The sequence below is a fragment of the Caretta caretta genome, chromosome 5 (genome assembly GCF_965140235.1).
Source record: "Caretta caretta isolate rCarCar2 chromosome 5, rCarCar1.hap1, whole genome shotgun sequence".
Lineage (NCBI taxonomy): Eukaryota > Metazoa > Chordata > Testudines > Cheloniidae > Caretta > Caretta caretta.
In genome coordinates, this window is record NC_134210.1 from 82,053,841 (window position 1) to 82,630,556 (window position 576,716).

At 41.0% G+C, this 576,716-nt stretch overlaps 5 protein-coding genes, 2 long non-coding RNA genes and 1 pseudogene across 9 annotated transcripts in view; 3 read left to right on the plus strand and 5 right to left on the minus strand.

Annotated features, from left to right (window-relative positions):
• LOC142072023 (uncharacterized) overlaps positions 1-732 on the plus strand; it is a 1,856-nt gene extending 1,124 nt beyond the window's left edge. Inside the window, exon 2 of the mRNA XM_075128245.1 lies at positions 160-732. Within this exon, the coding sequence (XP_074984346.1) occupies positions 160-701 (542 nt within the window). The 3' untranslated portion in view covers positions 702-732. The remainder of the gene's footprint in view (positions 1-159) is intronic.
• A 20,727-nt stretch (positions 733-21,459) lies between these two features.
• Positions 21,460-23,458, minus strand: LOC142072167 (uncharacterized). The gene is made up of 2 exons (XR_012668537.1): positions 23,287-23,458; positions 21,460-22,254 (listed from the first exon to the last, which is right to left on the minus strand). It is a non-coding gene; the product is annotated as an uncharacterized LOC142072167 (long non-coding RNA).
• Positions 23,459-24,063: 605 nt separating this feature from the next.
• On the plus strand, positions 24,064-125,934 carry SLC12A2 (solute carrier family 12 member 2). 2 transcript variants are annotated; one of them, XM_048850422.2, is made up of 27 exons: positions 24,064-24,983; positions 58,043-58,162; positions 59,640-59,715; positions 60,332-60,427; positions 64,157-64,296; positions 66,016-66,126; positions 71,664-71,772; positions 72,325-72,452; positions 72,537-72,621; positions 79,059-79,210; positions 89,702-89,809; positions 92,376-92,499; positions 94,839-94,940; positions 98,123-98,278; positions 99,645-99,744; positions 102,434-102,545; positions 104,746-104,886; positions 105,147-105,253; positions 107,171-107,250; positions 111,321-111,461; positions 112,102-112,149; positions 115,550-115,672; positions 116,281-116,392; positions 118,418-118,504; positions 120,764-120,899; positions 121,938-122,005; positions 123,026-125,934. In XM_048850422.2, exons 1-27 carry the CDS (start codon positions 24,339-24,341, stop codon positions 123,159-123,161), a joined length of 3,543 nt encoding a protein of 1,180 aa, XP_048706379.1. In that variant the 5' UTR covers positions 24,064-24,338; the 3' UTR covers positions 123,162-125,934. The 2 variants fall into 2 exon arrangements, with proteins under 2 accessions (XP_048706379.1, XP_048706380.1); XM_048850423.2 differs by lacking the exon at positions 112,102-112,149.
• Positions 125,935-132,846: 6,912 nt separating this feature from the next.
• On the plus strand, positions 132,847-169,023 carry LOC125637356 (uncharacterized). The gene is made up of 3 exons (XR_007356910.2): positions 132,847-133,013; positions 137,030-137,075; positions 168,937-169,023. It is a non-coding gene; the product is annotated as an uncharacterized LOC125637356 (long non-coding RNA).
• On the minus strand, positions 133,479-133,618 carry LOC125637496 (U1 spliceosomal RNA; annotated as a pseudogene).
• A 2,746-nt stretch (positions 169,024-171,769) lies between the features above and the next one.
• On the minus strand, positions 171,770-426,730 carry FBN2 (fibrillin 2). Of its 2 annotated transcripts, none has more exons than XM_048851711.2 (65): positions 426,508-426,730; positions 425,429-425,511; positions 420,705-420,803; positions 420,079-420,174; positions 416,428-416,523; positions 378,411-378,608; positions 366,392-366,517; positions 341,353-341,478; positions 332,588-332,740; positions 331,597-331,830; positions 328,972-329,109; positions 313,672-313,791; positions 312,949-313,074; positions 311,598-311,720; positions 308,884-309,006; positions 303,899-304,051; positions 303,110-303,163; positions 300,265-300,390; positions 297,592-297,717; positions 288,368-288,487; positions 282,276-282,413; positions 279,196-279,246; positions 278,508-278,633; positions 268,690-268,917; positions 266,772-266,897; positions 264,036-264,164; positions 261,877-262,002; positions 261,203-261,328; positions 260,139-260,261; positions 259,865-259,990; positions 257,313-257,438; positions 255,796-255,918; positions 253,966-254,088; positions 251,740-251,865; positions 249,682-249,804; positions 247,218-247,340; positions 242,447-242,608; positions 241,219-241,287; positions 240,412-240,537; positions 237,538-237,663; positions 235,903-236,055; positions 230,740-230,808; positions 229,740-229,865; positions 225,155-225,280; positions 224,630-224,755; positions 223,446-223,562; positions 219,451-219,579; positions 218,960-219,079; positions 205,103-205,228; positions 203,629-203,781; positions 202,634-202,699; positions 202,167-202,292; positions 201,915-202,034; positions 200,531-200,653; positions 199,811-199,942; positions 197,257-197,382; positions 192,058-192,264; positions 190,241-190,366; positions 189,469-189,591; positions 187,033-187,149; positions 186,221-186,349; positions 182,819-182,938; positions 178,216-178,447; positions 176,353-176,524; positions 171,770-173,679 (listed from the first exon to the last, which is right to left on the minus strand). In XM_048851711.2, the coding sequence occupies exons 1-65, from the start codon at positions 426,723-426,725 to the stop codon at positions 173,305-173,307; spliced, it is 8,703 nt and encodes a 2,900-aa protein (XP_048707668.2). In that variant the 5' UTR covers positions 426,726-426,730; the 3' UTR covers positions 171,770-173,304. The 2 variants fall into 2 exon arrangements, with proteins under 2 accessions (XP_048707668.2, XP_048707667.2); XM_048851710.2 differs by having other exon boundaries at positions 190,241-190,390.
• A 28,453-nt stretch (positions 426,731-455,183) lies between these two features.
• On the minus strand, positions 455,184-456,781 carry LOC125637353 (uncharacterized). Its single transcript, XM_048851720.2, has 2 exons — positions 456,130-456,781; positions 455,184-455,742 (listed from the first exon to the last, which is right to left on the minus strand). Exons 1-2 carry the CDS (start codon positions 456,707-456,709, stop codon positions 455,201-455,203), a joined length of 1,122 nt encoding a protein of 373 aa, XP_048707677.2. The 5' UTR covers positions 456,710-456,781; the 3' UTR covers positions 455,184-455,200.
• A 5,362-nt stretch (positions 456,782-462,143) lies between these two features.
• LOC142068353 (uncharacterized) lies at positions 462,144-468,935 on the minus strand. The gene is made up of 2 exons (XM_075128628.1): positions 468,188-468,935; positions 462,144-464,073 (listed from the first exon to the last, which is right to left on the minus strand). The coding sequence occupies exons 1-2, from the start codon at positions 468,902-468,904 to the stop codon at positions 462,523-462,525; spliced, it is 2,268 nt and encodes a 755-aa protein (XP_074984729.1). The 5' UTR covers positions 468,905-468,935; the 3' UTR covers positions 462,144-462,522.
• Between the last annotated feature and the right edge of the window lie 107,781 nt (positions 468,936-576,716).

Below are 576,716 nucleotides of genomic sequence, written 5' to 3' on the forward strand. Positions count from 1 at the left end.
CGTTCACGCGGTGGGAGGAGGCAAAATGCGACCTTGTAACGAAAGCACATGTGCTATGTATGTAATGTTAACAGCAAGGTTTACCCTGAAAGAGTGTAGCCACTGTTTTATAAAATGTGTCTTTTTAAATACCGCTGTCCCTTTTTTTTTCTCCACCAGCTGCATGTGTTTCAATGATCACAGGATCTTCTCCTTCCCAAAGGCTAGTGAAGCTTAGAAAGAAAAAAAAACGCACTCGCGATGAAATGTTCTCCGAGCTCATGCTGTCCTCCCACACTCACAGAGCACAGACGAATGCGTGGAGGCAAATAATGTCAGAGTGCAGGAAAGCACAAAATGACCGGGAGGAGAGGTGGAGGGCTGAAGAGAGTAAGTGGCGGGCTGAAGAGAGTAAGTGGCGGGCTGAAGACAGGGCTGAAGCTCAAAGGTGGCGGCAGCGTGATGAGAGGAGGCAGGATTCAATGCTGAGGCTGCTGCAGGACCAAACCAGTATGCTCCAGTGTATGGTTGAGCTGCAGCAAAGGCAGCTGGAGCACAGACTGCCACTGCAGCCCCTCTGTAACCAACCGCCCTCCTCCCCAAGTTCCATAGCCTCCACACCCAGACGCCCAAGAACGCGGTGGGGGGGCCTCCGGCCAACCAGCCACTCCACCAGAGAGGATTGCCCAAAAAAAAGAAGGCTGTCATTCAATAAATTTTAAAGTTGTAAACTTTTAAAGTGCTGTGCTTAAAGTGCTGTGTGGCATTTTCCTTCCCTCCTCCACCACCCCTCCTGGGATACCTTGGTAGTCATCCCCCTATTTGTGTGATGAATGAATAACGAATGCATGACTGTGAAGCAGCAATGACTTTATTGGCTCTGCAAGCAATGATTAAAGGGAGGAGGGGAAGGTGGTTAGCTTACAGGGAAGTAGAGTGAACCAAGGGGCGGGGGGGTTCATCAAGGAGAAACAAACAGAACTTTCACACCGTAGCCTGGCCAGTCATGAAACTGGTTTTCAAAGCTTCTCTGATGCGTACCGCGCCCTCCTGTGCTCTTCTAACTGCCCTGGTGTCTGGCTGCGCGTAACCAGCAGCTAGGTGATTTGCCTCAACCTCCCACCCCGCCATAAACGTCTCCCCCTTACTCTCACAGATATTGTGGAGCACACAGCAAGCAGTAATAACAGTGGGAATATTGGTTTCGCTGAGGTCTAAGCGAGTCAGTAAACTGCGCCAGCGCGCCTTTAAACGTCCAAATGCACATTCTACCACCATTCTGCACTTGCTCAGCCTGTAGTTGAACAGCTCCTGACCACTGTCCAGGCTGCCTGTGTATGGCTTCATGAGCCATGGCATTAAGGGGTAGGCTGGGTCCCCAAGGATACATATAGGCATTTCAACATCCCCAACAGTTATTTTCTGGTCTGGGAATAAAGTCCCTTCCTGCAGCTTTTGAAACAGACCAGAGTTCCTGAAGATGCGAGCATCATGCACCTTTCCCGGCCATCCCACATTGATGTTGGTGAAACGTCCCTTGTGATCCACCAGAGCTTGCAGCACTATCGAAAAGTACCCCTTGCGGTTTATGTACTCGGCGGCTTGGTGCTCCGGTGCCAAGATAGGGATATGGGTTCCGTCTATAGCCCCACCACAGTTAGGGAATCCCATTGCAGCAAAGCCATCCACTATGACCTGCACATTTCCCAGGGTCACTACCCTTGATATCAGCAGATCTTTGATTGCGTGGGCTACTTGCATCACAGCAGCCCCCACAGTAGATTTGCCCACTCCAAATTGATTCCCAACTGACCGGTAGCTGTCTGGCGTTGCAAGCTTCCACAGGGCTATCGCCACTCGCTTCTCAACTGTGAGGGCTGCTCTCATCTTGGTATTTATGCGCTTCAGGGCAGGGGAAAACAAGTCACAAAGTTCCATGAAAGTGCCCCTATGCATGCGAAAGTTTCGCAGCCACTGGGAATCGTCCCAGACCTGCAACACTATGCGGTCCCACCAGTCTGTGCTTGTTTCCCGAGCCCAGAATCGGCGTTCCACAGCATGAACCTGCCCCATTAGCACCATGATGCATGCATTGTCAGGGCCCATGCTTTCAGAGAAATCTGTGTCCATGTCCTGATCACTCACGGGACCGCGCTGACGTCGCCTCCTCGCCCGGTATCGCGTTGCCATGTTCTGGTGCTGCATATACTGCTGAATAATGCGTGTGGTGGTTAATGTGCTCCTAATTGCCAAAGTGAGCTGAGCGGGCTCCATGCTTGCCGTGGTATGGCGTCTGCACAGGTAACTCAGGAAAAAAGGCGCGAAATGATTGTCTGCCCTTGCTTTCACGGGGGGGGGGAGGGAGGGAACGGGGGGTATTGCAGTATTTAGCCATGTAGATGTTGATTCAGCAAAGCTCTTAAGCACATGTTTAATTTCAGTGGTACTTAAGCATGTGTTTAAGTGCTTTGCTGAATCGGGTTTCTTGGTTTAACACTGAATTTTAACACCCCTGAATTGAAACTGCATCTTGTAGAAGGAAATGTGTGTCTTATTTCGCTGTAATAGTTTTATTAATAGATCATTTTAGCACTGACTACTTATTTTTAAATGCCTTATTCTACAGCGCTTCGGGGACTCATTCTGCTTCCATTGGAGTCAATAGCATTGACAGCTAGTGGGAGCAGGAATTAGATCCTCCATCCAAGTTTGTAATAGAACTCAAGCCGTGTGCGCCTCTTTGACTTTAACAATCATTTTCAAGTAGCTTACTAATGTTGCTAAGCACTCACAAATATTGCACTACAGCTAAAGAGTAAATGTTCCATATGGTGCATGGGGAAATTAGGTGCAGAGCTCCAATTTTCAATAATATAATTGGGTTTTTATCTAATTCCTGTACATTCCTAGAAATGTATTCCTAGCTGTAAGAAAATCCTGTCCCCAATGTGCTAATAATCAAAGTGTTTCAGTGCCAGAGACATAGGCCTTCAGCTGTATTGGCTTACAAAGCAAATGACATCCGCTGGCTATTTATGATAATTACAGTTCTGAATTGCCGATGGCTACACCAAAGTAGATATTTTAGGCTCTGACTTGTATTTATGGATGCCTATCTTGGGTAATATCAAAACCCTGTCCTGTTTACCATCTCTAATATGTATGATATTAAACCTGGCTCTTTTGATCTGCAAGTCTAACTGCACTGCCACTGGCAATTTTTAAATTAAGATTGGATATTTTTCTAAAGGATGTGATCTAGTTCAAATAGGAATTAATTTAGAAAAGTTGTATGGCCTGTGTTATACAGGAGGTCAGACTAGATGATCACAGTGGCTCCTTCTGGCCTTATACACTCTGAATCCATGAAATTGGCTCACTCCGTTGGCATATTTGGAATACTAATATTTTTTGTCAAGCCTCTTCTGAGTGTGAAAGAAACATGCTAAATCCTGACTATTCTGGTTGCCATTCTAGATGAGTGTTGTATTCTACTCTTCTCCTGGACTTCACTGTTATACAGTGCTTCATAAATATTTTGAAATAATTCTTACCCAACCTAAAAAAGTTTTTAAAATGTGAATTTCTTGTCTTTTCTTGGTGAAACTTTCTGCCATTACATAAATATACTCAAGTCCATTGATGCTACTGATAGTTATGCTGAAGCAGCTGAGGGTAGAATTTGGGACTTGGAAACTACAATTTTCATTTTTGTTACAGTTAAAAAAAAATCAAGCTGTTTCACTGGCTCATTGATAATCCAACACCGTATCATATGTAAATCCCACTTTGGTACTTACCTTGGAACTTGTTTCTCCATTTGTGTGTTCCAGGAGCATCATTAAAGGGATTTTTTCCAACTTGCAAAAGGAAAGAGAGGGTTCACATTAACATGTGCCAATCCTGGAAAGCTCCCTGACACTAACTGTAGAGTGCTCTGGGCATAACTAAGAAGCTGAATTGGGATTTTATTGAGGAAATGGTCATTTAGAATGAAAAGAAGCTTGAATTAGTGATAGTGGTATATCAAAGGGTTTTTTTCGCAGTGGAAATCAACAGATGCTTATCTGAATTACCATAACTTCTTAAGATTGAAAGAGTAGGCTGTAAATATTATAACAGGGTTTCTTGCAAGATTTCTACAAATTCCTGTTTCTGGTGAGTCAAAAAAGAGTAGCCAAGTTCTGATTCAGAACCAGAATGGGCAGTCATGAAAACTGAAACAATGAGTTTGAAAGGATTAACCAAAAGTGTTTTGCATTTCAAAAAGGGTTCTGGATGAAAGTTTGGGTCAGCTTTTATTTTACTCCTACAAGTTCACCCAACTCATTGCAGCTAAGGAAGGTGTGGGTTATGGGTAAGATGGCTCTAGTCATTGGAACACTTAATGCCTAAGGGCTCCTCTAAGTTACACAAACTGTAGCAGTTCTTTCTGCTACCCTGCTATGCCCAATCCATACCACCTGCATCTGATGGGGGGCCCTCCTCCCAGAGAATAACTACTTCCCCTGCAGCCGCTTTCAGCTTACTGGCTTTATACCTGCCTTTCCTGTTTCTCCCCAGCTGGGTGGGCTCCATCAGTCCTCCAAGTCCTTCATAGCTCAGTGGTTAATTATCAGGTTAATTAACCTGATAGGCTTTCCCTGGGGAAGAGCCAGGACTTGAAGGACTGATGGAACCCACCCAGCTGGGGAGAAACAGGAAAGGCAGGTATAAAGCCAGTAAGCTGAAAGCGGCTGCAGGGGAAGTAGTTACTCTCTGGGAGGAGGGTGTTTGAGCTGGTACACCTAGAGGTGGGGAAAGAGCTCAGGGTCTGAGTGAAAGTATTCGGGGTAACAGCCGTGTTGGTCTGTGTTCGCGGGGAGAGGGGGAGTGCTTGTGGCGCCTTAGAGACTGGCCAATTTGTTTGAGCGTGAGCTTTATATATAAAGTCTGCTGCAGTTTCCACAGTATGCATCCGATGAAGTGAGCTGTAGCTCACGAAAGCTCATGCTCAAATAAATTGGTTAGTCTCTAAGGTGCCACAAGTACTCCTTTTCTTTTTGCGAATACAGACTAACACGGCTGTTCCTCTGATTCCACACAAAGTGGCCAGAGGAGGAGGAAGTGGTGCCCACCTTGTAACGGGAACTGCTTCAACAGGACAGAGTCAGGGAGCCCTTGCTCAGAATATCACATAGCTCAATGGTTAAAACACTCTCCTGAGAGGTGGGAGATTCCTGTCTAAATCTTTTTTCTGTCAGTAAAAGGGGCAACTTGAACCTGAGTTTACCATGTCTCAGGTGAGTGCTCAAACCAGTGGACAAGGTAGACATCAGCTCCACTACCTTCTCCTCCTCCAGCAGAGATATTTTTGAATGGGACCCAATCTGGTAGGCAGCTTCTAAGCATGCTTACCAGATTGGACCCTGCACACAAGATAGGTTAGTGAACATCTATTTTTCCCCTGGTTCCTGGATCACTTTGGGGCTTAGATGGGAGATAGCCATCTGGATGCCTAGAGGGAGGAAACAGTGCGCATACCCAGAGGCAGAAACATAGGTGCCTAAGGAACTTGTACCCTAGAGACTTAGGCACTGAGTGAATCTAGATATCTACAGAGTTAGGAAGGAGTTTTGTGGATCACAGTGGAGCCTAATACAGGGACTTAGACACTTCAACCCCAGAGTTAGGTGCCTCAGTACTTTTGTGGATCTAGACTAACATCACTCCCAATTGATCCAAGAATTGACCAAGGGGACAAACTCTGTGGACAGGATCTGAAGTACTTGTTCCTATCAGGATCTCCATGTGGAACATGGATGATTGCCTAAAAAGCTAAACCTGCATGTAAGCTGTTGATTGTTTTTAAGATATGCTTTCTCTGAAATGCTTTTGTTCTGAATAAATAATACTTTGTGTTTTTGATGGCTAGTTGGTCACTGGCTACCCCTGTCATTGCTTCTGGGAAAACAGGACTGTAGGTGCTAAACTAAAGTCAGATTTGCTAATGTGATTACAGTGAATTGCAAGAGGAATTGCAGCCTAAATTCCCGTGTCTAGAAAGAGCAATGTAAGACTCTGCCCAAGCAAGATGATGGCAAGAGGCCTGAGACCTAAGTGGAGGCCACAAAAGGATCAGTTACTTCAAGAACTGTGATGATAACTTGTGCTATTGGATGACTCTTTAAGAGATGCTGTGTTGCCATGACAAAATTAAGAAACACAATACAAAAGGTGATAGTATTTGGAAGCTAGTGGTATTGGAAAACACTGTCTTTTTTATTGTTTAACCAGGAAATAGCCTCTTGAGGTGTTTTATCCTTCGTTTCAAGAATGTCCTTGAAAAGTGTTTGTTAAGTGCAGAGGCAAATATTTACAAGGGAAAAACTCCTGGTTCATAAGTACAGATATAAAAAATCTGTAAAAACGTATTACGCACATATCTGTGAGCTTGATAAGAATATAGGGCCTGATCCAGCAAAACACACCTATCACTTTTGGGGATAGATAAGCTCAGACAACACCTGACCTGTCTGAGTGAATGATTAGCTAGACATGAAAAGGCAGAACAAACACTAAAAGCAAAACTTTGCCATGAGGACTTGTGGAGTATACAATGTGGGAGTGAGGAGGATGGAGAATACTTATTCAAAAGAGCTCTCCATTTCCAGAGCTCTTCTGACCATTTTGCCTTTCTAGGGTTTATACAGTCCATGCAAGTTTAGAGCCAGAGTAACTCTGGTGCATTTCCTCAAGAAAGGGAAAGAATAAGGGTGAAATCCTGGTCCCACTGAAGTCAGTATCAAAACTCCCATTTTTGTGGTGGACCCCTGTCTAAATCACCTCTCTATTCTAACATGCAGGGAAGTATGGGCTGCTCCAAACCTCCCCTCTCTGATGGTCTCCAAATCCCAGTATAGTAATGCTGAGCTCCTTTATTAGAGGGCACACAGATAATTAAGAGAGTGATAGTAGACAAAGACTTTAGTAAACTGGTGCAGCTTCTTGAAAGAAAGAGGAGCAATAAAACTAAAGTACTCTTTGAGTTAGCTTTTAACTAGTTTGGCTAATCCAGGTATTTTACCTCCTTGGGATAGGGTAGTTATAATTGCAGCTAATAGAGTGGGAGAGGGCTCTATGCAGGAAGAAGGGTATCTAAGCTATTAGTATGGGGAGGTAGGATCAGATCAGGATTCTCGATTGGAGTCTGTTGTGACCTGATGTGCCACCTGCTGCTTGGACCCCACAAGCTTCTACTCCTTCTCCAGGATGCAGTACAGACATGTCCATGTCCATGTAACATTCCTAGTTACAGATTTCAGACCACTTCCTCAGGCAGGATCCTGAAGCTGGGAAGCAGGTTACATCATGAGATGAGTCCATAGTTAAGGAAGAATCACCATGGAACCAGCAGCAGATTGGTGCAGAGAAGTATGTGTGCAGAGAATACTGCTCTCTGCCTGCTTGAGGTGTGTTTGTGCAAGTGGCTTAGTGTGTGGGCAAAAAGGAAAAAATGGCTTCTGTTGATTTAAGAAGAAGGAGGGGGAGAAAGTAAGAGGAGGGGGAGAAGCAGGGTTCATCCTGACAGGGAGAGGAGGAAAGAGGGACTAGAAGAGTTGTCTCTGAATCTGTTCCTCAGTCAAAAGCAGGAGTCTATTTGTCCTCAGTGAAAGAGCCCATGGGTCTAGAACCAAAGTCTGTGGGGTTCAAGGGAAGCACTGCTTCCTTATCACAACCAGGGTTCAGTTGCCACCAAGAGGAACTGGGAGGCTGAACCCTCCAAGAAGTCCCATCCTAGTAGGCATGAGTGACAGCTTTCTGTGATTCCTTGATTGGCTGGCAGTCCCCATATAAACCAGGAAGCCATTGCTGGGGGTTGTTTGAGCAATGCACACCTCTGGTGTACTTTTTCTTTAGACCCTGGTTGCTACTATTCACTGAGACTCGCCTTGATCGCAGACTCCCAGTTCTTAATCTAGACTCAACTCTGGTGACTCTGATCCTGGTTTACTGTCTCCAGCTTAAGACCATCGGTGAAAGATCCTGGACAGGCCTGACCCCAATTCTGGCCTCATTCTTTCAGTTTGGTAATGGACTCTGACTTTGTGGTTTTGACCTAGTCTGGCCACAGAGTGATCTCTGATCTTTGGCACCAATACCGAGAGGTTAATTCCATGCCCACAGGCCACCCATGGCCTGGCCCTAACACTCAGTGCTGTAAAGGTTAATACTATTCCCATCACTTGATTTAAGTACTCCAGAATCTTTTGTGATCTTTTGAGGTGTAGGACAATTTAACTTTTTCTTAGTGTAGATAGAAATCCCAAACACAGCTTCCTGAGTGAAGTTCAAAAGGCAACACAAGACTGACTGCTACTTACCAAACTGGTTATAACTTTCTGCAAAGAAGTATACCAATGGCATACACTGTGGTAGTTTTCCAGTACAGTACTGCCCAAATCAATATTACAATATATATATAATTAAGAAATGAAAGAGTCATTTCTAATAATATTTAGCTAAGAAATCCTCATTTTCTTTCAGTGTTCCAGTCTGTTAGTCATAAAAACCAAACATTCAAATTGTCCTTTATATTGACTCCAGCCATCTGTGACTGGCAGGATGGTCACTCTGCTGTGGTGTCTTTAAGGGGGAAACAGTTTAGAGGAGAGAAAATCAATAACTCTCTCCCTTCCAAAAAAAGGCCCTTAAAGTTCATATTTCATAGGGAGATTTTTAATGCAAAAGTACTTGTGCTTTCTTTCCCCTTTTTAACAGTATTGTCTATTCAGTACCTGTATGTGTTTTGTTTGCTATATTTAGGTGAACGTTGCAATGGGTATCTGCAAACTTGTTGGTGTGAAAAAAGTTTATTCAAGTTTAGAGACAAGTCTTATGAACACAAGATGTACGCAAAGCTGTAGACTTATGTAAATGTGCTATTCAGATTCAGAATGAGATACAAGAATGTCTACTAACAAGTAAGTCTATATATCTGAAGAACATTTGAATAGTTGTAATATTTCATATGTAGAGCTGGAGAAAAAAGATCAGCAATAGATTAAACAATCACATCTAGGTCTTACTTGATAAATTAATTAGGGAATTTAGCATTGATCAATTTACATCCCCAAGATGATTAAAGCAGCACCCTGACAAATTGCAATATTGGTTAAAACTAAATGAGATTAAAGATGGAACGATAGAAAAATCAGCAGTCTGAGGCATTTTCTTCTCTTTATACTGTTCTCTTCCTAATATCTAGAGCACGGCTTGATTAATAAAAATAGCCCACAACTTTGACCCATCTCCAAGTTAAAATGCAGGTGATGATATCAAGACAGTGTTCCCAATGGTGTATGAAATGTTTAATGTACAATCTGACATTTGCCAGATAAAAATGTGAATTTTGGTACAGCTGGCTATTATATAAACAGCAGCTGCAAAACTGCAAAAAAACCCTTTGAACCATGAATTTTCTTCATGGACTTCTTAACTTTCTGCCATTGGCCCTAAGCTTTCCTTCCTGTGCATATTGCACAAGCATCGAAGATAAAGCATGGTTTGTACTGTAGAACTCTCAACAAATCATATTTGGGTTTACAAGCAAAAGCTAACTTAAATGAGCTTTGATACATAAAAAGACTTTCTTTATTCATTAGGAAGGTCACTTTGTTCACAAAGGTATAGATTAAAGATGTTAAAATATTTGTAAAATTTTGCATTATTAAAATGCAAAACAGCTTGAAAGATTTTATTAAATTTAATTAGAAATTCAACAATCATTTTAATGGAAATGTCATCATAGTACATATTTCAAACAAAATTTGCCCCATTTCCTAGTGAATATGGACCCAATTTTGGAGGAAAGGTGACTATTGTATTAAAAACAAAACAAAGAAGTCATCATAGACCTGAATGAAGCAATAACTGGATTGAAAAAAGGTGAAAAACTATCAAAAATGTTAATATTCTGAAACAAAAGTATTTGTGGAAACAAATGTTGTGAATTTCACACAGCATGAGTCAGGTCAGGTTTCAGACAACCCCATTATGGGGTCATGCTTGTAGCAATTTCTTTTAATATTCATTACACATTTAATACTGCCTATGCTCTTGTTCCATTTGTGAAGATGACAGTGTAACCTTTCATGAATTGATAAGACCACTAATTTAGTACATAGTTGACAAATACCAGACTTGTCACCTCATCAACTTATTGACAAAGTGCCAAAGAAAGAGCGGAGTGATGTGTTACCTTCCAAAAATGGTTAACAAATGCATTAACTCATGTGATATTGTAAGAAAAGAAAACACCTGTTATCTTGTAACACAGTCATTGGCATATCAATATTATACCTAAATATAAACAATTTGCAAACTGAGAAAAAATGGTGAATCAATTTTTTAGCTAATATGCCTTTTTTAAATTTCTATTTTTATTTTTTGCTTGCTGCAATATTCTCAAAATGATATTTTAATGAAAAAGCAATCTTGGATACGTGTTCATATATTTAAGTCACCATGGTGTAATCATATGCAGTAGCTGTCATTAGAATTCAACTTTTACCAATGTTCCCAGAAAACTGTTATGTTAATTTTTGCACCAATTTTTACCATTTTTAAATTTTTAATAAACACTGATAGATTCCCAGGAAGTCTTAAACAAAATAAAAACCAAAAATTAAGGACCTTGATTATAATTTCTGACTTGTCTAGGCAATCATGGTAATTGTATATAGAAACTGGGGATGCAGTTTCATGCAGCCCTGAACTCCTGTTCTTTTAAAATAAGCTTTATAATATTTAAACAATAAAAGCATAGTACAAACCAACTATAGCCTAAAGCAGTGTGTTATCGGTAGCAGAACTCCATCAATGAAATGCAATTCAAGTATTAAATTAAATCGTCCAGTAACATAGTAAAATGTCTATTGATTTATTTTTCAATTTATAAAAATGTCATAATATGTCTTTCTTGGACATTATACAATAAATAACTATAAAAATCACATGTGTGTGTTCATTGAATCAATATAACTAATGGTTAAAAAAATCCAAGTTTAAGATTCCCTTAGATCCACTTCTCAAACTATCCATTCAGGAACAACCTGAGTAGAAAAAATCAGTTTTGTAATGTACCTGAAGGTTAACAAACTTGGGCTGTGTCAGAGCAAGAGGAGAAGTGAATTCCACTGTTGAGTCATCAACACTGGAGCATTCTGAGCCCACCCCCTGGACATAAAAATCTAGGGAATGTCAGCTTGTATATCCCTGCTGATTGCAACTTCCTGGTTGAATTTAATGCATATTTACTTAAAAATTTAACCTCAATGAAACAATGGAAGCATTGTCTGATAACCTCTAAAATGTCTTTTATATAGTATAACACTTAACCTATACCTGCTCATTTAATACCTTCCTCCTTTGCACCACATTAAGAAGTGTACCAAATTGTAAAATACAGTGCTCACCAGGGCCCCTGTTCATCAATCCACCCCCATTCAGCAAAGCACTTAAGCATTTGCTAGACTCCAATGGGTTTTATGAATGTGTTTAAAGTTAAGCACATGTGAGATGGGGTGGAGTTAAGCATATATGTAAACGTTTTGCAGAATTGGGCCTAGATTTGAATACACCATCTCTTACGTACCAATTTATTTTAATACTGTTACACCTTTAACATTAGCAGTTATCCAAAATTTGAGGTCTTATGGGTTGTTTCCATTAGGAGGAAAAAATGACGATGGAGTCAGGTATTTCTATGATACAATCCAGTTTATTTACAAAGAATGTACATAAAGTCCTGTTTCCCTGGCAGAGTAAGAATTGTTTCTTTGCTCACAGTTCCAAGCCTCTTTCCAGCCAGCTCTTTACCTAAAAGCTCTCTCCCTTAGCTTTTTTCTCAAGATCATACTAGATTCCTTCTCTATCCTAAGCTTTCTGTTCCCTTCTTTCTCAACTTCTCTGGTGTTTCTGCTGCTTCTGTTCCACTCATACACGCAGATTATCCAACAATACCTACTCCTTAGTGAAACCCCTTCACGCACATAATTCAGATTTCATCATGTTGCCTGAATTTTGGATAGTGGCTCCTATAATTTTAGCTATGTATTCCATAAAGGAGATTAATTGTTTTTTCCATATCTATGGTGAATGAAGTTATGCCCACTATCCACAAGATTTCACCCAACTCCAAGTAGGACAATAAAGAGCATTATACAGAGCAATATTGATGATCATATTGTGAGAATCACTACCTTTCAATCTGTCAAGACCCAAGTTGCAGGAACATTCTGGAATAAAGGCCTAAAATGACAGACACAATCAAAATAAGAATGCAGGAAATGTAACTTGTTAACTGTTTTAGAATAAATAACCTTCTTATTATCACAGTTTGGGATTCAGAATTTATCATGCAAATGAAGGACCATAACAATGAAATGGAATGGTGGTAAACTTGGTTGTAAAAAGAAGGCTGCATCCTTTTAATGTGCGACAGACAGCTAGGCAAAGAATGACATTGTAACATTTGTCATTATAGTGTCAATTAATAGTGCCAAAAAAGTTAAAATCAATTGTCATTTCCAATGCAAAAAACAAACAAACAAACAAAACTTCAGATACTCTTCCTGGAGATATCTACACAGAGACAAGAGGAAACCTATTCTTGTTGGCAGACGCTGTTGACATCCAAAGAGAGAGCAGCAAGAAAATGCTTTGCTGTGGAAAAAGAAAAGTTCTTAGGTTTGCTAATTTTGATGTGTTAGCTGAGAAAGATAACCAAGATTAACAATCGGAGGATGTCCAGAGACAGCTGTAGGGAAGTATTTCTTACACATTTCCTTCCAGCCTATGTCTAAGAAAATTAAGGAGTGCCTATAATATTTATTCCTTTTGGCACAGATGGATGATAACAATAGACAGCAAAGTGAGGAGGATACGTTTGCCATATGGTTTTTCAGACACAATTGAAGTGTCTATTTGTGAAACTGGATAAAACCTAAGCTTTATGGCTTGATATATGAGATAAAGAAGAGTTGCAGTTATAGTAATTTTCTACCTAGTGGTCTAAACAAACTGTTTACAGTATATGTTGTGAAGGTATCCTTGAACTATGACTCACATGAAGCAGCTAATAGATGAAAGAAAGGTCAATGGGAATAAAGAGCAAGTTGGCGTATATTTAGTCAATTATCTACCCAGCTTTCAACAAGGGGAAAAATTTAGAATGTAGAACATATCCTGGTCATACGTACCAAAAGAATCTTGAGCACTGGCCAGGCTGCACCTGGCCAGCTCTTGATAGATTACACCCATATTCAGTGGTACTGGAACTAGAGGTGCAGGGGGTGCTGCACATCCCCTGGCTTGAAGTAGTAATAACAAACACCAAATACATGGTTTCTATGGTTTCCATCATCAGCACCCTCACAATAAAACTTGTTCCATATTTACATTGCCCCATGGTTCCTGGATGCTGACTCAGTGTGGCAAAAGATAGCAGAGTTTCAGGACTGCCTGCTTAACTTATGTCTGGATGCATCAACCATTCCAGAAAATGAGCAGGTGGTGGTCGTGACTCTTTGGCCATACTTCCTTTTTCCTCAGCCATGTTCCCTTGTGAGCAAAGGGTAGTATATTTAGATACTATCTAAAAAGTAAGATATTAAAGGTATTGTCTGGAAACCTAGTCTCTAACAGTGGCCAGTGCTAGATGCTTTAGTGGAAGGTACAAAAAACGTCAAAGTAGCAATTTGGAATAACCTGCCCTGTGGGGAAGATTTTTTCCTAATCCATGTCACTTAGAAATTGGTTTATATCCTGAAGCATAAAGGTTTATATCCCTAATGTAACTCTTGACATTTTCATTGTCCATTTAAATGTCTAATACTTTTTTGCTTGATCTTATGGTAATAAGATCCACAGGTTAATTATGCATGATGTGAAAAACGTTTTCTTTTATCAATTTTAAATTTTCTGCCTTTCAATTCCATCAAATGCCCCATTCTTATATTATGAGAAAGGATAAATAGAAGTTGCCCATTTTATCTTCTCCATCCCTTCATTATTTTGTTTATACCTTCTATGTCCTCTCTGATTTCTCTCCTCTAAATTAAAGAACCGCAATCTTCTCAACCTCTCCTTTACATGCCTCTATTTATTTTAGTCACCTATTACTTGAAACCCTTCTCTACTTCTGATATTTCCTTTTGAGGCAGGGTAACCAGAACTCAGTGTAGTATTCCAGGTAAGGATATACTATTCCTTAATTTAATGCCATTATAATATTTTCAGTATTATTTCCTATCCCATTCCTTATGCACCCTACATGTGTTTTCTCTTTTAACCATTGCTGCACATTGAGCAGAGGTTTTCATTAAGCTGTGCTCAGTGAACAGTCAGCTCTTTTTTCTTGAGTGGTGACAGTTAACTTAGAATGCAGTAATGTGTATGTGTAGTTCAAATTATTCCTTACAATATGCATTTGTGAACTCTGAATTTCATCTGCCATCATGTTGACCGTTCACCTAGCTTTGTTAGGTCCCTCTGATAATCCTGAATTTATCCTAGAAAAGTTCAATGAAACTTTTCATGAATGGAAGGAAAATGGCTGCATACCTTATGCAGTGGATGTTACTGGGCTTCTCTAGTTTGGAATGATTTGCCAGTGATTTCAGTAGCGTAGTGTCCAATTCTTTGAAAAGATACAGGTGAGTCACTACCGAAGCACTAACATCCTTCAAGAACTCGTTAAATAAAAAGCTCAACTATAATACTTAGCATTGTTCAAGGATTCAATAATTTACATAGCATCTTATCCTGCCAACTTATCTTGAGAAGTCACACAAAAGACGTACAATTAATACTGGTAATACAATCTGTATTCCCAAGATAAGGAATGAAAGCAAGGAGAAACAAATGCATTAGTACAAACTTATACCTTCAGCTTCTACTACTTATAAGATTATAATGGATTTGATTGCCTTTGGTGTTAGTAATGTCCAGGGTAAGTCTGTGGGAGGAACACAAGTGTAAAACTGAAAACTGTGAGGCTATTGTATGTTTTAAAATGTCCATCTATAATTACACACAAGAATTTCAACTCAAGCTGTTTTCTCTCACTCATTATTATGTAAAGTAAAAGCTCATTGTCCTTGCTTTGTGGGGCTGAGATCAGTGTAGGTATAGATTTGCATTATAATTCTGCTTTCAATTGCTTGTAATGTTATTTTTTCCTTTTATGATGAAATTGTTCACATTTCATTTCATCCAAAGGAATAGTTCCTGCAGCTGGAATTCACTGGGCTGTAAAAGAGTCCTGACCATACCCCCTTTTCATTGGCCATGCCCTCTATATCAGCTGCTGGAAGGCATGGTGGCGTAGGAGAGTACGGTGACTCTTCTACATTACCCAGAGATTCTTTGCTGCAGGAAGCTTTACAACTATTTTGTGCTGCCAGAGTTGTGCAAAGCTTCACCAGTCCTGCTTCATGTCCGTCCTCCCCCACATTTATCCATGCTGGGGCACAGCACCCCTGTGGACCTGTATTCAATGGTATGCAAGAGGTCTAGACTCCCTGAATGGAATCTCAGAATCTTGACACTCCCTCGCCGCCCCCCCCCCCCCCCCCCACAATACAACTGCCCAAGTCCCACAACACCCAGGGTCCTCCATCCCAAAGAAATCACGTGCAGGGCGTCCTCAAAAAAAAAAATCCAAAATTCCATGTATTTTAGTGACTAATAAAAGCAGTGTGTGTTGCTTGTCCCTTGTGTTTAACTTAATTTGAACAGTTCACCCCCTATTTTCAAATGCCTGGGAAAAATTCTGAGCCTTGCAGGAATCCTATTGCAGACCAAGGGAGGGGCACAAATTTCATAGCTGTAGGGCCCTTGAGTCAGTGCCCTGCCAGCAGCCCCCTGCCATTTATACCATGGGGCTCCACATTATACATGGAGACCTTTGTCGATCTCAACTGTGGTGGTATAGTAGGGGGAGAGAGATGGTCTTTTGGGTGCTAAGTCAGTTTGACTATAAAGAAACCAGAACCTTTTCACGTGGAAACTCTCAGCCAGCCAGTGCAGAGCATGGAACACAGGTTGAATATGCTCCCAGTCAGATACTCCATTTACCAAACATGCAGCCACATCTTGCATCAGCTTTGGTTTCCTGACGGATGTCACGTAAAGCCCCTAAGTAGATTGTACTGCTATTATAGTATTATCAAAAGAAATTCCTGGGAGAGGACATTGCTAATCTCCCTTAAAGGATAACATTGAAACATAGAAGATGAATTTTGATAATACCTAGATTCTTTTTAATGGCACCCCTGAAAGCAGCCTGGTTGCAAAAAATGGCAAAAACAGAGTATATGTAGAAGAGTACAAGCTGGGGTAATGGAAGCCTGAATGTATACAAGGATACATCAAAAAGCTTATAGAGAACAAGCAAGTACCCTGAAATAAATTGCTGTACCTTTGCAGCTGGCTGGTAATACAGCTTTCCCAAAGTTTTTCAGTCCAGAGGGCCTTAATCATGGGATTTGTCTGGCAATCTTTCAGAAGTGTGGTGCTATAATTAATATTTTTTCTGGTGGCTAGGATTAGTTTAATACAAATACAGGTAATTTGCCACATGACTATGTGATAATTGCTCAGGAATTCATCCAGTAATCTGGGAAGAGAAATAAAGTATTTTTGAATGCATTCATTTGGACAGACGTCTGCAACAGATGTAAAGTACAAAATAAAGAACACAGTAGCAGAATACTATGTGTGCCTACCTTTGTAGTGGAATGGAAGGGAGAGGAGAAGGGGTGAATGCAGGGATAAACAACTGTGCTCCATACTCAACATCCTCAAGTTCAGGATATCAGATGTGGCTGAAATATATATGGGCCTCAGTCTCCATTTTGTTACACCAGTCTTACACTGGTGTGACTCCATTGTGGTGAATGGAGTCACACCAACATAAAACTGATGCAGGGATGGAGGATCAGGACCATATAAAATAATGTAACTGGATATATTTATGTATTAGATCTTACGGTTTAATTATAATAAAGAAAGTGGAATATTATTTCCTTGAATATTATAACTTTTTAAATAAAAAATGCTTAAGAAACTTAGCTGCTCATTTAGTTACATGCCTCAAATAATGGATATTGGTATTAAACCTTGACATTTAGACCAGTAACAGAGATAGCCATTCCTGAAGGCAGTTTCTGCATCTTTGAACTACTTCAAACATAGAAACCACATATTTCCCTCTACATGCTCATTAGTTTATAGTCTGGCATGTGAAACCTCATTTCCTTCTTCATGTCTTCTGCTAATAATGAGAGCCACTTTAACTTTGAGTGTATTTCTGATTCTTGCCAACGGTAAAACAAAATATGTCTGGTAATAAGAATCCAATCATGTCCTATTATTTTTCCATGTGTGCATATTTTTGGTTCATTCCTTTCTTTTCCAACTTTCCAACCAAAGTTGGATTTTTCACTAGTTCTGTTTTTATAATCTTTGACAGGATTTGAAGTGACACCACTACAAATGTTTAGCACTGTGTCACACTTTGAAGAAATATTTTATATGTAATACTGTGATAAAATAATAATCTTTTCTAAACTTTAATCATGCATTTTGCCATTTTGATTTCATTGAGATGTTAGGGTGTTATATTATGCTTTGTTCACCAGCGATACCTGCAGTACATTATAGTAATAATGTAAGTGGAACAGTATTAGGAAACATTTAATTAACTATTTCAACTGGATATACCACTTTCTTCTCTGAATTATTGTGCAGTGTTTCTGTGTGCACTGTTACATAACTGCTGAATTCACCCCAAGAGGTAGCTGCATTTCATCCATAATTAAATCCTTGCTGTATATTCCATGCAGTGTATAAAGTGTATTAAGTGCTTTAGAAAGAATTAAGCTACTATAAAAATACTGTAAATGAAAAATGATGTATGGTAATATTTATTTGTAGTAGCTTATTAAATAAGTACTATGAAAACTGTTTGATTTCTAACACATGAAAAATTGATTAATGATGAATTAATATATTGCAGGGTTCATGAACAGTTCTGTATCATGACTATAATATGACTTGAAGGGTTACCCCCTTTTTATATATACATGAAAACATTTGCTTTTTAAAACTAGAAATAGGCATTAAGCTAGTGATAATCATAATTTCCAAATTGAAATAGCTTACAAATGCCTTAAGAACATATAAGCAGTTCTTTGGAGGTGATCATGTGATATTTATGCCTGTTTATACAATATGCATGGTGCAGGGATTTTGTGTGTGTATGTGTGAATGAGATCCTTGCTACTAAAAGGGAATGTCATGCTATTGGCTTGAACAACTTAAGTCAACATTGCTGAGAAAAAAACTAGACACTGCTCCTGTGGTTTCTCCCAGACCTAGCCTGAGATTCTTTATTCTGACATTGTTCTCTGCATCATCCACTGTGTTTCTCAAACTCTTATCCATTGAACAAAGTCAGAATTTCACCATAGCTTACTATATTTTTCAGCTCAATTACTCTCTGTTATGTTCACCCCATGGATATTGGAAGAAATCTTCTGCATTCTGTCTTTTATTATCTGTTCCTTTCAAGAAGTACTGGAGACCATCAACAAATTTATAGACTAAGCCGAAGATATGTGATGTAAACCAAGCTATGTGGATTAAGCCTAAAATATGTTTATGGTCTACAGACAAGCTTTGCGGACTAAACTCAAACTATGTTTAGATTCACCTCCAGCAAAGTCCTCTGATGGACAGGAATTAAGAAAAGACCAGTATCCCCATCTTTTGAATCCATTGTTGTCTCTCAGGCTCTCTCTCCCTACTATTACTAAAATTAGACATTTTTAAATCAGCAGGTCCAGCTAGTTTACATCCAAGAGTTTTAAAAGAACTGGCTGGACCATTAATGTTGATTTTTCAATAAGTCTTGGAGCACTGGGGCATTTCCAGAAGACTGGAAAAAGGTAATCTTGTACCAATTTTTAAAAAGGGTAAACCAAATGACCCATCTAATTATAGGCCTGTCAGCCTGACATTGATCCCGGGCAAGCTAATGGAGAAGCTGATATGGGACTTGATTAATAAAGAATTAAAGGAGGGTAATGTAATTAATGCAAATCAATATGGGTTATGGAAAATAGATACGGCCAACCTAACACAATATCCTTTTTTGATGAGATTACAAATTTGGTTGATAAAGGTAATAGTGTTGATGTAATATACTTAAACTTCTGTAAGGCATTTTACTTGGTACCACATAACATTTTGAATAAAAAACGAGAACAGTACAAAATTAACACAGCACACATTAAATGGATTAAAGACTGACCAACTGATAGGTCTTAAAATGTAATGGTGAAATTGGAATTCTCATTAAATAGGTGTGTTTCCAGTAGTATCACTGACCTGGAAGAAAACATAAAATCATCACCGGGAAAGTCTGTGGATGACATAAAAATTGGGGAATGATAAATAATAAAAAGGACAGGTCACTGATTCAGAGCGATCTAAATCACGTTGTAAACTGGACACAAGCAAATAATATGCATTTGAAGATGGCTAAACTAAATGTAAATATTTAGGAACAAAGAATGTAGGTCATACTTACAGGATGGGGGACTCTGACCTGGGAAGCAGTGACTCTGAAAAAGATTTGGGGGTCATGATGGGTAATCAGCTGAACATGAGCTCCTAATGTGTGACAATGTGCCAAAAAAATGAATGTAGTAAACAGGGGAATCTTGAGGAGGAGTAGAGAGGTTATTTTATCTCTGTATTTGGCACTACTGTGACGATTGCTGGAATACTGTGTCCAGTTCTGGTGCCCACAATTCAAGGACGTTGATAAATTGAAGAGGGTTCAGAGAAGAGCCATGAGAATGATTAAAACATTAAAAAAACATGCTTTAGTGATAGACTCAAAGAATTTAATCTGTTCATCTTAACAAACAGAAGGATAAGGGGTGACTTGATTACAGCCTATCAGTTCCTACATGGGGAACAAATATTTAATAACAGGCTCTTCAACCAAGCAGAGAAAGGCATAATACTATCCAATAGCTGAAAGTTACAGTGAGACAAATTCAGACTGGAAATAAAATATACAATTTTACAGTGAGAATAATTAACCATTGAACAATATACCAATGATCGTGGCACATTATCCATCACTGACTATTTTTAAATCAAGATTTCATGTTTTTTCTGAAAGATCTGCACTAGGAATTATTTTGGGGAAGTTGTAGGCCTGTGTTATGCAGGAGGTCATACTATAGGATCACAATGGTCCCTTCTGGCCTTGGATAGCCTGTTGGATTGTCACCAAATTTGTTGTTGAGAAGTTAAATGCATCTAGAGGTGAAGGAACTGAAAAATGAAGTTTGGCACCTTACAGACTTTTGTGCGCAAAGTAAAAACATTTTTTAAAATTTTAAAAATATAATTGGGTAGGAGATTTGGACTATCATACTCTGGAAATGAAGGCCTTGATTTTTCAATGAATTACATATAGGCAGACATTTTCATTCATGCACAAATCATTGCTGCGTCTGGGCCTTTTATTATTATTATTTTAAAATAATAGCAACAAGTTATACATCTTGAAAAACTGAATAAAATAAACAGTAGCAGTCCTATTTCTCATTGCCCTTTAAAGAACATTTTGCATTTACAATGTCACAGATTGAATGTTGTGTCAAGCCATTTTCCAGGAGCTTCAGAACTGGCTAAAGATGTTATTTCCTACCCTCTTCTTCAAATTACTCAGTTCAGACTGCCTGTGAGAAGCTGCAATCAGTCCTATCTTGAAAATAGTTTTCAGATGTAGGAATAGTACATTTTGCCATGATCAGTTATCAAGAAAGTGTCCTAAACAGGTGTTAGACTGACATTTTAAAAACAACTAAGATTTTTTTTTTTGTGTGGCTATTGTCATAATTCACACCTCTTTCTTTTGGGTCTATCAACCCAAATACAAACAGAAAAAAAGACCATCTATGCATTCAGGTTTTTAAACAGCTCTCATCACTGTAGTATTGAAGCACCTAAATCATTTTTTGCCAACTTGCAAAAAATATCTACTGTGTTTGAATGTTGTCCTATATGACAGAGATTACAGAGTATCCTCTACTGGGAATTCTTTTTAATAATAATATAATAGCAGTGCACTCTACTTGGGGATTGCACCTTACAACCATCCAGAAACCAAAGCTGATGAAACATGTGGCAGCCTGTTTGATAAATGGAGTATCTGACTGTGAGCCTATTCAACCTGTGTTCCATGCTCTGCACTGGCTGGCTGTGAGTTTCCAGGTGACGTTTAAGGTTACGGTATTGACATTTAAATTCAGCAAAACTATGTATCAATGACAACCGGTATCTTCAACCCAAAGAAGCCACTAGATTTCAAATTTGCATTAGTGAGAGTTTGTAAAGGAAAATAAAAATAATGAAAACCTTCATTATCTAGTTTTATTTTTTGATAATACAGAAGTAGAAAAAAATTAATTTACCCCTCTGTCTCTCCTTCACTGCGTAAGTGGTAGTTAGTGACTGTGGTGGTGGGACATCCTGTTGTCTCCCCTCCAAGTCTGAGTATAGAAGGTGTTGCCAGTTGGTCCTGTTTCATCCCTTCTGTGACGTTACTGACATGAACTGTGACTGTATAGATCATTATTGCAACCAAGGTCCTATAGCTGCACCAAATCTTGTACAAAGGAGGTCAAGTAAGGTGTTTATGGAAAGGTTGTAATTTGCTGGTTATGATGATGATGTCTGTATGTGTGTATCATTTTTGTATTTGAAGTTATGAATATTGGCTATGTACTTGTATCTCAATGTGTTTGATTCTAAGTAACATCAGTGAAGCATTTGGCAGCTTCTTGAGAAAGGACTATTCTGAGTAACTGCCCAATCAAGAAACACTTAACTGACAATGGACTTTGGGAGATGCCAATCCACATCTGAGCTTTCCTGGGAATGTTCAAACTAACACGTAAACAATGGCGTCCTCCAAATAGCAGCCTCCAATGGCAATGGTAAACAATGGCAGCCTCCAAAAAGCTGAATCATTCATGGACATGTGACTTGCTAGGTGGCTACACCATCTTGTTGCTGTGATTTTGCACAGAAGAACAAAGGGGTTTCTGCCCACAAGAGAGAGAACATAAGGCCCTGAAAGCCCCTCCATTTTGTCTTCAGATGGCTCAAGAGATGGCCTCTCCACCCCAAAGAGATGCCTGAAAGAAACTGGAACAAAGGATAGTAACTACAGGGGTGTGAGTGATTGCTGGACCCAGATCATAAACTACAACGTTGGTCTGAAAAGCATTTGTCCCAGACTAGGAAGGAGTCTAGTTTGTGAAAGAAGCTTATTGGGACATCTCTGAGGGTGTATATTCAGTTTCCTATTGTATTAGGCTTAGACTAGCATGTTTTGTTTTATTCTGCTTCAGAAAAAAAACTTACTTTGTTCTGTCTGTTATTACGTGGAACCACTTAAATCCTACTTTTTATACTTAATAAAAGTGCTTATTAATTAACACAGAGTAAGTAATTAATACCTGGGGGAGCAAACAGCTGTGCATCTCTCTCTCTCAGTGTTATAGAGGGCAGACAATTTATAAGCAGGAAGCCAAAAGCCTTGGAGGATGGGGGGCAGCCCAGCTCTGAGCCTGAGTGACAGTGGGGAGCCTGAGCAGTAGCCCAGCTCCCAGAAGCACAGAGCTGAGAGCCCAGGGGGTAGCTGAGCTCTTAGTGGGGACATAGGCATACAGGGGGTGCTGCAGTATCCCCAGCCTGTGCCCAGAGTCCCAACCACTGACCACCCCCCCACGACCTGGGGTTCCAGCTGCCAGCCCCCTTATCTCTGTCCGTGTCTCCCCCGCCCCGAGCCACGGCCCTGGTCCCAGACCCAGTTCTTGGGGGGACAGAGAAGGGGTGGGGGTGTGTGAGGTAAAAAGTTCAGGCACCACTGCTTTATGTTTGGTTAGCTGCCTTTTAGCATCCCCCCTATAAAAAGTGTTCCAGCACCACTGAGCAGGGAGGTGAGAGCCTGGGCTCTCAGCCCCCCACACTGCCCCGCTGAAGTGGGTGGAAGCACTCCCGAGGAGGACTCGTCCCGCACCACAGACAGAAGAAGGGTGGCGTGGACATGGAAAACGGCTGTAACTACCGCAAACCCCCAGGTTCCTGCTGCTTAGCATCCCCCTGACCCACCCCCGACACTTCCTACTTTAAGCGGTCTGCAGCCGCCGCCCGCCCGCCTCGGGTAGCCCATACCTCCCCGTCACCCCAAGAGCTTCGCCTCTGCCTCTTCTCGCGAGATCTCCCACCGCGCCGCAGCCTGCACATTCACAGCCGGCGGGCTGATAACTTTCAAACCGGGGGAGCAGGCGAGCGGGAGGCTAGGCCGGGGGCGGGCCGGGACCGGCACCAGGCGCCACCGGATGAGGCTGCTTGGGCAGCACGATCGCAGCCTGTGCCTCCCCCCTCCCTCCGAGGCGGCGGCGGATGCAGCCGTCGCGGCGCTAGCATCCGCCCCAGAACGGGGTGTCTCCTGCTGCCGCAACGCGGCCGGCGGGACGGTGCAGGAGGAGCCTCCGAGACAGGCGGCGCCCCCGCCCCGGGAAAGAGAAGCGGAGCCAGGCCCATTGGGCCCGAAGGCGAGCGAGTCCCAGCGGACGGGCCGCCAGCAGCCCCCGAGGGCGAGAACTAGAAAGGAACCACTTCCGCCGGTGGCCCGGCCTCGTGTCGCTTTAAAGACCCAGCCGCGCGGGGGAGCGGCGATTGGCTGCGCCCGGCCAGCTCTGCCGGCTGCTCGCAGCGCGGCGCTGTCAGTGCTTTGGGGCTGGGCGAGCGCCGCTCCGCCTCCTGCTCGGGGTGTCAGTGCCGCGGCGTGGGGCCCTGGCTCGGGGTGTGGGGGTCGCCGCTCGCCGGCGGCAGGGTGGCTCTGGGGTTAGGTCAGGTAGCGCAGTGGGGAGCGGGCACCGCGTGTTTCCTCAGCCGGGGCGCCCGGTCGGTGCCGGGGGAGGAGGGGGCGGGGTCCGGTGCGGAGCGCTCCCCAAGGCGGCTGTTGCTGCCCCTCTCTCCGGGGTTAGGGGCTTGTTGCGGGCGGGCGGGCGAGAGAGAAGAGCCGCCCCGGCAGTAGCATCATCATCATCACCTGGCGCTGCGGCAGAGGGAGGGGAGAGGCGCCGAGGGGCGGGCGCGGCGCGTTGCGTGGTCTCGGGGCAGCCCGGCTGGTGGTTGGACGTTTAAAGCAGCGGAGCCGCCGCTCAGGTTTCAGAGGCAGCCGGGGCTGTCGCTCGTTCGCTGCGCCCTGAGCCGGAGACATGGAGGGGAAACAGCCGCTGTCCGGCTCCACCCGGGAGCAGCAGCAGGCAGCAGCGGGGTCTGGAGGGACTGAGGAAACGCCGCGTTTGCCGGCTGGCGTTGGGGATGCGCCGGCTGCCGACTCTGAGCCAGAAGCGGGGCTGTCTCTGGCGGCAGCGGCCGGGGATGCGCTGTGCAGACCGCTGGGTCCCACCCCGAGCCAGAGCCGCTTCCAGGTGGACCTGGTGGCGGAGGGCTCTGGCCGGGCGGCGGCGGACGAGCCCCAGAAACCTGGCGGGCAGGGCGGCGCAGCGGTGAAGGGCAGCGAGGAAGCCAAGGGCAGGTTTCGGGTGAACTTTGTAGACCCATCGGCCGGTGATGAGAGCCCGGCCGAGCCCGGCGGGGGCCTGGAGGGCGGCGGCGTCAGCTTCCAGAACGGCGGCGACACGGTGCTGAGCGAGGGCAGCCTCCACTCCGGGGGCGGCGGCGGCTCTGGGGGGCATCATCACTACGATACCCACACCAACACTTACTATCTGCGCACCTTCGGCCACAACACCATGGACGCCGTGCCCAGGATAGATCACTACCGGCACACGGCCGCCGAGCTGGGCGAGAAGCTCATCCGGCCCAGCCTGGCCGAGCTGCACGATGAGCTGGACAAGGTAAGAGACTGCAGATATCTCCATTCCTCAGCCCGGGTGCTTCAGAGCCCTTCGCTTCCTTCCTCTTCCCACGTGGGGGCCGGATAACTCAGATCTGCGCTGAGCAGGGGCCGCTGGGTTGAAATAGGAAGCCTTCGCTCCCCCTCCCCCGGTCTGAATTTGGCTAACGGAGAAACAACTGGAAGACCCCCCCCCTCTCCCCCCGCCCCCTCACCCTCTCGGTGTCTGTTCCCGTTGTCCACGAGCCGGCTTGAGATAAATGTGGATTTATGTTGGGAAGAAAACGGAAACAGCAACAACTTGTCATGCAAAGATATTAAAGGTATGCAGGAGTTGGGACGCCGGGCAGTAGGAGCCAGTCACAATTTATACATGAAATGATTTTATTGCAGCTGAGAGGAGAATCTATGATCGGGTAGATAGGGAAAAGGTAATTACAAGTAAGAGATTCCCACTCCCAAGTGCAGCATGTCATTAGATCATCAAAGCTGCTACTACTGACCTTACACAAAAAATAGAAGAGCTCACATGGAACACTCTTTACCCCTTATTTTGAATTCAACAGTGTTTTGGTAGAGAAGGAGAAGGCAGTTTCATTATTGTAATTGAGTCTCTTTCTTGTCGCTGTCTGCTTCAGTGGTTCCTTTAAATTCTACTGGGTACTAGATATAACAAGACTTTAAACTCAGAACTGTAAGGTTCTGCCACATTTTGGAGTAGTCAGTATGTTATTGGAGACATAATGGTTAAAGCTTCTGCACAGCATATAGATATGCTTTTCTAAAAGAGATATCCCAGTTCAAACAGAAATCAAGGGAAGTTTATGGGGTTGGATAATTATAGCAATGGCCCATCCTGGCTTTATGGTCTCTGAATATCTTCAGATGCTGATATCTTGCTGAATGAAACTGCCTCTTGGTTGGTATGTGGACATGGGTTAGAGACTTTTGAATTTTAAATACTAATTAAAGACTATTTCTGGTCTAGGTAAAACTTAACAAAAAGTAATCCGCATTTGCCAAGACTCTCTGTTGATAAAAATAAGGAAACTTGTGTGTTCTGATCTCTTTTCATCCTAGCTCTCAATGCTTTGTATTAGCAGTTGTGCTTAATAGCATTGTTTTGTCTTCAGTAACTTTCCCCCCTTTGTACTACTGATTACTGCATACCACAAAGCTATAGTTGTATCTATTTCCTTTTCTCATATTTCTAATAGAATTTCACCTAAATTAATTTTAGAGCTTAGCCTATTTTAAATTCATGCTGCATTGTATTTGACACTAGCTCATATAGTCTGCACCATTGAGCTACTCCTTCTGAATTTTGTGTACTTAATTTAAAAATTCTCATTGCATGCATTAAATAACTCCTGCTAAAGATTACTAGGAGTAACACACATTGTGAACAAATTATATGGTATAATTCTCAAGTCATAACTTCATAAAAAATAGATAGGGTCAAACATTTGACCTCAGGCAGTGGGAAGAGGCAACTGCTGTGTTTCATGCAGTTCAGAGCAGGTTTGTTGAGTCCTGTTAAAATCTTGAATCTAGAGCAGGGATGGGCAAACTTTGTGGCCCGAGGGCCACATCGAGGTGCAGAACTGTACGGCGGGCCAGGTAGGGAAGGCTGTGCCTCTCCAAACAGCCTGGCCTCCTCCCCCACCCATCCAACTCCCCCCTGCTCCTTGGCCCCTAACTGCCCCGGGACACCATCCCCTATCTAACCCTCTGTCCCATGCCTCCACCCCACAGAACCTCAGCCCTATCCAACTGCCCCCTCTTCCCTGTCCCCTGAATGCCCCCCTCCCCGAACCTCTGCCCCATCCAACTGTCCGCTGCTCCCTTACCATGCTGCTCAAAGCACCATGTCTGGCAGCCATGCCATGCTGCCGCCCAGAGTGCTGCCCGTGTGGCAGCGGCATAGCTGTAGAGGAGGGGAAACAGCAGGGGAGGGGCCGGGGACTAGCCTCCCCAGCCAGGAGCTCAGGGGCTGGGCAGGACGGTCCCGCGGGCCGGATGTGGCCCGTGGGCCGTAGTTTGCCCACCTCTGATCTAGAGCCACTTCAATAGACCACTGTATCACCAAAAGTGCTGAAGTTTCCACGTGTCAAATGTAAACACTAACACATTACTTTGAAATGTGATGTTTTTCTGTTTCCTTCATAAAACTTTATTTTGTATGTGTATTTTCTGTCTTATCTGTAGCAAGTAAACATTACTGTTGTTCCTATCATCTTTCTTGTCTTTTCTCATTCATGTATCTCTCTCTTAGAATCCTGTTTATAAATTAATGTGGAACATGTGTGGCCATTTACCATTGTTTTGGTTTCTTTCATGAATACAACATATAGAGTGTGTGTGTGGTATCTGGTATTGGCCCAACATGTAGGGTGGAGGAAAAAAAAAATCTCTTTTTGGGGGGGATAGGAAGAGGGATAGTGCTTAAATATTCTTTCCATCACAATCCAAGTTAATTTAAACCATAAAATTTAGAATTTGAACCTCAGAGGTTCAGTAGGATTTCACAGCTTTGATTACAGCATAGCAATTGAAGAAGCAATTTAATTCTAAGCCTATGATTTCCTGAGCTTTTCAACTTCCTTAAGCCACATTTTGGGGTGAAACTGCATGTTGGTTCTAAACAAGCATGATCCCTCAAACGCATTTTATTAGAAATCTTAGTAAAATGCTACCCGAGTTATTATCTTGGTCCGGGGTGGGGGGTAGGGAGGGAGCAGGGATATATATGGGTAGATAGTACTTCACAACTTAACCATTTTTATTTTTATGCTTTGCTTTGCTTTTTTTTTTTTTTTAAAACAAAAATCTCAAATTTAATAGTTTTAAAACTTGTCATGGGTTTGTTGCTTGGTGTAGACAAGTGTCTGTAAAGAAATTTGATATGGAAATAACAAGTTATGTGTTTGAAAAAGTACGGGTAATATGTGTTTTCCTCTAATTTTGAACAATCTGGTATTACAAATGTATGAAAAGATAATTGTTAGAATTGGAACACTGCACATTAAATAATATTTAGCTCTTCAGTGTGCTTCACCTTCAAAGCACCTAATAGACAGTAGCAAGTAAATCCTCTCAACTCTCCTGTCAGGTCGGGAAGTATCATCCTTAGTTTTAGAGATACCCTCACCGTTTCACTTTCTGTAAGTCTGACAGAAGTAGTTGGTCTGATAAAGGAACTTGGGTATTCTAAATACATGTATATGTTATGTATAACTGCATCTAATGCCTCTGTCTTTACTTCTCTAGAAATACCACAACTACGTGCTTCAACTATATACCCATCTGGAGGCCACACAGTGCTGCCGTTTCTTAAATCATTGGGGTGTGGAGTTTAGAAACAGATGGCACAATGTGGTCCTGTCAGTTTCGCCTGTTGTCTTTTGTTTGTTGTTTTTTTAAAACCCTACGAAAATAAACAACCTCCCCCTCCCCCCAATTTCAGGTGCTTCTGACTTTCAGTCATGGGTTCAGATCACTAGACAATGTCTTTATTACATCTGCATGTTCAAGTATGCAATCAGTGAAGGGTGTTCTCCAGCTTTTTTGTAATACAAAAGGTATATTAATCTAATACAGTTAAAAATTATAACTTGTGATTCTCACAACAACTGTAACTATCTTCATATACATGTGGACATGGCAAATGTAAGCAGGGGAATAGTCCCGCTCTTGTGGGGAACTTTCCTGGCTTCTGCACTACCCCGGTGAAGTGGGCTAGCGAAAGGATCTGAGTCCTCGCTCCCATTTCCTTTAGCCAGTGGCCTCCCTGCCCTTGAGGACTCCCCTTCCACTCTCCAGTCTGGCAGAGTCCTCGTAACCCCAAAAAGGCTGGGCCCAGGATTCCTGGGGGGCTCGACCCCCAACCCTGCTGTGGTCACCTAGGACAGGGCTAGGGTGTTCCCACTCCAGGGTACTCTCTCTGTACTGGGCACTTCTCTGACCCACTGACCATTACATACAAGTTAAAGCAAATGCAAGTTATTTAATCAACAATTAATTTTAAAAAGAATAAGAAAAAATGGGAAAGGTTAAAGGAAACACATCAACCCGCTCTGTGGCAGGGAACATCACAAACAATGTCTCTGGAATGTCAGGGCAGTTCACAGTCTGTTCCTTGTAAGTCCCAGGCCGCCTTCTCAGGCCCTGGCTGTGCTGCAGGGATGCTGTGGGTTGGACACTTGTTCTGGTGGTGGCCACACGCTCTAAGTGGTAGGACCCTTCTTCCCAGTGTTGTCCCCGCCCTGTCGAGGTTACAATCCAAGCCTGGCCTGCAGAGCCTCTTGGCTGAGGCATCTCCCTGTGCTGGGCCCGCTAGCCAGGGTCCCCCTTGCTCTCTCCAGCTGCTCACCGCACCCAGCTCCAGACTGCTCCAGCCCCAGCTCCACCACTCTGTCTCTGCACTGCTGCTGCTGCTCTGCCTCCAGCTCCCTGTGCTACTTCTCTGGCCCCTCTGCCTCTGGTTGCTACAGCTCTGCTCCCAGGACAGATCTGCTCTGCAGGCTGCTTCTGTGACTCTGCTCCCAGCACTGACCTGCTTCGTGGGCTGCTTTTCTGGCCCCTCTGGCTCTGGTTGCTGCAGCTCTGCTCCCTCTGGGCGTGCCTCTGGCTTTGGGGCTGCAGCTCTGCTCCCAGGACAGGGTCTGCGCTCTCCCTGGGGTGCTTTTCTGGTCCCTCTGGATCTGGCCCAGCTCTGCTCCCCAGCTCAGCTTGGGCCCCTGCTTTCTCCTTAGCTCGGCCCCACTCTGTCTGACCCAGGCCAATCCAGTTCACACGGAGGATGGGAGATCCCTGGCCTCCTGACTCCCTGATTATCCTGCCCGCCCTGTCATTCAGGCTGAGCTGGAGCATTGGCCTCTCGCCATTGTTCCTGGGGACTGTCAGTCTCAGGGTCCTGATTTCCCATAGACCCTTCCCCTTTTAGTACTGGGAGCTAGCCAACCAAAACACCCCCACTGACCCTTGGTAAGGGGGCAACAGTTCCCTTACACAAAAACTTAGTAGTGCCGCTCATGTAAATAGTCCTTGTGCCTTTTGGGTATGTCTGCTCTACAGCTGAGAGCAAGCCTCTTGGCTTGGGTAAACAGACTTGCACTAGGTGAGCTTGAGCTAGTTTAAGTGTTGACATTGTTGCACTGGTGGAGATAGACCTAGGGAATCGGGTGAGTCCAAGTTTAGGTGGCTAGCCTGAGCGTCTGCCTGTGCATCAGTGTCCACACTGCTATTTTTAGTGTACAGGTTTGAACCATAATAGCACAAGGGTGTCTACTGCGCTGGTAATCTTTCTGCCAGCTACAGTGTAGACCTACTCATTGAGGTCAGTATTGCGGTGTTTGAAAGATTAGAGGGGGAAAACAGTCCTGTCTTATTTTAGTTTATTATATTTTACAATACTTTGTATCCATTCTTTCCTTTTTTGCTTGTGTGGTTCTGGTATAGATCACTCGGTGGGTGGAGGAAGACACATTTTAAAAGTCTTTTTTTTTTTTTTTGGGGGGGGGGGTTATAATTTGTGTGACTGGGGAGGGGGAAAGATGTAACACCTGAAACTATTTGATGTATAAAATTCATGGTTATTTGAACAGTTGCACTGGTTTGGTGTCTGGATGATACTTGAGTTGATTAGCCTAACTTTCTACTAATGGAAACAAAGGCTCAGATGTAATTTAGAGCTGTTTTCAGCTTCAGATACCCCTATCACTGAGGTAGTGAGCACTAGGAATTAGTAAATTCAAATGGATGAGTTGCTTTCTGTTGTGTTCCAAGTCTCATATTGAAATAGACCTAGAGGGTGCCACATGCTGAATTTGTCAGACTTTTGTGTTCAGATAATGACAGGTCAGAGGGTGGGTGAGAGAGCCAAGCTCAACTTTGGGTGGATGAGTATGTCCTTTGCTGATCTGATTAGTGACTTGATCCTTTAAAACAGTTTCTTCCCCTTGAGTTACTATAGGGTGTTAGGAAAAATGACTTCACGGCTCTCATGCCTGTCCCTATACCTATCACTAAAATGCTGCTTAGCATAAGTGCTAGTCCCTGTGGAACATAGATCCAGAATTGAAATGAGGGGTTATTGGGTGGGTGGGTGGGGAAAGATTGACAAGAAAACTGCAGAGAAGTTCTGTTCTGTGGATCTGTTTGTTGTTGTCTGACTTTCACTATGTTTTTCCTTAAAACCATGTAAGAGCTAGTTCTGTTAAGTATATGCTACTGGGGGGAGAGGGAGAGAGATTTGAAGAACATGGGGTGAAAGATGTTCTAAATTCTAAGCTGAAGACTGAATGAAGTTCATAGTATGAAGATCTGCACAATACACTGTGACAGCATTTTTTTGGCATCACTGGTTAGTGGGCTTGAGAGAGTACTTCCCCTTTTTTCCACCCCTACTCAAGAAGGAGCCTAACACGCTGTGGCTACACTGCAATTAAACTCCCGTGGCTGGCCCAACTTAGCTGACACTGGCTAACCCCCATGTGTTTAATTGTGGAATAGATATATCCACAGTGTCGAATAGGGCATCTGAGCCCCCTCCAAGGGAAGTGAAGCTGAAGAAGCTCAGTGGATCATATGATACCCTGAGGAAGTCCACTCCACAGAGGCCATGTATGTATTTGGACTCCAGTGAAGGGAACCTGAGGCAAGAGAACATGTGTTTTGAATATCCACTCAATCTTCTATGAGCAATGTCTCACATTGGTAGAACTAACTTTGTTGGCAAAGCGTGGAAGAAGTACCTCTGTTTTTTTGTTTTTGTTTTTTTAAAAAACACCCAGTGAATGTGCATTTCCAACACTGCCTCTGGAGAGGCATTCTGGAGAGTCTGCAGCACTCCCTTATCCTATAATCTCTCATAAGGTAAATTGCCAAATAGCTCAGATTGAGAGACCCTAAGACCCTAAAGTTTCTGCCACCAGAAAACTGACGTTCATAGAAGAAACCTGAGTTTGCAGGTACCGAATGGGTCAATATAAAGTTTTGTCAGCTTTCTCAGGACCACATTAATAATCAGATGGCATAGGGAGTTTTATTTAAAAAAAAAAAAAAAAAAAGTGTCAATCCCAATGTTAACTTGATGGCCAGGGTTGCTAAGGTGTTAGTCTGTAATAGCTGTCAAACTAGGATGGAGTTTAGACTTTCAGTTGGGATTGCAGAGAACCAGTAGTCTTTGTGAGCCATGTAGAGCAGTCATTCTCAACCAGGGGCCTGGGGGCTGCGAGCAGGTTTCAGGGGGTCTGGCAAGCAGGGCTGGCATTAGACTTGCTGGGGCCTAGAGCAGAAAGCCGAAGCCCCACCACATGGGGCTAAGCCCAGGGCCTTGAGCCCCGCAATCTGGGGCTGAAGCCGAAGCCTATGCAACTTAGCTTTGTGGGGCTTCCTGTGTCTGGGGCCCTGGGCAGTTGCCCTGCTTGCTACCCCCCTAATGCTTGCCCTGGCTTTTATATGCAGAAAAACAGTTGTTGTGGCACAGGTGGGCCATGGAGTTTTTATAGCATGTTGGGGGGGGGGGGGGGGTTCAGAAAGAAAAAGGTTGAGAATCCCTAAAGTAGAAGGAGTCCACTTGCGCCTGATTGTACCTCCCTGCAAACTGTCTCTCTTTGGAGTTACAGGTTTGTATGGAAGATGACCTTGAAAATGGCAGTAGGCTTGGAATTGGCAGGTAATGTTTTCAAAAGTGTCTAAGTGGCATTGAAAGTCAATGGGAGGATATAGGCTTCTAAGTTATTTAAACACTTTTGAAAATGTTACTCTTTATGCTTAATGATCTCTGCCTTGTCACGGAAAGAGCCCCTAGGCTGGGCTAATACCCTAGCTGGGGGATCTGAGACCAAATTCTCAGGTTGATGGGATTGCCTTTAACTATCTGTAATAGGTGAAAATCTGTCTGGGCCGGCCAGTATATGGTCACTGAGCATTTTGTCTTCTGAGTATTGCAGGATCTATGTTGTGAGTTGGGCTAGTGGAAAGGAAATCTATAGGTGAAGACATTCTTTGCTAATGCGGTCTCCTTCATGCCAAGAGATTGGCAGCTTGTAGGGGTCAGTAGTAAGGAAACTCCTCTCTGGTGTCCCTGACTAGTCAAAGCTATGCTGTCTCTTCCTTATCTAAGGATCACCTGTAAGAATCTGTAATATCAATTGCATGATGATGATCTTCTCTGCCATGTATGTGGCAGTTTTGAACATCTTCTAAAATAAAGCTCTTTCCAGCAGGTGCGACCTGGTGTCTTTGTTTTGTTTACTTGAACCAGGACCACCTTTTGTAATACTAGGTCTCTAAAGGTTCTGACTGCTTGCATTTTCAGGACATCCGATGTGCAGCTACTGTTTCTGGATAGACCATGTTCTCAGTGTGTAGAGTTCTGTATTCATAGTTCCTCTCATGGTGTACAAATATGTCATCACTACAGTCTGGACAAAAGGTGTCTTAGGAATGGATTTCAAATTAAATATTGCTTCTTGTCTCCTATCATGCTAAAGAGGCTTAGAGTCTGTTAGTTATCCAGATGTGATGTGAAAGTACTTGTATTTTTTTTCTTCCATTAGGACCTTGAAGTCCACTTCAAAGCCTTTTAATAGTGATCTGCCATGGAAACTACTTGGAAGGCTTTGAATCCCAATAATTAAGGCTATAATTTAGTTATGGGTATTTTTAGTAAAAGCCCATGACCTGACCATGACTTGTACTATAAAAATCCCTGACTAAATCTTAGGTGGGGGGGCCGCTGCTCTGGGAGGTTCCCGGGGGGAGGTGCTGCTCTGGGGTGGGGGGTGCCCTGGGGCCAGTGGCACCAACTGTCGCGGGAGCTGCTGAGCAGTGGTTGCTCCGGCCGCCCCCAGGACTGCTGCTTAGGCAGTCCCCAGGTCCGGCCTCACCGGCGGTTGGTCGGGTGGTATCCGGGGCTAGCTGCCCGGGGCTGCCTTAGCAGCCGCCTGTGTGGCTGTCTCTGGGGCCACCTGATCAGCTGGCCCCGGGGCCAGCCACACTGGCCACTGCAGAAGTCATGGAGGTTGCAAAAAGTCAAGGAATCCATGACTTCCGCAGCCTCTGTGACAGACACGGAGCCCTACCAATAACAACCAGAATCCTAGCAGTCAGTCTTGAATTCTAACAACTCCAGCACCCCTGCAGTAACACAGATTGATGTTTCAGCACTCACCAGAGTGTTGTCTCTAATCCCTCAATTGTCCAAGCATCTACACAGGATAAGAATGCATTTAATTAAAAAAAAAAAAAAAAGGCAGTTTATGCCAAAGGCAAGACCTAACTGGCAGTGCTGTTCTCGCTTCAGCAAATCCTACTGTTGTTAAGGAAATATCTCTATATGCTTGTAAGCATCTTCAAAGTCCAGAGGATGTACAGTCATTCTCTTATCTAGAAAAGGGGTGATGGTTCTTGGGGTAGTGACCTTGAACTTCTTTGGCTAGATATTGATGCAGTTTCCTGAGGACTGTGTGTCAGGAAATATCTAGAGTAAACTCCCTTTTGTCTTTCACCTGGTGGCACTGCCTTGATTGCTCTTTGCCAGGCCAGATTGGATTTCCCTGCAGCAATTCTTCCTGGTATTGATGAACACACAAACATTGTGGTGTTTTTTTGTGGGGAGAGGGAGATATGGGGGTTGGGGGAACTGAAATGCATGCAGTCAGGATGGCTTTCTGAAACCTAAGCTCATAGCCCCACAGAACAATGTCTGTGTCTGAGTTGAGCAGGGATCATTGGGAGTAAAAGGCTTCCAGTCTGCTTCTGAGAATAAGGTCCAGGTAATGGTGTGCTGACTAAAGGCTCAGCAAACCCTGGAAGCCAGTTGATGCAAAACTTACCTTATCCTACTCTGGAAGGAAGGACCCCTGGGGTGAGATGCAGGCCTTAGAAAATGCAATGCTATGTTTGTCTTCCTCTTGTAAACACTCTACATGCTCCCCAAACAGCCTTTTTCTGATCTAAGGTGGATACCCAGTTTCTCTGGAACTTTTCTAGGAACCCAGGTGCTTGAAGACCTTTGGGCATTCACTGCTGTCTGTGTGTCCATTGTCACCATATATGGTATCCAATATTGCCCATTCCTCAAGATGAGCCAGGTGTGTGCCTTTGAGGATAAGAGAATTGACCAGGATAGTGCTTTTCTTACAAAGCTTAACCTGACTTTTGGCTATGTAGGCTTTATTTCTCTCCCCTCTGTCTGCCTTCAGGACTGAGGCAGCTGTGGGAGAAGTCAGTCACACTTTCTCACCACCTGATTCAAAATGGGTGTAAGGGCAGAATTCATATTTCATAGGGATTCCTGGGTACCTCAGTTATGGCCCTTTATAGATTACTGTGTTGGCTTCAACAATTATCTTGGACAACTTTGGTAAGAATTTGGGGAGAGGTTTGGTGGAGAATGAGGTCCTCCCTTGTAAAGTCAAGGTTTCTGTTCCTCTATAGTAGGGATGGTAGGACTACATCAGGATCCTCTGACTCATCTAAGTCCAAATAGGGTGAGTTACTCTCTTCATCCTGCCCCTATTCAAGGGGGAGCCTTGAAAGGGCTTTGTGAAGCATCAGTATAAGAGGGACTGGTATATTGGGGTTGAGGCCAGAGCTTTATATGCTGAATGCCTCTCCCCTCTTTCCCCTTTTCCCAACTGTGAACATCAGTGGAGGCAAAAAAAACATTCTGACTGCATGGAGAAATCCTAACTCTCCACTAATATGGAGTGATGAACACAAAATTAGTACCGTGGGAATCTGTGGTAGTATACTGGAGGATCAGGAGTGACTGCGGCACCTGGAACATCCAGTGAGACCTGACTTCTTGTTCTCTGTTGCACTTCAAGCTTGAGAATACAGGAGAGTAAAATTAGGATTCCTTGATGTAAACTGGTTGTTTGATATAGGAGGGGTGGTTTGCCTTGATTTAGGTGAGCCTCTTGTAAGAAGGCTGTACCTCATTCAGTAAACAGAAATTTCCTACCACAGACTCCAAGTATCTAAGCAGTTGCATGACAGAGCCCTTGAACTCAGTGTTAGTGCTGGGCATTTCAGTGGGACAGTTAGACAGTTGGGATTAGGGGGATATGGAAGGGAGGTCTGTGCTGATGTGGGCTTTACTGGAACTGAGTCCTGAGGCGTAGCTGTCTTCACTGATATTAAGCGTCAGTTTAAAGCTTTGGCCTTTGAAGCTTTTCAGCCTGGCTCCCATACTGACCTACAAAAAAATCTTCCTTGGGTGCCTCAAGCAGGACTTGCAGGTGTTCCTGATCTCTCTCTAGTGCATTGGGTGATGCTTGTCAGGGGCCACAAATATGCATAATGTGGTCAAGTGAGGTAGACATGCAATGGTCAGAGTAGTCTGATTCTAACACTTTGATGCACTGATAAGGTTCTAAGCAGTCTTAAATGCTATACTGTACCTGTAAAAGAAGAGAGGTTACTCATATACTGGACCATCCAGGAATTTGTGTGCCAAATGCTTTGGTAGTCACTGAACTGAAATAGGTGCTGAACCAAATAGCATACCTGATACTAGTGTACAGAGAACAGGACAGGCTTTAATTAGGAATAAGGGGAGTACATAGCAGCACTGTATTTCGCCACCTCTTTTGAGCTGCCACCTTGTTCTCCCGGATCTAAAGCTTTTGTTCAGAAAAGTGTTTTGTGACCACAAAAAGAAAAGGAGTACTTGTGGCACCTTAGAGACTAACAAATTTATTGACTAACATGGCTGCTATTCTGAAACCTGTTTTGTGACACTGGCTGTGAAAATTTACTCAGTCCCTGTTTTGAAGATTAAATAATGCAGTGATATCTGTCTGAACCTGAAACAAAAGCATTGAGATCTGTTCTTGTAGTCCTCTTGACTCTGATGCCCAAGGATATGTCCTCATCAGCTATTTCACTGCTGATCAAAGCATGAAAGGAAGGATCACATCATGAAGTACAGCTTAATTTACTGTGAGGGGGAACACTTGGAAGAGGACCACACTCTTTCCCCCCTTCCAGTCAAGAAGGAGCTCAGTCCAAGAAGCCTAGTAGGGCATTTGAGGACGGGGAACTGAGCTCAGTGGAGCATGTGTGATTGTAGTTCGAACACTTGCACAATCTACTGTGAGTGGTAGCTCACTACTCCCATGCTTCTGCTCTGAACTTGACCTCCGGGAAGGGACTGATGTTGAAATGTCCAAAGAAAAATACATCTCATGATGTGGCATTAGGAGAATGCCAAAAAAGAAAACCCAAAACAAAACCACAACCGGAGGGGAGGGGAGGGGAAACACCCTGAAACAAAAATAAGAAGTGAGATGGCAAGTAAAAATGTTTCTGTACTGTGTATTGAGAGGGAAAAGAGGTGTCAAAACACCATAGACATGCACTCAAAAGCTTTGGCCTCTGTTTAGTATAGTTGTTTGAGAATTGACTAGAAGGGAAGATAAAGGACAGTTAAAAAAATAACAGTTCCCCTGGAACTCTAACAAGCTAGAGCAAAGGCTGAAGAAGCACAGTTTCTAGTGAGAGCTCCTCTGCTGATGTAGAAATGTTCAGAGGGCATGGGAAGTGATGGCAAGCCAAGCCATGACATTGGGTTTTGATCATACTCTAGAATGTGATTCTTGAGTGCAGTAGTAGAGTTTAGTGCATGAATGATACTTTCCCTAAGGAGCTAAGACTCGGGAATGAGGAACTGGCACAGATAGTATCTTCAGTTAAATGACATTTAATCTCACTTCCTTTTATTTTTTTGAAGGACAACAGTCTATTACTTCCACCTCTGGATTCTTTCTCTGTTCAGCTGCCTCCCAGTCAGCTCCCCATTCCTTATGAAATATCTACCTCTTCTTCCCAACTCTTATTTTTTTTTTTAAACATTGGGATGATCTCTTCTGGGCATTGTGCTTTTTTTAAGTGCACAGTGCTTTCACAAGGGATTACAACTGGAGATATTCAGCTTCAGAATAACTTGATAAATTGCATAGCATGGAGGATGGATTTCTAAGTGCATGCAGTCTTTGCTGCTGTTTCATTCTAGATTGTCACTCATTTTTCTACTTGACCTTTTTATATGAGAGAACTGTTGCATCCTTTTCTGTGTGGGAGAAAAACAGATGGTATCCAGACTCTGAAGAGAAAATCCATTATCTTCTTGGTTGGTTGATAGGATCTGCTAATGAGCATTTCAATGGGCATTTATCCTTTTTTAAGACTTAATGCTGATGGTGAGGAAGAGTAATACAGGAGGCACCTATCATCTCTTATAAAATCCAATGTCTCAGTAGCAATTTGTCTGGATATCCCACTAGGATGAATAGCACCTGACTTATTATTTGAGCCAAGGTTCTTGAATAACTGTGGCCACAGTTTCACCAGCTTGGTGTAAACTTGGGAAAAATGTGAATGGATATTTAGTACTTCTAAAAACTGATCACTGTTTTCCTTTTAGAAATAATTAAATAAAAATGACTACCAAGTGTTTGTAAAATATCCTATCTTTCCAAAACAAGAGGATCCTTAATACTCATTCTGTTAAAAATGGTATTGAGTTGTGGGCTGCAAAATATTTGCTGATCGCAGAGATGGTAGCGGGTTAATCCTTGGATTTGACTTAAATTTGAACTTTTAAATTTTATAATTGCTCTTATCTCTCTGCCTATTTTAAAATCACTTAATTTTAGTCAAAGCAATGCTTGTTTTCAGTTTAAAATAGTGTTGTTCTTTTTGTCACAAAGCTAACATCTTTAAATCAGTGGAAACTGCGGTCAAAAGATGAAGTAAAAAGTCTGCTAGTGTATTTTAAATAAGTAGTTGTAGGGAAGAAATTATACCCTAAAACCAAGATTTTTGGTCCTGTGGCTGCTAAACCTCATCTGGTAGCTAATATCCTAGATGAAAGGAAACCTTTTAATGTTCATTGAGCCAAATATTAAGAACAGTGTGTGCTCTTAAAAGATCACTTTTATGTGGGTAACTTGTCCACTGTTGCTGCAGACAACTCTTTGCATTTGCTTTTATCAGTTAGTGGATTTTGCTCTACTTCTTACTGACTGCTCAGGAGACTGAGACAATACTGTTGTAATATTGCATTACGCTTCCACTTAAAATGAAGAGAAACTAATCACAATTGAGACCAGTAACATGAATTATAATGTTTAGCAATGTTCCTGGTGCAAGTCATTTGGTTTAAAACCTGTGCGTAAAGAACACATGCCAGGTGAAATCCTGTATAATAGGTAGTTTCGACTTTATAAAACATTAAGTCACATGGTCAAACCATCCCAGTTTTATTTGTAGCTGTTGAGAGTTGAGCTTTGCCTTAATGCTTTTGGCTATTAAGAGCATTGTTTATGAAGAGGAGCTCAGATTCCTGTGAAACAGTACTTTGTTTTGAAAGGATAATTTGGTACTGGGAACTCTGTAAATAATGCAGCAATCACCAGAAACATGGCTAGGAAGCTTTTGAATGATGTAATTGGTTAGCAGGTTTTGTACTGTTTCAATTTCTCAGTAAAATAAGAATTCCTAGAGACTCCAATGAGTTTTAAAACATCTGTGTTCTTGTTAGCACTCCTAGTTTTCATAGTAGTGGTTCCTTCTCTGTTTTATCACCTCACCCATCCATTGGATTGTTTCCATTGGTCAACTAAACATCAATATTAATGGCTACTAAAACTCTTGGGTGAAAGTTCTAGTCCTTCCACTTTTCTTTTTAACCAAAGAAGTCTTCTTTAGTGACACTGGAATTGTGGATTTATACAACTTCCTATTATCATTCACATTGTTTTATTTAAACTTTTACTCACAATTCCTTTCAGCATGAGGAAATTGGCCTTTTCAAAATGCCAAGTATAGAAAATACTGACCGAAACTATATTCGGTTGGCACATAAATGTAGTTATGTTGTAATCACTGGCACTTGCTACTTTATAATTTGGTGGTTAGTTCATCATTCTCTATCACAGTGAAGTTTAATGAAGAATTACCCTGAGTTGAGTTTACTAGCGTCTTAATTTTTTAAGAAACTCCAAGGAGTGGCAGCACAGGAACTCTAGCATATGTACCCCAGGTTGAAATCCTCCATGATAATGTAGTTTTTCTTTTTATACATTTATACATTACAGAAGTTGAAAGAGCTGTTTGTCATGTTCTCAATGCTGATCTGGTGGTCTGTAACAGACCCTAACATCCGTCTATAAACATTTCAGGTCCTGTGTGTCTGAACTGACACAATGATACCTTGAGACACTTATGTTTCTGTACTTTGCTCTGTTTAACACCTTCCTGACTAGTTTAGCTATTCTGTCACTCAGAAGTTGTTTTGCCTTCTACTGAGATAGAAGCCATATATAAGAGGCTCAATGTTCTATGAAACCAAAACTTTACTTTACAGCACTTGCATAACTAACAACCTACCTGCAGTATCTCCTGTTGTTTTTGTTGTCATTGATGGGACAGGAAAGATATCAAAAATCACTTGTACTTTTCTTTTCTTTCAGCTCTTACAAAGTCCTTGAGACCTTGGAAGATCTTTCAAGTGTCATCTGAAGCAATGTCATTCGTACCAAAATTTATCATAACCAGTGGAGTCTCAGCCTTCAGTATTGATTTGTTCCACTGTGATTGTTGGGGTCCTTCCCATCCACTTAAGAAATAAGAATGCTTCTGGATAGTGTCCCTCTTGCTGAAGTCCTGTGGGCAGCCCTTTTGGGTGTGTGTTAGAAAGACTTGAACAGTAGCTTTTAGAGCAGTCTATTGGGCAGTTTTGAATGTTTGAATCTACTGGACAGTCTTTAGATCATACTAGCAGGAGTTCGGGCTTCTCCCCAGAGGTTCAGGATCAGTTGTCTCAAGCAGAATTAGGTTAGACTGACATTTTGGTCAAAACGAAGAAAATGGGAACAATTGCTAAATCTATAGGATTAGCACTCTTAGCACCAGGATTGACAAGTACAGAAGGAAATTGCCATACTTTGCCAGGAATGCTACCGGCAGCATTACTAGCCTGCTAGGAAACTTGGGGGAATAATTAATATTAAACCCGACTTTTGTTAAAGCAATACTGCTAAGTAGTTTAGAGGTTATAAATCTGCTGGTCAAAAGCTTATAAATCTGCTCCATCCCTGTAAGTCTCTGTCAACATCTCTTAGAGAATTATAACAACTTCTTTGCATTTCTGGTTGCCTGAATGCTCAATTAACTTTTATTTTGGAGACTCTGACCCACTTTTGGGAGGATTTGCTCTTACTGCTACTACAATATTTTTTTAAAAACAATCCCAGACTGCTGTTGTCTGCATGGAAATCTTTTGTTACTCCCAATTTTGAGATTTATACTCAACATCTAAATTAATAAAACTTGTAGAAAATTTTTTTTCCATCTCTGTAGGTATTCAGTAATGTCTGTTCACTTCCACTTAGGTCTGCAGGTTGAAGCTATGTCTAGATATTTAAAAAAGCCTGATCCAAAGAGGCAACAGTGACTTGTACTTTTTGCCAGATTTTCTTCAGTTTTCTTCTGTCTCAGCTGTATAAAAACATCAGTTAATGTTTGTAACACTGTACTTAATTCTATCAGGAAATCAGCTTTTCTTCAAGGGCTTTGGTTCCACTTCCAGAACATGGTGGAGTACAGTCTTTCTGATCAGACAATAGTAGGGTACATGTTGTACTATTTAGTCTCAAAAGGTGAAATATCATATCATAGTGTTGAGAACATCTTCAGACTTGAGTAATTATCCCAGGGAATTAGCTTGCAATATATATATTCCATTCACACACACACACACACACACAAAATTCCTTTAAAACAATTATGCCTTGCTATTCCATTACAACAGATAGATATATCCAGCCAAGGCTGGAAAACTTTACTAATGGAGTGCACGTGATTTTCAGGTTCTGGCAGCCTATTTTCATGTGTGCTGGTATTGCAGGCCATATCTGGCTCTTGCTGGTGTCCCTCTGTCTGAACAAACAGACGTTGCTCTGCCATAGGAATTTACTAATCCATTTCTCATATTCTTCCTAATCCTATCTCATGGCTGGAACAGAAGTATCCAAAATGAGTTGGTAGAAGTCTCAAGCCAGTCATTTAAATACAGGTTTCAGAGGAACAGCCGTGTTAGTCTGTATTCGCAAAAAGAAAAGGAGTACTTGTGGCACCTTAGAGACTAACCAATTTATTTGAGCATGAGCTTTCGTGAGCTACAGCTCACTTCATCAGTTAAATACAGATTTTAAGTGGTAAATCTTTCTTTTAGGTGGTTGTGCAAATTTAGCTTTTTCATGCTATCCACAGAGACCTCTTCACAAGTTCCCAGATAGACATATGACATACTGACAGCAGTATTCCCCTCTCTCTCTAAGATTCCCAGGACCACCAGTTAGATGAGGATCATTTAAACATAAAGCTAGTGTAATGTATTCCTCTTCAGTATAGATCAGGCAATTTATAACACTTGAATAAGTTCAAACATTAGTGTGGTGACAGAGCAATGCAAAGTATGACATCTGTTTGGTTTTACAATAGATTTCAGTATTCTTTGGCGAACATTTTAATACTTCACCCACAAACTGAGCCTAGCCTTCCATTTTAAAATCCCTCCAGGTATTTCATTTTATTTTACCCTTCAGTCACTTTCCCCTCCCTTCCCCCAAAGTCTTGGTTGGGAGGATGTTAATGTAGTGGTCACGATATCAGCAGGACTTTTTCATATGTAAGATGTCCTCAGCTTCTAGCAGTAAACTTCTTCAAGCTATTAGAAAAATTGCTTTACAAAAAGTAATTTTAGAATGTAAGTATGGAGGGGAAGAGCTGTGGTTGCTTGTATGTCTCAATTATGCCTTTCCATACTTTCAGAGGTTGGGGTTTCAATTTAAGTTTAATCTTAACTCTGAAGTTTTATTTAGGATTGTAGTTGTGTTTTATAACTGACTAAAAAACTTCCAGTTCTGATCAGTGCAATTAACCTAACTATTTTAATAATGGTATCAAATATTATAATCTTAAATTATTATTTTCTTTCTAGTTGCAACAGGATTTCTTACGTGACAACAGTGAGTGTGTTGTTTTTTCTCACCCTCTCCTAAAATATTTTAGAAAGGACTTTCTTCTCCTTTATTCACAGTTAATCTCTTTCTGCTCTGTCTTGGAATTTTTGGCCATATTTACACTACCACTTAGGTGGCAAAATTTATATTGCTCAGGGGAGTGGGACCCCCTCCCGAGCGACATAAATTTAGCCAGCATAGGTGGTGGTGTGTTTCTTCTGCCGACATAGCTACTGCTGCTTTTAGGGGGTGGTTTAATTATGTTGACTGGAGAGAAGTGCCACAAGTACTCCTGTTAAGGAACTGGAGTAAGATTGTATAAACAAATGGGAGGTTTAGGATAAATAGCTAATCTTGTAATTTAAGAAGAGATCATCCCTGAATAATTAATTGTGATTATATAGTTGTACTTTAGATGTGTCAAAGTCCCTTCACTTAAAGATACCTGGTCAACTTGAAAATTCTATTTGAAAATTTTTACCTAATATTTATAAAACTGAAAGGATAGTGGGGTTTTTGTTTTTGTCCCATTATCCCCCCCCCCCATCTCACCCAGCTGGCTTGCTTTGCACTTTTGATGATGATGTCCATTGAATATCCTCTTTCCTGCGTAAATATGATGATCCTCCTACACTGCTGTGAGGGAACTCCTGTAATTGCTGTTTCCCCAGGTACTACATGGGGATGTTTACCAGTGATGTAGTAGGACATAGCTGCTGCTGCTGGAGTTGAGATCACTCTTTGGGAGAGGCCCAAAGGAAGGTGAGGAACAACAGGTGCTAGGTGGGGTTGGCTTCAGGCAACTCCATCACTCTCCAAACCTGAAGCACAGAGAAGAGGAGCAATGGGTACCTGGAGAGACCAGACTAAGGGGATTCTTCACTGCCTGGGATGTGTCTTTGGATCCTGAGTAGAGTCCAGAAGTTGGGAGACCTCACCTAATACTGTTGAAGTTGTAGGCAAGGATGTACGTTGGTGGGTGGAGAGTGGGCTTAAGCATGTTTGCCGTTGTCCTCAAGCCTGCCCTCTTCCTCTCTGAAAAGACCTTCCATAAAACATCCAGGAAGCAGAATAAAACCTTTACTTTAAGAAAAAGAAACATCATTTTGTAAAGACATACTGTGATCAAACTTCCTTTTGCTAGTACTCAGAGTTAAAATTTGTCATGGATTAAAATCTAGTTAAGGAATAAATTATTTAATTTTTAGCACAATAAAAGCTTAATAGTGCTTCTATATTAGAAACAGCTTTTAATATTGATATTTTGTAAAGGGACACAAGCCACAGGTGGCAAAACTTGCAGATGAAGTTGGGTTCTTCAAGACTCGAAGGCCATGAAGAACTCCAGACACACAACAAATCAGGGTGAATGGGCAGCACAATAACAGACTGAATTTCAATGTTGCAAATGCAAGATAATACACAACTGATTCATACACATTGCTGAGTTTTAAATTAACTGTACCTACTCAAGGAAAAGACCCTGAATTGTCTCAGTAGGCAGCTCCATAAAAACCTCTGCTCGTTGTGCTGTAGTGGTCAAAAAGAATCCAAATAATGTTAGGATGTATAACTAGGCGGCCACATTTATTGTAGCTTCTGTAGGCTGAGATCATTGTTTCTCCATCTCTTTCTCTCCTCTCCACAAGCTCTCTCTGTGCCCTCCATTTCCCCCTTCCATACCTGGGTACCATACTGTACATCATGCCCAGGGCTGTATGCACCCCTATTCTTTCCTTTTCCTCATGCCTGCCTCCCTTCCTCCATACCTGGGTCCTTCCTTCTTCCCCCATCACTGGGACTGTGTGCCCCTACTCTGCCCTTCATCCATACCAAGTACTCCAGTCTGTCCTGCCCCCCCCCCCCAGTACCATGAGTTCTTTGTGGTTCCCCTTCCATCCATTTCAGAATCCCCTGTTATCCTCTCTTGGCAGGGACTCTGTGTGAACTCATTTATCCCCTTCACCCCATGTGAGGAGCTCTGTGTCCACCTTTCCCCCCTTCCATAATACCGGGTCCCCCAATCATTTCCCCCATATGGGGGGGTTCTGTGTACTCCATATCTACCTTCACATTGCAGGGGCTGTGTCAAGGTTGCTTCCTCACTCTGAACTCTAGGGTACAGATGTGGGGACCTGCATGAAAGACCCCCCCTAAGCTTATTCTTACCAGCTTAGGTTAAATGCTGCCACCACCGAAGTGTTACACAAAGAACAGGGGAAGTGCCCACTTCGAAACGTCTTCCCCCCTCCCCCCTCGCAAATATCCCCCCAAGCACGACACCCCCTTTCCTGGGAAAGGCTTGATAAAAATCCTCACCAGTTTGCATAGGTGAACACAGACCCAAACCCTTGGATCTTAAGAACAATGAAAAAGCAATCAGGATCTTAAAAGAAGAATTTTAATTGAAGAAAAAGTAGAAGAATTACCTCTGTAAAATAAGGATGGTAAATACCTTACAGGGTAATCAGATTAAAAACTGATAGAGAATCCCTCTAGGCAAAACCTTAAGTTACAAAAAGACACAAAAACAGGAATATATATTCCATTCAGCACAACTTATTTTATTAGCCATTTAAACAAAACAGAATCTAACGCATCTCTAACTAGATTGCTTATTAGCCTTTACAGGAGTTCTGACCTGCATTCCTGCTCTGGTCCCGGCAAAAACATCACACAGACAGAGAGAACCCTTTGTTTCCCCCCCTCTCCAGCTTTGAAAGTATCTTGTCTCCTTATTGGTCATTTTGGTCAGGTGCCAGTGAGGTTATCCTAGCTTCTTAACCCTTTACAGGTGAAAGGGTTTTTTCCTCTGGCCAGGAGGGATTTAAAGGTGTTTATCCTTCCTTTTATATTTATGACAGGCTGTGTGCACCTCCCCTGCATATTTTCTTTCCTGCCACCATTCTTTTTTCTATCAGGGAGAGAAGTCATTTAATGTGTCAACATGTTAAATTATTGGGAGGGTAAGCAGAGATGAACAAAAAGAACAGGAGTACCTTAGAGACTAACAAATTTATTAGAGCATAAACTCTCGTGGGCTACAGCCCACTTCATTGGATGCACAGGATGGAACATATAATAAGAAGATATATACATACAGAGAAGGTGGAAGTTGCCATACAAACTGTAAGAGGCTAATTAGTTAAGATGAGCTATTATCAACAGGAGAAAAAAAACCTTTTGTAGTGATAATCAAGATGGCCCATTTAGACAGTTGACAAGAAGGTGTGAGGATACTTAACTTAGGGAAATAGATTCAATATGTGTAATGACCCAGCCACTCCCAGTCTCTCTATTCAAACCCAAGTTAATGGTATCTAGTTTACATATTAATTCAAGCTCAGCAGTTTCTCACTGGAGTCTGTTTTTGAAGCTTTTCTGTTGCAAAATTGCCACCCTTAAATCTTTTACTGAGTGGCCAGAGAGGTTGAAGTGTTCTCCTATTGGTTTTGGAATGTTATGATTCCTGATGTTAGATTTGTGTCCATTTATTCTTTTGCGTACAGACTGTCTGTCTGGTTTGGCCGATGTACATGGCAGAGGGGCATTGCTGGCACATGATGGCATATATCACATTGGTAGATGTGCAGGTGAATGAGCCCCTGATGGCATGGTTAATGTGATTAGGTCCTATGATGGTCCAGAAACGAATCGAGGTCTTGTGCTGGGAAGTGTTGCTGGGTATCATCAACCAATTTTTTGATCTATAGACAACTGAAGAGATGCTTGAAGCTGTGGTTATGCTCAAGAGTTTGCAGGGGCTTTTTGTCCCTCATATTTCCCCCCCCCCTTTCTGTTTTTCCATTTTTTTTCAGTCCCAAATCAGTAGGATTCTGTCCAATGATACTCAGACTGAGGCTTGCGAGCCACAAGTGGCTCTTTAATATATCTCCTGCAGCTCTTTGCAGCACGTGTTAAAACACTATGTGATTTTTTTAATTATTAACCAATCAGGATGCTTTTACTATGTTGTTAACCAATTGTAGTTGATAAAATAATACTTGGTCAGTCATTTTGCTGTTAGGAAGATATAACTAATCCCCTGCCATACTGTTTTTAAATATGAATACATAGTGAATGAAACAATGAATTCATGCTACTTTTGGGTAATGTTGATTTCTAATTTGGTTCCTGAACCACTTAGGTCTGAGTATCACTGGCCTAGAACAATCCTTGAAATCTTAGCTTTTGAACGTTGCATCCAGTCAATCCATCTAGTCGCAGGCAGCCAGACAGATACCATCAAGTTGAATATAAGCCCTTCTTGAGCTTGGCCAGTTATACATTGCATAATTAACCTATATACCTCAGTGCAGCAAACAGTAAGACCTGAGTAGGTATGAAAAATTTAGAATGGAGCCCCTGTTCTCAGTTGATCCTTTGGCACTACAATAATTGTAACTTTTTAAAATAATAATTTGGAAGGGTTGGAAAGAGACTTCCTTTATGGGCATGTTATTTGTAACTTTCTAAGACATGGGGGTTTTTTATACCATCTTCAGAAGCATCTGGCAATACCATTGATGGACGAAACTGCTCTCGTATGGCAATCCAAGCTGCTATGTGGAATAAGATATTTTTCTATTTAACTGGTCAATTTTTTTAATATGTAGTTTTCTTTTTAAATACATTCTCTAATCCAAGATTTTCTTCAGCAGCTAATGGAATTATCAGCACCAAGAGCATGTCAGATTACTTGCAGGATTTTGTATTCACCTTAGTGTAGTGCATTTGGGGCTCAATGGATGAGAGAGTGTGCAGAGGAGATATGTTGAAATAGAAACATTTACCTGTAGGTGTTTCACTGATTTGAGATTAAAGTCTTTTTTTTCATCCTGATCACATGCCATCTGAAGCATGTTGTGCATATGCTAAGAAGATTTCACCTGTGAAGCTGGTAAATAATGAGTAACTGATTTACTTCTTAAGATCCTGTTTGAATGTGTATGGTTTATAAAATAGTACTAGTTACAGTACATAGTGATGGAATGTTACTTTAATAATTACTCCCGCGCTCCCCCATCCCCCCAGGACAAGGACTTGGCGGTGACGCTGCACCCAACCCTCTCCCAGAAAACACCCCGGGGCCCTGCCCCTCTGTGCCAGGCACACCGGGTATGGGCAGGCAGGCTCAGCCTGGCATGATCCAGGTGTGGAGGAGCTTAGTGTGTGGGGATCCAGGCGTGGATTGAGAGGGTTCTGAGTGGGGCAGTCTGTGTGCAGGCAGTTCAGTGGGGGCTCCAGGTGCATGTCTATGCACAGGGGCTCATTTGGGTTCCAGGTGCAGGGGGAAGGGGACTCTTCAGGGGGTCCAGGTGCTGAAGGAAAGGGGCTTAGTGGGGTGGAGGTCTGGTGCAGCTGATTGGGGCTCAGTGGGGTGGGGGTCTGGGTATGGAGGGCTCATTGGTTCAAGTTCAATTGGGGGGGCTCAGCAGGGGGTGCTTTGGGTGCAGTGGTGCAAGTCCAGAAGCTGGAGGCTGAGATCAGTGGGGGGGATGGATACAGGAGGTTGGGGAACGGAGGACTCGATGGAGGGTTCTGGGTGCAAGGGGGTGGGGTCTAGGTGCACGGGGTTGAGCAAATGGGGGAACAGCTGTACAGTGACCCACTATGGCTGAGGAGTAATGGGGGCAGAAAGTGAGGGGTGGGGGGGGGGAAGGCAGAGCTTCCTGCAGCCAGTGGAGGTTTATGGGGGTGGGTATGATCCTGACTCAGCCCCGGCTGCTCCATGCAGGGGATGAGGAAGCCCCTTCCATCCCTGGCCCAGTAGGGATGCTTGTCTACACGGTGAATTAATGCATTATCAGCTGGTGCACTGTAGATTCAGACCCTGGCTTGCTGCACACTAACTCCCCCTGTAAACAAACCCTTAATCTGTAACATGAAAAATAGTAAGCCTGTGCTTGGCTTCTTAAACAGTGGAATTCTTTTGCACCCACAGACTTTCAGAATGTCTCACTGTTCTCATTTGTGCATTATTAAAAAGGCACCCACTGGCACTGATAACCAACAATAACCTTTAAACAATTCATGTACTTGTAAATACTTCCCTACAGAACATTACATAGTAGAGAAGGACAAGACCTACAGGACAAAACTTCCATCTGTTATTCATAATATACATAATTTAGTGCTGACTTGATAGTTCATAACTCACTGAAAAGCTAGCTATGATCCTTTTTAAAAAAAAAAAAAAAAAAGAGGACCATGAAATTGGTTTAAAAGCTAGTAAATAGAGTCCTGCAAATCTGCAGATATCCATGGACCATTTTTGGGAATAGTGGATCGGATGCGGATCCAACCGCGCAAAGCTCTACTCGCCAGCGATGCCTATCCTGTGGCATCTGGCTTGGGCAGCCTGGGGGCTGCAGCATGCTCAGGGCCAGTGGCTGGGCTGGGTGGCAGGCTGGAGTCGGGGCTGTCCAGCACCCACTTGCCGCGCCACTTCCTGTCTAGCAGGTCAGGTTCCTCGGACAGCACCAGCGTCCCCACCATGGCCCGGCCCAGCAGCACTGGCCGCGCTCCTGGGCAACAGGGCCTGCCCCTAGCTGCGGGGATTTAAGCGGTTGGGGTTCTGGCACCCCACCTCTTTGCCCTGCTGTGTTGCAACATGTACTACTACCATTGCTCGTGAGCCCTTGGGAGCAGCATGCGATGTGATGCCCCTTCTCCCCAGCCCTCCACCCTGCGCCGCCCCTTCTCCTAGAGACCCCGCCCACCCAACACTATCCTTTTGTGAGACAGGGGTGTGGATGCAGATACAGGTAAAAGACAGCTAGTGGATTGCAGGTTGATTCTGGCAGCTGCAGATCAGATGCAGATCCACATTTTTGTATCCACACAGGGCTCTACTAGTAAAGTTCTTAAATGTTCAGCTGTTTGTAGAATCTACCAAAAAAAGATGAGAAAGCCGTGGTATTGCTGTAACTTACTTAGTTTATTGCACATAATAGTGATGAAGGGTATTTATTAGTCTTAAAAGGATTCTGAGAATATAAATGTGTTCAATAGATTAAACTTAAATTGTAATTCCTATATGGTTAAATATAAAACAAAGTAGTGTGGATTTGATAAAATCACACTAAAAGTAGTCCACTGTAAATTCAGGGGAGTGCTTGGTGATTTGAGTACTGTGGGACAGTTGAAAATCCTGAAAATTCTTTTTTCTCCCCTCTTAGAATTCCCCCGATCTTTTCAATAACACTCTGTTCTTTTGTTTCTTATTAGAAACAGGACTTTTTTTTTTTTGTGTGTGTGTGAAAGCAAAAGAGGTCATCAAATGTTGATGGTCCTCTGTTGGCCAAAGCATAAAAACTGCTTGGATAATATAAACACCTGGGTCCTTTTTGTTTTGATTTTTAAAATTAAATAAGTTGCAAGCAGTTTTGTGCTTTTCTATAACAAAAGACTGCATAAAAGTATTTATACATAGTAATTTTGGCAGTTATGGATTTCAGAGCAATGATGAAGAGTTCATTTTTGTCTTTCTCAATTATTAAAACATTTTGTTCAGGAATCCTCTTAAGATGTATAGATGGCTTTCTAAGCTTCATATCTGAGAGTATTAAAATAGAAATGTGATCACTGCCATTGCTCAAACTACTCACTGCCATGGTCACTCACTTTAGTCAGAGGGGCCCAAAAGAGGTCTGGGGAGAAAACAGATTTCTGACATTGGAAATCTGGTGAGAATTTAGATTAGGGCAGATGGTGGCAATTTTCCTGGCCTCTTGTATTAGAGGGCCCCATCCTCCCTATCACAAAGCAGCATAGTTACTGAAATAAACACAGGGGTAAATTACATCAGATAATGAGTTCCTTATTGTTGTCAGTGCAAAATTTTTTGCTTTGGGGGAGCTTGCTCACTAGTACAGTATCCAGTCTTTCCTCTTTGTAGGGCACTGAGACATCCAGAGCCAATTTTGTGGTGTTCACTTTAAATCTAAGCTTACTGTCTTTCTGCTTTTCATTATTTTAAAAAAAAAAAAAAAACGGGGGAGGGGCCTAAATATTTTCAGCGAGGGCCTCTTTATGCCACTCGGTAGTGTAAAGTGTTCTTAAAGTTGGCTTAAAGATCAGCACAGTCTCCACTGGGTGACTCATGACACCTAGAAAGAACTAAAATGGAAAGTGATCCATTAGGGTTATGGTGTTAATCACTTTAGATGGGCTTGAGTTATGGTATTTGTGATCCTTCTGTTAGTGGACCCTTTCCTTCCAAATCTCCTCAGTTAAAGTCTTCTGCTTATAAATATCTAGGACTCCTACTTAAGATCTTGGCTCTTAAATAGGCTCATGTTAGATAGGTATTACTATCAATGGATGATATAGTCATACTAAAATAGAACCTACTAATATATTTTGGAAATTTAGCATCTCTTGGCTTATCAGTAAATGTTGGCATTTGAGAGCTGGTTTCTGTGCAAATCCTAGAACTTCAGAAGATGGAGACAGTCCTCTTTTTCCAACAAAACACTCTCGGAGGAGGGGGAGGTAGGCAGCGTCAGCCATAGCCACAACTGGGGTTTCTTCCCATAATTTCAGGGTGCTCAAGAATACTTGATCTAGACCACCCTTTACAGTTTGGAGCATAAGGGCTTGTCTACACAGGGAAATTAGTGTGGAGTAAGCTAGGGTGTGAATTTATAGCACACTAGCCACTCTGCCCTGCCTACCTGTGTAGGCCCTCTTACTGTGCTCTAAAAGCACTCTTTGAGGGAATTATTCTGTCTTTACTTCCAAAGAGGCAAATTCTCTTTCTAGTTATCTGCTATGCAGGCACCCTGGTAATTTGTCTTCCCTTGATATTATAGGATTATAGCTGGAGAGCACAACCTTAGGGGTTGTGGTCCAAGGTATCCCCCTGTAGGTCTGAGTAATGCTGCCTGGTGATATACGGGGATACTAATAGTCCTAGTATAGATATTAGACTTGATGTTTGTTTCAGAAAAATTGTGATTTCTTAGAGGAAGGGCTCTAACATCTGGAGGGAAAAGATGATTTCTGCTATGTAATTACCTTTCTGTGAAGAACATCCGGCTGAAAGTGCCCCCTCCCTTTGGGTAATATCATAGAATCATAGAAATGTAGAACTGGTTGGGACTTCGATAGGTCATCTAGTCCAATCCTCTTCACTCAAATAATAACTAGACTATTCCTGACAGGTGTTTGTCTTACCTGTTCTTACAAGCCTCCAATGACTGAGATTCTAGAACCTCCCTAGGCAATTTCTTCCAGTGCTTAACTACCCTAACAGTCAGGAAGACTTTCCTAATGTCAAACCTGAACCGCCCTTGCTGCAATTTAAGCCCATTACTTCTTATCCTATCCTCAGAGGTTAAGGAGAACAATTTTTCACTCTCCACCTTGTAACAAACTTAAAAAAGATTATGCCCTCTACTCCTGGGGGAATTCTGTGCCAAAAATGCAAAATTCTGCATATTTTACTTGTCAGAATAATGCAATATAGTCACACCAGTTTCACTTATTTTGGTAATTTATTTAAACTACTGTACAGAAAAAAAATCACAAATAACTGTGTAGCATTTCCTAAACACATGGAAGTTAAATTACAAATACTTGGTAACCAATACCGTGCATTCTAGTTATAATTCTGGATTTTCATTTAAATTACATTACTTCTATTTTGGTGTTCTGTAAAGTAGAATGTTGCTTTAAATTGCTCAGACTTTTACACATACAGTTTTGCTAATCATTGTCGTGCATATATATCTATATATCTATTTTTTAATTAAATGGATAAGTAAAATAGATCCTGAGCTGTGTGCTCTCTGGCACAGAGGAAAAAAGTGAGAAAGAAAGCACATACCCTTATGTCTTCACCAGCAACCTTAAAGCGCTGCCACAGCGCTTTAATGTGGCTGTGTAGTCCTGGCACCAGCGCTGGGAGAACTCCGTGAGGGGAGTAGCTACCAGCGCTGGGAGCGTGGCTCCCAGTGTTGGTGCACTGTCTACGCTGCCACTTTACTAGCACTGAAACTTGCAGCGCTCAAGGTTTTTTGTTTTTGTTTTTTCCACATCCCTGAGCGAGAAAGTCGCAGCGCTGCAAAGTGGCAGTGTAGACAAGGCCTAACTGAGGATTCCGTTACTGTCACTTACAATAAGCCTCCTTTATATCACTCTTGCAAGGTAAGGGATCCTTAATTGATTAAGAATGGGAACAATTAACTAAAAATGGGAACATTAGCAGCCTGCCTGCTTAGTTGTTACATTTCTGCTCTGCCTCAGGGACAGCCTGCTTCACACAGCCCTACTCCTCCAAGCCCGGGATGCAGCAACAGTGAGCGAGAAGGACAGAGTGAGTTTTTCTCACTGGTTCCCATGCAGGCACCCGCCCAGTCGTACCCCCTTAATGTGTCTCCATGGACGCATGCACATGCAGTTCCCACCCATGGTGATCTGCTGCTGGCTACTCCCAGCAGACTTGCCTGGGCTGCTGGGGAAGGGGTGTGCGTTCGCCCACAGATTTCTTTGCTCCCCCATTTTTCTGCGCAGGGGTGCAGAATTCCCCCCAGGTGTAGTCTCCCCTCAGTCTTCTCTTCTCCAGACTAAACAATCCCAATTTTTTCAGTCTTTCCTCATAGATCATGTTTTCTAGACCTTTAATCATTTTTGTTGCTCTCCTGTGGACTTTCTTCAGTTTGTCCACATCTTTTCTGAAATGTGGTACCCAGAATGGGACACACTAATCCAGTTAAGGGCTTATCAGTGTGGAGTAGAGGTGGAAGAATTACTTCTGGTGTCTCTTACAACACTTCTGCTAATACATCTCAGAATGATGATGGTGTGTTTTGTTTTTGTTTTGTTTTTTGCAACAGTGTTACATATTTAGCTTGTGATCCAGTATGACCCCCGTATTCCTTTCTGCAGTACTCCTTCCTAGGCAGTCATTTCCCATTTTGTATGTGTGCAATGGATTGTTCCTTTACATTAGTCCTTTTACTTCAGACCATTTCTCCAGTTTGTCCAATTCATTTTGAATTTTAATCCTATCCACCAAAGCACTTGTAACCCCTCCCAATTTGGTATTGTTAAGTGTACTCTCTATGCTATTATCTAAATAATTTATGAAGATGATATTGAACAGAACTGGACCCAGGACCGCTCTCTGTGGGTCCCCACTTAATATCCCCTTCTAGCTTGACTGTGAGCCACTGATAACTACTCTCTGGGAATGGTTTTCCAACTAATTACGCATTCACCTTAGTATCTCCACCTAGGCTGGCTGTATTTCCCTAGTTTGTTTATGATGAGGTCTTGCGGGACAGTTTCAAAAGCCTTACTAAAATCAAGATATACCACATCTGCTGCTTCCCCCTTATCCACAAGGCTTGTTACCCTGTCAAAGAAAGCTATTTGGTTGGTTTGACATGATTTGTCCTTGACAAATCCATGTTGACTGTTACTTATCACCTTATTATCTTCTAGGTGTTTGCTTGATTATTTTCTCCATTACCTTGGGATGTACAAATGTGGTTTATCTAGTTCGTGTATTTGAGTTTTTTCGTTGCTGTTTGAAGCCAAGGGCATGGCTACTCTGGAAACTTCAAAGTGCTGCCACGGGAGCGCTTCTGCAGCAGCGCTTTGAAGTGAGAGTGTGAGCACTGGGAGAGAGGTCTCAGACTTGCTGTGGTCAGGGGGGTGATTTTTCACAGCCCTGAGCCAGCAAGTTAGAGCGCTAGAAAATGTAAGTGTAGACAAGCCCCTTGTCGTCTTCAACTGGTGTGGAGTAGTGGCATGCAGATGAGCCTCTCCTCCTAGCAGTCAAGAGCCTGACATCAGCCAAGGGGCAATCTATAGTCCAGCAGCACCCCAGATTTTTCACTAGTTGTTTTTGCTGAAACACTATTTACAAGGTAGGACTATAAAGTACCTTTCTGCTATGTGCACAAGTTAGTTCATTGTGAGACCCCTAACTTCCTGACTTGTGTTTTAAGTTCATAATGTTAAAGCCTTTGAAACTGAATGTGTCTTGCATATAATAGAGCCTACTCCTCCTGTTAAAGCAAAGGGAGTCTTGCTCTTCACTTCATTGAGAGCAAGCCTGAGCCTATACACTGTAAAGTGCTTTTTGGAGGTAATTTGGGATGCAAGCTTCTTTCTTAACACAGTATGAGGTGACACTGATGTTGCATAGTATTAAGAACAGTATTAAGGATCATTTCTGTAGTGGTCATCCTTAAACATTATAGTTGTCTTAGGTTTCAGAGTAGCAGCCGTGTTAGTCTGTATCTGCAAAAAGAACAGGAGTACTTGTGGCACCTTAGAGACTAACAAATTTATTAGAGCATAAGCTTTCGTGAGCTACAGCTCACTTCATCGGATGCATAGACTGGAACATATAGTAAGAAGATAAATAGGGTGTGTGTGTGTGTGTGTACACAATCTAAGTTGGAAATTGCCATACAAACTGTAAGAGGCTAATTAGTTAAGATGAGCTATTATCAGCAGGAGAAAAAACCTTCTGTAGTGATAATCAAGGTGGCCCATTTAGACAGTTGACAAGAAGGTGTGAGGATACTTGACGTAGGGAAATAGATACAATATGTGTTATGACCCAGCCACTCCCAGTCTCTATTCAAACCCAAGTTAATGGTATCTAGTTTGCATATTAATTCAAGCTCAGCAGTTTCTCACTGGAGTCTGTTTTTGAAGCTTTTCTGTTGCAAAATTGCCACCCTTAAATCTTTTACTGAGTGGCCAGAGAGGTTGAAGTGTTCTCCTATTGGTTTTGGAATGTTATGATTCTGATGTTAGATTTGTGTCCATTTATTCTTTTGCATAGAGACTGTCTGGTTTGGCCAATGTACATGGCAGAGGGGCATTGCTGGCACATGATGGCATACATCACATTGGTAGATGTGCAGGTGAATGAGCCCCTGATGGCGTGGTTGATGTGATTAGGTCCTATAATGGTGTCACTTGAATAAATATGTGGACAGAGTTGGCTTTGTTGCAAGGATAGGTTCCTGGGTTAGTGTTTTTGTTGTGTGGTTGCTGGAGAGTATTTGCTTCAGGTTGGGGGGGCTGTCTGTAAGCGAGGACTGGTCTGTCTCCTAAGATCTGTGAGAGTGAGGGATCATTTTTCAGGATACGTTGTAAATCTCTGATGATGCGCTGGAGAGGTTTTAGTTGGGGGCTGAAGGTGACAGCTCGTGGCGTTCTGTTATTTTCTTGGTTGGGCCTGTCCTGTAGTAGGTGACTTCTGGGTACTCTTCTGGCTCTGTCAATCTGTTTTTTTCACTTCAGCAGGTGGGTATTGTAGTTTTAAGAACACTTGACAGAGATCTTATAGGTGTTTGTCTCTGCTGAGGGATTGGAGCAAATGCGGTTGTATCTTAGAGCTTGGCTGTAGACAATGGATCGTGTGGTGTGCACTGGATGGAAGCTAGAGGCATGTAGGTAAGTATAACAGTCAGTAGGTTTCCAGTATAGGGTGGTGTTTATGTGACCATTGCTTATTAGCACAGTAGTGTCCAGGAAATGGATCGCTTGTGTGGATTGGTCTAGGCTGAGGTTGATGGTGGGATGGAAATTGTTGAAATTGTGGTGGAATTCCTCAAGGGCTGCTTTTCCATGGGTCCAGATGATGATGTCATCAATGTAGCACAAGTAGAGTAGGGATGTTAGGGGATGAGAGTTAAGGAAGCGTTGTTCTAAGTCAGCCATAAAAATGTTAGCATGCTGTGGGGCCATGTGGGTACCCATAGCAGTGCTGCTGACTTGAAGGTATGTATTGTCCCCAAATGTGAAATAGTTGTGGGTGAGGACAAAGTCACAAAGGTCAGCCACCAGGTTTGCCGTGACATTATCAGGGATACTGTTCCTGATAGCTTGTAATTCATCTTTGTGTAGAATGTTGGTGTAGAGGGCTTCTACATCCATAGTGGCCAAGATGGTGTCTTAGGTTACTAATGTACCTCATATTTATTGTATTCCTTGGGTATTACTTTTAATATTTCTTATGCTTACTAAAAGAAACATTTACCTAATTATCTAAAGCAAAACCACTTGGTCACTCAACATTCTTTTTGAGTGCTAGGCAATAGTAAAGGACGTCTGCACTGTGGGACTCAGTGTTGGATCTTCAGGGCATTCTGCAAGACCCATCTCTCTTCTCATTTTAGTTTAAAAAGGGGATTGGGTGTGACTTAGAGGGGAGTTGATTATTGTGTGGAAACTTTCTTGGTCAGTGATACAATCTTTTTACAGTGTAGGTAATTGTCCACTGCACAGACTACCAAAGAAGTGATCAATTCATCTTCTTCATTTTCTTAATTCTAAATCAAGTTTAGCTGTCTTTTCTGAAAGAGATCCTCTGAGTTCATTTACAAGTTATTGGGTGCAGTCGTGTTCACTAATGTAGTAGGGAAGAATAATTGCCTCTGCTGCTGGAATATTTCATTGGGTGAAATATAGCCTGTGTTTAGGAAAGAGGTCAAACTAAATGATGATGAAAGGTGCCATTTGGTCCTTTTACGAGAGTGTTTCTTAATCTTTTAAATCAGATTGAAGGCATATGAAGACAGTTTATAAATCTAGGAAAAATATTTGAATAACATGCTTGCACTAATCTACACAGTAATAGATTGCATGGTTGCAATAAAAAAATTGATACTAATTTGATTATAACTACAGTTAATATTTGTAGGTACTGCTCAACTACTATGGTAAGCTTTCAGTGGCATGACTTACTCACTGCCTCAAGTAAAAACATACTTTATTTTAAACATCTTTTGTAGGGATTTCAAATATCCAAACTGTAAAAATTACTGAAGTATGAAAATGTGTACAATAGTCACATAAATTGTGACTAGAACACTACATAGATGTGGTCTTAGAAATTAATAATTTGTTGTCTGTGATCACTTTTACTAATAATGACGTCTGAGTCAAATTTGATTGAGTGTCCAGTTCTGAAATCACCTTTTGGACACTTGCTAAAGGATATAGAGGTACTTTTTAAAATTTATTTATTTTCCCGCCCTCTCTGCAGGAACCTTTTGAGGATGGATATGCAAATGGAGAAGAAGGGACTCCACCTGGGGAAGCTGATGCTACTTATACTGCAGACATTAAGGGAATAGTCAAGTTTGGCTGGATAAAAGGTGTATTGGTAAGTAAATACATAGTATGTCAAGCCTTTTAATACATAACTGACCTTGCCAGTTACTTTACATATTTTGAGTGAGTGTATTTTTCAGCAAGAATGAAAGGTCAGTTGCAGATCTGTTTTGCTAAAAATAATTGAATCAAAGGTTAAAAAACAAGTAAAAAATTTAGAGGGGAGGTATTGAAAAGTAATCTTTGCTATCTTTTTAGTGCTTCAATGTGTAACGCATTTGTTTAAATCTTGTCCTGAAATGGGTGTTAAACTCCCCCTCCCAGAAATATATATTGGGGAAATGCACACTTTTTTCCCCCAGAAACTTTTAATTAAAAGTTTGTTGGAAGACCCACCTCTACATTCCACAGTGGGTTGAGGATTTGCTTTGTAATCTTGGACAAAGTCCTCAGAACCGTGCTTTTTAGTGATTCTTGTCTGCTTGGGATATGCTACTCAGACAAATAGTTAGAGCCCAGCTATGCATCTGTGTTTCCACTCCAATTATGTCTCACTGAAAGGCCTTTGAATTGGCTTTCTGAATCTTGGGAAATCCCTAGACATGCTGCTTGTTCTTGGAGCTCCTGGGATTTGAAGAGAGGCACATGTCTCCCAGTCTATACTCACTTGTTAATTAAATTGTTCTCTTTTGGCAATGTTGTGAAATGTTTGTTTATCTGTTTTAAGACTCGGTGCTAATTTTATTACTGAAATTCTGCAAAATGGAAATTCTTTATTTATACTATTCTGTTGAGGAATTAAAAAAAACAAAATCAAAACACACACAGGTAATAAAAGCCTTTTAAAAAAAAATTTGAGTGCAGAACAGTAGGATTCTGAAACAAAATGTTCAGAATGACAGAGTTGCAGAAGAAGCAATATGGCCTGTTCCAGAGGCTTTTCCAGCTCTTGCCATAACTAAACTGTGCCTGTCCTTGTTTGAAAACAAAGGAGGAACAAAGGGCACTACATAAGACAACAAAAGCAGCAGAGGACTAGAACCGGTGCTCCAATAGACCATTAGAAAGTTGGGATTGTCAGTTTTGCAATGGTGTATACTCTAGTGAGGAAGAGAAACTCATTGTTCTCTGTGACCAATTTGGCATTTTTTCTGGAATTGGTCTAGGTCAAAAATATTAGGTTTCAGTTCTTGAATCAGTGTAATTTTCCATCCCTGATCTAGATAGAGTGGGTAAGAAACCTGTGATCAGAAAACAATTCCTTGTTCCCAAGATATAAAAGATGAAAAACTCCATCCAACCAAACCAGTAACTCTTGTATATACCTAAAAATGTCACTCAGTCATAAAACATTTTAGGAGGGAAAAAAGGGTTTTGCTACAGCAACTAATCCATTCAAAATTTTAAGTATGAATTTATTTGTAGGCTTAATACATTTTGTTTGCAATACCTAGCTAAAATAACTCTATGTATATGTTAAAACCATGCAATTACGAGAAGATATTATGTCTTGTGTTTTGTTCTCCTAGGTACGATGTATGTTGAATATTTGGGGGGTGATGCTCTTCATCAGACTGTCATGGATTGTAGGACAGGCTGGGATAGGTATGTGTACAATTTTAAAAAATGTGACATCTTATTTAGTTTTAGCGAATGCAGTTGTATGTATGGAGACAGGGTAACTTCTACAATCATGGATCATTGATAACGCATTTAGAGCAATTGGGGAAGGGGGGCTGAATAATACAGATATGTCGCCTGTTACTCAGCATGATCATAAAATTCTTAAGAAGCTAAATGAAAAACTTGCTAGAATGTCTAATCTGACTCCTCTTTCATAGTTTTTCAGAGTGAGTTACATATTTTTTAGTTTAGGTCTGAAAAGTAGAGATAGATAGATATGGAGTGATAGATATGGAGTGTATGTGGTAACACCTATACTTTAATTTAGCCTTGATGGCTTAGTCCGGAACTGGACTACAGTAAGCCTCACCTCTGTAGCAGGTTCTAGGGAGCAAAGCTGCCCTGCTCTCTGGGTGGTGGAGTAGAGAAGAAGATTTCTTCCATACCTGTACAAGAGCCGTGCCTAGCTTAATGTTATCCAAACCTGTTTGGAAAGTACATTCTCACAAGTTTGACACAATGAAGTACAAGGCACGTGTATTTTTCTGAAGCTAGCTTTAATTTTTAATATATTGTAACTATTTTTTTCTTTTCAAAGCTCTTTCTGTCTTGGTTATTGCAATGGCAACTGTTGTGACAACTATCACAGGAATGTCTACTTCAGCAATAGCTACCAATGGATTTGTAAGAGGAGGTAAAACTACTTTTGTAAACAGTTCTTTGTACTTTAACTGTGGCTAAAATTGTGCCTCTTTATAAGATAAGATTCTGATTAAACCTCGGTTTCGTATTTCTTCTCTTTAAGAATGATAAATAAGAGTTGATGGCATGAAGAGAAAATAGCTAAAAGGATTCCCTTTCTGTGAAATGTCTGCTGTTCTGCAATAGGTCTCTCACCTCCCCTCACCCCCTATTTTAAAAAAAAAATGAATTAATTGAATAACTTGCATAGTAGTTCTAATTGGTAGCTCACCTTCCCAATTTCACAGAAGTGCTGCCTTGTTTTCCTGCAGATTTTTTTTTTTTTTTTGGTAGGGAGAGAGAGCAAGTCAATTCCTTGTTGGTTGTTGTTGCTATTCAAGTATTTTATAGTTCCAAAACCTAATTAGTGTTCAGTCGTAAGAAATTAAAGATTTTTTTTTAAATGCAAAAGGCACCTTGGAAATAAAGTTGTTTAGGAATAAATCCATATGCTCATATATTTGCTCAGTAATGATGTCTTTTTAAAAAAAAGTATTTTTCCTTCAAAAATGTATGCTATTAAATATCTCCCACTTCTGTTACATGGCTTGGTTAAATAAAAGAGCAATTTTAACTCTTTCTTATAGATGAATCCATTGGATGAGATTTATGTATTTCCTGGTAAAAACATATTTATGGTTTCAGAAAACATCTGTTTTTGTCCTGTAGTAGGATGTATTTCAGTTTATTCTCTTCAGAACTATACAAGTTCCTGGAAACACATAATTTTATGGTGGAAGACTCTTCCAAAAGAAGTTCAATTGCTCTGAAAAGTTACCATTTAGATAATCTTAATGCTTTTCTCTCCAGAGGGTATTGGTTTGAGACTGGCATTTTTGTTAGCATGCATGCTTGTCTTGTAGCCAGCAACTATGTACCTACAAAATAATTTCAGTAAGAGCTTAAGGTGCAGGGAAAGACTTCACTGGTGATTACTCTGCTCCAAAAGTATTTCATCACAGTAGTCAGTCAGCCATTTTATTATAAAAACCAGTAACAAAGTAAAGCAGTAGCAGTTACAAAAAAAACTCTTCACGATTAGACATACATACAAAAATGCCACCATTGCAGAGCAAATAAGACATAGCAGGAACACCAACAACTAAACGTTAGCCTTGTCACAAGCATAAAATTGTCATTTGTCATTTAGCTGTTAATTAGAATTGACACATTTAACACTGTTCTCTTCTGTGTATTAAAGAGTAAAGCTATATTCTTGCTTCTCTTCTGGTAATAGTGCCATACCCTGTGTCTTGTAATAAGAAACTGTTTTTAATCTGAGCACTAAAGTACTTTTCAGATAATAAAAGAACCAGAGTGTAGTTTACAACCCATTTACATATATTAATCTTTCCAAACCTAGAATGTAGACTCTAGGATTTATTTTTAAATCTAATCCTTCTCTTCCCCCATCTGATCCTTTTAGGCACACGTAGTTAATATTTCCTAGCCTGAAGTTGACACGTTACTGGATTCAGAATATGAGATCTTCAACTTAAAACATCCATTATCTGCAACTCTATGAAATTAATGGAGTTTTGCTCTGTATTTCCCCATACCTCCAATTATGTGTTGAAATGGAAATTTGAGGATTTTTTCCTTGCAAAAGTTGTATTCTTTAAGTGGGATACAGGTTGGGTTTTTTTGTTTTTCATTTTTTTTTTTTTGTTTTATGTCCAAGTAAATGAAACCCTATATAAAAGGTTAGATTGTTGTTGAAAGACATAAAAGAAAAATTTTCAATCAGAGGTCAGTATTAAAATATAGAAATATGACATGCAAAGGCTACCTTTTGCTGATAAGGCCAGTATAGGGAGATATCATTAAGGGAATGTGTGTTGTTTGCCTGCAGATTTATTCTTAAACCATTGAGCAATTTTTTTTTTAAACATACGTTTCTGTAGTGTCAAATTTCTTTAAATTGCTATTTTTTTCCCCAGATGTTACTCTTCCATCTAGCCTCCAATGCCCCATTTTCTGTTTAAAAAGTTTTTGTGCATGGAAATTAAGACACTGAGAATATATTTCAAACTGGATAATATAAAAAAACAGTTTTCAAATTGAATAGTCTTGTGGCTGTCATGACATTCCCAGTGCATTACAATAGCTCCCTTGATCTCATTTGAAAGCTAAAGAAACTCCAAATTGTATAGACTCGAGATTTGTCATAAGACAAAGGATTTTATCAGATATAACTGTTTTCAGTGTTCATTCTTCTGGAATTCATATGTTAATATACTGTTGTACTTGGATTTCTTGTATTTGTGAGAATTTCTTTTTTCTAGACAGGTAACAATTATAACCCAAGAAATAAGTCATTCTGCACAGTTGGTTTGACTACTTTCTATCAAGTTGTGTGCTATACCAGTCAATATTTATTTCCAGCATTTCCTATAGATTCTACCTGTTTAATACTAGAGAACTAAAGGGCTGTCTGACTTTAAACAGATCTTTTAGAAATTCTTTTATTGCAAATTAGGGGATTTTCACTTAATGCCACATTTTGAAAATCTAGAAAGATATGCCCAGACTTGTCAGGTCCATAGCTGGCCTCCTCAAAATTATAGCATTTAGGTTTTGAGTACAAAATGAAATTTCTGAGAATGTACAAGTAAAGTTAACTTAGTTGGAGTTAAAATTGATGGATGGGGAAGGCCAAAAGAAATGTTGAACCATGTTTTAGTCCCAAATGATCTTTATAATGAAGATTCTTCAAATTTTCATGTAGTACAAACTTGCTGAAATCTCATGCAATGGTTACATTTTGAAGAACTTTTTTAGGATTAATGATCTGAAGTTGTGCTTCCTAATTGAAATTTTTTTTAGATATAATATAATATTGCAGAGAATTCCATGAAGATCTGTCCTCTTTTTAAAATGATTATAACCTCCAGTTTTTGATAGGAATGAAGCTTCATGTGGCTGTTAGTAGCCAAAACTACTCCTTTCAGAATGGCCATCTCTTGTTGTTCCCAGTGGGTGTAAAGCCAAGCTGCTTTCAGGGTAGCTCTGAACAGCCTAGGGAGCAAGTACTTTGTAGCATGTAATAATTGAAACAAAATAGTATTTCTTGACTATATATGCATGTTTATGCTAATCTAGAGCAATGTATCTGATGGATTATTTAAAAAAAATCAAACACCATACCAAATATGTATTTATAAACAGATTTACAAACAAGTCATAATTTTTTCAGTGCATGTTAGAGGCACAAGTCCTCACTGAGGAAAAGTCTACTTCCATGTTATCTATAGGTAAAAGTGTGTCTAAGTAACAAAGCATTCAATCTTCCTCCATCCTTCAAAATAGTTTTGCCTGTTCAGACAAGCAAGTATCTGTAAAATTCCAAATCAGTTGTGTGCTTGAACAATAAGACTGACAAAGCATTTCTGGTGAATGCATGTCTCAGGTGATGATGTAAAGCACCAGGTTTAAGTAATTTTAGTAACTTGGGGAAGTATAATCTCTAGATATAAGTTGTCACTATCTGTTACATACTGAGTTTTTGAACAGAAATAAGGAAAGTAGTTGAGATTTGTTATTTGTATTATCATAAGTGCCTAAGATTTAAGAATTTCCTTGCTGCTAGTGACTTTCTTGCCCACATGAATAATTACAGCTCTGTTGCTGTCCAGAGTTGCTGTCCAGAGTTCTAAAGCATTTTCATATCATTTTTCTTTAGGAGGAGCATATTATTTAATTTCCAGAAGCCTGGGACCTGAATTCGGTGGCGCAATAGGCCTAATCTTCGCATTTGCTAATGCTGTTGCAGTAGCTATGTATGTGGTTGGATTTGCAGAGACAGTTGTAGAACTGCTGCAGGTAAATAGATTGCATTTGCTAATCTGTATGACTACCCTGACTTTATGCTAATTTTTATTAATTTCGGTTAACAGCAGCATGTATTGATACGGTTTTAGGATGTGCTACAATATTACTTCTCATATTAATACACTGTTGAATGATGACATTCAGTTTGATATTAATACTTTTTTTGCATTTTGCCTTTTTAGAGTGGGACTAAGCTAAAATTGTAATAAAAATCAAATTGACAGTTTAGAAAAAAGGCTGATGAAATATGAGTTACTAATAAGCATTTTGTTGTTGTCAAGCAGTCCTTTTAAAGCTTAAAATGTATGGTTGTCTAGTAGAATGTTCCCAAGCTGCTTTTAAAGGATCTAGAAAGATTTAAAAATGGGCAGAAAATAATAGAATGAACTTAACTAAAAATCACAAGTACGATCTCATTTCCCTGGGACAGAAGTTGATTGAGAAAAATCATAAAATTCATGCTTAATGAGAAGAGAGAACCTGGAATGTGGTAACGTAGGTAGAGACTTGGGAGTAATACTGAACATGTCTGTGCAGCAATATGGCAGCAAGAGAAGACCAGTGCATTTTCTGGGTTGTATACACAGAGGTATCAGTACACATAGTGACAGGGAGCTTATATAATCAGTCTCTCTCTCTTTCCTGTGATATAACCACACCTGGCATATAATAGATTATTCAGTTTGGGGCAATACATTACCATAAAGCTATTGGCAAATTGTATATAATTCAGATGAGTGACAGCAATGATTAAGGGTTTAAAGAGCTAAATGTATATAATTTTTGGCAAATAACTGCTAAAGATGCTGGGGTACATAAATCTACAAATATTTGAAAGGTGTAAACATTAAGGAAGAAGAGTAGTTATTCACAGTAGTATGAGAGGAGTGGGCGGGGGGTGTAAATGTTCCTTTTCTTAATGCCATCTGAATACCAGCAAGGATTTTCCAATTCTAAATTGTATTAGTTTGTAGAATAGTCTATGAAAGGAAGTGGTGGAGGTTTCTTTGCTGGGGACATTTAAAACTAGTTTAGGGGTGTGTGTGTGGTGTTTTTTTTTTTTTTTTTAGATACTTCAGAACCTTTGTAAATGTAATACAAAGGATGATCTTGCATTGGTAGGAAGATGAGTTAAGGTTTTCCTTCACAACAGCAGCAGCCAGAGATGTCACACAGGTTCTCATACATTCAGAAGTCGGGTGTAATATAGAGTTAAGTGATGGTAATTGAGTTCTTAGACATATTAGTAGAAAAAAGCTACTACTAAAGAAGTGCCAGAAGAAAAGCTCTAGAAACAGTGAACCCCCTATCTACAAAGCAGTTATATCATGAAGAGCAGTAGTGGCACGGCATTGTGGAAGGGTTTGCGCTGTCAGCAACGAGTAACTTGTGAATGTTAGTTCTGTGACTGGCTTCTTTATGGAGCCTGTCAATAAGGTTGCTGGCTGATATCCCCTCTGTTGGTTGAAAGCAGTCACTGCCTGTTCACTCATTTTCATGTGAATGGGGCCATTAGCTATTTCATTTAAGCCTCTGAACAATCCTCAGCTGGTCCTATTTTTTGCTTACCGACATCAGCAGGTTTGAACCAATGGTATAAAGGTAAACTATTTTTATTCACTTTCTAAACCACTACTCCCTCTACATTGTGTAGTAGGAAAAATACATTCTGCACTGTATGTAATTGTCTTTAAAATTGTTCTCTTCTAGGAAAATGGTGCACTTATGTTGGATGAGATGAATGACATCAGAATTATAGGAGCCATCACAGTACTTATATTGTTAGGTATCTCTGTAGCAGGAATGGAATGGGAAGCAAAAGTAAGTAACTATGACCTAAAATTTAAAATGGTGACACTACTTGTATGAAGACCCTAGAGGAGCTCAATAGTCGTATTATGTATGTTTTGTTCCAGATTCTGTTACTTTTTAATATACATTTGTACTTTAGTACACACCTCTCTCTGTCTGTCGGAAATAAAAAGAAGAGGCCATGGATGTAGTTTAAATAGATCATAAATGTATTCAGTTATTATATCTGAGAGTACCTGGCAACAAATTGTAGAATGTAGGAAAGAGGGGTTTGGCTCCTTGCTGTTTCTTCAGTTCCTTTAAAGGGGGTCAGGAAAAGGAGGGGGGCCAGCTCTCAGCTGATGAGATGTAGGAGCCCCCAGCCCCTCTTACTCAGTTCCCTTATGGGAAGCTTTACTTCAAATCCTTTTCCAATCCATTTTATCCAATAACTGTATCCCTTCCATCTATACTGAGTACCTGCACTGGACATCTGCCACAAGTTTTACATATTAATTGCAACATTACAACCTAACTTCCCTATTCCAGTGCTCTGAGTCCTAGACCAGCTGTGGGGAAGGAAAAAATACCCAACCCATCCCATGTCAGTGAGGAAAATTTCCTCCCTAGTTCCCAAAGGAAAGGGGCAACTAGCATAATACCCACAGTGGGTCAAAAGGGAACGGAGTTCTTTTGGCTAGTACAAAGAGTGAGTGCTGCAAACCCAATCCTGGTACAGAGGGGTATCTACCAGTCTGCATGGGTTATAAATATCTCCCCACTTTTCCAGACAGCAAAAAGGGCAGTTCAGTGACCTAGTCCTAACCTGGTCCCAACTGTTTCCTGCCCTTTCTGTACGTACTTGTAATCTTTCCCCTATTTACCCACCTGCTGTAAGGGAGCTCTTAAAGGGGAAACACCCCTTCAAGCTAGCCAGAGAGAGACCCACACACATAAAGGTTTACAGTCAGCATATAATATGGATAGTGTCCACAACTCGGTAGATAATACAGTTAGGTAACCACATAAATTGTCCTCTTTCTCTCTCATTGGAGAGCTATTAATCTGGATGTTATTCATGGGTTTAGACCTGCTCAGTCTACTACAATGAAATTTAGGTTCCCATCTCCTCCTTCTGCCTGACTTTTTTTTATATTTCTACTGCACCATACTCTGATCTTAGCTTACATTCCCTCAACCTGAAAGAGCAACTTCAGACCCACTGATCTCTACAAACATTTGCAATGGAGTTAGAATTTTCTTTGAATGCTGGAAATTTCAAATGAACTAGATTTTTGGTAATTGGAAGACCAAGTTTCCTTTTAAAGACAGATTGAGGATTCTGTATGCTGAATCTACTTTTCATACATGTGGTGGGGCAGTCGCTGTGGCCTGCCCTAGCCCAGCTTGCCACTTTTACTACATCTTCTACTAGATATGTCTGAGCAATTTAGCACACCTTCTACTTTGCTTGTTCCCAGTGTCCCTTCTGTATGCCTCCCCACAGTGTCAGTGCAGCCTAGCCACCTGCCATTTTAATATCTTCCCTGAATCACTCAAGAAATGAATTGATCTACATTCTTAACCACAAAAGATCTCAAAAATCATATCCTCCCTCTTATGGTAGGTGATCAGGTCAACATTGTTTCCTGTGAATTCTTAGTTACAGAAAATGGCAATATTGTGTTGATGTACATATTATTTGGCATATCCTCATTCCTGACCCTGTTATCCAAGCTGATGTGATCTTTATAGTCCAGATGAAGAAAGAGGCTATCCTTAGTACATTTTAAGTGCATTTTTTAGGAGTAGCTTATCCAGGGAAAGGGAATGTCTCTCCAGGTAATCCAGTAGCAGTGCCAACAGCAGTTCACAAAGAACTTAAACACAAAACAGAACCTCAAATTCCTAGTATGTTCTCTGGATGTTGCCAATTTTTGAGCTAATTTTTTAAGCACTTCATTTCAATTTCTATTGAAAAATAGTTTTATTAATGTATATAAATGAAGTTTATAATCATTTTCCAGTACTCTGCTCGGGTAGTCTTCAATGTCTATTGTTTTATAGGTTTCAGAGTGGTAGCCATGTTCGTCTGTACTTATTCATGTCAGTGTTGTGCACAAACAAGTCCAGTGGACAATGCTGAACTCCTGAATCTTTGCCATTAACTTGTTTCAATCTCTGTTAGTGCCTTCAAAGTAATCGGCAAAACTTTTGAAGCCATCATACTAAAATATCTAGCAATATTTTCACATTGCACAGCAAAAATAACAACTGGACAACAATGGCTTATGGTATATGCATGCCCACATAGTATGTTTGTGCCATCGAGAAACAAACTTGAACCACCAGACCACTAGAATATTTCTTTTCCTGGAGGAACAGAGCCTGCCTGTCAGAGCAACTTGCACCCTGGGCATGACTTACCTTACGGCCAATTGGCTCAGTTACCAGAAGGAGGCAGCAGACAAGTGGGAGCTAAACTAAATATTTTGATGATAATCTGCTCTCCAAACACTTTTCATCTAAATTTATATGCAACTTAAAACAACAGCAAGGTACTAATATTTTGCTCTCAATAATGGCATTCTGGTGCATGGAAGACCACTTGTGTGGGTGGACATCCATCTGCTAATTCACAAAATGGTTTGAAAAACCACACTGATTTCCCAGATTCTAGTTCCTTAGGCTAATAAACCGATAGCAAACTCCAGAATCTGTTTCTGAATGCTTTGCTTTACCTTGAGCCCTAAATCCCTTTGATGGTCACAGATTGATATTCCAGCTTGAGAGTCTAAATCACAAGTATGGGTACCTTTGAGTGGTACTCTTTCTTTTCAAATCTCTAAAATCTAGAGCAAGGAAGAGCATCTGGTAAAAATCATTTACATGATATGTAGACCTTGGTCTAAATCCCCTCAGAATCTGTTGGAGAAATCTAACTTCTTATGGATGGCCTCCCTTAGGGATTAAACCCTGTTTACCTAAAGATTCAATTCTCCATCACTGGGGTTGTTAATCAGAGTCGTAGCAGCAGACATCTATGCCCCTCCCTCCCCCCCAAACCCTGTTGGTTTGTCAATCTTGTACAGAGGAGACTAATAGAAACATGGAACTGTAAACCCTTTTCTGCAGACCCTTTTTATATTCCCCTAGTTCAGTGCTTCCCAAACTTTAACAACCTGTGAACCCCTTTCACTAAAATGTCAAGTCTCGCGAACCCCCTCCTAAAAATGAATATTTCCAGGGATTTTCTCCTTTACCTGAGTATAAATTATAAAAGCAGTGATCTTGGAAATATAAAATTTGTTTATGACATGCTTATTACACACTTTATTTATTATTATTATTTTATTACATTATGAAAAAAGCAACACTCTTCCAAGATCACACTTTCGTAGCTTGTATTACTTAGAATAAGCCTGTTATAAGACAAGGCTCCTATGCTTCTTCAAGGAGTATCAGACGTGAAACAGTATGAAGGTATTTAAGAAGCCAACTCAAAGAGTTCCTCCTTCACAAGCATTCAGGTCTTGAGCAGTCCAGGCAAACAACGCATGTTACAACAAATCTTAAACTTGTTCTTCTTAATCATTTTAAAAACCACACAAGCTGCCTATTTAATTTTAAAAACATCAAAAAATAGCCACCTCCCTTTCCGTTTCTTATAAGGAGTCTTGAAGTTTAAATCTCCTCAGTATGATAGATATACTCGCTTTGATCTGCTTAGCTCTTGGAAGTCCAGGGGCTCCGGGCTGCTGGTCCCATGCTGCCTGTCCACCATTCAGGAATTTTTTCCTGAGAACCCCCTGTAACATTTTGTGAACCCCCAGGGGTTCATGAACCCCAGTTCGGGAACCACTGCCCCAGTGGATGCCTGGCCATATTTCAGTATAGCAGTTTAGTTCAGTTGTAAGGGTAAATGACTTGGGAGTTCTGTCTTATAAAATCCCATCTTCAGTTCTTCTGTAGAAGAACCGGTTATTTGAGGGCATGACCTGACTGTGCATGGACAGACAAATGAGTTGAAATGAGAGCCATATTTTCCTTGCATATTCAGGTCCAAATATCATGAATAAACTTTGAGCATTGGATGTGAAGTGGACTCTTAAATTTGAGACTCCTCTTCTTGGCGATAAGATAAAATGACTACGTGCTTTTCACGGTCGGTTTGTAAGACCGCTCTTAGATAAACTAAAGTGTATTCTGCAAAGAGTTTATTAAAGTTTTGGGCTGAAAAGCAAGACTTTGACCAATGAGACTTGCAGTCTGGCCACCTGAAATTTGAACAAAGCAAGCAAATAAATGTGTTTTTAAAAAAAAAAAAAAAAAAAAGCAGTGCTCATTCTTCTTAGAGGGATTTGTTGCTTTATATTTGATACTTCCTTCTATAGGATTTGGCTTTTTACTACTCCCTGCTTCCCATGGGTAATGGCAAGACCAGTGGATACCAATGTATGAAAAGGAAAACTAGCTTTTATACCTGGAACTTTTATTTCTCATCATTGAGCATATCGTTTGCAGTGGAGCAGGCCTTCTTTCTATATCAGATTGTTTGTAGGACTGATCTCCACAAACATCCTTTTTTTTTCTGTAGTGGTCTTAATTTTTTCAACTTAGTTTCTATAGCTTCAGTTTAGGATTTAATCTTCTGAAGTCCTCGCATTTTGCTGCAGCAATCAAGCAGAGGGGAGCCTAACACTGTGGTGGAATGAGTGGATCTTATCACATGACTGATTTCCAGCTCAGATCGTGTACTCTGTTATGAAAATTCAAAGGGCACAGCAAACTGTTTGTTTTTCCCCTTTGCAATTCAACTGTAAAATTCCAAAACAGCATATTGCTGAAAACTTTCTCTTTTTGTCTGTGGAATATTTTAAAATATAATTATTCAAACAATAGGAGTCATGATGCTGTCAAGCAGTTTGTGCCCCAAAATTGACTTTTTAAAAATCAAGTTTGTTTGCAAAACTTTGTTAGAAAAATGAATGAAAACTCTTTTGAATTCAAATCTTCCTCTCTACTTTTTGCAACCCAGTTATATTGCATGAGAATCAGAAAATCAACTAGTCTGAATTGATTGAAACAACTAAAGTAAAACCACTGTGCTTAACCTTGATTGTTCAGTAATATCAAGTGTTGAAATCTCACATAAAAAAACGTACTGATTATTAATTATCGTAGTCACTTAATCACTATTTATATACAGTAGCAGTTTGTAGGAGAATATGTGGAGAAATCAATTTTTATTGCTTACACCTAGTTGTAGACATTAGTAAAGATCATTTCACCGTCCCAGACTATTAGGACTTATCTCTTTTTATTCAAGGCCAGTTTAATTCTTAACTTTCTCATAATTCTCCTTTTTAGAAATGTGTGAGTTCCTGCTCACTCTTCCTCCCTGTGTTTGGTTTTTTTTTGTCCTGTTGTTTTCCACATGACTTATCTGAATGTAATAAGTGAAAATGGACTTACTTTAAATCTTTGTAACCTATTAGGACCAAGTCTTTTAGTTCACAGACTATATGGTAGATACTTGACTTTGATTGTAATTTTTAAAATTTCAGGCACAGATTACTCTGCTGGTGATCCTGCTACTTGCTATTGTTGATTTTATCATAGGAACATTTATTCCACTGGATAACAAGAAGGTTAAAGGCTTTTTTGGTTATAAAGGTATGCTATAACACTGAATATCTTGAATACAAACAGCTTCATAGAAAAAATTCACGTTTTGCTGAAATGTAGTTCTATGTTGCTGTACTTCTTGTATTTCAGTATTGAAAAGTGAGAGAGTTCTAACCCCAAAAAAGTTTCATTGTGGATAGCCCAGTTTTTCCTAATTCCTCCATACACTTTACGTATTCACATTCCTAAAACTTCTTTAAACCTGGTAATTTTCATCATTAGTTTCATTTTAAATTGTATTCAGTATGTCAGAACTAGGTATTTTATTTTTATTATTACTTTAAGAGATTTTTCTGTTCTGTTTTGCTGACTTTATTATTTTAAGGCTGGAAAGACATTCTTAGGGTTTCCAAGTATAAAATATTGCCATTTTAGACATTTCCATAATTTTATATGCAAATGATATGATCTTGGTTCATGGTTAGTTTGACTGTTTTTATTTGCTTTCACATAACTGCTTTAGGTGGAATTGGTAAATATTGAGATCCTATACAAACACAGTATAAGATAATAATTTTAAAAAATTTCTTTCTCTAACAGCTGAAATACTTACTGAGAATTTTGGACCAGATTTCCGAGACGGTGAAACTTTCTTTTCTGTATTTGCTATTTTCTTCCCTGCTGCAACTGGCATTCTGGCTGGTGCAAATATCTCAGGTGATCTTGCAGTAAGTAGTATGTTATATTACTGCTTAATGTACAGTTTGCATATTTACTTGTACTGCAAGTATTCATTTAAATGTTTCTTTCAGGATCCCCAATCAGCCATACCTAAAGGAACACTGTTGGCCATTGTAATTACCACGTTGGTTTACATAGGAATGGCGATATCTGTAGGTAAATAGTTGATTTTTTTACTTATTAATTCCTGAGGTATGTTTTGCTGTAGCTATATTTTTAGCTTTATAGGCAGAATGTATAGTGATACCTATAACTAACAGTTTTTGGGGGGAAATTCACCCAGATTTGACTGAAGTTTGGGATAACCCCCAGAAAATCATTATTTCTATATGCTGAGTAGAACTTGTCCTTAATGCTTTGAACATTTCATCTGCACTGGGCATGATCCAAAGCCTCACTGAGAAGCCACTCTTTTTATCCCCTCTTCCTCCTCTCCTCCTCCTCCTCCCCTCGCCCCCCTTAATCTAGGGAATGGTCCACTGGGCTGGGAGTCTGAGCTCAATGGAAGACCATGAGTTCAATTACCTGTTCTGTTGATTGGCCTTAATATTTCACAACACTAAATATTAAGCATATCATCACTTCTGGCAGAAAAAAACCCAGGTTGCTCACAGGTTAAGGCTCATCTCCTCAGCTACGCAGTCTTTCAGAATTAATGTGTCAATTCTCTGGCGGCTGCTGCTGCTGCTCTAACCCTTGGTACCCACCCATGTTACAGCCCTTTAAACTTCGATAACATTCTCATGACTAGCACATCTATGTAACTCAATGCCAAATTATTGTTGCTTTCTGGTGGCTGTTCCACATAAAGAATAATAGCCTATCTGCTATCTGTTCCTCCTTTTTAGATCAAGTAGAGTTCTGTGCTGTGAATCTGAATCTAAAGGTCTTGCGTTCAAACCCTTTTGATTATGTGTTGGAGATAGTTAAAGTCAATAAGGGTCTGGCTACACTGCATTTTAAAACTGGTGGCATGAATTTCAGTGCCCGGGTCTGCAGACTCAGACTAGCACTATGATGCTAAAAACACCAGTGTGGATGTTGTGGCTTGGGCTGGAGCTCTGGCTCTGAAGCCCATCTTCCTCCCTAGGCTTCAGATCCCAAGCTCCAGCCTGAGCCCGAACATCTGCATTGCTGTTTTTAGCGCTATGGCACAAGCCTCAGTCTGAGACTTGCTGTCACAGGGTATGCCTACATTTCATTTTAAAACCTAAGTTTCATGTGATGATGGAAAAACGTGAATTCCATCTCCTATTAAAACCAGGAAATTTAATACAAGACTTATATTAAAAGAATGTTATGTTAGCAAAACCAAACAATTAGGTTAAGAAATGCAAAAGTTATGATTGTCTATGCAAGGACCCTTTGCCTCAGTCTGCATAAGGATGGGTGATGAATGAGGCAGAGCTTTGTGTAATCAATTAGGTGATTTGTCTAATGGACCGCCCCCCACCCCCATCTCATTCACTATACACCTTCCAACTTCTGTGAATGATGCAAGGGGAATCAAAGTGAAAAATAGCCTTTTTTGTTAAGGCAGGAGACCAGGACTCAAAACTGGGTTCTGTCCTGGTCTCTACCACAGGCTTCCTATGTATTGTGTGAAGGGATGTAAATAACGTTTAAAAAATATCTGTTATATGGTTAAATGTTTACCTGGGGAACTAGGGGTGAGGGAAGTGTTACGTTTTAGGCAGGGCTCTGCTGCTGCTGCCGTGTCCAGCAGTCCCTGCTGCTGCTGTGTCCGAGGTCCTGGCTGCCACCCTGCTGCCGCCCAGCATCCTAGCGCTCCCAGGGTCTCGGTATGGGATAGACCCTGGCCATGGGGACAGTAGCCTGGAGGGACCCCGGGTGCGCCGGGATCCTGGGCAGCACCAGGGTGGCAGCCAGGACCTCGGGTGCGAGGCTGGCAGCTGGGACGGACACCGGCAGCCGAGACAGCAGCCCAGAGGGACCCTGGGCAAGCAGGGCAGCAACAGGGACCCCAGGCGAGGAGCAGCAGCCGGGACCCTGGGCAGAGTATAACCATTAACAGAAACCGATAAGCATCAAGATTGTTGGTTAACTGGTTAAACTCTTACATCCCTAATTGTGAGACAAGTCATTTAAACCAGGATTTTTAGAAGTGGCTAATTTTGTTACTTCCTGGATAATCAGCTTGGCCTGATGATTCAGCAGTCGTGAGCTGCTGTCACTTTAGTTGAAATCAGAGGGTGCTGTGGGTGCTAAGCATGTCTGAAAAAGTCAGGCACTCCATGTATAAAATTGGGCATCTGAAACTGAACAGCCTGTTAAATCTTGGTCTTAACATCTTTCTCGACTCTGCACCTGTCTGATGGGGCTGATACATGTGGGGGGTGTAGGTGTTCTGAAAACACATTTTATTAATGAGTGAAGTACTGTGGTGCTTAGTGCAATAGAAAGCTCCATTAGAAAACAAAACCTGCTCTGTATTCAGTGCAACATGTGGATGGTGTGCAGTAAATAAGGCATTGGGTCATATATTGAATGAGGAGGACTAAAGGAAGTTAAATAGATAGTACTGGCTGAGGAGGCAGCTAGCTATTCTGGGTACTGAATAAGACACAGGAGCCATGATGAGGAAAACAGTGTAGACGTATTTTGGAAGATGTATCATGCATATATGCAAGGTGGCAGGATTAGGGTTGCATAGGCAATTTTAATTCCGTCATTTGTTAACTTTTGAGTGCTTGATCTTTTCTGTGGTGCCCATCACTATAGTAATTGAGTGCATCACAAACATTTAGTTAATTTGCACAACGCCCTGGAGAGATGAAAGGTGGCATTATCCCCATTTTACAGATATGGAATTGAAGAACAAAGATTAAGGTTGACATTATCCACTAATTTTGGGTACCCAATTTCAGACACCTAGGACCTGAGTTATCTGAGTACATAGCATTATATAGTACTTCACATATTGAAGAACAGCTTCCATTGACTTTAGCTGCAACTGTGAGCACTCAGCACTTCTGCAAGTCAGACCCAGGCTATCAAGTTGGGCATGCAGAAAATGAAGCATAGATAGTGGCTACCTCTGAAAAGTTTGGTTTAAGTGGCTTTCCCAACATCACATCAGAATTCTGTGGCAGAGGCAGGAATAGAATGGAGTTTTGCGAAGCAGCATTCAACTGTCTTAACTTCTTTCTCTTCCTGCAGTCCCCTGCCTCATTCACTACCTGCCTTCTGACTTCTACAACGAATGAAGCAGTGGTCCTACAAACAACATGTCGTCTTCATTACATAACCCTAACTGATTCCAAGAGTACAGTCCCTCTTGTGCTCTGAATGAAGGATGGGTACTGTGGGAAAAAATAGTCTTTAATTACATGAACACATACTATCATAATGCATACACATGAGGGGCCAGATTAAAGTTGCATCAGCAACCTTAATTCTGGCATTTTCTAACTTTTCAGTGCTTGACTTTGCAACCTTAATGTTCTTTTAATGTCGTTTTGATGTGTGTATTTTCCTAGGTTTTTATAAAAGCAAACTGGAAAAACAAATTCTATCATGTGGCAACCATATGGACATGGTTCATCATGGTTGGATCTCTTAGATCCACCGCACAGACTTGTGGCACTTAAGCAAACGGAGTGGTTGATAGCAAAAGTAGGTTGTCCTCCTCTATGTGGACTAGCACTAGAGGGGGGGTCGCTCGGGGTGTGTGTGTGTGTGTCCTGTACGTGCTGGTGCGTATCATGGCTATTTGCTGAGAGCAGGGAAACAGTCTGGAATCATGGGTTCCATTCCATCCTCTGGAGGTGGAGCTATAGTATTCCTAGACCATTCTCCCCTGTCCCTTTCAATGTGTCCTTGACTCTTCTCCATTTTCTAGCTCCTCATTCCAGTCCCGTTCTCTGTACCTAACCAGTTCCAGTCTCCGCTCTTCAGGCTTCTTGTCCCATTCTCCCCCAACTCCCAGACCCAATTTAGTCTTGTCCCATTCCAGTCTGGCTCTTGCCATCTCTTCATTTCAATCAGGCAGCTTTCTCCTATGTGCTGCCTGGGTGACAGCAGACCGACTATTGAGAATGCAGCGGACTCCCAGGTTTCAGTTCTGGTACCCAGGCCAGAGCTGCAAGTGTGGGGAAGGTCCTGTTCAGCTCTGAGCTTGGAGCATGCCAGTGCAAATGAAATCTTTGTGGAATTCAGCTGCAATCATCTAATAAGTCTTTACTTAAATTGTGCAAACTGGTGTTTTTGTTTTTTTGTTTTTTGTTATTAAAGGTTTATAACTTGATGAACTTTGGGACAGCAAAAGAGGCACATCTCTGATGCAAAAACCACCGCCTTCCAAACTTTGAGACCCTTATCCAAAGCATGGGGGCTCTAGAGCTTTTCAAAGTAAAGATCAGTGAAAATTTTAATATGGGTAAAACAGTGTATTTTTCACTAATCTCATTCTCAAACTACTTAAGTGTTTTGGCTGACATCTTCCAAAAAAGTTAGCCTGAGGCAGGTAATTGGCATGGAAAATTTCAGCCCAAATGGTTGAGAGAGATCGATATATACAGAAATATTTCAACAACAAAATAAATTGAAATCACTGAGCATCATCTTAGAAATTTAAATCTCATTCTGGTAACTTTCAGAGGTAATATACCAGTGAAATATTTCCTTTTCAGAGGAGAAGCCATCAGATATCACATGCTGTGTTTTCTTTCATTCCTAAAACGTTCTTGTCATTCTTTCTTTGAAGAAACTTGATCTGCAGATCAGTAAAGACTAAGAGAATTCCCTTAATTCAGTCTTTAAAACTTCTAATTAAATAAATCTGTTTTCCCTTAAATACTAGATACTAGCCATTAGCCAAGATCCATTTAACTTAATTCCAGTAATTACATATAGAAGGTTAAACAATAACCATTTTGCTAAAGATAAGAGCTATAAATGTCAAAGTAGAGATCTGCATATTTTATATAGCAGGGTTTTTGAAACTGAGTTCATTAATAGCTTAGTTTATTCTTGTTAAACAGGTGTAACTCCATTTATTACCTGGATGCTGATCTACTTATTCTTTGTACTGTCCACAGTATTTCTTATTGGCCTTTAGCTGGGGCATCACAAATGATTAATTATAATCTTGAGTGAATTAAAGACTACAGCTATCAGAGTGATGAAACTTCGTTAGAAAAGATAGTGAGTTTGTTTTTAAAAAAAAAAAACCCTCAAAACTTTTATTTACTATTGTTACTGCCCACTAAGTGGTGTGGTTTGTTTTTGTTTTTTGTTTTTTTGGGTCAGCTGTGTTACTCTTAATCCTACAAATTAGCTGGCCTGCAGTGGGCATCTTAACAAGCTACTTAATATGTACAGACTATTATGGCATCAGCTGATTTTGAGTTATTGAGAAATGGAGAACTTGAATAATGCATTTTTGTTCAAAACAAGCAAATTTTGAAGTGAGTGTATAAGAATGGCATTACAGGTGGTGAAAGGAAATATTCTTTCTGAGCACCTGCCAGTATAAAATATCCGAGCGAGAGAGAGAATATATAGACAGTTTCAGACTAATACAAGAGCCATGGTACCAAAAACTAAGTTATAACAGCCTGACTAGCTAAAACTATTAGTGTGGGGGGGACGATATCACATTTTCAATAACATGACTATGTTAGACTAGACTGCCTTTTTAAAAAATGGTAAATGATGATTTAAAAGTGTGTGTAAAACTTTTTGTAATTTAGAACAAAGGTACTTATATAGGTGCCTCTTGGTTTTATTAAAATACTATCAAAACCAAAAACCAGCAGTAAAACTCTAGCCCCAAAGCAATCCAACAGGTGGCACTTCCCACTCAACCTACATCTCCTTTGCCCCCATCAGGCCAGTCTCAGTCACAGGTTTGGGGTTTTTGTTTTTGTTTTGTTTTAAACTCATGTAGATGATAAAACAGCATTTTAAAACATTTTTCCAGAAAAGAGAAAATAAAACTGCAAATGTATTTCCTGTGCAAAACGTGACTGAGCACTCATAATATGAAAACTAACAAATGGAGAACAGCAAGAGTGAAAACAGAACCGTGTATGAGGGTATACAATACCAGTTGTAAATAAAAATTGCCCAAGAAATTGACATGCACAGCACAGGAAAACAAAAATAATATGGGCATTTTAAAACTGGTGATATTTATAATCTTAACTTTTCTCCATGTTAGTTTCTTTACTTTTATTAATTATGGATTAAGTAAATCTTTTTATAGAATTTCTCTGCTTATTTGAGATGCAGCCAACAAAAGCCGATAGCTTATGTTAATGTATTAAAAAGTAAAATAATGTACACATTTGAACTGCAAGTGCTTTGTATTGATGATATTGCTAAAACATTATGCAATAACTAATGCATGATGTTTTCTTGTTTACTTTTCCATCCAAGAAAATGAAGCATACGTGTGTTTGTTAAATGTCAGGAGTAATTTAAAGGAAATGCTCTTGTTTTCTAATGCTGAACCGTTAGAATATACTTCCTTAAAAAAAAGAGAATTGAACTTGACATAGATTTTTTTTTTTTTAATAGACTGTTTAATTGCCACTGGACAACCTGTATTTTGTTTGGGTCCACACTAGGTTCTTGTGTTGTTCGGGATGCCACAGGTAACATCAATAGCACCATCATTACCGAACTGACGAATTGCACTACTTCCGCTTGCAAGTTAAATTTTGATTTCTCATCTTGTCAGAAGACACAGTGTCCCTATGGTCTGCTGAATGACTTCCAGGTGAGAGACGCTTTAAGGCTTAAGACAGCATCAATTGAATGGTTTTTTGTTTTTTGGGGGGATGGGAGGGGCGGGGAAAGGTGGTATTTATTGAGTATAGTAAATTTTGTGAAATAAGCCTAGATTAAAATATAGACCATCTACTGTAAATGTAAGGAAAGTCTAGAATACGTTTTTGTTCTTTAGGAAACAAGTCCCTTTTTTTTTTTTTTTTTTTGGTAAATGTTGTTTCATGTGTGTCTCTTAAAGGCTTTCTTTAGTGAGGCATTTTCATTGTTCTGTATACATGAATAGCAAGGTACATTTGTACTAAAGAATTTTACTTTTATCTCCAGATACTATAATTGGAGTAGATCCCTGTTCTTGACATGAGCAAATTGTGTGGGTGGTAGGTTTCAGAACGTTCATGGTTTAAAGTTCTGAGCCATTAAACCTTTCTAGCAGATAGGTGTATGCAACCTAACAGAGCTTTTGCAGTCATTAAGTTTAACTATCCCTTGCCTTTTATCTTCTAACAAGTGAAAAGCTTTTTGGTAATACTGCTGTTCATTCCCTCACTTTTCTAAGTAAATTTTCTCCTATCTTCATCCTTATTCTTGGTTTAATTTAAGTTATAACATTTATTACCATGCTGATATTCCCAGGATATGTTTGAGTTCAAGGAAAAATTTAAAAATGTTTATCTTTTAAAAAAATTAAATCATTACCATACTTAAAGGGAAACCCACTAAATTGAAATTTAGCATATGCGTTTAAGAGGTTAGTTCTGTGCTTCCTTCTCCCCATACGCACACCAGTTTTTGTGACTTTACAATCATTTTTCCTATTTTTTGCTATATTTATTTCTCTCCCTGTTCCTTTGTGAAAAACCCACAAACAGGTGAAACTGATTGTGTGGAGGGGACAGTGGCCTGCCTATAAGGGAAAACTGACCGGCATAACTATTCCAGAGTAACTTCCCTGTGTGGACGCTATATTCTGGAATACGTGACTTTTGGGCATGGCTACACTGGAAACTTGAAAGTGCTGCCAGGGGAGCATTCCCACAGCAGCTCTTTGAAGTGTGAGTGTGGTCGCGCACGCTGGGAGAGAGGTCTCCCAGCACTCCTGGTAATCCACCTCCACAAGGGGATTAGCTCAGAGCACTGGGAGTGTGGCTCCCAGCTCTCGGAACCTGTCCACACTAGCCCTTTAAAGCGCTCAGACTTGCTGTGGTCGGGGTGGGTGTGTGATTTTTCATACCCCTGAGCCAGCAAGTTAGAGCGCTATAAAATGTAAGTGTAGAGAAGCCCTTTAATTCCTTGTGTGAGTGGAGTAGTTATTCTGGAATAAAGTCACTTTTCTTTATTCCAGAACACTGTCTGCATCAGGAGCTATACTGGAGATATATATTTGTATGCAAAACAATTCAACTTTGAAGTGAGCATATTTACAATAATTATGCAGGTCAACTTCCCCATATAGATAAATCCTAAAGGAAACACACAGTGCTATTTAAATACACACAATTGAAAATACAGGCAACTTTCATTCTGCCAATCTGTTCCAAACTAATTTTATTGCCAGTTACTTTTCAGACAGAAATGTCACTTAAAATTTAAATTAATGGTGTCCTTTTTAAAATGGTCAATAATCACAATAATATGCCTGATGGAGCTCTAATTTTCTACGATTCAGTCATCAAAATTACTCATTCTACAGCCTAATTTCCCCCCCCCCCCCCCCCCGGCCTGTTGCCGAATGTCAAAGAAAAACAATGAACATTGCAGTTTGTCTGGAATATAAATAAATGTAGGTTCTCATGGGCATGGGGAAAGTGAATTCCAGGGTCAAGATTTTCAATGTGTCTGCTGCACATCGGCATTTAACACATCTAAAAAGACCTGATATCTAAAATAGTTTTAAAAAACTTACCTGTAGCAACAGATCTACTCAAGATAGATCTCTGCCAATTTTTCTGTTCAGTGGAATCTTGCTAAAATGTTTTCTGTTAATAAAAAGAGTTAGACTATCATAAATACATCAGAGACACAAGTTGGGTGAGGTAATATCTTTTATTGGACCAACTTCTGGTGGTCACAGAGTCAAGCTTTTAAGCTTACACAGAGCTCTTCAGGACTAGGAAATGTGCAGAGTCCCTTGCTCTCCCTTTCCCCCTGTGACTGGAGGGCTGTTAATGGGCCACTTCACCTTGAATGGTTCCTTGAAGGATGTGTTTACTGCTTATGCTAAACAATCTGTTCCACCTTGTATTTAACTGTGACTCTCTCTGTATATTTCCTGGTCCTGAAGAAGAGCTCTGTGTAAGTTCAAAAGCATGTGTCTGTCACCAGTAGAAGTTGGTCCAATAAAAGATATTACCTCACCCACTTTCTCTCTCTCTAGTATCCTGGGATCGACATGGCTACAACAACACTGATTAAATACAAGTAGGTCACTTTGTATTAAAATTGTACAAAAGGAAATCAAACTAAATGCATTCAAGGGACATACAACCTGTGTGAAATGTCACAGTGAAAATCTACCTAAGTGTAGAAAATGTATGGCTTGTGTAAAGTGTACACGATAACCAGACCTCATCTTGGTAGTCACAACTGGTACCTCAATTTTATTTTTAATATAAATACGTGTTGCATCCAAAAAACTGTTAGAATAACATTACAGTTACAAAGTCAAGCACTCGAAAGTTAGGGAATAACAGTGTTAAGGATGCCTATGCAACTTTAATTTGGCCCCTTGTGCCATATGCATTATGATTGTTTTTAATTACATGATCACATACTATTTTTTCCAGTGGATCCCTGCCTCATTAAATGAACAGGTAATTTATTTAAAATTTCTCCACCTTTTAATATGTGAGCCCAGGCATTATTACATACACTATCCAAAAATTTCACTGAATACAAAATTAATTTCCTCATAGCATTTCAATGGTGCTTTCACCAGATTATTTGATTGAGTGATTCACAAACATTAATTAATTTGTCTTTATAACATTCTTGTGAGAGGTAGTACTATTATCCCTATTGAGCAGGTTGGGATGTTAAGGACAAAATTGTCAACTAACTTTGGGTGTCCTATTTGAGACACCTAAGATCTGATGTTTTTTTTTCAGCGTACTTGGCATTTTTATAGCACTTGTATATTCAAAGTTGTAATATGAGTGCTCAATACATGTGCAAATCTGGGCATCCAGAAAATGAGCAGAACACAATTAATGGTCAACCATGAAAAACTTAGTTTAAAAGGCTTGTCTAACATCACAAGGAACTCTGTGGCAGAGGAAGGGATAGAATCCAATTCTTCAGAGCAGCATTCAACTTCGATTTGTTTACTTTAGTATAATAGAGACTTTTACAAAATCTAAGAAAAACAGGAATATTTTCATTAAGTTCTTCAAAATTCCAAATGTATAGCTGAAAAAACACTTCCCCCTGCTCTGTTGGCATCACCCAGCATGTCCACTAGAAAATGAAACTAATGAGAATCTCATTAAGAAAGTGAAACTGGCCAGTGTGTGATTGTCATGCTGAGAAAGGCAACAGTAAAACAAGTACCATTTTTTGTTTTTAATAACTTAGTTGCTGAAGTAAAATGATCTTTAAAATTCTGCTTGTATTGGTCTTCCATTTGATAATTTAATTTACATTGAAGTGTGAACATGTACAGAAAACGGTATGAATAATAGACCGCTATCTCGGGCACTAATCATAGTTTCCTTTTCCCTTTCATATAAGTTGCTTAGAAATAATATCAATTTATTAGATGTTTGTTCCAAGTAATTTTGTTTGGCTGTCTCCTCCATTAAATTCAGCTTTGAATTTTGGATTTTTAAAAATGATTTTTGAATTGGACATTATCACTTTCAGATTTTGAATGGACTTCCGAATTCTTCTAATCAGCATCAGAGTAACTTGAAGCATCTACTCTTGGCAAAGGAGCCACAATAAGCCATACTAAAAAATTATATTGGTATAACTACATCTCTCAGAGGCATGGAAAATCCACTTCTCTGAGCGACGTAGTTAGTATGGTCTATACCAAAGGTTAGGTCAGTATATGTTGATGGGAGGGCTTCTCCCGTCAACATAGCTTCCGCCTCTTGTGGGGGCAAAGTACCTACCCTGATGGGAGAAGCGCAGCTGTGCCGCTGCAGTGCTGTAAGTGTAAACAAGCCTGTAGTGTCTTCAACCCTAGGGTACAGAGAACTACTCTTTCCATAATTACCTGTAGATGAGTTATTTTGGGCTTTGGTACTTGGTATCCTGTAAGAGTTCCAATTCAAACAATTAGGTCATAGATTTCTCTAGTGTTTTTATTTTTTGTTTTTTAAATTAGGAAGGAGGTCTTTCCCTGGCTTTGGAATCCTTTGCGGATAGAGCTGGGCACTGCCTAATAATGAATTCTTGTTCTATTAAATAGAAGTTGAAATGTATTTTATTAGCTGTTTGTTATGTATTTGAAATTTATATAATGCAAGTAGCAGGGATTCTAACAGATTTTTTTTAGCATTAAAATGAGTTGTATCAATGTCTCTGAGAGAGAGAGAGAGAACTGCACAACATTTGAGTAAGAAATAAAATGTCCAATATTCAGAAGTAATAGTACTCCTGGGGGAATTCTGCGCAAATTCATCTGTCTTGCATAATTTTGTATTTTCCCGCATAAAATAAGTTTTGCCTAAGTGCTGCAGCTGCATTCATGCTGCGTTCTAGTGCCACAGCGGCCTCTGGTGGGGGAAAAGGCAGAACTGCAACACTTCTTCTTAGGCAAAATGTATGTTATGCAGGAAAATACAAAATTCTATGCCCAGTGCTGCAGAGTTCCCCCAGGAGTAGAGTTCATCACAGCACTCTGCCCGCAGAGCCAGGTTAGGACAGAGTGGGGCACACAGGGCTGCTGGGGGGCTGGTCACACTGAGGTTCAGAATGGCTAGTGGGGCAGGGGACAGCCTGGAGAATGGGCTCAGGAGCTAGTGGGGTGAGAGCATTGAGCCTGGGGATGGGGGGGAGAGGGGCTGCAGAGGCCCATGGGAATGGGGAGTGCAGGGACAGGGGCAAAGTGCCTGACTGAATGGGAGAGGCTTGGGGTCAGCCAAGGTCTGCATGGGGAAAGCTTCCCAACACCCTAACAATCCCACTCCTCCACTGAAAAGAAAAACCTCTGACCCACACCCAACACCCTCCAGGTTCACTCCTAGGCTTCTTTCTTCTCAGTCAACTCGTCCATTGCCCCTGACTCCCCCCAAGCCTTTGCACTGCTTCTGACAGGTGCTGTTCTGTATTGTAAATTAAATTAATTACGCAAAGTTCTGTATTAATATGCCGAGTAAGGAATCTTTGCCCCTCCCCCCCCCAAAAAAAAATTATCAGAATCTTTTTGTCTGTATTGTTACACACATACTTGCTGACAAATCTTTTGAAATCAATTACCAAAATAAGTGTAACTGGCATGATTATATTGTGTTGTTTTGATAAATAAAATATGCAGAGTTTTGCAGAATTTTTTATTTTTGGGAAAGAATTCCTCCAGGAGTATAATAGGCAGTACACAAATGTAGGTAGATCACAGCTTGGAAAGTGAACAGAAAATAGAAATTTAGAACAGAATTATATTGAATGCCTGAAGATGTGGTAGACTGAAGGCCCTTGAATGGCAAAACAATTTAAACTGGATGGAAAGAAATATGAAGGTAGAGGTGATCAGCCTTTGTTAGTAGATTCCCTCCCACATAAACCTCTGGATCAAGTTTAACCTTAATACTGACTATCCTGGGTTTGTGCAATGCTTGTTTCCTTGACGATTAAGCATTCTTGTAAGGGTTGTGGGTTTTTTTTTTTTTTTTGGTCTCTAAGTTACTTGATATGTACTTTCAACCTTTCAAACTTTCAACCAGCTTAAAATAGTGATTTTACAGAATGCGATTGTTTCAGTATTACATCTGTAGTTAGTTTTTGTGATGGTAAATAAACTGAATCCCAATCACATGTGGTGTACAGCTTCATCCCTTCCATACAAGAATTTGAATATTTCAAGACAATTCAAAGTGCCTAGTAACACAGTAGGAAAATTAATAAATTTGCTAATATATCAGCAGTCATTTTTCAATATGTTTAAGACTTCTCTGTCATCCTTACCAGTAAATATATTGGAGTTTCAAAAGTGAGATACTTGATCTTTAATAAAATGATTATTTTAATCTTTTTTTCTATAATGTAGAAACTCACATCTGTAAATCCTCTATTGTTTCTCTAACCTATTTGCTGCAATATTTATTCCATCAGCTTTCTTTTCCATGCAATCCAATGCCTAAACTCCATTTTCTGAGATCAAGTGATAATTTGTGTTCTAGAACCAAGTTTTTCTAATTTCATAACAGCTAAAGTGTCTTCCAAAGCAAGTAATGACCCTTACAGTAATCTTATGACTTGTGGGAGCATGGCAGTTTCATTACTTTGTAATCAAATTGCATTTGAACTTCAAGAACATATAGCTATAATTAACACGTGCTTATATATAAAACATACTGATAAGTGTACATTAAAATATGCACAATGCATGAAGATTTTTTTGGTTTAATTTCTTCCTTTAAACAATGAACTATTACGGGAGGTGTTTCTAGTCTTCATCATAAATTATGAATGTAAAAACAATCTGTAGACTTGGTCACAGTGTTAAAATTTGAAACAGATTTCCTTCCCCACCCCACTGCTCCCCTGGTCACTAAACTAGGGTAAGGTTTCTAGGATGAAAAAAGTATTCATTCAGTGCAAGTGATGAATGATCTCATTCTGACATTGATATTGTGTTTGAAAGGTACAAATGTTGGGTTTCGCCCAGTGACTGAAAATGCCAATCAGATTTTCAAGATGTTATCAAAGGTACAATAGTCTGTCTGTCTTCAACTGGTCTCAGTCTGTCTTATGCACAGAACAGTAGCTCCAGTGTTAAGTTGTAACCATTCTTAAATATGTAGTTTCACATCTTAGTTTCCTTCGGCATTATTGTATACCAGTGTGAGAGAACATACAGGACAAAAAGTTCCTGACTTGTTTACATTGTCACTTGTAATTTTTTGTGAGGTGTCATGACTGAAGAGGCCTTTAAAGTAGCATCTTTGCCATAATTAACAAGAATTTCAAAAGAGTTTATTAAAATCTTTGTATCATAAAGAGCCATTGGAATGAAATTAGCTGTTTGTTATATCTCTTGTTTAGAAGTATTGTATGACCCACTATAATGAAAGAAATATATAAATGAGCTCCTGTAAAAAAGCAATCTCTTGGGGGAAGGAAAAAGCTGTTGTGTTTACCAAACTGTGGCCATATACTGGAGAGTAACTTGAGATCCAGCCAAAATGCCAGACCTCTGGAACAATCTGAAGATTTCAAGGGCAGCACATGAAAGATGGCAGATTTAACAGCACTGCATCTTGGAAATCCTCCATTAAGCAGTCATGTCACAGGAGGATGTATATTATATTCATCTACAAATGGAAAGATTACATGTTAACACGGAATTATTTCTAACTATGGGCAGATTTATTTTCCATGACCTATTCATTGAAAATATTCCTTATTTGTCTGAGATTGCAAACAGTATACTAATTGTGATGATGGCCTCTTTATTTAATGTAGATGCTTGATCTATTAGAACTAAGTTGAAACTGCAAACTTAAAATGTTAGGCATCATACAGCTATTGGGTAGAGACTAACTGTTGGTCACTAACAATCTGTTTAAGCAATCATAATGCATAGTTAGTGCAATTAACAAACAACTTAAATTTACTCAAAAAGAATCCTTTGCATTGAGGATATATGGAACTAGCAATAGTTTATTTTTCTCACATGGTACCAAAGTGTGTGTCTTTAGATTTACTCCTTTCTTTTCAGCTGTAAATATTGAGTTTTACCTTGTTTGCTATCTTTTGTGTTTTTATCTTTAATGCGCTGTAATAACTATCACATCTTTTATTTTAATCTGAGTAGCATTTGCCTAACTAAAAACAAGTTCCGGTAATCTTCTAGTCTTCTGTTAGGTAACATCCTAGTAGCATCTCCTTACTCGTCTTCCTGATTAGGTACTGAAGCTTTTTGTTATACATTCCCTCTTTTACCATACTAGGACATAACTTATCTCTCAGTGAGCATTCTAGCTGCAGTGACTAGGAAGCAGAGAGGTGCACATGCTCCTCACTCTCTCTTGATAAAATTCCAGGCTGTATTCTTGGGGTTTTTTTTTTTTTTTTTGGCCACCTTTCCTGAAAGTATAATCTTTGCTTGGTCCTCTACTACTTTTATTTCTAGCCCTATTTCTTTGAAGAAAGATGGAAGAATTGAAAGACAAAAAGAAGGAAGATTAATTAGAGGCACTTACCAAAGTGCACAATTCAAGAAGGATGTTTATAAATTGGAGATGGTTCTGAGAAGAGCCACGAGACAGATTAAAAGAATTGGAAAATGTGCCATATGATAAACTCAAGAAACTCAATCTATTTAGCTTAACAAAGAGAAGGTTAAGGGGTGATTCAGCCTGTAAGTACCTATATGGGGAACAAATGTTTGAAGATGCAATCCAGCAGATGAAGGCATATCAATATCTAATGGCTGGAAACTGAAGCTAGGCAAATTCAGATTGGAAATAAGGTGCAATTTTTTTTAACAGTGAGGGTAATGAACCATTGGAAAAATACACCAAAGGTTGTGGTGGATTCTCCATCAATGACCATTTTTAAACCAAGATTGGATTTTTTTTTTTTTTAACGTAAATGCTCTAGTTCAAACAAGAATTGTTTCAAGGAAGTTCTATGCCCTGTGTTATGCAGGAGAGCAGATTAGATTATCACAGTGGTCCCTTCTGGTCTTTAGAATCTATGAAATAAATGTTTGCAAGAAAATGTTGGACCATCCACAGATATTGCAAGCTCCTGGACCTGGGAGGGAAATAATTTTTGTCTCCTCTGTCAGACTGGACCTCATATAGTTAAAACACTGGATTGCTGAAGCTCTAATGAACACCAGCAACTGGGAGTGGATCTCATGGCCACGTTAGCACTGTTCTTTCCTCCAGCAAACTAAGTATTAGATCCATTGACATTTAGGGATTCTCATTTTCTCTTCCTTCCCCTTTCCACCAAATAACAGACCCCAGAGCCCTAGGAAATCAGACCTTTGGGGAGTGGTTTTTGTTTTTTCCTTCTCTATTCTTATTTCTCACGAGAAAGGGGAAGCCTGAATTTATACTTTCTCCTCCATCCAAGTTTAAGTACCACAGGACTAGGGCTTTTTCTTAGTTCTGCTTGGTTTTCTCTCTCAGGCCATATAAGTGAGGCTCTAATTCTTTCGCTCCTCAGTCAGACTTCCCTGTAATTTTTTGGCTTTTTTTTTTTCTATTGGCCTTCCATATATGGGGTGGGGAGGTGGGGATTTGTGTGCCTAACTGCTTGCTACTGCTAGTCATAACACTCCTCTATTAGCTACTATGACAACTTGATTTCTTTCCCATACAGCACCTGGGCCCTCTTTTTTTTTTTTTTTAGTGTCTTCTCTGTTTCTGCTAATTGCGTGTTCCTCTAGCCTTAGGTGGAAAAGGCCGTTTGTTCAGTCTTACGGACAAGTATCCTTCCACAAACCAACCTTCTTCCTTTTAAACAGTTCTTCCCCCTAGCTTCTAGCAGCTGTGTAAGCAGGGATGATTTTCCTGAGAAGGGTGGGGATAATTTCCATGAGGAAGAGTCTAACTGAAAGTTTCCCTATTTATCAATTTTAAGAGGTTCAGTCTCCAGGATGCTGGTCACCTTCCAGGTGTAGCTTCCACAGTCTAAAATCTGAGACTAATATTAGGGAGAGCTCTTCAACAATGCGACTTTCTCTTCCTCAGGATGTTAGGTATCAGAAATTTCTGTCAAATGGACAACATTTCTATGTCTGAAGCCACACCTTATAAAATACAGTATTTTATAAACAGCTAAAATACTTCTCTTAAAATTGCATTCTCTTTTGACTTATGATTGCTCTTATTGATGTAACTAATAGGAAAGTGAATTCTTTCCTTAGACCATTAATGAGACATTTTTTGATGCACTTAAGATTGGTATGCAGGTAAATTTGACCCACCAGATTCTCTAGCTGCAGAGCTCAGACTTGGTTGAACAGAGCAGCTAACAGTCTGTTTTAAGAAATCATACATATGACTTAAAAAAAAAAAATTGAGTTGGAATAAAAAAGCCAGCGTGTACTGTCCTGTAATATTCTCCATACTTTGAACGGTAAATGGTATTTGAAAAAATCTAGGAGTTGCAGAAGTAAGAGACAAAATTCTGCAGACAGTGTTGAGTGAATTGTAACAGTTCTGAAGGCATTCAACTAAACATTTGTCTACATAATTTTAGTTTTTTTATTAAAATTGTTTTATTTAGAGGGAGATGTTTGTTCAGTCCATTCTGTTTGGTACATGTAAAATAAATTAAAATGTTTATATCCTGCTTTCAGGTAATGAGCATGGTATCAGGATTTGCACCATTGATTTCTGCTGGCATCTTTTCAGCCACCCTTTCTTCCGCATTGGCATCTTTAGTGAGTGCACCTAAGATTTTTCAGGTAAGCTGATATAATGTCTTTGTTTCATAACAAAAGAACTTGAATCAGTTTTAAATTGGAATATTGGGAACAGGGAACTTTTGTATATTAGTGTCTTGATTCATATCACTTGAGATTCCTCTGTAGTGATTCATTCCAGTGCCCACCTCTGCTGGAGTCAAAGCTTGTCAAGAAGCAACAGACTCAATTTGACTTCATTCTTAACAGTTTCACTGCCCACTGGACTCTGAATAGCAGCAGTTAAAACTGACAACAGTGTGGTCATTTTCCACTCTGTTGTAGTGTGACAAAGTTCTAAGTAAGGCTGAGTTGTTACAGATATTTTTAGTAAAAGTCAGGGACAGGTCATGGAAAATAACAGCTCATGACCTGTCCCTGACTTTTACTAAAAATATCCCTGACAAAAGGGGTAGGTGGGTTCAGCACCCACTGCTGCTGGGGCTCCCATGTTCCCTACTAAAGTCATGGGTGTGAGCTCCAGGGTCCACCTACCCCTGGGGCTGGGCTGCTGCGGGGTGCCCTTACCCCAGGCAACTGACAGCTGCAGGGTCCCCCAGCCACTGGCCATGGTTGCAACCACTGGGCAGCTGCAAGGGGTCCACCTGCCAGCGGCTGGGCAGCTGCGTGGGTAGGGCTGGCTGGGAGCTTCAGTCCCAGGGCAGAAAATGTCATGGAGGTCAGTGGAAATCTCTGGTTCCGTGACATAATCGTAGCCTTAAGTTATGAGCAGTAGCAGAGGCAATGGACCTGTCTGCACAGACTCTCTGGAAGAAAGCACTACACAAAACCTTCAAAATGTGACCTGAAATTTTTTGGCAACCAGATGGGCTAAAAAATGAAGGTTTCAATTCTGCAGAAGCTCTTGACACTTGCTTGGGAAAGAATCCTGCTTACCACAGCTCAGTGGTATATTCAAGGTCAGCTTAAAATGTCCTATTGTTGAAAAGCAAGGTAAACTGTTAAGAAGCAACCAAAGATTAATGTGTTTGATCTAGAAGTTAAGGAAAAAATATTGCCACAATGAGATCTTATGCAGATTTGTGGTGCTGCTGATCATACGCAGCCTCTTCCATATGAGTATAGGGCCCTTAAAGTTTTAGACTTCAAGATAAATTGGAAAACTTTTACCTGCCAAGACTTAAGCCCAGAGTTGTTTACTATGCAGTAAGTGATGACGTAATTATTTAACAGTGCAGAGTTTTGTATTCAGTTTACTGCTTTAGGTGGTGATAGTGTTGGCTGTCCTTGCATTGAGGCCATGGATTGAATTGGTTAAGAGGTTGTCACTTGTTGGTGGTTCGACTAGGTCAGAGCTAAGGGAATGTTGCTTGGCAATATGGAGTGGTTTATTCCGCTCTTTGCTGTACCTTTTCTGTGGATAGAGAAGCTGATAGTTTGACTCCTTTTAGTGAGCACTAAATTAATTTTTAATGCTGTTGGTAGTTGCATATCCTCCATATCTACTGACGGTTCCTTTTTGGAGCTAATGCACTGCAGTTAGTTGCAATTCAGAATGCTTAAAGATATTGTAACAATAACTGAGTAAAATTGTAGAGTTTGTAAAACTTATTTCCCAGGGAACTTTTATACCAAACACTCAGCAAGACTGTGAAATGGGTATTGTATATCTTTTATAAATGACTTCACACTTGATTAGTTGCTGGAGCTGAAAGGTCCTGTTTTGGTACACATTTTTTCCTCTCACTTGTGGTGTTGAGGTATGTAATAAAGGGCTCTGTGGGGGTGTTTTTTTTTTTTTTTTCAGAGTTAAATATAATGCCCCATCCAGCTGTGTGTGTGTAATAACTGCAGTTTTGTTACTGTAGGAATGCTTCATGTTTGAGGATCATGCGAGGATACCATACACTTAAAAACAAAAACAAACAAACAAAAACCCCAAACCCAAGAACCCTGCAGCAGGAAGCCAGATAGCGAAGGAGGATAAGAAAGGTTTGACAGAAAAGCACTACAGTAAAGCAGAGAGCGAGAGTAGCTTTGAGAATATTTTCCATATCTTGATGAAATTCCTGGTTCAGTATTTAAAAAAAAAAGATTAATTTTGTGACTTTTTTTACTGCTGTCCCGTGACAAATGTCAGTGATTTACAAAGAAGAGAAAATATTATCCTCATTATATTGATAGAGGTGAAAACTCGGGAATGGTCACTTGCTCTAAGCCCTGGTTTACACGGGGGGGAACAATCTAAGTTACGCAACTTGAGCTACGTGAATAACGTAGCTGAAGTCGACGTACTTAGATTGACTTATCAAGGTGAAGACATCACGGTGAGTCAACTGCTGCTGCTCCCCCGTCGACTCTGCCTGCGCCTCTCGCGATAAATCGATCCGCGCTGGATCGATCGCTGCCCGCCGATCCGGTGGGTAGTGAAGTCATACCCTAAGATCACACAGTAATGCAAAGGCAGAGTAAAGAATAGTCAGCATGTCCTGACACCCAACCCCGTGCTCTAACTAGACAACACTAGCCCTCATTGAATGCATTAGTGTGTATCTCATGTAAAATTTATCTTAATTAAACCTTGCTAACTTTGTATTTTCTTTCTTAGGCTTTATGCAAGGACAATATCTATCCAGGTCTTCTCATGTTTGCTAAAGGCTATGGGAAGAACAATGAACCATTACGAGGATATATTCTGACTTTCTTGATTGCTCTTGGATTCATATTAATTGGTTAGTTAATTTAAATTGGAGTAAAAAATTTTGAATGCATTCTTTTTGTGCTGTAAAATGCTGTACTGTCTTTTGCTTGGATGACAGGGTCCATGGAGTCTTGGAGATAGAATTTTATTTTAAAAATTTTTGGTGTTGGCTTGTTTGGAAACCTGTTCAGTGGATGGAGTTTGAGGATTGTTCTCCCACATATTCGGAAGTTACTTCAGATTCATCTCAGGGCTTGTCTTCACTACTGGGGAGATCGATGCTGCTGCAATCAATGCAGCTGGTGTGGATTTAGCGGGTCTTCCACTAAATCGATAGTAGAGTGCTCTCCGGTCGACTCCAGTACTCCAGCTGCCTGAGAAGAGTAAGGGAAGTTGATGGGAGAGCATCTCCTGTCGACGCAGTGCAGTGAAGACACCACGGTAAGTCGACCTAAGCTATGTCGACGCCAGTTGCGTTATTCATGTAGCTGGAGTAGCGTAACTTAGGTCAACTTACCCTGGTAGTGGAGACAAGGCCTCAGTCTCGACTAGTGTGGGAAGGTAACAATTAATATTCAGACTTTTAGCTAATCAGATTTTTCTTTTAATCCTTTCCCAACCCAATTGTATTGACTTCTTATTCATTAGTCTACTATAGAGAGCTGTGGTATGAAGTGAAAGCTTTTTATATTTATTTACAGATTTTTAATACATACATACATACTAGACAGTAAAACATCACTAATCTGTGCTTGTGTAAGGGGCAAGCTTGCACAGATAGAGGACTTTAAAATTTGCTCTCCACTGAACCTCTGAAGTGCAAGATTCTCCTGGTGCTGCCAGAGGTGGGGGCCAGCCCAGGTAATAACACATTCCTTGCAGGGCAGATAGAAGGTCTTCCACATCATCCTCTAGCCCCTTCCAGGACTGCTTATGTTAAAAACTGTTGCTGTTACTCTTACATCTTCCCCATCTTGCTTATTCTGCATTTTTGAGGGCTGTTGGAGGAAGGAAAGACCAAGTTATCACTGCTGCCACATGTGGTCTGGCGGTTTCATTAGAATGAAGAGGGTCCTAGTAGACTAAAGTGTCATGTTCTTGAACAGCTGTATTTTTTATTTCAGTCCTTCGTGGTCATGGGAAATGACTAGTGATAGCTACTACTACTGCTTTCTATCCAGGTGAAAAGGAGATCCCTACTCTTCCACCTCCTAATCCTTTTAGGAAGGAAAAGGGCGGGGAGGGGAGTGAGTTTTCTTCTCTGTGCAGAGGAGGACAGAGGCTGCATCCCTCTCTGTCTGTCTGCAGTTGCACTGAGACGAGTTACAGGGAGCCTAGATGGTGCGTCTCAAATTCCAATCCTCTACTTGAATCTGCCAAGACCCTCTTTACTCTTGGGACAGCCTCAACTGTTGCAGAAGGAAGGATATCCCCTCCCCGCACCGCACATGCCCGCGCACACATACGCCATTAAAGGGTCACATCAGCAGTAACAGTAACAGCCTTGCTTCAGTCTTCTGTTAAGGTGGGAGTCAGGCAAATATTCTTCTCCATTTGCCCACAGGTATATGATTTCACCTGTTATAGCTCCCACAGATCTCTGTTAAACTGCAATCTGTCTCCCTCTCACATTCCAACACTACTGCAGACTAATGAAAACTTAATATTCATGGGCTAATTGTGTAATTCTTGAAAAAAATGTAAATAACCTGAATTAGCAAACAGTGTAGTCAGATAGCAAACAGAATTTGACTTCAAAAAACTTTGGTACTCCTTGAATGTCTGCAAATTAAATAGGGAATATTTTAAACAAATGTCTGCTGCACATTAATTGATCACAAAGAATTGTAACTCACATTGAAAGCTTTGAAACATTTAAATTCAAAGTTTATCGTGATTCTGTGAGAAAATAAAACTGAGACTAAACTTATTTCTTTGACTGTGTCTGAGGAAGAGAGAGGTAAATGATTAGACTAGACTTTATCAAGGTATAATTGAACATATTAATATTTGGACTCTTAAACTGAGAGAACAGATTTTCTAGAAATCTCCTTAAAAAGTGAGTGTGGCTGGAAACACAAGGGTGATGGTGATTTTTGGTGGCAGAACAGGCTATTTCTGAAGCAGACTTTAGTTTTATGTGTTTTTGTTTTTTCTCTGTAGTAGTTGAAATGATTGCAGAGAAATTGTTTAGAGCAGTTTATGGTATTAGACCATTATATAGATCTGAATTAAAATAAAATGTGTTAACAAATCTACTGTTTCCATTAGAGAGAAGGAGGCCCTTGTTGCAAACTTTTGGCCCTGGGATTTTTAAAGCAGTTTGATAACAAGCTTAATAACTATTTGTTTTTCTTTCTGTTTTTACAGCTGAATTGAATGTCATTGCTCCAATAATCTCCAACTTCTTCTTGGCTTCATATGCCTTAATTAATTTCTCTGTATTCCATGCCTCACTTGCAAAATCTCCAGGTAGGAATTTCATATTTGGGGGTTTAACACATTTTAAAGCTACTGTAGAAACAAAGTATTCCTGCGTAGAAGTTATTAATTTAATAATTCAATAATTTAATAAAATAAACTTAGAAAAATTACTTGACTAGCCGAATCAAACCCCTACCTAAGGCTGACACTAAAGCAGCCTCTTTGGTAACTATGGGAGGCTTGTATCAGAGTGGTAGCTGTGTTAGTCTGGATCTGTAAAAGTGGCAAAGAGTCCTGTGGCACCTTATAGACTAACAGACATATTGGAGCATAAGCTTTCGTGGGTGAATACGCACTTCGTCTGATGCATATGGGAGGCTTGTGGTTGTAGCTGTCACAGCTTGGGAACCTGAGTAAGATGTCTCTTCCTCCTAATAATCTTTCCAACAACTAATTCTAAGCCGTGTGTGGGTGCAGTATGTAAAATGTGACGAGAACTTTGATTTTTGTTCCTCCGTTTGTTTTGAAAGCTCTGGTTTAAGGACTAAGGCCAGGATTTTCAAAAAATGGGTGCTTTAAGTTAGGAGCATAAGGGCTTGTTTACATGGAGGATTTAGTCCACACTAACATTACTGAGTACACACTTGAATGACCTATGTCCACATGATGCAAAGGTTTAAAGCATACTAACTGGTCAGTTAATATGTATTCTATAATCCACTAACTCAATATGCAGTGAATTTATGTTCATGTGCACACATCACTCATTCTCATTAGATTGGCAGGCTACCCGCTGCTATCCCATGCTGCTTTGCATGATGCCAGAACTGACCTATCTGTGTGTTCTCTGTTGCTCATGTAGAACAGATATCACCTTCCAGTTCAAATACTGGCACAAGGCCAAGGCCTGTCCATTTGCTCCTGGTGTTCTATACCTCCGCATTCTGGCAGTACTGTTGTTGCTATCATTGCACAAAGTCCCAGCCACGTAGACACTGATACATATTGAATCAGAAAACAATTGACTCTGTGTATGCAGTCAGTGCTTATTATGTAAAACACAGTGCGAATTAAACCCTGTGTATAGACATGGCCTATTTTCATGTTTAGGTTCTTGAATAACTGGCTTGAATTTTCTAATGTTCTGAATACCCATCATATCTCCTTGACCTCTGAGAGTGCCCAGCTACTGCCTCATCCTAGCCTGAACTACAAAGGAGTAAAACTTCACTAGGCAAAGAGACTGGGACTCAGTCTCTAAGGGAACTGCCTTAAGGTCACACCTGGTTGTTATGGGGAGGGGAGAGAGAGAGAGAGTGAAACGCTGGCTCATTAAGCAGGTGATGAATGGAGTCAAGAGCTATGCCTTGGAACAAGGAAGCCGTAAGAAAACTAAAGCCCTCAATGAGATAGGAAGGCCCTTCTAGGAAGGAGTGATGGTTTCTCCTAACAAAACATTGGACCAGGACTCGCTGTCCTTTAATTCCCTCCCATTGACACTGGGTGTCACTGGGGTTATGTGGTGATGCTGGTGGGAAGGGAGTTAAGCAATACTGGTGAAAAAATCCTGTTTGTAGAGATTACTTTCCCCTCAGGAAAATAATACCTTATGGTATTCTTATTTGTTTCTTTTGCCCCAGGGCTTAAAAATTGATGACCCTAATCGCAAGAAATACGGCAGCGAAGCTGTTACGCTTCAATTTTTATTTTATCTGTAACAAAAGTATTGCTATGCCATGCCTATAAAAGAATTGCATTCAACATAAATAGGAATTTCTATTTCAGTTTTTAGCCTACTGAGTTTAGGTTGGAGCCTTTTTTAAAAAGTCATCTTTGTTGTTTGGGGCCAAACTTATAAATGTTCAATAAGTTGCCTTCGATTTGTGTTTGCACAACCTTGTGCGCATGTTTTTTATTCTATTGCTTATACACACAAGTGATGAAATTAATATGTTGAAAGCCCACATATATATGTAAATCCTATTTCTATTTACAATTGAGCCTGCTAAATTACATATATAAATAAGCAGGCATATTTTGAATTTTCTGTACGTCAAGCTGTATGGGTATATTCACTTCTGAAAGCATATGTGTAGATCACAAATGATGATGCAGTATTTGCAGGTTAGCCGTATTAAAAGACTAATATTCTTGGCAGAATTTGATTTTTATGTTTTCATAATTCATATGGACAAAATCAGTGTTTTATTTTTAAGCATATTATTTAATTTGTCAGTTGTGCAAAATCATGAGTTTTAAGCATTTTTCAATTTTTATCAATTCAAATTTTCAGTTGCAGGAATCTGGGGGTAGGGTCAGACTATTAACGACAGTAGACACAGATTCAAAAAGATAAAGCTTTGTAACCATTAAAACACAAATGCTCAACATCCTGTCGAAATACACAAAAAATGAATATCCTTACATCAAACTCTAAATTCTCAAGCAATGTTTCTTATCTGTACATTTGATGATAATCAGTGGAAATATTTTTGTCAGTTTGTGTGTGTACAGTGAAATAGATGTTTACTGATATTTACCGATTTTAAAAATCTAATGCTTCCAAGCCTAAAGACACTCCATTAGTCACCGCTGTCTTTATAAGAATAGATGATCCTTATACCTCTTTCTGAACAGCCCGTCAGCAACTCATGGTGTCAAACTCTGGCAACCTCAGTACTTCTCTTTGACAGTTACACTTTCTTCCTGAATGTGTCCGGCTACATGATATTTGTCCTTTTTCTTTCAATGCTCAGGAGTTACTCTTATCCAAATAAATAAAAACATTAAAAGTAGTTAGCTAGTAGTACGAGTTAGCTTAACTGGAGTGATAATGCGGAACTGAAAGGATAGCACCCACTAACATGGCATGCAGTCATTTGCATTGTGATTCATGCTGTACCATCTTCTAAAGGTTATACTACAGAGCAAAAATCAAACTTGAGTAATGTATGGACTTCTGTGCCAAATACTCCCACTCACCAGATTGCTAGGAATATCTAGCACAGAAATAATGTCAAACTCCACCTTTTAAAAAGTGACCTATGCTTGTCATATAATCATTTCTGCTCCTGTCCTTAATAACATAGATGAAGCTTTCTTTGAAATATTGCAAGAAGTTATTGGATGAGCTTTAAGGATAAATGTGTGCCAGAATTTTTAATATGTTTTTATGCTCGCGCTTTCTCTCTCTCAAATTTTTTAACTTCTCGTATTTGTGCTTTGATTAGGTTGGCGTCCTGCTTTTAAGTACTACAATATGTGGGTTTCTCTTGTTGGAGCGATTCTCTGCTGCATAGTGATGTTCGTCATTAATTGGTGGGCAGCATTGCTAACATATGTCATAGTCCTTGGACTCTATATTTATGTCACTTACAAGAAACCAGGTAGGTATGTGATTTTCAATTTTAAAAAAAATCTGGGCAAATTTGAGAAACTCTGATTACTTACTTTTGTTAAATGTTGTGGTTTTTTTGTATTTTAAATTTAAAATTTTATTTGCACGGTTAATTACAGAAGAAACTCTATTCTCAAAATAAGAGAGAAGCATCTCACATACATTAACTATATAGATTTTAAAGGTAACGTACTCGATCAGTCAAAGATAATTTGAGAGGAAGTAGTGTGTGCATTTTGGAGGAGTTATGAGTAAGGCTACATTTTAGCCACGAGTATTTTTTAGTAAAAGTCATGGACAGGTCACGGGTAGTAAAAAAAAATTTAAAGCCTGTCCATGACTTTTACTATATGCCCCTAACTAAAACTTGGGCCGAGGGGCTGCTCTGGGGGATGGGACAGGAGCCCCGCAGGCGCAGGGAGGAGCTCGCAGGCTCCCCACCTAGTTCCGTGCCTCTCTGTAGCTTCTAGGGGGAGGGGTGGCTGGGGGGCTTCGCGCGCTGCTCCCACCACAAGCACTGGCTCCACAGCTCCCATTGGCCAGGAACCACAGCCAATGGGAGCTTTGTGGGCAGCGCCTGTGGGAGTGGGAAGTGCGCAGAGCCCTCTGGCTAGGAGACACAGGGACATGCTGGTAGGAGCCCGTCCCCCAGGTAAGTGCCGCCCTTACCCCAGCCCTGAGCCCCCTCCCATACTTGTCCACACTCTGCTTTTGAGAATTGAAATTCTACTTAGTAGTTATTTAAATTATAAAAATTGGACTGCTTGCATGAGAACATGAAAGACCAGACTTCTATAGCTATTTAATTTTAGTAAACTCATTACACTGTAGGCATTCAATTTCTCTTAAACAGTGATAATCTAAAAGGATAGTTTCTTAACCCAAGTTTTTTCGTCATGATTTTAGTTTTAAATCAACAGACAAACTATGCTTACCTTGCTAAATTTTCCTTTTGCTGTAGAGTAGCATAGCTACAAAACCTATTTGTACAAAGATTTCATAGCTTTTGTCAAACACCATAGAATTCTTTGAAATAGGTCAGTTTAAGTAACTTCTAAATTTGACTGTATAATATGAAACATCTAGTTATCTAGAAAACTTGATTTGATTACAGAATTATCCTCTTTACAGTAGAGTTTAACTGGTTTTTTCCCTTAACTTAAACACAAGCTGGGTTTACTTTAGCCTGCTTTCAGTAGAAATATACTCTAATTTTAATTTGATTTTACCTAATTTTCAGTTGATGTTGGAGCTAAACAATCAGACACTAAATTTTTAGTTTGAGAAAATGGTTTATATTAGTCAAAATAACTTGTGGCATAATATTAAATTTTTTAAAACAAATCTTCCCACAGATGTGAACTGGGGATCCTCTACACAAGCCTTGACTTACCTAAGTGCACTGCAGCATTCTGTTCGTCTTACAGGCGTGGAAGACCATGTAAAAAATTTCAGGTAACAGATATGCTCATGCTCGAGGCATAGTGTAGAAGTTAGAAAAATCTCTTTTCACTAAACTGTGCACTCAGCAAAACAGGGTTTTGATGCTTCCAGAATCCACAGCTCTTTATATGAAACTGTCTGTCTGGCTTTAAATCTCTAAGTCTAAGATATTCTAACACATGCTTGGATCTTGGGACAGGAACATCCATCACAAGGCTGTGTTTCAGCTTCCCTTTACTCCTGCCTCTGGCAGCATGTTCATTCTTGACAAAGACTGCAACAGCAACACAATCTTGGAGGATTTGCAGCCATGGGATGCAGAAATCTTGCTAATTCCTTGGAAATCTGCCCATATGTGAAGGGAGCATATAATGAGAAAATACTGTGTGATTTCAAGGTGGTAAGATTAGGATAATGGGAAAACTGACCTGAATAATTATCGTGGAACAAGCTCTTCTGCAATAGCTATTTTGGAATAGTTCCTTATGTGAAAACTATTCTGGAATAATTAGTATATTTCCATAGTGGAGTAACTATATTATGGAATAAAATGAGGAAAACAACATATATGTCTCTAACCTTTTTCTTGGAAATGACTCCACTGCTGTGGCTGAATTTTTTCAGAACAAATCATCCTGACATGAAAGGTTTCCCTAGTTATGGGGATGGAAATCAGCCTTACATGGAAAATGTCAGCCCAGACAGTTAATTTTGCAAAGGTATAAACTCCTGAAAACTTAAGTCTTATAATGGGAAGTGTCAGGCAACCATACTAATAGGCAATCCTGCTAGTCTCATGAACGTGGTTTTATAAAATATTAAAATGACATTTCTCCCTGTGTGTTTAAGTTTCTGGTTACTTCACTGAAATGCTGTCATCACTGCTGAGCTAATATAGCTTAAAAAAATAAGTTGGCTACTATTTTGTGTTGTGTACAAACAAAATTGGCAGCTGAGTTTTGATTGTAAATTCTTTGTTACTGCTGAAGATGTAAGAGGCTTCTTAACTTATAAACTAAGATAATTTTGTAACTGTCAGCAATACGCAAACTGGATGAATTTGGCAGTGGAATTTGACTTTATACTTCAATTTAGTTATCACTTAACTGCCTAGATCAAACATTTATTTCCAAAAGTGGTTTCCTACTTGTGTTAATGTGAAGAGTTCTGCTAATGAGCAGGCCTTTAAGATTGGATTGGAAATACTTTTTATGATTTTGTTTTCTAGGGTAGGAAATAATTTTTCTTATTTCAAATGCTAATTAGTTTATAGTAGAGAATGTTTTGGTATTTAGAACAGTCAGTTATAAGACTGACTTGCCTTGGTATTAAAATGACTTGGTATTAAAATGACAACCCTTGTTACTATTGGTTCTTTTAAACAAAAAGAAAAACCAAAAAAAACCCCCCGCCCAGACATTTGTTATGTCTTGGCAAGATTGAGACTTACCTACTTGTTTTGATTGGGGAAGCTTGCTGGTTTGTGGATGTAGTGATTGTATAAATATAGCTATCAAAATGAGGGCTAGCTAAATCTTTACATCAGGGTTTCTGTGTATGAAAGTTAGAGAAAACAAACATTACTCCTTGTGCTGTGTTCCCTTTTTCCCCACAAAAGGGAAAATGAAAGGTGTTGACAAGTGATCTTATGACTCCTGTGCTGATAGGCATTCATATTTTTGTTTTCTTGTTCAATTACAATCCACTCTTCCTTATTCAGCAGGTTTAGTACCGGCCAGGTCACATCACTCATGCCAGACACTTCAGTAACTTGACAGAACGTTGGGCTTTATTGTCTGAATTTCTTTATTTTAACTTTTTTATTAAACATCTTGACTGTTTACATAAAGAGAATCTGAAAGTTACAAATAAACAGAGTGATTTTTCCTTATTAGTTTGAAGAATATTTGTTTCTGTACTTTTATATACCAAATTCAGTTAAATTTATAGAATCACAGGACTGGAAGGCACCTCAAGAGGTGATCTAGTCGAGTCTCCTGCCCTACCTAAACCATCCCTGAAAGGTTTGTTCTAAATTTGTTCTAAAAAATCTCCAGTGATGGAGATTCCACAGCTTCCCTAGGCAATTTATTCCTGTGCTTAACCACCCTGACAGTTAAGAATTTTTTCCTGAAGTCCAAGTTAAACTACCCTTGCTCCAATTTAAGCCCATTGCTTCTTGTCCTATCATCAGAGGTTAAGGAGAACAATTTACCTCTCTCCTCCTTATAACAACCTTGTAGGTACTGGAAAACTGTTATCATGTCACCTCTGTCTTCTCTTCTCCAGACTGAAAAAAATTGGAAAAAATTGTTTAATCTTCCCTCATAGGTCATGTTTTTCTAGACCTTGAATCATTTTTGTGGCTCTTGTCTGGACTTCCTCCAATTTGTCCACATATTTCCTTGAAATGTATCAGATTTAGATAGATATTGCCATTCATTGGTTTCTGATGAAATAAGCAGGCAGGGAAAAAGAATTGATGGTTGTTAAAGGTTGTCAATGCTACATAAATTTTCCATAATGTAATTAATATGCCCCATTTCTCACTCCAAATATATGCATTTGCAATCCTGAGATCTGTGAAGATATTTATCTTCACAATTCTAAAGTCAGTTGCAAATTACTTAAAAGTTGTTTTTATCAATACAAAGGAAATAAGTGAATTCTAATTTTTCTTCTTTTAAATCTAAAACTCTAGGCCTCAATGCCTTGTTATGACAGGTGCTCCAAACTCACGTCCTGCTTTGGTTCATCTTGTCCATGCTTTCACAAAAAATGTGGGTTTGATGATCTGTGGTCATATACACATGGTAAGTATTTTTTCTGCATTTTAAAAAAATAAGCTAACTTGGCTTCTTTCCATAACTACTTTTATTATTCTCAAATGTAAAGTGTCAAATTTCCCACTTCTCTGGAAGCTGAGATTTACTGATAACCTCTCATGGGATTTCTCTTTCATAATAGCACAAAGTATATTGTAATATCGTGCAAGCCTTAGAAATGCTAGCATAGCAGATAACTTCAAAATGTTAATATGTACATCACTGCTAGATTTTTCTCCTCCCCTGGAATAATTTTGTAACTTTATAAAATGAACAGTCTTGGACACAAAGATGCTTAAAGATAAACAGTGTTTCAGTTCGTTAATCCTGGGGGGTAAAGCATGCTTGGCTAAATAAGGTTGATATTTGCTTTCCGTGTTATCCAGTTTGCTTTTACTTCTTTAGTATAACATGCCAACTTAAGGAAGAAGCCTGGTTGGGGACAGCCGTGGGGGCAGCTGTGGGGAGCCTGGACGGAGTCGTGGACCCTCCACCTGCCCTTGGCTGGGCAGGGAGCATGGGGGACAGGGACACTGCCAGGGGCTGCTCTCAGCCCACCCCCCGCCCCCACTGCACTGCAGGCAGGTGGAGGGTCCACCGTGGCTCCCTGGCTGGCCTACCCACAGGGAAGGGGGAAACCTGTGGAGCTGCCTGGGGGCTACTTGTGCCCCATGCCCAGGGCAGGTGGAGGGGCCGCCACAGCTGCCTGCTTGGCTCTTACCATGGCTGGGCTGCGGCTCCGAGCCACACCTCCCCCCTCTCCTCCGGCTGGAGCCAGATTGGGGAGAGCCACGCTGGCAGCTGTAGAGGGCCTGAGCAGCCCCATGCCCAGTGTCCCAGCACCCTGCCCAGGGCAGGTGGAGGGACCCAGCCTCCCTACAGCTCGGAGCTGCAGCCTGTAAACGATAAGAGCTGGGCAGGTAGCTGTGGGGAGCCGCAGTGGACCCTCCACCTGACCTGGGTGTGGGGCCCAAGCAGGCCCCCCACTCAGGGCAGGTGGAGGATCCATCTGCGGTTCCTCACAGCTGCCCACCTGGCTCTTAGCATCAGAGCCCAGATTTAAGCACTCAAATCCTATTGAAATTTAATAGGTGCTGGGCACCTAACTCTCTTGAGTTTCTGTAAAAATACCAGTGTAAATTACCACGTTTAGACTATTTTCTTTAGATCTTTATTTTTAAATTTTGTTTTGTATTTGAAGCTTTTCTCCAAAGCTAAAGATACCCACAGTTTGGGTTAGTGCTCCCTTCAAATCACTGGAGTCAAAATCTTCAAGCTCAAAGTTTTGTTTCAGTGCTGTTTTTAAACAGAACACTTTACTATTCTGATAAGGGCAGTGATTTTTAAAAACTGAAGAATTAAGAGGGTTTGTTAGCAGGATGGAAGTTCAGCGAGTTTTGAAGGGGTTATGGTAATTGAGTCAAATTAACTCAACTACAAAAGACTGGCAAAGGGTCCAGCTAGTTGTAGATGTTAAGGGAGGATTCATAGGGGGGAAGGAGTATGTGTTTAAATTGTAGGCAATTGTCAGAGTGGCTGAGCCTCTCACCTTGCCATTGTAATCTGAGGTGCTCCAGGATTAACTAACCAGATTCTGTTGTGAACCACTTCATGTATTAGTGAATCTGGCAGGAAACAACTGCATGCCACAGGACCCCATCAGAAGTGGCTGAGATCTGGGTTTATTTAAGGTAGTGGCTGCCATTGGGGAGAAGACTAGCATCTTTATATGGAAATTAAAACAGATCACCAATTTCAGTTAAACTTGCTGGGACACAAGCAGCCACACAAAACCTGATGTGTACTTAACCTATAACTATGCCTATATCTATATTTTTTGCTACAAAAAAAAAAACAAAAATACCCTTGTTGTTTTTATGGCAGAGGACAAGCCTGCTGGTGAAGCAACTGGAGCTTGAGAATTCTTGTTCCAGTAAAGCACAGGAACATGTATCTAAGAAAGGAAGACCTATTATTGCCATCTGAGTCAATTTTACTTTGTGTTGATAGGTCTCTTGTTTTGAAGTGACAAAAATATCTTTTGAACTTGAAGTGTATTAGATTTGATTTTGGGTTAATTATCAATGCACTCATGCAACTGTACAAAGGAAATCTATTTTTCAGAAAATAACGAGTAGTGATTATTCTAAAATGCATTTTGGACTAATAGTAGTACATTTTTTTAAAGGGCCCTCGCAGACAAGCCATTAAAGAATTGTCAACTGACTTGGCCAGATATCAGCGGTGGCTTATTAAAAACAAAATGAAGGCCTTCTATGCACCAGTACATGCAGAGGATTTGAGAGATGGGGGACAGTACTTGATGCAGGTACCCTTCTCTTGCACTTTTGTTTGAGCTAATGGGTGATTTGGCCTCAGAAGAGTACAGACATTTTTGCATTTTATATTTTACACTTTCAAGCATGCATATTGAAATTGCATCATAATTATGCAATATTTTCACTCTACTACTATAAAGCTTTTACTAAAAAAATTGTTTTGTGCAAGTAAGAACATTTTCTTATTTTACCTTCAGTTAATATAATACTTTTTAGTATTTTAAAAATGCTTGATTGGCTTTGTTCTTAGGCTGCTGGTCTGGGTCGAATGAGACCAAACACTCTTGTTGTTGGATTTAAGAAAGATTGGAAACAAGCTGACATGAGGGATGTGGAAACCTATATCAATTTATTTCAGTGAGTACAAAATGCAGAACTGTTCTTTTTACCAAATACAGTAAACAAGAATATATAATCTGAAGAACTGCTTGTACCTCTAGCAGAGTGTAATCATTGCTATTTCAAAGTATTCATCTAAAAACTTTGAACTGTTTCCAAGTATTCCCAAACATCATTTTTAAATAATTAATATTGAAATTGCCTCAGTAAATCTAGTACTCTAGTGCTGTTTTTCAATGTGGGTAGGTATTATTGATGGTCAGCTATTACTTTTGTCAACCCCAGGAGCTTTCCCCGATGTGAGGCCTCTGGTGGCTTTAATTTCATCAGGTGTTGTTGATCACTCTGCTATTTCTAACTTAGTGTTAGCATTTCTCTTGACCCTGTGCATGATCATCAGTTGTGAACAACTTAATATAGAATGGAAATCTTCTTTCAAGCCTCTAGATTTTTTGTCATGCATTTTCAGCATCTGTCCATGGAGAGACCTCTGACAGTCTGGTTTTTCCTGGGAAGTCTTTCACTATTTGAAAGCTTGTACTCTCCCTTCTGTGCTGCTTGTACTCTCCCTTCTGTGCTGCTGCCTCTGTAGCCTTCTCCTGAGCCCAGGCATTGTTGTTTTGCCTGCATCTCTTTTTATTTCTTTGTAATTTTCTCTGTATCTTGCATCAGCCTCAAAGATTTCTACCTGTCTTGCACTGTTACATTTTTGCCTTCAGAACTTTCTTTTAGTCAGTCACTGCCCATGTTCCAGATATAATCCATGCATCTTTCTTCTGCCCTCTTTTGGTGGCCCACTATTTCTCCTGCCATCTTCCAATTTGACCATGTGTCTTCCAGACTTTCTTTAGTCTGGTCCTGTAAAACACTGGAACAGTTGCAAAGTGGAATCTGATCTGCATTTCTTTGCCTTTGAACTGCTTTGTGCCTGTGTTGCTCTTTTTTTCCATCTCAGCTAACATCTATTCCTCTGCTAACTCTGATATCCCTCAAGGAAGATGCCCATCTCTTAAATATACATACATGGTCTGTCTGGTTGACAGTTGAATTGTCTGGTGATTTTCATGTGAGCTTGTGAATCCACTTGTGTTGGAAGAAATAGCCTTCTATATTTAGGGTGATTGTGCAACAGAGATTCAAGAAGTGTTTGCCATTATTGGTTGGATGTCTTCTGTTGCTGTGACATTTTATATACTAAGTATTAATGTCAAATAAAAATAAAACGTGCAATATGGGTAAGCTCCTTTGTTATTGGAACTTTGATTTGGACTCTCCTAACTTGTAATCAGACTTACAGCCTAATTTTTCATTAACAAAGTCTGTTCTCTTAATTTCCTTGCTTTTTTAAGGAGAGAATTTTTTCCTGTAAGTTACACATAATGGAAACCAGAGTCAGCTAGAACTTGTCTTGAAACCTGACTTCTTTATTATGAATGCTGTAATTTGTAAAAAATAGTTACCATTAAATTCCATGCACACTGCATTCATTAATTGTTACTTTGTGTATTTTTGAAACTTCTTTCAGTGCCTATAGTTTTCAGAGACCGCTCTGGAATTTGTAGTTGTCAAGTTAGGGGATCTCTTATAAAATATTTTGGGACTTCTGGTGAAAAAAATTGTCCCGTATTGCTCAAAAGGATTAAATTTCACACACACGCTTTCACCTTTCCCATGGAGCTTAGAATGGTTTGTTTGTATTTCATTTGATCACTGTTTGCAATATTAGAAACGAAGTGAAATGGAGACAGTTGCTGTCCATTACACTTCAGCATATGGTATTCAGTCTTCTGAAGTGGCTTAATAGTTTGGGACTTAAAATCTGTGAAGTACAATTTACGTACATGAAGCTTAAGTCCAAGAGAAAAATCTCAATTGGGATTGTTGAGAAAGAAAAAGAGAACAAGACAAAAATGCAACTTCTTTACCCTTTTACAGTGATGCCTTTGACATTCAGTATGGTGTAGTTGTCATCCGCCTAAAGGAAGGTTTGGATATTTCTCACCTTCAGGGACAAGGTACGCTTTATTTTGCCTCCTAGAAAAAGAGAAAAATAGAACAGCCAAATTTTACGCAGTTAAGTGTTCTATAAACTATTTGTTACGCCTACAAGCAAAATATAGAGATTTAGTGTTTATAATTACTTCTAATATTTTGTCAACTTAAAAATACTTCTGTTAACCTTGTACAAAATAAAACTAGATGGAGTAGATATGACTTCTGTTACTGATGGGTTGCTTTTAATGATAAATGTTCTATGTTTTGTATTGTAACTTCTTTTAGAAACAGGTCTACATACATTATTTTCTTCAGTTTGTAACCACCTACATACTTAAATTTCCCCAAGGATTTAATATTTTACTAATATATGTTCAAACTCAAATGGGGCCAGAAAATCAATATTGCATATTAAAAAAGTATCCGCAGTCTAGAAAATTTAACTTGATTTAACAAAAGTTGCATGACCAAAGACATTTTGGATTCTTTCATGGCAAGTTTTTTCCATTCCAGTGACATAAAAAGCCTGGAGATGATACATCTGCATTGGATAAACAGGAAACAATAAAGATAATACATTTCTAATGCAAAAAATTAATGGTGATTCAAAGAAAGTAGTTTATAGACTTAGTTTTTATTTGTATTAAACATTATGTTAAAAGAACATTATTAAGGTGGCAGAATCAAGCACTTAACTAGATATTAGATGATGTAATTAAAAACTATCCCAGGGTTTCATTTTTAATTCAGGCATTTATTGACTTTGTAACCTTAATTGTGTTGTTTTAGTGTAGTTTTCCTGTGTATAATTTCCTAGGTTAAAAAATAAAAAATATTTTATCATGTGATGTCATACTGACACCAAATGGGTCATCAGCAGAGTTGGAACCTTTAAATCCACCACAAAGGCCTCTTCCACTTGAGCTAACTGAGTGACTAATAGCAGAAGTAGGTTGTCATATTCTGTGTGGACCAGTATTAGAGGAAAGATAAAATATTTTGCCAGAGGGTTTCCCAGATATTTGCTGATAAGAGAAGAATGGTGAGACTCAGGATTCTTGGGTTCCATTCTGAGCTCGGTAGTGGAGTGTGCTCTAGTTACCACAGAGCTTCTGCCCATTCCCCAAGTGTGATCCCTGCTGCCCCATCCCCTCCAACCTGCCCTTGTCCTATCCGTTCCCCACCCCACGTCTAACAGTCCAGTCCTTTGCTCCTCACCTAGCCAGTTCCGGTCTCCACTCCTCAGGTTTTCATCCCAGTCTCTTTGATCAGCCAGTCCAAGTTTTCACCCTTGGGGCTTCCTGTCTACCCCACAAACACCCAGCTTATTGTCCCCAGTCTCCTTGCCTAGCCAGTCCTACTCCTATATGAGGACAGATTAAAAGATTGAGACTTTTCAGTTTGGGAAAGAAATGACTAAGTGTGGGGGAATATGATAGAGGTCTATAAAACCATGAATTGTATGGAGAAAGTTAATAACGAAGTATTATTTACCCTTTCACACCACACATGAACCAGGGATCACTTAATTAAATTAATAGGCAGCCGGTTTAAAACAAACTAAAGGAAGTACTTTACATAATGCACAATCAACCTTGGAACTAAATGCCAGAGGATGTCATGAAGGCCAAAACTATAACTGGGTTAAAAAAAGAATTAGATAAATTCATGGAGGCTAGTTCCATCAGTGAGTATTAGCCAAGATGTTCAGGGATGCAACACCAGGGTCTGGGTGTCCCTAGGCCTCTGACTGCCAGATGCTGGGACTGGACAATGAGATGGATCACTTGATTGTCCTATTCTGTTCATTTCCTTTAAAGCATCTGTCATTGGCTGCTGTCGGATACTGGGCTAGATGGACTCTTGGTCTGACCCACTATGGTCATTCTTATGTTCTGAGTCTTCACTCCCACCACCTGGATTCATCCAATCTCAGTCTTGCCCACAACCCACTGGGTTCCAGTCTAAAGCAGCTCAGAGCTGCAATCGTAGGGAAAATCCTTCTCATCCCTAGGCTGGAGTGTGACCAGTGCAGATTAAATCTTCATGGAATTTAGCTGCTATAATCTAAGTAGTATGTGTTGTGCAAACAGATTTGTCAAAATCTTAAAACTTGACCAAATTTGGGTGGATTTTCGTAGAGGACAGCAAAAGCAGGTCCCTAACAAAAAGGCCATCCACTGCCAAACTTCAAGGCCACTCTAAAGCAGAGGGGCACGAGAGGCTTTCAAATGAAAGTTTGACAGAATTAACATGGTCAAAACAACCTATTTTCCCCCTAGTCACATTCTTTTAAAGTGGCTTTCCCATTTTGCCTAAAACTTTCCCAAAAAATTCATTCTGAGGCAGACAATTGGCATGGAAAACTTTAGCCCAAACAGTTAAAGTTTGGTAAAGTTATAAGTAAGGCTGCGAGTTTGTCACGGAAGTCATGGATTCCGTGACCTACATGACTTCTGCAGCAGCTGGTGTTCCTGACTCAGGGGCAGCTCAGGTAGCCCCTGTGCCAGTCGCACTGGCCACTGCTGGGGCAGTCTTGGGCCACCGCACCCCCCTCGCAGCAGAGTTTGGGTGTGTGAAGGGAACAGGGAGTTGGGGTACGGGACAGGGTGAAGCAGGCTCTGGGCGGTGCTTACTTGGGAGACTTCCTGGAGGCAGTGACATCCCCCTTGCTCAGCTGCTAGGCAGAAGTGTGGCCAGGTAGTTCTGCGCTCCCATAGGCCAGGAACTGTGGCCAATGGGAACTGCGGGGACAGTGCCCTGGGTGGAGGTGGTGTGCAGAGCTGCCTGGCCACACCTCCGCCTAGCAGCTGAGCAAGGGGGATGTCACCACTTCCGGGGAGCCCCCCATGTAAGCACCTCCCAGAGCCCGCCTCACCCCATTCTGTGCCCCAACCCCCTGCCCACTCACACACCCAAACTCTCTGCTGCTGCTGGGCGACAAAGTGGTGGAGCCAGGTAGGGAGCCTGCCAGCCCTGCTAATCCCCCCCAGCACCTACAGGGGTCCTGGGCCATGTGCTGCCACCTGCGGGCGCTGCCCCAAGCAGCCAGGCTGCTCTTCCCCCAAACCCACGGGGCCCCGGGCAGTCCCTCCCCCTCCAATTTTTATTCACTGGTATTTTTAGTAAAAGTCATGGACAGGTCACAGGCAGTGAATTTTTGTTTACTGCCGGTGACCTGTCTGTGACTTTTATTAAAAATACCCGTGACAAAAACATAGCTTTAGTTATAAGCCTCTGAGGACTATGTCTTATAGTGGGAAGTGTCAGGCAATCTTCATAGTAGGCAGTTCTACCACCCCTCACTAATCTGATGCCTCATGGAAGGGATCATATGTTCCTGACAGCTTTACCACTGGTCTCAAACTTAAGGCAGTCTTAATTGTCTGGAGCCATTGCTGACTTAACTGATAACTTCTAGCTGAGAAATCCGTTTTTGACCAGGTTTTTTAACATTACTGTGCCTTTTTCTATTACGTCAATAGTTAACTACCTCTATTATTGTCATCTTCTGTTCAAAAAGGCCTTTGTCTGAGCTTGTCTGCTGAAATGAGGTGTGTTCTTACTCACTAGATTTTGGACAAGCCACCTTCAGCAAGCAATTTTATGGAATTATAGTATTGTGACTTTTAATATTTTGGAAAAATGCTCAGCTTGAGATAGAAATTGATCATAAATTTTTAGGATCTATTTTATACCAAAGGCCCCAGGTTTCAGTTCCTTTCTCATACTAACAATTTGACATAATGTAAATATGAGGATTCAAACCCCTTATTTTCTCCAGCTCCATAGAGGTGAATTAGCTCTGTGTCTACAGAGTGATGTAGTTCAATGCCTATAGAATTTGAAAAGGTATAATCTGGGACTAAGCTAAAATAATTCCTTACTTTCAGAGGTAGAATTTCTATGTATGTAACATGTTGTTTGCTGTTCATGAAGTTGTATAAAACAGTTGATTTTCTCCAGAGTGCTATATCTTCTAATCTATTATATCATTAATTATCCATAAAACATACTTTTAGCTTGTAAAAATGATGTTTAATGTTGCAATCAGAAATGATATCGATATTAATCATTTATCTCGTCACAGAAGAATTACTGTCCTCTCAAGAGAAATCTCCAAGTTCAAAGGATGTTGTAGTAAATGTGGACTATAGCAAAAAGACTGAAACAGACACATCTAAGGTTTTTTCTCCACCATCCAGTGAAAAAACTCCTGGTCTGCATAAAGGTAACTTCTAGTGAGCTGTGAGATTGGACCGTTCTTTTTACAGAGTTGAATTACAATGTTGGGTTTTTTTCTCTTGGCCTTCCCAGGCATTTACACTGTCTGCATATTACTTGAGTAGTCACTTAGAAAGTGTAAGCAAAATTTTTAAAACCTTGATGCATAAAGTAAGGCTCCAAGATCTTAGGCACCTAAATAAAAAGCTTGTCATTTTTTGTAGCAATAATGAGAACTGTAGGAATGCAGAACTTCTTGAAAATTTGGTCAAATCTTTATATGCAAGCTTAACTCTAAGCCACCAAGGTTAAGAAATGTTGGGCTTAAACTAGAACATTTAATTAAATGCACACTAAAAGAACATTTTTAAAAATGAGTCAAGACACCTTGCATTCATATATGGAGGAAATGTTTTTCTTGTCCTTTTTTGAAGACAAACTCTATGGCTATGTGAAGTATTAACACATTTTAAAGAGCTAATCATTATTGCAGGATATGTTAATCCTCATCCATGTTGTGGTTATTTTCTCACGGTGTGCTGCTTCATTTTATGTGTCATTTTCTGAATGTGTACGCTACTTTTATCTTCATTAACTCCACAAAGGATATTAACCTTTATTTTTTATTTTTTATAAACATCTTCCAGAGGAGGAAGAAGATGGCAAGACTCCAACACAACCACTGTTGAAAAAAGGCAGGCATTTCCATCTTTTTGTTACAATCCATTTTTTCCATACTGCTACCTTCCATTTTCTTTTTTCTCACTCCTTTTATATATAGAGTATCAACCATTGGATGGTATCCTGGATATCTGTTTAACTTGGATTAGGAAATTCAGGGGTCAAATTGTGGTGGTAGAAAAAGGTGGTGGTACTCTTAAGTCCTCTCACAAAATAAGCTTTCTTCACATGAATTGGCAGAAACAGCGCACATACTAGATGTGCATACGTTCAAAATATGATTGATTGTGCATGCTTATGAGGTTTCCTGAACTTGGTTCTGCCTCAGTGGGGTTTGAATGTGTCCATGAGGTCTGCTGGGTTCCTTGGTGGGGCTCACATGCCTCTCTGGGTTCCTTGATTTGGGGTGGAGGGGAGGAATAAGGTAGTTGTACTCTCTGAAATGCTGCTCAGTCCTGGTGCCAAACTTCTAATTCTTTCCTTTCTGTATAGATTTTAATAAGATCATCATTCTAATATCTGAGACATCACTCAGTAAACTATGCAGCTTACTTTATGCTTCCACAAGCAATGAAACGGTTATCAATATTATACTTTGGGCATCTTAGTGAATACTTCAGTGAAATGAATGGGACTATTCAACTTTTCAGAGTTATTGTTCCAGGCTCTCCACAGAGTCAGGCAAACATTGCTTAATCAGTTAACCTCAAATGTGAAGGGAGGATTTCTTCAGAATTATAAACACTAGAGAACTTACCTCTTTTAAATGAAAGCAGAGATTGTGGAACACAAGATGGTGGCTTGGGAGAAGTGCCGGTGTGCTTTGTACCATTATGTACTGACCTAATTCAAGCTCTGTATAAATGTATTAATTCAGTCAATTTTAGTTCACATCAGGAATATTTTTGGGTTTTGTAAAATCAAATTCATACCTTTTTGGCTTAGAAGCTAAATACCAAGTAAAGTGGCTGGCTGCTGTATCCAAATCTAAATTTTGACTGAGAAGGAGGTAGAAAGGTGTTTTGTTTTGTTTTTTAATCCATCCATTTCACTTCTGTGTCTGTTAGGTTTATTCAGAAAGTCATTTTAGTTTCTTTCTCAGTTATATCTATAGCCTCATTATCTAACTAAAAATTCCACCTTTTTAATTACAGCAAGTAAATGTTTTGTAAAATTTTTCTAAGCCCTGGAACCTGCAAAACATCTTATTCTGTACGTAAAATACTACATACATATTCAGCATCAAAATGGAGTCTGTTTACAATCTTAACTTCCTTAATGCATTTAACTATATATTTCTTTCTTTTTTTTTTTTAAATGTAAGAAATTAAAATAATACTTCAGAAGTTGTAGTTTTCTACGATTTTTGTCTTGGTAAAAAAACTTGACAATATTAAAGAACCTACAGATGTGTTTTGGTGAAACAAGAGCAGCAGGTCTTTTCTTCAGTATGAGAGATGCATGGAGCAGCACCCACTGTTGCTCTGAAATATGTTTTTTTGATGTTTGGATCAGATTGATGGAGCTATAAGCGTAGAGAGAGAGAAGGTCTTGCAAATTGTGTTTATCTACCAAAGGTCTGCTTGTTGTTCCTGTTTAGTTTTTAATCTTTCAGAACAGTAGGTTTAGCTGGAGAAGTCTGCAAACTCTTTAAACTTATCTCAGTGTGCATTTTTACAAGTCCATTTAAACAAACTATAAAGTCTGAAAATAAATATTTTTAAAGTCAGAATTTTTTTTAACAATACAAATATTGGAAAACATAAGAATGGCCATACTGGGTCAGACCAAAGGTCCATCCAGCCCAGTATCCTGTCTACTGACAGTGGCCAATGCCAAGTGCCCCAGAGGGAGTAAACCTAACAGGCAATGATCAAGTGATCTCTCTCCTGCCATCCATCTCCACACTCTGACAAATAGAGGCTAGGGACATCATTCCTTACCCATCTTGGCTAATAGCCATTAATGGACATAACCTCCATGAATTTATCCAGTTCTCTTTTAAACCCTTTTATAGTCCTAGCCTTCACAACCTCCTCAGGCAAGGAGTTCCACAGGTTGACTGTGCGCTGAGTAAAGTAGTATGCATCCGATGAAGTGAGCTGTAGCTCACGAAAGCTTATGCTCAAATAAATTGGTTAGTCTCTAAGGTGCCACAAGTACTCCTTTTCTTTTTGAGTAAAGAAGAACTTCCTTTTATTTGTTTTAAACCTGCTACCCATTAATTTCATTTGGTGGCCCTTAGTTCTTATTTACTTATTCCCATAATATAACTTTTTCTTATTCACTTTCTCCACACCACTCATGATTTTATATACCTCTATCATATCCCCCCTTAGTCTCCTCTTTTTTCCAAGCTGAAAAGTCCTAGCCTCTTTAATCTCTCCTCATATGGAACCCATTCCAAATCCCAAATCATTTTAGTTGCCCTTTTCTGAACCTTTTCTAATGCCAGCATATCTTTTTTGAGATGAGGGGACCACATCTGTACGCAGTATACAAGATGAGGGTGTACCATGGATTTATATAAGGGCAATTCTCCGTCTTACTCTCTATCCCTTTTTTAATGATTCCTAACATCCCGTTTGCTTTTTTGACTGCCGCTGCACACTGCTTGGACGTCTTCAGAAAACTATCCATGATGACTCCAAGATCTCTCTCCTGATTAGCTGTAGCTAAATTAGCCCCCATTATATTGTGTATATATAGTTGGGGTTATTTTTTCCAATGTGCATTACTTTACATTTATCCACATTAAATTTAATTTGCCATTTTGTTGCCCAATCACTTAGTTTTGTGAGATCTTTTTGAAGTTCTTCACAGTCTGCTTTGGTCTTAACTATCTTGAGCAGTTCAGTATCATCTGGAAACTTTGCCACCTCACTGTTTACCCCTTTCTCCAGATCATTTATGAATAAGTTGAATAGGATTGGTCCTAGGACTGACCCTTGGGGAAAACCACTAGTTACTCCTCTCCATTCTGAAAATTTACCATTTATTCCTACCCTTTGTCCCCTGTCTTTTAACCAGTTCTCAGTCCATGAAAGGATCTTCCCTCTTATCCCATGACATCTTAATTTACGTAAGAGCCTTTGGTGAGGGACCTTGTCAAAGGCTTCCTGGAAATTTAAGTAAGCTATGTCCACTGGATCCCCCTTGTCCACATGTTTGTTTGACCCCCCTCAAAGAACTCTAATAGATTAGTAAGAATGATCTCCCTTTACAGAAACCATGTTGACTTTTGCGCAACAATTTATATTTTTCCATGTGTCTGACAATTTTATTCTTTGCTATTGTTTCAACAAATTTGCCCAGTACTGACGTTAGATTTAACAATACTACAATTCTGTGTTTGAGATTAAGCCACAGTTTTTCTTAAATCTTTTACAAATTCTCTTTTTCTCAATTTGCTAGACTCGAAAGGCCCACGTTCTCCTTTAAACTTGGCTGACCAAAGACTTCTTGATGCTAGCTCTCAGTTTCAGAAGAAACAAGGCAAAAATACTATTGATGTCTGGTGGCTTTTTGATGATGGGGGTAAGATAATTTGTAATGATGATAAAAGCACTTGGTAATGGGTATCACTCATGCCAAAGGCTACATTTTAGTCACAGGTATTTTTAGTAAAAGTCATGGACTGTGCTGGGGAGGGGGGGTTGGTGGGGCTGGGGCAGGCTCCCTACCCAGCTCCTGGGAAGTGGCAACCCCAGCTCCTAGCTCCATGTGCTGCCTCCTCTCCGCCCCAAGCCCCGGATCTGCAGCTCCCATTGGCTGAGAACCGTGGCCAATCGGAGCTGCAGGGAGGGACGGGGGGTTGCTGTCACCCTTCCCGGGAGCCTCACCGCCCCACACCCCAGCCCTGAGCCCCCTCCACACACCCAAACTCCTGCTGCTGGGAGGCGGAGAGGGGCGGAGGTGGCCAAAACTGCCACAGCAGCAGCCGGTGCTCCTGGCCCGGGGCTGCCCGAGCTGCTCAGGCAGCCCCGGGCCAGGTGCACCGGCCGCAGCAGAGAATCCATGACCTCTGTGACAAACATGGAGCTTTGCTCCTACCATATATAAATTGTTGCTATACACTATTAAATAGAAAGTTGACACTGCATATTAGTTACTCAGTGTATTTCTAAATATTTGGTCTAATGCAGGTTTGACATTGTTGATTCCTTATCTTCTGACAACCAAGAAAAAATGGAAAGACTGTAAGATCAGAGTGTTTATTGGTGGAAAAATAAACAGGATCGATCATGACAGGCGAGCGTAAGTTAACCTTAATTTTAAATAAAACATTTATGGTATTATGGAACTTTTTGTTATCAGGCACAATAGGTAAATGTTTTTCTTATTTAATAATGACCTTTTCCTATTACACTTGAATTGGGAGGTACCTGAATGCTAATTTATTGGTACTAGTTAACATAGCACATGATCATGTTGTTTAAAATAACAAATAGCATTTGAAACATTTTAAGCTACTTTTAGCTTTAGAGATGTAATCATAAAGAAAATGTTGCCTTTACTATTGTTGTGTTTTTTTCCAATTTGGCAAATACTTTGTTTCTTGCTGTGTTTTTAAAGGGAGCTGAAACTAATATGACCAACCACAACAGATCATAAATGTTGACTTGCATTCACAAGATAAGTCTAAGAACCATTATGATGGTATGTTAACTACCCCACTTCTGCAAGGTTAGAATAGTCTGTTAGGTTAGGGCAACACCTAGATACAAAATGGATAGGTGCCAGATATCTCATCTAATACAGTAAAGAAACAGGGACTCAAATTGGTAGCCCTAGCTCAACTTAGTAAGAAAAGGTCACAGAATTGGGCCTTAAATTAAGGCAGGTCTACTGAACTGTGGGATATTTACAAGTTTTTCTCATTCTTTCCCTAAAAAGTAATACAGGACAGTCAAGGGTGATTACAGAAGAGTTTGACTATTTAGTTTAAGATTGGACATGCTTATAAAAAAAAAGTGGTAAATTTTGCACCCGTACTGTAAATATCCTTGAACAGAATGAGAAGGCATTCAAGAAACTGAAAGGTACATTAGGGCCTTAAAGATCGCTCTTGTCAGAATTACGGTGGCACTGATGGCATATCTCAATGTTTCCATCACAGATATCTGTAAGGCTGCTACCTGAAATTCTGTACACACTTTAACACACCACTAACCTCTTGATGTGGCATTTAGATCTGATGTTTACTTTTGGAGGGCAGTTCACCAGTCCCTGCTTAAAATTTAACAAGAAAGAGACCACTTGGAAGAAGAAGACAATTATTATAGTAACTACAGCTCCTCAAGAACCTCTACATAATCACAATTCTCTCCCATCTTCTTCTTTTACTTAGAGTTCTACTCTCATAGGACTCTTGGGTTTAGCAGAAAGACTGAAGAGGTTGAGGCTACAGTCTTTTTATAACCTCTGCTCCAAATATTTGGTGCCATGCAAAGGTTTTTGTATGGCCCCAATGCGTACTATGTTCCAGACAGTTCGGGATGCTCAGGTACATCCTGGTATGGTTATATAAAGGCAACTAGTTCTCAGAGAGCATTACTATAGTGTGTGTGTTCGTTTACAGCAATTTATTTTTATTTTTTAAAAAGTTCCCCTAGTTATTTTTCTGAAAACCCTAACACTTAAAGAAAATTAATGCTGCATTTCTAGTGATGGGAATTAAAAGTTTGGAAAATCTGTTGGTTCTGTTCTGTAAAACAGCTGTCTGGCTTACAAATAAGTTATGGTATATGAACCTTTTGGCGTAACGAGAATGATTGATTGATTCTGTTGTCCAAAAGTTTTGTGTTGGCTTAAGTACATAAGGCTGAGCTAAATCTTCTCCTGCAACCTCTGATGAAGCAGTATTTTTGTTTGAATTACTCTTAAACATCTGGAGACTGCATGTAATTTTTGTTGCAGGAAATCCCAACGTCTGGTGATAAACAGATCACAAACTAAACATTTATTTTGTGTTCAGGTGTCTCAGTTTTTTATGGGCAGTTTTCAGTGAAGTGTTCAGTTCCTTAAAAACTTTAAATACTTTGTATTAAGCATACTTTTAAATGAGCCGTCCAGACATGCCAATGTCTAAACAGAGCATTTGTATGATTTTTATAGAAACCCTTGCCCTGCCTCATTCTCTTTTTTTATGCTTACCTGTGTAGTTCCAAATTAGATCGCTTTTGGAGTGAATGTCGATGTCTCTTTGTTCTGTAAAAACAGCCCTATAAAAATGTTAACTGACAAAATATATAATATATATCTATATTTTTTGAAATTTAGGATGGCTACTCTGCTCAGCAAATTTCGGATAGACTTCTCAGACATCATGGTACTTGGAGACATTAATACAAAGCCAAAGAAGGAAAAGTGAGTTGAAAATGTTCCAGAAAGACACCTCATTTACTAGTTGCATTCTTCATTTTTCTGTTTAACACGAAAAGCATAAAGCATATAATTCTCTACGTATGTATTTTGATAAGTAAACTACATGGTTACAAAGACACAAGCTTTCAGAGAACAGTGCAGGTGGGGAGCTCCTAGTGCCACGAATTCAGTATTGGTTTAGAATCTCCTAATTAGCGAGATACCACAAAAGTGCTAGATTCTAATTCCAACAAAATGAGTTAACTACAGTAATTCTACCCTAATTGAAAGATGGTAGAAATGGAGATAAAACTAGTGTATGCTTATCTTATCCATAGTCATATACATCTCTAAACCCAAAATGATGTGTATAGCCTGATCTTTAAATCAGTTGTGTGTCAGTATTAATCAGCTCAGTGAATGAATGAGAAAATCCAAGTCCTGCTGAAATTTTCTTATCCAAAGAATCATTAAATATTTCTGTTTCTCAAGCTTGAACAATTTGGCTGCCTGCAGTTGATTCCTAATACTGCTAGTGCCATTTTATGATGGAATGTCCTATAAGACCTAAGAGATCAGAAGATTGAGCTTCATCTTCCACCTGAAATCTTGTCCAGTGTATAAAAGTTATAAAATATGTGTCCAAATGTCTTTTGAAAATTCTTGTAGCAGAGTAATCTGAGCCAGTTGCTTTTCAACATAGCCTGGCAGGTGCTGGAAATATTTGTCTAGAATTCCTAAAATGAGTTGTACATATTCATTATTTTGATGGATAAGTATTAATCATCAGAAACTTTTTGATAAAATATTTATACTGAAACTATATATTGTAGATGAGCAAACTATATAGCTTCCTAGATTGTCAACAGTGTTTGTCTTTTAAATATCCTAATTGATATGACAGCGGTTGGGGGCAGGTAAAGCATTTTGAGACACATGTATGTAATCTTCAGGGACTTACAGCAGAAATTGGCACAAAGTGATGCAGAATTTAACTCCAAAGGTGCCTAAAGTACAGAGTGTTACAATTCAGCCATGGAGGAACTGCTTAACCATTTTGAAAATCAGGCTGTTTAGCTTTCTATCTTTAGCTGTACAGTTAGGGACATTTTTGATCTCAGATAAATTTAATATGCACAGCAAATATGAGCCTTGTGCATGTCTTGAGCAAATTCCCTAAATGGCCCCTGATGTGGTAGAGTTCAGGCATCTCTGCAGTATGACCCATCCATGATAAATGTACTGGGCCAGGTCTTCTGCCCTATGAAATCCCATTTGTGCCTGTCCAGTAACACAAAGTGGATTTAAAGTTACTCTAAAGTGAGCTGCTGGGAATTCCCACAGAAATTTCTGGATGGTGTACGTCTGTCTGTCACCTTTTCATATCCCCATTAGGTAAGAAGCATGCCTGGGGTAAGAGTGAGTGTGTCCAGAATGTGCTGAGTTCCAGTATTTATGACGCATGCTGCAGTGAATTTTACTAAATTGTGAAGTATCTACAGATAGTTTTTTAGCACAGAAATAGAGTTTAAAGTGACTGCATGATAACAGAAGTGTTTGTGGTTTTTTTTTTTTTTGTTCTCATTTAATACTGGTGACCCATGGAGTTAGTTTGATTTCTTCACTCTGAGATCATGTGTTGTGTGATCTACGTAGAATAATAAAAGTGTAAAATGTATTTAACCAAAACTTTTGTCATCAAAATGTAATTGAATTCCAATTTCTCTCATATCTACTTGAGTTAAATTGATAGGTGTTTGTTTTTTACGCTTCTTCATTTCCTTATATCATCAAATTTCTAGAAGGATGATACTCTCCCTCTAGAAGCTTGTAATTTTCTTTTAAAACGTTTTTCTTACATTTCTATATGGAGTTGAAGCCAGTGTGGCACTTCCTTCTCTGTTAATGATCTTCAGTCTAGATTGTTGTTAGAAAAAACAAATCAATTTTTATGTAAATTTTGAAATCTAAAAGACAGTTCCCACACTATTAAGTTTGATAGTTAACAGCTGCTTAAAATATTAATATTCATAGGTGTTATTTATTTATTTATCTTTCACAAACCAGCAGGTTTTTAATATCAAAACACAGGAATGAGAATTTCAGTTGACATTACTTCTACTAGTTAACCACAAACCATACAAGAGTTGACTTATATTTAGGAATATTTTTCTGTTGCATGGAAAATCACAGTTGACACATGCAAAGAAAAGAGTAACAGTATCTATTTTTAATGTGAATATTGGTTAAAAATCCTTCTAGTATTGCAGCTTTTGAAGAAATGGTTGAGCCATTCAGACTTCATGAAGATGATAAAGAACAAGACATTGCAGATAAAATGAAAGAAGATGAGCCTTGGAGAATAACAGATAATGAACTTGAGCTTTACAAAACTAAGGTATCCCTTTATAACTTTTAATTATTGTGTTGGCTGTTGATAGAGTGGTGATCCTACTGTGTCCCATATACCCCATTTTAATGAGTTGATTTTTTTTTAAGCTTCTTTGCTCTATTACAAAGTGGGTGTGGTGTGAGAGAAGTCAGGTGGGAAAAGGCTTGAAAACTCCACTTGCTCATTCATCATTGGACAGTAGGAAATGTTCCCCGCGGGGCCTAAGTCATCAGTAACTGCAGAAATTTTAATTTAAAAGGGATTTCTAGTCCCAATAATTAAAAAGATAACCTGTGTGGGTATGGACCAATGCAGTGTTCTTTCCTGAGTCTGTAGCCAGCTTGATTGCTTCTGCAAATATAAACACAGGAAGACTAACAGCTGTTATGGTCTACTCCTGCTGTTCAGAATCCTGTGGAAGCAGAGCAAATACAAGAATTAGGTAAACTTGACTTTTGGAGAAGCAGGTGCTGGAGCTGGGAGGAGAAGAGGAAGATGAGAACCCAAAATGGTGACTTGAGAAAGGGGTGGATTAGTACAGGAGTCTTGGATAGCAGGCACAGGCCAGCACAGCAATATCTAGAATGCTGAGGGAGGGTAGAGTAGTGGAACCTCACAACAGGTGGTTCTAGGATGTAGATGTCTGTGGGGAATAGGGGAATAGGAAGGAATCTTCTTCTCCCTTCCAGCAGCCAGAAATCTCTCGGGGTGAGGGCTTCACTTTTATAAGTTGCTAGCTAGAAACTGACATGAGTGTTCAAGAACAGAACCTTGGAAGGAATCCAGCAACCTCTCTTGTTCTAGGCAACTAAGGGGGTAGAAGTTTGGACAGAAGGGACATATGTTTACTTTACAAACCCAAGTGATTTATTAAAAGTTGGAGGGAATGATACACTATTTTAAACAACACAGCAATCCATTTTGACCTCCTTTTGCACATTTCTTGCATAAATAAGAATTGTACTTGATTCTGGATTGTTGAAATAATGAATAGATCTCCCTAACGAGTTTGGGTTGATTTTTTTTTTTCCTTTTTAATTACAGAGCTACCGCCAGATTAGGTTAAATGAGTTGCTGAAAGAACATTCAAGCACAGCTAATGTAATTGTAATGTAAGTAAAGGTTGACTGTTTTTATACTATTTTCACAGTGATACAGTAACTCTATTACTATATCAGTTACACAGGTAATACAACTTATTTTGTGTATTATCCTAGGTACAGTCTTTTAGAGTACAAGGTAGAATTAGAGAGAGAATGCTTTGTAATTTGGCTTGTGACACTTACAGGCATTCTGCTGCTTGTGTATTAATTGCTCTCCATTGCCTTCAAATTGCTCTTTAAAAACAAAGATCTTCTATCTACAGCTACCATATATCCCATTTGCCTGAATCATACCTGTCTCTGCATATTCTTTGTACTGTCATCCCCACTTACAGTGCAATTGGATTACAAATTTTTCAGTATAGAAATTCTTTTTAATTTCACACATCCTGCTCTCTGTACAAAGTCATGTAAGGTTTCAGTGCTTTCTGAAGCAGTAAAAAGATGAAACTTGAGCAATACAAATAAAGATTTAACTGTTTCCAGTGAGGCAAGAATTGAAGGATTCCACCAATACTCTGGAGGGGCTGGTGGCAGAGAATGTGACTATAGACTGTTGCAGTTTGAAGCAAAAGCATTATCTTGGCCAAGATTTGGAGAGTGACTGTGGTTCTCCTCGCCTGGAGAAATATTCTAAATGAAGCCACAAGAGTGAAATGCTGATTCCATCACCTCCCCAGCCCCACCCTTGGAAAATTTCAGGAGTGGGTAGACTTAAGGTGAAACTTGAGATGCCCAAAAAAAAAAAGTTACAATTGAGTCCATGTAGCAGAGTATGTCTTTTTTTAAAGACCGTTTTGGCTCAGAACTAATTAATTTCTTTGCACTCAGGATTGTGAACTGACTACATGTAGTCTAAAAAACAGAAAAGGTTATGAAATGGGTTAGAATTAAACATTTAGTAATTTCTACCTTTTTATTATTTCAAATTGTATTTTTTGTATTTATGCAGTACTACTAGTAGTCTGACTTGCTTTTTAAACCATTCTTCATTTCCATTTGCTTTTTTCTTTGTTCTTCAAATTGTAGGAGTTTGCCAGTTGCACGAAAAGGTGCAGTATCTAGTGCACTATACATGGCCTGGTTAGAAGTTCTATCAAAAGACCTGCCACCAATCCTTCTCGTTCGTGGGAATCATCAGAGTGTTCTTACCTTCTATTCCTAAACACTGCGCAACGTGCAACTGTGATGAAATGGTACTTCAGTGCCTGGAAGAGAGTGACTAAGATTATTAACATCACAAAGGCAAAAAGTGACACTTCTTTCACTGTTCTACTGACTTGAAAGCACACAAGGAAAGTCACTATATTTCTAAAGTTGTGAAATCTTCAGTTTTATTCAAATTCTTCTATAACTTAATCTTGCTTAATGGGGGAGGATTCCTTGTTAGACTGAAGAACAACAAAACAAGCTTTTTCTTTGCTACTTGAATAGCAGCAATAAAAGTGTTTTTATTTTTGATCAATGAAAGGATTATAGATTTATAAAAGCCTTTTAGCCTTGAGGTGCCTTCTGAAATTAACCAAACTGCATCTATACACCCAATTTTGTACATTTAGATAGAATGTCAACATCTGCCTTCAACTAAGACTTTAGCTCAAATGTCCTTTAGTTTCTAGTCTCTTCCATCTTGCAATAAAATGAATGCTGCTTTTCAGTCTTCCATCAAGCTATTATTTTTAGTACTGTGTTTTCTATTCAGAATGTATTAATGATACCTGTTAGATTTGAAACAAAGGTAGGGCAGGTCAGTTGGAATAAAAAAATCATAATGTTATTGTCCAAGACTTTGTACTACTGAACTTGTACCCTTAAAACTAATTGTGCTAGACAAATGATGGGAGGACCTTTTTTTCTCAGATTTGACATTGTGCCCTTCTTTCCATTCAAAATTTGAGATGCATATAACTTTGGCTACCTTGGTGAAGGTTAGTGTGTCAGTCTTTAGCTCTAATATGTAACTGTATTCCTGTTGTAGGCTGAAGATAGCTTTTTGGATTATTTTAGGTTTTTTAAAGAAGAGGACCTGTCTTAATTCCTGGCCTTCAGATCTTGGTGTCATTTAGTTTATTTGAAGAAAGTGTTAACCTAAGGCTTGAAGGAGCAAATATGAGCAATGTGATGCCATCTAACAGAATACTGTAAACACTATGTGGAATCTCGCTACACCATCCAATATAAAATGTAAAAACTAAAATTTGGAATCTTTCATCAAATGGTTAAATGGACCACTGGTTATTAGGGGAGCTGTTTTTAGGTCAATTCATTCAGTTGTCAGACCTCACATTTAGTCTTACTAAATAAATACTCAGGCTTAATCTAGAAATTTAGACCATCATACATGATACTTCACACATTTTTCATGTTTAATAAAAACTGCCAATTTTTGTGTCCTTCCAGTGTATGTTTTGACTACTTTCTAATTTAGTCTTCTAACACATAAATAAAAATTTTCACTTGAGCCTTTGTACAAAGGTGAGTAATATGAACTATTTTTTAAATTCCTATATATTTTTCAGGAAAGGATTGCCTAAAACATTTTGCAACCTCTAGATATTAGTACTGGGAATGTTACTGGGTCACATTGCTAGTGTTTCAATGATTTTCATTGAAGATGATCCTTAGAAAAGGTTTATTTTTATGCTTAACATAGCATTATATTAAATACTCATAGTTCCTTTTGAAGGACAAAGCTATTAGTCATTGTGAAGTAAGATACAGCGTGAAGTAGTGACAATTGGAGATGTGTTCTACGCTTTATCCACAGTGCATGCTGTAGTCAGGTCATTGGTAAGTCACAAAATCTCCATTTTTGCAGTTGGTTTCTACCAGTCTGGATCTGAATTGGTTAAATTGTTTCAATTTTTTAAAAGCAGCATGTTTTGCTGCCAAGTACAAAGTAAATTAATGCTAACATGGGCCTGGTTAAGACACAATTTATAATCAAACAAATTCTAATAGTGCTGTTTAATTACAGAAAAAAAGTGTAACAGCCTCATTGTGTCTGGTTTTGCAGTGCTTGTTGAGGTGGTAGGGATGTCTCCTTATTCAGTGAACATGGAATCGTTGCCATGTTTCGTTCTTTTTGTTTTGTTTTGTTTTTAAACAGATGGACAATAAGGCATGAACTTAGTGCTGCTATCTTGAAAATGTGCACAGGTACACTTATTTAAAGTTTTGTCCATTCAGGAAACCATTGCTTGTTATCTGTAATGCAGGAACCAAATGAAGTGTGTGCATACATGCATATATGTGTATAAAATTATATAAAATATATCTAAATATGCATTTGGGGATGGGGAGGGAATTGTAGTCTGTAAAATAATGTAGGATGCTTTTCACATATGCACTCTCAAAACTTCACTAACACTAGACACCAGATCAACAGTTTCAAGATTTATTGTAACTCTAATAAACTTCAACAGTTACTAGTAATTGTGAGCAACAGATATTAGCTAGTGACAGTCATTCCAATTTCTATTTAGTCTATATAAACTTTGATTTTGAAGCCAAATTTTTTAAGTTCCAATCATTGTTAATGACTTGAAATATATAATTTCTCATTAACGCATGGCAATTGCATTATTTCTGTTGATGAAATTTCTTTTTATGGGTTTAGAAGGAGCAACCATAGCTGAAGAAATCAATTATTTATTTTTTTGTTCATTTGTTTGACTGTATTTAGGTTTCTTTTCTTTTACATACATTCTTTTTATATGCTTTCCTGACATTACATATTTAAAAATGAACTATGGAATTAATTTAAAGATTTGAGCTTGGTTGGGTATTTAGTTATCCACTGGGTTTGAAAATGTAATATTTTGATAATACTGTACTGTAACTGTCACACATGCTTTTCTAATGTTTTAACATTGAATATTGCAGTTACTACTTTGTACAAGGGGACACTGCAATAAAAGGAAGTGACTTCAATAAAATTGTCCAACATAGTCTATTTTTATTGAAAAATATTTGCAGTATTTTCAGTCCTTTCCTGATATGTGAATTTTGTACTGCAATTTTGTAATGATGTCAGATGACCGCTATTATACTAAATATAATATTTCTAATTTACCATGCCGCCAGTGAATGGTTTGGGGGCACAACTGGTGGTGGTGTCAAATGGCAGACCTACTCTCTACCAAGTTAATGATGTCAATTGGCTTAGAAAGGAATAGCATCTAACCTTCCTGAGCCGAATGCCAAACCTTTGAAGGGAAGATATGTTTACACAAAATAACTCCTCTCCCTGCCCCCCCCCCACCAAAACACTGTACATTCCTCAAAGTCCACTAGAAAGAATGCAGACCTACCCCAGTATATAGAATGTTGATAATCTATTTGTTTAAATGTGATATTAGATACTTGAAAATGTACTCACAATAGGTATGCTTTTTTGTTTCTTTGCCTCTGAATGTATTAGATGCAACTCCTAAATATTTTTTTTCTGACAAACTGGAGACTTCTTTGGAGTAACCCCCAATATTTCCATTTTACCCCTTTCTCTCTATTGTGTTTTAACGCTACGTTTTCATTGCTTTCTAGTGAAAATATAGAGAGAAGAGACCATTAATTTATTTACCTGCTCATGAGTTTTAATTTTATCTCTATCATTTAAATTGTCATGTTAAGTTCCCAAGTTTCTAAGCTTCTGATTGGAAAACTAAGAAAGCTCAAATAAGAATCAGAACTCTTATTTTCCTCCTCTTATTTTAAAGAAGCCAGGCAAATAATTGAGCTCTCAAAGCCATGACTCCCCCAAGAGAGCTGGAGGACTTAGCCTTCTTAATTCATTTAGGAATTTTTCCGATTCCTAGTATGAATGATTGGATGAGAACAAGAATTCTTACTGCAAAAAGAATCCCTGGTGAATCCAGAATACACCTATCCTGTGCCTTTACTTTGTTGCAATAGTTCCTGACTGTTGGAAATAAAATACTTTTTTGATCCATTTTCAAGATCTATGCAATCAACCCATGCCTACACAAAGTTGCTGTCTGAGGTATATGAACTGAGTTAAAGGTGAACTGCAAAGCAGTATTTGTTTTGCCCTTTACAATTACTCTTCTGTTGGGGTCAGAATTCAAGCTGTCTGCAAATTTCTTTGCTCCTCTACAGAAAAATGGTAGGTACCAAAGCTGTTGGATTCATAGGGCAGAGAACTGCTTTAAGGAGTTGTCCTATGCAGGGAAAAAAAAAGTTTATCTGGGGAAAAGGAAGAGTATTGCTGTGACCTTTGCCTTCTGTGGGGACCAGGTTGTGGTGGTTTAAAAAATTAAATAAATAAAATTTGCTTTTCATATATGTCATCTTTCAGTTTATTTTATTAGCTCTATAAATAAACTCTGCCCCGATGCTTCTGATAACTGGCTAACATTAGAGGTTTTTAAATGGTTTGGTTAGGTTATCTAACTGCTTTTTAAAAAATGTTCGTTAAGATTGAGGAAGCTTGGCAGCAGCATGATTTTCACTGATTTCCTTTGGGTAGGCTCTGGAGACCCCAGTAGTGACAATGTGCTCTGGCCCTACCTTCATCCATAGCTGGGCAGCAGAGCTCTACTGCTTGTAGCAAAATGTGGTTTAGAAGTGATAGCATAGCACAGGTGTCTCCTGTCTCACCAATAACAGCTGTCTGCTGCTGCTCCCAAGAGCAGTGTAATGTATGTATTTATCAATGCAGTCCTAGGTGACTATCCAGGGTAGCACATGACCAGTTAAAATTAAACTGAAGCTCTGCATTTACACTAGGAAAAAGGTCAAGTTCAGATCAGGTATAGCTGTTAACCAAGGCAAACTTAAACATGGACAGCTTTTCCTAGTCAAGGCAAACCACAGGTGGATTGCTTACAGTTTCTCCTTTTAGGTACCAGGGGCTGCTTCAGCACTTGCTGAGCAAACAGCCAGGCAGGGATTTCCCTACATGCCTGCCCTGAATTTCCCCAACCCTCCCCCGCCCCCGTTTTGTAAACTAGTTACATGTAGTGTTGTCAGTTCAGTGATTGTTTGGAAATCTTAATTGAAATTGAAACATTAATACACACTTTAAAAGTATATACAGTGTATGATAAAATACATGAATCTAAAAAAGTGTAATAGATTTGAAAAGTATTATCATAGACTAGCTTCCTTATACAGCTGTTTTTTGGGGGTTTTTTTTATGACCATGTCAGTGCATTCACTTTGGTGCTGTTGGCCAACCTACTAATTTCAAATTATGATTTGTAAGCAAGGTCTAAATAAGCCCTCCCTGACAGCTAGTGATGGGGTGGGGGGAAAGGCTTCAGGACCAGATTGTATTTACATGCACACATAGTCTACCTAGGTATCCAGCAAACAGCTGTGTTGCCCAAGTGATAGTTTTTGGTTGGGGTTGGGTTACAAATCACTTGAATGTGGGGAGGGAATGAAATGTTCTTATTGTATGAGTAAAGGGGCAGTAGAACTGTACTTACTGTGCTGATTGAGGGCATTGAGAGAGGGTGGGGACAGGTGTTTTGCTTGATGGTCTGCATGAGTCACAAGTACTATTTGATCTGTGCCTCTCCAGTGTTTTAAGACAGAGCTGATTAGGCTCCATAGATAGTCTTTTGTTTTGTTAAGTGACCACTACAGCTGAAATCACTGATGATCAGGTCTAAGTGCTTAGACCTGCTGTGGGACAGTGTTTCTGTGGAAGAGATGGCTCAGATCTCCCACTGAGAGCTCAGCTGAAATCATTGAGATTTCTGTGTGGAACCTCAAGATACCAACTCACAGAGGTCACAGGTGGCAGCAGAAGGTTACAGCACAGGGTCAATGGCAACAGAGCAATGGAGTGAATGGTAGCACAATGAACAACAGTGGCCAGAGCGAACTGTGAGCAGCTGAAGGAACAAGCAAGATGCCTTCTTGCCCCGCACCTGGGAGGTGAACTCATGTGAAAGCATCTCTGAACTCTGAGTCTCCACTGACCAAGGACAACACCGGTGAGTGTTAATGAGGCTGTTAAGAATACTGGAGACACAACACAGTTCATGTGAACAAACATGGCTGTGGCATCATACATGCTATTTAAGCAAGAGATACCACACACTACAAACTGGAGGCTAATGTTAAGTGCATTGTCACTTGTTCATCCTGAAGTTGAACACTGGTTTCGAACAAGACCCGCAAATGCTCACTATCTTTCTGCAAGAAACTCAACTGACTTGCTAGAGGCATGTGGTGAAACAGTGAGACTCAACAGTTGAAAAAGTGAAGAACTTTCTCACCACATGCAAAAAAATTGCAGCTGATAAATGCACTGATGCAAATGGACACAAAGTATTGTTATTGTGTACATTATCTTGATAGAGGTAGGCCAGGAGATGCATTTCTAGATGTTCAAGTTTTATAAAAGACACATCGGCTGCATCTGTGACAGTCCACATTTTAGAAGAGTTAAATGCTTATCGACTGGACCCCAAACAGATGGTTCCTTGTGCATTTGATGGAGCTGCAAACTGCTCTGGAAGACATTGTGGAGAACAAGCATAGCTCAGAGAAAAGTGTAACCCTAATGTCTCCTATACACACTGCAGAGGCCATCTACTCCAACTAGCGCTAGTATGAGCTGCAGACACGTCAAAAGACATTTAAAAAGCTATAAATTTAATGTCATTATATTCTTTTTTTTTTTTCAGCAAGAGTCCAAAAATACTGAGTATCTTGGAAAATACACTGAGACTGAAGTTCAAATTAGTCCAACCTGGGAAAACCCTCTGGCTTTCTCATGAGCGATCGTTGGCTGTTGTCTTAAAATTACTCCAGCCGTTGTTACTGGCTTTGGAATGTATCTACCAAGATGAGATGGATCTAAGTAGTGAGGCTGGTGGACTACTTTTGCTACTATGTTCAAAGAAGACTATTGCCATTCTCTCTCTTGTAAGTCTACTGTTGAAACCATCCAGGCATTTGCTACAACAGTAGTAGATCTTTGTCCAGCAATAGAAGCTACATTTAGCTTAATCAGAGAGCTATCCATTTAAAAACGTACTGGAAGAAGCAAAGACTTCATCCAGAAGTTGGCTAATGAAGGCATTTATATTGAATCCTTAAGTGAAGAGGACAAGAAATGTTTGTTCAGACAACTGAAAAAGTACACAGACTTTATTCTTAAAAATCTACAACAGTGACTTCTAGATTCTACTCAACCTCTACGTAGCTTTTACAGATTCCTGCCCTATAAAACATGACAGTTGAGTAGAGTGAGGCACTACCAGCAATGGGGCTGCCATGTGCTCAGGACAGATTAGAGAATTTGAACACAGAGTGGAATATCATACCACGAATTAATGAAGATTTGACTTCAACTTCTTTTTTTTTATCATCACTAGTTGCTCGACCCAATCTTTATGCTGTTTCCTGGGATGAAAGAAGTAGGAATTCATCTCTTGCTACTCCCAGTCATAACAGCTACAGTTAAGTGTTCTTTTTCATCATTGAGTAGAATTTTGTGTTCTGAAAGAAGTCATCTTCTGCCTGATCATATGAATGAACTAATGAGCATATCAGTTGAAGGAATGGAAGTACCGGACCCACAAGAAGCCACCAAAGATGAACACATTTATTCAAGAAGTTCATTAATAGAGTTGTGCAAAATTATAACAAGAAACCAAGAAGGATGTAGATGTAGTGCTTCACAGAAGGCTTAAGTAGCTAACTTTAATTTTGTGTGATGATTTTAAAACATGAGTTAAATCTAATAAAATGGTCATGAAACATTTTTCTGTTTTTTCTATGGTGCTATACAGCCCACCTTCACTCTCACGGTCTCACTCCTCATCGGCCCTGACCCCAAATTTCAATTCCTGGGGAAAACACTGCAGCCAGGACTGTTGGATGACAACTAGCTCTGAAGACCTGGCCAGTGACAGCAGCAGTATGGCACTGTCATAAATATGAAGGGAAGGGTAAACACCTTTTAAATCCCTCCTGACCAGAGGAAAAACCCTTTCACCTGTAAAAGGTTAAGAAGCTAAAATGACCTCGCTGGCACCTGACAAAGGACCAATGAGAAGACAAGATACTTTCAAAGCTGGGGGGGACAAAGGGTTCTCTCTGTCTGTGTGATGTTTTTGTCAGGACTAGAGCAGGAATGCAGGTTAGAACTCCTGTAAAGGGCTAATAAGCAATCTAGTTAGAGATGCGTTAGATTCTGTTTTGTTTAAATGGCTGAATGGAATGTATATTCCTCTTTTTGTGTCTTTTTGTAACTTAAGGTTTTGCCTAGAATGATTCTCTATCAGTTTTGAATGTGTAAGGTATTTACTCTGTAAGGTATTTACCATCCTTATTTTACAGAGGTGATTCTTTTACTTTTTCTTCAATTATAATTCTTCTTTTAAGAACCTGATTGCTTTTCCCTTGTTCTTAAGATCCAAGGGTTTGGGTCTGTGTTCACCTATGCAAATTGGTGAGGATTTTTATCAAGCCTTTCCTCCCCCCGCAAATCCTCCTAAACCCTACACCTCCTTTCCTGGGAAAGACGTTTCCAAGCAGGCTCTTTTCCAGTTATATATTTGTTAGATGCCTGGTGGTGGCAGCAATAAAGTCCAAGGGCAAAAGGTAAAATAGTTTGTACCTTGGGGAAGTTTTAACCTAAGCTGCTAAAAATAGGTTTAGGGGGTTTTTCATGTAGGTCCCCACATCTGTATCCTAGACTTCAGAGTGGGGAAGGAACTGGGACAGGCACTAAGGGTGGCATGCCTTCAGAGCTGGGTGGCCAAGGAGCAGAGGCTGATGGCTGGGAACTCAGAGATGCTGATGCTGTGAACTACTTCCCTGACCATAGTGCCCTGCGTAGTGAACTCCCACCCACGCAATAAGCCCAGTCCTGTCTACAGCTTCCCTCTCACAGTTGCTTAGTGTAGTTCAAACCTCTCCCTACTTGAGGCAGTGAGTTGACCATAAACTAAAGTTTAGTGTTCTCTACAAGCATAGGCGTGGCATTATATAACCTCCATAAAGTGTCACGGGGGGAGCTGTACAGAGTAGGGCAGTGGGCACTTCCTTGCCCCGCTGTTGCGTGGCTGAGCAGGAGCACTCCGCAACCCCTGCTTGAGTCATCGAAAGCCCGCAAGGTAAAGTACCTGCCAGTGGCTGAGGGCTAGGCAGGCCCTACAGCAGTGGTTCTCAAACCTTTGTACTGGTGCCCCCTTCCCACAGCAAGCCTCTGAGTGTGACACCCCCCCCCCTTATAAATTAAACTTTTTAATATATATTTAAGGCTATTATAAATGGTGGAGGTGAAGCAGGGTTTGGGGTGGAGGTTGACAGCTCGCGATCCCCCATGTAATAACCTCACGACCCCCGAGGGATCCTAACCCCCCCCCCCCCCCCCCGCGGTTTGAGAACCCCCTGCCCTACAGCCTCCGCCCTCCGTTTAAAAGTTGCTGAAAATCTTGCTGACGGGCTGGAGGATGGGGCTGGGTCGCACAGCCGCACCCCTTCTCCAGCCTGGCTGCTCAGAGGAGGGTGGTGGTTCCTCTCTTGCCCCTACTGGGTGCGGTGAGGAAGCCCAGCAGCCCCTTAAACTCTTCACAGCGACTTCCTTCGCGGCGCGGAAAGCGTCGCCTCCCGCTTCTACCACGTGGGGAGGGAAGGCTGGAGAAGTAGGAGGCAGAGCAAACCCGGGCAGCCCCGTACCTCCTCTTCCCCTTCCCCCAACGAGGAGCAGGGGCAGAGGCCGGTGCTCTGGGCTGCTGGAGGGGCGCGCACGCCGCCTCCTGCAGCGGGGGGAAGAGTTTGGGCGCGTGCGGGCTGTGGGGGGACGGTGGGTGTAAGTGGGGGAGAGGACAAGTGCCCGGGGGTAACAGGGAGGACAGTGGCAGAGGCATGAGAACACAGTGCATGGTAGTGGGGATGAAAGGAAAGGGGAGCTGCGGAGAAAGGGGCAGAGCCAACAACGGAGCGCCCAGGAGAGGGCAGGCGGGAGCCGCACGTGGCTCGCAGCGGGCAGGCTGCGAAGGGAAAGAAGGGAGTAGCAGCAGCCGCCATGGTGAGTAAACAGCGTGAATGCGCTAAGAGAGCACGTGGCAGGTTGTTAGTAAAACGCCCTGGGCCGGCTCTGCTGCACAAAGGGCATGGGAAGCTGATTTAAACAGGGTCAGCTGGCGACTCCCCTTTCTAACAGGTTCGAGCGGGCCTAGGCAGCTCAGTGCTACCTGCTCCTGGCCCGCGCTGGCATAGTGGGTGAGGCCCCGGGGAGGAAGAGTGGTGAGAGATGGTGCTGTGCTGAGCAGTTCTAGCCAGCACAAATTAAAGCAGCATGGAGGTTGCTTCAACTTGCACCAAGGCCTAGCCTGTAGCTGCCCTCAGGCGCAGTGTTATGGAAAGCTCTCTATGCCTTTCCCCACTTCCTTCATGTGCGCTGAGTACAGCTCAAGTGCTTCTGCGGATTTGGCTGTCCCCGAGGATCTTGGCAAGTTTGTGTGTGTGTTGTGGGGGTGGTTCCCTGGCTCTGGTATAACTAACCACAAATTATGCAGTCGAGTTTCACGCATTTGGGGAAATCGCAAAGGTCAGCACACCCGCAGTGCAATGGATGAGCCTCACCCTGGGAAAACCACCTTCGTGATCATGGTATCTCCCCTGCCTAATTCTTGCCTGGGGATACTGCTAAATCAAATCACCCTTTCCTGGTTTACTTTAATTTGTAGATTTTTATTTTTTAAATATTTTTGAATAGCTACTTCAGTGTGTTTCCTTGGAATGCACCAGATGAACTAAATAGTAGTTGGTTGGTTGTTAATTAACAGGAGAGTATATAACAAGTTCACTCCCCTACATAGGATTATTCTTTTTTTCTTGCATACTGTTCTGTTTTCTGTGGTGTTCAAAAGCTAAAATGTAGGCTGCTATAAAATTGGGGGAGGGAAGGAAATGTTCTGAATAATTAAAAAAAAAAAACAAAACAAAACCCAACCCTGTGTATAGCCAGAGACTTCTCACCAAGAAAGATTAAAAACTTTCCATGTGGAAAACTGAGATAATTACATTCACCTCCTTTGTATAGTCTTTTGATAATTTCTTATGGTGCTGTGCTCTGTAAGTGCAAAACATTATATATTGTTGCATGAGTGTTATACTTACAAAATTCCTAAAGAATTTCATATAATAAAAAATAACTTAGTAACATCAGTATACTGGGGATAAACACATGGTGTTAACGAGCAAGGCCTGGAATTCCCTCTTTCTCATATATCAGAGGGGTAGCCATGTTAGTCTGTTGTCCACAAAAACAACAGAGTCTGGTGGCACCTTAAAGATTAACAGATGTATTTGGGCATAAGCTTTCATGGGTAAATAAACCTTCTTCAGATGCCTGGACATTACAGAACAGATTTATTTGGGATCTGTACTTTTCACTCATGAATCTAAAGAAGTGGGTTTTTTACCCACAAAAGCTCAATCTTTAAGGCACATGTGGCCAACCTGTGGCTCTGGAGCTCTTCATAAGTTAATATGTTTCAGAGTAGCAGCCGTGTTAGTCTGTATTTGCAAAAAGAAAAGGAGTACTTGTGGCACCTTAAAGACTAACCAATTTATTTGAGCATAAGCTTTTGTGAGCTACAGCTCACTTCATCGGATGCATACTGTGGAAACTGCAGAAGACATTATATACACAGAGACCATGAAACAATACCTCCTCCCACCCCACTCTCCTGCTGGTAATAGCTTATCTAAAGTGATCACTCTACTTACAATGTGTATGAAAATCAAGGTGGGCCATTTCCAGCATAAAACCAAGTTTAATCAGTTAATATGCGGCTCCTTGTATAGGCACGGACTCCGGGGCTGCAGCTATAGATGCCAACTTTCCAGTGTGCTGGGGGGTGCTCACTGCTCAACCCCTGGCTCTGCCATGAGCCCTGCCCCCACTCCACCCCTTCCCACCCCTTCTCCTGAGCCTGCCATGCCCTCGCTCCTCTCTCCCCCCCCCGCCTCCTGCATGTCATGATACAGCTGGTCGGGGGGGGGGGGGGCAGCGCTGACCAGTGCAGCTGACACTGGGTGGAAGGCGCTGGGAGAGGGGGAGCTGATTTTGGGGGGGGGGGGCCTGCTGACGTATTATTCTGGCTCTTTGGCAATGTACATTGGTAAATTCTGGCTCCTTCTCAGGTTCAGGTTGGCCATCCCTGCTTTAAGGTGCCACCAGACTCCTCTTTCCCGTGGAGAAGAATGGAGTCCAGTGCTCATGAGAGTGGGTAAATATTAGGCTGTAAGCTCTTTAGAGCAGGGACCTCTTCTTTGTAACACGTGATTGGCACTATGCAATCAATAACTAAGTTTCTGATAGCATTATTAAAGTAAACATCTTTGATTTTCCTGGAAGTAGTAGGAACCACACTTCTTGGGAGAATCTACTTTCAGAAATTCAGGTTTCAGAGTAACAGCCGTGTTAGTCTGTATTTGCAAAAAGAAAAGGACTACTTGTGGCACCTTAGTCACAGTATGCATCCGATGAAGTGAGCTGTAGCTCACGAAAGCTTATGCTCAAATAAATTGGTTAGTCTCTAAGGTGCCACAAGTACTCCTTTTCCTTTTTCAGAAATTCAGACTATACTTTGCAACACCAGATGGCGCTGTTGTGTTAAGTTATTTTATTTAAGGAGTGAGGGTGAGACTGCAACATAGAATATTAAATTAGTTCACTTTGTTTGCGGTTCTTCCAGTGTGTATGCATAGTTTCCCTGTCGACATAAGCTGTCTCTTTTGCATGCGAGGGAATAAATAATCTGTAGTATTTAGAATAAATTTTAGACATACAGTAGTCTTCTAAACTTTAATAGTTGTGACTGCATATTCTTGGAGAAAAGGAATATATTAGATACCTTTTCTTTTCTTTTTTTCGTTGCCTTCTCTTATTCTTCTTGGGGAGATACCACATTCAGTCATAAAGGACGGATAGGGTACTTCACATGGTCAAAACTTCTATTTTCTTCAAAGGGCTTCTAGGGCTAGGCAGTAATTCTGTCTCGAATGGCTAATTCCAACCTCATTAATGTTGGTGAGCTGGTCTAAGAATACCTTTATAGAGCGAGAAAGAAGAAACCCTGAAACAAAGATTTGAGGGTTGTGGTGAATAATTAGCTGAACCCTGAGCTCCCAGTGCTACACAATGGCCAAAAGGGCTAGCTAATGTGATCCTGGGATGCATAAATGGGGGACACTTGGCTAGGAGTAGAGAAGTTATTTTTCTTCTGTTTTGCATTGGTGTGATAGACTACCAGTTCTGGTGCCTACAGTTCAAGAAGGATGCTGATAAATTGGAGAGCATTCAGAGAAGAAGGTTCATGAGAATGATTAAAGGATTACTTTATAGGTACCTACATGGGGAACAAATATCTGATGATAGGCTCTTGAGTCTAGCAAAGAAAGGTATAACATAACACACAGGCTGGAAGTTGAAGCTAGAAAAAATTCAGACTGGAAATACAGCATACATTATTTTACAGTGAGTGTAATTAATTGTTGGAATTAATTTACCAAGGCCAGTGATGGATTCTCCATCACTGACCATTTTAAAATCAGGATTGGATGTTTTTCTAAAAGATCTGCGCTAGAAATTATTTGGCAAAATTCCATGGCTTGTGCTACAGAAGGGCTAATGAGATGATCAGAATGGTCCCTTCTGACCTTGGAGTCCACGAAAAGACTATCAACCACAGTCCTGGATTAATCTTCTTTCAGTTCTTTTGCGAAGCATTTTTACTTTAGAAACAGTTAAGGAGGCAAATGGAAAATAAAATTCTGAGAGCAGGAGACGTACATAGGCTTTTCTCATTTCACCTTGAAGTGCTCCATGTTCTGGATAGGTGAAAACGTAAAAAACAAAACAGAAGTCCTACAGCAGTTGAGCGAATAATATTTATATTGCTGTCAATCCCTTAAGCATGAGAGTAATTTTTAGTCATGCAGTACTTGTGTACCACTTTTTATTGTTAAGTGCTTTACAAATATTAACTATTGCACCACCTGTAAAAGTACAATGTATTATGCCTGTCTTTACAGATGTGGAAATGGAGTCAGAGTGGTAAGACTTGGAGAGAGCCATATGGTAAGTCAGTGGTACAGCTGGTATTAGAATTCAATAATTCTTCTCTCCCAACCATGTATGTTTAATCCTCTGGATCATGCAGGTTCCTGTGATATTTTAACCATGGTGATGCTAATTAAAAAGTTTTCTGAACTGTTCCTTTGTACCATAACTTCCTTTAATACCGCTTTAAAAGGTATTTATGTGAGGGGTGTGTGTGTTAAAGAATGGAGTTGATCCAATCTTAGCCCGTGTGATTTATAAAATGTCAGGCTTTTTTTTTTTAATGTAATTAATCTGTGATGAATAGTAGTGGTAAAAAACAAACCAAAATATGGGTGTAAATTGCAACAACACAAACTCAAAGTAAAGCATCATTGGTTGTAGTGAAACAGTAATTTCAGCAACCATAACCTAGAAATTAAAGTAAAACAAAATATAGTTCCTGCCAACAATTCCTGTACCTCAAAGGAAATGACATTTTATGGCGTAAACCAACAACAGCCATTCACTGTATTATGTGAAATCAAGGCTAACCCACAGAGTGAAGTGTGGGTTTCCCATGGGAATTTTGGGTAACCTTATATAGAATTTCATTTTGCTTACTATTGGATGCTTGAGTGGTCATTCTGACAGTTTTTACTCTGATTAAAATCTCCTCATTTCTTCCAGCTATCAATAATATGCTCTTAGATATAGTAAGGATGACCAGAAACACACTTAAGTTTTGGCAGCTGGAGGCCAAACATCTCTGTTTACACTCGCTTGTATCTTGTCTGAAATTAGATTACTGGCTTTTTGAGGAAGGGACTTTTCCTTCCTATATGTTCATACAGCACCAAGCTAAATAGGGCCCCATTCTTGACTGGGGCCTGTGGGTGCCATGATACAAATAATTATTTATTCTCATTAATCGGAGTTGTGGGTGCTCAGCAACTCCAAGAACCAGGGCATCTCCATTTAACCAGAAAACAGAGATCTGATTTTTTCCATACTGAGCTGTTGGCTGACCTTGAAATCATTAGGTCATTAAACAAAACTAAGTCTGTCCTGACACACAACTTTCTAGCATTCATTTATGTTTTACTGTCTGCTTTGCTAATATATCTGTTCTATGTGGCATCATTCCAGAGACATCGTAAACAAATTTAACTTTCCCAGGATAAAACAGTATTAACAAAACCATCTTGTATTACTATAATCTCAGCAATATGGTAGTTAACAAACAGAATTGTGACAGGTATAGGCAATCGACCCTTCTATGGCTGTTTGCTGAGTTTGTATCTATTTCCCTTTTTATATTAGGGGAGCCTTACTTTAGCTACTAATAGTAATAAACCATTTTCTATAACTGTTTACATCTCGGAGTCTTAGCATGCTGTAGAGATTAAATTAATGCTCACAATATCCCTGAGAAGGAGGTAGGTAAGTAGGATTATACTCATTTTACTGTGAGCCACAGAGAAATAAGATAATTGGGCGGGGGGGGCAGATTTTGGAACAACACTCAACAATCCTGACTTCCAGTCTCCTGATGTAAATTCCAGGAATATATTCCCTCCCTTTGAATGTGATTTTTTTTTAAACCAATACTATTTTTAAAAGAATTTACTTTTTCCTTTAAAAAATGGTTTAGAACTGTATTGTTAGCCCATTAAAATGGGTCATTTCATGGGAAAGGTAAGACTCAAGCTGTGTAATTCCCAAGTCTGTCCAGGGAGAAGAAAATAATGTACTCATCAAATTCAGTAAAATCTATATAGAGATCTGTAAAATCAATGTAAGTAAATCTGAGAATATTTCTCCATATTAGAGGATATTAGTGGGATGGAATAAATTAATTCTACATCAGAACTGTAGTTTATATTGTTACAGCAGTGGCCAGCAGGCAGTGCTGTTGCACATAGTCTTGACATTCTTTTTCTTTGCATTTAAACAAATTAATAAACCTTGGAAGAAAATGCTGTGGTCTTGGTGAGTTTTCTTGGGAGAGCTGTGGAAAATAGCAAGAGAGTTTGCTCTCTGCCTTGATTTTTCTAACTAGTGTCAGTTCTTGAGGTAAAATTACTCCCTGCATACTGGGCTTTATGTTTTGGCTGAAAGCTTGGAAAGACGGCATTGCCGGCGTGCCATTAGTAACCACCTTTGTTTAAGGATCAGTGTGTATATACAGTGTAAAATAAACAAGTTGTACTAAGAATATGTGCAGACTCCACATCGCTGATTTCTCCTCTGATGGCAGGCTGACCCACAAGGCCCTGATATTGTCTGTTTCTCTTTCTGTTTTGTGATCTAGAGAAATGCATTCTTAATCCTCTGGAAAGATTGGTACCTGCCCTGCTTGGCGCTGGCAGCCTAGAAAATGCTGTTTGTGTAACTGATGAAGCACTGCTGTGTGCAGTTCTTAGGAAGCGGATAGTTGCTAGACTCTCTGGATGATGGTCTTTGTATTTTGTTTAAATTTACCTCATGGATTGGCAGAAAATCTCACCGTGGAAGCAGTATGCCTTTATCTCCACCTCCATGGAGTTATTGCAGTCCAAAGTTTAGATCTAAATATTCCTTTCTCAGTAGTTTAGTCCCTCAAATGAGAATTGTTTCTGTAGCTGTACTTCAGTTCAACTGAAATCTGAAATAAAAACTAGTCAGTTACCAGATATGTAACCAGTCTTGTACATAAGGCTTTTATTGTACCTGGTTCATTAAATTGTTGTCATAGCTGATCTAAAAAATCCAGAGAAATGTGATTGACAGGCTTCCGTCCTGTTTCTTTGGAAGTTGGTAGAAGAGTAAGAAATTGTTTTAGAGCTGACTCTAGGAGGGAGACTGTCTCCTGGAAATGTGACTGCTATTACTTAAGCTACTGCCAAGGTGGATAAAAATCCATTTTTAAAATATTGAGTTTATTTGATTTATTTTTAAAAATATCCTTTAAATACACCTATTTACAAATGCACTATTTGAAATTCACATCCCCTGTTAAGGCCTACGTTTATTTACTGACTCACTCTCTCTCTCTAAAAAATACAGTGTGTGTGTGTTTGTATATATACTATACAATATTAAAATCATTCAAGTAAAATACAAAAAAAAATTAAGTAGTACGTGTTTTCTGACAAAAGTTTTAAAGAAAGTCAAGTCACTGAACTGATGGAAGTCACTGGCTATGCTCCTGGAACCAGAGTTTGCTGAGTGCTAAACCAGTTTTTGACAGCAGTAGTATCTTCTGCAGAGAGAATATTTTCTTCATTTCAGTTTATTCAACTAGTTCAGTTCAATGACTAGTTCATTACAATTTAAGAAACCAATGGGGAGTTGACGAAGCAGAAAAAGCTTGTTTTCCCCTTCCAATCTATGAATAAAAACTAGGGGCGAGAAGATGACCTACTACTTCTGAAATGACAGGTTTCAGAGTAACAGCCGTGTTAGTCTGTATTCGCAAAAAGAAAAGGAGTACTTGTGGCACCTTAGAGACTAACCAATTTATTTGAGCATGAGCTTTCGTGAGCTACAGCTCACTTCATCGGATGCATACCGTGGAAACTGCAGCAGACTTTATATATACACAGAGAATATGAATCAATACCTCCTCCCACCCCACTGTCCTGCTGGTAATAGCTTATCTAAAGTGATCATCAGGTTAGGCCATTTCCAGCACAAATCCAGGTTTTCTCACCCTCCACCCCCCCACACAAATTCACTCTCCTGCTGGTGATAGCCCATCCAAAGTGACAACTCATCACCAGCAGGAGAGTGAATTTGTGTGGGGGGGTGGAGGGTGAGAAAACCTGGATTTGTGCTGGAAATGGCCTAACCTGATGATCACTTTAGATAAGCTATTACCAGCAGGACAGTGGGGTGGGAGGAGGTATTGATTCATATTCTCTGTGTATATATAAAGTCTGCTGCAGTTTCCACGGTATGCATCCGATGAAGTGAGCTGTAGCTCACGAAAGCTCATGCTCAAATAAATTGGTTAGTCTCTAAGGTGCCACAAGTACTCCTTTTCTTTTTACTTCTGAAATCTTGAAGTACATGGTGACCAGATACAATTAGTTCACTGTACTACACTAACTGTCTAATAAATCAGTTTTACATGCAAAACATGTTTGATAAAAGCTCTGGATACATAAGAGAAAAAAGTTCATAGTTTTTAAATAAAAAGAAATTAAAACGCAATATTTGTGTATGTTTAATTGAATATCCATGCAAATAGAAATTAACATATTTTTATTAATTTTTATTAATTTTATTATAAAAATTAATCATTTAGTAAATAAGAAATTTCATTCACCATTTTCTAACATAAACATGTAAAAATTTAAGAATCTGAATACATGTAAGGTAAGCTATATAATTGGTTAAATAAATGTGTATAGATGCATTATATCCTCCTGGTTAGCAAAAAGAAGCACCAAGTTTTAGTGGAAAGACTAGTTGTAAATCAACATCTTAATAGTTACCAACCAATTGGAATAAACCTTTCCTTGGGAAAATAACTGAAGTACAAATACAAAACACAATTAAAATTGATTTAAATCAAGGTTTCCTGCTTGCTGATTTAAATCATGATAAAAATAGTGATTTAAATCCTTTGGTTTAAATCTGTTTAGCCTGACTTCTATGTATGAGACTACATAATAGATTAAAGAATGAAAGAAGTAATATACCTGTTATAAAGGGGATTTAATTCTGAATTTGTATTAAACAATATGCTCTGAATGACTAATATTTCATTAATTAAAGTCCTGTAAAAATCAAGCCAAAAGAAGGGTTGAGGTATGTTGATAGGGAACTGTCCGCAGATTTATTCTACTGCTCCTTGTGATGTGCCTGTTCTGGGGAGAATTAAAAAACTTCACTTTCCACAGCTTCTAATCTAACTTTTTAAAGTTAATTTTAGGGCTCATGAAAAGGTTTAAAAAGTAAATGCATTGGACTTCAAAAGGCTACATACAGCTTGTTTCTCATTGTTTTCTAAACTGTTTCCTTTTTTTAAGGGATGATTTAGTTGTGGAATCTTTGACATCTCTTGCATTATAGAGGCTGCTGTTGTGGTTTTAATGAGCTTTTATCAGGAGCTTTCTCTTTTTTAAAAGGGAGTCTTTTTATTTCTGCTCTGAATCTTGGACACTGGAGAATTCTTGTTTTGTCTTTGGTCAGTTGCATTATCCTCTTCACTATTTATTATTATGTCTACATCAAAATAGAAACTGTATGTATTTTGTGTCTGGACATGTAGTTTTTCACTCTGAGGTGTGCCAAAAGAAACATAATAGATTCTCTTTCTGTGTATAGCTTTCTGAGCTATTTTGGTGATGGCAGGCTGGATTGATTTTAAATCAAGGGAATTTTAAATCAGCGATTTAAATCACCAAATTGAGAGCCTTGATTTAAATGGTTAATTTTAATCAACTTTATCATTTGTACTTCAGTTTTTTCTAAAGAAAGGCACATTCTCATTGGTTGATATAATTATTAAAACATATTGATTTACATCTAAATAGAGGCTTTAACACTAGATTTGGTACATCATTTTGCTACCTAAGAGGTTACACAAAACTATATACCTTTATTTAGGAAAGTGTATAGCTTCAGATTCTTATTGTACATTTATAGTATGTTAGAAAATGGTGACTGATTAACTTTTGGCTCACTATTTGTATCCAGCTGCCTTAGGATGGTAACTAGAATTTAAACAAACACACAAAACCTAAACTTTTTTAAAACAATTCAGCCTTAAATGTTTTGGGTACATAAACTTCTCTTATCAAAATATGTTTCACATTTACAACTCAATGATTTATTAAACAGGGATTAATTGTAGTAAGTGAATTAAACTGATTTTTCCCAGGCTGACCTGAAATATTTTCAAATATGTCTAAATGAAAGTGATTTGGGCTTACGTTCCTACTCTTCTAAGTCTCTTGAAGATGAGAACAGTCTCCTACTTTACTTAAAGAAAAGGAGTACTTGTGGCACCTTAGAGACTAACCAATTTATTTGAGCATAAGCTTTCGTGAGCTACAGCATCCGATGAAGTGAGCTGTAGCTCACGAAAGCTTATGCTCAAATAAATTGGTTAGTCTCTAAGGTGCCACAAGTACTCCTTTTCTTTTTGCGAATACAGACTAACACGGCTGTTACTCTGAAACCTACTTTACTTAGGCTGTCCTTCAAACTTTTAAAATTAGCAGCCTTTAACTAAGCGTTTTTGGTAGAAGTTCATGAATTCAGCATATTTCGTTTTTTACTTAAATATTTTAAGAGATTATAATTTTAGCTCTTAACATATATTGTATTACTTTCAGGTTTCATTTTAAACAGGTTTATTTTAAAAAAGAAAAATGTATTCTGTAAAGAACAAAATTGAAAAATTTTTTTTTTTTTTAGTCAACTCTGTGGTAGGATTTTGTTTTTTCTGGAGAGGATTTCTTGATGTTTGGAGAGAAGCATATAGGGTTTTATCATCTCATAATATGCTTTTCCTTCTGGTTGAGCCCAGATACATAAAAGAAAAGAGGGAAGGAAGTTTCTAAATTGTTGTTTCTAAATTGATGTATTGACATTCTATTTGCCTTTAGTTAGCTACTCCAGTACTTGGTGACTGAAAGTTGCAGTCATCTGACAAAACCTGATAACAATTTCTAGGAGGCTGGTGTCTGCTTCTGGGCCAAACTTCTTCAATTATTAATAGCAGACATCTTTGTTGGTAGTTTCAGCAGAGTCCAAGGACTGAAAGGGATTTATCATGAGATTGAACTACACTTTTAATCCTGGAAGAGTTTCCTTCTACGTTAGGTTTAGGAAATTCTGCCAAGCAGTAGGAGGAGCTTGCAAAGCTGCTGCCTTGACTCTGCCCATCATATGCTTGGTGTGTGGATATATAAGTGACTTTCATTTTTCGGGACCTCAATCTAGCACAGGGGTGGGCAGACTACGGGCTGGATCCGGATCTGGCCTCTCAGGGCTTTGGATTCGGCCCACGCAATTGCCCCTCATGGTGCTGCAGGCCCTGCGCCACTCTCAGAAGTGGCCGGCACCACGTGCCTGGGGTGGGGCAGAGGGCTACGTGCATTGCCCTTGCCTCCAGGCACCGCCTCCCACCCCCGCAGCTCCCATTGGCCGGGAACAGGCAACTGCGGCCAATAGGAGCTTCGGGGGAGGTACCTGGAGGCGTGGCAAGGGCAGCGCGCAGAGCCTTGTGGGAGGGACCCCCCCAGGGGCTGCGCAGGGACATGGTGCCAGCCGCTTCCCGAAGTGGCACCGCGTGGGGTCAGGGCAGGTATGCAGGAAGCTTTAGGTAAGCGGCGCCAGGTTGGAGCACGAACCCCTCCTGTACCCTGCCCCCCAACTCCCTGTCCTGAGCCCCCTACCGCACCCACATCCCTCCTGCACCCAACTCCCTGCCCTGAGCCCCCTGCCTGAACGCCGCACCGCTCCTGCACCCCAATCCCTTGCCTTGAGCCCGTTCCTGCACACCGCACCCCCTCCAACACTCCGCACTCCCTCCCGCACCCCAACCCCCTGCCCCGGCTGTGCATACAATTTCCCCACCCGGATGTGGCCCTCGGCCCAAAAAGTTTGCCCACTTCTGATCTAGCATCTTTCAAAAATATAAAAATGTGTATATATAAAATAATAAAATTTGTGGTGGTTTCTGCAGAAGAATTTGTTTTATCCATAACCAAGCTATAAAAATGCTTGAGGTCCATTTTAGGTTTTCCTTTTTCACCGGCATTTGTCCCACAAGCTAGTATGGAAATATTTATTTTTTTTCCCTATTTAGCTTCAGTTGTGTGGGAATTATGCTCTTTTGGATTATGTGGTTTGGCAATGCTCATTCCAAATGCTGGCCTATTGTAGTCTGCATTTTTCTTCTTCCTCTAGAATGTATCTTCTGCAAGAGCATATGTCCTGATTAAGATTAACTTTGCTTTTGAATCTCTTGAATACAATTTTGGGTGTAACATTCTGTCTTTTCGCCTATTTCTGGATGTTCTCCAACTTCTTTCAATGAAGAGAATGCTATTAAGCATGCTGAATTTACATCAATAATTTGATAATGAGTAACCATATTCTTTTATACAATGTTCCATGAAGCAGGTGTTGTTTCTCATCCTATGAAAGGAGTCTAGACTGAGGAAGTGGTAGATGTAACCCACTTCAGAAGAAAACGAGATTGATGTGTGGTTAGTTCCATATTCTACAAACTCTTGTATTTTGAAGTGGGCACATTTGTTAAAACTTACATTGGTGTTCTCACCAGCTGAAAAAATTATTTGTAACTATCAAGTTTCCTTTCCAGCACTTTTCTTTGACTTCCTCTTGGCTTGACAACTGGATTCCAGGATGGCTACTGTGTTGCCAAAGACCATCTGTACCAAGATGGAACGGGTTTTATTATTTTGTGGGATACTGAGAAATAATTTTCTTTGCATCTTGTGGCTAACAGACATAAAAGAATGTGTCTGTTTGGTTAAATGGATTTCTGGTGCAGTTAGCCTCTGCCATGTACTACTAACACCAATAGAGGTGCTAGACTAGAGGCTGTCCCAATGCAGTCCAGCTCTCAATGAGGTGTTGATATTGAGAAACTCTTGGTCCTGGATCTCTCTCTTTCTGTGTTTAGACAGTTCACAAAGGCACATTGTGAGGACTTCATTTAGTTATGAGGACATGGAAATTGAGTTAAAAGATCGGAAACAAAGGGTAGGAATAAATGGACATTTTTCAGAATAGAGCAAGGTAAATAGTGGTCTATACTGGGACCAGTGCTGTTCAGTATATTCATAAATGATCTGGAAAAAGGGGTAAATAGTGAGGTGGCAAAATTTGCAGATGATGCAAAACTATTCAAGATAGTTAAGGCCCCAAAGCAGACTGCGAGGAGTTACAAAGGGGTCTCACAAAATTGGGTGATTGGGCAACAAAATGGCAGATGAAATTAAATGTTGATAAATGCAAAGTAATGCACATTGGAAAACATAATCCCAATTATACATGTAAAATGATGGGGTCTAAATTAGCTGTTACCACTCAAGGAAGAGATCTTGGAGTCATTGTGGATAGTTCTCTGAAAACAGCCACTCAATGTGCAGCGGCAGTCAAAAAAGCGAACAGACTGTTGGGAATGATTAGGAAAGGGATTGATCATAAGACAGAAAATATCATATTGCCTCTATATAAATCCATGGTATGCCCACTTATTGAATACTGCATGCTGACGTGGTCGCCGCATCTCAAAAAGGATATATTGGAATTGGAAAAGGTACAGAAAAGGGCAACAAAAATTATTAGGGGTATGGGACATATGAGGAGATATTAAGACGACTGGGATTTTTCAGTTTGGAAAAGGGACAACTAACGAGGGGGTATGCTATAGGTTTGTAAAATCATGACAGATGTGGAGAAAGTAAATAAGGAAGTGTTGTTTACTCCTTCTCATAACACAAGAACTAGAGGTCACCAAATGAAATTGATATGCAGCAGGTTTAAAACAAATAAAAGGAAGTATTTTTTCACACAACGCACAGTCAAACTGTAGAATTCCTTGTAAGAGGATGTTGTGAGGGCCAAGACACCTAAAAGGGTTCACAAAAGAACTAGATAAATTCATGGAGGATAGGGTCCATCAATGGCTATTAGCCAGGATGGGCAGGGATGGTTTTCCTAGCGGAATGGGCAACAGGGGATAGATCACTTGATGATTACCTGTTCTGTTCATTTCCTCTGGGGCACCTGGCACTGGCCACTGTCGGAAGACCGGATACTGGGCTAGATGGACCATTATTCTGACCCAGTATGGCCATTCTGATGTTCCTATGAGTAACATGAAATGCTTAGAGTTCTATAATCCTGAAATGTTGTATATGATTCAGAAGGGGCCATCCCTACAAAGCTGGGTGGATAAAAATCAATGATTTAAAAAAAAATGTAAAAAAAATCAGATTTTTTTGAGAAAAAGTTTTTCCCTCAAAAAGTATATCTAAAGATAGTTTTAATTAAGATACATTATAGCTCTGATATCTCATCATGGAATAGGGATTATTAATTCTGTAGAATGAGACAATATATTCATGTAATGTTTAAGAAAAGTTTTGTAAACGAGTTCCAATAGTTCATGGATTAGCGACCCAATCTTATGGGGTTCCAGGGGCTTCTGTATAGATTATTTAGGTTAATCTTTCTATCTACCCAATGGGACTCAGTGCTCAGTCTAGACGATACCATCAGAGATGCTTAGTTTTGCAGTTCTCAAACTGTGGATTTGTCTCTCCAGAGATAACATGCTTGTTAACAGCAAAAATGTTTTAAAATAAATAAATATATAGAGGTGAGAAATAACAGACCTCAACCCTATTGTCCCTCTTCAGATTTGTGTACATGAGTCAATCCCTTACCTCTCTCTAAAAGTGCAAAGTTCCAGAAAGTTCAACGAATACAAGATTGTTGGAGGCAGAATAGATCTGGACAAGGGGAAGAAGTCTAGAGATAAATGTGAGAAGGGAGGGACAGGCAGTTAAAACAAAAGTGAAACTGTTTGAGCAGCGTATTCCAGAAGTCTTTCTGAGTGTAGCCTTCATTGATTTTAGATCTACCATACCATTCTCTCACTAGAAGGGAAAACCTATAATGGCAGCACGCCATAAAAGAGACCCAGTTTGGGAATATTTTAATGAAGTTCCTCTACTTGTGAAGAATATGTATTAAGGTTATAACAACCAACAAGAAGGCACTTTTATGTAAAAATCCATAATTAAATCAAGTCTTTCTGACTAGTGATTTTAAATCAAATCCACCCTGCTACAAAGCATTTGGAAGCGTGTTGGGCAACACAGTGTGCTTTCTTGCAGTTCGGCAGTAATAGCCCTGCCAGTAAGATAGTGACAAACAGAGCTAGAACAGCAGAAATTTTTGTCTAAACAGATTAGCCCTGAAATTCCACAGTTCTACCAAAAGATGGGCACTATTGATCTACGAGAATATCATGCAGCTAAGGGAATTAATTTAGAATTGAATTGCCATACTTAACTCTGAATTTCCCAGAGTTTCTCAAGCAGAAGGCAGACACTTAACATTATTTTTAATATGTAGTTTCATTTGAATAGCTTAAATGTTTTTGGAAGAGGATTTAAAACTCCTCTTTGACCTAAATGAACCCCTCATTCTGATTACATATTGTTGACTAAATCTTTAATAGGATCATGGATTATTGACCTGATAGACAGCTGACCATGTACACAATCCTTTTGGAAGATGGGTTAAAAATGTACTGTGCGTCAACAATGGCTGATTCTGAAGCACCATCTTGACCATAGTAAAAAGACTTTGTCCTAGTATGTTTTCTTTTAAATGATTATGCTCCATTAGAAACCAATTTAATTACTTTTTAATTGAATTTGTTTGTGAATGAATTCTTTTTAAACAGGCAAATTTAAAAAAAAAAGAGCTATATAACTTTACAGTGGTTGAACCAATTATATATATTTGAATTTTGGGGAGAAAATCCCTACATAACTCCACAATGACCTTATATGCTCGCTTGCTTCAATGAGTTTTTACAGCTGTGTTACAAGTCTCTGACTATAGGGTTTTACATAGCCAAACATCCATTATTGTTTCCAATTACAGAAGGAATGGCGCTGTTCTAATTATGCTCTGTTCTCATCATCGCCAGTATAAGGATATGAAGGCTATAAAAGCTGGTGCCAGGATGGATGAATGAGCTGGGAAATCTTTAACATGACACTGTTGTTCTCCAAAGAGGGAAAAATGGGGGAAATGACTATACAAGTTTAAGTAGGCATTGGTGATGTAAAACCCACTAGTTAATCTTTTCACTGTAAAGCAAATACTAAGATAGAGACCTACACGGAAACTGTAGAGCAACCAATTAAAAACAGATTCCAGAAAGCTTTTTTTCTCGGGGGAAACCATAAATGCATGACATGGTTTAGCAAACCAGGTCAGTGAAGCTAAAGCACTACCGTCATTGGAGAAACAATTAGCTGAAAAAATTGGCATCTTGGGAGTTGGGTATTAGATCTGTAGTGTAGAGAGACACTGACATTTTAAGTCAACCTTACAGCCATTGCAGTAATGTCCACACTATTCTCCTTGCGTCAGTGCTGAGTGTCCTCACAAGGAATGCTTCCACTGACCTCCGAGGGGCAGCGTAGGGAGCCTGGCTGCCCTACAGGCTCACAGGCTTCTGGTGGGCTGCCTGCTCCCCATGCCCTGCCAGGAGCAGAGAGGGAGCCACACATGGCTTCTCACCACTGGGAAGCGGGGTCCAGCTTCTCTGTTGGAGCCAGGTAGCCTTGTCAATTTCACAGCTTAGTGAGCCCTGAAATTGGCAAGGCTGTGGGGCTCCCAGAGAGCGGGGGACTGCTTGGGCTTCTCATCCTGACTCACAGCTGGGTGTTGGGTCCAGCTATCCAGGGGAGCAGGGGCTTTCTTGTGGAGTTTTTTTTTTTTTTTCATGGCTCCTGCCATGAAATTGACAAGACAGCCAATGTAAGGGACGCAATGTCTACACAGACACTGTGTCGCCCTAACTACGCCAACGTAAGCCTTATGTAAGCTTAAGCTTGTAAGCCTTATGCCTTTCGTGGAGGTGGAGTTATGTCTGTGTAGTAGGGCACTTACATCAGTGGGAGGCAGGCTGTAATGTAAACACTGACGTAATTAGGTTGACATAAACTGCCTTATGTCAATTTAACTGTGTAGTGTAGACCAACCCTAAGTCTTGATTGGCCAAATACTTTTACTCATTTCCCCAAAATGTCTCTTGTAATTATTTATTTTACATAAGGTTTTACACCCCTGGGATGAAAGTGGGTCATGGGGCAGCTTAATTGAATATCACTTTTAAAAAAAGCAATGTCAAAATGGACAAAACCATAGCTCACCACCAGGAAGACAGTATGGGTGTTGAAGTTATTGGACACTTTAGAGCAGTCAGACTTGTGTACAGTTATTGAGCTTCAGGGATATTAAGCATTCCTCTTCTAAGGCATGAGAACGCTTCAAGTGTAAAAGCAATGACATAAATATTGCTTGGTGGTACTGAGTGCAACGAGGCTTTTGGGAGTGATCTACCTAGCCAGCTGAACAAGATACAAACCCATCGTAGCTGGGGGTAGAGCCGACTGGGGTGCAAGTGGTTCATGTGCTGAAAGGCAAACAAAAGAGTGAGTTTGTGTGCAGCATGTTGTTTTTTTGTTTGTGTTTTGTTTTAAACAAAAATCTCAATTTTTCAGATATAGAGAGGAACAAATTACTAGCCTTGTTGCATTTCAGATAAGCTTTCTTCAATAGCAAGAGAATTAAGGAAATCTGCCACCATGATTCCTCCAGCTCTACTTGTGGCCCCATAAAAAGTATCCCTGAGTGTTCTTGCAAATAAATCCTACTGACTTGCTTTGCTGGTATGCATGACCCTTTATTTTTGAACATCCAGGTGAACAAGCTTTTTATTTACAAGAAGGTTTCTGGCATGCAAAGGTTTCCCAGAAATGACAGTAGCACAGTATCTGAGAGTATATGTTCTGGTGGTCCTGTCAAAGCAGCTTTTATTTTGAATAATTTATCCATAAATAATTTGGGAAAAGAAAAAGGCCTACATTTGTTAGATAAATTATTTGCAATGAGTAATCCAACCAAGTGGGTTAGAGGAAGAAGTTGGTGTCCACCAGGACATGTAAACTAATTAAACATGTATTGGAAAAAGAGCTGCAAACAATCAATCAGTCATGTCAAACTGTGAACTGAAGCAAAAGCCTATGTCCAATACAGATGACCTAGGCAAGGCTGAGAGCTTCTTAACAAGACTTTGATCCCTAAGCCTTTTTGCACCCATCAACCCTTAACCAGGGGGTGGGCTACCTAGGAAGACCAGGGCTTTAAAAAACCTGCTCCTTAGTGACCAGAGGCGCTGTGAACAGGAATGGCTAATGGGAGTTTTGCGAGGGAGTTTACACAGGGAGCGTGTGTGTGTGTGTGTTTTGCAGGGGCTAGATACTTACCATTCTTTAAACTTAAAACCCAAAACACCCCCTAATAAAAAACAAAAGAACAACAAAAGAATGAGCTTCAGGAGTAAAAAGATAATGCAGGCAGAAGTTCAGCAACAGAATGGGGGGCTGTCCAGTTTATTGCACCCAACGCAGCATGTACGAATACCTGCCCAGTCATAAAAATAAAGGGAAGGGTAAACACCTTTAAATCCCTCCTGGCCAGAGGAAAAACCCTTTCACCTGTAAAGGGTTAAGAAGCAAAAGATAACCTCGCTGGCACCTGACCAAAATGACCAATGGGGAGACAAGATACTTTCAAAGCTGGAGTGGGGGGGGGGGGGAAACAAAGGGGGTCTCTGCCTGTGTGTTGCTTTTGCTGGGACCAGAGCAGGAATGCAGGTCAGAACTCCTGTAAAAAGTCAGTAAGCAATCTAGTTAGATATGCGATGGATTCTCTCTTGTTTAAATGGCTGTGTTGTGAATCTGATTATCCTGTAAGGTATTTACCATCCTGATTTTACAGAGGTGATTCTTTTACTTTTTCTTCAATTTAAATTCTGCTTTTAAGAACCTGATTGCTTTTTCATTGTTCTTAAGATCCAAGGGTTTGGTCTGTGTTCACCTATGCAAATTGGTGAGGATTTTTATCAAGCCTTCCCCAGGAAAGGGGGTGTAGGGCTTGGGGGGATTTTTGGGGGAAAGACGTTTCCAAGTGAGCTCTTTCCCAGTTATATTTGTTAGACGCTTGGTGGTGGCAGCAATAAAGTCCAGGGACAAAAGGAAAAATAGTTTGTACCTTGTGGAAGTTTTAACCTAAGCTGGTAATAATAAGCTTAGGGGGTTTTTCATGTAGATCCCCACATCTGTACCCTAGAGTTCAGAGTGGGGAAGGAACCTTGACATGCCCTATAGGCAGGTGGTGTATGTGTGCATTCGGTGCAAGGAGCTCCTGGCCCTCAGAGACCGTGTACGGGCTTTGTAAACCAGAGTGGCTGAACTGGAGGAGCTAAGGGAGACAGAGGTACATAGATGAGATTTTCCGGGACACAGTAGAACGGTCCCACACCCAGTCTGACAGCCTCTATGCTATTGAGGAGGATAAACATCTCAGGGAAGAAGAACATACAGCTGGAGCAGAGGGAAATGATCCCATAGTTGGGACCAGTGGTGAGCTGGAGCCAGTTCGTGCGAACCGGTTGTTAAATTTTGAAGCAGTTTTAGAACCGGTTGTTAACCCGCTTCCCTGCAGGGGGCGCTGCAGCTTTGATGGGCTCCGGCCGGGAAGTGATGTAATTCCTCCTCCGGCTGCCGGGGGCGCTGCGCTGTGGGAGCCATGTGGGTTGCTGCCTGGCCCTGGGCACGAGCCCTCTTGCTGCTCCCGTGGCCCTGGGGCTCCCAATGCTGCCTGGTGGGGCCTGGGCTGTGTCCTGCTGCTCTCCCCGTGAGTACCTACCACCCTGCCTGCAGCCAGCCCCTGCCGCACCCCCTGCCTGCAGCCAGCCCCTGTCTCCAGCCACACCCGCACCACCTGCCTGCAGCCAGCCCCTGCCGCACCCCCTGCCTGCAGCCAGCCCCTGTCTCCAGCCACACCCGCACCCCCTGCCTGCAGCCAGCCCCTGTCTCCAGCCACACCACCTGCCTGCAGCCAGCCCCTGCCGCACACACCCCCTGCCTCCAGCCACCCCAGCACCCCCTGCCCTGTCTCCAGCCAGCCCTGCACCCCCTGTTTCCAGGCACCCCCGAAGCCAGCCCCTGCCTGCAGCCTGCCCCTCTCTCCAGCCACTCCCACACCCCCTGCCCTGTCTCCAGCCAGCCCTGCACTCCCTGCCTGCAGCCAGCCCCTGCTGCATCCCCTGCCCTGTATCCAGCCAGCCCCTGCTGCATGCACCCCCTGCCCTGCCCTCAGCCAGCCCCTGTCTCCAGCCCCTGCTGCACCCGCTGCCCTGCCCGCAGCCAGCCCGTCTCCAGCCAGCCCTGCACCCCCCTGCCTTGCCTGCAGCCAGCCCCTGCCCGCAGCCAGCCCTGCACCCCCCTGCCTTGCCTGCAGCCAGCCCCTACCTCCAGTCAGCCCCTGCCCTGTCTCCAGCCAACCCCACACCCCCTGCCCTGCCCGCAGCCAGCCCCACAGCCCCTTGCCTCCAGCCAACCCCACACCCTCCTTTCTCCAGCCAGCTCTGCACACCTTGCCCTGGCCTGCAGCCAGCCCTGCACCCCCTGCCACCAGCTAGCCCTGCCCCACGCCCCTGTCTGCGGCTGGCCCCGCTGGTGCCCTGCAGTTCCCAGGGCAGTAACCCTCCACACCTGCTTCAATGAGGGGGGCAGGGAGCAGCTGGGACCCACACATGTGCACACCCTAGGGTGACCAGACAGCAAGTGTGAAAAATCAGGACCGCTGGTGGGGGGTAATAGGAGCCTATATAAGAAAAAGACCCCAAAATTGGGACTGTCCCTATAAAATCGGGACATCTGGTCACCCTAGCACACCCCCAGGGAGTGGCGGGGACCTACATATGTGAAACGGAGCTCATTTCTAGTTCAGGCCCATCTTTTTAAAAAAGAACTTTAGGCAGGGTTAACATATATCCGTATTTTCCCGGACAGGTCAGGCTTTTTGGTTCTTAAATCACCGTCCGGGAGGAATTTTTAAATTTCCTCCTGGGAAAATACGGACGTATGGTAACTGTTACAAAAAATAAATACTGGGGCACATCCCTTAAATCAGAACTTTTTATAGGGAACCGGTTGTTAAGATTTTGGCAGCTCATCACTGGTTGGGACCCTTCTTCCAGATGATGTGGTATCTTCTTGCACTGGATACCTTTCCAGGGGAGGGAACTCCCATTATTAGGAAGAGAGAGGTATTAGTAATGGGCTATTCGATCATTAGAAACATCAATAGCTGGGTTTGTGATGACTGGAAGAACTGCCTGGTGACTTGCCTGCCTGGTGCAAAGGTTGCAGATCTCTTGAGACATCTAGATAGACTTATGTGTAATACTGGGGAGGAGCCAGTGGTCGTGGTATCAATGTAGGTACCAATGACATAGGGAAGGATAGGAGAGAGGTCCTGGTGGCCAAATTTAGGCTGCAAGGTAAGAGATTGAAGTCTCCAGGACCTCTATGGTAGCATTCTCTTAAATGCTTCCAGTTCCATGCACAGGGCCGCTTAGGCAGAACTGTAGGGTCTCAGTGCGTGGATAAGAGAATGGTGTAGGGAGGAGGGATTTAGATTTATTAGGAACTGGGGAAACTTTTGGGAAAGGGGGAGCCTATCCAGGAAGGATGGGCCCAACCTAAACCAAAATGGAAACAGATTGCTGGCACTTAAAATTAAAAAGGTCATAGAGCAGTCTTAAAACTAAGGGCTGAGTGAAAGCCGACAGGTGGGGAGGAGCACGTGGTTCGGACAGAGACATCCCTTAGGGGAGGATTGATTAATGGAGAAGAGGATGGAAGATGATAAAATACGGGTAGGATCTGATGAAAAACAGTCAAATGAAAAAGTCTCATTCAATTACATCATGTAATGGCAGACAGCAAAAAAGTGACAAGTGTTTAAAGTGCTTATATACAAATGTTAGAAGTCTAAATAAGATGGGTGAACTAGAGTGCCTCATATTAAATGAGGATATTGATATAATAAGCATATCAGAAACTTGATGGAATGAGGATAATCAGTGGGACACCATAATACCAGGGTACAAAATATATCGGAAGGAGAGAACAGGTCACGCTGGTGGGGGTGTGGCACTATATGTGAAAGAAAACATAGAATCAAATGAAGGAAAACCTTAAATGAACCAAACTGTACCCTAGAATCTCTGGGGGTAGTAATTCCATGCTGGCAGTAGGGATATATTACTGACCACCTGACCAGGATGGAAATAGTGACTGTGAAATGCTCAGGGAGATTAGATTCATAGATACTAAGGTCAGAAGGGACCATTATGGTAATCTAGTCCGACCTCCTGCATAACGCAGGCCACAGAATCTCACCCACCCACTCCTGCGAAAAACCTCTCACCTATGACTGAGCTATTGAAGTCCTCAAATCGTGGTTTAAAGACTTCAAGGAGCAGAGAATCCTCCAGCAAGTGACCTGTGCCCCATGCTACAGAGGAAGGCGAGAAACCTCCAGGGCCTCTTCCAGTCTGCCCTGGAGGAAAATTCCTTTCCGACCCCAAATATGGTGATCAGCTAAACCCTGAGCATATGGGCAAGATTCACCAGCCAGATACCCAGGAAAGAATTTTCTGTAGTAACTCAGATCCCATCCCATCTAACATCCCATCACAGGCCATTAGGCCTATTTACCATGAATATTTAAAGATCAATTAATTACCAAAATCATGTTATCCCATCATACCATCTCCTCCATAAACTTATCGAGTTTAATCTTAAAGCCAGATAGGTCTTTTGCCCCTACTGCTTCCCTTGGAAGGCTATTCCAAAACTTCACTCCTCTGATGGTTAGAAACCTTTGTCTAATTTCAAGTCTAAACTTCGTGGTGGCCAGTTTATATCCATTTGTTCTTGTGTCCACATTGGTACTGAGCTTAAATAATTCCTCTCCCTCTCCGATATTTATCCCTCCGATATATTTATAGAGAGCAATCATATCGCCCCTCAACCTTCTTTTGGTTAGGCTAAACAAGCCAAGCTCCTTGAGTCTCCTTTCATAAGACAAGTTTTCCATTCCTCAGATCGTATTAGTAGCCCTTCTCTGTACCTGTTCCAGTTTGAATTCATCCTTCTTAAACATGGGAGACCTGAAGAACTGCACACAGTATTCCAGATGAGGTCTCACCAGTGCCTTGTATAACGGTACTAAAACCTCCTTATCTCTGCTGGAAATACCTCGCCTAATGCATCCCAAGACCGCATTAGCTTTTTTCACAGCCATATCACATTGGCGGCTCATAGTCGCCTATGATCAACCAATACTCTGAGGTCCTTCTCCTCCTCCGTTACTTCTAATTGATGCGTCCCCAGCTTATAACTAAAATTCTTGTTATTACTCCCTAAATGCATGACCTTACACTTCTCACTATTAAATGTCATCCTATTACTCCAGTTTACAAGGTCATCCAGATCCTCCTGTAGGATATCCCGGTCCTTCTCTAAATTGGCAATACCTCACAGCTTTGTATCATCCACAAACTTTATTAGCACACTGTAGCCAGCCAGCCAGCCCCCCCCCCCCCCCCCCCCCCCCCCCCCCCCCAGACCAGCATTGCTGGAAACACAGGAGGAAGCCGGAACAGGGCACTTAACATATATTCCAGCACAGCCTTTGAAGCTGTGAAAGCACAGGTGTGCTGCTACAATGTGCCTCTGGGAACAGATACAACGATTAAGGTCACAGCAGGCAGAGGCCCTGTGACAGACATGGCTCTTAGCCCCTACTAAATAGCGTGATGCACACACACCAACATCCTAGGTGGGAAAATATTTACCCTGATAAAAGAAATGTCCAGTAGTCAAAACTTATTGTTTCTCTTCTTTGCAAGTGTAAACTACTCTTGCGAAAGCTGGCGTCACCCAGACAGACCAGCCTCAATTTGGCATAAGAAAGGAGAAAGAGAATAAAGGAGTACAGAGGTATAAGTAGGGGACCTACAGCACCATGATTTTTGAGTGCTTTTCACTATCTATCTGCTGGTCAGATAAGTGACAGCCTCCCAAGGCTTCTGCAGCTAAGAGGGTCCCTACGCCTTGTCCCTTATTCGTCTTTCCGCGGAATTGAGTGACCGATCCTGGCTTGGCACCGCTGGAATCGAGAGATGCAAGGAGGGTAAGAAGCACCCACATCTGATCTCCTATCTTTAGTGTACACATATTTTGAAATAGAGCTCTATACTTTGTTTTCTTTCTTTGGGATTGTGGCTTCAGTTTTGTAACTTGTTTGTGTGTGTGTTTTGTAACTTGTTTGTGTGTGTAACATCTCTACATTTAAATAAGTAGGCACTAGCAATTTTGTAACCACATGATTAGAATCTAGCTTAATAAATTTTGGTAACCATTTGTGCATAAGCCTGACTTGTTTTCTCTGGTTTACTGTAAAGCAGCCAACACAATTAAAGAACCTCAGCTGTTTTGGCTCTAAAGCCTGGCCATTAGGTGAGAGTACTAAGAGCCTAGCGTTGAGTTGTGCCGCCTCCACGGGGCAAACTCTTGGGGCACCGTCAGTCAATCCTGGCTGCCCGCTGCGAAGGAGCTCTGAGCTCTAGCAGTTAAAGTCACGGGTGTGGAGAGGCTCTTAGTGCTGCCATTGGGGCACGTGTCAGTCAGTATTGACTGCCCGCTGCGAAGGAGCTCTGAGCTCTAGCAGTTAAAGTCACGGGTGGTTAGGACCTTGGGGCATCCGTCAGCCTAGCCCGGGCTGCCCGCCGCGAAGGGACAGTGCGTCCTAGCGGTTAAAGTCACGGATGGTATAAACGGGCATAGCTGGCACCTCACCAAACATCCTTGGCCGTCGGCTAACACACACTCCCACTTTTTGTGCCGAGGTCAGTAATAACAAGATTGGTCCCAAAACTGATCCCTGAGGAACTCCACTGGTAACCTCCCTCCATCTTGACAGCTCACCTTTCAGTAGGAGCCGCTGTAGTCTCCCTATTAACCAATTCCTTACCCACCTTTCAATTTTCATATTGATCCCCATCTTTTCCAATTTAACTAATAATTCCCCAAGTGGAACCGTAACAAATGCCTTACTGAAATCGAGGTAAATTAGATCCACTGCGTTTCCTTTGTCTAAAAAATCTGTTACTTTTCTCAAAGAAGGAGATTAGGTTGGTTTGGCACGATCTACCTTTTGTAAAATCATGTTGTATTTTGTCCCATTTACCATTGACCTCAGTGTCCTTAACTACTTTCTCCTTCAAAATTTTTTCCAAGAGCTTGCATACTACAGATGTCAAACTAACAGGCCTGTAGTTACCTGGATCACTTTTTCCCCCCCTTTCTTAAAAATAGGAATTATGTTAGCAATTCTCCAATCATATGGTACAGCCCCTGAGTTTACAGATTCATTAAAAATTCTTGCTAATGGGCTTGCAATTTTGGGTGCCAATTTCTTTAATATTCTTGGATGAAGGTTATCTGCCCCCCCGATTTAGTCCCATTAAGCTGTTTAAGTTTCACTTCTACCTCAGATATGGTAATATCTACCTCCATATCCTCATTCTCATTTGTCATGCCACCATTATCCCGAAGATCCTCTTTAGTCTTATTAAAGACTGAGGCAAAGTATTTGTTTAAATATTGGGCCATGCCTAGATTATCCTTAACCTCCACTCCATCCTCAGTGTTTAGGAGTCCCACTTCTTCTTTCTTTGTTTTCTTCTTATTTATATGGCTATAGAACCTTTTACTGTTGGTTTTAATTCCCTTTGCAAGGTCCAACTCTACTTGACTTTTAGCCTGTCTCACTTTATCCCTGTTCTGACCTCAGTAAGGTAGCTTTCCTTGCTGATCCTTCCCATCTTCCACTCCCTGTATGCTTTTTCCTTTTTCTTAATCACCTCTCCGAGATGCTTGGTCTACAACGCCTGCCTATGAATTTTTCCCCCTTTCTTGGGATGCAGGCTTCCGATAGCTTCTGAAGCTTTGATTTAAAGTAATCCCAGGCCTCCTCTGCTTTTAGATCTATAAGTTCTTCAGTCCAATCGACTTCCCTAACTAATTTCCTTAATTTTTGAAAGTCAGCCCTTTTGAAATCAAAAACCCTAGTCGCAGATTTATTTTTGTTAATCCTTCCGTTCAGTTTGAACTGAATAAGCTCATGATCACTTGAATCAAGATTATCCCCTACAACCATTTCTTCTATGAAGTCCTCACTACTCACCAAAACCAAATCTAAAATGGCATCCCCTCTAGTCGGTTCAGCAACTACTTGATGAAGGAATCCATCCACTATTATTATTATTCGCACTTGTCCTCCAGTCTATATCTGGGAAGTTAAAGTCTCCCATGATCGTGCAGTTTCCATTAGTATTTACTTTATTGAAAACATTAAAGAGGGCTCTATCCATATCCAAATTAGATCCTGGCAGTCTGTAGCACACCCCAAGCACTATCCCAAGGGAGGTTCTAATAGTTTTCTTCCCCAATGTAATTTTTGCCCAGACTTCTGGACTCTGTCTTATCCATTCTATCGCTTCTTATTTCTTTACATTCTACCTCATCATTGATATACAATGCTACTCCACCACCTTTACCTTTATTTCGGTCTTTCCGAAACAGCACATACCCTTCAATACCTGTACTCCAGTCATGACTACTATTCCACCATGTTTTTGTTATCCCTATAATATCTGGTTTCACTTCCTGCACCAGTAGCTGTAGTTCCTCCATTTTGTTACCTAGGCTCCTCGTATTGGTGTACAAACATCTTAATTTTTGCTGTTTGGCCTCGCTCACATTCTGTACCCTATTAGCACGGTCATTCTATAGCCAGTATAACCTGTTAGACTGGTATCCGGCAGCTAGTCCTGGAACCCCCAAGAGGAGAGGCAATTCTTGATTTAGTCCTAAGTGGAGCACAGGATCTGGTCCAAGAGGTGACTTTAGCTAGACCACTTGGTAATAGTGACCATAAATGTAATTATATTAACATCCTTGTGGTGGGGAAAACACCACAGCAGCCTAACTCCGTAGCATTTAATTTCAGAAAGGGAGACTACACAAAAATGAGGAAGTTAGTGAAACAGAAATTAAAAGGTACAGTGCAAAAAGTGAAATCCTTGCAAGCTGCATGGAAACTTTTTAAAGACCCATAATAGAGGCTCAACTTAAATGTATACCCCAAATTAAAAAACATAGAGAACAAAAAAATGCCACTGTGGCTAATCAACAAAGTTAAAAGATGCAGGAAGAGGCAAAAACGTATCCTTTCAAAAGGTTTCAGAGTTACAGCCGTGTTAGTCTGTATTCGCAAAAAGAAAAGGAGTACTTGTGGCACCTTAGAGACTAACCAATTTATTTGAGCATAAGCTTTCGTGAGCTACAGCTCACTTCATCAGATGCATACTGTGGAAAGTACAGAAGATCTTTTTATACACACAAACAATGAAAAAATGGGTGTTTACCAGTACAAAAGGCTTTTTCTCCCCCCACCCCACTCTCCTGCTGGTAATAGCTTATCTAAAGTGATTACTCTCCTTACAATGTGTATGATAATCAAGTTGGGCCATTTCCAGCACAAAAGTGGAAGTTAAATCCTAGTGAGGAAAATAGAAAGCATAAACTCTGGCAAATGAAGTGTAAAAATATCATTAGGAAAGCCAAAAAAGAATTTGAAGAACAGCTAGCCAAAGACTCAAAAAGTAATAGCAAAGAATTTAAGTATATCAGAATCAGGAAGGCTGCTAAACAACCGGTGGAGACACTGGACAATCGAGATGCTAAAGGAGCACTCAAGGACGATAAGGCCATTGTGGAGAAACTAAATGAATTCTTTGCATTGGTCTTCACAGCTGAGGATGTGCGGGAAATTCCCAAACCTGAGTCATTCTTTCTAGGTGACAAATCTGAGGAATTGTCCCAGACTGAGGTGTCATTAAAGGAGGTTTTGGAACAAATTGATAAACTAAACTAATAAGTTATCAGGACCAGATGGTATTCACCCAAGCATTCTGAAGGAACTCAAATGCAGAAAATTGCAGAACTACTAACTATAGTCTAAAGAAAAGGAGTACTTGTGGCACCTTAGAGACTAACCAATTTATTTGAGCATGAGCTTTCGTGAGCCACAGCTCACTTCATCAGATGTACATGATTGTTTGCAAGAAAAAGGGTTGGTTAGTCTCTAAGGTGCCACAAGTACTCCTTTTCTTTTTGCGAATACAGACTAACACGGCTGTTCCTCTGAAACCTAACTATAGTCTGTAACCCATCATTTAGATTAGCTTCTGTACCAAATAACTGGAGAATAGCTAATGTGATGCCAATTTTTAAAAGGGGCTCCAATGGTGATCCCGGCAATTACAGGCCGGTAAGCCTGACATCAGTACTGAGCAAACTGATTGAAACTATAGTAAAGAACAAAGTTGTCAGTCACCTAGATGAACACAATTTGTTGGGGAAGAGTCAGCATGGTTTTTGGTGAGGCATGATTTCCCTTTACAATCTACTAGAATTCTTTGAGGGGGTCAACAAGCATGCGGACAAGGGGGAATCCATTGAATATAGTGTACTAAGATTTCAGAAAGCTTTTGACAAGGTCCCTCCCCAAAGGCTCTTAAGCAACGTAAGCTGTCATGGGATAAGAGGGAAGGTCCTCTTATGGATTGATAACTGGTTAACAGATAGGAAACACAGGGTAGGAATAAATGATCAGTTTTCAGACTGGAGAGAGAGAAATTGTGATGTCTCCCAGGGGTCTGTACTGGGCCCAGTCAACATATTCATAATAATCAACATATTCATAAATGATCTGGAAAAAGGGTTGAACAGTGAGGTGGCAAAATTTACAGATGATACAAAATTACTCAAGAGAGTTAATTCCCAGGCAGACTGTGAAGAGCTACAAAAGGATCTCTCAAAACTGGGTGACTGGGCAACAAAATGGCAGATGAAATTCAATGTTGATAAATGCAAAGTAATGCACATTGGAAAACATAATCCCAACTATACATATAAAATGATGGGGTCTAAATTAGCTGTTACCACACAAGAAAGAGATCTTGGAGTCATTGTGGATCGTTCTCTGAAAACATCCACTCAGTGTGCAGCGGCAATCAAAAAAGCTAACAAAATGTTGGGAATCATTAGGAAAGGGATAGATCATAAGACAGAAAATGTCATATTGCCTCTATATAAATCCATGGTATGCCCACACCTTGAATACTGTGTGCAGATGTGGTTGCTCCATCTCAAAAAAAGATATACTGGAATTGGAAAAGGGCAACAAAAATTATTAGGCGTATGGAACGGCTGCCATATGAGAAGAGATTAATAAAACTGGGACTTTTCAGCTTGGGAAAAGAGATGACTAAGGGGGAATATGATAGAGATCAATAAAATCATGACAGATGTGGAGAAAGTAAATAAGTATTTACGCCTTCTCATAACACAAGAACTAGGGGTCACCAAACGACATTAATAGGCGGCAGGTTTAAAACAAATAAAAGGAAGTATTTTTTCACACAACGAACAGTCAACTTGTGAAACTCCTTGCCAGAGAATGTTGTGAAGGCCAAGACTATAACAGGGTTCAAAAAAGAACTAGATAAATTCATGGAGGATAGGTCCATCAATGCATATTAGCTAGGATGGGCAGGGATGGTGTCTCTCGCCTTTGTTTGCAAGAAGCTGGGAATGGGCGACAGGATGGATCACTTGATGATTACCTGTTCTGTTCATTCCCTCTGGGGCACCTGGCATTGGCCACTGTCAGAGGACAGGATACTGAGCTAAATGGATCTTTGGTCTGACCCAATATGGCCGTTTTTATGTTCTTATTACTTATGGAGAATAGTTTTCAGGCTTCCATATATACAGTAATGCATCTGTTTGAGGTGGGATTTATTACTGTATAAGTATTCAGGGGGCATATGTTGCTTGTTAGCTTTAAATTTTTAATAGGCACAAGAAGTTCAGGTAATTTTCTCACTGGTGACTGAATATCAGTGTCTGACAACAAATCAGACGGTGTACACTGTAATTTAATGATCAAGCATAAAACTGAAGCCTTCGGATATGAAAACTCCGTGAGTATTTTGTTGTGATGTAGGGGTGTCTAGATTACAATGTGCCTGTATGTAAAAGGGAAGTTTCTTTGGCTGAGCTAGTAAATAATGGTGTGTACCAGCCTTCCTTTTTGACCCAATCAACTTCTGCTGAATCAAAGCTTTTATTTGAGTTATTTATAGTCCTAATGATTTAAATTTTTTTTAATCTGACCAGTAGAAGAGCTATTTTACTGAGTTTTCAGATTATTTCTGTCCTTATCTCTAAGAAGTGTGAACTGCCCCCTTTTCCTCTGTGGCATATTGTCCCTGAAGGCTAATGATGACCATATAAATAACATTAAATTATTTAGTGGCTGATCATTTTAGCAGAAACTTCCATTTCTTTGACTGTATGTACAACTGTAGATTTTGAGTGGATCTTGAGCATCACTGATTCTTCCCTTACATCCTAATCCTAATCCCCTTGAATGTTTTGAGGGCCTGGGAAAAAGTGTCTTTAAGATGGTTTTCCTTTTTCTGCTTATCCTTCTCCTTGGTTTTTTGTATGCAGGAGAGAGGGACACTAAATTGCCTAATCAGTGTTCCCTAAAATTAATATTTGTTGTTTCAGTATTCCCCTCTTCTTGACCATTGAAGTATGATGCACTATGTGGTCCCATTTGAGAGGTGGCTAACCTGAAAGAGGCTGATCCAGTGAGTTATACTTCTGTATTTTATATACAAATTCTGATGGAAATTCTGTGTTACATACATAACTCGGACCAGAAACAATTCCTAGAAAGGGAAATAGTTTGAGCAGTATTTGCAGAAGACTTACCTTTAATAGACAATGGCTATAATGCTATTTGACCACTTCCCATACTGAGCCCCCATTGGCGATCCTGTGGGTCTGAGTAGCTCTGCTGATGAAGATTAGGTTGGGCTACTGACCTTTTAAAGTGAGTGGACGCACGTTCTTCTCCTACTTTTTCACTCTTCATTCACGGCCTTTGCTCTTGTTTCGTAACACAAATTCACACAAACTAGACAGCAGTAATCATCTTGATGATAACTTTCCCTTGACTTGTGTTTTTCTGGAATCATGTCTTAAACTTTCATTACTGTTTTTAAGAACTCTGGCTCTGATCCTGCTCCCATTGAAGCTAATGCCAAAATTTCCACTCATGTCAATGGTACAGGCTCAGGCCCTTTCTGTCTATAAAGCATGTTCATGTTTTCTTTGGGAAGGTGTCTACATTACATACTAAAAGTTAATTGGGTGCTTTCTTCACTAACCAGAATGACTAATATGTGCTGTTTTCGAAGCATTCATTTTCTGCTATTTGTAGAGGCAGCCAGTACACGTTAGCCTTGCTGCTTTTTTCAACACTTTCTTTGGTAATAAGGAAAAAACATAAGCAAACAAGATGAATAACAGATCATCCACACACTGCAAAAAATGGGGGGAGGGAAAAACATTTACTATTTCAAAATCTCTTAAAGCCATTTGAAATGCAGTGAGAGCTGGCACATAATTAAGCTCCTTCATTTTCAGTTTAAACCAATTTTTATCAAAAAAATCCCGGGTTTTACAAAAAGTATTCTTCCCCTCCCCGATTTTCACCCTATTTTTGTATCATTCATGTATATATAAAATAACTTGTTTTATTAGGAAAATACAATACATTGCATGAAATATGTGTATTACGATAATACAGTAGTCGGTGTATATGCAAAGCTGCCTGTTGAAATAAGGCTATGTATTAGTCTAGAAGATGCACACAATAAACAAACAGGCATGCACGCAAGCTCTGTAGTGCATGCACATCTGAGAGTATTGATGAATCTCATGCCAACCATGTACACGTTTTAACCAGTTAGCGGATAACAGTTCACAGATTTGAAACACTAAAATGGGAAGAAAATGAAAATCTGTATCAGAACATGTTCTAGAACACAAGGAAGTATTCAAAAGTTTTAAAAAACAAAAACAGGATAAAAGGATGAAGTTGAGTGTATGCGCTGCAAATGGTGTGGCCCAATTATTAAATGTAAATATTTATAGGCTAATAGTTCTAAGTCTACAACAGTAAACTGTTTATTCAAATGAAAAATTTTATTTGGGGATTAGAGATGTATTGTTTTCTTAAAGTGAGAGGTGGCATTGTGTTTTGAGTTGTTTTAGTTCTGCAGCAAACCACATTGAATTGTGTTCATCAAAGCATTAATCTACTGAATACTTTTTTCCCCTGTCCTTCCACCCACCAAAATAAAGCCCAATATTTACCCAGAAAAATCCATAGCTTTTGCACCAGTTTTCATCTGTTTTTGTTATTGTAGTAATAAACACTGATTAAATTCCCCGGGGAAAAAATAAAAACCAAAAAGGAAGGGCCTTATACATAATATGCATTAAAGAAAAAAGACTTTAGTGGTGCCTACTGTGTCCTAGTTAATGGCCTTGAAAATATAGATTTATAGCAGTTAGAGATGGTCTGTAGGAGAGAAGTCCTAGTGTATCCTTCCCCTGCCAATATATGTTGTTCCCCAAACTAGATTTTCAGAGAATTGGCCCTTTTAAAACTAGAGTTGACAAATATTCATAGGCTTGTATATCCAGTTGCATTTGGGTGCATTCAGTTTTCCATCAAAAAGCACTTGCACAGTCATTCTTAATGCATTATCAATTGTATTTTCTTTCATATTTGTGTACACATGCAAAATTGATTGCAGTTTATTTGCACATAGAAACTATCATTTGTACACACAAGTGATCATGCACACTCAAAGGCCTGTCAGGAAATTTTTTCTGATAAACAACGGAAAGTTTTTGTTGAATAATGTCACCATATTACTTATATTTATATCCTACTAAATAACCCATTGTATTTTGTTAAATGTTAACATCAAGGATGAAGAATTAAACTTCAGATATTTGTAGATGGCTATTGCCCATTCATCACATTCCTACCACCATCTCTTGACTAAGGCATTATAGATGTAATGGTAGCCCCATGCTGCTTAAATGTTTTCATTATAAATTGCCCTGTATCAGTTGTTCATAACTTTCTCAGACTTTCATTTTTTGGCTGAAGTTTTCCAGGTTTTCCAGAAAGATAAAAGGAGGAGAAAGAATGAAGCAGTTATTTTGTTGTTTTAAAGTAAGTGCTGAGTGAAAACAATACTTTGCCTATAAAGAAAAGGAGTACTTGTGGCACCTTAGAGACTAACCAATTTATTTGAGCATAAGCTTTCGTGAGCTACAGCTCACTTCATAAATAAAATATGTGAGAGATCTCTTGATCAGCTGTTGTTCCAAACTCTATGTAGAAAATTTAAATTAGGCAAGAAGATAAACCATTGACAAAGCTGATGACTTTCAGTGGCCTGATGAAAATCTGTTTCGATTTAGCTGAGTAATGAGGGTATTAAAAAAATCAGTCTTGTACGTGCGTGGTGGTTCAACTTTAAATACTTTAAATAACACCTTAAATAACAGAAGCATAGAAATGTCAGGCTGCAAGGGACCTCAAAGTGATCCAGTCCAGCCTCCTGTGCTGAGGCAGGACCAAGTATGCTTAAACTGTCCCTGACAGGTGTTTGTCCAAATTGTTCTTAAAAACCTCCAGTGACGAGAATTCCACAACCTCTTTTGGAAGCCTATTCTAGAGCTTATGTTAGAAAGTTTTTCCTAATATCTAACCTAAATCTCCCTTGGTGCAGATTAAGCCCCTTATTTCTTGTCGTAGCTTCAGTAGATATGGAGAACAATTGATCACTGGTCTCTTTATAACAGTCCTTTAGCACATTTGAAGACTGTTATGAGGCTTCTTCCCCCCCCATGCCTCTCAGTCTTCTTTTCTCAAGACTAAACATGTCTGACTTTTTCAAATCTTTCGTCTTAGATCCGGTTTGGTTGCTCTCCTGCAAGTTAGGTGCCTAAATACCTTTGATTTGGGCCTAAAAGCCTGGAAATCCAGATATTTACCTCCAACTTTTATCACAGATATCCAAATTTTGCCCGGAGTTAATTAAATCTTGACCCTGCAAACCATTAGAATTATAAGCATGCTGATGATAGTAATAAATAAAATAACTTTACTCTTAAAAATAGATATTGTACTAACAGATTAAAGTACCATTCTAGCAGTCCATGAAAGCATTTACATTTTCCACTAACTAAAATTACTTCACTGTTCTGATTAAAATCCTTTGGTGTTGCTGAAGAATATTGATGGTCTTCTGACAGCCTGCTCCGTCCAGTTGAAACTCAGGGTGGCAGTAGCTAACACTAAAGAGGATTACTTTTATTAATGGTGAGCGTATTTCTAGAAGAATATAACGGAAATATGAACTTTTCCTGTCGTCATCCCCATACAGAGAGAACTAGGGGCCTGGGCTTATGTAAGTCAATGGTGACGGTCCTATTGATTTCAGTGATGCAGGATCCAGCCACCAGGATGTTAAAAACCTACATGATGCCAACATATTTTTATTAATTAAAAGCCTCTCTTCACATCTACCACTTTAGCCTAGAACGGCAGGATAGGACATGGAAAGCTGCAATGAAGTAACTGCTCCAAATAAGGTTGGATTGCAGAAATAGAAGAATGGTGCAAAGCAGCCATGCTGAAAAGTGTCTCCCAGAAAAAAATCTTGAGGGAAGCGCCGGGCTCACAGAAGCGTGCACAGTTCCAAGTGATGAAAATTGATATCCACCAGAGTTTCTATTCCAAATTCAACCTGGTGTTTAGGACTTTAATGGGAGTGGAAGAAAATTAAATTTAGAACAGATGTGCAGAGTTCTGGCTTTTCTGCTGGCCCAGAATGTATTTATTCCAAGTACTGTAGGCCTGGAGGACATGCATGTAGTACTCAGATGTCAGCCTGGTGCATTGGTCCAAAACGAAATACTTAAAGGGGCTTCAGCGCCTTTCCTTGATCCTGTTGTTACTAGTAAATCTTCTCGGGTACAATTCAGCTCCCCTCCCCAGAGTTCATTATCTGACACAGGAATTGAAATAGCGTTCTGGCAACTTCCTAATAGATTTTCCCTCGGGGGTGGGTAAATAGTTACGGGATGCTGACAAGATCTTAGAGTGAATTTTGGGGCTAGAAATAACATGAGATGAAGGAGGAATTCTGATGATATTGTTGATTCTGTGACCTGGAAAGCTGGCAATGATTGATATGGTGCTGCCATTGATGGATATCTAACAAAACCTCCACATTGTAATTGTGTTTTATATACAGGAGTCTCTTTAGCCCTAGGATTTAAAAATTCATCCAGCATCAAAAACCTGACATACTTGTAAATTACTATTCCCTACCCAATGTAGGAATTGATCCAGTGAGTGCAGCAGGAGCCTAGGAGTCCTGACTCCAGTCCTAGGTTGTCTTGTGACTTAACATTTTTGTGCCTCAATTTCCTAAGCCTGTCAATCTGTAAAATCAGGATAATGCCTACATTTGAAAAGACCTTTGCAATTTTATAGGTTTCAGAGTAACAGCCGTGTTAGTCTGTATTCGCAAAAAGAAAAGGAGTACTTGTGGCACCTTAGAGACTAACCAATTTATTTGAGCATGAGCTTTCGTGAGCTACAGCTCACTTCATCGGATGCATACCGTGGAAATTTTATAGCAGCTTTTGAACAGATTATTATACATTTGTGCATTTTACAATTTCTGCTTTAATGTAAAATTCAGCCGCTCAGCTGGGGGTGGGGTGGGGGGGAGGTGGTGTGTGTGTAAAAACCAAACAAACCCCAGCAACAAACACACAACTCTGACACAGCATTGCTTGCTCGCTGTAGGTAAAGATTACCACTCAGCAATGGACCGATTTCTTGTTGGTGGGACCAGGCTACTGTGTGGCCCAGAACTTTACTCCAGTTTGCCAACACGTGTATAATATTGCAACTTCCTTTAGATAACAGGGAGATTCTCAACTTGCTTTTAACTGCATGCATTATTGTTTTTATAGGTTTCTAGGGGATCGACATTTTACATTAGCTTATAGCTAATCACGTCCCATCACTTTTAGAGATCATTTGAAAATGAAAAGACACTAGCATTAAGTGTGGGTGGGTGTTAAAATAACTGCGGACAGATTCTGAGCTAATTTATACCAGTGTAACTTTGGAATATAGTATGTGCAGTTAATGGATTTTTTTTTTTTGTTTAAAGATATTCCTGGTTCTAGCCATATGCCCCATTTATAAGGATAGAGAATATTGACCCAAGCTTGCTATATCTTCTCTACTGGTAAAAAGGTAAGAATCTTAATTTGTGCCCACTGTATCATCAGTAGAGTTACCTAAAATTTACATAGGTAAATGAGCTCAGAATTTGGTACTCTTTTTTTCCCCCTAAAAAAAAATAATTAAATCTTATTCACTTGGTGACCACGCAAAATACACTATTTCAGCATATTATATAGCCCAAAGTGTTTGTAGTGCATATAAAATACATTAATGCTTAAATGCTGTATCCTCTAAGGAACAGTTAACAAGAATGCTAATAATGGAAAGCAAATAGCAATAGCGATCAGCAACAAAAGATAACCACTCTCCATGGTTCACACTCTTGGCTCTTACTGCAATAAGCACTTCTGGAGAGTTCCCACGTTGGAAGCATGAGTAGCTTTCTTGGAAACTAGTTAAAAAATGGTAATATCAGTATCACTAGATATACTTGCAAAGCCTCAGATGGGCTTTCACTAGTGTATATTTCAATCACTCTTCCCAGGAGCAGGTTTGAATTTTAATACAGCTTCCATGACAATATATCCAAAGCTAGTGTTAAATAACTGGTTCCAGGTAATTTCATACTGCAGTATTTAAATTGCAGTACTAACAAGTGCCACGTGGATCTGAACACATGCACATTTTAGGAAAGACTATCCCAAGAGTAAATAGCTCAATCATTCTTTGCAGCTAATTGGCAAAAGGTAATATTTATTACAACGGTTCTCCCGTACTTCCTGGCTCTTTATTTTCCCTAGAGTTAAATTTAAGTGCATGATTTCTTAAACTTGTCATGACTTTTACTTAAACAATCTGCAAACAGTATTAGTGCCAACACTTGGGAAAAGCAATTTAATATTCTCATTGTTCATGCAGTATTTTACTACCTGTTGTTATTACTGATTCCATTCACTATCTTATATTAGAAATAAATGGTACACTTAGGGAAAAGAAATGACCAATTATGTATATTAGTGAAAACCAGTTAAATACTATTGAATTAGACATCTAATATAGGAATAACCATGGCACTATAGAAGTCAAAGCTATGCTATGATAAAAGCCAAGTTCCATTTCTCTCTGAGTAGCAGTGAGGGTAAGTAGGGCTAGTGCTGCAAGATGTGGAGTCTCTTCATCTTCCATTTGAAGTCATTTGTACTTCAGAGACTGAGAAATCTGAGCTACAGGGTTTAAGGTCTTAGCTACTTGAGGAAGTTGCCTGGAATAGCTCATGCTGTGGACACTCCTATTCCACACTGAGAATATGTCTGCGCTGCAAGAAAAAATTTAATTGGGGTTTAAAAATGGCAGTGAAGATATGGCAGCTCAGCTTTTTAATTTTGGCTAGCAGTTCAGGGACTGAACTTTACTAACAAAAGTTAAAAGCTGAGCTGTTGTCTTCAGTGCCATTTCTTAAAGCCCAGTTAGCAAACAAGTTAAGAACACGCTTTTTTTTCCTGCCATGTAGACAAAGTGTCCATGTGTAGTTTAGCTTAATGAACTTTAACTTTTGGAACTGGATTACATTGCAGTGCAATCTTAGTGCAAAATAAGAGTATCCACATGGGAGGCTATTGTGGAATAGCTATCTAAATTCCCACTCATCCCTATTTCACAATAGTTTCTTTATGTAGATGAACTTGCCCAGGGTAAAAATGTAGGACAGTAACAGAATCCAGGTTTCCTGATTCTCGGTCCAGTACTCTGTCTCATGCTGCTTTCCTCCATCCTTGCTGCTGTTACTGTCCAGCCATATGTTCACGTTCCATCAATTGTATTATCTGAAGCACCAAGCATGCACTTGCTCTATGTAAAATTTGGAATGGATTCTTTGGGAATGTTCTAGTCTTTGGCTCAGGAGGATCTGGGTTAGATTCCTGAAGGAGTTTAGGATGCTAGTGCCTAGAAAAATCACTGAGATTTAGAAAGCCTAAGTTAGGCACTCAGGCTCCTTATACAGCAAATAAGACAGACCTCTAAAATGGGATTCACAGAAGCCAGGATGCTAGGCAGCTCCCTGCCAAAGGTAGTCAGTGGGAGATACTAGGGGAGGATGTGTCCTAAACCTGATCCTAAACACTTCTCAGGGAGTACAGCACCTAATCTGCACTTGTGTGTATCTCTGCTTGGAATTCTCAGCTGTTACCCCTCAGAGTTAGATGCCTGTGTACTTTTTTGCAAGTGGGTAGGGGACCTCCCTCCTAACTTTTTGCCCTGGGATGTGGGAGCCCTTGCTTCAAGTCCTTGCCAATGAGAAGAAAGATCCCTGTTCAAACCCTGCCACCTCTTTGGGCAGACAAAGTGGGGTTTTGTTATTACTAGGGGTGCCTGATCTTGGGACTTAAGTATCCAAGTCTCTTTATGAATCTAGCCACCTGATTCTAGGACATTGCATTTAATAATTAATGTTGTACACTTATGAAGCATTGTTTAAAAATAATTGAGATTGTAGTGGTCAAATACTGAACCCAGAGTTTATAGGTAAAGGTTGAAAGTCAGTGTGAGATTTCACTGGACTTACTCCCGATGGACAGCAGTATAAGGGAGACAGACTTGAATTAGGTTTTTCTAATGTTGTGGGATAAATATAACACTGTGCAAGGACGGAATATTTAACATAGTTACCAGTGTGTCCTGAAGAACCTAGTTAGTATCAAGCCAGGGGAAGAATGCACCTACACGGACTGCTGTTTCTGCCATTCATTAGTGACACCATCCAACTATGCAGTTAGGCAGGTGTTCTCTTTTAAAATACATGTACAATTCAAGACACCTACCCCAAAATAAGCTTTATTGCAAGAAAAGTGTTGTCATAGTGATACAGACCTACAAATAAAAAATATAAATCTCACAAACAGTTGATTTAAAATTTAGAAGGGTTCTCCTTCCCAAAAACCCAACAGAGTGTAACTTGTAACTAGTCTTTAGTCAGCATGGCTACATGACTGAAATAAACCTGGAGTCTGCATGTGCTTTGGCTATTTCACATAATGAGGTTCTGTTCTATGACGAGTTACAGGCACCAGCTGTCAAAAAAAAAAAAAGCACCATGGAGACATACATGTAACACAGAATGGTACAACATTAAAAAAAATCGCTAAAGAAAACTAAATGTCATGTACAAACATCTTTCTTACAAAATAGGCTAGGATAAAATGAGGCATATGGTGTATAACTACAGTATTAATGAAAGTTCTAAAAAAAAAATGATTTCAAATATATTTTCCTGGTCTGCACTGCATAATTAGTTTGCACATATGGCAGTCCTGAAACAGCTCAATCCTAGTAAATGCACCATTAATCCAAGCCAGCACCAAACCGAGTGAAACATCAGGTGTTCCCTTCAAAGGAAATACTTTTTTTTTTTCAGCTGCCTACAGTAATGCAAGTATGTAGAGCACCTTTTGTGAGAATGAGGTGTTGTGGTAGCACATGTGGTACCTTGAGGTTATCGGAAGGAAATACAGTACAGGTTGGCCTGCAATGCTAATGGTATCACAAGCAGTCAAGGTATTTTGCTACAGTGGTTGTGCCTCAGCTTCCCATTATTTCGTGTGGCTGATACAGAATAAAGTCCTAATGACAGGCAGTGAGAGAGAATCATCTTTAATATTGTAATTCAAGTCATTTAAGACTTTTTTTTGAATAGTCAATGTTTTTGAAGCATCCTTTTAAATGTCTTTTAGAGGGTGGTGTCAGAGCTGAAAGAGCACTGGTAATAGCATGGAAATGTATTTTTAAAAGTATTTGGACAACTGGCACACAAAAGGAAACCTTTTTCAAATCTACTGGATTTTTTTTAAGAATACCTCTAAAATAGCTCAAATTTATAAATCTAAAGAAAAACAAATGAGTTTCCCTTTTGTTTACATAGTTTGTAATTTCTCCATATATTACTGCATTAAAATAAATAAACATCTATATTTTTTTAATTAGCACCTATAGCAAAATACCCAAAGTGTTACAGACTGCTAACAGGAAAAAATTGTTCACATTTTTGTGCCATTTAGTGCCATGTGTTGACCTCTTGAACTTTAGTTTTAATATACTTTAAATTGAGGTTATATAAAGGATACAGTAACCATGGTTGCCCTTGTAATCAAACTTTTGACCATGGCAGAGTCAGTCATTCCTCCTGCAAGGGTCATTCTGTAGTCTTGGCAGGGTGGAAAGATAGAGGTCTTTTTTTTTTCCTTTTAAAAAATTAAGTCCAATGACTCCTTAAAGCTTTTGAAAAGTAGACATGCTCAGGTGGATAAATAGATGAACAGAAGTGATTCAAGAACTGGATTAAGTCTAGAAGAGGTGGCTAATAGAGTTCAATCCACAGTCTCATTCTGAGCACTTCTCCAAGCTCTCCTAGGAGGTAGTTGTCCTCGTTGCTATCTTCCAGTTTCTTTAGTTCCTTCTTCTTGTATAGAGGAATGCTAGTGATTTCCAGTGTGTAAGTGCCAGGCACTGACTTTTTCTTAGCTGTGTGCAGGTAACTAAATCCATCCCTCTGATGGATTTGAAAGATGCCATAATCGTTGCCATGGGAGATGATGTAGCGGACATGGTTGGTAAGGGGCTGTATAGCTGGCATGAGTTCTAGAATGTGTTCTTTGTTACCAAGCCCAGAGAAGTTCAACCTCATCTTCAAAGGAGAGTCAATGTCTAAGCTTTCCAAGCTAATCTGCTCAATCTGAAGTGAAAGAGAAAAGGATAGTTGGAGAGAGAGAGAGAGAGAGACACACACACACACACACACTATATTATTCCTAAAGCAATGCAAATTAATGAGTTTGATTAGTAACAGTTTAATTCCTCTCTCAAAAACTGCAGCTGTGAAAGAAGCCCTTTATAAATCCTTTCCAACTGGGAGAACTACTCAGTTCCACATAACACACCCTGTAAATCTTTAAGGCTTCTCACTCAGGTTTTACAGAATAATTAAAGTTACAGCCCCAAATCCACAGAGGGTTCAGATTTCAATCTTGCCTCAGAGTTTACATCATCTCATGCTTGCTCCAAAAAAAGTCCTGGTTTAACTCTGCAGAAAAGAAACAAGAAATATCCCACTTTCCAACCTGTTCTAAATACCTGATCAAACTTCACTGTGAAAGAGTATGGAAACAGAATGGAACCCTGAACTGCTATACTGGAAGTTCTTTGAACAATGTTTTCTGTATAGAAGCTTCAGTGAGAGTCTACATCCTGGCATTTGAGAAACTATGTTCAGCAGCTGCCAGTGATAAGAGTAGTGAAAAAAAATCTGCACTACTAGCAAACCGATCCTCCCAAAGGGGGAAATTTTGCTTTGATGTAACACAAATGGAGTTTGAATTTGCCCCAGTGTGTTTCATGTGAATACAGATTGGGGGGGGGGGGGGAGATAAATTAATCTAATAGCTTTGTTATAACAAAAGGCTGGTGGTTGTCGGTGAAAACTGTTCTTCATCTAATGAAAGAGCTATAAAAGGCTGCGACTTCTTTGGGAAGTCTTTCTCTTGCTTCTCTCTTTTTGATAGATCTTTACTTCTCAGGAAATGACTGGGGTACCCATTATTCTCATGCTGCACAGCAGAATGTTAGCAGTTCAAGTCCTTCTGCATCTATAACAGGGTGCCCTCAAAAAGGGTCAAATCCTATCACACTACATACTATTATGCACTGTAGATTAAACAAAGCAAATTGAGGGTGGCTGCAGGTGCTGTGACAAGTTGTTCATTGAACCTCAGGCATGCGGCTAGTCAACAGGACCCAGACAATCCTGACTTTTTTTTTTTTAAACAAAATATATGTATTTACTATGAAAATTCCAAAGTAAATTAGGGGATTTCACATAAGGCTAATAGCACCAGATAACAATATGGCTTACTGCCATGTGAGAGCTATAGTAACGAGACTAGGGTACAGTGAACTAGATGAGAAATGAATGCTGTATGAGGGGATTTTTTACTTTTTTGGAAGGTGCTTGTATGTTCCACTGCTATGAATGGAACATAAATAACTGGATAGCTTGGTAACAAGATGAACACATTAGATAGGAGTGAAGTAATGACTTAGGTGGTACCATACTGTCATCAGGTAACTGTTTGTACATCATCATCATCAGAAGTATTAAGTCCAAGAAACCACTTTTCTCTTACAATTGTTAATGTGGCTAACTGATACTACCCCCTCCCCCAGATCTAAATGAGGAAATTTATTCTCCTCTTTCTGCCACTATTTCATGGGACTTCTTAGCAAAAGCATGTTTTATCTTAGACATGCACAAAAGGCTCTCCTCTTTGCTGAGATATTTAGGTAAAATTCAGATGTTTTCATTCCACATTCTACTTTCTTGTCACTAAGGCCGAGTCCACACACAACCCCTTGTAAGGCAGGGATGGCAGCACTAACAAGCTCTTCAGAAACTGCCATCAAAGCCAATCCATGGATCAACATTTGAACAATGCTATGCAACAGCCCTCCTCTCCAGAAGTGGTTGAGGCCACTTCTATGCTATGACCAACCTTTTGTGGATCAAAGAGTGGGAATAATAACTCCTTATGTCAGGGTTGTGGTCTGGCTGAGGCGCTCCAAGCTTTGCTTATGTAAGAAACTTAATCACTACTACCTTATGTAAATCTAGCAGTAAAAACTTACTTTAATCGTCCATAATGCTTTTCATCTGCAATCAGAGCCCTTGTAAAAACTATGAGAAGATTTATATCCCTTGGTTGCTTTTTTTTTTTTTTTTTTAAAACCAAATCAGTAGTTTCTCATTACTGCCATAAAACAACATCCTGGAATACAGATAACCACTGATTTGCTGCATGATGCTGTAAGGGGTAGGGGAAGCTCCACTGTAATGGGCAGTCTGTCTCCCAAACTAGCACTACATAACCTAATAGGTATGCTTTTTGCCCCAAGGCTTCTTGCTACCTCAATAAAAATTGACGAAAACAAGGGAACATGCCCAAAATACATCCTGTGGTGGGAGTCAACCACTGATCCCATCTCTTCATTTCCATTTGTCAAAAATACACTAACACATAAGGAAAGTCTTGAGCCTGATCCAGAAGTGGTTCTCTGGTATTGGCAATTACATCACAATATGATTAATTTACCCTTAAGCACATATACAAATAGCTCAGGTTTAGAAGCTAATCATCATATTGTAAAAACTCGATGGCCACATAAGCCTGCACTGTTGTGACTACAGAATGCTGCACAGATAGTCATCTGGAACTTCAAAATGACTATGGTAATAGAACTTCACTCCTCCTTGTGTCAGCTGTGTTGTGTTGTGTTGGACATACCATGGAGTAGTTCTGATTCCAGGACAGTGTTAAGTATATATATTAGCTAGTTTATTATGGTATTCACTCACCTCCGCTTGCTCAGTTTCATTCACACTTCTTTTCCTCCTGCTGTTTTTGTTGGAGTAACCATTGATTTTGCATTCATAACATGCTTCAGGGGACAAAGCATTTTCTTCATCTACATCTCCACCCAGAGGGAGGTACTGGCCTTTGTTAAATCCCATTCCTGAGACACAATGGCTGTTGAATAGGGATGATCATATGAGTGACCCATTTCTCAAAATGTTCATAGACAGATAACATGTTTCTTTTAACTTCAGTTTTATGTCCTCCTCATTTAGATGGGGGAAAAGCCCACGTAATCCCTTGCACTGTTACACAATAGCTCTATTTCCCCCTAGGATGTCTGTGTAATAATTTTTTAAAATTTGTTCTGTATAGTGTAACATGCTGAAAAAAGGATGGTTATCTGTTGCTAGGGACCATTATAGAGCTCCCTAATTCTCAATACACAGAACATTAATACATCACAAAGAATAGATCTCCAACAGGACATTCGGCATCCAAAGTAAATGTTCTGACTACTATTTGAAGCTAACGGGCTATTATATTCATTTTGTATTATTCATTCTCTCTTTTTTCTGCTTTGTCTTTGGATTGATCAGTGCAATAGATATTCCTTACTAATCACTGTATAGATGTTCCTTCATCTATAGGATGAAGGAAAGGTACAATTAGATGAGGAATATCCCCATTCCATTTGGAAAAGTGCTCCAAATACACAATGTACTGCCACCAAAAGGGGAATGACAGCTACAGTAACTTAACGTTGTACTTATGTTCCTGAAAAATGCTACTTTAAGTGAAACAATGTTAAGTGACTCCAATTTCCCCATAAGAATTAATGTAAATAGGGGGGTTAGGTTCCAGGGAAATTTTTTTCACCAGACAAAAGACTATTTTTTTTATATTTATACACACACACACACACACACACACAGTATAAGTTTTAAACAAACAATTTAATGTAATACTATACACAGCAATGATGACTGTGAAGCTTGGTTGAGGTGGTGGATGGAGTAAGAGGGTGGGATATTTCCCAGGGAATGCCTTACTGCTAAATGATGAACTAGCACTCGGCTGAGCCCTCAAGTGTTAACACATTGTTAATGTAGCCTCACAGTCTACAAGGCAGCACGAATGGAGGGAGGAGCGATAACATGGCAGAGAGAGACAGAGACATACACCATGTGTGTGAGTGAGAGACGCGCATTGCCCCTTTAAGTATGCTGACCCCACTCTGAGTACACTGTCCTTTTAAGTAGATCAGCAAGTTGAGACAGCAGCTGCTGTCAGCAAGCTCCTTCCATCCTGAGCCCTACCGTGTCCCCACCTGCTCTATGGAGCTGGGGTTTGGGGGGGGGCAGGAGACACCCTGACATTAGCACCCTTCTCTTCTCCCACTTTCCCCCCGCACAGCAAGCAGGAGGCTCCTGGGAGCATCTCCAAGGCAGAGGGCTGGAGCAGCACAGGCAGGACAGCTGAACTGCCTGGTAATTGATAGCCTGCTGGTCAGCTGCCGCACAGGGAATTTAGGGGAGTGGGGAGCTGCCGGTCCACCCTGGTTCCAAGCCCCCACCAGCTAGCTCGAACACACTGGCCTCGAGCCATCTCCTGGCTTGCCTTTGCCACAAATCCACCTTCTTCAGGCCTACTGCAGAGACTGCCATAGGGCTGTATGGACTGTAGCATGCAGAGTTGTTGGAGGCCCTGTGTGCTCCTGCACTAGTTCTGTTGCCAACTGCGTTTTCTGCAGCCCTTACTTTGATAGCCATTGCTTTTTATGGTGACCACTTATTACAATGTGTTATACAATCATCATAAGTGTTGGGAGGAAGAATGTTTGTGAGAGGGAGGAAGAGACTCACCCTTGTCCAACTCTGTAGTATCCAGGAGGGCAGCCACAGAGATAACCACCTTCTGTGTTGGAACAGCCGTAATTGCAGGGGTTTTTAGTGGAGGAACACTCATTCACATCATGGCATGCACTAGAGAACTGGTCATAAGAAAATCCAGATGGACAAGTGCACTTGTAACTTCCGAGTGTGTTGTAGCAGGAAGCAGTGCCGCAAGCACTAGGGTTGGTACATTCATTTTCATCTAATAAGCAAAATAAACGATTGTTTATCCAGTTGAGAAGATACCATCGTGGCAGGTTGTAGTCATAAACAGCTTATGATGTCCAGGGAGGGAAAAATATGTATTGCTAGAATTTCTAATGCCCCACACAGGGCATGGGCATGTGCCAAATGTAGTCCTTCCCAACTTACAACTCTTACTACAAATGCAAGCTGTAAGCCTCCCCTCGCCCCCTGACATTCAAATTAGCCCAGGCTCAGCCTCCTTCTTAGAAATTACTACACCACTGATCCATCTCTGACAGTAGCTAGGTATCAAATGCTGCAGAGGTCCTCAAATCTGTATTTTGGAAGTAATAAACTCAAATTTCCACTGAGATGTTTTCGGCTAGTTCGGGATCATGTTCTTTGCTGTTCTTTTTTTCTTTCCACCAACACCACATTTCCCCCAAGGATACTATTAGGTGAGGATAAATCTGTAGTGGAGAAGAGTATTTTTGTGGTTTCCTCAACCATTAAAATAAAGCCATTTGAGTTCATGCAAAGACGAAGTGCTTCACCCATAATTCTATTGCAGGACTTGGATGATCTTAACTATTTTATGCAGGAGGGGGTGGGGGATTTAGAATATTCTAAAAGAAAGAAACCAGAGCTTCTCACACACACACACTATTAATGGGATGGCTATTTGGGCATCTCATCATCTTCTCTTTAATTTGTTTTGACAAGCTATGAATAAACCCTTATGTAAAAAGAGAGCACACTGGGGGATAATCAAGTAAATTATCCTCATCTGGATTTTATGGAAACTCTCAGAAGAGACTGCCAGCAGTGTCATTCTGATCTGCCGCATGGATTGTTGTGCAAGTCACCAAATGTTCATCCATTGCATATGGAAGTCAGTCTGTCTAGGTATGTATCTAACCCAATCACAGCAGTATTGGAGTGCTTCCCAAGGATTATCCTTATAAAATCTTCGGGAAGTAGGGAAAATACTAACATCCCCATTTTACAGCTGGGGAATTGAGTCACAGAGCAAATAACTGACCCACTCAAATACACAATGCAAGTCACAACCAGAAATTTCATATTCCGTGCCTTAACACACAAGGCCATCTTTCCTCAGTGAGAGAGCGATACATTGGTAGGGCAAGCTTCACATGACTCTAGAATCCTTGATCACAATTTACTTTGTATCTCACTGGAGAGAAATTAGGTGTAACCAGAATCCTGCATGAACATGTTAAAAGTATGTGTACAGATATACTGTATCTCTGTTCATTAAAATATCCTAAACAGTACATGGTTTTAAAAATGCTTCAAGAAATTACATTTGGCACAAGTTTATTTGGTATTTTATTGCCATTTTTAGCAGAGCTGGAACGTTGCCAACAAAAGCGCTTTTGGTAGATTTGTAACCAGGTTGTGTTGTTCTGATATAATTAGATCTGACATTTATATGTGGAATGTCTTTCCTAATTGGGAAACTAAATCAGATATACAGCAACAAAATGAACAAGGGAGAAAAAGTTGTTTTTATAACACAGTAAGAATTTCTCTGTGTCTGTGCAGCTGTGGTATGCAGACAAATTACCATGCAATAGAAATTAATCTTATCGTTTACACTGAGGTGCACCACATGAAGTGATTCCATAGAAAAATAATTTTGAAATTGCAATGTGTAGGAATAATACTTGAAGTAATACTTAAAAGACTGTTTTAAAAATAGTCATGAATTTAGCACTTTTTTGCACCTTCACTTCCCTCTGGTATATCCTGTTGTTGTAGATCTATATTAGGTCATTTTAAAGCATATGATGATATGACTCTTTACCATACTTGAGAGTCCCATTAAAATTTTTAAACTGGATTTTCAAACTATTTCCACAATAGTCAAATCATGATATACTCAAAATGTCCACTGGAGAGACAAACATGCTATACAAAAAGCAGCAGCAGAGCAGTGGAAATGATTCAATTCTTTGTAAACCCCTCCCCACAAAAAAAATTTGACAAGGTCCCTTAAGCTCTAAACTTTTTGAACCTAACTGATTTCACATATGAATGGAGTGTTCATGAATAGCTAGAGACTATAAATGCATCAAGAGAGGTTAAAGTGAATGAACTTTTATTAGGTTTCCCCCACTTTATTAGGTTCTTCTACTCCCTTTTGGAAACTTAAATAACTCTCCTCACTAGATACTGAAAGTTTCTCAGAGCTCTTTCAAATCTAGAGTACTCATTTCCAGATCCTAGTGAATTCTCTTGAACTGAACATTGTTGCTGTCCCATTTCCTTACACCTTTCTTGCTGTTCTGATGTCTGACTTTGAAAAATTGAAGTTTTTGGTATTTTAAAAATATTTTTTGTTGTCATTTGTACACTAGTTTTTAAATTTCCCATTTCTTCACGTAATGCATATCCATTCTCGTAATTTATAAAATAATGTGAAATAATGATCAATCCTATTTTCATGCTATTTGATTGTTTTATCTACAATATACAGTAAAAGTTGTTTTATCCGGCATGCTAGGGGAATGGGAGGTGCCGGTAAGTGAAAAATGCCAGTTAACTAAGAGGGAGGGAATTTGGGTGTAGTGCTTGGGTGCGGTGTGCAGTCTTGGGGAGGGAGTTTGGGGGCAGGAAGCAGCTCGGGGCAGGATTCAGGGGGCACTCACCTAAGGTGGCTCCCTGGCTGCTCCTAGGTGCACAGCAGGTGGCTCTGTGCGCTGCCTCCGCCTGCAGGCGCTGCCTCTGCAGCTCCCATTGTCCACAGTTCCCAGCCAATGGGAGCTGTGGAGGCAGCACTTGGGGCGGGGCTCCATACCTCCTTCCAGGCCCCAACTCTCTGCTGGCCCATGCCAACCCGATCAATGAAGATCAGAAATGCCTGTTTATAGAGCTTTCCGGTTGGTGATGTGCCAGACAAAACACCGTTTACTATAAAAATGTAAACTTTTATTGTAAGTGGATACATTAAAACTAATTGAAAAACTAACAATCTGCTCAATATAAGCATTTCTGAGATCCTTTTTATCGTTTAAATTAAATGCTATATACTTTATGCATCTTTGGTTCTTTAAAAAGTTAATTGTGTGTGACTATTGGCCTGACAGTCCTGGATGTGAATATCCTCTGTTTCTTATGAGAACAAATACAGAATGGGCTGTGGAAATGCACTGCTCCGCCAATATACTCAAACCTTGAACCAAAGTATTTCAAATGGCTAGAATAACTGCCTCTTTAGTAATTCACATTCAGTTCTTAACTTCTCTACTAGACTGAAAACACCAACTCATTCCCTATACCACAGATTAGTGGTTTTCAACCTGTGGTCTGCGATACCCCTGGGGGTCTGCAGACTACATCTAAGAAGGGATCCGCACCTTCATATGAAATATTTGAGGGGTCCACAAATGAAAACCACTGCCATAGATTACCAAACAAATGGGTATCAAATGGTAACCCTTCTGGAATTATTATTAGTTTTCTATAGGTCTTTTTGTAACTATCTCTTATTTTCTTTTGACATCTAGCTCTGGCATAATTTTTTTTTTTTTTTAATTTCTGCTGCAGGATGGTTTTTAAAAAAAGCACATAGAAAGGTGACATTTGTACTCATTTCTGTAGATTGCTATAGAATTTACATTAAGCCACATTGCTTTTATCCATAGGATTTTTCCATAAGGAAAATCTCTTGATCATTACAAACCTTGAGATAGATATGAATCCGTGATTTATAAGTGAAGTTGTAATTTCATCCCTCCCCACTATTAAAAAAGTTTTTTTTCTCCCAAAAGTATTATTGAGTGGGTACTGCTGACCCTATATTTGATCATCTTTCCTTCCCTTCTTGCCCTTAAAAGAAATATGGATCATATCATCTGTTTGTCTTTGTATTTGAAAAATATGGTGTTCTATTACGTTTTTATTGTATTCTTGCTAATTCTGTTTTACAGAATCCTGAGTGCTTGGGGGGGGGGGGGGGAACGGGACGACTCATTATGGTTAATCTTTGTCTTTATTTAATTTCATTTGCTTCTTTTGCTGCTATTCTATCAATTGAAAGGTTTGTACATGTGTGGTTATCTGTGTCTGTTTAGCACTTTACAGCTATTGACTAAAGTGCTAACTCTTTCCTAGCAAGGGCTTTACAGGCCTTCCGTGGAAATTATCTTGAATTTTTGTGTCTTTCCCTCCCCTTGCAAGGCAGTAACAGTCAGCTGACATGATTTGATGTAACTATACCCCTTTCAACTTTGTAAGTCAGAGAGGATCTACACAAGTTTAATGTAGGTACCTCTGAACCTAAAAGATGTTCATAGGGTTTTTGAAAATCTAAGTGTTTCGTCGTTGTTATGTAACGTCTGGGTCAAAAGGAGATCGTTCTTACCCACGCACTGATTCCACTGATAATGTTGAATGTATCCTTGTGGGCACCCACATCTGTAGCCACCCAGGATGTTCTGGCAGCCATGTTGGCACCTGTGGTTTCCATCACATTCATTCACATCTGCTCCCCCGTCAAAAAAAAAAAAAAAGTAAAATGTGGAAGAAGAAATGGTTACACAAACTGCCTACAACAAGTAAGCAAACCAACCCCACGCAACCACCACACACAACTTATTTCAATAACTATAATTAAAGGACCATACTCTACCCATAGAAGATTCTTCACCCAAGCTTGAAGCTGCATCTGTAATTTGGCTCCTTACACAAGCTAATGGAAGTATTTGCTTTCATAAGAGTTGCAAGACTGGGCCCATGCACAGTAACTACATATGGTGTGTTTGGTATGTGTTGGATACATGCACAGGACCTGATCCTGCAAAGTGCTGAGTGTTTCTTGGGAGGCTGATGTTCAGTACCTAGCAGGAGTGGGTTCTATAGGGCACAGTCCCGATGTTCTCTTTAAGATTTGTGTCTTCAATAACTGTGTTCCTTCAGATAACTATTATATCCATTAAGTGAGATTATCAAGTTATGTAATTGCTGTATAAACTATCCAACAGCTTGAAAAACATTGAATGCGCGTAGGACAAATTGCAGGGTTTTCAATGTCCCATGGAGTCCAGGAGCTCCATAAAAATTTGAGACGTGTCTACATGATTTGGGAGTCTGTCCCATTTTTCAAAAGTGAGTCAGGAACATAGGCTCTTAAGTCACTTGGGTGCTTTTTGGAAATGTTACCCTTATGACCATTGTGTGCATCTGAGATGCAAATCCACTTTTTTTTTTTTTTAATTGCAAACAGGCAAGAAGCTCTTAATGAAACCTGCTTCAGCATGTTATGTTCCAATATTCTATCTGAATTGAAAACAATGCCTTTGAACATAGTAATGCATCTGGGATGTTTTGCTTCAATAGAGGGGAACCTACGAGTGGCAGTTGTGAGTGAAGTGTGCAGGAATTTGCAGGACTGCTTGCAGACTTCCACAAACTCTGTAGAACTAGATTTAGAATAATTAAATAATATTATCAGAACTTCCTCCAGAACTGGGACTACGTGCCAAGACTTCTCTAGACTGCCAGTCACAAGAGGGCATACATCCAGTTTCCAATAACTTGCTTTGCAAGGACTTTTTGTTGTTGTTGCTAGTCTGAAAGGCACTTAGAAATACAAACATGTAAAATAAGCACAGAGGTAATCTAATTTGTCTACCTATACGCAGTGAGGAAAGCCAAATTAAAAGTTTTCAGGGCTACGTGCAAAGAAAGGTGAAGGGGATGGCCATAAGGGAAAAGAGAAGGCAAGAAAACACTTCTGTATGAAAGGTTTCAGAGTAGCAGCCATGTTAGTCTGTATTCGCAAAAAGAAAAGGAGTACTTGTGGCACCTTAGAGACTAACAAATTTATTTGAGCATAAGCTTTCGTGAGCTACAGCTCACTTCATCGGATCCACTGAGTGCATCTGATGAAGTGAGCAGTAGCTCACGAAAGCTTATGCTCAAATAAATTTGTTAGTCTCTAAGGTGCCACAAGTACTCCTTTTCTTTCTGTATGAAAGTCTCCTATTTTAAAAAATATGCACATTAATTAAAAGTTTCACCTAACAGCAAGTTGTGAGCAGCCTAACAGATGTCTACTGTGTTCACTAGAATATCAAACTCCCAATTATATTTCTCAATCTTGTAATTAGAAATGTAATTTACTACTCGTGATCTCCAAAAATTTGAGGCAGACTTGCAGTGCTTGAAACTCAAATATTGTTTGTGGTGATTGACACTGCAGTCTTTTAATTGCTCTAGCTTTTGTGTATTACTCTGTAAAAACCCCAAACATTGTGTAAGTAAATGGTTAGCATAATATTCACTATGACCAAAAAAGAGCACTCACGTGACATTTATCTTGTAGAAAAAAGGGGTGAAACATTGGTTTAGAACACCTTAACATGTTTATATCTGACTCTTCCTATTCCAGCCATTTATAAACAGTGACTGGGAAAACACTTTTTATCATATTCTAAAAAGTTGCTTTATTTTATTGTCACACATTTCAAGCTAAAACCCTACCCCTGGGGCCATGCATATTCCAAGATTCCTGTGGAAAACTGCTTCAAAATCCCAACTTTCATATAAAATAGAATGTTTCTAGTGCTTACGGTTGTGAAGATTATAATCTGTTCACTTTTTTAAAATTTACTGATGCAGTGTCACCTGCCTGAGCCTGGAGAGAGCCTAAAATAGCAGCCATGGAATTTGGCATGTTTCCAGGATACCAGAGAATTCAGCATTTCTGCCGTGGAACTTTTCACTTTGCTGCCATCAGGCACCAATACTCTCGGTTTGCTGCACTGTTGAGATCTAGCTGCAGCTGCCACCTATGCTCTAATTTTCCTACAAAGGAACTGGTTTTCGGTTAGACCTTGTCAGGAAATTGTTTTCCATTTGGAATGGGGATGGCAAGTTGAAATATCATATTTTGGGGAAGAGAAAATTGGAAAAAATGTTGGTTTGGGTCAACTGAAACTTTGTTTGAATTTAAACCATTTACAAAAATTACTCTAATTTGAAACAGAAATTTTTCCATTTAAAAATGTCAAAATGTGGTGTTTTGACAATTTCCAAACTGAACATTTGTTGAGCTGCGAAATTGATTGAAACCAAAATTTTTCTGTTAAATATTTTCACTGCTCCACGGAGCCAGAACTGGAGTCCAGCTTGCTCCCAGGAGTGTAGGCAAGCAGTTAGGCTGCCTGAAAAAAATGCATAGTAACTGAGAAGATAAATTGCTCACTACTTCCTTGGTGCACTTGGGAGGAGGGGCTGGGAAGCTGGTTCTAAGATGGGCTGCTTGGATAACATGAGAGCTGAGACTAAGGGAGTAAAGCTGGGCTGCCAGGAGAGCAAAACTTTAAACCTTAGCTTCAGAAATAATTGTTATGTGTCTTTTGAGTATTTTCAATGATGAGCTAAACTGGGTGTGTTTAGAGGTGTGGGGGCAGGAATGAAGGGTATTTTATGGAGAGAGCATACATTACTGTTGCAATGGAATGTGGGGGCTGCAGCTGAGAAGTTTAGTAGTTGTTCTGCGGCAGAGTACTCAGGATTCTGCTTATGCTACTACTGGCAAATTGAACTGTGAGTGTGTACAACAAACCAGTAGGGTAAGTAAATTGTCGATACAAATCTTCTGAACTACATTCCTGGTTTTTTTTTCCTTGTCTGCTCTAAGGCTAAGTATCTGATGTTGCAACTCACGCAAATACTCCATTTGACTTCAGTAGGACTACTCATATAAGAACGAACTGCAGATTTCTGCCTTAGCAGAGAATGTATGGCCTTCAGAATTTACCTTCACAGTTTAATCCAGTAGAATCCAGAGAGAAGCCTCTCTGACACTCACAGCTAAAACTTCCAGGAGTGTTTTGACAGATTCCTTTTGATCCACAAAGTGATGGCTGTGAACCACACTCATTGTTATCTAGAAAAAAATGCAGTGATTTTTAACAAAAAATATTTATACAGATACAGGAGGAGAAAGAAAGTACATAAGGGATGGGGTTAAGAGGTTACACATACAGGGTAAATATTCATACCTTTTTGTAGGTGTAGTTTGCACCTACTAAACTTGCCAGTCTAATTACTTAATTTGCAGACTTAGAGCCATAAATACTCAAATATTTGTGCTTGTACTGTGATTCAGTCTCTGGTGCAAAATACAGGTACAGATTGGGTGAGGAAAAAGGAGGGTCTTTTAAACATTTGACCCAGCTGTGTACACTACACATGAGGATGGCTTTAGTTGGTAAGATATATATGCTAAAGTTTTTAAAGACATCTGTAGCTATCAAGGGAAAGAAAAAAATCTTTAATCTGTTTTTGATTAAGTCAGATTTTAATATTTTACCTCTGTCTTCATGTGGGTACATTTAGAATTAATATACAGTAACTACCTACAAATAGTCACTACAAAAATGCTTATTGTAGATGAGCTTCAGATATTTTTGCTTTTCATAATTATCTGCCTTTTTGAACTACTGAGAAATAAAATAGTCTGTATATTAATAAATCTGTGGTACAAAATAAATAGGCTCATATTAAATATTGCCCTTGTTTTTATAACAAAGAGAAATGTACAGAAACTTAGTGTTAATGTGTTCTTACCAATACAAGCAGTGTGATGTTGAGTGAAGCCCGGTGGACATTTACAAGTGAAGCCCCCAAGAGTGTTGACACAGAGGAACTGGCAGTTATGTTGTTTGGTCTGACATTCATCAAGATCTGAAAGTAGCAGATTTCTCTTAGTAAGACTCAGTGAAAAAGATGTAACCATGTTTGTTCTCTTTAAACAAGATCATCATGTGAAAGTACTTCCTTTTTAACTTCATATTAATTTCTTTATCACTTGAAGCATAAATCCATATTCATCAGGGAAGTACATGCTGGAGCAAGTTAAATAGTGTTGTCCCTGATTCTCTACTCTGTTAACAAAAAGTTACACATGTAGAACTAGTGTAATGAAGTGGCAAATCAGCCCTGTTAGCCACTCATTTTCTGATCATCATGCAGCTCAGGTAAATTAGCATTAGCTTCCTCCTGCAGTTGGAATTAGTGCAAGGCTTTTCCTGAGTCATTCTACCGTTTTTTTCAAATCCATTAATTTGGCATTCAACTTGGTATAAAAGTTGTACACGACTTATACTTGACATGCAACATATACCACCTTCTGTATCACCACTGACTTTGGACCAGAGATTTCCCTGGGAGCTGCAGCTGTTATATCACCTCATGGAGTTGAGGGTATTTATTAGGGCTGTTGATTAATTGCAGTTAACTCATGTGATTAACTCAAAAAAATTAATCATGATTAAAAAACTTAATTGCAGTTTTAATCACACTGTTAAACAATAGACTACCAATTGAAATTTATTAAATATTTTGGATGTTTTTCTACATTTTCATATATATTGTATTCTGTGTTGTAATTGAAATCAAAGTGTGTATTATTTTTATTATAAATATTTGCACTGTAAAAATGATAAACAAAAGAAATAGTATTTTTCAATTCACCTCATACAAGTACTGTAGTGCAATTTACAATTGTAGATCTTTTTTGTTCCATAATAACTGTACTCAAAAACAAAACAATGTAAAACTTCAGTGCCCACAAGTCCATTCAGTCCTACTTTTTGTTCAGCCAATCAAGTTTGTTTACATTTACAGGCGATAATGCTGCCCTCTTTTGATTTACAGTATCACCAGAAAGTGAGAACAGGCATTTGCATGGCAGTTTGGTAGCTGGCATTGTAAGGTCTTTATGCGCCAGATATGCTAAACATTCATATGCCTTTTCATGCTTCCATGCTGATGACACTCATTAAAAAAATGTGTTTATTAAATTTGTGACTAAACTCCTCGGGGGAGAATTGTATGTTCCCTGCTCTGTTTTACCCACATTCAGCCATATATTTCATGTTATAGCAGCCTCGGATGATGACCCAGCACATGTTCTTTATTTTAAAAACACTTTGACAAAACGCAAAGAAGGTACCAATGTGAGATTTCTAAAGATAGCTACAGCACTTGACCCAAGGTTTAAGAATCTGAAGTGGCTTCCAAAATCTGAGAGGGATGACGTGTGGAGCATGCTTTCAGAAGCCTTAAAAGAGCAACACTCTGATGCAGAAACTACAGAACACGAAATTAGAACACTAACCAGAAAATCAACCTTTTGCTGGTCGCATCGGACTCAGATAATGAAAATGAACATGCGTCAGTCCGCACTGCTTTGGATTGTTATGGAGCCTGACCTGTCATCAGCATGGATGCATGTCCCCTGGAATGGTGGTTGAAGCATGCAGGGACATATGAATCTTTAGTGCATCTATCACATAAATATCTTGCCACACCAGCTACAACAGTGCCATGAAAATGCCTGTTCTCGCTTTCAGGTGACATTGTAAACAAGAAGCGGGCAGCATTATCTCCTGCAAATGTAAACAAATTTGTTTGAGCAACTGGCTGAACAAGAAGTAGGACCGAGTGGACTTTCAAGTTCTAAAATTTTACATTGTTTTATTTTTGAATGCATATTTTTGTGCATAATTCTACAGTTGTAAGTTCAGAGATTGCACTACATTACTTGTTTCAGAGTAGCAGCCGTGTTAGTCTGTATTCGCAAAAGAAAAGGAGTACTTGTGGCACCATAGAGACTAACCAATTTATTTGAGCATAAGCTTTCGTGTAGCTCACAAAAGCTTATGCTCAAATAAATTTGTTAGTCTCTAAGGTGCCACAGGTACTCCTTCGCACTACATTACTTGTATTTTTTAATTCACGTAATACTATTTCTTGTTTTTTTACAGTGCAAATGCTTGTAATCAAAAATAATTATAAAATGAGCACTGTACACTTTGTATTCTGTGTTATATTTGAAAATGTAGAAAACATCCAAAAATATTTAATTAAATGGTATTCTATTATTGTTTAACAGTGTGATTAATTGTGATTAATTTTTTTAATTGCTTGACAGTCCTAGTATTTATAAAGTAGCCATCCCATAAAATAACGAATCTAGATGTAACTGACAACTTTTTTCACCTTTACATGTCTTTCCATCCTCTTGCAGGATGTAGCCACGGGGACATGAGCACTGGTAGCTTCCTTCTGAGTTCTTGCAGATAAAGTTGCATGGCTTTGGAGACTGGGAGCATTCATCAAGATCTAAGTAGGAGAATCAGTAATTAGTAAAAAATATTCATTTATTTACAAGGATGCTACTGAACAGCTGCACAAATAAATCTCTAATTTTTCCAAATTATTTTTATAATTCTTTCCTTGCTTCCTAATTGTCCTCTTCTTTACAGATGCAAGCTACCATTGAAGTAACCTGAGAGGGTGGATAACTGAAGCAATAGTGCATTTGCTTTGAGGATCAGCTAGAACAGTGAAACTAATTTCTAAAGACAAAGCCTCTCACTCAGGGCCACTCTGTGGTCCCTTTAGTCTTAATTAATGGTAACTTCCTGACATGTCCTTTCGAGCAATTAATTATTAGCCTCTACGTGCCAAAAGCTTATTCCCCAAACCATGATTTGTCTGGTTAGTGGCCAGTTCAGTGGTATCTCATTCAGGTTGTTGCTGAAATATCACTAGGTTAGCAGAACTGTAATATGTTAAATCAGGTCTCAAGGCTCCCTAAAACTAAGTGTGAAGACTAAAATATATTTTGTGAAGAGAGGAAGAGAGAATTTTTGTATTCTGAGGCTTTAAAGAATTTACCTGGGAATTTCACTAAGAAAATAAACATTTCATTTTAAAAAAAAATCTGTTGGATTAGCAAAAATACTAAACATTACAGTGATAACCTTACCCACACAGGATGTCCCACTTATTTCAGTGGTGTAGCCAACTTTACAAAAGCATCTAAAGGAACCCATTGTGTTGATGCATTGGCCATTTCTACACAGGTTTGGCATGACCTTACATTCATCAATATCTGGAGAGGAAATATACACGTCACCTTTTAAAATATGATTAAGCAGAAGCTCATTAGTATCACATATGAATGTAGCATCTGCAGTCTAATTCAATCTAGAAACATCTAATTTTTAAAACCAAGCTCATTACCCTCCCCTTTTGTTTTAAAATTCTCTCATTTGCCTTTTTTGAGAGCTGATAAAATGATCTTGTTCTCAGTGATAAACTCCAGCTTGCTGACCCTGATGGAATTACAGGACATTGAAACAGTACTGGGTGTATACAGATTCTTTTTTTTACCCTAATATTCTACCTACTTTTCCACCAACATGCTTCTACTACAAACTCCTATTTCCTTACTTTGTCATTAGAGATGGGCCCAATCCAATCACCCTTCATATTTTTGTTAAATTCTGTTCTACATCTGGATCTGAACTCTGTAACTTGGTCCAACCTAATTCTCTTGCTAATGTACTGAGAAACCAAGCTCCAGTTCTGCAAACTTAATTTACACAATGTCTATATTTAATAGAAGTGAATTTTCTTTAGATTATGTTAAAAGAAAGTCAAATCAATCGTAAGAATTAAAAACACGTTTATGCTTTCTTTGAAGAAATATGTAGATCGTACAATGAAACTATTGTGTAGCTACAGGTTTCAGTTGTTGATGCCTTTTGGCTCATGTGTATACCTTTTGTAGCATGTAACAGCTTCTAGACTGGGGTGGGCAATAATTTTCGTAGGGGGGCCGCTCCACGAATTTTGGTAAGTCGTCATGGGCCGCACATTTCTACTATATTAATGGAGTAGGTGCGGGGTCTGGGAGGGAGTATGGGTGCAGGAGGAGCTCCAGGCGGGTGCAGAGTGCAGGAGACGGTGAGGGGTGTGGACTCTGGGAGGGAGTTTGGTGTAGGAGGGGGTTCTGACCTGGGACGGGGGGTTGTGGTGGGGGAAGGGGCTGCGAGGTGCAGGCTCTGGCCAGGAGGCACTTACCACAGGCAGCTCCCAGCCAGCGGCACAGTGGGGCGCTCCCAGCAGCGGCAGGCTGCTGCTGGCACGTCTCTGTGCGCCCCTTGCAGTGGGGGAGCGGGTCTCCGTATGCTGTTTGCGCCCGCAAGCACCACCTCTGCAGCTCCCATTGGAGCCGTGAGGATGGTGCTGGGAGCAGCACATGGAGCCGTCTCTTCCTCCCCGCTAGGGGCACACAAAGACATGCTAGCAGCAGCCTGCCGCTTCCGGGACCAGTGTGGGGCCACAGCAGGCAGGCAGCCTGCCTGAGCGCCCCGCTGTGCCGTGGGACTTCTAGCGGTCCGGACTCGAGATCGGAAGGGGCAGAGAAGGCCGGACAGAAATGTTAGACGGGCCAGATCTGGGCCGCGGGACGTATTTTGCCCACCCCTGTTCTCGACAACTTTTAGCCTTTCAGTTCATTAGTCGTCGTCTCCTGCTTTAGGACTCAATCCTGCAAATCCTTGCTTATGTGAATATTCCCACAGCAGGTACTAGGTAAGGATTTGTAGGTGCTGCCCATTGAAAAGCATATGAAATAAATTATTATTGAATGTGTAGAAAACACCAAGCTGAGCAATTTTGCAGTAAACTTCAGAAATGCTGGTAACTTCAGCTAAATATCTCAGAGATTTAAGAAAGCATGTTACTTTCTGTGTTATCTTTGTCTATTTCCTCTCCTCTACCTCTTCCCACAATTACCTCTTCCATCTGTTGTATATCCTGGTCCATGTGGACACAGTTTCTTGTATTGGGTGATTCCTGGCAGTGGACAAAGCTCACACTGGTTACCCCAGCCTCGCCCTCCATCACAGCAGCACTCTGACTTGGTGACAAGGTTACGGCTACTGGAAGCCATCTGGCACATTGTCTGTAAAACTTCAGCAAAGCAGAATCCTTGGCGGTTATCTGAAAGGAGAGAGTGGAGGGGTCAAGAAAGAATGTGAGCTGGATGTGTATTAAACAGGAAGTCTCACTGATACTATTATGGTCCATTATTGTTACATATGAATGCGTTTAAAAGTGAACTAGAAAAGAAAACTGCAATGAGCCCAGATTTATGTGCTGAGTGACTCTGATAGCAACCAGTTTTTGGGGAGCATTTAGCATATTAATATGGTTTATCTTACCTTACCCTAAAAATATTCTGACAATCTACTGCTCTTAAAGAGTTGCTAGGGCTTCCCCAAGTGAGTCAGTGGTTACATGAGACCTGGTATCAGTAATGTCTCACAATAATACATCCTGGAGCATCCCCCAGTGAACCTGGCAGAGCAGCTTACTTGTGTGAATGATAAAATAAACTGGCAAACTTAAGTGTAAACATGGTCTTAGCATGCTAAATATCCCCCCAATTAGCATAATTTTTTACACAGACGATACCGACACTAGTAATAGGACCAGTGTCATCTGATTGATTTGTTAGTTAAAATGGAATGGATTTCCTTATTGCAGGCTGTTCTCTGAAAGTAGCTCATTCGCTGGCAAAATATTTCCTTTCATAGTAAAAATCAGGTGTATTTTACTAAAAGTGATACACCATGGATCATATGCATTCCTGGTTTGCACTGGCTTGTGGAAGCATAGTATCTCCATCATACCCCTAAGCAGTGTAAGAAAATCCACCACGAGGGACGTTTAGGAACAGAACACATTTTAACTTGTTCTCTGCTGGGGAACCCCGAAAGACACAGGGCTAAACTAATTCAGATGAACGGTTTCTGCTGGTGGGGCACTACTCAATCTTACATTTGTTCTGTTAGTTACTGTGAGGGAGGACAGGTGACAGCAAATTGCCTGATCATCGTCTGTGCAAATCTACTGAGGAATAGAATCAGCAGGTACAAAGAGCTATAACTTACACTTCCCTGCATAAGTTAGGGTTTTTTTAGATATGCCTTTATTGTTCCCCTTAATTTGAACCACCAGCTATAATTACACAGTGATATTAAATGGTCTCTTCATTAAAAAATATAACCTGTAATACAGCAACTTTAGAGAGATTAACAAGATCCAATTTGGTTGGAAGAGAATTATTTTCTGTAAACACAGTGTATCTAGTTAGGTAAGAGAGGTTCCTGACTTAAAGCTTTTGAATTTCACTGTTTTAAAGAGGGACCTACGAATCTTTATTAAGGAAATTAGGTAACTAATTGTGATATCCCAGCATACATCATGTGGTGGTGTCATAGCTACCATGAAGCTAGAAGGTGGACCTGAGTCATGGAATAAAGTCTGTGCTGAGCAGCAGATTTTAGTGTGGGGTATAATTTGAAATGTAAAGTATTTATATATTTTATTGAATATTACTTCAGTCCTTTAGGGAATTACTTTATAGCCTTTACCTAATAGCCCCGTATTCATCCATTGTTTAAAGGAGAAAGGATTTTTTAATTACTTTATGAAAACTGGCTTTAATAATTGTAGCTATACAGAAAATTTTTCAGAAACCCGTAAACGACTTATGAGCCTAACTGCCAGTGGGTTTCAATGGGATTTAGGCTCCTAAATCATTTAGGTGCTTTTGAAATTTTTTACCCATAGTCATCTAACTAAATTTACTAAAGACAAGCAATCATTGCACTGTTTTTTCCCCCACATAATTTTATTACAGTCCACATTTAGCTATCTTGAAATCTTACTGGGTTTCAGTCAGTCCAAAAAACTGTACAGAAGGCAATAAAGTCAAGTGCAGTTACATTGATTAAATCCTATGGTTATCAATTTTAATTCTGCTTATGCTTAACTAATTTAAATATCAGTAAAACTTTATACCTGTGACTGAATTTTCCTACTGTGGAGCCATACGCTGATAATGTCAATATGATTCACTTTCTTCTATATTCTAACTAAGAAATAACTGAAGTCAACTACTGCTCTACTAAATAGGTGTATTGTGCAAGAAATGTTGAAAGCTAGAGCTCATTGAGTACATTCTGACCTGGAGTTCATACAAAGCTTTGATTCATACTTAAACTAAACTGAACTCTGACACAAGACTGCACAATCTGATCAGCAAATGTATTGGGCTTTAATTATAAAGAAATACCCAGCACAATGCATTCAGTGATACCGTGACCCTAAAAGCACTGAATGGAAACAGCACCAAGAACACTCTCCCAAAATGTAAATTTTTGAAAATATCTGTTCATATATTTAATTCAAAAGAGCAGTGTATTTCCTTGGGATTGATGTTGGACTGTGATTAATAGCCTGAGCCATCCTCTTTCCATTTGGTCACTAATCAAGTTTGGGAAACACTGCTCTAGTAGAAAGCATATCCTGGCAAGGGCTTCCCTCATCTGGTGTTTTTTCTTGGCTCTTACCAGCTAGCCATCCAAGCAGAGATGCACAGATGCCTTCTTTTTTCTAGTCTGCTACCAGCACCTTCATTTTAATGCCAGGTTAAATGGGGGAGCCTGATACGGATGATGTCATGAACTACAGAGATCACTGATCTGATATGTTGAGCAAAGGTCTCCATATTCTCAATGCAAATTTCAAGTACTTATGGTAGTTGGATGCAAATTTAATGACAGAGGGCTAGTGCCACAAAGAGGTTTAGGCACCTAACTGCTACTTTAGGTGCCTAAATCCAAAAGTTAGATCGTTAATCCTCCCCCCCCCCCCCAGCTCTTATCTAGCCCTATAGGCTCCTTAAGTCCCTAGACATTGTTTCCACTGACAGACACCTCAAGTGCTTACATTTCTGCTGCTGGGCATGCACAAAGCCACCTGAGTCCTGACGCCTAGCACCTCATTCACGCCTAAGCCCCAGTGGGAGTCACAAACTAGGCATTCCCCTGCCTGCCTAATCCTCAAGGCTCGATCCAGTAGGTATGCTGAGAGGAGGGTGGTGGTGTTCCAATAAATACTTAAATATTCACTGGAGTAGGGACTTGAACCCAGGTCTTCCCCCATCTCAGGTGAGTGCCCTAACAGGAGAGATGGAGAAGAGACACATCCCAGAGTATCCCATTGCATGGGCACTCTCCTAGGAGGTGGGGCACAAGCCCTTCTCCACACCAGGCAGAACGGGAGTTTGAATCTAGGTCTCTAACATTCTGGTGAGTGCCCTACCCACTGGCAATAACTGACTAAAAGCACCATCACATACCCTCCTCTACCTCAGGCACCTAAGCCAGGTCAGCCCTAAATCCAGGAGAGAGTTTACAGCTGAAATGCCCAATTGGAGGGAGGCACCTCCTGTTTAAGCATCTAACTCTCTTTGAGGGGCAGGGCTTAGGCCACATCCCTCTCATCAGCATATCATATTGGCTAGTTAATGGGGGACTCTGCTCTAACTTTTCCCATGCGCAGTATAGACAGCCTAGGTGCCTAAGTGAGAGCGGCAGATTCCATTAGGCAGCAGGGTGCCTAAAAGTCAGATGTGGCAGCACCTAGTCTTACTCCCCTCTTTAGCTAGCCTGGAATCCTGTGTAGGATGGGGAAGGAGGGATATCAGTCCACCTGTTCAACCAACTAGTCATGATGCTGATGGTGGTTGCATCGATGCTGAAGATCTGCTCGTAGGTTTAGAACAGGGACTTAAATTATCACTGCAACTACATTTGGATGAAGACATTTCCCTTGAAAATGTTTCACAAGCAGGATCATGAAACCCAGTTTCATTCAGTGGCACATTTACTCTTGAAGAAACTGATTTTCTGCATTTTTTGGGAGAAGCATAAATCCTTATATCTCAACAATTCTTGACAATCATTGTAGTTTGCTTTAGAGGAATTATCTGGTTTCATTACTTCAGTTCATTCAATTGCTTTTTTTCCCGTATCACTTCTTAAAATGTTAAGCATTTTGAATCAGATAAATTCATACACTGATGTCTGGTAATACCAAAAGTATTAAACAATAACCAGTTGTTTGCTCTGTTGAATGGTAGCTTTCATTTTTACTAGTTAACATGGGAAACCCCTTTGTGAATTCAACAGTATGAAGACTGAAAAAATCCAAGATATTATCAGATGCCCTTCTGTCTTCCAGAAGTTACTAGAATCTAACAAACTAAGCCCCTGCCTGACAGTCAACAACTTTAGTCACTCTCCTTTCTTCAGCATGCAATAATAGCTTCATCAACCATTCCTGCCCCTCTCCCCCATTATCAGTGTCTGCATTCATTTGCCTTCCTCTTTAGGTTATTAGACTATCCTAAAACTTTCTTATTGTTTCCAAGCAGGCATAAGATCCTTCAAGTTTGCATCACCTCCCTTTTAATTGTTTAGAATTTATTTAAAATGTTCATTTACAGACTGAAATTAGAGCCTATGACATATAGAATTTTGCCAGTAACATTTCCTGTCCTTACTTTAAATGTTCATACTATAATAATCTCCATTTAGCAAAACAGTGAATGAGGAAAAAACTGATCAAAATAGTTATTGAAAAGTAATGGCTTGTACATATGTTTTTTACACAAAACTGTACAGTAGAACAGATCTAACATTCAAATTCTGTAGCAGCAGTATCTGGCTCATAAATGGAATAATTAGAAATATTTTGCTCTTAATGTGAGATTTATTACTTAACATTGCATATAGGGTAAGCAAGGCTGATGCTAAACTATTTTCCTTTGGCATGAAACCACCATTTGATGTCATTTTTCCTGACTGTTAGTTATCATGTTTTCCAGAAATAAAATAAATCATTGTTTTCTCTTTGAAAACTCAATTTATCTTAATCCTGAAAAACAGATCAAGGATCATTATTTAATCTGTTATACACACAGCCAAGAGACGTGTGAAGTACTCACGGTCTGCATTATTGGTAGAAATCTTAGCAAGCAGTGCTTTTATTTTTTTATTTAAATATTCCACCTCCATTTTATTGCACTGAGTTTATACTTTTTCATGTAATGGGAAATGTATGCCAAGGAAATCAACTTACCAAGGCACTCAGTGCCTGATGGGCTTGACTGGAATCCTTCATTACATTCACACCTGTAGCTTCCAATAATGTTCACACAGCGACCATTTTCACAGATACCTGGCTTGGTACGGCATTCATTTTCATCTTTACAAAAATATCACACATATACACACAATAAATGTGATTTAAAACTTATCTGAATTGACAGACTAAAAACCTGTTTGTCAGAGTTATTTAATCAGCAGGCAAAAAAAATTCAAACATTTTGGTAACTAATACATTCGTGTGGCCAAAAGACAGCTGAGTAAGCCTCCAAAAGCTGATGTTCACTCTTCTGTTGAGAACTCAGCACACTATGTGCTTTGAAGGAGGTATGGAAAAATATAGCAACTAAGAAAGGTAAACCGTGTCAATTTTCTACCAAATATAGTAAGTTTTCAATGAACCATGGCATAAGCCAACTGCCCTACAACTCTGTCTAGCAATTAGCATTACAATGAAATTTAATACACTAATGAAGAGAGTCATTCAACATAAAATAGTGAGAGCCATTAGGAAACAGAAAGTTAATAGTTAAAGAGTATGTCACATGACCACGATTCTATAAAATGTGCCTGTTCAGGAAGGGCACCTAAGCATGTGCTTAAGTCAGTAAGAACTAAGTATGTGCTTAGGCGCCTTTCCTAAAATAGGGTTTATAATCCCAAAGTGTCTGCTCCTTCCTTTTCCCGTATTAGCTTGCAAAAAACAAATTGAAATCATAATTTCCATAGGTGCTTAAAAGAACACTGGAAGGTTTGGCTGCTCAGGGCAAAACAGAGGTAGGTTTGAATCCAACAGCCATCTCTCTCATAAAGGCACAATTCTTGATTTCTTACTAGCAAATAGACTGATGCTTTATGATTCAAGAAGACTGTTTTCCTTGAATGCACAATAAAATAAGAGGAATTCTGTAAGGAGAGATTTTACCAGGATGGATGTTTAAGAGAACTAAAAAATTACTATTTTTTTTAAACTTGGAGATAAATTCCAGTATTTGTCAACACAGAAAGCTTCAGAATGTCAATGGATTTGCAGTATTACAAGGGAAAAATTCTGATTCCAGACACAGCAGCACTTGGCTATCTATTTTCCCTCTAAACAAATTACAGTAATGGTCAAGGGAAGCTGTTTGCCTATTCATCTTAAGATGAGAGAATTATTCTGAATTGTGGGTGGTTTTTAATTTCTATGAATTCTTTGCTGCTGATGGCTGGAACAAAATGTTTGTATTTTGCTCTAGATTGTTACCCCTTAACTCTGAAAAAGCTGGATACATAAAATATAAAGAAAAGGAGTACTTGTGGCACCTTAGAGACTAACCAATTTATTTGAGCATAAGCTTTCGTGAGCTCAGCTCACTTCATCGAAAGCTTATGCTCAAATAAATTGGTTGGTCTCTAAGGTGCCACAAGTACTCCTTTTCTTTTTGCGAATACAGACTAACACGGCTGTTACTCTGAAATCTACATAAAATATAATTTCTCTACTATTAATATAGATTTTTGCAAATATATAATTTCTTATTTACCTACAATAATTATTCTACTTTTATTATTCCTATTTAGAGAACTATTAAAAGAGATGCTTTTTGGCTGACTAATTAAACGCTTTCATGGGTAGTCAGAGTAATTTTAAGACTTAATTCTTACAACCCTATACACTGAAAGCAAAGGTGGGCCACACAAAAAAAGAAACAAAAATAGTCTTAAGGGCCAAATTCAGCAACTCTTATTTATGGTAAGTAGTCCCGAGATCACTGGGACTTCTAGTGTAAGAATTACTCACTGTAAAGATTAGAGAATCAAGCCCTAAAATAAGGAAAGACTGGATGGAACAGGGTTAGGGTAGACTTGTCAAGTGGAAGGTTCAAGAGGCCTTGTGTCTCCATCCTCATGAACAGATGTTTGGGTATATGTAGCTGAGCACAGATGCAATCCGTACTTCTGTTTTTGTGCCTACAAAATATTACAGATACAGTTCTGAGTAGTTGTGCCTCTAATTACTACATCTAAACCACAGTCAAGTAGCAAAGAGTGTAATTAATTAGCACCTAGCTGCCATTTATGACTTTGGAGGTCTCCCTGTTAGCATACAATTCAATAATTCACAATTTTAGCAGGAGGTTTGGATGGGTAAAATTGTGCAAAAAATTATCCCCTTTAGTGTTTCAATGCAGAAAACAACCAAGTCACAAAAGGATAATAATATCCCTTAAGGAGTTGGCTTTTTCCAAAAGATAACCGGAGTTGGCTCAAAGTCAGAGTAACAACTTTATACCAATACTCCAGTGTCAAGCAGTACAACACAGAGTAAATTTTCTGTATCTCTTTGTATTTAAAAATTTCCACGCTTGGACTGCTTGAGAGAAATATGACTCTGGTTATCTCAATTACTTTCCGAAGAAATATATAATTCTGACACCTAACCATAGTATGCTCCGACTAGTTATTTTCCAAATGTACTTGTATATTATAAACTTTTCATTTTAATATTGGAGCAATATGTGAAGTGTTCCCTTCCCAAGCCTTACCCATGCAGCCTTCTCCATCAGGTCTACGGATCATTCCAGGAGGGCAGATACACATGAAGGTGCCAATCAAGTTTTTGCACATCATGCCTCTTGATTCACAGTCATGGAGACCTTCAACACATTCATCCAGGTCTGAAAAAAAATGTAGTATATGTTGTATTTCAAATAAAGACCTAGTCTGAATGCTTTCTCATAGGTTCAATTGTAGAAGACAACTAGTATTTGTTGTTCAGAAAATATTATTTTTATTTTTCTTCTTAACCCCAAACTGTTTTTATTAAGAGTAAACGAGGTGACAGGCTACTTGGGAGGGTTGGGGGGGTGGGGAGAGGCATGTGAGCACTGCAATTAATCAAAAGCCCCTGAGATCCCTTGTAATTTGCATAAAATCAAGCAAATACCAGCTACCTTCATCTTTAACACTGTTACAGAGAGGACATCTTCCAGCATGAAATGCTCCATCTTGATCTAAGTTTTTGTGACAAGTGGAGACAACAAGGGCCCACCAGGTGATATTCTGTCTTGGACACAATGCTGAGTGTATCAATTTGGTGCATCATATGGTAGGTCCTGCTGCAACATTTTATTAAAAAGGCTGCACACAGGATGCACTGAAGAAAAACTTTTGACCGTACTTTGTCTATTACTGGGTAACAGGTATTGGGAAAAATTACATTTCAATAGCCATTACTTTCTAAAACTTTTTTTAAAGTTAATTACCTTTGCACATCTTTTGGTCTTCTCTCAGTTCATAGCCAACCGGACAGGTGCATTCATAGAAACCGTAAGTGTTGATACACCGAAAAGCACACAGCAAAGGGTTCTGAGCACACTCGTTTATGTCTGAATAGTAAGGAAAAGGGAGACTGAATGCTATGTTCCAGCTTAATTGTAATAGCACCACTGGAACTTTCTTTATACCCGTATTTTCTGTGTTACCATCTAAAAAGTGTTAGAAATCAATTCTTCATTCTGAGAATTTTTTTGTGTATTTCTGAGGCAGCATAAACAAAAAATAAATGTATCCAGGGTATCCTCATATATATTGCATTTTTTAACATATACACTTCTAAAGCCACCTTTAAGGTTAGAGTTGTAGGTGTTTTTGTATTTTGGTTTGTTTTGTTTTTGGCTGGGATTTTACTATATGGAACTATTTACAATAGACAGTCTTTTCAAGGATGTGATAAGCCAGCATTTCCAAAGCTTCTGAAAGCTGAGTCCCTATTCAGGAAAGTAAACTAATCATGCCCTCCTTCAGACCCACCATGTGTTGTTAAAGGCCTATCCAAAATGTATAGATCTTCATAATATGATCCTCTCTCTCTGCTTTCTTACATGTTTTGTTGAGCAATGAAATAGTTAATGTTGACAAGTAAAGTATTATTAGTGGCATTTGACTTAATACCCATTGAAATAAATGGGGCAAGTCACACTCCAAAGCTATTGTGTCAGGTTCTCTGCAAACTCAGGCAAACACTTTTGAACCAATTACACTCTGGTCACATTTCCAAGGTTTTCTTTGCGACTATAACAGCTAGACCCTTATTTTCAAATTAAAGCTGAGACTCTGGAGAACAGTTGAGTAGCCTATCTATGTCCCTTCTCTCCCTCCATCTCTGCAGGCCACACCCTAAAATTTGGGAAAAACTAAGAAGCAGCGTATTTGACTAATAAAATGAACACACTTATCTGCACTCACATGCCACGTTAATGGCCGTTACAATCTATTGATGAGGAAATTTAAGAGGTTCAGTTATTCTTAGAAACACTTCTATCAGGTAACATATTTCTCTAGAGCTGGGTGAGGAGAAAACTTTTCCTTCAAAAGGAATGTTAGCAGAGTTACACTGCACCACACACTAGCTAGGTCATGAAAAGTGCTATTTTTGCAACATTTTCTTTTACACAGCTCATTTCAGAACCCTAGACTTTATTTTTCATTGGCATATTTCAAGAGGAGAGATTCCTTTTAACTTATAACTTTGACTTTGTAATAAAAACCCAATACACACATTATGATAGTGCAAACGCTGGATGGAAAATAAAATACTTTAAATATAAGAGAAAAAGAGGAGGTAAAACGGAGGAAATCATGATTTACCTTCACAATTCATCATTGGGCCTGGCTCAAACCCTTCATGACAGTTACATTCAAAACTACCAATCACATTAGTGCATGTGCCATTTCCACATGGATTGCCAATCAAACATTCATCAGTATCTAGGATGAAATAAATAAAACACAAACTTCAGAGAACTGGGACACAGGCTAAGTGGTATTTTAAGTTTATGAACTTTAAGCATTGCTATCCTTGCCAATGTACAGTCTGCCTAATGTAGAATCAGTACTTACCTACACAGTGCACTCCAGTGTAATCTAAGTTGTATCCCATTGGGCACTCACAGCGGAATGATCCATCAGTGTTGATACAATGACCATTTGAACAAATGCCTGGGCTCTCAAGACATTCATTGACATCTGAAAAATAGAAAACTATGTAAACTATTATCTTTCAGCTGTCGAACTCGACTATTTTTATATTAAATATTACATTTCTAATGAAAAGCAGGAAATGACCAAAAAGTAAGCATCTTGTTCTATATGTCTTGGGCCAAAATATAACTATGCAGTTTCAAAAATAGAATATATCTAGTAAGTTTTCTCAGTGCTCCAAAACTTCTTTCACCCTTGAAAACAAAACAAAAAAACACAAAATAAAAAAAAGCTTTACCAGAAAGAACAAAACAGCATTACCCAATAGCGCCTCACTTAACTGGGAATTAAAGATTTTCTAAGCAGTGTCAGAAATAAAGCAATACCTTCCCGTGTATCATCAATCCCAGGGATGGTTCCATGGCCGTAGGGACACAAATCCTGGAAAGCAACTGTATAGGAACATTTTAAACAATTATAAACAAATATGCTAAATAGATTAAAGTAATCAAAACCATTAAGGCAGCTAAATTTAATTAACACCAATGAAAAAGAGTGTGCTTTGGATAGAAATTCTTACCATATATTTTCCCTGTTATTGAGTTGCATTTTTCCCTTCTTGCTAGTTTCAACTGCAACATCCTTTACTAGTATTAAGCCTGAGTAATTGTGTTATAGTCTACAGAGCAGCTTTCTTAGCTAAGGTTACCATATTTGAACGTTCAAAAAAGAGGACACTGCATGCAGGGGGGAAATTTTGCTCGTGTCCCACCATCCCTGGCCCTGCCCCAACTCCACCCCTTCCCCGCTCTCATTCCAACCCCTTTCCCAAAATCTCCACCCCCTCTCCCAAATCCCCGGCCCCGCCTCTTCCGCTGAGCGCGCCACATTCCCCCTTACCCCGCTACACAAAACAGCTGTTTCGCGGCGCAAGCACTGGGAGCTAGGGGGGAAAAGCGGGCACTCTCTTGAGTGATCAACATTCACTTTCTTTCTTGAATGATCAACTCTTCTTTGGGGAAAAATAATAATGCAAAATCCCGGACGTTTTTAGATATTTAAAAATTCCTCACGGATGGTGATTTAAGAACCAAAAAGCTGGACGTGTCTGGGACAATACGGACGTATGGTAACCCTATCTTAGCACATAATCATTTAACGCTTCTCCCTCAGTTTGTTTACTGTAAACCAAAGAGTAGGGTAACAAACCAAATGCAGTGACAGCTTTTGTGTTTCTGGGCACTAACCCACATTTTGCCTTTCCCCCTGTCCCAAAGCAACAAGAACTACTGCCGGAAGCTAATTTACAGCTGTGCAGAGGCACTATTTTGACTTTACATTTCAGTCTTTTCCTAGACGTATTATAAACCATGATATATACCTTCTTCTTCCTTGGGGCAGAGCTCACAAGGGTCACCCCATCCCTCTCCTGGCATCTTACTGCAGCAACATTTTGCCTTGGTGGTGTTGAAAGCCTTTGGGACAGAGCACTTCCCATTTTCAAAGTTAGTAAAACAGAAGCTCTGCCGGGTATCTAGAAAAACAAACAAAAAAAGCAACAGTAATAAGCTAGGTATGTAAAAAACCCACACATTCTATATGACAAACTCCTGCCTGATTAGAGAAGGAAGTATCAGAAAATGAAAGTGATAATTCTAGGCCTGAGTTTTCACCATTATTTTAGGGAATACATCTCCCACCCAGACAACAGGATACCAACCCTTTTATCCACAACTGCTGTCTGCTGCATTCAGTGTTGAAGTGAGGACTAAGGGCTTGTCTATACTTGAAATACTACAGCGGTGCCACCGTAGTGCTGTGGCTGTGCCGCTGTAGCACGTCCGTGTAGATACCACCTACGCTGAGGGGAGGGATTTTCCCATCGTCGTAGGTAATCTACTTCCTCGAGAGGCAGTAGCTAGGGTCAATGGAAGAATTCTTCCGTAGACCTAGCACTGTCTATACTGGGGTTAGGTTGGCTTCACTACGCCCTTCAGAGATGTGGATTTGTCACATCCCTGAGCAACATTGCTGGGTCAACCTAACATTTTAGTGTATACCAGGTCTAAGACTTTCTTGCACATTATTCACCCTCTGCAGGACAGCAGGAACCATCATTACACAGGCAAAAAATACCTCCACTTCTGCCTTTACAGCTCCTCAAAGCCCCAGACTCTGCCAGCCTGGGGAACAAGGAACTGAGCTCCAGACTCAAATGTAGTTTTCCTTCAAGTAAAGTAGTATTTTTGGAGTACACAAAGAAAAGGATTTCTTGCAAAATTTGAAGGCAAGTTTCCTGTTGGCTTAGCATTTGCTGGACGCAGCAGAGCATGGTGCTAATCATGATTGTCTGCTCTAGACCCTGGCCCAGTGCTGGTTCCAGCAGGACAGTACACCATCTTGGCAGAGGTGAATGGCATCCCAATGCTAGGGGCTGTGGGGAGAAAGGTGTAGAAGCCAGTGTAGAAGCTCAGACACTGTGCCTCCCATGCTATTTATAACCACAAAGGGAGCCCATCTGGGCAGGGAATCCACCCTTAAAAGAACCAATGAGTTCTTTAGTTTTATAAAAAGGATTAAAGGGCACAGTGACTGTTGGTTGTATTGCTAAGTTGTACCAGAAGGTAAGAGAGATTTATTGTCTTCCGTAGAGCATGGTGCACCATGTGACAAACATTTATTTTACTGGGAGGACCTAATCAATTTAGTTTTAACATAATAAACTTGTAATAAGAGCATGACATGGCAACAATCCTGATGACCAGTGCGAGGTTACTAAAGAGTCCCCACTCTTCTTGCAAAGTTTCTGTTAACTATTGCGGTCAGTGATAACATGCTTTAACCCTGCATCTTACCAAAACACCTTCGTCCATTGTCAGACAGCACAAAGCCTATGGGACAGATACATTGAAAGCCTCCTGGAGTATTAGTGCAGGAGCCAAAGAGACAGATGTTGGGGTCTTCATTGCACTCATCAATATCTGCAAATAATAGGAGAAAAGATTCATCATTAGCCCACCTGGCATCAATTTTGTGTATTTCTTTGATATCTGAAAAGATTTGACTTCAGCCACACTCAGTACTCTGTTCAAGCAGCAAAACAGACACATTAAAGCTCCCCCTTCTTTCCTTTTTAAAATAGTGATTGAAATGTGAAATTTTCCACTTGTTTATTGGTTTTCATTATCCCGTACAGTTCTAACAGGGTCTGCTTTTTGTCTTCTGAATCTGTATCCTTCCTGTGCCATCAGACGTCACTTTGGGCACGTCTTATTGATACTATAAACGTTAAATGTTTTCAAACCACAATGGGAGCAGATATTTTAGGACAAGGAAAAAGATTCTTTGGAAACATGAAACAAAGAAGAGTTTTAAAAAGGTGTTTTTTCCCCAAGTTCTGAGTGAGTCTAAACGTGCAACTGCATTCTAAGTGTTCTTGCCCGACTTCAGAAAGAATGGAGCCCCCATGGCACATGCACACATTAATATTTATGAATGTTTTCTGCAGCCACTATTGATTTGTAGTATATACAAATGTTTCTTTTAAACCCTTCACTTTCAATCACTTTAAAAAAAAAAACACAACTAGGTGTGTTTAAACATGTGGGATTTAAACATGTTATAAGTTAAACAAAGAAAAATAAAGGAATTTTTACTCTACTACAAATACTTTTTAAGTTCTAATTATGAAGTAAGATATGAACAGAGGAGAAGCAAATGGAGAGAGTTTGCCTGGGGGGAGAGCCCACACAGGATTTTGCCTTTCAAGCTTCTGGGAGCAATAAATACATCTGAAGAGGCTCTTGATACATTACAAGGCAGGAAATTTAGATAGTGAGGTTGGCTGTTGAAACCTGCATAGGATGTGCCATGTTCTCCTGGACGATAGAAGTGACTTTGTCTGTACAAAGTGCAAGCTGGTCTCCATACTGGAAGAAAAAGGTTAGAGGACTAGAGACCCATGTAATAACCCTGCATTGCATCTAAGAAAATGAAGACTTCTTAGAGAGAAGTCAGGATTTGGTATTGCGGGCACAGCATGCCAAAGAATTGGAGAAGGCAGCGGGGGGGGGGGGGGGGGGGAGACTGAAGAACAAGGAAGAAAATTGGGAGCATGTTCCTCGAAAAGAAGAAAAAGGGGAGAACCAATATATCCCCAACACAGATAAAGGTAAGCAACTTTCAGGCTCTCTGCACAGGTACTACTGCTGAGAATGCCTTGATAGGGTCACCTGAGGGAAGGGATCAGAAGAAGACCCCCGTTGACTGGAAGGCATGGGATGCATTGTCCTAAGGATGGGGGTTCCACGACCACCACTCCCAAGAGGAGGAGAAGGGTTGTGGTGGTTGGGGACTCTCTCCTAAGGGAGACGGAATCATCCATCTGCCATCCAGACCAGGAATCCCGACAAGCGTGCTGCTTGCCTGGAGTTAGAATTCAGGATGTGACTGAGTCTCTCCCAAGACTCATCAAGCCCTCGGACCACTACCCCTTCCTACTTATCAACATGGGCACCAACAATACTGCCAAGAATGACCGTAAGTGGATCACTGCAGACTACATGGCTCTGGAAAGAAGGATGAAAGAGTTTGGGGAACAAGTTGTGTTTTCGTCCATCCTCCCTGTTGAAGGAAAAGGTCTAGGCAAGGACCATCGAATTGTGGAAGTAAATACGTGGCAACGCAGGTGGTGTCAGTGTGACGGCATTTGCTTCTCTGACAATGAGCTGATGTTCCAGGAAAGAGGATTACTATGCTGGGCTGGGCTCCATCTATCGAGTACTGAGAAGAGCATGTTTGGACGTCGTCTGGCTAACCTGATAAGGAGAGCTTTAAACTAGGTCCTATGGGATATGGTGACAAAAATCCGGGAAACGCACATCTAGGCTCAAGTAACAAAGACAAGGGGAAGGAGCTAACTTCTGGAGAAGGGTCTAGAAATCGCAACTGCATTAAAAAGGCAAAAAAGAAAAGCAACAAGGCAATCTGCAAAATATCTTTGATGTCTGTATAGAAAGTCAAGGAATATGGGAAACAAGCAGGATGAACTGGAAGTCATGGTACATGAAGAAAATTATGACTGAATTGGCATCACAGAGACTTGGTGGGGCAACTCCCATGATTGGAGTATCAGCATTGAGGATACAGCTTGTTCTGAAAGGACAGGTATGGAAAAAAAGGAAGAAGTGATGCACTGTACATCAAGAACGTATACACTTGCCTGGAGGTCCAAGGGAAAGTGAGTGACAGACCTAACTAGAGTCTCTGGGTGAGAATAACAAGGAAAAAGAACAGTAGCGATATCCTGGTGGGGGTCTAGACCACCAAATCAGGAAGAGGAAGTGGATGAGTCATTCTACAAGCAGGTAACACACATGAGCTGGTATTACCTGTTATAAAAGGTATTACCTCACCCACCTTGTCTCTCTAATATCCTGGGACTGACATGGCTACAACTACACTGCATAAAACCTAACCACTAACGTGGCAAGTATCCAGTAGGAATAAGAGGGTGTCCCCCTCCAACAAACCCTGAAACTAGGGTATATAAAACTGAGCTCACCATATGCTTAAAAGAACTGACAGAACCTAACACAAGAAACTGTACAATCCTAAATGTGACAGATGCCCAGACCAGCTGTGTGGAAAGGACTCTTCCCCCATCCCAGGGTTAAGAGGATAAGAAGAAGTGGTGAGATTTCATTTCAAAGACTGTATGTATTTCCCCTTCTGTTTGTTAATATAAATAACTGTAGGTTATCTTGCCGAGTCTACACTCTCTAGTGAGAATTCAAGTAAACATATTTTAGATTTTAACTCCTTTATAAATCCAAGAAAATTGACCTAAGAGAGATTGAAAAGAATTGTTTTAAGCAATCATTTTTAATATTCAAAACGTGTCCCTTTTGGACTAATGTAGTCAAACAGAAGTAACCACACTCTTCAAAGTGCCTTAAAGACAAATCCACCCTTGGATATGTGATGTGTAAGGTACTAAATAATTGAGAATTGTTGATAAGTAAATGTAATAAGAAATGTTGGTAATTTGCATGGTTCTTTAATATAACTTCTGAGCCTCAACTCTTATGTGTAATAATTTCTTGCAGGTCTGTACTGTGTGTGTGGTATATACAATTGGTTGTGTCTATATCTGAGTGGTGAACGGTTGATTACATATTTATGTGGTTCTGGGTGAATTAATAAATTGTTGGTTGGTTAAGAATAAGCAAGTCCTGATTTGAGAAATACTGTTTGAGATAAAAGTTGATCTAGTAAACTAACACTCCCTGGACCCAATAAAAAGGGGTTATCCTACTGGATTTGATTATATAGTGGCAAACCTAATTCGTTAGACTTCAGGTTTAAAAATATAATTGGCACCTTGGCATACTCATAAATTGACTCCCCCACCCCCCATTTCATGCTTACAACGGACTTGAAAGTGCCTCCTCTTTTGCAGGTAGGTTTTTCTCATGACTGGTTATCTACTACTCAGGAGTACAGACTGCACTTTGGGATAGCGGCCCAGTTCTATGCCTGAGAACCACAGCTCTAGGGTGCAGATATGACAGATTGGGGTGCGTTATGGTGCTCAAGTCCTGTATCAGGAGACCTCCTGGGAGAGGAAAGCAAAATGACACTTGCAGAGAAAGAAGCAGCTCCAGGAACTGCGCTTGGTGAAAGTGCCTGCTCAGGGAATCTGATACATTTTGCAGGCATGGCAGGTAGACTACTGAGCTAGCGACGCAGTGGGATACGCTCCAGTTCCACAGTCTTAGTGATTCTGCACATAAGTATTAGGATCTTGCTCCCCCCCTCTCCCCCAGTGATTTATATAGTACATTGCTGCTCTGTTGTCCAGTATTACCTTGACTGAGCGGCCCTCAATGTTGTGGAGGAAAAACTGGCACTTATAGAGAACTGCCCTGAATTCTAGAACATGGATGTGGAGACAAGCTTCTTGAGGAGTCAGTTTGCTGTGGGCTGTGGAACCTGGAATCCCAATGCAGTAGAGAGGCATCCGTAGTGATGACGACCCTTGATGGGGATGAACGCAAAAATGGAACTCCCTCACAAATTCTGAGAGGACCAACTGAGAGTAGAGAACTCTTGGAGGTATGGTCACTCACTTGAAAAGACTGATGGGGATGTAAACCATTGAGAGCCAGGTCTGAAAGCACTGAAGGTGAGGTCTTGCATGGTGCATCACAAACATGCAGGCTGACGTGGTCTAAGAGCTGCAGGCAAGCCCTTGCTTTGGATTTGGGCTCTGCTGTAGAGTGGAGATAAGCATGGCCGCCGTGGTAGACCTTTTTGCAGGTAAGTATGCTCTGGTGGCTAAGTCCAGAGTGGCTTCAGTGAAGTCTGTGTGCTGTACCAGTGTTAGGGTAGACGTTTCCAGGCTTAGACAAAGGCCCAGAATGTAAAATAAGACTAGGGCCATGTTTGTTTCTGACTGGACCTCAAGGAGGATTCAGTTGCCCAGATACAGAAAGATGGTTATTTCCCCCGTCCCCTTGCAGTTGAGCTGCAATGGCAGAGAGGACCTTTATAAAGGTCCTCAGAGCAGCTGAAAGGCCAAAGGGGAAGGCACAGTACTGGTAATGCTCTGTACCAACAACGAACCATGAGATGGGTGCTTAGCTACATGAAAGTGTGCAGCCTAAAGGTTGAGGACAATGTGGAATTAAGGATGGAATTAATGTTGCTAGGGTCAATATCTTGAAAGGCTGCAAAAAGATAAAAAGATATACACAGTTATGAGGTCTAGTATCAACCTCCACCCTCCTCTCCTTTTGGGAACTGGAAAGTACCTGGAGCAGAACCCTCTTCTGACAAATTTTGGGGGGAAATGGCTCAGTCACTCCCAAAAGTAGAGATTGAATCTCCTGATTTAGGAGACCCATGTGAGAAGTGTCCCTGAAGAGGTAGGGAAATGGGCAGGGGGGATGGAATGGAAATGAATGAAATATCCTGTGGAAACCACCTCTAGGATCCAGCTTCTGATGTGATGAGTTCCCAGGCAGGTAGAGGGGAGATCGTCCACAAAGAGCAGATGGAGAGTGGTTTTATGCAACATGAGATCCAGAAAAGGGGGTGGTTCATGACCCTTGACCATGCTATCAAAATGGCCATTTGATGGAAGGTGCAGACTGGGAGGTCACCGTTGAAGAGGGCCCCTTCTTCTGACGTCTGGAAGAGTTCTGCATATCTTGTAGAGGTCTGGTATTTAAAAGGTTGAGAACATTGAGCAAGCTACGATTTGCTAAATCATCTTTTTATTGTAGGCATATAGATCCGAAGGGATCACAGAGTCATCCTGGAATCCTTCAAGGAGTGGTGTGAACTGTTGGTGTCACTACTGAAGAGCTTAGACCCTTCAAAAGGAAGGTCCTCCACTGTATTCTGAACCTCCCTGGGGAAGTTGGAGGATTGTAGCCAAGAGGCTCATCACATGATGATGCCAGTTGCCATCAGATGTGAGGCTGTTTCAGCTGCGTTGAGGGAGGTTTGAAGGGAAGTCTTCACAATCATCTGGCCTTCCAAGATGAGAGCTTGAAACTGCTCTGTTTGATCTTGTGACAGGTAGTCACTAAAATATGTAAATTTAGCATAGTCTGTAGAATCATATTTTGCCATTGAGGCCTGATGATTCACAACCCTAAACTGGAGAGCAGCCAATGAATACCTCTTTTGGCCCAGATGGTCCAGACCAGAGGTGAGCAAACTACGGCCCGCGGACCACATCTGGCCCATGGGACCCTCCTATCCAGCCCCTGAGCTCCTGGCCTGGGAGGCTAGACCCCAGCCCCTCCCCCGCAGCCTCAGTGCGCTGCCAGCGCAACACTCTGGGCAGCCAGACAGCGCAGTTGCAGAGCCGTGGCCTGACCCGGTGCTCCAGGCAGCGTGGCTGTAGCACCACCAGCCACCGGTGCTCCAGGCAGCGCAGCAGGGGAGGTGGGATAGAGGGCAGGGGAGTTCGGGGGTGTGGTCAGGTCGGGGAGGATAGGGGTTGGGGCGGTCAGAGGGCGGGGAACAGGGAGGTTGGATGGGGCAGAGGTCCGGGGGGGGGGGCAGTCAGGAATGAGGGGGAGGTTGGATGGGGCAGCAGAGGGCAGTCAGGGGTGGAGGCTCCAGGAGTGGTCAGGGGGTGATGGATGGGGCAGGAGTCCCGGGGGAGCCGGGCCATGCCTGGCTGTTTGGGGAGATACAACCTCCCCTAACCAGCCCTCCATACAATTTTGGAAACCCGATGTGGCCCTCAGGCCAAAAAGTTTGTCCGCCCCTGGTCCAGACTCTTAAGCTCTTTATCCTAGGGAGTTCATTTGGAATAAGCTTATTGGCTGCTCTAGTTGACAGCATCCGTTACCAAGGAGTTGGGGGTGGGATGGGCGAAAATACATTCTAGTCTCTTGGCCAGTACATAATATTTTTGTTTGCTCTCTTGCAACTAGGCATGATGGTAGCAGGACTCTGCCATACAGTACAGGGTGGTGATTGTAAAATCTCATTAATAGATGACCTAGTCCTGGGGGAGGAATGCACACTGCCCCATAGGGAGTGTTGAGTTGGGGCCATAGACACTTCATCAGGTAAGGAGGAGGACCTTCTAAACCTTTAACTCCTCCTCCTCTCGTCCTGGGGAGGAGATTCGTTGTCTGTTGATAAAGATGGGGCCTCTTATGGGAGGTATCCTATAATACCAGTCTGTGTCTGTAGATCATGGGTTCAGAAAGCCCACTGAAGTGCTGCATAAAGAAAGGGAGTGGGCTTCGCGGGGGTTCCTGCCAGGGATGGCATGGGCACTACCTCCAGAGAATGGAGTTGGAATGCAAAGGAGGCAGAATCCTGGATGGAAAAATCCCAATCTGAGGAATTATCCTCCCCATGTCCTACTAAAAAGACCCAGAGATCAGCAGCGGGGCGGTATCAGTACCAAGCGGGAGAAGACTGTATGCTGGGATGCAGGATAACCTAAGGACACTCTGGCTCGAAATGGTGAAATGGTACCAGAGGGATCCTTTTGGGTACTCCTTATGAAGGGAAACCTAGGTTCCTCTGTTACTAAGAGGGCTTCATGGGAGAGGAAAAAGACAGTTACCTTTTCCATAACTGGTGTTCTTTGAGATGTGTTGCTTATGTGTATTCCACAATAGGTGTGCATGCTCGCCACATGCACCGGTGCCAGAAGTTTTTCCCCTAGCAATACCCATAGGGGAGTGCCCCTAGCGACCCCTGGAGTGGCGCCTCCATGGTGCGGTATAAGGGGCGCTGTGTGCTCCCCCACACTCAGTTCCTTCTTGCCAGACAACTCCGACAGAGGGGAAGGAGGGCGGGATCTGGAATAGACATGAGCAACACATCTCGAAGAACACCAGTTATGGAAAAGGTAAATTGTCTTTTCTTCTTCGAGTGATTGCTTTTTTATTTTCCACAATAGGTGATTCCAAGCTATATCTGTTGGAGGTGGGAAGGAGTTCACAAATTCTCAGGGAAGAGCACAGCCCTACCAAACCCGGTGTCTTCCCTTGTCCGGGAGACGATCGCATAATGTGAGGTGAACGTGTGAACTGAAGACCATGCAGCAGCCCTGCAAATGTCCTGAATGGGGACATGGGCTAAAAAGGGAACCACAGACTGGTCAGCCTTACTTCAGTCCCCAGCAAAATCATCAATCAGGTCCTCAAGGAGTCTATTTTGAAGGACTTGGAGGAGAGGAACGTGATCAGGAACAGTCAACATAGATTCACCAAGGGCAAGTCATGCCTGATTGCCTTCTATAATGAGATAACTGGCTCTGTGGATATGGGGAAAGCGGTGGATGTGATATATCTTGACTTTAGCAAAGCTTTTGATATGGTCTCCCACAGTATTCTTGCCAGCAAGTTAAAGAAGTATGGATTGGATGAATGAACTATAAGGTGGATAGAAAGCTGGCTAGATTGTCGGGCTCAACTGGTAGTGATCAACTGCTCGATATCTAGTTGGCAGCCAGTATCCAGCGGAATGTCCCAGGGGTCAGTCCTGGGGCCAGCTTTGTTCAACATCTTTATTAATGATCTGGATGATGGGATGAATTGCACCCTCAGCAAATTCGCAGATGACACTAAGCTGGGGGGAGAGGTAGATACGCTGGAGGGTAGGGAGAGGGTCCAGAGTGACCCAGACAAATTGGAGGATTGGGCCAAAACCTCCTGAGGTCTCTTCCAACCCTAATATTCGATGATTCTTTCACAGTGCTAACGGGAACCTGAGATGGCAGTGGGGATAATGAAAAGTTACAGTCTGAGTGCAATGTGACCTGAGGTGGACAGTATTGGGAGCAGTGTGGAGGTAAGGTCAATGTGCTCCTTGTGGCTGCATACATAGAAGAGCAGTACTGGAACACTGGTTGAAGAAGGCTTCTTAGGGGTCTCCTAGAGGTCTCCCGTTCCAGTACCAACAATGGTGCCACTCACGGTAGTTTGTTAGAAGACATCTCAGCACGAGGCATACCAAAAGTCTTTTCTGTTGGGTACTGGTATCTTGGTACTGGGGCCTGCAGAAACCTTAGCAGTATTTATACTGGGACGCAAAGTCTCCTTGCTCCCTGTCTTAAAGAAGTGACTTTCCCCTTTTGGAGAGTCTCTCTCCGGGGAATGGGTTTTCTACCTCTGAGTGTTTCACTTCCGAATCCGCCTTATGGTCTTTTGAAGTGACCAGTCTGGAGTAAGTGACTGAGGCCAAGATATGGGGGAAGGGAGTTGGAACCCCCCACAGGTCTCAATGAGCACTCCATCAGGAGGAGCGTCAATCTATCCTCCCTCAGCTTGTGAGATCTGCTTTTAAGCCTCGTGCAGACCTTGCTCTTAGATGAGACCTATGACTCTCCAAGGCAGCTGGGATGCTTTTTGCTGAGGGGGAAAGACCTGTGGCAGCTCTGGCAGGGTTTGAAACCCTGGATCTTTGGCATAACCCAAGCAGGGAGGTTGTAGACAACAAGAGTGAGGGTAGAAGACCCTGACTGCAAAGTGATCAGGGGAGAGGGGCAGAAACACAAACACATGCTAAAGCAAACAACAACAATTAGGAAGAAAATTCTTATTTTCTTAAGAAGATAAGAGCTGAGAAGTTCACAGTGGACACCACTATGCTCTGTCTCGAGTAAAGGGCAGTTGAGAAGGAACTGGAGCAGCGGTATGTCTGCCTCTCCCTATATATTCTTGCATCAGAATCCAAGGATATAAAGAGTGCAGGTGCGGACACTGCTAACTAAAATCTCTGAGCAAGAGCGCATGAACACATGCACATTCTATGGTGGAGCACACATAGGAACAAAGCAGAACTGCACTTCCAACACACCATTTGGCAGATACTGCTTCCTAAAACTGCCTTTTGGAATATATTAGACTCCAGAAATATTTCACTTTATGAGACAGATGTTAGAGAATCTAGCAGGCATGAAAGCGAACACTGATACCATAATGGGCATGGATGCCAGAGCACAAAAGAGAGTACAATGATTTAAACAACATTCTGATAGCAGCTCCAGAGCTGCAATTTTCTGGCCCCCTGAAAGACAACAAACTCTCCACATGTTCCTTGAAAGGAGGGGTGGGAGTAGTACTATTAAAGTGTTATGGAACAGATTACCAGTTTTGTATGCATGTATGCCTATAATGGCTGCAAAGAAGACATATCTGCAAATTGAAAAAAGAGACATTAGGTCTGGCAGATGGATGTACTAGATTTCACAATTTTATGGCCATAGCTTCAAAGCAGAAAGTAATCATAAATCTCTGATTGCAATACACAAAAAGTGGCTTGGAGAAGCACCATCAAGGATATTGTGACTACTTTAAAAAATACAGAACTATGATGTGATCCTGAAGTTCTAACCTGACACCACTAAGTAATGGCAGATACACTCGCAAGAGCTTGTGGTTCCCACAGAGTGATGGGAAAGAAAAACATTGGAATGAATATACAAAGATCACCTTGGAATGACCACATCAAAAAGGAGAACTAGAGAAGTTGTATTCTGGCCACAGATGCATAATGGCATTGAAGAAATGGTGAGCAGAACGGTGAAACGTGACAAAAGTACTGAGATTACTAGCAGAAGGAACCAGTGTTTTGATATGAACTCACAATTTCATGCAGCAAAGTTAGAGTTGACATACTCAACTTTGGGAAGACATGATCACCTGGTTAGAATGGATTATTTTGGTAATTTCCCAGTAGTCACATATTTTAAAAGATTAAGTCTAGGTGAAATGAGTGAACTCTAGGGATCTTCTTGTGTTTCTGGTCCTTTTCAGATTCTCCAGCATGGAACTAGAGAGATCCAAACCCTCAAAAGGCAAGCTGATAGCCATTACCTGCACTTCTTAGGAAGGCCAGACATTCTCAATTGGGAAAGTCTTCTCAAACAACTGTAGAATTCATAGATCTAACTGCTGTTCTAAACATCATAGAATACTCATCATATGATACTGTTTCTGGTTTGACTTGATTTGATTCTTATTTTAATATTAATAACTTCTCTTTGGTGATATGTTTTCTTGATTTGATTTTAGCTTAACAGTTTTAATAAAATTTACAAAACAGATACCGAGTCACATTTATTTCAACGAGCAATATGGGTCTGGAACTTTTGCAGGCCTGGGTGGATTTCCAGCTGGTCAACCTAAAAGCCTGACCAACTCCCCTCATTAGTCTTTGCTTCTCACAGGGGTCATGCATGTTGTAAACCTCTAGTCAAATCAAATCATCTTATTAGAGGATCAAAATGCTCTCCAGGTCTTGAGAGAGAATGATGATAACTAATGACATTTAGAAAAAATTACAATTACTGACTTATGGTACATCATCTGATATAATTGCACATGCATGGAGACACACTGTACTCCTGACAGAATTCTGCACCAATGCAGGGGAGCAGAATTCATATGGCCCTCATATTTCTGTTCCCCTCATGCAGAAAAATTCAAAGAAAATCTGCAGGGGGACACGAGTCTCTTCCCCGCAGCTTAGGGTGCCTGGAGCAGCTTCAGAGATGCAAATCACTGTGGGAGGAGGGGGACTCGCATGCGTGCCTGTGGGGGAGACTATCACCGTCAGGGGGCAGGGTTGGCCAACAAGTGAGAGAGAGACTGTTCCTCTCTCCTGATACTGTGGCTGCAGGGGTGCGGAGCAGGGTATCCAGGAGGAAGGCTCTGTCCCGGAGGTAGAAGTGTAGCAGTCTGCCTGCCTAGTAAAATGTAACTTCTTGAGAATTGAAAAAACAATTAAATATTAGTATCATGTTACTGAAAATTGTTTGTTTATAAGTTAAAGAAAATAGCTTTTGTTAAAAAAAACACATTGTTAATGTTGCTGTTGATGGTTTCTCTGAGGGAGAAATGTAGCAACCTGTCTGCATAGTAACACTGTTAATTATTCTATTGTTAGTTAACTGTTCCCATTCTCAGTAATTCCCCCAGGAGCATAAAAACTTGTAGAAGTTTTAAGGCCCTACATTGCCAGAGTGATGTAAAGCCTTATAAATGACAGTGAGGGAATCAGCTAGGAAGATCTATGCACTTTCTCACTTTTTTCCTGTGCCAAAGTGGTACAATGGGGTTAGATTTTTACTTACCCATTAAAAAAAAAAAAAAAGACTTTTGAGGGCAAATAAAACATTTACCAAGCAGTCAATAATTGTCAGGACAATCAGAACCAAGCACTTCTCAAAGTACCCAGCTAGGTCCAGGACAATGATTAGCAAAACTGTATGACTTTCATGTGTGAAAGTCTGAGCAATTTAAAATGACATTCTACTTCTTTTTTTCTTTCTGTTTGGTGTTCTCTAATGTAATTTAAATGAAAATCCAGGATTATAACTGGAATGGAGGGTACGAGTTACTAAGTATTTGTAACTTAACGTTCATGTGTTTAGGAAATACTGAATAGTTATTATGACATTTTTTCTGTATTGTAGTTCAAAAAAACTTACCAAAACAATTGAAACTGGTGTGATTGTATTGCATTATTTTGACAAATAAAATCTGCAGAATTTTGCAGAATTTGTAATGGTTTGGTACAGAACCTCCCCAAGAGTAACGCTGCCTTCACTCACACATCGAACTCTAGTTGCACAGGTGTAAATGAGTTGAATTTAGCAATAATGAACAAATTTCAAATACAGTAACAGAGCATTACAAAGAAGGCTGCACATTAGAAAAGCAACATAAAATAAACTGATTACAAAATATTGTGATATTAGTCAAAATATTAATAAAAATGACACGATATCAAGCAAAAGATATTAACAGAATTTTTTTAACACGGCAGGATGAAGAAAGTAGGAATATGCAATTCTGTTTTTTGTTGGAACTGAAAGTTGATTAAAGGGAATATTTTACAGTTTTACTGTGGTGTTGTCCAAAAACATACAAGACACTGAGAGGAAATTAAACATGGTCTTAAACAGTGATATTCCTGGGACGCAACAACTTTCATTTAGAAGGATTTTATAACTGTAGGTGATTTGGATTAATCTTAAACTCAGTTGTTAATATAGGCAGCAGCAGCCAAAAGGAGCTGCGAAGTCAGCAGGCAAACTGAACAATGTAGAATGATACTTGCATGAAAAACTTGTGATCTTAGAAAATATATCACACTTTTAAAAGAGGAAAACCTACAGTGTCTTTGAGATCTGCCTCTGTTCCTAGATTTAGATAGATTAAATTGTTACAGACCGAATCTTGAAGTATGAACAGAGGTTTTCTTCAGACCTTACTTGAGCAAGTCTCCCACTGACTTCAGTAGGCGTTCTCCCTGAGTAAGACTTTCAGTAAGGATACTGTAGGATTAATTTTAACATATATATATATATATATATATATATATATATATATATATATATAAATATATATAAATTTACTTTTAGGTTCATGCTAGCCCTCTTCTTAGTTTTCCTGATGAGGACTGAACTTGTTTGGGTATTGTTTCTAATTTGGTAATGATGGTTTCAATTCGCTGCTGCACTGGAGCAGAGTTCTGTATTTCTCCTCCACAAAACAAGAAAAGAAAGGTGACATTAAAGCGTTGAACTGATTTTCAACAGGGTTCTCAAAGTTATTCTTCTAAAACTGAAACAAAGATCTGTTTCACCATCTCTGCTATGAATTTGGGATTGAAATCTTGATGCATATGCTCCCACGGGCTGTAAGACTCAAAAACAGAAAACATCTGTTAGGAGAAACTGATTTAGAAAACTCTGTTTCCATAGGGAAAAGTAGCTCAATAGTTTTATTAAGATTTTTAAACGTCACAATTCTATGATACGAGATACTTTGAATCGCCGTTTAATGCACTGCTTGCCAAAAATTATAATTTTTGTAATCACTGTATATATTCAGTAGATAGTCTCTCTTTTTTCATTTGGAAAAAAGATTAGGAAAAGAAAGAAAGACTGGAAATTCTTTGAGCATTAGACAAAATATTTTTTAATTTGGATTAATGAAAAACATTGAGTCCTTACATCCTTTTCTCTCACTACAGCTCATAATATCTTGCCTGCTGGCTAAAAGGACAGCTGCTGATGACTGCTGCTTATTCCTTGTCATCATGACTTGCTAAAATAGAAGAGGCTTTTCATCAACAATATTTACATGTTTTTCATCAAGTCTACACCAGATAGTCTGCTATATTAGTAAATCATTCAGAAGTAACAGTAACAGCCTTACCAATACAGCTTTCACTTTTCACTTCATATCCTGGTGGGCAGATGCATCTGAATGACCCTTCCAAGTTCTGACAAGTACCAGGAAAGCATGCACCAGGAAGTGCCATACACTCATTAGTATCTTAAAAGAATAAATAGAATATATAAGGATGTGGAAATTTTGAAATTAATGCAACAGTGAATTATTTATGTTTATGTAACAATGGCTGATATTATTGTCATCCACAACAGAGATGTAAGCCAGAGGGTTGTCTTTTATGAGCCTATAGGTTCTTTCCTGACTTCATCGACTTAAGCGAGCTCGGGAAAGGAAAACAATTGACATTATTTTAAACCCTCACACTTTTGCCACCAATTTTCTTAATGTAAGTCTTTTGTTCTCAGTATTCTATCTTAGCTATTCAGATTGTAATATTTACTTCTAAATGGGGCCAACAGTTTGATTATTTCAAGTCAGAGAAGTTTGGAATCTCTGGTTGGTTTAGTACATACCAATGCAATTCTTGCCATCTGGAGTAAGTTCATATCCTTCATTACATAAACATTTGAACGAACCAATTTCATTAAAACATTGTCCATTTCTGCACACCTGACCAAAGAAGGAACTGCACTCATCAATATCTGTAAATAAACGAGAGAGGCTGAGCCTTTCCAAGAGGTCTAACAGTTAGAATGTATATGCAGACACAGTATATACAGTATGGTATAAACACACTAAAGTTGCAATATATAATTCCATGGAAGAGACAAATCTGAGCAGCAAGGGAACAGTTGACAGCTAGTGGAAAGTAACTCTCACTTCAGTACATTAAGGCATATGTTCTATTTAAACAACACCCCCTTTTATAGGGTATTACAATTTTTAAACTTGCAGCATTACATCAGCTACTGCATCTGGAGATGTTCAGTTGCTGCCAAGTGACTCTTTGTGTGATACTAACTTCAGGCACAGAGAAGAAAATGTTACATGGGGCATTTTGGATTTCATCTGGCGTTTCAGATGTGCTCATGTTTTCACTGAACTTGTTTTATTATTTTTCACATTTCTGAAAATGTATATTGCAGACAGCACTGAATCATCCTGCGTCCTGCAAGCTGATTCTGTAGTTCAGGAGACCACAACAAGTGGGAGACTGAGCACTGGTGAAATACCCAATTAGCTCTACAGAGCCATTTTAGTAACATAGATTTAAAAAGACACGTGAACAAGGACAGTGCCGATGGGAAAGTATGGGGTGGATGGAAGGAAAAGTGTGTGCGTCAGGTAGAATAAGATGCTAGCTGTTAATTCTAGTTGGTTTAGAGACAACTTACTCTTTGTTATTTAAAAATATTTTAATTTGAGACTTGAAGATTAAACACTCTTCTATCAGGTATATAATCCTTATAGCTTACTGCAGATGTTTCAACCGTCCTCTGAAACATCTCATACTGGTTTCTGTTGATAACAGAATACTGAACTAAATGGAACACTGATTTGATGCAATATGGCAATTTCTGTGTTACTGGTTACAGCTCAGGAACCATTCTTCTCTTTCCATGCTATTTATTCCATTCAGATATTTGTAGTTGGTTATTATCTCCTTGTGATGAGCTATGCTGTCCTTCAGTGGGCAGGGGCATGGCTGAGGGAGAATGCCATGGGGCTCCAGGGCAGGAAGGCGAATAGTAATGAATGACCCCGGGCTATGAATCAACTTGAGCTTGTTAGCCTCATTGAAAACAGCATGGAGCCATTATGAGAGAGGAGGATAGCTGCTGGGGCTACTGGGAGTGGATCAGCAGCCATTCTGCCACACAAAAGGAAGGGGCGTCTTCTGTTTAAAGCTGCATTCTGTTGCCCATGTGCAGCAAGTTTTGCTTTTTTCCCCTCTGCTGGAGGAGAAAAGGATGTAAAAATGATTTATAGACTGTGTTTTGGTTCTCTCCAGGAGTTGGAAGGAATTTAAAGACTTTCTTCTCCCCTGTTCAGCCTGTGTGAAGGCTCTTATTTTCCCCTTAGAGGAGAGGATGTCAACTGACCTACTCTGTTCTCCAGTCCCGGAAGGCTTTAATCTCCCTCTTAAAAAAGATGATCCAGGAACCATGGTTATAGAAAACTATCAAAAGCTTAGCTGTACTCTGGAAACAGTGGTGACTGTAAAAAGAACGAGGAGTACTTGTTGCACCTTAGAGACTAACATTTTTTTGAGCATAAGCTTTCGTGGGCTAAAACCCACTTCATTGGATGCATGCAGTGGAAAATAAGAAAATGGGTTCAGTGACTGTGGGTAGATGAAGTAATCTTGGGAGGGCAAGAGAGTTTGGGAGGCCAATAGAAACTGCTTCCTTGGCACTGGTGTTTCCCTCTTTCCCTAATACTGAGGGCACTCCCTCTTTCACACTGGCATGGAAGTTCAGCTATGAAAATCTGAGGTGGGCGAGTGACAAGCTATTAGTCTAGAGGTGGGAAGTATAAAGGGAGGGGAGGAAGTCTTAATAATAATAATAATGATAATAAGGGGTCCAGAACCCAAGTTTCCAGAAGAACGCTCTGTGACTTAAGCAAAAAGAAAAAAATTAACTTGTAGACAGTGATATCATGAGCACTTTTGCAATGTATCAACATGAATGAAAAGAGGTACCGAAGTGAGCTAACTTAGAAAAACCACAATTGTAAGAAGAAAATTATTTATTTGAATCACTGGTTCTCAACCTATTTAACTTTGTGGGACACACATGCAGCTCTCTATGTGTTATGTGGGCCGCATCCACACAATATATATACTACTAAAAAAATAAGGTTTCGTATTTGTTATATGACAGCAATATGATTCAAATAGATATAGTACCTTTCTTTCAACACTGACAAATGTCTACCAAGAGCATTTTAATTTAGCAAAATAAGTCAAAACATTCACTGTTAAAATTAATTAATTTACTGTAAGGGTAGCATGGCATGGTGTACTGCCACCCTCACTTCCACAGAGCTGGTCTGAGTGCCCAGAGGGCATACTCCCAGAGCCTGCCTGCAAAGATGGAGAGCACTGCCCAGTGCAGGGTGCCCTCACAGCCAAGGACTGCCCTGGATTTATCCAGCCCTCTCCCCTGCCCCCCACCCCCAGGGACTGCTCCCCCAGCATTCAGACCCCAACACTGGGCTGGCAAATGTGCCTGCCCTGTAGAGACAGGGTGCCCTCTCCAGGGCAGAATACCTCTCCCAGGGACTGCTCCTCCAGCATCCAGCCCCCCCCACCCAGCAACTGCCCCCAGCATCTATCTCCCCCAAGGACTGCCCCCAGCCACCAGTCCTCCCACCTGCAGTCTGTCCCCCATGCACCAGCTGCACCCTCTCCCACATCTCTAACTCCCTGCACTCCCACCCCTTGCCCCAGACCCTGCCTGCAACCCCCACAGCCCTAGCACTCCCACCCCTGCACCACCCACTCTGCGCCTGTACTCTGACACATAGCTCAGCTGTGCAATCCACCCTGTCCACCTGCCACTGCAGACCTGGTGCCAGGGAGCCTGCTCCAGCTGAGGTCACTGGACCTGCGATCTTGCAGAGTAGGGGGGTGCTGAACATCCTGGTCTCCTGCCAATGCTTCTGGGACCGATCCTGCTGGGGTTGGGGCTGATACCACTGGGCCTGATCCTGTGCCACCCATTTTTGTACCCTTTGCTGGCTCTGCACCCAGGTCAGGTCCCCCTCCCACCTCACCCGATTTACAGACCTGAGAACGTCACATGGGCCACAGCTGTGTGCTGACTGGGACGCAAGGGACTACTGAGAACCACTTATTTAAATGTTATTAATGCATTGGGCAAACATCCTGTATTGTAAATAAGGAACAGTGCCATACAACTTGAGATGAAGTATCATTTTCAGCAATGGCCCTGAATCATTGCTATAGCTGAAGAATGCTCAGCACAAGTCTCCAGTGGGAGTGAGGCAAGAGATACTTTGAGCCATATTTGCAACCGCTGAAGATGCTGGACCAGTCCCTGATGTGATTTATGCTGGCTGCCAATGGCCCCCAGGAACCGTCACAGCAGTTGGGGATCAGTTGAGTGTAAGGGAATATCAGTCATGCCTCCTTTCCTTCTATGCCAGAAGCCAAGAGGCGGATGGCACAAAAGCCACTATGGCAGCACTACTCGAAGGTTTCTCAACATAGAGGAATCCTCCAGTGGCTGGGACGGCTTTGCACTATCGGACCAGAGCAAAGCAGTTCCAGTGCACCAAAGAGTCAGGGCTTGCATCTTTTTAAAGAATGACACAAGAAAATTCTTTCAATGATATCCAAAATAATGATTTGTTGAGAAAGTGTTATCTACAGAAGGGCACAAAGGAGGTAACAGTATCATTTTCTGTACTTCCTTGCCTTCGCTAGTACCCTGGTCAGTTTCGACTATGGTTTAGGGGTTTTTTAAGTTTCTTTAAATACCTCCCCATGTGACACCAAAGTAGCAGCAATGAAATTGAAGTACTAGATTAAAGTACTTACCCATACAGTCATTATTATGAGTGAGCTCAAATCCTGGGTAACACAGGCAGTTATATGATCCAACTGTGTTTTTACAAGTTCCATTTCCACATGGATGGCGTTCACATTCATCAACATCTGCAAAGACAAATAAATTTGTAGACAGGAACTTGTCTTCCCAGTTGTTAATATGGTATGCACACAAAAGGATCTTGCAAAGGTTCTTTATTCAAGTATTAGTTTCTAGTGTATTTTTAAGAAAAAATGGCAGTTTTCATGATTATTTTGCAGAATTTTTAAATTTATTTTTTGTAATGTGGAAGGTGAGACTTGAAAATTTTTGTAAGAGTTGGCAGGATCATAGGGATATTTTTACCATATGCAGTTGTTTTCAGGATTTATGTTTGAAACCTTAAAAACTGTTAGTTTAAATTTATGAGAGTTATGAAAAAGGTTACTGTTACTTTTTTTAAATAATCAAAGTTTGGATATTTGGACTTAGAACAAGTCAGTTGCCAAGTACCCTGCACAAATAATTTGAATGTGATTCAACTGAAAAAATTGAGAAAAGGAAGATACACAAGGACACAGCAGCATATGAAGAAGTTTCCAATATTTGTATAATAAGAAAATTGGAATACTTCCTATATTTCCAGAGGGACACTGAACTCCTAGTTAGAGCCAGAATTTACACGAGGCTTATTTACAAAAGCTGCAGAAGCTATATTTGGCTGTTTTCTCAAAGCATTAACCAAAAAGTGACACAAAGGGAGCTGCATACATGCATTACCTGTTCATAATAATATAATGTCTACAATTCTAAAAATCCGAACAGACCAAAAGGTCAAGGACAAGAACCTATGGTTCTGTGATTTATGTATCTTAGTGACATCTCTTTCACATCACCATAAGAGCACAATAATAATAGGGATTTAATCATATTAAGTGCCCTTCAATATGAAGACTTCATCATCACATCTTTATGAACACTGATTTTATATTTTATTCAGTGATGTGTAGCCCTGAAGAAGAAACAAGGATCAAGCATATTTTACTTCAAAGCACTTTCTTAAAGGAAATTCTAATTTGTCTCATTGATACTTAATATATGAAATCAGTACTTTAATAGAAATATAACCTCCTAATACGATTCAAATTCTAGATACATTCCATTGTCTAGAACTCAAAGCATATCCCTTCCATACCCATGCACATGGTTTGGTCTTGGGATGCCTTAAAACCATTATGACAGATGCACTGGTAACCTCCTTGCATATCCACACACATGCCATGACTGCAAACATTAGGAATTTCCAAACATTCGTTGCGATCTACAACAAAAATATAAAACACGTGACATAGATTTTTATCATTCATTTTTCACAAACATGTTTTTACAAAGTTAGTAAATTATTTAAATCATGCTCAGAATTATTCATAACCAAAACGGAATCATTACAAAACTGATTTTATAGGAACTTTCCTTTTGTCTATACATTTTGAGGTCTCAAACATATTCTAGCAACAGCTTGACCTCAAGGAAGTTGTTTTAAAATCTCATGGAGTTTCTTATTATGAACAGAAAAATATGGCTAGATCGTAAAGTTTTTACATAGTTTTGACAAGCAAACTAAAAAAAAAAAGTTTCTCTTGCATCTCGACAGGAAACATGTAAATGTGATAGATACAAATGGATTCAAGCAAAGCAGTGGAATCAACTGATTTCTTACCAATACAGGCACCATTAGGTGAAAGTTTGAAACCTGCAGCACATTCACAGCGGTAACTCCCAGGACTGTTGATACAGTCTGCGTTTCGCTGACAGAGATTGTCTCCATTGCTACACTCATCAATATCTGAAACAAAGAATCCTAATTCAAATGTCAAGTGCCACAATATATTTATTTGGTCTAGAGTACAGATATTTTTAGTGCCATGGAAGGATAACATGGAGAATGGAGATTCTGATCCTGAATTTCCTCTCACTTGCACCAGTGTAAGCCAGTCAACAGAATGAACTGAAGTTAATAGAATTCCAACAATGAAAAACCAGGGTTAGGAAAGAATCAGACCTTATGGATCTAAGCCCTGTTGCAATAATTGGGCCTACAAATTTACCCTAACTGTAAGCTTAACTATAAAAAGTACAAATTCAAGACATATTACAATAACCTATAACAACATATGTTAATGAAATAAGGTGCAAAAGCAAATCAAAAAGGCTACATTAGTCCAAACAAAAATGCCTACTAATATAACTCAGGGTACCTATGTAAAAAATTGGTAAACAAAAAAAGTGCAGAACTGAAAATCAATCAACTGAAATTAGGCCTAACTAATAAACCAAGTAGGATGGGCTATTCCACCCACCAATCCCTTTTTGGGTCCTTAAAAAATGATTTGGGGAGAAAAACTGGCAACTGGAGCAAGCTTCATTATCATGGCTGCTATCCCCACCATCTCCTGAGACCTTAGATCGGATTCAACCTAATCCTGAGAGATGTCCTGATCAGCCCGGGCCAGAGAGAGACACCCAGATGACACCGAACCTCCAGCTAAATCTCAAACAGCATCTGGCATGTGAGACTGTCTGTCCTTTGTCTGTCCTCCCTCCCTCACCCCAAAGTCCTTTTCCTTCTATACCTTATGGCTTCTCTTTCATCACTCTCTCTCCTTGTTCCTTTTGTCTAATAGGAGACTGGCTTAGTTGGTCAGGACTGTATATCTTTTAACACAACTGAAGTCTGTGCCCATAGAGAAGCAGCAAAAAGCAGTGCCCCAAGCAGCCCAGTTCTGGTACAAGTTTGCTAGGTCAGGGAGTGGCTGATAAGACCATATGTGGTGCCTGTGCTTTTCCAGTGGTAAGGTTGTAAGTGAAACTGTGAAGAGCAACCACAGTAGACAGTGGCTGCATTTTCTCTTTGTTGTTCTTTTCGCTTTCCCTTTCATGTATATTTGTCTTGTTTTATCTTCTTAGGAAATGGAATCTGACTTTAATAACAATAGCAACAACAACATGTCCAGCCCATTTTAACTAAATATTTCTCTTTTCCCCACAAAAGGACAGTTATTACCATCTTCAATGCCATCTTAAAAAAACCCAGTCAAACAAGGGTTTTTTTTCTTTCTAAAAACTCTCTCCAGATAAAGGGAAAATATCCTAAAGTGTGTTAATAAACTAAAAGCCTTATTTAACACATTACATTTCTTTAGTTGTTCTTCTGTCTTTTCTGTATCTTTAAGATAAGGTTAAAATGATTTTTAATGGTGTGTTTGCCATGGTACTAAGCAGACTAAGGTCAGTATGCCAAACCCTAACCTTTTTAAAAACTGTTTAATGCTGAACAGTTTAAAAGTCATGTTAACACTTTTGACTCTTTAGGTCCATAGATTCCATCTAAATTAATACATTTTATGTCCCTGGGTGAGTCTAAAGGGTTAATACATACTCAAAAAGCTGGCAACTTGGCAAAAAGACAATTGTTTTAAAGTTGGTTTAAAAAACAAGGGTTTATAAACAAAACTAGGAATTTAAAATGTGTAAAAAAACTGGTAAGTTCTTGACACAATGCAGAAGTTAAACAGTGTATTTAAAAAACCCTTACGAGAAAGTGTGTGTACATTGCAAAGGGTGTACAAAATGTGGGGCAGCAGGGAAAGAAAAAGGTTTGCCAATTTTGGATAAAAGCCATATTTCTACAGTATAACAACTTAAATTGTCAAAAATGTGTTTAAAAAAATCAGCCTTAAACTAGAGGAAAACCCCAGTAGTATCAGAATGTAATTTAACAGTTTGCTTTGCATGCTTTTAATCTGGTTTTTTTTTTAAAGGGTTATTCAATTGTTTTATAGCACTTCATTTTTTAACCTTTTTACAAGTGCTTTGTTTTGTTTTCCCTTTTTCTTTTAATTTAGGGGTTGTAGTTTTTGTAAATGGTAAAAACTTCAAAGGTTTAATGTAAAGGCATTTTTTAAAAGAGGCAAAAATGAAGTGTAGTTGTAGTGTAGCAATTTTTACTAAAAGTACATCTTGGGTAACCCTCCTGTTAGCAGAATGCCAGCTTAATTCAGTGCTGCTACTGCACTGACTGTGAATTAAATTTCAAGAAGCCCCTCAAAACACGGAGTTTTGCAGAACCAAACCTTCTTGTGATTGTTTTGGGTTTTGCAATTATTTTTCCTGTTTAGTTTTTAATGTCAGTAATTATTATTGATGTTTTGTGCATGTAAGATAGGACGATGCTAGTGTTTACAGGTTAGATCCCCTTATTGGGGTAACTAGCCACAATGGCCATGTTGTCCTCACAAATGTTGATGAAGCAGGTGGGCAGGGTCTGTCATAGTCTAAAAATGCCTGCAAATTTTTACCACTCTTGGGCATTGCAAAAGGCTCATGAATGCAAAAGCAGTTCCAAAGACATCATTTTGTTGCTTCTTTTTAAAAAAGGCAACATACTTAGGTAAACATGCCATCAGGGTAAAGTTTTTCCCCAAATAAGCAAGTTTAACCACTCGTGCATTAAATTTTTTACAGTTGTGTAAATGTGCAGCTTTAAATAGTTTTAACTGTGTAATCGGGGGAGGAAAAGGAAAAAGTTTTTTCCATCTTAACCCATTCTGGGCATACAGCCAAAAAAGTAATAAAAGCCAGTTTGTTTTTAAACATCTTAAAACATATAACAGCACCAGATCTAAGTTTTGTTTTAGCTATAAAGTTGCACGTTTTTAGCTTTGTTAATATCTGAAAGGTTTTACTGCAATTTTTGTAATATTTAATGAAATAAAATGTGTAAATTCCAGTTTTAAAATAAAAAATTGCAATATTTGCAATTTAAAATATAACCAAGTGCCTTTTCTCCCCTGTATATGCTCAAAGTAAAATCAGATTCTTGTTTATAATTGAAATTTTATGAACTGAAGTCTGACCTGATGTGGAACTGGTTCATAAAAAAGGGATTATGTTGCAATAATTTGGTCTGCAAATTTGCCCTAATTGTGAGCTCAATTGTAAAGTAAATGAAAGTTCATAAAATGTCACAACAACCTATAAACAACAAAACCTATGATGAAAAAGGTACAAAAGCAAACAAAAAGACCTACCGATATAACTCAAGGAATGTGTTAAAATCATGCTCGGTAAACAAAAAAAGCCTGGAACTGGAAATCAATGAAGCAAAACTGATGTGTTATAAATTAGGCCTAACTGGTAAACAAAATAATGAGGGGATGGATCCTTTTAAAAAAAAAATAGACGGGGGAGAAAAGTGGGTTACTGTGACACTGGCTGATGAAAAGACAAGAGAAGGGGAAGGATGCCCCATCATGGCTGCCCCGCTCTCTCTCCCATCACTTCAGACCCCAGATCTTCTTCATCCTAATCCTGAGACATGTTCTGACCTGTGTGTTTGCTATCGAACTAAGCAGTCTACGGTCTCTGTGTACCAAACCCTAAACCTTGTTTAAAACATTTTAACATTAAACAGTTTCCACAACCAAGGTACCATCTTTGACTCTTTGGGGCTGTATATTCCATCTAAATTAATACCCCTCTGCATTGTGCTGACAGTGGAACTGTAAAAGTCTGTGTAGATAAATAAATAAATAAAATTATTATCTGGGTACATAAATATACCTATGTAACTTTATATAATTAAACAAAATAATAATTTAATTAAAACACTAGGAAAGTGATGCAGTGTGTTAGTATTCTAATCTTATGGGGTGAAACCTTGACTCCTCTGAAGCCTATGGCAAAATTCCCACAGAGGCAGGATTTCACCTCCAGACTTGAATTCAAATCCAAGGTTAGGGCACAAGTGAAAATTATGACAGTGATCTAATTTTAATTCCCATGTTTTATTGTCATAACAACATTGCACAACTGGATATGACTAATACGTCTCTGCCTAGGAGAGTACTGGAAGAGTAGATCAAAAATGAGATGCATTGGCAAAAGCGTGATGTTCAAGACAGTGCTGTTATTTCTCACATTTAGGAGTGCTAAATTCACTCACAAAGGTAAATAAGAAAACAAAACAATGCCTGGCCTAGAAAGGAGAAGGGACTGTTAAGGAAACATGTTTAAGCAGGTTGCATGAAAACCAATGCAACAAAAACGGTCAAAAACTGGCTAGCACATACATTTGTTTTTTAAAGACAAGTGCCTCCTATGGTCATTATGAGATAACCATTGAAAGAATACCCACAACTTGTTCCTCCTAAGGTATAAGAGCATTGGAATTATGCCCTGATGCTCCCCTTTACAATAAGCATGCTTGTGGGGACAAAACAGAAAAAAACTGTCATTCAAATCACCTTCACAGACCAAGAGTAGGTCATTGTAGCTGAATCCTGTGGGACATTCACAGCGGAAACTGCCAATCTGGTTAATGCAAACACCATTTGCACAGATTCCTGGGATCTCCTTACATTCATCAATATCTGAAAGTGAATATGCATTAGTCACACAGAGTATTGTATGGCTTGATGTACCCCATGGATTCTCTGTATTTCACTCTGCTTGCAGCTATTCAGCATCATTTAATATATATTATATATGTATTAAAAATTGTGTGTGTGTGTAGAAAAAACCCTAAACATGCTGCTGTTGTGAATGATGGGGCAAATAAATTATATGATATTCAATAAAGAAGCTCAAGATTTGGATTATAGATTTAAATCAATCAGTTAGGAAGCTGGAAAAAGGAAGAAAAGAGATATGGGAATGGGATAACACTGAACATTAAATATCTGTTTCCAGTGTATAAAGTGTTATGAATGCAGAAAAGTCCCAAAGAAACTCAAGAGGGAAGTTTCTTATAGGTAATTATTCTTTTAAAGTGTATCAGTTGTAACCATATACTGGGATGGAGAGGGAAAGGAAATGATAGCAGTATAAGAAGACATGGCACTAGAAAAATACTTAATAAAAACGGAGATATATAATAAAAATCTTATTCTAAACTTACTGCACTTTTCTGAAATTGTCAGGATGTAGCAGAGAAATGCAGAAGGTTATACAGCTCCAAAGGGAGAGAGGGAAGCATGTAAAATGCCAGTTGCAGGAAGGGAGAATTTTTCATACAACTGTTATATTAAAATAACATTAATTACAAATCCAAGTAAACATGAGTTCTAGTGACCTGAACAAACCACATACTCTTGCAATTCATGATGTCACCAGAACTCCATGATGGAATTAAGAGTTTTATTACATACAGTTGGTATACAGAGTTCATAGCAGTATGTATTATATTGCTATGACACACTATGCGGCAAAACATTACTTGTTGAAAATACATTTAGTAAAACTTACCAACAGCTTTGCCAGTATGGATGTCAAAGGTGAAGCCAGGAATATTCCCACATATGGTCTTAAATTCCGCTAAACATGAAATAAATTATGCATTTGTAAAGAATATGTATAAGTCCCTCAATAATTATTTTTTAAGTTTCCTCAGCTTTCCAAGAGCACTTCCAGTCAATTCTACTGCGGCTTTTCTAAGTAAAATTTAAAAGCAAATTTGCCAATAAGTGCAGCTACCACTCAGAAATTCATTCACACTTCTATATATCATTATTTGCTCCATTTGAAGCTATATCAGATGTTGAGTTTGGGAGAGCAGGCCTTCATTTTCTGTTTAAGTAGCACTCCTCAGCCTACTTCTTGAGATTTGTTACTACTTTCTAATCTCCTACAGTTGAGGATCTACAGAGGCAATTTTACTAGGGAAACTGAAGGTAACTTAACAGTAACTAGTTTTCATTGACTACATTAACTCTGGCCAACACCCCACACTGGTCTCTCCTATTCTCCTTTCCTCTTCAGAGATTTTTGTAATTTAAATGGCAAGGAACTCCGGGAGAGATAGGGGACTACTACTCCCTCTCTTCCAGGGCATCTTGAGGATGAGGGATGTAGATAACCCTAATGGCTTTTACTATTATCTGTTGAGCCATGGCTTTCAGGGCAAGGCATGTAAATCCTACAGTGTGGAACTGCAGTGGCAATATATTTAGATTAATTCAGTTACTTGTAAGTAAGCTTTTTTCCAGCATTTAATGGAATCAATTAGTGCAGGGTGTGACAGCATACCTCCTCTGTTAGTAAAATATTTCTTATTAACCCTCTGAGTCAATAAGACTTTACCAGCACAGCAATGTTCATAAGAAAACCTTCACAATACATGGTGAACTTTTAAAAGGGAAAAATGGACCCATTTTGATCAACATGTGTAGTTTTGCACAACAAGAAGCCTCTCTCACTATGTCAAATCTGTAAAACACTGATACTGGCAGCCTCGTGCATCTTGCAGTGAAACAGCGGAGCTGGGACAAAATAACTTTACTGTGTGAATAGTTACCGCCGAATTCTGCCCTGGGGATGTGAACGTACAGTTCCTATTCATTTCCTGATGTATTTAAGGGCAAAATTTGACACTTAATTTTGAAATGTTACTACGCTTTTCTTTCAGTCATTACATCAGCATTAAAATGAAAACTGATTTATAGTGTCTGGTGTTAAGTTTCCATTCTACTAACATTATGGGAAAATAAGGCATAATTTTCAGCAGTTAAGGCTGATTAACCATTAGTACAACCTTCCATGGGATGTGGTGGACTCTCCATCACTTGGGAGTCATTAAATCAAGAAGTAGTATGTTTCTAAAAGACAAAGGGTTAAATTTGCAAAAGCACCTAAGTCATGTACGCTCATTTACGCACTGAGAAGCCGTAGTACTATTGACTCAGTCATGTCAGTGCTTTTCAAATTTTTACCATGTTCAAGTTCAATCACAAGTTTTGGGGTTTCATGCAGAAGTCACTGGATGATATTCAACGGCCTGGGCTATACAAGAAGCCTAACAGTGCTCCCCTTGTGGCCTTAAATTTTATTATTTTCACTTTCAGATAGTTGATCATCAGCAAAACATTTAGAAAAGCCAATTTCATCTGAAAACTTTGGGACAAATCAAGGCTGCCCCAGGGGCAGCCATGTTAACTCCTTTTGGAATCTTAATTTGGCCCTAAGCTTTCAGCTGAAATTGGCTTTTCTAAATGTTTTGCTGGTGACCAGCTATCTGAAAGTGAAAACAATTAATAGGTTGTTAGGGGGCCTCTGGAAGCACTGTGTGTGCACAGGGCAAGAGCAGGCATAATGCAGGAAAAAATAGCATGTGATTGGATAGTTAAAGACTTTCACAATGCATATGCAAAGGCAACCTTAATTTTGGCATTTCCTAACTTTTGATTGCTTGACTTTGCAACCTTAACATTTTTAAATTCAGATTTTTGTATGTAATTTTCAAATACCATATACTAAATTTATTACTACATTACATTTCATAAAGACAGTAAGATCAAGTAAAATTGACAGCAAGAGTTAACAGTAACTAGTCCCTCATGATTTACTTATACCTCAAATGATGAGCCAACTAATCAGATACAATTTGGTCATAAATGAGAAGTGGCGGAGAGGGTAAAAACTTACAAGAGCACTTATTTTTGAAGGTTAGAGGCCTGTCTAATGTTAATGGATGTGATTCACATGCATGTGCGACATTAAACTATATAATCTTTGTTACTCAAATACATGAGAGAGTGAAACTAGCTGTCAAACAAACAAAAAAATAAGAGTTATTCAGAAAGAGAAGATGTAAAGGCTGAGCTCATTGAGAGGAACAATATAGTTCTCATCAAACCATAACAACACTTTTAATGAGTTACTGGGCTGAAGCCAGCAAGCTGGTTACGGTCAATGCACCATAACCTCTGCTTCTGTGATGTGCAGCCTACACCCAGATTTCAGAACATACACATTATCTCAGAATAACTGTAGCTATTCAACCATTTACAACTGGAATTTGTGTTTGATACCCCCCCACACAAACCCCTTCCTTAGTGGAATTAGAGGTTCAGAAATGTCTTGAACTGCGGCAAAAACATCTAAAGGAGAAAAGCCAACCAGGCAAAGTCCTGAAACAGAGATATTTTAACTCTGTAACTATTTGCAGAATTGCCCAGGCAGAGAGGTTTTAAAGAGCATTTAAGAACAGCTACAGAGACACTTTCTTGTTCAATGGTGTCCACACAGCCATACATACTCTATGTATACGATCCTGACACTGTGAAACTATATTTTTATCATGATCTTATTGCAGTTGCTTTCTGCGACTGTAACACAGTATTTCATCTCTCACGCTTGCTTTCATTTCGCACATTTGGTTGCTAGAAGAAGAGTTCTTCTCTTCATTCTTCATACTCCTGCTTACTGAAAGGAAGGAAGGAAGGAAGGAAAGCGTTTCTCCTTTCGGTCCCCTTTTGCTCCTTCCTGGCTGCTTGTAGGACAGGGTGTCCCAAGCGGTTCTGATCCATTTGGATATCATTCTGTCCTTCGCCATGTGGTAGACAAGGCAAACAAAAAGACCACTTCAGTTATATGGACTCCGCTAAAGATGCATGCAGCACTACAACTGCAGATTGAGTATCACTGATTTAGGGGCAAAACCAAGGACATAATAAAAGGCGTCTTTTGCTATACAAGTGATTATTTTTATCCCAGTACATTATGAGACCTCTGCTCGATTGTTGAATGTCGGTGTTTGTTTATGCATTCCACGAATTACTATAGGTTTGACGATTTTCCTGCTGGTGTTGTAATCCAGGAAGTCGTTCCTTCCTCATTTTGAGCTTCAGAAAAACATGGGATGCAAAAAACATTCAACTGCACTTTTCCTGAAATCCCATACACTGGGATGAAAAAGGTATTCTGGTGGGAATTTATCATGTTGACAAATGAACTATGGTCTTTCTATTTGATTACTAGTTTTGCAGGGTGCTGAGAAAATAACATCAGATAATACACAAAGCAGACAAATGACCAAGGCCCCTTGTTCATGCACATTAGACATAGGTTATGCAGCTCCCAGAATTACGTGGTAAGGCTCTGCATAGCAGAGAGCCCTCCACCCCACTACCCTCTCTCCCATTCACAGAAGTCTCACTGTTCAGCTTGTGACCACAAGCTGGCTCTGAGCTCCTCTCCTTCCAAGGGGAACATGTAACAGCAGCTGACAGGGAGAGGGAGTTTACAGACGGTCAGGTCTGGGATGGTGGGTGAATGCCTGAGAAGTGGGTTGCACTCAACAAACTGTTAAAGTGAAAACCAAGCAGGTGGAGGAGCTTGCATTATGCAGTTCCTAAACTCTGCCAGAGCTGAGCCTGTGCTCTGGTGGAGACAGGAATACCATAGGGGTGGCACACTCCCAGCTGCAGAGTCTCTAAGTTAGACAGGAGAGGAGACAGCATGCCCAGCCCCACAGCAAACGTGCCCTGCCACTATTTTAACAGTCTACAAGAGAATGTCCCTCACAGTCTAGCAGTCTATATCTGGACTAGCAGTCTATGATATATATATCTGGACTAGCAGTCTATAGCAGATCTGTCTAGCAGTTCCACAGCTAGAGGAGGTGCCAGCATTGCTGAGCTCAGCTACTCCACTGGAGTAGGGGCTCTGCTCTTGCAGCACCTCTTCCAGAAATCACCGTATTATCTACATCTTGGGCCACCTCAGTCACTGCATGACCGTATCTCTCTTCCAAGCCTTCTGGGTGGCAATTTAGGCAGCAGCTTTACAAGTGAGAATTCTGCAGCTGTCTACATGGCAGTGTACATGCATGGAAAAAAGGCACTGCTCATGACATTCCTTTTGGCATGTACCTTGTGGCTTTTTATATTACAATTTGTTATAGACACATATTTTAATTTCAATTATAATTAGATTTATGTCCATAAAAGCGCCTACACAAGGCTCTGAGTGCTTTGGCAATTATTAAGAACGCAACTGATCCAAAATTAACAAATTCACAGCAGTGTGCTCCATTCTACCTAAAACAAAAACTTGTGTGGTCCTTGTAGCCCCCAGGCCAGATTCATTCTGCCAATGATGGGGGATGCAATCAACACCTTCCTACTCCCTTGGGGACAACTCACCCAAGGAAGGTCAGATACTGGTGTTGCTGCCTGCCCTCACTCCCACCTGCAGCCAACAGGAACATCTTTAATTCATGTCATGAGCTCTCTAGGCACCTCCCTGGAAGAGGCTTCAGCCAGGGTGAACGGAGTTGTCATATCACCCAGCTCTCTTGGCCACATCCACCACTGCTCAATATTTGGGCAACACTGACTGTCTTTAGGTCAGAGGGGAGGTTGCAGCTGCTTTGTGCCAACACCATTACTGTACCATGTCAGACTTTCAACCATGGCCACCCTGTTCCTGGGATCATGATGGCAGATGCCTGAACTCAAGTCTAGCCCATGAAGATTAAGTATTGTTGCTGGCAGCTAACATGAATAGCATCACTCTGCATTCCCTTTGGACAATGGCATAATCTTAACTGAAACTCACACTAACTGATACAGAGAGGGAACTAAGATGATGTGGAAGTTAATGTAACAGGATTGTTAGGGGAAGTCTTACCTGTTCCTGGGGTTGGACATGGCTCACAAGGCTTGTTCCAGGCTTTGCCAACATTGTATGTGCAGCAGCACATCCTCTTGGTCACATTGAAGGGCAGTTCATTCTCACAGGAGGTTCCATTGTAGCTTCTATAGCAAAAGCTCTTTCTCATATCTACATGGTAAAACACTCAGAGTTACAAGATAACTGCAACAGGGTGGTTCTCCCCTTAAGGGCTGGAGGACTGGGGCCAGCCAACCCTGATTACAGAACAAAGTATACTTGGGTTGAATCAGACAATTCCCTATAAAGGGCAGCAGGTGACTGCAATGAATGGAGAAGTTCAGGAATCTGTGGTAGTCCCTCCAGGAGTGAGGAAAGGCTCCTTCAGGGAAGACCCAAGACCAAGGGAGTTGCCCCAGGCATGGAGGCCTGGGAGGAGAAAGAGAAACCTTGTGTTGGGTGGGCTTATGAATTGACTTGATTTGGGATTTTGAGTTTTAGTTTGTTTATATTTATTTGGAATATGCAATCCAGTCAAGCCAAGCCACAGTGTTCTTATCAATGAGGTTCAAAGCATGAAGACCTCCAGGAAGTTGAGTCATTGTGCAGTCCTCAACTATGTGTGTGTCATAATTTGTGGCTGCCCACATTGACATAGTGGACTGTCTCTAAAATGCCACTGAAATTCTGCTGCAGCACAAATTCCACGTCCGGTACGAAACCGGTTCAGAAGGCTCCGTTGCCTTCATGGTAAATCAAGCCTAGGTTGACGGTGGGTGGGTCCAAGACAAGATAATTATTTGTCACTTTCTCCGCAGACCATGAAGCTCACCATGCAGCCTCTACAGTAAAATTTTATATTAATAAACCCAGTCCCCAAAGAGGGGCATTTTTGACCAAGAAAAAACCTATGAGAAGTTTTTTTGAACATTCCAAAAGGGGAAACTAAGGCAGGCTGCCTTAGGGTGACCCTAGGACATGAGGGGGTGCACCAGAAAAAGCTGGCCCATTGCAGTAACCAACAAAGTAGTTCAGCCAAAAGTCAAATCCCTTCAACTACTGACCTAGCCACTGTGACTCATGAATTCTGACTCAGAGTGACCCTGAGAGTGCAAGCAGCATACATTAAAAAAAACTTTTCCTGCAGATTAAATCACCTTAATTAAATTATACTTTGTCTCCCTATTACTTTAGATGAGTGTATTTGCTCAAGATGATACAGTTCCATCTCCATTCGGTCACAGATGCCTTAGAAAAGAGAAAAATTGCAAAGAAACTTAAAAAAAAATAGCTGTTCTTAAGACCCATTTTCTAGCAGACTCACCAGCTGGAAGCCAAATATACATACAAAAAATTATGTGTGAAAATGAAAAGCTCTGACTTCTGTTAGAGAACACAACACCACACTCTTTCATGGATATCTGACGTGGCAGTTTTGCAATAAAGGTTAGAAAAGGTGATATCGTCTCAAGAGCTTTTAAGCATTGCAGTTGCAATCATTTAAGTTTAATGTTCTGATAAGGCACTTAAAGGAAGCTATAAACGTCTAAGATTTCAAAGTCAGCCTTCTTGCAGGGAAGATTTTAAGCAGCCAGATGAGGTCTAAAACAGCTCTGATCACTACAGCATGTCAGGTAAACAAGTTTTACATACCCATGCAATTGTGTCCTCGATTCACCTGCATGTATTCTGGAGGACAGATGCAGGTGTAGTTCCCTAGGGTGTTGTAGCAGGTCCCAGGGCCACAGACACCAGGATGTGCAACACACTCATCAATATCTAGAGAGAACAAATGAAAAAGTACAGTTCACAAAGAGACAAGAGGAACAACCCCAATTAAATAATTATAAGGAATAAGTCCATATTAAACTACTCCAACATAACAAAGAAGCTCAGCAAACTGCTCAGCTTTGATTTAAACAGGCTTTTGTGGCAGCAGCTGAAATGTATTATTGTTCTCCTGTATGTTTGATTTCCTCCAATCCCTGAAGTGGAAGACAGCACTTGTCAAGAATTCAAGATTTGTTGAAGCTGAGTCACTTCCTGTCCCACCTACTCCACTAATGATGTAAGCCTTAGTATTTCATTTGCCTGCCACTTCCAGAGGCATTTCAGTACCATGCTTCCATGCCACCCCTCATGTAAGGAATTAACTCCCTACTGTGGTCCACCAACCCATAACTCTCTCTTCATTCAAATCCCTCCTTCAGATTCACTTCTACTGTGGTGGCTAAAAGGAGAAAGTCAATATCTATTCAAAACACATTTTTAGAAATGCACATGCATATGCTGAATAACTACATAATCTTGTTGCTGTAACCATTGTCCTTCCTCACCCTATCTTTTTCCCTATTGTGTGTAACCCTCCATTATCACATTACAGCTACATTGATATTGTAACCTCATTAAGATATAGGTCTTATCTTTCTTTGTGGTGTGTAACCAGCGTAGCATACTCCATAGCTATGTCTGAAACAAGAGCTTCCATTACAAACCCAATTTTGCTTTCACTCTTCACCTAAACGCAATGAATAAAGGAATGCTGGCCTCAGAATTGGTAGGCTGGTCAGAAGTTGTAGTAGGATTTTTCCGAACAAATTTGAAATGATTTGAAGAAGCGGTAACTTATTTATGACATACTAAAACAGAAGTGATCATGACAGTTAAAAATTCTTTTAACATTCTTGAAACTTGGTAGCAAAAAATCTGCCCAAAAAACCAAAGAAGGGGAGAAATAAAACGTAGTTTACTGAATTTACCTAGCTGAGATCTACTACAAAAGAACAAAGTTTAGTTACTTAAACTCTCATTTGCCAACTTATTAACATTTAAATACTAACATCAGAATGGCTCCGATGAGTTTAAAGTATGCCAGCAAATGATTGCGGAGACCTAAGCACTGATTTCAAAACAACAATAAGTCTCTGTCCCTTTTCCATGCAAAGACAGACCTCAAAATGTAAGCCAATCCTGAGGGAAAATTTGTCTAATACCATTGAAGTTAATCAGACAAATTGTACATAAAATAAGATATATTTTAAAAGGTTGTCACCAGCTAAACTATTCTTCTAAAATGTATTTATTTCCACCACAGCCAGGCTTGAGAATAGAAAGTGGGAGACAATTAAAAGTTTACTGGATTCATATACTCAAGGGAGGAATGTTCCTTGCTATGTTGCCCTCACAAGCCCCTGCTAGACCACTATTTCCACACCTCACCTCTTCCCATTGTGCACTTTTTAGAAAGTGCTCACTTCCTACAGTCCTTAGGAAGTGCACTGGCGATGCAAGTGTGGGGCTTGGGAGGAGACTGGAGGGACACTGAAGCAGCAGAGCAGAGGGCAATGTAGAAGGGGGACATGAAGGGTGCTGGCAGAGTGGGGAGTTGGGACAGAAAATGAAAGGGAGCATAGGAACAGATGAACACAGGATTATGTGGCAGCGGGTGGGGGGGCAATAAGGCAATAGAACTATTGATATTTCACCCTTCCTATAGACTTAAGAATGTAGTCTGGAGCCCCTTTCTAAGTCTTAATGCCCACCAGCACCCTGAAAACTTTGGGACACATGCTCGAGACATCCCATCCCCTTGCAAGCCTTAGGCATCTTGTTAAGGCCCTAAAAACTCCCTCAACCGCAGGGATCCACCACACTCGATAAGCATAAATAGGCTTTAATAAGCCTTAAAAACCTAAATATCGTAGTTGGGCAAGGAATAACTATCCTGTTTAGACTTGTCAGAATGAATGGGATTCCTAGTATTTGCAGAGGTAGGAGGCGGATTTGGGATCATAGAATATCAGGGTTGGAAGGGACCTCAGGAGGTCATCTAGTCCAACCCCCAAATGAGAGATGAGGGGGGTTACTACAAAAAGTCACCATGGAGGTAGAGGGCCTGAGATAAGCCACATAAGGTTTCTGGAGGGGAGGTAGGCCAAGAGACTCTTAAGGGCTAGAGAGGCTGATGGGGCCTGACAAGCTCCCTACACAGCTTATGGGGATGGGGTTAGGGGAACCTACAATATGCCTCATAAGATTTGTCTAGGTTTGATGCACTTACTCAGAAGGAGTCTTACTCCTGTACACCTCCTACTATCTGCAGGAGAGGGGTAATGGATCTAAGGATGAAGGGGAGCAAGGGAGCATCACACAGGGTCTAGATGGGATAACAGCAGGCTCTGAGGAGTTTCCAGTTCTTAGATCAACCCTAACATGAATCCCCCCAAACATTCCCACTTGACAGAAATACGAGGAAACATCACAAGGTGAAGCTTGTGAAGTTGCACACACGTTTTCTTTGTTAGTGTCAGTACCACAAACGTATGTTTGTATTTACAAACGAGAGAGGCAATATATTAGGGAATCATAATAGCTATGAAGATTACCATTACACTCTGTATGGAAAATGAATCTGCAATCAACTACTCTCTATGCATGAAATTTTCTGCATCTGGAGAAAAACTCTGAAAGACCAAAATATTTGCAAACGTGTGTATTGGTGTGGGACAAGATACTGCAGAATTTCACCTTCACAGATCCGTGTTTCTTCACTGAGGTAGTAGCCTTGAGGACATTCACACTGGAAGCTGCCAAAAGTATTGATGCAGTTTCCACCTTGACAGAGACCTGGCAACTCCTGGCATTCATCGATATCTGTAAAGAGAGAAAAGGCCATATTCTTACTCTGAAATGTAAAGGAACAAGAGATCTTAACCATCCCATTGGAATGTTACCAGCTAGTAACTGTTAATCTTCACTGGGGTTTTTTCCTTCTAAATCTGTACTTTATTATCAAAGGGAAGAGGGAATGTGATTATCCCACATATTCTGTAGCAAATTTTCAACATGATGAACATAAGGAGTTCAGCTTCCATGATTGATTATGGGAGTTTGGTACCTAATGCTTCATTTCTGCATGCTGAAAGTGCATGAGAAATTCACTTGGACCAGGCTTTCACTCTATGATAGATGTTTGCAGCAACATTAACCTTCTATTGATTAAACTACATTTTTTGTTAGGTTGTCTTTTGCTTTGGGGGGCAAATGTTGAAGGCCTGTATAATAAATGAGGTGGACAAAATATATGTAAATCTGTTTCACCTATAAAACACCAAATTTACTTACTCAAATGGGTTTTGAGTATCCTTATTGGGTAACTGCTCACACAAGCACCAGTTTGAATTTGCCACTCTAGTATTATTCATGTTAATAAGTGGTTTTCCGATTCAATGAATGTGAACACTTCATCAATGATCCTCCTATTGTGAAAACTTTTGAAAACGTCACCTTTTGTCAAGTTGCAACCATAACAGCCATTATTCAGGATGAACTCACCTTCTAAGATAATAGTGATGGGATTTGGTCTGAATCCTTCACCCCCTGGACACAGAGTATTATATTCCGCTAGAGGGAAAAAAAGGTTATTACTTATTTGTAGAATAAAACACTGGTATTAAGGATAATTTATAATTTCAATGGTATTTTAAATGCCATAATTATTTTTTATTTGCATTACAGTAACACCAAGAAGCTCCAGTCAAGGACCTGGACCCCATTGTGCTAGGCACTGTACAAATATAGTGCACAAACACGATCCCTGCCCCTTGTCGTTTAACTTGTTTTAACCTAACAGCACTCTGACCTGCAATGACATACACACTACAAATAGTCCCATTGACTTCACTGGACTAATCATAGTGTATAAAGTCAAGGAAGTGCATAGGCTTCCATCTTGGAAAGTCTAAGATAACACTGGTAACCATGCATACGAGGCCTTAACCTGTAAGCTCCTCTAAGGCAGGAACTGTGTCTTCTTTGCGTAATGCCTAGTAGAAAGTGGCTACCATCTTAACTAGGGCCTAGAAATTATTACTACTGTACAACAGAGATGAGTATTTGTTAAAATTAGACTGTATAGTATTATAACTTAATAAATAATAAAAATAATAATGCTTGGTAGTTACATTGCACTATTCATACCTAAAACCTCGAGTGCTTTCAAAGGTAAGTATCATTGGGCAAAATTACTGAGGCACTTTTGAAAAATTTTATTCAATGATGCTCACTTTTATAAAGCACTTGGAGTTCTCTGGATAAGAAGCATGATGTAAGTACCTGTATTCCTCACCTGCAAAAGTGCAGTTAATGGATAAAATTTTAAGAGCACCTAAGTGTGAAAGTTACTTAGGAACATCTGAAAATTTTATCCATTATTCCCATTTTTGCAAGGGAAAATGAGGCACAGAAAAGTGAAGTGATTTGCCAAAGGTCACCAGTGATGGCTTGATTCTGGTCCCATTGACCTCACTGGTGCAGGAACAGGCACCGAGTCAGTGGCAGAGCTGGGAACAAAACTCAGGTCTCTTGATTCCGAGATCCATGGCCTATGCATCACCTTTGAGAATAAGATGGAGACCTTCTTCAACAATAAGACTGTTAGAGAATAAGCTTATGAAGTAATTTGCCAGATATTTTCATAGTCTGTTTATTGTCATACACTAAATTATTGTAAGTACTTTTTCATATTAGCACCTTTTGTAAGAAAATTTTTAAAAATGCTTACTGCTGTTTACAGGGGGACAAGTCTCACAGGGGATTCCCCAGGCCTTCCCCAAAGAGCAGCAGCATGAGGAGCGACTGACTCCAACGCCGATTTCAGTGTTGCAGGATAGGCTGCCATCCCCTCGGGGTCCATATTTCAGGTAACAATTGCCAACACGATTATCTACATGTAAAACACATTCAGCTATAGTTGCACTTTCCAGCCTGGATGAAGGAACAATCAAACAATCATATTAAAGCTTGCTACTAGTGGATGGAAGGCCCCGGCTGCTGTATCTTTCTGAGTTACTGGTAAGGTAAAAAAGCTAATGCACATTAATATTCAGGGGTATCAAGAGTAATGAAGGTGATGGTCAATATAGCTGCTGCTTCTTCTTAAAGGTTCTTAAACACCAGTTTGCATGTCTTCAAAATTCACAGCATATACTGGTATAGCACTTTTACTATTCCCAGTATTTTAATATGGGGAATGGAAAATTTCTTACCGGAGTTTTCTTTTTGTTAGTAGCTCCTCCCTTTTATGCTCCATGAATGGCAATGATTCTTCCCTGCAGAATTCAGAGGAGGGCCAGTGTTGCTCTTGAGGGCAGGAATACAGGACACAACCCTACCCTTCACCTCAAGCCACCAGAAGAGTGCTTCAAACTCTTTCAAAACTCTTCAACAATTGGTTATTGGCAGCAAGACAACAATCTGAAACTGCATTAATTAACTTTAAGGGAATTTTGTGTATTAGTAGTGTTCCTTTAGACTTTAAAAAAAATTGTTACTAACTATAGCTTGGCCATTAAAACAACTAGGGTTGGTAGAATTAGGAAGGAATAGAAAGAAAATTATGGTAAAAAATTTTCCATTCTGCTGCGTAGATTCTCCCCTCATTCTTCACTAAGGGGAAACAGCAAGTAGTGAATCAGAGTAGGGAAGGAAGAAATCAAACAATCATCATCATTACTATTTATTATTTCAGTAGAATAATAGACAAATATAAATTCCCTTCATATAAGTTTTGTAATTTCAAATAATTTTTTGGGCATTGGCCCATGATGCACTTTACCACTAAAGGATTACTCTACGGAGAAATAGAAATCCACTTTATAGAAGTTGGTAAATGCATTGTATGAGGATCACCATACTGTTCAGCAAATTTTCTCTGATAAGGCCGAGACTATTCCTCTTTGTGTTACCGCTAGAGACCTTGCAGATGAAGTCTTGACTGTCTCATGGAACAGTTTCCCAGATGTCTAAATAAACTGAATTTTCTGGTTCAGTCCTTTCTAGATACCAAAACTGTATCAATCTCCCTAACAGACAATTCCCGTTGAATTACACTTCATTTTTAGTGCATAAAATTTCAATCAAAGATGGTCTCAGCATCTCAGGATGAAGAATGGGCCCCTGATTCAATTGGTCTAATCTTTTCTCCAGGTGCTTTGGCTGGCATTATCAAGTCCAAAAATTAGTGCGGATTTATCAGGATGACCATGGTTCTTTTTTTCTTATTTTTGGTTTCAGATTACCCTTCACATGAATTGCCTTGCAAAACACAAGATTCTTTTCTGTCAAAGACATTATTTCCATTGCTTCTGAGAAGAGCTTTGAATTATGGCTCATTCCTGGTTTTTGTTCAGACACGCCAATGGTGGTGCTGTTGAATAGAACTGGAAAGTGGTATCCTTTGAGGCAATTTGTAGACATTTTACAGCACAAACTGTGCATTTAAGAAGGATGACGCTTTCTTTTTCTTGGTCCCATAACTCCTGTTATTTGTCTTCCAGTTACACTCCCCATCCTGTAAGGCTTGCTTCCACAGTGTGTATATGTAAGAGTTCAGAATATAAATTGGGTTAGGTTGCAGCACATCCTCTGGACTCATCTTCCTGTGATGACTTGGGTTGATTTTCTGCTGTATTCAGGCATACAGATAGCTTCTGTGTAGCCACTGAGACTGGGGGCATTGCTCTTGCTGTAAATCACACTGCCTGCCAAGAATTAATATTCTATATACTGCTGTGAAGATTTGGCCAGAATTTGAACCCTGGACTTATCATACCCAAGGTGAGAATCACACCCTTAAACCAATGAGCCATTTGGTGGCCACCAAGTAAATCTTTCTTACAGGGAATCTTTTTGACTATATTCAAAAGGTGAGAATTAAAAATATTTGTGTAGAGTACCCTCTCTCATATGGTCTATGGGATCTTTTGGGGGAAAAAACCCTTCTGAAAGGTGAACAATGTATTTTTCTGATGAGATTAGACCTGTACTGATTTTTGCTATATGCGCTAGTTCCCACAGTTCATGAAAATTCTATGTTTTCTTTAACGTTAGTTTTATCCTCCAGTTCCCATTCAGATCCTATGATGTCCTCAAAGATCAAGAGCATGGGAAACATTGTATCCAACTTTATTTGGAGAGGAAGATATTTTCCCTTAGTTTTGAGAACTTCTTCCTCTGTTTGGTCTGTTTATGGGTATTATCTTGCAGGTTATAGTATCACAGTACTTAGGTGGAAAAGCTCTCCTGAGTGTCCACCTTTAGAGTTCATGGTATGAATCAGATAGCTAATCCTCCAGGAGAAGAGCTGCTGGAGAAGGAAAATGAGGAAGGATGATGATGATGATTTTATATTATTAGTGAATTTCTAATGAACTATTGCTTCTCCACCCCAAAGGGCTATCCTTGTTTTAAAAAGTGCTTCCCGTAGTAGCACACTGATCTAATTTTACCCATGCAAAAGGATTTCTCACTTACCCTTCTGTAATCCTGCACAGGTGCAGCTGCATAGGAAATTAAGTACTTAGGTACTTCTAGTCTGGGTACAAACTCCCTGGAGTGTTCTTTTCGCTATAACCAGCAGTCCAGACTGTTGAGGGAGGCCAGGGAGAGATTCATTCCCGCCTCTGAGAGTTGGAGCCCTTGTACCAGAAAAGTGAGGATATGTGCAATTCCCTGTCTGCTGATGCCTGAGACAGAGCTTCAAAGAAGTAGCAGACTGCAGTCAGAGTTGCTTCTTCTCTTCTCTGCACACCCAGACATGCTGCAGGCTGTGCGAGAGGCAGTGAGTCTGACAGAAAATACTGTGAAAAGGTCTTTGTGCAGGAGAAAAGACTCAGCAAACGGTTCCTCAGAGTGGGAATGAAAAAGATTTAAAAACTTTGACTTTTCTCCCATTTGCTCTTTAAAGTTACAAGTTAGCTATTCAGTCAGGGGTGTTGGCTTCTGGGGTTTTTTAGGTGGTGGGGTGCACGGGGGACTCTGGAGTTACCCCTGAACAGGCTGTATAGGTCCTCCTCCCCTTTGAAAATGTTTCTGGATAAATCCTGGAGCTCTTACTCAAGTTCCCCATGCCAGAGCTGTGGTTCCAGAGGAGGGCTGAGCCCCAAAACACAGATCCAACTGAAAGCCCCGTGTTCTGGCAGATTGAGGGTCAGCTGGCAACTGGCAGGGCAGGACTCACCCTCAGAAGCTTCTGAAAAGCTGCCTGACAGAAGCCTCTGGCTGAGGAAGGCCAGAGGTATCCGAGTAGAAATGTGCTGCACCAGAGGACCCAGAAGATTAGATTCTCAGTGCTCTAGTGAGTCCTCTGCTCACGAGATGGAAAGGGGAACTAGATGCTGAAATTAGATTTCAACAGCTCAAAAAATGAATAAAAATTGAGTCTGGGGTTTTCAAAATAAACTAGTGGAGTCAAGCAACCAAATTTGACAGAAATTCAAAGGGAGTTGGGTACCTAACTTTCTTCGGTACCTTTGAAAATCGCAGCCTGAAACTGTAAAATAAATTGGTTGGGATAAGCTGAGCTGCCAACTTGTTCTGCTGGTGGCCTGGTACCCTGAGCAATGACAGTGAGCCCCTTTGAATTCTACAGGGAAAAGTAGAAGGAGGGAAGAGCTGAGCAGCAGAATCCATTCCGACAGAATTTCACATTTCTTTAACAAAAGTTTTAATCAGGTTTTATTTATTTGACTTAGACCAATAGCAAACAATCATTTTTTAAAATTACTATAGATACAAATTTTTTTTAAAAAATCCCAAGACATCCCCAGAAAGCAAAGTGAAGAGGCCTTTGGTGACATTTCCAATCTGAAAGGTTAAATGATTTGCCCAAGTTCACACAACAAGTCTGTGACACCCATTACACTAGCACATGAACTGCTTGACTTCCAGTAAATATTGTAATCAGAAGACTATCTTTCTATATCATGTTGCAAAGGGACAAGTAAACTTAAGCTTACTTTAAGCCAGAGTAAAGCAGAGAGAATTACACAAACTGCACTGAAGTGTGTCTTTCACAGGTTGGTTTCAATCCAAATGGCTACTACATGCAGTTCTAATTCCAATATAGGTTTAAGCACACCAGTGAGCCAAGTCCTGAAAATCTACTTCAGAGGAAGTGTACATCAGCCCCATGAGAACTCTTGGATTTAAAACTCAATTACTAAAATCAAAAACATGGGTCCATCCAGAAAATGGAATCAGTAATGAAAATAACAAACACTCTGGTATATACAAAAAATGTATTTTAAGAAAATGGACAATGTTTACAGTATTTAAAACTGGTAAATCTATATTTAGGAGCATGGTTTGATATCTAACATGACAGTAACAGATTCAGATTTTCTGGACCAAAATCTGCCCTCATTGATTTTGAGCAGGATGCAAAACAAGGCAAAATGTGGCCCTCTATCTTTACAAATGATCTAGTATCAGTACAAGAGGCCTCTGGATCTGCGGTCTCTTGTTCATACTTACGTGAAATAGTTTTCACTTACCCACACAACCTACTCCAGTTGGGTTCAGCTGGAAATCTGGTGGGCAGTTACACTCATACCTCCCAGGAGTATTCACACAGAGACCATTAACACAGTTAATGGGATCAGCGCACTCATCAATATCTAAAATGGGAAAGCTACATTTGTAATCTGTTGATTTAATGGAAGAACGATGTGGGGAACGATGTGAGGGGATGATTCAAATGAGAGCGAGAAAGATAAACCTCTTATTTTTAGCTGAAGTTGAAGCAATGACATTTCTAGAAACACTCAGGAACAATTTCTACACTTGCACATTTAATAGAAACATTACTTTTGTCCACTTCTTAATTTAACCAAAATAACGTATAGCACTACATAGTAGAGCTCTGCATGGGACTGTTTTTTCAATCCTGTTTCTCCCACTTCCACACTGTTTCTTGCATTTTTATCCCACTCCCACCTGCAAAAACCATAGACCCCGTAAGAGGGACCGATTCCCTGAGGCTACTAAACAAAAAACAAAAGTGGTCAGTTAATATATAAATAGAATTCAGACACAATTTTTACAACTAAAAGAATAAAACAAATCTTGCTTAAACCATGTAAAAATACTTTAACTCCGTATAATAGACATCAAACCTCTTTCTAAACCTCACTTAAATTTAAGTATTGAAAGTTTTAAAGTGTTTTCCCGCAAATTACTGGTCTTTTTTTGCCCACCTAATCCCTTCTGCAACAAAATACATTTTACCCACTCCCGCTATTATGGAAGCAGGTCCTGCAGGATCCCAGTCCCGCTGCAGGCCTCTGCTGTATAGCACTTTGTCCAATGGGGGAAGCAATGCATAGTACCAATTTCTGCCAGAGGACATAATACAGCTTTAATTAACCAGGAAACCTGGTTAACTGGAGACTGGATAAACTCGGTTATATAATTTCTAGTACTGAGTAAATAAGGAAATGCTGGAAGTCCCAAAGTGTTTGAAAAAAATTACAATGTTGTACGAGTTCTTTCAAATTATAGATCTCATCAAAATATTACTCAATATTAGTAGCATGTCTGAGAAATCCATATAAGGAGTATATCACAGTTATATGATCGGCAAACAGAGGTTTCAGAGTAGCAGCCGTGTTAGTCTGTATCCGCAAAAAGAAAAGGAGGACTTGTGGCACCATAGAGACTAACAAATTTATTTGCTTATGCTCAAATAAATTTGTTAATAATAATTGAGGCAATCCAAGAAAATGGAATGTAAAATAAAATGAATGAGATAGGGTCCACTCTTACTTGAAGTATCTAAGCTGTACAGAACATGACAATGTGCGAATTATACCGTTATAACAGAATGATTGTGTCTGCCGTGCACAATGGAGGGCTTTCCACACTCATTAAGTTGCACCATTGCAACACCTTCTATATCGGACATTGTTGCTGCCTGCACCCTGCATCGCCCCCCTTTCCCGTTTTTAAAAAAAGTGTGAGTAAAAAAAAACAAACTTTTTATTATAAAACTTTGATTTCTGTGCCACTTCCAATACAAGAACAGTCTGGTCCAGACTTCTAAAAATAAACTGTAGAAGCTTTATCCATTCTCAGTTTTATGAAGCATTCATGTTACTCCTCCACACTTACAACTGCTCTTCCAATACATCAAGGAACTTCCTTGTCTTCCTTCAAATCCCTCCTTAAAACTCACTTCTTTTGTTTAGCCTTTCATCATTGATCTTTACAGAATCTGCTCCCACTCTTACCCTAATACTTAAAAGTGTTTGCATTGTGTCTGTCTAAACTGGAACAGACGAGCCTCATGGACCATGTTTAATTTATGTCTGCAAAGCACCATATATGTTTATAGAATTATGTTCCATACATTTTAATTAATAGTGAACATTTTAAAAAAAAGTTTACTTCCTTAGTGCACATTTGTCCACATCTGGCAGTTATCAAACAGAGAACAAGTACCAGATTGAAAGAAGGATTGCTGAAACAGCTCAGCCAGGATTGAGGTCCACTACCAGAGATATTTTCTGAATCTTTATAATAAATCCAGCTAGTATCTTAATTAAATTGTATATGAATACTTAAGAACGACCATATTCATACTCTTTTATTTTTATTAAAAACGTGCGCGTGCGTGCACACACACACGAATGTTTACACATACATGCTAACAAAAAACTCTGCTTGGGAGAAGTATGTAGGTTGAAGGAAAGGGTGACTAAGTCTGGAATATAGATGAAAGCATAGGAGAAAAACTTGTGTTTTTTTTGGTACTTGTTTTCTTAAATACTATTCTTTGAGCTTGAATCTTTTAATTGTACATAGTTAAAAAGAGTTTAAAAATAGTTTAAAATGTACCCATTTAGTCATCAACTGATTTTACCATGTTCATCCAGCAGGGAAAATGCAAAGATAGATGAACTGGTACATTAAACACCTCTTCGAAAGACGTGCCACATTTCTGTATGGAACTGGCTATACCTGTACAGTTTCCTCCAGTTCTATCCAGTTCATAGCCATCATCGCAGATACAGTGAAACATGCCTGGTAAGTTATTGCAGGTTCCAAAAACACAAATGTTCTGGAAGATGCATTCATCAATATCTGAAGGAATAGAGGAAGAGCAAGTAGTTACAAATCATCATAATAGTAGTGTCCACTATCTTAAGAACAACTAAAACACTCAAAAAACACATAAAACACTAATAGAATTTCTGGAAAAATCAGATGCACTGCTTGTATACTTTAGAAGTTAAAACATAGGAATTTTTGAAGAGTAGCTTTAAAGACACCACATCTCTTATTCCTGTCATATTTGTTATAATAATCTTCAGATATATTTCTATTTGGCAAGAAAAGTTGTGCTATCAGGAATTAATCCCCCAGATTCCAAATGAAAAAGAAAGTTTTAAAATCAAAATACTATTAAATGACTTTTTAGAAATATACAAAAAAGAAAAAAGAAAAGAAAAGCACATCGTTAAACAAATACAAATTATAGGGATTGATCATTTGCCATTCTCCTAGTTTCCACATGTAGGTAAGCATGTGTGTAAAGTTCACCAAACTCCCCTTGAAAGAATGCAAAGTACACCAAGTAGAGAGCAGTAGGCTAACCACTCCCTAGTTCCTGAGCTGACATACCCATAGTGTTCCCATCTTTCCAGAAACACTATGGATATGTCTACACAGCAGCTGGACACTTGCGTCTGGCCTGTGCCCGCTGACTCAGGTTCATGGGGCTCGAGCTGCGGGCTGTTTCATTGCTATGTAGACTTCTGGGTTTGGCCCTCCCACCTCACAGGGTCCTAGAGCCCAGGCTCCAGGCCAAGCCAGGAAGTTTATACAGCAATGAAACAGCCACACAAGCCTGTGTCGGCTGGCATGGACCAGCCGCAAGTGTCTAGCTGTCATGTAGATATAACCTCCAAGAGCAAACTGGAGACATGGACATAGGCTCCACCCAGTTTCATAAACACCTGGAAAATGTAGAAGGCAAATTAATGCAAGTCCAGGCTGTTTTAATATGTCTGCACATGTGCCTCAGGGTGAATGAAAATTGAAAATTAAAAATAAAAAATAAAAATGAATTTAATTTAAATTAAATATAGGTTTATATTTTAAAATATACCTATTTAAAATTAAAGCTAAAATTGACAACCTATTTTAAGGCCTAACCTTAGTATAATTTATTAAAATAATTTAAACGGAATACAAAAATAATATTCAGTAGCACATGTTTGCTGAAAAAGTTGATTTATGTATATATATGGGGGTCTGCATGTGCAAAATTGTGGGTGCAATTTTAGAGAATGCGTTTAAAAATCTGGTCTTAGATGTCTCTTCAAGAGGTTTACACTTTCCAAGATGTCATGAGGTTCTACTAACATGTTTGTGTTTTAAAACAAGATCTAAAAAGTTTTGGAGCACTCAGTACACAGAAATCAGTCTACAACAGAGTCCGCATACACTTCTGTTATAGTAAGTGAGAGATGACCTCAGACCACTACATGGAGTGAAATCACTGTCAGCTAAAAGTTATGTCTCAGACAATAGAGTACATACGACAGAGAGAAAGAGGGTAGAAGAAAAATTCCAAAGAGAAATTTTAGGATTGTTGTAACTTAAACACAGTAGTGAACAGCACAGTTCAAATTTCCTGTATACATTTATTAAATAGAGTGGTGATCAGAATAGTTTATATTTCCTGTATAAATGTATTAAATAGAACAGTGGGCAGCAGAGTTTTTCCACAAACTGTTCACTTAGACAAAAACAAGAGAACTGAATAAGGAAAACAAACTTGTTGAGCCAAACCTCTACTCCAGGTTTCTTGGCTCAAGACCAGGAAAACTTCATAAGAGATGAAAGCTACCTTCACCATAATTCATGCAGCAACATAATCCTTGCTGGAGAAGCATATGAAGCATGTTGTGTGTATTCTGCTTCCAGGCTGAGGTTCTTCCAGCACTTCTTGTGGTTTCCTTCACAGCAGCCAATCCAAACTCAGAAAACAAGGTTGAAGTACTGGTAACTTACCTTGGCAAGATTTGCTGTCTGAAGCTGGAGTGAATCCCATTTCACACTCACATCGATATGCACCAGGGACATTCAGGCACTGTCCATTCTCACACAGATTAACATTTTCTGCACACTCATCAATATCTGCAGGAGAAGAGGTAAGCAGCCATTAAATTTCTGTGATGTATGTTATAATCCAAGTGTGAGTCTGTTTCTTCCCATTCATCATTCAAATAAATTCTGTTCAACATTTGTTGATATAAAGCAAAGCAGATACACCATTCAAAGACAGAATATAAAAGAATGTAGAAAAACAAAAGGTAACAACTATTTCCAATATCTTTTACCCCATTGGGTCTCCATGTACTCACATTTTCACTAATAGATTTTCCCATACAGTATCTAATTTTGAACCAATGTAAGTTTTCCAGACCCAATAGTGGCAAGTTCTGACAAACAATAAGGTGGATATTTTATTTCTGAAGTCATAAACGTGTATCATAAAATACACTAATGAAATATTTATTCAGATAAGGCACTTCTAGAGGCAAATTTTCAAAATGAAAAATCTCTATTTATGCAAATGTAAATGGTCTTTTCCACACAATTTTTTAACCCTATTAACTGTGTGAGCAAATGATACGTACACAAACACTATTTGCATATACAAACTGAATACCAGTGGGGTCTGTGGGTTTAAACTATCATTTCAGGGCATATATTATAGTACGCTAATTTTTGCAGGTGTTCTTTCAATATTTGGCCTTTAAAATGTTACTGTTTTGCTAGCATCATTTAGATTTATAAACATTTCATATATATCGGAATGTTGTTCAAGAGTGCAGTCAGTGTAACCACATGAAAAATGACTCAGATCACCCAGACTAAGTGAACCCAGATACTAAATCCAGCTTATTCGTTCTATTCATTAATGCTTAGCTCTCAAAATTATGAAAACAAAATATTAAAATACTAGGTTTTAAAATATATGAGAATGACCCAGAATAAAGCATATAAACAGAAGGGGGGAAACATTGATTTAAAACCACATATTTATCAACTACAACTACATCTACTACAATTAAAAGAATATTTTAATGATTTTGCACTTATGAAGTCAACAACTGACCATAATAAACAGAAAGAAGACAGTGTCTATTTAGGATGGAAGTAAATTTGGGTCTATATTTAGGTTAGTTGAAAAGTAGAGCATGCAGTAACATTACTTTCTAGTCGTTATAGCATATTCTACACATCATAGAATTATGGGACTGGAAGGGAGCTCGAGATGTCATCTAGTCCAGTCCCCTGCACTCATAGCAGGACAAAATATGCTAGTACTTAAAAGAAAACAGATGTTACTGCAGGTCTATATTATGCATGGAAGGGGTGACAAAACTGTAATCATGCAAACATAGGATCTCATCAGTGTTTATATATAAAATCAGGATAATCTTCAATACTTCAGATGATTTTCAGTTACCATATGAGAAAAGGTTCATTCTTAAAACAGAAATTCAAAGCCAACTATTAGCAAATGCAAAGGAACAAACATGATATATTTTTCAATTCTAACCTGACTTAAAAAAACCTTTTCATATGCTAATGATCAAATCCTCACCAAACTGGCATACTAAAGAGAAAACAGATGCTGCCCTCCGCAGCCCCTGCTACAGGGATCCTGCCAACAGGGACAGGATGTGTAATGGGGAGCTGGAGCGGCGTGTGCTCCTGGCTAGAGAGTTTACCGGTGACAGCAGGCTAATGGGCGGGGAGGAGGAGGAGGGTAGGGTAGACAAGAACACTAGCCAATCAGCCACCTGCAGATTTGGTACACAAGCTGAAGTGAGAGCCAGGAGTCTCTATTAGTGTAACGCCAACAGACCGCAGTCATTGACAGGCAGGATCGAACCAGGAACTTAGTGCATGAGCCTCTACTGCATGAGCTAAAAGCCAACTGGCTCTTAGTTAAGGCTGTAGAGCAGACTCATTTTATCTCTCTCTTTACATGGTCTCAGTGCCACTAGATGGGACAGAACACCACATGCAGGAGGTATGTGGGTCACACTAGCAAGTTTCTTGAATGATCTGGAGGGATCTTGACCTGCATCTTGTATGGCAGAGGCTCTTACAATCTTCTCTCCACCTTTGGGAGTTAGTCCTAATTTTGCAAAGCTTCTAAAAAATGGAAAAAAAATCAGTATCCACACTACCCTTACAGGAAACTTCTTAGATCTTCCTTACCAGAACAAGTGAATCCATCTCCAGTGAATCCCTCAGCACAGGCACAACGGTATGACCCAGGAGTGTTCACACATTGAGCATTCACACTACATTTGTGGGTTCCATTAGAACATTCATCAAGATCTGTACAGCAGAAGAAAACCAAGACATTAGAAAGAGTAAAACTGTATATTTATAGCAGGTAATATGCTGCACGCGCAATTAATCTGTTAGCTGATACACAGCAAAAACCACAAAGTTGATTACTATAGCCAGGAGGGCACCTGTACCAATGCTGTACACCAGTAGGAGATACTTGGTTAATATACAATTGATTTAATTTAAAATTTTCCTCTTACAATAAAGTTTATATGCATGAATGAAGTGGTTCCAAGCACAAGCTATTGCAGTTCAAATGACACATACCCTAAATAACTTGAATTTTGGTACTTTGTTAGAGAAGTTGGAATCAAAACAGTGCTTAAAACCTGGAGAATGCTGCATATGTGCTACTAAACTAACACTACACCATGCTACAGGTACTGACTCCTATTAAATATTTCCACTAAAAAAGTCCCAGCCAGTAGCTGTGACGCAGGTAATAAACCATGAGGAGAGAACTACACAAGGAGCTCTGACTTAGGCTAACTGGCAGTAAGGAGGAACTAAGGGGAGTCAGGGCGGCACCGCTCTTACATAGGGAGGGGCCTTGAGGAGGAGCAGGGTGCATGTGCCACCTTGGTGGGAACTGTTGCAGGAAAAAAGTATCTGGCAAGTGGAGCACACATCTGCAACTCAAAGAACAACAATTCTTTCTGATGCAATGAAACTTCAGATAATAATTTGCACAAAAAAGCTTGCAGGGGAGAGGCTTTCCCTTCTTCTCAGTAATGGCTTAACCGCAGTGAGCTTTCGGAGCAGTTTTACAAAGGTATTTAGCCACCGTAAGACACTGATAGTCACCTGAGCAAGATTTACAAAAGCACCTATGCGGGTGAAAATCAGTGGAATTTAGGCGCCTAATTCATTAAGGGGCTTCTATAAATCAGACTTAGTGCTTATCTGCATCCACTGATGCCTAATACCTTTGTAAATCTAGCATGTAGTGCTGTCTTATAATAGTAAGAGCTATCTTTTAAATAAATAATAAAATAAAATAATACCTAGTTCTTATACAGCAATTTTCACCCATAAATCTTAAAGTGCTTTGCAAAAGAGGTCAGTACCATTAGCCTCATTTTACAGATGGGGAAACTGATGCACAGAGAACTGAAGTGACTTGCCCAAGGTGACTCAGCACCAGTGGCAGAGACAGAAAAAGAACAATAAGAGATGGGTTTTAAGTTTCCTTTCACTTACAGAAACTGATCTTCTTTGAGTCACTGGTCCAGAATCTCACAACATTTTGTTTCTTCCATTTGTTTTTAATGAACTTAACGTTTTACACATCTTGACATTTACTCGTAAGCTTTGGAAAAAATATTAAATTCATCCTCCATTCTATAATTGATTGAATTTAGCTTACAAATGCTGGACATGCATCAAAAGATGTCTGCACTAAAGTGTTCCATTTCTTTCCAATATTGTAAGCCAACATAAGTATTCTGACTTGAATCATTTCATATTAAGTTGTTTAAAGTAAACTGCTAGACAGACAAGAGTTTGTGATGAAAGCAAACTTTTTTCTTCACAGAACAAAAAAAAAAATAAATGAAATACAAGAATCCTATTTCTCTATCTGCCCATAGATCTTTACATGTGAAGGAATAAAATGATTTTTTTCAAACAGTCAAGTGAGTCCAATTTAAAAACTTTTCAGCCAAACAAATGCATCAGTAATTACACACTCACCAATACATTTAATGCCATTCCCCATCCATCCTTCTCTGCAGCTGCATTTGAAGCTTCCTGGGACATTAACACACGAGGCATGCATGTCGCAGTTGTGGGCACCAATCTCACACTCATCCACATCTAAGAAGGCAAAAAAAATTGATCAATAAAAGTTCAATGCCAAGGCTACTGGAAATTTGACTTGTGATGTTTTTCTAACATACTGCATATGTCGGTTGCATAGTTTCAAAATAAAAATACTGTATAATGATTTAAGCAGGTTGTTTCATATTTATAGCTTGTGTTACTGGAAAGTATATAGTCTATTTTATTTCCAGGTTTTTCTTTATCTGCAAATACATATTAAAACTGGGTTTGTTATTTCCTACAATATCAGGTTTTTATTTGATATTCATGTAATCTTACACAAATGAGATTTATTTGTATTTGTTTAAAAATGTGCCCATCAGAGCTCTGAGCATACATGCAAATCTTATTCATAAAAAGGATTTGACAATTACGCAAAAAATCCCAAAAGGCCAAGTTATAGGAAAAAAATATTTAGTTCCTGGAAGTGGGTGACGGCTGTGGAATATACAGAAAAGTATTTACTACACTCCGCTAGAAAAAAAGAGACAAAAATATGTAAAATGGTCCCTATTAATAGCACTTGTGAGGATCTAAGACCATATGTTACTCTTGTTAGACTCAAATAATTGATAAATAGGAGAAAAACAAATATCTTTAAAAACAGACATAATTCAAATATAACAAAAATGTACATTCCAGAAGATCTCTGTTTCTCAGTTTTATATATACCATAATAATGTCAGTCTTGCACAAAACCAAACATTGCAAAAAACAGTAAGTAAAAGAGCAAACTGAAATTTCTATTTGATACAATAACTCAGGGAAACCCTCCTCTTTTGTGATCAAAACTTTGCTTCCATTTAGTATCTATTGCCAACTTTCCTAAGAAGTACAGTTTTGGAGATATCCAGTTGCCTGTTATGCAGCTATGGACATCCCCATTTGCAGTAGAAAGGATGATGTTTAGCAGCAGAAAAATGGAGGGTAAGATGGGTAGGTGTCATGGAAGCCTCCGGCATGACAATGCATAGAGAGTAGGATGAGAGTCATTAGGCTGAAATAGCATCCATCAAACAGTGTAGCATAGTAGCTGCTCTGTGGCCAGGGGAAGGATTTTCTTCCACTACTGGATTTGTAGAATATGAGTCTGTTTTACTTTAATACTGTACAGCTGCTAGGATGGTTCAATAAAGGACTGCATGTGGTTTCACTTTCTGTTCTTTACCTTCTTTTATTCTCTCTCCTTTTACCTTATTCTTGCTATTTAGATTTACTTGATGTAGAATTTTTCTCTAAAACTAATGCATGTATGCATCTCAGAAATATACATACACGTATATATGTGAAATCCATTTAGGAGCTACCCACTGTGACAAAGACTAAGACTTTGAAGATAAAATATAACAATTATAATGCATAACACAAATGCTGGAAATATTCTGTACCTGTGCATCCAGTTGTTCCCTTTTTGACTGAATATCCTAGCTGACAGTGGCAAATGAAGGATCCCTTGGTGTTCTCACACTCTCCAAACATACAGATGTTGGAATTCAAGTCACATTCATTCACATCTGCAGATATAGTTTAATTATTACTTGAATATTACAGCCATTTAATAGCATTATCTATTTTAGGAAAATATTTTCACCCTTCAGGTGAATTTAATCAAAGTCAGAAGTAATCAATAATTCTATTAGTAAAATATTCAAGGTTTACTTGAGATTTGACAGGTAATATTAGTCTTCAACACACTACGTTTCAACCGTTCCTCACTTCATTTCTGCAATTCTCTAAAGAGGTAGAGATGATACTCTTGCACAATTACATTAGCATTTTCAAAATGGATAAAAGAGTTGAATATTTAACTATGAAATTGATTATTTGTTAAAAGAATAATGTAAAATCAATTTAAAAACACTCAGACATGAACATCATACTGTAACCGTGCTATTAAGACTTTCTTCCAGAGAACAATTTATGTAACAAATGTAGCCCTATTTGTAGTCTTGAATTATCTGCAAACTGACTTCAGTTTTCACAGGTTTGTTCATCATTTAAAATTTTGATGAATGACATATGTGAGAATGTATTTTAGGCCTCAGAGTGTCACTAGAAAAAATAAAACTAAAATAATAATTGAAACATAAGTAAAATCTAAATGAAAGCATTTACCCCTGATTAAAATGTGGCTTATAACTATGAGGTACAGCAAATCCTCTATATTAGGACAAGCATTAAAATCAGGTAAATGGCAAACAGTCAAATGAGGAAATTCATAAAGATGCCGTGATTCATATTACTAAACAATTCAGTAATATTAGGGGAGATGGAACTTTCCAAATATATTGCCCAATATTTTTATACCTCCCTTTAAATGAAATGGTAACACTAGGGTATGCCAATGAAGGGAATTACTATGGTGAGAATAAAAAGGCATTGCTGGTGATTTCTCTGTTTTCGTTTTGAAAGAAATAAAATAAGTATAAATTACAATAGGCACAATTTTAAATAGGGGTGGTGGGAGGGAAGTTGGAAGTGAACTGGTCCGTAAGATTTCCAGGGATTTTCAGATGTATCCCTGTAGTTCTGATCTGTTGGGACTTCAATGCAGGACTTCTTCTGCATTTTCCAGGGTCTCAGTGGAGGAGTCCCAATCAGAGAGGATTGAAGAGGGGGCCCTAATATGTCTAGGGAACTCTCATGGGTTGGGAGCAGTTGTGGCAAAGGTTTCCTATTTGGTCTTCATGAAGGGTTTCCACATAGATTTAATATCTGGTTAGGTTTCAGTCCCTTTCTTCAGTGACCTGTTTATTGTTTTCCCAAGCAAAGGGAGAAAATATACAAAAAGCAGTACTAGCAACCGTCTGGTTAAGGGTTCAGACTGGGAGGTCCTATGGCAGCTGCTAGGAGGGCCCTTTCCAACCCAGAGTGGCTCCATGGGGCCGGCCTGCAGTCTCCAGTTCTGTTTGCCAGAGATTATCCTCTCTCCTGACTCTCCCCACGCCCCCCTCATGGCTGAGCTCTCCTTTATATTCCAGATGAGAGTGTGGGACAATCCTGAGGTGTGGCTCAGCTGCATCATCTGATTCCCAGCACCTGTCTGTGTGGCTTCTCTCTGGGGTAGGGTCAGCTGCTCCCTGCCTCCCTCCTGGGTTATTAAAGGAGCAGATCGCCCTGTTATAGAGCTATTGTCACTGATACTTTTCATCTATTTTCCTCTCTCAGAAGGCTAGCATATGTATAAAATGAAGGCTACTAAGACTCTGCATATCAAAACACGCCATCACGATCTTCCTTATTGTTACAATTCAATCAAACTGAATAAATAAATTCACTACAAAACCCCTCATGATTGCTTAGTATAAGTTTCAGTAGTTCAGTTAATGGAATACATAGGCAACCTTAACTCCAGCATCACCTAAATTTTAAGTGCATAACTTTGTACCCTTAAATCTTCACAGGTTTTCGGTATGTAATTTATGAACGTGTGTATTCCCCCCACCCCACCTTCCTATCAAAAAAACTGGAAAGAACTGTTAAAACAGAGTTAAATTTGAGAGTATACATCAGTAATTTACGGGTAAAAAAATTAAGGGATGATGTAATTATCCCAAACCAAGCATTACAAACCCAGGAAGTTCAGCGTTAAGGTACCATTTTCAGGAAATTCAAATCTGTTACATTATGGAAATGATGAGTCAAAGCACCCAGACAGCCTTACCTCTGCCTGGTAGTGATACCGTGCAGTAATACTTAGATTATGAGTAAGGCATTTTAGTGTTAATGGACCCAAATTAGATTAATCTCACTTTTAAAGAAAGACTTTTAAAAAAATATTTTCTCTTCAGGGGAAAGCAGTTAAGATTGTTTCTTAAGCAAAACTATAAATTTTTGTTTTCAGCAATTTTTTCTTACACAATTTGATTCTGCTTGTAGTGATTCATCAGGAAATGCACACAACAACATAACTGCTAAAATATAACTTGTAGGTACTTACCAATACAGGTTTTCATGTCCATAGAAGCCATGAAGCCATCATAACAAAGACAGCGATATTCTCCTGGAATATTAGTACACTGCCCACCATCGCAGATATCTGGGTTGTTTTCACATTCATCAATATCTGGAATGAAAGTAGATCATTGTACAGCACATACAGATAAGGATCTGCTAAAATAATATGTTTTGTTTTGCTGCAAGATATGATGTAAGAATTTTTTAAAATGAAGTCTCATGAAAATACTATAATGTTGTTTTATCCCCTCGCTTACCTGCACATGTTCTCACATCTGGCATGAGAGCATAGCCATCACTGCAACTACATTCATAGCTGCCCTCTGAGTTAGTGCAGTGGGTGTCACAGCCTCCATTCATGATCACACATTCGTCGATATCTGGGAAAATAATATTTGGACTACATTATTTGACAACTCTGTTTTCACAAGGAGAAGTCATCTTTGCTTGCCATTTTATTTAGCAAGGGAATTATTTTAAAAAAATGAGCTCATTCTGAATTTCTATTCTCACTTTATATCACTGATTTACAGTTTAGTTAGCCCTCCCTCCTTCATGACTCATTTTTATCTATAGAAGCAAGTGACTGTTTTTAGGCATTGTTTTTGTTGATATTTGTTGATTTTCTTGCTCTAATATTCAAAGAAAGTAAAGATGAGAACTTGAAAGGAAACAAGGTACCAGAAGACATTGTAGAAAGAAAATTTGAGAGACTCTAATAAGACCTCTAGGTGAAAGCATTGAACCATACCACAAATTTGTGTCAAAACCCTTCAGTTAGGTAACCTAACAGTACATGCATACTACCAATTATTATAACTCAGTAGTGCTATAAACAAAGGTTAAACTACAGAATCGCAGTTATAAAACACAGAAAGACTCTCCCATCAAAGTATTTACAGTGACAGTGCTGCATTTAAAAAATCTGTATGTACCACATGTGATGGGGAAGGGGATAATGGGGCAAATCAGTAACAAAAGCAGTGACATGGGACCCCTTGCTGTTTTTGATCAGTGAATAAAATTGACCACCACCATCTGGACTTTAGCTAAATCTTTTGAGATTTGACTGGATTAGTATCATGAGAATGCTTTTTCCTCACACTGTTGTGCAGAGGTTTTGCAGCATGGCAACACACTCTTCTTTCCTCTATATTTAAACTGAAACAATCTGCTCTTTTCATAACTCTTGGAGTAGAGAGGGTCCCAAGAGTTGCTGCTTTGGATAGTGACAAAAGCTGGCTCTGACTGGTTTTAACAGGAAATTAAATGTAAAGAGAGATGACATAAAAGTATGAAGGTGGAGGCATTCAACACTTGCCAGTGCAGCCTTGTCTATCTGGAGTGGCCTGGTATCCGGGGTTACAGGAACACTGATATGTTCCAATCATGTTCACACACTTGCCGTTTCTGCAGAGATTATCACTCAATGAGCATTCATTTATATCTGAAAAAGAAGAATTGCTCAGTTCAATTACTTACCATTCAAAAATGGCTGCTGGAATGCCAGAGCCACTAAGGAAGCATGGACGGAGACTATACTTTAAATTATCCCTGGAAGTAACTACGTAACAAAACAACACTGCAACTGAACAAGTGATATTTCATAGAAGAGGTGAAAAAGCAAAAATGTACTCCACGCACATGGAGAGGAGAGCTACATTTCCTAAAGGAACCAATTTTTGTGCAGTTTACTCTGTGCTTTTATGTATTTTAATTGAAAGTTGACAAGATTCTTTTATAATTTCTGTAAGTCCACTCCTGTGAAGTGCAGAACATTTCCTGCAAGGTGCTCTGTGCCCTCAATTCCCATTGAAGTCAATGGATGCTTAGTGTACTGAGGACTTTTCAGTGTCAAGCCCTGAGGTTTCAATTTGAAGGAATTCAGAAACAAGGAAGGACAGGAATGTGTAGATATTCCTGGAGCCACATCCTTGTCAGTCACAAGGAGCTTTTATACCACAGATACATGCCATCCTCAGGTAACAAACTCACCCACACAATCCTCACGTGATGGTGATAGCTCATGTCCCAAAGGACAGTCACATTGAAAGCTGCCTTCTGTGTTCACACAAGTGCCACCTCTGCAAAGGAGAGGGTTACGTTCACATTCATCTATGTCTGAAAGGAAACATGACAGGCATTTAAGGAACTTAATGAAGGGGGAAAGAAGGGAAAAGCAACTGTCAGCATTAGGAGGTAATTCAGATTCTGAGGCTCACAAAGAGGCTAAAATGAAGTAATTACTGCTCTTCTCCACCTCCTGTAATATGGTAAGCAATTAAATTGTACAGTAATGGCTCTTGAATGAGTTCTACTCTCCTGTTTTGTAAGAAATTACTATGAAGTTCAATCATTCAGAAGGAGATATTCTGAAAGGAACAGAAAGCAGGCAAAGACAATTTCTGTTTGAATGCTCACCAATCAGAGTATTAACCAAACAACATATTTAGGTAAATTCAGTGTACGGATGGAACAGGTTAAAGAATACTTAGGAAAGTTAGATGGATTTAAATTGGCAGGAGCTGGTGAAATTCATCCTATGGTGCTTAAACAATTTCAGAACTGTTACCAATTATCTTTGAGAACTCCCAGAGGATAGATGAGGGCTAACATAACACCTATCTTGGGCGGGGAAGGAGAGGGACAGAAGAAGAGGGCCAGGGGAATTATAAGCCAGTCAGCCTAATTTGGATACTTATAAAAATACTGGAACAAATTATCAAACAATTTGTGAGCATCTAGAAGATAATAGGGTAATAAGTAATAGACAGCATGGATTTGTCACGAACAAATCATGCCAAACCAACCTAATTTTCTTCTTTGACAGGGTTACTGGCCTAGTGGATGGGAGGGAAGCTGTAGATGCCTATTTTGATTTTAGTAAGGCTTTTGACACAATCCTCCATGACATTCTCATAAGCAAACTCCAGAAATGTGGCCTAGATGAAATTACCATAAGGTGGGTGCATAGGTGGTTGAAAGACTGTACTCAAAGAGTAGTTATCAATGGTTTGCTCTCAAACTGGGAGGATGTATCTAGTGAGGTACCACAAGAGACAGTCCTTGGTCCACTAGTATTCAATATTTTAATTAATGACTTGGATAATGGAGGGGAGAGCATGCTTATAAGTCTGCAGATGACATCAAACTGGGAGGGGTTGCAAGCACACTGGAGGACAGGATTAGAATTCAAACAACCTTGACAAATTAGAGAATTGGTCTGAAATCAGCAAAATGAAATTCAATAAAGACAAGGGCAAAGTACTTCACTTAGGAAATAAAAATCAATTGCGAAAAAGGCTAATATAATTCTCAGGAAAATTAAAAGCAGTGTTGTAAGTAAGACATGGGAGGTAATTGTTCCACTCCAGTAGGCACTGGTGAGGCCTCAGCTCGAGTACTGTGTCCAGTTGTAGGCACCACCCTTTGGGAAAGATGTGGACAATTGGACAGAGTCAAGAGAAGAGCAACAAAACTAATAACGTTTAGAAAACCTGACCTGAGGAAAGATTTAAAAAACTGGGCACGTTTAGTCTTGAGAAAAGAAGACCGAGGGAGGACCTGATAACAGTCTTCAAATATGTTAAAGGCTGTTATAAAGAGGATGGTGATCAGTAGTTTCCTATGTCCACTGAAGGTAGGCCAAGAAATAACAGTCTTAATCTGCTGCAAGGGAGATTTAGGTTAGATATTAGGACAAACTTTCTAACTATATGGATAGTTAAGCACTGAAATAGAATTTTAAGGGAGATTGTGGAACCCCATCATTGGAGGTTTTAAGAACAGTTTAAACAAACACCTGCCAGGGATGGTCTAGTGGTACTTGTTTTCCCTCAGTTTGGGGTACTGGACTAGATGACCTCATGAAGGTACTTCCAGATTTATATTTCTATGATTCCTTAATATGTGCATGTGCAAAAATGTGTGCAGGGAATTGTATACCTAATTCATGTAGACGATTACCATAACTGCATGCACAATACAGGTATTTGTACCGTTAACTGCACATATGTGCATGGTCAGACCTGATTTATACATGCAGTCACAGTAACTATGGATACTAATTAAGTGTGCATTAGTGCACATAGTTTAAAATATCAGGCTCCAAAATAGTAAATGGAAGGACTGCAATACATTCTGACAACGCTTACCCATGCAATTCTTCATCATCATAAATCCACTCTCATAGCCCTCGAAGCATTCACATTCAAAGCTGCCTGGAGTGTTGACACAGGTACCACTTCCACAGAGGTCCGGGGAGATACGACACTCATCAATGTCTATTTTACATTAAATGAAGAGAAAAAAATCAAACAGTTTAAAGTGAATCCTGCTTTACATGCAAATGGAGAAGTGACTCATGCCAGTGAAATCTGAAGTGTACTCGTGGCCATTCAAATATTTCATTTAATATTTTAAAAGAATGATTCAGTGATAAAGTGAGTCCTTGAAGATTTGGAACAAGGTGACTTCAGAAATCTAAGTTAGATCTGAAACCTTGTGACAAGTGGGTTTCCATCAGGTATCATTTTCGGATCATATTTTTGATGGCATGATATTTATGCAATAGGCACCATACCAAGAATTGCAAAGTTATAGAAAAACTCTAATTATCATCACCCCTCTTGGAATTGTCATTATTATGGAGGTGTCAGTTGACTCTATAGCTAAAGAGGCATTGAGATTTACACAGGGCTTTGGAGCCGAGCCCGGAGCTGGAGCGCGGAGCTGCTCCAGAGCAGTGGAGCTGCAGGTTTTTGCCTGGAGATGGAGCGGAGCCGGAGCACAGCTCCAAAGCCCTCGATTTACAGTAATATGGAGATTACTTTCATATATTATGTAAGCAAAATCAGGAATATCTAAACTCACAGCACTTACTCCTAGATAGAAAGTTAATTTTCTAGAAAGTTATAAGTATATTGGTTCACTTCTTTAGAAGTTAGGAAGTTAAAATGACTCTTTTCACATTTAGATTTGCAGTTTAATGTCTCTTTTGGATTGCTGTACTTTATTAGTCATGTCTAAATATGCAGCTTGGTCCAGTGAACCACAGCACATTTGTCGAAAACGAAGGTGGAAGCATTAATGGATTGGAAGGGCTCCATTTAAGGAGCCAGGGAAGCAAGGTGGGCAGCTGAGGAGTTGGTCTGAAGAGGGTATACAACAGGGTGAGGGATGCAGGGTACCAGGATGTGCAGGACTGGGGAGCACAGCTGAGCAACATGCTCCTCACTGACTCCTCAGCCCAATGGCCAGACTGCTTGCCTTTCTCATTAGCCAACTGCCTCACCCGATTCTCCAATCCTTCTACCCAGACTGGCTCCCTGGTTCGTGCTTTCCACTATACCCTCAGTCCTTGGTCCCATTAATTATTTTAATATACAGAAGTCTCTTTTTTAAATGATTTTTAAATACTGTAAAAATGTGTAAAACAATGGAAAATTATAAAAAGTTTACAAGTGGAATAGAAATCAGAAAACAGGGTTATAGATAGATGAAAACATTGAACTGATTAATGGAAGAGCCCCAGAGAAGTGTGGAGGATTGGGAAGCAGAGAACTGGTGTAGATCTCCACGAGGTCCAAGGAAGATGGGGTGAAGAAGACGGGAATAGAGCATATGGGACACAATGGGGGCTGTGGGCATCAGGTAGGGAAGTGGTCAGGGAACTGTAGAGAGGAGGTATCTGGATAGGTGGTTCAGAGAACTAGGAATGCACAAATTCAAGTGTTTATAGAGGAGTTGCAGGAGGCAGACACACACATGGAGCTGGGGAGGCAGGGATGAGGAGGGACATGGGGAGACAGAGAGAAGAGGGAATCTTTGAACACTTCACACATTTTTTACACTTCCACCATGGATAAAATCCTCTCCCTTTTTCCTCCATTTCATTCCCTCTCGCTCCCCTTTGTGTAACACAACAGTAATTCATATACCACATGCAGAAGTCTGCAGAACAGAAATTCACTGCAGTGGGCCTCTCATGTCATTGCACGGTTGGCCTCCTGCAGATTTTGCCCACTAATCCCATTTTGTTAGTAATTTAAAACACAAACACACATTAAAAGATCATTAAGTCTAGAGCTGGTCAGAAAGAAAATGTTCATCTGAAAAAAATGTCGATGAAAAAGTGGGAAAAAAAAAAAACTTTTGTGAAAAAATGTTCTCTGACCTCTCATTAACTTAAAAATACAATCACTAGAAAACCAAGGAAAACACCAGGAAAGAGAACGTTAACATCCAGACCAACCTCACGTGCCTTACTACACACACATCAAACAACCCAAACACACACACACAGAGATTCCTGAGCTCCAGAATAAAACCGCTTTCATTTCCAATCCCTCACAATGCACACATCCAGGTCCTCAATCACACAAGCTTACTAGCTTAACTCTGACTTCAGATTTTTTTTAAGTACCAATAATACATATTACATGTCTGTCAGTATCATGCCTGATGTCATATGTGAGCATGATTGTAAGGAACTGGACATAAGCATTTTGAGTGGTTGCATTTTGCAAATGAAAGTGAGTTTGTGGTGGAAGTAAGGAGTCTCTGAGTCCACCTGGTATTACGATGCCTAGGTGGTAAGGGATGTTAATATTGCCTTAACTGGTGATTTTCTTGAATTTTAGTGATTTCATTTCAAGGAGTTTGACTCAAGCAACTTTAACAGTAATTTAACAAAGTTTTGGTGTATGAGAATAAATCAGAAGACACAATTATTAGAGAATCCCTCACTGAAAGAGAAGCTCAAGATGTTCACACTAACAGCCGAATTTTGCCTTTCTTACTAGGGGAAAACTCCCAAGAACTGCAAGGTCTGGATAGTGAGCAAAATGGATGCAGCTTCCTTTAAACACCGGGGAAAATGTAAGACTTACCTGTACAGTTTCTTTCCTCCATATCTAAAGCAAACCCGCTGTTACATCTACACTTGAAACTTCCAATTGTGTTCCTGCATTTGCCATTCATGCACATACCAGGGAACACTTTACATTCATTAATATCTATGAAAAAAAAATAAAACAGAACATTTAAATGATTAACAAGGAAACTGTGTCAAGAGTGGTAATTTCCCATTCATTTCTACACAGTGTATACTGAACACCGTTTTGTTATCTCACAAAATAAACCTGGCAGTGCATAAGACATTGTCGCTTCATTCCTGCTGCTGAAAGTCATTCTTTTTTAGAAACTGAACTTCAGCTACCACTGTGAGTTTGTGAATTCAAAACAAAGCAGGAAAGGGAATGAGGAAACCCTGTGCAATAAACTGTGCCTATAAAACACAGCCTGAGAAAGAAGCACTGAGGAGCCATGCCAGCCCAGGTGTAACTTGGTGAGAAAGTTTGTGGCTCCCTGAAACTCTTTCCGAGATTCCCAGAGCAAATGAGGACTTTTTAGCAGCTTTGCAGACTAGTACAGTGGAGTGGCGGGGGTTATAGTCCCATACTTTCACTCCTCGTTGGGGCAAAATAGTCCCTTGCAATGTATGGAGCGAGCAGTCCTCACATTCTCCATAGCACAGGGACTGCAATTGTAACAGACCTTCCACAGGGCTTATAAAAGAGGCTCTTTGTGTACACACAAGAGCCACTCAGGCCCTAAACACATTCTGATGAGCACTACACATTACTTATAGGTACCATTCTACTGGATGAATACCCTTAACTAAGAAGCATCCATTTTATGGAACCAAACTGTAGCCTGGAGACATCAGTATGTGCAGAGGAAAGTGCTGGTACAAGTACAAGAGAAAACAATAGGCACAGAAAAGCAGAGCTAAATTCTGGACAAAATACTAGTGCTTAATCCTTGTTCAGGCTAACTTCCACTGAATTTAATAGTTTTACCTGAGTAAGGACAGTAACAATTAAATATCAGAACTGATGAATGGTTATGCATAATGACAAAATGTTAAAGTTCCTCCAAACAATATGTTTTTTTTCATGACAAAGGCTTTGCTTGTTCAAAAATATTTCAGAATGATCTCACCTATATCTCATCTCTATAAAAATGAAATCAGGATAGAAAAGGTGAGAATATCCTTATTACTTCAAGTCTTTAATTTTCTGTGGGACAGAGAAACTAGTGTTTCTGTCCTCTTTTACCTCTCACCTCCATCCCCTCTAACCCCACTTCTGGCCACACATATACCTTCCAAGAATGTAACAATCCACATTTCTCCCTCCCCAACCCAGGCCTCACTCGGGCATCAATAAATATCTCATCTCCAGCTCCTTAGGCAGTTTCCAACCCTCTCAGTCTGAGAATGAAGCAAGAGCCACTTAGGCAGCATGCAGAGGGGAAGGGCAGTGGCCTTCTCCTTCCTTTCTCTATCACTGCTGGTACTGTCTTCACTATCTTCTCTAACCAAAATATTCAGCTTCAGTATCATCTCAGCCACTTTTTTCCTTCTCATCCAAAATGGATGCTGTTGCTCAATCCTGCAGGTTTTTCCTCTACATCATCATCTCCAAAACATATCCATCCCTCTCCACTCACATGCTCAAGAACCGTGACTACGTCCTAATCTCTTGCCTTGACTTGGCTTCCCAGACTCTCATCTTACCCCCATTCCAGTATATCCAGAATGCTGCCACAAAACACATTCCCCATATGGAGGGGAAGGAGATGACTATCTGAACTAATATTTGTTATGTTTTAATTTTAATGCTATATAATTGATAACATCTCTAATCATACAAACCTTGGTGTTTTCCCTTTAAGGATTGACAGATACAAATAACACCCGTTTTCAACTCCAGTAAGCTATGTGCAGCGAAGTATGGATTTTACCTTTATAAAATGGCCTGCCAGTTAGAACATCTCCCCTGTTCGAAAAGCCAGGTCCCCTAGGGCATAAAGCTTCATATTCTTTGGTGCCAGACTTAGGACATTCCTCACAGTCTGAGCCCCAAGCAGAACCAACAGCACAGCAGCAGGCATCCATACGAAACTTGCCCGGTACAGACTGAATGCACTCATCTTCATCCCACTTCAGGTAGCATTGCTCCATGCGGATATCTGCACATTTCATACAACAAAGGCAATTATACCATGTTACAGAGTAACCTTGCTAAATTTATTGAATTTTCTATAAACAGTTATTTTTTAATTATGCATGCATGATGTTCAGCCTTTTATAGATCTAGGGAGAGAGAGTACAAGATCAGATCTGTGCTTGAGACACCAACATGCGTGCTTGCTATTCCATCATACGAACTACACAGATGCATATGTATTGTTGTTAATGTTACATTATTGATGGATTTCTAGATTTGTATTGTTTCACACTGAGTAAAAGTATCTCCAGAGAGGTGCAGATCACAAGGTTTCAATGCAAATGTTAGCAAAAAGAAAAGGAGTACTCGTGGCACCTTAGAGACTAACCAATTTATTTGAGCATGAGCTTTCTTGAGCTACAGCTCACTTCATAGAGACTGGGAGTGGCTAAGTCATTATGCAAGGTAGCCTATTTCCCCTTGTTTTTTCCTACCCCCTCCTCCCCCCAGACATTCTGGTTAAACTTGGATTTAAGCTTGGAGAGTGGTCAGTTTGGATGAGCTATTGCCAGCAGGAGAGTGAGTTTGTGTGTGTGTGTGTGTGTCTCCCCGGGAAAAAGGGGGGGGGGGGTGAGAAAACCTGGATTTGTGCTGGAAATGGCCCACCTTGATTACCATGCACATTGTAGGGAGAGTGGTCACTTTGGATGAGCTATTACCAGCAGGAGAGTGAGTTTGTGTGTGTGGTTTTTGGAGGGAGGTGAGGGGGTGAGAGAACCTGGATTTGTGCAGGAAATGGCCCACCTTGATTATCATACACATTGTGAAGAGAAAAGGAGTACTTGTGGCACCTTAGAGACTAACCAATTTATTTGAGCATGAGCTTTCGTGAGCTACAGCTCACTTCATCAGATGCATACCGTGGAAACTGCAGCAGACTTTATATATACACAGAGAATATGAAACAATACCTCCTCCCACCCCACTGTCCTGCTGGTAATAGCTTATCTAAAGTGATCAACAGGTGGGCCATTTCCAGCACAAATCCAGGTTTTCTCACCCTCCACCCCCCCACACAAATTCACTCTCCTGCTGGTGCTAGCCCATCCAAAGTGACAACTCTTTACATAATCAAGTTGGGCTATTTCCTGCATAAATCCAGGTTTTCTCACATCCCCCCCACCCCCATACACACACAAACTCACTCTCCTGCTGGTAATAGCTCATCTAAACTGACCACTCTCCAAGTTTAAATCCAAGTTAAACCAGAACATCTGGGGGGGGGGTAGGAAAAAACAAGAGGAAACAGGCTACCTTGCATAATGACTTAGCCACTCCCAGTCTCTATTTAAGCCTAAATTAATAGTATCCAATTTGCAAATGAATTCCAATTCAGCAGTTTCTCGCTGGAGTCTGGATTTGAAGTTTTTTTGTTTTAAGATAGCGACCTTCATGTCTGTGATTGCGTGACCAGAGAGATTGAAGTGTTCTCCGACTGGTTTATGAATGTTATAATTCTTGACATCTGATTTGTGTCCATTTATTCTTTTACGTAGAGACTGTCCAGTTTGACCAACGTACATGGCAGAGGGGCATTGCTGGCACATGATGGCATATATCACATTGGTGGATGTGCAGGTGAACGAGCCTCTGATAGTGTGGCTGATGTTATTAGGCCCTGTGATGGTGTCCCCTGAATAGATATGTGGGCACAACTGGCAACGGGCTTTGTTGCAAGGATAAGTTCCTGGGTTAGTGGTTCTGTTGTGTGGTATGTGGTTGCTGGTGAGTATTTGCTTCAGGTTGCGGGGCTGTCTGTAGGCAAGGACTGGCCTGTCTCCCAAGATTTGTGAGAGTGTTGGGTCATCCTTTAGGATAGGTTGTAGATCCTTAATAATGCGTTGGAGGGGTTTTAGTTGGGGGCTGAAGGTGACAGCTAGTGGCGTTCTGTTATTTTCTTTGTTAGGCCTGTCCTGTAGTAGGTAACTTCTGGGAACTCTTCTGGCTCTATCAATCTGTTTCTTTACTTCTGCAGGTGGGTATTGTAGTTGTAAGAAAGCTTGACAGAGATCTTGTAGGTGTTTGTCTCTGTCTGAGGGGTTGGAGCAAATGCGGTTGTATCGCAGAGCTTGGCTGTAGACGATGGATCGTGTGGTGTGGTCAGGGTGAAAGCTGGAGGCATGCAGGTAGGAATAGCGGTCAGTAGGTTTCCGGTATAGGGTGGTGTTTATGTGGCCATTGTTTATTAGCACTGTAGTGTCCAGGAAGTGGATCTCTTGTGTGGACTGGACCTGGCTGAGGTTGGTGGTGGGATGGAAATTGTTGAAATCATGGTGGAATTCCTCAAGGGCTTCTTTTCCATAGGTCCAGATGATGAAGATGTCATCAAAATAGCGCAAGTAGAATAGGGGCTTTAGGGGACGAGAGCTGAGGAAGCGTTGTTCTAAATCAGCCATAAAAATGTTGGCATACTGTGGGGCCATGCGGGTACCCATAGCAGTGCCGCTGATCTGAAGGTATACATTGTCCCCAAATGTGAAATAGTTATGGGTAATACCTTTAGATAAGCTATTACCAGCAGGACAGTGGGGTGGGAGGAGGTATTGTTTCATGATCTCTGTGTGTATATAATGTCTGCTGCAGTTTCCACGGTATGCATCCGATAAAGTGAGTTGTAGCTCACGAAAGCTCATGCTCTAATAAATTGGTTAGTCTCTAAGGTGCCACAAGTACTCCTTTTCTTTTTGCGAATACAGACTAACACGGCTGTTACTCTGAAAATGCAAATGTTATGACCTTTGCATTATTACAACATCAAGATATAGTGTTGCCATGATATGAATGTGCTCCGTTGATTGTGTGTATTTGGTAGGAAGCAGAAGTATATTTATTCACGGTTCAAAGATACTCTAATTTATAAATATGGTATGGCATATATAGTAAAAATCAGCTATTCTTTAAAATTGGTGATATTGGATTAATACCATGAAGAATTCAGAAGATTTTAGATACAGGTTTAAGCAAAATTTGGTGCAGGTTCTGCTAGGTTTTGTTGGCCTTGTGTTAATAACTCAAAGTAGTAACAAAAAAAAACCCCAAAACAAAACCCTAGAATACTTTAATGGAAGTTCACATTTAGGGACAAATTTTCTAATGTGTATCCAAATGGGTGGATCTACCAAAAAGGTACATACACCAATTGGACCTACAAAATCTACATCTGCATACTATACTATCTAGAGAAGCGTTACATCTCTAATTTACATATGTAGTTGTGTGTGTGTGTGTGTGTGCGCGCGTATTTTAAGGCAGAAAGTGCATGTGTACGTTTTTCCAAGCTTACCTGTTTCACCCATTAAAAATAAGCTGCACAGTGTTATACACACCAAACATGCCAAAAATCTCTCAGTAAAGCATGTCAGAATGTCTCCCTCTTTTCACAAATTTCTTATGCATTTTTTCATGCCAAGAAATAACTCAAATTTTTTTTAAGAAAGTTGTTTAATTTAAAGGATTAAATCAATATAAAAAACGCATTTTATAGCTAAGCCGCTAAATGTTCATTTCTAGCCTGGAGGGGAACTTTTAAGTCCAAGTCATGAATACCTGACAAATAGTGTTCGTAATAGAAATGTTGAAAACACACTACTGTAAGCCTCTATGATATTGTTCAGAAGTTTACTGAAAGATTCGTCATCACCAAGACATCCACATATACGTACTGATTCCAAGCATACTGGAAATACCCATTTCCTAGAGGTATCTGGCTAGCTGTATAAGCCCAAAGGGCACGGCAGGGGGCTTATCAAATCTCTGCATTGAGTTATAGAAGTTTCAAGAAAATACATAACAGCATATTCCAAAGTTTGTTATTAACCTACATCTTTATTTTTTTCAACAGAGCAAAAAAGGTCTGGTTGACTCTTCTGAACTCATAATCCTGCATTTAATTTTATTGATTTCCCTTTCCAGTTCGGATTCCTCCCAGATTTACTTTTCTAAACATCCAGATTGAAACCTGATGAACAAATCTGTGACAATGCTCTGTTAGCATTCCAGAACTCTGCCAGTACCAGTGTATGATTTAGCAACTGCAGAATAGTGTAAGTACTAAGGGCCTGCTCCTATGCCCATTCAGGCCAATAGAACTTTTGTCACTGACTTCAGTTAATGGAAAGATACTCATTTACATCAATGGGAATTAGGTTAGACCTTAAGAAACCGTGTATTCTACAGAAAAGGGGGACAGTTTCAGTGTGCAAGGCAAAACATGAAGACAAACGCACTGTGTAAGTAACACAACTCAGACTAGGATACAAAGAGCACTGTTGATATGGAGAGAAAACCAATCTACAGCTCCAAAACAAACTATGTTGTATGAATTGGTCATATGACAGACTAGACCAGGAATTAGGTTTTAATAAGCATTGTCTGGCTTTTTTAATGCTCAACAGGGGAAATGAAGAACTGATGAGAGAAGATGGAAGAGCTAAAAATGACACAGATGAGTTATAGATATATTTTCCATGCAAATCCTTCAAAATAATATAAATTTCCTGTGTAAATTTCCTGTATATGCATCTTGATTTAAAACAATTTACAGCACAAATGTAAGAACTGGAAATGTAATCCTCATGGTTTCCATGCCCCCTCAAGATGTATAATTATTTTCTGCTCATGTGACCGAGCGACCACATTGCTAATACATACTTGCTTTCATTAAAACCACTGGTTTCAGAGTAACAGCCGTGTTAGTCTGTATTTGCAAAAAGAAAAGGAGTACTTGTGGCACCTTAGAGACTAACCAATTTATTTGAGCATAAGCTTTCATGAGCTTTTCGTGTAGCTCACGAAAGCTTATGCTCAAATAAATTGATTAGTCTCTAAGGTGCCACAAGTACTTGTTTTCTTTTTATTAAAACCACTGTAGTACATTAAGCAGTTTGCAGCAAGTAAACTTACTTCAGGAATGCATCATGTAGCCCAAATTGCCTAGGTAGTCTAACAGAAGACTTATGCCATGGAATTTAAACTGGCATTTATTGGTTAAACCCTGGCAAAATGAAGTGGTGGACTTAAGATAAGGTTGTAATATATATTGTTTTAAAATCAAAGTCACTCCTATCAGTTCTCACCTCCATCCACCAATTGCAAGCATCAAACTGCTCCTTGTAACCTTTCCTACAGATGCTGGGAATAACATTACCAAGCATGGAAAAAAGTCTAAGCCAAACCTACTGTACAAAACTACATAAAGATGCCAATTACACACACACACATCCTGATTTTCTGTGAGCAAACAAATATGGGAAAATGGAAGTCCATACCAGAAACAAACATATTTGCTAGATTAGATTTTGAGTTATTTCCTTTTACTTTGATACATTAACATTCACTATATGCATATCTGAGTTCTTATCAAAGCTTTGATTTTTATATACACATGCTAAAAAAAGAGCACCAAGCCACATGCTATAAGTGAAAATAACTTAAAGATACAATAGATTTAATGCCCAGAATTAATTACTAAAGTGCAACATATAATTCACTATAAACTACTACCAGCAAATCAGGCAATGCAAAAGCTCAAATCCCACTCCAACAATTCCTCACCCTTAGATACTCTACATTATCTTCAACTCCCCTTCTCCCCCTGAAAAGCAAATTACTTATTCACATCAGCTGCTGCTAACTAATAGCATAAATAGAACTACAGCTAACATAGAACGAACAGGATTGCCATCTTGCTCAACTTCAGTCTTTAATGGGGGGTGGAGGGGAATTCCTTGAAGCATGGCAACTGCTCTTAAAGTAAAGGAAAATATGAAGGCCTTGATCCTGCAAATCCAAGTGTGATGCAGAGTAGGGAGTGCAAGGTGGGTTGCACTTTCAAGCCTGAGTGAAGAGTACACATAGGTGCAAGTGTGGTTAAACACTAGGCAGAGTCCTCTAAAATGACTGAAAATAAGTCTCAAAAGCTTTTGCTGCTGCTCTCTTACTGTGATAAAAATGGATTGGGTATAGGGCATGGGCATGTCAGAGACATCCTAAGTGTACTGCTTATCCAGTTAATGAGAAGATTAGCAGTGCACTTCTTGCTCTAGTCTTACATCTGCTGCTATGCAGGAGTGACAAAGCAGCTGAGCATTAGTGCTCCCATTAATACTGCAGTCCCTCCCTGTCCTTGAGCTTATTATACATGTAACCATTCTACACATGTCCTGTAAAAAAATCAAGCTTTAAGGGCCAGATTTTCAAAAGAGCTCAGCTCCCCAGCAGGAACCTATATAAATGGCCAGAGTGGATGTGGAGCACCCTAAACAAACAAAAATTAAACTAAGAGTAAGCATACATATAAAATATATATTCTCTCAAGTTCACTATATCAGAGGAAATACCGTTCTATGAAGAAAACCCCCCTAAACCTGGTAACAGAAACTGTAAGCCAGCTTGTTATACCCTCATCAACAGTCCACAGCCTCCAAGGCAAGTCAATACCCCAATGTACCATACTGGAATAATTTTAAGGAAAACTTCTCTTGCCTGAGTCCGCTGACTTGCCCAGCACAGGTTTACTTTGTTGTTTCCTGGACTTGACAAGTGGAATTTTCCCTCTTAATTAAGTCCCCCACCTCCACTCCCAAATGGGATGTTGTTTCTAATTCTCTCTCTCTCTCTCTCTCTTTGGAGATTACATTTTTAAATGTACTCAATATGTTTTGAGCTGCTATAACAACATTCTGGTTGTCTTACTTCCCAACTGAATGCGGGCTCCCTAGGAGAAACGTTCAGAAAGGGCAAACGTAAGGCTATAACAATAAAGCAGTAGAGCCCTCCAAAAAGCATTATAAGCTCACAAATTTGAAAGTGGCTGAAAAGCTAGGACAATTTAAAACTACTGGAGCATGTCACTTTGGACAATCTCTTGGAAAGCCACAGTCATCCATGCTGAGACATTCTAAAAATTGAAATAAAATAATTAATTTTAAATTATTTTCCCTGGTACCTGCCAGAAACCTGATTTCAATTTTTAACTACATGCATTTTTCACTCTAAGCCAAAAATCCAAAAAGGAAAATCAGCTGGTTTCTACAAAATGCTCAGTTTAAAAAATAATTTTCCTTTCTTAGAAAATAGTAAAAATGTTGCTCTTCATACTTCAGCCACCAGAACTGCATTAACTCCACTAAAGCCATACAAACTCCAGAATCTATACAGAGTGCACAGTTCTTTGGCTGCCAGTTTCCCCATCTGCATCCACTGGTCCCGTTCCATTTCCAAACAGGGAATTTGCAAGCAGCAGTGTGAAGCTCACAGCTGTTGGACAGAGGTGAAGAGTGTGGCATGAAAATGTTTCAGACTTTTAATTTAAACATGTACTTAATCACAAATCACCTAAGTCCATTACTATATTTTGCCAAGCTTTTGCCAATAAATGTCCATTTAAATTACAAGGTAAAAGTCTTATTTAATATGATACAAGAGTTTGGGGCATATGAATGCAGGTTTTATAGCTTCTCGGTTATGTAAAATGCAGGTTCCCTAATGGAAAAAAATGTTCCTTTTCTATCCATTGAAAAATATTCTCATTTCTACTGGAACAACTTCAGATTTCATATCCAACTCCTGATACTATCTCTGTTTTTAATACAGCACCCTGAGGCATATGTATGCAATCAGGACCAAAAGTATACAAAAGCTACAGAGACCCTTGTGTCCAGGAACTCCCCTCATAGTGTTTGGAATTGCTGCAGTGAGTCTCTACAACTCACCATGAGGAGATATGGGTACAGGCCCCTTTCCTTATGGTAGAGTTCTAAAGAGTTTCTATATTTATTTATTTAGATGTCAGTCTTATATAAACTCCACACCAAATGGAGCACATTGAAAGCTCTGTGCACCATGGACAGACATTTAAAAACAATAATAATAAAGGAGGTATAAAGTAAAAATTAACCAAAGCAGCACACCCCATCTCCTACATCATTAGATTGCATCATTCACATGACCAGTACAGACTAAAACCCCCACCAAGCAAATCCCACCTTCAACTGCCTCTTCTCAGCCCTTCATCAACATCCTGAAAACAGATGGGCTTCACAGCATGCCAAGAATGTCAACATATGAAGACTATTTCAGACCTTGGGAGACAGAGCATTCCAAAGGAAAGGGTCCTTTACAGAGAATGCTTTGCAAGCAGACCCTATCTTTTACAATGGGGAGAATCAAGATCAAAGGCTTTTTCTGATCATAACTGTGGTAATATGACCTGGAGAGAGAGAGGCTGTCCCTCAGGTAGGCAGGTCCCAAGACTTTTAGGACATTATAGGTCAAATCATTACCTTACACTCCACCTGGAAACAGACAGCCAGGCAGTGCAGATTACCGAGCACTGAAAACGTATTCTGCCAAAAGCAGAACGATGCTTTCTGAACCTGAATTTCCAGATAGAAACTGATAATCTTCCAGAAGGTCTAGGTGTCCTAAAACAGTGTGGCTCTATGTGTATCACACTGCACATGAGGCAGAGACAGATCAGGTCCACTGTTCTTCCCCTAATCCAGAAGTATAAGCTATGGCCTTTCTGCAAGGGTGTGCCATGCCCTACTTCTGGACTGCGGATAAAAATTACATGTCCCATCACTTTTGCAATTCTAGGGGACAAAGTCCTATCCCACAGGATTTGCTAACAGGTTCAAGATTTGGCCATTAGAAAACTATAAAATGTAATGTTAACACTGACTCATTGATTAGGAAAATCACATGCCTACAATAGCTGCAGTATGTATTAAACTTAGTATTTCCTTCTGAGCCACAAGGAAGAACAATGTGCTGATTTCTCTGTAACTACTATGCTTGAACATGAGTTCCTTAGCCCCTGTGAGCCACATGTGTGACATGCTTTGCAACTAATTCAAGAAAGAAGGCGTTAACAGAAGCAATGAATAATATAGCTTCAACTGGTTAATTTTTTAAAGCACAGAGGTTTACATTTTTTGATACCTAAAGGTCTTCTTTTCTGTGTCAGAGCGTCAGTTTCTTCTGTTGACTAAATGCTGAAATCTAAAAACTTGATCTAACCCTGCAGTAAAGACAAGCCATCTCCTTTCAGATAAGCCTACCTCAAGTGAGAGCAGCCATACCGCAAAACAACACCTGAGCAGCGCAGTGTGTTTGGATTAGCAGCACAGAGCTGCTGCATCCCAACTGCATTCCTAGCATGAGCATCAGCAGTACTCAAGCTTCAACCCATACCCTATGACCGGCCAGCTAGCTCAAGTTTAAAACTCCTCTTCATCTGAGCGATTTTTGTGTGTGCAAGGGAGTCAGGGTAGAGGCAACATTCAAGCTAGACCTTGAGCTAACACTGCAGTGAAAACAAGCCCTAAACCAGATATGTCTATCTTTAGCACCTCTTAGATAGACCTCCCTAAGCTGGCGGAAGTGTTGAGTATTAAACAGACATAAATTAAAATATAAACATGAACTTAAAAAAAATACCTTTCAAGGAACAGTGCATTCCAGAAACTATAGGACTATTTTAAACTGTGCAAAGAACATGAGAAGTCAGTCACAGAGCTAAGGAACAGTAAGAGGTGACCATGTTTTTACCTAAACACACTCGACCTGTTCCATCCAGCGTCAGGCCTTCTGGACATTCACAGTGAAATGATCCTCTGCTGTTAACACAACGTCCATTGGTACAAACACCAGGGAAAACATCACACTCATTTACATCTGATGTGAAATGAAGCATAAAAAGAAGTTTAAATTTGCATTCTTAATTTATTAAGGTAGCTACAGCTTTATTGAGGATTTAAAGTTATGTCACGGCAATCAAAACATTTTCAGTTATACAATACTAGGATCTGAAGACTGTTCTTTCTTACACCTGGCAGCCTCCTGGGGGCTGTTCCAACACCTGTGAATCACCATGGTATAAACACACCCCCAGCCATATTTCCTTTTTTGTGGAAAGGTCTCCTGCACTGGGGGTGAGGGTGGATAAAGTAACAGAGATTCTGTTTATTTAGGGGGAAACCGAGGGTGCTGGACCCATCAAGTTTCCATCTGCTCTGTATCATCTGAACAGAGATTTCCTTGATTTCCTTTGCTTCTCCAATACCTTAGGATAGGGCAACACTTTCCAACAGTCACCATTGACTGTAATGGCAGCCACCAAATGTCAATTTGATTAACTTCTCCAACAACAGGGATGTAATGTAATGAATCCTCTTTTTTTTTTTTTTTTTAAACCGGATAAAGTGTGCCACTCCTGAGTAAGAAAGAATTACTTCACCTTCACAGGTAACTCCCTTAACTCTGGCAAATCCTCTTGGGCAAGCTGCATCTGGAAACAAAAAAAAAGGAACAATTATTTTCAGAATTATACGACTTTAATAGTTAATCATAATCTGAAATGTTGTGACCTTTCCCCCCCTCAAATTTATACTAAGGGCCTAACAAAGTGGAACAGTGGCATATTCTTAGTATTAAGGGCTCATTTAAAAAGAAAGAGCAGAAATGCCCTGATGTTGTCTCAATAGCAAGTGGCATGACTAGCTTAATGATACAAGGGCATATAAATTAATTCTGTCTCTTTCCCATTTGTCCTGCTCCTTAAAGCAACTGCTGTGATCCTTCCTTTTTCACACATCGGGAGCTCAGACAATATTCCTGCTTTCAATCTCCAGTCCCAGAGGATATTAAGCTCGGAGATTTAGAAATTATGCTATTTTGCAAGCAGCAATAGTAGAGAAACAAGGTGGGTGAGCTGTAGAGCCCTGTAAGATGGAAAGGTCACTGCCTTGGGCTGCAGCCTGAGCTTGAACATCGACACTGCAATTAAGCAGCCCGTTAGCTTGAGCCCTATGAGCCCGAGTCAGCTAGCATGAGCCAGCCCTGGGAGTCTAATTGCAGTGTAGACATATTCAGAGTGTCACAGCTAAACACAAGGTGGAACAGATTGTTTAGCATAAGTCACTAACACACATTTCAAGGGACCATTCAAGGTGAAATAGTCCATGAACACCCCTCCAGTCATAAGGGGGAAAAGGTCGGGGGGCAGAGTAATGGTTGTCTGGTTTCACCCTCATAGTTGTCATTGGGGCATTTTGTGTACTGAATGAGGTACACTGCATGTTGTGATAGGCATGTGTTGTACCCATTGATCTTGAGAGGTGTGTTGAGGGAGGTGTTGATCAATGTAGCAGTGGAGATATGTCCACCACTTTTGCATTTGTTGTTCTGTCAGGATCTGGTACTGCTTTGAGTTGGTGTGTCTGTGGGGAGCTTGTTTCTGATGATGAGCTTGGAAAGGTTGGGAGGGTTATTTCAAGGCCAAAAGAAGGGGTTCAGGAAAGATTTATTTCAGGATGGGGTCCTCATTAAGTATGGGTTGTAATTGTTTGGTGCTACCCCATATGGGTTCCAGTGTGGGGTAGTAAGTGACAACTAGGAGTGCATGGTCAGAGAGGGTTTTATTTCTGTATTGAAATAGGTTCCCTCAGGGTATTTGGGTGGCCTGCTCCATGATGCAATCTACTTCTCTGGTGGAGTATCCTTGGTGAAGGTGGTTTGGAGTGTGTTAAGGTGTATATCCCTGACTTTCTCGGAACATATTCTGTGGTATCTGACTGCCTGGTTTTAGATAAACAGATGTTGTGGTGTGTATGTGGGTTTCTTGTATGTAGTTGTCTGCAGGGTTCCATTGTTGAAGCTGACTGTTATGTCCAGGAAGCTGATGCTTCTGTTGAAGAGTTCCAGAGAGAGTTCAATGGATGGGTGGTGGCTGTTGAAGTTGTTGTGGAAATGAGGATGAAAATATTATTGATGCATCTCAACGATATCAGTAGTTGCATGGTGCATTTGTCCAAAAATTCTTCCTCAAGGCAGCACACAAAGAGGTTGGCATACTGCGGAGCCATCCGAGTACCCATGGCTGTTCCCATGGTTTGGCCAAAAGTGTTTTTTGTCGAATGTAAAATTGTTCTGGGTGAGGATGAAATGGATGAGTTTGGCAATGTGTTTGCACTGGCTATCTAAGAGTTGTCCATTGTTGTGTAAACATTTGAGGCAGCCAGCGATGCCATCATTGTGAGGGATGTTGGTGCAGGGAGGGAGGTGACATTCATGGTGGCAAGGATGGTGTTCTGAGGGAGGTTGTTAATGTTGTGGAGTTTGTGGAGAAAGTCAGTTGTGTCCTGGAGGAAACTGGCCCTTTGTCTGTTGAGTGGTTTGAAGATGGTTTCTATGAGTCCCAATATTCCTTCAGTAAGATTGCTGTGGCCAGATATGGTGGGTGTCCCTGGGTTCCTCAACCGCGATGACTGTATTAACAAGGCTAATGGACTACTCTCTGACACCACCTACTATAAAGAATTCAGAGAAGATCCCACACCACAATTTAACCAGGAATTTAAGGATATCATAAAATCCTCCCCCAAACAACTCCAAGAGAAACTCTACAAACTCATCCCCCAAGAATCCACCCCAAGAACCTTATACATGTTTCCCAAGATATCCAAACAAGGGAACCAAGGCAAAAACCACTCAGTACATTCTCAGAAGAACTCTCACTGGAAAATGCTAAAAGGTAAAAACACCATATCAGCCATGGGTGAACACTTCACGAGGTGGAATCACAGACTGAATAGACACACTTGATTTATGACTTATTATAACAATCTATAATCCACTAACAACCCGCCTCCCCCAGCTGCCTCCCTCCTCCCCACCCATCCATGATTGGAGGGGTGTTAGCAGGCTACTTCACCCTGAATGGTTAACTACTTATGCTCAACTATATGTTCCACCTTGTATTTAACTTAGTTTGAGTTAGTTTCCCAGATCTGAAGAAGAGCTCTGTGTAAGCTCGAAAGTATGTCTCTATGACCAACAGAAGTTGGTCCAAAAAAGGATATCACCTTACATACTTCATCTCTCTACCATCCTGGGACCAAGATGGCTAAAACAACCCTGTATAAAGCAGCAACAGAGTCAGTACAAAGGTTGCTTGTTTTTAAATACCTGCATTTTTGGACCCTTCAAGAAACCGAAGGAATACAGATTTTTCACTAGATATTTCTCTTCTTTGCTACCTTCACCTTGCCCACACACAGGCACGCTATGGGGAGAATGAAAACTCATCCTTGTAGAAATCAATTAAAAATGTAATTTACGGGCAGACTTCATGGTTTACAAAGGGTTTCACACAGTGAGGGTTAAAAGTTACACTAACCAACTGTTCTCATTTTATTCTTCTTCTACTGAAAATACTCTGATGAGAAAGATGATTCAATTGAGGCACCATTATTTTACCCAGTGATACATCTATCCTTCCCCCTGAAAGCTGGAAGACATTACAGCCTAGAACCATACCTAGTTCACATCGCTCGCAAGGGCTGCCCCAAGCAGCTCCTAAAGTAGCACAACATTCTGATTTCAGTGTAGCACCATTAATGTTTACTTCACAACGACTGTCTTGGATGTTCAGCCAGCACGTTCCTTTCAGACTATCTGCAGTGGATTAGAAAAGAACGGGAACTGTTAATCAAAAAAAGACTTTATTTTCAAATCTGTTTAAGGTGAAAGAACATTTATCAAAAAGGAAGAGTTATTCAATTTCTTCTACTTTTCTCTGAACTAAGCTGTATTTTTATTTATCTCTACACCGCTATGCTCCAATATTAATCTTTAATATATCTATGGTTAGAGGATGTTAACTTATGTCATAACATTATTTTTCTTAGCACAAATACGATTTAAATATTCAAAAGGGTAGGCATAAAGAAAATGTTATAGACCAGCTTCTGATGTTTCCTATATCCATTTAAAATCAAAGTAAATCCTGGCCCTACTGAAGTCAATGGGATTTTGCCATTGACTTTAATAGGACCAGGATTTCACCCATTGTTTGTTGTGCTCCCAGAACACAAAGTTGTGCGGTATTGTTAGAGCTGCCAACGATGCCTAGACACCCCAGTGGGGAAAATGGAATCAGGGTCCTTCACCCTGTCATGCCTATTAATAGCTGGAGGCCATGCCCTTTAAAAGGTGTAGAAGAGATTGCCTTAGAGGAATTTTGTGTAGATTTGTTTTTAGTAGCACTATCAGAAGCATTTTGCATCCCTTTGTCCACTGTAGGCAGAAATCCTCCAGCAAATACTGTTCTGGTGGTATATCTGAGAAACTGCTATTGTCAAAATGATTTAAATTATACAGCTAGCAGGTGATTTTCCTCATATCAGCTGCATCTGGATCTTCCAGCCAAAACCTGCTGGTCTTACCTTATTTCAGCCTATGAGTTAATTTCCTTTATTTTACACAATCTCTCTTGCAGAGACAAAATTTACAAAGGATAGTCACTGACTTTTTTTCTGGTGAGAAAGTTATTTATTACCCAGCATCAAAGCATTCTTTCTGCCACTCGCATCTCTTTGATTCTACCTTGAAATAAATAAATATCCATGCTACAGGCAGATGGCAGCCTACTGCTTTGTGCACTATGGTTGACCGGTGTCAGAATTTCACAAACCATAACTCAGAAGTGCATAGAAAGTTATTTCAAAAGAGAACAAATGACAGTATCCCTATTGTGTGTACATTTCTCAAAATGGCAATGTAGCATTTATACCACCAGTCAAGTACACCATCTTGAAAAAAAAAATACTACTCTCCTTTCTCAGTAGGTGACTGACTACAACTCCATTTACAAAATTGTCCTCCCTGGATACATTCATTTGGGAATACTATTAACGTGAAAGTAAAATGAACCAGTGAGTAAAAGCAGCTTTTTAAAACATAGTGTTTATGATAGCTGCAGAACTGCCATCCTTTAGAGACCAAAGTCCCCGCTCCACAGAACAGATAAACTGGACCCATTCATTCTAGGGTGATAGCGAAATTCAGCAACAGTGCTTCAGTCTGGCATACATTGGGAGTGGTGCACTAAAACAATAAAATTAGCTTTGGTACTATATCGTTAGCATTATTCTAACACAACTGTTGTACATTTTCACTTAAATGCCATGTGGTGTGTAACAATTACATTTTAAATAACTTCTATCATCATTAGTAAAGTTAAGATTTTCTCATGGCTATTTTTAGGAAAAGTCATGGATAGGTCGTAAGCAATAAACAAAAATTCACGGAAGCCCGTGACCTGTCTGACTTTTACTAAAAATCATCAGAGGGCCGGGGTTCTGGCAGGGGGACAACTGAAGCCTGAGCCCTGAGTGGGGTCATGAGAGCCCTAGCCCTGGTGCGGGAGGCAGGGGGGTCCAGCACCCGCAGCCGTGGCAGCTGACAGCTCTGGGGCCTCTGCTACAGCCCTGGGGCTCTGAGCTCTGGGGCCCGCACTGCCTGCAGCAGCTGACAGCTCTGGGTGCCCCCTTCGCCTTTAGTGGCTGGGAGCTCTGGCCCATGGACTGACAGCTCCAGCCCCGTTGCCCTGAGCAGAAAATATCACAGAGGGCTCTGAAAGTCACAGAATCCATGGCTTCTGTGACTTCATCTTATCCTTAATCATTAGGGAAAGAAAAAAAGAAAAAACCCTCAGATCACTCATGTCATAAGGACTGATTCTGATCTCTGATATCGGCATAAATCAGGGGTAGCACCAAAGTAAAATTGGTGTGAGACCAGTATCATGCTAATATATCTGTATTTGTCTATTTATTTTAGTCTCATTAGAATCTCTTTTTCACTCTATCAATACACTTTCACATTACTGTCATATCAGAGAAGCATTTCTGGGCGGTGGGACTGCAGAGTCCGGCCTGACCTGGTACTCTGTGCTGCGCGGCACGGCTGCCTGTCCTGGTGCAGCCGCGCTGCCAGCCACCGGTGCTCCAGGCAGCGCGGTAAGGGAGCAGGGAGCAGTGGGGGGTTGGATAGAGGGCAGGGGAGTTCGGGGGGAGGTCAGGGGCGTCGACAGGGGTCAGGGCGGTCAGATGGCAGGGAATGGGGGTTGAATGGGGGCAGGGCTCCCGGGGGGGGCAGTCAGGAAGGAGAGGAGGGGTTGAATGGGGTGGCGGAGGGCAGTCGGGGAACGGGGGGGTGGATGGGGCAGAGGTCCCGGGGGGCAGTCACGAAGGAGGGGGGGGTTGAATGGGGTGGTAGGGGGCAGTTAGGGGCAGGGGCAATTCGGGGCGAGGGGTCCAGGGGCAGTCAGATGGGGTAGGGGTTCCGGGGGACAGTCAGGAAGGGGGGTGGGTTGGATGGGGTGGTGGGGGGCAATTAGGGGTGGGGGATCTGGGGGTGGTCAGGGGGCCGAGAGCAGGAGGGTGGATGGGGCGGATGGGGCAGGGGTCCCCGGGAGGCCGTCAGGGAACAGTGGGTGTTGGATGAGGCAGGAGTCCCTGGGGTGTGGGGAGGACGTCAGGGGGCAAGAAGCAGGGAGGTAGGATGGGGGCGGGGGCCGGGCCATGCCTGGCTGTTTGGGGAGGCACAGCCTCCCCTAACTGGCCCTCCATACAATTTCAGAAACCTGATGCGGCCCTCGGGCCAAAAAGTTTGCCCGCCCCTGCATTAGTGTCAAAGCTGACAGGTTTCAGAGTAACAGCCGTGTTAGTCTGTATTCGCAAAAAGAAAAGGAGTACTTGTGGCACCTTAGAGACTAACCAATTTATATGAGCATAAGCTTTTGTGAGCTACAGCTCACTTCATCGGATGCATACTGTGGAAACTGCAGAAGACATTATACATTAGACATCAACCCCAACGCCCCTACTCCACCCGCGCCACACTGACGACATCCTCACCATCCGGACCCATGGAAAAGCAGCCCCCGAGGAACCCCACCACGACCCCAACAACCTCCATCCCACCACCAACCCCAGCCCGGCCCAGTCCACACAAGGTGAGGATGTTGTCAGTGTGGTGCGGGTGGAGTAGGGGCGTTGGGGTTGATGTCTAATGTATAACGTCTTCTGCAGTTTCCACAGTATGCATCCGATGAAGTGAGCTGTAGCTCACGAAAGCTTATGCTCAAATCAATTGGTTAGTCTCTAAGGTGCCACAAGTACTCCTTTTCTTAAAGCTGACAGGAGCACACAGCAAAGAACAATGGGGCAAGAGAGTATTGGTACATTCAGGACCCAGGCCTTTCATTGTAGGCATGAGGTCAGGGGGAAAAGTTGTTTCATTAGCCTATTTGTTTTTGAAATGGCATCTATTTAGGTTTGGCAGAATTTTTGACAGATAATATTGATTTTAAGCATTTTTTCAGTTTTTATCAATTTCCATATTTGCAGGAAATTTCACAGGTGTGGGGGTCAGACAATTATTTAATGACAGATGCTGAGATTCAAAAAGTTAAAGCATTACAATGATTAATACACAAATTGTCAACAGCAGATGTCAAAAATATACAAAATATCCTTAAAATCAAACTCTAAAGTTCTCAGGCAGCAGTTTTATTTTGCCTGTCTGTAAATTTCGATCATCATCAATGGAAATATTTTTTCATTGGTTTGTGTGTGTAGGGTTAAATAGATGTTTACAGACATTTACTGAAATCTACAAGACATTTACAAAAATCTAATCCTTTCAAGCCTACTTATATTTGACAAGAGCATTTATCAAGTTTTTTTTCAGAATAAAAGAGCTATGTCCTGTAATCCTTACACAGGAATAACCAAGGTCAAATTGCCTTTCTTGCAACACCACTGAAGCCAATGGCAATTTTGCCTGGCTAAAAATTATAGGATTAGGTCCTAATTTTGTAAATCCATACTTGTCAATTTTGCTCTGCCTTCAAACCCCTTTTGCTTCTACATAAACACTCTAATCGTTACATAAATGTCTAAATCCTGATACAGACAGAACCCAGATCAAAGTCAGTGGAAGTTTTACCTGTTTGAGGACTTCATCATTGGGTCCATTATGCTCACTTTCAGGTTAAGTTATTAATATATTGAATGTATGTATATATTGTTTAAACCATATCTGGCTCCTCCTACCAATGTTTGTCTGTTTTCATTTTCCAAACAATGTCTTCCGTTCACTTTAGGGCCAGTTTCTGCCACAATTACTGAAGCTAAGCAGACTTCACTATCCAAATAATACTAAACAAATCAACAGGACTACTTCTGTAGTAAGGTCCAAATCAATATAAGTATTGGCCCTTAATTATTTCACATCAGTGTTGTATCTGGAAACATGAGAAAGCTTAAAAAATAATCAGAAAAAACGCACAGATGAGTGTGGTGAGGTTCACATGAAGGAATGAACACAACCTCTTAGCTAACCACAGATGCGCCCTCTCCTCCTGGCCCAAAATGCAGCCACTTCTGCTACCTGGGAATCTAAGAAGTCCAGGGTCCAAAGATACCAAAAAGGTTTGCAATCTAAGGTTAAGAGGTGGACACACCAACCCATCAGAGGAACGATCATAAACTCTTCTCAATTCCTTAAATTCCTTCTCCCTGCTAACCAGTATCATCTCTGTCTTTTCTGGACTGAGCGTTTGACAAATCTTTCTCATCCGGGTTCCTATCTTAGCTAGGCACTGGAAAGGCAAGGAAACTGCTATATCAGGATCAAACAAATTGGAGACTTAGAGCTTTGTGTCATCCTAACACCACTGGGACTCCAGCTCAACTCCTCTCACAAGATCCCCTCCTGGCCTCAAATAAATATTGCACAAGTGGGGTGACAAAATGGAAGCTTGTGGGCACTTGAGGTGGATGTGGGTCTGCCAAACACCATGCTTTCAGACCTTTCAGAAAAGTAGGAACAGAGCCATTGGTGAATATCCCCAAAGCCAGATTCTGCAGCTATGCGAATGACACCTTGTGATCAACCATCTCAAAGGCTGCCGCTAAATCTAACAAAATTAAGGACACTTGACTTTTTTTCCATTACCTGGAGATCATCAATCACTGATACTAATATGATACATATTTTATCCCCAAACCATAGCAATATCTGTTACCGGATAGACAAAGATCCAGGAAGAGTATTCCAGATTAATCCAGAACTGTCTTGACATGTCCTACTTAATATCCTTTCCCAAAAAAGGAAGGTGTGAGGCAGTGCAGTAATTGGGAAGGCCAACATCATTTAATTATGGCTGTATAAGCAATAGATTAACCATCCACTGGTTAAACTGACATCTAGCTTTCTTGGAGAGAAAGAACAACAATATCTGTCAATAATGGACCTAAAACCTCCCCATTGATTCTCACCAATCATAAAATGCATGGACCATAGCAGCCTGTACCTGTGTAGGTGAAATAGTATCAATGAAATTGTTATGTTAGTATCCTCTGCTCCGATGGAAACAGGCAAACTGGTCTGGATTTGAGCAATGTTATTCAGAAAGTAAATCCAAAATGCCTCACAGTCAGATATGCTAGTCTACTACCAAGTACAAATTACCAGGACTCTCTTGTTTATTTCTCAGTTTCTTTAATCAGTGTAATCAATTCCCTTTGTGTTAATAACAATAAAACTATCTATACACTCACCAATGCAAATCAATCCAGTAGAATCCAGTTTACTGCCAGGTGAACACTCACAATTGAAAGAGCCAAGATTGTTCCTGCAGGCACTGTTGACACACGGGCTGATTTCGCATTCATTTATATCTATAATCCAGAAGGAAAAAGGTACCATTAGGACAGCCATGCGTTTCTGGAAAATATTGTGCTGTATAAATGAAGCCATGAACCACAATATGCCAGAATGTCTGGTAAATCTGGCTTATTTATTTATTTATTTATTTATTTGATGAGGTACAGAGTATGCTGGGGCAAGCACTGTGTATGTATGTGCATATGTAAAGGAGTATTTGCATATTTTGTAAGTGTTATTTAATTAACGCTTTCTTACAAGGACAGAAACTTCCAAGAATTTGGACTAAAACATTTTCCAGAATAATTTACAATTGTCCTGTGAGAAATCAAAACCCTTTTTCCATGGAAAGCAATGCATTCCCAGGCACAACATGCTGTGCACAAACAAAGGCCTTATTGTTTCTGTCATCTAGGCTCCATGAGGCTTTGGAAGAATTAAGAAAACCTTGTCAGACTCAAAGTATTACAATGCTGGCTGCAATTCCATAGTCCTGGAAAGTGCTCAAGAAAGAAGACAAACTGTAATACTCTAAATAGTATCCCACTCCAGCTACTCTCCTTCTCACTTTCACCCACATGGATTTTTTTAAAGCCTGTCCACATGTAAGAATAAGACTCCTGCTGTCAGCATTAGCCTTTTTAAAAAAGTTAAATTAATTTTTAAATTAAAAAAAAAACAACAGCAAACTCTTCCTAACAACCACCAATTATATCTTTTTGAAGTTCACCAATTTTGTTTTAGATTTGGATCCTAAATCAAATCAGACTCATAATCCTAACAGATAGTTCCTGTCATGGGTCAGGAATTAAACAGTTTGGGTCCATGCTTATGTTCTCAAATAGTGACAGTAATGCCAAGCCCATAATGCCAAGCCCATGGTGTAGTATGCCATATCAAGTCTTCATTTCTCTACACATTTATCTGTTTATGGGCTTCTGAGGTCATAAGAACAATGATGAATTTAAGCTATTCACTGAATCACCTGTGTTATTAAAACGATGGAGCACATCTAGAAATCTGAAACCTTTAGGAAACTGATTTCTCTCTCCGTCCTCCCAAATTATACTGTACTTAGGGACAAAACCCACTCTCTTTACTTAATGGGACTATTCAACTAAATAAAGTGATCAAGACTTGGACCTTGATATGAATTGTTTTTGAATAGTGACAATGCTTTATGTTAGTATACAGAGCAGCTGCTTTTGAGAATAAATTCAATATTCTTGTTCCCATATGACTAGCAGGAACAAGGAATTTGGTGGAGGCAGATCACAGAGTGATACTGGAGATATCTTAAATATTCACCACCTGCTAAATGAGTCCCAAGATAGAACTAACTTTGGACAACCTGCATGTAATGGTACTTCTGCGAACCTTGCTTTCAATGGCTATGCATTCTTTAAAACTGAAAAAACAAATAGGGAGATGAGGGTATCTCAACTGTGTGAGGACATGTAGCTTCTCCCTTTCAAAGGACTACTAGGAGAAACAGAGCAGTCTTCTTTTTTGCTATTAATATAGTATACTACACATGCATATATGTATATTACACACACACACATATTCAATATATATTGATTTATTAGATCAATCTTGAAGATATTAAGGTTGCATAGAAAAGCACTCTAAAGTTATAAAATGCCAGAATTAAGTTTTCCTGTGCAACGTTAATTTGCCGCACTTGTGCATACTGGTTGTGCATACTGTTCACTGTTGATACAGTCTTTAATTACATGATCACATGTTATTTTGTTCCCCAGGAACCCTGCCTCATTCAGTGCACCAGGATGGATAGCGCCCACTTGATGAACAGCTATTCAATATTTTGTTTTATTCTTGCTGTGTAGGTGTGTAGCCCTGCATTTTATTTACTGCACACTATTCAAACCCTGCTCTGAAGAGTGAATTATTAATTTCCTCATGGGTTTTTCTATAGTGTTCACCACTCGAGTATCTCAATGCTTCAACAAATATTAATTAATTTACTTTCACAATGCCCTTGTGAGATAAAAGATGACATTATTACCCTCCTTTTATAGCTAGAAAACTGAGGCACAGAGGGCATGTCTACATTGCACAGTAAACCTGGACTCTGACTCAGGTCTGAACCCAAGTCCTTTTTTTGTCCACTCACAAATCAGTCTGCAAGCACTCAGGACCAGGTCCTAGGATCCTGCTAGGGGGTGGGTTCAGACCCAGAGTCCTACTGAGACTTGGATCCAAGTCCCATCATTTTGCAGTATGCACACAGGTCAACCCACAGCCCCAAGTTAGGTCTGCATAGTACAGTACGGACGCGTTAGCATGACTGTGAGACTGAGGGTCCAGCAACTATCAACTCAGATTTACAATGCAGTGTGGATGCTCAAGCGTGGGCTTGGAAACACTGAGTCCACAAGCCCAGGTCTCACGGACTCGGGTTTACAATGAAGTGTAGATGTGCCCAGACATATAAAGCGAAAAGTTTCTACTTATTGTAGGTGCTCAATTTGAGATGCCTACGGCCTGATTTTTCAGAGTAGTTAGCATTATAGAGCACTTTATATGTTCACAGCACATCTCCCACTGATGTGAGCTGCAAGTGTTCAGAACTTCTCCAAACCAGACTAACGGTCTGAAGTCAGCACCCAAGGAACATGCAGTGGCCATCCATGAAGTTTGGTTTAAGTGACTTGCCTAGCATCACACAAGAACTTTATGTCAGAGGCAGGGATAGAATCCAATTCTTCATGGAAACATTCAGCTTCCTTAATGAGACCCCCCCTTCCTCTTCCTGCAATAGCCTTCCACGTTCACGACACACTTTCCAACTTCTGCAACAAATGAAGCAGGGCTCCTATAGACAACAGTCTCATTCTCTAAACAACCTGATTCATCCCTAGAGTAGGTCCATACTGTGCACTGAAAGAGGCAGAGGTCTTGTTGAAAAAAAGTATGCAACCTATATGTAGTATGTGACTGTATAAGGCATGTGCACTACACCGGGATGAATTAAGGTTGCACAGGAACCTTAATTCTAGTATTTCCTAGCCTCTGAGTGACTTTGCAACCTTCATAATGTTCTTTTAACATATTTTTTGTGTGCAACTTCCTAGGTTTTTAAAAAAGTAAATTGAAAAAACAAATTCCTTCATCTGCAATAATACTGATACCCACACAGATCATCAGCGAATTTGGAACCTTTATGTCAGGGGTGGGCAAACTTTTTGGCCTGAGGGCCACATCTGGGTGGGGAAATTTTATGCAGGACCATGCATGTATGGCTGGGGCAGGGTTTCGGGTGAGGGAGGGAGTGTGGAGTATGGAAGGGGGCTCAGGGCAGGGGGTTGGGGTGGTAGGAAAGGTGAGGGGTGCGGCAAGGAGCTCAGGGCAGAGGGTTGGGGTGCAGGAAGGGTGCAGGGTGCGACAGGGCAGGGGATTGGGGTGCAGGAGGTGTGTGGCAGGGGGCTCAAGGCAGGGGGTTGGGGTACGGGTGCACGCGTACCTCAAGCGGCTCCGGGGTGGCAGCGGTGTGCAGCAGGGCTAAGGCAAGCTCCCTGCCTGCCCTGGCCCGCACCACTCCCGGAAGTGGACAGCATGTCCAGCAGTGGCTCCTGAGGGGGGAGGAGGGGAACAGGCAGCTCCGCCGCGTGCTGCCCTTGCCTGTGAGTACCACTCCCAAGCTCCCATTGGCTGCAGTTCCCCGTTCCTGGCCATCAGGAGCTGTGGGGGGTGGTACCTGCAGGTGAGGTCAGTGCGCAGAGCCCTCTGCCCTGCTGCCCAAACCCCAAGGGCTGCAGGGACACGGTGCTGGCTGCTTCCGGGAGCGGTATGGGGCCAGGGTAGGCAGGGAGCCTGCCTTAGCCCCGCTGTGCCATGGGGCTGGCAATCTTGCGAGCCAGATTGAAAGCCCTGACGGGCCAGATCCAGCCCATGGGCTGTAGTTTGCCCTCCCCTGCTTTAGATCCAGCACACAAACCTCTGCCACTTGCACTAGAGAAGTAACTGATGGTAATAGTAGGTTGCCATCCTCTAAATGGACTAGCACTAGTGAGGAATGATACACACAAGCTTCCAGAGGGTTACACAGATATTTGCTGGCAGCAGAGCAATAGTGAGATTCAGGAATCTTGGGTTCCATTCCAGGCTCTGGAGAATAGTGTGTTCTAGCAGGCAGACTCTTCTGATTATTCCCCACAAGTGTGACATTTTCTACTTGTCCCTTACAAGCTGTTTCTGTCCCAGACCTATCTCTTCCTTCCGCTGGCTCCTTGTCTTAATCCCATGCTCCTCACAGAGCCAGTTCCAGTCTCCACTCCTCAGGTCTCATATCTCAATCCCAGTCTCCTTGCCCACCAAGTCCTAGTTTCACCCCTCTGCACTTCTCCCATCCCAATCTCCTTGCCCAGTCATTCCCAGTCCATCCCAACACCTTGTCCCCAGTTTCCTTGCATAGCCAGTCCCAATTCTACCCCTCCTGGCTCCTATACCAAACTCTCTCTCCCCACACTTTCCTCCACTTGCACACAAACACTCTTACCACCCACATTCCCCATCCTCACTGGCTCCAAGTCCCTATCTCCTTTCTCATTCAATCTGTGTCCTGTTCCTGCAGCATCAGGCTCCTTGTACCCATCTCTTTGTCAAGCCAGTCACAGTTCTGCCCCTACGGCATCGCATTTCTTTACGAGATCTATCTCACCTCCTTCCTACCCACTGGTTCTCAGTCTCCTTTCCCAGCCAGTTCCAGTCTCCACCCTTCACTTCCAGTCCCTATCCCAGTTTCCCTCTCCTTTCTGTCAGCCTCCAGTTCCAGTTTATATTCCCCACACCCAGGCTTCTTGTCCCAATCTATTCCCACTGCTCCTGCTACCCTTCCCCACCTCCCTCGGGTTTGGTTCTTGTCCCCTCTGTATTAGAAGAGGGCATCTTTTTCCTTCATGCTCCCTGGGCACAGCAAGGATGTCACTGAGAACACAAAAGAAATAGGATCTCTCCTGTCAGTTCAGACATGAAGACCTAGCCTGTCCACAGTAGCCCTGAGCTGCAACTGCAGGGAAAGTCCTTCCTCTCAACCCTGGACTGGGGAATGTTGAGTCCCCAGAATCCCGGGAATTTAGGTGCTAAAATCTAAGAAATCTGTATTGAGCATGTGTGAACTGAGATTTTTCTAACATTTATAATTTGTCCAGATTTTCACAGGGATAGCTAAAGGCACAGTACTGGCATAAAGGCCACCTGTTTGCCAAATTTTGAGCCCCTATTCTAAACCACCAGAGTGCTAGAGCTTTTCAAAACACAAACCCACCCACCCCATCTCTATTTTTTTCCAGTTTGTTTACTTTGTGCATTTGACATGGTTTTGGCTCCAATTCAGCAAAGCACTTAAGCACATGCTTAACTTCCACTGAAGTCAACAGGACCACTCATTTTGAAAGTTAATCACATATACAACTGTTTGCGTAACAAACTGACTGATAGCCTAAATGACCATACAGGGGAAAAATTACAAGGGCCCCCTTTCAGCAAGGCACTCAAATGTGCAGAACTCCATTTTCAGTGCTTTGCTGAACTGAGGTCAATGAGTATCATATGCACAAAGTAAACAAACAGGAAATAATGTTTTTCCCTCTTTGTTGTAATAATCTTATCTGTTAATTGTAACAATAGGAAGTAAGATATTTCCACAGAAATGTGACTAAGTTGATAATATTCTTTTAATTTTTAAAATGCAAAGTAAACATATGTGAAAATATTTACCATTTTTAAACAAATATTTTTCTTTAAGTATGGTACATATATATATATATTGTGTCATAGAACCAAAATTGAAACAATCCACTGTACATTCCTCGAAATAAACTTCAAAGCACGCCTGGTTTATATTTGTGGAAACACAATCTAAACCACAGAGCTTGTTGTAAAAAATTTCTACTTTCACAGATTCTCAAGGCACAAACAAACAAACAAACCCAACAACAAACAACTTGCGAAGTTTTCATAACTTGCTTATGAATACAAAACAACACAGGCTTTAATGTTTCATTATGGTTATTGCTGAAAGTTATATTAATTAAAACTATATATTGTTGAACAGCATGCATCTGAGTAATGTAAAAGCATGACCCAGTTACTGTTGAGAGCAAAACTTTACAGCTAGTAAGGTAAACTGAACTGCTTACCATTTCTTTGAAAACAGAATTTGGAAGGAGAAAAAAAAAAAAGAATGAGATGAATTTATTCCTCAAACTGCCAAGCCTCTCAATGTTAGAAAAAGTGTAATACATTTTATATAGTTTCATAGACAGCTTTATGCAAACCATTACTGGATCATTTTTGCCTAATCAGCTAAATCTAAACTTCAGCCTAACTATGGGATTTAGATGGATAAAACAGATCATTCATAAAGCATGTGTATATAATTTAATATGCACACAAAAGTGTATTAACAATAACTGACAAGACACTTCAGCTCCTGCTGTAGACAAAATATATTTTAGGGTGTCTGGATTAAAATAATTATGTTCAGAAGGAAAACTTCCCCAAAAGTTCAGGTTTATATTAAACCTGAAGTTTTGGGGAATGAGGTACCAAGTCAGTTTCACCAAGTGGGGAAGTAGACAGAAATATCTTTAATATTCTGGGTTTATTAGATTCCAAATAAATAGCATTACTGATCATTCCAAAATTTACATTAATTTTAAAATAGAACATATGTAACAGCAGTAGTCAATACTATAGGGTCAAATGTGCCCTACCAAACAAAGATTGCTTACTGTGGAGGGCAGTGCAGAAGAAGTACGTCTCACTGAGACACAAAACTTTGCACATGACAGCACAGCCACTCAATCACAATTGCTCTCTGTAAAGGATGTGCTTCCCTCAAGCAGCAAACCAGCTCTGGTGACTGATCTGAAAGGGGTGGATGGGCCACAACCTTAGCTTCTCCTAGCTCCTTTTGGTGTAACAAACAGTGCTAGCCCCATGTAGTCTTGGTACTCAGGGGAGCGTAAATACTGTAACCATAGCAAGTCCCTATCATGATATATTGCTTACTTATGAATATGTAGAAGTTTTCTTATGAACATTCAAAGTTGCTGTAGGTAAACAAACAGGAGTTTAGTTTATTCATTAGAATCCCCAGAGCAAAAAATGATCTATGACCAGTTATCACTTTAAGGAATCTTGAATGATCACTCTAATTTTTCTTTCAGTGGCAGAGTACAAGTACATTTTAATTTACATAACAATCCACTAATTGGGCTACAATTTTGTCTGCACACTTCCCCTCCCCTGCCTATCAGACATTGCTTGCTGTAGTTGTGAAATATCTCCTTATACCCCAAGTCCCTATTATATTGAAATGTTATACCAGGAATTATAGTCAGAAGCACTGTGCTGTATAAGTTTAAATAAATCAAACTTGCTCACTATTTGTATTTTTATATTTGATGCAGGCTGGCTAAACTGATCATTAATTTAGTTAATGCACCTTTTAAACTTAGATACAAGTTAAAAAGTGTCCATTCTTTAGAGTTATGAGTTGAATTTTCTTGATGATTGGAAATGACTCTCAGGCTTCTATTGATATCTCCTTGAATGCTCCCCTGAAAATCCAACCCTATCACAATTTTATACAGTGACACCTAGATCATAGGCCTAGTTTTGTTTTGAATTAATATGGTAATTTGTCTTGTTATGTTCTCAGACTGAAAACCCAAACTGGATGGAGATGTCCTTTATAATTACATTTCAATTATTTCATCTCAGTTGTTTGTGTCCCGGTAAATTGTTCAATACATTAGCAAGTTTATGGTCAGAGTTAAGCTTTGAAGTTAAATATCAAGATGAAGAAGCAAATGTAACATCTCTCTTGGTAATATAATGTCTGTCTGCAGCAGACTCAAGACTCTAGAATATTAAGCATAGAGAGAAAAATCACTTTCACTGCTAAAACTATTTTTAAAAAATATGAAAGCTTAAAACTCTCAAGAATAAATTTTAGCTAAATACTGTGTATAGTATTCTAAGACAGCATAGGGATCAGTACAGTATAAATCCCTGGATATGACTGATAGGAAAAGACTACTCTGAAAAGAGTGCAGTTGGATCTTTAACACACAATGAGAGCAGACAGAACTTCAGTTTTCAATGACTGCATGGAACACAATTCCCTTTGAATGGAAAGGGACTGAGTTGATCCTGCCAGGAACTGAACCACTGGTTCATGAGATTCTAAGTATTCCAAAGCTGACGCCTTCAACTTGCAAACCATTCCCTTTGGAAAAGGGCAATTCACAGTGAAAAATCCCTTACTGTGATAATATTGAATTATATAATTCAAGTGGCCAACCCAAAAACAACACTGAAAGTTACCAAAATTCCACTATTCCTGGTAGCATTATGCATTTCTGTTCAGAATAAAACAGAAATTAACACCTCTGCACCAACTTCATTTATCAGCCAAATTAATGCAAAATTGATTTTGGACACAAAACATTCTCACTAGCTTCCAGTGGCTATATTCTTAATTGTATCATTTGTGATATTGTGTGATATTTGTATCATTCAGGGCAGAGAGCAATGACAATTTTAAAAATATACATATTTTGCAGCAATAAAAGAACAATATCAATAGTCAGTAAGGCACAGATCCAGGATCCACTTAATACAATGGAAATATAGCTATTGACATCAATAGTAGCAGGATTTAGCCCTACATGATATTCTCTTGTTCAACATCGGGGAAGATGAGGAAGACTGGACTTCTGGAACTAAAACAAACACCTTTATCAAGGCCACAAACCAGAGATCTGCATTCACAGAATGTTCAAGAGATAAATGTGCATTTTCTTTAACTTTCTCTTCAAAGTATTCTGTCTAACAAAACATACTGTTGTGTAGAAAATGAACTGGCTATATTGGAGGAAATTCAGTCATGCCCCATCATTCTAAGATAATTCCACTGAGAGCAATGACAAGATGCATTTTTTGATTTATACCATAATATAGGCCTTTCCTTCCCTTCATTGTTTTGTATCACCATAAGACTTCTCTGCTCATCTCAAATGCCAATACTATAATATCACTGATTAGATCAACACTATCCAGATGGCTCCCACTTCAGCATTTTTACCTTCACACGTGTCAGTCTCACTGCTGAATACATAACCCTTTGGACATGTACAGCTGTAGCTTCCAGGTGTGTTTCGACACAGGCCATTGTCACACAGCAGTCTGTTCACTGAACATTCATCAATGTCTGGAAAAGATCAGGTGGACACATTAATGAACAAGTCTGCCCTCCTTTTCTCCAAGTATTATTTTAACTGTACTCTCAGCAGCAGTCGTATGTCTCACATTCAGTTTTCCGCATTTGTATCTGAACAAGGAGAAATGCCAATACTTGGTTTCAAGAAGTTAATAAACCTTCAAATTCCTCTTACCCCATATTCTATGTTACACTTAAGAATTGTCACAACTAGTTTGTCAGTATATATCAGTTTTTCAGGAAAGCACAGCTTTATGTCCTCCGGCGAACACGGCGACTTTGGAATATTTGGCTGTTTATAAACAGCCATGATTATTGCGCTCGGATTTGTCTGTTTGGCAGCCAGTAGTGATGTTAAACATGCTTTTAACCAAATTTCATTAAGAGTTACATCACTGTGCTATTCCTTTTTTCTGTGCAAAATATTTGCTATCAGAGAAGGTACAGTAGGAAACACCTACACTAATATCTACATATAAAAAATACTCTGCTATACTCCAATTGATCACACACTGAAATATCGCAACTGTGAGTGTTTCATGAGTGTACATATTTCTACCTATCTACTGATTGATAGCAGATATATTACCACAAGCTAACATTAAAGCTGGGAAGCCAAGCACCAAAAAATCCAGAAAACCCAAAAGTTAATGTTGCTCCTTAACCTTCTTTTGCAAATCTTCTATAATATACATTAACAAACATTATTACTGTAAACTGCTTATGCTTAACAATGAAAACAAAAATATAAAATTTTATTTTTTTTAAAACTTATTCTGTGATTCCCATTACTGTAATATTTTAGCACCTCACAAACACTTTATCCTCCCAATTTTCCTGTGAAGAAAGTGCTATTATACAGCTGGGGATGTAAGAGAAATTAAGGGCTTAATCTAATTTCAGTCAAAACCAATAAGATGATTCCAACATACTTCAGTGGACACTGAATTGGACCCTAAGTGAGTTGCCAAAGGTCACACAGGAAGTCTGTGTCAGAGCTGAGAAAATAATTCAGCATTTCTGAGTTCCAGTTCAGTGCTTTAACAAGACCATCCTTCCTCTCATACAATGTATGTGCAACTTAAAACCGTAGGAGCAACCTTTTGGTATTTCCTGTGTTTTGACTGCTTGATTTCTCAAGGTTAATGTTACAGTAAAGAAAAGTTCTATCCCCCTCTTTAACTGACAATTTTTTAAAAAGAAGCAAAAAAGGACAATTACGTAATTAGAGAGACAAGGTGAGCGAGGTAATATTTTTTACTAGACCAACTTCTGTTGGCGAGAGAGACAAGCTTCCGAGCTTACACAGAGCTCTTCTTCAGGTCTGGGAAATGTCCACAGAGTGCCACTGCTATGTACAAGCTAGAACAGGTTGTTTAGTGTTAACACATGACAACAGTTTTCAAGTACGTAAAAGGTTGTTACAAGGAGGAGGGAGAAAAACTGTTCTTCTTAACCTCTGAGGATAGGACAAGAAACAATGGACTTAAATTGTATCAAGGGAGGTTTAAGTTGGACATTAGGAAAATCGTCCTGTCAGGCTGGGTAAGCACTGGAATAAATTGCCTAGGGAGGTTGTGGAATCTCCATCATTGCAGATTTTTAAGAGCAGGTTAGACAAACACCTGTCAGGGATGGTCTAGATAATACTTAGTCCTGCCATGAGTGTAGGGGACTGGACTAGATGACCTCTCAAGGTCCATTCCTGTCCTATGATTCTATGGTATTTCATGGGACCTTTCAAATGAAAGTGGCCAGTTAACCCTTCTCCAGTCATGGGCGAAAAGGAGAAAGGGGGGAAAAGCTCAGGGTGAGGTGTGTGGTTTAAATGGGTCACAGATTGCTGTAATAGACCAGTGTCTCTATTCAGTCCATGATTTTTAGTGTCTATCAAAGTTATGCCAGGCTTGTCATCTGCAGGTGTTGTGCAGGTTTCCTTTAAGGTTGAGGACTGAGAGGTCAGATATAGAATGATCACCTTGTGAAAAGGGTACACCCACAGTCGATATGGTGTTTTTGTCTTTTAGCATTTTTCTGTGTGAATTCATTAGAGAGCATAGTGATTGTCTCATTTCACTCATATACTTGGCATTTAGTGAACTGGATGAGGTACACTACATATTGTGATAGGCTTGCATAGGACCCATGTGGGAGGTGTTGACCATCGCAACACTGGAGATGTGTCTCTAGGTTTTGCATCTGTTGTTCTGTCAGAGTCTGGTGCTGCTTTGAGTTGGTATGGTCTGTTCTGTGGGGAGCTTGCTTCTGATGACAAACTTGGAGAGGTTGGGATGTTGTTTGAAGACCAGAAGAGGAGGTTCAGGAGACACTTATTTCATGCTGTGGTCCCCATAGAGTACGGGTTGCTCCTGAATATACAGACTGAAAGGAGTAGATTTTCTAAAGAGATTTAGTGCTTTTTCATTGTAGCTAAAGGTAATAGCCACTTCTCTCACACACTAAAGGCCCTCTCCTGCTTCCACTAAAATCAACGTGAGTTTAATCATTAATAATTAATTAATACCTCAAATAACTTACCAACACAGTTCCTTCCAGAGGGATCAGGTTCATAGCCACTGTTACAATTACAACGATAGCTACCACGTAGGTTTTCACAAATTCCATTGGAGCAAATATCAGGATCCAATGCACACTCATTAATATCTGTATCAATATAATAGAGAAAATTAATGCAGCTATATTACACATTTAATGCTGTGAAACATCTTATCTTGGAATAGTTGCACACAGAAATGCCTCTAACACAAAATATTTTTTAAGTGCAGTGACTATGGATTCAGGGCCGAAGAGCCATTCTTTGCACATTTCATCTCATGGGATCCAGGACTTTTTCCACATTAACAAAACAAAACATTACTCTTTTTATATGTTGATTCCTGTGGCTTATATAGATCCATTCAGAAACACTGGAAAGGACAACAAGGATGCCGGGCCTGATTGTTATCTCACTTAAACTTCTTTTACACCGGTGCTGATTAACAATGGTGCATCTGTTTGTTCAATATCTTCATAAATGATCTGGAGGATGGTGTGGTTTGCACTCTCAGCAAATTTGCGGATGATACCAAACTGGGAGGAGTGGTAGATACGCTGGAGGGCAGGGATAGGATACAGAGGGACCTAGACAAATTGGAGGATTGGGCCAAAAGAAATCTGATGAGGTTCAATAAGGATAAGTGCAGGGTCCTGCACTTAGGACGGAAGAACCCAATGCACAGCTACAGACTAGGGACCGAATGGCTAGGCAGCAGTTCTGCGGAAAAGGACCTAGGGGTGACAGTGGACGAGAAGCTGGATATGAGTCAGCAGTGTGCCCTTGTTGCCAAGAAGGCCAATGGCATTTTGGGATGTATAAGTAGGGGCATAGCGAGCAGATCGAGGGACGTGATCGTTCCCCTCTATTCGACATTGGTGAGGCCTCATCTGGAGTACTGTGTCCAGTTTTGGGCCCCACACTACAACAAGGATGTGGATAAATTGGAGAGAGTCCAGCGAAGGGCAACAAAAATGATTAGGGGTCTGGAACACATGACTTATGAGGAGAGGCTGAGGGAACTGGGATTGTTTAGTCTGCAGAAGAGAAGAATGAGGGGGGATTTGATAGCTGCTTTCAACTACCTGAGAGGTGGTTCCAGAGAGGATGGTTCTAGACTATTCTCAGTGGTAGAAGAGGACAGGACAAGGAGTAATGGTCTCAAGTTGCAGTGGGGGAGGCTTAGGTTGGATATTAGGAAAAACTTTTTCACTAGGAGGGTGGTGAAACACTGGAATGCTTTACCTAGGGAGGTGGTGGAATCTCCTTCCTTAGAAGTTTTTAAGGTCAGGCTTGACAAAGCCCTGGCTGGGATGATTTAATCGGGGATTGGTCCTGCTTTGAGCAGGGGGTTGGACTAGATGACCTCCTGAGGTCCCTTCCAACCCTGATATTCTATGATTCTATGATCTGAGATCAGTATCTGGCCTGCAATTTACGTGTACACAGATACATACTCAAACACTTTGTTAACCTTGCATTAAAGATTATAAGATATCCAAAGCTTTCATAAGAAAATTTAAATCAGTGGAATCTTGTCTACTTATGGTGTTATTACAAATCATAACCAAAGTTCACTAACCTTGACTAAATCTTGGGGAACAGTTGGGCACATTTCATGCTACATCCTACCTCCCTGCAGCACAGATTTCCCCTAACAGGTCCAGGCCATCCTTTTCCCTTAAGAGAGTTTTTTTTGGTAGAAGTTCAGTACCCACCTATGCCCCAACTTTTCTGATGTCTTCAGGGAGCAACCAGGTCCCTTGATCATGAATAGAATGAAGGGAGCAGGGTTGGGTGACTGTTACTGCAGTGTGGTAAAGTCAGTATGACTAGGATGGAGAGACAAATGGGCATGACTAGGAATGAGAATTGTCTGTAAGAGGGATTTCCTGCCTGCTCTCAATAAAGGGAGGAGATGAGGAGGATAACACTGCTTTGGTTGGGTTAGAAGGTTCCAGTTTGAAGAGGTTCAGTTTTCCCCTGCTTTGGGGGATGGTTTAAGCAAGCCAAGTTCCTCAGAGTAAGCAGCAGCAGGGTCCTCTGCGAACCTGTTTTCACTTGTATGAGATCCACAGCAAAGGTTACAATTTTGTTCAGGCCTCCCAGGGATAAAATATAAATTAAAATCCATTTTGAAGAGATTAATCTTCTGCAGGCACCTTGCAAAGACTACAATCGGTCTTATATCCCTTGTGAGGAGTTACAGCCTTCAGGTACTGAACAAAGACTGTAACCTCCACAGAGGACCTCATACAAATTCCCATAGTTCGAAACTGCAGCATTGCGGAAAATGGTTATTTCTCTTGTGAGATTTACAGTCTCACCAAGTGGCACTAGTGGAGCTTATACAGTCAGTAAACCATAAAGTATTCATCTCAGAGAATTTACAAACTCTGCTTACGCACTTCACGTTACTTACAACTTCAGCAAGACACTAAAAATCACAGCCTGTAAAATGATAAAACTAGGCCCATAAGCTTACACTATTGAACAGAAATAACATTTTCTTTTTTATTTAAGTATTATTTTTAAATGCTAACTATGCTATTGCTGAAAGTACTCCAGTAGGGTCTCATCCTGCTCCCTCTGAAGTGATGGGAGTTTTACTACTGACTTGGATGGGAACAATTCTCATCCTTTCTTAGGAACCTTTGATTTATTTTAATGTTGCACCATATTTAAAACAACATACCATATCTTGAAAAAAGCCTTTAGCCACTTGTATCTTATGAAAAATCCAAATGCTGAATTATACTTTTGAATATTTGTTTTACTTTCATTATTTTTCATGTCTCATATATATAAAGAAAAAAAATGCAACATTACCTCGTCCGTCCACAGTAATGCCTACTCCACTGCTACACAGGCCATGGAATTCGGCTACTCAATTGAAACAAAAGTTGTATAAAAAAATGTTAGTTCTAAACCTCCAAGTACATACTTGAATAAAAATTGTGACATCATGAATGAAACACTAAAAGGAAAACTATGGTATTATCCTCTCAAAAGTACCATCTCCTCGACAGCTTCACAACAGGGCAATGTCACCCCAGAAAGCAACATGGACTGTTCTCCAAAATATGGTGATATGAATACTGTTTTCAAGGGGAATTTGTGGCAAATAAACTGTTTCTTCATGTTCTCTGCATTTTCCTGTTACTAAAGATGAGTGAACTAGTTCTTATTTAAAAAAAAAAAAAAAGGGGGGGGGGTTTGAACATCAACCCCACTACCAAAACTGAATAGTGACTGTACTTTACACTGGCCTGATTTTGTTAGGGAACCTACAGCTCCTTGTCCAACACCTGTAAGGTACCTTTTCTCCTATCCAACATAACCTCTTCTGGCTCACCCTACACTTAAAGATAATTATGAGGCCCTGCTGCATCTATCTAGAGCTTGGTGTCTACTCCCTGAATTCTCACATAGTCTGGACAGGTCTGAAGTCACTCTACACAGCACTGTGCATGGAAGAACATAGAAAAACATTCTTCTTTTGTTCACATTAAATACTACAAGTTTAGATTACCTTGAAAATAAATGCTATGAATCTGCTTTGAATCAGACTTATTAGTCTATGTTAGCTGTGAGATCAGAAGAATTATGCAACTTTACCTGAGTTCTTGGCAGGACATGGGTGACATGGCTCTCCAAAGCCATAGTCTGGATTGGCACAGCAACATTCAGATTTTGTCACTGCCCCAGGGAAAGGGCGGACACACACTCCTTTTTTGATTCCTCCATAGCATGTACTGCGCATGTGAGTATCTAAGAAAGGTGAGGCAGAGAAATAATTATGTATTCTTAGACTAGGAAGGATATGAACGAATATTCTTTCAATAAGAAACTGAAATCAGAATCTTATCCAGTGAAAGGGATACATTTTGTCCTGTACCCAGGATGGTTCACTTATAAGCCACTGAAAGCCAAGTGCCTGCATCGAAGAACAGAATTTGGCTCTAAATAGTTATCTGAATGTTCCCATTCCAAGTATATGTTCCCGTCTGTGGTGTATGTTCTTTCCAAACTCATCTGTCATTGGAGGCTGATTTTGCATGCTTATGTTTAATTGTACAGTAACTTACTCCATGAAAAGTCCCATCGGATTCAGTGACATTACTCTTGAAGCAAGATAGTACTCAGTGTAAGTGTGGCAGAAAGGAGCCTTTTGATTGTAAGTTCTTTGATGCACTTTTCAGCAAAATGCCTATGACATTGTGAGTATTACTAATATAAAATAAAATAAAATCAGCCCTATGTAATGTGATAACTTTCAGATTACAAATACTTTTCTGGGAGCTATAATGTCTGAATAATATTATTCAGATCATTCAATGAATCATGTAGCATAGTCAGATAGAAAGCTCCTGTGTCTGATCCTGGAATACAACTTTCTAAACACCATACAGGCTCCTTGAAATTCTATCCAGAGGATTACGTATGAATGAAATTTTTGTTACACACTATTTGAAATAACCTACTTTATGTCTGGAACAATTATATCATCTTTTTGTAAAACTGAAATTCCCAAATGAGTCATGAATCTGCCTCATGATTTCTTGGCATCTTAAGGGCATTTCCTGTTGAAACTGTAATATTTATGGTATATCTTTAAGAGGTACTAGTGATAACCCATGGGTATGGCTCTATGAGTGAGGTGGTCAAATGTGTATGTGGTTCTCGCAGAGTCGTGCTGATTCGTGCATAGGTTGAACAGTGGCAGTTGGGCCAAGTAATCCCTCATCTCTGCAGTCTCCCTCATACACCCAATGAAATTACTCCATGCAAATCAACTGGAGAGTAAGAGTACTGATTAGTTGAGTTACCTCTGCTATCACAATTGTCTAGAATTCTTGGTATGACATAGATAGATGCCTTTCCGTAGCTGTCACACAGCTGTAATTCATAAAATCAAAATAGCCAACAACTTAAAACCTGGATGGCAACAGATTGCAAATCCCAGCAATGACTGGATCTGAGGATATTCTAAACAAAAAGAGCTCTGAACCATGCATGTAGCTGTTTATATTACTTCACACTGACTGAATAGACATTCTGGGCTTCAGAGTGACACAAAGTGGCAATTCTGGAATCTCATCATAAGTAGCAGCAGTCCATCTTGAAAGCTCCAAAGCTATTCAGTTACTGTGTGCCATGCTATAGCATCGCAAGTGGCTAGAAAAAGGCAATTCTCAAGTAACAGTCCTTGCCACAGATAATGCAGATGCAGGGTCAGAGGGATGAAACCAGGGCACTACTAGCACTTGAGGCCTGTTGTGCTTTCCTCTTTGCTCTCTTCACTTTCCTCTCTCTCTCAACCACTTTTTTTCAGTCTCTGACTCCCTGCTGCAGCACAGTCCTCCGGTGTAACCTGTGCTAACTGAATATTCCCAGCTTGATGCTGACGTTTTCAAATTCTTTTTGCAAAATGTCCTTGAACCTGTGTCTAGGTTGGCCTAGTAGCCTTAGAGCATCTGCAAGTTCTCCATAAAGGAGATCCTTTGGAAAGCATGCATTCAATGCAGATGACCAAGCCAGCAGAGATACGTGTTTGAGAATGATGACTAGGCATGGCAATTTTGCTTTCTCAAGTACTTCGGTGTCATGGACATTTCCCACTTCATATTTAAAATACAGTGAAAACAACAGGTATGTAAGATCTTTAGCCTTTGCTGAAGCCTGCTGGAGGCAGTCCATCACCATACAGCAGTGTGCTCAGAACGCAAGCCTGGTAAACCTGTATCTTGGTGTTCAATGTTAGTTCCCACGTGCTTGGTCAGCTGGCCGAATGTGGTGCACGCCTTTCTGATGCCAGAATTAATCTTGTTATCTAGAGATAAGTTATCCGATACAGTAACTCCCAAATAGCATAACTTGTGCACAATTTCTATCATGGTGCTATTAAAACTTCTGCTGCAGTCAAGAGACCTTGTGCCATAATCAATGTCTTCTTTAGACTGATGGTTAGTCCAAATTCACCACAAGCTAGCACAAAGCTATTACATAAGATTCCTCCTTCCTTCTTCTCCAAACAAGGAATCTTATTATATAGATATGTGCAGCTGTATATGCTCGTATGTGAAATACTGTGCCAAGCTGGCCTTACAATTTGTAAAAGCCCCAAACTGCCGGAACGCTGCGGGTGGGAGGTAAAGGAGAGCACAGAAAACTGAACACTGGGTTGCTTCCCACTACTGTCTCACTGCCAGAGTGTGAGATCAGACCGGCCTGAGCCCCAAAATGTGTGGACCACAAAAAGTTGCTGCCTGGCTCGTACTTAAAGCTGGCTCTGCAACTGTGCCCTAATTGTGAAATCCCTAACACAATAAGAATGGTGCTGGGAGTTTACCATCTCAGGCTGTCTGTGCTCATTTCAGTACTTTATTGGCAATATTCATTAACATGATATAAGCAAATATCATGGCTGCAACATCAGTGAGAACAATTCTTACTTTTAATTCTTGGTTTAAACCTTAGCATAGGTTTAATTAACTATAATAAAATGCCTGCATTTATTAAAATACAGTACATATTTAGTATTCTCATTTAGAAATAGAGTAAAAGAACATTCTGCTTTTCACATGAACTTCCTTTCACTCCTTGCACCATGCAGACTTTTCCTATTGGAGTTTCTAAATGGAGTTTGTAATTGAAGGGGTTAGACTGAGCTGGTACTTGGTGGAACACTGCAGTGGTTTTATTTTGGTAATCCCCCAGCTTCTGCAGAATTAAAATTTTTGTTTTAAAATAATATAAAAGTGCTTAGCCCTTATGGTTATAGAGATACCCTTCCAAATATTAACTGATGCAGTACAATCTTCCTGTGTCTGTAGACAGGCAGGTAGGAATAATGGGCTACGTCTTCAGTATATGGAGCGAACATTAGTTTTAAGCCACCTTTGTGTTATCCCAACCCCAGGGCCCAGTTCAGAGTCAGGATTGTTCTTAGTTGTGCAGGCTTATAATGTGCATCCAATGAAATGAGCTGTAGCTCACGAAAGCTTATGCTCAAATAAATTGGTTAGTCTCTAAGGTGCCACAAGTACTCCTTTTCTTTTTGCGAATACAGACTAACACAGCTGCTACTCTAAAACCTCTACAGGGCCATAATTCCAGCAGAGAACAGAATGTTTCAACCTTGGTTCTTTATATCTCTTTATCCTTGATCTGATTGAATAGTTCTAAGTTTGCTGATAACTGCTGTATTATTTATCTCAACTACATTTATCTTAACTTAGAAGCATAATTATGACAATTTAAATGTTGGCTAAGTTAACTACTTCACTGCTGATTATTTTAGCAGGAACATCCGGCTATTTTGAGATTGTGGGCACAGCTTTGGTGAAGTACCACCACATTCTTCTTCCGATCTGATCCCTCGGTAATAGCAAACAGCCAGCTACACAAAAGAAAGCTGATAAAAAGCCATCAGACAACATCTGCTAATACCCAATAATAATTATCTAAATTTCCATTTTTCCAACACACATCATTAAGCACAGTGAACATGCACATTTACAGTATTGTGTTATTTTTAGTTTATTTCCTGTTAGTTTATAAGCCATATGTGTGTGCATACACAACATTGGGCAAATGGACTTCCCCTAAACCAATGATCTCCCGTATGCAGGACTAATTCTCAGGAGGAATTCTTGCATGGAATTGTTCGCTCCTTCTCCACAGCAGATTTAGAGATTTGGTTTCTCTCATTATTCGCAGCTTCTAGTCATACCATTGAGACTCAAACGTTTCCCAAGGACAAGGATTGTTTGACTGAGTTAAAGCTGGATTAGAGTGATCACTGGAGACTACACAGTCAGGGACAATTATGCATGACCTACCACATCCTTTCTATCTCTAATTTCTATGATGATGATGATGATTTTTCAGACTTCACACACACCTGATTTGGGCCACTAAAAATCATGTATTTCAAAGGAGGAATTCATTCTTTCAAAGATTGTTAGTAATCATAAGATTTTTCATTGGATGAAGCTGAGAGCTACATTATTTGATACCCTCAGTTTAAGAACAGAGAACCTCAGTTTTTTCCTTAATCTTTTTTATCTTCTAATTTTCAGCACATTGTGCAGCATAATTTCATGCCACCAAACACAGTGATTATGAAATATTTATGAGTCCATATAAAATCATGTTTACTTAGGTTGCATTTTTATGATAACTTACTATATTTCTCCTGCTGGAGTATTGTTTGCTTTACTTGATCTTCATAGGATGAGAGAAAGAGGTGAAAATGAGAGAAACAATATATTCAAAAAAATACAACTCCTTCCCCTCCCCTGAACAAAGTGGTTTATTTTTTCCAATGATTTGGGGTAAGTGACCAGCATTAGAGGAAAGGGTGAGATGTACAAGTGAAAATACTGACTCAGGAATGGAAATGTATTTAAAAAGACACAGATCCCGTAATCACAGACTATCAACCATGTGGCAGAATGAATCCTACATAATTAATTATTTTAATCAACAACAAATGTCAACATTAACAAGAAGAATGTCTTGATTTTTTAAAAATATTATACTTTGATATATCATAAGAAGAAGTCCTAATTGCTTTTCATTGAAGAAGTCTCACTTACCTACACAAACACGGCCATCAACCCCAACCGCCAGGCCTGGTGGACATTCACACCGAAAAGAACCTTCCGTATTGATGCAATGACCATTCATGCAAATTCCTGGCGTCTGGCATTCATCAATGTCTGCCCAGAGGGAAACATTCACTTATTGTTATTTTTGAGTAAATGTCATTAAAGCATTGCTTCTTGGTACTATAGTAGTTGAGGGATTGTTAGCATTTCCCTGTTAAACTTGATATGCAAGGTCTCAGCCAAAGGGCATATACTTTAAAACAAACTTTCAGAAAAAATGTGGAGTCTAGAGGTATCAGAGATTCTATATTTAGCTTGTCAATTGCAGATTTTTCACTTTGTTTTCCGCCATTTATTTCACAGTAATATTGTGTTTTAAAATTGAAGTTAGAATACAGATAATTATGGCATAATTGTCTTTTAGCAAAGCCAGTGTTTCACTTAACTTCACTAAGGACATGATGCTATTCCCCGTGGAGTCAGTGACAAAAAACTCCTATTAACTTCAAAGGTGCAGGATCAAACTCTGTAAAGAGAGGTTTACTTTGGCCAGTAATGCAATTTTCACAGTGAAGTACCGTATAATGAAACAATTTGGATTTTCTATTTAACTCTAAATGGAGCGTCACCAATATTGATTTATCTCACTTCGTTTTTTCTAAGACACCTGTTATTGCAGTATCGAAGTACTGAATTCACTATGAGATGGTTGGACAAAACATTATATTGTAATAAAGTTCAGTACTAGAACATTGTCCTGTAGCAACCATTAATATACCACAGTCAATCTTTTAGGAGTTGTTTCATGGTGTTGGGGATTTCTCATTTTTTTTAAATAAAAACAACTGATTTTTAAAATTCAAAACCTGGTAAGACTACAGTTTTGTTGCTCTCTCAAGCCTGACAATTTATTTGTGCTATTTAAGAAGTAAGGAAAGGAAGTCTTCTCCTTTTATGAACTAACACTTTGTTACTCAATACCAATCTCATACCACATTTGAGTTAAATCAAAGCCAGCTAACCTCTGCTCATGAATCCCATTCATTAGTTCAGACAGCCTCTTTCTTTTTCCCTGTTTTCTTTATTCTCAGCAAGTTTACAGGTAATTTGCAACTCAGAAATATAAGAACAAGTCAGGATTTCTCTTCCCCCTTTCTCTAAAATTTGATTTAAATTACATGGTTTAACCCTACATTTTTTCTTTTGTCTGCAGATAGTGTATATCTGTGCAACTGAAAAAAAAGAGTGTGGATTCATCTTTTTATGGTCAAGTCATACTAATTTTCATCTAAATGAACAGCTTAAAAATAACCTTTGAGTGTGAACTGGAAAGCTACAGGTTTATTTTAAAAGGAACCAGATTCACATAAGAGCTCCAATTTTAGTACAGAAAGAAAAAATGTTCACAGACAAGTTTGGTCATTAAATACCTTTCTACTGAAGGCCCAATCCAACTTCCACAGTTGTCTTTAAATGGAGTTAGATTAGGCTCCATTCTTTAAATGTTCAAAATTTTCCTTTTCTCCACAAAGAAGCTTGTGTTTAGCCCTACGTGATGGTGTCCTAATAAACATTATGTAATTCTAGAGCAGGGGTGGGCAAACTTTTTGGCCTGAGGGCCACATCTGGGAATAGAAATTGTATGGCGGGCCATGAACGCTCTCAAAATTGGGGCTGGGGTGTGGGAGGGGGGTGAGGGCTCTGGTTGTGGGTGCAGGCTCTGGGGTGGGGCCAGAAATGAGGTGTTCAGGGTGCCGTAGGGGGCTAAGGGCTCTGGGGTGAGGCTGGGGATGAGAAGTTTGGGGTGCAGGAGGGTGCTCCGGACTGGGATCCAGGGGTTCAGAGGGCAGGAGGGGGATCAGGGCTGGGGTAGGGGCGCGGGGAGAGTCTCAAGGGTGCAGGCTCCGGGTGCTGCTTACCTCAAGAGGCTCCCGGAAGCAGTGGCATGTCCCTTCTCCAGCTCCTACATAGAGGCGCAGCCAGGTGGCTCTGCACACTGCCCCATCTGCAGTTATCACCACTGCAGCTCCCATTGGCCGTGGTTCCTGGCCAATGGGAGCTGCGGGGGTGGCATTTGGGGCAGGGGAAGTATGCAGAGTAGAACCCCCTGGCTGCCCCTACACATAGGAGCCAGAGGGAGACCATGCCATTGCTTCCGGGAACTGCGTGCAGCTGCCCTCAACCCTGCTCCCCAGCTGGAGTGCAGCAAGCCCCAGACCCCGCTCCCCAGCAGGAGCTTGAGGGCCGGATTAAAACGGCTGGCAGGCCAGATCTGGCCCATGGGCCGTAGTTTGTCCACCCCTGGTCTAGAGCAACAAGCAAATGAAGTGGGAATTTACTTTTGAATATTCATAAAAAGTAAAACCTTTGAAGCTTTTTCATATTGTTACTCTTGTTACTCTTTTTTGAAGTGTTTTACAGAATAAATTACAGCTACATTTCCCACAAATTTTCACAAGCCAATTTGTCATTCATACAACCACTGTATCTTGCACACCATTATTACATGGTTCTGTAATTTCTTTCTAGAATTACAATGAGTATTTTAGGCAGCTTTAGATGCCTACTGTACCAAACTAGCAAGATACTGGAAAATTATTAAGTCCATGTGACAAAAGATTTGCATTCTTACATGATTCACTAGACAGGAAAAGGTGGTTTCAATTAAGATTGTCCTAATGCGTTCTCACAATCATACGTACCAGTACAGTAACGCCCATTTGGAGCCAGGACAAACCCTGGTTTGCAGATACATTTGAAGCTACCATCCTCATTTATGCACATCCCATTTAAACACATGTTGGTGGTGGTACACTCATCATGATCTGCAGAAACAGAGCACAGAAAATGACTTATACCCTTTAGCCTTGAGGAAAGAGAAGCAGCAAAACATCAGAGTTAGAACATCATTTACCCTGAATATTTCAACAGAGAAGGCCTGGCAGTAAATGGTGACTCCTCTTCCCTTAAGAGAAGGGAGAACAAAGTTCAACTATCTTAAAGAATTCAAAGCTTGTTGCAGCTGCAAGTTTCTCATGACACTTTTTAACAGAAATAAAAATACCCATCTTCTTTAATACGGCAAAGAAGTAAAACTCAGGCTACGGGATTAAAGGGAGACATGCTGTTTCCTGAGAAAATCTTATTACCTGTGGATTGCATCACATATTAGAGTCTGCCCCGCCCTGTCAACAGGAATTGCATGGTCCACTCTGTACTAAACTGTGTGACTATCAGAAATTATCAGAAAGTGAAACAATTTATGCTAAGTGTTTAAATATGAAGGAACCAGCAAGTATAACCTTCTTCCTAGTCATTAACAAGAAATTATATAAATATATTATAGCATCTAAATGCCTTTATATTAAATGTATTATGATTACAGTTATTGCAGCAATAACTAAAATGTGCTACGTGCGCTACAAACTCCTACCAAGACACAGCCCCCGCAGCCAGAGTTTAAAATCTAAAAATATGAAACTTACAGTTCAGAAACATGAATAGGCCACTAGCCCATTATGGGGATAAACCGTGACAAGCCCTTATGTTGGTGCAAATTAGGAGGAGGGGAAAGCAGGCAAGAAGCCTTACTGCTTGTACTACCCTTACAAACACTTATCACAATTGCAGGGGTTTTGCTCAGGACAACACAAGGACTGCTCTCTTGATATTCTTCCAGAGGTGAACCGTAACCTAAAGGGGGCAAGTAGGGGTGTGGAGCAGGTGGGATCACGGTTTTGACCCTCACTTCCCCTTCTACTCCAGCCACACCCACCTATGGACTGGGTCACTCAGGGAGAGACTGCACCCTGCGAAGGTCAGTTCCTTCCTGAACTCCCTTTGGGATGGTGCAGCTCCATACACCATCTACTTGGTGCAGCTCCTCACACTGTCAACTTGACCCCAGTGAGGCTCTGGCACCTCATACCAGATCTTATTTCACAAAATTCCATCTTTGAAGATCAAAAATACTGTGAAATGTAACTTCTAGAAACTTTAAACCAGAGTCTCTCTTTGGCTCTTCACCCTTATATAAAGACAAGCGCTCCATACCAACACAGTTCTTTCCATCTGTAGTTAGTTCAAACCCAGCATTGCAAATACACTGGAAACTTCCATCAGTGTTCACACACCGGCCATTTTTACAAAGAATGCCATTTTGTATGCATTCATCAATATCTAAGTGAGAGAGAAAAAAATCATTAAAAAAAGCCTAGGAGTTTCAATGAGTAAACAATATTAAGAAAACATTGTACCTCACAGCACTTTACACGGTTTCCATCAGATGACTCTCCATCAAGGAACTAAAAGTGACATTACTAGCTATTGTTTTTAAAAGAGCCTGACAGTAAATATGACCTAGAAAGAAACATTTTGAAGATGAGAAGACCTCATTCTCCCAGTATGTATATAGCTTTATACTGTCAAACATTCATTATGCTGCTATAAGACTATTGAACAGTGTTAGTCTATAGTGATGTTCAATAATTAGTCTATTAAAATATGCATAGCCTTAATTTTCTGTGTATTCTCCAATTTAAACCAGTTAGCCAAGTGAACTGGGTCACCGGAAGGAAAAGATGAACAGCAAAGACCAAAAATTAAACCATTATTGTATCTACAGAATTAACTCAAGGGTAGGCCAACATTTCAACTGTAATTAAAAAGCAATTACATCACTGTCATGGTTTACTGAAAAAGAGAACACTAATAATTATTTTCAGAACTCCAATAGAATCTGATAGAGTATGCAGAAGTGTAAACAAATGTTCTTACCAATGCAAGCTTGCTTGGTAGGAGTTCTCTGGAAACCTGCATTGCATTTGCAATAATAGGATCCAGGTGTATTAACACAATCACCATTAGTGCATGGGTTTGACGTGCACTCATCAACATCTGCTGGCAGCAGAAAATAAGACGATTAGAGATTTCACAGCATAAATTTTCTTTCAAGCACAGCATTTTATGATTGAAGAAATAAGGTAATTAACAGTCAAACACTGAAGTTTGAAGCCTGTTCTTGGTGCAAAATTATTACTTCCCTAAACACACACACCTATTCTTAGTCTAACTAAGAAATCACATTTTCAAAAAGGAAGGGAATACAAACAGTATTTTCTCTCTCTTAAATGTATCCTAAAAGAGAGAAGAGAAAAAGAAATCTATGAAGAATTTGAAACTGCTAGCCTAACAGAAGGGAAAAATCCTTTGTTCAGCTTCACATTCAATTGTTTAACTGAACAACCACTTATTTTCTTTCTTTTGAATAATAAGGTGCCTACAATGCAACAAGCAAGCACTAAGCACTTAAAGAAGAGTATTACCCAGCACAGACACAGTTTAGGTCAGATTATGGCTTTAAGACATGGCATGTACTGTGGGAGTGTGCGGAAGGGCCACACGGCAGCAGGACTCCTTAGAGGAATTCCAGCTGAGATAGCAATATCTGTGCACCGCATCCTGATTATTGAGGCCCCCAACATAAGGATGAAGGAAGTCTAGTTGTATCCTTTACCCACACTTTCACACCTGGGAGCAGCCAGATACAATCTGGCTCTTAGGTGGGATGTAGTTTGCTTGCCTTCCAAATGATCTCAAACTTGGACTTTGTAAATAACATCTGACAGTAAATCTCAGTTCATTACACGTTGGAAGTAACTGGCTGGAATGGGAAAGGTAAATAAATGAGGTGATTTATTTTTATCCATTTTCTAAATGAACATGTGCTGTTGGAGTTCCACAACATACAAGTGTTGTTCTAGGGTTGTTCTGAGGCTGAAAATCGCAGCAGTCGAGCTTTTCTACTAGCTAAGGCACAAGCGAGAACACACACTGCACAGGATGCAATAGTGATTGCTCACATTGTTGTAAATAATTGCAAGTACATACTACATTTCAGACAGATATTGGATTACACAGAACAGTGCTTTTAGCAACTTGATTTATAGCAATATTTTTGGCTGGATGAATTTAGGGCCCTCTGGTAAATAGCAAAAAGAATAAAAGAAAAAAATAAATGAAGGATTCAGACAGCCCTTCTCCTCATGCAAAAAGCATTTAGCTCTTTAAAACACTCACATTTGAATGTGCAGTTGATAGCATCGCTGCAAGAAAGCCAAAAGAACGAAGCAAAATGAAGAAAAGAGAAAAAAATCAAGGAATTAGAAAGAATATAGAAAGCAGTGACTGTAACTGCTTTTCAGTCTATATATGTTTGGATAAGCCATTTGTTGTCCTCGAATAGAATTGTATGTATTTACATGAGCTCCCCACTCAGAGGCAACTCTACAATTCTTGGCCATAAAGAATGTTTTATTTCCATGTGCAGTGGACCAATCCATCCTCTGGATATTTTGGCTCAGTGCTCAGCCAGCCTGCCCAGAAGGATTGCTCATAATTTCTTCAGAACAAAGCCCCTCAACTGTAGATCTACTGATAGTATGTCAAACTCTGAATTGGAGTTTCTCATGAATGTTTTGTCTAACATCCTAATTCCAACAACTTCTATTATGTATTTGTCCTGCCCTAGTAGAGAGGAGGAAAGGAGCAATTTATAAATATATACACTATACTCCTCTACTTTGTTATGGTTTCTAGTATAAAAAAGATTTTTTTTCTAGAATAAAGTTCTAAGCAAAACTTGTCAGCTGCTTAACTGTCAAAGCAAATTCATATGCATTACCAACTACTCTCATTATCAATGAATTCATAAACCCCAGAGAAGGAAAACAATACTCCCCTATGAAATAACTGATTTAAGCTTAGAAAATCCCTTTCAGTCCATGTGTGCCAGATGACTCCTTGTATTTAAATATGAATCTGGGTTTTTCCTATATTATTACATGCTAGTGATAAAAGGGGCTCAGGCTAAAAATAGTCTAAAAAAAAAAAGTTAACCTTGAGTTCAGGTTACTAGAATGGATATCCCCACCAAAGCAAATTGTCAAACGCAAGGAAATAAGCATTCAGACTATAAAGTCCTCCATCATGTATACTCCCCACATCATTTTCCCTTTTCAACCTCAACTAACTCCCTCTGTTGCCCACATCTCTCAATTTTTAAATATTTAATCGGCAACAGTGAGCAAAAATTTCACTAAAATATTCTATTGAAAGTTTGATTGTTTTCTGAACATTTATTGCGCCAAATCAGAGGACAAAAAAAGTATGAAATACAGGTATTTGAATCCACCTGTAAGTACAAATCTCAACACAACTGTAACTGTGGTGTTGCTACTGATGCTTCTACAATATTTTTACCATTTTATTGAATATGTTTTTGCAAACACAGTGATAACAAGGAAGTGTTACTACAACACAGATTTCTATCAATTCAGAAAGAGGAACTGATGGTCCATTAGACTGTCAGTATCAGTCCAGTAAGGATTGTTGTGAACTTTATCTTTTTAACAGTAGACAATGATTCATGATGAAAACTGTACAATATAATTGGAGGACTGGAAGTTGTGTATAAACCTACCCTTTTGTTCTGGCAGGACCATTTTGAAAAAAGTCATACTTTCTTTTTCTGCCTTACCCCACGAAAATTCTTTAATAATTTTCTGAACTTCTTAAAATATCCTTTGGGGTTTTCCCTGGGTGAGGAGCCAAACAGATTATAATAGTCTGGAAAGAGTGTTCATTTTTGTATTATTAACCTTACCCCATACAGTGAAATGTAGCTGTTCCCAATGCCCCAAGCCTGTTCTTTCAGTAACCAGAAGAGAATCCAAATTGGATTTGAACAAGTCCTTTAGCTTAATTTAATGTATATCATTATGCACGGATATTTCATTCTGTTAAGTTCCCACTTAAAGTCCCATGTTCAAACTCTTGGTTGACATACAGCATTTGCATTCAACAGTCAACAGTTAACTATAGCATTTGAAAAGGAGTACTTGTGGCACCTGAGAGACTAACCAATTTATTTGAGCATAAGCTTTCGTGAGCTACAGCTCTCTTCATCGGATCCGATGAAGTGAGCTGTAGCTCACGAAAGCTTATGCTCAAATAAATTGGTTAGTCTCTCAGGTGCCACAAGTACTCCTTTTCTTTTTGCAGATACAGACTAACACGGCTGCTACTCTGAAATATAGCATTTGAGACACTGTGATTGTTTTGCTATACTTCAAGCAGGAGATCTCAGATAATTCTGCTTGGTAACTGTTGACTTTTTAATGCTAACTGCAATATACCCTGTACAATCCCCATGGAATCCACCGAATTACTCAAAATGTAAATCAGTGCAGAATGAAGCCTCCAATTAGCATTTTGAGATTTTAACACCTAGATGGACTTGACCCTATTGAAATCCTTCTTATATACACTGCGACAAAGTTCCTGCTCTACCTTGGTGGGTCTTGCACTTATTGGCGGATTTGCTCGCCTTGGAGCTTCACAGCAGCCGTCAGCTTGGCCTTTTTTCTGAATTTACAGTCCAGGACAACTCCTCCTGTGTCTGACCAGGAGTTGGGAGGTTTGGGGGGAACCCAGGCCCGCCCTCTACTCCAGGTTCCAGCCCAGGGCCTTGTGGAATGCAACTGTCTCGAATGCCTCCTGCAACAGCTGTGCGACAGCTACAACTCCCTGGGCTACTTCCCCATGGCCTCCTCCCAACACCTTCTTTATCCTCACCATAGGACCTTCCTCCTGGTGTCTGATAATGCTTGTACTCCTCAGTCCTTCAACAGTCCGCGTTCTCACTCTCAGCTCCTAGCGCCTCTTGCTCCCAGCTCCTCATACACACACCACAAACTGAAGTGAGCTCCTTTTTAAAACCCAGGTGCCCTGATTAGCCTACTTTAATTGATTCTAGCAGCTTCTTGATTGGCTGCAGGTGTTCTAATCAACCTGTCTTAATTGTCTCCAGAAGGTTCCTGATTATTCTAGAACCTTCCCTGTTGGGAAACGGGACGTCCTTTGCTTGCTCCCCAGCTATCTGCTTTCTATTCTTTCCTAAAGCCCCCTGGCCCGGATTTTTCTTACTTTTTGAACCTGCCTTAGTTCCCCCCTCCGACCGGGCCAGACGCTTTTTGTTTTGGTTTGATTTTTTGTTGCTTTTTCTTCTTGCCGTTTACGTGCTGGTCGGCCTCCAGCACCCACCCACCCTCCCCCCCACGCCTGCTTTCGGGCTCAGCTATTTGCCTCAGCTGAACCCCCCGGAGGAGAGGGGGGAAGATTGCCGATTTTGCTATCCGGAGGGGGGAGTGGAAACCCCCAGACCCAGCCGTTTTGCTGTCTGTTTGGAATTCCTTTCTTATCTCGGCCCGCCGGAAGCCTTGGTACACAGCCAACAAGCTGGAGAAGAAATCACCCAGAGAAACTACAAATCATCGTGAAGGGGGCCGTAAGACTGAGTAATTTTTTGAATTATACTCTGGTGGGGGGGAGTTTGACTGTGTTTTAATTGCGTCTGTGGTGGCACAGGGGGTGTGGCACGGAGCTGCCCCCCGATCCATCTGTGTCCTCCCAACCCCCATACTACGATCTTCACCCCCCCACTCCACCATCTTTGCTGGCTTTCTAACATCTGCCTCTGGACTCAGCTGCTCGCCCTGATTCCACTGCGTGGGCCAGAAGCACCAGCCAACCAGACAGGACTCTCTGGACAAGCGTACGGTGGTTCATGGGCCCCCCCCCCGAACTGTCCACCCCACAGCTTGTCACTTTCTACCTGACCCCAATTCCTGTTAATCACCTGCCACCGCCCCCGCTGGGGCATTGGCAATGGAGGGCACCGGAGTGACCTCCGCCGCTGCCATGCTCATCGCCTCTCCAGACTCTAGGGAAGCCCCCCCAGCCGGCGGGAAAGGCCAGGGCAAGAAGAAGGGGAAGGGCCCCGCTAAAACCACCAGGCCCCCCATGGCAGGGGCCATCCCCACTGCTGCAGCCCCGCCACCAACCACAGCATCCTCCCTCGCTGCCCCCTCCACCAGCTCTGCGGATGTCCCTCCCTCAGCCCCCAGAATGTATGCCCGGGCAGCAGCAGCCCCCCCCAGCCTGCCACCTCGTCATCTCTCCCACCCACCACCTCCGCCACCGTCAAGAGCGGCTGGGGCCCCTTTCCCACCATGACAAGGAAGCATGGTGTCCGATGCCTCCTGGTGCCCGCCTCGCTCCACGTGCAGACCTACGTGCGGACGTTGGTGAGGGTGGTGGGGCCCTCGGCCATTGTGGCAGCCTCCAAAATGTATGGAAAGGTCGTTTTCTTCTTAGCATCGGAGGCTGCCACCCAGGAAGCAGTGAAGAGGGGCCTGGCGGGGGGGGGGAGGGTGTTTGTCCTCCTAGAGCCGCTAGAGGACCTGGGCGTCCACCTGGTCCTGACCTCTGTCCCTCCTTTTCTCCCCAATGCTGCCCTGCTACCTGCCCTTTCCACCCTGGGGAAACCTGTTTCTGTTATCAGCCCTCTCCTGTTGGGCTGCAAGGACCCCACCCTCAGTCACATTTTTTCCTTCCGCCGGCAAGTGCAACTTTTACTGCCGTCGGCGGTGTGTGATGGAGTGGCGCTCGAAGGGTCCTTCCTAGTCCCCCACCAGGGGGCCCGTTACCGGGTGTACTTTTCCACAGGGGAAGCAGGGGAAGCCCAGTGCTACCTCTGCTGGGCGTCAGGGCATGTCCGGAGGGACTGCCCCTTAGCCCGGCAAGGAGGGGCACCTGGGATCCCCGAGACCCGGCAGGACATCGGCCCCGTCATTGCCGATGCCCCTGGCCGCCCAATATCTGAACCTGCCCCCCCTCCTCTTTGGACCACCGCTACTCCCGCTCAGGCCCAAGGGGCACCTCCCCTACAACGCCCAGACGAGCGGGAGAACCCTGCCCTCACTGCTAACAATCTAGCAGGGCCCATGGAGGAGGGTGGGACAGAGATACCACCAGACATGGGAGAGAGCCTGCCTCAGGGAGAATCCTCCCTCCCTTATGCTGCCCCACCGTTCCCCCCCACAAGTCCCTGAGCTATCGCCTTTACCCCCTGACACGACCCCTGCTAACCAGCCCCCAGATGATGCCATGGAGGGCTGAGCCATAGTCCAGGGGAAGCCAGGCAAGCAGAAGGCTCGAGCTCCGCCTCATCTACCCGAGGTGGAGGCCCCCCGGAAGACAAGGAAAGTGGGCACAGATGCTGAACCTTCCGCTTTGCCCATGAGTGTGTCCCATCCACCGGTGTCAGCCGGGAAAGACATGGCAACACCGGAGGGTAGTGTCTCCCCTTCACGGGAGACCCTCCCCGCCGAGACCCTCGAGGAAGCCCCTTCTGTCCTGACGCTACCCAAAGCCCCCGTGAACCCCGAGGCAACCGTCATGGCGGGTTCCAGCGGGGAGAACCCCAGGGTGGCGGAAAGTGTCCTCTCCTCCATGTTCGAGGAGATCGAGGCCTTAGATCTGACCCCGGTTGCCCAGGGGGAGGACGACCTTTTGCCAGCAAATCTCTATCTGGGGGACCTCACTCCACCCCTCTGTTCCCCATGCTCCCTCCCCTTAATTGCTGCTTCTGCTCCCACCTCCGAGGAGCCCCTGGACTCCTCCACCAACCCAGCCGCTGATGGCACCCCGCTGACTACCACCGAGCCTGCTCAGGTGACAGCCGGCGCCATGCAGCCGGGACACAAGTTGCCGGGGCACCCCCCGTTGGTGTGGAGCAATCGACTTCCTTCCTGGGCAGGGGCCCTACAGAAGATAATCCACCTCCTCATGCTGTGGCCGCTAAATCCACCACAGAGCCCGCGCCCGGTATCACTGAGAGCTCCCTCCCCACCCCCTTAACCCTTGAGCCTGATCGGGAGGCACCACCATCCAGCTGCTTGCCTCCCGAAACCCAGAACCTCACGTCTGCCCCTGCCCCCACCCCACCCAATTTACCTCCTGCAATGTCATTGCCGCCCCCGGGGCTGTCTCCTTCTCTTTCCCAACTGATGACCGCCAGGGAGCGGTCTGTGTTCTCCTGCCCCCACCCATTAGAAGCTGCTATTTTCCCTCCACCACCCCCTATCGCCCCAGAGCTTGAGGTGGGCCTAGAAGCTCCAGCCCATCAGGCACCCCGTCGGGGGTCCGCACCCTGCTTGTCCGTTTTAGTGGACCACAGGGCTGCACCAAGGGCCCTGCTGGGGAACAACCGGGAAACCGTAACCCCACCCCCCCATGAGCTGCGAGGAGAGCTGCGGAAGTTTTTAGAGGATGTCCGCGGCTCCCGCAACAAGGTACAACTTGCTCTCCAGCGATGGGGGGACTTTTCTCAAATCCTCCGGGCCACAAGGGCCCTCATGCAGGAGGGTAAAGGGACGGGGAAGCAGGATGCCACAGCCTACTAGTGGGTCCACATCTTCTGTGAACAATTACTCACCTACGGGATGGGTCACGGACTGCTGCATGGCCTGCTGGGAGATGCGAGAGTCCCTGCCAGTGAGGACCCCTCCCCCCCGACCCTCCCCATGACACCTCTCACCATCGCAACGTTGAACACCCGGGGTTGTAGGATGGCTCTCTGCAGGTCCCAGGTGCTCTCCTTCCTTCAGGAGGGAGGGTACTCTGTGGTTTTTCTGCAGGAGACCCACACGGACGCGATTGCCGAAGACAGTTGATGGCTGGAGTGGGGGGACAGGGTCTACTTTAGCCATGCCACGGTTCGACAGGCTGGAGTGGCGACCCTGTTCTCCCCGACCTACGGCCCGAGGTGCTAGGGGTTGCCAAGGCCGTGCCGCCTGCTGCATCTCCGGGTCCGTATGGAGGGGCTCGTGGTTAACCTCGTTAAGGTCTATGCCCCGACATCGGGCCCGGAACGGCTGCAGTTCTACCAGTGGGCGTCCGCTTTCCTCGGCACCTTAGATTCTCACAAGTGCCTGGTCCTAGGAGGGGACTTTAATACCATCCTTGACGAACAAGACCACTCGGGGACCGAGCAGAGCCCAGCCGCCGCCGACACCATCCGGGAGATAGTCGAACATCACTCCCTCGTGGACATCTGGGGTGACCACCACCCGGATGACACTTCCATGTTCACCTTTGTCCGGGTGGAAGCCCATCGGTCGAGCCACTCCTGGTTGGACCGCATTTATTTATCACGCTTCCATCTCTCACGAGCCCATTCCTCCAGCATTCGGCTGGCCCCAGATGATGATTTTCTGATCATCATCTAGCCACCGCGACAGCCTCCCTCTGTGTGGAGAGGCTGGAGCCGGCCTACTGGCATTTTAACAACAGCCTGTTAGATGAGGGCTTCATGACGTCCTTCCGGGAATTCTGGCTGGCCTGGTGAGGGCAGCGGCGTGCCTTTCCCTCGGTGCAGCAATGGTGGGACCTGGGGAAGGTGCGCGCCAGGCTTTTCTGCCACGACTACACCCGGGGCACCAGCTGACGGAGAAATGCGGTGATAGAGCAGTTGGAACGGGAGGTCTTAAAGCTGGAGAGGCGTCTGGCCGCCAGCCCCAAGGACCCGCTCCTCTGCGGAGCATGCCAGGAAAAGCGGGAGGCGCTCCGGGCCCTCGAGGACCATCGGGCCCAGGGCACCTTTGTTCAATCCCGCATCCGCCTCTTTCGGGAGATGGATCGTGGCTCTTGCTTCTTCTATGTTCTGGAGAAAACGAGGGGGGCCAAGAAACACATCACCTGCCTCCTGGCAGAAGACTGCACCCCCCTCACGGAACCGGTGGAGATGTGTGGGAGGGCCCGAGCCTTCTACACAAGTCTTTTCTTCCCAGATCTGACCAACCCTGGCGCTTGCAGAGTGCTCTGGGAGGAGCTCCGTACGGTCAGCGCAAGCGACTGAGACCGGCTAGAGTTGCCTCTCACTCTGGCAGAGTTCTCGGAAACCCTCCGTCGTATGCGCACTAATAAGCCTACAGGCATGGACGGGCTGACCGTGGAATTCTACCACGTGTTTTGGGATGTCCTCGGCCCAGACCTAGTCACCGTCTGGGCTGAGTCTCTGCAGAGCGGGGTCCTCCCTCTTTCATGCAGGCGAGCTGTGCTCGCCTTACTGCTGAAGGGGGACCTCCACGATTTACGAAATTGGCGTCCCATCTCGCTCCTCAGCGTGGACTACAAAATCGTAGCGAAAGCAATCTCGCTGCGGCTAGGGTCTGTGCTGGCGGACGTGATCCACTCATACCAGACCTACCCCGTCCTGGACCGCAGTATCTTTGATAACCTATTTCTGGTTCGGGACCTTTTGGAACTCGGATGTAGAGACGGTCTGTCATTCGCCCTCCTGTCCCTAGATCAGGAGAAGGCTTTCGATAGGGTAGACCACGGGTACCTCCTGAGCACTCTGCGGGCGTTTGGCTTCGGACCCCAGTTTGTGGGTTTTCTCCGGGTGCTGTACGCTTCCGCAGAGTGTCTGGTTAAGCTCAACTGGACCCTGACCAAACCGGTCAACTTCGGGCGAGGAGTACGGCAGGGGTGCCGCCCCTCGGGCCAGCTGTGCACTCTGGCGATCGAGCCCTTCCTCTGCCTCCTCCGCAGGAGGTTGACAGGGTTGGTGCTGCGGGAGCCGGAGCTGCGGCTGGTCCTGTCGGCGTACGCCAATGACGTGCTCCTCGTGGTCCAGGACCCGGGCGACTTGGCGCGGGTGGAGGCTTGCCAGGCCCTCTATTCGGCAGTCTCCTCCGCCCGGGTCAACTGGGTCAAGAGCTCTGGCTTGGCGGTAGGAGACTGGCGGCAGGCGAGCTCCCTCCCACCCGCGCTTCAGACCGTCCGGTGGAGCACAGGTCCACTGCTCTACCTCGGCATTTACCTTTCTGCCACGCATCCCTCTCCGCCAGAGAACTGGGAAAACTTAGAGGACGGGGTGACAGAGTGGCGCCGGAAATGGACGGGACTACTCCAGATGTCTCTCCCTCCGAGGGAGAGCGCTGGTGCTTAATCAACTAGTCCGGTCCATGCTCTGGTACCGGCTCAACACCCCGGGTTTCCTGACCAACCTCCGGACATCGATTCTGGTGTTCTTTTGGTCAGGAATGCACTGGGCCCCTGTAGGGGTTGTTCATCTACCCCTGAAGGGAGGACAGGGCCTGAAGTGTCTGCACACTCAGGTCCGCGTCTTCCACCTCCAGGCCCTACAGAGGCTCCTTTATGGTACAGGCAGTTCGGCGTGGAGCATACTGGCGCACACCATCCTGTACCGCATCCGAGGGCTCCGATATGACCGGCAACTCTTTTATCTCTGTCTGGGAGGTCTTCCGCGAGACCTCTCCGGGCTGCCAGTCTTCTATCAGGACCTCCTCCGGACTTGGAAACTGTTTTTAACGACCAGGTCCGTGGCGACCACCGAGGGGGCAGACCTCCTCGCGGAGTCCCTGCTATACAACCCCCAGCTCCATGTGCAGGTGGCGGAGTCCCGCTCGGTGTGCCAGAGCTTGATCCTGGCAGAAGTCACGAGAGTCGGAGACCTCCTGGACTATGACCGGGGAGACTGGATGGATCACCTGACGCTCGCTCAGTGCATGGGGGTCTCCAGACCTCATACCCCCCGGCGCATACTTCAGCAGGTGAAGGCCTCTTTGCTGCCCGCTGCTAGAGCTTACCTCGATTGGGTCCTGCTTGAGGACACGCCCCGTCCACCCCAGGCCTGCCGGACCTTTTAATTGGACCCCTGCCCCGTAGACTCAATCGACCCCCTCACCCCTTTACTGCGAGCCGGCTGCATGAACTGCAGCTGGTACGCTTCCAAAACACGCCAAAGAAACATCTATACACGCTCGTGCTCCACACCCTTCACGCCCTCACCCTACTGTCCCGCCCCAACACAAAGTGGCGAAACCTTCTGCCACCTTTGGAGGGAGAGCAGCCCTGGTGGGCCAGCCTATATTCCACCTTGGGTCCGAGGCCCGTCGGGGACATCAGTTGGAGGCTCCTTCACGGAGCTGTGAGCACGGGCATGTACTTGGCGCGGTTCAACCCCATCCCGGATACTTGTCCCTTTTGCTGTGTGATGGAAACCCTGGCGCACGTATATTTGGAGTGCGCCAGGCTGCAGCCCCTGTTCCGGCTTCTCACAAATCTTTTATTACATTTTTGGTTGCATTTTTCCCCTCACCTTTTTATTTATGCACTCCCCATCCACGGCCTCACAAAGTCGCAGGATCTCCTAGTTAACCACCTCCTGGCCCTGGCTAAAACAGCCATCTATAAAACCAGAGAGAGGTTGGCCGATGGAGTGTCCTGTGACTGTGAGGCCGTTTTCTGATCATCGGTCCGTTCATGTAGCTGGGCGGAGTTCCTCTGGGCGGCGTCCACTGACCCCCTTGATGCTTTTGAGGAGCGGTGGGCGCTGTCCGAGGCTCTCTGCTCAGTGTCCCCATCCGGCTCCCTTTGTTTTGACCCTTTGATTGGGTGAAAGAGTAAGGGACCCCAGCCCCAGCCATTGCTGCTGCAGACACCACCACCTTAGAGGGGTCCTTTCACACGTGGGTGCACATGCCTGTCCTCCCCCACCTCCCCCGGGTTGTCCACCCCACAGCCTGCCCCTTTTGTTGGGTGCAGAAGTGGTCTGAGGAGGGAATTGTTGATGACACTCGGCGTGGCGCCAGGTAACTCGAGGGGGTGGCAGACCTTGAGAGTCGATGAAGCCCCCTTGCTCTGGACCACCACATAACTCGGAAGGGTGGAAGACCACGAGAGTCGAGGAAGCCCCCCGCTCTGGGCCCAGGCAAGCTTGAACACTTCCCTCCCCTGAAGCTAATGAGAAAACAATTGTGATTGGTTGCTGTGTTACACATTGCATATGCTGTTGTTTTGTAAGTGTGTTATGCAAATAAAAAAATACCTATTTTTTTTTTTAAGCAAAAAATTACTCTCCTATAGCCATCTGGCCTGACCCTGTCACAACACCTAATCTTTCCTCATTTTCTGATTTTTGTATGGGATTCTCCTAAAAATGGTATAGCATCTTCTGTTTTTGTCACCATCTGACTCTATTTTCATCTTACTGCAACTCAAAATTTATTCACTTTTCAGACCACTTCTGCACATTGAGCTGTCTGTGATGATACTTCGATCATTTTACTTCAGTTTCATATTACTTGAAGTAATATTTGAATCCACCTGTGTGTATGAGTGGTTTAAGTAGCGTGTATTTTAATTTTTATAACAAACTTCATTAAAGGCCTGAGTTTCCTCTTACAGTGGCAACAATCAGTAGTAATTCCAATGAAGTCAATGGAGTTACATCAGCCTAAACTTGCTGTTGAAGGAGAATCAGGTCTTAACAGCTCAAGTAGAGTTTAGCACTCTGAACATCCATGTTTGGTGATGTTATGACACAGAGGTGCATAGGATTCCAACTGTCTATACAAACACATATCACACGCTTGGTCAATAACCCCACTATCCAGGAATGGATTTAGATCCACCTGGGCAACCCAGACCACAGATGGCCACTTCACGTCCACTTTTTCAGGGACAATTTCTTCTGATAAGAGATGAGGAAATGTTTAAATAAAGCAAGAAAACTGTACAGCATATATTTCCATATATCTCCATATCAAACACCACTCACCATAACTCTACTGTGGTGGGAACTGCAGGCCTGATAAGAGTAACTCCACCATCTACCTCAAAAGTAGCTCTGTTTTAGTTTACTTATTTTATTTAGTTTATTTTCTTTTGATTTAGAACAAATAAGTGTTCACCCACATGCTTTTAGTACCCTACTAATTATTATACAAAACTCAATATGTGCTTCAATCAGCTCACCCCTACTATCAAATAGCAGTTCATAATCAAATGCTAACACCCCCTTTATATAACCTATAGCACAATTCCTCCACCCACTTCAAAGCCCAGGCAAAAATAAAGGGCCTTGTTGTGACTTTTCCAGTATTCATACCTGATATGCCAGAGTGAAATCTCAGCACATTTGAAAAAAACAGTCCTAACATCTCTACGATACGATGGGAAGATGTGTACTGTAAATAGAAAGGTCTCTGCTTGTGTCTCTACAGGCTTTCTTAGACAAGGCCTTTGTTATTGTTAACTGTTATTATAATTATTTATTCCTAATGTGTTAGTTGCTGATATACAATACAAAGTGTTGACAGTCTTAGTAAAACTCTTTTTACCATTACAGCAAGAAAGGAATTTCAAAGATGAATGAAACTTTGCTTGGACACTGCACTTAGTCTTGGCTTGTACAAAGTTGTGTGAAAAATATTTTCTCTTGCTATTTCAGTGTGTTTCTTCATGAAGGATAATTTCCCCCATGAACTATGAAGCTTTTATCAAGATCATGCTGTAGTAACAATTATATATCACAAACTCCACACAGTTTGTCATCGTGTGAATTGCTGTCTGGATAGACCTTTAATGCTATGCAACTCCTATCCCTGGAGTAGCTGTCATTTCAGATTTTTGCCAGTACAAAACTCTGTTTTCTTCATTTAAGAGTGAATGGCAAAATATTAATAAAAATGTAAAAAATTATACCATACATCCCAAATAATTAACAGAACATATGTTTAGACTGAATTCTCCCCTACATATGCTTCCCCCCCTCAAATCACACCAAATAGAAATTCAGAAGTTAAGGCCTCGATGCAGGAACCACTTGGTGAAATTCAATGGCCTATGTATTACAGGTAGTCAAAGAACAGTTGATCACAGTGGTTCCTTCTGGCCTTAACTATCTATCAATTCAGGGCACATAGCAGCTTTCAAGATGTGCTCAGCATATTTCAGCATTACTCCCTAGGGGTCTGAACATGCTTTCACTAAAGTCAATGTTAAACTCGTACTGATTTTAATGGTACAGGATCAGATGCTAAATGAGAAACCTTCAGGAATCTCCACTACAACATGAACACAAAAATATACCCCTATTTTTAGCTAGTAGAGACCAATTCCTGACATCCAAATCCCAACTATGCAGACTCACGTTGGTATCCAGGGCAGGAAAGCTTAGCAACAGTATGAACCCTCCAAATCCTCTCAGCCAGGGATGCAAGGTGGGGAGTTCTGTGCATCTCCCACTATATCCTTCCCTGGATACTTTTCCGTAAATCCTAATTATGCCAGAAAAATTGCTCTATAACCACCTTGCCAGCCAGGACAGAAGCACAAGGAGCTGTTGCACACTCCACTTATGACTTATTCTCGTCTGTAACTGAAATAATTTTGCACAGTAAGCAAACAGAAGTCAGACAGGTTGAGAGGGATCCTGAATACATAGAGCAAGACTGGAGGCAAAAGATGACTCCTTTGTAGAGGACCCCTTTCTTGTCCTGTGTTCTGGGAATTACTGAAAACATATGTTAGCAGTAAGATTTGTTGCCATTATGAACTGAAGTGTGTCCCCCTAATGGGACATGAATCTTTTCACATATAGCTGTCTCTAGTTTTCTCTCTTACACAGTGGCACAGAAATAATGATTAAAACTTAAAAATATTTTTTTCAAACAACATATCTGAAAACAGAATTCTTCTTAGTAGTTATGTCCCATGTTTTGTGTTTCCTTATAAGAACTGATGACATCACGAACCACTAAAATAGAGTGGGAGATACATTCTTTCTGCCTTTTAAAAGTGTGTGAAGCCATCAGCAGTTGAAGGGAAAACACATCCTGCTGAATTCAGTTCTTCACAGATAATTTCAAGTATTTTGATCTATAATGTAAATGCATTTGATATTTAAGTCTGTATATAAATTCTGTTAATGAATTGGGATCTTTACAAAAACCCTCTGCCATTCACATTCAAGAGTGAGTAAAACACACATACAGGACCAAATAATGCTCTCACCTACTTTGGTATAGATGAGAGCAGAATCTGGCCCACAAAGTATGAGGATACATGTACAGTGATCCAACAATCACACTAACATATAGTAAACAAAAAGATCTATTCTTTACTGAGATACATAGCAATTTTGGTCGAAAAGCTTGTTCCTTTAAAACTTACACATTGTCCCAGCACAAAGAATTGTGATTCCAACACTATTTTTCACAAGGACCAATAATACTAACAACATTCTGTGGAGAAAACAATAAAATGCACTCAAAATTAAAATTTCATTTTTAGAGAAATGGGTTTAAAAATGAAATAGGAAAGGATTTAAAAACTAAATATTGGACTGTACAAATTTACACTTACCTATACAATCCCCATTTGCATCTTGCTTATATCCCATGTTGCACTCACATCGGTAACTGGAAATTGTTGGTATGCAGCGTCCATTTAAGCAGAGATTGGGGTGGTGTTTACATATATCTATTGTCTGATTGAGGATTGCTGAAACAGATTACAGAAGATGAGAAAGTTGAATCAGAATGTGAAATAGGCATGCACAACATAATCTGTAACAGTTTTTAACAATTTTTTTAAACAAATCAGTGAGTTTAGGTATTCTTTGAAGTTTAAAAAAAAGTATTTCCAAGAACTATTGATAGGACAGTAAGATAGCAAAGACATAAATTAACATTAGAAAAAAATTAAACAAATGGCCTTGGTTATGATACACTGTTTACATCGAATGTGTGATGAGAGAGGAATCATTGGGTTTGGATTTAGGTAATTCATTACTATGACGTTATTACTTATGGTGTATTTATCCTAATATTCCATGCACTGTTTTGTACTGAGTCCCTGATCCTGCAACATTTGCTGAAAGCATTAGTAACTGATTATTATTCATCCTAGGCCTTGGGCCAAAGCAATAAGTTTTGGGGGGAAGGGAAAATTCCACATTTGGAAGAAAAAGGAGGAAAGATTTCCTCTAGCAGTTCGTTTCAAAAGTACTGATAGCTCAGTAGTTTGGAATGCTAGTAATACTGACTGCGATGGATTGGTGAACAGTATGCAAGTAAGTTATTCAAAGCTGCTTGATAAAACAGGTCTACAGTGTATCGCATGGATGTTACTACCATACAGATTTTATATGTACCGGCCACATATGACAGCGTGGTATAAAGGTTTTAGCATCATGAATCTGCGATGACTGCTTTACTCACAAGTTGCAACAAGGGAGATGTGCAGGTCATCCTGAATGAGTGCTTTAATATCACACCATGTAATTATATATTTTGTATATGCTCTACATGTTACAGAAAAACTATATTAGGAATGTTTAAGATAATTTTAAAAGCATTTATTGAATTATTTCTTGTTTCCCTCTCTCTGTAAACTTTTAATCATGCTAAGTCGAATTCTGAGAGGAAGAGAAAAATTAAAACTAATAAATGTAAAACGCCTCCAAAAATAACGTAATGGGTTTTCTATATATAAAAATATAGAACCGGGAGGGGGCTTTAAAAACTGACACCTCAGATCCTTCAGGATCCAGAAGCGAATGTTAGGTTCCCAGTGGGAACCTGGAATTCTCTTTCTCCTGGAATGAAACTTCCTCTTCTACCCCTGCAGGGTAGCAGGATTATAGATTTTATGACTGTGATCAAAATAAAGTTTTTATTTATTAAAAAAAACTGTTTCAAGCCAGACTCACTTTAAGGTCAGAAAGGACCACTGTGATCATCTAGTCTGACCTCCTTCACATTGCAGGCCACAGAACCTCACTCACTCCTGAAATAGAGCTCTAACCTCTGGCTGAGTTACTGACGGCCTCATATCATGGTTTTTAGACTTCAAGTTACAGAGAATTCACCATCTACACTAGTTTAAATTAGCAAGTGACCCATGCCCCATGCTGCAGAGGAAGGCAAACCCCCACCCAGGGTCTCAGCCAATCTGACCTGGGGGAAAATTCCTTCCCAACCACAAATATGGTGATCAGTTAGACCCCAAGCATGTGGGCAAGACCCACCAGCAGATATCTGGGAAAGAATTCTGCATAGTAAGTCAGAGCCCTCCCCATCTAGTGTCCCCACCTCCAGTAGTTGGGAATTTGTGGGACTGAAACTGATTCAGGAAGGTGGAATTTGGGGGACAATTTTCTGGCAGGTTTTTTTTTTTTTTAAATCCTGGGTAGCTGATGCTGCTCATGGGTTTGGAGTCCTAGAATAAGCCCCAGGTAGAGGGAATAGTGGCTAGACTGTAGACGATCCAGAAATGTGAATGATACATATATCACACCACTGTATAATTTATAACATGTATATTACTTCAACTTATATTTTTACCAAATGTGTAGATGTAACACTAACAGATCCCAGTTGTCGGCAGGCAGGATCGAACCTAGGGCCTCTGGAGCTAAATGCATGAGCCTCTACTGCATGAGCTAAAAGCCATACTGCTCTTAGCTAAGGCTGTAGAGCTGACTCATTAATCTCTCTCTCTAAGTGGTCTCGGTGCCACTAGATGGGACAGAACACCGCACCCAAAAGGTGTGTGGGTTACATAGACAATGAATGGCTATAGTACAGAAGTTTGAAGTTAAAGCCACTGCAGGCATTCAACTTAATGAGGAGCTAATTGAGTAAAAGGTGATCATAACTGGTAAACACAGGGATTGTAAAAGATAGAGGTAGTTACAGTGTATGAAGGACCAATAAGAAAACTAATCTCTGTTACCCAAATAAAGAAAAATTAAACATGTCTGTTTTGTGATCTTTGTTGGGAAAAAAGGGACTTAAACTCTCTAGAAAATCCACCGTCATGAAAGACTATAATTGCATTAGTAAGGATGTGTATTCAAAGAGATGTTCTCATTTCCAGAATAAAGCCTAAGAAACACAAGTAATAAGCAATAAAGTTACAACTCATCAATCAAAAATAGAGGGAAACAACTGAAAAATAAATAAATAAATAAACAAGGAAACATACTCAGCCCAGTAATGATTGCACCATTTCCAGTGGGACTCTGGCCACCAGTCCCAACACCTGCTCCTCCTACACCAGGGGAGAAGCCATTGCCACCTGGAATGGGAATAAATCCAGTTCCTCCTGGGCCATAGCTATTCCCATTTCCACCAGGAAGGAATCCATTGCCTCCTGGTCCAACAGGTCTGGAACCACCTCCTCCAGGAACTCCATCTGTGCAAAGTCTGCGGTATTCATCTACAAAAAAAGAACACAGAGAGAGACATACAGTAAAACAGTCTTGCCTAATTCAGTGTGTAAAGAAGATGCTGAACTATAGAACTCTGTATCATAAGAAAAAAATAAAGTACCAACTTCTGGTTTTGGAACTTACTGTCTTCTCTCTTCTACTCTTATGTTTATGAGGCTTTCACAGTCACAACAGGAGTTACTTAATTAATACCATGTACAGTAATATTAGGACATGTTATAATTTACTCCTAGCTCTTTGGTGTAGTTTTGGCAGGGAATGGATAAAAAAGTATGCTAATCCCTGCCCCGCAGATATCTTAGCATGGGTAAAATGAAAACATATTTACGCCACCAATGTGGAAAGTTGCTATGTGAGTGCCAGGCTGAGAGATTAAGTGATATACTCATGTCATGTACATTACCAGTTCAAAGAAACATGAAACTATAGAAAAAGAGAGCATCTGTTCCTTTACATTGTAATGAACTATGGATCCTCAGACTCATTTTCTCTTTGAGCTTGACCACAAAATCTTCCTCAATTCACAAGAACTACTTCCAAAGTCAACAAAAGGAGGTTACAGAAACTGGTCCTAAGTAATAATGGACCAGAAAAAATGGTTCACAGATGGAAACATCCATATTGAAAACACAAAAATGAATAATAATGTAACTCCTGACTTTTTTTTAGCTTTGATTTTAAAGTAGTTTAAAATGCTTCCAACAACCTCTGTCATAACTGGAATGGGCAGCAAAAAACACTCACCAGAGCCTCTCACAGGACACATCTCAGGAACAGATCCAATGGCCCAGCATCGACCAGATTCACAACAGCACTGCATTTTGGTAAACCTATTCGGAAGTTCTTGTGCACAGCGACCATTCACCAAGCTGGAGAAACATGTGCCTGTCCTTTGATCTGGACATTAATTAAAAAAAAACACACTAATATGAACTGTCCCTTAGAAATTTGCCCCAGTGACTGCAAACACTAGGAGTAATAGCAAAAAAAAAGCAATTGAAAAGCTGTATAAAAACAAATTGCAATACATTCAGACAAAGTTTATTAACAACCGGTTTACTGCAATGCCATAATGTTTCAGTGACAGTAATCTTGCGTTAATCCAAAATGTTGCTACCAAACTCATCTTCCACTACTTCCACTTTAGCCATAGGAAACCCCTCAAGTTCCTTCACAGACTCCTCAAGGAAATGACCACATATTAGCCAGAACATTGTACAGGTATCCTGGAATATAGGGAAGAGTAAGAAACCCTGCTTCTGCATACACAAACAAACCTGTGCAGCCTCCCCAGACCTTTGCTCTGGGCATTTAGAAGTAAGCAAATATTGTATGGTTGCTGTTCCCTCCCCCAGTATATGGCCAGGAAGTGGGTGGCTCCACAGCCTAACTTGCTGGCCAGGAAGTAGTGATCTGCTACTTTTTGGAGCCTCCAAGGCATGATTTCCTCCCTGTGTTGCTCCTGGGGCAATGCATTTACATGCTGTCCCTTACAAAGGGAGTATTGCAGATGCACAATCTAGCCCAACATAAAACCTGTGCACACCCTACACCCTTACTTGGCAGGTAGAGCCATTGAACTGGAACTAATAATAGAGTAAGGCAGTACTCAAATTGGCTAAAGGGAAGCAGGACTGGACCAAAGATAAATATATGTTATCAAAATTAGTGACAAGCTACCAAAAATTGCATGTAATAGCTTACATTGCAATTATATTGTCAATAAATGGATATACACTATATGTTTCAACAGTGCAATACATCTTTTCATTTTTTAGGTTGGTTAAACAACATATCTGAAATCAAACCACTTTGGATTAACAACATTAGACTCTGCTAAATTTTTCCTGATCAATTTATTTAGTTGCTAAACTGAACTGACCAATTTGTAGTATTTTTTGCCCATACAACTACTTTGGCCTGAAGAGTATAATTCAGAACATTTAAGGCAAGTTTTCAAAACTATGCATCTAAATTACTCGCGCAAAAGATGTGTCAAACCTTCCTTGCTCTACTCACAAAGAAGTTCCACTGACTAACTACAAATGTGCATACATTTTCTAGAACTGGCTTGACACAGGTAATCGTGCATGGTGAAAAACTGCAGCTGTCCGAACAAAAAGAGTAATTGCGCTAAGATTTTTTAAAATGTGGCTCTTGACGTTTCTTTCATGAAGTAATATATGATATAATATGTAGGGACAGAATCTACCACTTTTACTCACAATGAATAGTATCTTATTCTATAAGTAGTCCCACCAAAAGCAATAGGACTATTAGCAAAGAAAAAGTATTGTTCAGTGTGAGTAATGGCAGCAGAAACAGGTTGTGAATTTTTATCAGACTGTTTTCCCAAGTTAAACATAAGCAGGAGCAAAAAATGTGCAGAAGTGATGGAGGATTACAAACACTGACATCAAATCTGAGCTTCATGTAAGCATTACAGTGAGGTAATGTCCAGAGTGTTAATTTTAAGTCTTGACAGTGTCATGTTAAATTCACAGGGCCTTTCTAAACGCCAAGAACTATTATCAAGATATTCTTTGAGTGTTCAGTTGAACTTTAGGGGCTTTATTCAGTTTTCTTTTTTTAAATGTAAAGGCTACAGATTTAGCCTCAAATAAGGTTTTAGAATGTTAGCCAAAAAACAAAACAAACAAAAACCAATACAGCACTATAAAATAGAAAGGTACAAGCTGAAGCAAACAAATATGACATTAAAAATGGCAATTCGTGTTTCTCCTAAAACACGAAATTTATAATTTTAAGAATACCTCATTCCAACTACTTGGTGCAGCAAGTTAAAAAGACTACTCAGTTCCACACTTATAATCATTAAGCACTTAAAAACTATATTGACTGTCTAATCTTGAAGACTAAGGGCTTATGTTGCTTAGTATGAAAGCATAGCTAGAAGTGGAAGTGGGACAAGAAACAGCACAGGGCCTTGGCAGTGATGACCACAGTCTCTGATAGATCTCAGGAGACTGGAAGTTTCATGAACCAAGCCTAATGCAGGGTTGGTGGAACAATTTTTATAGTGGGGGTGCTGGGAGGCATTGAACCAAACTTTAAACCCTGTATAGGATGGAAACCACTTCAAACCAGAGGGTGTAGCAGCACCCATGCCCTCTAGCTGTGTATGTGGGCACATATGTGCTTGTTCTCCATAACATACCTCTCTACTGCCTGTTCCTAGGGCACAATCAGGAAAAAAATTATTTTGGAGACAAACTTTACAGGTGAAGCAACTGAGGGACCAGAAGATAAGTGGCTTATCTAAAGTCATATTCTATCAGTAATGGATTTAAAGTCTCCTGAGTCCACTCAAACAGACCATGTAGCAAGTACAGAAGTACCGAACTCCTAGAAGTACACTTTCCTGTGTGTTTTATTCCTATCCAAGCCAAAGAATTAATATTTCATGCAACAAATTCAATGTCAGCAACTTTCTCATGTAGTGAAGTTTTACTTAGTACACTGCACCTGGCTGTTGAAGTACCATTCAGGCTTCTCTTAAATCTAATTTTAGCAGAAGGCTTTCTTTCACTTAATATGAACTCTAATAATTTAAGAGCCAAATAATTTTTCCAGAGTAAAAAGAATGAGAAAATAAGGACTCTTCTGTTTACTTTATAAGATGTGTTAATAAGTTTTCTTCATGGAGAAAGTGCAGTTGTTGCAGTTGGATGTCCTATTTTTCCAAATTAGAACTCAAGCCAGAAGGAAATTTTTACACACACACACACACACACACACACACAATATGCAGCTCTCACTGGCTTCATTGGGAATCACATATGTGCTTCTGAAGGTAAAATTTGGACTTCTGTCTTTATTTTTATTGAGTTGAGTGGAAACAATATAAAACAAGAGCATTTATCCTTTAAAAATGCTTGGTTTATTCAGCATATGACATTCCAATGATTATGACACCCTAGTTTCTTCAAAAGCAGTGAACTATTTTACTGCCACAGTCTGAACTACTGATTTGTTGCATTACTGAAGTAATTTGGAAGGTTAAGAAGACCAATAGGAATGGAAAAATAGGTATTTGCATAAAAATAACTTGGTATTTTGATTAAAAATAAATTCTAGAAAATTATGAACCCAGAATTGTTCCAATGGTTTCAAATGTCTATTTTAAATTGACAGAAAAAGGTTAATTCACAGTTATAAGGCTTGTTGTAATAACTGTAAATTTACCCTAATAGTGAAATTGTAAAAAAGTGAGTGGAAGTTCACAAAATATCAGAATATAACAATCAATGTTGATGGGAAAAGGTGCAAAAGGGAGATTGAATTAGTCCAAACAAAAAGGCCTACTGATATAACTCAAGGGCTGAGTTAAGATCGGGTCTGACAAACAAGAGAAGTGTGGTACCAGAAATCAATTTAACCAAAACTGGTGTGTAAGAAACTAGGCATAATTGGTGGACAAAATAATAAGGGGGTGGGCTAATCTACCCAGCACTTGCTTTTGAGATCCTTAAGAAAGAGAAAAGGAGTACTTGTGGCACCTTAGAGACTAACCAATTTATTTGAGCATGAGCTTTCGTGAGCTACAGCTCACTTCATCGGATGCATACCGTGGAAACTGCAGCAGACTTTATATATACACAGAGAATATGAAACAATACCTCCTCCCACCCCACTGTCCTGCTGGTAATAGCTTATCTAAAGTGATCATCAGGTTGGGCCATTTCCAGCACAAATCCAGGTTTTCTCACCCTCCACCCCCCCACACAAATTCACTCTCCTGCTGGTGACAGCCCATCCAAAGTGACAACTCTTTACACAATGTGCATGATAATCAAGTTGGGCCATTTCCTGCACAAATCCAGGTTCTCTCACCCCCTCACCCCCCTCCCAAAAACCACACACACAAACTCACTATCCTGCTGGTAATAGCTCATCCAAAGTGACCATTCTCCCTACAATGTGCATGATAATTAAGGTGGGCCATTTCCTGCACAAATCCAGGTTCTCTCACCCCCTCACCCCCCTCCCAAAAACCACACACACAAACTCACTATCCTGCTGGTAATAGCTCATCCAAAGTGACCATTCTCCCTACAATGTGCATGATAATTAAGGTGGGCCATTTCCAGCACAAATCCAGGTTTTCTCACATCCCCCCCACCCCCATACACACACAAACTCACTCTCCTGCTGGTAATAGCTCATCCAAACTGACCACTCTCCAAGTTTAAATCCAAGTTAAACCAGAACATCTGGGGGGGGGTGTAGGAAAAAACAAGAGGAAATAGGCTACCTTGCATAATGACTTAGCCACTCCCAGTCTCTATTTAAGCCTAAATTAATAGTATCCAATTTGCAAATGAATTCCAATTCTCCAGTTTCTCGCTGGAGTCTGGATTTGAAGTTTTTTTGTTTTAAGATAGCGACCTTCATGTCTGTGATTGCGTGACCAGAGAGATTGAAGTGTTCTCCGACTGGTTTATGAATGTTATAATTCTTGACATCTGATTTGTGTCCATTTATTCTTTTACGTAGAGACTGTCCAGTTTGACCAATGTACATGGCAGAGGGGCATTGCTGGCACATGATGGCATATATCACATTGGTGGATGTGCAGGTGAACGAGCCTCTGATAGTGTGGCTGATGTTATTAGGCCCTGTGATGGTGTCCCCTGAATAGATATGTGGGCACAATTGGCAACGGGCTTTGTTGCAAGGATAAGTTCCTGGGTTAGTGGTTCTGTTGTGTGGTATGTGGTTGTTGGTGAGTATTTGCTTCAGGTTGCGGGGCTGTCTGTAGGCAAGGACTGGCCTGTCTCCCAAGATTTGAGAGAGTGTTGGGTCATCCTTTAGGATAGGTTGTAGATCCTTAATAATGCGTTGGAGGGGTTTTAGTTGGGGGCTGAAGATGACGGCTAGTGGCGTTCTATTATTTTCTTTGTTAGGCCTGTCCTGTAGTAGGTAACTTCTGGGAACTCTTCTGGCTCTATCAATCTGTTTCTTTACTTCTGCAGGTGGGTATTGTAGTTGTAAGAAAGCTTGACAGAGATCTTGTAGGTGTTTGTCTCTGTCTGAGGGGTTGGAGCAAATGCGGTTGTATCGCAGAGCTTGGCTGTAGACGATGGATCGTGTGGTGTGGTCAGGGTGAAAGCTGGAGGCATGCAGGTAGGAATAGCGGTCAGTAGGTTTCTGGTATAGGGTGGTGTTTATGTGACCATTGTTTATTAGCACTGTAGTGTCCAGGAAGTGGATCTCTTGTGTGGACTGGACCAGGCTGAGGTTGGTGGTGGGATGGAAATTGTTGAAATCATGGTGGAATTCCTCAAGGGCTTCTTTTCCATGGGTCCAGATGATGAAGATGTCATCAATATAGCGCAAGTAGAGTAGGGGCTTTAGGGGACGAGAGCTGAGGAAGCGTTGTTCTAAATCAGCCATAAAAATGTTGGCATACTGTGGGGCCATGCGGGTACCCATAGCAGTGCCGCTGATCTGAAGGTATACATTGTCCCCAAATGTGAAATAGTTATGGGTAAGGACAAAGTCACAAAGTTCAGCCACCATCTTGGGTAGTAGATAGAATATCCCAGGTCGGGGTTCCAGGGGTGTGTCTGTGCGGATTTGATCTTGTGCTTTTTCAGGAAGTTTCTTGAGCAAATGCTGTAGTATTCTATCTACTACCCAAGATCCATAAACCTGGAAATCCTGGGCGCCCCATCATCTCAGGCATTGGCACCCTGACAGCAGGATTGTCTGGCTATGTAGACTCCCTCCTCAGGCCCTACGCTACCAGCACTCCCAGCTACCTTCGAGACACCACTGACTTCCTGAGGAAACTTCAATCCGTCGGTGATCTTCCTGATAACACCATCCTGGCCACTATGGATGTAGAAGCCCTCTACACCAACATTCCACACAAAGATGGACTACAAGCCGTCAGGAACACTATCCCCGATAATGTCACGGCTAACCTGGTGGCTGAACTTTGTGACTTTGTCCTTACCCATAACTATTTCACATTTGGGGACAATGTATACCTTCAGATCAGCGGCACTACTATGGGTACCAGCAGGAGAGTGAATTTGTGTGGGGGGGTGGAGGGTGAGAAAACCTGGATTTGTGCTGGAAATGGCCCAACCTGATGATCACTTTAGATAAGCTATTACCAGCAGGACAGTGGGGTGGGAGGAGGTATTGTTTCATATTCTCTGTGTATATATAAAGTCTGCTGCAGTTTCCACGGTATGCATCCGATGAAGTGAGCTGTAGCTCACGAAAGCTCATGCTCAAATAAATTGGTTAGTCTCTAAGGTGCCACAAGTACTCCTTTTCTTTTTGCGAATACAGACTAACACGGCTGTTACTCTGAAACCTGTCATTAAGAAAGAGAGAGACTTTGGGATGAAAATAAGAATGGATGAATGTCAATGGAGTACAAGTGCAACACTTGCTGACTAAAACAAGGGGAAGGAGCAAGCTCCACCACCATGGCTGCCCCACTGTCTTCTGGGACCCCAGCATCTATTGTAACACTGCCAGATCGTTTTTGTCTTAATCTTGAAATATGTCCTGACCAGACAGGCCAAAAGAGGGACCCAGATGACACTGCCACTTCCACCAGCTTCAGCTGGGATGTAAGACTTTTTCCTCACACACACATCCTGTGTATGCTTCTTCCTTCCTCACCTTATTTCTTGTCTTTTCTATCAGTCTACTTTTTCCTTCTAACAAAAATCCAGCTAAACTGGTCAAGACTGTATATTTTGCAAGACTATAAGCCTGCAACACAAGAGGCAGAAAAGAACAGCGCACAATGCTTGTACAAATTTGCCTTGCCTCAGAGTGGCTAATACGACAGCATGCTATGCCTGGGCTTTTCCAAAAGCAAGATTACACGGGAAAGTCAACATCAGAAACAAGCTGCATAGTTTTAATCATTGCTGCTCTTTTCTATCCCCTCTTGTGTGTGTATGTCTTGTTCTGTCTTCTAGGAAATGGGGTTGGGCTTTATTGATAACAGCAACAACAGCTCCAGCCTAGTTCAACTAACCTGTTTGCTTTTCCCCAAGCAGGATAGTTATTACCATCTAAGAGATTGTCAAACAAAGGGTGGGTGGGGAGCACTTCTAAAAACTCTCTCCAGCTAACACCAAAGGGAACAAGGGATGTTTTTAAAATGAAAGCCATACTTAATACTTTATATTTCAAATGCTTTAACTGTTTTTCCCATCTTTTCTGCATCTTTAATAAAAGATCAAAAGGATTTTTAATGATGTATTTGCCAGCACAGCAAAGGCTCTGTTTAAGTACTAAGCAGGCTGATGTCTCTGTATATCAAAGCCCAAACCTTGTCTAATGTTGTTTAACACAGAACAGTGACCGAGTCATCCTTTAACTCTTTAGGACCACTGATTCCGCCTAAATTAATAGAATAGGCTGCCATTCTGCCCTTCACTTATTTTGCACCTAGATACTGCAAGCAAATTATGCCCCAATCCTGCAAACACTTGAGTGTGTGAGAAACTTTACCATCATTGGACAACTCAACACAAAGTTATGCACATACTTACGTGTTTGCTGGATCTGAACCTGAAAATGTAACATCTACTCTACTTCTTAGTGTCACAACTACCTCAAGAAATTACACTGTAAGTGACACATGATGGTAGGTTAACAGCTAATGGTTTATTGCACAGGGTAAAGGATATTTTCAGCCAAGTCAACATTACATTTAAAACCATACGCTTGGCATACATGCAGCTGTAAAACAAACATAGTGAAAAGATCCATGACACATACTACCACATCTAAAAACAAACACATATTTTAAAAAGGACAGAAACAGATTTTTGAAAAGTCAGATCCAAAGAGCTCTAACCTAATGACATTTGATCTTTGTTTTATTCTTACAAATGGAAAAAGGCCACTCAAGCCAAATGAAATAGCAATTCATTTCATTTCCTGTAGACGTCTTCTAAGTTTACATGAGTGCACTTCTAATGCTGGCATTCAGAAGGTAAAGTACGCCTATGCAAGGCAGACTTCGAAATATTAAGCAAGGATTCAAGCTAGCTCCTTTGAAACCAAGGTGAGTTTTGCCTTTGACTTCATCAGAAGCAGAGTTAAGCAATGAGTGTGATTCTAATTTCTCATGTCTGTCCACACAACTGTGGCTTATTATTTCCTAGCTAAGAGTCTAATCCTGCTCCCAGCTGCAGATGCACAGAACTGTAAAAAACCCAAAACATATTTCTACTGTATTGGTTGAGGGTCCTGGGCCATAAGAGAGCCCATGCAGAGTCTCCAACTCTGCAGCTGGTGCCCTGCAGTGGCACTCTAAACAGGACTGTGAACAGACTTAGGTTTTGTGGCAGAAAAGCCAGCGTGCCTGTGTACAGCGTGGATCCCCTAGCAAAAGTTCCCATTAGAGGAGAGCTTCAGCCAATAGCCCCACCTCCTGCTTCTAAGCTACAGTAGTGGCCAGTAGTGGCTTGAGAATGCCGTAAGATCCCACAGAAGGATGTACTTACCAATGCAGCGGGATCCATCTGTAGATGTGACATAGCCACGTGGACAAATGCAGAAATAACTTCCCACAGTGTTAGAACATTCGCCACCTTCGCAGATCCCTGGAATGATGCTGCACTCATCAATATCTATTCGAAGAAGAAGAAGCAGGTGATTAACATAATACTTGCATATAATGCTTTTCATAGAAGAGATTTTTTTTTAAAAATGAAGGGCATTACATTCAGTTAGAATGCAGCTCAGATTTAATAACGTACTGCAATGGTACAAAAATTGTGGTCAATGGAGCACTTGTGGTTTGCAGTGCACTAACAGGTCATCTGTTTAAAGCTGGCTGATCACACAGTGCCGGCTTTCCTTGTATGTTCCAGTTCTGTGCCACCCTAAATCCTAAAGTAGGTTAAAGCAGTCTGGACGCTGCTCTAACTCACATCAGCTGGCTGTGATCGCTTTGGGACCATAAAACAGCTGAGCATAGCGGAGATGCAGCACCATTCAGCCCTACTCCAAATATTCCCCCTGCTCTAGGGCTGAACATGGGAAGGCAGAATAGGGGTCAAGTATGATGGCTCTGCACCTGCTAAGAGCTCCCCATTCTGTGAGAATTCTCAGCTAGCCAAATCCAGCTGCACTCCTGATGCTTTGCAAGCCTCAAGTAGTTCAAAGAAACTGTACTGTAATCTTCAGAAGAGTATACTCAATCTTTGTACATCCTTTCATAGAACTAATCTTTGGTTATGCAAACAGTCCCATTGAAAGCAATGGTCGCATCGCATGTGAACTGACCTATCACCAAGTTAATGGAGCAAGTTTTCAACAGAGCAAAGCTTGTGGAGTGATGTGGTGCTGGATATCAGAATTGAGAGCATGTGCTAAGGGCTAAACACACACTTGTGTTTTCAATGCTCCCCAGGTTGGTGCCCACACATGGGGGGGGAGGAGACAGTCTGACTGTAATGCTGAGAGGTGAGCAGCAGAGAGGAGTAGGCTGGGATGGAAGAACTACTATGTGATCAGGTAAGTAAAGACTGCATCATAATGCATAGGTACAAGGGGGCAGTTTCAAGTATCAAGTATTTCCTAAGTTTTGAGTGCTTCATTTTGCAACCTTAACATTTTTTTAAGATAGGCATTTTGGTGGTAGTGGTTTTGTTTTTTGTTGTTTTGTAATTCTAGTTCCACACTGATTTTTTTTTTTTTATGGTGACCTCTGTTTATTGGAGTTCTGAGTAACTCTCTTAAATGTAACCTGCAGCCAAATTAAAATTGCCATGTTTCAGGTTTTGTAATAAACTTGAAACCTGGCTCACATTAAACCTGGGATGAATTCTGAGCAAGCTTGGGCCAAGTTTCCAACAAACTTGGGCTGACTTATGTTTTCCAGTTGAAAGCATATGAAACTCTGTGGCTTTTGCACCACCCAAAGCCTGGAAAACGTTGGTGTTTTTGGCTCAGTCTGCATTTAAGTTCTTGGTTGCAAAGTGACATTAAGAGAGTTTTACCCCATAAAACAAACCCCAAAAAAACAAACTTTTGGGCCCAGATCATTTCTCATAAAGTATGCGGAAGAAGCTATGAAGAAAGAACTCTCAAAGAGGATCAATTTGCAGAGGTCCCCCATACAGTCCCTTCAGGACTTGGGATTTTCACTCCCACTAAAGAAAGTCATGAGACCCAGCCCCAACCCTGGAAGAGCTCCAGGGATCATCCATATTGCTCTGCACTGGCTCTGACCCATGCAGTACCTCTGGTTCCTTAGTCATGGCTGCACCGGTAGATGGGGGAGGGGGAGTAACGTGGAAAAAACTAGCCCTGTGCTGTGTTGTCTCTTCTACGGAAACACAACTGGGGGCCCAATGAGTGTACAATGTGCATCTCATCTCCCCCACTCTATCCAGTCCTCAACCTTGCCACTGTGGAGACTCCAGACGAATGAAGAGTGCCCATGGGATTAAGGAAGTGTGGGGACAAAGTCACGGGGATGACAGCACACTAGGTGGAGACGCAAAGGAATCCTCCATGCATGAATGTGGATCTAGAGCAATGGTTCTCAACTAGGGGTATGTATACCTCTGGGGTATATAGAGGTCTTACAGGGGGTACATCAATTCATCTAGGTATTTGCCTAGTTTTACAACAGGCTACATAAAAAGCACTAGCGAAGTCAGTACGAACTAAAATTTCATTCAGATGACTTGTTTATACTGCTCTGTGTACTATACACTGAAATGTAAGTACAATATTTATATTCCAATCCATTTATTTTATAATTATATGGTAAAAATTAGAAAGTAAACAATTTTTCAGTAACAACGTGCTATGACACTTTTGTATTTTTATGTCTGATTTTGTTACCAAGTAGTTTTTAAGTGAGATGAAACTTGGGGGGTACACAAGACAAATCAGACTCCTGAAAGGGATACAGTAATCTGGAAAGGTTGAGAGCCACTGATCTGGAGGGTACAATCTCATACTGTACCTGGAAAGGAAAATGCACAGCCCTACTATGGTTGCACTGTGAAGGAACCAATAAAAAACATGGTGAAACATGTTCACTGTAAAATTTTCAGGGGATTTTTAGGTACTTTTTTTGTACAAGGGACATCTCCTTACAGCTATCATTGCTCTACCACCAAAGCATCCACATAGTTTATATCTTAGAGGATCATATGACCTTTATTGCATTTTTACACTATGAATATTAATCAGAGGAAGTGAAAAATTATAATCTTTTCAACTAGGCTATTTAAAATATTGTTTTAAAGGACTCACCATAGTTTAGAATGATAAATTTACTGAACACACTTACTTGCCTTCCTTACTTGTGGTGATTATTCCCCACATTCTAAATATCAGATTTTAAAAAAATTCACTACTCCACAACTGAGAAAAAACTATTATAAATATATCCAGTATTTCACAACCGAGAAACAAACACAGCCTTGTGCTTTACTGCTTTTCTCTATGGAACTTTGCAGGGCAGACTGGGGAACAATCTCCCTATTCCTCCCATAGCTCAGTGGCTGACCCCATGTCTCCATGCAGAAAAGAAGGAAGAGGGCATAATTGGACCAAATATTTTTAATACTTCTTTTGCTTGTGCTTCCTATGCTGATTCAGCAGCAGCTGTTAACTGTATTTTTGTTGAAGATCACGTAATTTCTGAGGCTTTTGTTATACCAGTAATAAAACAAACAGTATAGAGCTAGCTTGTAAACTCTTAGGACAGAGATTGCATCATCCTTTGTTTCTGCATAGGACCCAACACCTCACTGAGGGACTACCAAAAACAGCTACATAAATTATTATGAATAAATAAATAAATAAATAAAAATAATGAATTATAATCCATTTGGTATATAGTTTAAAATATTTGTCAAATGGAAAAAAAGAATATCAGAATAGGAAGAATCTTTAAGCTTTAAAAGAACACTAAGAGCAAAGATTTATTAGACATATTTTTATTGCTTTTCACTTACTGTTTTCAGTTAGATTTTATATACCACTACTTTGGTACTGTCTTTTATTTTAACAAAGCACCCAACCTACAGTGGCAATTTTTAACTGGCATCTTATAATACATATGGTATCCACACTTTGTAGAGATTTAGGCATTTTGTAAGAAAAAAGTCATTTCTGCCAGATCAAAACTTTCTAAGAAATAATAGCTTCACTTGTGACATCACAGATAACCACCACAAAGGTTTCAGAATCCCAAATGGTGGTATAAATCCAAACCAAGTAATTCCCCCAAGAAATCTACAAAATCTTGCATAAATTTACTACATTATGACCAAATATATGATGTGGCGAATGGGTTACTATCCGATTTAATCCAATGAAATGAAACCATGTGTGTAAATCATAGCAGAACTGGAACCGGTTGCAGGTCTTGCCTTGGTATCTTCCAAGCAGTGCATTTCTATCACAACTGATAATTGGTTAAAAACAAGAATGATAATCCCCTCTACAAAAACAAAAATTAAGGCACCATGTCACAAAGACAGACAGAAAGGAAAACTGGCAAGGACAAATCATCCACAAGGATCTTTTTCATGTTTTCTGAATAGAGTTCCTCTTGTGTTGTCAGTTTCAGCAGAGATGTCACAGATTGCATGGACAGAGAAGCTCTCTACTCTCTCAAACCCTGCACATCAGGTTCCAGCACAATGGCAGTGTAGCATGAGGAAAATTACACTGTCCATCTTTGTTACTGTGCTGGTTCTGCAAATAGATACAAGACTTCACTGTCCAGGACTATCTGTCTGGCACCGTTCACAGACACCTCCAAACCTGCAGCAGTCTTTTGCAGGATGCTTTAATTTTTTGCTGACTTAGTGTGGGAAAGACCTGTGACACACAGAAATTGATTGAAATAATCTGAATTACATGTATAATGTTACCTTCTAAAAACATGCGCTTGTTGAAACTTAGGCGTTTCTCATTCATTTTTACTTTATCTTACATAGGTGGGTTGCTGCTACTTTAACAAGCAGCACCGTCTACTTACAAAATCTCTACTGTGCAATAAACATAGCCTTTAAAAGGCTATACAATTTTGTACCCTTTATTGTAATTCTAACTACAGCTTGGGACTCACTTTCCCTCCAGGTAATGAGGAGGTAGAATCTGGAGCATGGCCCTGTGAGGAGAATAGGAAAGGACTGGCCAGATACTTATGCTTTATCACTCCCCTGCTCCCAGCCCACACAGGGAGCTCTGCTCTGCCAGTCTGCAGGGAATGTGTGAAGACTGGGCAAACCAGGGCAAGGAGCTAGAAGGCTGGGGGCAGACTGCACATCATTCTCCTCCTCACTGACTGGAAATTTTAAGATTTTACTTCAGAAAGTCCAGTAGACTGGTTGGCTGGAAGAGCTGCACAGTTCACAATAAAACAAACATAAATTAAGGCTTTAGGGGAAATGCTCCTTATGTTGTAAAAGAGGACATTGCTGTAAGTATGAAACAAACCTAAGGTCTGAGTGCCTGCCCTTCTGGTACTTGTGGCACCTTAGAGACTAACCAATTTATTTGAGCATGAGCTTTCGTGAGCTACAGCTAGTGAGCTGTAGCTCACGAAAGCTCATGCTCAAATAAATTGGTTAGTCTCTAAGGTGCCACAAGTACTCCTTTTCTTTTTGCGAATACAGACTAACACGGCTGTTCCTCTGAAACCTGCCCTTCTGGTGTTGCACCTAAGAAGATAAACTGAGCAAACTCCGTTAAGACCTGGCTCTAAATGTGTGCAGCAAACATCCCAGCTGCAGGTATTAATAGGATATCTGTCTGCCAAAGAAAACAGCCCAGCCACTTGTCATACAGAATTCATGGCTTTTTACTGTAAAGCTTACAGTAGGCAGGATATGATGAATATCTTGGCAAACGTATCAGAAAAGGGTCTTAGAAATGTCTGAATGCTGAAAAAGGCTGCTGTGGAAGTGTTTTAGCTATATTCTACCTCATCTAATGTACTGTCAAGTTTGAATTTAACACACACAGTGTAATGAACTGGTATGTTATACAAGGAAGGAAAAACAGAAATAGAATTTTATTCTTTAAAAGGCTTGTTTACATTTTGGTATCAAGTTTCATCAAGAGAGTTAGACTGTGGCATATGGGCCTGGTCCTGCAGGGTGAGTGGTGCAGAACCACACCACACAAGAGCGGGGGAAGAACACCAGTGGCATTCTGCCTCCTATGGCATCCTAGTATACTGGGGAGGAGGGGGTGGGGGGAGGACAAACTGCTACACTCCTTCAAGGGATGAGGTGAATTCCCACCTGCAAGGGAGTAATTAGGGTACAGTGCCTACATTTCCTTAAGTGCAAGTATGGTAATTCTGCCCACCACTTATGTAGATCACCAGGCAAACAGGGTGGTCCACATAAGCGGTGGGCCCCTTCCCCCTCACTGAACACCATGGAAGTAGTAGGCAGAATCTAGCTCTGAAAGAGTACATTCTCCTCGGGACCCACATGTGTAACTTCCATGAGCACCACCAGATGAGTCAAATGTATCTCTTTTTTAAAGTGAGGGTCATGTATAAACTGGAAGTCTTCAAAATAAAAACAAATTTTAGCCGTAAGATGACACCTAATATATTGCAGATCAATAAGCTTATGCCAAAGAAATAGGAAGGAGTTTTGTCTGGTTACAGTACCAGACTGGCACTCAGGAGATCCTAGCTCTACCACAGACTCTCCATGTCTCCTTGTGCAAGTCACTTATTGCATCTCTGCCTGTTTTTCTTCCTGTAAAACAAGGAGGAGGAGGAGGAGGAGGAGAATTCTTCCCTACTTTACAAGGGTGTTGTGAGGATAAATTTGTAAATATTTATGAGCTACTGAGATACTATAAAGACTATAAATAAATAAGAAAAATTAGAACCCTGTGCTATGTAAATGTTATGGGCCAAATCCCCCCAAACAGGTGTCCAAGCTATGTACAGAATGTAGGTATATGTAGGCACGCACAGACAGTTGCATTTACAAACGGGTCTCTTTATGTAGTTATCTGTTGTGTATGCCCTGTAATCCTTATTCAGGAAAAACTCCCATTTATTTCAATGTGAGTTCTGCCTTAGTAAGAACTGCTAGCTCTGGCCTCCCAAAATACTCTATGAACAGAATGTAGATCTTTTACTGATCTTTTAGAAAAGAAACACAGGAGAGTAATACAAAGTAATAGTCTAGCAAAGAAATAAATGGATTTAGTCCTCAACACAGCTGAGGGAAATATACATTTAAGGTAGAAAAAGCATGACATGAATACTCCTATTTATTCCAATTCTTGCTGCCAGAAGATAAAATTTAAAAAAATAAAATACAAAAGTACATGTGAATGCTTAAGGCCAAAATATATAGCAGAGAATTTGAAATCTCACCCTCATAGCTGTAAAGCTTACTGTTTTAAAAAAAGGTTTGAATAGTCAATGTTACATTCCTACCACTCCCATTGAAAACTGGAGTTTTGCCTGGATAAGGATTGTAGGTTTTGCCCTTTTTAAGTCAGCAAGTAATGTTTCATCTGGCCTTCCATACTGAGGGAGGGGAAGGGAGTGGGTAGATTTAGTCGGGGATCGGTCCTGCTTTGAGCAGGGGGTTGGACTAGATAACCTCCTGAGGTCCCTTCCAACCCTGATATTCTATGATTCTGTGATTCTACTCAGTAGTGAGACCAGTTTTGTACAATATTTTAAATAAAAAGTAACATTAAAACAATGGACACTCTATTAACTGAATCCTCCTTCTATACACACATTCTCTTCAGATATTTCCTCATAGATGGCCAGTTTCAGATGTCCTTCCCTGTGGCCCTAACCTGAAAACACTTAGGGTATGTCTACACTACGGAATAAGGTCGAATTTATAGAAGTCGGTTTTTTAGAAATCGGTTTTATATATTCGAGTCTGTGTGTCCCCACAGAAAATGCTCGAAGTGCATTAAGTGCATTAACTCGGCGGAGTGCTTCCACAGTACCGAGGCTAGAGTCGACTTCCGGAGCGTTACACTGTGGGTAGCTATCCCACAGTTCCCGCAGTCTCCGCTGCCCATTGGAATTCTGGGTTGAGATCCCAATGCCTGATGGGGCTAAAACATTGTCGCGGGTGGTTCTGGGTACATATCGTCAGGCCCCCGTTCCCTCCCTCCCTCTGTGAAAGCAAGGGCAGACAATCGTTTCGCGCCTTTTTTCCTGAGTTACCTGTGCAGACGCCATACCACGGCAAGCATGGAGCCCGCTCAGGTAACCGTCACCCTATGTCTCCTGGGTGCTGGCAGACGCGGTACGGCTTTGCTACACAGTAGCAGCAACCCCTTGCCTTGTGGCAGCAGATGGTACAGTACGACTGGTAGCCGTCATCGTCATGTCCGAGGTGCTCCTGGCCACGTCGGCTGGGAGCGCCTGGACGGACATGGGTGCGGGGACTTAATTTAGAGTGACTTGACCAGGTCATTCTCTTTAGTCCTGCAGTCAGTCCTATTGAACCGTCTTATGGTGAGCAGGCAGGCGATACGGATTGCTAGCAGTCGTACTGTACCATCTTCTGCCGGGCAGGCAAGAGATGAGGATGGCTAGCAGTCGTACTGTACCATCTTCTGCTGAGCGGCCATGAGATGTGGATGGCATGCAGTCCTTCTGCACCGTCTGCTGCCAGCCAAAGATGTAAAAGATAGACGGAGTGGATCAAAACAAGAAATAGACCAGATTTGTTCTGTATTCATTTGCTTCCCCCCCTCCCCTGTCTAGGGGACTCATTCCTCTAGGTCACACTGCAGTCACTCACAGAGAAGGTGCAGCGAGGTAAATCTAGCCATGTATCAATCAGAGGCCAGGCTAACCTCCTTGTTCCAATAAGAACAATAACTTAGGTGCACCATTTCTTATTGGAACCCTCCGTGAAGTCCTGCCTGAAATACTCCTTCATGTAAAGACACCCCCTTTGTTGATTTTAGCTCCCTGAAGCCAACCCTGTAAGCCGTGTCGTCAGTCGCCCCTCCCTCTGTCAGAGCAACGGCAGACAATCGTTCCGCGCCTTTTTTCTGTGCAGACGCCATACCAAGGCAAGCATGGAGGCCACTCAGCTCACTTTGGCAATTAGGAGCACATTAAACACCACACGCATTATCCAGCAGTATATGCAGCACCGGAACATGGCAAAGCGATACCGGGCGAGGAGGTGACGTCAGCGTGGTCACGTGAGTGATCAGGACATGGACACAGATTTCTCTGAAAGCATGGGCCCTGCCAATGCATGCATCATGGTGCTAATGGGGCAGGTTCATGCTGTGGAACGCCGATTCTGGGCTCGGGAAACAAGCACAGACTGGTGGGACCGCATAGTGTTGCAGGTCTGGGACGATTCCCAGTGGCTGCGAAACTTTCGCATGCGTAAGGGCACTTTCATGGAACTTTGTGACTTGCTTTCCCCTGCCCTGAGGCGCATGAATACCAAGATGAGAGCAGCCCTCACAGTTGAGAAGCGAGTGGCGATAACCCTGTGGAAGCTTGCAACACCAGACAGCTACCAGTCAGTTGGGAATCAATTTGGAGCGGGCAAATCTACTGTTGGGGCTGCTGTGATGCAAGTAGCCCACGCAATCAAAGATCTGCTGATATCAAGGGTAGTGACCCTGGGAAATGTGCAGGCATAGTGGATGGCTTTGCTGCAATGGGATTCCCTAACTGTGGTGGGGCCATAGACGGAACCCATATCCCTATTTTGGCACCGGAGCACCAAGCCGCCGAGTACATAAACCGCAAGGGGTACTTTTCAATAGTGCTGCAAGCTCTGGTGGATCACAAGGGACGTTTCACCAACATCAACGTGGGATGGCCGGGAAAGGTACATGACGCTTGCATCTTCAGGAACTCTGGTCTGTTTCAAAAGCTGCAGGAAGGGACTTTATTCCCAGACCAGAAAATAACCACTGGGGATGTTGAAATGCCTATATGTATCCTTGGGGACCCAGCCTACCCCTTAATGCCATGGCTCATGAAGCCGTACACAGGCAGCCTGGACAGTAGTCAGGAGCTGTTCAACTACAGGCTGAGCAAGTGCAGAATGGTGGTAGAATGTGCATTTGGACGTTTAAAGGCGCGCTGGCGCAATTTACTGACTCGCTTAGACCTCAGCGAAACCAATATTCCCACTGTTATTACTGCTTGCTGTGTGCTGCACAATATCTGTGAGAGTAAGGGGGAGACGTTTATGGCGGGGTGGGAGGTTGAGGCAAATCGCCTGGCTGCTGGTTACGCGCAGCCAGATACCAGGGCGGTTAGAAGAGCACAGGAGGGCGCGGTACGCATCACAGAAGCTTTGAAAACCAGTTTCATGACTGGCCAGGCTATGGTGTGAAAGTTCTGTTTGTTTCTCCTTGATGAAACCCCCCGCCCCTTGGTTCACTCTACTTCCCTGTAAGCTAACCACCCGCCCCTCCTCCCTTCAATCACCGCTTGCAGAGGCAATAAAGTCATTGTTGCTTCACATTGATGCATTCTTTATTCATTCATCACACAAACAGGGGGATGACTACCAAGGTAGCCCAGGAGGGGTGGTGGAGGAGGGAAGGAAAATGCCACACAGCACTTTAAGCACAGCACTTTAAAAGTTTACAACTTTAAAATTTATTGAATGACAGCCTTCTTTTTTTTGGGCAATCCTCTGTGGTGGAGTGGCTGGTTGGCCGGAGGCCCCCCACCGCGTTCTTGGGCATCTGGGTGTGGAGGCTATGGAACTTGGGGAGGAGGGCGGTTGGTTACACAGGGGCTGTAGTGGCAGTCTGTGCTCCAGCTGCCTTTGCTGCTGCTCATCCATACACTGGAGCATACTGGTTTGGTCCTCCAGCAGCCTCAGCATTGAATCCTGCCTCCTCTCATCATGCTGCCGCCACATTTGAGCTTCAGCCCTCTCTTCAGCCCGCCACTTACTCTCTTCAGCCCTCCACCTCTCCTCCCGGTCATTTTGTGCTTTCCTGCACTCTGACATTATTTGCCTCCACGCATTCGTCTGTGCTCTGTCAGTGTGGGAGGACAGCATGAGCTCGGAGAACATTTCATCGTGAGTGTGTTTTTTTTTCTTTCTAAGCTTCACTAGCCTCTGGGAAGGAGAAGATCCTGTGATCATTGAAACACATGCAGCTGGTGGAGAAAAAAAAAGGGACAGCGGTATTTAAAAAGACACATTTTATAAAACAGTCGCTACACTCTTTCAGGGTAAACCTTGCTGTTAACATTACATACATAGCACATGTGCTTTCGTTACAAGGTCGCATTTTGCCTCCCCCCACCGCGTGGCTACCCCCTCAACCTTCCCCCCTCCCTGTGGCTAACAGCGGGGAACATTTCTGTTTAGCCACAGGCAAACAGCCCAGCAGGAATGGGCTCTTCTGAGTGACCCCTGAAGAAAAGCACTCTATTTCAACCAGGTGACCATGAATTATATCTCACTCTCCTGAGGATAACACAGAGAGATAAAGAACGGATGTTGTTTGAATGCCAGCAAACATACACTGCAATGCTTTGTTCTACAATGATTCCCGAGTACGTGTTACTGGCCTGGAGTGGTAAAGTGTCCTACCATGAAGGACGCAATAAGGCTGCCCTCCCCAGAAACCTTTTGCAAAGGCTTTAGGAGTACATCTAGGAGAATCACGAATGCCAGGGCAAAGTAATCCTTTCACATGCTTGCTTTTAAACCATGTATAGTATTTTAAAAGGTACACTCACCAGAGGTCCCTTCTCCGCCTGCTGGGTCCAGGAGGCAGCCTTGGGTGGGTTGGGGGGGTACTGGCTCCAGGTCCAGGGTGAGAAACAGTTCCTGGCTTTCAGGAAAACCGGTTTCTCCGCTTGCTTGCTGTGAGCTATCTACAACCTCATCATCATCATCTTCTTCGTCCCCAAAACCTGCTTCCATACTGCCTCCATCTCCATTGAAGGAGTCAAACAACACGGCTGGGGTAGTGGTGGCTGAACCCCCTAAAATGGCATGCAGCTCATCATAGAAGCGGCATGTTTGGGGCTCTGACCCGGAGCGGCCGTTCGCCTCTCTGGTTTTCTGGTAGGCTTGCCTCAGCTCCTTCAGTTTCACGCGGCACTGCTTCGGGTCCCTGTTATGGCCTCTGTCCTTCATGCCCTGGGAGATTTTGACAAAGGTTTTGGCATTTCGAAAACTGGAACGGAGTTCTGATAGCACGGATTCCTCTCCCCAAACAGCGATCAGATCCCGTACCTCCCGTTCGGTCCATGCTGGAGCTCTTTTGCGATTCTGGGACTCCATCATGGTCACCTGTGCTGATGAGCTCTGCATGGTCACCTGCAGCTTGCCACGCTGGCCAAACAGGAAATGAGATTCAAAAGTTCGCGGTTCTTTTCCTGTCTACCTGGCCAGTGCATCTGAGTTGAGACTGCTGTCCAGAGCGGTCACAATGGAGCACTCTGGGATAGCTCCCGGAGGCCAATACCGTCGAATTGTGTCCACAGTACCCCAAATTCGAGCTGGCAAGGTCGATTTAAGCGCTAATCCACTTGTCGGGGTGGAGTAAGGAAATCGATTTTAAGAGCCCTTTAAGTCGAAATAAAGGGCTTCATTGTGTGGACGGGTGCAGGTTTACATCGATTTAACGCTGCTAAATTCGACCTAAAGTCCTAGTGTAGACCAGGGCTTACATGACCACTTCCATTAACTTCAGGTGTAACCATCAGTAGGACTGGGCACTCCATTTTTTACTCAGACTCTCACTGAAGCCAAAGGAATTTTAATCAAGAAATGCCTGAGTAAAGATTGAGGCATGGATTGTCACCCACAAAATCTGTGCATCACTGGTCCCTCCCATGCATCAATTTCATCCCTCCCGCCCTTCAGTCTATGGCTATGTCTACATGCTACCATCGATGATGGCACGTAGGACATATGTAGCTACATGCCACAGTCAAAAGCAGGCTGCATCCACACAGCAGTGTGTAACTGCACATGTCAGTGAAAGGCTGTGGCAGTGGGGAAAGGATCAGCAGCAGGGAACTGCCTGTGCCTTTCCCCACCACAGGAATTTTCCCCTGTAATGGGAAAAGGCTCTAGCAGCGGAACACTCCATGGTTAAAAAAAAAAGCAGCATAGATGGGGGAGGGGTGGGGTTAAGGAAGGCACTACTTGGATGAGTAGGTACATATCCACAGGGTTCAGGATGTACGCTATTCACCCAAGCAGAGCCTCACCATCTACACTGCTATTTATACCCATGTCAGGGGTGCATATAGGGTATGTACTCTTCACGCTGCTGAAAGAACTGTGCAGCATAAATATACGTTATCTCTTTCCCCTAATACACCAGGCTGCTGTGTGAAATTCCACACACACACGAACACATACGTCTCCCCACAGAGCTTATTTAGGAAGATAATATAAAGGTGGGGTTATAGCTTCTCTTCTGCATCAACCTCTCCTCCCCATTGGGGATGCTGCAGCCAGGGACTCCCTGGTACCATGCCCAGTCACATAGCCAGTGCCTACTTGGGGACAGAGCAGATGCACTGATGCACATAGTCTTTTCTGTAGGGGGAAACCACAACCAATTCCCTTTTGCCTTCTGATGGATGATGATGGGAAGGGTAGAGCAGCACAAAGGGAGATTTCCTTCCAAGATGCCCTTCCATGGGGATGATCTGGCCCAGAATAAAAACCTCAGGACTTTGCCCTGTATTAATCAGTACTTGTCCAGATCTTGTAGTGCCTTAGAGGGAAATGAAAAACTAAAAAGGTGTACTCAAGTCCCAAAACACAGGTTAAATTGATGCTATGACTCTGTTAACTAAAATCATTCCAAAGACTGGCCCGACTACATATAGGAGATTTTATTAAACTATTTCCTTACCACCTCGTGATCATTTTACTCAGCGGAAAACATAAGCCAGTGAGCTATAAATTGCAACGCTATAAGAAAATGTTTGCACCTTTATCAGTTCTTGTGGGTGGGAGGTGGAGACAGGACTATGTGATATCTTTTACTGAACCAAAAGAACAAGTGACCTTTCTGAGCTTATTGGTTCTATGTCAAAACATATATGCTGGACCAGTAAGCTATCCCCTTCAACCAATGTTTTTATAGAAATATAAACTCTCTTTATAATGTTCATAGTACAGTAAATTAAAGTGTATAACTTTTTGTTATATGCACTCTATTTTTCAGGGTGTCAGGTGCCAGGAAATAATGATTACTTTCCCTATAGGAAACTATGGCTCTTTGAGATGTGTTGTCCACACAGATTCCGCACTTGATGCACATGCAAATCTCTGCATGAGATCAGATTGTTTTGAATAGCAGTGTCTGGTGGGACTGCACCTACCCCCTGCACACCCTTTCACTTCCTGTGGCCAACTCAGGCCACAGCCCCGCACTCAGTTTCTTCACCAATAAGAAGGCCTAGAACAGGTACTGGTCAGCAGGAATGGAAGTCAGGACATGGAATCTGTGTGGACAACAGACAACTTGAAGAAGTACATTTACAGGAAGGTAAGTAATCATTATTTCTTCTTCAAGCAACTGTCCACATAGCTTCCGCTCTTGGCGATAGGTAGGCAGTTATACCAGTGTCAGGAGATAGGTGAGAGGAGGCCCATTGAAAGAGGACCCCCCTACTAAATTTCCCATTCAGCAGGGAAGCTTGCAGCAGGGAAAAATGTGAGGACTGAACTCTACAGTTTTGCTCTGCATTATTCTGATACGGGGGCAGGCTGCAGAAGTTGCCTGGGCATGGGTGGAATTACCGCTGACCTGTCCAGGTGACTCTTTCTTGGCTCAGGTATAGTAAGTCTAAATACAGTCTGAGGCCTACTTAGCTAGCCTCCATGTGGATACCAGTTGATCCTTAACCCTTTCAGCAAACATCACAAAGAGTCTGGATGAACATCTGAATGGTCTGGTTGTGTCCAAACAAAAGGTTAATGTCCTCACAACATCCAGTGTGCAGAGTTTATTTCTGCTTGGAGAGGGATGTGTTTTGGGGAAGAAAAACAGGAGGTGAATAGGTTGGTTGATGTCAAAGTCTGAGATCACCTTATGCAGAAATGTTGGGTGAGGCCTGACTGAGCCTGTATATGGTGGGCCTGCCGTGAGAGCCTGAATCTCTCCTATCCATCTTGCAGACATGAGGACCACCAGGAAGGCAATTTCATGGAAAGATAGCAGAACAGCATGTAGCCAAAGTTCAAATGGGGAACTCAACAATACCATCAAAACCAGATTGAGGTCTCATGAAGGAGGGGCTCTCAAACTGGTGGAAACATACGTGGAAGCCCTCTGAAAAATCTCAACACTCTGGAGTGTGAGAAAACAATGCATCACTGAAGAGGAGGATTACTGGGGGATATCACTGGAGATGCACCCAAACTGAACTAAAGGAAAGTCTGGTTTGTTTCAAGTGGAGTAAATATTATAGCAGGTATTCAGGCTGTTACTGGTGAAATAGTCCACAGCCCCACAGGTACTGGGGCTGTTACTGGTGAAAGCTGACACTGCATTGCCCAGACAGAGAATCGCTTCCATTTGGCTCTATATGTTAGCCTAGTCAAGGGCTTCCTGCTGCAAAAGAGAATGTCTTGTAGTGCAGCAGAATAGCTTTTCTCTCTATCACTCATCCAGCCAGCTTCCCCACAAAAGCAGGGGCCAGGAAGTCAAGTACTCAAACCACTAGGCTGACTGGCCGTCCAACACCCCTGTTACACTGCTCTTAACTGCAGTGAAAAATGAAATAATCAAAGAAAACCTAATAATTTAACTAGTGAAACTTCAAACTTGAAAACCAATAACTTCATAAGCAAAGAACATTGATATTGTGGTTCTGTCTTGCAGCCACAGGAGGCAAGAGGAAACGGAGCATGAGCTGCAGCTGCCCCATCTTTTTTACCCGTGCTATGGGAAGGCAGAGGGCAAGAATATTGAAGGAGTGGCTCCAACAGGCACTACTATTCAAAATTATCTGATCCTGTATGCATGGGGCGCTTGCACCCCAAGTGTGGAATGTGTGTGGACAATCAAAGATGAGTAAAGGGCTAGAATGTTAAGCTCTGTCTCCATTAGGAAAATTTCAAAAAATTGCACCAACATAACAATGTTGATGTATTACACCAGCACAAATACCTCTAATGTAGACAGGCTCTTCCTTCTCTCCACCTTAGTACAGTGGGCTGCTAGCCAGGTAGGAAATAAAACCTTTTTGATTATTCAACTTGAAATAACAACAGGTGCTTCAAACCACACATACTGTTATCTAATTTCAGTTCTTCCATGTACACTGACTTAAACTGCCTATATTCCCTTATTTAAACACCATATACAGTAAAGGGTTGTACCAAGTTCATTCATTTGTCCTTGTGAACCTTATCTGGGAGAATTGTTGAATAGCCTTTTTTTAAAAAATTATTAAAAAGAGCTTTGGATGATTTAAAGGAGCAAAATGCAAAGCATGTTTTAACTGCCCTCTTAAGAAGCAGGGATATCCTTGAACAAGTTCTCCTCTTGGCATTAGTATACTTTATTTGATGCCAGGCACAAACATTACATGTTCAGATTTCTGACCCACAATCAGCCAATATAAACTCATGTAAGTATTTGTATACACTGGCATCCAAGATGCTAATAAAATGCAACCCCATGCCATGCTGAACAGGTCATTTTAAAGAAGCATATCCTTTTGAAACGTCGGGTGGGGGGGACACGACTAAGCAAGTGATCAGACTTGAATGAAAAAACACAACAAAATAGTTTAAACATTAAAATGATACATAAACTGCTTTCCTTTTACTGTTTGACATATGAGAATTTTTTGGTTTTGTTTTACTCTGTTCTGTTAAACAGAAGAAAAAGGGGAAACTATTTTTCAGGGAATACTTATCACCCAATCTGCAAGTGATTCTTTTCTGTGAGCTTATTAACTTGCTTTAATATCTTAACTTCTACAAATAAGTTTACAATATGGTTTCACTAACTATTTGGATTGTAAATCTACAGCAAACCCCAAATGTTTTCCATTATATAACCACTTTATACGCCTCCCTCATGCAAAACTCTGATTGATAGATTTCAGTGTTTCACATCTGTTACAGTGAGCGCAGTACACAACAAAATAACAGCTTCACACATTTTCTTTAAAATGTGACCTCAAGCATTAGCACATATTCATTTTGAAACTAGTTATTTACTGTTTGTCAAGAATGAGTTGTTTGCATCTCTTCTGCCTCAATTGCCAGTGACAAGATGCCATAAAATGGGATTCAATCTAATCCTAAATGTATTAGTACAAAGAGCAATTAGATAATAATATTCCGATTGATAGTAAAGGGGATGCATACATACAGTATTATCAATTCATTGTCTAGTTTAAACTAAAAACCATGGGTGCCACTAAGGTCTGGCTTTAGCCACATCTAATCTATTTGTTAACTTTTTCTGTGACTCTCGCAGAGTGGAGAAAGGCTTTAGAATGGGGCCTTGTCCTCAGAAAATTTAACAAATCCTCACCTTGACTAGTGGAGGGGAATTAAGCAGAAACATTCTCTCTCTATCCTGACAGTCAGGGCCACAGGGAAGAAGCCCTATGTGAGGTCCTGGATGACAGCTCCACTTTTGAAAAGCCATGTTGGGACACTGCCTGGCCCATTTAGTCAGACAGCTAGGAAGATATTGGGGAGGCACTACACCTTCTGCTCATTCTGTTTATCATCTCCAACGACCTAACTGTCATATTTATCACGGTGGCGTGTGGAGTCTGTGACATTACTCCTGGAGATGAGTGGCTGTGAGTGCCAGCAGACACACTCAAAGTGAGGTTCTTCCCCTCAGGATCTGCAGAAGCATCAACAGCTACAGAGCCTGGGCACAATACAGAGCTGCTGAAGGCTCTGTGAAGCAGACATTGCGAGGACCAAGATTTGATTCATTGATCTGAAACTGTATCATAATGATCACCAACAAATGTTATCTTTGTTCAGGTGGTATCCTTTTCATTTTAAAAATACCTTCTTTGGGCCTCTCCCTGTGGCCTTTTCTTGAGAAAGACTCCCACTGGCTCCCAGGGGAGTATTGCCAGACTGAACATAGGAGTCAGGCCTTCCATTCCCTTCCACCCTATAATGCATTGCTTGTCCACCCTAAAACTCCCACTGATTTTATTGGGTATTGCAGGTGTGCAAGGAATACAGGATCTTGCCCTTCACGTATAATGTACACAGGCATAAATTATAGAACCTTACATTGAATAAAAGCCTCCACTCAGCAATTTAAAAAATAAATGGAGGCAAGATGGCTATAAACAACAACAAAACACACTATTTCTAGCTGGCACAATATCCAAACAAAATGTATATTCGTTTAGCATTTAGTTGTCTTCACTCCATTTTTCAATTGACAAGCTGAAGATTAGTCTGTTCAAGTTTTCTCAAATTTTCTATTCAACATTTCTGATTATTGTTTATTCTAATGTTAATATATTTGTTGGTGATATGATTGGAAGTAAATACTTTTGGATTTTGGGCAGATTACTTATTGTCTGAGACTTGTTAAAGATGGCTTGGATGGCATTGAAAAAATATACTGTGTTGCCAATATTTTTACAAGCATAAATAATTCTGTTTCTATTCACATATCCCATAATATTTTTAATAGGTGGGGCTGTCAACACTACCAAGTACTATGGTTGCTCAACACTTCCCATTATAAACTCCTGTTTTCAGTTTCTTATAATTTCCTCAAACTTTATCCATTCAGACTAATTTATTTATTTATTTTATGCTTCGTGTCTGTCTCAGACTGAATTTTTTGGGAAAATTTTAGCCAAAACAGTTCAACTGTTTCTGAGAACAAGACTAGGGGAAGGTATGCTGTTTTGCCCATGTTAAAAAATTCTGGCAACCTTTTCTCTGGAAACATCTAGTGCACCCCTCTGGAGGGGCTTCAAGTTTGGCAGGGGTGAGCCTTTGTGTCAGGGATGTGCTGTTTGCAAACCCTGCCAAATTTGGGCAGATTTTCACAAAATTATATGCTTTTGAAAATCACAGTTCACACATGCTCAGTAGAGACTTGCTAGAGCTTAGAACCTTCTGAGCTTTTTACTGCGGTCATAATGAGCACATTGGCACCTCTCAGAGCTCTCAGTGCTGACTGAGCTGTGCATGCACCATCCCCACAGAGTGACAAAGCGTGCTCCAGCTGAGGGACTCAAAAGAAATTTCCTGGGAATGACTTCTCCCAGCTGCTGTGGGCTGGAGTGGGGCCAGGCACCAGAACTGAGAGCAGGGAGCTTGCTTCTCCTGTGCTCTCAATGATCCCTCTCTGCTGACACCTAGGCAGTGTGGAGGAGGAAGCCGTCTAATTCAAACACAGAGGTAGTAAGAGCTGGTGCAGGGGAGAAGACAATGAGTCTGGTGAGACTGGGACTGGAAATGGTTGGAGAGAAAAAAAAATGGTTATTATGGTTATTAACCTGTCCATAACTGTTGTTCTTCAAGATCTGTTGCTCACCGTCCATTCCACGTTAGGTGTGCGCATGCCACTTGCACCATTACCAGAGATATTTCCCTCGGTGGTATTCATCCTTCTTGGCAACCAACCCCAACAGAGGGGTAGGAGGGTGGGTTCTGTAATGGACATGAGTAACATATCTCGAAGAATAACAGTAATGGAAAGGTTAGTTGATCCTGGGGAAACCAGAATGGCCATTGCATAGACCATTGTCCTCCTGGCCAGGCAACAGCATGGGGACCCGCACCGATGTCCAACGGCATGTAGGATGGATACCTACATGTAGGATGGATACCTAAGCTAAACATAGGGCCAGATTCTTCAAATGAAGAATCCTCTCTAGACAACCACAGGGGAGAAGTACCTCTCTTTGCCTCTGACCACTGGCGGATGTCCGGTGACCTGATGCTTGGTGACCACTGGCGGACCAGGGATGACTTTGAAGTGAGCTGTAGCTCACGAAAGCTCATGCTCAAATAAATTGGTTAGTCTCTAAGGTGCCACAAGTACTCCTTTTCTTTTTGCGAATACAGACTAACACGGCTGTTACTCTGAAATTTGAAGAGGAGAGAAGACATTGATTCTCTCTAAAGGGTACCAGACAGCCTGGTGCTGGGAAGAAACTCGGAGCACTATGTTCCCTTCTGCTCAAGGTCACCGGAGCTGACCTAATGGGGTCAGTGGGACTGGGAGTGACATTAAGTCTCTGGCTGCAACGAAGGCATGTGAGGTTGAAGGCATCACAATCCCGCTGGTGCTGCGACGACCTCCTGGCGTCGGCAAGAGGTTCAGCACCAGACTCAACAATCTCAGTGGAGTCAACTGTGCTGCCATGGGACCGGGCTGGAAGAGTGACCCGACGCAGGTCACACTCCACTGCCTTCCCTCTGCTTGCCTTTCTTTGGCACTGGTGAGCACCCTCTGTCGGTAGGCTGCTTTTTACGTTTCTTCCTCGGCACCGGAGATGGAGAGTGGTGCCAGGATGTGCACAGTGCCAGAGGAGTGCTTCGCACCAAGGCCAAAGTACTCGGTGCCAGATCTGAGCAGCTTAGTTCTGAAATCGGTCTAAGAGCGGCTTCCATTAGGATAGCCTTAAGTCTAACCACTTTATCCTTCTTTGTGCAAGATTTAAAGTCCCAACAAATTTGCCAGCAGTCTTTCACGTGAGATTCTCCCAGACACTTCAGACAACTGGAGCGTGGTTGCTCATGGGCACAGGTTTGCCACAGGAGGCACAAGGTTTGAAGCCCAGGGACCAGGGCATGCCCATTCCCTGGGGCAAAGAAAGCACCTTAATGATAAGGGGAGAGGGTTCTAACTATTTACACAAATACTATTTACAATATATACACTATAAACTAAACTATGAAACTGAGAACAAAAAAACACTGATAGGCGCCTTGCTGAAGCAAGAGTAGACGTTCCAGCAAATATCATGGGTAGTAAATAGGAACTGAGAGGGCACATGGCCAGCGGCACCCCTTACACCAGCGCATAAGCCCACAGACCAGAGGGCACTAGAGCCGATCCGATGGATACCACTGAAGAAAAAATCTCTCGCTATAGTGTACATGGCAAACACATGCCTAACATGGAATGGACATGAGCAAGCACTCAAAAAAGAACTGACTGCAAATTGGAGAGAGAGACTGAGATTGGTTGTGCAAGGGACTGGCTAGACACGAGTTTGTGAGATGGAGTGAGGAGGGCAGACTGGGACTGGTTGGGCTGGGAGCTAATGAAGGACATGGGAGGAGGAGGGAACATTAAGATCAGATGTTGGAGGGAAATGGGGAGTCCGGGACTGGCTGGACAAGGTGCCCAGGACTAGGAACCAGTGGTGAGGGAATGGGGGAGGAGAGAGAAACAAGGACCTGAGGTCAGGGGAAAGAGCTGAAATTGAGTGGGTAAAGAGACTGTGACAAGGAGTCCAAGAAGAAGGAAAACTGAGCTGAGATTGGATGAGAAGCCCAGTAAGGGAGACAGGGTCTGGAAGCCATTGTGGGGGAAGGGAGAGACAGATTGAACAAAGAGCTGGGAGGGGGAAATTGGGACTGACTGGGCAAGACGACTGGGACTTGGTGTGGGGAGGGGGAGAGACTGGGTTGAGATTGGGACAGCAAGTCCAAAAGGGAACACTAGGAAGCTGGGAATGGGATGAGAAGCCTGAAAAGCAGAGACTGGGACTGGGTAGGCAAGAAGCCAAGAGTAGAGAAGAGACTAGACAGGAACAGATTGGAGAGGACAGAGCAGAAGGATCAAGCTTAGGCAAATGGACAGAAGAGTCTGTACCCACAAAAATACATACCTCTCACAGCCTGCAATGGAACACAAGATTTCTGAGTCTCACCATTCTTCTGCTGACAGCAAATATTTGTGAAAATCTCTGATGTATATTTGTGTATTATTCTTCTCTAGCGCTTGTCCATGCAGAGGATAACACCACACCATTACTATCCATTAGCTCAAAGCAGAGATGTGTGTAAGGTATCTAAAAATTCCAATCTTGCTGATGAATCATGCTGGTGTCAATATGTTGCCACAAAATAGAACTTCTGTTTTTTCAGTTTTTTTTTTTTTTTTTTTTAAAACAAAACAAGGAAATTGCACACAAAACATTACATTAAAAGTACATTATTAAGATTTCAAAGTCAACCACTCAAAATGGAGAAAATGTCAAAATTAAGGCTGCATGGGCAACTTTCATTCGCCCCCTCCCTTGCGCATGTGCATTAGGATACAATCACATACAAATCACAAACTACTTTTTCCACAGGATCCCTGACTTTTCCAGTGCACAGAATGGATTAGCTCTGGGGATGCATAAGGGTTTTGTAGTGAAGGAGACAGTTGTTTGTAGGGCCCTTCCCTTTTTGGTTGCAGAATTTGGGAAGTGTGTAGTGAATGTAACAGGGGACTGCAGGAAGACAAAGGATGGTCTCATGGTTAAGACAGCTGTATGCTGCCTGGAAACCTGCATTCTATCCCTGCCTCTGCCACAGAATTCCTGCATGATGGTAGCAAGTCGCTTAAACCAAACTTTTCACATGTGGCCATTAGCTGATAGATTTGTTCTCTTCCTTTGCTCAAATAGGCACTATACATTTTTACTTTATTCTCTAACTCCAGATCATCACAACATAAATGCTCTCATTTGCACCTGCAATACAGGGGACACTGAATTGAAACAATTAAAAGTGACTACTTTTAAAAAATTAAGTGTTGAAATAATGTGCCCATTAAATAAAATACCCAAGGTAAAATCCTGACCCCACATTAGAGAAAGGGTACGTCTTCACTACCCACCGGCTCGGCGGGTAGTGATCGATCTATCGGGGATTGATTTATCACGTCTCATCGAGCTGCAATAAATTGACCCCCGAATCGACACCTGTACTCCACCTCCGCAGGAGGAGTAAGCGGAGTTCAAAACCCCCTGCCCCCCCGCCCCAGTGTAGCCCAGGCCAAAGAGAGTTTGGCCACTGATTTAAATGGAGTCAGAATTTTTTTTTCTCTCCTCCTTACTGTTGTTCTGAACAGGCTTCTGGGCAGGTTGAGACCCACAGTAACAAATATTCTTGGGTTCACCCATCTTCCTCCACCCACATTTTTGCAGGCAGGCAAAGGCAAAGCCTGACTTTCAAATCTCTGACCCCATGCTCCACCTGCTCCCCAGACTCCTGCATGTTCCCAGGAAACAAACACCCAACACCTGGCTCCTTGCTTTGCCCAGCTGCTGTTTCACAGCTTCTGTGAAGAAAACCCAGGTATTCTAGAGTCAGGCTATCCCTGTTGCTCCTCTTGGCCCAGACCCAGATGAAGCCTGGCTCTTGTGAAGTCCCGCTGCAATATCAGTCCAAGCCCTGTAATTTTGCAGCTAAAAAACCAGATCAAAGTCCGAAGGTATGCATAATGCAGCATGGACATGATAATGTAACACCAGCAGACCCCAGTCGTCGGCAGGCGGGGTCGAACCAGGGATCTCTGGAGATTAGTGCCTGAGCCTCTACAGCATAAGCAAAAAGCCAACTTGCTATTAGCTAAGGCTGTAGAGCAGACTCATTTAACTCTCTCTAAGTGGTCTCAGTGCCACTAGATGGGACACAACACCACACCCAGTAGGCATGTGTTGTACAATAGCATGGCTGTAAGTCCCAAGTTCAGCAACTGTAAGTCCAGGTTTACAAAGCCCAGGTGGACATTCAAGTTCAGGTTTAGAAACACCAGGTCCACAAGCCCACCTCCCACAGACCTGGGTTTACAATACAATGTAGGCATACCCTACAAGGCTCCTGATATTCCCTGATCCTTGTTTGTCTCTGTGGTCCAAAGGGAGGTCCCCTTGGTCCACCGGCCAGGGTTCTCGAATTCCCCGGCCATTTGCACAGGGGCAACCTAAAATACATACACACAGCTCCTGTTGCTTCTCAGCCATGGTGCTGGGGCCTGGACAAGCAAAGGCCCGGCTAGCTCCAAATTCAGAAACAACAGCAACTCTGAATATTATTGGTTAACACTTTCTTGAAGGGCTTGGGGAAGAAAATGCACACAAGCTTCTCCCAAAGCAATACATGAGCGTAATGGCATCATACTAGAAGACCAGCAGAAAATAAGTGAAACTGACCACCAACAAAAGAGGAAAACTGGCTATACAGAAAATATTGTCAAATGCATAAAATAAATGAACTGGAAAAGCAGAGGGAACAAAATCCTTTAACTTTTGTTGTTTGTTTTTGTTTTGTTTTAGTCTTTTTAATAACATTAAATATTTTGTATAATAACATAGGCACAGAATTTTCATATGGAAATGTGATTTCCAAATTGATAGTGTTGCTCTTTGAATTTTGTATCCCTGTATTTGACTGCAAGCAAAACTACCGAGCTAAGACTACTTCAACATTTGGCCATAGACATCTAACCACATTTGTTTGTTTTTAAATGAACTCAACTCAGTATCAAAGAATCTAGTAGCTTACTTAAACTGCCTCCTAACGGCAAACCAAAAGACCGCCCTTTCTCTACTATCAGACTTGAAAGTAAAGTTGCCTTTGCTTTCTAAGAAAATGTTCGCTGGAACAAGTAAAGTTCTAATGTTCTTGTTTCTTTTAATCACGTGGTAACAGTAAATTCACATAAATAAATATTGAAATAAAATTGATGTGCATCAGAAGGTAAAAAAAAAATCAAGCAATAATTTTAACTGTAAACATATTTCACTGCTGTGAACATCTAACCTGTACAAACTACAGTGACACCTCTCAGATGAACAGTTCATAAATTACTAGAACTGTTAAGATTATATACGGCACTAGAGCTATATATACTTAACAATTTTCCATTACACTGCTTTGAAACTTCAAAAAGTTTTTGCTTTTAGCCAATCAACGTGTTCACCAAGTAAGCAAACTCTATTTGTAGAATACCAACAATGTCTGAGTCTCAACTGGATTGGTAAATTAAAGCAAAAATTAAACTCCACTGCACTAAAAGTATGTAGTCTCCTTTGGGACTTGTACTTACCCACCCTCTTCTTTAATACAAACTCTACATAGTATCAAATCACTATGTCACTATGATCAGTAGGTTGATGATATCCATTAAAACTAGAATATTTTGAACTTAAAAAAAAATCATGATAATGCAATTGCTTCCAAATGCTGTACATTCAGTCTTTTCTCCTTAATTTTTTTAAATTTTGGAACAGAATTATTTTCTGCTTTATTCAGTTTGTCAGGTAAGCTGCCAAACTATCTAGTAGAAAGTACGAAGAACAAGGCAGATACATATGATGTGATGAACCCAATGAGGATGACAAAGCACAGCACAAGTACAACCGGTAGAGCCTCTCTACATCAAACACAGCTAAAATGCTGTGTAGTAAAACCCAGAACTTTGCAAACTTTTTTTCTCTTTTTACCAGTCTCCAGTCATGATCCACTGTACAAGTCTCTAAAACCACACCACAAAGAGACACTTTACTTTGAGTCAATGATCACCATTTAGGAATGTTCTCAGACCCTATACACTTACCTTCACATTTCTGAGTTGCCTCATTCTGTCTGTGACCAGCAGGACACTTGCATTCATACGAGCCAACTGTATTAATGCAGTTTCCTCCTGAACAGACCCCTGGTATAGCCTGGCACTCATCAACATCTATCAAGAGAAAACAGTAGTTTGCTTGAAATCAGACATTGCTTGAATTACAGTTGTGATAAACAGATGGACAGCTCCATCTTTGAAAATATTCTGAAAAATAACCATTATTTGCATTACCACACTTCTGCATCTCATCGTGAATTTGGAGACCATTTTGTCTGGCATTGACCCTTACCCATGCTTTATTCCCCTTTCCCCTAAACTATACATTGTGATATATTAGATTAAGCATGCAACATTCAGGGCCTGCTAGATTTGACAGACTTGTTACTGTGGAGCTCCACAGTTGTTAAATTGTACTTTTATATAAACTTACTCTATTTTTATTTTTCCTTTGCAGTTCATCTATAGTAGATTTCTACTGTGCTTTAACATGCACTATTTCCAATTTAAACTATGTTTTCTTCCCAACTTCATTACAACATAGTACAAAAAACATATATCCTGACAGTGAAATACGAGAACCAACATCACGACCATAACTTTAGTCATTACAAGCTCATTCACTGCAAAATGAGGCCAAGTGGGAAAAATCCTTGCTTTTTTTAAAAAAAATTATTTACAGTATACACAATAAGGTATGAGCCAAGAACTTTTCAAAAACATCGATTACAATGCTATACTTTTAAAGTGCAATAGTCCCACAGATGTAAAGCATTTTCCATATAGACAAAAACATCCTGTATTTCTGTAGATTACTATCAGCACAGCCCCAATGACTGAATTTGTTACTGCTAGATCAGAGGAGTAGTTAAAATAATACAGAGTAACTTACAGAGATCTCTCTGAACTAACCAGTGTAGGCCAGAGCCATATAGAGGAACTCTTTGTATCAAACGGGGGTGGGGGGAGAGTAGGGAAAGCAGGCTTCAAGCTAATGCATGATGTATACATTCAGATACTTAGCCTCTCATAAGCTCTCACAGCTCTCCTTTCAAAAGTTCATTTAAACTATAGCTCTATGAAATTTTGCAGTTGTATGTTTATTAATTCTTTCACAATAAACAATTTGATTAAGTGCCCAAAGGCTCCACTCCACTTCTGTGAATTCTGGGGAGTGAAAACCTGCAGATCCTAACTGCGTGGAGGCATTTCCATTATGTGGTACCTTTGTTTCCAAAAATCTCAGATACTCCTCTATAGGAGCTCAAAAGACACCCATATTTGTGGGTTCAGAGAAGGTAGGCTGGATCAAGGTTGGGGCAACTATGCTCCTCCCCAGCTCCTTGCTGAGAGAGCAATGAGAAGGAAACTGAGTCCAAACCCATGTTGTTTCCTAGCCCATATGTGGGTATAACCCACATACAGGAGAACAGAACACTTAGTGATTATAAAAGACGTTGGAATTGAAAAACAAACTGCTTTATTATTTCAAAAAAAACAGATAAGCAGATGTAAAAGCTGTGCAAATTTCTTCACTCTACATCAGCAAAGTACTATACACCAGCCTTGTTCAAGTTCAAAAGTTAGAGGGTATTCCTTTGTCTGCAGTCATAGACTAAGGTCAGATACCCACAGTTGGCTTTAGCATTTTTGGATGGGCCTGCCCTGTCCTGTCTCTCTGACTCTGATCACTCCACTATGCAAAGGACTGGTTTTAGGATTTTGACAAGAGCATTTGAGATAATCCTTTTTGTCACAATAAGTCTTCATACTACCACCAGCCTCCTTTTCTGTAGAAGACGTGGAGCCCAGATGCTTCTACTACTTATCAATTTTTTTAAAATATCAAGGACAATTTTCCAAACAAGCCATAACAATGAGGGCCAGTAGGCCTCCAGGCACCAAAGAGCTTTATGTGCATTGGGGTGAGTTTTAGATTACTCCTTCAATTATTTAAATATAGAATTCAGAGTAGCCAGCAATATTAAAAGTACACTGTCTACTTAAAAATCTCACTTGTATCTAATATCAGAGGGGTAGCCGTGTTAGTCTGGATCTTTAAAAGCGGCAAAGAGTCCTGTGGCACCTTATAGGCTAACAGACGTATTGGAGCACAAGCTTTCGCAGGTGAATGCCCGCTTTGTCGCATGACATCCGACGAAGTGGGCATTCACCCACGAAAGCTTATGCTCCAATACGTCTGTTAGTCTATAAGGTGCCACACGACCCTTTGCCACTTGTAGATAAAAGGAAGTTTTAGATATTACTGTTAAAAGAACCCTTTAGGATTATTATAACTGAAAGGATTTGGGGGGGGGGGAAATATTTTCCACAATTTTTTTCAGTTGGTTTAATTTGCACATTAACAGCACTCAGTGGACAGTCACCTCCCTGTTTCCCATACACAGCCAGCCAGCCAGCCAGCCTCCTATTCAGTTTGTGGGAGGGAGGTTTTTAGTTTTGTTATTTTTGGTTCGTGCTATTTAAATCAAGCACTAGGAAGATAAAAGTATTTTAAAAAAAAGAAAAAACTGGTTCCAAAAAGCATCTACTTTTCCCTCATTCTTTCTTTCACATTGACTTCCATTTTATTTGGCTTTGACTCTCCTCTGCCCCTACTCTTTCCAGTGATGCACTGCCAATATTTTAACAAAGACTCTTCCTTTCCCATCCCGCCAAAAAAACAAAACAAAACAAAACAAAAAAAACCTCAGCCTCATGACCCCAGGTTGCTGTGTTGTTGATAGGTAGGGTGACTGATCTGGGGATCTAGTCATCTGATTTACCATTTAAGTAAAAGCAGTTTGTCATTACCAAGAAAGGAGGCAACACTCCTTGGCAAACAAACTTATTTTAAGTACATTTGCTGGAAGTGTTTATACTTTTTTTTGGTAACTGTCCTGAGTTTATTTCACATAGCAGTGTGCAAATACATCATTTAGATTGTGGGTGTGCTGACGCTCTTATAAGGGTAGGGGGTTCCAGCATATCCTTCCTGGGAACATTCTTTTTAAAAAAACATCACTTAGTGCAATCTGATCTATTTGGAATGCAAAGCTGTCCCTTCTAATCGTGAGTCCAGGGAAGTCAGACCTGGCAGGTATGATTTAGCAGCATCCAGAGAGAAGATAAGTTCCACTCATACCAAACCTACCCAGCAGCCTCCTCCAGCACATAATTATTGTATATGGCCTTTGACACTTATGCCTCAAAATGAACTTAAGATGCTGAATATAAATGCACCCCGTCAGTTATTGTTGCTTGTTTAAATTATGCTACCTCAGCAAACTTGTGGTTAAAAAGCAGATTAATTTGAAAACAGCAATATCTGAGTTTACTGGTGGCCTTCACAAAGACAATCTCTGTTTGAATCTCATAAGAGTACACTTCACTGCTTTATAAGCCAAAGATATTAAGTAATTATAAATTAATTGCAGTAGCAGCCGGAAATGAATAAGTTCCAGAAACAGAAAAGGTTTCTCTCTGGCCTTGAACAAAGTTTTAGAATTCAAGTAATTCCATTAATTACTTACAACTTTAATGGTTTGGGGAAAAAATCCATTATTTTTGAAAGGGGAGAAAAGAAAAACCACCTCAGGGATGGTTATTTTACACCGCATACTGCTTTTCAAAGAAGGAAACATGTCCAATGAAGAAATATGAATACAGTCTTGCTAACTGAGGTACTGATCCTGCAAAGCCTCAATCACATGAGCTGGCTTACATGTTCAACAACTTCTAGGAAAGATGTTAATCCAAATGTGTGGGGTAGGTGTTATATTTTCACTGTAAGGGAATTGTTTAAAATAATTTTTAATATAAAGTGAATGAATACATTAAGCACCATTGTTAGTTACAAGAAATACAACCTAGAGGCCTAATCCTGCAAGTAGTTCCTTTTTATGGGAGTAGCTGAAGTCAATGAGACTACTACTTGTATTTCACATCACACAACCCCCTCCCCATGCTCGTCCAAATAAGGGTTTTCAGAATTATGCAATTAGCCTTTTGGAATCTGGAAAGACTAGAGAGAGCAAAGTTAATACAATATATTCTTAAAATGGCTAATTCAGTGAATTACTTTCTGAATACCATTTTAAGCCATGGGAATCATTTGTCTGCATACACTACAATTTTGTGATCAAATAGACGGGTGGTTTGAGTGTTTTCGTTCTACCTCGTCAGCCAGGTTTAACTATGCCTCAATTTCAACATTATTCATTCCCCAACTGTTCATGCTTCTGAGGGCCAAATGAATAAAAAGCATTCTTGGTGCCATAAACACAAAATTAAATGAATTATCCTTTAGGCACAGTTGTATATACCAAGAGATTCAATATGCTAAAGATTAGGTAGAATGTTTCCATGTGTTCAGGGTCTGATAATATCTGGCAAGTGAAAAAAGGTTCTTTGCTTTTTCAGACAGTTTTCTGAGTAAGTGGTAACCGCGTGCAGGATTTGCATTGCTAACTTTACACATGCACCTTTGAAAAAACCTAGCCAACTTCGGCCTCTGTCTCTGATGAGTGGACAGTTTCTCAGCGAACCCTACAAATAAAAGAAAAAGCTTAGGGAAATGGAGGCTCTGTCAAATATACTTGAAGAAATTCTGTCAGATAGTTTAGACCGGGGCGGGCAAACATTTTCGCCTGAGGTTGCATCGGGTTTCAGAAATTGTATGGAGGGCCGGTTAGGGGAGTCTGTACCACCCCGAACAGCCAGGCGTGGCCTGGCCCCCGCCCCCATCTGACCCCTCCGGCTCTCTGTCCCCTGACCGCCCCCGGCCTCCCAGCCCCTAACTGCCTTCCCGGCCTCCCCATCCAAAACCCCCCTCCTTCCTGACTGCCCCCCACAGACCCTTGCCCCATCCACCCCGCTCCCAGACCACCCCCAGAACCCCCACCCCGACTACCCCCCACCGCCCCATCCAACCCTTCCTGACTGCCCCTCCCCTGGGACCCCTGCCCCATCCAACCACCCCTTCTCCCTGACCCCTCCGGAACCCCTGCCCCCATTCAACCCCCATGTTCCCTGCCCTCTGACTGCCCTGACCCCTACCCAAACCCCCGCCCCCGACCACCACCCCAAACTCCCCCTCTCCCTGCTCCCTGACCGCGCTGCCTGGAGCGCCGCTGGCTGCCGGCGCGGCTGTACTAGGACAGGCAGCCGCACAGCACAGAGCACCCGATCAGGCTGGGTTCTGCAGCTGCGCTGCCCCAGGAGCTTGCAGCCCCGCCGCCCAGAGCATTGCGCCGGCAGAGCAGTGAACTGAGGCTGCGGGGGAGGGGCTGGGGGACAGCCTCCCGGGCCAAGAGCTCAGGGGCTGGGCAGGACAGTCCCGCGGGCCAAATGTGGCCCGCGGGCAGCAGTTTGCCCACCTCTGATTTAGACCCTAAATTTTGGGGAAGAAGCTTGGTTTGTTGCTGTTTAGTAAAACTTTTTTGTTTTAAAAAAAAAACAAAACCCAAAACCATTCATCTGAATGTTATATTTTAATTTAAATGAAAATAGATTTGGTTGTTTTTTAATTAACCCGGTGCTTGAGAACCAGAATGCTAAATGGCCTAGAATACAGCTGAAAAGACTAGCCTTTTCTGTGTGTGCTAGATGAGTAAAATAATGCAAAAGTAAATAATCTGCAGAAACGGTGAAAATCACAGATTTTTTTTCTTGTTTTAATAATTTAAGGTATTATCAGTTACTAGGGGTCTGATCCTGAGAGCTATGGCATTAACTTCAATGGGAACCAGATGGAGTCCCAGGTAAGGGGACATCTATTTTAAGAGAGTCACTAACACACACAGCAGTTCTTCAGAACTGACCTATCAGGAAATTAATATCTGTTGTTTTTCATCATGAATTTGAAGTTTTTATGTATTCTGCCATCTCTGACTGGATGTATTCTCACTATACCATTACTCAGCATATCATCTCCTGCAACTCCTTCCCATTTTCATAAGAACAATGGGCAGTAGGAGGGAAGATGTTTGAGAAAACTCTTGAGATTGGATTAGCCACTCAGTAGTGGGGCAAAGATGTAGGAGCTCTCTATTTCCTCTCCCTGGTGCTAAGAATCACTGTCTGAAGAGGAAAGGGAGTAGCTAAAAAATGGACTGTTAAGGAATGTAGGGAGGAGCTGAGAAATCTTCCAGCATGGGATTCCTGCCATTACCTTGCTGCACAGCCATGTAGTAATGGCAAGAAAATATTTTCTACTAAGACTGTCTCTTGTCTGAATACTTTGGATGAGGGACTATCTGATCTCATGGGAACATGACAGGTGCCATTTCTGTCTTCTCCTGAATTAAACATCAGCCATAAAACCTATTGTTGAAGCAAAAAGAACTGCTATGGGGAGATTTAAAGATCTGGGTTATTTTTAAATTCCTCTTTAGGTTGCCATGGTATCATTAATGAATGAATACATAAATCTATAGCATTCTACTCACTCTGCAAACATAACTGATTAATCCACAAAAAATGCCAGCCACCCAGCTGAGTACCTCTCCTAGACCTGAAAAAGAGCTCTGTGTAGCTCAAAAACCTGTCACTTTCACCAACAGAAGTTGGTCCAATAAAATTATTACCTCATCCACCTTGTCTCTCTAGCCAGCCAGCTAGGCTTTTATCCCTATTTACGAGCATAAAGAAGTGAAATGAATGGCCCACAGTCATACAAAAATAAAGGCAGGCTGCTTTATTTTACACCTCTTGTTGATTTTCCTGCTCCAACCTCAGCCTTTGGCTCCTTCACTGTGTAAATTACATCAGTTAACACCATATAATCTGGATCAGCACTTACTTCCCTGATTATATATATATTCGGATAGATATAGCTATTTGTTCTTTAAGTAAGGGCTTGCCTACATGGGGTTATTCTAGATAGCTATTCTTGAGTAACTCCAGTCTTTGGAAGTGCACACCGTACCTTATTCTCGTTTAATTTTCACATATAAATAAGGATAAAACTGGTTAGCAGTTCAGAAAGGCTAACAGCTGTATATAGAAGCCTACAGAAGTTAGTGATACACTTGTTGATACAATTTAGTAATAAGTGAGGACAGATCCTCAGTTAGTACTCAAGCCAATTCCCTCTCCCTCTGGACCAGGGACTTTGATGTTATTCTTTGCTGCCTCATGGATCCTCATAAGGTAAATTTGTTCTCCAGATCTTCAGGCTTGGCAAGTTCTGATTTTCTTTGTTTTTTCATGTAACTTTCTCACCATGCAGCCTTCCAACTCCTTCAAATGGGTTATCTGTCTATCTCATCCACATTTGTCTAATCTGTGTCCTTATATAGTGCCCATTACATCAAAGAGCCTCTATATCATAATGTATCAGTTCCTAATGGTCGGTGTCCAGTTTTTCCATTAATTTTTTCTTATGACAGTGGCCAAATTACCTACTTAAGAGGAGAATTTCATTTCTCACAATCCTTAAATAAAGCTAGAAATGGATTAGTGCTATCTCTTCTGACCTTTGTGTGTGTGTGTGACAGGAAGAGTCCTCCTGAGGCAAATAGTGGCACTCCCAATTAGAAATCACTAATCTGGTCTTATCTTTCATGCCCCCTTTCATTTCCACCCTCAATTCTCATCTTTAGGGATTTTAGAACATATATAAAACTTCTTTATTGCTTATGAGGATTATTTAGACTGGATTTCAGTGAATTCAATGATTTCTCAACAAAGCTCATGTTTCTTACAGCCACTGTGTCAGGTTGAACCTGTAGTGCAGGGGTTCTCAAACCCCTCAAAGGGTCATGAGGTTATTACATAGAGGGTTGCAAGCTGTCAGCCTCCACTCCAAACCCCACTTTGCCTCCAGCATCTATAATGGTGTTATATTTTTAAATATATTTATTAAAAAGTGGTGATTTAATTTATAAAGGGTTACACTCAGAGGCCTGCTATGGGAAAGGGGTCACCAGTACAAAAGTTTGAGAACCACTGCAGTCTAGGGTGCTCCCAAGGGTGAGGGCGAGCACCTCTCTCATCCCAGAAGTCCCTCGCTGGATGTAGACATTGAGTTGGTTTGCAGTGTGGGGTGTGGGCCTCCAGCTGTGAAGCTTGAGGAAGCAACCCTTCTAGATGCAAAAGGAGTTCAAATGAAAAAGATAAACAAAATAAAAGCAGTCCAGGCTCACCTTGCTGTTCCCTGCAAGGCAAAAGGTAAACAGGGGGATGGGTTCCTAACACCGTGTGTGTCTGAGGCTTTAAAAAGGAAAACAAAGTAAAGATGATCCCTCTGCCTCTTCAAATGCTCCAGGCAGATCCAGGCAGCGGAGGCTCTTTAAGCAGCTTTCCTATTAAGCAAATTCTGCTTTGTGAAGCTAGAGAGCTTCCCTCTGAATGCCACCTGGTACTGGGCTTGAATCCTCACTTTTAAGGATCCACCCCCTTCAGGCTGGACAGGCCTCTTAGATGTGCTGGGCAGATGCTGACTGTGCCCACAGGAGCTCTTTAACCCCCTTTCCTGGCTGGGATGGGAAGCTGTCTCACCCCACATCATCAATAAGGCTATGTCTACACTGCAATTAAAAACCCTGTGCTAGCTGACTTGGGCTCAGCGGGCTTGAGTTAAGGGGCTCTTTAATTGCAATATAGACATTTGGACTAGGGCTGGAGACTGGGCTCTAGGACCCTGACTCCTAGGCACCCTGCCCTGCTGAGCCACCTCTCTGGCCAGGTTCCATGAAGCCCCTGCAGTCAGGTTCCTTGGGCCCTGGTGCACAATGCATCCTTAGAGCTTAACCCCTTCCTGCCCATGCTGTAGCCAGAGGGGGCTGGTTTATGTCCATGACCATCAGCAGCCTGGAGATGTTAGTTGCCTTTCAACATTGTGCAGGCAGAAAGGGACAATCTGCTTCCAGCCACATGGCAGGGGAAAGAAGAGATGAGATCTACAAAGACATAGGCCAGGTCATCCCTTCCTCACCTCCTCTTCCTCTGTGGCTAGAAGCAGCCCCCCCCTTCCGTCCCATCCTGCCCGCACAGCGCCAAAAGGCTACTGCTGGCCACATTCTCGTGTGAACCCTGGCAGAAACCAGGGGGTGGGTGGGGGGAGGGAAGAGGCATATGACCCTGTGTGCCCCCCACACGTTGCCTTAGGAAGATGTGGCGCCAGGTACCAGGAGAGGTGGGTCCGTCCAGGAGGCCCAGCCAGGCATAGAGCGCGGAGAGCGCCGGGACAGTTGGTCACCACCAGAGAGAGAGTGTGTGTGTGTGTGAGACCTCTCCCCGTGTGTGTGGGGTGGTGGGTAGGGATGTGTGGGTCACCTCTCGCCATGCGAACCCTAAAGCCTTAAAAATAAGAAGGTAAATAAAAAGAATCCAACTATGCAGTATTTCTTTTTAACAGGGACTCAGTCAACTTGATGTTAATTTGAATGGTTCTACTGCATATTCTGATTGATTGCCGTTGAACTCACTTGAATACGAGTAATTTTATCAGGTGTCCCGTATTCAGGATACGGAAATATGGTCACCCTATGCCTTACCCTTCTCTTTACAAAGCTAAATAGATGAGCTCCTTGAGTCTATCACTAGAAGGCAAGTTTCCTAATCCTTTAATCATTCTATTGGCTGACTGAAGTATTTATATTGGACTATTTAGAGAAAGGAGTTCTTCTTGTATAGCGGGGTGGTCACCCGCTCCGACCCTGAAGGGGTTAAAACAGCCCTGGGAAAGGGCTGCCCCAGGGAGCCAATAGGCTAGGCTGATTGGGGAAGCAGCCACAGCTGCGGTCACGCCCCAATCAGGCCGCAGCTGGCCCTATAAAAGGGCTGCTGGACAGCTTTGGAGGGAGATGGACTTGGCTGCCTGGGAGCTCAGGGTACAGGGGCAGAGCCGAGGGCGAGGGCGAGCCTGACAGAAAGGCCAAAGCAGGTACTGGGCTGCAGGGAAAGGCAGCAGGTCCAAACCCTCCTTGCCAGTGATGAGTGGATTACGGACCACAGTCTGCCCCAGAGAGTGGGGGGCTAAACGATGACTGGCAGTAGCCACTGAGTCAAGGTGGGGATAGAGGGTTGGGGGTTCCCTGTGGAGGGGAGATCCAGAGACTGTGGGGGTACTGCAGAGGGCAGAACTCTGAGGTAAGGGGCACCGGGATCTGGGAGGGACATGGGGGCCTGAGGCAAGTAGGACATTGGCCAGCAGAGGGCGCTCCAGGGCTGGAGAGCTAATTCCCAGGACAACCAGCAGGAGGCTCCGCACCGGTGATTCATCGCTTCGCTACACCTAGTTATAACTATTCTCTCTTGTACGGTGTTAGGCATTCTCTCAGTTGCATCTGGGGATCTGTCTGTACAGCGACCACTGCAACCCAATCACGTTTTCTGAAATGGCTTTGGGAAGTCGTAAGACTTACAAGATATTGACACCCACAGGCAGATCAGTGTATGTGGTTGATTTTGAGATTCCCCTCAGTAACAAACTTCCCCCATGTCTTTAATAGGCTATACCTATTTATGCTATTTTTACAAAAAGTAAAAGTGCATACAATGATTATAAGAATCCATGAAAGAAACAGAAAGAAATCCATGTGTCGTCATCTTCTTGATGCTGCATATTGACTGTAGGGTTTGAGGATTTCATTGGAGACATACATATTTCAGTGACAAAATCTGAAGCCCAATTCACAATCACAAACACAGGAATAACCCTGGTTTTCCAAAGGTCGTAAAGTGCCATTACTACATGCTATAAGCAGAGTTGTGAAACACTTTATACCCAATGCAATAAGCAGTCAGAGTGGCTTGTCAGATTGTAACCATGCATGTATTGTAATAACAGTTGATTTCAGATCTGATAATGAGTCAGACCTCACACTAGCTGTGGATACTTGCCCAGACAGTCAGAAAGAGAGATTGCCTTGGGGTCCTAGAACACTGACCGCAAACAAGATCCTGTATTATTTGTGCCTTGTGGCCAAACTAGAGAAAATGTACAGAAGTTATGTACTCTGGAGAGTATTTCTGCCAACTTGGCTGCTAGGAATCGCAGGAAAAGTACAGAAACAACAGTCTAATTCATTACATATCTCAACCTGAGACTACCACCACCTATGCAACAGAAAGGAAGTAACCTCCTAATTATCTGGAATTTCTGCTATCTTTAGCCATTTCATTCAAACTGCATGTAGCTTAAGAAGTCAATCAAAGGAAGAGACAGAGAGCAGGCAAGACAGAAGCTTTCTTGATATGTCTGCCCTAATCATATATATGAGGTCATCTGCGAGTGGAACAATCAGTAACTGATTGCTAGAGAAAAGGCAGAAAGGGATGGTGCATCAGACAAGGAGTCTGACAGGACTTCTCAGGTCTTAGACCATTCTTTACCAGTCAAAGACAGAGGGGGCTACTGTCCATTCACAAAGCAATGTTCTTGGTACTGCATCTGCTAATGCACTCTTCAGCCTTTGAACCCAACTGACTGACAGATCTTGTAGTTGGAGCCACTGGTGGTTTATGTGTCCCCAAGGTTGTGCAAATAGGTAAGTAAATAGCAAAGATAAAGAACTAGGACCCCAACCACCATTTTACAGAGCAAACTGCTCAACAGTAACAAAGAGGCCATCAGTTCTTTTTTCAAGACATAACTCAAAGTACATGGGCATTTTTACTTTAATCAAAGGCCAGAGTGAGACACTCAGGTTCAGTCACTAGCATTATACCATGGCTGGTGGATGTGAGAGACAGCCCCTGTGTGTTTGTCTCTCATTATGTTCTTTTGGTTTGTATTTTTCCCCCCATACCATTGGTTTCATTATTAGGTGCATGTATCCCAGCTAAAACTTTGGCGTTTCCAGGATTATTAGAATTTTGTGAACAACAGCAATCATAATAATTTTTCTGTGTTTATTATTTCTGAGATTCATGGAATCTCAATCTATGAAATAACAAACACTGCACAAAAACAACAGTAATTTGGTTTTAGGTGGATATGAGCTTTTCTAGACAACATTCACGATGCAGTAACCATGCACAGCCAAATCAAAAGGCTTACCTTGGCATGCTCCATTGCGGATGTTAGGAATGAAGCCACGACGACAGGGCTGAGGCTGGGCAGGACACATCTCACAAGGATGGCCCCAGGCACGTCCAATGGTTGCACAACAAAGAGTCTTCGTGCAAACAATGCCAGTCAGCTGGCCCTGACACATCTGGTTGTTGACCTGAGTGAAACAGGGGCCTGTTCTATAATCTGGAAAAGAAGAATGGAAAAAGGGAATGTCTGATGCAAACACAATGTTGCCTCAACCAACTGACCCACACAGCACAGAGGGAACAAATTTTTTTCCAACAGATATCAATGTAAAGAAAATACCAGCAGATCTTTGACATTTAAATCATGGTCTTGTATGCAGACGTAATAGGAAACCTTCCACAAGAAGCACTAATTTTTGTAAAAATAAATAAATGCCAGTTCAAGATTTTAGCTATTATTGAGAAAGATGCTGAAAGATGAAGGGAGTTCATCCCCCACAAAACTGAGCTTTTAGATTATCGAATAAAAATCAGCTGTAAAATTAATACTGTAATATATGAAAAGCTAAAAATAAAAAAACAAACCATTTTATTAACTCCTGGGAGATCTGGTATTGGGATTTCCAGTTGCTGAGCAAATTAATTACAATTTACCAGAGGAAAATCCAGATCACTGGTACCAATGGGCTCACTTCAGATCAAATGAGGTCATGCAAGAAACAGTCACACAGCTAGCATTGCATTTGAAATACTTAGTACAAACTAGTGACTTAAACTGGATTGCATTCTGTGAGAAGCATGCAGTTATCATTTATTTTCATACAGAAGTGATAAGGAAAATGGAACTTGTACATGCTATGCTGATGAACTACTGGAAAAGACAAGCATTTGCAAATATGCAATTACAGATGTCACATCAAGTTGGTGAATTACAACATTTAATAAAGAAAGCGTAACCTCCTCATTTTAAATCCCATTTGTTTGTAATGATTTGCATAACCTTGTCTTCACAAGTTGTGATTTATGGATAAGAATTCAATATTTATATGATCTGTCACAACCAGATGTATAATTTAGCAACTAGCATATTCCTCCTTTTTCATACAGCAATGGACAATAGGGATATTTTCCCCATAATATCTATGCAGTATTTTGGATTCTTCTAGAAATAAAGCCATGGCATTTCATTTTGAGATTATTTTAGATTACTACTGATCTTCTTTGTACCTTACATTTAACAAGTAAAAGCATAGACACAGATCCACCGTGCTGAGAGCAGGACTGAGGAGTGGAGGAAATGTGGCTCAAAGCCACTCTTGTATTCCCCTTATTCTTGTAGCACTCAAAGTAAATCAGAGCCATTTCAGGACTGTTCAAATTTATGTTGATTTACAACAATCCTCTAGGAACCATTCCAGACCAACAGAAAGCAACGGTAATTTGTCCATACACACTCCTCCTGCGGCACATCCCTTAGGCTGTGCTGCTGAAAGAGGGTGACAGCTGATTATGCCAGCCCAGGATTCCCCCATAACAGAGATTCTCAGCTGCCCATTTAAGATGACTTTACATTTCCTTTGCACCAAGGATCAGGCCCATATGGTTTATATTGTGATTAGCCCCATTCACTTCACTGCGTGTATTCACAGTGCATAAAGTTAAATGTGTGCATAAGTCTTTGCAGAATCAGGACCTAAATTATGATATAAAGGGGTTAAGAAAAGTCTGAGGGTAGAGGATTTCCATCCACCTAGATAGTTTCAAGTGAATAACTATACTAAAATATTAAGACTTTTATGCTTCCCCCGCCTTCTCTTCAATACTCAAATACACAGAGCAACTTTTTTTTTTTTTTGGCTACAATACCTACATTATCTAAAGGAAGTGCTAGACATTAAAAAGGTCCCAGTCTGCCCTCTCCTCCAAAATACTGAGTGTATCAGCTCCACAACAGTTTCAGTTTTACTGAGGGCCAAAGTTCTTCCCTGTCAAACCAATGACTGTTGCATTTTCTTAAAATGTACAGAAGTTATATACCTCGATGATTGATAAGAGAAGACAGTGACCTTGTCACACAATAGACTCATACAGGAATGACTAATATTTGAAATATGGACAAATTCCATAAATCCCATCAGGGATTTCAGTACCATGAATTCATTGTGAATCTTGCCTGAATTTTAATTAAAGGCTAAGGATTAGGAAAGAGCTCGATCATGTGTTACCATTGTGCACTCCCTTCATGAAAGTTTGTGCAGGTGTCATGCAGCTTGAGGGGAATATCACATGGTACATCGCTTTCAGCTTTCAAATCATTGTCGATGATCAGGTTACTTTGAGAAAATACAAATGCTATCCGAAGAAAAACAGAACTGTTCCGAAAATAAGAATGTAAAGATATGGGGTGAAATCCTGGCCCCATTAAAGTCCAATGGAAGTTTTGCCATTAACTCAATGGAGCCAGGATTTCACCAGTGGAAAATAATATGCTCTTTAACAAAGACAGGTATTGCAATTAATTACAGAGTATGAGCTATAACAAAATATAATCTCCTTGGCATGTGAAGGCAATGTTCTTCATATACACAGCAAGAGGTTTTAACACTATTACTTTAGTGAGCAGACTTCCATTCTACCATCCAATTGTAAATACTGCTATATACAAAATGACTACCAGAACTGCATTTATTATTTTTAAATGAGGGGAAATTATTATTAATCCTGTTTATAATGATAGTGCCTAAGGGCCACAGGAGCAAGGCCTCCTTGTGCAAGGCACTGTACAAACACAGAGTAGTAAATGGTCCCTGTTCTAAAGCGCTTACAATCTAAACAGAGAAGACACATGCAGGGTGGGGGAAGGAGTGTGCACTCTGTGGTGGCAGCAAACATCATGGCAGTTCTGATTTTTGTTATGGGTTGGCTTAACCTAGGAGGGGATAAGTTAAATGGAAAGAACAGGGAAAGGAAGGGGGGCTGGGCAGAGTCTAGAGGGTAAGAGGGGCAGGTATAGAGTGAAGCTGTGGGTTAACTGACTGCGAAGAAGGAGGTGGTAGAGAGTTGGAGCAAACAGCCAATCAGCACAGGGCACAGAAAGTACAGTCAAAATTGCAGAGTTCTCTGACTGTCCAGAGGTCTCTGCTTTGGCTGATCTTGTTGCTGCTGGCTGGAGTCTCAGGCTGGCTTCTCTCTGAAGTCTTCCCCCAAGACCCAATAGTCCAAGTGCCTCCAGAGTAATGGGGGCCTGCCCTGGAACAGTTCTGGATGCAGGGGATGTTGGAGGGAGAGATACCCCAGCTAGAACCCACTTTACCCTCTCACCTCCTTCAGTGCAGTTATCCCCAAGTTTGAGGAAAGAGGTATAGCCTACTCCTAAATGGGTACTCATGTCTGCATCAAAAGCTGAGTTAACGTGTGCCTGAGTTCTGACTGTCAGCAGCCTAAGCATTGCTCTGCATGAAGTCTAGTCATGACAGGAATGACCAGGAGTAATATGGTTAAATCCTTTGAGACTTCAGAACAATCAGAACTCCACACCAACCAGATTCAGAAACATGTGGAGCTGAAAAGTTGTCTTAAAAGGGCATGGGGGTGGAAAATAAGTATGTGGAAAAAAGGAATATCTATGAGCCACCCTATGTGGAAAAATACGGTTTACATAATTAAACTGAATCATAGACTATGCGAGTGCCCAAAGGTACAAGCACTCTGTGATGAGGTGAAAACAGAATGGGGTTGTATTACCTGCAAAGTATTGTCGTCATTGATGATATCAAACGAGAGACATCATACCAGAGGTACAGCAGTAATTTAAAGGGTCATTGCTGCTAAGAGATTAATTCCTGTGTAACAAGCGCCACGCTGGCTCATCAGCAAATACAAAATCTGGGAACTGCAACATTAACAGCATGAATTTCTCTCACTCAAGATAAATGAATAATTCTTGTAGCTGCAGTAGACTCTCATCCTCTCTGGACAAGTCACTAAAAGGAGGATATATAACACACTGAGCAGTGGGTTACCATTGAACAATGGAAACAGTTCACATCAAATATAGGGTAAAATTCCTTCCACCTAACTAAAGTCTGAGCATTTGGATTTTTGGTTGTGGAGGTAAGGAACCTAATGTGGCTGCTGCATAAGTCCCCACAGCCGAGGTTCTCAAACTTCATTGCACTGAAACCCCCTTCTGAAAACAAATTACTACAGGATCCCAACAGGGGGGACTGAAGCCTGAGCCCACTCAAGCCTAGTGCCTTGAGCAGGGGTGAAGGGGTTGGCAAAGCCAAAGGGCTTCAGCCCCGGGGGGGGGTAACCTGAGCCCCTCCGCCCGGGGCTGAAGGGGGCTCCAGGCCCCAGCAAGTTTAATGCCAGTCCTGGCAACCCCATTAAAATGAGGTCATGACCACTTTAGAGTCCCAACCCATGGTTTGAGAACCACTGCTTTAATAGGTTGGAATACTGGCTGCAGCCCTTCTGCACCAGTTGTGCAAGGTATTGGAGTCCCTGCATCTACAGGAACATAGATATACAGCCCATCCCCTGTTCAATCTCTGAATTGCCCATAAAGTAACCTTCTGCACCAGCCTATTCAGGGCTGGCATTGAAACCATTTCCATGACCTGCAGTGGAGCACATAAGCAACCCTGTGTGGCTACTCAGTGTGCAGACTCCCTCTGCAAAGTTTAAGCAGTGTGGATGGTCTTGCCCTGGCCCGCTGCATCAGGGGTGAATGCCATCTCTAGTGCGCTGAAGTGACAATTTATTAGATGTCTCAATTTTGAAAGCTAGTTCTCATCAGGTCTGCTAAATCTTACTGTCATAACTTGTTGTAGCACTTCTATACAGATTAGTATGGTTGGGGGCTGGTGCTGTCTGGTATGTATGTCACTTTAGTGCCCCAAAGTAAACTTTTCAAAGAGGACACATTGGATAATGTGGACCAACTACAATATGGACAGAAGTATAATTACAAGCTTTGCTATGTAAAACTCTGTTCTCCTCAGGAGAATGTGGGGCTGCTGCAGGCCCCCACAAACACTAGCAGACTAATATTTAATTTTGCTAAACTCGTGGCTTATTCAAGTAAATTAGGAGCCCACTTCTCTCCTAAAAGACCTAAAGGTTCGGTATGTAAATCCTCTCACCTACCCTACACTGCTCAAACATTATAGCTAAGGCGGGCTCATTCCCATGGAGGAGTTTGGGGAAGGAGATCGGGATTATGACCAGAACACAGAGAGATTGGGTGAGAGGATGGGGGATATTAGGGGAGTAATGTATTGAGAAACCTAGAGGAGGCAACCCAAATCACTATGGGACTCAAGTTGTTATAACCAGAGAGTTCTCTATTGGCAAGAAGCAACCATTATGCCATATCACTGGATACTAGGGCACAAGCATTAGATATCATACTAACATCTATACGGCCCCCAGTGGCTGTCAGGTCTGACTCTATTCTAATTAGACTCCTAATTACATGTAAAAGAATTAACTTCATTCTAAAATTGCAGTGACACTGAAAAGGACTTAGAGGTAATAGTAGATAACCAAATGAGAATGTGCACTCAGTGCAATTCTGGGGCTAAGTAGAGGAATGCCATCTTTAGATACATAGTCAGGGGAATATCAGATAGGAGAAGGAAGGCAGTATTGCCTTTGAATACTGCATTAACAAGACCACTACTGGAATACTGTGTTCAATTCTGGTGCCCACACTTCAAAACAGATGTTGAAAAATGTTCAGACAAGAGCTATAAGAAGGATATAAAGTCTGGAAAACATGCCTTATAGTGAGAGACTATAGAAACTCAATCTACTTAATTTATCCTAAAGGAGGTCAAGAGATGACCTGATCGTGGACTACAAGTGTCTACATAACTATGAGATTTCTAATAGATGGCCCTTAAATTTAACAGAAAGTCATAAACAAGATCCAACAGTGGAAAGCTCAAGGTAGACAAAATTCCAACTAAAAACAAAGCACAAATGTTTAAATGACGTTAATAAAACATTGGAATAACACACTGAGGGAGGCAATGGATTATCCATCATGGGAAGTTTTTAAATCAGGGCTGGGTGTCTTTCTAAAATGTGCTATAGCTCAACCAAAGTTATGGGCTTGATGCAGAAATTATTGGGTGAGGTTATATGGCCCATGTTACGCAGGAGGTCAGACTAAATCATCATCATGGTCCCTTTTGGCCCTAAAAGTCTACAAAACCATTAATCAGATTTTCCATGTGGGTTTTCAAGTCTTACTGTTAGGTGTTTCTTCATTTGTTCCGTTTTCAGTATTGCTACTGGAACAATTCTGCCAGAGAGCGCTGATGGAACATATGCTATAAATTATTTGCTACTTAAAGTCTAAATGCCCTGGTGAGAGAAGGTGATTTACTCCTGTCATGTATATTATTCGTGGTTTTCTTTGTCTCAGAAAACTGTCTGAGTTCAGTATGTATTGTGACTTGAAAACTGACAAAACTTCTGTAATGATTAAAATTATAAATAAAATGTAAATTTAAAAACAAAAGAGCTTTTCTTGGCATAGAAAGCACAGGAATGGAGAAAATGGAAGGAGCATACAGTACTTATAAATCTGTTTTGAAATTACCAACAGCATTACTGTTCTTTATGTGCATTCTGCATTAACTCAATGGGCCTGTCTACACAGCAACTAGACACCCACGGCTGGCCCATGCTAGCCGACTTGGGCTTGCGGGCTCTTTCATTGCTGTGTAGACTTCTGGGCTAGAGCCCAGGCTACACCCTGAGCTTGGAAGTCCACACAGCAATAGAACACCCCCACAGCCTGAGCAGGCTGATACGGGCCAACCGTGGGTTTTTCTTTGTTGTGTAGACATACCCAATTAGTCTCTATATACACAGATGTAGAAATATTTTTCTTAGAATTTTATTGGATTTTAAAAATCAATTCTGTGCTATTTAAATAAACCTGCCTGACACCCAAGTCTGTTCTAATGGTGGGGAACATAGGAATTGCTGTACTGGATAAGACCTAAGGTCCATCTAGTCCAGTATCCTGTCTTTGACAGTGGCCAGTACCAGATGCAGCAGAGGAAGGTATAGAACCCCGCAGTAGGCTGATGTGTACCCCTCATTTGGTCTCATCATGGTCTCTAATAGGAAGAGATTGGCTTAAGCACTGAAGCACAAGGTTTAATATGCCTTTCAAAATTTGTTGTAATTAATTATGACAACTCTGGATATTTTGATACCCATATCAATATCCAATCCTTTTTGAATTTTGTTAAGCTCTTGGTTGCAATGACGCCTCTTCTGGCAATGAGTTCCCCAGTTTAATTGCTGTTGTACAGCAATTATGGTCAGTTCCTCCTAAATAGCCACAAAGAAATGTCTGCCTGCCTCAGCAAGATGGAGGGAGGAAAGAGCAGGTGAAAGAGTAAATAAATGACACCCCACAGACTTAAAAAGTCTCCATTAGAAGTTATTTGGGGGGAACCTAAGCATAGAGCCCTCTTCTCGGCATGGATGTGCTCACAATATTTTAATAAGTTGTTCCCATATAGGTCCGAACCCTGCAACTGACCCTTCTTTGGCAGATCCCAGCATCTACACGAGATTATTGATGCTAACAGGGTCCCATAGGGCATGTGAAGTGAATTGTGGTTTAGGGCCTACGCTTATGAGAACCCTGGTAAACAGGGTGTATCTGTGCTAGAGATGATTACTGAGGAACTCACTGCAGATTCTCTAACTTTCTCTCTCATTTAAACAATCACTTTCTTATAACAATAACTAAAGAGGGAGGTAGCCTGGCTTGACAAACATATTTAACTGTACTTGGCTGTAAATGTTTACACTTCTATTTCTGAAGATTTACTAAGAATATTAAGCCTAGTGTTCAGTATATGCAATACAAAAATGCAATCGAGGCCTTGTATAGGGACTCTGGGACATCGCTACCTTAAAAAAAATTACTGTCACTTCATACAAACTGTTCCATTCCAGATCTAAACCAAATTTGCCCTTCAAAAGGACTTTAATAATCCCCAGAGATAAATCCTGTCTGACAGGCATGATTTAGGAGTAACCAGGGAAGGGATGAGCAAGGAAATCTCAACCCTCCCTTCATTTTGGAGACAGAATTGTACCAAAGGCTCCAAGGACCTCCCAAGAGCTCCCTCCCACATATTACTGCCATTAGATAACAAACAGATGCTTCAAGCATCCAGAAATTAGACAGGACTGAAGGGTGGCAGAGCACTTCACCAGGCTCACCATTAGGGCTCACACTTAATTTTATTCCACAGGACAAGTAATCACACTGGGGGAAATTCACTCCCCTTACAGAGTCCAGGTACTACCAGGCACTGTGTTGGTAGTTAAATCCATATTGGCAGAGTGGAAGGATGAAATCCATGCTTGGGAAGAGAAAAATACAATTAAGAGGCTGTGGGATGCAGACCCTACCTGGCTGTTATTACGTGCTAAAGTAGCAGTTGCTGCCGCTACAGTAAACCTTACATGGGATGTAGTAGCTCTCATTCCTCAACCTGCCCCAACACTCCTCCCTATGTTCATGTATGGAGCCAGTGTGTAAACTAGCTCCACAGAAGTCAAGGGGGCAGAGGTCTCTGTACACAGCTACCTGCAAACAAACACCTGCTCAGGGATATAGAAGGGATTTTGCAGTAGATAGGGACTTGCATGGTCTCTTTGCCAGTCAGTTAATTTAACCCCACTGTGATGTGTGTTGAACAACACTGCTCAGTCATCCTGCAATGTCATAACATCACAACATATTAAACAAATTCACAACTCAACTGCGGGGCAAGCAAGGTCAGCAGGCCAAGGAATGTACCACCAGAATTTGGGACTCTCTCATGGATTTGGGGAGGGTTGACAACTTAACCAGAATTTTTATGTTCATATTAAAAGTTGAGGAAACTGGGCCTGGCCTTGCTTAATTTTTCATCTGAGCAAGGGAAAAGGGGTTGATGATATATACATTTGTAACTGAGGTTAGACAATGAATCTGAAACTTATGCATATGCAAATATTCTTTCATGTACAGCCTGAGTTCACTATCTGCAGATCACAAACTGCAGTTTGCAAAAACAAGTTTAAACATTAGAAAGGAACAAGGTTTGTTTTATTAAAGATTATCTAAAATTATTTTTCCTTTGATATTTTAATTACTCTAATATGGAAAGGTGTTTTTTTGTGGGTTTTTTTTTTTTTTTTTTTTTTGCAGTAAGACTGAGCTGCAAACATTGAGGAGGTGCCATGAGGGAGGTTTCAAAGATTTAGAACAAGAAGTTTGATGGATTGTACTGGTTTAGGCCTCATATAAATAAAAAGTGTTTTTTTTTTCCCTCAAAAGGTGACATCCAACAAATTGGGGAGAAAAGATTGTTGGCTGAAAATAAGAGCTAGTCTCTAGGAAAAAGAAAGAAACTTGGCAGGACTATTTTTTTTTCCTCAAGAGAAATTAAAAGTCTCCGAGCAGTACAACTATTTAGACTAAGAACTTTATATAAACCAAAACTTGAATATTAGGTCTCCCTTTTTAGGGTTTGCTGATTTTCAGCAATTCTACATGCTAAACTCTTAATTTAAACATTTAATGCAGTTAAGTTTGTGATACAGATAAAAGACAATTATTAATACAATTCATTTTAAACAAACATTCTGAACATTGAAAAACTCAGCTAAGTCCGGAAAAATCACTTGAGTTCTGTAAAATATTATTTGAAACAAAAGTTATTACAGATCAGTATAAAACTTTGATATCTAAAAAGGCTAAATCAACTGAAACATTTTAAAATATAGAACAAATCTATTCCAAAGGCATAAACTCCTCCATACAACTGACAAATTTCATTTTCCAGCTTAAGTTTACTACCAGTCTAGCAATCCCACATGACTGTTTCTGACTGTATTTTGTGATGCAATACTTTCCATCACACAAATGGATGTCTGTGATTGATTAGGCAATTTAACACATGTACTGCAATTAAAACGGGGAGAGAATTTTAATTTAAAGAAAAAACATATTTAATGCAGCAGTATATGTGGGCTTTATAGATTTTAGCAGAATTACAGTTTCTACCACACTGTCAGGTTCATTCGAAGCACATTCTCATTTTCCTTTTGCTGGAACTAAGAAGGTAACTGTTTTCCAAAAACAACATTCTAGGGTTTGCACATCCATTTTAGTAAATTGATATTATGTCAGCTTTAAGTAGATGAAGGATACTACAATTTTCAAAATATCATCTGCAGATCAGAAAGTTTTTTTTTTCCTAAACACATGAGGAATATTTTGGCACAGTGTCAAAAAATAATTTTTTCAAAAAAAATGTTGCGTTTATTAGTTTGAGCTTGGCTTAGTTTTCGAACAAAAATACACACTTTCAAATTTCTACATATAAAACTTACATCTAAAATATATATAACTTTTTCTAAATGTGAAGATATAAAAAAAGCAGAGAAATGTAAAAAAATATTTGCTCTTGAGCCCAACTAAAAATCATGAATGATGAAATAAAGGGAAGAAATAACTGCTATGAAATTAACTTTTGACGTATGGAACTGCAGAATCATAAAATGAGCGCTAAAGTGCTTCATGCTTGGAATCAAAGTCTCTATCCTTGGAAAAGAATGTTCTCTCAATCCTGGCTCCAGCAAGAACTTTAATTTTTTTTTTAAGTTTACATCCTTCATCCAACTCCTGCTATCATTTTATAATTGCTCCTATATACTGTGTGTGTCTGACTTAAGTCTTGCCTTATAATCAAGATACACTGAGTGAACATTGAATTCATAAGCTAACACACAAGAAAGTGTGTGCTAAAACAAGCTTAGGGCTTGATTACCACCAACGTGCCCCTTGCCTGCGTGCGCGCACGCACACACACGCTAGAGCCCACAGAGGAGTATGAAATAAGAAGAAAATCTCTGCAAAGTTCCCCTATACCGCACCGCAGTTCCTACATACTATTCTAAGATTAAGGATTTGATGTGTGGGGTCCACTGCCTATCATACTGACCAATACTGTGTAATTGTTTCCTTGGGCTCCCCCATGTGTCTGTCTGTGTCTACCTATCATCTCTGGTCTTAAACTCAGATTGTAAACCCTTTGGGGGCAAGGACGCATTTTTTTTGTTCTGTGCTTGTACTATGCCTAGCACACTGGGGTTCTGGCCCACAATGGGACTCCCAGGTGCCACTGCAATGCACATAATATCTAACAAAACCCACATTCTGTCTGGGGAGTGAGGTCTCCCTGCCCGCAGAACAGTCCGTCAGGCATGCCCCTACCCCTGAGGATACCAGGAGATCAGAGGGAGGCCAAGGCCATTTGCAAAGAATCTGTGCCTCTGCACTGGTCCTGGCTCCCAATGGTCCCCAGATATCCATGGCAGGACAAGTACACCACCACCAAGGAATCTCCCTGGCTGCACCTGCTGCAGACCTTCCTTTAATGGGGATCCCCATTATGGAGGTCTCAACAGGAGAGAATATAGACCCAGGCTATATTTTTTTCATGGTAAGCTTTATCCTTTGTCACCATTTCTTTTCTACGTATTGGAAAGCAAACATTCCACCAATGTATTCAGATAAATTTCTGCTAAAAAGTCTGTAAAGCTCCTTGGGTCAGATTTTGCAGTGCTACACCAGAATAAATCCAAATAAGCTCCACTGATGAGATCTGCCGGACTACCAACCAAATCACATTGAAGAGTGGGAGATGGTAGCAACGTCATCCACTGTAACCCTGATTGTGCAACAACAGCTGCCATGCTGCTACGCCATGGCAATGGATTCCTCCATTCCCCTACCCCTGCTGAACCTCCCTACCCCGCACAAAAACCTGTAACTCAGGCTTGGTTCACAAGCCAAGATTTGCCACTAAGAAAATAAGATACTGCTTAGCAAAACACAGCCCCTGCACAATCAGACCAATGTTCATTATAACCTTGAATTACTTGATATTCCAAATAGTGAACAGGGCAATGCCTTAGCTATGCCCCTGGGGATTGGGGGTGGGAATCTTTCCTTTGGACCATGTATTTAATCCTGGAGACTTAAAATGCCACCTATTCTGCAGGGAGAGTGTTGGTTTTTTTAGGAACTCAATGCTATTCAGTGGAATTCACCCTCCAAGATTGGAAATCCCCAGTAGGCAAGGTGGAATTTTAAGGACTGCACAAAGAACGAGCACCTGGAATACTGAAGATAGAATATAGAAATCCCCTCCAAATCTTTATTCATGCCAGTAGTCCCACTGAAGACAACATAGCTACTTATTTAATTAAAGACTACACATTTGAGTAAGAGTGTTCAGAATCAGTACCACTAAGTGAACACCCTAACACTTATTATTCGTAGAACCTCTGAACCTAGAGATTCACATTGGGACATTTTTCAATTATTCAGGTGTAAAGCAGCAGTCAGGACAATTACTTTAATCTGCCCCCCCCCCCCATTTCCCCCCATAGCTGCAAAACACAAAAGCAACTGTATGTAGTTTATTCAAATTTTCCTGCTAGGTGGACCAGTGATTCAAAGTTATTGCTTTTTTTTTTTTTTACCACTGGTGACCTATATTCAAATCCTTGCTAGGTCAAAAGTGAAAACTGAGTTTGACGTTTACATCTGAGTCCCTATTTGGCCATATTAGTCAGCATACAGTTTGGCACTGTTAGGCATGATTGGGAGCCTCTATTCAAGTAAGGCACTACACTAAAATATCAGGGGTTTTGTGGGTTAAGACTTAGGTGAATTAGCATGTGTCTTATACAGACCCACTTCACTATGCCTGGCTCTAACCAATGTGAGAATTCCTTCAACATTCACACAAATTTTTTGAAGAAAAAAAAAAAAAAGAGAAACAAATTATTTCAATAGCAAATCCTGCTCAAACTAGAGAAAATATACATTTTAAAAAACAAAAACAAACTAGAAACCCTCTAAACAAAGTCCTGCAGCTGCACTCAAAGTCATTAATTTCATGCAAAAAAAAAATTAAAAAACAGAGGGACTTAACTATTTCACAGCTGCCAAAGTCTCATGTCCAGCTGGAAGAGGAGCATTCCCCAAGATGCCTACCATAACTTGGTTATCCTGACATTCTGTTGGTTTCAGTGGATAGTTCACTAGAAACAGCAGTCAGTGTTTTTTATTCACAACACCCTTTCTACTGACAGGAACAAAAGGACATTTTCCTCATTTTGCAACCACTGGCCTCAATGCTACAACAGGATGCAACAGGATCTTCCAGTGTGTATCAATTAGGCTCATGTAAAGTCTTCAGTGGGACTGTAGGACCACTGTTGATAATCACCAGGAAGTAGGACAAAAGGTAAAAGGAGACAATTCTGAATTCACCAAATTGGGTCTATGAAGAGCTAACATGTCATCTTTGCAATACCCTAACCTATTACTCTGAAGTGGAGGAAATCAGATTTTCCTCTAAAACACAGTATTTTCCAAGCTTCAGAACAATGTTACTGATCTGCTTTTACCCCACAGGAGACATGTTCAATCTCACTACATGCTAAAACAGACATCTGGACAGTTCTTCTCTATAGATTGTTAGTTATTAATGATAGCTTTCTAAATGCTTTCTAAATTTCTAAAAAGTAATGATAGCTTTCTAACCAGTGGTGAAGGAAGAGACATTCTTAAATTCAAGAATTTAAAATGGACCAAATTTAAAAAACTTTTAATGCCTTGATTAAACTTCAAATTTAAAGTGAGGTACAGTTAAAATAATAAACTAAAGAGACATAGGTTACTGCTCACTGACAAAATTATGAAAACTGAAAGACATTTTAAAATCCAATATAATTGTTCGTCATTATACTCGATTCACTTTTCACACTTTTTCCCCCCAACTTCAACAACAAAAACAAACTAATCATTTTCACTTTTTATGTTGTACTTGTCAGTTTCCCTTTCTGGTTCTCATGTACTAGCGCAATGCTACAACATTTGGGTTGCAAAAATATAGACAAGTGTTTAAATCCAAACAGTGGCCCTAAATCTGCATTTTCTACTAAAGCAAAACTCCCAGTAGCTTCACTGGGATTTTGGTCAGATTAAGTAAAAGTTAGTCTTTGGTATATAATTTGAAATTCCAATCAGTGCACTACTAATACATTACTTTGTTTGAATTCTTTGAGACACTTTTCCTCAGAAAACCCCTTCTGCTAAAAGACAATTTGAGCTTTACAATTATCTTGGATTTTCCAATGATAGTCCAAAATCCTCTATTTACTGATATTGAAAATAACTGTAAAGCAAAGACTAGAGAGCATAAAGTGACTTCACTCAGACTCAAACACGCCACAAGACACGCGCACACTCACAGTTCATAACGCTGTTGGCTATACTTTTTCCACTTCCACTTTACAACTTTGTAATAGAATCGGGCACTGCTGACAAGCATGGAATTACTCATTCAGTTAGAATAGTAACTTAGTAGAATAGCAGCCTGAACATGTTTAAAGCTTCGTATCGGTGCATCAGTATTTCTACAGAGATATAAAGTTCCATTATAAGCCAATACAAAGGTGAAACAATACCTCCCAAATCCAAATGCTCTTTCTCCCTTCCCCCCTGCCTTCCCCCATTGGTATTTCACAGGAGGCCTGATCCAACTCCACTGGAGTAAGAATCTTTCCATAGGACTTAAATAAAGGTAGATTGTGTCCAAGCTTCTGTTCTCAGTTTTCTCATTCTCCCCCCCTCTCAGTAAACCCCACATCCTTCCTCCCCTGACATGTCCTTGTATATCTTTTCTTGTATTTGTCTTCTTCAAAATGTAAGCACTTTGGGGCAGGAAACATGGATTATTTGTGTTTTTAAAGCACCCTGGGAATTTACGGCAGTATAGAAATGTTTTATAACAATAAATACCTATAACAGTTTTCACACATTATATGCAAATCTCTATGCAGCTCTAAAGATATTGTGCTCAGGGTGTCATGATTCAGCTTATTATAATTATAGGCAAATATACTTAATTTAGATTATGAGAAAACTACCCCCACATAACTGGCTGGGAGTGGGTATATGAGATAGACTAGTAAAAAATATACATGGATAAAGAGAAGCTTGCTTTGGAGATAAACTCTTGTGGACCAAATACTCTTCTGGTTTTAACGAGCTGAACGCTCTTGAACTGTTATTTACATAAGCAGAGCAGTTTCACCTTTTAGTTTAAAAAGCTCAAATAATTAAATTAACAAGGGTGGTTTGACCAGTAAATTTAAATTTTATTTGCTCAATCAAGTGACTAATAAGAAGCTCTCTAGTTTTCAATGGTCTTTATTTTACTATAGATTGTAAGAATGCTTACTGAACGTAGATTGTCCACATCAATTCAGTTTATGCAAATAGACATGAATTGAACTATCATTTAGGCAAATATATGTGACTCCAATCCTAGGCTATGTCTGAATTGCATTTGGCATGAGAGCACAAGAAAGCAAGAGAGCGCTTTGCATCACCCCTGATCCTAGGGTTAGCTGGGATCGGGCCAATGACTGGTGAAAGCCACTTGTCATAAAGATCCAGCAGTTGGGGATTGCCAGCACACAGGAATGCCATGGCTATACTGTTTCCTCCATTCCAGGCACAATCCCTAGTTGGGAAGTGGGATGTGTAGTAGCATGGGAGCAACTAAAGCAGCTCTAAGCCATGCCAGGACACTTCCAATGGCAGGACTATGGAGGCATTATGGAGCTTTACATCACCAGAGCGCTACAAAGTTGCATAGCAGAATATGTCCTTACAATAAGAAAAATAAAGAGGCTGATTATCACATGGGTACTATAAAAAAAAGTATGAACATAAATTACTGTTCTACCAATGTTCAAGGAAGTTAAAGAATTAAATGACAAGTAAATAGAAAATTAGATTTCTATCAACTGACAAATTTGTATAACTTATTCTAGTTCTGAAATGGAGCTTGAACTTTTTCTTTTAATACGTGCTTTAAAATGTAGTATTTTTTTCATACAGCAGTCAATAAGAAATACCTGTACAGTATAAGTTTTAACAGCATTTTTTTTCTGTTTGGGATACTAATCTTCAGGTTTTCAGTCTGCCAAAGTTCAGAAAGAAGTAGTTTCTCAGAAAAGAAAACATTTTCAAGTTTCAAATGGAAGAATTTTTATACTGGAAAATGTCTCTTCCATTGTTACATTTTCTTATAATCAGATGTTTTTAGTTAAGTTGGGAGGCCTTTCTTAACTCTCCATTTACTACAGATATTCCAGATTAAGATGGAATTAGGCAAATACTTAGAAGCAGTCAGCTTTTTGGGCAATGCACTGCTATGTGAGATATAGATATGATGTGACAGTTGTTATAAATGTTTTAAAATATGTATTGAAGTATGATCTACCGCTTACCTTACTAATAGGTTGAAATTAGGTCATAAAATTAACAGAGATCTCATTTTAATTTTCTTCTAGATTTTATGTTCAAGGTATGAAAAAATGAAACAGATTAAATACTCTCTCAAAGTCTTATCAGATATGGCAGGGCAACTTAGATTTAGAACATTACGGAAAGAGCAGACGCAGTTTCATATCCTGGCTATTGAAAGTAGCATTTTAGATCAAAGCTGTACATCAGATGTGATCCTCAAAAATATGACTATAAGGCCAAGTTCTGGTAAGCAGTGAACAACCCATGGAACAGGACTCGGTAATGCAAAGTGAACCGAGGAATGGAATTACTCATCCCTAAACTAGAGTAGATGCTGCAGACTGCATACTGTATGGGGATGGAAGCAGAGACAATCCTGCCCAACCCATATAAAGGATTAATTATGAAGGGAATAGAAGAATGGAAAGGAAGAAGCAGGATTCAGGGTGACAGCCTTCCTAACAAAAGGAAGATGTTTAGTGTAGGCCTGGAAGGCAGTGGCTCCCAGAGGCCTGAGAATTGTAGCCTGTCCAAAAAAAGAGAGAGAGCAGCAAGACTTCTCTGAGGAGTAATCTGTAGACTAAGCTTCCTGGTTTTCTGACTCAGGATTTCCCTGATGCAGGGGTGCTGGAACAATTTGTATAGTAGAGGTGCTGAGAGCCATTGAACCAAACTGTAAACCCCTGTATATGATGATAACCACTTCAAGACAGGGGATGTGGTAGCACCCCCAGCACCTATGTCCTGATGTAAGGGAAAGCTTGGAGATCAGCTCTACATGGATTTTTCTCTTTTGAGTTGAACTCAAACTCTCTGAAAGTCCAGTGAATTGAAGAGATTCTCTAGGCCTTCCTGAGGGAAATGAAAGGCCTAAGAATAGCCTGGTAGTTATATTATGCCCTGATTTTCAAAGGTGCTCAGCAGCTCCCATTAAAGTCAATGGGAGGTGCAGGTATGCAGCATCTTTGAAAACTGGGCCACTTAATCCTAATTAGTTCTGACAAGTTAAGAATCAGTACAGTATGGGAGAAATGTAAAATTATTATGTAGTTACTGTTATCTGTTCAAATATGCTACTAGTCCTAACAGACATTAACCACCTGTTTCCTAAGAAGAGAAAAAGGCGTTCACCCGTGTTCATTGCAAGGCTATACTAAGCTACTGATTACCAAATCTATGCTGCCTCAACTCTGAGTAAGTGTAGTGGATATATTTATTCATCCACTGACTAGAGTGATGAATGCTTTTGTCATCATCCACTTGTATAGGACATGTAATATTACCATACCACACTTGAAAATGAAATGAAGACTTACATAAACATAAAGCTGTGAACACATGGGAAAAATTTTCATGCATTAAACTGTGAAGTTAAATTATGATCATAGGGAAACGTTTTTATAAATCCACTGACAATGAAGTATCCACAGTACTGATAGAATTGCTTTGACCCCACGCTAATGGTGAAACTGCTGCTTTTGACTCATAACATAGATGCACAACAACAGCAACCCTAAGTTAACCGCACCTAAAGTGATAGCGTACAAGTCTATCCATCATCGTTGTGGGAAGAAGTCTGAAGAAAGATCTTACAAGCTCAGAATGTAGGGCTTAATCATGCATCTTTTAATGCCCTAATGTACTAACCCGGAAGCCAGTAAACTTGAAAGAACAAACAAACAGGAGGGCCAAAATTTTTAGAAGTGGTCACTTATTCTGGGTGCTTCCATTTTTGGGTGCTCAGTTTGAGACACTTGGCCTGACGTTCAGCAGTACCGGGCACTTGCGGTTTGCCTTGACATCAGTTGGAATTAGGGTACCCAATACCCAGGAAAAAAAATCAAACCCCAAGGGTATGCCTAAACTGCAGCTGGGAGGTATGATTTCCAGCATGGATGGACAGACTCTAACTCTGCTTGAGCTAGCACGCTAAAAATAGTTGTTGAGCAAATGATACGAAAGACATTCACATCTCAAGAACAGGGTCAAATAGAACACACTTCAGAAGTCATCTAATACACGGGAAATGACTGCCCAGGAAGGAGTACTGCGGAAAGGGATCTGGGGGTCAGAGTGGTTCACAAACTAAATATGAGTCAACAGTGTAACGCCGTTGCAAAAAACAAAAACAAACCCAAACCATCATTCTGGGATGTATTAGCAGGAGTATTGTAAGCAAGACACAAGAAGTAATTCTTCCGCTCTAATCCCTGCTGATTAGGCCTCACCTAATTGTGTCCAGTTCTGGGCACCACATTTCAGGAAAGATGTGGACAAATTGGAGAAAATCCACCGAAGAGCAACAAAAATTATTAAAGGTCTAGAAAACATGACTATGAGGGAAGATTGAAAAATTGGGTTTGTTTAGTCTGGAAAAGAAAAGACTGAGAGGGGACATAACAGTTTTCAAGTACAGTAACTCCTCACTTGAAGTCGTCCCAGTTAACGTTGTTATGTTGCTGATTAACTGGGGAACATGTTCATTTAAAGTTGCGCAATGCTCCCTTATAACGTTGTTTGGCAGCCGCCTGCTTTGTCCACTACTTGCAGAAAGAGCAGCCCGTTGGAGCTAGCTGGTGGGGACTTGGAACCAGGGTGGACTGGCAGCTCCCCACTCCCCTAAGTTCCCTGTGCGGCAGCCGCCCAGCAGTCTATCAATTGTCAGCTGTCCCTTCCCCCACTGCCATGTGCTCCTCCTGCCCTCTGCCTTGGAGTCGCTCCCGGGAGTCTCCTGCTTGCTGTGTGGGGAAAAGGATGGGGGGCTAATGTCAGGGTGTCCCCCTCCCCCCAGCTTACCCCATCTCCATAGAGAAGGGGGGACACACGACAGGCCTCAGGATGGAGGGAGCTTGCTGGCAGCAGCTACTGTCTCAACTTGCTGATCTACTCAAAAAGGCAATGTACTTAAAGGGACAATGAGCATCTCAAACACACACACACACACACAGGGTGTGTGATTCTGTCTGCCACACTGTCTCCCCTCCCTTCATTAGTGCTGCCTTGTAGAGTGTGAGGCTACATTAACAACTGGTTAACCCTTAAGGGCTCAGCTGAGTGACAGTTAATCATTTAGCAGTAAGGGATTCCTTGGGAAATATCCCACCCTCTGACTTCACCATCTCAACCAAGCTTCACAATCATCATTGCTGTGTACACTATTAAATTGTTTAAAATTGGATTCGCTTAACATCATTTCGCTTAAAGTTGCATTTTTCAGGAACATAACTACAACGTTAAGCGAGAAGTTATTGTACATAAAAGGTTGTTACAAGGAGGAGGGAGAATAATTGTTCTTCTTAACCTCTGAGGATAGGACAAGAAGCAATGGGCTTAAATTGCAGCAAGGGTGGTTTAAATTGGACATTAGGAAAAACTTCCTGTTAGGGTCGTTAGGCACCGGAATAAATTGCCTAGGGAGGCTGTAGAATCTCCATCATTGGGGATTTTTAAGAGCAGGTTGGCAAACACCTTTCAGTGATGGTCTAGATAATATTTAGTCCTGCCTTGAGTGCAGGGGACTGGACTAGATGACCTCTCAAGGTCCCTTCCAGATCTATGATTCTGTGTCTTCCAATGTATGTCATTATGAGATTATGAATAGGAGGGTGGTATGTAAGACACAAGAGGTAACTGTTCCAGTCTAGTCAGAACTGGTGACACCTCAGCTGGAGTAGTGTGTCCAGTTTTGGCCACCATATTTTAAGAAAAACATGAACAAATTGGAAGAAGCTCAGAAGAGAACAAAAATTATGAGATTTAGAAAACATAACTTTTGAGGAAAGGTTGAAAGAATTGGGCATGTTTAGTCTAGAGAAGAGAAGACAGGGAGAGGACATGATAAGTCTTCAAATATGTAAAAGGTTACAAAAAGGATTGTGCACAATTGTTCTCCACGTCCACTGAGGGTAGGACAAGAAGTAATCAGCTGAATTTGCAACAAGGGAGATTTAAGTTAGATATTAGGAAAAGTTTTCTTACTATAAGGATAGTTGAGCACTGGAACAGGTTACCTATGGCCTGGGAGATTGTGGAAACCCTGGATGTGGAAGTTTTTAAGAACAGCTTAGACAAATTCCAGTCAGGGATGGTCGAGGTTTACTTGGTCCTGCCTCAGAGAGAGGGATGGACTAGATGACCTCAATGTCTGTTCTAGCCATACATTTCTGTAACTCAAGAAAGATGTCCAAACACAACCATGATGAGATGGGATGGTTGGGATGACGATGAGCTGGGATGATTTAATTGGGGATTGGTCCTGCTTTGAGCTGGGGGTTGGACTAGATGACCTCCTGAGGTCCCTTCCAACCCTGATATTCTATGATTCTATGATACAGTATTAACCTGTATGCACAGGAAATCTGTGCATAACAGCAACACTTTTATATTTAGCATCAAGGCCAAACTAGAATTTTAAAAGCACCATTATGTTTACAATACATTGTCAAGCAACTATTCCATTGCTGTACTTATGCAATAGAGAGTCAGACAGGCATTTTGTATGAAGAAGGGTGGCTTGTGTTTAAAGCACTAGAATGGGAGTCAGAAGAGCAGGGTCAATTCCCAGCTGTGTCGCAGACTTGGGGGGGGGATGGGGGGGGGTCTTGGGCAAGTCACTAAATCTCAGTGTGCCTTGGTTCTCCACCTGTAAAGTGGGGATAACAATACTTGCTGTATCTGTCATGTCTATTAAGATTGTAAGCTCTTCAGGGCAGGGACAGTCTCTTACTGTGTATATGTGCAGCCCAACAATAATGGTGCCCCAATTTGGTCAAGGTCTTTCGGCACTATTGTAATACAAATATTAATATTAGAAAGTAAAAATAAATTCATGTGTGAGTTTTAGAAGTATGACAAGTTGACTAGCTGGTACACAAACTTCTTAACAGTTGGCTGTAGCTTTACAATTCCTACTGGATGCCTACTATATTTGAGGTAAAGAAACTGAATGTTCATGACCACCAGGCTAACAAAGTCAGCAGTCTAAACAGTCCTTTAAACTTGATTTTCTTGTAAAATAGTGAGGTTGTTGTGAATTAAACTCATGAGCACTGGCTAGCAAAGCACTTTTTACTGTGTGTATTTCTCTCTTTCGCTATGGACTCCAATCATGGCTCCATAATTACGACTGGGATGAACTGTGCACTTAAAGAAGGGATTCAGCTTCTGTGTTATGTATTGGAAAATACAGCAAATCATCCTGCAAACTGCAGCACTTGCTCTCCAGGTACAGAATGTATTTTTTGAGAATTTACAAGTAAATCTGTTAATTCTGCAAAACAAATATCCAGAATTTTTTATATTAAGTGGGCTCATCTGTTTGGCAAAAGCATCGTTATACCCCCTTTGTTCTTTAACATACCACATACACACTCACTCAAGCTTCCTCATTTTAATTTACTTATGTCTTATCTGAAGGACATTCAACAACAATCTGCATATTTTCCCTCTTAAACCATCAAGATCTCTCTAGAAAAAAATACCCACGTATTTTGGGCCACTCAATTGCTAGTTAAGAAGATGCTTTTCCAAGAATATTTCCTGTGCCGCATTCTTACTTCATACTGGTTTGTCACTGTCCATTAAAAATCTAATAAGCATTAGTCCTGTTTATCCCTTGTTCTCCTTTCTTCTGCAATTTCTTATCTGAAGTTCTTGCCCCTCTTCTTTTAACACCTCAAAGAGGTTAGCAGTATCTCTATGTTTTCACCCAATACATCACTACAACTTTCTAAAATGTGTTGATGGTTAATATTACCCTACTCAGTCCTTAATGTTCTGAAAGTTGATCGTGAACTGGCTTTAAATGCTGAAGCCTTCACTTGCCAAAGGACTTGTCAAGACCTCTCTCTCTCTGTCAGTTCCTACTTCATCTAGCTCCTTATTCTTTATCTTGCCTGCTTTCATTCTATTCAGTCTGATTCTAGACCTCATTTTCTTCCTATTTTAACAGCTCATTGCTGTATAATGGAGTATTTCATCTCTCATCTCTAGAGCCCAGCAAATCTGCAGATATCCACTTTATATCCACAGACCGTATTTGCAGATCTCAGATCGAACGCAGATACAAATTTTGAATCCATGAAGGGCTCTACTCATCTCTTTGCATGTATTACATCTGTTTAGCTTTTCATCCTTCAAGCTGCTTTGGTATTATTAAATTCTATTGGCTAATTTAAACTGCCCAGCTAATCCTGACAAGGGGATCAGATGTTTCAAAAATCCACTATACAAAAAGACTCACATGAGAAGCTAAATAAGCATTTTTAAATAACGATTTTTCTTAAACACATTACTTGATCTGAAATATTCTCATTTATTGAAGTTATGCATAAACTAACAAGAGCTATAGCAATTGCAGCAGGAATCCTACTAATAGCATGCTTTGTGTGTTGCAGGAGACATTTTTTACATTTCTGATAGCACTGAACTTTCAGGTTTTCAGTGATATTCCTATCATTTACAGCTGCTAAACTTACAGAATAAAAATCTGGAGCAAATAACCAATGACATTTAAAATTCAGAAAAGCCAGGAAGTCAAGTAATCTGGCCCTGCATTGACTTCTCTAAATTCCAGACAAGTCACAAAAAGAGATAGCCTGAGCATACAGTTCTCTCTAGGGAGCAAAAAGACCAATACATTTGGCTCTTCCAGTACCTCTTCCCAAAAGGACTCCCGCCAATCTGTTCCATCTCAAACATCCTTTTTGAGGCTCACACTGGAAGGGAATTTCCTGTCTCTACATAGGTTGCTGGACCACAGTCTGAAAGTTCTGGTTTATTTTGACCAGGTTTTAGCTTCCCCCTCACCTCCAATAGACACTACTACAGTAAGACTAATATGTGCTATGGAATAAATTTAGCCCCTTTTTGGTTATAGAATAGTTTTTGAAACAATCCTGATTTCTATAAATATATTAATTATTCATTCACTAAATCACTTCATATAATAACTTTCAATTTACTAGTTTATATAAACTGCTTACTTTGAGTATTTAGTCTTTGTTTTTGTCATATGATTGGTCACATGATATTGCCTGGATACTTCAAATTTCTTTTTTAACAGGAGAGTAACAAATTATGAATAACACATTTTCAGATGCATAATCAACTTTGCTAAGATTCATGAAACATTTGATATTCAGATATTTTCATAAATGACCAAGATTCATCTGAATATCCACAAATAAATAATGACCAATTCTGTGTTTTTATTCTCAAAATATTACTGGGTCTGTTTTTATTATTCAACCAGTTCTGCCAAATATCTTGCCTACATCTATGTCAAAATAAGTGAGACACTAGAATAGGTATGTTTTAAAAAGGCAAATGTGTACTTCACGTCCGATCTGGATATTTCATCACATTATTCAGAAGTACCAAAAAGAGAATGTGAAGGAGGCCTAAAATACTGTTAGTAAGTTATCCAACCATACCTAAAGCAACAGAAAAATGTTCTGTCATCATTTCCATAAATAATAATATTATCAAAGAGGTTAACATAACTATCTAATAAGTGCATATTATAGTGAGTGTCTTAACAAATCATCTTTAGATGGGGTTATGCTAGGAATGTCTTGGATACTGGTCGACAAATTTGGGTTAGGAGAGAAAACACACATGATTCTCCACTATCTTGCATCATGTATAGCCATCCACACCTGTACAAAGTTGTGGGCATAAAACACTACTAAATCAAAATGGTAGTGTTTCACTCCTACTTTGTACTCATGCTGTTCTGGCCTCCAATTACTGTGGAAGAATTCAGATACTTGATACTAAATATAATACTGTGTGGTCACAATCGGAATAACAAGCCTTACTGTATGGTAAAGTGTTTCCCCGTGAATGTCCATATGTAGGGGCTGTAGGTGGTTCATTGGGTGTATGCTGGAAATCTGTATAGTATTACTCTATAGTTTACTGTAGCTAGGTTATGTAATTTTTCTCTCATTCTGTTCTGGTACAGGGAAAATGGAAAACAAATATTAAATTTACACGAACTCTTATAGTCTTTATAAGTTGAGACATCTTGAAATCATCAATTAATAGAAGCCAGTGGCATCACGTGATGCTTGACATGATGAAACTATGAAAGAAACCAGCAGAAAGAATATTCTATCATTGCAGATTATTTTTATGTTGTATAAAACTTAGATACATTATATCAAGGCAGCTCTTCAATTTTTTTTTAATTTGACATGCTTATACCGTTAAATTCAATTCCTGCCTGTTTCTTCTTCTCTTGACACCTGTGATTTTCTACTTGCTCTTGCTGCTGATAGAAAAAGCAACTCTCAGAAGAAAGTAAGAGGACAAAGGAGACACACTCCTATCTATTGTGACGCAGAGCTTCAGCTGGTGTAAACTGTCATAGCTGCATTGAAATCAATGAATCTATGACATTTTATAACAGGGAAAAGCCTCAACTGGATCTTTGAAATACCTGGGTCCCTTTTCTTACAAATTTCTAATCCCTTAAAGACCAGGAAAACAATGCAATAATTTCATGAAAGATCTCTCAAGAGTCATCAGTGGAGTTACAGCCGGTGTGGAAATCTCATCCTTTTGCTGAAGGACAATGGGGAAACACATATTCCCTTGATTGCTCTGATTTTTCCCTACATTCTGGTATTCTAGCCTTTTTTTTTCTGCTCTTCCTCTCTCCTGCCGCCTTTCCTCCTTTTTATCTCCTCAGTTATCTTCTCTCCTTATCTTCATTCCATTCCTTTGTTCTCTTTCCCCTATTTCCCCCTCTCTTTCAGCATTTTGATATATTTGTGCCAATACAGAAAAAATACATGGAGTACAGAAAATATTAGACTTTGGGAGTGGGTTACACTCATTTGCTCTCTTTTGTTACTCTGTTTTTCATAAAATCTCTCAAAGTGCCTGAAACAGGAGGTATGTTTCTATAGAGCACATGCTAAATAAATTCAGAAACACTGGAACTATAATTTTTCAGGGAATAATCAAGGAGATAAGGTCAATTTCCACATTTAGGGGCCATATTTTAAAGGTATTTTATAGGGCTGTCAAGCGATTAAAAAAAGTAAACAATTAATCGCACTGTTAAACAATAACAGAATACCATTCATTTAAACATTTTTTATGTTTTCTACATTTTCAAATATATTGATTTCAATTACAACACAATACAAAGCGTACAGTGCTCACTTTATATTTATTTTTGTTTACAAGTATTTGCACTGTAAAAAAGAAATAGTATTTTTAAATTCACCTAACACAAGTACTGTAGTGCAATCTCATTATTATAAAAGTTGAATTTACAAATGTAGAATTCTGTACAAAAAAGTGCATTCAAAAATAAAACTGTAAAATTTTAAGAGACTGCAAGTCCACTCAGTCCTACTTCTTATTCAGCCAGTTGCTCAAACAAGTTTGTTTACATTTGCAGGAGATAAAGCTGCCTGCTTCTTGTTTACAAGATCACCTGAAAGTGAGAACAGGCGTTCTCATGGCACAGTTGTAGTCGGCATCGCAAGATATTTATGTTCCAGATGTGCTAAATATTCACATGTCCTTTCATGCTTCAACCACCATTCCAGAATACATATGTCCATGCTGATGACTGTTTCTGCTCAATAACAATCCAAAGCAGAGCGGATCGATGCATGTTCATTTTCATCATCTGAGTCAGGTGCCACCAGCAGAAGGTTGATTTTATTTTTTGGTGGTTCGGGTTCTGTAGCTTCCACATCGGAGTTTTGCTCTTTTAAGACTTCTGAAAGCATGCTCCACACCTCATACCTTTCAGATTTTGGAAGGCACTTCAGATTCTTAAACTTTATGTCTAGTGCTGTAGCTATCTTTAGAAATCTCACATTGGTACCTCCTTTGCGTTTTGTCAAATCTGCAGCAAAAAAGTGTTCTTAAAACAAACAACATGTGCTAGGTCATCATCCAAGACCTCTATAATATGAAATATATGGCAGAATGTGGGTAAAACAGAGCAGGGAACATACAATTCTCCCCCAAGGAGTTCAGTCACAGATTTAATTAACGCATTATTTTTTTAACGAGTGTCATCAGCATGGAGGCATGTCCTCTGGAATAGTGGCCGAAGCATGAAGGGGCCTACGAATGTTTAGCATATCTGGCACGTAAGTATCTTGTAATGCCAGCTACAAAAGTGTCATGTGAATGCCTGTTCTCACTTTCTGGTGACATTGTAAATAAGAGGGCAGCATTATCTCCTGTAAATGTAAACAAACTTTTTTCTCTTAGCGATTGGCTGAACAAGAGGACTGAGAGGACTTGTAGGCTCTGAAGTTTTACATTGTTTTGTTTGTGAGTGCGGTTATGTAACCAAAAAAAACCAAACCCCTACATCTGCGAGTTGCACTTTCACGACAAAGATTGCACTACGGTACTTGTATGAGGTGAATTGAAAAATATTATTTCTTTTGTTTATCATTTACAGTGCAAATATTTATCAAAATTAATACACACGGATTTCAATTACAACACAGAATACAATATATATGAAAATGCAGAAAAACATCCAAAATATATAATAAATTTCAATTGGTATTCTATTGTTTAACAGCATGATTAAAATCACAATGTTTTTAATCGTGATCAATTTTTTGAGTTAATCGTGTGAGTTAATTGCGATTAATCGACAGCCCCATTATATAGGAACTTAATTCCCACTGATTGAGTCAGATACTTAAACATGTCTTTAAAAATCTGGTCCTAGGTCACTAAAATGAATCCAATTCATTGAGGCTATCATTGTGGTGGTTATTCTGTGGACAATATTAATTGGGGTCCTCTGTACAGTTCCTGCTGAACAAGTGATGTTCTAATGAAAATTATTACATTTTTGGCATTCTCAGCACAGAGGCTAAGGACTAAATGGGGATGGAGACTAAACTACCCTCAGAGGTAGTCCCTCAAAGTCAGAATTGAGGCACACAGATTGAAAAGAGTAGAAAATCTTGCTCTCCCATTTCCTATTCTGTACCAATTCCATTGATAGAGGAGTTAGGTCTCCAGGAGTGTTAATCTGGCATCTCTGGCAAGCTCTGTATTGACAAAAGAATTAAGTTGCTGTCTAATGCATGTTCACAAAGAAGAGTGGAAAAGAGGTTCCACTTTCTCAGAGATCAGCAGTCATGGTATTCCAAAATAAATTAACCATAGTTCAAGAAAAAATGAATTAATTGTTCCAGAAGCAGCTATACAAAGAACTCTAAACATAGTCCTTCACATAGAAAACACTGCTGAATAAAGCAAAAGCCCTGCACATATCCAGTCACAGGACTACAAAAGGAGAAAATTATAGTGTAAGAAATTAATAAACTTTGCCAGCAGTATCAGCAGCAGTTACACAGACCTCCCAGCCTGGTCCTGAAACCTTCCAGCCATTCAAAGATTGGAGCAGTTGCAAAGAATAAAATAAAGGAAAGAGCACAGCTCCCCTTCCTCTGGTAAAAGCAGAGTTAGAGAGCACCCTCTTCTTCCCTTGTTGAGGTGGTGAGAGCTTCAGCCACTGAGCAGCTGAATACAAATGTTTGTCAGCTAGATGCAAATAAAACGAACTTGAAAGAGATAAACCTGGTATGTTAAGTTTCAGAGTAACAGCCGTGTTAGTCTGTATTCGCAAAAAGAAAAGGAGTACTTGTGGCACCTTAGAGACTAACCCGTTGCCAACTGTGCCCACATATCTATTCAGGGGACACCATCACAGGGCCTAATAACGTCAGCCACGCTATCAGAGGCTCGTTCACCTGCACATCTACCAAAGTGATATATGCCATCATGTGCAAGCAATGCCCCTCTGCCATGTACATTGGTCAAACTGGACAGTCTCTACGTAAAAGAATAAATGGACACAAATCGGATGTCAAGAATTATAACATTCATAAACTAGTCGGAGAACACTTCAATCTCTTTGGTCATGCGATTACAGACATGAAAGTTGCGATATTACAACAGAAAAACTTCAAATCCAGACACAGCGAGAGACTGCTGAATTGGAATTCATTTGCAAATTGGATACAATTAACTTAGGCTTGAATAGAGACTGGGAGTGGCTAAGTCATTATGCAAGGTAACCTATTTCCCCTTGTTTTCCTAACCCCCCCTTCCTCAGACGTTCTTGTTAAACCCTGGATTTGTGCTGGAAATGGCCCACCTTGATTATCATACACATTGTAAGGAGAAAGAAAAGGAGTACTTGTGGCACCTGAGAGACTAACCAATTTATTTGAGCATGAGCTTTCGTGAGCCACAGCTCACTTCATGAAGTGAGCTGTGGCTCACGAAAGCTCATGCTCAAATAAATTGGTTAGTCTCTCAGGTGCCACAAGTACTCCTTTTCTTTTTGCGAATACAGACTAACACGGCTGTTCCTCTGAAACCTGTCATTGTAAGGAGAGTGATCACTTTACATAAGCTATTAACAGCAGGAGAGTGGGGTGGGGGGAGAGAAAACATTCTGTAGTGATAAACACCCATTTTTTCATGATTTGTGTGTATAAAAACAAACATCTTCTGTATTTTCCACAGTATGTATCCGATGAAGTGAGCTGTAGCTCACGAAAGCTTATGCTCAAATAAATTGGTTAGTCTCTAAGGTGCCACAAGTACTCCTTTTCTTTCTGGTATGTTAACTGTCACTGTACTACAGCTGGTAAATGTTCTGCTTATTATGCACTGAAATCACCATCTCTCTCTCTCACACACACACACACACAGAAGTCATTTAAAAAAAAAAAAAAGTCAGTGGAACACCAGAGGCCAGTATGCAGCCGTCACAATATTACTGCTGGCTGGTGGGCAGCATGGTGCACATGACAACATCATTGAGTACAAAAAAGTCTTCCATATTATCCTCTCCTCCTTTTCTGCTCAAACGGTCTTTCACTACTGGTCACACGGTCGCTCATGGAGCATACTTATGGCAGCAAATATTATTCATTCTAAGAAGAACGGAAGAATGGCCTTGTGTTTAAAGCACTGAGCTGGGACTAGAGAAATTTGGGTTTGATTCCTTGCTCTACCACAGACCTTGGGCAAGTTCCAATCTCTGTGCCTCAGGTCCCCATCTGTAACATGGAAAAAAATAATACTTCCTTTGCCTCTGTAATCTATTTAGATGATAAGCTCTTTGGGCCAGAGACTGACTCTTACTATGTGTATTTACAGCACCTAGCACAGGGGTAGGCAACCTACGGCACGCGTGCCCACGAGAGCCGATTTTCAGTAGCACTCACACTGCCTGGGTCCTGGCCACCGGCCCGGGGGCTCTGCATTTTAATTTAATTTTAAATGAAGCTTCTTAAACATTTTTAAAACCTTATTTACTTTACATACAACAATAGTTTAGTTATATATTATACTTGTAGAAAGAGACCTTCTAAAAACATTAAAATGTATTTCTGGCACGCAAAACCTTAAATTAGAGTGAATAAATGAAGACTCAGCACACCACTTCTGAAAGGTTGCCGACCCCTGACCTAGCACAATGAGACTCCTATCTCAAGTAAGGTTGGTAGGTGCTACAGTAATGCAAATAAAAAGTGCCTCCTGTTGCACAGAAAATTAGCCTATTGGTAATTATAACATTGGTTGTGCTAAACCTGCTCATAGTTCATAATGGATGGTGGGAGCTGCCCTGACCTGATGTTCATCTCTAAAGACGATATAGGCACACCGATACCTGCGTCACAGATGGCCCTTGACAATTTTCCAAACAACCAGCACAGACTAGTACTAATCCCTAGTGACATTCAAACCCCAGTTCTCTACTCGAAACTGGCACTGCACTGGAACCTCAAAAAGCAGACCAGGCCACCTTCACTACAATTGTTGAAAATACAATGTCCCACATTCCCCCAATGCTGAAAACTTTTGACCATTTTACTGAGCTCCTAATCACCACTACAAAGGATAACATCCCCTAGGGACACAGGCCATTGTACGGACTGCAGAGAACCAAGAGCTCCTGCACAAATATGATGACTGTAGAGACCCAGAAATTGGACAAGCCCTTCTGGCATCACTGTTGGAAATGGTGGCTTGAATGTGTAGAAGGTCTAAACTTCACACGCTCAAGACAATGCACCTGGAACCTGCTAAGACACCGGGGGCCTACAAATCCTGCACATGCCACTAGGCCACACGTGAAAGTTAATGGCATCATTGCTAAACATCTGTAGACCTCAAAACAGCCAATAGATAATCAATATCACAGACAAGCCTGGCATCAACTCCTGCAGGTGACATCCACATGCACTCCATCATCCCCCTGGTCTGGACCATTCACAAGTAAAGAGATTGATGCAACCATTGCAGTCACAAAACTGGGAAAAGACTGCATCGATCCCAAGTTCTCATATATTCTGGGTCCACTGCCATTGAACTGGATGATGCAGCTTTTCACCAGCATCCTGAAAAAAATCCCTGTGTGTAGAGAAAAGCCAAGCTCATTGCACACCTAAGGCCTGGAAAACCTGCAGACGACCCTTCTAGTTATAGGAGAATCTCCCTCTTGAGCACAACCTATAAAATGATGGAGATTATGATTCCGAACCAACTCGGCCCTGCTGTGGAAGCCAGCCAACCCAAGGAGGAAGCTAGTTTCCAACTGCACAGAAGTTGCTCTGACCAGGTCCTGGCCTTCACTACAAACATCTAGGCCAGACTCCAGTGAAACTTACGACTGGTATTGCTTTCATTGATCGGTCAGTGACATATGACCCAGTCTTAAAGGATGGACTGCTACTGAAACTGGCCAAAATTCTCCAATGCATGAGGATTCTCCAGCGGCTGAATCCCATGCTTAGCAGCCGAAGGATGTACATACACCTCAGAGATCAAACCAGCAAGCCACACACTGAGTAATGGGCTATCGCAAGACTCTGTACTTGCTCCCACACTTTTCAATGTCTGCACAAGAGATATGCCTGAAGTGACAGTGCAGAAGTTTGCGTATGCTGATGATTTGGCGCTCACAAATGAGGCCCATAGTTTTAAAGAATTTGAAGTAACCCTTACATCTGACCTTAAGATCATGGTGGAGTGCTTGCAAAAATGGAAGTTGAGACCAAATTCAAGCAAATCATTAGTCTCTTCTTTCCACCTTGACAACAGAATTGCACAAACACTCTAATTGTTACGTTTTGTAGTGAAACTGTGCAGTATGCCCAAAGTCAACATATCTCAGTGTCATTCTTGACTGCACACTGACCACCTCAAGAAAAGTAGCCTCCAAAGTGAAGACTTGCATCAACATTATCCAAAAGTTAGCAGGAACAAGCTGGGGATCAACTGCCCCACTACTACAAACATCAGCCTTTACTGGTGTACTCAGTTGCACAGTACTGTGCACTGGTGTGGACAAGAAGCTGCCATACCCAACTTGTGGACAGGTATTTGAATTAGACCATGTGAATCTTCACAGAAACTATAAAATCAGCACCACTTCTGTGGCTTTCTGTATTAGCAAGCATCAAAACTCCAGCTATCTGTCAAGATATAGGCACAGCATGAGAACTTAAACATGCCAAAGACTACCTGAGCTTTCCATCTGGCAGGTTATGGACAACATATCCCAACAATTCCTGAAACTGCTAAAATCTCTATGGACCACATACGACCACTTCATGTCTCTGGATCCGGCCAGGCAATGGCAAAGTACCTGAAACTCATCCACCATTCCAAACAAGCATATTATTACTGACCCATCCAGCTGCCCTCCTGGTTTCAACCTGCCATGCAGACTCTGGAACACGCTGAACTGCATCCAAACAAACCATGGAAGACCCAGCTAGTTCACGCACATGTGGAAAATCAAAGACTCCCCTTTGTGCGACTGCGGTGAGAACACCCACGCCGTCAAACACATCATAATGCAGTGCTGCAAATATGGATTCAAAGGTGAAATGGATGTTATCCCCAGCACCACAGAGGAGACCTTGAAATGGCTTATGGACTTACAACTGCATCTCTAGAATGTTGCTCTGCAGATGCCATATGCGTGCGAGACAGATCAATGGTGGGCAACTTAGATAAAGCAAATGACTTTATAAAGTACATATCCTTCTTGAGCTGTAGTACAATAGCATTGCTGACTAGCATTTAACACAAGTATCTTGAAAATTAACCTTTTGCCATCTGTGTGGCTGCAGGCTCTCCAGAATTGTTGATCTCTGAGGCACTAAACAAGTCCAAAGTCCAAGACCTCCAAACGGTTCCAAAAGGACTTTTCACCACATCCACTGACACTGTTGAACTGCTTCTCTTTCCCATGCTGTTGCTACCATAAAAGACATCAGGAATACTGGTGTGTGACCCTCTCTTTGATATACCTTTTGTAGGACAAGCAGGAGCTTTCATAGAAGACTTCAGTCCGACCTACCACATAAGAATCAAGAGGCATTTACTTCTATCCTATTCCACTGACTCCCACTCCCCAATCCCTTCCAGCACCACCATGTCCACACACAGTGAGCCTCCATAACAGCACCATAGCCTGAGGATTCTCTTTCTTCAGTGCTCTGGTAGGGGGCCAGCGCACTTTCCTTCTCCCTGTAGCCCACAGTGGAACCAGCATCTCTTCTTTCCCTCAGACTCTCCGAGTTTCGATTTGGGCCTGTATACCTCCCAGATAATTAATTTTAAAAGACAGCACTGCATGCAGAAATACAAGGATGCAAGCTTCCTTTGAATGAAGGGCCTGGCCCTAGAAACCTTTACTCATACAAGTAATCCTTTCTCAAGTAGTCTCACAGAAGTAAGTGGGGCTATTGACATGAGTAAAAACCACTTGTGTGCATACAATAAGGATTGGGGCTTTGAATGGGGGGGGATTATTTTACACATACATACACACACACACACACACACGAGACTGGGGGCAGAATATTTATTTCAGTATATAACCTTTTCATAACTCATTCAATTTTAAGCAACAGACAAAATCAAGTGCCTTAACTTTCCAACAGATTGAACATAATGTGTCTACAAACCAAAGAGGAGGAGTTGACCACAAGAACAGCTTTTGATAGTAAGTACAAAAGGTCATTGTATATATCAGAAGAAAATAAGGCAGGCTCTCCAAAACAGGTTCTGCTTTCTTGTTATCCCAGCAGCTAGTCTCAAGTTAAATACTGTAATCATGCCAGTCATTAGTTACTGCTTAGCCTCCTGTCTCCAGCCCGGAAATTAGTCTGCTAGGAGCCCAGATAGCTGAACAAGCAGTCACGTTTTATCATATAACTGAGTCTGGGAGGCCAATCTGAAGGAAAGCTACATGTGTTATATATTAGGGGGAAAATACCTAATTTAAAAGACCTTAATTTACAGAACAATAAAAACTATGCATTTGAAAATACAGTAATGTAAAAAGTAAACAAGACAAAGTCTTTTAAAACTCTAATGTGATTTACAAGGGAAGTTCATCTAAACTTTAACTATAACATTTTAGTTTAAAAATTAAGGACTGTTGCTAAAAAGCTTGTTTCAGAAGCAAACTACAGAGTTTTGTTTTGTTTGTTTTACTGTGAACTATTATTAAGGTGCCTACTACCACCACTGTACATAAGAATCAGGCCTTTTTCATCATGTTGTAAAGCAATCTTATTTTATTACTAAAGGAAAAAATGTAAATTGCAAATTGCCATTGAAAAGAACAGACACGCATTATATTTTACAGAGTTCTGTGTATGCTAGCTTACAGAAACCACATGAGATTAATGTTTCCCATAATTTTAAAATGACCAAAATATATGTTGGGGATACTATTTTTAATGAGCAATACTGTTGCTCATGACTTCATCCTTATTTATTTATTTTACAGGAATAGATGATTCAATATTCATATTTCATGGAAAACCTTTTTGAAAGACAGCAAGCATATCTACCATTAACACAGGCTGAAATTCACCTTTTCCAGACGGTCCTCACGTACCACTTAAGTTCTCCAATACCCTCTAAATAACAGTGGCTCAGACTGAGCAGACCAACAGGGAGAGCTAGATGCCTCTTGCATGCTACAGAGGTGGGCTCATTGCCAATGCCAGATTTATCAGCCTGAAGGTGAGCGTGGAGGGTGAGCTATGTGCCCATGGCATCTGTATACAACATGGTCAGAAACATCCATACAAGGGGGCACTAGGAGAATGAACTGCTATCCTAGCCCATAGGCTAGAATATTGGCCACACAGTGGTTGCACTTCTGCCATGCAATCTGCTCACTGAGTTGGGGGTTGGATTCTGTCCACTCCCACCAATCCCTACTGTACCCAGGCTCTGGGCACGGTTTGATGAATTTCACCCATAATGAGAAGACTTACAAATTCTAAATATCTTCCAAGTATTTTTAAAGTTGTGCCTGAAAACATTGTTCTCTCCCCTTTCCTCAGGAAGTGTTTCTTCCCCCACCCCCAGTTTAATTTTACTAATATAAAGTACATTAATCCATAGACATACATTGTTTAAAATAAACCTTGAGACCGATACACAATTGTTTTTTCCATCTTTAATTATTTCAGAAACATCTACCAGGATTGCTTTAAACCACAGATCAAAAATATGCCACCACACCTATAAGGTATATTGCCTGTTCACATAAGGATATTATATTACTCAGAAAGCATGCATTTAGACTGAGCAATTAATGTCAGATTAGGATCACACAGTCAGACCTTTGTTGATATTAAATGAGCAAAGGAAAGTGTGTAATAGTATGATACTGGTTCTGCTTTCAGCATCAGGCTAGAAGAAAGTCTTCATGACTTCCAGAATATATAACAATGTTGCAAAATTCTGCTCAGAGTTCCTTCCATTGATTTAAATGGAGTTGCTTTGTACTTTCAGCAGTGTAACAGAATGCAGAATTTGGACACAATTACTATGGTTGAAATTTTTAATTAAGCTAATTTTCTTGCTGGTCAGTTATATACTGCAGGCTAAACCTCAGGTGATATTGTCATCCCTATCTGGCATGTCACTCTCTGTTCCTGTACACTCAGGCTAAGACTTTGAAAGCCACCTAAAAGATTTGGATGTCTAAATTTTATCCATCCAAATCCCGCAGGTGGCTTTGAAAATCTGAATCTAAAGTTTCTAATGAATTGTCAGAAAGCAGATTCTGGGACTGACATCTAAAACTCAACAAAAACTGTAAATACATAAGCTGGAGCATCTTCCTCTCATAGAATCTATACAAAAAAAATCCAAAACCATCTTCACAGCCAGATTTTGGCCCATTTACTCCATGAAGGATCCCACGGAAGTCAATGGGACTATTTTCCGAGTAAGGATAGCAGAATCTGGTCCTCAGAACGTCTTAGTCTGATCTCACACTGGTGAGAATCAGGAGTAATTCCTTTGAAGGCATTGGCATTCTACTGAAACCAGCATAAGAAAGATCAGAATCAAGGCTATTACATTCAAGAGAAACCAAACAACAACATTCACACACAAGCACCCCTCCCCCCCAATGCAACAAAAACAATGTTTTATTATTCAGATAACAGCTTCATGTCCCTTGGGTATAACCTGAACCATTAAATTTGTATATGAGTTTTCTCCACTCTGAACTAAAGCTGAGATGCTCAGCTCCCTTAGGCTCCTTTGAAAATCCAATATAAATGAAGTGCACACATTTTACCCAATGAAGAGGATTTCCACATATTTGTACATATATCAATATAATTCCCAACAGACTGCTGCTTCATATTACTTTCCACATTAATTAGTCTAAAGCAAAAATATACCAGAATTAGGTCTGGAGTTCATAGTCCCCATGGGATTTACTGGATAAGTAATGTATTATAATACCAAACACTAATCTAATAGTGGTAACTCTTAAAATCTGATATTCAGATTGACAGCAACAGGCAGTTAGACACAAAGAGCCAAATTCATCACTTATGTCACTCTGCTGCTTGTGGCAAAGTATTGTAACCTCTAGTAATTTGCCTTTCAGTGGGTATATAAAACAAGTCAGGAATAGCAGGAATCAGGGCTTGCTCTATATTACTCCCCTTGTGTCAGTTTCTTTTCCTGCTACACTTCTACCCATTTAGCATGTAAGTTACACATGCAGTGTGTGTCAAATAAGTGTAAGATATATAAAAGTGGTAAAATACTGTGTTTTCTAATCACATTTGAACACTATATATATACTGAAGCTGAAACAAATAATTCCCTGGAAGCTGTTCCTCCTTATACTAGGTCTGAATTTAACCCAGTATGAACCTCAAAGTTAAGAAGTCTATTTTCCCCATCAATGCACGTACATCTCCCTTGCGCAAATGGAACTAAGTACTTGCCTCTACAGGAGATCAAACTCCTAAATTTAGGTGTTTAAAACAACATAGGATGATCAAAGATTCTTGAGGCACAATGCCACTACTTTATAAAGGGCAATCCTATTGAGTATTTTAATGAGGGGGTAGGATAATGCATTCTAGCCATTAGCTTTTCACATCTCTGTTGCTCTCTTCTTCATTATGCTTTTTGATGAGAAAAGTTATTTGCAAACACACTGAAAATAAACTGGGCCAGAGAAAGACAAAGAACATTATTTTTGCCAAGCAAACCAGCATCAACTTAAATTAATGCTGACAGGATAACATTAAAGGACGTACAATTCTAGTGATTATTTTGAAAAGCAGTCTTCAAGAACATTTTAAATTAGAAAGTATGTTGAGTGACATTTCACTTTTAGCTCAATTTAGTATTAGTGTTCTTTTTGTTTGCCTGACAGATCAGAAGTATTTGGCAGGGATATTTGACATTGTTCATTTGAAGGCCTTGTGGTTTAAAAATAAAGAGAATACTCCTAGCTGTCATCTGCAACGTAAACTGAAGTATAACACATTTTGAGAGGGAAATATATTGTAAACCTGTTAACTGATCGCCTGATTCCCGTTATTCTAAATTTTTATATATGGAACTATTGTCTTTCAAGATTAACATGACAATTATAGTTCAAATTCAACCAAAAACAATTTTGTTTATGTTTAGTACTAAATACTTCCAGCATTGTTGCGAGTGACATGGCTAGGACTGACGTTTCTATCCTTGTAATAAATAAGCTGATGGCTTCTTCAGTAATAATAGTAAAATGATAAAATTACTAAATTAGGTCCTAATTCAGAAAAGCACCTAAAGATGTGCTTTCCTGGATAGATATGCTTTCTAGAATCATGGCCTTAGACAGTTATTATAATTTATCCATTTTTTCTTATTTTAAATGTTTCTTTAAGGCACTCTCACATCAGCATAAATAGCTCTATATATTTCCTTTAAACAATTACTGTATGGAAAACTGGGCCAAATTCTGCTCAGTAACAATTCTATGGTTCCAGTTCAATCAACAGATCTGACCCAGCGCACTCAGGGTAACTGACAGTAGGGTTTGGCCCACTGTCTATTGAATTTAGATAAAAGATAATGAGAAATCTATAAGAACACAGCTTTTTCTCAATCACAACAAAAGCATTGTAATTTTCCGCTTGCCAACCAGATATGCTACAGTCACAAAGGAAAGAAAAATATTTTGAACAAAAGGCTTATTATAAACTTGCTTTCAAATTTGTTTATTCCTTTCTCTCCTTATTTTTCTTACCTCTTTCGCACTGAGGGCCAGTAAATCCATACACACATGCACAGCGATTGGGTCCAATACAACGTCCTCCATTCTGGCAACCATTTTCACAGACAGCTGTGTTTGAAAAAAGTTGAAATTCTGATGTAATATTAATAGTATATCTTTGTAATCTATTTAAAATAAATTAACAAATAAATATACCTCATTGGCATTAGTACAGAACAGCAGATAGTCAAGGCTCAAAGACAGTTTTCAGTCAAATCTGCTCAAAAACTTTAGACTAAAACTTTTCATACTTACTATAAAGCTAAGGGAGATGTTTTGTTCATTCAGAACTCAAAAACTATTAGCTATACAAAGATCAAATTGGGTTTACCCATTAATCCCAAACAAGAATTTATAATTAGGATTAGTTTCGCAAGTTTTTTTAAAAAGTAAAATTCTTTAAAATATTGATCAAATCTGAAAAGTGCCATTGTAAAAATAGCATATGGGGGGTCCATGTTTATTAGAGATGGTAGGAAATCTTTGATGAAAATCAAATTTCAATGAAAACAAAATTATTTTTGATCTTTTTTATTGGTTTCTGATGAGCTCTAATGTTAAAGTTCTTTCAATTTACAAGTAAAAATGATTTTCTAACTGCCCTACAAACTCAATCTGGACCTGAAATCCATGTTGGGTTCTTTTCTTCTTACATGTCGTCCCTAGTAATAAAGATTTTGCAGGCCAAATTCCACCTTTGTTTGCACCTGTTAAAATGTGCTTAATTTTAAGCACATGCTAAAAAGCTCTGCTGAATGGGGATGGAATTAAATAGCTACTTAAAATTAAGCACAGGCTTAAGTGCTTTGCTAAATAATGGGCCTGGCTGTGCAGCACTAACAGGCACAAATAGTAGTAAGAATTTATTTCTGCCATAAAATTAGTAGACAACTTGAAAAGAATCTCATTTTTTCAATGAAAAGATGCCACTTTTACATATTTTGGTTTTAGAGTAGAACCATATTTTAATGCTTGGAACTCTGTCTTTAGTTCAACTCCTGGGCAGCATGGGAGGTATGTGGGCAAAGGTGGCTTAAAGTCGACTTTGGGTTTCCCCACTTCTGAGGCTGACAAATAAAGTTTATTCTCAGGCAAGACTTAAAGCAGCCTGAAAGCTGTTGTAAATTCCACTGGTTGCTAATGGTTCCCAGGAGCCCTTCTGGCAGTCCGGGATTGCTAGAGCACAAGTGTCTTCCTGAGCCATCCCATTTCCCCAGCAACACTCCTGTACAGGCAACTGAGGGGAGGCAAAGAGGTGGAGTACAAACCGCTACTGCAGTTCCACAGCACTACAGGATCCCCTTACATAAGCCGAGGCCTCAAGTGGCTGGACCAAAGCAGTTTTACTGCACCACAGAATCATGGTGTACCATTTGTTAGACACCAATATAAAGTTAAAAAGGGAATCCTTCCCAATTAAGCTAATTGCATAACCTCTATATATTCATTCAGTCTTCATATATTTAAAAAAAATGATTTTTCTGGAAAAAAATAAACTAGTTTCCCAAAAACTAAAGCTATAATAATTATATTTCATCCTGGGATACGTCGGTTATCCCAGGCCTGTGGGGTCCCAACATCAGCAAGTTTGCTAGGATGTGGTGCTTATAATGGCAAAGGTATCAGAAACTCCGACTTTACCAGCAAGTATGCAGACAGACAGTGCAACCCCAAAAGTAGGTAGTGCTGGCCAGAAGTGGGCATGGCTAGGACACCTGGGAGATCCATTGATTCATCATATCTCCAGGTAGCCTCCACTAGTGAGTCACCTAAGGTGTCCTGGTCAGAAATTAAAGCGATCTACTTTTGGTGTAGATCACTAGAATGGAATGCAGTAGAAATATCATGTGCCTTCTCCAGTAGTAAATTTACTGATGGGTTACAATTTGCACATGCACACCATGTACAAATTTGTGTCAATCAAACAATGAGTGTCCTATAAATCCATCTGAATCCAATCAATGTCATATATATTCTTGAAACAATGAAGTATGAACTTCCTAGCAAAATGAGGGATATTGCTGGTATACAGCAATTCCCTCAGAGCAACCTTTCCTTTTTAAGCCCTCAAGAATTTTCACTGGGCCTCTAGGAAAGCAAGCATTTATAAACAGAATATGACTGTGAAAGAGAGAGTTCACCTGTTATACTGAAAAGATTATTAATTTTAGTGTCTTAAAGCAATTCTGCTTAAATCAGGGCTCACTTATTTCCAAGGCTGTACAGCTTTGCGCAGAAATATCACGTGCTCTGAAAGAACAGATTGCAACTACAGGACAGTTCCACTGTCTTTACAACATGCCCGAGCAACAGCAAAGAGAGATTTTGGTCTTAAAGTTTCTAGGCAGTCTTCCAACTCAGGTCCCCACAGCTTAGGACAGGTTATAAAAGCACTTGACTACCCTGTGCCAAAACAACTCTTTGTTAAATCTTTTAAATTGGAAAAAATGCACATATAGTACACTTTGACTGACCACTACATCACAAAGGGAAACACATAAAAATGTACTATTATCTAGAAGCGTGATAAAGCTTGTATTTCTTATCAAGGCCTAAACTGAATTACTTTTCACTCAAGATGTCAGTCCCATGTATTAAATGAAGCAACTTCTATGTTGCTGTTATAGCACGTAGTGGATGAATTACAATATTTTGTGGAACAAGAAGGTTTTTTAAAATCTCAAAACACAATGATGGTTTAAATTAAATATATTCATGTTATAATTTAAACATGACTTTCAATCCTATGTCTAGAAGCCAAATCCTCAAGCCCTAACTAAAGCACTGATCCTCCAGTGTGCTCTGTGCAATCCCAGAGGTCTGCCCATGCACAGCTCTTTGTAGGATCAGTGCTTAAGGATCCAAGCTTACTCCCATTGACTGGCCTGAGTAAGACTCTCTAGGGTTTAAGCCCTAGGTTTTAAAGCAATAAAAAAAGCACTTTTTGCCACCAACTATCCTTTAGAACTATCTAATTCTCATGGGAAAAGTACCCCAAAATCATCATCAAAAATGTGAAAATTCATCCAACATATCACATGACACATGCAAGGCTGCCCACAGAATGTTCTCCAGAGCTTTGCCCAGGCTTACAATGGGGCTGTCACTATTTCTTTAGGATGCTCTTCCACTTATGTCTCCATCATAGATTTTTTTCCTGCTATTCAAACTACTTTTTCTTTTTACTTCATTGGTTTACCTCTACTTGCATACCCACAGACCTCTTATACAATTCTCCTCTTTTATTAACAGTCTCACCTCTCAAATACTTGTAACCTGTTATCAGATTCTCTGCTAATTAGTAATCAGTTGGCCAAATTCAGTTCTTCTAATCTCTCTTTAATCATTTTATTGTTTTCCAAATTAATGTAATTTTTGACATCTTTCTGTGGGAGGTGCAAAGGACTCATGACAGGAGTGTAGATGCAGTTCAACCTCGTCCATGTAGCAAGGGACTTCTGTATTACATCCTCAGACATGGCACAATATCTCTGCATATGTAACCTTATGTATAGAATTGGATTATTTTGCTCTCCTATAAACTCCAAGCTACACACATAAGCCAGGACTGTTGGATTGGTCCCTGCTTGTCAAATTTAAGCATGAAACAGAGAAGTTACTTACGTTGTCCACAGTAAGTTCCAATGTACCCCTTCTGGCACTGGCATTGGTCATCTGCACAAGTACCACCATTCATACATCTGATACTGCACTGTTGTACTACAATGGAACACATATATACAGATTAATTTTAATATTATAATGGGTTTCCAAAAGTGGCTCACAGCAGTGTCATTCAAAAACACGTACACATAGCCATTTAAAGAATTTGTATATATGCCTACATTTGTGTGACAAATTGTCAAGAGACATTAAAAACAAAATCTAGGGAAAATAACTTCTCCAATAATATATGGCACAACTTGCAACTCCTAAACATCTAGAGGGATTTTGCAACCAACTTTTCATGCAAAAATTCAGAATTAGAAAAAATTGTATTACAAGATGTGCATGTACTCAAGGTATCTGTGTGTGTTTAAATATGCCCACTTTTTGTCATATCACTCAGAGCAATGCCTATTGATAGAACTAAAGCAGTAAGTATAAATTACATATCTGTATATAGTGATGACTATGTATTTTATAAGGTATTTGTTCTATACATTGAAGTATTTTTGAAAAATGGATGCTTATTATAGATTAATTTAAGAGAGATCTCTAAAAGCAATGCAAATAGTGTAAGTCCTTACTAGATTTTGATCCACAGGTAGGTGATATTTGTCCACTGGAGCAAGTGCACATATTAGGACGGGAACAAAATCCATCACCACAACTATTTCTACAAATTGCTGGGGAAGAAAGTATTTAAGAAAACAGTGAATAAGAATGTTTTCAGAATTAAATTACAAAAGAAATGCTTGTTAATGAACTAAACTCGTAACTTACTGTTTGAAAGAGAAGTAAGTCAGAAAACATGAATGCCTTGAACCAAGCCAGAAAATTGCTCAATTCAGAGATGCAGTTAAACAATGTTAGATATATGCCAAAATAAAACTCAAACATAGTACAAAGAGTTGATTTGTGGTAAATCATTTCTGTGATCAAATGCAAAGCAACACTCTGAAGATGGAAAGGGCCAAAATATAACTCTCCAAAATTGGGAGGAGGGGGGAAGGGGGAGGAACACACTTTTTTTTCCTAATTAGAAACAATAGCCTCCAAAACAAGCAATGGAACAGAGTAAAAACTATAAGTTTTAGACAGAATGACCTAAAGACAATCCAAGTAGGAAACTGAGATTTGACTGCACTTCACGCTCACTAAATACAAAAGCAATACATATTACAAATTCAGGTTATTGGATGGGTTTTGTTTGGGTCATGTATTTAAAAAAATGTTAATTTTAAAATGATTTCAGACCTTATTTTGGAGAATTACTTATTTTTTCCTGATTAAGGATGGATTTTAAAAGTCAAGCTGACCTTTTGAGGGAGGACAGCGTTCGTATTTGGGGTCTATCAGATGTGGTATTATCTCTTTAAATAAACCTTCCTGTAAAGAATTAATGAAATCAGACAAACATGCAAACACTTCCATATTGTCATTTGGATGGTAGTTTTATGAAATTCTCTGGGAAGTACGTAAATGTTATGTAATGGGCTGTGCTAATATTAACCATCTATTGCCATCTTCATGCATGCATATTTCCCCACTGACTCTAATGGATGTTCTACTCACAGAACAACTATACAAGCATGAAAATGCTAAGGGCCCAATCCTGATCTCTGTCCTGATTAAGACAAAGTAAATGTTGTGGGGGGTTTTGTACAAGGGACGGAATGTGAGCCCCAGCACATTAGCGGAGCAGCACCCTACATAAATACCATTGAAGAACAAGTTCTTGTAGGAGACACTACACACGTAGAGTCCACATGTGGATAACCTCAACTCCCATGGTTCTTCGGAGACCCACGTCTCCGAAGGCCTAACCTCTCCATTAGTTTTGTGGGAGTGGGAAAGAAACAGAAACTCTGTTCTTCCAGATGGAAGAAAGCAAAGGAAATTTTGAGTGCGCAAAATTGCTTTCCAAGCCCCTACCTGAGAAAGCCCAGACACAGGCAGCATCTGTCCCAGAATTTTGTATCCTGGGTTCTGACTTAAAAAAAAAGTGTTAATGAAATAAGAAATCTAACTTATCAAAGCAAAAATAAAGTATATTGTTTTCTTGCTCCATTAGCCAAGTAAAAATGTTCTCTCTAGGAGACTTACCAACTTTCCCCTCAAAACAGAAGCTCCTTATCAATGTCAAGCTAGGCAGGATTTTTCACGTGTGCCCCCTGAAATTCTCCATTAAAGTCACACAACCCCTAGCTCACATTTTCAGCCCATGGACACCTTTCTTCAGTTGGTTACCTGGTGCACCACAGGGGGACGTCAAAAACCTCCCACTTCCATCTATGAATATATTGTCCCTGCACATCATTACCCTCTGCTGACCTAAGCTTCAATGAATTTGATTCAGAAAAATGTTACGTACAGCGTCTCCTCTGTAATTGGATGTATTCATTACAAAATGATGGAAATACTCAGACCTTCTAACCAAATAACCGGATTATAGTTTCTAAACTGATGAACACTTTTAGATAGAAGTTGCAATGCAGTGTGATGTCTTGGTGTAATACGTGCTGAAATTAACTCTTTTCAAGGAATACATAAGAAATTGTTAATATAGCCTACCAAAAATTCAACTAATCCTCACGTATATTATAACCCCCATGCTAAATTCCACCTGACATATTATCAGTAAGTAGGTTTCTCATGGTTTCCCAAGAATTGGGATGGGTAAATTAAATAGTTCCACCTCATGAGACTCTTTTCCAAGCTATCTAAGCAGAGAGAAATCAGCTCCTAACCTGACATGATGGTAATATAACAGCAAAGCCAAATAAAAAGAAAGCTGAAAGAAGACCTTGTTGGAAAAGGAGTCTTCTTGTGCCATTTGAGCCATAAACACATGCTTCTGCTTCTTCTTTTTTACTGTCCTCAGACAGTTACCACAACAAAAACCTTGAAGAGATTTTCTTCACAGAAAACTTATTCATCTTTATCACTCCAGTAGACTCAGAAAGATGACATTTTCAGTCTGATGATACTCAAAAATCAGACTATATAGATACCAACTCTTTTATAGGAGTTGAGGGTGGAGAAGCTGAACAAATATCACTATCTAAGGGAGCAGATTTGGAAGAAAAGATCATTGAAGAAATTCCCATTGGAGGGGAGAGGAAGAGAGAATTCACTTTAATTCACTGTTTTGTTAAAATTAGTAATATCGCCTTGATTAATGCAAAAAACATAATCCTTTTTCATTGGCTAACTGAAAAGTAAGAGTCAGGCATCTGAATTACAACACATGGCCAATACCAGAGACCCAGAGTTGATTTTTTAAGTCATTCATTAACCCACAGAAAAATGGGCCACCTCAATTTCCTGAGCAAGGCCAGGTCTACACTAAAAACTTTTGCCAGTATAATGTTGGTTGGTTAGGGGCATGATTCTTTATATTTTTAAAACTGGCAAAAAGCCCCAATGTAGACGCATTTATACTTGGGGGGGTATAAACAAACAAAAACCTAACAATGCTCATTTCATTTGGGGAACTGGTATAAGCTATATGAGCAAAAGAACTCTTTGCTGGTATAAGATGAATCTCCACTGGGGTACTGCTAGTGGAGATAGCCATTTAGTTTGGCCAGAAAAGGCTGTAACTACAAAGTGTTCTAAAGGAGTCTCTGATCACAACAAAAGTATGAGTATGAATGTAGAAATATGTTCCTAAACTATCAAAAACACCAATAAAAACAGCATCATGTGCTAACCATTTACCCAATCGCGTAGTCATTTTGGCCCAATTTCTGCACCACTGAGGTCAACAGGACTTTTATCACTGAGTTTACTGGGTGCAGGATAGGGCCCTTTGAGCAAATGAGTCACATATAAGTCAAAATTCAAGTTTAGCATGTGAATAGATTCTAGGCTCAGGCCCTTAGTATGCACTACTGACCAGATTTTTGAAGATTACAAATGAGAATTAGGCTTTCGGGGGCTTTGAAAATCTCATGGGGCACCACAGATACATCTTTAGGCACCCAAATACCTTTAAAATTTGTCCCTATATACCGTACATAAATTATACATTAAAATTAAGCACACTCAGGTGCTCCCATTATTCAACAGCTAGTTTGGTATTGCTGTTTTCTGAATTTGTAATTATCCTTTGCCTGTAAAACATTAAGGTCACTTGCTGGAGGATTCTCTGCACTCTGAAGTTTTTAAACCACAATTTGAGGACTTCAATAGCTCAGACATAAGTTAGGGGATTGTTACAGGAGTTGGTGGGTGAGATTCTGTGGCCTGTGTTGTGCAGGAGGTCAGATTAGATGATCATAATGGTCCCTTCTGACCTTAAAGTCTATGACTCTATGAACCTAAGATCAAGATCAAGGATATCTGGCATAGTTGGAGATAATGTTAACAAGACTGACTTAACTATGTAAAATAAACAAAAGTGAAAACACCAGTAGTCATGTGCTGCCAGGCAGTGGCCTCAATGACATGGCAGGTTTTTCCATCTCTAACTTCTACAAGCCAACATATTTTCCTCCCATCCCACACTGAATGTTTGATTTGTCAGAGAGGGCATTACAAAGCACATCACAGCAGAACTGGAGAGCAATGTGTTCTTGAATTGCAAATTTGACGAATTTATTAGGTAAGAAAATAACACAGGTTAGTCAAAGGGTAGGATGAGTAGGTGCAGTTTTCATTAAAGCTGAAGTTCAAAGAACAAAAAGCACACTTCTGAAATTGACAGTAATTTAACAGACAAAAACCCTTAAATTTCCTTTTTAGGTAGACAATTTTTCTTAAGTAGACTGCTCAGCAGACTCTCCTTTTTTTGCCAAGCCATGTCAACAATAGCCAGATCTATCAGTACAAAATTTAGCATGACCAGTGCAATAATCATTGAGCCTCCATGCTTTATAGCTATTAAAACACAACTAAAAATGACAAGGAGGAAAATAAGTGAACACCCCTACACATTAAAAAGTTTCCTATTATATCATTATATTGCAATTCCAAATTTACCAGAGAAGTTTTAGAAAACTTCAGATCCCATTTGCTTGACATTTTTCTTTTTTCGGTATTGATCACTCAATTAACGATTTTTATTTTTTTAAAACTAAATTGATCCATGCATCACTGTATTTTGTTTAGGGTATTCCTAAGGTTTTGGTTATGGGAACTCTGAGCCACTAAATCCACCATTTCATTTTTGAAGTGTAACCTAGAAGAGTGAACTTGCCAAAATGAATTACAAGATATATTCCACTATCTTATACTGGATGCAGCAGAAAAATTCAGAGAAGATTATTTCCCACGAGACTGTAAAAACCTAAATTCAGACACTTACGAACAATACACTGATTTCCTCCAGGGAGCGTTTTCCATCCAGGGCAACAGTAGGAGTGGAATCTAGAGCCACACACGTTTGGTCTGTCACACACATACAAATAAATGTGCACACAAAAATGTCGGTCAATGTAAAGGCACATCCAGGTTTTTTAGATATGCAGAAGGGAAAGAATCTACAGTCCAGGTACAACAAAACAAAAACTGTATGAACTGCCAAACGAAAGCAAACAAACTCCCCTTCCTCCAACCCAAAATAAGTTGGGTTGGACTAGAGGTCATCTAGTCCAACCCCCTGCTCAAAGCAGGACCAGTCCCCAATTTTTGCCCAGATCCCTAAATGGCCCCCTCAAGGATTGAACTCACAACCCAGGGTTTAGCAGGCCAATCCTTAAAACCACTGAGCTAGCCCTCCCCCTTCAAATTCTTCCTCAAACCAAACAAAACCATCCTCTTTTGCAAGCACATTGTTTAACGTACAAAACAAAGTCTACCTCAAAGTTTTTTTAAGGCTGTAATACCCATGATCACAAAATTGAAGCACTATTTGTTACTTGTTATTAGCACCACCTTTTCACGTTTACCTTTACAAGCAAACAAATAACTATTTTTTCAAACATAATCACAGTATCTAAGGGTACTTTTTTTTAAAATCGTGGCCACAATTGAGAATTAAAACAACAACATTAAATTGGACTAATAAGGGAGTTTGAAAGGAAATGTCATGTGTGATGAAGACAAACACAAGAGCCACCAGCAGCGGTTTTGAAGTGGGGAGAGGTTACACGGAGACCGCTGTGAACTGCGCGAAGGTAGCTGTGTGGGGATTACACAGATTGGTAATGGATTCCACTGAGGTGGTGGGGATTGGGGCTTGCATGGCTGGGGCTGCGTGGACTGCCGGGCGGGATTGCGGGGTGTATCGATGTAGTTGTGGACTGAACGAAAGGGGTTACACGGCGCTGCTTGTGGACTGCAGGGAGGTGAGCGGGAAGGGGCTGCCCGGGGGTGGCTGTGCTGCATTGTGTGCAGTAGCTGTGAGCTGCATGGAAGCGCGTTTGCGGTGAAGTGCTTCCCTACCCCCTGAGCACATCCTGCTGTCCTCTCCTGCGGACCCGGCTGGTGGCGGCCCCTGCCCCGTCCTCCCGATTCTCCGAGGCTGGGTAGATGGCGTCTGTTCCCCCCACGGGCCGGACCTGCTGTTGCTTTTGCAGCCCGGCTGCTCCCTGCGCCCACAGCGCGACACAGCCCAGCCACAAGCAATAAAGCTGCGGGCAAAGCCCCCGCTGTCTCCCCATCCTGCGACTGGACAGCTCGAAACCCCGACCAGGAGGGAGGCCGGGTGCAAAGCACTGAAACTTCCACTCCGGGGGCGTCTTCAGAGCGCAGCACTCGGCAGCTGGGGGGCCAGGGGGCCGCTGTTGCCTCTTTCCCTGCCCGGGAGGGACTGTACCGCAGCCGCCTCTTCCACAGCGCCTTCAGCAAGCCGCGGCGGGAGCACGCGCCGGGGCGCCCTGGGCTCCACGCTGCATCGCTCCGCAACGTGCTTTGTATTTACAAAAGAGCAGGGACCGAGGTGAGCTTCACACCGGCCCCGCGAAGCTCCCGGCACCCCGAGGAGTCACTAAGGCACAGGCGGGCTGCGCCGGAGCTGTGCCGAGGGCAGAGCAATCCCGGCCGAGGAGCAGGCGGTTTGAGAGACGGATCCTGGAGAGGCGGCGAGGCCAGGGAGGCGAAAGGGCCCCCGGACGCTGCAGCCGCGGACCGGAGAGCCGCTCTGCGGAGGAGCGAGCTGAAGGATGCGAGGCGCTGGAGGGTTTTGAGGCAGGGCGGCCGCCTGCCTGCCTGCCTGCCTGTCAGTCAGTGGGGAGCCTCGCAGCTCCCAGCACGTGGGAGCGCAGCAAGGAGGGCGCGGGCCTGGGCGGGTGAGACCGGAGATGGGCGGGGGCTGCAGCCAGGGGGAGGAGAAGGAGGGGCTGAGAACAGGGTGGGGGAAGAGGCGCAGCGGGAAGAGACGGGGAGAAGGAGGAGGGGCTGTGGGGGAGAGGAAGTCGTAGGGGGAGGGATGGGCGAGGATGAGGTTATGCGAAAGAGGAGGGGTGGGGAGGCAGGAGAGGGGTTCGTGGGGTGTCAGTCGTTTCATTCAGGCCCCTTGCTCCCCGGTTCCATAACTTCGCCCCCCCCCCCCCCCCCAGTGTCTCGGGGCGGTGCCGCGGGCACTCAGGAGACGGCGCTGTGGCGGGGGCTCTTTTGCTTTTGCAAGAGCTGCCTTGGTCCCTCGCTTTCTTTCCTAAGCAAGCTCTCTTAGCGAGGACCCTCTGCTGCCACGTGCCGGGGTGGGGGTGCCGCGGAGTTAGAGCGACGTGTGCAGAGTTAGTCGGTGCAGCATTGCCCCCAAAGGGGATTGATTTCTCGCTGAGGCACAGAAGTGGATCTCGAACGCACCGACCCTCCCAAGCAAGACCACAGACCTGATCACATAAGGGGCATTGCCATTGGGGGAGGTGGGCAGCTGGGGTTAGTTATCTGGCCAGCAAGGCGGGAACTGCAGTGCAGCCCCTTCAATGGTGGGAGATGTCCTGCAGCTGAGGTCTGTTGAGGAAATTGGACAGTTACCCGCGGTGAAAAGGGCATGTAATTGCTCTCTTTCCACTCGTGACCTTTTGCCTGACTTTGTTCTAATTTCAGTCCAGCGGGAGGAGCGGTTGCGTTGAGGAGCCCAGACAATGAATGTTTATTCTTCCAGGAGGCGTGCGGTTGAATAGCTAAACCTTGGCAGTTAAATGAGGACACCAGGACTGTAGCGCTCTAGAGGCGAATCAGATTTTCATCTTTTGTCTTTTTTTAACCTTGTGTATTTATATGAGAGTTTGGTGACTTCTCTGGAAGGCCTGGATAATAAGTTAAGATTTGCAAAACTTTCTTTACTTTGCTTGGATTTTCCTGCTTGGTGAGGTTGCTTTCAAATAAATCTCAAACATCAAAACAAGAATCAGCTTGTTTACCTGCTTTCTTGTCTGTTTGCTTGGTTTCCACCCAAAACCATAAATTTGTTGAAAATTGAACAAGTGCTCAAAAACTAGCCTAGATTCACCTTAAAGGTTTGTGAGTCTGACCAACCTAAACCCGGGGGGGGGGGGTGTTTTGTTTGTTTACAAACATTTGTCATTGCTCTGATAGTAAAAGGGGGATATGCTGTTTTCTTAATTTATTATGACAGTCTTATGTGATTAAAATGCTATTGAGGAAGACTTCTCACACTATCATGGCTACTGCTATATCCTTGGGATTTTTTCCAAGTAGCTTCTGGCTACCTGCACAGAGCTGAAAATTTTTACTTCTGTTTTCAGGTGGGGATGAGATGGAGAAGGGATCATAGGCAGCAACTTATATGGGCCTGTGCTCCACCAATAGTCAGGAACATGGGCCCAGCTCCACCAATATTTCGGCTTAAATTTTCAGAGGCATCCTGTCCCTAGGATGGACTGGGGCATCAGGCTCTGCAGTTTGTGGGGCCCTGTGCTTCATGGGGATGCAGGGTCCACAGTGGCTTGGGAGGTGGAGGGCTGGTGCTGGCAGCAGCAAGTGACTCAGCCCCTTCCCCCAAACCCCTGCCTCTACTCCAGCCCTCCCTCCCATCTAGTCCCCCAAGTGCTTGGTCCTGCCCTGCCTCTTTCCAGCAATCCAGCCCAGAACAGAGCAGGCTGGGGCTGGATTGCTCACTGCTACCAGTGCCAGGCCCCCTGAAGCATGGGCACCCCCTCCCCCCCAAAGTGCAGGGCCCAGACTGGTTGCCCCAATCCCTCCTATGGAGGGGGTGGCTCTGCTTGGACCCATTTGGGGCACCACCAATAATTATACAGGCTGGTGGCCCATGGAAGGGATGAGGATTATTCCCTTGCAGTAAAAACTGTCTTTCAGTATGAGGTTAGGTCACACCTTTCCAAGTGGAGAAAGGGACCTTTGGAGACAATGTCTGCCTTCAGAGGCAGAAAGAATCACTGCTGTTTCAAATTAATGTAGGGAAGAATACCGTGCTGCTAACCAAATACTGTCAATGGTCTAGTTCTTCTGGAGCTAGGACATTATAATTATGTCCTCCACTGACAGTGCAGCCAAGAGGATCTGAGCACCATCATTTCCAGGAGGCACTGGAGATGGATCAGTCATGTGCTTTGGATAGAAACTGATTCCATCACCAGAGTAGTAGTAAGATGGACACTTGAAGGCAAGTGAAAAATGAGGCTACCTGAAAATAACATGGCAAAGTAATAGTATGACAAATTAAACTTTCCACTCTTCTCAGAGTGGTGATAAACTAGGACTATATATACACACTTAACGCCTCCCACTCTTTTCCCCAGTAAAGGATCCTTTTTTGGAAAAAGTCAAGTAGGTGAGGGGGGGGGAGTACATCCCTAAAATAGTCAGTTTTAAATGGAACAGTTTCAACTGGAAATGTTTGATATATCTAAGTTTACACTTGTCTGTTTTCTGCTCAGAGAGGAAATAAGATTTCATGAACTGTGTCACCATTGGTAAGATATGGCATAGAACTTCAGCTACTGGTTGTCTAGCTCTTTTCCTTCCAGATTCATCTGTTACAGGATATCAGTATACCATTGCTGAAGCTGGGGAAGAGAATCTTTGAGTCACTGACAGTGATGAAGTGAGCTGTAGCTCACGAAAGCTCATGCTCAAATAAATTGGTTAGTCTCTAAGGTGCCACAAGTACTCCTTTTCTTTTTACTTTGATATGATTATATCAAGAGCTGTGGAAGCCAAGCTGAAAAACCTGGGGCACAGCTTGGGAACCATTGAAAGACTGCCTGAAGCAGACAGGAGTGGAGGAGCTTCATCACTGTCCTAGCCACCAGAGGTGTAACAGGAACACGCTGATGATGACTATCAAAGTAGACTGTCAGTGACTCAAAGTTTCCCTTCCCTAAAAGGACTTATACTGTATGAGGGGAAGCCTAAGTATTTTTAAAATGGGATGCAAGGTACTGAGCAAAAGAAAAATACTGAAAGAGGTAAATTGTGAAATTATATTTCAAACACATCAAAATTAGAGATTTATATTTCAATCCCAGAAAGTCTGTCAGGTTGTTTTTGGTGGATCACTCCCACTTTCAATAGAGCAAATTAGGAATTATCTATTGATTCTCAATGAGACTTAGGTGCTAAGTGCCTTTGAATATTGGATTTAGGCTCCAAAGTCACACAGGGTACATCTACCCTGCAATAAAAAATACCCACAAGTGGGTGGTATCAGCTGGCTTGTGGAGCTATACAATTGCAACATACATGTTTGGGCTCAGGCTAGAGCCCAGGCTCTGGAACTCCAGGTTCAAGAGTCTGGGCTTCAGCCCAAGCTCAAATGTCTACACTGTTTTATAACCCTGCAGCCTGAGCTAGCTGATACAGGTCAGCCATAAGTTTTAGTGTAGACATACCTTTAGGCTTGAATTTTCAGAAGCCCCTAAGTGCTCTTATGTGGAAGCATGACTACTATTAGGTTTCAGAGTAGCAGCCGTGTTAGTCTGTATCTGCAAAACGAAAAGGAGGACTTGTGGCACCTTAGAGACAAATTTATTTGAGCATCTGATGAAGTGAGCTGTAGCTCACGAAAGCTTATGCTCAAATAAATTTGAGCATAAGCTTTTGTGAGCTACAGCTCACTTCATCAGATGCTCAAATAAATTTTAGTCTAAGGTGCCACAAGTCTTCCTTTTCTTTTCTATCAGTGTGTCAAGGACTCAGAAATCTAGTTCCCCCTCCCCCCGCCCAAAATGAGTTCTCAGCCTGTCTTTCTGACATCCCTTTGTCAATGTCCAGGTGTTAAAATCAACATGGCCAAAATTGGGCTCTTGAACTTTTCCTACCCATCCCCTTCCTTCTCCAAGACTATAGACACCAGTCTTGCGGTTACTCAAGCCTGTAACTTAGATGTCATCTGTGTCTTCTAGCTGGATCCACACATTTGGGCCTTTTCTTCTCTGTCCACACAGCTGGAACTCATTCACCACACAATTTCCATTTTAACTGCTGCAACGTCCTCATTTAGGACCTTGTGTACTGCAACCTTGCTTGACAACAGCATTTTGAATATTTTCCTGGCTCACACTCCTGAGCGCAGCAGCCTCCTTGGGGTATGTCTACACCGCTGTTAAAAACCCAACATTGGCCTATGCCAGCTGACTCAGACTTATGGGGCTTGGGTAAGGGGCTGTTTAATTGTGGTGTAGATGTTCAGGCTTAGGCTCAAGCCTGGGCTCCAGGGCCCTGTGAGACAGGAGGGTCCCGGAGCTTGGGCTGCAGCCTGATTCCAAGCTATCTATGCTGTAAATAAACAGCTCCTTAATATGAGCCTGGGTCAGCAGGCACAGGCCAGCTGTGGGTTTTTAATTGCCATGTAGATATACCCTTGGAGTCCCTCCACTGGTTCCCCCTTCACTTCAAATACCTGATTCAAGCTTTGAGTCTTTCATGATTTAACCCCACTCTGCCCTGGAGCTAGTAAAACATCAGAAGAGGGAAGTGAGAAAAAAAGACAAGAAGGTAGACATTAATCAAAACAGGAAGGAAAGGAGATTAATAGAAAAAAAAAAAGAGAAAAAGACACTGAAAAGATTCTGCTGTATACATATGAGGATTGGTGTATATAGTAGAAAGAACCAATGAAGGGACATAGAACAAAAGAGACAGTGAAATAACAAAAATACAACTTTATACAAAAGATCAGAACCAGACTACAACCTTCTATTGATTGCAGTGGAGCTACTTGCAGAGCAAGGCAATTCCTCAATGCAAGTAAGAGTGGCAGAATTGGGATCTTCATGTTTAATATACATGAATGTTTGATTATACATACAGCTCTGGTAAACAGAGGTGAGGTGTGTCTTCGACCAATCAACTTAATTGACTAGTCTCTTTATAAACCCAGCTTGATTTTGCAGATATCTTTTCCTTAAGTTCACTTTATCCCTTCTCTCTCCCTTGCACTCATCTGTGGTGATGTTGCCATTGTTTCTTGCAATCAGTCTCTGTCCCTGTTAACAGTCTTGGAGCACTGACATGTTTGTTAAAACTGGTAACTGGTGTGGTGGTATTAGTGGCAGTATAGATGTGGTGATACTTGAGAAAGCAACACCTTATTGCTTAGTTATCCATTTACACACATGTAACTTTACATTCACAAGAATTATAAAACAGTGACATAAAAATAATGTGGTATTAAAGTGAGTCAATTTACCCCTTTTCACCAATATCTAAATATTTCTGCAGGACCATTTCCTCAGAATTCATGATTTGTTTTACCCTTGCTGTCAAATGAACTTGCCAATTCCACTGTTACGTTAGGTTTTCCTACCCATTTTCATATATCACACTGTTTGTCACCACTGTACTAGTACTTTGCAAATTCTTCATTGCCATATGGAGATCTTTAAAAAGTTGCCCAAATGAATGAGATCTGGTTGGTCCTCACTATATAATAATTTTTTTAAAAAAGCTTGCGGCTTCAAAGATCTACCCATGGCCTGGCCTTGCTCCCACTTTGCTAATGCTACAGCAGGTCTGCACTACTTTGATCTTCCAATATTTATTCATTAAAGTATACTAGGAGCATAACACAAAACTTAGACTAAGTTTGAAAATAGTATATGTTAAAGTGATAAAATAAATTAGATGTTACATATGCATGGTCAGTGTCATGCACCTGCCTACATCACTGGTATTTGGAGCTGACTTAACCATATCCAACATAAATGCCTACTTGTGTATAATGCTGCTACATCACACTCTGGGCCAGATCCTAAATTGGTGTGAAATGACATAGCTCTCTTTACTTCAGTGAAGCTACATTGATCACCACAGATAGGTGAGATACTCCACTCATGTAAAGAGAGCTATCCTATACAGTATCTAGTTTACAAATACATTTGGAGCACAAAATACTGGATTTCTATCTCTTATTATAACAGATATATATAACAGGATATTTATATATATCATTTGTCTGCATAGCTGCTGTGTACATGTTTAAATCATTTAAAAGTAAAACTTAAAGAATATACTTTAATTTAATTGTCTAGTGGGTTGTAACTAATCCTTTGAAACAAAATGTTTGTTTTTCCTAGGAGAAAAAGTGAGACTCACTCAATGAATGGGGTGGGAGGGTGGAGAAAAGAGATAGGGAAGCAGTTCTAAGCTAGAGTAAACAGTAACAATCTTGTACAGTAAGTTTCTTCTGTAGACTTACAATCACATTAAACATGATCATAATTTCCATTTTACAGAGAGAAAACAAGGTACAAAGCTTAAATTTGCCCAAGATCAGCAATAGAGAACCTACCTCTGAGTCCTAGTGTCTTATCTACGGTTCCTCAATGCCATTGTGATGCATCCATCTGATTAAATTACCTGGAGATACACTGCAATCAGGACTAAAGGTGGAGCTGATGAAAAGGGAAATAGGGGAACACATATGGATCTAAAGTACTTGCAGAAGTACACACTAGATTTATGCAAAATGAAAAGACTTTAGCAGTGATAATAGCAAGCTGCTGTATTGTACACCAGTGATTCTGAGGCTGTTGCTTAAACTGCAACAGTGTAAACTGAAAACCAACTATAAGCCAGAAAAAGAAGTTGTGGATATGCTTTCCTTTCAAGAGGCAGAAGAGGAAAGATGAGATAGAAGCACAAAGGCATCTAAGCAATGAGTATCTACCTATGGACAAAGCAAAAAGACGATACCATAAAGGAAGATACAGTGAGGATAATATAGTAATAAGCATGGCCTCAGGACAATGCAACTCAAACTCAGCCATAAAGAAACCACTAAAACTGAAATGGGTGGATTCACGATCAAAGGAAAGATAGTACTATCCCAGATAATTAAACAAAACAAAAACACTGAATACAGGTAAGATTGTGAGAAAGAAAAATGTTAAAAGTGGCAAAAGGAAGTGATAGCCTAGGTTGGCATGAGAAAAAAAATTAAAGCGTAGCAAAGTGTGAGATCTGCTAATGCCACAGAGTCTCCACAAGGAAATCTTAGTAGTAGCACAGATCACAGCAGCATCAAGTAGTGGGTTTACTGTAGAGGAATAGAAATTAATATTTGTGGATAGTTGATAACACAGCTGTTCCATGTACTTCAGACATCAAACAAGAGGATACAAAGTAAATCTGTAATCATCAGTTTCTATATTCACCACACATGGACTTTTCAGATCAAATTAAACTGCACACTTCAGTTCATCAGTGAACATTCTCCCAAATTTACAAGGACTGGGAATAAAATATGTCATTAGCCTATCCAGAAGTCAGTAACTTGGCAAAGATGATGTTACAATGACAAGTTACTGGAGCTAAAATGGAAGGCCATAACCCATACCTCTTTATTTTATAATGTGGCAGCCAAAACTGGCGCAAATGCTAATGACATGGAAACTGAATGCATTGGAAAATGGCTACTTTCAGTTATACAGTCTGCCTCCAGATAAAACAAAGATTCAAAATTACTAGCATGTGCTGAAAAGACACCATGACCAATCGGGCCAGTATCTAGCATAACCAAAAGGGACCAGATCCACATACATATACCCCAGAACATTCACTAAACAGCTGCTCCTATAGGACTAGAAGACACTATGGTTAAAACAGTGGTCCCCAAACTGTAGGGTGAACCCTACTAGGTGTGCATAGAGGAAAGTTCAGGGGGCACAGCACGGCCCAGGCCAGCCTCCATAGGAAGCTGGGAGGGAGTGCCACCCAGCTCCTGGCTCCCCCCCACAAGGCATGGCCCCAGCTCCCAGCTGCAGCTCCTCCCCCAGCTGCAGCCCCAGCCTCAGCCCCTGCCTGTCTGTGACTCTGCTCCCAGCCATGGCCCCATCCCTGGCTTCAGCCCCTGCTCCTGGCCTTGGCTTCTGACTCCCACCCAGCCACAACTCCAGCCCCAGCATCAGCTGTGGCTCCAACCTTGGCACCGCTCCCAACCATGGCTGGGGAAGGGCACAGATAGAGGGGAGAAGGGGCACAAGGTAAAAAGTTGGGGGCCACTGGGTTAAAATCTGTTGGAAACCATTGTGTTGTGTGAGGAAAAGGCACTGAGATGATGTGATAACCCTATACAGAACTGAACTCTATGCCACCCCACATGGCCCCTTGGACTCCTGCCCCTGCTCCCCTTCCTGCCCCAGTGCAACAGAACCACACCATTTACGTTACCTGTTTTGGAACCTCTCCAGTGGCAGAGTGGATGCAGTCCTAAATAAATACAATTAAAAAACAGAAAAAATGTATAGGGTTAGAGGTAGCCAGTTGTATTTGATGTGCATGTATTAAATTAAACAATGTATTATACATGTGTATATGATTTTTATATATGTTGACTGCCTCTCTTCTCTATCCTGGGTATGTGTCATCTTAGCACAAGTCTTCAGAGAAAGGATACCACCTTACTAATTGTTTATACAGTGCCTATCAAAATGGGGCCTTGTCATTAAGGCCTCTAGGCATTTTTCTACAATAGAAAAAGATATAAGTCAATACATCATAATAATAAATAAGTGTGTAGTATATTGAAGGACTGTTCCACAGTCCTGCCAGTTACCAAGAGAGATAATCGAGTTTTGTGATGCATAATATTTTCAAGCACCTTAGATAAGAACATAAAACAGCCACACTTGGTCAGACCAAAGATCCATCTAGCCCGGTATCCTGTCTTCCAACAGTGGCCAATGCCAGGTGCCCCAGAGAGAATGAACAGAACAGGAAATTGTCAAGTGATCCATTCCCTGTCACCCATTCCCAGCTTCTAGCAAACAGAGGTTAGGAACACCAACCAGGATGGACAGGGATAATAGCCATTTGTGGATCTATCCTCCATGAACTTACCTAGTTCTTTTTTGAACCCTATTATATTCTTGGCCTTCACAACATCCTCTGGCAAAGGGTTCACAGGTTGATGGTGCATTGTGTGAAGAAATACTTCCTTTTGTTTGTAACCTGCTGCCTATTACTTTCATTTGGTGACCCCTAGTTCTGGTGTTATAAGATGGAGTAAACACTTCGTTATTTACTTTCTCTATACCAGTCATAATTTTATAGACCACAATCATTCTCCCTTAGTCATCTCTTTTCCAAGCTGAAAAGTCCAATTTATTAATCTCTTCTTATACAGAAGCCATTCCATACCCCTAATCATTTTTATTGCCCTTTTGGAACCTTTTCCAAGTCTAATATATCTTTTTTGAGATGGGGCAACCACATCTGCACGCAGTATTCAAGATGTGGGCATATCACAGATTTATCTAGTCACGTAATGATTCTTTGTTTTTGACTGCTGCTGCTCATTGAGTGGATGTTTTCAGAGAACTATCCACAATGATTCCAACAGTTAATTTAGACCCCATCATTTTATATGTATAGTTGGAATTACGTTTTCCAATGTGTATTACTTTGCATTTATCAATATTGAATTTCATCTGCGATTTGTTGCCCAGTCACCCAAGTTTGTGAGGTCTTTTCGTAGCTCTTCACAGTCTGGCTGGGACTTAGCTATCTTGAGTAATTTTGTATCATCTGCAAGTTTTGCCATGTCCCTGTTTACCCCTTTCCAGATCATTTATGCATATCCTTAATGCAGCTGCACACAGGTCCTGTTTATGATAAACAGGAGGGTGACAGCTTAATGTACATTAGGTACTAACATATCCTACTGCATACTGAATCTGTCCTGCGCTGACTGGTTACTTTGCATATGAACACTCCACACTTTTTTAGAGATGAAAATAAAAACCTGACATTTATAAGTGTTTGTGTGTGCAGAGTAATTGTAAGTGAGAGATCAAATGTGTAATGTTCTTAATTTAGAACTCCATCAGTAGATGGAAATAGTTGCCCTTCATATGTGCTGCTGAGAGAAATGCAGCACATCTTTCCATTAAGAGTTAACAGATTTTAAATGCACAAAATGGGAATTGCTATAGGGATACTGTGTGCTTATACTTACTCAAGTGAAACAGGCAGCTAGCAGCATCCCATTAAATACTCAAATACTTTACAGCGTTGTCTATTTTGAAAGGAGTCAAGTTCTACAAAAAAGTAGAATACACAAAGGAGTTGCTCAGCTGTAGTGTCTCTATCTAAGGGTAAAGTCCATAATCAATCGTTTGCACACAAAAAAATGGGGATGGGTGATGTAGGTCTGGCTGCACTGACTTCTCCACCTCTGGAGACTCCCTCACAGTGTGGGACTCCCCCTCTTGGGTGCTATGCGTGTTTTTAGTCCCTGAGTGGTGCAACAGGAGTGAAATGGGGCAGTGAATTTGCCTGATCAGGTTTTAATCAAATAATAGTGAGCTTCTTGTAGTTACTGCTTGCTAACTCAATTTCTCATTGTTATACTCTTAAAAAAGAATGTAAATGTTCTAAATCTCATTGAATTGAGACCATGGGGTTCAAACCTATATTTTTAGTGGTGTATCCACACAGAGTTATGCCTATTACTTACTCTACAGCATTTTTAAAATCAGCTCAATAATCACCTTTTGCATTCAGGCCAAGTCTTGTAATTTCAAGATAATCCTTGATGTTGGGTAAAATTAGATCAGCAGAAGAGTTCTGGAAATTATTGTTACAAGTCACATGTTCCAATGTATTGACTGCACTGGGCATCTGAAAAACTTGAGAATTTCCTCAGCGCCACACTCCATGGCTTTTCTATGCTGCATGAAGCTAAAAATACATAAAATAAAAGTTTCAATTGAAAGAATCAAGGAAATAATATACCCCTGACATTACACAAGTTTAGATAACATGATGCGGAGTAATAGCCTGAACTCTATTTCCCCCATTATTTCACTGAATGTCACTGTTGCATTCATTGTCCCAGCAGCTGTATCACACAAACACTATTCTGCCTGTTTAGACTCTGTGGTGTCACAGATCTAAGATCTTGGAGGCAGTCCAGAAAATCCTCTGTAAGCCCAAGGCTAGGTAGTAACATGATGTAATTAGGAGGATTTTGAACAAATAAAATAGTAATGTCTTAAATTTACCTTTTCCTAGTACAATATGAAGTGAAAATTGTCAGGATTTTGGCATTTTAGGGCCAAATTCTGCCCTAACTTATACACACTGCAGCCTCATTGACTGCAGTAGGTTTGTATGGGATATAATTCTGGGCAGAATCTGATTGTTTAATATCTTGAGGACAAACTGAAGTACACAAATACTATGGTGACAATCTCTGGGTACACAGATGAACACATTCCCAAGGAAGATTAAATCTAACTTCTGACCCACTTGCACATTTAAATATTGTCAGATAGTAAATTTATATAGGGTTCAAATCTGCAAGTACTCAACATGTGAAGTCCAATTGGTAGTTGATGTGACTTTTTAAAAAGATTGCATAAATACATCTATTATTTTTTCCTCAATCTCTACGGAATACATTATTAACTTTTAATGGTACAACATATGACTGTTCTGCCATTGCATTAATTCAGTTTTATGCTAATGTAATTCCATTGATTTCAATATTGCTTGGCCAGTGTCAAACTGGTATAATGCAATGATGAAATCACACCCAAAGATCTGTGGGGAATGTTTCTATCAGACATACCAACTGTCCTTTTAAAGAAAAGGAGTAGTACTTGTGGCACCTTAGAGACTAACCAATTTATCTGAGCATAAGCTGTAGCTTACAGCATAAACTGTAGCTCACGAAAGCTTATGCTCAGATAAATTGGTTAGTCTCTAAGGTGCCACAAGTACTCCTTTTCTTTTTGCAAATACAGACTAACACGGCTGCTACTCTGAAACCTGTACTTTTAAAGCAACTCGCTTATACCAGTGGAATACCAACTGGGATGTTGGAAAATCAGAAGTGTTCCAAGATATGATTTAGATAAAGTATAACACTATTTTCTTGATTGTCTAGAATCTATTAGTAGTGACTAAAACTGTAAACGTTTGGTTTGGTGTTTAGCCTGCTGAAGAGCATCTCTGAAGCACAAATACAGGATGTAAGTGCTGAAACTAGTACATGGCTGGCTGACGACTTCTCTTTTTTTTTTAAGAAAGATCATATCTTTGTTAATTATTGGACCCGTAGGTACAATCAATTGTGATGTTTTTACTAGGTAAAACAAATCAGGACTCAAGATCACAGCCTTTAGCTGTGCAGTCACATGAATCTGTGTGTACCAGGGAGAGATGCCATGTTAATTCCATACAGATGTGCTATTGCATTCCAGTCTGAAAATTTAGAGAAGAGGAAATGCTAGTTACACCCCTTCCCCCTTACAGATTAGGATAGAACGTTTCACATACTGTGTGTGTTTTGAATTCAGAGAAAGATCTTAGGCTTCTTTGACCCAGTTTTAACATTTCACTGCTACACTTAAATCAAATGCCTTCATTCTCTGATTAAAGTGCAGATATGAACATCACATCCATCTTTATATATATATTTTTTAAAGAGGACTGTTATGAAGTGGTAACAATGGAACCGTCACTGAGTCAGTCTGATCTCAGTTGCACTAGTGTCAATGAAGTGACTCTGAATGTATATCAGTATAACTAGGATGAGAATCTAGCCCCACTGAGTTTATTGCAACCGTATAAAAACACTGTCCTGTCCTTTGAAGTTCATCCTATAGGTAGGAAGTGGTGTGTGTGTGTGTGTGCAGAGACTCAGTATCATTCAATCATATTCCTTCATCAGAACAGCAAGTAGGATTTTTAGTAAAGAGTTCTGTAATAATTCTCATCCAGCTCTGGAAAGTGATTTAAATCTATGTATGACAAGCACTGAATAAGTGCAGAGAATAAGATTACTATGCGAGTCTTTCAGACAACAGGCTAAATTCATGCCAGGCTCTATACCAATTTCTGTTGGTATAAACCCTTGATCAGTGTAAAGTACAACCAGCGGTAAGACTGTGGTGGGGCAAATCAGCCACAACCCAGCTTCCTGCCCAGTCCCTTGCATCTTTCAAGGTCAGGGAGTGGAATGTCCAGAGCAACTGGGGATGTTCTGGTTCAGCAGGTCATCTTTGCAGCCTCCACCAGGAGACAGATGGAAACTTTTCTGTCCTGATCCAGTAGAAATTAAGCAAGAATAGTGGCCTCACATTCTCTTCCTCAAGGTGGATTCTTTGTGGAGTTCAGGGGACTAGCTAGTATAGGGGTGGTGATATTTACCCATATAACCTTGCACCAGTTTGGGTGAATCTGACCCAACCTCTTAAAACCAAGATCCTGTTTGCTCTATAAGGATATAGAATATTAGATAGCATTTTTCATAATTGTAAGGGGCTTATCACTGTTTCATCGGCCAAAATTTCTATTCTCAGTGTGGTGAATTGTGCTGTGCACTGGATGTTTCTTTCCACCCCAGATCTGTTTTTCAGCAGCCAGTAACAGGATTCCTGTTTGTAAATATAGTATGGTGAAACCTCTCTTAAATTACTGCTCAAGGGACTCACAAAAATCAGTTGCCAAACAGAAGTGGTCATTGACTTAAAGTAAAAAAAACAAACAAACAAACAAAAAAACCCCAACCCTGTACTAAAACCACGGGGCTACTTGGGTCACTTAAAATGTGGTTGTGGTTAGAAAGTCACCTTCTCACTCAGTTTCCCTCCACCTGTGTATTCTGACTCATATCTTCTTATATTACAGACAAGAATATTTCACTAATTTTTGCTTATCATTGCAGAGTTTATGCAGCTATGGGGGAATACAGTGAAATCTATAGAATAGTTAGTCAGGTTCTAATTGCACAATCTTTGTTGGCAACAAAGCTCACCAGTTGTTTCTGGAGAGCAACAACCTACAAAAACAATTTTTTGCTACTGATGTGAGTTCCCACTTGTCCCTAGGGGACACTGCGAACCAGAGAAGTTTCAATTCTCACTGAAGAGAATTACACCTCACTAATATTGAGTAGTCTGTGAAAGAGTCTGTTGTAAAGCCCTCAAGCCCAACATATCTCTGCTGAAGAGTCTATTCTGGATAGCTCAGGCATGTTTGGATATTTTTGCAATCTCTTGACTAAATTGTATATTTGTTCATTAGGTTCTCTCATTTGTTATAGTCTGGTATAGAGATGGACATGGAAAATTTTCCATGTCAATATTTTCCATTTCTCAGAAATTTCAAAACATCATTTTCTGATCATCTCCACTAAAGTATTTTGTTGCACTTAAAATATATTAGAGCACAATTTTGTCAAGCGTGCACCTTTTAAGTTCCCCTTGCTTTGTGCTACCACAGAACACCTCCTAGGGTTCTCACTCCCTGGCAATCCAAATCCTCCTCTTCTTTCAGGGTGCTCATCAACCTTCTCTAGTCAGGCTAGGATCCCAGGGCTTCTTCCCCACCACCTCTTTATTCCCAGAGAACAACTGCAGCCTCTGTACCTGCAGCACCCCTTCTGCTACATACTTCCACTCTGTATACAAACCAGCCTGCTCCTGCTAGCTGGGCTTCATGACCAGCTAAGCCTGGCTCTCCCTTCAGGTGCAGCCAAGTAACATAATTCACCCCTCAGGTCCACATTCACCCATTCAGGGTCTGTGTGGGGTAAACATTCCATCATAGGATCCAAATGATTTTGGATGCAGTTCCAGTACCCACCCTTAAGCATTCATGAATCAGGCCCCTAAAATCCTGAGATTATTTCAGTTTTTAAAATCAGTGGTTTTTAAAATTAATTTTGGGTTTTTTTATTTGCCTTCTGATTTCTGAGTCAGAAAGATTCCTGTTTATAGATTTTTACCAGTGTTAGAAATGTACTTAAAAATGAAAGCTGAAATCCCTATATAATCATAGAGCTCAAGTTTCTGGGCTTTAAAAACAAAAAATATCATGAGACTTGCAATAAAAAACTGTGCACATTGGCACTATTGCCAATTATTTGCATTGCCAGTTGAAGAATTGTCACTCTCCCTATGTCCAATCATAATATTTATAATCCTGTAAGTACCTCACTGCCATTTCCAGAGACCAAACCTTCAATAATGGGTAGCACGGTATTCTCAGGACAAGAGGCTGGTTTCTGGAACCTGCTTCCTCTGGTAGATCAATACAGCCTGGGTTGGCATGCCTCAGAGGACAGTATAAAACCTATTTCTTTGGTCTAGTTTTGATAGACCCTAGTGATATTAGGGAATAGGGGTTAGGAGTGGTTACTGAGAAATTAGTTTAATTATATTCTGTAATTAAGTCTGAGTGGTAGAAGATGCCCAGATGATAAGCCCCAAGACAAATTTCTTCACTAATTGTAACAGGGCCAGGACTCACCACCATGGTGCCTCCTGCTGGGTATGCTGGCAATTAACTCAGTCTTTTCACAGGGCATCCTCCTCTGGTGGTGTCTCATTGCCATAAATTCTTCTCCAGACGTGTGTCACCTCAAGGATTGCAGCATCCTCTTCAGGACACAGCCGTGACCAATTCCATTCTCCCCCAATTCTGGGGGGGGGGGGGGAGTAAGCAGCAGTCCTCTGTCCAACCACTCGCCTCTCTGGCCAACTGCAGCCCAAGGTTCTCACCACTTACCTCAGTGGCAAACTGCAGCCCTTCACTGGCCACTCCTCTCAGTGGCATGGGAAGGGAGAAGACCCAGGCCCATCCATTACTCCAGGTTCTAACCCAGCAGCCCTCTATACAGTAGCCACACATTGCATCTCCTTCAACCCCAGCCATCCATTTCCCTGGGACACTTCCTTGTAGCCCTAGGCACCTTCTCTGCCCATGTATCAGGGCTTCAGTCTTTCAGCCAGTCAGGCTAGAGCTCAAGCACTCACCCCAACCCACCTCTGCTCCATCCAGGGTGTTGGCAGTTCCATCCACCCTTCAGAAATCCAGTCCTTTCTCCATAGGCTCCCAAGAGAAAACTACCTTCTCTGTCCCGCAGCTCTCTTTATAAATGGGCCTGCTCTGCCCTGATTGGCTGTTCCTTGCAGCCTCTCACTGATTGGCTGTCTGCTGCGCAGCCTTCCCAGGGCCGCTTTTAACCCTTTCTTCACCAGTATGGGGCAGATGCCCCATCACACTAATTAATATCCATTGCCATAAGCACATTTTAACATTGTGTAGAGAAATTGACCAATACTAAGAAACAAAGGAAGAGAGGACAACTTTTTCAGTTGATTTACTTTCAAGACATTGATTACCTAGGATTTTAAAACCAAGTTTTAAGCTACATAGGAATAGGTCCATGAAGAGATAATATCTTTTTTCATCCACAACCGAAATAATTGTTTCCCCTTACATGGAAATATGAAAAAGAACACAATATCACCTTGTCTAAACATAGTTACTTGTCTTGCTGGAAAGACAATCCTTGAAACAAAAAAACGATTTAAGATTTATTCTTCAGCCATTGCATTTGATGAGCGATGGAGGATGAATGAACTTCCCTTCTTTTCTCTTCACAAGCTCAGATGTAACAGGTTTCTTTGGAAGACTTCATTAACCTTAATTTTAGCCTTTCCTGAAGTTTTATGTATGTCAGTACTCACTGAGTCCTTTAAGAGTGATCAGCTTAAAATCTGTAATGTGAAACTTCTATGTGCAAATATTTTATGTCAGCCAGTTGGAGCTAAGTTCAGCCTCTTTTAATGTAAGCTCAGTAAACATCCCCCAATACACAACTACAGTCCCATATTCAAACCTGATTGGCAAATATAATGAATATGATAGAGCAAGGAAGAGCACCATACTTACAATTTAGGTGACTACACAAAACTTTTTAATTTGAGGTAAGAGATTTTCATTCAGAATGACATCTCCTGCTTTGAACCATTGGATAGCTTTGAACCACTGAAGGAAAATAGCAATCAAAATTTGGACTTCATGCTATTAAGAGCTGAAGTAGTTCCCATTAACTGTTAAATTATTTAAACCTTATTTTTGCAGAAGGGGGATATTAATTTTCTATACACACACACACACACACACAAATGACTAAAAGCTTTAACTGGTTCAAATCCTACTCTCAAAGTACTGTAAATGCAGTTAACTCAATTTACTTGCACTGGGTACCAATAGGTTTTATCATCTTGCCAGCTCCATCCATCCAAAATAAATAAATAAGGGCAAGCAGGTATGATACACTGAAAGCATATGTAGTGGAAAATGGCAATGTGAATAAAAATGAGTCATGGGCAGATTGGTTTATCTGGAAAACCAATACTGACTTTAATAGAGTTACTCCTGATTTGCACATGGAAAAACTCAGAGCAGAATTTGGTTCTCTCCTTGGATGCACTTAATTTTCATTAATGCTAAAGAAGTTATTACAGCTACATTGAGTCAAAAAAGAGAAGTTTCAAACCTTTTTGAACAGTGATATAATGACAGCTAACTCAACACCTCTTAACCCTCTTATTTACAAAGAGCTGCATGCCATCTTCAGCGGAGCGCCCACCACCACTCCCAAGAACCCTGTGGATACTTCGGACAAGCCAGAGTCACAGGTCTCTGGCGTGAACAGTGAGGAGGAGGTGTTGGAAGAGGAAGAGGAGAAGGAGGAGTATGGGGGACAGGCAATCAGGGGATCTAGTGGCACAGCAAGCCAGGACCTGTTTTTGACTCCAGAGCAGTCGAGCCAGTCCCTATAATGTCCAGCACAGGTGAGCTAAATGCAGGGGGAAGGAACCTCTGGGAAGTTTGCAGTTTGCTTTGATATTGATAATGAACTGATGGACACATCTATTCATTTATGCTTTTTAACCATGCTAGAAGAGGTAGTGAAATAACCAGTAGAGGCAGAGTTGTTCTCTGCTTCTCATTCCCCTCTTCAGTTAGGCAGAGGGGGCCCTGCAGAACAGTTTGTTTATGTGCATTGGGATGTCCCATGAATCCTCCATAGAGATCTCAAGGAAATTTTCCTGTAGTTAGTCTGCATCCTCTGCCAAAGGTTTCTGGGAGAGCTGCCTTATTTCTTCTGCTGTGGGAGGACACTTTCCCATGCCACTCAGCAATTACTTCAGCAGGCACCATTGCAGCACACAGGCTAGCAGCATACAGACCCAGTCTGCAGCCAGGCGCCTGCAAGAGCTGTTCCCTTTCAGCCTCTGTTATCCTCAGGAGTGAGATATCAGCTAAAATCAGCACCACCTGTGCAAAACGGTGCCAATATTTAGTTCAATTGTTCTATCCACATATACTCATATCCTTGAGCTACCCCCCAGCCCTTATTGTCCCAACTTGCCTCCTTCCTCCTCTTCCCCCGGGCCATACGCACCATGGCTGGGACTGCTGCTGTGCTCTATGTAGTGCTTGCAACTTGTGTGGATCAAGGGGAGTGAGTTCAGTACACCCATTTATCTTGTGAATACACTCACAATAGTACCTCTGTGCATTTTATCTTTTGCAGCAAAAAATGGCCTGGAGGGTCTCTCTGTCTACATCAGTGGAGCGGATCAGCCAAATGAGGAGGAGAAGGAAGAGGACGCAGGGTGACATGTTCCAAGAGATCCTGCAAGCTTCTGGTGCTTCAGATACCAAGCACAGGGCTTGGAGGATCACCCTCGTGGACAGAATGGACAGGGATAGAGTGGAGAGGAGAAAAGCACAGAAAAAGGAGAGAGATGTGCAGCAGGAAATGCTACCACTTCTCAAGCAGCAAGCAGACATGCTAGAAACTCTGGTTGACCTTCAGGTTCAATAGACCTGTGTTCGCCTCCATCTGCAGCCCATAGAGAACAGCATTCTGGGACCTCCCTACTTACCCCGCCCCTTCCACATTCCCAGTGGTATCCGGGGCCACTGCATTATCCCTATCACTCCACCCTGGGGGAGAGTACAAACAATCACAGCCGCACATACACTGACCTGTGAGACATATGGTTGGTGTATGTGTTTGTGAAATGAAAACGACTGTTCTTTCCCCTTCAAAGGTTCCTTTCCCTGTATTAATAAAGTTTCATTTAGTTATAAATGTGTCTATTTGCATGGGTTTGGAATAAAAGTCTATTTATGGAAACTTAATTCATCTAGTTCACAACATAGGCTGGTCAGGGCTGATATTGTTCACAGATAATAGCAATCGATGCATTTGCAATGTTATATTACTACACACAGAGCACTCGTTACAAGGTTCGTACCGGGATGCAAAAAAACAAAACAAAAAACCCCAGGCAGAACACACTACAGCAACACACATTACTGTGGCTCACTGTTAAAATAGTCTTGCAAAGCCTTCCTGAGCCATATAGCTCCCTGTTGAGCTCTTTTTATAGCCCTGGTATCTGCCTGCTCAAAATCAGCAGACAGCCATTCCACCTCTGACCTCCACCTGGACGGAAACTTTTGCTTCACGGATATTATGAAGCACACAGCAGCAGCTATAACCATTTGGATATTTTTTTCACTGAGATCTAATCTCATGAGTAGACGGCACAGCAGCCTTTCAAATGGCCAAAGGCACATTCAACAGTCATTCTGCACCTGCTGAGCCTTGTAGCTGAAGTGCTCCTTGCTGCTGTTGCGGTGACCAGTGTGCGGCTCCATGAGCCATGGGAGTAAGAGGTAGGCTGGGTCTTCCAGGGTCACTGTTGGCATTTCAATATCCCCAGTGGTAATCTGCCAGTCTGGAAAGAAAGTCCCTGCTTGCAGCTTTCGGAACAGGCCTGTGTTCTTAAAGATGCACCTTCCCTGACCATCCTGGGTTGATGTTGGTAAAACAGACCTGTGATCCACCAGCGCTTGCAATATAATAGAAAAGTAACTCCTTATGTTGATGTACTTAGGGGCAAAGTGGTCTGGTGTCAAAATAGGGATTTGCACGCCATCTATCACTCCACCACAGTTCAGGAACCCCATTGCTGCAGAACTATCCACTATGTCCTGCACATTGCCCAGAGTCACCGTCCTTTGTAGCAGGATGCGATTAATGGCCCTGCACACTTGCATCACAGCAAACCCCCGGTGGATTTCTCAACTTCAGATTGATTCCTGACTGATCGGTAGCAATCTGACATTGCAAGCCTGCACATAGCAATTGCCAATCAGTGCAGCTCTCATTCTAGTGTTATGGCGCTGGAGGGCTGGGGCAAGCTCTGCACACACATCCAGGAATGTGGCCATGCACATCTGAAAGTCCTCTAGCCACTGTTCATCATCCTATACCTGCATAACGATGCAATTCTAGCTAGCCTGGAAGGAATTGTCATGTTCCCCGTGGCTCCTCTGGCAGCTCTGCAAATACTGCAGGATCAGGCACCCCATGCTCGCAATGCTCATCACAATAGTGCAGAGCTGTGCAGGATCCATGCTTCTGTCACAGATGGCAGACATGCGGGTTGGCGGGGCATTTGAAAAGAGGCATGAAACATTATGGGATGGATTTACTGTCACTGCATATCAAAGAGGCTATTATCCTCTGGTTATGCAGAGGGATTTAAATGGATAACTCTCATTACTGATCATAGGAGTTCTATGATTTATTTACTCTGGGAACAATAATCCCTTAAATTACTTTAAGTGGTGCTCTTCCTCCACTAGTTTGTTTTAGCAAGTTACACAAGTTCTCTGGGCTTTTCTTTTTCAATGCTTTATCATATGTGATCTATGTAAAGAAGTGGACCATACAAAACCCCTGGATCTGATCACTTTCAAACTGGGGAATTTCTGATCTGGCTCACACCTGAACTTTGCAAAAGCTTATGTCCTGATCCAAACTGCAGCCTGGGTTGAGCTCTTCTTTTCTTTCATTGCAAGATTGGAATCTACTAAGTTTTATAAAATGTTTTGGATGAACCCTCTCATTGCTCTCAGCTTCCATTTATTTATTCATTTTCACTTCTCCTCTGTATACCTTTATCTTTCTTCTGTTTCTTTTTCATTCCCTACAAGTCCTTCTCTTGGAATCATTATTTTTGGGACTGATACTGTAGTCATTAAATTGGCAAAACTCCCACTAATTACAGCAGATTCTGAACACACTGGAGTGTCACGCTGGGAACAACAGAAAATTTTGGCTATAATTTGTACTCATGTTAGCTTCAGGTCACTCCTCTTACTGATTTGACAATACTTATATTCCAAGAAGAGACAGGGTGTTGTCCCTTAATTTAGAGAAGCAAGGGCAAATATTGTGAAGTTAAGATGATGCTACATATGCTATAGCATAAATATTCATAGATTGTAAGGCCAAAAGGGACCAATATGATCATCCAGTCTGACCTGCTGCATAATAGAAGCCACAGAAATTCATTCCATGATTCCAGCGTCAAGGCCAATGACTTGTGGTTGAACCTGAGCGTATCTTTTTGGAAGATATCCAAACCTGGTTTTAAAGATTTCAAATGATGGAGAACTGATAAATTTGCAACTCTTCTCCAGTATAAACTTGTCAAGCTTCAACTTCCAGTCACTGGATCCTCTTATGCCTTTGTCTACTAAAGAGCCTTCTTCTACAGGTACCTTTTACTCTGTAGGTACTTATAGACGATGATCAAGTCACACTGTAACTTTCTCTTTGACAAACTAAACAGATTGAGCTCCTTAAATCTGTTACTGTAAGGCATGTATTTCAGTCTTTGAATCATACTTGTGTAAGCAGAGTCAGGATGAGCTCTACCCTGACATCTGGTGGTGAATTGTTGCAAGTTGTGGAAAAGAACTTCAGGGGCTGATCTTGTTTACATAGGCACACCCACCCCGCCTAGCATGAGCCCACAGCAGCCCAAATGGTCACTTTGGCTGCTGTGGGATCCCCAGTTTCTCTATTATTGGGGCAGGAAGAATAATGCTGTTGTTACCCTGATTATGTGAATCAAGGACAGTGAAACCGTTTTATGACGGAGGGACTTGCCATCAACTAAGTAGCACTCGCTAGACAAGGTACATGGGTTCAAAAAACCCAGTGAATTGAGAGAGGCTGGGGACAGGCATTTGTACTTGGTGGTATGGGCCTGTTTTGAGGGTCTGAAACACCAATTCCACCACCACCACCACCTCTCTCCACTGTGGAATATCAGAGCTAATTTTGATTTCATTAGGAGTCTAGTTACAGGCTGCTGAGTTGAATTCGCTTTGGGCTAATGGTGCACCATCACTGAGGCTTCCCTACTACAAGCTGAAATCACTAAAGAGCTAAAATTACTAAGAGCTGAAATCACTGAGTGCTGTGCTAAGTAGTGGGGGGACCTGAAGCTATATTCCTGAGCGGCTGGTGGAGCAGAGCAGTTTGCAGGATGGCTGGAGCGGCCCATCCTGGCTGGTGGAGCGGAGCGGCTGGCGGGACGGCTGGCGGAGCAGAGCGGAGTGGCTTGTGGTGAAGGCTGCAGCAGAACCCAAGGAGAGGTGGGGCAGTCGGCCTCGGACCATGTAACGTCCCCCTTAACACCCCCCCCCCCATTTCCACCCAGGCTGGGAGGTAAAACTTTGCAGATAAACTTTTGAACTCTGGGGCTGCACTGACCAGGGACAGAGACTTTTGGGTTGAGACTTTGAGTGATTTTTGGGTTGTTGAACTTTTGGGACTTTGGGTGATTTTTGTGTTGCTGGACTCAAGAACCAAAGGGAAAAGACATGGCCCAATTTGCTGGGACGGGTCTTTGCTCATGGTTTGGTTTATGAACCCTAGTTGTGGTGTTTTCCCAATTTAATGCTGATGTCGTTTGCCTCATGTTATTAAAGATTTTCTGCTACACCGAGACTCTGTGCTTGCGAGAGGGGAAGTATTGCCTCTTTGAGGCATCTGGGGTGTGTGTAAGATTTTCCCAGGTCACTGGGTGGGGGCTTGAGACAGTTTTGCATTGTGTTGTTGAGAGGGAACCCCTATGTACTGAACCTGACCCTTGCTGCTATCAACTCGGCCTGGCAGAAGGGTTACACTTGTAACTATTCTCTGTACAATCTCCAACTTTTCAACACACTTTTTGAAATGTAGACATCAGAACTGACACAGTATCCCAGCAGTGGTTTCACTTGTGCCAGATACTGAGGTAATACAATCTCCCTGCTCGCTATATCCTTGTTTATGCATCCATGAAAAGTATGAACCTTTTTGGCCATAGCATCACACACTGGGATGTTTTGTGATTATTGGACCCTACAAAGTTACCCTAAATTCAACTGTAAAAAGTATGTGAAAGTTCATAAGATGTTACTATAACCATAAAAAATAGGTCAAGTTGTTTTTGATGATGAATGTTATAATAGTTGAAAGAAAACCAGACAGAGAAACTATATTAGTCTAAACAACCAGGACCTACTGACATAATTCAAGGACTATGTGAGATCATACTTGGTAAACAAGCAAATGTGGGAAAAAAAGTTACTTATGCCAAATTTGGCCTTATGGAAATGGATTTAATTGGTACAAAATAATGAGGATAAAATATGTTGTCCACTTTTACCCTTTTGGGGGCTCTTATAAAGAGACTGGAAAAAAAAGGATCATCTTCCTCCAGCTCATATCCCAGCCTGGCAGCACTGCATCTCATTGCAGCTTCCTTGCCCTCAAGACTGATGGAGCAGACCAAGCTAAGGACTTTCTTCACAAGAGGAAGGCCAGCTGGCTTTGCTCTTGCGTAAGGAACTTTGTATTCACCTGTCAGTTCTGAAAGTCATCAAATTACCATGACATCCGGTCCTCAGTCCTTCAGTGGGGACCACTAATTCCCTACACCGCAGAGGCACTTAAAATCCTGTATTGTTTTCCCTTCTCTTGTTGCGTTGCTTTATGCCCTCCCCCACTTGCCTCTGATCATCTCTTTCACTCTCTTCGTTTTTCATTGAATCCCAAAATCGACTATAGTGCATTCATCCAAACCTGCTTTGTCTAAGAAGAAAGGATCCAAACAGACGATGTCCCTGACAAAAAGAATGATCCAGGATCCAAGCAGCAGGTGTCATGGTTGACCTGCCAGCCAAAGCATCTATTTGTGACTGTCCAGCCATCCAGTGTTCCAGAGACAACAAAAATCATATTTCCCCCACGTTTTCTATCCTCTCTCTCCCCTACCTTGTATCTGTCTATTAGAAATAGAGAAGTAAATACCCTTTGCACACCAGGACTGAATGTAAAATTAATCCTTTCCTTTTCATCAAGGTAGCTCTGAAAATAAGAGACTAATGTCTACACTATGAAATTAGGTCGAATTTATAGAAGTCGGTTTTTTAGAAATCGGTTTTATATATTCGAGTGTGTGTGTCCCCACAGAAAATGCTCTAAGTGCATTAAGTGCATTAACTCGGCGGAGCGCTTCCACAGTACCGAGGCAAGTGTCGACTTCCGGAGCGTTGCACTGTGGGTAGCTATCCCACAGTTCCCGCAGTCTCCGCTGCCCATTGGAATTCTGGGTTGAGATCCCAATGCCTGATGGGGCTAAAACATTGTCGCGGGTGGTTCTGGGTACATATCGTCAGCCCCCCGTTCCCTCCCTCCCCCCGTGAAAGCAAGGGCAGACAATCATTTCGCGCCTTTTTTCCTGAGTTACCTGTGCAGACGCCATACCACGGCAAGCATGGAGCCCGCTCAGGTAACCGTCACCCTATGTCTCCTGGGTGCTGGCAGACGCGGTACGGCATTGCTACACAGTAGCAGCAACCCCTTGCCTTGTGGCAGCAGACGGTACAGTACGACTGGTAGCCGTCATCGTCATGTCTGAGGTGCTCCTGGTCGCCTCTGTGAGGTCGATCAGGAGCGCCTGGGCAGACATGGGCACAGGGACTAAATTTGGAGTGACTTGACCAGGTCATTCTCTTTAGTCCTGCAGTCAGTCCTATTGAACCGTCTTATGGTGAGCGGGCAGGCGATACAGACTGCTAGCAGTCGTACTGTACCATCTTCTGCCGAGCAGCCATGAGATGTGGATGGCATGCAGTCCTTCTGCACCGTCTGCTGCCAGCCAAAGATGTAAAAGATAGATGGAGTGGATCAAAACAAGAAATAGACCAGATTTGTTTTGTACTCATTTGCTTCCCCCCCTCCCCTGTCTAGGGGACTCATTCTTCTAGATCACACTGCAGTCACTTACAGAGAAGGTGCAGCGAGGTAAATCTAGCCATGTATCAATCAGAGGCCAGGCTAACCTTCTTGTTCCAATAAGGACAATAACTTAGGTGCACCATTTCTTATTGGAACCCTCCGTGAAGTCCTGCCTGAAATACTCCTTGATGTAAAGCCACCCCCTTTGTTGATTTTAGCTCCCTGAAGCCAACCCTGTAAGCGCCCCTCCCAGCGTCAGAGCAATGGCAAACAATCGGGCATCTGAGAGTGCTGTCCAGAGCAGTCACAATGGAGCACTCTGATGGGGCTAAAACATTGTCGCGGGTGGTTCTGGGTACGTGTCGTCAGGCCCCCGTTCCCTCCCTCCCTCCGTGAAAGCAAGGGCAGACAATCATTTCGCGCCTTTTTTCCTGAGTTACCTGTGCAGACGCCATACCACAGCAAGCATGGAGCCCGCTCAGGTAACCGTCACCCTATGTCTCCTGGGTGCTGGCAGATGCGGTACGGCTTTGCTGCACAGTAGCAGCAACCCATTGCCTTCTGGCAGCAGACGGTGCAATACGATTGGTAGTCGTCCTCGTCGTGTCCGAGGTGCTCCTGGCCATGTCGGCTGGGAGCGCCTGGGCAGACATGGGCACAGGGACTAAATTTGGAGTGACTTGACCAGGTCATTCTCTTTAGTCCTGCAGTCAGTCCTATTGAACCGTCTTATGGTGAGCGGGCAGGCGATACGGACTGCTAGCAGTCGTACTGTACCATCTTCTGCCGAGCAGCCATGAGATGTGGATGGCATGCAGTCCTTCTGCACCGTCTGCTGCCAGCCAAAGATGTAAAAGATAGATGGAGTGGGTCAAAACAATAAATAGACCAGATTTGTTTTGTACTCATTTGCCTCCTCCCCTGTCTAGGGGACTCATTCCTCTAGGTCACACTGCAGTCACTCACAGAGAAGGTGCAGCGAGGTAAATCTAGCCATGTATCAATCAGAGGCCAGGCTAACCTCCTTGTTCCAATAACAACGATAACCTAGGTGCACCATTTCTTATTGGAACCCTCCGTGCAGTCCTGCCTGAAATACTCCTTGATGTACAGGCACCCCCTTTGTTGATTTTAGCTCCCTGAAGCCAACCCTGTAAGCCGTGTCGTCAGTCGCCCCTCCCTCCGTCAGAGCAACGGCAGACAATCGTTCCGCGCCTTTTTTCTGTGCGGACGCCATACCAAGGCAAGCATGGAGGCCGCTCAGCTCACTTTGGCAATTAGGAGCACATTAAACACCACACGCATTATCCAGCAGTATATGCAGCACCAGAACCTGGCAAAGCGATACCGGGCGAGGAGGCGACGTCAGCGCGGTCCCATGAGTGATCAGGACATGGACACAGATTTCTCTGAAAGCATGGGCCCTGACAATGCATGCATCATGGTGCTAATGGGGCAGGTTCATGTGGTGGAACGCCGATTCTGGGCTCGGGAAACAAGCACAGACTGGTGGGACCGCATAGTGTTGCAGGTCTGGGACGATTCCCAGTGGCTGCGAAACTTTCGCATGCGTAAGGGCACTTTCATGGAACTTTGTGACTTGCTTTCCCCTGCCCTGAAGCGCATGAATACCAAGATGAGAGCAGCCCTCACAGTTGAGAAGCGAGTGGCGATAGCCCTGTGGAAGCTTGCAACGCCAGACAGCTACCGGTCAGTTGGGAATCAATTTGGAGTGGGCAAATCTACTGTGGGGGCTGCTGTGATGCAAGTAGCCCACGCAATCAAAGATCTGCTGATATCAAGGGTAGTGACCCTGGGAAATGTGCAGGTCATAGTGGATGGCTTTGCTGCAATGGGATTCCCTAACTGTGGTGGGGCTATAGACGGAACCCATATCCCTATCTTGGCACCGGAGCACCAAGCCGCCGAGTACATAAACCGCAAGGGGTACTTTTCGATAGTGCTGCAAGCTCTGGTGGATCACAAGGGACGTTTCACCAACATCAACGTGGGATGGCCGGGAAAGGTGCATGATGCTCGCATCTTCAGGAACTCTGGTCTGTTTCAAAAGCTGCAGGAAGGGACTTTATTCCCAGACCAGAAAATAACTGTTGGGGATGTTGAAATGCCTATATGTATCCTTGGGGACCCAGCCTACCCCTTAATGCCATGGCTCATGAAGCCATACACAGGCAGCCTGGACAGTGGTCAGGAGCTGTTCAACTACAGGCTGAGCAAGTGCAGAATGGTGGTAGAATGTGCATTTGGACGTTTAAAGGCGCGCTGGCGCAGTTTACTGACTCGCTTAGACCTCAGCGAAACCAATATTCCCACTGTTATTACTGCTTGCTGTGTGCTCCACAATATCTGTGAGAGTAAGGGGGAGACGTTTATGGCGGGGTGGGAGGTTGAGGCAAATCGCCTGGCTGCTGGTTACGCGCAGCCAGACACCAGGGCTGTTAGAAGAGCACAGGAGGGCGCGGTACGCATCAGAGAAGCTTTGAAAACCAGTTTCATGACTGGCCAGGCTACGGTGTGAAAGTTCTGTTTGTTTCTCCTTGATGAACCCCCCCCGCCCCTTGGTTCACTCTACTTCCCTGTAAGCTAACCACCCTCCCCTCCTCCCTTTAATCATTGCTTGCAGAGCCAATAAAGTCATTGTTGCTTCACATTCATGCATTCTTTATTAATTCATCACACAAATAGGGGGATGACTACCAAGGTATCCCAGGAGGGGTGGTGGAGGAGGGAAGGAAAATGCCACACAGCACTTTAAGCACAGCACTTTAAAAGTTTACAACTTTAAAATTTATTGAATGACAGCCTTCTTTTTTTTGGGCAATCCTCTCTGGTGGAGTGGCTGGTTGGCCGGAGGCCCCCCCACCGCGTTCTTGGGCGTCTGGGTGTGGAGGCTATGGAACTTGGGGAGGAGGGCGGTTGGTTACAGAGGGGCTGCAGTGGCAGTCTGTGCTCCAGCTGCCTTTGCTGCAGCTCAACCATACACTGGAGCATACTGGTTTGGTCCTGCAGCAGCCTCAGCATTGAATCCTGCCTCCTCTCATCACGCTGCCGCCACCTTTGAGCTTCAGCCCTGTCTTCAGCCCGCCACTTACTCTCTTCAGCCCGCCACTTACTCTCTTCAGCCCTCCACCTCTCCTCCCGGTCATTTTGTGCTTTCCTGCACTCTGACATTATTTGCCTCCACGCATTCATCTGTGCTCTGTCAGTGTGGGAGGACAGCATGAGCTCGGAGAACATTTCATCGCGAGTGCGTTTTTTTTTCTTTCTAAGCTTCACTAGCCTCTGGGAAGGAGAAGATCCTGTGATCATTGAAACACATGCAGCTGGTGGAGAAAAAAAAAGGGACAGCGGTATTTAAAAAGACACATTTTATAAAACAGTGGCTACACTCTTTCAGGGTAAACCTTGCTGTTAACATTACATACATAGCACATGTGCTTTCGTTACAAGGTCGCATTTTGCCTCCTCCCACCACGTGAACGGATTTTGGTTGAATGCCAGCAAACATACACTGCAATGCTTTGTTCTACAGTGATTCCTGAGTACGTGTTACTGGCCTGGAGTGGTAAAGTGTCCTACCATGAAGGACGAAATAAGGCTGCCCTCCCCAGAAACCTTTTGCAAAGGCAGAACCGCAAATGCCAGGGCAAAGTAATCCTTTCACATGCTTGCTTTTAAACCATGTATAGCATTTTAAAAGGTACACTCACCAGAGGTCCCTTCTCCGCCTGCTGAGTCCAGGAGGCAGCCTTGGGTGGGTTCGGGGGGTACTGGCTCCAGGTCTAGGGTGAGAAACAGTTCCTGGCTGTCGGGAAAACCGGTTTCTCCACTTGCTTGCTGTGAGCTATCTACAACCTCCTCATCATCATCTTCTTCGTCCCCAAAACCTACTTCCGTATTGCCTCCATCTCCATTGAAGGAGTCAAACAACACGGCTGGGGTAGTGGTGGCTGAACCCCCTAAAATGGCATGCAGCTCATCATAGAAGCGGCATGTTTGGGGCTCTGACCCAGAGCGGCTGTTCGCCTCTCTGGTTTTCTGGTAGGCTTGCCTCAGCTCCTTCAGTTTCACGCGGCACTGCTTCGGGTCCCTGTTATGGCCTCTGTCCTTCATGCCCTGGGAGATTTTGACAAAGGTTTTGGCATTTCGAAAACTGGAACGGAGTTCTGATAGCACGGATTCCTCTCCCCAAACAGCGATCAGATCCCGTACCTCCCGTTCGGTCCATGCTGGAGCTCTTTTGCGATTCTGGGACTCCATCATGGTCACCTGTGCTGATGAGCTCTGCATGGTCACCTGCAGCTTGCCACGCTGGCCAAACAGGAAATGAGATTCAAAAGTTCGCGGTTCTTTTCCTGTCTACCTGGGCAGTGCATCTGAGTTGAGAGCGCTGTCCAGAGCGGTCATAATGGAGCACTCTGGGATAGCTCCCGGAGGCCAATACCATTGAATTGTGTCCACAGTACCCCAAATTCGAGCCGGCAAGGTCGACTTAAGCGCTAATCCACTTGTCAGGGGTGGAGTAAGGAAATCGATTTTAAGAGCCCTTTAAGTCGAAATAAAGGGCTTCATTGTGTGGACGGGTGCAGGTTTAAATCGATTTAACGCTGCTAAATTCGACCTAAAGTCCTAGTGTAGACCAGGGCTAATATTCTGCCCCCAAAAGGCAAAACTTTAAAGGTTTTGATTGTTTTGCATAATCACTCAATTTCAGTTTCAGTATAAATGCTTGTTTTAATCTCTTGTTCTTTTTTGTGTTTTATCAATGAACTTTCAAGTTTAAAATTAATGCTTTTGGGCATTTGTCATAGAATCAAGTAGAACCAGGGTCTCAGTAGAAACATAACCCAAAGCAAAGAATATTGGAGAGTTTATAAACACCTTTAACTCTTTGACAATACATTAGATCTGATATACATTTGGTTGTCCATCATCAACCCTTGTCCTGTTCACAGTCCCTGCTTTCTAGGATACAATTCCCCATCCTGTAAGTATGACCTACATTCTTTATTCCTAGAAGTATGACTAAATTTGGCACATTAAAACTGTTTGTTTGACCCCATTGTTTGTTTGAGCCCATTTTACCACATTGTTTCAGCCCATTTTACCAAGTAATCCAGATCATCCTTTTTAAGTGACTTGTCCATATCACTATTCACCACTCTACCAGTCCTCAGGTCATCTGAAAACCCTATATGAAATTATTTTACATTCTCTTTTAGATCATGCATAAAGATATTAAATAGCATTGTGCCAAGCATCCATTCTTGCAGAATCCCATTAGAAACATCTATTCAAAAATGATTCCCCATTAACAATTACATTTTGAGATGTCATTTTAAATCCATGTTACACTGATTTTGTAGTATGCTAATTTTTTATTCCAAATGTTGTGTGGTACAATTTTGCCAGGGATCAAAGTCAAGCTAACAGACCTATAATTTTTAAAATATCGACACAACTTTATTTTTCTTCCAGTCCCCTGGAACTCCTCCAGTGTTTTAAGATTTGTTGAAAAATGACCTCAATGATCAAGAGAGCTCTTTAGCCAACTCTTTAAAAACTTTTGGGTAAAAATGATCTGGAACAACTGATTTAAATGGTTTAACTTTAGTAGATGATGTTTAACATTCTCCCTAGTTATCGCTGTAATGGAAAGTATTTCATCATCATTGTGGTCTCTGAATAAGTCATCTGGCTTCTTTCCAAATACAGAACAGAAATATTTATTGAATACTTCTGCCGTGTCTACATCATTATGATAACTTTATCATCTCCATCCAGGGATGGATCTATAACCATTGATAGGGTTCTTCTCATTTCTGATGTTAAAAAAACATTCTTATTGTTCTTAAACCCTACCAGTGATGGATTTTTCATTAATATATTTAGCATTCCTTATCAATTATTTGCATTTTAACTACTAATTTATCGTCACTGCTATCCACTTCCCCTTTATTCTATTTGTTAATATTCTCTCTATATTTTATTGCATTAAGAAAATTTAAACCAATAACTTAGGCTGGAGGAAGCAACAATTTGGGAAGGAAGGCCCTGGTCTGGGAGTCAGGAGATCTGGGTTCAATTCCAGACTTGCTGTGTGGTGTTGGGCAAGTCACAATCTGATCCCTTACCAAGTTCCTTGTCTGTAAATTGGGGATAATCTTTCCCTACCTCATACAAGTGTACAATGATAAAACCCAATAATGATTGTGTGGTGCTCTGAAACCACATAGACCCAATGACTAGAGTTGGTTGGAAATTTTCCAACATAATATTTTTCTGTGAGAAAATGTCATTTTGTTGAAACTGAAACATTGCACCTAAATTTCAATTTTAACAAAATTCTGACGGAACCCTGCCTGGTTTCTTGCCAGCTTGTCTTCTGAGCTACTAGGCAGCTCATTCTCCTGGAACCATTCTGCTCATAGTTCTGAGATTTGTTGTTTTTGTTCTTCTACAGAATGAATTTTTTTTTTTCAAAATCTCACAATTTGTCACAGAATGGAAAATCCCATTACCACTCAGCTCTACTAATGACTTCGAGAGGTCAGTGGTATAGAGCGCACTAAAAACATTTTGAGTTTCAGAATTATATTTCAACTGTGATTTTCCACTACTATTAATTAGAGCTCCTGTATACAGTCATCACCATTAATCAGAATATATCCTGGGACCATGAAAAGAGCTCTTTTTCTTGGAAGTCCAGTATCAGTCTGTATGGTGAGATGCACACTGTATTGCAATTTTAATTTTTTCCCTTCTCTTTCCATATGTTCTGGCTGAGATATCTTGAAAGTCCCAGGTTAGCTAAGTTTCAGGCTCAATGACAGGCTTTAATCTACCCTTCCTGAAGCTGTTGATGATAATGATTGAAACTGAAAAAAATAAACTAAAAATGAACATCTGATTTTCAAATTAGGAAAACTACCACTGAAGAATCGAAGATGAGACGGGTCCCTTAGAGAGGTGTATTTATTACCAGAGTGGTCATTCAGCAGGTGCTCTTATACTTGGGGCTAGTTGTTATTAGTATTCTTACACTTGCTTTTTAATTTAGTTTCTGTTACATTGCTTACCTCATGTTGCATGTGTCAGTTTTATTCCTCCTGTAGACTTCCAAAATTGCTTTCATAATAATCTAGTTTTCCAGGATTACTGCCACCAGACTACATTTTTCCTCCTTATTATCTTTTAAGAACCTTGGCTAAATCCCATCTGGGCCTCAGAATGTATTGGTTTTCAAGCATTGTAGCTCATTTATCACCTCTGTCTTACTGACCCTGAAATCATCCAAGATAGTGAGTGCACAGCCAATTTAGATGAGATTTTGTTAGTGTTTCTGTCTCCAGTTACTGTATTCAAAAACCGTGAATAACTGTCCTGGAAATGTAAACTTGTTAAGGAGGGGAGACATTCATTCACGTTGGAGAATTCAAAATCTTCAGCATTCCTAAGGTTAAAGCTGTCTATGGGAGGCTATGTTTTTGAGCTGCAGTGCCCAACAGCTGCAGTAAACTATCTGTTCTATTAAACTGGACACCAACATTGTCTAGTTTTAAAAAGCTTTTGATCTCTGATCTTGAGAAGCCTGGTCAGTGTAAAGAACTGAGATTTTGATTGCTCAGTGACGTCTGCTATTTTAGACTGAGTGCCCTGCATTATATTGACTGTCTCATTCCTAAAAAGAAAAGGAGTACTTGTGGCACCTTAGAGACTAACCAATTTATTTGAGCATGAGCTTTCGTGAGCTACAGCTACATTTGATGAAGTGAGCTGTAGCTCACGAAAGCTCATGCTCAAATAAATTGGTTAGTCTCTAAGGTGCCACAAGTACTCCTTTTCTTTTTGCGAATACAGACTAACACGGCTGTTACTCAGAAACCTGTCTCATTCCTGTTTCCCAAGATCCAAAAATGTTTCTCTTGAGACTCTCTCAGTGAGCCAAAGTTTTAAATAAGTAAAATACAGGGAGTCAATTCTGTAGGATTGCATTTTCTCAAGTGTTGGAGAAAGAATTGTCTTATGGCCCAATCTAGCAAAGTGCTGAACGTCTTCAACTCCTACTAAAGCTGAAGGCGCTAAAGGAGCTCAACACCTTACAGCTCTGAGCTGTAAGTAGTGAGGAGTGACAATCATACACCAGCATTAACAGCTATAAATCTACATTTTAAGCAGTTTCAAAATTGAAGAATATTTATATATTAGGGGATGCTAAACTTAGCCTACATTATAGATTTACTTTATCACACAGAGTAGCATTTGTTTGTTTTTTAAACGTAGTGCTGGTGTATGTTCCAAATCGACAGCTCTGGAGACCACAGTCCTCCATTTAGCCACAGCAATTTCAAGACCAGTTCAAGTTTCCTCATACTACCCTATTATTGTGACTCAGGCAGCCTTCACCTGAAGGTACCATTTCTCATGGTGAGAAAGTAATTCAGTTCCATGCAGAGAATCAAAGATTAACAATAGAAAGAGGATGATTAGGTCACCAAGTCCATTCCTCTGGCAAAGCAGGATTACTCCTTACTAAATATTTTCTTGTACTTTGTTGAGTCTGGTTTTAATGTCTTCAGTGTTTCTGTTTTGAGTGTTTCTACTGAGACTGCAAACAAGGTTGTCAGTTAATGGCAGTTCTAATAAAGGGTGTTTTCTGTGATGTGGACACCACACTAGAATGAACTACACCAGGGAGGCAACATGGTCTGATGGCTGAAGAAGTGAACAGTGTGTCAGGAGATTAGGGGTCTATTCCAGATTCTGCCACAGACTCCTCCTGCGTGAATCGTGGATGTCACTTAACCAGCTTTCAGAGGAACAGCCGTGTTAGTCTGTATTCGCAAAAAGAAAAGGAGTACTTGTGGCACCTTAGAGACTAACCAATTTATTTGAGCATGAGCTTTCGTGAGCTACAGCTCACTTCATCAGATGCATACCATGGAAACTGCAGCAGACTTTATATATACACAGAGAATATGAAACAATACCTCCTCCCACCCCACTGTCCTGCTGCATAAGCTTTTGTGATGCATCCGATGAAGTGAGCTGTAGCTCACGAAAGCTTATGCTCAAATAAATTTGTTAGTCTCTAAGGTGCCACAAGTACTCCTTTTTCTTTTTGTGAATACAGACTAACACGGCTGCTACCCTGAAACCTTTCTCAAATGAGAATCTGATATCATAAACATGCTGAAGTAATTGTTATTGTCACACTGCGGCTATGCATTTAGTGGGTATTAGCCATACTTAAATGAGAAGAATCTCACAGTGTGGCAATCTGAGCTTCTAAGTCTGCACTTCATTATACCACATTTATGCCTGTGAAACTCTGCTAATGGAGTTCATTCTGGTGGAAATGAAGTGAGCTGTAGCTCACGAAAGCTTATGCCCAAATAAATTGGTTAGTCTCTAAGGTGCCACTAGTACTCCTTTTCTTTTTGTGAATACAGACTAACACAGCTGTTACTCTGAAACCTGTAACAGAATGGAGACTCAACCCCTACATGTCCGGAAGTTGGAAAAAAACCCCACATGTAGCAGAGGTTTTGCAATAAAAATGTCATTTCCTAGCATCATAGATTAGTAAACTTTGTGGGATGGAAAATGAACTGATATATTAAGGCCACATTATATTCTTACTTAGGGAGAAACCATCAAATACCTTAAGCCCCAAATTTGACTTACTTTAATGTGGCAGTTCAATGATGAGACAGAACACAGCTTTATGCAAGAAAGCAGGCTGGTCAGCTGAGATGGGCGTTCTGCCCCCCCGCCTTCCACCTTCTCCTTTTATTATATTTCTCCCCCCTAAGCATTACACACTGCTACCGCAAAAAGATACACAAAGGAATGTATGACGTTGATTAATATACTTAGTTGCATCTTTTAGCTACTACAATCCTGGTTCTCAGGCCTTGAGCCCAGGCTAAGAAAGCCTCCCGCAGTTACTGTCCCAACAATCAAGTTTTCATGGTTCATATCTAGCCCTTGTCCTTGGATAGAGCAATGTGTGCATTGCTTCTACAGAACAGTCAAGGTGTGCCCTGCCTGCTTCCAGGTGGAATAGCTAAACATGAACCCTTCATCCCCCCGTTTTTTATTTAATGATATTTGGCCATCTCATTGTAGCCGTCAATTTGTTTTGTCATGCTATTTAACTCCCAGACAGACAAGGACATAACTTGGGGAGCTTTCCAGGGCGAAATTTCACAAAGTCTTAACAAGGAAGGAATACATTGTACACAGCAGCAGCAAAAAATAAGCCCAATGGTCACAAACACAGCATAACCGAAAAGCTGTCGCAGCCATTCTAGAGAGGGCAGCCAACCTGTAAGCCAATTCCAAAAACCCTCAAACCCCAGATCTTGGCGTATGTGTGTTGTAAGATTGGCCAATTCAGTCAGTCTAGTTTCTATGGAGCGACTATTATCAGTTAAATTAAAGCAACACATGTGCTGAAATGTGGAGCAGCCTAGATGGTGTTTCAGGAGCAGAAAATCAATGGCTGCTCTGTTATCCAAGATTGCATCCCTTAATTCGTGTTGTTCTGTGTTAAGTAAGGCAATAGCCTGGGATGTTGTATTAATTGCCTTTGCTGCAAAGCATGCCAGGTTATTTAAAGTTCTGGCTGAATACATGGCAAGCGCGGGGACCCCAACAATAGAGGCCGCTAAAGCAGTATACTCAGCACGACTAAAAAGCTCAACATCTGCAATACAATCATCTAAAAGGGGTACACTTCTTTTACTACGATTTTGTCCAGCAAAAGGCAATATAAGGGTCATTCTACTAAGACAGCAAAGGGTGCCATCACTTAAATTTGCAGGAATATAATTAAAGGTGCGTGAACCGCAAGTAAAAAACCATCCTGATGGTAGGATGATATGGCCATAATTATATGAAACATTAACAGCATGGGAACAATTTAAAAGGGGTTGAGAAATTTTTCGACAGCCCAAGGGCACCTTTGTACTAGTGCAGTTAACTATACGCGCACAAGTAACATTGTGAGCCCCGGCCGGGTACGGTGTGTGGAGGGATATAGCCGTGCGAGGCAAAGTATAGTTGGCTGGGCCCCAATTAGCCATGCTAGAGTACTGGGAGGAAAGATTCGCATAAGCAGAGAACAGTGTCTTATTCTCCATCTCCTCAGGGTGATGACATACTGGAATAAGGCATGTACCTAACAAATCTCTGGCTGCTACAGAATTAGATAGACAAAAGTGGGTAACATTTGCTATTGAAGCCAATCTTTCCCATATGTTATATGTCATTCGGGCTCGTAGCGGGGGAAGCGCTTCCGAGCCAACCCCTACAGGAAATAGCAGGCACAAAAGGCACACAATCATTACAGAATTAGCAGTGATTTGGGCGAGAATCGCCACAAACAAAGTCTCAGGAGTCTCTGGCTGTTGATCTGCTGCCAGCCTTCGTTGGGCCGCGGCGACCAATGCTTTTACTGCTCCCCATGTCATGGGCCGGTTTGGGACACTACGCCTCCTCCGTTTCCGTCCCGTCGTTGTCGACTCGGGGGGCAACGCGGTCTCCTCCAAGGTCAGCTGAAACTCTGGTATGGGATTCGACAGCCCCTGGTGCCATGCCATGTTGTTTAAGTGCCGGTCGCACACACCGAGCTGGAACCCACAACGGTCCTGCAGGGAGAGACACAGCAGCATATCCCCGACCCCAAGTGATTAGAGGTACTGGGCCCAGCCACTGTGGATCGGGCAGCTGACGATAAAAGACACGCGGTCTTTCCAGTACCTCAGATTTGTGAAAATGCCGATCCGCAGGGGTCTGCTGATCTGCATTCAATGTTAAATTATTTAAAGTAAACAAGAGGATATGCATTTGTTGTTGAATGTCTCCTAAGGTTCGGAGACGCAGCTCCCCTTGTTTTAATTGTTTATCCAGCAAGGTTTTGAGTGTGCGATTGGCACGTTCAACAATGGCTTGGCCCGTGGAATTATAAGGGATGCCGTGTTTAAGACGGACGTCCCAGCGGGCACAAAAGGTGGAGAGGGCTGCAGAGCAGTAGGCTGGGGCATTATCTGTTTTAATTTGGCCGGGGCGACCCATAACAGAAAAGCAGGCCAGCAAATGGTGAATAACTTTGTTAGTGGCTTCCCCACGTTGTGGGGTTGCCCAAAGGAAGCCCGAATAAGTATCAACGGAAACATGTAAAAACGAATAGGGGCGGAATTGTGGCACATGAGTAACATCCATTTGCCACAGCTGATTTGCCGCGGTACCTCGGGGGTTAACGGCATAAGAAAAAGTAGGAGCAGCAGCAGCACAGTGGGGGCAGGAACGAACAATGGAACGTGCATGATCAGCAGGAATGTGAAACTGCCGGGCCAAAACAGAGGCAGACTGATGAAAAAAGGCATGGCTTTCAATGGGGTCAGAAAAAAGGGAATTTACCTGACCACGCAACGCGCGATCGGCGCGTGCATTGCCCTCAGTGAGTGGCCCAGGCAGAGGGGTATGACTGCGAATATGAGCAACAAAGTATGGGAAATGACGAGTGGCAAGAAGATGCTGCAAAGACAAAAACAGGTGAAGGAGGTCTGCATCCACCTGAGGGGTAATGAGGGCAAGGGGTAAATGATCAATTACCTGATAAACATAATGGGTATCCACAATTAAATTAAAGGGACAATCAGCAAAAAGTTGAAAGGCCAAAATAACAGCAGCCAATTCTGAACGCTGTGCTGAGGCAGGGTAAAACGAGAATGCCAACGAGGGGGGTCACCCAACTGATAAGTGACTACACCTCGGTGGGGAGAGCCATCAGTAAAAAGAGTGACAGCGGAAACAATGGGTTGAGAGCGGCTAAGACGATGAACAACTAGGGGCACCTTTTGGGTAATGACCAACCGAGGATCTTTTGGAGGATTGTAAGAAATCTCTCCCACATAATCACAAAGAGCAACCTGCCAGGCCAAGGAGGTGTGGCACAAAGAGTCAAATTCAGTACGGGACAAGGGGAGCACAATGGCAACTAAATCAGTGCCAGTGAGTTGCACTGCACGGTGGCGGGCTTTATGAACAAGATCAGATAGGGCATCTAAATACGGATAAATATTTCGAGGAGGGGTGGATGAAAGGTATAGCCATTCTATAATAGAGACGGCTGTGTCTGTACGGGGTACAAACAGAGCCGCAGTTGGCGTATGAGGGGTGGCAAGAAGAACCAATCGTAAGGGACGGACCTCTGGGAGTCTGTCCACAAACTGCTGACTCAATGCTGCATTGATTTGTCGAATGCAGGCAGTATGCTTTTCAGTGATGGCAATAACTGCACCCGGTGCCCGGGCTCCACGGAGGAGCTCAAACAACGGCTGCAGCATTGAAGTGGGGAGACGAAAGTAGGGCCGAATCCAATTTAAATGACCCAAGATCTGTTGCAATTTAACAAGGGTTAGGGGTTGAGGTAGAATTAATTCCGGACGAACCGGAGCAGCATAGGTTTGTAAAACCTTATATCCGAGGTAGTGGTAGGGATAAGAGCGTTGGATTTTTTCTGGTGCCACTAACAGGCCATTTTGGCCGAGAATCTGAGATAAAGATTCAAGCTGTTGTGCCGTGACCTGGGGACCACTTAGCAAAATGTCATCCATGTAATGGTAGACCTTTAGCGAAGGGTACCGGGCACGGAAAGGGGCAAGGGCCCGATCCACAAAAAGCTGACACAAGGTTGGACTATTTTGCATTCCCTGGGGCAAGACCTTCCACTGATACCTTTGAGAGGGTTGCTGATTATTATATTGTGGCACCGTAAATGCAAATTTTTCACGATCTTGAGGGCAAAGGGGGATGGTAAAAAAAAAATCTTTTAAATCTAACACACAAAGTTGATCGGTTTGAGGAATTAAATTTGGATTTGGTAAGCCAAATTGCAAGGGGCCCATAGGTTGGATGCGTTTATTTATTTCCCTTAAGTCATGTAACAGCCGCCAAGCACCCGATTTTTTCTTAATAACGAACACCGGGGTGTTCCAGGGACTAGTGGAGCTCTCCAGTCGCTGTGCTTGCAAATGCTGTTGCACAAGCGAATGAAGTGCTTTTAGCTTTTCTAGAGGGAGGGGCCACTGGTCAATCCATACGGGCTCTAAGGATTGCCATACCAAGGGTAAGGCGGAGGGCACGGTGGGTGAGGGAGGGTTATGGGCCATCAGATGTTAATATCGAGGGTGGTGTCTAACTTTGTAAGTAAGTCACGGCCCCAAATATTGAGGTGGACAGGGAGCACAAAAGGGCGGATAGTAGCAAGGGTACGGCCTCCCGGTTTAGAGACCGTGACCCAAGACAAACTTTGGCGCCCGGGTTTACTACCCCCGATCCCCCACAATTCTTTAGAAGGAACCGTAGGCCAACTAACCGGCCACTCCAGATCACGAATCACCGTAACGTCAGCTCCAGTGTCCACCAGCCCTGTAAAAGGAACATCATTTAAGAGAAGTGTTAACTGAGGTTTCGAGGGGCGGACTGACATTGTCAGAGCAATAAGTGGAGAAGACGCGCTGTAAGACGGCGAGTGAGACAACGTCGATCCAAAGCCGCCTCCGCCCCGAGTTCGATCCTCGGCAGCTGGCACCTGATAGGGGACTAAAATCAATTGTGCAATTGACCGTCCACGCGGGAGCGACTGTGGAAGATGAGTCCACACCTGAACCTTAACAATGCCAGTGTAATCAGCATCAATGACCCCTGGAATGACAAAAAAGCCCTGTTTTCCAGCATGTGAGCGAGGGAGAACAAGACCTACAAAGCCGGCAGGGAGAGGTCCCGTCACCTGTGTAGGTATGGCACAGACCTCCCCTGGCAGCCGAAAGTCAGTGTCCTCCTGCATGATCAAATCAAGCCCTGCACTTCCAGCAGTCGCCACCCTCATAGAGTCTATGGATTTTAAGGCAGAGGAGCGGTTGTCTGAGTGGGAAACACCCCCGTTTGGCCCTGGGTTCGGGGGGGACCCGTTGCGTGGTTTCCCGACCCGCTGCGACACTGATTAGCCCAGTGATAACCTTTCCCACACTTGGGGCACTTCTTTGAGGGTCGGGCTGGTGCCTTAGATGAGCGGCACTCCCGCTGAAAATGACCCTCCTTACCACAGCGGTAACAACGCTTCCCCTCCTTCCCAGTTTTTCTGAGGGCGGCAGCCAGAACTCCAGCCTTGTGGGCTTGTGTGCCAATGTTCTGGCACGCCCGCAGCATGTCTGAGAGCTCTAAAATACCAGAGGCTTGTGCTGCCTGGAGAGCACAGCAGCAATCCTCGTTTGCATTTTCAACTGCCAATTTTAACAGGAGCTCGTGAGCTGCCTCAGTGTTATCCACCTGCCGGAGGATAGCCTCATGCAATCTGTTGGTAAAATCCAAAAAGGACTCTGAGGCACCCTGACGGATACTGACAAAGCTTTTGGTAGGCTTGCCTGAATCCGGGACCTTCTTGAAAGCATGCTGGGCACAGGTGGAAATAATGGGGAAGACGGCCTGAGGGAGTTGAGACTGCATCTGAATAGTAGCAAACGGGCCCTCCCCTGCCAATTGCTCATAAATGATACCGTGCGCTGCATGTACCTGAGCTTGGCGTTCTGCCATCTGCCGATACTCACTAAGCCAAATAACATACTGACTAGGTGATAACATCATGCGCAGCAGCGTTTTCCAATCCTCAGGGACTAGGGAGTACCCAGTACCTATCCCTTCAACGAGACCACGCACAAAGGTGCTAGTCAGGCCAAACTCACGAATTGCTTTCCTCACCTCTCTAACCACCGAGTATGACAAAGTGGTCCAGGTGCCCACGGGGTTACCCTGGTCATCATTCTGCCAGGTCACCGGGCAAACTGAGACCAGATCAGCCAGCTCCTCCGCTGTAAGATCTGATCGAGCTTTCGCTGCGTGAACCATTTGTTGCACCAGCGAAAGCTTCTGAGCAGATGCAGATGACCCTCCGGGGGGCCCCGGAGCATGGGGCCCCACGGAGGGAGGGTGATCACGCACTGGCTCCGGTGGGGAAGGCAAGGGAGGCGGTGGTAATGAAGACACTGGGGGCAAAGCAGGGAGAGGGGGGGCTGTGGGTACGGGAGAGGGTCTTTCCGAAGCGACACGCTGGGTTGTATCAGTAGAAGGGGGGATAGCTGCAACGGGGATGGCTACAGGAGCCGACGGGCGTGGCGAGAGCACCAGCCTCGTGAAAGAGGGCCTATCCGAGGTGACACGCAGTATTGCGTCACGACAGAGGTGCCAGGCATGTAAAGCCTGCACGGGCGCCCGAGGCTCTTCGTGCAATGTCTGGCCCAATCGCTCCCAGTCCGCTAGCTTAAGGCTTCCGGCTTCAGGATACCACGGGCACTGGGCACGCACCTCCTGTAGCAGGAGAGTAAGTGCTCGAGCCGGGCAGTCATGCTGAGCCTTACGCAGCAAATACTGCAGCTCATTGCGGTGTTGCACTTGCAAAGCAGAGAGGGAGCTTCCCATACTTACCACAATGAAAAATACTCACCGGGATCCACGAAGCGGATGAGTGACGCGTCTGAAACCCTTGCCGGGCGAGGTGAGTGCTGAGGGCCCCACGTTTGGGCGCCAGTTGTGGCAGTTCAATGATGAGACAGAACACAGCTTTATGCAAGAAAGCAGGCTGGTCAGCTGAGATGGGCGTTCTGCCCCCCCGCCTTCCACCTTCTCCTTTTATTATATTTCTCCCCCCTAAGCATTACACACTGCTACCGCAAAAAGATACACAAAGGAATGTATGACGTTGATTAATATACTTAGTTGCATCTTTTAGCTACTACAATCCTGGTTCTCAGGCCTTGAGCCCAGGCTAAGAAAGCCTCCCGCAGTTACTGTCCCAACAATCAAGTTTTCATGGTTCATATCTAGCCCTTATCCTTGGATAGAGCAATGTGTGCATTGCTTCTACAGAACAGTCAAGGTGTGCCCTGCCTGCTTCCAGGTGGAATAGCTAAACATGAACCCTTCACTTTAATATTTTTCTTAAAATCCTATTCAGTACTTTACTTACTGTACATTAGAAGTATCAAACAGACAAAGCCTACTTTTAAAAGTTATTTTTAGAATTTCTTCTCTTTTTACTACACCTATTTTCTTTCTAATACTTCTTTTCCTCTTATATATTTTAAAGCTCTTTTTGTTTCTCTTAATCCCTGCATCTAATTACATTTCATGTGGATGACTCATTGACATCTCAAGTTCAACATCACCAAAACCAAGCTCACAATTTTCCCTCCCAATCCTCACCTCTATTTCCATTTTTCATTGCTGTTGATAGCATCCCCATCTTCTCGGTCACCCAGTTCAAGGCAACTATGGTTTATCATACTCCTCCCTCTACTCCTGCCCCCACATTAGGAAGTGACCAAATGTTTTTTCACTTCTTCTTCCACAACATTTAAAAATATCTGTTTTCCTTCCCATCCTAAATCATTTGCCCACACCCTGAACATCTCAAGCATTGACTACTATAACTTCCTCTTCTCAGGTCTTCTGGGCATTTCCCCTGCCGAGCTTCAGTTTGTCCAAAATAAATCATCTTTATTACTCATTGTTCACACTGTGTCACTCCTCCATTTGCAGCCCTCCATTGGCTCACCATTGTAAATTCTTTATGCTTGGTTGAAAGGCCACTCTGCTTCAATCTATAACTCTGACCTTGTTTTTTTTTTGTATTCCCCACATTCCCTTCAGTACCTCCTCCCACTCCCTCATTTGCACTTTCTCCCATGTCTCCCCATATGCACAAATACTCTGTGCTAAACCACCTTTTTATCCTCATTCAAATTCTTCCTCAAAATCCACTAATGTTGTGTAACCTGTGAGAAGTGATCTTTGAAATACAAACCAACCAAAACTAATTTAGCATAACCGCTAAGACGTGCTTGACTTTATCATTACTCTTGTTCTCACTCGTCCCTCTCTATTTTTGTCACTCAGAAAGTCCTCACTTGCTATGTAATGTCTGAGTTTAAGGCGCAAGCTGTGCCCAAGATTTTGAAAAATGAGTGCCTATAGTTAGGCTCCTAAATTCATTTTTAGGCATCTAAATAAGTGATCTGAATTTTAAAAGTGCTGAACACCCAGCAGATCTCACTGACTTAATTTTAATGGGAGATGTGTGGCTGAGGCTCCTTCCTTGTTTGAAAATCTCATGTATAGTACAATCCTTCCACCTGTTCTTTCCTTTCTGTCTAATTACATTGACAATCCAATTATGAGACTATTTCCACCAGGTTTCTATTGTGCTCAGTAGATCATAATCTTCATCATTTAACGGTACTGCTTGCTGATTTCCCATGCTTCTTGCATTTGTGTATAGACACCATAGTACTCCTGTTGAGTTCTATTTTTGTTTTTTATTTTCTATTTCAGGAGGCCAGGCTTGCCTTACGACAGATATAGGAAGTACATGATAGATTATGTGAGTTTGGTAAAATATCCCTCTTCTTCCTTCCTTTCATAAATATAAAATACATACATTAAAGTACACAAGCAAATATAATGCCCAGATTGTGGCTCTTCAGCCACCAGCCATGAAAAGGGGAGGTGCAGAGGTGCACTGTATCAAAGGGGGTTCCTCATTTTTGTGTGTGACTGAGGTGCAGTATGGGACAGAATGACACTGGCTACACACTCTGCTGGCTAATGTAGAAAGGTGTATGTGGAGCTCTGGTTCTAAACTTGCCCTTCCTCCTAGCATTACGGTTGGTCTTGGCTTTTTACTGAGTCTGCCACCTTTATTGTATCGATGCAGTTGCCAACACAGAAAAGATCAGGGATATTGAACTCAGGTTTCTGCAATTGACTTTTCCCCATGAAGAGAAGTTTAGAGACAGGGCTGGGGTTACAGAGATTGCTAGTGCCCAGTGATGGTTTCCTGAGGAAAGGGCTGATTACTGCATATTTAAGGGTTATTGAAAGCTTTCCCTCCCTATAAAAACCATTATTACTATCTAGAAAAAGTGAGGCCAAGCACACTGCACAGGCTGTAACCAACCAATAGCAGTAAGGTTCCCTTTAACACATGATGTTACGTACTGCCCTTACTGCCTTCAGAACCTCCACCGATGAGACAATCAGTTACGGAAGGTAACACGATTATCTTTTCCTGCTGTGGCTCCACTTTCAGGCTGCCACTAAATATATCTTGAATTAGATGAATATTCCCTGTGAAGTCGGGTCAGAGCTCCTGATAGAAGCAAATATTTAAGTCTGAAGCTGGACAATTTGGAAATTACAAGCCTCACACAAACACTGGGTCATGCTACATGAGGAACAGAATTGAGAAAGATATGTTTTTATTAAAAACAGAAAAGAGCAAAAAAAAAAGTCAAGATTTTCATTCTCCCCAGAAGGTAACATAAACAATGCAGGATGCAAAAACAAATTTAAAAACAACATGTAGAAAAGCCCTAGAAAACAGAATCTATTTAAGAGAATCACACATTTGCTTAAATGATTTTTTTTTCTAGTATGCCAATTATTTATTCGTAAACAAGCAGTTTTAGGGTTCTGTCATTTTGTTAAATTTCCCTGGTTTATTGTATAAAACTTTTCTGACCTTTTGGAATGTCTTTTTGTTTGTAATATGACAAACTGATCCGGCTGAACATGTTCTCCACCAACATAATGTGTTTATGTCTAAACTCTGGTTCTGGGGTATCTGATTTATTTGTCTTGCTGGATTTGATTTCAATATTCCCTTTGCTACTGTGCCCTCTGAAAAGCAGAATTTTATTAGTTTATGCTCAAATTTTAATAGAAGAAAGTATTAAAAATGTAGACACAGTTTATTTGATTCGATCCTGGTTCTCCCAGGTTTAAATACTTTGGTTTCCTCTCTAAAAACTTTAATAGTATTTGCTTCTTGCCTGCTACTGTCTCTGCCCTTTTGCTTGAACTTGATTAGTTGGCTTGGGGAAGTGGACCGAACTGTCAGCAGACAAAACTGATGCAAAAGAAAATGAAAGTAAGGTTTTATCTACACTACACACTTTTGTTGACAAAAGTCAGCTTTTGTCGACACAACTGTGGCGAACATGCTGAAATGCTCTTCCCATCGACATAACTCCCCTGCTATGTTGACATAATAAAACTACCTCAACAAGAGGTGTAGGGCTTATGTCAGTGTAGTTAGGGGCAACGCAGTGTCTGTGTACACACTGAGTTCCTGATATTGGATGTAATTCTTGTCAATTTGACAAGAAAGCCAGCTTCTGGGTTGCTGGGATCACAGAGGCAAGAAGCCTGGGCTGCTCCCCTACACTTCTGACTGGGAACGTGGAGGTGAGAAGCCCTGGGGAGTAGGTGGGCTCCCGGTGAGGAGCTATGTGGAGCTGAGAGCCCTGGCTCTCAGTCCCCACACCGTCCCTCTTCAGTAGGTAGAACTGCTCCTGGTGAGGATACGCACCACCGACAGAAGAAGGGTAGCGTGGACATCAGCCACTGCAGTAATGAATATGTTGGCTGTAAGTCGACCTAACATAGGTTGACTTATCTTTGTAGTGTAGACATAGCCTAAGAAACAGAATAGACAGAACAGAACAAATGAGTTAGAAAGAGATAACTAAACCAATAAAATAAATCAAAGGAGACATCAGAGAAGTAGGCTAGATTAATAAAGAAACAAAAAAGCGCATAAAACCAAATGAACAAAAGAAAGAAAAAACAATGAATGCAATTAAAACAGAAAAAGAGAGAAAATTATAACTGAAGAAAACAATCTGCAGCCTTTGCTCATGCAAAAGTGATTGAAAGAAAAAAAATATGCGAGGTTAATTTTGTTTCTTATTTGTTAGCTTATTCTGTTCTTGCCTCATTTTCTTACCCTGAATTTCTCTTTCATGCATAATCAGTCTGTTTGGGTTTTTTTCCCCCTTTATGCAGTTGGTTTTGGCCATTTCTGTACTTTCTATTTCTCTGTACTGCATGGGATTTTTCCTTCAGGGCCAGATTGTGCCTGGTTCATAGGTGAATACAGGGCAGGTGGGGGAGGACAAAAGAATACTTGCAGTCTAGGTAGAAACATAGTTCCTGTATTTGAGGAATGCAGGAATTACTCTGTTCCTAATTTCTAGGGATTCACCCACTTCTATTCACCAGCCTTAGGACCAAGACCATCACAACAGGGGGAAACAAACTGCCCCCCTGAAAGGGGCAGCAGCAGTCATGCTGACTTTTGTTGCAGGAGAGATCTGAAAGGCATTCTGCCTCTGAGGCAGACTGCATTGTGTTGCTCCCCAGGGATCAGTGACAGTATGTCTATACTAGGGTGACCAGATAAGCAAGTGTAAAAAATCAGGACGGGGGTGGGGGGTAATAGGTGCCTATGTAAGAAAAAAAACCCAAAAATCGGGACTGTCCCTATAAAATCAGGACATCTGGTCACCCTAGTCTATTCTACACCTGTGGCTGGTCCATGTCAGCTGTAAAATTGCATTGTAGCCTGAATGTCTATACCACAATTTTACAGCCCCGTAGCCCAAGCCCCATGAGCCTGAGACAGCGGACATGGACCAGCAGCAGGTGTTAACTGCAGTGTAGACATACCCTCTGGCTTCACTCCACCGCTTACTTTGGCCTGTATGTAATAGGCATGATCCATGCTCAAGTGAGAACTTGAAGACCAGACATATGGTGATTATTTAGCTTCATCTCAATTTCCAATTATTTATAAAATGGGTTTTAAGTCTGGATTGTAGTTTGCTGAACAAGTTAAATGTATTTTTGAGTAATTAACCAAAAAGAGTTGAGGATTTCTAAATACTCTTTATTGGTTTTCTGAGTAAAAAAACACTACAAATGATTAACAAGCATTATATCATGCTACGTCATGAATGAGATAAAAATTAAGGATTTATCCAATGTTACTTATACCACCCTAACAAACAATTTGGCTGACTCTCTAATTCTGTAATTTGTTTTCCAGGAGACTGTTAATTCAGTCCCTTCACTCAGTCTTTTTCAATTAAAGTTCTTATTCCAATGTCACATGATGCATGTTCCTGCCCTTGACACATCTTATTTTTTTGCTTGATGTTTGAATAAACCTATGCCTGCCACATATATTGATTATACAGGCACCTGACTAGTGAATGCAAGTTCTGGTCACGAGCACTGACTCAAGATGCTTCAAGGTCACTTGACTATCTATTCTTGATTTCTTTCTTTATTTTATCCTCCCTTGCTCTCTGGTGCACAGGCTATTGTACGGGTCTGTTCAGGCTTCTGAGTGTAATGTTGAAGAACCTGGCTTCTTTCTCTATTGCTCACGTTTCAATAGAACACATATTTTGGTGTAAGCACGAGTCATGTGACTTTTCCAAATACTTTCAAGTTAATGCAAGTTGTTTGCTGTTTTTGATATTAGTTGTTTGACATCTAGCATGGTATCATTATTGTACATCTCACTGCCTAGAAAAATTAAATGACTTACTTCTAGTGTTTCTCCATCTACTCTGATGGCTTATTTTGGGACATTGATAGCCATATATTTGGTCTTCCCCTTGTTGATGAACAAATCAACTTGTTTTACTGTGTCTGCCAAAAGCTGGGTCTTTTCTTCCATTAAGCGCTATGTTGAACTAAGGGGGACTATGTCATTAGCAAAAAGAAGGTCATCCAACTGTGCTTTATTCATTTATCTTTACAATTCCTAGGTTGCCTTCTTGTGTTACTTTCCTCTTGACATAGTCCATGACCAGTGCAAACAATAGTAGGAACATACTACACCCTTGACTTACTTCAGTTGTCACTACAAACCATTGGCTGATGTTGTTACCATCTCTGACTGCACATTTGGCATTATCATAGAGATCCTTGATTCTAATTATTTTTCCTGGTACTCTATAACTTGCCATAATTCTCCAAAATCTGTCTCTGCGTATGCTGTGAAAAGCCTTCAGGAGATCAAAAATATTTCTCACAAGAGGTGCTTGCAACTCCACAGTGTGTTCTGAGAACAACAATATTGTCTGTGCATGATCTCAAAGATCTAAAATCTGTTTGTTCCTCTCTAATTTGGAGATCTGTTTGTTTCTTGATAGATTCCGGGATGATGTTGAACATGATTCTCCCAGGCATTGAGAGTATATTATCTGCTGAAAGCAAAATGCACACCATCAATCTAAAAAAAAAAGGAGTACTTGTGGCACCTTAGAGACTAACCAATTTATTTGAGCATAAGCTTTCGTGAGCTACAGCTCACTTCATCGGATGCATACTTCAGTCCTTTTGGTACGATGTCCATCTGTTTGCATTTGGAAAGGAAGATGTCTGTCTGTATCTGTACAAGTTTTTTCATGCAGTTGATAGATTTTCACTCCATACGGCTAAATGCAGTGCCAGCCTTAGAGTTGCTCATGCCAAGCCACTGGCCAGGTGGCCTGGACATGAGGAGGGAGCAGGGCCTTGTCAGATGCACATCTGATGCTCCTGGAAGTTGGTTTGCAGAATCAGACCCATCAATCTAGAATCATTCTAGAATCCCTGTACGGTTCCAGGCCTATTTTACAAATTTAAAGTCTTTCAAATCCCAGACAATCCCTTGTAGAAACAGTGACTCTAATGTACTCTTCTAACAACACTGCCAAAATTCTTGGCTCTCACTGCATCCCCTTATCACAGGATAGAAAATCCTAATTTCACACTCAGAATGTTTTCAAGAGACCCTAACATAATGACATAAGTAGGCAAATCAATTTGCCAGTTCAAGCTTCACAGGAGTAGAGAAGATTTTCTTAGCTACCCTTTAGGGACTTCTGAGGTGTCTTTCAGGTCCCAAGCTCATTTAGCTTGTTGCAGAAGTGAGAGTAAGAGCGTTCACTGACTAGGTGGGCCTACAGCATGGCTCCTTTACAAAGATACAGTATGGGATAAGTGTCCAACTGATGCCCATTAAAGATCCTGGGAGGAGGAAGGAAGCAGATGGTTTCATTGCCTTCCAAAAAACATCAAATGTAAGAAGCCCTGAAGTCTGTTAGGAGGATGGGTTGTGTACGAAAGGAAAGAAGATCCCATACCATAAGGGTACAGTGATTGGTGAATATCACAGAGGTTCATGATAGGTTCAGAGATGATTGGAATTTGGAGGTTTGTGCAAGCCTAAGCCCCTGGTTTTGGGTTAGGAGAATTCACGTAAATAGAATCCATTGAGTTTCGCACAATTGTGGTCAGCACCATTACTTGGCCAACCTGGTAGGTTCATTTAAAATATATCATACATTCAGAGTTTACAAATTTATATGATCACCAATAACTGACTTCTTCAACATGAACTCAGGAAATTTGCATGAAATTCCTCCCTGAGTTGGAGAAGGAGAGCCAAAAAAATATTGCTGAATCTTTGAAAAGCCTAGCCTCTTGGGAGAGACCGGTCAAAGATTTTTTTTTTTTTTGCCTTTATTGCAGATTGAAAACTCAGTTTCTCGCAACCTGAGAGACACAAGGCCCACCTCATGAAAACTCCTCTGATCAAGTAAGTAACAATCCTTTCCCCCCTCCCTTATTCTCACATTCAAAATATTACAATCCATTTAGTTCTCAAACAGTAGAAAAAATGTTGAAACTAAATAAAAAAACGCAGGGAAAAATCATAGTGTCACAATAAAAGCATACAATGCCAGTTGTAAATAAGCCATTGCAGGGATATGCACACACTCACCAAGTTATTTTCCCTATAACTAAAAATTTGTGAAAAATCTACTTTATCCAAACAAAAAGAAGTAGTTAAAGAATGTGTTGTGAAATGTAATTAAACAAAATGCAGGAAAAGCTTTTGTTTTTGTTTGTTTTTTGTTCTCATTGAAACATTTGTATCCCATTTCAGTTGTTTAAAGTCAGTGACTTCTGACATTTAATGCTTTCCATCACTCTCAATGACTCACTTTTTAAAATGTAAATGAATGCAATAATTGCCCACTGAAGGATAAATTCTGAACAGAGACAGCCAGATCCTCTGTGGTGGGTGAGACCCAGATAGCATATCAGAGATGTAAGACTGTTATGCAGTTGGTGAGAACTACCTGATTCTCTGTCTGGCTTGATCTCAGTTCAGATTAAAGCAGCCAGGAGACTCCTCTAAATGCTGTCGGGAAACCGTTCACCAGCTGAGGTTAACCAAAACACCGCAATGGTTCAGCCTTGCTCCCTCCCAACCCAGCATGCTCCCTACATCAAGACCAGTGCAGGATGAGTAAATGCTGGTTAAGCCAGCTTTATGTCATATGAGAACTCTCCCATGCTTGGGAAATTCTCAAATTGCCAGGTTCTTGTCTCTTTGTGCTGCTGGAATGGGAGGGGAATCTGTCTCAGAGTCTTCTGTCAATTTACAGCAGCACATCCAGTCATTTATCTGGTCATTTATTAAGCCTACATTTAAAAAAAAACCATACACAAAGAGCTATATTTTTACAGAAACAGGCAAAGAAAATTTAGTCTTCTATTTTCTCAGCTGCTTGTCAGTATTCTTCCCAAGCATATCCAACTGCATGAAAGGAGATATACAGTGATTACCACTGTAAAGATACTATTAACCCAAGACCTTTCTTTGGGGTTTATTCTCCAATAACTATTATATACAGTTTACATATAATTGATATTCATCCAAATAGATCATTCCCCAGGTGCAGAAGCATTGGCTTATTGCATTGATAGGGAAAGGTAGAGTACCAGCTGAAAAGAGAGTTTAAAGAGAATTATCAATAGCTAAGTAAAACACCTTATTTATTCACCATTCTGGCTTATGTTTGACCATTGCTACCTCTTTGTCACTGGTTAAATGTTTGGTATGAATTTTTCCAATAAAAAGAGTGTGTCCATAAGTAAAGCACCAAATTATGTTAGCATGGATATTGCCAAAGAGGTATTATAGTTTTCCATAAAACTTTTTCATAAATACACTTCAGTGTGAGTCTATGAGGAGATTCCCTTGATGATCCATAGACTTCTGGGATGTAATCCTGGATCCATTGAAGTCTATGGGAGTTTTGTGATTGACCTCAGTGGACCAAGATTCCACTCCTGGCTTTTATGAGACCAAACTCTGTGTAATAAATGTATTTATGTAATTTTATGTCTCTGTTTTCTGTGTACTGAAGATTAACATTTCTAAGAAGACTTATTTTGGGCTGAATTCAAACCCATTGAAAGAAAAGAGTACATAAAGGAATGGGTTTGTCCCGCCACATGTTGGCCAGTAGAGCTGTCTGACAATGTTGGCTGAAATGGGAATATGCTGAACTCCTCAACAGGAATGTAATAGTATAGCATGACCTCTGTTCATTGAGGAACTGCAGGAGATGCCTCCATACTGCCTCCAACACATGCATTATCTAGCCTTTGGGGGGAGGTATGTTTTTAGATGGTAATAATGAAAAATCACCTGGATAGTTAAGATGTGGTCTCATATCACAAAGGGTTATATTTAATGGGTTTCTTCTTTTGTATGATGAATTTGAAAAGCAACATTAAAGGTTGACATTCAAGTTTGTCATCTTCTCTACGGCTTTCAGTACAATGGAATAAATCAAGCCTGACCCTCCAGAGAAAGATCTTAGAGGGCAGTGGTTCACTAATTGTTCCATGATTTGGATGTCTTCTCCACATTCACATATTGAGCTGTCCTTCATTTTCTACTTGTCTAGTAGGTAATTGCCCACATGCACCTCTTATGTGGTTCACTGTGGTCCATATTATAATAGCATAGTGAAGGTAGGTAGTTGGTGTAGGATCTGTTATAAAGTCCTGACTCTTGACCCCCCTGTTTTCCCATAGTCTCTGCTACTTTTCTTTTGGTGACAGTCCAGAGGTTTTGAGAGCTCTATTACCAGAAGGAATTCTTGGATGTATGGAGACATCTTGGGGAGCACTGGAAATCTTCATAGATGAGCAAGTCTGCATTCATTATTGTGCTGTTGTATTCTCCTATTATTGCTTCTTCTCTTCAGAGAGATGGTAGTAAGATATGCATGAGGATGGGGCCAGCCTGTCAGTGTTGACTTCATCACTCCTGTGACAATTCTCATAGCAGCATTCAATTGCATGTCAAGAAGTTTCATATATTCATTACCTGATCATAGTGGAGTGCAGCGTTCAGCTGCTGAGAAGATAAGGGCTGAGGGAGCTGTCTGCAAGGTGTGAACATCTGCTCTCCAACTGGCTCTAGTTAATTTGGGGATTACATAACTGTGGATTACATAATTCCTAGCCTTTATCTTGGTGGTCTTCATCAGATGGTGGTGGTATGTGAGGTTACAATCCAGAACCACTCAGATATTTTGGGAAATCCTCGTGCCTGACCTTAATACTTAATGGGTATGAGACCTTAGGAAGAAAGGCTCCATCTAGACAGGTCTAGAAACTGAGTTAAGGGGCTCATGTTTAAACATAGTCTCAGCTAGTTTCTAACATTGTTTGGACAATCAGTTTGGTGTGAAACTGAATATTGCCATAGTTTAGTCTCACCAACACTGGGCTGCAAAACCATGTTAGAAGCATGTTACCTGGGAATGTATTAAAAGCAGAGTTTAACTACAGTTCCCTAACTTGGTTTCTAAGGTATGGTCAAGGGTAAGTCTAGACTCTAGTCTAATCAAGGACAGTTGCAGCATTGTGTTTTAGAGGTGGGGATTCATCCACCGAGGCTTAAAGTTCTGGAAATGCTTTTTATGCTGCTCGTCTGGAGTTCAGTTCCTGCAAAGTACAGGTGACTTTAAAACTCCTGTGTGTATAAGCAGCCCCTCATGCATCTGAGCCATGTAGAATTTTTACATTTTTGATGCATTCCATTTTTTTAGCCAGATGAATTGTCTGGAATTTGTTTTCTTCTTTTTTCCCCATCTTTTTCTTCACATTTTTGTTGTCTCTTAAGAACTAATATGCCTATGTCTTAAGAAAGGGATAAAAAGTTTCATATGAAGGATACATGTGAAAAATGGAATATAGCTGATCCTTCAAGTCCTTAAAAATAGCAGAAGTTCACTCTTGCTGTTTCTTTGCACAGAGATCCATATATGTACACTGTTAAACACAGAGCAATCCAATATGTGTAGGGAGTCATTTGCCTTTGCCATTTTTCATTGCTGTACATAATACTCAATAAAATACTTGCATATCCTCAAGTTTGTACCATGGTAGACTTGCCTGAGATTAAGAGTTCTATTACTTCTTTTGAATCAAGTTAACAAAATACTTCCAAATAATAAACACAAAAGCTTATGGAAAAATCTTAGCATAAAAATTCTTGCTAAACCAAGTACAACTATGCATTCAGGTATCATGGACAAGCAGCATTTCACATCCTCTAATGATCCTGGACATATTTTACGTTTTAAAAATGGCCTCCAGATTGGCCTACACATTTTGTATTTGTAACTGAGCACTCATTTACCTGCAAGATGGGAAAATGCACATCTATATATTCCATACAAGTGTTCTGGATTTTACACACACAAATATGTTGGAGCACAAGATTGGAAAATATGACCCTCAACTAAGTAGAGCTGGTTTTGTCTTGTTTTCACCTGCAGAAGATTTAGACAAAAATGAAAAAAAAAGTGTCTAAGTTTCGCATGGAAAATTTCAAATTTTCGGTAGAAATTCAAATTCTGAAATTGAAACTATTTCAATTTGGAAATGCTGCATGGTGCCTCATGCCAGGCTCCCATTCTCCTTTATAGAACAGCCTCCTTCAATGAACTACATCTACTGTGATTGTCCCATAGTCACCTTTCTTGGAGTGGAAAAAAGAGAGACGAGAGATGTAGTTTGTCAGGGAAGCCTGGCAGATAGAGGAGAATGGGGACATGAGCAAACCAAACTACAACTCCTATAAGGTACTGCAGTAGCATTCCAAATAAAAATATTTTGTTTTTCAGACTAAATATGTGTGTGTGTTTTTTGACAAAACCCAAAATTGCAGAAGCAAATACTTTTTGCTAAAACTGTCATTTCCTCAAAACCCCAATTTTCTGTTGAAAAACATATTCAGTGGAAAATTTTGTCCAGCCCTAAATGACAGTGTTGTCTTTCCTTGGATACTTCCATACCTATCAAGGGTCTGATTCTGCTATTCTTATTCATATTCAGTAGTCCTGTTCATTTCCCTAGAACTACTTGTTGAATAAGATATTATTTGATGTAAGGGGAAAGAATTTGGCCCCAAGGGAGCAGTGATCTTTATTATACTGTACCGTATTTCAATGGTTATAGTATGTTTACAAACTTTCAATTTATCTTTTATTGCAGCATTGTTTCAGATAAACAAATGGGACTATCTGTTCCACTTTGATAGGGGTAAGCAGATGAGATGACAATCCTGAGTGTGAAAGATGTCTCCATACCCCTTTCTGTTTGTTTGTATAAGGGATGGTTGGGCACTCTACACATTGCAACTAAATAAGACATGATGCAGCAAGTGAGCATAACAAACTATTAGTTATCGTAAAGAGTAATGCTTCCAGTCAGAAGGGAACCACATGAAAAACCAATCTCAGAGAATTTAAATTATTCAGACAAGGCCAATGTGTCTGAAACATGAATGTTTTTCTAAATAAATCTGTTAATATTATATAGCATGATTTTTTTTTAAATATCGCTGTTACAATTTACATCTGTTAGCTGGACAAATCCCCAATGTTAGATCCCTGGCTTCTCAAGGGTACATGATGAATCCTAACAATGAGTAATAAATGTACAGAAATTACATCCAATTCAATGTCTAAAAAAACACTTGTTTTATAAAAATACAATAGCTCATTATAGCTGAAGCATGGAAATCATGTTAAAGTCAGTCTAGGGACCCACCGGATACAAAACTGTGTGTGGAAGACCTCCCCCACACACTACGGAGGCAGAAGGACCCAGGTAGTGACTCCCCTCCTGCTTGTCATGTGAAATCTAGGGTGAAATCTACTGAGTGGAGCCAACCAGAGACTCCAGCCTGTAGGACCAGAAGCATCCAAAGCAGGGACCTCTGCACATTTGGAGAACTTTCTATAGTTTTGACTGGACTTTCTTTGCCCTGCGCTGATTAACTGTTTGCTCCAACCATCTCCTTTGACCTCCCTCACAGTCTCTTCACCTCAGCTTCTCTTCAGACCTGCCCTTCTTCACCCTCTTTCCTTCAGTGTCTCCTCTTTCTTTCCATTTAGCTTATCCCCTCTTAACCAAACACACCCAAAACAAATAAACAAAATTTTAAAAAATCATGGACCTAACATGACATTTGCTGTCATCACATTGTTCACTTTGCTTGTGTGTTATACCTCTTTCTGCACCCTGTGTCTATCTTGTCTAGATAGATTGTAGTTGTTTGGGACAGGGACTATCTACTATGTTTCATGGAGCCCCGTTCTTGGCTGGTCTTTAGGCACTACCATAACAAATGTGATTAATAACAAATGCTCGCAGAGGAATGTGACATAGATAGGTTCTGAAGTTATAAAAATAAATTAAAGAGGAAAGGTGACTGAATCGTTTTAGTCCCAGATCCTGCTTTCCCATACACTACATGAATATTCATTATGGGTGGACAGAATATAGGCGAGCCCAGTAAATCTCTTGCTGGTAGCTAATTTATCTAGTTTTTCAGAGATTTTGAGTAAGCTCCTTTTTACACCAAAATCTCAAAGATCCACCTGTCACAGGATAACAATTTATGTCAGAACTGGTTCTCCCCTCCCATGTATAAATCTGAAGAAACTTCACCAAAGTGAGTAGAATTATACTGGTGTAGAACTGGCTTCAATGAGAAGAGAATCAGGTCCACGTAATCTCTGTTCAGGATCTGTTCAATCTAGTGCATAACACAGGACCCAGTTCTCACCCTGCATGACACTTATTAGCTTTAATGGGAGTTTCTGCCCTCCATGAAGAATAAATATCATACCCCTAATGAGGCCCATCTGAACTATTACCTGCAGCTTTCAGATTTCACTGCTTCATTCTGGGCCAGATTCTGCCACCCTTATTCAAACTGACAAGTACACATAACTACATGAGTAGTCCTACTGTTTCAACATAATTACTCATGGAGTAAGCTAATATTTAACATGTGGAAGGGTGGCAGAATCTGGCCTTCGCTGGTTGCTAATAGCCATCTAAGGCTAGATTATGACTGTGATTATGGAGAAAGAACACGTCCCCATAGCTGATGAAATTGCACACACATAGTTACATCCTTAATGGTCTCCCTGGACCTTGGGTCTGAGCACACAGGTGTATGAAGGTGTGATGTTCCTGTTACTTCCCAACCAGACCACTACAGTGGTGCAGCTGAGGTAGTGCAGGGGTGTTGCAATTTGCTTCTCATGTATACCTGCAAGTTACTACCCTTTCCCTACCAAAATAGGGATAAATGGTGAGGTAATTGTGTCAGAGAGTGGTGTCGGGACACAGTGCCGTCTGGGGCTACTCCTGGGGTATTATTGCCTACACCACCGCTCACTCAGGCCTGTTCCTAAAAGCACAATCTAACCCATAGCTGCTAAATAAGTCTGTTTGCTGACCTCAGACTATAAGTCTAGACATCAAGCTAAGAAACAGAGTACTTTAAACATCATCCAAACTATCAGTAGTTTAGTTCATCACACAATTTATTAAGCCAAAACATTCTTCTAAGGGATGGGCCCAAAGCAGGTGCTTCAGTGACAGATGTCCAATTATTATTATTTTTTTTTTCTTTCTTTAGACTGAATGAAGACTGTTTTCTGTCTCTGAGAACTGTTCAGATTTTTCTCAGTATTTTAGCCAACTAAATAAAGCACCTACGTGAATGAAGCTTGCTGAAAAGCTTCTAATGCTGGCAAATACAATGTAGTCACTGCATTTCCCAAGTATTCAAATATACCACAAGAACTGCCATCTTCTGAAAGAGAGGGTGAATTTGTGAAAGATTTTTTGTTGTTGTCCCTTTTTTATAATATTTTTCTTCGATCTCAGTTTCTTTTCCCAATGCAAGGCTGGCACCAGCACTGCCTTTGAATGAAGCAGACATTCCTAAGGATGTACTGCCAAAAATAATGGAAAGCTTGATACAACGGAATGGTATAAAATAGTACCTGAAATGCTTAGAAAACCATAAAGTTTAATGTTGCACAGATCTCATAGCCAATGCCAACTACTGCAGCTGCTAAGATGTACTTGAAGAATGTAAGGGGAATTTTTCTTTTTTTGTGGAGTCCTTGGACATCTGTCTTTAAGTATCTCTTGTTTATAGTATCAACAGCTACAGTCTATGAGATGTGCCAAAAAAAGTCTTCTAATCATTCACAGAAGAGCAAAGATGATGACAAAGTCCCTCTCATAAATTATGTCACAGGAATTAATTGTGGAATGAAGCATAACATTTTAAATGTTGTATAGTAATGCTGCCAACTATAATTTGTAATTCTGACTGACATTTATTTTTCACAATTTTGCAGTTGTTAGAGACAACTGGATCACAGATCTGCACAGTTATATTGATATAGCTCATTCCCTCTCCCCTTCCATTTCAAGAGCTTTTTAATCCTACTCTTTTAAAATTCCTTTTTAATTATTTTAAAATGCTACCTTCAAAATAATTTATGAACCACATAATTTTTTTAATCAACCAGAGGACATTGTGGGTGGAGAGTCTGCCTAAATTAATGCTGACCGCATTAGCATAGTCTTAGATCGGGAATCCCGATGGGATTGAATGTGCGATGGTGGTACATAGAGTTGTCCCAGCCCCACCCTAGCTCCTTCCTTCTGAAGCTGCAGATCCTGATTCACAGGGAGGACCTGTGGACAGCTTCTGGGAATCTGGGAAAAGCTGGGAATGAGACAGCAAAAGCCTTGTTCCCTCCTTCCACGCCACCCCACTTTGAAAGAAAGAAAGAAAGAAAACAAAAGACAAATTATAATGAAAAATAAATACAGTGGGCCAAATTACCCCCTTTCCCACAAATAGGGCCAGCCATATGTTGGTGCCTTAGATTTAAAAAAGAAAAAGAAAAAGAAAAAGAAAAAGAAAAAGAAAAAGAAAAAGAAAAAGAAAAAGAAAAAGAAAAAGAAAAAGAAAAAGAAAAAAAGCCATTGCTGCCTTCATTTCCCCACCCTGAGACTAGAAAGAGGCGACTGAGGCCAGGACGACACTTAAAATTTAGGCTCATCTAGCTAGTCTCTCAGGGGGTTGAAAAATTCACATAGTTAAGCCAAACTAAGCTCTGGTTTAGACACCGCTAGGTCAATGGAAGAATTCTTCCATCAGCCTAGCTACTGCCTCTGGAGGGGATGGATTTATTAGCAATGGAAACACCCCTTCTGTCAGTGTAGCAGGTGACTAGTCTCCAGCATTGCAGCTATGCTGCTGTAGCACCTGTAATGGAAACACACCCTGAGGGTTGCTAACTGAGGCAACCCTATTCCTCTAGCCATTGGCTTCTGGAATGAGCTCAGTACTAGAGACAGGAGAACATTTTCAGAGAACTTTTTTTCTACAAATGCGGGTTGGTTTCAGAGAATTGTTTCAGTCTAAATGACAAAACAAACAACTTAAACATTTTCAAAACAAAATGTTTCCATTTTGGGATTAGAGCTATAAAGTGATTGAGATGCCATTTGCAAAAGGGGGGGTGATGCTTCCCCCCTTTACACCCAAGAGCTAGGGTACTCAACTGGGAGGTCAGAAATGGAGGTTCAAATCCCCACTTTGGAGCAGCGACTTGAACCTGCATCTCCACCATCTCAGGTGAGTGCCCTAGCCACTAGGGTATTCAGGAAAAGACTTTTTGTCAAAACTGTTCCACTTTGAATAAAATGCTTGAATACTCATCGTGGTTAAGTGGGAAGAGAATGACTCTACAGCCTGGTGGTTAGGGAACTCATGTGGAAAGAGAAAAAACAGGGTTCCAGTCCTGCTCTGGGGAGTAGGTTAACTTTTTTGGGCAGCACACTGGACACCTGGATAGGCTCCCCACCCTCTGCCCACAGCCATTTTGTTCTCTATTTGTACTCACAAATCATATCATTGAGTACAAATGCATAAATCATGAAAGGGGATCATGTCCACCAGGCTCACCCTATGAGTTCCTCAGCAATAATTTATAGGAATGTAGATTCATCACTGAGCAAGACTTCCCAGCCCGGAGGGTTTATATGATCCAAGGGGCAAAGGCACCTCCAAATCTGCAGGGCTCCTATAGTAACAGAAGTAGCAAACAGAAGGAATATAGGAAGTCTTTGTCTCTAAACCAGGGAAAATGTATTTATCAGGGTCCCAACCTTGGTGGTACGATTGTAACAATGTGTTCTCAAATACTATCTTAAGAATGTTGATCAATGCTGATAAATTGTTCAAAATTTCAGCTATAAGTACATAACTTAAAAAAAAAGCTTGATCACTCTTTGTAATAAGACACGGGCTTAAACTAAAGCAAGAACTGTTTACCAACTCAAACTAACTTTGGGGACTCAAAATGCTATAGTTCCAGACATTTGGAGAATCTCATTCCAGGAGGTTTGGCCATATCTAATATTTGTCTGATAGATGACCTCAGTCCTAAATGGCAATCCAAGTCTTGAGCATCATTCTCTTATGTAAAGGAACATTTTATATGGTGTATGAACTGTGTTTTCCAAGAAGAGTTTAAGGAGTTTCTTTAAACTCTTAGAAAAAGCTAAAATCTATTCCAAGTGTGTTATTATGCATGTGCTGTTTATCTTTTTTTTATTGGTTAGTGGGAAGTTATGTTTTTATATAAAAAGTGGTTTCTAAAATGTCCACGGTTTAAAAATACCTAAAATGTATTCTACTACTGACATATTTCCATGAGTGCATTATGAAGTATGCTTGACAATAATAAGTGCTGTTAATGTTTTTTGTTGTTGTTGAATAAACAGACTGTATATTGCTATCAAATATGCAGGAAATAACAAATAGCCAAACTCTCCATGTTTGAAGGGTACTTTCCAAAAAACTAAAAACTCCCTAAGGGATTTTGTGTATAAATTAGCACAGTTGAGCTCATGAGGTGAATTAAGAGAACTCTTAACAGAAAGCTTATTATTTGGCTACACATGACTGTTTTAGGAAATAAAAGCTAAGGCTTTGCAGAGGTGTGTGCATATACACATTTTAGGTTCATATGATAATACTGCATATAAAGTTATCAGATATTGTACAAGACTCGAACTGGAGGGATGGGATAATGTGTGCAGGTATACAGGTCTCCTTCCTCCCAGGTGAGCATCCTAATCACAAGACTAGAGGCTATTCCAGTGTGGATCACTCTCACTCTCTCTCCTGTTGACGTTGTCCACTCTGTGTCAAGACTCAGATATTCATTGGGCCAGAGAGAGAGAGAGAGACACTCAATAGCCTGGTGATTAAGGCATGCACCTGGGAGATGTGGCTTCAAATCCCTGCTCTGAATTAGGCACAGAGAAGATTTGACTCCACCTCTCCTACCTCCCAGGTGAGGTACCTTAGTTACCAGGCTAGAGTCATTTTCACAGCATTCCCTCCTCCTGCCCCATGAATATTTAAGTATTTATACAAACTGGAACAACTTTAATAGGAGAGGTTGAGAGTAAACCACACGGGAATAGCCTCGAGTCTTATGGTTAGGATGATCACCTGGGAGAAAGGAGACCTGAGATCAAGCCTCTGCTCCAGAGAGGGGATTCAAACCTGGGTCTCCAATATCCTAGGAAAATGCCCTAATCACTGGGCTAAAGGTTATAAAGGGAGAGAACACACACAAGCTGACCATGAAAAATGTTTCATCACCTGAAACTATGGGTCTACTTCATCAATATTTTTGGGTGGACCAAAAATGCATTTTTCAGGGAATAAACTATTTGTCCAATTTTATTGTCCCGTTACACTCCCAAATTCCACTCCAATATTTTAATCATAGCCACCTTTTCTCTCTAGAAGTTAAAAATAAACAAAACTCACTTTTATAATGATTATTGTATTGTATCTGATATTGACATGGCTAGAATTTGTAAATGTGTTATAACTTGTGACAGGCGTCGGTCGGTCCTCTGAGCCCCTAGGGGTGATGGAGAGCAATGGTCTCCGTGGCAGGCCTCGGCCCCACCTCCCGGGCATTGGGGAATTAGTGGGAAGGTGTGCCGGCCGGAGTCAGTAGCGCGCCCCTCTGGCAGGGGAGTGCCGGCAAGAGTCAGTAGCGCGCCCCTCCGGCAGGGGAGCGCCGGCAAGAGTCAGTAGCGCGCCCCTCCGGCAGGGGAGCGCCGGCAAGAGTCAGTAGCGTGCCCCTCCGGCAGGGGAGCGCCGGCAAGAGTCAGTAGCGCGCCCCTCCGGCAGGGGAATGCCGGCCAGAGTCCGTAGCGCGCCCCTCAGGCAGGGGAGCGCCGGGGTAGGGGAACGCAGGCCCACCCAACTCCACTGCATTCCAGCCCAGGGCCCTGACAGTGGCGGGAGGCGAAGGTCCCGCCACTGGGTCAGCGGGGCAATCCGCACCTGCTGACCAAACACACCCACCCCACGGTGTAGTTGGGCCCCTGGGCTACTTCCTACCCGGTCTCTCTCAGGTGGGCCGCTCCGGTCCCTCCATGTCCTCCGGGTATTCCGCTGCGGGCAGCTCCGGATCCTCCAGGTATTTCGCTGCGGGCCACCCCCGCACCCTCTCGGTATCGGACTCACGCTGGCCCGGGCCCCTCCAGTTCCTCTGGGTATTCAGCGGCCGGCAGCCCTGGTTGCCACAGGCCTTCCCCCCGGTCAGGCTCCTCCTTGCCCAGGCCTTCGCCTGGGTCAGCAGCAGGATCGCGAGGGAGCAGCCAGCAGCCTGTGTCTGTCTCCCTCCCTGGTGCTCCCCTCACTGGGCAGAGGGCCCCGCCCTTTGTACTTCCTGTCCCACCCTTCCCCTTCTGGGGATTGGCGGAAGCTTGGCCTGGCCCCGCTCACTCAGGCTCAGAGGGTGGCTCTTTACCCTCTGATTCGGAGGGGAGCCACCCTGGCTCCCTACATAACTATAAATATGTTTCTTTAGGAAGTTTCCCCCCCCCCCACTCCTTCACAACCAGCCAGGCAAACGCTATCCTGAATGGTGAAAAAAAGAGGTGTAAGACTAGTCTGTACAAAGTCCATTATGCAACAACTTCAAGTAGAGCGCAGTAAGAAGATAGTGATACTGCCAAAATGTGTTACCATACATTAGAATTAATGCCATTCATAATTTTTCCTCTTGAAAGGAATTTTATATTGCCTTTAGCAGGACAATTAAGCAGTAAAGTTAAAGGTGCATGATCTGAGCGAGATTATTTAGACTCAGATTTTAAGGCCAGAAGGGGCCATCATGATCATCTAAGTCTGACATTTTGCACATTGCAGGCCTCAGATCCTCACCCACTCACTCCTGCAATAGACCCCTAACCTCTGGCTGACTTACAGAAGTCGTCAAATGATGATTTAAAGACTTCAAATTACAGACAATCCACCATTTACTTTAGTTCAAGTGATGCAAGCCGCATGCTACAGCAGAAGGTGACAACTCCCTAGGATCTCTGACAATCTGAGCTCAGGGAAAATGTGTTTCTGATCCCCAAATATAGCAATAGTTTAGACCCTTCCATGTGGGTAAAACCCACCAGCCAGACGCCTGGGAAAGAATTCTCTGTAGTAACTCACAGACTTCCCCACCTAGCATCCCATCTCCAGCCATTGGAGATATTTGCTAATAGCAGTTGTGGATGGGCCATTTGCCATTGCTGGCAATCCCATCATACCATCCCCTCCATAAATTTATCTAGCTCAGTCTTAAAAACAAGTTAGGTTTTTTGCTCCCACTGCTCCCTCTAGCAGGCTATTTTAGAATTTCACTCCTCTGAAACTAGAAAACTTCATCTAATTTCAAGCCTAAACTTATTGATGTCCAGTTTACCCATTCATTCTTGTGCCAACACTGGCTGCTAACTTCAATAATACCTCTCCCTCCCTGGTGTTTAACCCTTTAATGAATCTATAGAGAACAATCAAATTCCTGCCCCCCCCATCACTGATTTTGTTAGGTTAAACAAGCCAAGCTTCTTAAATCTCTTCTCATAAGGTAGGTTCTCTATTTCTCTGATCATCCTAACAGCCCTTCTCAGTCCCTATTCCAGTTTGAATTCATCTTTCTTAAACATGGGAGATCAGAATTGCACATAGTATTCCAGGTGAGGTTTCAGCAGTACCTTGTATAATGGTAATACTACTTTTCTAGCTCGACTGGAAATACCTCACCTGAAGCATCCTAGAATTGCATTAGCCTTTTTCACGGCCACATCACCTTGGCAGCTCATAGTCATCCTGTGATTGACCAATACACACCAATCTTTTTTCTCCTCAATTGCTTCCATCTTATAACAAAGATTCTTGTTAGTCGCTAAGTGCATGACCTTGCACTATTAAATTTTATCCCATTTCTACTACTCCAGTTTTCAAGGTCATCCAGTAGTGAGCTGGAGCCAGTTCGCACCGGTTTGCTGGAACCGGTTGTTAAATTTAGAAGCCCTTTTAGAACCGGTTGTCCCATGAGGGCTTCTAAATTTAACAACCGGCAAAAAGTGGAGCCTTAGGCGCTGACTCAGGTGGGGCTGGAGCATCCAAGGGGAAAATTTGGTGGGTGTGGCAGCTCCCCGCCCCATGCCCACCACGCCCCAGCTCCCCTCCGCTCCGCCTCCACCTCCTCCCCTGAATGCACCGCCCCACTCTGCTTCTCCACTCCCCCCCGTGGAGAACCTTTAACACAAATTTTTCAAAAAAACTCCCACGGCAATCCTGGCAATTAAAAGGTGGTAAGTACCAGGCATGTTAGCTGAAACTATAGTAAAGAACAGAATTATCAGACACAGATGAAAACAGTAATTTGGGGAAGAGTCAACACAGCTTTTGTAAACGATAATCATGCTTCACAGATCTATTAGAATTCTTTGAGGAGGTCATCAATCATGTCTATAAGGATGATCCAGTAAATCTAGTGTACTTGGACTTTCAGAAAACCTTTAGCAAGGTCCCTCACCAAAGGCTCTTAAACAAAGTAAGCAGTCATTGGATAAGAGGGATGGTCTTCTCATGGATCAGTAACTGGTTAAAAGACATGAAACAGGGTACATCTATACTACGAACAGCAGCGTATTATCACCTAGGCCGACAATGCCTAGGCCTAGGGCGGCAAATTTGCAGGGGCAGAAAATTTATAATACCCATAGGTGCCGACTTTACCCAGCGCTGGTGAGTGCTTGCACCCCCAGCCCCCGCTCCAACTCTGCCCCCCCCACTCCTATTCCACCCCTTTCCCCAAATCCCCGGCCCCACCTCCTCCCCCAGACGCACTGCGTTTCCCCTCCTTCCCCCTCCCTTCCAGGCTTGCCACGTGAAAGCACTGGGAGGAAGGGGGGAGAAGTGGAGGGGTGGTGGTGCGCTCTGGGGAGGAGGTGACAGTGGAGTGGAGGTGAGCTTGGGTGGGGGTGTGTGCGGGGAGGGCTGCAAGAAGTAACCCTTGGGGGGGGCAGAGGAACTGCTCCCCACCCCAGCTCATCTCTGCTCCACTGCCGCCTCCTCCCCCCAAGCGTGCCACCGCTCTGCTTCTACCCCCTCCCTCCCAGGCTCGCCGCAGGAAACAGCTGTTTCTGGCAAGCCTGGGAGGGAGGGGGTAGAAGTGGAAGAGCGGCGGCGCACTCGGGAAGGAGGCAGAGGCAGAGCGGAGGTGAGCTGGGGTGGGGGCCGTGGGGAGCTGCTGGTGGGTTTAAACGAATTTGTAAAAAAACTAAAACAAGTTCATATGGGGCTGGGGAGGCAATTATTTCAGGGCTTAGGGGTGGCAAAATCATTAATCTGCCACTGACTATGAAATTTGGTCAAATTTATAGAAGTTAATTTTTTAGAAAGTGATTTTATACAGTCGATTGTGTGTGTCCTCACTAAACGTGTTAAGTCGGCGGAGTGCGTTCACAGTACCGAGGCTAGCGTCGACTTTCGGAGCAGTTGCACTGTGGGTAGCTATCCCACAGTTCCCGCAGTCTCCGCCGCCCACTGGAATTCTGGGTTAAGCTCCCAATGCCCGATGGGGCAAAAACATTGTTGCAGGTGGTTTTGGGTTCATGTCGTCAGTTGCCCCTCCCTCCATGAAAGCAACAGCAGACAATCGTTTCGCGCTTTTTTTCCATGCGGGCGTCCTCCTGCTTTCAGCAGACGGTGTAGTAGGTCTGCAAACTGTTGTCATCGAACAACCGCTTCCGCTGCCACTCTGCTCTCCTGTTCTCCTGATGCTATGAATCCACCTCGCAGGTCCTCCATATGACCTTCGTCATCCTCCACTTCCACTGCTACTGCTCTCCTGGTGGTCTCGCAGGGCCGCTTCCGCTGCAACTCTGCTCGGCTGCTCTTGTCTCACCATAACATGGCAAGTGTGCAGCCCGCTCAGCTGTGGTGTCCTGGCAGCAGACTGTGCAATAGGTCTGCAAACCACCGTCATTGAACGACTGCTTCCGCTGCCACTCTGCTCTCCTGGTGGTCTCGCAGGGCCACTTCCGCTGCAACTCTGCTTGGCTGCTCTTGTCTTGCCATACCACGGCAAGCATTCAGCCCACTCAGCTATTGTGTCCTGGCAGCAGACGGTGCAGTAGGTCTGCAAAAGTGGTCACCCAGCCACCGCTTCCCCTGAAACTCTGCTCTCCTGCAGACGCCCACTCAGATCAAGCATGGAGCCCACTCAGATCACCGCGGCAGTTACGAGCATTGTAAACACCTCACGCATTATCATGCAGTATATGCAGAACCAGAACCTTCAAAAGCAGGCTAGGAGGCGATGGCAGCGCAGTGATGAGAGTGATGAGGACATAGACACAGACTTCTCTCAAAGCATGGGCCCCGGCAATTTGGCCATCCTGGTGGCAATGGGGCAGGCTCATGCCATGGAACACCGATTCTGGGCCCGGGAAACAAGCACAGACTGGTGTTGCAAGTCTGGGATGATTCCCAGTGGCTGCGAAACTTTCGCATGCGTAAGAGCACTTTCATGGAACTTTGTGACTTGCTTTCCCCTGCCCTGAAGCACAAGAATACCAAGATGAGAGCAGCCCTCACAGTTCACAAGTGAGTGGCAATAGCCCTCTGGAAGCTTGCAACACCAGACAGCTACTGGTCAGTTGGGAATCAATTTGGAGTGGGCAAATCTACTGTGGGGGCTGCTGTGATCCAAGTAGCCAGCGCAATCACTGAGCTGCTGCTATCAAGAGTAGTGACGCTGGGAAATGTGCAGGTCATAGTGGATGGCTTTGCTGTAATGGGATTCCCTAACTGTGGTGGGGCAATAGACGGAACCCATATCCCTATCTTGGGACCCTATCAAGGCAGCCAGTACATAAACCGCAAGGGGTACTTTTCAATAGTGCTGCTAGCACTGGTGGATCACAAGGGACATTTCACCAACATCAACGTGGGATGGCCGGGAAAGGTACATGACGCTCGCGTCTTCAGGAAATCTGGTCTGTTTCAAAAGCTGCAGGAAGGGACTTTATTCCCAGACCAGAAAATAACCACTGGGGATGTTGAAATGTCTATAGTTATCCTTGGGGACCCAGCCTACCCCTTAATGCCATGGCTCATGAAGCCATACACAGGCAGCCTGGACAGTAGTCAGGAGCTGTTCAACTACAGGCTGAGCAAGTGCAGAATGGTGGTAGAATGTGCATTTGGATGTTTAAAAGCGCGCTGGCGCAGTTTACTGATTCGGTTAGACCTCAGCGAAACCAATATTCCTATTGTTATTACTGCTTGCTGTGTGCTGCACAATATCCGTGAGAGTAAGGGGGAGATGTTTATGGCGGGGTGGGAGGTTGAGGCAAATCGCCTGGCTGCTGGTTTCGCGCAGCCACACACCAGGGCGGTTAGAAGAGCACAGCAGGGTGCGCTGCGCATCAGAGAAGCTTTGAAAACCAGTTTCATGGCTGACCAGGCTACAGTGTGACAGTTCTGTTTGTTTCTCCTTGATGAACCCCTCCCTCCCCCCCCCCAGCTTGGTTCACTCTACTTCCCTGTAAGCCAACCACCCTCCCCTCCCCCCTTCGATCATCGCTTGCAGAGGCAATAAAGTCACTGTTGTTTCAAATTCATGCATTCTTTATTAATCCATCACACAAATAGGGGGATAACTGCCAAGGTAGCCTGGGAGGGGTGGGGGAGAAGGGAAGCACTGGGTGGGGTGGGGGAGGAGGGAAAGACAAGGCCACACTGCACTTCAAAACTTATTGAATGCCAGCCTTCTGTTGCTTGGGCAGTCCTCTGGGGTGGAGTGGTTGGGTGCCCGGGGTGCTCCCTCCCCTCCCCCATGTTCTTGGGCATCTGGGTGAGGAGGCTATGGAACTTGGGGAGGAGGGCAGTTGGTTACACAGGGGCTGCGGTGGCGATCTGTGGCTTTTCTGCATCTCAACCATATGCCAGAGCATATCAGTTTGATTCTCCAGTAGCCTCAATGTTGCATCCTGCCTCTTGCATCATGCTGCTGCCGCCACCTTTCCTCTTGATCCCGCCACCTCTCCTGTTGCTCCTGCCACTTGTCCTCTCATGTGTCCCTCCTGTCCTCGTGTTCATTTTGTGCTTTCCTGGAGTCTGCCATTGTCTGCCTCCACGCATTCTGCTGGGCTCTTTCAGTTTAGGTGGACTGCATGAGCTCAGAGAACATTTCATCGCGAGTGCATTTTTTTTGCCTTCTTATCTGCGCTAGCCTCTGGGACGGAGATGCTAGTTAAAACATTGAAACATTTGCAGCTGCAGGAGGAAAAAAAGGGAGATTAAAACTGAAAAAGACACATTGGCCATTTAAAAGGAGGGGCTGATGTTTTCGGGTTAACGTGCAGCACAAGCCCAACTAACCCCCCCCCCCACACCCAATTCTCTGGGATGATCGCTTCACACCCCCCATGGCATGGCTAACAGTGGGGATGATTTCTTTTCAGCCACAGGGAAACAGCCCAGCAGGAACGGCCACCTCTGAATGGTCCCCTTAATAAAATTCCCCTATTTCAACCAGGTGACCATGAATGAGATCACTCTCCTGAGGATAACACAGAGAGATAAAGAACAGATGTTGCTTGAATGCCAGCAAACACCAGGACCACATGCTGCCATGCTTTCTTATGCAATGATTCCAGACTACATGCTATTGGCCTGCTCTGGTAAAGTGTCCTACCATGGAGGATGCAATAAGGCTGCCCTCCCCAGAAACCTTTTGCAAAGGCTATGGGAGTACCTCCAGGACAGCTTCATTGAGATGTCCCTGGAGGATTTCCGCTCCATCCCCAGACATGTTAACAGACTTTTCCAGTTGCAGTACTGGCTGCGAATGCATCCCAGGTCTTCAGGGCAAATTAATCATTAAACATGCTTGTTTTTAAACCATGTATTATATTTACAAAGGTACACTCACCAGAGGTGCCTTCTCCGCCTTCAAGGTCTGGGAGCCTGCGTTGGGAGGGTACTGTCTCTAGCTTGATAAACAGTTCCTAGCTGTCGGGGAGAACAGTTTCTCCGCTTGCCTGGTGTACGCGATCATCTTCCTCATCCCCAAAATCCTCATCCCTTGCAGGCATCCACGTATAGGTATTGGGTAGTTGTAGTGGCACCCCCTAGAATTGCATGCAGCTCATCATAGAAGCGGCATGCCTGGGGCTCTGCCCCCGAGCGGGCATTTGCCTCTTGGGTTTTTTGGTAGGCTTGCCTGAGCTCCTTAAGTTTCATGCAGCACTGCTGTGGGTCCCTGTTATAACCTCTGTCCTTCATGCCCTTGGAGATTTTTTCAAATATTTTGGCATTTCGTCTTTTGGAACGGAGTTCTGATAGCATGGATTCATCTCCCCATACAGTGATCAGATCCAGTACCTCCCGTTTGGTCCATGCTGGAGCTCTTTTGAGATTCTTGGACTCCATGGTCACCTCTGCTGATGAGATCTGCATGGTCACCCGTGCTGATCAGCTTGCCACGTTGACCAAACAAGAAATGAAATTCAAAAGTTCACGGGGCTTTTCCTGTCTACCTGGCCAGTGGATCCGAGTTGAGAGTGCTGTCCAGAGTGGTCACAATGGAGCACTGTGGGATAGCTCCCAGAGGCCAATACCGTCAAATTGCATCCACACTAATCCAAATTCGACCCGGCGATGTCGATTTCAGCACTAATCCCCTTGTCGGGGAGGAGTACAGAAATCGATTTTAAGAGCCCATTAAGTCGTCAAAAATGGCTTGGTTGTGTACGGGTGCAGGGTTAAATTGATCTAATGCTGCTAAATTTGACCTAAACTCGTAGTGTAGACCAGGGCAAAGGGTAGGAATAAATGGTCAGTTTTCACAGTTGGAGACACTTAAATAGTGGTGTCCCTCAGTGATCTGTATTGGGATCAGTGCTGTTCAACATATTTATAAATGATCTGGGAAAAGGGGTAATTAGGGTGTCAAAGTTTGCAGATGATACAAAATTATTCAAGATAGTTAAGTCCAGACTAGACTGCAAAGAATTACAAAGGATCTCACAAAACTGGGTGAATGGGCAACAAAATGGCAAATGAAGTTCAATGTTGATAAATGCAAAGTAATGCATTGGAAAACATAATCCCAACTATCCATACAAAATGATGGGGTTTAAATTAGCTATTACCACTGAGGAAAGAGATCTTGGAGACACTGTGGATGGTTCTTTGAAAACATCCATTCACTGTATAGAAGAATTCAAAAAAGCTAACAATGTTCAGAACCATTAGGAAAAAGATAGATAAGACAACAGTAAATACCATAATGCCACTATCAAACCCATACCTTGAATATTGCATGCAGTTCTTGTTGCCCCATGTCAATAAAGATATATTAGAACTGGAAAAGCTACAGAGTAGGGGAACACAAATGATTAGGGGTATGGAACATCTTCCATGAGGAGAGATTTAAAAGACTAGGACTTTTCAGCTTGGTGACTGAGGAGAGATATGATAGAAGCCCTTAAAATCATAAATGGTGTGGAGAAAGTGTTAGTTAGCCCTTCACATAACACAAGAACCAGGTGTCACCCAATGAAATTAATAGGCAGCAGATTTGAAACAAACATAAGGAAGTGCTTCTTCACACAACGCATATTCAACCTGTGGAACTCATTACCGGGGCTGTTGTGAAGGCCAAAAGTATAACTGGGCTCAAAAAAAGAATTAGATAAATTCATGAATGATAGGTCCATCAATGGCTATTAGCCAAGATGGTCAGGGATGCAACCCCACACTCTAGGTGTCTCTAAGCCGCTGAATGCCAGATGCTGTAACTGGACAACAGGGGATAGATCACTCAATATTTGCCCTGTTACATTCATTCCCTCTGAAGCTTCTGGCATTGGCCACTGTCAGAAGACAGTATATTGGGTTAGATGACCCATTGGTTTGACCCAGTCTGGCCATTTTTATGTTCTTAACTCCAAATATTCAGAAATCTTGAGTGAGGACACAAAACTCACAAAATTGTCTTAAAACATAAAATTTAGAAAATAAAAATGAAAGAACCCTAAATTTATTAGTCCTCTGGTTTCTGAGACTTTAGGGTGCAGCAACTTCCTATTTTCAAGCTTTTCTCTGTAACCATGAGGACAGAAACTTTTTTTATTTTTAAAAAGAAAGTTGCAATTTTTATGCAATCTCTTGATTCCAGCAGCTGGAGCTTTAAGAAAAACATTAAATATTGTGAAACATGATAAAATCATGGAAGCTAGCAAAACTGTATACTCCTACTTCTTGATGCCTCTTTTCTTTTTGTAATAGTTTCTTAAAGCCCTATTTCTTCACTTTTTTTCTTCATTCAGCTGCCTCATGTAATGTTTCTTGCTATCTTTCATATCAGTGCTCATTCACATCAATTTGCTGTAACACATAGTTTTCTTGTCAAAACCTGCTATAAAAATTCAAGACTAACACTGTCAAGTTATTTTAAGACTTTTTTAAAAAAAGGATATTACTCAGACATGAAATATTATTGTTGATAAGGGGGATGTGTATTTGGGGGGTTCATTAGGTTCACTAAATACATGTTGTAGCTGGTAAAGTGTCCAGGTAGGGATCCATTTGTATTTGAATTTAAAAAAAAAAAAAGATTCTAAAAAAATACAGGCAGTCCTCGACATTACGATGTTCGACTTATGACAAACAGCACTTACAATGTTTCTGAACTGACATCCTGATTCAACTTACGACATTGGTTTCGACTTTACAATGCTCGGTCCTGCAATGGAGTGGATTGTGGTTCTGAGTTACGACGTTTCGACTTACGATGCAATTTTCAGGAACCAATTGTGTTGTAAGTCCGAGGACTGCCTGTACTTATGTGCATTGTAGAAAATGTGAAAAGGAAAAATACGCCGACAACTAAAATAAATAAGAAAATGTACTTAACCAGTAATGTTATGTATTGTTTACTATTATTTCAGATATTAGATTTCAAATAAAAGCTTGCACCCTCACAACCCAACTGCATTTTTTACTGGATCATGTACAGACTGAGCAAAGGTATCATACCTTTTGTGACATCAGAGTATGCCACAGAAGTTATTACAATTACAGAAATTCTTTATTAGGAGTTCTCCTTCAGATCAGCATTATGGGACAAATTCTGTTCTCACATACAGTGTAAATCTAGAGCAACTGAAATTAGGTCAATGTTGTTCTTGATTTATGCCGGTGTAACTATGATCAGAATCAGGCGCTGTGATTTCACAGCAGGACAAGCTCCCCTCCTTAGCTCCCCCCCCCCCCCGGACCCCAGAAAAGATGTGATTTCTCCATCATAACCTAAGTCTAAAAGTGAACTAGAAAATTAAAATACTTTTACGATGGCCTTAATTTTTTTCTGCACAGAAGTTATCTACTTGTCTTTTTCACATTAGAAAAAACAGGAATATGAGATCCTGATTTTCTTTCATTCTTGGTGGGCTGTCTGACAGATGAGCATGTGGTAGTGATATATCAAAATCGGCTGAAACCTGAGCTGCAGTATTCCCATCTCCCAACAGGCCAGATATTATGGTGGGATCATAAAATGGGCTAAAACATGTAATAACATCTCTTTAAAGGCTGGGAGAGCAGCTGGTATACTGCACTGAGGAAAGTGCAAGATAAGACCAGGTCTCCATCCACAGTGGGTGAATGGGCCAGAACAATGATTGACAAGTTAGTAGTGTTGCACAGTCCATCTTGAAAATAGGGCTTTTTTTTGTATAAAGTACAGCAGTGGCACTTTTGTACCTACCAAAATTTCAGATAAAATACAATAGAAAACTATGTATTGTGGGAGCAACTGAGGAAAATGGAGAGAATTTGTCTAAAGCCTGTTAATTGGAGTCATTGCTTAAATAAATTTTATATATGGCAAAGTTGGATTTATTGTTTCAGAACATATGCTGAACTGAGCGAGGCAAACTATTCATAGAAAAACTAGCATTTTTTGTTCATAAATCATAAATTAGGCTGATTTTTACAAATTAGAAATAACTCAATGCATTTATTATGAAAATTTCAGCATAGAGTTTCTTTGTAATATTCTCTGAAAAACTGCAGTTCATAATTTGCAATTTGCCCTGTGTTACGTATTTGCTATATAATAATGTTTCTGCTCCCTGATGAGATGGCTAAGACTTATAAACAAAAGGGATTGAATAAGTCTCTTGGCACAAACCTTTGCATCAACACACATATATTTGTGAAAATTTTGTTTTCATGAACATTCTTGCAGTCAAAATTACTCTGGTGAATGTTTACAGACAACAAACAAGAAGGTTTGTGAATAATATCAAGGAATATTTGGAATGTCTACAAGTATTTTTATGCAGTATTCACCCAGTTCTGATCCTGAGGATAGTTCTACTTTATTATTCTAGGGATCTGGGGTTAGTTCTTAGGTATTCGCAAAAAGAAAAGGAGTACTTGTGGCACCTTAGAGACTAACCAATTTATTTGAGCATGAGCTTTCGTGAGCTACAGCTCACTTCATCGGATGCATACCGTGGAAACTGCAGCAGACTTTATATATACACAGAGAATATGAAATAATACCTCCTCCCAGCCCACTGTCCTGCTGGTAATAGCTTATCTAAAGTGATCATCAGGTTGGGCCATTTCCAGCACAAATCCAGGTTTTCTCACCCTCCACCCCCCGACACAAATTCACTCTCCTGCTGGTGATAGCCCATCCAAAGTGACAACTCTTTACACAATGTGCATGATAATCAAGTTGGGCCATTTCCTGCACAAATCCAGGTTCTCTCACCCCCTCACCCCCCTCCCAAAAACCACACACACAAACTCACTATCCTGCTGGTAATAGCTCATCCAAAGTGACCATTCTCCCTACAATGTGCATAATAATTAAGGTGGGCCATTTCCAGCACAAATCCAGGTTTTCTCACATCCCCCCCACCCCCATACACACACAAACTCACTCTCCTGCTGGTAATAGCTCATCCAAACTGACCACTCTCCAAGTTTAAATCCAAGTTAAACCAGAACATCTGGGGGGGGGTGTAGGAAAAAACAAGAGGAAATAGGCTACCTTGCATAATGACTTAGCCACTCCCAGTCTCTATTTAAGCCTAAATTAATAGTATCCAATTTGCAAATGAATTCCAATTCAGCAGTTTCTCGCTGGAGTCTGGATTTGAAGTTTTTTTGTTTTAAGATAGCGACCTTCATGTCTGTGATTGCGTGACCAGAGAGATTGAAGTGTTCTCCGACTGGTTTATGAATGTTATAATTCTTGATATCTGATTTGTGTCCATTTATTCTTTTACGTAGAGACTGTCCAGTTTGACCAATGTACATGGCAGAGGGGCATTGCTGGCACATGATGGCATATATCACATTGGTGGATGTGCAGGTGAACGAGCCTCGGATAGTGTGGCTGATGTTATTAGGCCCTGTGATGGTGTCCCCTGAATAGATATGTGGGCACAATTGGCAACGGGCTTTGTTGCAAGGATAAGTTCCTGGGTTAGTGGTTCTGTTGTGTGGTATGTGGTTGTTGGTATTTGCTTCAGGTTGCGGGGCTGTCTGTAGGCAAGGACTGGCCTGTCTCCCAAGATTTGTGAGAGTGTTGGGTCATCCTTTAGGATAGGTTGTAGATCCTTAATAATGCGTTGGAGGGGTTTTAGTTGGGGGCTGAAGGTGACGGCTAGTGGCGTTCTGTTATTTTCTTTGTTAGGCCTGTCCTGTAGTAGGTGACTTCTGGGAACTCTTCTGGCTCTATCAATCTGTTTCTTTACTTCTGCAGGTGGGTATTGTAGTTGTAAGAAAGCTTGACAGAGATCTTGTAGGTGTTTGTCTCTGTCTGAGGGGTTGGAGCAAATGCGGTTGTATCGCAGAGCTTGGCTGTAGATGATGGATCGTGTGGTGTGGTCAGGGTGAAAGCTGGAGGCATGCAGGTAGGAATAGCGGTCAGTAGGTTTCTGGTATAGGGTGGTGTTTATGTGACCATTGTTTATTAGCACTGTAGTGTCCAGGAAGTGGATCTCTTGTGTGGACTGGACCAGGCTGAGGTTGGTGGTGGGATGGAAATTGTTGAAATCATGGTGGAATTCCTCAAGGGCTTCTTTTCCATGGGTCCAGATGATGAAGATGTCATCAATATAGCGCAAATAGAGTAGGGGCTTTAGGGGACGAGAGCTGAGGAAGCGTTGTTCTAAATCAGCCATAAAAATGTTGGCATACTGGACATGCGGGTACCCATAGCAGTGCCGCTGATCTGAAGGTATACATTGTCCCCAAATGTGAAATAGTTATGGGTAAGGACAAAGTCATAAAGTTCAGCCACCAGGTTAGCCGTGACATTATCAGGGATAGTGTTCCTGACGGCTTGTAATCCATCTTTGTGTGGAATGTTGGTGTAGAGGGCTTCTACATCCATAGTGGCCAGGATGGTGTTATCAGGAAGATCACCGATGGATTGAAGCAACTACAGCAATCCAAAAGCAACTACAGCATTTGCTCAAGAAACTTCCTGAAAAAGCACAAGATCAAATCCGCACAGGCACACCCCTGGAACCCCGACCTGGGATATTCTATCTACTACCCAAGATCCATAAACCTGGAAATCCTGGGCGCCCCATCATCTCAGGCATTGGCACCCTGACAGCAGGATTGTCTGGCTATGTAGACTCCCTCCTCAGGCCCTACGCTACCAGCACTCCCAGCTACCTTCGAGACACCACTGACTTCCTGAGGAAACTTCAATCCGTCGGTGATCTTCCTGATAACACCATCCTGGCCACTATGGATGTAGAAGCCCTCTACACCAACATTCCACACAAAGATGGACTACAAGCCGTCAGGAACACTATCCCCGATAATGTCACGGCTAACCTGGTGGCTGAACTTTATGACTTTGTCCTTACCCATAACTATTTCACATTTGGGGACAATGTATACCTTCAGATCAGCGGCACTGCTATGGGTACCCGCATGGCCCCACAGTATGCCAACATTTTTATGGCTGATTTAGAACAACGCTTCCTCAGCTCTCGTCCCCTCCTTTTCTTTTCACCCACAAATTGTAGATTTTAATGGGGGCAATAGATATTTCATTTTATTTTTCCTTTAGGTAAATGTTCTTTTCTCTTTTTAATATTACAATATCATAGTTTAGCAATTGGGATATATTTTAAAACTTTGGTATTTCACATCTATATTATCAACACACACACAAAAAGCCCACCTCTAACTATACCATGAAACGTAATATGAAGCAGATTTCTGAAATAATTCTTTATGAGAACTACCCTTGAGTTATTTGGTCTCATCATGACATCATAAAAATATCAGATCTGAATTTTTTATACCTAGGCATTCGAGATGCTACAAGGGAAACCATAAATTACATACAGAAAAAACAACAGTATGGTACATTGTTCATTCTGTGATCTGCTGCTGAAGTTTCAGACCTGGTTTACGCTGGGGGTTAATCTAAGTTTCGCAACTTCAGCTATGTAGCTGAAGTCAACTTACTTAGATCTACTTACCACGGTGTCTTCACTGCGGTAAGTTGACGGATGATGCTCTCCCATTGACTCTGCCTGCGCCTCTCACCCTGGTGGAATACCGGAGTCAACGGGAGAGTGCTCGGCAGTCGATTATCGCGTCTAGACTAGATGCAATAAATCGACCCCCGCTGGATCGATTGCTGCCAGTCGATCCAGTGGGAAATGTAGACAACCCCTTATTTCATACATAGTTACAACAGGTCTGAATTCTTGCAATTAAATATCAGAGGTCAAGCAATGTCTGAAATCAAGTTGCTTAGGTCCAGGACTGGTAAAACTTCCAGTTCTTGCTCCACTAAATTGTTATAGTTAAAGCACAAGATTACTAACTTACAAAATTTCTTATTGCATAATCACCATTATTCAGCCAAGACAGTTACTGAGAGTCAGCGCCTACCATTCACTCTGCGTGTACAAGCTCAGAAAGCCCTAAAAGCAATAGGACTTTCATGATTCCACTCAACAGGATGGGGGAAAGCTACAGAGGAGATTTGCTTGGAGATTCTATATCCTTGCATGCTGCAAAACACTGCTTTCTGGGAGCTGTCTGTGTAGCAACAGAAGGAAGAAGGGCTGGGTGTGAGTCAAAGCAAAGGGTAGAGTGTAACCAGTGGATGTGAAATGATATAGATTTACTGACCAAAAACAGGATGAGGTGAAGGGAATGTGAGCAAGCTAAACTGGTGCTCTGAGGTCAGCAGAAGATATCTTCAATTTTGACAACAGGTTCCCAGTGCAGAGTCTGTTTATTCACTTTGAGCCAGAGTCTCTTGTCCAGTCCAGCCCTCTTGAATCACTCAGAACAAAGGGGCCAGAAACTGGCCAGACCTCCATAGCTATAGATTCCTCCAGGGAGTCCCTGTCAGCGTGGAGATAACACAGTCAGCCCCTAAACATTCATGGAATAACAAGGAGGGGAAGGAGCATGGCTGGAGTGCTGCTGCTGTGCTCTGGAAATCCCTAGCTGGCAGGTGGCTCCCAAAAAACTAAACAGCTGTTCTCAGACTGTGATAACTATTCCAGGGGTCAGGGATGGCATAGATCCACTAGAGAATCAGAATGCTATAACTGGCTTCCTGAATGTCTGCCCCACATTCTTGTGTGATCACCAGAAACTGGCTACAGCAGACAATCTAGACTTCATCTTTGTCTCTTCCCCACTTCTCACCAGATGACATTCTTTCCATATTAATTCCCTTCTAAAATATTTACTAGACTAGTGACTGAATTTCATCTCACCTACCATGTCTTGATAGGCAAGTAAATTGTGATATTCAAAATACTCAAACAATCCAGTTCTGAGGATTTGCAGGGTCAGCAATGTGCCCTTCCAAAAAGTTTTTAGCAGATTGTGTTTTTTAGTACTTTCAAAGTATTCCAAGCATACTTTGAAAAAAAGTCTTATTGGTTTGCTTCCTGTTGTGTCTATGCTGGACCATCAATGGTAGCTGGTATACTGGAATTGATTTCATGGCACATTACCAGAATTGACTCCACACCTACAATTTTCCAGGAGAATCAACGGCCAAGTCACCTACCATTAAGTATACTGCGTTTTTTGGCCTCCGTATGGTGCCAATGAGGGTACATTATTTAAACCTCTCTCTCTTTCCCTGCCTCCTGTGTTTTCACAAATGAATTACCTAATTCAATGCCGAAGTACTTTCCAAAACTCGTAAAAGTCTCTGTATTAAACAGAAAAACCTCAATGTTAAAATAACACTTAGAATTTTACATACAAAATCCACACACATACAGAATAAATTCTGGGTTATGGTCCTAATTATGCACCAGATTGTTTTTGCCATTTCCGCACATACAATTCTCTTTCAGAGAGTCACACAACACCAAGCAATGTTATATTCTCTGGATGGTTCTTTAACAAATATATGATGCAGTGTCAAGGCAAAAGTGTGGCAGAGCTAGTGTAAAGAAGTTTCCTAATTAATTTCTATGGACTATTGCTTTTTCATTTTTTTTTAAACATGGCATGGCAATGAAACATTTACATCATTTAAAAAATATGTTAGGGAAGAGAAAATTAGCAAATATTATTGTAAGGTAAAAATTATAGGAAAGTTCTAGCAATGTCCCCAATAACTTATTTGCTATGCTATAATACAAATATGAAATATAATGGTTCTATGTATAATTGTAAAATTTGTTACAATGAAAACAGATAATAGACAGTTCCAATTGCTGCAAATTAGTGCCCTTTGCTTATCCCTTATAGGGCAGGAGCAGGAATTCATAGATTTTTCAGCTAGACACCTAGGAATTTCCACTTGTATCCATGAGGCTCATTTCACCAGTCAGCACTTTATTTCCTAATGGTGTCAAGTATCAGCGGGTAGCCGTGTTAGTCTGTATCCACAAAAACTAACAGATTTATTTGGGCATAAGCTTTTTACCCCAATTTGCAACTTTTAAACCAAAATGTTGGAATCAGTCCTGCCATTACAGAGAGGTGGTAAAGGATGACACGTCTCCAACTTTTTCCCTGCAGTCACAGAAGAAGCTCTGAAATGGCCCAGCATCATTCAGAGCATCTGCTGTTCCTTCCCTGGGACTTTGCCAGCTGGCTAAGGTTCACAAGGGATGATATGCCAGTTAAGGATAACCAGGGTGTAGTGCACTCCAGCCACTCCTTGACACTCCTATCTATGCTTGATACACCTCCTGCACCATAGGCTGTGTGGAGAGATGTGCAGGAATCAGCTATGCCGGCACTGTGACTGCTAGTGACTCTCCTGGTCCAGGGGAATTTCCAGCAGGGAATTTGTAAGAGGTCTCTCCTCCCATTGTACTTCTCAACAGGAAAGAGAATTTGACTTCAAGTATTGCTTCTAGCCTTTGACTTTTTTGAAATAGTACATTCACCCTATATGCTGAAAATGTGGACTCCACTGGCCTGTATGATAAACCACTAGACAAAGACTCCCTGATACTCCATGTTCACCAATAATCAGATACCATACACTATAGTCCTTAGTTTTGTAGGGAGGAATTGAGTCCATGTACAGTACCTGCAGATAGTCACACAAGTCACAGAGACCCCTTGTCAGAATGTTAACTGTCCTTGAACAGGTATAAGCCTACATCACAAGAATCAAAAGAAGAGTATTCTTGAATCTGCTGATGCTAGCAGTGTGGTTTTGGTTACTAGAGTCAAGGGATACATTAACAAAATAAGATAAGTCACTGAGAGAAACAAGGACTTAATAAGGCCAGCAGCCATGCTGAAGAGCCAATTCTTTGTGGAATCTACTAACAGGTCTGCTGAAGAACAAAACTCTCTAATGAAGAATAATGGAAAAAAAGTGACCATTAATCCTAATTTTTTTCTTCAAAATGCATATGCGCAATATTTGAGTGAGTTTTAACTATGTGGAAAGTTTGAAGTCTGAATTATTCCATTATTAAGACTATTCAGGATAAAAAAAAATTCTGACAAGATGGCTAAATTTCTTAAAGGACCCTTTTTAATTAATTGCAAGTCTAAGTCTATTGATTTGCTTTTGATTCTCAAAAAAAAAAAAATCTTTCTGCGCCCACAGAGTAGGTGCGGTAAATTTGGGGAGAATAAACTGTATTTTTCATATAAATCATATAGGTTGAACCCCTGGTTCAAGTGCAAAACTCAGCCTTAACTATGGAACCATGACAGGTGCCTCCATAATATGCAATGTTCCCCATGCCACCTTAAGAAAGAATAGAAAATCAAATTAACTTAACACCAAACTAGAGAAATTGAAATAAGGCACCAGGTAACTCAACACCTGGGTAATAAATTATTTTTGCCAAGGTCCAAATTCCTTGGTCAAGGTATCGTTAAGGTCCAGACTCCAGAGAAAATAATAATAAAAATAATGATAAAAATAAGTAAAAAAAAGATTTGGGGGGTCCGTTCAAAAGCATCTGGTGGTTCGGATTGGGCCCATGGTACGCCTATTGACTACCCCTAAATTCTAAAGCATAGTGATAGAGAATACTCTGAAGAAATTCAAAGTAAAATTTCCTATTTGGGACATAATATAAAGCACACACGTAAAACAGACCACCATGTAGCAGATTAAGTTCAGAGAACCTCTTCATGTTTGCCTTGGGATATTTAACAAAATGACAACCTCAACCACTGCTGGTTCCTGAATCAACACTTCCCTGAACAAACTATTCCAGGCTTTTCCAGGAAGCCATGGCTTGAAACTTGTTACATACCCATATAGCAATAGCATTGTCAGTATATAGTACTGACTAAAGAATGTTTTAAAGAAATCCATGTGTGTCTTTAGCTTTTTGTCTGAATTACACTTATTTTAAGCACATACTAAAAGAGTCTGTTAAACAGTACAAGCACTAGACATATACAAACTAAGGCCCTGATTCTGGAATGAGCTTTATGTAGAGCCCCCCTTGACTTCAAGGGGCTTTGCATTAGGTACAGGAGTCTGCACGGACATTGCTCATTGCAGGACCAGGGCCTAAGAACTTTGTCTTTATGCATTAGATGCTGTTATGGTGATCAGGGTCATAGTACAGAAATAGATAATTTTACTCACCTGAATAGTCCAACTGCACTTATGTGAGTGAAGGTATGAGTTTGCAGAATTAAGCCTGTTGGCCTATGAACCAGACTTTTAGAAGGCCTATAGCTTGATCATGAACCAGACTCTGATAATCCTCTATGGTTATACTAAGAAAGGAAAAATACAAGCTTGCTAAGATATAGTGACCTTTTAATGTAGTGCCATGCTCTTCTGACTGACCAAGCAATGTCCTAACTGCAATAGACAGGAATATATATAAATATAACATACTGACAAAATTAGTAAGCAGCATTTGTTACACAGTTAGGACTTTACGAAGTATGATAGAAGTCTTGAAGTGTATTTAAAAACAAGATATATTTGGGTCAGAATACAGAATCACTAGAAATCAAAAACTGCAGACACCCTAAAAACCTAGGGGTATAATTATGACAGGCTAACAGCAGGTAGTTAGAACTTCTATAACAGAGTAGGAGCAGACTGTCGGAGACTGCGGGGACTCAGATTGTAGGTAACTATGTGCCTCTTTCAATTATGTGCTGTAACTAACTGATTATTTAATAAATCCAATCAAAACTGACTTATTCAAGGTTTTAATTATTGAACTGATTGAAACTCATAGAAACTCTATGTTCAACATATAGTTGTAATTTTGACCCCTTTCAACTACAAGTTGTTAATTAATTATTGGTTATTGATTGACAAATTGATGATTATTCCTTATTAGGAATAATCCATAAAAACAATCCATAAAAGATGAGTGTCTATATAAAATGTTTACTCTGCTTTGTCTTTTTGTGGCTGTCTGTGTGTGGTTAAACCTGTGTTAGGCACTTTACAGAAATACATAAACGTTTCCAGAAGGTTTCTATTAACTTTAATTGGAGTTCCAGGAGTTCAGTTCTTCTGACAAAATGTGACACAAAAAGCTTGCAATCTAATTTTAGATGTGTTGCAACAAGAGGGTCATAAACGGTGGAGAGATGGGGTGAAGGACAAGAGTTACAGTAATAAGGTATACAGTGACTCAGTTTGGGCACATACATTATATATAATTTGTTGTTGGACGTGTAAGTTAGATATGACAATACTTGGAAGACAAAAAGAACTAAAATGAGATAAAAAACCAAAAGTTGAATATGGAAAAAGAGAAGAAGAAGAAAAGAGAAGGGAAGGGAAGGAAAGGAGAAGATTCTGGAATAAGTTCATCCTCACACAGAAATGTTAAAAATATAAACACATTTGAACCACCAAGATGTAATTATGTGTGTACTGAGTATCCATGTAATTATACATCTGTAACCAATATATTTGCTTGCTCCCATACCTACCGACCTACACACACTTGTCTTTTAAATCCATCAGTAGTTTATAAACTTTCGGGGCAGGGACCAGCACTTACTCTGAAAAGCCTAGTATACTTACAGGTGATATAAAATAAACAGGGAAAATCCTGTAGCTATGCAGATTACACTAAATAATCATAATGGTTTATTTTGGCCCTAAAATCTATGAAATCTACGTAGAATTACTGGATGATTCACAATACCATTTTTTTTAGCTTCAGAGATGCTATTAGCGATATATTTAAGATATGCAAATAAGGTTGGGGACAATGCCACCACAATTAGTACATTTGCAAACTATTTAGTTTTAAAATATTTAATAGGCATTTTAATTTCAAAACAGTTACCAAATCCATCATAAACATGTACCAGAATCTACTGGATCTCAAAGTCATTTTTTTCAAAATGTCATTAACTCCAGACAGGAGTTAACTCATTGGTCAGTGCTGGATATGTTCTTGGCCTTCTCTGTTCACAAGATGGGGTTTTTGGCTTTCAAAAAAGCTGTAAGGAATCATTTACACTCAGCATCGGAGAATCCAAAACTGTGGTGGGTATTACCAACAATACACATGTTTGTGAGTTTATTCAGCTTTACAGGACTTAAGAAACACTCCTGTTGAAGGAACTAACTACTACTGGTAACCCTTTTTCAGAATGAAAATATTTCTATTGGTGCCAGCACCAGATGAAGTTTGAAGGCGAGAGAAGCAGTAAAAGCCATAATAAAGACAATATTATAAACACAAATGTCAAATATTTAACTCAACAGGGTGATACTGTCAAAGATAACACATGGAAACCAGTAGTTACTGATGAAGTGTCTCAAGAAACATTGTTCTTCTATAAAGAAATCTAGTTCCATGAAGTGTCAAAGAAATTGGTGAGGCTTGTCAGAAGTGAGAGGTATTACTACTAGATTTATTCTTGGACAGGCAAGAAAGAGATGCCTAAAGACTTGACAGACTCTGAAAATTATTAAAATGTCACAGTTTATTCAAAAGGACTATTTTCAGAAGCGCATGGAACTGGTGATTTCTTCAGACAGTGTGATATACTTTACAAAAAGACCTGTTTGAGTAAGTGGGTGACAGATAAGAATGCCATTCAGGTTAAAAGAGTAACAGAAAGTTAATTTGATGGAAGAAAAAAGTCCACAGTGCTAAATAGTAGGATACAGCTACAGTATTCTTTGTCAGTAAGAACTGCACATGACAGCATGTGAAAGCAAAAGGTTCTCAATATGAGTAAGCCTAGATGAGTAGTGACTGAGAGTTGTTACAGTCTGATGGGCTTGTTAGTAATGTATACGATACTGGTGGCCCCATTCTTGGAACAGTTCCCAATGGACAAAACTGTCCTTATTAAAAATAAAACAAAAACACCATAAGAATTTAAACTAATTGACAACCTTGATGGCAGTCTCAGTCAGAACTGGATTGACTTATATGAGTGGGGGTTTTTTGAGCTGAAAAACAAAATTCATACCAATTCATATTTCCTTTCAATTTAATAGCATTGTGTGCACACAAACATATCAAACTTTATGTACATTTAATGTGAGATTCTTTTCTTTATCTTCCTTCACTCCATTTTTTCTTCTCTTTCTTCGGTTTACTGCTGTGTAACTTTCTTTCTTGTCTTTTAGTACTTCTCTCAATGCTGTGTGCTCTCACTTCTTCTGTACTTTCTATCAATCTTTATCTCCTTCCCATTTTATGAAGTTTTAGTTCTTTATACTAGATGTAAATATTAAGCATGCATTGTCTGTATTTGTCATAAATATAAAGGGAAGGGTAAACCCCTTTGAAATCCCTCCTGGCCAGGGGAAAGCTCCTCTCACCTGTAAAGGGTTAAGAAGCTAAAGGTAACCTCGCTGGCACCTGACCAAAATGACCAATGAGGAGACAAGATACGTTCAAAAGCTGGGAGGAGGGAGAGAAACAAAGGGTCTGTGTGTCTGTCTATATGCTGGTTTCTGCAGGGGATAGACCAGGAATGGAGTCTTAGAACTTTTAGTAAGTAATCTAGCTAGGTATGTGTTAGATTATGATTTCTTTAAATGGCTGAGAAAAGAATTGTGCTGAATAGAATAACTATTTCTGTCTGTGTATCTTTTTTGTAACTTAAGGTTTTGCCTAGAGGGGTTCTCTATGTTTTTGAATCTAATTACCCTGTAAGATATCTACCATCCTGATTTTACAGGGGGGGATTTCTTTATTTCTATTTACTTCTATTTTTATTAAAAGTCTTCTTGTAAGAAACTGAATGCTTTTTCAGTGTTCTCAGATCCAAGGGTTTGGGTCTGTGGTCACCTATGCAAATTGGTGAGGCTTTTTATCCAACATTTCCCAGGAAAGTGGGGGTGCAAGTGTTGGGAGGATTGTTCATTGTTCTTAAGATCCAAGGGTCTGGGTCTGTAGTCACCTAGGCAAATTGGTGAGGCTTTTTACCAAACCTTGTCCAGGAAGTGGGGTGCAAGGTTTTGGGAAGTATTTTGGGGGGAAAGACGCGTCCAAACAGCTCTTCCCCAGTAACCAGTATTAGTTTGGTGGTGGTAGCGGCCACTCCAAGGACGACGGGTGGAATATTTTGTACCTTGGGGAAGTTTTGACCTAAGCTGGTAAAGATAAGCTTAGGAGGTTTTTCATGCAGGTCCCCACATCTGTACCCTAGAGTTCAGAGTGGGGGAGGAACCTTGACATTATTATATCTCCAAATTTATTTATCTGATATGTCAACGATTCCATTTTTTGGGGTGCAATAAAGATCAAGAATCAAGAAATACAGTTGCACATAAAGTGTTGTACTTATTGCTATATTTTGTGTTTCTACACAAGAATTCTCCTATTCTTTCTCTTATTTGTTATGGGACTCTCCATAAATGTTTCCCTATCATTTTAGGGTTTTTTCCCCTTACTTACAGTTTGAAGTCAACCTAAGCGCTTTACACCATCACCAGTAAAGAATAAAATTCCCACCAAAATATTTTTTGACCAAAAAGCAGGGAAAACTGACTTTTCTAGAAAAAAAAATCAGTGCTATATTTTCATTTCTGCAATCTCTTGGTATCTCCCTATGGCAGGGAATTAGCCAGTCCAGCTGCAGGTTTGTCCACTGTCTCAGTTTTTCTGTGTGTGTTATCTCAGTTTCCCCTCTTAGATAGTCAGCCACCAGCTTCCACATTTTTAGGATTCTATGATTTCTTACCCCTCCCTCCCCCCATCTAAGTCACAAAGGTCCACTCCTTCCAGAGTCAATTAAAAAGAAACACAACATAGTCTTTCACCTAGATTCTAGCCAGGCACAAGCCTTCCTCAGCAATTCTTAGCTCTTATCTGGACTCAGCTTCCAGTCCTCCTTGGTTCTAATCAATTCTTCCCACTGTTGACAAGGTGGCTGTACCACCCCACAAGCTGGCAGCACAGATGCAAGTGCGTCCACCCAGTATTATGAGTTTCTGGCCCTGGAACTCTAAATAATTGAGCACTCTTCCCTCTAGCCCCAAATGCCTTGTCTTTCTTTCCCAGGGCCTCTTCCTACATACCCAGCCTCGGCCACCTCACTATTGCCTATCCCAGCTGTGCAACCAGTTTTTAATGGAGCAACTCCTTGAGCCTGAATGACTACAGGCTGCCATTATATCTCTCAGTAGGCCTATTACATGATCTTTGTGTTCATCCCCTCCACCCAGGGAGGTGAGCTACATCTGGCACAGGTGAAGCTGAGTCCCAACACTGTTAAAGGGCCAGCTCATCCTGTGACATTCCCCCAATTGTCTGTAATTTTTCAGAAATAGTTATCTCTGCTAAAGTGATTGCATTAACTGATTTCTCCAGTACCTTAGGATGCATGTCATCCAGACCAGGTAATTTATATATGTTAAACTTTACTTTGTTCCTGGATTAATAATATTTCTAGAGATGAAATTCTCTATTCAGTCACAAAGTTGGTACATCATGGGCAGCAGAAGTGCCAAATTCTTGACAAAGAATGTACTAATGCGCTTTAATTCTATTCCAAAAAGGACCCAAACTCTCTAGGCATAAGGATAGGTTTCAGAGTAGCAGCTGTGTTAGTCTGTATCCGCAAAAAGAAAAGGAGGACTTGTGGCACCTTAGAGACTAACCAATTTATTTGAGCGTAAGCTTTGAGCTGTAGCTCACGAAAGCTTATGCTCAAATAAATTGGTTAGTCTCTAAGGTGCCACAAGTCCTCCTGTTCTTTTTAGGCATAACGATATAAAAGATACAAAAAATGTAGTTCAGTCTCCATGTCCGTTCAATCCACGGCCTCTTTGTTGAGGTCACCAAGAAGTGTGTTCATTCTTTTCAGTTGTAGTAGTGTTCTATGTGAATCTCTTTCCATTTGAACTGAATTAATTCTGAACACTGGACTGCCTACTGGTAACATCAATTGAAATAATTGTTGGCCTGGGCTAGATTTGAAGATGAAAGCAAATATATTTAATCACCAATCTCTTTATAGTCTTACTGTCTTTATAGTCTTACTTAAGGCCATAAAGTCTTACTGTCCCCAGTCCATCACAATCTTGTCGTCACACAGCATTTTTATATATAGAAGAGAAAGAAAAGTTCTCATTCAGGAAAATAAAGGGCTCAAGCATACGTAAACATAATTTCATGTTAATTTAAACAGATTTTCCACATGGGTGAAGATTGTTGTGCTGCTACAATCACGGCCAACTGTTTCTGAAACCAGTTGCGTAGCTCTAACATAATCAATACATTAACAAACATGCTTGTCTTTTTCCTACTCAAGTCTTCAAAATAAATTCAGATTGTTTCTGTCCTTTAGATAGAAAATTGACAGTATTATTTAACATTTTAACAATGTTAGTATTTAAAAATGAATTTACCTTTTGTTTTTTATCTCAGATGTCTTCACCATTTGTTAGTCCTTTGAATCCTCTCTGTTGGGTTGGATATGGCTCATAAAGTATCCCTGTAGTTTGGTTCTGCCATTATTTATGAAATTATGATATATGTTGTAATACCTAGCATCTGCGATCTGGCATTGGCTTAATGACACTGGTTCCTGGGTCTCACTAATGTTGAGAAGTTAACATACCACAGCATAGGAAGTAACTTCTTCTGGAGGAAGAAAAACCCAAACAAAAACAAAACAAAAATCCGCCCAAAAATTGAGAACATATATACACACTTGATACCATACTTTCACCCAATATGTAAACATACAATACATCCAAGGAGGATGATTCATAAACAGCTCTACACACCATGACATTTTCCTCCCCAGTTCCCAGAACATTTAATATACAATGTAGTTTTATTTCTCCCTCCTTAATGTTTGTCCGTCCCCCCACCCTTTCACGCTTCAGCAGTAGTGTACCCTGTTGATGAGAAAATACTTGGTGGTACTGACAGATATTTGGGTCCCAAACCAATCTCTAACTGAGCTCATTACATATGCTATGTTTGTCTGTTTATTTTAAACAGAATTTTTTTTAAATCAGAGGGGGTTTTTTGGCCAAAAAATCATAGAGTGTTTCTTACTCAGTTCTTTGTAACTCATTAACAATAAAACAAAACAGGTACTTAAATGTTAAAAGCTAATGTAAATTTGTATTTATTTATTTTGCTTCCATATTTCAAAAGATATATCTGGAAAAGTACTTACAGAGGGATAAGTCAGCAACTTCTGTTTGTTAAAATATTGTCAGATTTTTAGTATCAGACCAAATTATAGAGATTAGTTGCCTAATCTGAGGCCCTATAACAAAGTTGCTACTGAGCATCACAAATATAATTTTAACAACATCCTTTCTGCTGTTTTATGGTGAAAGTAAGGATGCTTTTCCAAATTCAGCCTGACTAGCTAGGAAAATAGACCAATTTTAACAAAAAAATCATCACCTTGGAGTTTGGCCAAGCCAAAAGAAAACTAACTTCCTGCTGTTTTATTCTTGTTGTGGGTTGTAAATGGTCTAGGTAAAATAATTAAAGCTTTGCAGAATCTTACAGGAATGGATTTTGCTTGGCTCAGAACAAAAACTGTTTTCAAAATGTTGAGTTTCTAGCTGGATGGGGGTGTCAAGAGGCATTAAATACTTACCTCAGGCTCTACCTTTGTCTGTAACTGTACTAAAAATATTTAGAAACAGAATGAGAATGACTATAGCTGATAATCAATTGGCTATACCCCTCACACAATGTGAGCAGATGCTTATTTGCCAATGTTTTCTACAGCAAAGATAGATAAACTGCTGAAATGCTGTATGCTACACCTTATCTGAGCTTGAAGATATTGGGGTCATGATGAAAACAATGCAGCAAAGCAATTACTGCTACTCAGCATCTATATGTAGCTGTTGGAGAAGTTCAGAAAACATGAGATGAAGAGTAAGGGGTTAGGAGACAACAACCGGCTCTATATCTCTGATTTCAAATATAAACACCACCATCTCCTGGCTTTGTCAATGAATTAAGACCAGCTAACTAAAGATAACAGGCAATTTGGAAATGACACTGGTGAGCAAGGGATGTACCTTGAAAGTCACTTTTTCCATTGCACCTTCCACGATAAATGGCACCATGATCAGTTTGCTGGGCCACACTCTTTGGCTTCCTTTGGACTTTTCATTACTACTGGATCCCAAAAAGGTCCATTTCCATCTACAACTGGCCAGAAGAGTGTGCACTGTATTACTGGATTCAGATTTAGCCACCATGATCTATGTATTTGCTACCTTCCAGCTTGATCATTGCAATCTAGAAATCAGCTATATGCCCTTAAAAAAACCCTCCTAATAGCACAAAATGTTGTAGTCCAGCTTCTAAACAACAGAACATGAGCCTATCACAAGGACACTCTGAATATGGTGTCCAGTTCAAGGTTTCTGTCCTCATATTCAAAGCCCACCATAGGACTGGCCCCAATTGCCTTCTCTCCTTTGATGACTGTGAACAACCAATGACAACTAACATTGCATTGGAATAATGAAATTGTTGATCAATAAGGCCATGTCTACATTATCAGCTAAATCAGCACTGCTGCGATCGATGCAGCGGTGTTGATTTAGCGGGCCTGGTGAAGTCACATAAGTCGACTTATGTAACTGAAGTAATGTGACTTAGATCAACTTACAACATTAGTGTAGATCAGACATTAGTTGGGACTCCTGAATGGAGGAAACAAATCTTTTACTGAGTTGATACTAAGGAACTAACTCCCAAAAGAAGTAAGATTAATAACAGCATTGTGTTCAAAACGGAACATCTTATACACATTATACACTCACTCAAATGTCCACCCTTAACTCTGTTCAAGCATTTTACTCCTACTTGGTGGGAAAGAAAAGAGGGAGATTATGGTCTTTTTTTTAAAAAATACACACACTTGGGAGATATGCAGATACTATAGTGATAGATGCTTATACAACCACAAGATAAAAACTAGTTAAAGAGATAACTTCTTCCATCCAACTGCCAGAAAAAATGTGAAAATCATCTTAATTCCTCACCCTCCCACGGACTTCTCAGCCTGTCCAGTTTCTCTTCCCCTTTGTTCCAATAAATGCCTGGTATGAACTCTTTTAGGAAAAGGCCAAAGTCTGCCTAAAAATACCTTGTGTAACCAATACTGTGAAGCACCTTTGGGAATTCTGGATTTTCACTGTTCTAACCAGTTAGCTCCCTGACATTAACTGTAGCTAAATTGCACGTGCTTACTGTAGCTGTAGTTCTCTGGAGTCACCCAGAACATACCTTATCTCGTACCATTTTATTCCAATTTCATTTCTCACTCTGGTCTGAACAAGTCCAGGACGTGAAATACAATCAATGTATTTTTTTTTGTTTTGTTTTAAAGTAGCTGAATATAGTGGCCATTTTTACAGAACCAAGAACAACATTTATATTCTACTCTATCCAATTTTATCAGTGCCTTTAATAATAATAGCAGATTTCCTTATTTTCAGTACAATGTTTGGGCAAGTAATAAAAATGAAAAATGTAAGAAGAATTTACAAGTTAACCTAGATAAAACAAAACTTCCATCCAGCTCTTTCTACAAAGTAGAGACTTTGTTGTAAGAATAAAAGGTTTTGATTATTCCACTATGATTCTGCCAAGAAGGCAAAGTAATCAGGCAGCTAAATTTATGAGACTATTGGTTTCATTTTACAGGAAGACTAAACTGCCTGCTAAAAGTCACTTCTCATGCTCTGGGATTCAGAATAAGATTTCTTCCTTTCATTCCATTAGAAAATAAAATTTGATAAGCAGCAGGGTTAATGGATGGCTCTAAAGACTGGCAATAGGGGTACATAGCATTGTACCTCTTTAGGTAATTGGTTAGATTCCTTGGCATAGAGTAGGATTGTGCAAACTGGACTGATGTTCATCACAATATTGTGCCATAATGGGTGTCAGGTCCATTCCAGAAGACGGCAAGGGAAAGATATTTATAAAAGCCCCTGCTTCCTCTTATATAATGGGCAGTCGGATTCTCCCTGGCTGTCCATTTGGGATGAACTGCACTGCCAGCTGTAGACTAAAGATAGACCTTGATCATGCAGAAACTCACTTGCTTCACTGCTGCAAATGGAGAGAGGGAGCTTTGAAGTAGTTTTTCAGCATGGTAGGTATACAACGCAGTAGCTCTCTACCTCCCAGCCACATCCATCACTTGCAAATCTGGAGGTGTTTCTGTTTAAACTGGATTTCACTGTAGGTCTCTAATTAAATCCACCTGCCTATTCAACTCCCACTGAGCCAGGATCTTAGACTATCTGGGGTTTAGAAGTTTGGGAAGGCAGTGAATATTTATTTGCTGGATAGGGCCTTTAATTCTGAAATCTTACCTAGACTTTAATTTCCTTGAATGTATGAGAATACATTACTCTGTGAACAAAAGAGCAAGTCAAATTCTGTATGCAAAGTTAAATTTACCCTTCCTAAAGAGCTGTTTTTTAAATAAAGCTTCTTTGGTTTAGATTAAAAACGATAAATGTCATCATAATTTCTTTCAGGCAAGCCTGATGGGAGTTTTATCAGCACTTGCACTAGTTAAGAGTGACAGTATGACTTAGCCTTGTCTCAAAAGCACAAAATATGAACTATCATTAATTTAACAGCTGGAAAGAGCCTCTACTTACCATTGACTAGTAGTACAGTCTAAAAATAAGGGTTTGAAACTTTTGTTCTGGCCTGCAAAGGAATGAAAAATCTCAGGTTAGTTATATGTAAAGAGAAATAGTTATTTTCTTATCTCATAGACTAAACCCCACTTTATAAAGTGAGCTAAAGACAAATCAAATCTAATTTTGCTTTTTAGTCTATAAACTAATGAAAAATCATTCTGATTAGATCCTTGACACGTAGGTGATTCTGGGATGTCTCAGGGGACTGGTGATGCCATTAAGATCTAGGGCCCAGATCTGCAAAAGTACTTAAGCACTTAAGTCCCAATTTTGGCTCCTCTGTGATTTACAAAACTCCTGCTGAATGCTGTAGGCACCAAAAATCACTGGGTGCCTACATTTTCAGGGTAAAAATTCCCTAGGCGCCTATGTTTCTATCTTTGAGAATGCTCACTGCTGCCTTACTCTAGCTGTTTGGTTGCCTATTGCCTAATCCACAGAGTGATTCATGAACTGGGGAAAGATAGGTTGCCAAACATCTAAGTAACGAGCAGGGCCTAATCTGGTAAAACCTCTTAGAGTCTGCCCACTGGATCTGGTCCCAGTCAAAATCTGGCTGCCAGAGGAGGAGTTGGTAGTGGTGGCTTTATACTTTTTGCCCAGAGATTAGAGCACATCAGATGTGGGAGACCAAGGTTCAATTTCTCCCTCTCTTCCAGAAAGAAGATTCAAGCAGGGGTCTTCCACACCTCTCAGGAGAGTGCTTTAACCACTGAATTATGGGACATTCTGATATGGGACACCCTCAGTCTGTCCTGATGAAGCTGTTCCACTGTAGATAAATAATGAGAGTGATTGAAGAAGGAGAACTGGGCCCAGGATTTCCCATCTCCTAGGTGGGTGTGCTAACCACTAGACTACACCACCACATCCTCTCCCCTCCCATTGTTTTCTGTGGAGTGAAGCAGGTAGCCAACTCATTCTCACAAGAAACACCTCAGGTGGTTAATCTGCTTGACTCCAGGTGGCTGGTTTTTATTCATGGATTGCTAAGAAGAGATTGCTCAAGTCTTAACTAGAAATGTGCAGAATTCACGTAATATCATTGATTTCTCATAGGTTAAACACACACAGTCCAAGCCTTCTAAACATAGGTTGTAGAATTCCCATCATTGGAGTTTTTTTAAACCAGGTTAGATGAACTACACTTAATTCTGCCTCTGCATGGGGATGGGGGGATGGCCTAGATGACCTCCTGAGATCCCTCCCAGCCCTACCTGTCTATGATTTTATGAATCTATGACCTGGGACTAAAAATAAATCCAGTTTGGAGTTTTTCTTGCAAAAGTGAAAAATTCTTATAACACAAACTGTTGTATCTGATAAGTACCTACTCTCAGATTTAAAAAAATCCCTCAAAAGGAACACTATGAGACATTTTTAGTTGGATTGATTTTGTTTTGTCAAAGTTAGTTAAGGTTTTGCATGTAACAAATTAAGGTTAAGAATGGAAAGCTAGAGAGACAAGGTGGGTGAGATAAAGTCTTTTGTTGGACCAACTTCTGTTGGTGAGAAAGAGAAGCTGTTGCACTTCCACAGAGCTCTTATTCAGCTATTCATTCACATTCTAATCCTGGAATGAGGCCAGCATCTCTTCATACGTTAATTTCTCATGCTGTCAATCTGGCTCCTTTCATGGACACTTAAAATATATACACTTACTGAAGTTTTTAAACAAAACAATACTATACAATAATTGTCATTCAAATCAATATGCTGTTTAGTTCATCTGGAGAACTAAACACAGCTTACTCTCAGCAAAATGAATTCTCAGTTGAGGACAGGAGAACTTCAAAGGCTCAGAATAAGGGTCTTAACTTTTTTCTGTGATTCAAGATTTTTATTATTATATATTGAAGTTTAAGTCTCCTCATCAATCCTGCCCTTGTTATCATTGTTTTTCTCCTCATTCTCTTCCCATGGTAGTCAGTTTTGAAAAGGTTTCCTCTCAAGCTATATAGGGGCCTGTGACTGTCCCTGCTACACAAGGCCTGGAGTTTCAAGGACCACAAGTTCTGACCCATCACTGAAGAAGAAATTGCAGAGAGGTCTTTCCCATGCTATATTTTCTCCCCACTCTCATTGGGCTATCTGAGAGGTGCCAGAGAAGTTAATGGGACTACAGGTTGTTGAAGTTACAGAAATGAGTAAGAAAGATCTCATAGCTTAATTGGCTGATCCTGTCAATTGCAGTCATTAGGCTGACATCACTGTTCTACATTAATTCACCTACCCCTTTCCATTCTTTTCTTCCTTCTGCTCCCAGGCATGTTTCAAGTTTATTTTGTTTAGTCATAACAAGGTTTTTTACCATAAGATAGTTTTAAATGCCCTTGAGATTGAACAGCACTTTGAGGTCTGTGTGCATGTCTATCTTTCCTGGCCTGAGTAATTTTTAAATAGCCTAGAATTTTAACAATACTCTTGAGGGTATCCACATTGCACAGACTATGCCCTGTAGGGCCGCAACTTGGATTCTAAAATTGCTTAGACATATGCATAGTCTCATACATACCATTCTCCCCTCTCTTCATGCTTATAGAATTTGCCATTTGCTTTTTCATCAAACTTTCAATTATCCTTTGAATATTTCTGTATGTACAGAGATATGCAAATAAAGAATGGGCCTGACCCTGAAGGGTACTCAGTACCATTAACTTCCACAGACTTCAGAGGGAGTCCAGGACACTAAGAAGCACTTTACAGAGCAAGCTCTACGTATGTTCCATTAGCCCCTCCAACATAGACATACCCAATGTTACATAACTATATGATGTCTTCATAATGCCAATATTGGCCCAGCACAGCAGACTATATATTATGCTCTCAGCAGACATTTTAACTGAACAAAACACGTAGGTCCTGATTCACAAAGGGATTTAGGCACCCAAGTCCCAAATTTAGGTCCACTGCTTGACTGCCACCTAACCCAGTAGGCATTGAAACTTCCTCGGCACTTAAATTTTGCTCAGCATTATAAAGGCTTAAGTCCCTCAGTGAATCCCAGCCTTAGATCAGTTTTGTTGCTCTTCCACCTTCTGATAAGTAGTTAATCCAAAATGAAAATAAAAGTAGCTGTATGCACACTATAGCTTTGAGCAGGGTGCCAGCAGGCAACAAACAAACAAAATTATTTCCTAACATTCATGCCCTGTTGGAACTTGTACTAAATGGAACTAAGATCTCTACATTGAACAGACACACCTCTAAGCTGATATCTGATTTTCATTAGAGGGTTTTTTCGTTGTGGTAGTTACATTCACTGCAGAAGTTAATTTGCTCGTTGAAGATAAACAAAGTTAATTAAAAGTATAGAGGTAGTTTAACCCTTAAAACAGCAAGCATAAGAAAAAGTCCTCTGTAAACTACAGTAAATTAATGAAGATTATAACTACTATTCCCATTCTGGCCAATTTCCCAACTCTCAGGCGCACTCACAGTCCACCCTGCTTGCGCAGATAAATAGCAATGGCTGCAAGCAGTACTGGGGTATCACAGAGGATAAGTAATAGAGGGAAATCTAAGAGGTCAAGGGAATCTTTTCACTAGCCAGAAAGATACTTCCTTTCCTACCTGAAGGTACTCTGAATAATCCTTGTATCTTTTGGTCTAATAAACATCAATGAAATGCACCAAAGCAGCTCATTTCTGCTATGCTTCCTCAGACTGAGTAGCTCCTTACTCCATTAAGGGACAATTCACAGAGTAAGGTACTACTCAACATGAACGAAGGTGGCAGAATCAGGCCCTTTGTAGTCAAAGATTGGCTTAACATTCTGTAATTAAGGGATACTAAGAAAGAACACCCAATTTTTCCACACAGTAATTGAGTGAATCAATACAAAACTGTTCCTCTAAAGGCATTAGATTATTGCCATGGGAAATGGGACATTACAACTATAATAGCACCACAACACTACAGATAAAGTTGAAAGAGCCATTTCATTCTCATCCCCTATCATCACTAATATGTAACTCTTAAAAAAATTTGGAGGGGCTGAAATTTCTCAGGGTAAGTCTCAGGCTAAATATGAATGAGCAAATTGCATTGAGCCAATTAAGTTACATGACTACCTCTGAGAAGAAGTCTTTTTTTCATGATGTCACCCTAGTTTTATTATTCAGCAGATCAGACATTTTATTAAGAAAACATTTAAAACACATCTCTGTTATAGCGGCAAAGAGTCCTGTGACACCTTATAGACTAACAGATGTATTGGAGCATAAGCTTTTGTGGGTGAATACCCACTTAGATGCATGTACTGCATTTCTGTTATAGTTTGCCAAAAGGAGCTCACGGGTAGTATAATTCATCTAACGCTCCAAACCACAAGATGCTGAACATCATCAGTTCCCACTGGAGTCAATGGGAGCTGAGGGCTCTCAGTTTCTCACATATAGGATAGAGTCCAGAGTATCAACAGCAAACAAAAAAATATTGTAAACAAAAAATGCAAGTTGTCTAGGAACTCCAGCAAGGATGTTTCTATTGGGGGAATTAAAGAACCCAATTAAAAAAAATATAGAATTGTTGCTTGCAAAATGTCATAATTATTCCCAGAAAGTACTTACTAAATTAGTCACTCTTATTCCAGTTGGTTTCTTATTCCATTTGAGTGCTTGGCAGTTAAAGAACTGCAAATGAGAATGTTTTTCTTGCAGCTTGGATCAGAAACAAGACTCTGTAATTCAATTATAAATGTCCTCTGAGAACAGCATACTATTACATATTTTTACAATTTTTTTAAAAGTCAAAATGTGAAGTCCATGTGCAATTAAAAAATGAAATATGGCTGTATTCTTATGTTAGCTTTGCATTGAATTGAGATGGGTATAAATGTAGTAAAAAAAGTATGGACATGGGAAAATATCCACTTTTATCTCAGATGGAGTAATTACATGTTCAGCTGCTGGAATTTACTAGAATCTTTATTAAATAAATAGCAGCCACTTCTATCTTCATTCCCAAAATAGCCATAAAATTGCAGCCCCAAGAAAACTGGTAAATGTAATCATTCAGCTCTTCATTCTTTTCACTGGCTGTCTATATACCCTACACAGAAACAAAGGTTAATTAATACCAATCCTGCACTAGTTCCTACTGCTACACAAAAAGCTGACATATATCAGGAGGTACATATTGTTTAAAAAATCGTTTCATAGCGATAGGTTTGTGGGCAAACAACATGAAGGGGTTATCTAAGGGTACCCTGCTTTGGCGTAATTGACATTACAGTTGCACTACATCCGGAAATTCCCAGTCAGCCAGATTTTGTTTTGTCTTTACAATGGCATCCTTAGAAATATTGTTCAGTGGGGTGTGGGGATATCATATGCAGAGATCTAAGAGACCCAGAGCAGCATCGTGACCAATAGTGATTAATTTTTTTCTATGTGAGTTACGATGATCTCTTTCTCAACTCACATTTTATCTCTAATTTCCAGGTTTTAGTTTTTGATTTCATGAGGGAACAAGAGATCAGCTCAGCCTGCTGGATTTCCAGAATCTCAATTTTAAGGAAAGTTTGTTGAGACTCAAGCTTAGCTATCTTGCTACATCTACAGCTTTCTAAACTGTGAAACACTGAGTGCTAATGTGGCTCCCCATCACCCCCACTCCATTCTCAAAAATGCAGCTATCAAAATTAGCACAGCTTTCAGAATGATACTTGTGCTGGAGAAAACTGACTGATAGATACTGTGATCTCACCACTAAAGTCCCACCTTCTAGCTGATGGTACTCTATTGTTGGACTGATGTCACATGTAGCTTTTCTTCACAGAGGCACTGTATTTGCTGGATACACATAGGCTATGGATATTTGTTGTACCATTCATCTCTGGAATGTCAAAGCTGCAAGTGCAAGAATTTGCTTTACAAGAGCTGACATAATTAATTTACTATCTTAATCGCATTCAATTATTTAAAAAAAAATCAAGTCTTTGGACAGCGTATTTCTTTGCTTGGCTACAGTTTTATCACATTGAAGAGGATAAAAGAGCAGCTGTGTTTGTCTGGAAAACTGCAGCCAAAAATAAAAAGATTTCCCCTTCAGTATGTAGGGACTTGAGTCTGAATTCTGATCTCACTTAGACCGGTTTTACACTATAATTGTGTGGACTTCAGTGGAATTACTTCTAATTTACACTGGCATAAGCAAGATCAGATTCAATCCCTAGGTCCCTGGGAAAACTCTACATTCACATTCCACTCAAGTCATTAACACCACACCCACTTTCCATTTCAAAACCAAACATTTACTTTTGTGCTTATATCACTGGCACAGCTGGAGTACAAAGGGCTCTTCTTTATCTGAAAATTATATTGTGTGATTTTTTGAAGAAAAAATTCCCATATCCCACCCATTGTTGCTACCTACCTCCTACTTTGTAGCAACATGACACTCAGCTGTACAGCACAGGCATATGCTGTGAATCCAATCAGTAAAAACCACTACCTCAAAATACATGCTCCATGAATACAAATAAGAGTCAGTGATGTATGGATCACTAGCATCTGAAAGAAATGAGCGTTATCTGAGTAATATCTTCAGCTACACTAATCTCCCAAACTCCAAATGGTCCCTCCATGGCTTCCCTTCAATATGTCTAATAAGGTCTTCTTCGGGTGTTCTTCAAGGAATCCCAATGATGTGATAAGTAGATTGTGTTTGCATGTTTGTGGGAGGTAGGGAAGCTGTACACATTTTTTACTTTTGTTTCACAAGCAATAGTAATAATTTTTATTATGGCATTATGAAGTGGGTCATATACAAAGGTTGCCATTCTGAGTGACCTTTTAGAACATGAGGATTGGTTACAAGTACGCAGGCTCTCTGCAGATTTAGCAGTCCACAGTTCTCTTTGAAGCCAGAGGGAGGGGAAGTTATAAAGTGACCAGAATATCAGGGAGCTGAGGCATTCCACTGACTCTACAAACAGCCTGATCGGACATTTCATGGCTGCTAGTGTCCTGCAGTCAACATCAAAGAAACAATTCCAAGACACCTAATGATACTGTGTAGAGGGAGTAAAGTTTACAAATCGGTATCTGGTCTCTTCACTCCTAAGCACGCACTCTTTAATAGTTATAGCTACAGACAGAAGGAGAAAATAATGGAGCAGTCTGACTGCCAACCAGAGGTAGTGCCAAAAGGACATACACATTCCAATCTGTTTCACAACACAGCATTGAAGTCTCAGGGTCTGGCAATGAGAAAGACAGCTCGCAACAGTTCTATTTTGTAAAAATACCCTTTCTTCAATTTGATATTTTTACTCCCCCTCTAGTTACTTAGACAAACAGTATTTATATCCCAAGTGACTGAATCATACTGCTTCCTTTTTACAGCTAGTAAGCATAAAACAAATTCAGAACATTAAATGGATTAAACAGATAATTGAGTCTATACCTTCCCCAGCATGTGGTGTTTAGAGCACTTCCTCCTCTAACTACATCTCTCTTGCATTTCTTCTCTTTTGTATGGAGAACAACCATTAACATTCCCTTATCAGACTAAGCCCTGGTCTACACTAGGACTTTAGGTCGAATTTAGCAGTGTTAAATCGATGTAAACCTGCACCTGTCCACAATGAAGCCCTTTATTTTGACTTAAAGGGCTCGATTTCCTTACTCCACCCCTGACAAGTGGATTAGCGCTTAAATCAGCCTTGCCGGGTCGAATTTGGGGTACTGTGGACACAATTTGATGGTATTGGCCTCCGGGAGCTATCCCAGAGTGCTCCACTGTGACTGCTTTGGACAGCACTCTCAACTCAGATGCACGATTGTTTGCCATTGCTCTGACACAGGGAGGGGCGACTGACGACACGGCTTACAGGGTTGGCTTACAGGGAGCTAAAATCAACAAAGGGGGTGGCTTTACATCAAGGAGTATTTCAGGCAGGACTTCACAGAGGGTTCCAATAAGAAATGGTGCACCTAAGTTATTGTTCTTATTGGAACAAGGAGGTTAGTCTAGCCTCTGATTGATACATGGCTAGATTTATCTCGCTGCACCTTCTCTGTAAGTGATTGCAGTGTGACCTAGAGGAATGAGTCCCCTAGACGGGGGACGGGGGGTGGTGGTTTGCAAATGAGTACAAAACAAATCTGGTCTATATCTTGTTTTGATACACTCCATCTATCTTTTACATCTTTGGCTGGCAGCAGACGGTCCACATCTCATAGCTGCTCGGCAGAAGATGGTACAATAGGACTGCTAGCCATCCTCATCTCTTGCCTGCCTGGCAGAACATGATGCAATAGGACTGCTAGCAATCCGTATCACCTGCCTGCTCACCATAAGATGGTTCAATAGGACTGACTGCAGGACTAAAGAGAATGACTTGATCAAGTCACTCCAAATTTAGTCCCTGCGCCCATGTCTGCCCAGGCGCTCCTGATCGACCTCACAGAGGTGACCAGGAGCACCTCGGACATGATGATGACGGCTACCAGTCCTATTGCACTGTCTGCTGCCACAAGGCAATGGGTTGCTGCTGCTGTATAGCAATGCAGTACTGCGTCTGCCAGCACCCAGGAGACACACGGTGACAGTGAGCTGAGCGGGGTCCATGCTTGCCGTGGTATGGCGTCTGCACAGGTAACTCAGGAAAAAAGGCGTGAAATGATTGTCTGCCCTTGCTTTCATGGAGGGAGGGAGGGAACGGGGGCCTGACGATATGTACCCAGAACCACCCACGACAATGTTTTAGCCCCATCAGGCATTGGGATCTCATCCCAGAATTCCAATGGGCAGCGGAGACTGCGGGAACTGTGGGATAGCTACCCACAGTGCAACACTCCGGAAGTCGACTCTAGCCTCGGTACTGTGGAAGCACTCCGCCGAGTTAATGCACTTAATGCACTTAGAGCATTTTCTGTGGGGACACACACACTCGAATATATAAAACCGATTTCTAAAAAACTGACTTCTATAAATTTGACCTAATTTCTTAGTGTAGACATACCCTAAGGAAGTCCATCTGCTCCAACTGACTGGATCAGAAGCACACCTGCCTTCCTTCACGTCAGACAATCACTGAAGGGAGGAAAACAGCTGTTCCTTCTTGACCATTGCCTGTACTCATGCCTATACTCTTCCTAGAACCACTTTTTTAAAAAAACTGTAAAGCAGAAACGGGTTGTTTCTGGTCTAAAAGGTCTCCCCACGTACCCCATAGGGTTATAATGCCATCACATACAGTTACAATTTGAAAATGTTCACAAACTGATTTTAATTAATTTGTTATTTATAAGTATTTGCCTATTAATTTATGTAAGTAAATTTTAGCCAAGGTAAGGGTTCTCTGGCCAGACATTATAAAGCGTTCTTAAGCACTGTTTGGACAATGCTAATTACCACAAACAGTAGGAAGGGGTAGTTAGTCTCACCCAAACAATGAGTGAAGGCCAGAAAGAATCAGCTAGAGAGATTCCCAGAAATATAAAGCACCAAAAAGTTATTTTGTAATGAATGTTTTACGTTGAAAAAGAAAGAAATTTCCTTCATTAATGAAACTAGAAATAGAGCAGTCCACTGGATATTCTTTTGTATAAAACATCTCTTTACCAAAGAGAGATACATAGGATTTGACATCAGTGGCAACACGGTTAAGGAAAGAAATTATAAAAGACTGGAATCCTACTTGTGAGAGATTGGAGCAGGACCAGGGACTTCCCTCTAACAACAAATCCTATAGGAGAGCTCCTTGTTAAAATTCTGGTACAAAACTGAAGAAAAGAATTGGTGCTATTCCCTTGTCTCTACTGAAGTTCACTCCTGGGGATACTGCTAACCTCATGGTGTCCTGAGGGCCAAACACATTATGTCAAAAAGATGAAGAGGTCAATATTTTGGAGTAGATACTGTGCTTTCTTTTGCATTGCTTTGGTGGCACAGAGAGGGAAGAAACCATCTACAATTCCCCCTGCCAGGAATTCTCCTGATGTGGCAGTAGTAGTTAATGCTCCACTCCTTGGGGGTCTCACAATTCTTTAGGAAAGCAGACAATAGAAGAGCCAAAGCTACTTTCTCTCTGGAGTGATGCAGCTGGCCAGGCAAGAAGCTGCGCAGCTGCAACAGAAAAGGGAAAGCAGCTGTTCATAGCACTCCCAGTTCACACTAGAGGTTGTGTGAGGAAGCTGGAGAAGTACTATTCCCTATTATTTCCTTACAGAGACAGGACTGTTTCAAACACTTGTTTAAGAACTGCAGGGTATGATTCATTTTTGTCCCTTATGTGGGGTCAGCTTCCTCCTCTCCTAGGGGACTGGGAGGAGGAAGCTGACTCTAGGTATGTACTTGTGCATTGTATAATGTATCACTGTAGCAAGGGCCTCAAAAAAGGTTGACCAAAGAGTACAGGGTCTCCCTAATGTTCTGTGAGCTGCCTATCAGTGATCCCCTCACCTTTCTTTTAAAACCCTGGCACTGTCCATAGCAACATATGTGCACAAGACAAGGAGAATGAGATTTTTCAGTCTGAGTTATGACATAGACACACACAAGCTACAGCATGAGGAAAATGTGGAAGCCTGACTCAGTAACAGTAAAAACTTAATTGTGTGTAGTATCCAGTTTAAATGACAGCAATTTGAAAGGTACGGACAACGTATGTCATAGCAACACTTATGGCCTCGTGTTTTTCCATACAGAACTTGCTACGTCTTGCTACATCTACACTTGAAGCTGGAGGGGTAATTCCCATCTCATGTAGATGTAACATACTAGCTCTGTTTGAGCTAGGGCACTAAAAAGATTAGTGTAACTGGAGTAGCACGGGTGTCAGCTTGGGCTAACCATCCAACTACACACCTGCCTGGAATGGACTCCCCGGCTATATAATTGGGTGGCTAATCTGAGCCACTGCCTGTGCTACCTTGGGTATACTGCTATTTTTAAGTGCACTAACTGGAGCAGAGCTAGCACAGGTATGTCTATGTGAGCTGTGAATTGCACCTGCCAACTCCCAAGCGTAGACATAGCCCATAGTGATTCTGCATTTGAGAACTATTCTGAACAGACAATTCAGAATGTCTTAGTCCTGGATAAGTAAATTCATAGTACTAGTGTGGACAACATTGCTATGGGCTAAAAGTAACACATGAATAAGTGACACTTCTATAATTATCAAAGTAACAGGCATTGAAACTACCTGAGATGGGAGATCCAGCTACATGACACAGGGTAGGAGCATGACCTGTAGGAGCAGCTTATTTATCAGGTTAATAACTAAAAATAGATATTCACGGCATGAAAAATGTTACCTAGGTCTTTTCTACACACAGAGAGACACAGACACACTCTTGGTTGTGTAATGTTTTTCAAACCATAATTTAGTGATACATGATTTAGACAGTAATGTAAATCAGTCTTCTCTCAGTGACTAAAGTTTTAGACTAGTGCTGATGTCAGGTTTATATTAACATTTGTGTTAACAGATAATTTGAAAGATTACATGGTTTAGTATCTTGTGTGTATACTGTTCTGCAAACATAGTTTACACGTATTTAATAAACACCTGGGGACACATTTTCAGAAGTTGCCTTCCTTTTCAGTGGAAGTCCTGGATTTGTGCCTTAACCCAAAGTTGTTTAAAAAAAATCAGTGAATTAATTTAGCAGTTTCCTCAATCTCTGCTCTCACTGTTGTAAAATAATCTTAATTTAGTTTGGGAAAATGCAAGTGCCAAGACCAGTCTTTAGTAACAGTAAAACAACACCCCAACTAATCTTAAACATGAAGAAAATAAACAGAGATCCAACACACAAGGATTGACTTACTTGGTTTTCCTAGATTCTCTCTGTTGTAGTAGCACAGTATACTTCTATCGGAGGGTATACATTTTTATCAGTCAAACAAAAAAGTAATCTAGTAGTTTCAGCTATGATGAAAATACTAACTAAACTGCAATTATTGTTTAGAAAAAGAGAAGAACCAAAAAACCTTTCAAAAATCTCTGCTATTATTACAAAGTAAAGAGCCCAGACCTGAATATACTTAACATGTTGAACTCCAGTTGAAGAAGTCAATGAGAATTCTGTGGGTGGATTGTTTCTAGGATTGGAAGAATTGTGAATAACATACAAAAAACTACTTCTATAGAATGTTAAGATTTCAAAGTCTAGCAACCAAAAGTCAGGAAATGACAGAATGAATGTTGCCCATGCAATCTTAATTCAGCCACTTTATACATTTTCACTGTGACAGATTTGCCGAAAATCACATAGGAAGTCTCTGAGAGACACAGGAGTACAGCTCAGCTCTCCTGGGTTTACGGTTAGTGCCCCAAAACAAGAGAACACCCTTGCTCTCCTTATAACCTCTGCCTCTTCTTATAATCTTCTGCCTCAACAAGACAGCAGAAATAAGGTCGCATGGAGTCCCGTATTTCTAACATTTCCTAATTCTCAGTGCTTGATTTTGCAAACTTAATGTTCTTTAAACATAGTGTTTCTTATACAATTTCCTATTTTTTCTTGAAAAAGAAAATTTAAAAAACAGAAATGCCATTATGTGAAATTATACTGAACTCCACATGGGCCATTAGCAGGCTCTGGGTCCATGATCTTAGACCTCTTTCACAGACCTCTACCACTTGCACTAATGGAGTAGTTGACAATAGTAGGAGGTTGTCATCTTCTGTGTGGACCAATCACTTGAGGAGGGTGACACATATGCTTTCCCAGTGGATTATGCAATTCTTTGTTAGATAGCAGGGACTCAGGATTCTTGATATCTATTCCAGGCTTTGGAGAGGAGGGTGGTTTAGCAGTTACAGACAGCACAGGCAAGTACATAGATCTTACACATTAATTCTGAAAGGAAGTATAGCTAAGTGAGTGAGACATTGGTGTGCCATATTAGAGACATAGTTCTATTCCATTCCCAGCTCTGCCTGCTATAACCTTGTGCAACATCTCAATTACTTCATCTGTAAAAATGGGGATCAGGGATATGAGGTCTTGCTTAATAATAAGGGCAGTGAAGTGCATAAAATTATCGATAACAGTAAGTACAAGAGCTGGGACATGAACTCCTGGCTCCCAGTATAGCACTTCTTCTCACAGAACAAAGGGGTGGTGGCTGCTGCCATGTCCCATCTGAAGGAGTTCAGATTCGTGGGATCTGGACTATGCTCAATGTAGAGGGAAGGTCAATGGAGACAAGAAGCATGATCACACATAGTTGCAACCTCTCTGAAGCTCTACTGAGCATGTGCAAATGACAATATTCAGAGATTTGTAAATGTGGATGGATTTCATGGAGACAGTGAAGTCAGCTCTCTGACCCTAGTACTACCTTTCCCACTTCCAATTTCAAGTTCTTGCCCTAAACCATGGAGCCAACAGAGGTCTTCAGTGAAACATTTGGAGTTAACATTAGCAAAACTAGCTATTTTTCCTAAACTCATTCTCAAAAATAGCTGATCCATTTTGATGAAAATTTTAAAAATAATAAAACCAGCCAGGGACCAAGCATTGGAAATGTCAGTCAAGTGAGTTAAATACTGGCAAAGTTATAAGCAACTGAAAACAGAGGCTTATTATGGAAATTGTTAGGCAATCTTTACTATTGGCCTCTCCACCAGCTCTGTCTATAAGAAGTTTTGGGACTTAAAATCAAGACTTATTCACCAGTGAACTTCAGCTATATTGCCTATCTTCAATGGATACATCATATGAATGTAGAGTTTGGTTTGCAGCAAATAGTGTTTATATGCAGACTATCGTGTAGAAAATAACTCAAAGGAAAATATTATTGATGTTGAGTGTAGCTTTTTTGGCTTATTGTCATTGCTGAAGCGTACTTGCAGTCAGAATATTAACACATTTTATTCTGAAAGTGCTGGGAATGTGTTCTCATATTCAGTGCAAATCAGTTTCAGTTGTTTAATTTCACATTTTTTTCCTACCTTCTCAAAATTCCAAGCCTCCTGCAAACATGATCTCTACCTCTTAACACTGAGTAATCTTTGGGTCCACAGAATAAGGAAACAAAGACCCAGTTTTTATCTACCAAGTATTGTCATTTGAATTACAGTTCTGAAAGGGATCAAAGCTCCAGGAACTCTTTCTTATTTGCTGTCTTGTCTCCTTCTTCAGTACCCATGGCCCTACACATGAGACGTTGCTGATATCTTTCCAACAGCAGCATCTGGCTCTTTGGCAAACATCTCCACTAACTGTTTTGACCCGCTGATGGCTCCAAGACTATTTATGCATGCTGTGTAGGTTGGCTACAGGCGGGCCATCTCTTTTCACTCATCCTCTTGGGATCTATTTTTATGTCACTCACATTTGATTCTGAGGAATTTACTGTAATGGCTTCAGTCTATTTGAGAACAAACAGGCAAATGCCTAATTAATTCTCTTTTTATACAGTATAAATAAATAAAAAGGATTATCAGTTCTCCAATATCATTTTAAAATACTTACACTGCTAGTTAGGGCAAGCCATAAAATTTACATTTCCTAAAGTAAAACTAAAATTATTGTGACACCACTGAATCAGAAATGAGAGAGTTTGCAAAGGTAAAAGATTTGACTAACAAAAACAAATCTTTAGGATTTTACTTAAAAGAAGGCAATAAAAGCACATCTTCTTTTTGTTGAATAAAGGAATGGGCATAGAGTCACTGGAAACCTGGGCTCTCTCTTTTTAATTAAATACAAAGTAATGTCTGCAGTGCAACATAAGTACTTCTCTGACGTTTTGGCATAATTCTCCACTACGGGTAAGAACTGATTCTTTCTCTGAAGAATCTGCTAATAGTAACTGTCAGATACTATTCTGTTATTTAAACATGGCATAGCATTCCTTATGCTCCTGTATTCTGATAGCACAAGCTATATGCTAACATTCCATGAATGTCAATGGAGTGCAACAGCTGGATCAGAAGATCAGCACAGAAGGGGTTAATAGAGCTTTTTCAAAGAAAAATATTGTTCATTATCTGTTTTGACTCAAAAATGTCTAACTGGATTCTCACATTAAACAAACCTGTTCTCTCATTAACACTAATGACATGGCCATGCTTTACTGTTGTCATCACTTTGACTGTGAGGGAACCAAATAATTTGTAAATGGTAATACTATTATGTCTATGATATGCATGATATGAATTAACTCAGAGAAAATCCAGAGCCATGCTGTTTTTTGGCAAAGATCACTTGTCAGGAATCATGAGGGGTAAAAATTCCACCCTGGAGAAGAGACTTCTTTACTGACCCAAAAGATATTACAGCTCTCGTTAGAAATCAAGTCCTGACATTTTTTCTTAATGGCTGGAGTGCAGTTCCTGCTCTTTAAGTATGCTTCTAAATTGTGAAGTTAAAAATAAGCTGCTTTCAAATATTTTTTATAAAGCTGCATCTCTATGAATGCTTATTCCATCAAAGACTTGGAACTGAGAAAATTACAGCATCATTATTAAAGTTATGACAACTCAATGCAATTAAAAAAAGCACCTATGAATTTGCTGTATTTCCAACATGTAGCATCTGTCTGTAATCCAACCCCATAAAATGTGGATAGTGAACAACAGGTTCTGTGAAGAATATTAACCTGAATTTGTTGCACTCTTATTCCTTGAGCTGCTTTATAAATATTTCCCCATATGTGCTGCCAAACTCCTGCATTTAATGAATCACCCAAATCTTTTTCCCATATATCCTGTAGTGCTATCTGTGAAAGAATATATAAGTCCCTAATATGTGAACAAAAACAAGACACATAAAGCCTATGACTTCATGCCAAAATCCTTTCAAAAATTGGATCCGAGAAAATGGAAATTTTAAAATTATTGTTTACTGAGTAGCATAAACATTGCATGACTACATCTACTCTATCATATTTAGAGAGCGCCAGTCACTATATGTAGGTGCCAGACAGGCCTAGAAATTATTGTTTTGTTATTTGTAATTTCTTAATGGACTGTTTCTTTCTTTTATTTGAAATTTGACCTTTGCCAGTGTTGAGGAAAAAGTAATATTCTTCCCTAGACTGCCTCTACTGCAGAATTCTAGGGAACAATAAAAAATGGTAATCTACGCCTTTTCCTTGATCAATCTCAGCGTGCTTTACAAAGGAAGGGTTAAATCAGACAGGTAAATTGAGGAATCAGGCCCCTGAATTTTATCTATGGCTTTGCCTGTTTAGAGCTGGCTAAATATTCATAATGTAGATATTGGTCAATTTTCTTGTTTTTGAGTTTGCAAAGCTTTAACATAATTGGAACAATTTTATGAAATCTAGCTTTTTCATTAAACATTTTTGTTGCTATTAAAATTAGTGAAAATATATTGATAAATTTTCACATTCCTTTATCAAATATTGTGATGGATTTGCTGGCTGTGACTGGTTACACAAGGTATCGGTTCTGATTCTCTGACTTGCTAAGCCTACCACATGTGGTCTAGTCTCAAAAGGATTTTAAGGAGTCAATTTGACTTGTTTACTCAGAGGGAGTAGATGCCTTCTTTCAGTCATTTAGAAAAAAGCCTTTTGGGAGCAGCTCTGTGCTACTCCTTGCTCCCATGTGGGAGGAAGATTGCTTATCACATCCCTTGAATACCACCCAGAATTTTAGTGTTTACTAGCTCTGCCTTTCATCTTTCCAAAGACACTGAAGGTGAGGACACCCACCAAATATGCCACTGAGGCTGGTAGCAGGTTACCAGTCCTTCTCCACAAGAAAATACCACCAGGTAAAAAGGAGGAGGGAGATTGAGCCATGTGGCTTCCTTGTAGGGTGACCAGATGGCAAATGTGAGAAATCGGGATGGGTTTGGGGGGGGGGGGGTAATAGGAGCCTATATAAAACAAAAGACCCAAAAATTGGGACAGTCCCTATAAAATCAGGACATCTGGTCACCCTACTTCCTGGAGTCCCTTGTATACTTGGATAGGCATCAAATTTCTGAATTTAGATTTCTATGATGTTTTCTGTGTGGAGGTTGGTTTCCAGCATGCTTTTACATGTAGTTTTGTTAGGCTGAACTGGTTTACATATAATTTAGCTGGGATTTGCAGGTTCCTGTATGTTACCCTTCTTTACAATTATGGGTGGTGGAATGCCCCTCTATATTATGGGGTTCGAGGGGCAGATGGAGTCAGGAAGTCTCTGGTACCCCAGACTAAGTATGGAGGCACAAGTTATATGGATAGATGGCCTGTAATTCTAGTAGATCTTGGGGGATCCACAGGTTCTGAGGGTGGAATTCATAGCTTCTGACAATGTGGGGAAGAGTGGTGGGTCAAACCAGAAACCCCTTTGGAACACTGATCTGGAAAACACAGAAATGAAGCCTGTAGTATAAACAACATGGGCTATGCCTGACTAGGGGAGAATGAGGCTCCAAGATTGAATGGTGCCCACTACATTTTGCAACCACCCTGAAGATAGAGTACGATAAAATACTTTCCTACTAATGGACCATGAGAACTATTGACAATATTCCCTAAACAGAGAAAATAAAGTTTGCTAGGATGTTTTGCTCTTGCCGCATCTTGGCAGGGCTGAAAGATTGATGATGCTTGCTTTATTTTCAGTGTGTACTCAAAATAGCCTTTTGGTTTTTTTTGCTGCCCAGACACTAATGCTCTTATTTTCTTCATTTTGGTTCCCAGACCTCTTTTTACTTATACATGTACACAGTACATATCTTACAATTAAATTTTATAGATGGGAAGAAAAAGAGAGAGACACGGTTTGAGAGGGAGAAAGAGTGTGTGTGTGTGTGTGTGTGTGTGTGTGTGTGTGTGTGTGTGTGGAAGCTGTGAGAATAGGAGACATTCCAATAGGTTAGCTTTTTAGCTAGCAGTCAATTTTCCTACATGGAAAGACTGGAAAAGGTTATAAACATGGTAACATGTAGCTTTAAAAAGGGGAACTACACAAAAATGAAGATGCTTGTTAGCCAGAAATTAGAAGGAGCTGGGTCATGTGGTCTGCCCACCACTAGTGAGCCTCCTCTGGGGATTATCTGATTCTAGGTCCAACACCTCCTTTCTGCCTCTCACCACATGACCTACCTTCTCTTCCTGGCTCTCAGTGAGGGAAGATGCTCTGTGTTTGTGGCTCAGCCCTCCAACCAATCCCTTTCCAGGGTATCAAAGTCTCTTCTTAGGAATGGGCTCGGGTGTCTTTCCCTTCAGTGCCCAGTGGTGCCACTTTCTCAGTAGTTGGTAGGCTAATCTGGGCTTGCCCTCTATTCTGGGTTCTTGCTCAGGGACCCTCTAGTCAGCAGCCAAGGTCTGTTCCATCCCAAACCTTACTGCCTTTTCCCTGAGCCTTTCCTAACTCTCTTGCTTTCCCCTCTTTTCTGGGTTTTCCAGCCCCCAAACTCCCTCCTCCCAGGGAGTAACTGTAGGCTATTTGCCTCTGTAGCCCCAACACACCTCCCCTTCTCCCAGGGAGGGACTGCAGACCACTTCCTTGCAGCCTCCTTTCTACTACCATCTTCCTGTCTTTATAAACCCAGCCCAGCTCGTTCCTCCTCATTGTTCAGTCAGGGGATTCTTTAAAACACCTGATTTCCCTCAGCTATGGCCTGGTTAACTGGCCCCCTTCCTAGACTACATTAATTCCTTCAGGGCAAGTCATAGAATCATAGAATCATAGAATATAAGGGTTGGAAGGGACCCCAGAAGGTCATCTAGTCCAACCCCCTGCTCGAAGCAGGACCAATTCCCAGTTAAATCATCCCAGCCAGTGTGGGTGGACACCCCATCACAAGCTGTCATAAAGGTTAAATGTGTGCAAGCAGCATGGGGACTATTTAAAAGCACCATAATAAAGACTCAGACTAAATGCATACCCCAAATCAGAAAAGACAATAAGAGCACCAAAAGAATGCCACTATGGCTAAACAGCAGAGTACTGGAGGTCATTGGAGGCAAAAAGGCATCCTTTAAAACGTGGAAGTCAAATCCTATTGAGAATAATAGGAAGGAGCACAGATTAAGTATAATAAGGCAGGCCAAGAAAGACTTTGAGAAGCAATTTGCTGAAGATGAAAAAACTAACAGTAAGAAGAGAAGACTATTACAGAGAAGCTAAATGAATTATTTGCATCATTCATCACTGCGGAGAATGATTTATACTGTCCTGTCCCACACTGGAGAGAGCTAAACAGTGGGATCCCCCAAAGATCTGTACTTGGACCTATGTTGTTCAACATATTCATTAATGAACAATGTAAAAGGGAGTCAACAGCTAAGTGGAAAAGTTTGCAGATAACTATCTTGAAAAAAATCATATTAAGTCCAAAGCTGACTGCAAAGAGTTACAGAGGGAGCTCACAAAATTGGGTAATGGGACAACAAAATGGCAGATGAAATTCAACATTGATATGTGCAAAGTAATGCACATTGGAAAAAAATTATCCAAATTATACGTATACAATGATCGGTTCTAAATTAGTTGTTACCACTCAAGAAAGAGATCTTGGAGTCAACACGGACATTTCTCTGAAAACTTCAGCTCAATGTGCAGCAGTGGTCAAAAGGATAACAGAATGTTAGGAACTATTAGGAAAGAGATAGAAAATAGGACAGAAGATATCAAAATATCACTATGTAAATACATGGTCTGCCCAGACCTTGAATTCTGTGTCCAGTTCTTGTCACCCCATCTCAAAAAGGATATAGTAGAACTGGAAAAGTTTCAGAGAAGGGCAACAAAGATGAGCAAGGGTATGGAACAGCTTCCATACATGGACAGACTAAATAGAATACAGCTGTTCATCTTAGAAAAGAGACAACTAAGGGGAGATATAATAGAGGTCTATAAAATCATGAATGGTGGATGAGAAATTACTTTAGTGTCATGCAGTTGGATCGTTAGCTTATCTGTTAAGACTTCCAGAGGAGTCAGTGTCAAGGGTGTTCATGAACCTGAGAGCTGGAATGAGCAATATTTCACATAGGCTGCTGAACACCCATCAGATTGTGGTAACTTTTGAACACTGTTCATCTGAACCAAAATTGAATTGAGAGAGATGCCAAGCAATCTCAACACTCAGTCATTCAAAAGTAGTGCTAGTCAGCATTTTGCTAATAAAAGACACATGTATAAATGTAGATAAGACGACATTTATAAGCAGAGTATCTAAATATTGTAAAAAAAATTGGGTTTTATAGGATGTCTTCTTGTTACAGTTTTTATGTTATTTGTATGGACTCTGATAAATGTATCCAAATTTGTCCAGACAAACAACTGGGAAAATGAAAGCTCCCCATCACCACCATGCAGTCACAGTTCCTATGGAACCTCTCTTATCCCACCCCTCTCACCGCACTCTGCACAGATCCCTCTTCTATAGTATGCAGGGAGTGTGCAGGCAACTCATTGGACCACGTTGCCTGGGGTCCCTTGTACAGCCTCAATGCAGGGCTCAGGTAGTATGAGGGGTATTATACTGACCCTCCATACCGTGGACAATTTTTATCCTTGCAGTTAAACATTGTAATCACCCGCTCATATAGAGCTTCACTCACAGAGGCATCATATCCTGACCTATGGAAGTAACAGATCCTCTTTCTATGGCACTGCACAGACCACACATAGAAAATACAGCCCTAAACTCCTCAACAACAGAAAAACAGCAACAAACTGCAGAGGATTCAGAGAGGTGCATTCATAAATCATTAAGTGACTGCAGGGAATGACATATTAGGAAAGGTTAAATAAGGATACATGGACAGATTGACAAAACCATAAATTCAGAGCAAGGAGAAGAATATATCAAGTAATATTTCCTGCCAGTTTAGTGTATAATACAGTTTGATGTGGAAGAGTTTGCTCAAGAAAGTGGTGGAAGCCTTATTGCTTGAGTAATTTAGAAGTGGACCGAAGAAATCACTGGCAGGGTAAAGGAAAAGCTTACCTAATAGATCTTTTCCATCTCTAATTTCTATGATTCTTTCATCATTTGAACTGGAAACTTTGTTTTGTTAGGGCAACTCTCCTTCATGGTGAGTCCATCACAACCTCATACAGCTGTTGTTTGATTTTCTCCTGTTTGGCACTTTGTATAACTTAAACAACAGCTAACACTTGGAAGACTTAATACTGTCACAGTTTTTCTGCTGTTTTCAGCTGTTCCATTTGCACCTACAATACTTTACTCTAACTTCAATCTTGGAGAAAAATAGAAATGATACCTGATGGCCATTCCATGTTAGCCACATTTTAAAATACTGTCTAAAAGTGAATTGTGCTTCTTATAATTGTATATCTGAAAGTAGGAATAAAATTAAGATTTCAGGGCAGATTCTTAAACACTAGATTCCTTTTTGTGCTGGTCTGCTTCACACTGACTTTACAATAAGGTCACTGTTTTAATATTATGGTGTTAGCCACTATACTTAAAATGTAGGTGGTGGGTGGGATTTCAAAAAGTGCACAGTAAAACTTCCATTGTCTTCAATGGCAGCAGAGTTAGACCAACGATGAGTGCTTTTGAAAATCCTAGCTAGAATGTTTTACATGTGTAGCCCAATGTACAATATGAGTTGCCTTGATGCTATTTGGTAGGGGAAGATGGTTAATTGTACATTAAACTGATCCCATGCATATTTCTGTATAGAGCTCTTTAGTACAAGTTTCTACAGTTACTGTGTTAAGTCTGATCCTCCAAACACCTACTAATAAGTACAGTCTTCACTACCATGAGTTCAGCTATATGTGATGTTTAGTATTTGCAGGATCAGTCCCCTGATTTCAAATACTTTGCAATGAGTGAATGCTGGAGATTGGTAAGATGGAGACTCTCTTAACTCAATAGCTTATTTCTCTATTATGTCTAACTTTAAACCTCTCCTTGTCTTTTGTTCTTCTTTCATTCTGTTCCCTCTGTTCTGCTTTCTCAGCCCCACTTTTCCTTTCTTCTTTGAAATAATATTAAACTCCACCCCGTCTTATGTACGTACTATATAGATATTTAAATAAGACTACTATCAAAATAGGCTTACGCAGTTATGAGCCACATATGTGAAGGCATTAATCTCACTGCAAGTCTGGGAGTAATAGTTTCTCTCTACATGGTTCTAGTACAACCACACCTTGAAGACTGCAATCAGTTCTAGGCACTACATTACCAAAAGTTACTGATAAACTGAAGGTTTCAGAGTAGCAGCCATGTTAGTCTGTATTCGCAAAAAGAAAAGGAGTACTTGTGGCACCTTAGAGACTAATCAATTTATTTGAGCATAAGCTTTTGTGAGCTACAGCTCACTTGCATCCGATGAAGTGAGCTGTAGCTCATGAAAGCTTATGCTCAAATAAATTGATTAGTCTCTAAGGTGCCACAAGTACTCCTTTTCTTTTTGATAAACTGAAGGCATTACAAAGAAGAAAAACAAAAATTACAAAGGAAGTTGTGATTTATGAGGAAAAATATGAAGAGCTAAATGTGAAATATGTATGTATAGCTTGATTAAGTGATAACTAAATGAGGACATGGTAACAGTCTGTAAATAGCTGAAGCATGTAAATGCCAAGAGAGAGGAATTATTTACTGCGATACACAAGGGCATAACTAGAAATAACAGGATACAGCTAAGAAAGGGAAAATGTAGGTTGAACACTAAGAAAAGCTTTTTGGCAAGAAGAAGTGTTAGGCTGGGGAATAATCTCCCTATGGAAGTGGTAGAAACCTCACTATCTAAGCCCTTTTAAACTAGACTGGACAAAACTCTAGAAAATGTAGTGTAGAGAACAGTCCTGTGTTGGCAGGGAGATGAACTCCATGATCAAATATGTCCTTTTCCTTTCTTACATCTATGAATCGAATAGGTGGATTTGCCTTAAGTGCATGCCTGTACTGGTTTAGAGTGGTAAGCTGCCAGAGGCCCAAATACACATACAAACAATGGCCTTGCCATAGAAAGAAAATGACAGACTCCACAATTTATTACATTTGTCATTTTCTATTGGCCATGACTATAAGTAGACCTGTATGTTAAAAACATCTTTCCAGCTATCTTTAGCTCTTACAGCTAGACAGTTTGTACATTTTACTGCTTTTTATGGCTGTGTGTGCTTTACATTTTAGCTGTACATTTTTGGAAGACTTTCATGGTTTGCATGGGCTGTGGGACAGAGGCAGAGTTCATCTGTCCCATGCTCAGCATGAGAGACTCGGCATGTTTGTAAAAGATCTGCTTACTAACATTTATCTTATTTAATTACTACATTAATAAACATGTACAGATTGTTTATGTTTCTGTTCAGAATTATATTATGAGAGAGCAGAATGAGAGAGCGCAATGTTATTTATAAGTTTTGTGCTGTGCTAAAAAGTTGGCAAAGAGCTTCTGACGTAAGCAGAGCTGTGCATGCCAAAATAGTCATCTAATTAAAGTATTGTTTTAACACTATTAGTCTAATGCCAAAGCAAAAAATAATTTTAGCAAAAAGATATGCAAAATATGGGACTGGGTGCATACCTCAAAAATGAACCCAGATGTTTCTGGGGTTACCCAGCTCAATATAAAGTGATATTTTGTTGTATAATCCATGGTACAATTAATTAAAAATATCTTTTATCTAGCATATATAGAACAGCATAACTTTCTTTGTTCCTCAGATGGTACTTACTTTCTTTCATTATGTGTTTGTGTAAAGGTGAATGAAATTTGAGAGAAAATAGCGGTGACCAGAGATGAGAACATTATTGTGAAGAATTCCCCAAAGGGTTGGGAATTTTAAATCAAACACGTTAATTATTTCACCTGAAAGGTGAAAAGAGATGATCTGATGGCTCATTTTGATTCATATTTCTGATATGACTAAACCAGAACAAAACTGAATTCTGTAATTGTTCCTGGAAACATTATGTGACTAGTTCTGTTTGCGCCCCTGATTTACATTATTGCCCAGGATTTCAATGGTGATTCTACTAATTACACTGTTAAGTAAGGGGAGAATCTGTCCATGCCTTATACAGTGATAGACTCAAGGAGCTCAATTTATTTAACTTAACGAAGAGAAGGTTAAGGTGTGAATTCATCACAGTCTATCATTATCTATGTGGGGAACAAATACACGACTCTTTGTCTAGCAAACAAAGGTATAACAAGATCCAATATGGGGAAGTTGAAGCTAGACAAATGCAGTCTAAAAACAAGGTGCACAGTTTTAACAATAAGGGTAATTAACAATCTGAAGAATTAACCAAGGGCTGTGGTGGATTTTCCATCACTTGACATTTTAAAATCAAGAGTGGATGTTTTTCTGAAAGACACACTCCAGTTCAAGCACACTATTTGACTTGAAACAGGAATTAGTAGAGGGAAGTCCTATGGCCTGTGTTATGCAGGACGACAGACTAGATGATCACAATTGACCCTTCCAGATTAAAATCTATTAATTTCATGTTTGGCACTGAAGACCTAACACAAGAACTCCTTGGTAGGCTTCTAGAATGGGGCACAGTGGAAAAGATAAATATTGGATCCAGTTCTGAGATAACTACTGTGCATTTACTAAAACTACTTAAAATAGGGTTGTCTCACTTTCTTTTTTTTGGATTTTCCAGAATATGTTGAGGAAGCAAGATGGGTTTACAAGAGCTGTTTTGCCAAAATAGGTTCATTAAAATTCAATTTAATTTTGGTATCAATAAGAACTATTAACCCACATGTCTTTGGTTACAGAGAAGTAAAAGAACCCCGTGGTCATTTACAGTTTATGCAGTCTCCCATTAATCATTAGACACAGCTGCTACAGATATTTCTAGGTAGAGGTAAGCCCTTGTTTGCCAGTGGTGTTTAAGTTTAGATGTAAGCAGTTATTTCAAAAGGAAAAAAAAATACAAGAAGAAAGAAAATCAGACTCACCTGGTGAATTTAATTAATTTCCTTTTTGTTGGGGAGGAATTTTATTAACCAGAATTTCGGTGTGAATTTTGGTAGTTTTCCTGACTATGAAGCATACAGAGTATTGGCTAGTGTCTGGCATGCAGACATGGACTATGCAAGTAACTCACTACAACTATGCCTTTATATCCTGACTTGCAACAGCTTGGCTGTTCCAGTCTTCAGCAGAGTCATTCAGCTGACCCAAATTGTTTGGTGATTCTGTGTTGTAGACAAATGTACGCTAGTAACTAGTGTGGAGCCACCCAAACAATATTTTGCTTGTAAAATTAGCCAGTTTTGGCTCAGGATGCTGCAGAGGAAATGTCTAGTGCACTTTTACACCTATTGTAATATCTACAACAAAACAGTTTGAGGTACTTGAGCTATTATTTTCAAGGACAATAAAGTACATTGATTATGTTGCGTTATCATGTGGTAATGGACAATTACCTCCTATGCCACTGTGCTTATTATAGCATACATGTATTCCAAATTTATCCTCCCACCCATTCAGACAAGAGATAGCTACATGGTTTCAATATAATTTCTACTTTATCTTCTGTTAGTTTCTGTTATCTGTTGGAGAAGGATCATGAAATGTACTTCATATCTGCTAACAATCAATTCCCATATTATCATCCTGTAAACACACAGGAAAGGTTAATGCAGCAATTGACCACAACTGCAGCTGCAGAGCGGTAATAACATTCTTTTTCATATAATTTACATTTACTTAACTACAGATTTACATAGTCTCATAGTTTCATTCACCCTCAGCTCCAGATGGACTGATCTTCTCTTTCTCGCAGGAAACAAGCATTGCATTATTTACAGACATCTGTGCTTGCAAAGATAAAAATAATTGCTGTTTTCATTCCTAAGAAAATATAAGGAAAGGTTATATCATTCTTTGTTTAAGGGTTAAGACTCATTGCAGCACCTTCCTGGTAACATCTGTCTTTTAGACCAAACGCTAAAACTTTTGATCCTCCCAGGGAGGTTCTGTCGTGGGACAGATCATGCAGTATAATGCTGTATAAATCAACTGCAACTAAATATGGTCAACAGTTTACAAAACATCCATAAGCACAAGCAAGACTCTAAAGGTGTGTTTACACTATGGTTCTCTTGTACTGTAAAGTGCTCATAAAGGTACAGACATCCCATTAGGGATGAATGGGCTAGAAAAAGTGTCTCTCATTTACATTGTTACCATGAAATTGTTGTCTCATGATGGTCAGACCACCTGCCAAAGCAAAACTTAAGGCATTAAAACTAGAGCCGATTCTTATTTCATTCTGCTTGCAAACTGTCATTGCTGCAGTGGTTTCTAACTGGTCCCTCTACCATATACAGAGACATCTTAAACAATATTGATAAATGTTAGTTATCAGAGCTATAAAATAGCAGGTGGATTCTGCACCATGACTGACTGCTAAGACTGGATGATCTGTGTGTTATCTAGTAGTATGAAACAGAGCTCCAGAACCCCATGTCCTTTAAAATATCTTTTGCTTAATGAACTGAAATGGAGAATTAGTTTATTTTATACAGCAAAAATGAGTATTTAATTAAAAGTCCATTAATATTAGACCATCATACATAAGTGATATGATCCCGAAGTTTGAGAACAAGAATTCTTGAATTTTAATTCTAGATCTGATACTGAAATCCTTTGTGGTCTTAGGGAAATAATCATGTAACATATTTGCCTTGGTCTCCTCATCTGTAGTTCATTCATGAGTTTATTGTGAGTATTTGGTATTCAAAATCAAATTCCAACCATGTAGGTTAATTTTGATATATATGCTACATAATATGTTTCTGTTACTGATGGCATGAGTGTAACTCTTAAAATTCAGGTTTTCTCTGTGTATATTCGCAACTTCAAATTTAAGAGCTATTGTCTACAAATATTCACTTTACATCTACTATTTTTTAAAACATTTCTGCCTGTAAACTTTCTTCCTATAAAATTCATAGAATAATTTGAATAAAAATAAGAAAGCAAATGCAAAAAGGCACTGGGTGGGAGGGAGGAGGACACAATCAAAGCAAATTCACTTACAAATTCAATGGAATATTAATTATAATGTATTTACAATATCTGACCATCTCTAGAATTGAAACTTACTGTCACAACATCCCAATCTCACCCTGAATTAGTCCTATGATACCTGCAAGATCATCCACTATTCTAATTCCTGAGACTCTTCACCTCTTCCAATAGAAGACCATATTGTCTGTGCTCTAATATACTTATGCATATTTTCATTATTTGTAACCATTCATTAAAAAAAAAAGGAAACTCGGGTATAGAAAATGTTAGTCTGATGCACTGAATTCTAAGGGATCATCCTTAGATGTGAACACTAACAAAAGGAAACACCTATACGCTGTACCTCTGCATTCTGGGAATGTTGATTAGCAAAAGTTTTAAATACTGAACTACATTTTTTAGTGGAAGAGTATATCAAAGGATACAGACAGTCAAAGAGTTTTACAGGGAGACATCAAAAAGGAATTTGTTATAGTTCTAGAGATTTTTTGGGGAAGTGTGAGGAGTGGTGAGAGACCACAAAACAGCAAGGTACTCCAAACCTCAATAGTCCACCCAGTACTCAAAAGACATCACTTGACATAAACTATCTTGCCAATCACCACCTTGTGTCTAACATTTCATTCCTGGGAAAGCTGAAGAACTATCTCGAACAGCACCACATTCTGCCAACAGCCTAGATCCCTTGCAATGGAGCTTTAAACCTTGTTGTGACACGGACATTGACTACCTTTGGTTTATACGATCTCCTCTTCCCCTTGGACAATGGGCAAGTGTCCATGTTTGCTCTCACTCTCTCTTAGCGTTTATATTGCTCTCATGCCCATGGTATTTGCTCATCCTGTTAGACTTATCAGTAATATTTTACTGATGCTGAGACGATGTGATACTGTCGACTCACCTGAGAGATCTATCAGGAGCGGGCAGAGTTGCAATGAAGTGGATCACTAGACATAGATTGTATTTTTCTTATTAATCCAGATTTATGAACTCTTTCCAAAGATACACACTGGAATGCTAGATAGTTATGTATAGCATGTGTCTGTACACTCTTTATTATATCTTAATTTTTGTTCCATTAAATCACTATTATTCTTAGAATTTAAGATACACACATCACTACAGTATCTGGACACTCTTTACAAGGTGAAGCCTTTATCCTTCTACCAAAGCTCCAGAAAGACTGCATTGTATCTGACCAATATTATTTGCAAAGTATACTGAAAGCGTTTCAAAGCAAGAAATGGTCAGCTCGGCTATCTAGTGGATGAAATCCAGGTTAATCAGATAATGTACCATGAAGATTTTGGCTGGTGGGACTGTGCAGGTGCTAGAGCAGAATAGAATTTCTTAGTTTTTGCTGTATCTGTGGCATGTGAACACAAGAAAGTCACGTTTTGCATCAGTGGGATTCAGCCCCGGGCCCCTGACAGCAATACTTCAATTTCCTTCCTTCTTACTTCATCTTTTTGCTCAGACATTGTCAAGTCACAGAGATCTTTGAGGATTATGCAGAAGGTGGGGGCATTTGAAGACTAACACACCCTTAATTATTCACAGAATATGGATGTAAAATCCCACCATGCCAGTTATTATCTGTCTGGTTGTAGGGCAGTTTCATCCCATTTAGCTGCTTTGTACATTCTGCTATACTAAATTGTGCTGTATATTTGTATCAGTCTTAAACTTGAGAATATAATTTAACATATTCTTCGCATTCTCCATGTACAACAGATTTGAAAGAGAGCTAGAGTATCAGAGATCAGGATGGTTGTGCTCAGCGGTTAGAGCAAGAGTCGGTAGCCAGGAATAGGAGGACCCACGGGTCAGAGCCAGAGTCAGAAGTCTGGAATCAGAGCCAAGGGTCAGAGACTTGAGCAAGACTAGGCAGGAGCAGGGCTGGAACAAGCAAGTAAAGGCACTATCACAGCTGTGGGCAAATGCTTTGAACAGCTACCAAACTTCTGGTGCTGGGCTTAAGAGCCAGTCTGCTGACTCTTCCCACCAGTCAGGTGATGTAGCCAAGCAGGCAGTCTACTGCAGGTCAGCTGTGCTCATTAAGTTGCCCAGAGACCCTGATTCCTAATAGAGGCATCTGGATTGCTTGTAGTTCTGTAAGTAATCTATAGCAAATTATTTCAGGGCTTTCCTTCTAGGTTAGCAATTTTCAAACAATCTTTCGAAACTTAATTAAAATGTTCCATTTCCTTGTTGGTTTGAGGAAAGTAAATAGAAGAATGCCTGTACTTAATATATCCTCTCCTTCAGAAATTCTCTAGATGCCATAGATGTGAACTGATGTCAGTTGTCAGAGATGTTCTTTCAGATTTCCTTTATGATGGAAACTATTTAAAAGAACCGTTTGGAAATAACCTAGAAAATAAAGGTTGCTTCTGGCCTCTAGCTCAAGTAACCAATTTCAGTGATACATAATGGCAGTTCACTAGTGCTATTTCAAAAGATCCATGTGACAGAGTGTACCTGGCCCTACAGTCCTAATCCACCCTGCCCCAGAAAGGAGCAGGTGGGCCTCCATGCCTGCTTAGAGAGGTCATGTGAAAGCAGCCAATCAGAGTCCAGCAGGCTCAGATGAAAGGAGGGCAGTTCCTGGCTGGGACCAGAGGGGTGAGAAAGAGTGCCCCTCTCTGGCCACAAGTGCTTCATGGATTGCATTTATTGGACATGGGAGCGAGAGGACTTGAGAATTTTAACCCTAAAGTAATGGGTAAGAGGAATGGGACCAGGTGGTAAGAGCCAAGGGGCTAAGGAAATACAGCAGCAACTAATTGAAGGAAGCAGTAGGTGGCTGCTCTTCATAGGGTCCCCGAGTTGGGACCTGAAGTAGTGGTGAGCCTGAGTAACCCTCCCAACCCCGCCCCTAAAAATGGCCTAAGTCCTGAGAAGGGGACAAGGTTCTTTTAGAAGTCTAAGTGAAGGGTGGGATTTAAAGGCCCAGAGATGGAGATGAAGACTCTATTGAGGGCTGACAGTTTGAACTCTTTGCTACCCTGGAAGGGGTCTGTTTTTGACTGTGTGACTCGGCAGAGGGCTGAGCCCTTGAAGAGCCACCTAGTCAGGTCAGCAAGCTACATGCTGCACCAGGAGCAAGGAAAAGTTTTGCAGTGCCACACCCAGCTGCTAGGAGGCGCTCAGGAGAGAAGTGTCCCATTAGTGGTCACAGTCTATAGCAATCTTTCCTCATGCACAATTAGGTAAAATAATTGGGTACCAACAGTGCCACATTACCACTTTTTTGTCATGCATCTGACAAGTAACACAACATTTTATATCACTCTTATTTTGTGAAACCATCCCTGGACATTCACAGAGATCTGAGTCTGGTTGGCTGAAACATGACCCCAATGACTCATGAGCCAGACAAACAAACAAGGTTTGTAGGTTTAACTGGAATGCTCAGACAATGAGTACTATGTCTCATTTCAATATAGTATCATATTGAGACAACATCACTGATGCAGAAGTTAAATTGCACTTAAACAATTTTCTAGGTAGGTAATCTCACACTTTCTGTATGGATTTGTTTAACAACCTGATCTGAATAGACACAGTCCTGTTATAACAATAATTTTACATCCTCTTTCAGGTAAGTGTCAGTTCTTTACAAAAGTAAAGGAGGTACATTTCTAGCTATATTTTCACATCCTTTATTAGACTCAATATATGTAAGAGGCAGTAAGTAAGCCAAGACTCAAACTGTGTATTTTGGCTTGCCTCTGTCCCTCGACCAATAATGTTATCAGTGAGAATTTTGTACAGTGAAGATAAATCCTACAGTGGTAGATATACTATTTTTTTACTTCCCAGACATAGGCAAGGGCTTCGTTCCCAACAATAAAGAATATTTGTTTTGGTCAAGTAGTACCCTTGATGCAAAAACACCTTTTCTTTTGACTTATCTTCATTGAACAGAAGGAACCTTACGCCAAGTCGATAGTCAAAATATCTGTAGATAGGATTGTAGGCAAACCGGGAGCAAAAATGGCACTCTGTTTTTAGCAATCAGGCCTTTGGTTACTGAGCAGCATTTGTCCATGAAAAAAACCACATTTACCAACTACTGAATAATTGGCAATAAATAGCTACCAACAGCTACTGAATAATTGGAAATAAACTTTATGTACAACAAGCTAAATTCCAGAAAACAGTCACATCTTCTAGTTTGCATGTTTGAGTGTCTACTGCAATTTTGGTCTGGATCAGCACTTATGCCTCTCTGAGATCACACAAAAACTACCAAAAGTGGTCAATCTGAAGTGGCTGGCACTTGGGTGACTTCATTTTCAAACCTAACTTATCTACATTCTAAACATTCCAGCGGGGCAATCGGCTTTGGACCACGTAAGATGCCCCTTAAGTCCCCCCCCCCCCATCTCCACCCAGGTTGGGAGGTAAAACTCTGCAGATAAACTTTTGAGCTCTGGTGCTGCACTGACCAGGGACAAAGACTTTTGGGACTTTGGGCGACTTTGGGTTGCTGGACTCAAGAACCAAAGGGAAAGGACATGCCCCAAATTGCTTGGGGTGGGTTTTTTGCTCATGGGTTGTGTTATGAATTCTGTTGGTGGTGTTTCCCCAACATAATGCCACATTGTTTCTCTCTGTTATTAAAAGGCTTTTGCTACACTCAGACTCTGTGCTTGTGAGAGGGGAAGTATTGCCTCTTAGAGGCGCCCAGCGCTGGTGGTATATATTTGTCCCAGGTCACTGGGTGGGGGCTCAAGCCAGTTTTGCATTGTGTATTGGAATGGAACCCCTAGATACTGAACCTGGCCCTTGTTGCTGCCAACTCTGACGGGCAGAACGGTTACATAAACAAAAAATGTTTCTAGCCCTTCTGGTTGCACATAAATAAAATAAAAACAATATTCCAAATGTGAACCAAAGTTAAGCTGATGTGTGTACTGATTTAATGGGTAGAAGTGAATTGACTGTGTAGCAATTACATGATTCAGTGGATTGAAGGGACACGGTAGGGGGTATGTTAATTTAATGAATAAGGATGAAGGACCAAGAGGTCACAGCATCATCCTTCATGGTTGGAGACAGTTGAGGATAGATAAGCTGTGGCCACCAGAGAGAAATGAAGCAGGATGAATTCCACACAGCTAGAAGTTTCAAATCAATACCAGATCCTCAACATGGAAACTATGGAAGATGTCTCTGAAGATCCAGGAGGTCTAAAGGAACAGAGAGATGTACAGGACACATGTTGATTACAGCGTGGCCCAACCTCTAGAAAATCAAGCTTGCCTGCAAATCATTCTTTAATGGTCCAAGGTAGACAGACAATCTGTGTTGGAGATCCAATAGTAGAAGAATGGAAAGAACATTCTATAAGGGAGAGGTGGATAACAGGACAGTGTGCTGCCTTCCTGGAGCCAAAACATGAGATGTCACTCTGATTGAATAGGCTTCTGAAGCTGACAGGTAAGGATCCATTAGTGCTGATTTGAACCATCACCAACAACACTGTGTTGCAGGACATCTTGCAGATAATAGAGGATTTCAGGGAACTCAGAAGTGTGCTGAAGAAAACTCCATGTGATCTTCTCTGAGATCCTTCCTGTCCCACAAGTAAAGGAGGACAGAAGGCAGAAGATTCTGGAAGTGAATCATTGGCTAGATAAGTGGTGTAGAGTTTGGCTTTTGTGGAACATTTGTTCCCCTTTAATAGTGGTGGACAGGGCTGGTTCTAGGCACCAGCAAAATAAGCAGGTGCTTGGGGTGGCACATTTCTAGGGGCAGCATTCCGGCGCCGGCCATGCCGCCCCTAGAAAATGTGCCCCCGCTGCCCCAGCTCACCTCCGCTCCGCCTGCTCCCCTGAGCATGCTGCCGCTGCTCCACTTCTCCCCAATCCCTCCCAGGCTTGCCGCACGTGAAACAGCTGTTTCGCATGGCAAGCCTGGGAGGGAGGGAGGGAGGGAGAAGCTGAGCAGCAGCGCACTCAGGGGAGATGGTGGTGGTGGAGCAGAGGTGAGCTGGGTCAGGAAACAGTTCCTCTACCCTCCCCCATTACTTCCTGCACTCCCCCCCACCCTCGCTCACCTCCGCTCCGCCTGCTCCCCTGAACACGCTGCCTCTCCCTCACCTAAGAGGGAGAGGGGAGAAGCAGAGCGATGGCATGTTGAAGGGAGTGGGTGGAGTGGAGATGAGCTAGGGCGGTGGGTTGCGGGGGGTAGGGGGGGTAGCCGCAGGAAGCACTGGTGGGGGGGAAATGCGGCATGCCCAGGGGAGGAGGCAGGGCCGGGGATTTGGGGAATGGGTAGGGAAGGGGAGGAGTTGGGGCAGAGCTGGGGGTGGGGGAGCATGAAAAAAAAGCAGGGTCGGCCAAAAATTTCTTTGCTTGAGGTGGCAAAAATCCTAGAGCTGGCCCTGGTGGTGGAGGCCATTCAAACCATTCAGCCTTCTCTCCCCATACAAAGTGGGCCAATCTCTTTGGGGACAAGCTGGCTAGGATAATCAGGAAGGAATTAAACTAATGCCAAGAGGGGAGGGTAAGAAGATGGAAGATATGAACACTGTTAGCAAAAAATTGGGATGTTGAGAAAACAGTAATCAAGTAACCAAAGGGCACGAAGAGAAGAAATTCTTGGATTGTTTATACAGCAATGCTAGGAGCCTGGGAATCTAATGAGCAATTGGAATTGCTCACATATTAGCATACATTGAATCTAGTTAGTATTACTGAAAACTGGTGGGATGAGTTGCATGATTGGAATGTTAAAATCAATGGTTATTTAGGAAGGATTGAGTAGGCAAAAGCGGAGGGAGAGTATCACTGTCAAAAATAGCATTATCTGTTTCCAAGTCACTGATAACTCAGAAGAAAATGATTTTGAAGCTTATGGATCAATGTCCTCAGGGGGTATATAAACCTGGCCCTGGAACTGAAGTGGTAGGGAGGTGGTAGAATCTCCTTCCTTAGAGGTTTTTAAGGTCAGGCTTGACAAAGCCCTGGCTGGGATGATTTAACTGGGAATTGGTCCTGCTTCGAGCAGGGGGTTGGACTAGATGACCTTCTGGGGTCCCTTCCAACCCTGATATTCTATGATTCTATGATTCTATGGTTAAGGAGCAACCCTGGGCCCAGGTGACCTCACCTAGCCCCATCTGGAGAGCATGCTGTAGATGGAGGTGGAGCTTAAAAGGGAGTCAGATAGTTCAGAAGGGTCCTGACAGGACAGGGAGAGATACCTACCCTGAAAGGTCCTGAAGAAATGTGCTACAGAGGCCTTTTTCCTAAGAGAAAGAGCCTGCCTGATAAGCCCAGGGGGACTGAAGGGTTAGTTATTCTCTTTTTCTTTTACTTCTTTGAGGCAAACTGTAAGACTTTGGCAAGAGAGTGGCTTGTAGGAAGTGGCCCGTGGAGACAGCCATAAAGCACTCTTGAGTGCTGGATATTGGTGCATCTTACAGGGCCCTGGGATGGAGCCCAGTGGAATGGAAGGGCCTAGCCTCTCCTCCCTACCTCTGGCCCCCCACCCCTTGTTAAGAATGACATGAAAACCTTCACTTCCAGACTCTCCCCTTTGGGAAAGGAAGGAGAGGGTAAAAATCTTTAGAACCCTGAGGCTGGGATTGGACACCCACATGGGTCAATAGATGGACTCAAGGTCCCATCGCAAATCAAAAGGGTGGGGGACCCTATGTCTTCCTTGGGACTCTGTCACCCTGGAGAGAGTAGAGGCTGGTGACCTGATCAGAGGGTTGAGTCAACACCCACCAAAAGGCAGACCACTCCAGGGTGTGACTGTGGCCCAGGGGAAATATTGGACAAAGGGTGAGCAGAGGTGACGTCTCCTAAACACTAGCTGATAACATCAGAAAACACTGTCCATCACAGATAAAGCATAACATGTGGTACTTTCTAGTGTCTGCTACAGATCCACAAGTCACACTAGAGAACAGAATGACTGCCTCCTTATGCACCTATCTATAATGTGCTGGGGGAAAAGTTGCATGGTCATGGGGGGACTTCAGTCTGAGTTACATACACTGGAGGTCTCATGCTTCCAGTATGAAAACATCCTTGGAATTTCTAAATATTATAGATGACAACTACCTAACTCAAAAAGTGTGGCAGTCAACACAGGGAAATTCTTTATTCGACCTTCCTCTAACAGAAAAAGAGGAACTGATCACAGAACTAAAAATTAATGGTAGCTTAAGTACAAGTGATCATGATAAGTACAAGTGATCATCACATTTATAATGTGCAAGCATAATAAAGTCTAAACTGGTTATTTCTCTCTCTCTATCTCTCTTTCTTTCTCTCTCTCTCTCACACACACACGGTGCTTTAATAGGGCCAATTTTGCAAAGCTAAAAACTACTGAGTCAAATCAGGTGGGAGAAAGAATTTAATTCAAAAGTATAACTGATAATTGGGAATCATTTAAGAACACCTTACTAAATGCCCCCAAAGTCACAAACCCATAATCAAGGAAGAAGGCCGTGCTGGTTAAAAAAAAATTGACCTGGCTTAGAGAAGAAGTAAATGCAGCTGTAATATAATAAAAAAATAAATAACTATATAAACAAATGGAAAAAAGGGGATGCTGATAGTAATGAATGTTAGGAATTGTAGAAAATTGATGAGGGAAGTGAAGAGACACAAGGAGAAATCTCTGGCCAGCAGAATTAAGGACTATAAGGAGTTTTAAAAATATATAGGGAACGAAAAGTATTCTGACAATAGTATTGGTCCTTTACCAGATGAAAATGGTATAATTATATTATTAATTGTATAAATAATAATTATATTATTAATAATGCAGATAAGGTAGAAGTGTTCAATAAATATTTCTGTTCTGTATTTGGGGGAAAGGAGATACAGTCTCATCATATGGTGAAGAAAACACTCTTTCCATTCCACTAGTATCTCTGTATGATGTTAAACAGAAGCTACTAAAGTTAGACATTTTAAAATCAGCAGATCCAGATAACTTTTATCCAAGAGTTTTAAAAGAGCTGGATGAGGAGCTTGCTGACCCATTAATATTGATTTTCAATACACGGAGCACTGGGGAAGCTCCTGAAGACTGGAAGAAAGCTAATGTTGTGACAATTTCTAAAAAAAAATAATGGAATGACCGGGATAACTACAGGCCTGTCACCCTAACATCAGTCCCAGGCAAGAGAGAGGAATGGCTGATATGGGACTTTATTAATAAAGATTTAAAGGGGGGTAATGTAATTAATTCAAACCAACAAGGTTTATGAAGATAGATATGGTTAAACCATTCTTGGTGGAGTTGGGTTTTTTTTTTTTTATTTTGAAGGTTATATGTTTGGTTGATAAAGGTAATAGTGTTGTTGTAATATACTTAGACTTATGTAAGGCATTTGAATTGGTATCACATTAACATTTTGATTAAAAAACTAGAATATTAAATGGATTAAACTGATAGGTCTCAAAATGTAACTGTAAATGGAGAATTGTCATCAATCAGGTATGTTTCCTGTGGGATCCCATGTTTCTTAGCTGTATGCTATTGAACCATATATCAGTGATCTGGAAGAAAACATAAAATTATCACTGATCAAGTTGCAGATGACAAAAATTAGGGGAATGGTAAATAATGAAGAGGACAGGTGACTGCTTCAGAGAGATCTGGATCACTTGGTAAACTGGGCAAAAACCAAATAATATGCATTTTAATATAGTTAATACATCTAGGAACAAAAAACATAGGCCATACTTACACAATGCGGATTCTATCCTGGGAAGCAAGTCAAAGCAGGAAAATAGTTTGAGAGTTGGCAATTTTTTAAAGAAACATTACTAAGGGTACAAGAGAAAACAATCACACTGTGTAGGAAAGATAGGAAGTATGGCAAGAGACCATCCTGTCTTAACCAGGAGATCTTCAATTATCTGAAACTCAGTACAGAATCCTACACAAAAGTGGAAACTAGGTCAAATTACAAAGGATGAATATAAAAACCCACAAATATGTAGGGACAAAATTAGAAAGACCAAGCCACAAAAAGAAATTAAACTAGCTAGAGACATAAAGGATAACAAGAAAACATTCTACAAATACATTAGAAGCAAGAGGAAGACCAAGGACAGGGTCAGCCCATTACTCAATGAGGGAGGAAAGACAATAATAGAAAACATTGAAACAGAAGAAGTGCTAAGTGTCTTTCTTGTTTCAGTTTTCACCAAAAATGTTAATAGCGATTGAACATCTAACACAGTGAACACCAGTAAAAATGAGGTAGGATCTGAGGCTAAAATAGGGAAAGAAGCTAAAAATTACTTCAACAGGTTACATGTCTTCAAATCCGCAGGGCTTGATGAAATATATCCTAGAATATCCAAGAGCTGACTGAGGAGATATTTGAGGTATTAGCAATAATCTTAAAAAACTCACAGAATATGGAAGAGATTCCAGAGGACTGGAAGAAGGCACATATAGTGCCAATCTATAAAAATGGGGAGAAGGACAACCCAGGGAATCACAGACCAGACAGCTTAACTTCAGAACCTGGAAAGATAATGGAGCAAATAATCAAGCAATCAATTTGCAAACATTTAGAAGATAGTAACATGATAAACAACAGTCAACCTGGATTTGTCAAGAACAAATCTTGTCAAACCAACCTAATAGCTTTCTTTGACAGGGTAACAAGCCTTGTTGATAGGGGGAAGTGGTAGATGTGTTATATCTTGACTTTAGTAAGGCTTTTAATATTGTCTTGCATGACCTTTTCATAAACAAACTAGGGAAATACATCCTAGATTGAGCTACTTTAAGGTGAGTGCATAACTGGTTGGAAAACCATTCCCAGAGAGTAGTTATCAATGGTTCACAGTCAAGCTGGAAGGGAATATTGAGTGGGGTCCCACAGGGATCAGTCCTGGGCCTGGTTCTGTTTAATATCTTCATCAATGGTTTAGATGGCATAGAGAGTATGCTTATAAAGTTTGTGTACTATACCAAGCTGGGAGGGGTTGGAAGTGCTTTGGAGGATAGAATTAAAGTTCAACATTAACTGGACAAATTGGAAAAATGGTCTGAAGTAAATAGGATGAAATTCAATAAGGACAAATGCAAAGCACTCTATTTAGAAAAGAACAATCAATTGCACACATACAAAATGGGAAATGACTGCCTTGGAAGGAGTACTGCGGAAAGGGATCTGGGGGTCATACTGGATCACAAGGTCAGACATTAGGAAAAAGTCCTAACTGTAAGGGTAGATAAGCACTGGAACAAATTGCCTAAGGAGGTTGTAGAATCTCCATCACTGGAAGTTTTTAAGAACAGGTTAGACAAACACCTGTCAGGAATGCTCTCGTTATTACTTAGTCCAGCCATGAGTGCAGAGGACTAGACTAGATGACCTACAGAAGTCCCTTCCAGTCCTATACTTCTATGACTCTATGATTATGAGTGGATGAGGAGAGGGCCCTTCGCAGATGAGATCTTGAAGTCTGGAATTGGTTTTCTTTAAATGGATTTTTTATATAAACATACAACCATTCACCTAAGCATGAGGTTTTCTGCTAGCTGACATTATATAGTTTCAGACTATCACTTTAAAGTTGCTGTTATGTCACACCTTGTTGCATCAGGAGAAACAGATGAAAAAATGTTGCTGATGTTATCTGTGGTGGTGTCTGCTGGTGAACTTCCCAATATATCAGAAATAGTCTTGAATCATTCAGAATCTGAATCATTCAGGATTGAAGTCCCATAACTTTTGACTGATATACATATATACGCTTGATTGGAAAGCTCTTAAGGACTTGTTTAGAAGCCTGTAGTGCAGGAAGTCAGTGTGGGACTTCATCCAAAAGCGTATGGGAGCACAGCAACAGGAGTGGAGGAAGCACATAGCAATAGGCCAGGGCAGAGGGTTAGGGGGACAGGCTTTAGAGTGGAGTTAAGGACATGGGTATCAAGGGTATGGGATGAATAGGTGATGACAAATGAGATTAATTCATGTTCAGAGAGAGGGACTTCAGAAATCTACAACTTTTAAACTTAAAGTAGTTATGAGTCCAGGATGCAAAATTTGGATTTGGGTTCTTGTTTTGAAATCTCTCAAGTTGGATTTTGGGTTTTGGTCTGGGACCATTTAGAGTTCAAAGTATTAAAAGATCCATTCCACCAACACAGGTGCTCATTTTCACAATATAAACCTGTTGCAGGTGCAGTAAAGTGGAGGACAAATATAAATAGCACCTCTGATCTTGTCTGTAGCTACTTGCATATGGTGGCAGTGCAGTTGAGCTGCCTATATGCTTGCCACTCAAAGTATGGCCTGGAGTTATAATGAGTCTGACTTCAAATGGATTACATGCTAATTTGGGCCAGATTTTGGGCCAGGTTTTTAAAGTATTTAGGTGCTAAAATGTAGACAGGCACATAGACACTTTTGAAAATTGCCTAGGTGCCTAACTCCCATTAAAGTATGTATATGTGTGTGTGTGTGTGTGTCTGTCTGTCTCTGGTTTTGATCAGAAATTCCATCCATACTTCCTTTAAAAGTTTCATGAAGATTTATATGTTCCTGTCAATGTTGAGTCAGCATTTAAAAAAAAAATAGTGTCAAAATTCCTGACCAGCTGTAGTCCTGACTCCCCATCCTGGGATTTACCTACAAAACAATGCTCCTCAAATATATTAGTAATGTGTGTGCCCTACCTGGATTATCCAAAACATTTTCTGTATTCAAACTACTGAAAGAATTGATAGCAAGTTCATCAGGTAAGAAAAGTGGTCCACATGTGCCATTTTTAGAATTGTGACTCTTTGATAGCCCCCCTTTTACTGCTGGTAGTATGGATTTTACGGTACTCCTGTTTTCATTCTACTCCTCAGTGTGCATTGCTGTGGAAGCCAAATACATGTGTGGCCACTCATAGGGTGTGCTTGGCAAGAGTCAAGACCTGGACGCCAAGTTCTGGCATGTATTTTTTCCAGCATCAATATCTGGGACTGTAGCTGTCTTCCTGGCTGGATTCCTCTGTTCTTCTGGCTGGCTCCACACTCGGCTGCTGAAACTACTGTAGGAAGTGCCAGCGGTGCTGGCATGAAAATAAGTCTGGTTTAACAGTCCTAACTCTCAGGATGCCATAATCCTTCAATTTCCCCTTCACTGTGAAGAATGTTCTCCTTTTTATAGGTTGAAGAACAAGTTTCTAGAAACACTTTTTCTCAGATCCATTTTCAGGGCCCTTTTGTGGTGAAGGAGGAGGAAGTTCCATATTTGCCTAGACTGTTCAAACACACAGAGCAAACCAATTTAAGTTCCTCCCACACTGTTGTGTGGGTCACAGATTCATTAAATCCCTTCTCTCACTGACAGGTAAACGGAATAGTCACTACATTATACAAAAAGAAACATCCAGACAAGCTTTCTGTCCATTTCCTCAAGAATGGATTTCTTAAAAGATTGTTAGGTAACAAAAAGCAAAGCAACACATATGGCTTTGAGTCACAAAGCTGAGAGACTGTTAGAGGAAAGATGTTGTCCAGATTTTTGTGGTGTAGTGCAATAGGGAAGAAGTTCTCAAGAATCCCTCCTTGTACCTGCAATTCATGGGGCAGTCCAAGTACTCTCCTGAGTCTCTTAGTGGTAGGCTACACCGACTACTCCCTTCTTAAGTCCCTGGGGTAAGCACCCCCTCCCCCCCAAAAAAGGGTGGGGTAAGCAAGTAGGAAATGGGCTGGGGTGATATGTTCTAGGCTGCCTCAGTTCAGGGCCGTGGCTGCAAGCCACAATAGTTCATAATGTGTTTGTTTATTCCAGTTTCCAGCTATAAAGTAACTTTCTTATAAGTTTCCATAAGAACATCCATAGCTTAGCCTAGGCAGTGGCCACAAACTTGAATACCTCTGGCTCAGTTTTGAAAATTCTCACACTTTCACTTTCCCTGGAATACAGCCCGTGGTGGTGTTGCTCCATTTCCCATGTGAGACAGACTGAAACTTATGCATCAACTCCTCAATCTTTTGTAGAAGAAAACTGGGAAATGTTTTCATCAATGTAATTGGCTAATTAGCCACAACTCTCAAAAATGAACAAAGGAGGAGGAAATAAATGATAGATAAAGAAAATGGAAATAGAAATCTGTAAGCGGGACAGGGCATGGAAGGCAATGTATCTTTTGAGAACAGAAAGAGGGAAGTATAAATAAATATCTTCTGGAGGAAAGGAATAAAAATAGATGAGGGGGAAAAAAACACAAACCCACATTCCTTGTTTTCTACTGAGATGGAGGATTGGCTCCCAGAAAAAAGAGAGGGTCTCTAGGAAAATGTTATACACACAAGCCTTTCTCTGTTTCTTTTCCTTTTTTTTTTGGAGTGGGGAAGGATTACTAAAATATTTATTAATATTTCCTGTCCTTCCTAAGAAAGTAAAAAATATAAAACTAAATGGGAAAAGAGAAGCTTTGAAGAAGATAATAGGTATTTTGTTGGGATGGGAATGGGAATGGAGAGAGGTGGTAAATGAAAAGTTGCAAGAAACTTAAATATAAAGAGTTTTGCAGAAAGGGTAGAAAAATGGGATTTGATAAGAAAAACTGTCTCTTTATTTTACAGAGCATTCATGGTCTTGCTCATTTGTGATTGCAAGTATGAAAAGTGGATGTCTAGTTCTGCATAAACATCACAAGACTGGGAAATTCAGTTGGGATAACTGTCCAAAAGTTGCTTATCCAAACCACTTTGGTTTGGAGGGGATAACTTTTCTTGCAGTACATTTCTATTTCTTGTTGTGGCCAAAATCAGGAAGCACAGAAAAATTGAAAAGAAAAGGTTACCAATTTTTTTAAATCCTGATATGTTTGTTTTCAGACTGCATTTTGTGTGATTGCTCAAATCAGATCTTTATCCAAGTCAGTCTGTTCATCCAGAGATACAAATACTTCAAATATACTCGCAGTTAATGGGGAGTCTCATTTAGTTCAAATGGTAGAGTTGCTAATTTTGTATTTGTAAGTCTGCAATTCATGCTACAGAAAGGATAGAGTCCTCACTGCTTAACTGTTCCACATACACCTTCGCAGTAATCACAGTAAATATTCAAGTAGATTACTTAAAACTGACTTCAGTAAAATGCCATCCCACTTCCAAGACATTAATGATGACACAAAACCCTCTCTCAAATATCATATATTCTCCAGGTTTGCATGTTTTGGCTCAGATTTCTTTGATAGAAAAAAATTACTGGATTTTTTCCTTAGTGATACACCTGAAGATGCTAGGTAATTCTGGCGATTAAATACCAAGAACCTTAAAGTTTTAAGGTTTATTCTTTTACTTTAAAGACAGATGTAACAACAAAGTTCCCCTTTAGTTTACTGACTTATAATAGACTCCCTGTACTTTATGTAGTCATAAATTACAAAGCAGATATAAGGCCCCAAGTCTATGGTTAAGCATGTAAAATCACATTTAGATACCTGATAGAGGTGGAAAAGAATTGGTGAAATATTTTTCACTATATATATTCCCTGATTTTGAAAGTCATTTAAAGTATTGATTTTAAATTGCTTAAGGAGGTCAGAAAATTACCAACACTAAGCCTGAAAAGCATACCCATGGAGGTTGTGGAAAATTTTCTGTACAAAATGTGCCTTCAAAAAAGGAAATTTTAGTCAGAGATGCATACTTGTGACATTTGGAAAAGCTACTAGAAAAGGAGGTGGTGGTGGTGGCACTCTCCCAAAAGCCACATAGTCTAGTGGATAAAGCACAGGGCTGGGAGCCAGGAGGACTTAATACTTTGCAGATATAAAGCACTTTATAAACATTAGTTATGAAGTAGCAAAATATCATTATTCCCATTTAACTGATGGAGAAACTGAAACTCAGATGGACTAAGTGCCTGATCCTTGGAGGTATTGACTATCCCCTGCAAAGTGTCAAGCACACTCATCTTCCAGTAATGCAAACTAGAGGGAAGCAGGTGACTGGAGAGTACAACCCAGAGGAACAGAGGAGTAGAACATGGGGCTTGGAAAAAGGAATATGGGAGGACAGTCATTGCCATGGGGGGAAGAACCCATGTCCCCTTCCCCCTACCACACATAAAAACATAAGAACGGCCATACTGGGTCAGACCAAAGGTCCATCTAGCCCAGTATCCTGTCTTCTGACAGTGGCCAATGCCAGGTGCCCCAGAGGGAATGAAAAGAACTGGTAATCATCAAGTGATCCATTCCCTGTTGCCCATTCCCAGTTTCTGGCAAACGGCGACTAGGGACACCATTTCTGCCCATCCTGGCTAATAGCTATTGATACATACATCCAGCTTCTCCAAAAAACCCAGGCAGGGGGGCTCAGCTATTTTGGAACCCCTGGCCTGTTCTGCACTGCATGCAGCCCAGGAAGTAAGAGTATTTTAAGAAGTAAGTAAATTCCCAGAAAAAAAATCTTGGTTAAGACGCATTTACAGCTAATAATACAGGGTTTTTACAATACATTATTATTAATTATATTTGTTTTACCACTGTGGCTCTGAGCCCCAGTCAGACCAGATCCCATTGTGCTAGATGCTGTACAAACACAGAACAGAAAGATGGTCCATACCACAAAAAGCTTACAATCTAACTATAAAACAAGAGACAACAGTTGGATGCGACAGATGGAGAAGTACAAGCAAAAAATTAAACAATATTGGTCAGAACATTAAGCTGTGGCTTCACCACACCAGCAGCCTAGTCGTTGCCAAGTTTTTTGTATGTTTCATGGCAGAGGGAAGTTTTAAGGAGGGTTTTGAAGGAGGATAATGAATTAGTTTTGCAAGCATGAGGGGCAACAAGGAGAAAAAATCACAAAGGTACTGTACTCTTAACTTTATTCCAGTTTAGCAGGGTAGTTTTTTGCATGGAATATAAATATAAATTATACTACACTAAACTGTCATTTCTGACAGTTTATTCACTGACTGGCACAATTAGGCCTGGATCCTGCAAAGGCTTGACTACCCAGGGAAGTTTTTCTGCTATCATTAATTACACTAGTATAACTATAATGAAAAAGTGCATCTGCACCAGTTTGCTTATGCCAGCTTAATATGCTTCCCTGGAAAATTTCTGGTCCATGCACCTCTGAGCTCTTTTTCAGATAATCATTCAGCATTTGGGACAGATCCCCCCTGGAGCAAAGTTCCACAACCAGGCTCAATGTATTCTGGAATTTTTCTCATGGTGCTTTGTGTGATACCTATCAGAAACTTATGGAATTTGGGACTTTGAGAAAAACAAACTCTCATGATTCCTTTTCTGATATTCCATAATTCATGTGATTTTAGTAGGCCAGAGCCATTTTCAGACTGCTTTCAGGTGGCATGGAGGAGGCACTACCGAACAGGGGAATCCTGACCATCATTAATATGAACAGGGTCCTCCAGGTGTATTGACAGAAATGCAGGATGGTGGCTTTGGAGGAGTTGGCAGACAGCCACCTGCATTACCACCATGATGCTGTGCAGGTACTACTGGAGGAGGAAGAGGACTAAATTGCCTAGCTAACTCTGCATGACTCTTTCCTGGAGCAGCTTCACTCCACTCTGCATGACTCTTTCCTGGAGCAGCTTCACTCCCTGGAGTGCTCCTCGTGGGGGTCAGTCAACCAGCACCATCAACTGGTGGAAAGGATAGTGCTGCAAAACTGGGATGACCAGCAGTGGCTACATAACTCCTCATCCTGGAGATCTGTGCATAGCTCACCCCAGAGTTTCAGAAGCGGAACACCAGCATGAGAGTTCCCATCAGTATCAAGTAGTATGTGGTCATGACCATCTGGAAGCTTCCATCCCCAATATCTACCACTTGGTAACTAACTAGCTTAGTGTTGATAAATCTACTGTCAGGGCTGCTGTTATTGAAGTGTGGACTGCTATGGAGAGGATGCCGCTGGCTGGGTGCAAAGCTAGGCAGTGCATAGGAGGTTACTGATATACAATTTGGGAATCCCACCCATGCAAATCTAAGGGTCACTGATCAGCCCCACATGCTTATCATTTGCCCCCACCTCCAAACTCACCCTCCAGGCTGCAGAGTTCATTAACAGAAAGGGGTATTTTTCCATGGTGCTATGAGGCTAGATTTACTAGCAAAAATAGGAATCAGCTGAAAAGGTCCCTATGCTGCCTGCTTCCCCATAGATTACATTAAAGTTGATACCTGGGTATCTCCAGTTTCCTGATGGAGTTTGGTAGTAATGCAAAATGCTGCAAAAATACTGCTTCAAGTGTGTCCGTTCTGAAGGTCTATCAAAGCTGAAGTTCTTTGATACAATGAAGATTGGCATGTTGATGAGATCCATCCTGCAACCTTTGTTGCTTTGCTCCTTCTGTTCTATTTTAGTACCAGTTAGGCTGCCTGTACTTCTGACATTATGCCATATACTCCTTGCAGGACTGCTACTAGCAGATCAGGCTCCTTTACCAGACAGATTGGCTACAAAGCTTCCCTCCCAGAGGGATACACCAGCTGTATTCATGATAAGATCCTTTAATGCACAGCCAGGAATGGCTTTTGTGAGCTAAAGGTATGTTATACACATCACCACCTCGTGGTTGAATAATATAATACAATTTTCAGAGTAGCAGCTGTGTTAGTCTGTATTCACAAAAGCAAAGGAGTACTTGTGGCACCTTAGAGACTAACAAATTTATTTGAGCATAAGCTTTCGTGAGCTACAGCTCACTTCATCGGATGCATTCAGTGGAAAATACAGTGGGGAGATTTATATACATAAAGAACATGAAACGACTGCTGAATTGGAATTAATTTGCAAACTGGATACAATTAACTTAGGTTTGAATAGAGACTGGGAGTGGATGGGTCATTACACAAAGTAAAACTATTTCCCCTTGTTTATTTCCCCACCCCACCCTCCACTGTTCCTCAGACGTTCTTGTCAACTGCTGGAAACGGCCCACCTTGATTATCACTACAAAAGGTCCCCCTCCCCCCGCGCTCTCCTGCTGGTAATAGCTCACCTTAAGTGATCACTCCCATTACAGTGTGTATGGTAACACCCATTGTTTCATGTTCCCTATGTATATAAATCTCCCCACTGTATTTTCCACTGAATGCATCCGATGAAGTGAGCTGTAGCTCACGAAAGCTTATGCTCAAATAAATTGGTTAGTCTCTAAGGTGCCACCTCCTTTTCTTTTAATACAATTTAGCATTCCATTACACGCACCCAAGCTAGTTTTGATCTAGCTATCTTGAATAAGAATAGCAGTGAAGCTGCAGCAGCATGGGTTAACCTCTTGAGTACATATGCAGGATCCCAGGCAGGGTTGTGCAGCCTGAGCAGCTGTCTGTGAGGCTACATATCACTGCTATTGTTGTTTGAGCCATACAGATCAAAGCTATCTTAAGTATGTCTACATACACTGCAATCAAACCTCTGATTGCTACATAGACATACAGTAAGTACCTATAACATGCATAAGGGGTGTTTTGCACAACATCTGTGAGTAAGGGAAAGCGTCATACTACTGGGTGGGATGCAGAAGTAGACACACATTCTAAATGTTAACAGCCACAGAGGGTACCTCTACACAATGCCCCAACAGGGCAGGGAAGCAGGATTAGGAATAACTGAGTTCCTACCTTGAGACCAGGGCTTGGTGGAGGGAAAGGAATATTATGTAACCAATGAAATTTATTGAATGACTGGACTATGTTTTCTGTAATTATTTTATTATAAATGTATGCTGAGACAGATCTGCAACTTAAGAAGTTTTTCATCTAACAGGAATTCTGTACATATTTTTTATTGGTTTTACAGTGCAAAGTTAAAGCAAATAAAAATCAGGTGGAAGTGCAAAGTGCACATTTATGCAGATGGGGTCAAAGCTGTTCTTTCATTTGATTAGATTATTTATTGGATGCTTTTGTGCATTGTGACAAGAGACAACCCAGTATTTCCACCTAGTGCCTTTTTTATCCCTTCTGCAACACTCACAAGCTGGATCTCTAGGGTCACCTGTAGTACTATCTCTACCTGGGTCACTCAGTTAGGGGGTAGGCTGGAGAGATTATGATGGTCTGCGGGAATTTCCACTCCAGGGAAGACAACTGACTGGGTGCCTTCTGTGGGCAGACTGTTCAGCATGTATGGGGGTTGATCGGTGTTAAAAATGCAGTCCAGCTCCTCAGTAAGTGCATATACTGGTAGTATTACTAGTCTCTAGTGTTCTTGTAATTCTGCCAAAGCTCCTTAGCTTTGGGTAGGTGTGGCCATAGCCTCATTCCTTGTGGGCTGTTGAACACATAACAAAATCCCAGATTTATAAAGAGGAACTTTTCCCTAATTTATCAAAAAGATCATTCTTTTCAGATTTCAGTTATTCCAAGTACCTTTACATTTATATCAAGGTGAACAAAATGCAGAAATTATTTCCCACAAACTGGTCGTGTTAGAGGCCTCCAAATTAGAGAACCAAAGCTCCACTGGAGGCTGCTTTTGGCCAAGAAAACTTCTATTATGTTCAATATGTTTTTATAAAAAGAATTTCAGTGCTACATGTTTTCATTTAAGAATGTATTTGCTCATGGACAATGTTGCCCTAGAGTTTATTTAATCGTGGGCTGATGTCAATGAGAGTGACAAAATGTCAGTATAAAGAAAGTGACCACATTCTATATACTGCCATAAGAGCAACTTTTTCTTTATGCCTGTTTCATAATAAATTCTTCTGATATTCACACAACCAGTCAAACAGTTTTACACTGTTTAAAGGTCTAGTGAAATTACATCATGCTTTTTGTACCCACAGTTCAAAAACTGTAAGCAGGTCCTCTACAAGGCAGAATATCTGCATTTTTCTTAATTTGAACCTCTTATTTCTAAAACAATCCCTTTTATTGATTATAGCCCCTCTCCCATTTTTAGTTAAAATTATATTACAACATGTAAAGGTCAGAGGTTGCTGAAAGTGAGTGAGTCCATTGCAGATACTGATGCTGATTAGTAATCGACCTACATTTGTAATGCATGTGACTGAAGTAGGGGGCTAGAGGAGTACGTGCTCCCCCCGCCCATAAAAGTTTTTTGCCTGTGAAACACAGTGGTGAGTAAATGTTAGTATTATTCCTGCTGGTATTGTAACTGGCTTATTAAACCCATCCTGGGATGGTCTGTTTTCTTTCCACACTGTAAAGCATGGTGGGCTTTTAAAGTACATAATTCAGCTGAATTTCACTTTTCTGAAAGCGTCTTTGTGTTACAGAATAACAGTTTTATGTGGGCCGATGTGCCACAATATACATTACATCTCTATTCCCTGGGTTCTGGGCCAGATGGGATATATCCTCTTCAGGCATCCAGACAGTTGTTATTTATTTAAAGGGAAAATGTAACAGTTCAGCTTTTTCACAGGACAGTAATCATTTGATTTTAGTACTCAGCATTCACAGGATACATTTTAGGCCAAGTCATAAATGTAACTCACAATGCTATAATGTAGTATGAAGTTATGTGTTTTTTAAATTTTAATTTCAGTTTTGTACTAGTCCAACTAGTACACACAGAGAGTTAGGCACAGGGAAAGGTACTTTACATAATATACTCTACAAACAATAGCTCACAAAGCAAACCAAGCATTAGTTTTGTTGTGATGGAGAAAGTGGTAGATCACTATCATTTAAGTCACCTATACAGTAAAAATAGGCCTGAGCTGCCAAGTTTGGTTTCAGGTCTTCTTCTCTAGGGGGGTTTGGATCCTAAGTTCCAGTTCAGGACTATTTATATGTCCATTAATAACCTTGGGATACATTTTCAAATTTGGGATTGCAAATGGAAACACAGTTATGATTAACTGTGAATGTTGCTGTGGATTTATGGCTCATCATGGTTTCTTCCCAGGTGGTTACTGAGGTGCTTCCTCAAAGTCACTCCAACCCTCTCTAGAAGCAGCTAAACTGTATTTCAAACAGTCCTGCTTTCCTACCTTATGACAAGAATTCCTCAGCTCTCCTCCTTGGAGCTGGATTTGTAGTTTAGGCTATCTGTAGGGCCTTAGTAAGCTTCCCCTTCAGCTGGCTCCTTTACCCCCAGTTAGTCCTGAGGCTCAGCAGAAAGCTAACCTACTGAATACTCAAAGCCAACCATCTACTCTCATTACTAGTCAACCTCCAACTGAGTTAGAGTTCAGCCCTTTTGAACTACTCCCTTTAGGCTTGACACCTACTGCAGGTGTATCAGGGCAAGGCTGATTGCATGCATAGGCTCTCCTTAACCCATTCAGGTCTAGTGGGAGCTTGGAACACTCCATCATACACCTATACAAAAAATCAAAGCCTCCTTCAAATAAATAGAAGCCTTTTCCTATGGGATGAGCAGGCCTAAGGAAGGAATGCTAGGACAAAATTTGGGCTGAAGTTCATTTTATTTTTGAGTTACCCTATTAATAACATTAAACCCCAGGATAAGAATGAGTTTTGAACCTATACAGTGCATGCAGACTTTGTTTTGGAACAGGGTAGGTATACCAGCTGATCACATCAAGAAAACAAAAGGAAAGCTTGGGGAATGAAGATGGTTTTCATGGAAGCCCGAGAAGTAACTGAGCGATACAGGTAGCTCTGCTGTCCATTCTCTGTCTTTCATGTGCCCAACATCCGCTGCATACTCTGAAGGTAACTTCACTTCACTTCTGATGGTAACTTCACTTGACCAATACACCACCCTGATGGCTGGAGTGTTTGCAACAGTTAATCACTACATATTGACCTAACCTCCACTCACTTTTCTAGCATGGACAACTGCTTTGACATTCTTTTTCAGTAGCCTCATTTGATAACTTATGTTTTTACTATTCTTTATGTATTTTTTTAATCTAATGTTAGAACTCAGAGTTCTGACTTCCATTCCTTTTTGGTATTGCTATGATCTTCTCTTGAGCATCTCAGGTTCAGATTAAGGTGAAGCCCTCTCCAGAGGTAGTAACAGGATCTGGTACAGCCTTCTGAAACTCTTGCAGAAGGACTGGAGCATGTCAGGCAGGCTATTTGCTATTCTCAAAAGAGAATTTAGATCAAGCAAAACAGGCTTAATTTTCTAGTACCTGTCCCCAAGAGGGGTGAGTGCTGCTTTGCTTGGGCACAGTGGAACTGTTTCATTTATAGCACTGTCATATACACAACAGTTGAGGACTTAATTAAACCGTGTTCATCCTATATTATGATATTACAGTATATTAAAACAGTGATAGACAACTAAGAAAAAATTGTTTTTAATCTAAGGAGTTTGGTTAGACTCAACTTTTCCTACCAGTCGAGGATACACCTGAATAAAGAGGACCTATTGAAAGAAGTTCATCTGTGCTTGTGATGCCACACCTTCCCATTTTCATATACACAATAGCTAACAGCAATGAAGGATGAAAAAAAGATGCCAGATGTTTGTCCCAGCCCACTGATGTGAAGAAAAATTTGCAAGGAATGTTGACATTTTGGCATTCAGGACATTGTTCTGATGGAGGCCTAAGTGGTGAAATGTCAACATTCTTCACTCTCTCTTATTAAAATATTTGCTGTAATCTGTAAATAAAGACTAGAGAGTTTTTCTTCACATCACTGTGCTAACACATCTGGATTTGTGTTTATATTGGTCTGCATCACAAGAAAGTCCTTCAAAGCAACCTGTTTTTTTTTTTTTAAATGGAACCTTTGCAAAGTATGTGTGATGTTTTTCTAAGTAAGATTTTTTGTTTGCATGTTTGAATAATCTTAAATATTTAATGAAAAGAAGACTACTTGGAAAAAAACCCTTAATTGAATCCTTAGAGCACTTAGCATCACCCCTGTTCATACTTTACGTAAAGTAGCATGCACCAAAAATATTTGGTTTGTTTTATCATGAGTGATACAAATGATATATAAAAATGATAGAGCTGCTGGGTTACTACCATTGTTGTGGTAATAAAACCATCAGAGTGAAAACATCTTCATGTGATGTAATTAGTCACTGCTTTACATCTAATCATTCCATTCAAAAAGTAAGACTGCATATGATATTACAAAATGATAAGTTAAATTTCAATTTAAAACCCCACAATATCCCCTGAAGGGAAAGGAGAACATAGCTGGAACATAATTTTAAATGAACAGGAATCATCCAGATCTCTAGTGCTTTCAATGTAAATTTACAGACGAAAGAGATTATGAGCAGGAAATGATGTAAAGAGTAAGGACCTAGTACTGGGTAGGAAAAAGGTAACATAAAATAATGAAAACAATTCCAGCATTCAAAATAGTTAGGTGCTTAGCAGAGCATACAACCAGCCACAAAAAGGAAAAGATAAACATAAGTCTAGATATTAAAGAGGTGGAAACCATAAATAGTCACTTAACACCAGTGAGTAAAAGTGGTTTTCCATTTCCTTTATTTCAACAGTAAATATTCGTACCTACAATCTAGGTCAGATGAAAAGGGACACAAGCAGAGGGAAGCCACACAAGACACCATCCCTCCAGATCTCACAACACTTTGACAGCAGCTGACATGACAGCTTTTCTTCTTTCCTTAATTAACACTGCACTGGGACAGCAGTAAGAGGCTGCCTAAAGCAATCACTTCATAACTTTTGTCAGAGACTAGAGATACACAGGACATGGCAAACTCAACCAGGGAAGATCAATATTAAACCAAGTTATGTTTTCTTCTCCCTTTGTACTTCTCTTGCAGTGATACGTATAAAACTGTATTTCACTAGACAACAGGTGACCATCCACATTAAGACAGCCTAGAAAAATTATTACAAATAGTTTGTTAAAGATGCATATTCTAGTGCAGTGGTTCCCAGACTTGTTCCGCTGCTTGTGCAGGGAAAGCCCCTGGCGTGCTGGGCCAGTTTATTTACCTGCTGCGTCAGCAGGTTCAGCCAATCAGGGCTCCCAGTGGCCGCAGTTCACTGCTCCAGGCCTTGCTCCCCAGAAGGCAGCTGGAGGAAGAGGAGGTGGTTTTGCTACCAGTACCCACCTTATAACTTTTATCCCAGTGGTTACAGCACTCAACTGGGATGTGGAAGATCCAGGTTCAGTTTTCCTACTCCCTGGCAGAAGCAGAGAAAAGTGAGACACCCCTGTTCAAATCCTAGCAGGAGAGTGCACTGAACTCTGAGCTAAAAGTTATAAGTGTGTAGTGGTAACACCACTACCATCTCCTCTTCCTGATGATTTGTGTAAAGCAAGGCGAGTCCCTAACTCATTCCTTCAAGAAACACCTTAGGTGCCTAAGCCACCTGACTTCAGGTCTGTCTTCCCCTGGTTCATGGATCACTCTGAGCTTTAGGCAGGAGATAGGCATCTGGATGCCTAGAAGGGGGCAGCAACACAAATGACCAGAGGCCAAAACTTAGGCACCTAGGGAACTTTCACCTGGAAAATGTAGGCACCAAATGAGTTGAGGTGCCTACAGAGTTCAATGGGAATTTTGTGGATTGCAGTGGAGTCTAAAATTGGGGCTTAGTTATCTAACTCTTGGGTTTAGGTGCTTAAGTATCTTAGTGGAACCTACCCTCAGGACTTCACAGAATATATTTGACAATTTGCAGGATCAGGCCCAAAGGTTGCAGCTATTCCCTTGGTAGGCTTGGGCTTCATTATGAACTTAAAAGTGTTTGAGAGGGAGAGTACTAAATCTATATTTCCCTTGATAAATGTACATTTCACTTGTTAGCATCACTGACAGTTATGCATGTGCATTTAAAAAAAGGGTATATAGATACCTAAAGCTGCAAATCTAAAAACATAGTAGTAGACTTCCACTGATTCATAATGAAATCCATTAGTATACAAGGAATGGAGACAGCTGAATTGCTGAAGTCATAGATAACATTCAGCATGAGATCACTGCATCGTGCACAATTGCATTCCTAGCTTGTTTGGTGCTGTGTCTTTGGAGCAAGCTTGTATGTTTTGGGCTAGAATGGTTTAGTATGAAGCGTAGCAAGGAGAAAAAAAACATCAATATTTTCCAGAGCTGTGACATACATCTTTTGCCTCCAGAAATTAGATCACCCAAACATAACACAGACCATCAGTTCTGAGGTACAGGAAATAAGGTAGTCAAAAAAACCTAACATTCTGGCAGACTGCTAAATAGAGCAGGAAAAATATTTATAAGACATCCCAGGATTTGAAAGGCAGTAGCTTTCGTAAATCAGTTTTACCTATGTCATTCCTAAGTGTACAGTAAAATAATCAGAGTCACAGAAAGAAACAGAGAAAGGTGGAGCTAGAGAGGAAATCAAAACATTTAGTTTTTTTCCCATTTATTTTATATTAAAATGAAGATAACTCAAGAAGGGAGTCCAAGGAAAGAAACCTTGATTTTGTGCTCAAAATCAAGTAAAACAGTACAGCTAAAAGTTTTAGCAAAAGATTTATAGTACCAATCTCTCCAAAGAAATGAAATATTTTAGAAAGATAGAAAGTAAAGCCACACGAGAAGACAGGTACTGACTTATCTAAAAAACTTCTTTCATCTGGATGTGTGAAAACCTCTTCACCATCCTAAGAGGTCACCAATTGATTTGTGAGTCTTTTCCCACCCTGGCAAGACAGATATGTCCCAGTGGACTTGATACATTTGCAACTGAAAGGTAAATGATGGCAGACATGGAGTCCATGTCATCATGTTAGTCCTCTGAAGCTGCTAATACTAGATCTGTTACCAGGTGGCTGTCACGAACACCAATAACACAGTTGAACAAAACCAAAGTCCCGTTACTTCTCTGAACTAGTCAATGTCCACTGAATGATCTTTGAAAAGAGAAAAGATAAGAACTTAAACACACACAGCTGGTGTTACTAGGGAAATACCAAGCTGAACTGAATCACCTTTTCTTGGATGTTCTTGTACTCATATGTGATGGGTACAGAATACACTCACCTTAGATTTTTGGAAGGTGGTGGAGGAGCAGAGTGAGAGCTTTGGCTTAAGCTCAGACTGTCAGCGGGGAGATGTGCCAGTGGACTACTACTACTAGTACTCTATTTTTCCTCAGGCCAATATGGCTGTTCTGTCTGCTCCTTTTAGTCCACCCCAGTTTATCCCCCATTCAGAAATGTCTGTTCTTGGTTACTTGGCATTTACCAAACAAATCTCTGTCAGATGTGTATGACTCTGGGAGGATCCATCTGCCTTATATACCAGTTGCTGAAGTTAGGGGGAAATGAGAGAGAGAGCAAGTTCACAGTGCAATAAAGACAAGTTTTTATTCCTTTTTAGTCAGAAGATTGCTACTAGAGGGGATAATGTATAATTCCAGTTTAGCTTTCAACACTGAATTTGCGACTAATTTGGCTTGCTTATTACCAAAGTGTTTAAAAAAAATAAACCCTGAGCTTGTGGATTGTTGTAACATCTATGCCCTGGATACAAAAAGGTTTCTCTTGTGCTCGACAGAAACAGATTGAGTAAGGTGCTGAACCGTATCACCCCACTCCAAGACACAACTGTGTATCCTAGAGCACAGTCTCTCCCCATACCTCTCCAATGAGCAGAAGTGCATACACTTCATTATCCTTTTGCATATGGAGGAGTGTCTAGAAATGCCCATTTCCTCCCCATCTCTTTTGGGATGGATTGTATCCCCAGGAGTAATCCCTGCACTTCATTTCTATTGTGCATGGCCTCGGCAAGACAGATGCAAGGGCAGGAGGAAGGCTTCTCGCATTAATCAATGAGTCACTACTGCCTCCCTCCCACACACTAGCACCACACAAAATCCAGCTCTTACTTGGGGAGTAAAAATAGTGATAACCTTGATGTTGTGGGCCGGGACCATTTTTGGCAGTCCAGCCCATCCCGTCAGACACAGACCTAAACCATCAAGTTCTAATACAAGAGTAGACTCATGTTTTTCTCAAGTTCAGGTCATGATTCAAACTGGAATTTTGCATCAGCCTAGTAGAGAAATAAAGGCCCAACCATGAAGCTCAACTTCACACCAAACATGCTCCAATTGCTTAGATCTGGATTTTTGGTGTGAGTCAATCGCTGGTTAGCGCAGCTGTAATCAATTTTCTTCCTTTTAACCCTTCGGGGAGGATAGATAGGACAGAGCTGTGCCAGACTACAGAGCTCTGAATATTAGGACAGGCAAATACAAAGGAGCTGACATTTGCATTATCCATTGAAATCATCAAGAGGCCATAATTTACTGTAGGACAGATTTATCAATTTTTTTAATGTTAATAATTTAGGATTAATTCCCATAACTACAACTTCTTATGTTTATTATTATTATGGACTCAAACAAACCTTTCATGTATCCTGACATAAACGAAGCTTTGTCTCAAGCTATTGCTGCTTGCTCCAAACATAAGGAAAGCCCCCTTAACCTCAGCAAGACTCTGATTTGCAGCTGCTTTGGTGTTCTAAGTTCAGAGCAGCAAGCAGTTACTGAATTCACACCCTTTTACTGTGTGCAATTTGCTTATTGAGCTTATAGATTCATAGATACTAAGGTCAGAAGGGACCATTATGATCATCTAGTCTGACCTCCTGCACAACGCAGGCTACAGAATCTCACCCACCCACTCCTGTGAAAAACCTCTCACCTATGTCTGAGCGATTGCAGTCCTCAAATCGTGGTTTAAAGACTTCAAGGAGCAGAGAATCCTCCAGCAAGTGACCCTGCCCCATGTTACAGAGGAAGGCGAAAAACCTCCAGGGCCTCTTCCAATCTGCCCTTGTGGAAAATTCCTTCCCGTCCCCAAATATGGCGATCAGCTAAACCCTGAGCATATGGGCAAGATTCACCAGCCAGATACTACAGAAAATTCTTTCCTGGGTAACTCAGATCCCACCCCATCTAACATCCCATCACAGGCCATTAGGCCTATTTACCATGAATATTTAAAGATCAATTAATTACCAAAATCATGTTATCCCATCATACCATCTCCTCGATAAACTTATCGAGTTTAATCTTAAAGCCAGATAGGTCTTTTGCCCCCACTGCTTCCCTTGGAAGGCTATTCCAAAACTTCACTCCTCTGATGGTTAGAAACCTTCGTCTAATTTCAAGTCTAAACTTCGTGGTGGCCAGTTTATATCCATTTGTTCTTGTGTCCACATTGGTACTGAGCTTAAATAATTCCTCTCCCTCTCCGGTATTTATCCCTCTGATATATTTACAGAGAGCAATCATATCTCCCCTCAACCTTCTTTTAGTTAGGCTAAACAAGCCAAGCTCCTTGAGTCTCCTTTCATAAGACAAGTTTTCCATTCCTCGGATCGTCCTAGTAGCCCTTCTCTGTACCTGTTCCAGTTTGAATTCATCCTCCTTAAACATGGGAGACCAGAACTGCACACAGTATTCCAGGTGAGGTCTCACCAGTGCCTTGTATAAAGGTACTAAAACCTCCTTATCCCCGCTGGAAATAGCTCTCCTGATGCATCCCAAGACCGCATTACCTTTTTTCACAGCCATATCACATTGGCGGCTCATAGTCATCCTATGATCAACCAGTACTCCAAGGTCCTTCTCCTCCTCCGTTACTTCTAATTGATGTGTCCCCAGCTTATAACTAAAATTCTTGTTATTAATCCCTACATGCATAACCTTACACTTCTCACTATTAAATATCATCCTATTACTATTAATCCAGTTTACAAGGTCATCCAGATCCTCCTGTATGATATCCCGGTCCTTCTCTAAATTGGAAATACCTCCCAGCTTTGTATCATCTGCAAACTTTATTAGCACACTCCCACTTTTTGTGCTGAGGTCAGTAATAAAAAGATTAAATAAGATTGGTCCCAAAACTGATCCTTGAGGAACTCCACTGGTAACCTCCCTCCAGCCTGACAGTTCACCTTGAGTAGGACCCATTGTAGTCTCCCCTTTAACCAATTCCTTATCCATCTTTCAATTTTCATATTGATCCCCATCTTTTCCAATTTAACTAATAATTCCCTATGTGGCACGGTATCAAACGCCTTACTGAAATCTAGGTACATTACATCCACTGCGTTTCCTTTGTCTAAAAAATCTGTTACTTTCTCAAAGAAGGAGATCAGGTTGGTTTGGCACGATCTACCTTTTGTAAAACAATGTTGAATTTTGTCCCATTTACCTCAATGTCCTTAACTACTTTCTCCTTCAAAATTTTTTCCAAGACCTTACATACCACAGATGTCAACTAACAGGCCTGTTGGTACCCAGATCACTATTTTTCCCTTTCTTAAAAATAGGAACTGTGTTAGCAATTCTCCAATCATACGGTACAACCCCTGAGTTTACAGATTCATTAAAAATTCTTGCTAATGGGCTTGCAATTTCGGGTGCCAATTCCTTTAATATTCTTGGATGAAGGTTATCTGGGACCCCCGATTTAGTTCCATTAAGCTGTTTGAGTTTCGCTTCTACATCAGATATGGTAATATCTACCTTCATATCCTCATTCCCATTTGTCATGCTACCATTATCCCTAAGATCCTCTTGAGCCTTATTAAAGACTGAGGCAAAGTATTTGTTTAGATATTGGGCCATGCCTAGATTATCCTTGACCTCCACTCCATCCTCAGTGTTTAGCAGTCCCACTTCTTCTTTCTTTGTTTTCTTCTTATTTATATGGCTATAGAACCTTTTACTGTTGGTTTTAATTCCCTTTGCAAGGTCCAACTCTACTTGACTTTTAGCCTGTCTCACTTTATCCCTACATGTTCTGACCTCAATAAGGTAGCTTTCCTTGCTGATCCCTCCCATCTTCCACTCCCTGTATGCTTTCTGTTTTTTCTTAATCACCTCTCTGAGATGCTTGCTCATCCAGCTTGGTCTACAACTCCTGCCTATGAATTTTTCCCCCTTTCTTGGGATGCAGGCTTCCGATAGCTTCTGCAGCTTTGATTTAAAGTAATCCCAAGCCTCCTCTACCTTTAGAGCCATAAGTTCTTCAGTCCAATCGACTTCCCTAACTAATTTCCTTAATTTTTGAAAGTCAGCCCTTTTGAAATCAAAAAACCTTCTTGCAGATTTATTTTTGTTAATCCTTCCGTTCAGTTTGAACTGAATTAGCTCATGATCACTTGAACCAAGATTATCCCCTACAACCATTTCTTCTGTGAGGTCTTCACTACACACCAAAACCAAATCTAAAATAGCATTCCCTCTAGTCGGTTCAGCAACTACTTGATGAAGGAATCCATCAGCTATCGCATCTAGGAAAATTTGAGCACTATTATTATTACTAGCACTCGTTGTCCAGTCTATATCTGGGA

Excerpts from the sequence above, each read along its gene's own strand:
- SLC12A2 (XM_048850422.2), top strand. The coding sequence starts at position 24,339 with ATGGAGGGGAAACAGCCGCTGTCCGGCTCCACCCGGGAGCAGCAGCAG. Across the intron at positions 94,941-98,122 it reads CTCACTTGCAAAATCTCCAG|GTTGGCGTCCTGCTTTTAAG; the intron begins GTAGGAATTTCA and ends TGCTTTGATTAG. Across the intron at positions 98,279-99,644 it reads TGTCACTTACAAGAAACCAG|ATGTGAACTGGGGATCCTCT; the intron begins GTAGGTATGTGA and ends ATCTTCCCACAG.
- FBN2 (XM_048851710.2), bottom strand. The coding sequence starts at position 426,725 with ATGGGGAGACAGCGGGGGCTTTGCCCGCAGCTTTATTGCTTGTGGCTG. Across the intron at positions 203,782-205,102 it reads CAATGGACGAAGGTGTTTTG|ATACCCGGCAGAGCTTCTGT; the intron begins GTAAGATGCAGG and ends TTGTTTTTCTAG. Across the intron at positions 176,525-178,215 it reads TACTACAGAGTTGGACAAGG|CCATTGTGTCTCAGGAATGG; the intron begins GTGAGTCTCTTC and ends CCTATTCAACAG.
- LOC125637353 (XM_048851720.2), bottom strand. The coding sequence starts at position 456,709 with ATGCAGAGCTCATCAGCACAGGTGACCATGATGGAGTCCCAGAATCGC. Across the intron at positions 455,743-456,129 it reads AGGCGGAGAAGGGACCTCTG|CTGCATGTGTTTCAATGATC; the intron begins GTGAGTGTACCT and ends TTTCTCCACCAG.
- LOC142068353 (XM_075128628.1), bottom strand. The coding sequence starts at position 468,904 with ATGGGAAGCTCCCTCTCTGCTTTGCAAGTGCAACACCGCAATGAGCTG. Across the intron at positions 464,074-468,187 it reads CATACTCGGTGGTTAGAGAG|GACCGTTGTGGGTTCCAGCT; the intron begins GTGAGGAAAGCA and ends CTCTCCCTGCAG.